This window comes from Bos taurus, chromosome 1 (genome assembly GCF_002263795.3).
Source record: "Bos taurus isolate L1 Dominette 01449 registration number 42190680 breed Hereford chromosome 1, ARS-UCD2.0, whole genome shotgun sequence".
NCBI classification, from domain to species: domain Eukaryota; kingdom Metazoa; phylum Chordata; class Mammalia; order Artiodactyla; family Bovidae; genus Bos; species Bos taurus.
This window is the reverse complement of record NC_037328.1, coordinates 65,595,122-66,149,814: the sequence shown is the minus strand read 5'-3', so window position 1 is coordinate 66,149,814 and position 554,693 is coordinate 65,595,122. Positions and strand designations below refer to the sequence as shown.

General features: G+C 37.0%; 5 protein-coding genes and 1 pseudogene across 17 annotated transcripts; 3 read left to right on the top strand and 3 right to left on the bottom strand.

Annotated features, from left to right (window-relative positions):
* The first annotated feature begins 4,085 nt into the window (after positions 1-4,085).
* Positions 4,086-37,737, top strand: HCLS1 (hematopoietic cell-specific Lyn substrate 1). Its single transcript, NM_001035057.2, is given in 14 exon segments — positions 4,086-4,204; positions 7,095-7,178; positions 7,733-7,806; positions 14,449-14,578; positions 16,754-16,864; positions 18,670-18,724; positions 31,907-32,017; positions 32,870-32,925; positions 33,537-33,606; positions 34,199-34,410; positions 34,840-34,944; positions 35,454-35,697; positions 35,798-35,866; positions 36,065-37,737. Coding segments are annotated over 13 exon segments (1,458 nt in total). The 5' UTR covers positions 4,086-4,204; the 3' UTR covers positions 36,202-37,737.
* A 375-nt stretch (positions 37,738-38,112) lies between these two features.
* Positions 38,113-57,511, bottom strand: FBXO40 (F-box protein 40). 2 transcript variants are annotated; one of them, XM_015471580.3, is made up of 6 exons: positions 57,281-57,511; positions 57,059-57,169; positions 53,665-53,786; positions 47,239-47,276; positions 44,308-46,230; positions 38,113-41,644 (listed from the first exon to the last, which is right to left on the bottom strand). In XM_015471580.3, exons 4-6 carry the CDS (start codon positions 47,239-47,241, stop codon positions 41,426-41,428), a joined length of 2,145 nt encoding a protein of 714 aa, XP_015327066.1. In that variant the 5' UTR covers positions 47,242-47,276; positions 53,665-53,786; positions 57,059-57,169; positions 57,281-57,511; the 3' UTR covers positions 38,113-41,425. The 2 variants fall into 2 exon arrangements, with proteins under 2 accessions (XP_015327066.1, NP_001193322.1); NM_001206393.1 differs by lacking the exons at positions 53,665-53,786; positions 57,059-57,169; positions 57,281-57,511 and having other exon boundaries at positions 41,156-41,644; positions 47,239-47,264.
* A 4,545-nt stretch (positions 57,512-62,056) lies between these two features.
* On the bottom strand, positions 62,057-70,180 carry ARGFX (arginine-fifty homeobox). Its single transcript, XM_024997266.2, is given in 4 exon segments — positions 62,057-62,300; positions 62,303-62,714; positions 63,974-64,226; positions 70,074-70,180. Coding segments are annotated over 4 exon segments (930 nt in total). The 3' UTR covers positions 62,057-62,142.
* A 146-nt stretch (positions 70,181-70,326) lies between these two features.
* LOC132345640 (ras-related protein Rap-1b-like) lies at positions 70,327-71,521 on the top strand (annotated as a pseudogene).
* Positions 71,522-99,832: 28,311 nt separating this feature from the next.
* Positions 99,833-350,451, top strand: POLQ (DNA polymerase theta). 4 transcript variants are annotated; one of them, XM_059887918.1, is made up of 30 exons: positions 99,833-100,114; positions 100,577-100,756; positions 104,834-104,964; positions 106,429-106,585; positions 108,649-108,757; positions 113,965-114,184; positions 117,287-117,434; positions 119,527-119,673; positions 120,990-121,202; positions 130,632-130,774; positions 131,849-132,053; positions 132,341-132,483; positions 141,338-141,531; positions 142,409-142,533; positions 143,788-144,031; positions 155,764-158,861; positions 161,627-161,770; positions 164,377-164,573; positions 168,156-168,396; positions 174,976-175,169; positions 176,939-177,076; positions 178,394-178,568; positions 181,377-181,503; positions 182,141-182,262; positions 184,717-184,901; positions 189,696-189,807; positions 194,813-194,937; positions 201,916-202,069; positions 204,405-204,520; positions 343,946-350,451. In XM_059887918.1, exons 1-30 carry the CDS (start codon positions 99,934-99,936, stop codon positions 343,991-343,993), a joined length of 7,716 nt encoding a protein of 2,571 aa, XP_059743901.1. In that variant the 5' UTR covers positions 99,833-99,933; the 3' UTR covers positions 343,994-350,451. The 4 variants fall into 4 exon arrangements, with proteins under 4 accessions (XP_059743901.1, XP_010799496.1, XP_002684835.1 ...); XM_010801194.4 differs by lacking the exon at positions 343,946-350,451 and adding an exon at positions 278,771-295,280; XM_002684789.6 differs by lacking the exon at positions 343,946-350,451 and adding an exon at positions 205,003-206,015.
* Positions 214,711-542,455, bottom strand: STXBP5L (syntaxin binding protein 5L). Of its 9 annotated transcripts, XM_059885479.1 has the most exons (29): positions 542,062-542,452; positions 540,832-541,028; positions 491,154-491,251; positions 463,373-463,454; positions 459,474-459,574; positions 415,632-415,766; positions 408,799-408,862; positions 391,682-391,765; positions 386,545-386,668; positions 368,761-368,839; positions 358,217-358,371; positions 353,539-353,611; positions 350,397-350,544; positions 349,203-349,270; positions 344,343-344,383; positions 338,496-338,713; positions 336,584-336,753; positions 335,771-335,896; positions 321,518-321,669; positions 319,383-319,454; positions 299,253-299,318; positions 291,123-291,215; positions 246,503-246,673; positions 243,604-243,843; positions 230,968-231,328; positions 226,875-227,040; positions 224,203-224,314; positions 220,386-220,606; positions 214,711-219,852 (listed from the first exon to the last, which is right to left on the bottom strand). In XM_059885479.1, exons 2-29 carry the CDS (start codon positions 541,018-541,020, stop codon positions 219,811-219,813), a joined length of 3,651 nt encoding a protein of 1,216 aa, XP_059741462.1. In that variant the 5' UTR covers positions 541,021-541,028; positions 542,062-542,452; the 3' UTR covers positions 214,711-219,810. The 9 variants fall into 9 exon arrangements, with proteins under 9 accessions (XP_059741462.1, XP_005201467.1, XP_059741474.1 ...); XM_005201410.5 differs by lacking the exon at positions 291,123-291,215 and having other exon boundaries at positions 542,062-542,451; XM_059885476.1 differs by lacking the exon at positions 214,711-219,852 and having other exon boundaries at positions 220,050-220,606; positions 542,062-542,454.
* Positions 542,456-554,693: the final 12,238 nt, after the last annotated feature.

Below are 554,693 nucleotides of genomic sequence, written 5' to 3'. Positions count from 1 at the left end.
AGTTTTGAACCACGTCTATCTGACTTTAAGGCCCATGCTTGCTGTGTTTTACTGCCTCATTAGGAGTGAACTTGGGACATTTGCTAAAGAGAGATGGACTTGCTTTTTTTTTTTTTTTAATTGTATTGACGTCTAGTTCATTTACAGTGTTGTGTAATTTCTGCTATACAGCAAAGTGATTCAGTTATACATATTTTTCATATTTTCCATTATTATCACGGGATATTAAATACAGTTCTCTGTGCTATACATTAGGAACTTATCATTTATTCATTCTTTACATAATAGTTTGCAGTTACTAACCTCAAACTCCCAACCCATCCCTCTCCCATCCACCCCTCCCCCTTGGCAACCGGTCTGTTCTCTGTGACTCTGAGTCTGTCTCTTTTTTGTAGGTAAGTTCATTTGTGCCGTATTGTAGATTCCACATATAAGTGATATCGTATGGTATTTGTCTTTCTCTTTCTGACTTAGTATGATAATCTCTAGATCTGTCTATGTTGCTGCAAATGGCATTACTTCATTTCTATGACCGGGTATTATTCCATTGTATATATGTACCATATCTTCTTTATCCAACATAGGCTTTCTTGTCATCACTGATTAAATACTTTGATTTCTTTAAACAACTGTACCTGGAAGGTGTGTCACAATATCTGGTCTGATTGTTTCTATTTTTGATGCAAATTTAGGATTCAAAATGGTCTAGAAAATTTTCCCCCTTCTACAAATTTACTCTTCCTTATAATAACTTTGGTGCTGCCATAATAAATAGGTTATCAGGTAGGAAAAGTAGTTAATCTCCACATTAGGTATAGAATCCTTAGATTGCCCTCCTCTGTATTTTGGACAAACATCCAGGCCCTGTTTGAATCTACTGAGGAGCTCACGACTGAGCAAGTCAGGTCAGAACTCAGTGTCAATCAAGATTAGGAGAGGCTTGGTCAGATACGGTGACAAATACTCCCAAATTCTCAGTAGCTAAAACAGCAGTTATTCTTTAGGATTCTCTTTTAGTCAGATTCCAAGTCCCTCACACAATGAGTGGGGCTCCACTTGTGTTGTCATTTTCAGTTGGGGACCGTCAGCCAGGGCCCTAGGCTGCCAGAGGAGCGACTCCAGGGAGCTGCAGGTTGTCTTGTGTCAATTGGAGGGAAAAAAGCACAACCTAAAAGTTGAGAATTCTGTTTTATTTGGCAGACAAAACTGAGAACTTAAACCCAGGCCGCAGCCTTCCAGATAGTTCTCTGGAACTGCTACAAAAAGGTAACAGAGAAGCCAGGATATATAGGAGTAAAGACCGTGCAGATGATACCACCCTTATGGCAGAAAGTGAAAAGGAACTAAAAAGCCTCTTGATGAAAGTAAAAGAGGAGAGTGAAAAAGTTGGTTTAAAGCTCAACATTCAGAAAACAGATCATGGCATGTGGTCCCATCACTTCATGGGAACTAGATGGGGAAACAGTGTCAGACTTTATTTTTTTGGACTCCAAAATCATTGCAGATGGTGATTGCAGCCATGAAATTAAAGACGCTTACTCCTTGGAAGGAAAGTTATGACCCACCTAGATAACATATTCAAAAGCAGAGACATTACTTTGCCAACAAAGGTCTGTCTAGTCAAGGCAATGGTTTTTCCAGTGATCATGTATGGATGTGAGAGTTGGACTGTGAAGAAAGCTGAGTGCCGAAGAATTGATGCTTTTGAACTGCAGTGTTGGAGAAGACTCTTGAGAGTCACTTGGATGGCAAGGAGATCCAACCAGTCCATCCTAAAGGAGAGCAGTCCTGGTTGTTCTTTGGAAGGAATGATGCTAAAGCTGAAACTCCAGTACTTTGGCCACCTCATGCGAAGAGTTGACTCCTTGGAAAAGACTCTGATGCTGGGAGGGATTGGGGGCAGGAGGAAAAGGGGATGACGGAGGATGAGATGGCTAGATGGCATCACCGACTCGATGGACGTGAGTTTGAGTGAATTCCAGGAGTTGGTGACGGACAGGGAGGCCTGGTGTGCTGCGATTCATGGGGTCGCAAAGAGTCGGACACAACTGAGCGACTGAACTGAGCTGAAAGACCCTGCAGACAGTTGAAACTACAAAAGATTACTGTTAACTAAAGAAAACCAAATTACTGTTTATTAAAGAAAAGCTATGACAAACCTAGATGGTATTAAAAAGCAGAGAATTACTTGCCAACAAAGGTCCATCTAGTCAAAGCTATGGTTTTTCTAGTAGGCATGTATGGTTGTGAGAGTTGGACCATAAAGAAGGCTGAACACCAAGGAACTGATGCTTTTGAGCTGTGGTGTTGGAGAAGACTCTTGAGAGTCCCTTGGACTGCAAGGAGATCAAACCAGTCAGTCCTAAAGGAAATCAGTCCTGAATATTCATTAGAAAGACTGATGCTGAAGCTGAAGCTCCAATACTTAGGCCACCTGATGCAAAAAACTGACTCACTGGATAAGACCTTGATTCTGGGAAAGATTAAAGGTGGGAGGAGAAGGGGACAACAGAGGACGAGATGGTTGGATGGCATCACGGATTCGATGGACATGAGTTTGGGCAAGTTCTGGGAGATGGTGAAGGATAGGGAAGCCTGGTGTGCTGCAGTCCATGGGGTTGCAAAGAATAGGACATGACTGAGCAACTGAACAACAACAAAGAAAACCAGATATCTCAAGTTAATGAATTTTCTCTGCACGAGAAGATTTAAGAGTCTGGGCTCATTGTTATGCATCTTAGCTATCTAGGGCTAGTGTCCTGTTCTTTCCCTTGCTGAGTCCCCTTAAGTGTGCCTTTGAGGTGGGTGCAGTGGCTAAGGACTTGGCAGGGGGCAGCTCATTTGTCTCCATCCTGAGTTCCCTTAGGGCTCACCTGTGGCTTGATGTCAAGGAGCATAGCAAAGTTCCTGCTGGTCTTGAAGTCTCCACTAGAAAGTGATGTGTTTTACTTCTTATATTTTGCTGGTCAGAACAGTCAGCCAAACCAAGACTGCCTTCAAGAGGGAAGGGAGGGACAGAAAATCTTGTGGATTAGTAATAGAATGCCACAGGGACCTTCCGTCATCTCGTACCACCTAGTTCTTTCAGATTTCTTCCTACTTCTGTGGTTGTTCAGACACTAAGTTGTGTCCAACTCTTTGTGACTCCATGAACTGCAGTATGCCGGGCTTCCCTGTCCTTCACTATATCCCAGAGTTGGCTCAAATTCATGTCCATTGAGTCTGTTACGCCATCTAACCACCTAACCATCCTCTTCCACCTCCTTCTTTTGCCTTCTGTCCTTCCCAGTAACAGGGTCTTTTTCAATAAGTTGGCTGTTTGCATCAGGTGGCCAGAGTATTGGAGCTACAGCTTCAGCATCAGTCCTTCCAATGAATATTCAGGGTTGATTTCCTTTAGGATTGACTGGTTTGATCTACTTGCAGTCCAAAAGTCTTCTCCAGGACCACAATTTGAAAGCATCAGTTCTTTGGTGCTCAGCCTTCTTCATGGTCCAAGTCTCACATCCGTGCATGACTGCTGGAAAAACCATAGCTTTGACTTATTGCTTGGGACTAAATCTTTCTGAATTAGCTCTGACTCCTCACCTCCCCCTAAAGAATATCTGAAAATTCCTCCCTCCATGTCTATGTCTTACCTTTCCCCTATGAGTTAACTCCCACATCTATTATATGTAACCCCCAGTTTTAAGTACTGTGGGTAATGTAGTGAGTTTCTTTTTAAATCCTCCTTTCAAAATCCACATAAAAATCAATTTTTTCCATTAATCCTTTCTTGATCCCTTCAGTCCATACCAAATTCTCCAAATTTCTTTATTATAAACAGATGCAACTGCCCATCTGTTTAGGGTACAAATGCTATTCTACAGCATTCTTCTATGTTTTCTAGTTAAATATTTTGCTTCCCTGGCCAGACTATAAATTCTGAGAGAGCAGCACTTTTTTTTAAGGACCTCCGGAACTCTCAAAGTCTTGCAAAAGAGCAAGCACAGAACATTTAATCCTTTTTTATTTAAATGCCTAAGCAGAAGGAACTGACTCAAACTTCAGGAAGCAGTTGTGAAGACAGAGTGGCAGGAAATGACAGAAAACCTGAATACGGAACTGAAATAGCAGCTTAGAGTTTCTTGCTCTGAAGTGGCAGCAGCTAGAAAGGGGTCGAGTGTCTTCGTGAGGAGCTGAGAGAGCAAACGCACAGTTGAAGGTGGGTACTCTGGGCAGTGGGTATACGGGAGCACAGGACAAGGGTTGAAATGAGACAATGCTACCTGGCTGTTACTCCTTGCTGAGAGGTGAAGTCATTACTAGTAGTCGTTTAACCTTTTATGGCCAGAAGGCCAGCCTGGTGGTGAGTGGTTGTAGATAATGAGCATGTGAGGATGGAAATAGAAACACCGGAGCCCAGGGAATGGGATTCAGCTGCCATCCAGGTCTCTTGGTTTCTGCCGACAACCTGCAATTCTCTCTAAGGCCCCTTGCTTCTAAGCACTGAGTTGGGAGAAGGATTACTGGAGGTGAAGACAGTCTCTGCCCTTGGAGAGCTTATGGGTCTAACAGAGAGACAAAACCCACAGGAGACATTGCAACAGATCAGGAAGTAGTTGCTAATGTACACCAGTGCTGAGAACCAAGCGCCAAATGAAGTCACGGTGCTTCGACTAGGGCTGGTTTCTCTGTTTGTAGGATCACAGAATCCCAGAGGGTCAGAAATACAGGGGACTTGATGGACTAGTGAGGTTAACCTGTTTTCCATTGGGAAAAACAGAGTTTCAGAGATGTTCAATACTTTACCAAAGTATTGATAAATGCCTGGTACCTGGCAAATGTGTACAGACTCTATCTTGACTCCCTAACCCATATTCTCACAGGAGCTTAGGAACAGAGCTGGGTGATCTGACTCCCAGTCCCTGTACTTTACTGAGGCAGCCTCATAAGTAGATCCTCGATCATGCCTGATATTCATGGCACCAGGCCTCAGCCAGTTACTCTCTAGGCTCCCACCTCTAAAAAGCACCTTTGGCTTCCCTATTCCCAGCCAGTAGCTCAAGGATGCTAAATTGGCTCTGTGTCAGGAACCTTTCTGTTTCAAAAATACATGAGGATGAGAGGCTTATGGGAGAGTCAGGCTGGGGCCTAAGAGGAGCAGTAAGAAAGAGGACAGGACCATCGGTCCTCACTGCTTCCTTATTGCTCATGAATATTTCAGAAACTTCTCTTTTCCAGTTTTATGTGTGAATTCCTTTTATGGCAGAGCTGCCCCAGAGCCAGGACCATAGGTCTTATCTACTTGCCCCCCATCCAGTACTGTCACCCCCTCGGGGGAAGCAGAACTGCTCCTGGCAGTGACTGGTCCCGCAGTCCAGCTGACTCGGTTCATACTTCCCCAGTGCCCTCTTTGCATCTCGTTAACCAATCTACCCCAGATTTCCCTTTGGCTGGTTTCCAAGGGGTTTTTCAAGGAGCTGGAGAAGGATGGAGTTTTCAAGTGAAAAGGAAAATTGGAGAGTCTGAGTGCCTGGCTGGAGAGACTGTAGATCTTAGGAGTGATTGTAAGAGGGGCTCCTTTAAGAGACAGTAAAGGGTATGGGAGTCTGAGCATGGAAGGGTGGGCCAGGTAGCAAGTGGTACCAAGGTCAAGAAGTCATAGACAAGAGCAGATGAGCATTGTCTGTTGTTTCCCCTTCACACCAAGACCCAGGACCCCACAGATGCAGAGCACCTGTGCAGCTCCTCATGCAGGACTGGCAGGCCAGCAGAGACACTGGGGATGCCCTAGTGAAATGATAATTCAATTTAGCTGCTGCTGCTGCTAAGTCGCTTCAGTTGTGTCTGACTCTGTGCGACCCCATAGATCGCAGCCCACCAGGCTCCCCCGTCCCTGGGATTCTCCAGGCAAGAACACTGGAGTGGGTTGCCATTTCCTTCTCCAATGCATGAAAGTGAAAAGTGAAAGTGAAGTCGCTCAGTCGTGTCCGACTCTTAGCAACCCCATGGACTGCGGCCCACCAGGCTTCTCCGTCCATGGGATTTTCCAGGCAAGAGTACTGAAGTGGGGTACTGTTGCCTTCTCGGGGGATGCCCTAGTGAAATGATAATTTGGCACCCCCTCAAACTGGTGTTCTCCAAATATTTCTTAAACACATCTATTTAGTTTAATAAAAGTTTAATGATTCTTAATGTTCAGAACAAGGGATTTTATATGCTCTTTTTGAACCAGTTACTGTCCTTAAAAAATAATATATCGTTGTTCTTGTTTAGTTGCTAAGTCATGTCCGACTCTGTGCAACCCCATGGATGGAGCCCACCAGGCTCCTCTGTCCATGAGATTTCCCAGGCAAAAGTGCTAGAGTGGGTTGCCATTCCATTCTCCAGAGGATCTTCCTGACCCAAGGTTCAAACCCACATTTCCTGCTTGGCAGGCAGATTCTTTACCACTGAGCCACCTGGGAAGACCAAAACATGATTAAACAGTTTTTAAAACTTGAACAATGAATGAATTAGTCTCAGCAAATAATGCCTCCCCATACACTGTTCAGTGTAGGAATTTCAGCTGAGAGCCCCTACTGATATGCAGCTGTACAGTGGCCAGTCTTAGAGTGGAGTTTAACAGATTGTAGACAGGAGTGTAGATGTTCACTTTATCAAGAACTGGGCTAATATATACCATGGCACCTTTGAAAGAAGTCATATGTAGATATCTGAGTGGAATGACACTGTCATTCCAGGTATGTTCCATATCCCTCATTGATAAATGCTTTAAGCCACTGCCTGGGCTGGCCTCTTGACACAAGCGGGGGGTTTCAGCAATTTTGACAGCAAGTTATTTAGTGTTACCTACACCCATGACTTCTCTCCAGACTAAAGAACCCAGGCTACATTAGTTCGTCTTAAATATATCTGCATCGCCCTCCTCCTCTGAGCAAAAGTACTTTCCTAAAACTTTCATCTGCTTTGCTTCAGATTCTATTTTCTTCTAAGGAAAAAAAAAAAAAATTGTAAGAAACATTGGGCTACTAATCACTGGTTTCAGCATTCTTCTTTTCCCACCTCTTGATTTTTTTCATCTAATCATTCCCGTTTTCTTTCACCCTCAGATGTGGAAGTCTGTAGTAGGACATGATGTATCTGTTACCGTGGAGACCCAGGGTGATGACTGGGACACAGACCCTGACTTTGTGGTGAGTGTGGAAATAACTTTACTTGGACAATAAGTGGCAAAGGGCAGGCATGTGGGCTACTCTGTACACTTGGAGGGGGCCTAGAAGAAGTCTGGGACTGGGCTAGCCCTAGATGGGACTGCCTGGCAGGACAGTTGTCTGCAATGAGTGGGGCCTGCATGATAGCCTGTGTTGAGACTGAAAGGAGGCAGGTGCAGATAGAGATGTTGTGACTGACAGAATTTGGAAGGCGATGCTGAGGAAGCAGATTAACTGCCAGGATTTGAGCTGGACGTGTATAACTTGCAGGGATTCAGGAGTTGTAGGAGACCTAAAGAAGAAAGTTTGAGGGATGCAGAACAGAAAGGAAGGTTTCCGAGCTCACTGCCTCAATGTTACCGTGGGGGTCTGGGAGGATAGGAGTGGAGAGGGGTCTGAGTAAAGCCGCTGACTGAAGGAAGCAGCTGATACAGGGCACAGGGGGGCGGGGTGGGGGGGCGTGTGTGTCAGCTGTGTGGCCCCTCAGTTTAGCACGTCTCTTGCCATCACTCACTGCTGAGTGCTGTCTTCTGTAGAATGACATCTCCGAGAAGGAACAGCGGTGGGGAGCCAAGACCATCGAGGGCTCTGGACGCACAGAGCATATCAAGTAGGTGCCAAAAGGACTGGAAGGAGGGAAAGAGGTATGGGAAGAGCCCAAGGAAAACTTGGAGACTCAGGAGAAGGAGAAAGAGAAATTCCTGTCTCCGTGTCTTTGCTTTTTCCTCTTTCTGTCCCCATGTGTCCCTCTGTGCATCATTGTGAATTTGTTTCATGTCTCTCCTCTTATCCCCCCAACCCTACTATCTGTTTTTATTTCCAGCTTCTCTGATATTTCCCCAAGTGGGTTTATAATTTTAACTGTTTCTCTTCCTTCAGTAAGACATGAGGAATTCAGAGAGGGAAGTGCTGACTTCACTAATTTATTATCTGTCTACTCATATATATATAATGTGTCTGTATTGTAGGGTGACATCAAATGGGCCAAGAAGGATTCAGTAAAATGTCAAGGGAAAGAACTTAGAATAAATGTTATTAATATAAATAAGAGGATAATATCAGGTCCCATACCTGGCCTAAATGACTTTTAAAATAAAAATTTGCATTTGACTACTTAACAGAAGCAGGAAGTGATGAATGGTAACATGAAGAAATATGACACTTGGAAAGCCTGTTGATTAAAACTATGTTGGCAATCTTAAAGATTATAACCCAATATTTTACCAGAAAAAAAAGCAAACAAACAATAAACTCTGATACCACAAGAGAAAAGGAAGTTACACACAAATCCAGGGATTTCTGTGGGGTATAACATGTATTAGTATTGTGAGATTCTCTCTTTTCCATGGATTATTCAGGGTTTTCTAACTAGGGCTATTTGCCTTGGATAGTGTCAGAATGTCCAATAGACACAATAAACAGTATACTAAGAGCAAAATTAAAAAGTAGATAAGTTGGCAAAATTAATCATTTTAAGCTCCACTTTAATGTCCTTTCCTCATAAACAACAGTGTTTCTACCTCATTTTCTTCTAGATTTTTTGTGGATGGTCACGCTGCACAAAGCATGCTATGAAAATTTGGCACTTGTTTATATAATTTGATAATATTTGGCACTATGAATTGTTTAATTGGACCTAAATGATTTATTTCAGGTAACTGTATGAATATCATATTTAAGGAAACTAGGCAATTCTGGAAGCAGTTGGAAAGTGAAAAAATGGAATTGGGTCATGCAGGAAGCGTCTCTGGTGCTCCTCTGTAGGCTCATCAAATCCTGCCCAAGTTAAGATGCCTTTCATTTTCTGAGAAAAGGCCACTCAGCCCTTGTATCCTGAGAGCTATTAAGATAAGCATACAAACTCTCCTTGTACCCTTCCCCTACCAGTGGCCCTCACATGCAGAGCAGGAGTAGAACATTTTAAAGAGGACCCCTAAACCCTTGCCACAAACTTATGGAAAGAGCTTGAGTTTGGATATCAGATAGATTTAGATTCAATTTACAGCTCTACTATTAATGGCAATGTGAGTTAGGCATATAAGTTCTCTGAAACTCAGCTTATTTGTTTATCCAATGAGGATGCTACTAGCTACCCTGCAGATATATGGTTAGAATTCAATGAATTAGCATGTAGCAATGTCTGTGGCCAGAGAAGTCAATGGCACCCCACTCCAGTACTCTTGCCTGGAAAATCCCATGGACGGAGGAGCCTGGTGGGCTGCAGTCCATGGGGTCGCTAGGAGTCGGGCACGACTGAGTGACTTCACTTTCACTTTTCACTTTCATGCATCAGAGAAGGAAATGGCAACCCACTCCAGTGTTCTTGCCTGGAGAATCCCAGGGACAGGGGAGCCTGGTGGGCTGCCGTCTGTGGGGTTGCACAGAGTCGGACATGACTGAAGCGACTTAGCAGCAGCAGCAGCAGCAGCAATGTCTAGTGCAGTACTTAGCACCCCCTGGCAGCTCAATAATGTTATATCCATTTCCTGTTAGTATAGATTAGTTGAATCAGATTTTCTTCCTAAAAAACCTAAAATAAACATATAAACAGATGACAATCTTCCTTATTTCTAAGTGGCATTTATTTGGACTGCTGTGTTATACAATCCAGTATATTTATTACTCTGACTGGTGACCCCTGGAGTTGTAAAATGTGGTGACCTTGGGTGTTTCCTTATTAGCCTAACTGGATCTATATCTGATAAAATAAATGGTGGGGACATTTACCCAGAAACCCACTCCTCTCCCATTTACCCAGGCTATTGAGGTGTAAAAGCCCAGTCTCTGCTAGTTCCTAGCCAGGTGATCTTGGACAGGCCACTTCCCTCTTTGATTCTCAAACTTAGCACTGGGATCAAAAAGATCTCTAGAGGACCTTCCAGTTTTAAGTCTATAATACTCTGGGATTCTTTTTGTCTCATGTGGACTAGAACAACCTTTAAGGTCAGATGGGAATCACTAAGGTCCTTGGAAAGGAGAGGAAATAGAAGAGGAGAATAGTAGCTGCAGAGCTCAGATGATTCAAAGCAGGAAAAGGAAGTGATTGTGGTTCTCATTAATCTCACTACCATCCCCCATGATCTTTCCTTTTTAGGTCTGTGAAAATAGACCTAAAATAGTTTGAAGAGTGGTTTGGTAATTCGGTAAATAGTTCAAATGACCCTATCCATCCTTCACCTATTGTGTAGAGAAGTCCTGGGCCAGGCAGCTCCAATCAGTCTGGTGTTTCCAGGACCTGCTTGGTTTTCAAGGGTTCTTGTCTTCTCTCCATCTTCTTCTCACCAATTTTCCTCACTTATGTTCATGCACCTCTTTATGAGGCTGGATGTGAACACTGATCTGCTTCTTGTCACTATAGCTTAATTTTGCCTGTCCTAGAATTTCATGTAAATGGAGTAATACATAATGTATTTTTTGTGTCTGTCTTCTTTCACTCAGCATAATACTTTTGAGATCTATTCATGGTCTTGTGTGTATCAGTCTTTTGTTCCTTTCGAAGGTCAGGTAAAAATAAATAAAGCTGTCAAGTGAATGTGTCATGAACATTGAGTCCAGATCTTTTTCTTTACCTATATTTTTACTTCCCTTGGGAAATACCTAAAAGTAGGAGAATTCCTGAGTCATATAAAAAGTCTGTTTTAGTTTTTAAGAAACTGCTTTCTGAAAGAAATGTTTTTTCACTCCTACCAATAATGGATGAGTTTTAATTGTCTTTGTCTACACTTTGTCTACACTTACTTTGTTAGTATTTTTAATCATTTTTGTAAGTGTGTAGTGATTTTAACTTGTATTTTTCTGCTGGTTAATTTTATTGAACATCTTTTCACGTGCCATTCATGTATTTTCATATGTCTTCATTTTGAAGTGTCTATTCAAATCTTTTTCTCATTTTTAAAGTGGGTTATTTGTATTCTTTTGAGTTTTAAGAGTTCTTTAAATATTCTAGATAAAAGTCTTTTGTGACATGTATGTTTTATAAATATTTTCTGCCAGATTATAACTTGCCTTTTCACTCTATTAATGGCTTCTTTTAAAGATCAAAATATGTTAATTCTGATGAAGTCTAATTTTATCAAAATTTTTTATGGTCAGTGCCTATGTGTCTAGGAAATTTTTGCCTACCTCAAATTGTGAAGATTTTTTCCTATGTCTTTTTCTAAAAGACTTATAGTTTTAGCTTTTACATTTAAGTCTATAATTTATTTCAAATTTGTTTCTGTGTATGGTATGAGGCAGAGATTGAGGTTCATTTTATTTCCATTTGCAGATTTCATTATTCCCACATCATTAAAAGACTATTCTTTCTTCATTGACTTACCTAGCATCTTTGACCATATATGTGAAGGTCCATTTCTAAACTATTTTATTGATTTATGTCTGCTCTGGCCCATACCATACTGCACTGAATGTTGTAACATTATTGTACTGTACCTTTTATTGTAGCAAAATGAAATCGGGTAGTCCTTCAACTTTGCGCTCCTTTAAAAAATAACTTTTTATTATCCCAGAACTTTTACCTTTCCACACACATTTTAGAATTAGCTAGTTGATTCCTACAAAAATTCCTGTTGGTATTTTGACTGGGATTACACTGAATCTATAGATCATAGATTTGGAGAGAACTTACATCTTAATGATCTCAAGTTTTCCAAGCCATGAATATGGGGTATGTTTCCATTTACTTAGATCTTCTTTAATCTTTTCAGAAATGTTTTTCAGTGTTCAGGTCTTGCACATATTTATTTAAAGTTATTCTAAAATATTTAGTGTTATTTCATGTGATGGTAAGTAGAATTTATTTTTAACTTTAAATTCTCAAATGTCTGTGGCTAGTATGTAGAAATAAAATTTCTTTTGATTGTAGTCTTGTTTTCTGGGACCTTGCTAAATGTACTGAATAGTTCTAGTAGCAAACTGATGTAGATTCTTTAGAACTTTCTTTGTCTATGGTCATTGTTTGTGTTATCTTTGTATTGTCAGAGTCTAATGGTACTTCACACTAAAAAAATTTAATAAACATTTAATTAATATTTATTTAATAATGGAATAATATAACACATTTATAGTAGCTTCAGCTATAGTCTAAAGAATTTGGTAAAAAGTTGGTCTTTGCTGGCCCCAACATTTTCATTCAAATTTTATTATCTGTTGTCATGATTCTCTGATTAGCCTCACTGCCAACTATTAGGGGGATATTCCTGAATCTCATTTTCTAATCCCTTTAAAAACTTGTTTCAACTATAATGCAGTTATGATTCATGCAACAGTGACTGGATTTATTAAAACTTTGCATATTTTCCCCCACTTGAAAGTAATGTCTAGTCCCATTTTCTTTATTCTTCATCTGAATACTTTGGTTGGGAAACATTGGTCATTTACCTGTTCTTGGCACCAGTAACTTTTTTGGACACAGACAGTTCTAAAATGTTGATGTTGTCAAACTAGCAACACAGGATCTCTGCCTTCCCTGCTGCCAGAGGGTTTAGAGCAGGCACAGGAACAGAGGGTTCTTCCAGCTCTTAGCTTAATTTCATCTGGGTCAAAGCCAATTTTCTAAAATTAACTTTGACTAAAGCTGAGATGACTTTTAAAAAAGACTTCTGGTGGCCTTACACTACAAGGCCACAAGATGGATCTATTCTTCCATGAAAGAGGAGAATTTTGCCTATGAGATGGCCACTCTAACTGTAAGCAATATATCTGGTTTATATGAACTAGTAAATTTCCAGGAAAATTGCTATCTCAGTTCTCCAAACCTCCATTTCTCGCTGCAGGAAATTAAATTTTTTGTTTTTTTAAAAATAAAATTCTCTTGCCCAAGTGTTTCTAAGAATCCCCAGTGGTCGTCATATGTGTCCAAGTATCAGTTCTGATTGTCACTTATTGGTCCTGGAGTTGGTGCTGGTGATGAGCTATCACTTCATATCCTCAGGCCAAACAAATACCCATAGATGTTCTGTGTACTGTGCTGTGCTTAGTTGCTTCAGTCATGTCCAACTCTTTGTGACCCTATGGACTGTGGCCCACCAGGTTCCTCTGTCTATGGGATTCTCTAGGCAAGAATACTTGAGTGGGTTGCCATTTCCTTCTCTCGGGGATCTTCCTGACCCAGGGATCAAACTTGCTTTTCTTATGTCTCCTTCATTGATAGACAAGCTCTTTACCACTAGCATCACCATGGAGAAGCCAATGGCACCCCACTCCAGTACTCTTGCCTGGAAAATCCCATGGACGGAGGAGCCTGGTAGGCTGCAGTCCATGGGGTTGCTAAGGATCGGACACGACTGAGTGACTTCACTTTCACTTTTCACTTTCATGCATTGGAGAAGGAAATGGCAACCCACTCCAGTGTTCTTGCCTGGAGAATCCCAGGGACGAGGGAGCCTGGTGGGCTGCCATCTATGGGGTCACACAGAGTCAGACACGACTCACGTGACTTAGCAGCAGCAGCAGCACCACCACCACCATGGTAAAGATGAAGGTGAAGTAAAGGGGAGAATGCCTCCTTTCAGTGTTATGTTCTCTTAAGGACAGAGGTGTCCCAGACAAAGGTTATTAATTTTTAGTTCTCTCAGGAATAAGCAGATTTAGGGGCAGTGTGAAGGGCATTCATTTTGACAAGAAGAGACATAAAATACTTTATATGTAGATAAATTCCTCAATGATGTATTTTTCCTACTCAATGTCTTTAATGACTTCCTCATGTGCCATTAAAAAGTAATGTGCAATTTACTTAACTATTCCCCAATTTTCTCCACATAAAATGTTTCTTGGTTCTTATTATTAAATACAGTGTTTCAGTGAATATCATTAGACACTACACTTTGCCACAGTTAAAATTATTTCCTTGGGATAGACTTCTAGAATGTGTGGGTAAAGGGTATATGAATCTTTTTGTGCTTCTTGAGGTAGAATACCTAATTGTTAGACAGCAAATCCATTCAGAGAGGAAAATAACTCTTCAGTTACTGGCCTCTAACATTCAGGAACATGAGTCTAAATATCAGAAGGTTATTTAGTGAACAAAATGACAGACTAGAGGATACTATTGGTTTATGAAGAGTTCGTATCAGGGTATATATGCCGGCCACACTAATCCCTTACTCCCAGACCCAGCACAGGTTATTTGGGACTTGTTAGGGACTATTGCTAAAAATGAACAGAACACACTGCAAAATTACTATTTTTCTGGCAAGGAGGGTTCATTGGCTTCTCTGTGCTAGACAAGTCTCTGTGATGTGTTTGCTTCCAGCATCCACCAGCTGAGGAACAAAGTATCAGAGGAGCATGATATTCTCAAGAAGAAAGAGATGGAGTCAGGGCCCAAAGCATCTCATGGCTATGGAGGTCGGTTTGGAGTGGAAAAAGACCGAATGGACAAGGTGAATTGAAAGAGGATATTTGCTTTTTAAAAAAAAAAAAAAAACGATAAATCGAGTCATTTGTTGATTTTATGGTTAAAACTTACTCAAAAGTAAAACATCCATTTGGTTTTAAAATTGAATGTCCAGGGGCTTCCCTGGTGATCCAGTGGTTAAGATGCCGAGTTCCCAATGCAGGGGGCCTGAGTTCGATCCCTAGTCAGGGAACTAGACCCCACATGCCACGGCTACAGATCCTGCATACCATGACTAATACCTGGTACAGGCAAATAAAATAAATATTAAAATAGAATGTCCACATATTATTTGTATCATTTTCCCCTGATTTCAACATGTAATACATAGATGGCAGAAAATGGGAGCCAAGAATTTAGAAGAACTGGCCTAGTGTAGGCTCACCTACACTGTAATTCCTAGACTGAAGAGACACGGAACACACATAGAGAAGGGGAAAACAGGTTTTAAAATCATTTACTGTTTTCAAATGCATGTGTATTATGTCTTTGCTGCAACTTCTTTTACTGTTTACTGTTTATTTAGTGGGTTTTTTTTTTAAACATTTTATATATCACTTATGATTTGCACATAGGTGTGAAAAATATTGATGGGGATTTATCTGTTAGATGCCCTTGAATATAATATTATCTTTCCTTTATCCACTAGATACTATGAAAGTATGATACAAGAAAGCTTGTATGGTGAATCATATTTTTCCATTGATTTTCCTAACCTCAAAAATAGAGATATATTCCTATAAATAAAAAAATGTTTAATCTCCATAGAGAAAAAACAATTCAATGAAAACCTTTAGTCCACCCTCAAGAAGTCATTATGTAAAATGCAGTCCAGACACTGTATTCTCCTACAGAATTCCTAGGAAAAAGAAATGTAGATAAGCAGTCATTCATTCTTGAATTCAGCAAGCAAAGTTGACCTGCTGCTGCTGCTGCTGCTAAGTCGCTTCAGTCGTGTCCGACTCTGTGCAACCCCATAGACGGCAGCCCACCAGGCTTCCCCGTCCCTGGGATTCTCCAGGCAAGAACACTGGAGTGGGTTGCCATTTCCTTCTCCAATGTGTGAAAGTGAAAAGTGAAAGTGAAGTCGCTCAGTCGTGTCCGACTCTTCTCGACCCCATGGACTGGACTGCAGCCTGACCTACTCAGACCCAAAAATACTGCAAAGTGAGCTCCCAGGAGCTCATATAGGGCAGTGCTTCACATCAGTCTCTGTATTTATGTCAGCATGGAATTGGAAATGCAGGAGGAAGAGGAAGCTTTCTAATTTCTTCTTAGTTGAGACTCTTTAAGGTATCACTGTTTGGTTTGAATACTGTTGTGGTTTTCCATTTCATTCTCCAAGGGATCTTCCCAACCCAGGGATTTAACCTGGATCTCCTGCGTTGCAGGCAAATTCTTTACCATCTGAGCCACCAGGGAAGCCCATTTGGTTTGAAGTATTATTCAGTTCTAAGGTTATTAAAGCATCCATGTCGAAACATTGAAAGGGACATACCTTTCAAAACCAAGTAGAAAATGGTAGGGGGAAAAAGTGGAAGAGGGTGTTTAAAAAATAAAATTTTATGTCATGACTACGCATGGTATTGTCTACCAGCCCCATTTGGCATAAAGAGTCAGTCACTTAATATCAGGGCTCATGTGGCACTTTGGAGCCTTGATGGTCTTACAGGAACAAAGATGCAAAACAAAATCACCTGGTTGTGTTAGAAAAATATTCAGTCCTGGCTATGGCATCTTGTCAGTCCCCTTAGGTCTCTCCTTGGTAACTACCCTCATTCCTATTTTGATACACAAAGCCCTTGTTTCAGCCTCTTTTGTTTCTGGTTTAAACACCACTCTGTCTATGCAGTCTCTATCCTCCTGGTTCCCAACCCATCTTATGGGAGTTTCCTAGAGGATGGGCTCCTAGTGGTATTAAAGAAGAAGCAGGATGTGCACGGCTCCAGAAAGAATTACGGTGCTCTCCCATTACATGTTCCTTGGCACTACTGTCAGATTATCAGTATAGTATATATACAGTATATATCAACATAGGTTATCAGTATGACCCAGAATGAAATTTCTTGTATTTGTACATCCTGTCCTATCTCTGCATCATTTTATTTTTTCTTTGGTCATTTTTTATCTACTTACTCATTCCCACCTTGATTTTTCTCAGAGTGCCGTGGGCCATGAGTACGTTGCTGAGGTGGAGAAGCACTCTTCTCAGACTGATGCTGCCAGAGGCTTTGGGGGTAAATATGGAGTTGAGAAGGACCGGGCAGACAAGGTAAGTGACAGCACTCTCTCCCTGCACCATCCAACTCAGATCATGTGGGACTTACCAACAATACCTTGAATGTAGGCCTGTGCTTCTCCTGTGGAAAGATGGGGCAGTGGTCTCAAGGAGGGTCCATCGTGAGAATGGCTCCTCACAACTACCTCAGCGAGTTCTTTGGTGCCACTGTTGGAGGCCACATCCTGAGCTGAAAGGTGTTCATTTAAAAGAGACGAAGACTCTCAAACTCTGAATCAGGAATCCCTAAGCCATTGGTTTTGTCAGTCCTGTGTGCATGAAGAGAAAAGTGGAAATTCCAAAGCTCCTCCTTTGGCCTAATAGCAAAGTCTTATAAATATTTATGCCTTTCAGGAAAACAGAAATATCAGCTGAAATATTATTACGATGGTAGCAAATAATCAAGTAAAACCACTAATTAAGGTTACTTTTAGAATGTAAATGTTACTTTTCACAGCATTTAGCACCAACTGGCTACAGTCCAGGTGTTTTTAAGGACTTCTTTGTACAAAGAGGAGTTGTGAAGAGAGAGAAAAAGAAAGGACAGTATGAGTACAGATGACAGAGTGGTCAGGAGAGTAAGATTGATAACTCATTCATGTTCTCATTGTCACACCTTAGTAGATCAGTTTCTTTGAGCTCATTTTTTATGGTGCAAAGTAGTATCTCTGCCCCACAGCAGCGCATAGAAAGGCTATCTTCACTGCTACCTGAGATTTAATTTTTTTTTTTAACTTACAGTTGTTAATAAGTGGGCCTGAATCCTTAAAGCTAAGTGTTAGAATGTTATTTGAATTGTAGGTTGTTAAAAAAATAAAGCACAGAAAAATTAAAAACATACTGTAAAGTAAAGGAGAACCATAGAGGATAATGTTTAAAAGCAGTAATGGAAATATGGAGCTTGTAATGTTCTTCTCTAATCAGGGTGGAATTTCCCTCCCATCTTGGCCCCCCTTCTGCCTTTGCCTACTTTTTCATTGTTATTTCTTTCATCTTCTGCCTCACCAGCTACAAACTATTCACCTTAACAGCCAGTGTGTCTTGTAAATAAAGAAAAAAATACATACTAATAGCTTTTAAAATGCAAAATATAGACTTGCTTAGAGACTCATAATTACTACGCCATTTGGGGACACAGCTATGTTAGGTATTTGCCAAGATATCCAGGCCCAAAGCAGCTAGGATCCAGATTCTCCTGGCTGCCTCTTATCCAACAAAATCCACATCTCTGGGTTTGAGCTGCTGTGTAAGAAAAGAGAAGTGTAGTGTAATCAGTCAGTATAGGATGATATCACTTAACATGTGCATGGTGCTTTATAGTTTACAAGGCACTTTTCTAGTTATTGTCTCATTTTAGTTTAGTAAGAGTTAGGAAGAAAAACACTGACTTAATGAGTGACCTACACTCTCTGTAGCTTTCCCATTTAGTCCTCACAATATCCCAAATATACTGGAATCATTTTACAGTTGAGTTAGTAAGACAGATATACCTATTTTTATTTCATGTTTGAAGAACCTGAGGTTTAGGAATATTAAAAAAGTTACACAACTATAAAAAGGGAAGTGAGGTTAGGATTTGGATCTAGATCTATCTGTGTGCAGAGCCTGTGGTCATTGCTCTGTATTATGCTGCCTTTACACCAGCCTGTCAGGGTACTATTTGTTTCTACATTGGACTCCTATACTCAGCTTTGAACCCCTATAACTAACTCCTGGGCTGAGTTAGGTGTTAAGGGTATGTGAGGGAAGGGGAAACATTAACTTTGACTCTAACTGATTCTCTCTCCTTTTCTCTGTAGTCAGCAGTTGGTTTTGATTACAAAGGAGAAGTGGAGAAACACACATCTCAGAAAGGCAAGGACCCTGCACTTCAACCTGACTGCTCAGACTTCAGCTCCCAACAGCCATCATCAACTCCCTTTAGTTCCATGACCCAGTTCCCCACCACTTTATTTATTTTTAAAATCCAAGCCTGTGCTTGCTTCTTTTTCCTTTATTGCTCTTTGGCCATGCCATGTGACATGCATGACCTTAATTCCTGGACCCAGGATTGAACCATGCCCCCTGTAGTAGAAACATGGAGTCTTAACCATTGGACTGCCAGTGAAGTCGCTCCTTCATCACTTTCTACATCATTGGTCAATTTTTTTAGTCCCCTTTCCCCTTTAATGGATTAAAAATAAGATATTATACTCCTTCATTTTAAGAAGTTATTCCTAACTATTAATACGTATCTGTGACTTAAAATTAGTCACTATTTCTTCATGAGTAATACAGGAAACATGGAATAATTTAATTATATTTCTTCTACATTCTAAAGTCTTTGTAAAAACTGGATAATTGTAATCCAGTATATTGGTTCCATCTGTTTGTTTTTAAACCCCCCCAAATTAATCATTATTATTACTAGGTGAATGCTTATTTAAACTGACCAATGTGTTTACCAACTTCCTAGCTCATCCTTGTTTAGTTCATTATTTCCTTCTTGCTTCCTCTATTTCCTTCTTGCTAGAGTATATCCTTTGATAATTCTTTCAGTGACAGCTTATGAAAGAACTCTCAGACTTTGTCTGAAAAACAAATTTATTTTGATCCATTCTTCATTGTTATTTTCCCTTCATCATGTTGAAGATACTATTTCATCATCTCTGGCATTTCTCTTGGGTTTGTCTAATCAACATTCTTTTGTAGGTAGCATGTCTTGTCTCTTAAATTTTTAATTTATTTTATTTTTTGTTCTCATGAAAAATTTTTCCTTTGTCTCTGATATTCTGAAATATCATCAGTCTATGTCCAGGTGTTAGATCTATTTTTATTATTCTACATGAGACTTGCTGCTCCTCTTCAACCTGAGAGATAACTTTCAATATGACATTTTCTCTTTGGGTAGTACCTCTCCTCTCTTGTCTTTTATTCTTTCTTCTGGAACTCAGGTGTGTATTAGAACTTTTCACTCTCTTCTCTCTTATACATGATAAAAAAAAAAAAACTTTATATTTTTATATCAGTTTTAGATTTATGACAAAACTGAGAGAAAAGTACGTAGATTTCTAATACACTTCTGCCCCTACACATGCATAGCCTCCCCCGTTATCATCATTATTGATCAGAATTTTTTTTTTTAAGTCAAGGTTGATTCTACGTTGATATATCAAAATCACTCAAATAGTTTACTTTAGGGTTCACTCTTGGTGGTGTACATTCTGTGGGTTTGGACAAAAGTATAGTGACATATATCTATCATTATACTGTCATGCAAAGTATTTTCAGTGCCCTAAAAATCCTCTGTGCTCTTCCTGTTCATTTCCCTCACTCCCCAGCAACCACTGATACTGTCTCCATAGTTTTGCCTTCTACAGGATATTATAGGAGAAGGCAATGGCACCCCACTCCAGTACTCTCGCCTGGAAAATCTCATGGACAGAGGAGCCTGGTGGGCTGCAGTCCATGGGGTCGCCAACAGTCAGACATGACTGAGCGACTTTACTTTCACTTTTCACCTTCATGCATTGGAGAAGGAAATGGCAACCCACTCCAGTGTTCTTGCCTGGAGAATCCCAGGGACGGAGGAGCCTGGTAGGCTGCCGTCTATGGGGTCGCACAGAGTCGGACACGACTGAAGTAATTTAGCAGCAGTAGCAGGATATTATATGGTTGAAATCACACACCATGTAGCATTTCTAGATTGGCTTCTTTCACTTAGTAATATGTATTTAAGTTTCCTCCATGTCTTTTCATAGTTTGATAGCTAATTTCTTTTTAGTCCTGAATATTATTCCTTTGGATGGATGGACCAGTTTTTTTTTACCCATTTACCTACTGAAACACATCTTAATTGCTTCCAAGTTTTGGCAATTATGAATAAACCTGCTAAAAACTTCTGTGCAAACGTTTTTGTATAGATACACATTTTCCACTCTTTAGGATAAATACCAAGAAGTACAAACACTGGATCCTATAACAAGGGTATGTTAAATTTTGTAAGAAACTGCCAAACTGTGGACTTAGTAGATACAAGCCTATTCAGATAATCTGTTTCTGTTTGTGTAAGTTTTGGCAGATGCAGCTTTCAAGGAACTGGTCCATCTTATGTATGTTATCAGATTTGTAGGCATAAAATTGTTCATAGTATTATTTTATTATTGTTTTAATTTCCTTGAAATCTGTTGTGATGTAGCCTCTTTCATTTCTGGTATGAGTAATTTATGTTCTCTCTTTTTTTCTTAGTTAGCCTGACTAGAGGCATATCTATGTTACTGATCTTCTCAAGTAAGCTTTAGGTTTTCTTGATTTTCTCTATTGGCTTCTTGTTTTTAATTTCACTGATTTTTTGCTCTAATTCTTGTTTCTTTTTTCTGCTTACTTTTGGTTTAATTTGTTCTTCTTTTTCTATTTCCTAAGGTGGAAACTTAAATTACTGATTTTCAGATCTTTTTTATTTTCTAACGGATGTATTGTTTGCCCTGAGCACTGCTTTCACTGCATTCAAAATATTTTGATAAGTTGTGTTCTTTTAAAAAAAATTATTTTAATTTATTTATTTTAATTGGATGCTAATAACTTTATAATATTGTGGTGGTTTTTGCCATACATTGACGTGAATCAGCCATGGGTGTACATGTGTTCCCCCATCCTGAACCCCCCTCCCACCTCCCTCCCCATCTCATCCCTCTGGGTTGTCCCAGTGTACCGGCTTTGAGTGCCCTGTTTGGAGGATCGAACTTGCACTGGTGATCTATTTCACATATGGTAATATACATGTTTCAATGCTATTCTCTCAAATCATCCCACCCTCGCCTTCTCCCAGAGTCCCAAAGTCTGTTCTTTATATCTGTGTCTCTTTTGCTGTCTCGCATATAGGGTCACCGTTACCATCTTTCTAAATTCCATATATATGCATTAATATACTGTATTGGTAAGTTTTTCTTTCTGACTTACTCCACTCTGTATAATAGGCTCCAGTTTCATCCACCTCGTTAGAACTGATTCAAATACATTCTTTTTAATAGCTGAGTAATATTCCATTGTTTACATGTACCACAGCTTTCTTATCCATTCATCTGCTGATGGACATCTAGGTTGCTTCCATGTCCTAGCTATTGTAAACAGTGGTGCAATGAACATTGGGGTACACGTGTCTCTTTCAGTTCTGGTTTCTTCAGTGTGTATGCCCAGCAGTGTGATTGCTGGTTTGTATGGCAGTTCTATTTTCAGTTTTTTAAGGAACTCCACATTGTTCTCCATCATGGCTGTACTAGTTCGCATTCCCACCAACAGCATAAGAGGGTTCCCTTTTCTCCACACCCTCTCTAGCATCTACTTTTGTAGACTATTTGATAGCAGCCATTCTGACCAGTGTGAGATAGTACCTCATTGTGGTTTTGATTTGCATTTCTCTAATAATGAGTGATGTTGAGCATCTTTTCATGTGTTTGTTAGCCATCTGTATGTCTTCTTTGGAGAAATGTCTGTTTAGTTCTTTGGCCCATTTTTTGATTGGGTTGTTTATTTTTCTGGTATTGAGCTGCATGAGCTCTTTGTATATCTTTCAGATTAATTCTTTGTCAGTTGCTTCATTGGCTATTATTTTCTCCCACTCTGAAGGCTGTCTTTTCACCTTGCTTATAGTTTCCTTCATTGTGCAAAAACTTTTAAGTTGGATTAGGTCCAATTTGTTTATTTTTGCTTTTATTTCCATTACTCTGGGAGGTGGGTCATAGAGGATCCTGCTGTGATGTATGTCAGAGAGTGTTTTGCCTCTGTTTCCCTCTAGGAGTTTTATAGTTTCTGGTCTTACATTTAGATCTTTAATCCATTTTGAGTTTATTTTTGTGTATGGTGTTAGAAAGTGTTCTAGTTTCATTCTTTTACAAGTGGTTGACCAGTTTTCCCAGCACCACTTGTTAAAGAGATTGTCTTTAATCCATTGTATATTTTTGCCTCCTTTGTCAAAGATAAGGTGCCCATAGGTGCATGGATTTATCTCTGAGCTTTCTATTTAGTTCCACTGATCTATATTTTTGTCTTTGTGCCCATATTAATGACTTGTCTTGATGACTGTAGCTTTTTAGTATGGTCTGAAGTCAGGCAGATTGATTCCTCCAGTTCCATTCTTCTTTCTCAAGACTGCTTTGGCTATTTGAGGATTTTTGTATTTCCATACAAATTGTGAAATTATTTGTCCTAGTCTCGTGAAAAATACCATTGGTAGCTTGATAGGGATTGCATTGAATCTATAGATTGCTTTGGGTAGTAAACTTATTTTCACTATATTGATTCTTTCAATCCATGAACATAGTATATTTCTCCATATATTTGTGTCCTCTTTGATTTTTTTCTTGAGTGTTTTATAGTTTTATATACATAGGTCTTTTGTTTCTTTAGGTAGATTTATTCCAGGGTATTTTATTCTTTTCATCACAGTGATGAATGGGATTGTTTCCTTAATTTTTCTTTCTGTTTTCTCATTGTTCGTGAGTGTATAGGAATGCAAGGGATTTCTGTGTATTAATTTTATATCCTGCAACTTTTATATTCATTGATTAGCTCTAGTAATTTTCTGGTGAAGTCTTTAGGATTTTCTATGTAGAGTATCATGTCATCTGCAAACAGTGAGAGTTTTACTTCTTCTTTTCCAATCTGGATTCCTTTTATTTCTTTTTCTTCTCTGATTGCTGTGGCTAAAATTTCCAGAACTGTGTTGAATAGTAATGGTGAGAGTGGGCACCCCTATCTTGTTCCTGATTTTAGGGGAAATGCTTTCAATTTTTCACCATTTAGGATAGATAATGTTTGCTGTGGGTTTATCATATATGGCTATTATTATGTTGGGGTATGTGCTTTCTGTGCCTGCTTTTTGGAGAGATTTTATCATAAATGGGTGCTGAATTTTGTCAAAGGCTTTCTCTGCATCTATTGAGATAATCATATGATTTTTATCCTTCAATCTGTTAATGTGGTATATCACACTGATTGATTTGTGAATGTTGACAAATCCTTGCATCCCTAGGATAAAGCCCACTTGGTCATAATGTATGATCTTCTTAATATGTTGTTGAATTCTGTTTGCTAGAATTTTGTTAAGTATTTTTGTTTGTTTGTTTGTTTGATTGTACCAAAGAATTTATTTGGAGGGCAACAGTGAAGAAATAGACATAGAGAACAGGCTTATGGACACAGGGAGAGGGGAAGAAAGGGTGAGATGTATGGAGAGAGTAACATGGAAACTTACATTACTGTATGTAAAACAGATAGTCAATGGGAATTGCTCTATGTCTCAGGGAACTCAAACGGGCTCTGTATCAACCTAGAGGGGTGGGATGGGAAAAGAAATGGGAGGGAAGTTCAAGAGGGAGGGGACATATGTATACCTATGGCTGATTTTTTTTCTTGGCAAAACTCTATTATCTTTGCCCTGCTTCATTCCATATTCCAAGGCCAAATTTGCCTGTTACTCCAGGTGTTTCTTGACTTCCTACTTTTGCATTCCAGTCCCCTATAATGAAAAGGCCATCTTTTTTGGGTGTTAATTCTAAAAGGTCTTGTAGGTCTTCATAGAACTGTTCAACTTCAGCTTCTTCAGCATTACTGGTTGGGGCATAGACTTGGATTACTGTGATATTGAATGGTTTGCCTTGGAAACGAACAGAGATCATTCTGTTGTTTTTGAGATTGCATCCAAGTACTGCATTTCAGACTCTTTTGTTGACCATGATGGCTACTCCATTTCTTCTGAGGGATTCCTGCCTGCAGTAGTAGATATAATGGTCATCTGAGTTAAATGAGTCTATTTTCATCAGCAATATTGGCCTGTAGTTTTCTCTTTTTGTGGCATCTTTGTCTGGTTTTGGCATTAGGATGATGATGGCCTTATAGAATGAGTTTGGAAGTTTACCTTCCTCTGCAATTTTTTGGAAGCGTTTAAGTAGGATAGGTGTTAGCTCTTCTCTCATTTTTTGGTAGAATTCACTCTGAAGCCATCTGGTCCTGGGCTTTTGTTTGCTGGAAGATTTTTGATTATGATTTCTTTCTTTTTTTTTTTTTTGATTATGGTTTCTATTTCCATGCTTGTGAAGGGTCTGTTAAGATTTTCTATTTCTTCCTGGTTCAGTTTTGGAAGGTTATACTTTTCTAAGAATTTGTCCATTTCTTCCAAGTTGTCCATTTTATTGGCATATAGTTGCTGATAGTAGTCTCTTATGATCCTTTGTACTTCTGTGTTGTCTGTTGTGATTTCTCCATTTTCATTTCTAATGTTGTTGATTTGATTCTTCTCCCTTTTTTTCTTGGTAAGTCTGGCTAATGGTTTGTCTATCTTATATATCCTCTCAAAGAACCAGCTTTTAGTTTTGTTGATTTTTGCTATAGCCTCCTTTGTTTCTTTTTCATTTATTTCTGCCCTAATTTTTAAGATTTCTTTCCTTCTACTAACCCTGGGGTTCTTCATTTCTTCTTTTTCTAGTAAAGTTAGGGTATTTATTTGATTTTTCTCTTGTTTCTTGAGGTAAGCTTGTAATGCTATGAACCTTCACCTTAGCACAGCTTTTATTGAATCCCATAGGTTTTGGGTTACCATGTTTTCATTTGTTCCTATGCATATTTTTATTTCTTTTTTGATTTCTTCCATGATTTGTTGGTTATTCAGAAGTGTGTTATTTAGCCTCCATATGTTTGTATTTTTAATAGTTTTTTTTTCCTGTAGTTGACATCTAATCTTACTGCATTGTGATCAGAAAAGATGCTTGAAGTTATTTCGATTTTTTAAAATTTACTAAGGCTAGATTTATGACCCAGGATGTGATCTATTCTGAAGAATGTTCTGTATGCACTTGAGAAAAAGGTGAAATTTATTGTTTTGGAGTGAAATATCCTATAGATATAAATTAGGTCTAAATGGTCCATTGTATCATTTAAAGTTTGTGTTTCCTTGCTAATTTTCTGTTTGGTTGATCTATCCATAGGTGTGAGTGGGATATTAAAGTTTCCCACTATTATTGTGTTACCGTTAATTTCCCCTTTCATACTTGCTGGCATTTGTCTTACATATTGAGGTGCTCCTATGTTGGGTGCATATATATTTATAATTATTTTATCTTCTTCTTGGATTGATCCTTTGATCATTATATAGTGTCCTTCTTCGTCTCTTTTCATGGCCTTTATTTCAAAGTCTATTTTATCTGATATGAGTATTACTACTCCTGCTTTCTTTTGGTCTCCATTTGCATGAAATATCTTTTTCCAGCCCTTTACTTTCAGTCTGTTTGTGTCCCTTGGTTTGAGGTGGGTCTCCTGTAGACAGCATATATAGGGGTATTGTTTTTGTATCCATTCAGCCAGTCTTTGTCTTTTGGTTGGTGCATTCAACTCATTTACATTTAAGGTAATTATTGATAAATATGATCCCATTGCCATTTACTTTGTCATTTTGGGTTCGAGTTTATAAACCTTTTCTGTGTTTCCTGTCTAGAGAATATCCTTTAGCATTTGTTGAAGAGCTGGTTGGTGGTGCTGCATTCTCTAGCTTTTGCTTGCCTGTAAAGCTTTTGATTTCTCTTTCATATTTGGGTGAGATCTTTGCTAGGTATACTTTTCTGGGTTGTAGGTTTTTCTCTTTCATCACTTTAAGTATGTCCTGCCATTCCCTTCTGGCCTGAAGAGTTTCTATTGAAAGATCAGTTGTTATCTTTATGGGAATCCCCTTGTGTGTTATTTGTTGCTTTTCCCTTGCTGCTTTTAACATTTGCTCTTTGTGTTTGATCTTTGTTAGTTTGATTAATACGTGTCTTGGGCTGTTTCACCTTCAGTTTATCCTGCTTGGGACTAAGCAGGAGTCAGACACGACTGACTTCACTTTCACTTTTCACCTTCATGCATTGGAGAAGGAAATGGCAACCCCCTCCAGTGTTCTTGCCTGGAGAATCCCAGGGACAGGGGAGCCTGGTGGGCTGCTGTCTATGGGGTTGCACAGAGTCAGACATGACTGAAGCGACTTAGCAGCAGCAGCAGCCTCAAGACTTCTCCATCCATAAAGCACTGATGATAAAACATGTAAGTTAATGGTGAAACAATTCTCCACAGCAAGGGAGACCCAGAGAGGTTCACAGAGTTACATAGAGAAGAGAAGAGGGAGGAGGGAGATAGAGGTGACCAGGAGAAGAATAAGGAGAGTCAAAATGGGAGAGAACAATCTAGCCAGTAATCAATTCTGTATGTGCTCCCCACAGTCTGGAACACCCAGAGAGATTCACAGAGTTACACAGAGAAGAGAAGAGGGAGGAGGGACCAGAAGGAGAAGAGGAAGGAGTCAAAAGGGGAGAGACAATCTAGCCAGTAATCAGTTCCCTAAGTGTTCTTCACAGCCTGGAACACCCAGAGAAATTCACAGGGTTAAGCAGAGAAGAGAAGAGGGAGGGAGGAAATAGAAGTGACCTGGGAAAGAAGAGGGAGAGTCAAAAGGGGAGAGAGCAATCAAGCCAGTAATGACACCCCTAAGTGAAAATGGATACTGAAGATTGGATTCTTAAAGGTACAAAATTGATAACAAATACCAAAGAGCAAAGATTAAAAATCTAGAGTAAAGGTTAGACTCTCAAAAATACAATATTAAAAATACAAAACAAAATCAATCACAAAAATTATAAAAATATATATATATGAAATTTTCTTTAAAATAGGGTCTCTTTTTGCAAAGCAATAGTAGGTTATAAAAATGAAAATTAAAGGAGTAATAAAGAAATTAAATTTTTTAAAAAATTAAAACGTGATAATAGTAAAAATATATCTAAGAATTTCTCTGGAGCTGTTGTGAGCAGTGTGGGGTCAGTTCAGTTTCATATAGTTCCTTGTTCCAGCTTGTACTTGTTCTCAAGGTCTATAGGCCCCCTCCAATGCTTAATCAGTGTTAACAACAGGGTTTTAATCTGTTGCACCTGTCACTTCTGGAGCAGTTCCCTCTTCTTTGTTTATGTTGGTTTCCTGTTTGCAAGTCTCTTTGGTGTCTAATTTCCACCCCAACACAAGGGGGCCAAGGTGGTCACTTATTTAGGCTGACTTGTTCAGTTGTGGTGTGGGGAGGGAAGAACACCGCAAACAAATATTGCTGGTGTGTGTGGGAAGTGCTCGCAGTGTATGGACCACACTGGATTTGCCCTAGCTCACAGCAGCATGTGCTTTCTGGGTCTACACTGCTCAGGCTGCAGGGTGTTTTGCAGGGCACTGTCCAAAGCAGGCCCTGGGTTTTTTGCACTTCCCAGGTCTAAGCTGCTTGGGTCAGGTTCTCGGGTATGCCGCAAGGGCACAGATTCGGTTGAGCGTGTGTTTTGTGCCCTTCCCTGGTCCAAGCAGCTCAGGTGACCAGGTGCTTGGCAAGCGCACTGTCCAAGGGGGACGTACATCTTAATCACGTCCCTGGTCCTGGGCGCTCAGCTTCCTGGGTGTGCTGTGAGACTGTCTCAGGTGTGCTGTGTGTCTCCTCTGGGGAGCTGATCTCAGGCTGCGACCCTCCTGGCAGATGTCAACCATCCAGGAAGACATGGTTAGCAACTGGAAGCCTGCTCACAGTTTGGTGGAGGATGCTGGTCTTTGGGGCCGAGATTGGAGCAGCCCCTTGCCTTCTGGCTCTGGTTGTTGCACATCTGCCTCTCTGCCTCTGGTGGGGGTGGGGAGGGGTCTGTATGCAGCCAGCTAGCTCTCCTTTGGTATTTGCTCAATCCTTAGTTCTGTGAGTGGGCCAGGCTGCTAGTTGGAGCCTTTTGCAGGAAAAGTTCTCTCTCTCTTTTTTTTCCCTCTCTGACAATCCCACAGTTTGAGTTGCTATCTCACTTTAGCTCCTTCAGAGCATTCAGGCCCAGACCTTACCCTAAGGACCGCTGATGGCACCCGTGCCTCCCTGTCCAGCGCCAGCTCGCTGGTGGCAGATGCAAATGTCTGGGCTACTTCTCTGCTGGCAGAGTTAGGCGCCTATTCTATGGGTGTTTTTTTTTTTTCCTCCCAGTCATGTTGCCCTTTGAGATTGCAAAACTCCCCACAGACTCGCCTGTGAGAGGGTTTCCTACTGTTTGGAAATGTCTCCTCCTTCACTACTCCCTCCCAAGGACAGGTCTCCCTCCCTAACTCTTTTGTCTCTCTTTTTGCCTTTTATATTTTGTCTCACCTCCTTTTGAAGAGAATGCCTTTCTCCGTGCCTGGTGACCTCTGCCAGCATTCAGAAGTTGTTTTGTAGAAGTTGCTCAGCATTCAAATGATCTTTTGATGAATTTGTAGGGGAGAAAGTGGTCTCCCTGCCCTATTCCTCTGCCATCTTGGGACTGCCACCCCGAGTTGTGTTCTTGATGTCTCTTAATTTCTGTTCTCTACTTTCATCTCTTTATCTTGCTATGTTGCATTCTGGGTAATCCTCTTGGATCTATGTTAAGTTCTCTAACTCTTCCTTCAGATGTATTTAACGATCGTTTAAGTCATCCACTAATTTTTCAACTTTATTTCATTTGTTTTTCGTTTGTACTAGTTCCCTTTGATTCTATTGCAAATCTGCTGATTCCTTTTCCTTAATCTCGTATTGCTTTCATTATATTTTTCCCTTTCTTTAAGCACTTTAGTTATTTTTAAAATACTCATTTTATAGTTTCTTTCACATTGTTATACTATTTGCAACTCTTGGGGACGCCAATTCTTCTGTTCAACTAATCTATTTTCCATCATGGTTATTTATTTCTTTGATAGTTTATAATTTATTACATTTTGCAAATTTATTTCAGTGGGGAGACAGGGATATTTGTTATGTGCCCTGGATTGAGAATATTTCCCATCAGAGAAATTCTGCCTTTATTTCTGGCTGAGTTCCAGGGTCTTAATAGTAAAGACCATGTTCTCTTTACAATTATTGTTTTCCATTATGAATTCGATTTCGTAAATAGATACAGGTCTAGTCAGTCTTCTGATTTTTTTCTTATTATGGTAATGTATGCTTTTCAAGGACATTTTCCATTTTATCTATATTTTCAAATATAGTGGTATAGATTCATTTATAGTATTCCCTTATTTTTTTTTCAACCTCTGTAAGATCTATAAGTGACATGTTCACTTTTACTACTGATATTATTAATTTGTAGTTTTTTCTTTTTAATTATTTTGCTAGAGGTTCTTTAATATTATTTATTATTAATTTCAAAGAAGTATATTTACTTTGCTCATTTTCTCCATTGTTCACTTGTTTTTAAAATGTTATTGAATTCTGCTTTTCAGTACTTTTTTTTCTTTCATTTTAATGTGGGTTTAATTGGTTCTTTCTTGTTAAGGTAGAAACATAGAAAATTAATTTTAAACCTTTGCTTACTTCATGGGTACTTAAAACTATATGTGTGTGTGCTAAGTCACTTCAGTTGTGTCTGACTCTATGCAATCCTATGGGCCATACCCTGCCAGGCTCCTCTGCCTTCAGGATTCTCCAGGCAAGAACACTGGAGTGGGTTGCCGTGCCCTTCTCCAGGGGATCTTCCCGACCTAGGGATTGAATGTCTCTTACGTCTCCTGCATTGGCAGGCAGGTTCTTGGGGACCTGGGACACCAGCGACACCTGGGAAACACCCTGTTTTTGCTACATTCCACAATGTTATATATATTTTAATTTTTTTATTCAGTTCAAAATATTCATTTCCTTTTCATTTCTTCTTTGCTCCATGAGTCATTTAAAAGTGTAATTGCTCATTTTCCAGAAATTTGGGGAATTTTCTTATTTTATTGTTATGAACTTCTAGTTTAATTCTATTATAATCAGAGGATATGATATCTCATACTCCAATCGTTTGAAATGTACTGAAACTTTTTATATGAACAAGTATATGGTCTATCTTGGTGGCTGGTATATGTGCATAGAAAAAATATATATCATGAAGTTTGGGGATGTAATATTCTATAAATGTCAATTAGGTCTTGTTGATAATGTTGTTTGGGACTTCTCTAATAGATCCCTTTTGTCTAAATTTTTTATTAATAGTTAGAAAAGAGTGTTAAAATTTTTGACTATGGTCATAGATTTGTCTCTTTCTCTTTCATCTTTGTTTCATGAATTTTGATTCTGATAATTTTGATTCATCATATTTAATCCTGATGAAGGACAAATTGCCCTTTTATCATGTGTTAAGTCTCTTATCATGCATTTTGTCTTTAAGTCCACTTTGTCTCATATTCATGTCATCTTTCTGATGCTAACCCTTTCTGTGGTATATATTTTCCTATATCAGTATTCAATTAATCTCTCAGCTTAGAATTTCTGTATAATATAAGTAGTATGAAACTGGATATTTGTATCTCACACATTCAGGTGCAGGCTTGGAGCTTACAAATCTCATAGGTAAAATCTTCTCCAAATGCTAAAAAACTAGAATTCCTCTTACCATTTCCCTGGACAAGTAGTAGACTTTTTCTAGAATTATTTTATAGAAGTGGGCAGAGCCTTACTTTCTTGCTCCAGCTACCTGTTCTTGTATAGAAACTAGAACCTCAGATCCTACATCCTATTCTCTAGGCACTAAATTTGTGACTGAAAACAGCTTGGGTTTTCTGTGTCAGCTCATAATTACCATCATATCTACTATTTTGATTCATCTGTTTGTTCCTGGAACCAGGAATTTTTTTTTCTTGTTTTCTTTTGAGATTTATTGTTGTTTTTTTTTAAAAAAAGATCATTATATCTTTCTCAAATTACCAAGTGTTTGCATAGAATTAGGGAAAGACATGTAGTTCACATGCATCTGTCTTTTTTTCTGGATGTCTCTCCTTACACTCTCTGTATTTTCTCCTTCTTTGAAGAAGGGAAAAAATTGAAATAATCTTCTATCTTGGAATGGAAATGAGGGAAAGAGTGGACATTGTTGAATTAAAACTTACAAAGGCTGGCTTAGAACTCCATTTCCCTTTGATTCGGGCCCCGCTATCTTCCCAGGCCCCATCACCCTGCACCCACCCCTCCTGACTCCTCTTCCAAGCACTTTCCCATGGACTGAGAGTGGGCTCTCACAACTGCTCCTTCCACCGCAGATTACTCTCGTGGCTTTGGTGGCCGTTATGGGATAGAGGCGGATAAACGGGACAAGGCAGCTCTCGGATATGACTACAAGGGAGAGACAGAGAAACATGAATCCCAGAGAGGTGAGTTGGGGCTGGAGAGGAGGGAGGCCATAGCGTACGTGGAGCCCTCCTTCTGCTCTTCCTGAAAGTTGACACAGAGGACCCAGAATACGAGTCATGCAGGAAGTGGTAGGGTGAAGAGTATGCATTACCTGTATGGGGGTAGGTGGGGGGAGACCCACAGGGATGGAGAGGAGAGCAGCAAGCTTAGGAGCAGGACACAGGAAGGTGACCAAAGAGAAGGGGTCATTGAGGAATGGGTGAAGACGGGCGGGCTGGCTGATGGCAAGAGTGTGATTTGGCTGTGAGTCTTAGGGGCCCCTCTGCTTCACAGAGAGAGGCCTTCTTCCCTGGGACACAGAGAGGATGGCTGGGGGGCTCACTTTAATTTTTTTTTATATTTTTTAAAATTTAAATTAAAAATTTTTTTACAATATTGTGTTGGTTTCTGCCATACAACAATGTAAATCAGCCATAATTATCCATACGTCCCCTCCCTCCCCTCCCCTCATCCCATCCCTCCAGGTTATCACAGAGTGCCTGGGCTCCCTATGCTATACAGCAACTTCTCGCTTTAATTTTTCCTGTTTCTTCCTTTTATATTTTGCCCTTTTCTGCCACTTCTCTCTCTTTTGTTTCTCTCTTCCCATGTCTCATATCTCCATTCTCTCCCAGGTATTTTTTTTTCCCATCCTTTTTCATCTTTTCCCACCCATTCCTCTGTCTATTCCTGACTAACATACTTCCTCATCGGTCTCTCTGTTTTCCTCATTCCTGTCTTCTGGTCCTCCTTCCCACTGCTCCTACTCCCTCTTCCCATACATTTCTAGCACTTAACTCCTCTTGTGACTCTCAGATATTTCCATCCTGCAGATTATGCCAAGGGTTTTGGCGGGCAGTATGGCATCCAGAAGGACCGAGTGGATAAGGTAAAGCACCAGAACACCAATGTCTTGGGAAAAGTTCCCTGACATACATGGAGAAGAGTCAGAGGCAAAGTGGGTACAAGGATGAGCAAAGCTAGGTGCCCTGCACTGTCCTCCTGCTCTTCCCATTGACTGCCCTCAGCATCTAATGGGTGTGTCTTCTGAAGCCTGAGCTTTATCAAGGAGAGTGAGGAGGTGGAGAGAGACAGGGAGGCAGACAAACTCCAGCGAAAAGTGTTTAAAACTTCATTGATTGCTTGGTATTGATTAACTCAGTCAGTAACCTAGCCCCACTCCATTCAGTCTTTCCCTACACCTCTTCATGTACTGCATGTACTTCATGTACTCCTGCATTCCAGGCAACTGGACTTAAAAGATGTGAGATTCCAGGAACACTGAGCTTTTTTAAAGGGAGAGCCAGTCCTACAAGCCTAGAACTTCTTCACCCATCTCTCTGAAGCAAAACAACAATATCTGAATACCCTAACTACTACTGAGCATCAAAAGTTTAGGGAGACCTCCTATAGTGGCCCCAATCCCTGCTACTGCCTTCTGGGTCACTATCGCCCCCTTCCCTCTCCCCACCACTGCACATACTATTCCTCTACCTGCAGAGTGCTGTTGGCTTCAATGAAATGGAGGCCCCAACCACAGCTTACAAGAAGACAACACCCATAGAGGCTGGTGAGTTTTAATTCCCTCTCTCTGTTCTCCTCAATCTCCTCTGCCTTCTCATTCTTTTTTTCTTCCTAGACTACCTACTCCAAGCATTTAACTACCTAGGTTAGCTGAGGTAGACTTGACCCCTACCCTCATCTTCCCAGATTCTTTCTCCTAAAAAAAAATTAGGTTAGGTGGATATCTGAGTGACACTGGGGAAAAAACTGTATGTAGAGAACACAGGGATGGGGGGAGCCATCTGGGAAGGACACAAAGGGAAAGGAACTTTGGATGGGGGACAGTGGGTAGATGGTGGTCTGAGGGTATATAGATTTAAGAAATGTGGACAAGGAAGGATGCAGGTTAGGGGACCAAGCTTTAGAAGGAGTAAGAGCCTGAGATCACATGGTCTGGCTATGTGAAAATCTAGGCTCCAGGGCTACCTTATCCTTCTCTAAGCCCCTTGTTCCTTCATTAATACCTCTTTACCTCCATTTCCATGAGTCCTGTCTTGATTTTCTCTTCTTCTGGATGTTTAACTGACTCTTCTTCTTTCCAGTGCTACTCTTCTACTTCTGACCCAAGACAACCCTAATTTTTTTGACTGTGTCTGTAGCTTCTAGTGGTGCCCGTGGGCTGAAGGCAAAATTTGAGTCCATGGCAGAGGAAAAGAGGAAGCGGGAGGAAGAGGAGAAGGCACAACAGATGGCCAGGCAGCAACAAGAGAGAAAGGCCTTGGTAAAGATGAGCCATGAGGCTCAGCAACCAGTGGCCACTAGGGAAGAGCCGGCGGCGCCAGCCCCATTGCCTAAGAAAATCTCCTCAGAGGTAAGTGCTCAGCCCTCCGGGATCCACATCCAGCATTCTTTGCCCAGACAAGAGCCTAAGGGGATCTGTATCCTTAGTAAAAAGTAAGACCCAGAACTCCCCTGTGTTAGCAAAATCTACAATTGTTATCCTTGTCTTCAGAAGATCTCAATCTAATTGTGTAATTAAGCTTCATATATGCATATGAGAATGCTCAGTGGAAAAAACCCCAAGATTTACATGGTTCAACAAAAGATAGGTCACCAGGCAGTGTAGTCAGTTACTGCTGCAAGAACAAGAGGAAGGAGCTGTCATTTCAGGTTGGAGCCCATCTTGAGGAATGATAGATGTGATGATAGATGTGAATTGGCAGAGACAGGAAGGGGTGTTCCAGTACAGGAGAGAAGATAAAGTTTCTTGCTCACTGGAGAGATGCTTCATCCTTCACAGGCCTGGCCTCCAGCAGCGAGTTGTCCGTCATCAGAGCCTGGGCCTGTGAGAACCAAGAGGGAACAACCAGTACCTGCCCTGCCCTCAAGGCAGGATCCCCCAGAGGTAAGCAGACCGCCCCCCAATGATCCACATCTTTCCCATCTCCTCATGTCCTGCAGGCTGATCAACCACCCTGGTTTGCCTGGGGCTATCCTGACCTTAGCACTGGAAGTCTTATATTCTGGGAAACCACCCAGTCCTGGGCAGACTAGGACAGTTAGTCATCCTAGCTGTCATCTTTTCCCCTTTTAGATTTTGCTTCACTGTTTTCCTGGTCTTCCAAGGAATCTGACTTGTGTTCCATTTCCTTCTCCTCATACCTTTTACATTCCCCTTCGATTAACATCGTCTGTTGGTAGGTGTTTTGAGTGGATGGATGTGGGAAGAGGTTGAAGAAGGAAGAGGGGTGAGAGACTGTTCCCTAGGAGAGGCTGTTAGCAGGAGCCAGGAATGGACATGGAAGTGGAGGCATGTGGATGATAGGGCCCAGCAGTCCTCCACTGGGACGTTTTGGAGAGGCAGCTCCTGGTACACAGAAGTCACCTTGCTTCAAGTATACTGTCTTTTCTCAGGACAATGAGGAGGCCCCAGCTCTGCCCCCCAGGACTCCAGAAGTCTTCCAGCTGCAGGAAGAGCCAGTGTATGAAGCAGTGCCTGAGCCTGAGCCTGAGCCCGAACCCGAGCCTGAACCCGAGCCTGAGAATGACTATGAGGATGTTGAGGAGATAGACAGACATGAGCAGGATGAGGAAGCAGAGGCAGACTATGAGGATGTGCTCGAGCCTGAGGATCCCTCCTTTTCTTCCACTCTGGCTGGTGAGTGGTGGGGCAGAAGAATTCCCCCATTACATGGAAGGACCTGTCTGTTTTCCTTCTCCATGTTGGTAAGACCATGTTCATATTTCTCACTGTGCAGGATCATCAGGCCACCCAGCTGGGGCTGGAGCTGGGATCTCAGCTGTAGCCCTGTATGATTACCAAGGAGGTAGGTTGGGAGTGGTCTGAGGGGTCTGGTGCCTGGAGCCCCTTGATACATGAGAGGCGGGTGGATTCTGGGGGTCAGAATAGGGCCCCAGACTTGGCATCAAGGACAGGCCTCTTTCCCTTCCTGAGGTTTAAAGGGGGCATGGGGTGGAGGGATTTTTGCCTGACCATCCTAATAGTCTGTCAATTTTCTCCCCAGAGGGAAGTGATGAGATTTCCTTTGACCCAGATGATGTCATCACTGACATTGAGATGGTGGACGAGGGCTGGTGGCGGGGACGTTGCCACGGCCACTTTGGACTCTTCCCTGCAAATTATGTCAAGCTCCTCCAGTAACTGTTTCTGTCTTCTTGCTGCACTGTGACTTTGCATATCCCCAGTGGCTCTGCCTCCAGCTGCTCTCCATTTCTGCTGCAAGTGTCTGACAGGATGTCATGAGTTGCCTGAAGTTCTAGGCAGACTTCCCTCTCCCTCTCCATCAGGGTTTGGACAGAGACGGCATGAAGAAGGGGGGTCTCCTTCCGCTCGGTGTCTTCTCTATCCTGCGTACCCAGGATGATCTCAGGGATGCTTATCTTGTGGCCCCGCCTCCTTCCCTGTGAGTGCCCCCTCTTACCCACACCCCTAACTCTGCTTCCCTTTGTGAGTGCTGTGCTTCCTGGCTGTTTGCATGGCAAGGTATGTCTTCCTAGTTTTCCTACGTGTGTTGTTTTCTCACTTTCCTTCTTTGCAGAGATATCTCTGACTCTTCTCTCTGATGGGTACTAAATTGGAAATAAAGTGGGACCATGGCTCAACTCTATTCTGAGGTAAATAGTACTTTTACGTGGCCCTCAATGACCCTAACTCTCATTACAGGTAGAAGTAATTTTCCTTCCCTCTTTCGCATATTCAGAAAAGTCCTTCCAACCATTGCCCATCACTCTGAACCCTGGTGTCAAGGGCTGTGCCTTTTCCTTAGACTATACTGATATCCAGTCCAAAAACAGATGGGCCTGGAGAATGGCAGTTAGGTTGGGAAACAGGGGCCAGGAAGGGTCTACATTAAGCAGTTCAACTTCTACTGGCTTCAGCAGTTGTGAGAGGCCAGCCACCTTCCACCTGGGAGTAAAGACATTTCTTTAGTGCATGATGTTGCCTGAGGCAGAAGCACAAATTAGGGGAAAAGAAGAGGAAAAGATTTGGCCAACAACAAAAGATTAAAACTGAAAGGGAACAATTGGACTTCCCTGGTAGCTCAGCTGGTAAATAAACTACCTGCAATGCAGGAGATCCCAGTTTGATTCCTGGGTCGGGAAGATCCCCTGGAGAAGGGATATGCTACCCACTCCAATATTCTTGGACTTCCCTGGTGGGTCAGATGGTAAAGAATCTGCCTGCACTGCAGAGGCCTGGGTTTGATCCTTGGGCTGGGAAGATCCCTTGGAGGAGGGCATGGCAACCCATTCCAGTATTCTTGCCTGGAGAATCCCCATGGACAGAAGAGCCTGGCAGGCTACAGTCCATGGGGTTGCAAAGAGTCAGACATGACTGAGCTACTAAGCACAAAAGTGAACAATGAGATGATAAAGGGATTTGGAGTCAAAGATAGTGGCCTCTACTAAAGAAAGTCTAGGCTTCCCTGTAGCTGGATGAATGAAATCAGTGGCCATGTAAGAAGGTAGATTGAGTTTCTCTGTGGTACATGAAGTTTCTCTGTGGTATAGGGCTGAGGCTGGTAGAAGAGGTGAGGACCTTTGGACAGCCAGTGATAGGCAAAAAACAAGTCATCAAGCAAAGTATGGGGATGAGATCAGGACGCAGTGAGTTTATCTAACCCAAAGCCATTGGGATTGGCAAGGTCCAGAGTAGGAGACCCTAGGCAAAGCAAAATCAAATCAAAATGAAAGTCAGGATTTGGTATAGGGTTGGTAGAAGATGGGGGCTTTCCTGGTGCCTCAGATGGTAAAGAATCTGAAGTCCGTGCTATAACCAGTATCTAAACTTGGGTTCAGCTTTCAAAGATGGAGAAGACAGTGGGATCAAGGAAGAGCTAGGATTGGTGACTGAGACCCATAGTTGTGGCAAGACTTCATGAAAATCCTTAGAGTTCATTGGTGAGCTGCCCATGTGCTTAGGCACTGCAGCCCTCAGGCTTATTCCTTGGCTTTTCTTTAAGACACACACTCCTTTGTTGCCACAGTGACCTCTGCGCCAGTGAGACACATCTGTCTCTATACCTCACTTGCAAGATTCACCCAGTTAGACTTTGAAAGTACAAAACAGCCTTTATTTTTGCCTGTAGAGATATTGGGGTTTCCAGGGTATAGAGATAAGTCACACTAGATATATACAATCTCATTCTTTGCTTCAGTTTGATTAGACATCACACATAGATCATACTTTGGCAGTGATTTTCTTCTTACATCAAAATTCCACCTTGATTTTCACTTTTTCCTTCATTATAAGACAAAAGCTTCTTTTCCAGGTCCTTAAGGCAATAATCCTTTCTGCCTGGGTTCCACAGACCTTACCCTCCACATACAGCTGATCCCTACTTTGGACTGGATTTCTTGGTGTGATACTCTTCAAGGGCTGTGCCCACAGATATCTCCCCCATCCAGGTTCTTATTCTTGGGTCCATAGTCCCCTTTCACTCTCCTTAGCTGATTCTTAAGCTGAAACCATTTCTAGCTACCTTGCTTTTGTCAGATAATGCTTGCTGTTCCTGCTGCTCACTGTAGCTTCATCCCATTAATCAGATCACTGTCTCTCCAAAAGGCTTTCCTTTTTCTCCAATTGTCCTGTCACCATAAAATGTGCTTTTTTGTATAGGCTAGTGGATACCTGTAGTACTCTGATTTCCTGCTACATATATAATTTAATGCCTTATAAAATGTGTTTGATGGTGTTGATCCGCTCAGTGTTGCACTTTAGATAGAAACTGGGAAAGTAGAGTGTACCTGGAATGGTGGGGCCCACAGAGAGGTGCAGTCACTCTCCCGCCTGCCCTCCTGAACCCTGGGCTGCCCAGACTGTCAAGGAAGAGCCCTCTGCTCTCTTTCTTTCTCTATACTTCTCATCTGGCTCACAGTAGCCCCAGATTTTCATCTCCCTTAGTCTACAGCTCCCCTTGCTTTCTTTTTCTAATAAAACAAAACCCCAGAATGGATTTTCAGAGCTTGCTTTCTTTGTATAGGAAGGACTAGATTCCAAAAACTTGGACCTGATCCCTGGAGAACTCTTCCTGTTTTCCTCCACTTTACTGTTTAGTTGTTGCAATTACTCATTTTCACTGAATAAAACCTTAGCTCGCACTCTAGTTATATTTTTTAGAAAATGGCACGCCATATACAAATGTGAAGTATAAGCCAAACAATAAGGATTAGGAAAAGTAGAGTTACATTACTGACTAGTATCAAGCGGCACATTAAAATGAAAGATGAGGGTACTTCTACTCTGGCACTTGTTCTCATGCCTTCATATTGACTAGACTCTTTTACTGTTGTTGGTTAAATTCTTTGTTCTCTGCATCTCCACAGTACCCATCCTCCTTTTCCCTCTGTCTTGCTTGCTGACAATTTGCTAGGAAAATGGCATCAATTAACATGAGAGGGATATAAACATGGGGTAAGCAGTTCAACCATCCTGGCTTCAGCTATGCCTGGAGACCTGATAGGATATATTTTTTGCACATGACCCAAGGACATGAAGCCACATCAAACAAACTTAGCTTCATTTGGTTCCCAACTTAAAATCATCATGTGTCTAAAATCTATTTGGTAAATAAAGAGCTGCATGAAATCATGACTACTGTAGATGGTTATTGGAGAAGGCAATGGCACCCCACTCCAGTACTCTTGCCTGGAAAATCCCATGGATGGAGGAGCCTGGTAGGCTGCAGTCCATGGGGTCGCAAAGAGTTGGACACAACTGAGCGACTTCACTTTCACTTTTCACTTTCATGCATTGGAGAAGGAAACGGCAACCCACTCCAGTGTTCTTACCTGGAGAATCCCAGGGATGGGGGAGCCTGGTGGGCTGCTGTCTATGGGGTCGCACAGAGTCGGACACGACTGAAGCAACTTAGCAGCAGCATAGATGGTTATGTGAGGTAAGAATTTGCTATACTAAAAAGCTTACCTGACTTACTGCCATTGGCGTGTCGTTCGTTAGGGCAGTGGTTCTCAACCAGGAGTGATTTTGCTACTGGAAGATATTTCCAGGGACATTTTCGGTTGTTAAAGCAGTAGGGGAGCTACTGGTATTATTGAATAGAGGCCAAGGATGTCATTAAACATCCTCTAACACACAGGACAGTCCCTTATGACAAAGAATTATCCAGTCTAAAATGTCAGTACTTCCATGAAACCCTGCTTTGGGGGATGCCAGTTTCTCTTGTGTATTTTTATTTTACTTTTGTTCTCATAAGTTTTGACTATTTTTTACCAAAATCAGAAGTGTCACCCATTTTTCACAGAATGAAGTCATGCCCAGCAAGAGGTAAGAGCAATTACAGGGAATCACTATGTTCGGATGTCTTCCTTCTCAAGATTCCCCATGGTATACTCAAGTGGTGTCTAGGACCTAGTGACTGGTAGCACAGGACCTACGGTGGGCCTGACTTTTCCATATGCATGGTCTCCTTGGGCTACCGTGCGCCTTCTGGCATGACACTGAAGTTGGGGTTAGTGTCTTGTGATCATTTCACATAGCCCAGGGTGGTGCTGGCCCATACCTGGGCTCTCCCTAATCCAGACCGAGAATACAATTTTCAGAGGAAAAGAAGCTTGAATCTTAAGTCACTATTAAAATGTTCAAAAGCAGTCTGTGATTTTTGTCCTAATTTTCTTCATACATATAGCATCTCCTTTGGATTCGTCTCATTTTTCAAGACTGTCCTTCCATATGTTGCCAAGATTCTACACAACCATGTCCTCTGTGACCTCATTTCTGCCTCTTACTGTTCGACCTTCAGTGTCCCTGAGGCTGCTGTGCTTAGCCTAGGCCCCTATTCTGTTAGACTGTTTGAACTGTCTGAGCTTAGAGACAGTGGGGTAACTAAAAGAAGCCCTGGACTTGGCTGTCAAGACAAGTCCAGCTCCAGAAACTTCAGACTGTGCTTTTTACTCTGGGTGCCCTGGGAGGCATCTCAGTCCCTCTTCCTGTACTGCCTCTGCCCCATATCATTGAAAGCGCTCATAAACTGAAAAGTTCTCCACAAAAGCACAGGCCTATGCTGGTTATGGAATTTCACTGCTCTCTCAACTCCTAAGGTCGTGGGCTCATCTTCTAAATGGCCTCCAGTTACCTATTTACTCCGCAGATGGATTTATTTTAGAAAAAAAAAGTAGGGGGAGGGAGGCTATTAGTTATCAGTATGGCGATATAGCAATTATACAAGCCATGGCTTAGGAAATTCTTCCACCTTATGCAGCTACTCAGGCTTTGAAGGGCATTGCATGTTCGAAAACACCTAGATGAGAACATTTGCAATTTACAAAAGAAAGTCCTCAAAATCACACTCTGTCCAACTTCAGTAACTCTGAATAGGAATACAAGAACAGTGGCTTCTGAGTCTTTAGTGCAAGATGTGTCTTCCTCGTGGTCTGGCTTTAAAGGTGGTGACTAAGGTCTCTCGGGCCTGTTCATGGGACTGATGCATGCTGGTCAAAAGAATCGGGTCAGTCTTGTGTTCTACAACATTGAAGGGACAGGATTTCAGGTGCTCAGACATGGAGGCAACTTCGTTAAACTCCCAGCTCTTGATTTTGGAGAAGAGGCTGCTGAATTGCCAAATCTGAGGAGAGACAGATGCATGAAAGTAAACCCTGAGTGTGATACCCTCAGGTCGGCTTTATTTAAATAGTTTGAAGAAATGCCTTTCTGTTCTTCCTGGTCTCAGATTCCAGAGAGTGTTTAGTGACTGCAGCATACATGTGTTAGTCCCTTCTCCAGCATCCAATTCCTAGACCCCCTTCCAACTGATAACCTTCCCACCCAGCCACATGTTGTGTGAAAATGACTAATACCAACTAATACCAATCGCTTATTGCTATACACCCTCACCCCACCCCACCCCCCAGTAAAATGGTTAGTTCTAGAATAGACATATGATTCAAATCAAGACAACCAGTGCTAGTGAGAGTCTACTCCAGAACTTTCATCTGAGATACCAGGAAGTACATTCTTTTTTCCCCTATGTGCTTAAATTTGGAAGCTATTGTCACTTAGAGCTGCTAACAGCCCTCATGGACCATGAAGGGAGAACTGTTGTCTTAGAGTGGAGTCACTAGTGAGGAAGTAGAGATAAGAATTGATAGTAAAAAGGTCATTTGGGGGGCATTTTTGAGCAGTCAGATCAAACCATACCTGAAGCTATTTGGGCCAATAAATTCCCTTTATAGTTTATTATAAACTTTATTATAAACTTATGTGTAAAGTTTCTTATGTATAAAGAATACATTTATACATATAAAGAATACCTGTATAAAGAATATTCTTATTTATAAAGAATACATTCAAGTAGTCTTGTCTGGAAAATCCCATGGATGGAGGAACCTGGCAGGCTATGGTCCATGGGGTCGCAAAAAGTTGGACACGACTAAGTGACTTCACTTTCTTTTCTTTCTATATTTATGTATTTTAATTTGGTTTTATATTGCTTAAAAATTAAAGTATGCTAATTAATAAGAGTCTCACTAGAACAGAATCCTTAGGAGAAATCTAAAAGGCTAGTACTCAAACCCCTGCTGGCCTTTGGCACTTAGGATGGTGTCAAAGTAACGAGTTTTAAAATCTGGCTATGAAGATAGGCATAACCTGATATTCTTCAACTTTATCACTTCATCATCAGTTTCTTGTCATTGTTCTTATGTAAAAAAATGTGCCCTAGGATCTTAGAACTATTTCCCTTTTTACTTGAAAAAGCCATTTTAATATGAGTATCCTGTAGCTCCAACTAAACTGTCTTTCTTCCTTTCTACAAGGAAATCAATTTGTCCTGAATGATATTTAAGAGTTGTCAGCAGTGACTGAATTGGGAAAATTGTTAGTCAAAAAATAACAAAATCCCTAGTATGTAAATTAAATTATTTGCATTTGATTTTACAGAGGAAGATATTAGGTAGTTCCAGACTATACAGTTCCCGAAGGCAGGGTCATAGTCTCATTCATGTTTATTCCTAACACATGGTCAGTTGGCAGTCAGTTATTTAACACATTCCCAGATTCATAAGGGAGAGTGTGATAATTATTTTTTGAAGAAGACTGCTCAGGGAATAAATAATAGAAAATATGCAAGATGTTTTACACATAATCAATAAAAATAGATGTAAACATCTCTTAACTCCCCAATGCCAGTTTGCATACATCCACATACTGAGAAGAAAGTCAACAGTGAGATTTTGGAATTAATGACCTAAATGGGCATCATACATTTGTGATTCACATTACTAACACATGTACCATAAGAAAGGGTGCTAAGGGCACCTTGGATATGACAAATTGGGGGTTTCACTTCTATTTGGTACAAGCTAATAGAACTTATAATACAGTTAAGTAAGCCTAGCTTTATCGGGAAAAGGGACTAAAGCTTTTCCAAGGGGAAAGATGCTTTGATTTATACAATATTTTAAAAATTAAATAAGCATTTGAACCAGGGGAAATCAGTGGATTATTTTAGAACTTCAAAATGAATTTAACAACAGCAAAAATTAGTTGACATGCAGCTGAGGAGAATCTGCTGGCATATTGTATCAATTAGAGTCTAGGCAGAAAACAGATGGCACACTCAGACTGGGTAATCTGAAGAGAATTTTTAAAAGGAATGACACATAAATGTGTGAGCAGTGTATAGGAAAACCAGAAGATTTAGGGCAGTACCTAGGCTACTGACAATCTTGAGTGTTACTACTCTAGGCCTGAATGGGAAGGAGGAGTTTATTAGAACCCAGAAAGGGTAACTGTGTGGAGAAAACCATCGGATACAGCTATCTTCAGCAGAGAGACAAGGCCAGTGCAAAGTGTCCAGAAGGGGAAAATGCATGCAGAGAGGAAGCCAGAAGAACACCTGCGGCAGCCTCTCCCACCTGCCCATCTCCCATAGACACACTCCCATTAGACTAGCCCACCTGGAAGCTGGAGAGCAAGGGAGCAAGTTAAGGTAGTCTGCAGAGATCAGCCTCCTGGGGGACAGATCACGATGGAGAATGGATCATGGAAGCAAACAGCAGATATTCTGAACACATACACAGAGATAACATAGACACTTCCATCTGTACTACTATTCTTATGTTTATGGGTCTGTCTCCTGTACTAGGCTGGCTTCCTTGGGCTCACAGACTGTGTCTCATTCCTAGTAACCTAGTACAATTCCAGTGCCTAGTACACTGCTGGTGCATAGAAGGCTCTTAGTAAATAATTGCTGAATGAATGAAGTGAATAACTAAGTGAATTACTTGCCTTTCTGTGAACTCTCCAGGAGGTGCCTCCATGGGAATACCTCTTCTTCTTCCACTGCAGGAGGACCATCCCTCTCTCTTGTAACAAAGTGGCACAGATACTCCTCATCAGCACGGACACCTGGGAGAGCTGGGACAGGCTGATGCTGTCTAGGAACCCAGCAATGTACTGCAGGACCTCCAGGGGCAGGCTGGTTAGAGAATTCTGGTTTTTTCCTTCACGACCTGAGAAATGGTTGTTCTTCCTTCCCTCACTCAGCTCTGAAGCAACCTCCGGCTTGATGGCAAAGGTCTTGAGCTCCTGACTGTAGATCACTTTTGCCTTTTGCCCTGGGGGACGGAAATGGTTTTGAATAAAGGTACATCCCAAGTAGGCCAGGGGGCATCGGTGTTGGAACCAGCCGTTGAGACATGACTGAATGTCTGTGTGAACATTCTTGAAATGTAGGGGAAATTCATCCCTCCTGAAGAATTTGTTGCAGGTGAAAGTAAAGGCAGAGCTGCTCTTGTTGTGTCTCCTGGTCACACACTCACTGTGGAGCTCCACGTGGAGCCCATTCGCATTGCTGTTTGGGTTGGCAGTGGTTAAGAGGTCGGCCAGCACCGTCCCAGAAGAAAACTGTTCTGGCTCAAAACTGTATGTCTGTGTAGCGAAATCCATGAACAGCCCGTCAATGCTCCTGGACTCGGAGATGACGTGACCTTTGAGTTCTCTTTCCAAAGCACACAGGAGGGTGGTCTTGATGAGATCTGACTTGGGCAGGTCCTCCACAGTGATCCCTAAATCTGAAGTATCAACGGCTTTGTGCTCACTTGGCCTACAACTCATGGCATCACCTAGGCGAGCCCGCTTCCCACAGTAGCTCACTGGAACTTTGAAGGTGTAAACAGTCTTCACTTCCTGAGCCTCCAGGTTGCCGTAAACAAAGTCTCTCTCTTTGGGTGTACAAGCAGGCATCTGACCAAAGTGAATAAGCATCCTCCCATTGTGCACCAGGTACATATTATAGTCCTTTGCATCCACAGCTGTTTTCAGTCTTTCCAGAACACCATCCTGCCAAGGGGCAAGTCCTGTCTTTTCTATGGCTGCATGAAAGTCCTGCTGCTTCTGGTCTTCCTGTGGTTCTTTTCCTTTGGCAGCTCCCTCCTCTACCATTCTATTGCTGTTGGAAATCTGTTCTTTCTCTGGGCCGTTCCTGCTTTTGCTGTCACTGCTGGCTGATGAGCTTGTTAAAGCTGAGGCCGCATGCTCTTTGCTGAACATATTTTCCCACTTGTCAAACTTGGCCAGGTCCATCCCTTCTTTGGTTTTGGCTAACGCCTCTCGTTCTTCTTGACTTAGCTCTACCACCTCCCCATTCATGGCTGACAGAGAGCAGCCTGTTACCAAACCAGCATCCTCCCCACCCACCGCTCCATCCATTTCCTCCCAGCTGGCTTCACCATTCATAGGAGGTTCCTCTTCCGTGGGTTCTCTAGTTTCTGGGAAAAGTTCTACCATTTTCAGAGACCTAAAAAGGACCTTCTGGTCCTGAAGGGCCAGGGCTGTGTCCAAGCATTCCTCATCGGGGGTCTCTTTCATGATGTTCTCATGAAGCGTTGTTTCAGAGTCCACGTTTGGCCAACGGTTCCACTCCATGGAGCAGCAGACCACGCTGGCAGGACACACTTGCAGATGCTTGGCCAGCTTGTGGCGGGACATGAAGAGGGGGCAGCCATATTCAGAGTTGAGGCATGGAACCTGCTCTAAAGGGCAGAGTAGCTCGTGCTCAGCCTCTTTGCACATGTGGAAGGTAGCACCGCAGGACAGGTGGCAGTTTATCACCGGGCAAGAGACACTGGGCTCCACAGGCATGTGGCAGTGACGGTTGAAGCATCTCTCACAGTGTCTGTGCTGCCCTGGCGGAGGCCTGCGTGTCCTACCCTAGAGACACCAAAGGCAGGGGAAAGAGAAAACAAGTGACTGCTGGAAGACAAGTGTCTGTGAGTGTTTAAGTTTTAATTGACTTATTTCCTGTTTATACATGCTGATTGTAGGAACCTTGGAAAATACAGAAAGTCATAGAGAAGAAAGCTGGAGAAGAAAACGGCAACCCACTCCAATATTGTTGCCTGGAAAATCCCATGGATAGAGGAGCCTGGTGGGCTACAGTCCAAGGGGTCACTAAGAGTTGGACACGACTGAATGAGCAGGCACAGAGAAGAAAGCAAAAACTTCATAATACCACAACCAGAAATAACAACTATCAATACTCTTTATTTTCCAGTAGTTTATTTTATCTATGTACTAGATGTGTTGAAAATAGGGGGGAAAACACATACACACAGGAAAGTAGGCTACAGAATTGACAATTGCTATTTTTGAGTTGTGGATTATTGAGGATTTATGCACATTTAATTGTCTGAATACAATTTTTCTGCTTTAACTTGCTATTACGTTATGTCTAGGCTGTTTTATAAATTTTCCTTTGGAAACTTTTTTCACAGCGGCCATGTAACATTCCAGAGCAAGTGTTCTGTCATTCACATGATCAACCACCAGGGGGCAGGGCTGGGAGGACCCAAGGTGGGTCTGGTTTTGTTCACATCTGCGTCCTCAGCACCTGTCACAGGGCCTGGATCATTGTAAGCACTCAATAATATTTGCTGAATAAAGGAAGTGTTAGCCATTTAGATTACAACTGGATTTTTTTCTTTTTCATATATAAAGTTTTACTAAAAATCTTTGCTCATCAGTCTTTCTCAGGTCTCTGCTTTCCCCTAACTGTGTCAGTTTATTCTAGGTTCTGCTCTAGTACCTCTGGTTCAGCAAAAAGCCAATATATATCATTAGACCAAAAGGACAAACCTGCCAGCAGCTTGGGCTACAGGCTAAATGAGGCCACATCTGGACCTCTGAAAGGTGAAGTTCCAGTGAGCACGTGGTACTTACCATAGCTTCCAAATTCCTTCTGGCTTTGTATGATAACTCTAGGGGAAAATATAAAAGCACAAACATGAATGATCCATGAAAAAGTTATTTTATCTACTTTATCAGGGGCCAAAATGACTTCAAGTACTCTTCCATCACCCTGGAGGTAAGTATCACGGCCCCCCATTTTACAGCAAATATGCTCTTCTTAGGTTCACTTTTACTTTCTCTTCCTTTCAACACACACACATTTTTTTGCCAAGCCACTTGAAGATAAGTTGCTGATATTATTACACTTTATCTTACTGGCATATATACGCTTACTTATCTCTAAGGACTTCAGCATGTATTTCCTAAGAATAAGACATTTTCTTTTGTGACTACAGTAACATTATCTCACCTAAGAAAACTAAAAACAATTTTCTAATATCATGTAGCATGCTGTCTATATTCATATTTTCCCAATTATCCCAAAAATGTCTTCTGTGCTTTAAAAAACAATTTTCAGTTTTTGAGCCAGAATCCCAGTAAGGTCAACTTATTACATTTGTTTAAGTCTTTTTAGCCTCCTTTAATCTGGAAAATCCTCCTTAACTTTTCTTTTTTAGGAAAGACAGCCATGTAAAGTTAAATAAAATAAAATTAAAAAAAAAAGAAAAGACAGCCTTAAATCTCAAGGAAATTGTATGCTAGTTTATTCATGTATTCATTCTTCCATCCATTTATTCAACAAGCATTTTTTGGTTACCTACTATATATGCCAGTAAGTGAGCTTAAGGGTTACCTAGACTGCTTGTTGGAGAAGGAAATGGCAACCAACTCCAGTATTCTTGCCTAGGGAATCCTGTGGACAGAGGAGCCTGGTGGGCTGCTGTCCATAGAGTCGCATAGAGTTGGACACAACTGAAGCAACTTAGCATGCATGCATGCGTTGGAGAAGGAAATGGCAACCCACTCCAGGATTCCTGCCTGGAGAATCCCAGGGACTGGGGCGTCTGATGGGCTGCTGACTATGGGGTCGCACAGAGTTGGACACGACTGAATCGACTCAGCAGCAGCAGCAGCAGCAGACTGCTCGTTAAAGTGGCTTTAAACACTATTGTTCATTATGATCAGCTGTAATGCTTCTTACATATATAGATTTGCACTGTTTGGCTATTTAAGTTAATCAAAATGAACTAGAATTAATAATTTAGTTCCTCAAGTCATGCTACATTTCAAGTGTTCAGTGGCCCCATATGGTTAGTAGCTAGTCTATTGGACAACATAGAATAGAATATTTTCATCTTCATAGAAAGTTCTATTGGACAACACTGCTATGGATGCTGGCTGTACCCGTGACCTGAGTGAAGTGAGTGTTCTGAAACTTACATTCTTAACACATTCCCTATCTGACTCATGTATTGCAAGTGTGAAAGAGAGATCATGCCAGAATGCTCTGTAATAGCCTGAATCAGGAGGCAGGTAAGAAGCTGCTAGCCAGAACATTAATAGGTTCAGGGCCAAGTAGAAGATAAATCAGCCAGAGAGAGAGAGTGCTGAGCAGAGTGGAAGGACTGTGACAGTTGGACTGAGAGGGAGCAGAATAGGTTCAGACAAAGATCTTTTGGATGCAAGAGTCCAGCCACTTCTTTCAACATACAATTTAACATTCAGGTGGGCTCCCGCCATATTCCAGATCACTCCTGGGAGGAAAAAATTCCCATTGTGGACTTGTGGGAATTTATAAGTATTAGGTTCAAGCATCTGGAATTTTGGTATTCAATAAGGAACCACTTGGGAATTCCCTGGCAGTTCAATGGTTAAGACTTTGTACTTCCAGTGTTGGGGGCATGGGTTTGATCCCTGGTTGGGGAACTAAGTTCCCACAGGCTGCATGGTATGGCAAATAATAATAGTAGTAAATTAATTAAAAACAACCCATCTGGGAATTTTTTTAAAAGGATAATTGGGGGTATTAATCAGTAGTAGTGGAAGGATGGGGTGGAAGGACCTGGAGTTAGAAACTACCATATGGAGAACATGCTGGAGGCTGAGATGGTGAGACAAATGACAGCAGAAGTAGACAAGATGAGACAGACAGGAGACATTACAATGTTACAAATAACGTCTTTGTTTCTGACTTGAGATCGGGGAAGAAGAAAAGCCAAAGATGATGCCAAGAAAGTGAATCAAGAAGAGAGATATTGGGTGTAATTCTGAGAAAAATGGAGGTCTAAGGAGGAAACTGTTTGGGGAGGAAAGATGGGCCCAGCGTGTATAACACAAGTTGCTTTAGGTCATGACAGATCATGTGGGTGGGAAGATGAGGGAGTAGAATAGAGAGATGCAGACTTGAGAATTATCCACTTAAAAGTGAGAGAAAGCCATAACTGGAGAAGTGAGCACACAGAATAGAAATCTGAGCCATGAAGTACAAGGCTAAGTGTGACCACTTTGGGGATAAGAAGAGGTAGAGCCAGAGAAGGAACGCCAGAGAGCTAAGAGAGTGGGGACTATGTTGCCAGATCTAACGGAAGGGGTGAGTGACGGCCTCCGATGCTACCGTGAGGTTAGGAGCAGTGATGACAGTGCCGCTGCTCATGGCAGGGCCCTGAAGAGCTCTTGCCAGAGCACGTGCATTTCAGCTGTGAGGTGGGACTTTTGGCCATTCACAATCTGGTGTTTGTTTGGAGTGGAGGAGAAAGCTATTAAGCACACACTTCAGTGTTGGCAGGGCCTGTGCCCTGCCTGGGAGAATGAGACCATCTGTTTTCTATTCATGACAGACATTCATCAAGAATGGACTCTGGATGACTCATGGTCCCCTGTTGGGTTTTAGGTGGGACAGAAGATTGGAGTAAGGCTATGTGAAAAAAGCTAACAGTACCAGGAATGTCCAACTTCATGTTTGCCAGCCAGATTCTGTGACAAAGTTGAGCCCATTTCCCAGCAAGGGCAACGCAGCCCTGACTAGTTCTGTGCACTCCCTGTGTGTGGTGAGAACTCTGCCTTTATCGGGCACGTGTCTAGCTGGAGGGACAACAGTAATAAACTCTAAGCTCAATCATTTCTTTTAAATTGAGGTATAGTTGATTTATAATGTTGTGTTAGTTTCAGGTGCACAGCAAAGTGATACATACATCTATATCTATTTTTCATTATTTTGCTTTCTTGGTTATTACAAAATATTAAGTATAATTCCCTGTGCTATACAGTAGGTCTTTGTTGCCAATGATTTCTTATCCTTCAGCATTATAAAAGGTTCTTAGGAACAGTGGTTTTGAGGCTAGGAACATCTGTAGTGGAGCCTTATTGCTCTCAATCTCTGCGAAGTTATTTGAAACTATCCCTTTAAGAGAAAAGAAAAGCAATGCATGGAGGCAACAAAGTTGCTTTTGCTGTTGTTGTTGCTTTATGTTGCTATTTAAAGAGCTTCTGCCAGGCTCTGGAGCTACCCCAGATGAGTGACTTTGAGAGAGGACATGTGCTCAGCAAAAAGACACTGAGTGGAGACCACTCATTGGAGATGTTTGGCAGTGGAGGAAAGGAGAAAGATAAATATAGCCCAAGGGCATAAAATATCACATCTAAACCTTTTGTTGTATAGCTGGGGGAAGTTCAGTTAAGTTCAGTTCAGTTCAGTCGCTCAGTCGCGTCCGACTCTTTTCGACCCCATGAATCGCAGCACACCAGGCCTCCCTGTCCATCACCAACTCCTGGAGTTCACTCAAACTCATGTCCATCGAGTCAGTGATGCCATCCAGCCATCTCATCCTCTGTCGTCCCCTTCTCCTCCTGCCCTCAATCCCTCCCAGCATCAGAGTCTTTTCCAATGAGTTAACTCTTCACATGAGGTGGCCAAAGTACTGGAGTTTCAGCTTCAGCATCATTCCTTCCAAAGAACACCCAGGGCTGATCTCTTCTAGAATGGACTGGTTGGATCTCCTTGCAGTCTAAGGGACTCTCAAGAGTCTTCTCCAACACCACAGTTCAAAAGCATCAATTCTTCAGTGCTCAGCTTTCTTTATAGTCCAACGCTCACATCCATACATGACCACTGGAAAAACCATAGCCTTGACTAGACGGACCTTTGTTGACAAAGTAATGTCTCTGCTTTTGAATATGCTATCTAGGTTGGTCATAACTTTTCTTCCAAGGAGTAAGTGTCTTTTAATTTCATGGCTGGGGGAAAACATTCCAAAAATACTCCTACTATGATAAAGGACAATTCAAAATTGTTGATATTCTAATTATTGCTGGAGAAATAGGGTGACCAAACATGCTAGTTTGCCTTAGACACTCTCTGAGTGAGCACTGAAAGTCCCAGGTCCTAGGAAACCTCTTAGTCCCAGGTAAATTTTGACAACTGATTGATCACCTTAGGTTGGAGCCAACTGGTGTTGCCTCAACTTAACCAAGTTAGATTTATCATAGGTTGTCTCATGATATGAGATGCCCTGTTCTCCCAATTTCTATTTCAGTGCAGTGACTGGATCCTTATCCTCCATGGGGTTTGCCTTACTTGCCAGATTGAGTGCTCTCTCTGCATTTTGGATGTCATACAGGAAGAGAAATAAGATATCAATGCTTAACATGTGCATTTATATAACATCTCATTTAGTCCTCACAATAATCTTGTGAGGTGGGTATTACCATCTCGTTTACTGATAAGGACACTGAAGCACAAAGAAGCTTAAGTCTGTCTGTCTTCATACTCTACTCTCCACTACATCACACTGTATCCATTGGAGATCCATATAGACCTCTGTGGTCCATCTCCATGATCAGGGGAGAATGTGAGCCCATGGCTATACTCTGTTAGGCAATAGCCTCTTTTCCTTCAGATGAGGTGCAGAAAGGTGTCTACATGTATTATCTTTCCAAATTGTAGAGGACCTGGATGCTTCACATTAGGAAACACCTTCATCCCAATGATGATTTTTTTCGGGGGTCCTCCTCTAGAGCCATCCCATACTGTGCCCTTTTGAACAGAAACAAGATGACCATCCAGGTCCTATGCCTTCACAGTTCAGGGAATACAAATGTGACAGGGACATTTTTTAGGGTTAAAAATGTTCACTTCCATATGGAGTCTGAGATTTAAAATGAAACATCTACCAAATCAAAGCATATAGAACTTCTTCACTGTGAAAAACCTGATGAAATTCTGTTTATGAAACAGAGTATGGTTACTTGGGTGACATTTTCCCCTTCAGTTTCCATGTCCCTATAGTCACCTTTAAATTCTTGCTTCCTGTCAGAAAAGGTAATTCCCTCCTCTTAAAAATGAACTTCAATCAAGTTTGGCCAAAACACTCTCCCCAAAAATATGTTTTAAAGTTCCCCTGTCTAGAGGACAAAATGCTATATAATTTATACTTAAATAGTTGAGAGATCTACACAGAACTAGATTTTACTAATTGTACTGGATGGAGTTTAAATAGAGTATGGGTAGATAGGGGCTTCCCACGTAGCTTAGTTGGTAAAGAATCTGCCTGTAATGTGGGAGACTTGGGTTCGATTCCTGGGTCAGGAAGATCCCCTGGAGTAGGAAATGGCAACTCACTTCAGTATTCTTGCCTGGAGAATAGTAGATAGAAGGATCAAGTGCAGTACATGAGTTCAAGGGATGAATACTTCTTTAAAGAAATAGAGGAGAATTTAGAACCTGACAAAGGAGCAGGAACTATTTGATGCAAGTTTGGTGCTCTGTGGATCACTCAGAAAGGAGTTAAATTAATAAGCAAAGGCAAGTCAGCTAGAATAATAGTCCTTAAAATATGGTACCTAGACCAACAGAATCAGAATCACCCAGGAACTGGTTAGAAAAGTACTGTATTGAGCCCCACCAGATCAGAACTACTGAATCAGACCTACCAGCTGATTGAACTGTAAGCTCAAGTTTGAGAGCTAGAAGAGCCTGATATTGTGCTCCAATCACAAAGAAACTAGTGCCCAGTTATGTGGGAAGGCCTGGGAGAAAGATCTGAAAAGGCAGTTGGCAAATCTATCCATTTCTTTCCATCTCCACCACAACTGCCCAGGTCCAAGCACCATCAACTCTCATCCAGTCTGGAGCAATAGAATTATAATCACTCTTACTCCTCCCATTTTGTGCCCCATAATCTATATTCATCAGCAAAAAGAGTGATTTTAACAACTTTTAACATTAGATCACTACTTCCCTGCTTAAAATCTTCAGAGGACCCCATCCTATCACAAGGAATAAGGTCCAATGTCCTTATCTTGGCCCACGTGGTCCTCCCTGAGTGTCCCTTGCTTGCCTCTTTTACCTCACCTCTCTCCCCTGAGCACTTGGTTCCAGCACTTTTTGCTCATTCTTCTGTAGGAACTTTGTACCTGTTCTTTCTTCCAAGAGAATTCACCCCCTGCGCCTTAATTGCTTATGGGTTTCTTCTCCCCATTTAGATTTTACCTTACCTACTACTTCCACAGAGGTCTTACCTGATATCCTCAATCTGAAGTAAATTAAAGAGGGGACTCCCTGGTGGTCTGGTGGACTCTGCTTTTTCACTGCCAAGGGCACAGGTTCAATCCCTGGTCAGACTAAGACCACGCAAGCTGTGCTGCACAACCAAAAATTAAAAATAATAAAAATAAATTAATGAACACATGTTCTGCTGGGTAATTTTTTGACAGGTTACTGAATCTCCGTAAAGCTAATTTATTCATCCATAAAATGGGCCTCATCATAACCCATAGGACTGTGTGAGGATCAAACGAGATAGAGTAGTGAATGTATCTAGTATACAGGAGTCACTAAACTGTCCTTTCTCTACCAAGCTCACTCTCATGGTCACCACCCTTGTCCAGACCTTATTTCTGCCCATGGCATCACGCCCACAGCCCTTGGCTGGCCTTTCCATTTTCAGTTCTCTCTCATTCCACTGGATCTTACATACCCCGCCAGTTTAAACATTCTCAAACCCCTATTAAAAAAATAAAATAAAATCTTTCCTCACTCCTTTTTGAATGTGAATCTCCCTGATTTCCCACAATTCTGGCCTCTTCTATTCGCCACAAAGGGCTTCCCAGGTGGCGCTAGTGGTAAAGAATATGCCGGCTAGTGCAGGAGATGGAGGTTGTAAGAGATGGCAGTTCGATCCCTGGGTCAGGAAGATCCCCTGGAGGAGGGCATGGCAGCCTACTCCAGTATTCTTGCCTGGAGAATCCCCATGGACAGAGGAGCCTGGTGGGCTACAGTCCATGGGGTCTCAAAGAGACGGACACGACTGAGCGACTAAGCACAGCACCGCACCGCACATATGCTGATTTGTTTTTTTGTTATTGTTCCGTTTTGTTTTAAAGGGAGAAAAAGAAACATTTTCAACTTTATTACGTAAATGATACGTTTCTGAATGGAAAAGACTCAGTGGACTCCAGTTATGCCAGATACTCTGAATGCTGCCAGGATTGTTTGTATGACTTTACAGCACTTGTTCTTCACCCTTGCAGTCACAGAATCAGAAATCTGGATCAGGCAGATAACCAGAAATCCTCTGCTCTGGAGTTTTGCAAACGTCAGTGTGCATAGGAATCACCTGAGCAGTCCTTTTAAACTGCAGTTTCTGATCTTGTAGAACAAAGGGTTATGAAAAGGGTCTAGTTTAACTTCTTCATTTTATACAAGAGAAACTGAAGCCCAGAGAAGGAGTGTCTCATTGACCATGCCCCACAAAGTCTCTGACTAGAATCACATGCTTTTATTTTTTTCTACTTCACCTTGATGTTTATTAAGAAATTCTGTGGAAACCACAGTACCACACAGAGCTACCTGTGTGATAACGGCCAAGGGCTTGTGAGCAGCTTAGATGATACCAAGGGCAAAGCAGGACAGAGCCTGGAAGAATGAGGAAGAGGTGGTGACCAAGGGTCACTGGCCAGAAGGTCGTGAGAAGGCATATAGCAGGTATATTTAAATCACTGACTCAAACAAAAGAGAATGGGATTAACAGATAATAGTTTTCACATTCTTTACTATAAAGTTAGTAGACAATCAGGGTTGGTGTCAGGGAGATATTTTTAGGCAAGGGGCCCTCCCAGCACCCCTCACATGATGTCAGCGACTAACTATTTTGCCTCCTCATGTGGCTAGCCCTGGCAATAATTATTTATTCCCGAGCTTTAACTTTAGTGGAAGTGACAAGGTCAAGAGTTTAAGAACAGAGATTAACTGTTAACCTATTAACCAGCCAATTAATTTGTTACCTTAATTATACATTGTTAATCTGTTTCCCTACTGTGGAGATATTTAATTGTAGGGAAAGAAAATGTATAAAGTTAAATATTCAAATAATTCCTTTGCCTCTTGAGATTTTAACACAAGCAGTTGGCCGAGGAAAATTCCCACATGTGGTCCCATAATCCTGGGCTTTCAGGCTATGATTTCAGCCCATTCACTATACCCTAAAAACCATCCTCCCCCAAATCACCATCTACAGTTCTCTACCTACCCTAGAAATCTAGGTATTTAATTAGCTAGTTAATTCTCATAACTGGTGCTTGTATTACATAGTGTCAGTATTTTAAATTACTGTTTTGTATTGTTCAAGAAAATGCAAACTGGCCGTATTATTTAGGAGTAGCTCTGAGTCAACTGGTCTGGTTGGTTACTGCTAAGCTAATACACCATCTTGCTAGGACAGTAATCAGTATACACCTTGAAAACTTTGGTGCTCCAGAAACCTTGACAAAATTAAATGAAGTGAGGCAATTATACACCGTGAATTTGATTGTACCTAGCAAACAGGCATAATTATAACCCAGACACTGATAGCAAAGTTATGGGATGCATCTGGAGGTTACAGAGGCTGGCAGGAAGGAACCAGGAATTAGGGTGTCTGGTGGTAGGTCTCCTTTTCTTGGCATTGGTGGCATTAGCCAGTACACTGCAAAGTTCAGAGTGTACAGAATCATTTTTGCTGCACAGGCCACTTCCCAGGATGTCCTTGGCTGAACTTTAACTCTTATCACACTAAAGCGAGGTCCGGAGGAAAACAGGAAAATAAACACTGCACCCTTCTCCCTGCCAATTTGTTTGTACATGCAACACTATGAAGTTATTCCCAAAGCTGGAAATAACCTGTCTACACTTTAAAGTGTTTGATACTTTAAGTATCATTAATCATTTTACTTTTGTCCCTCAGGATGTGCAAGTTTCAAATTTGTGACAATTTTTTGTTTTACCTGCCTGTATATGTTTTTCAACTTGTGAAATACTTTCACTTCTATTCCACAAATATATTTGGATTCAAGAGAGCTGGGAAGGAATGAGTCATGTTTAGGAAATACTGTTAAATGAAAACAGGTTTTAAACTCTGCAGGCAGAATTTTAAAAATATATGCAGGAAATACAATTGTGCTAAATTAACCAGTTGTGTCACAGGTGATCAAAGTACATGAGAATGTCTTGCAATTAACACTGAGAATGTTGGTTGGGGAAAGATCACACATTTGGACTTCAGAAAACAGAAATTCTGGGTTCTGGGCCTTTCATCTGTTCCTTCCTCCCCCTCCCCTATCTTGAACCCCCATCAATACTGTGTAACCTTAGAGACACCACATAACTACTATGGTTGATTGCAGAAGAAAGAACCTAAGCTGTTAGAAAGCAGGTAATCTCCTGCTCTAAGATTTTAGATTCAAAGCAGGAGCTCACATATGAAATGAAAGCAGAGTTTCATTCTCTGAGCCAACCTTTTCTCCCTCATATGTAACTAGTTTGTTTTAACAACCCTCTTGCTCAGAGCAAAAAGGTGATGGGCAGCTCAGCCTCTGCGTCCACGTTCACCACTCTAAATTCCCCCTTGATGACCCTGCCTGCATCTAGAAAGCTTACCTTACTGGCACGGGCTGAGTCAGCATGTGCTGCACCTGCGTCCCTGGGCTGTGAGCAGGCAGACTGCCGGAGGTGGCTGGGCGTGCATCGGCTGCTGCAGAGGACCGAATTCTGTCGTGGAGGTAGGGAAAGGAGAAAAAACTTCAACAGAAATAGTTCAAGTGCTTCAAAGTTAAAAATAAAACTATATCACAAGGGCCAATGTGACCAGGCTCAGCTTACGGTTTTTTTTTTTCTTTCTCCCGTATTTATCAACGCTCTATCTCTGCTGGAGAGGCAGTCACAGGTGAAGCTGGAAGGCAAATAGGGTTTTATATCAGTGGGTTTTCTTGCCCCTGAGGAAGGAGGAAAATCCTTTTAAGAAGGATAATTTTCAAGGCCAGAGCAGCCTCTCCGAGTCCTGTGCATACGGTTGGCAGATCCAGCTGTGCTCCCTGTGGCTGGTGGAGCGCTCAGGACAGGCTGCTGCTCTAATTATAACCGTGCTTTGCACCTAAACCTGTCACTGGCTGAGGCAGCAGCTTGTGAAAGTGACATGTGGTCCTCTGTTTCTCCTATTTCTCGTCATGACAAGGAAGTGGCTGTCCTCTCCCAGCCCTCTTCCTTCCCCGGTGGTTGGGAAAGGAAGAGTTTGTAATTCAGAAATCAGGCATCGTTTAAGTCCAGTGTGAGAAAACTAGAGGTGGTAGGAGGCTTAGCTATTAGTCCAACTCTCTCTTTTTTACAGTTGAGGAGGCAGAGATTTAGAGACAGTAAATTTTGCCTAGATCTTCTAGCACTATGTTGAACAAAAGGGCTGAGTGGTCATCTCGTAACTTGTTTTTTAGATATGTTCGTTTGTGTTGTATTCTACATATAAGTGATATGGTATGGGATTTGCTGTTCTCTTTCTGACTGATTTCACTTAGTATGATAATCTCTAGGTCCATCCTTGTTGCTGCAAATGGCAGTATTTCATTCTTTTGTGGCTGAGTAATATTCCATTGTGTATAAAGATACAGATAGTGCTGCTATGAATATTGGAGTGCGTGTATCTTTTCTAATTAGTACTTTTGTTTTTTCTAAATGTGGGCCCTAGAGTGGAGTTGGTAGTTCTATTTTTAGTTTTTAAGGGACCTCCATTTTGTTTTCCGTAGTGACTGCACCGATTTACATTCCCACAAACAGTGTGCAAGGGTTCTCTTTTCTCCATATTCTCTCCAACAAGTTATTTGTAAATTGTAAAATGATGATGGTCATTCTGACACATGTGCAATCTCATTGTGATTTTGATTTGCACTTTTCTAATAGTTAGCTATATTTAACATCTTTTCATGTGCCTGTTAGCTGTATGTCTTCTTTGGAGAAATGTCTACTCAGGTCTTCTGAACATTTTTTTATTGGGTTGTTATTTTGATACTGAGTTGTTTAAGCTGTTGTGTATTTTAGATATTAACACCTTGTTGGTCACATCATTTGCAAATTTTTTCCCATTCCATAGATTGTCATTTTGTTTTGTGGTTTATTTTTCTGTGCAAAATTTTTAGGTCACAGCTGCTAATTTTTGCTTTTTTCCCACTTTTGCCTTAGGAGATCAAAGATAATATTGCTATGATTTATGTCAAAGGATGTTTTGCCTATGTTTACTTCTAGGAGTTCTTATGGTTTCAAATCTTTCATTTAGATCTTTAAGGCATTTTGAGTCTATTTGTATATATGGTGTGAGGGAATGTTTTAATCTCATTGTTCACATATAGCTGTGTAGTTTTGGTATCAGGCTAATACTGGTCTCACAGAATGAGTTAGGAAGTGTTCTGTTTTCTGGAAGAATTTATAAAGGATTGTTAATTCTTTAAACATTTAGTAGAACTTAGCAATGATACCACCTGGGCCTGGACTTTTCTTTGTGGAAAGTTTTTGATTACTAACTTAATCTATTTGCTAGTTAAAGCTCTATTCCCAGCATTTTTATTTCTTATTGAGTCAAATTTGGTATTTTGGTCTTCCTAGGAATTTGCCCACTTTATCAAGTTATCTAATTTGTTATACAAATTTTAAAAGTTATATAATTGTTCATCAGTTCAGTTCAGTCGCTCAGTCGTGTCTGACTCTTTGCGACCCCATGAATCGCAGCACGCCAGGCCTCCCTGTCCATCACCAACTCCCGGAGTTCACTTAGACTCACGTCCATCGAGTCAGTGATGCCATCCAGCCATCTCATCCTCTGTTGTCCCCTTCTCCTCCTGCCCCGAATCCCTCCCAGCATCAGAGTCTTTTCCAATGAGTCAACTCTTCACATGAGGTGGCCAAAGTACTGGAGTTTCAGCTTTAGCATCATTCCTTCCAAATATTCATTTATAAGGGGCTTCCCAGGTGGTACTAATAGTAAAGAATCTGCCTGCCAGTGAAGGACACATAAAAGACATGGGTTTGATCCCTGAGTCTGAAAGATCCCTAGAGGAGGAAATGGCAACCCACTCCAGTATTCTTGCCTGGAGAATCCCATGGACAGAGGAGCCTGGTGAGCTACAGTTCACAGGGGCACAAAAAGTCAGACAAAACTGAAGTGACTTAGCATGCACACACATTCCTTTATAATGTTTTTTATTTCTGGAAGGTTGGTAGTTACGTCCCACCTTTCATTTCAGATTCTAGTAATTTGATTCTTCTTTCTCCCTGGCCCCTTCCCTCTCCTCCACTCCTCTCCCCCTCCTCCTCCCCTTCTTCTCAATCTAGCTAGCTTTGGTTTCATTGATTTGCTCTATTGCTTTTATATTCTCTATTTCATTTATTTCCACTCTAGCCTTTATTTCCTTCCTTATGCTTGCTTTGGATTGACTCTGCTCTTCTTTTGCTAGTTTCTTAAGGTAAAAAGTTATTGATTTGAAAGCAAAACTATGGAGATAAGGTTTAGTAGTTGCCAGAGGTTAGGGGAGAGGGAGTGACAAATAGGTGAAACACAGAGGATTTTTAGGGCATTGTAGTATCCTATAAGATACTGTAATGGTGGATGCATAACAATTACATATTTGTCAAAATCCATATAATGTACAACATTGAGAGTGAACCCTAATGTAAACTATGGACTTTAGAGGATAAAGATGTATTGGGGTAGATTCATCAGTTATAACAAATGGACCACTCTGGTGTAGGTTGCTGATAGTGGTGGGAGGTTGTGTGTATCTGGGAGCAGGACTATATGGGAAGTCTCTGTACCTTCTCTTCATTTTTGCTGTGAAATTAAAACTGCTCTAAAAAATAAGACCATTAAAAATCAAAAGTAATTAAAAAAATTTTTTTTAAACCTCACAAATTGAGGGCCCATGTCTCTCCCCTAGATCTGCAGTCTTGCTCTGCAAGATCCCTGTGATGGCCCAGAATGTGATGGGTATCAGGACATTCAAACCTTCTACTCTCACTATCTCTATTAGTTTCCCCCAGTATATGCTGATCCAGTTATTGTTATTATATGCTACCAAATTATTCACATTATAATTTCTCCCATGTTTAATTACTTAGAAATTTTCTTTTACTTTCTAAATGGAGGGAGAGGTTAGAATTTCTAAGGAAATTACCTTTTGATCAAAGAATGCTATTTGCATGTTATTAATTCATTTGAGTTTGTTAAGATTTGATTTATGGTCTAATATTAGTCATTATGTGCTTGAAAAGAATGTGTGTTCTCTACCAGTTGAATAAAAAAATCTACATACTTTCATTAAACCGAGCTTATTAACTGTATAGTTAAAATCTCTACACATACAGAATTTTTATCCACTTATCCTATGGATAAAATCATTTATTATGATTATGCATTTCAGTTTTCCCAAGAATTTTTATTAATTTTTAATAAAATTGATATATTTGAGGAATATGACAAATGTACAAATTCATTTGTGTACAAATGACACATTTGAAAAGACCCTGATGCTGGGAAAGATTGAAGATGGGAAAAGGAGACAACAAAGGATGAGATGGTTGGATGGCATCACTGACTCAATGGACATGAGTTTGAGTCAACTCTGGGAGTTGGTGATGGACAGGGAGGCCTGGCGTGCAGCAGTACATGCGGTCTTAAAGAGTCGGACACGACTAAGCGACTGAACTGACTGATACACATTCAGAATTATTATATTTTTCAGATTAATTGTTCCTTTTATTCTTTGTTTAATATACTTTTACTTCCAACAAAATGTTTTGCCTTAAAGTTTAATTTAACATACATAGCTATGCCAGCCTCCCTACTATTAAAAAAGGTTGATTTTGAGATCTTATTCTTTATAGGCTTTTATAGCTGTAGATTTCTTTCTAAGGACCTATTATAAGCATCATCCCATAAGTTTTGGATATTGTGGTTCTGTTTTCATTCATCTTTGCATGTGTCCTAATTTTCCATCTGATTTCTTCTTTATCCATTGGTTATTTGGGAGTGCCTTTTAATATCCATATGTTTGCAAATTTCCTGAATTTCTTCTATTATTGATTTCTAATTTCATCCCATTGTGTTTGGAGAACATGCTTTATATGATTTTAGCCCTGTTAAATTGATTATTTTATGGCTTCAAATGCCTTTTATTCAAAACATCTTCAGTGTCCATTATTCAAGTTATTAAGTTTTCAGTACAAAGTTCTTAATTTTCTTAGTTAATTCCTAGACATTTTATATTTTTCATTGAGAGGTTCTTATTTTGTTATGTGTTTCTTTATTATTGGTTTGAGAATTGCTATAAATTTTTTATGCTAACCATGTAGCTAGAAAACTTGCTTAGCTGTCATTTGAAATGTGAGTATATAAATCTGCTGCCATTAAAAGTGGATGACCCTTAGAGGCTGTTGACCTTTTAAAAACTCAAAGGTAGTTTTGGGAAGAGGGAATTTTGAAGTCTCATTGGCCATCTATGGGTCTGGAAAGGCCTCTCCAGCAAGAGTCACAGGGCTGATTGTATAGTACTGAGCTATATTTGGGGGAAACTCCCTAGTTTTTACAATATTTCTATGGAAATCAGAGTAACACTGGGCCAAATATTTGGGTTAAAAACAGACAAATGAAAGAGCATGCAAGAAGATCCTTTTTCTATACTGTCTGATATTTATTAGTACTTGGATCAGAGAAATCCAAAGTGCACTGTAATGGAGGGGTTCTGGAATTCCAGGCTGTCCTGTGGACTGTAGACTGCAAAGCTCCAGCTTGTCACACTGAAGGAGGTCTGCCCAGGAAATAAGCCTACAGCTGGATCAGCAAAGACTATAAGAGAAGAACTCTATTCTAACTGGGCCTTGTCGGTGAGAGATACTGATATAGAGAATAGAAGGAAGAGTTGGTGATGTCATCCTCATCAGGAACACTGTACAGTTCCATGATTTGGGTGATGTCAAATGCATCAGAGTACAAAGCAGGAACTGAGGCCACTAGCCTCTCCAGTTGAGGATCTTGCGTTTGGACATCACTTGTAGGAATCTCCATGATCATAGAGTCCCCTGCCCAGGGGAAAGTGTCTAAGGGCTGAGGTGAGAGGGAGTTATAGGAATCTGAAATTGCAAGGAGAAAAGAATGAGGGCTGGTTGATACTGTGGGCACATCCTTGGCTGGAAGGACCTGGCTTGGTGGCTTTAGTGATTGCTGCTCTTGCTCCCGCTGCTGCTTCTTCATTTTGAACCGCCGGTTCCTGAACCAAATCTGGAGTGGGGGAAGAGAGGAAATTATGGAAAATATCAATAACCTCAGATATGCGGATGATACCACCCTTATGGCAGAAAGTGAAGAAGAACTAAAGAGACTCTTGATGAAAGTGAAAGAGGACAGTGAAAAATTTGGCTTAAAGCTCAACATTCAGAAAACTAAGATCATGGCATCTGGTCCCAGCACTTCATGGCAAATAGAGGGGGAAACAGTGGGAACAGTGGCTGAATTTATTTTTGGGGGCTCCAAAATCACTGCAGATGGTGATTGCAGCCATGAAATTAAAAGACGCTTGCTCCTTGCAAGAAAAGTTATGAACAACCTAGACAGCATATTAAAAAGCAGAGACATTACATTGCCAACAAAGGTCCGTCTAGTCAAGGCTATGGTTTTTCCAGTAGTCATGTATGGATGTGAAATTTGGACTATAAAGAATGCTGAGGCCTGAAGAATTGATGCTTTTGAACTGTGGTGTTGGAGAAGACTCTTGAGAGTCCCTTGGACTGCAAGGAGATCCAACCAGTCCACCCTAAAGGAGATCAGTCCTGGATGTTCATTGGAAGGACTGATGCTGAAGCTGAAACTCCGATACTTTGGCCACCTGATGTGAAGAGCTGACTCATTGGAAAAGACCCTGATGCTGGGAAGGATTGAAGGCAGGAGTAGAAGGGGACGACAGAAGATGAGATGGTTGGATGGTATCACCAACTCAACGGACATGGGTTTGGGTAGACTCCAAGAGTTGGTGATGGACAGGGAGGCCTGGCGTGCTGCAGACCATGGGGTCACAAAGAGTTGGACACGACTGAGTGATTGAACTGAACTGAACAGTGAGCAATATTGTAAAAAAAATTTGGGGGCTCAGCAGACTCAAAGGTTGGAGTTGTTGTCTGTTGGCAGCGTTGTAAATAAGTGATTGCGGGGTTTTGCTAGAGAAGACCCTAAATGAGAGTCTGTCTGGATGATATCATTTCTCTAATGTGAATTCTATCGTGCCTCTGGAGTTCCAATTCCAGTGATACTATGTATTATCTCTGTAACCCAGTCACTTTGCTCCCAAACCTCAGTTTTCTCATCTTTTAAACTAGATGATAATAAAGCCAACATGTATTAATACAGCTGCCCAGCTCAGTACTAGCACACAGCAGGGACTCAATAAATGAAGTGTTACTGTTTTATGGAGGGAATTTCCAGGCTGAATAGTAGAATGTTATTTGAAAGAGGGTTCAAAGCACATCTCCGATGATCAGACAGACCTTTACTGTTGACTCTGGTAGATTGAGTTTTAAAGCAAGTTCTCTCTGGAGGTTTTTATCTGGAAACATGTTGCAGCTAAACAGAGCCTCCAACTCCTTGTACTGTGTGTGGGTGAATGAGGTGCGTTCATGACTCTTCTTCCATTTTGCTGTGGAGCAAGAGATAGAGAGGAGGTGGTCACATAACGCAATTCCCTTCCCACTCAAATCCCCCAGAACACCACCGCTGTGAACTACCCATGACTTCTCTCCCCTTCAACCAGGCTTGGAATCCAGATTAAGTAAATTCCCAGGTCTTGACTCTAAGAGGCTGAGTCCTGTGAAATTTAGTTTGTTCCTGTTGGGAAATGTTACCTCTTTAATTTTCTCTGTACTCAGTTCTGTCTGTCCTGCCTACCCTCAGGGCAGTGGACAGTGGTCTCCCTCGTCTTCTTTCCCACACTTTGTTTCTTTTAGAAACTGAGAAGGAACCTCATGTTCCCTACACCTGAATATATAACACATTCTTCAAAATGGTTTCCTCTTTTTATTTGTTTATTGGAAACCTAGTCTATCTGATCTGGAAAATGGGATTTTTCTTCTCCAGGCTTTATGAAGCTCTATTCACTCCTCTGGGAAGAGGTTCATAAAAATGAGATATAACTAAAGATGTGGAGACAATTGAAAAACTATGGAATATTTTTTTTAAATGGCAATGGAGAGAAGGAAATTTTCTAAGAACACATGATTAAGAAAATTTGCTGAAAAAGAGCTGTAGACACTGAATAGACTAATAACAACCTCCCCAAAACATAGGTAAGTTATAGAATTCAAGCCAATGCTGTGCTAATTCTCCTGTTATATGCCCATTTCAGTACAAGGAGGAAATCTTCACTTGGGCCTCGTTTATGTATTTGAAGTTCCTAACATCAATACTAAAATCAGACAAGAAAAAACACTATCAGTAAAACTATAAGACTAACACCACTTATGACCATACATGGAAATACCTTTTATAAAATGTATTTAACATAATCACATATTTGTTGTTGTTGAGTCACTAAGTCATGTCTGACTCTTCTGTGACCCCACGGATTGTAGCCCACCAGGCTCCTCTGTCCATGGGATTTCCCAGGCAAGAATACTGGAGGGGGTTGCCATTTCCTTCCCCAAGGGATCTTCAATCTTTCTGACCCAGAGATGGAAGCTGAGTCTCCTGAATTGGCGGGTGGATTTTCTCCATTGAGCCACCAGGGAAGCACAATCACATATAAAAATGTACATATGCCTAAACTTATAGTATCTAATTTAATTTTAAAGTTCATAGACAAGTATTTTAAATCAAATATATAAAATATTGGGCTTCCTAGTTGACACTAGTTGTAAAGAGCCCACCTTCCAATGCAGGAGATGCAGGAGACCTGGGTTTGGCCCCTGGGGTGCAAAGATCATCTGGAGTGGGAAATGGCAACCCTCTCCAGTATTCTTGCCTGGAAAATTCCATAGACAGAGGAGCCTGGCAGTCCACAGTCCATGGAACTGCAAAGAGTCGAACATGGCTGAGCACAGCACAGCATATAAAATATTAATTTATAAATATTTATTTTTCTACTCACAATTTACAAAACTATTCAAACTGTTTGCATTTATCTTAAATATCCATGTCTTCATTGACACTCTGATCCTATTAATTAAATAGTATAGTTTTACCAGGCACATAATCTTTACTTTGAAATAAATCTTTTTGTGATGAAGCACTTTTGTAATGTGTTTGTGAAATGCTATTACTAGAAATTTCGTTTTAAGTTACAAGAAACTTATATAATATTAACAGAACTGTTTTGCCCCAGCATTCATCCTGTTAGGGTATATCTGATCTCTATAACTTACTAGTTACCATATTCTTTAAAACAAGAAAATGTTTTGTTCATGTATTTGGGTAAGTTGTGTATGGAAATAGTACAAGATTGAAGCCATCTTCGTTCCCCAGCCACTTAATTACTCTCTAGAGTTCCTCTGTATACTAGAGTAGCCACTACTCAACACAGCTATCAAACACATAAACATACCTAGCTCCACCAAGGTACTGAATTTTTAATTTTATTGAATTTTAGTTTAACTTTAAATGCTGATATTTAATCCAGTTATTGGGAAGCTTTTTAGTATGCTTAGAACAGCTTGCATATGTGAATATACTCTTTCAACTGTAAATTTTATGAATTCTAAATGCAGAGTAAGTATTTCTGATGAAAATTTAGCATTTAGCTTGTGATATGCAAGTAAGTACAAATTATTCACTGGATTTCAAAGTTTTGATATGAACAAAAGAATGTAACTATCTCATTGGACTACATTTTGTCTGTTTAGCAAAAAGATGTTATGGGTTAAGATGTGAAATCTTATATATATATAATATCAGATTTTTAATTGTTTTAAAAATAAAAGTAAAGGCTTTAAATTTATTATCTCTTTGTATATTAAACACAAATATAAAAGTAAATTAAATAAAAACCTCATAGATGATAAAATGGAAAAGATTAACCTTTGTGTATATGTTTAACTCTTTATATACTCTTAAATTATTATCAGCTTGCTCTGTGTTTTTTGTAATGTTATCCATTTTAATAAGGTTATAAAATTTTTTTTGCCTCCAAGATTTATACTTATATCTTGGTGTAATAATAAAATTCACCAATAATCATAAAATTCTTCTGAAAACTCATTTCTGATATTTATCACATGGATCTTGGAGCTGTTGATTGTGGCTTCCCAATTTTCTGTGCACAAAGATTCAGAAGGAAGATAGCATGTAATTATCAGGGCTCAAGACAAGGAGGAAACCACCACCCCTTCCCCAAACATCAATAAGGATACACTGTAAAGTTCAGAACATTCTGAGAAAAGCCATCTGTGAAGAGATGCTTTTAGACCTACAAAAGTTGAAATAATCCATCACCAGCCGATCTGTTACAGGTCATCCTTCAGACAGAAGGAAAATGTCATCTACCTGAAAGGACTTGTATCTGTAATATAACATCTCAAAATAAGACAACAAATATTCCGATTAAAAATCCTATTATTCTAGTTAATAGATTTGAATAAGCTTTTCAGCAAAGATGTATAAATGGACCTGTGGAAGATTGTAGAGAAACTGGAATGTTCATACAGCAACTGGAAACTGCAGGTTGGACTGTGAAATGATAGAGTCACTTTGAAAAACTGTCTGGCAGTTTCTTCCTAGGAATCTACCCAAGAGAATAAGAACATTTATCTATGCAAGGATGTATACCCAACTATTCATAGTAGTGTTGTTCATAACTGCCGTGTTGGTAACAATCCAAATCTCCTTATTGAATGAATACACTACACAAACTGTGTATTCATCCAATGGAATGCCATTCAGCAATGAAAGTAATGGATCACTGATGCATTTTACAATTTGAATGAACCTCAAAATCACTATGCTAAAGAGATATATATTTGCTGAGACTGAATGATAGACTCATGAAATTATACTATCCTGTTTTTATTTTATTTTTTGGCCACACTGCACAACTTGTAGGTTCTTGGTTCCCCAACCAGGGGTTGAAACCAGGCTGCAGCAGTGAAAGCACCAAAACCTAACCCCTAGACCACCAGGGAACGCCTCTCTGTTTTTGTTTATAGTCAAAATTTTCTATATAGTAAAATGTTAAATAAACAAGTAAAATGTAATATTCAGCGATTATTTTTTCCAAAAGGAAATGGATTCATCCTGAGATGAACTGTTATGAGCAAGAACTATGTTTGTTAAGGTAAGTGCTGCAAGTGAAGTGGAGTTTGTTGTTCATTTACTTGGTTGTGTCCAGCTCTTTGTGACCCCATGCACAGCAGTATGCCAGTCCCTGTCTGTCCTTCACTATCTCCTGGAGTTTGCTCAAACTCATGTCGATTGATTTGGTGATGCCATCCAACCATCTCATCCTCTGTCATCCCCTTCTCCTCCTGCCCTCAATCTTTTCCCAGTGTCAGGGTCTTCTCCAATGAGTCGGCTCTTCGCATCAGGTGGCCAAAGTATTGGGGCTTCAGCTTCATCATCAATCCTTCCATGAATATTCAGGGTTGATTTCCTTTAGGAGTGATTGGCTTGATCTCCTCGCAGCTCAAGGGACTTTCAAAAGTCTTCTCCACACCACAGTTCGAAAGCATGGATTCTTTGGTGCTCAGCCTTTTTTATGGTCCAACTCTCACATCCATACATTACCACTGGAAAAACTATAGCTTTGACTATACAGACCTTTGTCAGCAAAGTAATGTCTCTGCTTTTTAATATGCTGTCTAGGTTTGTCATAGCTTTTCTTCCAAGAAGCAAGCATCTTTTAATTTCATGGCTGCAATCACCATCCAAACTGATTTTGGAGCCCAAGAAAATAAAGTCTGACACTGTTTCCACTGTTTCCCCATCTATTTGCCATGAAGTAATGGGACCAAATGCCATGATCTTAGTTTTCTGAATGTTAAGTTTTAAGCCAGCTTTTACACTCTCCTCTCACTTTCATCAAGAGGCTCTTTAGTTCCTCTTCACTTTCTGCCATAAGGGTGGTGTCATCTACATATCTGAGGTTGTTGATATTTCTGGCAATCTTGATTCCAGCTTGTGCTTCACCCAGCCCTGAATTTCACATGATGTACTCTGTATAGAAGTTAAATAAGCATGGTGACAATATACAACTTTGACGTACTCCTTTCCCAATTTGGAACCAATCCATTGTTCCATGTCTGGTTCTAACTGTTGCTTCTTGACCTTCATACAGGTTTCTCAGGAGGCAGGGAAGGTGGTCTGGTCTTCCCATCTCTTGAAGAATTTTCCAGTTTGTTGTGATCTACATAATCAAAGGCTTTAGCATAGTCAATAAAGCAGAAGTAGATGTTTTTCTGGAACTCTCTTGCTTTTTCTATGATCCAACAGATATTGGAAATTTTATCTCTGGTTCTTCTGCCTTTTCTAAATCCAGCTTTTACATCTGTAAGTTCTTGGTTCAGATACTGTTGAAGCCTAGCTTGAAGGATTTTGAGCATTACCTTGGTGGCATGTGAAAGGCGAGCAACTGTGTGGCAATTTGAATATTCTTTGGCATTGCCCTTCTTTGGGATTGGAATGAAAACGGACCTTTTCCAGTTTGTGGCCACTGCTGTTTTCCAAATTTGCTGTTATATTGAGTGTAATACTTTAATAGTAGAAATTTTATTACAAAATGTAGTTTTCTAGGAATGTGATCACAGATTAGTTCAACTCTTCACCTTAGTTTCATCAAGCAAAGGGAATGCTCTCAATGTCTGTTTACTTTATAATAAGAATTGTAATGTATTACATGAATGTATTAATTTAAGTCATTACTACACATGAAACAATAATACATACCACATAACATGTACTGCATTAATGTTTTATTAATTTTGTTATTGTAGGATATTTGTCAGTAAAACGGAAATCTTTGCTTGAAGTTACAAACTACATTTAACATGGACTATGTAACTTCATCACATTTCTGATAATTAGTTCATTGCCCATGACTCTACTGATCTTTTATAAGAATTAACCTACTCAGCATATCAAGTGTAAATTAGGAAAGTGTTGTCAGTTAATTAGCTAAGTGGTTTTATAGAAAATAATTCTTCTATAAGACTTATTGCATGTGGGATGAGCACACACACACACACACACACACACACACACACACACTGCTATATATAAGACAGATGACTGATGGAGACCTGCTGTGCAGCCCAGGGAACCCTATCCTATATTCTGTGATAACCTATATGAGAAAAGACTCTGAAAAAGAATGAATATATGTATAAATGAATCATTTTGCTGTACACCTGAAACTAATACAGTATTGTAAATCAACTATACTCTAATAAAATTAAAATATTTTAAAAAATCTAATATGTTGAGGGAAAGGGGTTGCATATCAAAAGTTTCTTTCTTCAAACAAATATTTGATGGATTCCCACATATTTACTGAAATAAAAACTAAGTAATACTAAAAACAAAATCAAAAAACCATATTGCTCACTCCTATTTCCCAATATAATATGAACAGGAAGTATACTTTCTTTAAAACTAACAAATTTATACCTTTCACTGTCGAAGGCCCGGGTTTGATCCCTGGTTGGGGAGTTAAGATTCCACACGTCGTAGGTCGTGATGAAAAAAGTCCTATGTACAATAATATCAACATACATATTATAAAATGCCTAAGAATTCATTTTAATGAAATGTATAAGGACTAGATGAAATAAGCTATAAAATTGTTTTAAAGAGCATAAGTGATTGGAATAGAGAAATATATTCTTAAATGACTAAACATTAAAAATGTCAACTTCCCCTTCCAAATAACCACATAATTTCATTTTAATCTTAATCAACATCTAAGTAGAAATCTTTACTGAGCTGGACAAGCTGATCCTGAAATTGAGAAGAGAGGGCAAAACTTGCCCAGAGTCAGGCTTCTAAACAAACCAGCCCTGGCAGCTGCAGCAACAGGACAGACTTGGTGACAGAAGCATCGACACAGAGGGAGCTCAAGGCTCTTGGGTGCAGGGCCCCGGGGATGGTGTGACAGGTACTGGCTCTTACAAGTTTGCACTATGTGTGAGTATAAGCTAGCAGTTCTTGGTTCAGGGGACATTGGAAAATTGACTCTCACTGTACACTTTATTCAAGGAATTTTTGTTGAAAATATAATCCTACCATAGAAGATTATTATAGAAAGCAAGTTAAAGTAGATGCAAAACAGTATACGCTTGAAATCTTGGATAATATAGAAATAGGCCATTTACAGTGATGATAGATTTGTACATGAAACATGGACAAGGCTTTGCTTTATTTTATTCCTACACAGCACAGTTCACATTTAATGATACACAAGATCAGAGAGAACAGATTCTTTAAGTTAAAGACACTGATGGTGTTCCAAAATTCTGGTTGGTAGTAAGTGTGACGTGGAAGATGACAGAGTTGTAAGAAAGGAACAAGTTGAAGTCTAGCAAGAAAATGGAACAACTGCACGTTCTTAGACTCCTCTGCAAAGTAGAAAATAACTGTTAATGAAATATTTTATAACCTAATGTGGCAAATTATCAGGAAAACTCCACTGTCTGGGGAGGCCTGCAAAAAGTCTCCATGTTGTCAGCTTTAATATGCTAAATGCATTGTAACTCTGAGCCAAGTCTGAAGAAACGTTGCCCAATACCACAGTGCTACCAGTTATAGACTACTTTGAGTAGTATTGGCATCTTTAACAATTTTGTCTTCCAATCAAGCACACAGAATGTCTGTCTGTGTATTTCTGTACTCTTTAGTCTCTAACCCGGGAAAATATCAAGATTCAAAACTGAAGTATGGTTTCTACTGAATGCATATTGGTTTTCACCATCATAAAACATAAAAGTTGAAAAATCATCAGTAGAACCATCATAAGTCAGGGACTGTCTGAACATATTTCAGAATTCATCAAGATACAACTTTGACTAGGAAAACTTTAAAATTGTTTACTTTGCCGCCTGAATAAAATGAGAGTTCTGTTATTAACATACAATTTATAAAAATAAATCTGTGTATGTATTAATACACAACTACTCTCTCTATATAAAATGATATTTTTCCTGTTTACCCACAATATTGGACCACAATATTCTTGTGTGATATTTTGATGTATAACACATATATATTTTAGTCTTTGTCCATGGCTCCTGGCTCACAACTCCCCAAATTCTTAGAATTTCCTAAGCCGTTAGAGCAATGGGAGCATCTTTTGTTATAATACTTCTGTCTTTTTTCCTCAGTTTTTGAAATTTCTCCAGAGCCATCAAGGTGAAATGAGTGTCTTGATATTCACATTAGGCTCCTTTCAACCGCAACTGACTTCATGTTAATGAAGTGACCTTAACTGACTTTGTTAATGAGGTGACTTTTAGAAATCTTCTAAAGATGGGGGACTAGTTGCCCAGGGAACCAACCCTGATTACAGGACTGGAACTTTCAACCCTACATCATGATTTTTAGGGAGGGAAGAGGGGCTGGAGTTTGAATCAGTCACCAATGGGCAGTGATTCAATCAATTAAGACTATGTGATGAAGCTTCCATTAAAAAACCAAAAAGGATGGGAGGGTTCAGACAGCCTCTACATTGATGAAGCAGATCACATCCACAGGCTGCCTAGCCAGATCTAAACTCATGAGCACAGAAGCTCCTTTGTTTGAGCCCTATGTATGTCTTCATCCAGCTGTTGATTCTTATTCTTTAATATCTTTTGTAATAAAATGGTACTCAGGTTAAGTAAATAGATTTCCTGAGATCTCTGAGCCACTTGCAAATTAATGAAACCCAAGGAGGGTGTCATGGGAACCTCTGATTTATAGCCAGTTGATTAGAAGCACAGACAACCTGGTCTTGTGACTGAAGTAAGGGCAGTCTTTGGGACTAAGCTCTTAACCTATGGAATCTAATACTTTCTCTGGGTAGATAGTGTCAGAGTTGAGTTGAATTGTAGGATACCTAGCTGGTGTCAGGAGAAACATGAGGGAAAAAAACCTGCATAACACATTATCAGAAGTGTCAGGATTGTATTCTGCCTTGGAAAAGAAGCTTTCTGTATTTTTCTTTCTCTTTGCTTCAGTCTTTCTCTTCTAGAAAAACATTCTCACTTGCTGTATATCTTGTGTTCTCAGTTTATCATAATTTGATTAGACATGGGCCAAAGGCACTTGAAATGAAATTTATAACTTCCCTCTTTATGATGGGAATAGTTTTTGAATATATTTTTGAAAAGATATATAAGAGATATAACAGGGAATTCCCTGGCTTCCTAGTGGTTAGGACTCTGCACTTCCACTGCAGGGTTCCTGGCTAGGGCCAAACAAACAAATGAACAAAACCCCAAAACCAAGAGCACCAAAATCACAACTAGTTGTTGAACATCCATAGACAGAAAGACATTGGAACCCACCAAGAAAAGATACCCCATGTCCAAGGACAACGGAGAAACCCCAACAAGATGGTAAAAGGGGCACAATCACGATAAAATCAAATCCTATACCTGTTGGGTGCCCACTCCAGTATTCTTGCCTGGAGAATCCCAGGGATGGAGGAGGCTGGTGGGGCGGACACAACTGAAGCAACTTAGCAGGAGCAGCAGCAGCATACCTGTCGGGTGACCGACAAACTGGAGAACAATAATACCAAAGAAGTTCTCGCACTGTTGTGAAGGTTCTAAGCCCCACATCAGGCTCCCCAGCTTGGGGATCAGCAAAAGTGCTGAGAATTCCTAGGGAATCTGACATTGAAGGCCAGTGGAATTTGGTTACAGGACCTCCATAGGACTGGGGGAAACAGAGACTCCACTCTTGGAGGGCACAAACAAACCTTATGTGCACCAGGACCCAGGGGAAAGGAACACTAACCCCATAGAACAGTGAGTCAGACCTACATGTGAGTGTCTGAGGATCTCCTGCAGAGCTGTGGATCAGCAATTGCCCACCATGGGGACGGGGCACTGGCAGCAGCAGTCAGGTGTAAATCCTCTTGGAGGTTGCCAATAGCCATACCACAGAGCCTGCACACTCCAGGACTGGGTTACCTCAGGCAAAACAACTAACAGGGAGGGAGTGCAACCCCACCCATCAGCAGACAATTGGATTAAAGTTTTACTGAGCATGCTCACCAGAGCAAGACCCAGTTATCCCCACAACTGGTCCCTCCCATCAGGAAGCTTGCACAAGCCTCTTATCCTCATCCACCAGAGGGCACAAGAACTACAATCCCATAGCTTCCAGACCTAGTACCACAATCACAGAAAGCTAACCAAAATAAGAAATAGGATTGTGTCCCAGATGAAGGAACAAGATAAATCCTAGATAAGTGGAATGGATAAATGACCTGGAAGGCGAAATGGTGGAAATCATTGTTGTAAAACAGAATATAGAAGAATGAAAAGAAATAAAGACAGCCTAAGAGGACTCTGGAACAACATTAAATGCACCAATATTCACATTATAGGTGTCTCAGAAGAAGAGAGAGAGAACAACCCTGAGAAAATATTTGAAGAGATAATAGCTGAAAACTTCCCCAACATGGGAAAGGAAATAGTCAGCCAGGTCCAGGAAGCTCAGAGGGACCCAGGCAGGATAAACCCAAGGAGGAACACACCCCAAGACACATACTAATCAAACTGACAAAAACTAAAGACAAAGATAAGATATTGAAAGCAACAAGGGAAAAAAGACAACATACAAGGGAAATCCCATAATATTATCAACTGATTTCTCAACAGAAACTCTACAAACCAGAAGGGAATGGCACAATATATTCCAAGTGATGAAAGGGAAGACCCTACAACCAAGAGTACTCTACCCAGCAAGACTGTCCTTCAAATCCAATGGCAAAACCAAAAGCTTTCCAGACAAAGTTAAGAGAATTCAGCACCACTAAACCAGTTTTACAACAAATGCTAAAGGAACTTCTCCAGGCAGGAAACACAAGAGGAGGGAAAGATCTACAAAAAATAAACCCCAAACAATGAACAAAATGATAATAGGATCACACATATAGATAATTACCTTAAATGTAAATGGATTAAAGGGCTTCCCTGGTGGCTCAGCTGGTAAAGAATCTGCCTGCAGTGCAGGAAAGCTGGGATTGATCCCTAGGTTGAGAAGATCCCCTGGAGAAGGGAACGGCTACCCACTCCAGTATTCTGCCCTAGAGAATTCCATGGACCATAGAGTCTATGGGGTCGCAAAGGGCTGGACATGACTGAATGACTTTCACTTTCTTTCAAATGGATTAAATGCACTAATTAAAAGACATAGAATGGCTGGGAGGATACAAAAACAAGATCCATATATGTGTTGTCTACAAGAGACCCACCTCAGACCTACAGACACTTACAGACTGAAAGTAAGGGGATGGGGGAAGGTATTTCATGCAAATGGAAATCATAAGAAAGCTGGCATAGCAATACTCATATGAGACAAAATAGACTTTAAAATGAAGACTGTTATAAGAAACAAAGATACTACATAATCATGAAGGGTTAAATCCAAGAAGAAGATATGACAATTATATACATATCCAACACAGGGGCACCTTAATATGTAAGGCAAATATTAACAAACATAAAGGGAGAAATTGACAGTAACACAATAATAGCAGGGGACTTTAATATCCCATTTTCATCAATGGACAGATCAGACAGAAAATCAATAAGGAAACATAGACCTTAAGGAGAAATATCATATGAAATTTTTTATATTTGGAATCTAAAAAAAAAAATGATACAAATGAACTGACAAAACAGAAAGAGACTCACAGACTTAGAAAACAAACTTATGGTTGCCAGGGAGGGGAAGGAATAGTTAGGGCCCTACTTTCATTTCACTTGGGAAGATCACGTGAAAAAAAAGAAGTGAAAATTGCTAAGTTGTGTCCTACTCTCTGCGACCCCATGGACTATACAGTCCATGGAATTTTCCAGGCCAGAATACTGGAGTGGGTAGCTGTTCCCTTCCCCAGGGGATCTTCCCAACCCAGGGATCAAACCCAGATCTCCTGCACTGCAGTTTTTTTTTTTACCAGCTGAGCCACAAGGGAAGCCCAAGAATACTGGAGTGGCTAGCCTATCCCTTTTCCAGCAGATCTTCCTGACCCAGGAATTGACCTGGGATCTCTTGGCATTGTGGGTGGATTCTTTACCAACTGAGCTATCAGAGAAGTCCTATTGGGAAGATCAGGTACACAGTGTTATAGATTCATGTATGTATATGTATGGCTGAGTCCCTTTGCTGTTCACCTGAAACTATCGTAACATTGTTAATTGGCTATACCTCAATGCAAAACAGAGTTGAAATAAAAAACAAAAACAAGAAAAGATATAATAAATAACTATTTTAAAACAAATCCAAAATACAATTAGAGGGTCCCATGTAAAGAGGGCAACAGGGTAGGAGAGTTACACTCACTGGCACCAGCTGGTATCTTTGAATCATCCTGGAAGTTCGTGCTAGAATCATAGGGTCTGGCAGGGGATTCTCTTGGACTCTTTTGTTCATCAGGGGTGCTGATGTCTGGCAAGGGAAATCTTGATGAGAAAGAAGACACTGATGAAATCATTCATTCACTAGAAAGCAACGTTTTCAAGAGGACTAGGTCTACTGTAGCAATCTCTGACAAATAAGGTTAACCCCTGGAGTCTCCACCTCTGATAGAAATGATTCACATTTTATACCATAGAAAAATACTCCAGATGTATTAATCAAAAATGAAACTTTGGAAGTATTAAAAGAAAATGTGTGCCAAACCCTCAGAATGGGAGAAAATAATAGTAAATGAAACAACTGACAAAGGATTAATCTCCAAAATAAACAAGTAGCTCATTCAACTCAATACCAGAAAAATGAACAACCCAATCAAAAAGTGGGCAGAATACCTAAACAGACATTTCTCTAAAGACATACAGATAGCTAATCAACACATGGAAAGACTCTCAACATCACTCATTATTAGAGAAATTCAAATCAAAACTATAATGAGGTACCACCTCACACCAGTCAGAAGGTCCATCATCAAACAATAAATACTGGAGAGGGTGTGCAGAAAAGGAAACTTTCTTGCGCTGTTGGTGGAATGCAAACTGATACAACCACTACAGAAAACAGAATGGAGAGTCCTTAAAAAAAATAGGAATAAAACTACGTACCATATGACCCAACAGTCCCACTACTGGGCATATACCCTGAGGAAACCATAACTGAGAAAGACAGATGCACCCCAACATTCATTGCAGCACTATTTATAGTAGCTAGGACATGGAAGCAACCTAGATGCCCATCGACAGATGAATAGAGAAGTTGTGGTGCATATACACACTGGAATATTACTCAGCCGTAAAAGGGAATTGCATTTGAGTCAGTTCAATGAGGTGGATGAACCAAGAGCCTATTTATATAGAGTGAAGTAAGTCAGAAAAAGACAAATAGCATGTATTAATGCATATATATGAAATCTCAAAAGATGATACTGATGAACCTATCTGCAGGGCAGCAGTGGAGATGCAGACACAGAGAACAGACTTGTGGGCTCATGGTGGGGGAAGGAGAGGGGGTGATGAATGCTGAAACATATAGATTACCATGAGTAAAATTAGACAGCCAGTGGAAATGTATTGTATGAGGCAGGAAGCTCAAATCCAGGGCTCTGTGATATCCTGGAGGGGTAGGATGGAGTGGGAGGTGGGACGGAGATTTAAGAAGGAGGGGGCATACATATACCAATGGCTGAGTCATGTTGATATATGGCAGAAACCAACACAATATTATAAAACAATTATCCTCCAATTAAAAATAAACTTAAAAAAATGTATGTCAACATCTTTGTGACAGAGTAAGGGGATATTTTCTTCAGTAAGATTGTTGAAACAGTCCATACATGAAAAGATGGACAAATTAGACAAGTAGACTAGGTCAAATGACCTTAGATTTCTCATCAGAAACTGAGGAAGACAGTAGAACAAAATCTCTAAAGTACTGAGGTAAAAGAATTGCCAACTAATAATTGTATATCTGGAAAAATATCTTTCAGTGAAGGACTTTCCTGGTAGTTTAGTGGTTAAGACTTAGCCTTCCAATGCACAGGGGTTGGGTTGCTAAGATTCCACATGCCTCATGGCCAAAGAACCAAAGTGTAAAACATAAACAATACTGTAACAAATTCAATAAAGACTTTATAAATAGCCCACATTAAAAAAAAATCTTAAAAAAAAATGAAGGTGCAATGATGACATTATCAGATTAAGAGAAACTATCAGGTCTGTGGCCATTAGTCCTGTTCTTTAGAAATATTAAAGCAAGTTCTTCAGGCTAAAGGGAAACTTGGAACTTTAGGAGTGAAGAGCCACAGGAATAGTAAATATCTGATGAATATAATAATATTTGGAGATGTTTTCCATGTCAGACATCTAAATGCTTCATATACGTGATTCATTTAAACCTCAACAAACACATGGGGAGAAGTACAGTTGTTAGTATCCTCTTATAAATGAAGGAAAATTAAGACCTTAAAGTCTGTACAGCTAGACAAACTGCAAAAGAAGGTTTTATTAACTCCTGTGTGCAGAATATAAATCCCCACACACTTCCCCAGGAAGAGTATCCTGAGAGTCTACACCTTGTACATTCTAAGTTGCCTCAGTCATGTCTGACTCTTCGCAACCCCATGGACTATAGCCTGACAGGCTCCTCTGTCCATGGGATTCTCCAGGAAAAAATACTGGGGTGGGTTGCCATTTCCTTCTCCAAGGGATCGTCCCGATTCAGGGATCGAACCCACATCTCTTGAGTCTCCTGCATTGGCAAGCGGGTTCTTTACTACTAGTGCCACATGGGAAGCCTGGGTCTACAGCTTAAGCTGGCATATTAAACAAAGAAGCGTAGCTTTCATCAGTGCTTCCCCTGGTGGCTCAGTAATAAAGAACCTGCCTGCCAATGAGGGAGATACGGGTTCGATTCTTGGGTCGGGAAGATCCCCTGGAGAAGAAAATGGCAACATACTCCAGTATTCTAGCCTGGAAAATGCCACGGACAGCACTCACTCAGCAAATATTTATTGCCTGCCTTATACAGCCTGTTCTTATCAGCCTGATGATTCTGCAGTGAACAAAACATACAAAAACTGCTTCTATGATGGACCTTCTGATGATGAACAGTCTAACGAGGACTTTTCAAAGTCCAGGCTAGCACAAACTGGGGAAGTACGTGAACCCTGTGAAGCAGACACCAACCTTCATAACAAGGAGTCTCACATTTACTCCCTGAGCTTCAGAAAGCAATCAGATCACCTGATCTTTCTTCTGTCCTCAATTTACAATGCTGTATCAGTCCCCTCCAGTGGGGATGGAGCTGAGTGATTTGCCTCTTTTTTTTAAAATAATTTTGTTTTTGTTTTTGGCTGCACTGGTCTTCATTGCTGCCCACAGGCTTTCTCTAGTTGCGGCGAGTGGGAGCTACTGTCTAGCTCCAATGCTTGGGCTTCTCATTGCTGTGGCTTTAGGCACAGGCTTTAGGCACGTGGGCTTCAGTAGTGATGGTTCCCTGGGCTCTAGAGCGAGGGTTCAGCACTTGTGGTGCTTGGGTTTTGCTGCTCCACTGTATGTGAGGCTGAACCCGCATTCCTTGCATTGGAAGGCCATTCCCATCCACTGTGCCACCAGGGAAGTTCCCGATTTGCATCCTTAATCTTGCTCCTTTGGTCTTTTAAATCCTTTTTGACCACTTAAACCCCACATTTTGGAGCCCTCCCCTCCACCACTTCCCATGCTCACCTGTCATGAATTCCCTTGGAGTGCCCATTTTCAAGCTGATTTATGTGCCTCTTTATGCAGTTCCTTAAGTGTGTCCTTATGGTGAAATACCCTGTATTTAAATATAACTTGATACCATCAGACCCTTGCACCACCCAGACACATCCCTATTGTCCCACCCTTCATTCATTCAATCATTTATTTATTCAATAAAAGTCTGCTTAGAGACTAACTAACTGTTGTTGGAAATAGTCATTATTCTCTTTACACTCAGACTCCCTACCTTTGACCAACCCTTTAAGCTGGCTCCTGTGTTCTTTGATACCACCATTTCCTTGCTTTTACACTTGCATTATTTAAAGTTATAGGTCTGTCTCTTTAAAACAGCAGTTCAACTGAAGACTTTTAACTTGGATTAGGTCCATTAATGTTTGATAGGATAATGATTAGTAATGTATGTGGACAGATTTCTACTTCCTTATCTCCTTATCTTTGTTGTTTTTTGTTTTCTTTTCTTTTTTTTTTTTCACTTGTCCTGCCTTCTATTGGATTGGTTACATGTATTCCCTAAGTTATATACAGGACTTAAAATTCATTCATTTTTTCACATAAATACTTAAAATATGTTAACTTAAAAATTCAAACATTAATCTGTTTCTATATATTTCTTCCAAACAATAAAATGGTCTTTGAATTTTTAACAGACAATTCCCTATCTTCAGTCTTTTGTATTATTTTTGTATACTATTTTACCTCCTTTTAAAAAATTTTGTTGAAATATAGTTGATTTACATTGTTGCATTAATTTCTTCTGTACAGCAAAGTGACCCAGTTACCAAACTTGCTTTTATACCCTTAAAAGTCATCATTATTATTTTCATCATAAATATTTATTTAGATTTAACCACAGATTTATCAGGTTCTTTGGTCATTATTGCCTTTTTCATCCTCCTTTTTCCTCTTGGGCACAGTTTTATTCTTTCTGGAGTAGCATCATTAGTAGCTTTTTTTGTGATGGTCTACTAATTGTAAACATTTTAAAACTTCCTTTGCCTGAAAATATATTGACTACATTGCCAATCTTGCATAATAAGTTAGATAATTTATAGAACTCATTTGAGATGTCTGCTGGAAGGCAAACTTTTATTCTTTTATAGGTAATTTTTCTCTACTCTTTAGTTGCTTTTAAAAGAATTATGCTTTGTCCATAGTTCATATTTTTTACCTCACAGTATCTAGGTCGGATTTACATTTATCCTGTCCATATCTCACTATATGTCTTTAATCTAAACAGTCTTGACTTTCTTCAATTATGGAAATTTCTGAGTGATTAATTCTTTGAATATTGGCCTTTTTCTGTTACCTCTACTAGCTTCTTCTGGGATTGCCATTAGATTTATACTAGACCTTATCTTTCTTTTCTTAACATTTTTTAACTGCTGAGCTCTAGTTTAGCCATAATGCTCTATATTTTATCACTCTGGCTGATGCTTGCTTTAATTTTGATTTCTCTGTGGTGCTTTGCTCACCCACCCCTGCCACCATTTTCCTCAAAATGATTGAAGGTGTACTTATTCTTTCATTAGTTTTTTTCATTCATCCACTCATCACTTATTTTTCTCTCAAATTTATTAATTTTTAATTGACGTAATAACATATTAGTTTCAGGTATAGACATAATGATTCAGTATTTGTAAAAATTTTGAAATGATCACCACTAATCTAGTTAACATCCTTCACCACACATAGTTTAAAAACTTTTTTTCTTGGGATGAGATTTTTTAGATTTACTCCCTTGAAAAGTGAAAGTGAAAGTTAGTCACTGTCATGTCTGACTCTTTGTGACCCCATGGACTGTAGCCCACCAGGCTCTTCTGTCCATGGAATTCTCCAGGAGTGGGTTGCCATTTCCTTCTCCAGGGGATCTTCCCGACCCAGGGGTTGAACCCAGTTCTCCCACGTTGCAGGCAGACTCTTTACCAACTGAGCCACCAATAGCTTAGCAAGGTTCAAATATGCAATACAGTATTACTAACTATAATAATGAATAATGTACATTCTGTACATTATTCATCACTTCTTTATAGAATGCCTACTGGGTGACAAGCACAATTCTGGCATTGGGTGGGGGAAGTTAATTAGGACTTTAATAGACTTGACTTCTACTTCAAATCACAGTAGCAAAACACTGGTTTGTTAGTCTATGCTTCTTTAGACTGCAGGAATTCTGACCATGGCCCTTCCCACTCCTCCCATCAACTAGCCCAGAGGGCTTAGGTTTTAGATTAAGCCACTGATCTAGAAACAAAAGACTAGATTCATATCTTGCATTGTGCCAGAAATAGAAGACAAGAAATGCACCATGTGACAAAAGAAATGTACCCGAAGTAAAGCAAGACAAAATAGGAAAGAGAAGATTTAGACATTAAAGAGATAACCCAGGAAATGGGATAAAAGTTGACAAGTGCTCCAGAAAGTGAACACAGTACAGAGAAGTCTCACAATTTATGCCAGCATCTTCCTCAAAATCTCTTATTCCCACTCAATACCTCATTCTTACTTCAGTATCTCTCAGTTATCTATATTTACCAATTTCTGTTTTTCTTCTCATTCTCGTGTACTCTGTACCTTAAATCCATTCAGTACCTAAGAACTGAGCTCAACTACAATTTGCTTAACATTTATTTCTGTACATTATTTATCATGCTCCGTGTTGTGTGCAGTGTGCTGAGTGACAAGCAAGAATTAAAATGTTTCTGCCCAGAAAGAATTTGTTATCTAGTGATTTGATTGGCTAATAAGAATATAAAAAAATAATTAAAAGGAACGGGAATTAAACTGTTTTTCCTTTTCCTCCCCACCCCCCCCATTCTGTTAAAATATGAATAAAACTCAGGAGTCACAGTGCAAGGCTAAGCACTAGCACTTTCAGTCACTTGGGGAGAATGTAAATTTCCTTAATCTTTTGGAAACTATTATAGGTTACTGTCATTAAAATTATAACTATTTTAAAATATTTATATGACATTCAAAATGTCATATAAGCTTTTAGCCCATTTTTTATATTTAAGAGAGTTTATAAAAATATGTAAAAGATGTTGTGAAAAAGAGAATATACAATAATACTTACTATGTATTATTGTCAAAATTTTAGAGTGAACCAGAATGTCTATTAGTAGAATAGATACATTGTGATACATTTACTATATGTATCACAGCAATAAAAAATGAATTTGGAAAACCTACCTTGAAGTATAAGAAATTAACATACCTAAGTTTCTTTACCTCCTTCAAGTGAATGCAACCTTTTTTTCCTTTCTTTCATGCTTGTGGGACCTTAGGTCTCTGACCAGGAATTGAACTCATACCCCCTGCATTGGAAGTACACCACTGGTCAGCCAGGGAGGGCTCTGCAAGCCTCTTATATGTAGTATTTTGTTTACTGCTATATCCCCAGAGACAAGCCCTTGATTTGGAACAAAGTTAAAAAAAACAGTTGTCTAATGAATGAATACATGGATGGATGATGGATGAGTTAATAGGTACTGATTGGGAAGATTCTATCAGAGCTTTTATTTTTAACGATATATTATACTTAAGAAAATTGTTAATAGGGATTATTTTAAAAGAATGGGATTCTGATGAACTTTTACTTTCTGCATTATATTTTCATTATTTACAATAATGAGAAAAAATGAAAGTTAAAAAAAAATCTCATTTGCTGAACCCTTTCCCATCTCTCTCCCACTTTCCAGCCTTCCAGGTTCTACTCTGGGTTTTACCTCAAGTGGATCCAGAGCAGAGCCTATCCCAGCCATCCCTCAGGCAGCTCCTCCCTCCTTTTCTCCACCCCTCTTCTTGGCTGGATGAGAAATACAGATGCCTCCTTTGCAGACAGAGGCCTGTCTGTGAAGAGGCAGGGCTGCAAAGTTGCCCTGGAGCACTGAAAGGAAAAGAATGTGCTGGGTGATGATGCCATCCAGGACATTAACAAGGATTTCTAGCCTCAGAAGTGAGCAAGGAGAAAATTGTTGGCAGGGATGGAAACACATGGCACGTACTGAAAGGGTGGAAAATTGTCTGAAAGGAGCAGTGTTGCTTGTTCTCCACTCTCATCCTGGAAAGAACCTGTGCAAGTTCAGTGGCATTGTTGTTTTCAGTCACTAAGTTGCCTCCAACTCTTTGCAACCCCATGGACTGCAGTGTGCCAGGATCCCCTATCTTCCACTATCTCCCAGAGTTTACTCAATTTCATGTCCATTGAGTCTGTCATGCTATCTAACCATCTCATCTCCTGCTGCCCCCTTCTCCTTTTGCCTTCAATCTTTCCCAGCTTCAGGGTTTTTTCCAAAGAGTAGGCTCTTTGCATCAGGTGGCCAAAGTATTGGAGCTTCAGCTTCAGCATCAGTCCTTCCAATGAATATTCAGGGTTGATTTTGTTGAGGATTGACTGGTTTGATCTCCTTGCAGTCCAAGGGACTCTCAAGAGTCTTTTCCAGCACCAGAATTCAAAAGCATCAATTCTTAGGCCCTTAGCCTTCTACATGGTCCAAGCCTCACATCCATAAGTGACTTCTGGAAAAACCATAGCTTTAACTACATGGACCTTCGTTGACAATGGTCTCTGCTTTGTGTGGCATGGTTGTTGAGGACATTATGCCTTCATTCCACTTAATCCATTTATTTATTCTAGGTGGCTGGTTCTCTAGGGACACACCCTTATCCTCTGGGCAGGTCCTGTTTTTGAAGGTCTGTTTGGCTCATTCTTCCTCCTTAATCCCAGGGTGGCTCTCTTCCATCTTTCTTCTTAGCTGGACAGGAGTCTAAGACTCCTCCTAAATGTTGCCTGTTGTTGCTGTTGCTGCTGCTACTGCTGCTGCTGCTAAGTCGCTTCAGTCGTATCCGACTCTGTGCAACCCCATAGACGGCAGCCCACCAGGCTCCTCTATCCCTGGGATTCTCCAAGCAAGAATACTGGAGTGGGTTGCCATTTCCTTCTCCAACTCATGAAAGTGAAAAGTGAAAGTGAAGTTGCTCAGTCCTGTCCGACTCTTAGTGACCCCATGCACTGCAGCCTACCAGGCTCCTCCATCCATGGGATTTTCCAGGCAAGAGTACTGGAGTGGGTTGCCATTGCCTTCTCCGGTTGCTGTTGCTAAGTCAAGTCAAATCTTTTGGGAACCCACTGACTGTATGCAGCCCTCCAAGCTCCTCTCTGACAAGGTCCTTTTTCAAATGTGAAAAAAGAGAAGGCAAAGATATAAAACAGGAATTTGGCACTTCTCCCAGGAATCAAACTTGTCCATAAAGTACTGTGGGAGGGTGGGTGGAGAAGAGGGGAGCAGAAAAAGAAGGAAAAAGAGAGTTAGAAAATGTAGAAAAAAGGAGAATGGATTCTGGAACCAGACTGTGAGCATCTAGGCTGCTCTATAAATGTGTGTGTGTGTGTGTGTGTGTGTTAGTTGCTCAGTCCCGTCTGACTTTTTACAACCCCATGGAGCCCGCCAGACTCCTCTGTCCATTGGATTTCCCAGGCAAGAATACTGGACTGGGTTGCCATACCCTTCTCCAGGGAATTTTCCTGACCCAGGGATCAAACCCAGGTCTCCTGCATTGCAGACAGATTCTTTACCATCTGAGCCACCAGGGAAGCCCATAGATGTGTGACTTTGGGCAACTCCTGGTGGTTATAATGTTAAAGCAATTCATATCACTAAAACAACTAAATGATTGTTTTTATTGTTTATTTATTGCTGCATTCTGCCTTGGTGAATGAAATCCTCTTTATCTTTAAAGTTTTTATTGCTATTCCCGCTCTCATCCCAGGAGGAAGAAAAAAGACAAATCAGTCTGAGGAGATCAGGGCCCAAATATGAAACTCTAGGAGATTTAAAGTTCAGGAACCCTTCTCAAATGCTCACAGTTGATGTTCCTGGTGTAAGGAGTTAATATTTGCATCTCAGAGAACACAATACACTCAATAAAGACTTCCTTAGACTAGTTTCCAGATCAAATAGCAAAACTGAAAAATTTCAGAAAAGGAGGACGATTGGGTTGAAATTCAGATACACAGGAGAGGATAGGTGTTTCTTTCCTTCATCATTGTGTTCCAGGCCCCAACAAAATGCCTGATGCATAGTTATTTTACCCATCTCACAAATATTTGAGTGTCTGCTATGTGTCACACATTGTGCCAAGTTCTGAAGATAAAACAAGAAAATATTCCTGCCCTCATGGATTTACATTCTGATGAGGAAGTCAGTCTATAAACATATGAACAAATAATACATTTCAGAGAGTTATAGGTATTATGAAGGAAATAGAGCCAAGGAAGGGAAAAGACAGTGCTAAGCTGGCAGATGATATTTAGAAAGAAATGTTTCTCCAAGAAGGTCACTGTTAAAGCAGATTTGTTCAATAATTGCATGGATTGATACAATCTTTTTATTCCCTCTCATTTAATGAAAGAGATGGGTGGGCCTCCATCAACCAAATTTGGGGGATGACAAAATATTTTAGGAAAACCCTAAATCAGTGTTTAAAGATGATCTTACATATCTGAATGAGTCAAAAAAAATTCCAAATTCAAACAGTTCCCTGAAAACCTGTCTTAAAAGAAACAAGTTAGTTTACAGGAAGAGGAAATTTCAAAATCTTTTGGTGCCATCTCAGCTGCTGGGCATACCCTTTTTCCAGTGAGGGATGGAGGGAAGGACTAAGAGACAGGGATAATAGAATGGGAAAGTCTAACATACTTCTAACCAAAGATCTGGAAGAAAGAGACAGTCAGAATATGATTGAGCAGTATTTTAAATATATATATGAATTTTCCAGAGTGGATTAATCTAATACTTAGATTCTAGAGCCTGTTAAATCTCAAAAGATTAATAAAAATTCCTCATCTAGACACACTATGAACACTAAAATTCTCACATTATTTGAATTCAAGGAAGGAAAAGAAATATAAGCTGTATGGTAGATTAAAAATGGCTTTTTTTTTTTTTTTTTGCTACTTTTTCAATTGAGAGGAGGAGACAATGAGATAAGAGCAGTTTCTCATTTGTAGTTATGGACTCCCGATTTGTCTTGGCAGGTTCCAGTTTGTTCTGATGCTTCCCTTTTTCACATCCAGGCTTTCTTCCCAAGTCTAGCCCTGCTGACTTGTAGGGACTGCTGACCTCCACCTCCAGAAGCAGAAGTAGAGCAGTTTTCACCATATCTCAGTTTTTAAAGGTCTAATCTCTGCAATAAATCTGTTATTCTATATCACTCATGCAATTAAGCCTTCCTGATCAAACCCTCATTGATACTCCATGTTTTGGATGATCATCCACCCAGGTAAAATTTTGGCTTTCTGTTATGCTAGAAGATGTGAACAGCTGCTACTAGGGGTCAACTATTGGTGGGTCTTGCCACCATACAATGCCCAAGGAAGAAAACAAGTTTTTCACAGTCCCCATTCATTTCACTTTACTCATTTATGTTACTTTTTTTTGGCCTTTGTGGGCATGGAAATGTTTAAATGTAAAGAAATTAATGTAAAATGTTAACAGCTATGGAGACATGGTAAGATTGAAATGCTATGGTCAGCTGAATTATGCCAAAGAGGCTTTTTTTGGTAGTCCCTGATCTCTCTTTCCTTTGCACCCTACATTGACTCCATAAACAATCTACTTTCAGTATAAATGCACAATCTGATCATTTTCACCATTTCCACTGTTACTAAAAAGGCACCAATATTTATTTAATGGAGAAGCACAACAGTCTTATAATTCATTTCCTTCATTCTGCTTTTGCTCCTGTACATTTTTCTTCTTTTCTCTTTTTATCTTTTTCATGTAAGACCCATGTCATCTTTTAACATAAATTGTTGTTGTTCAATCTTTAAGTCCTGTCTGACTGTGCAGACTCCATTGACTGTACTACACCAGGCTCCCCTGTCCTCCACAATCTCCCAGAGTTTGCTCACATTCAGGCCTATTGAGTTGGTGATGCCATCTAACCATCTCATTCTCTGCTGCCCGCTTCTCCTTTTGCCTTCAATCTTTCCCAGCATCAAGGTCTTTTTTCTTGTGAGTCCGCTCTTTGCATTAGGTGGCCAAAGTATTGGAGCTTCAGCTTCAGTATCAATCCTTCCAATGAATATTAAGGGTTGATTTCCTTTAGGATTGACTGGTTTGATTTCTTTGCAGTCCAAGGGATTCTCAAGAGTCTTCTTCAGCACCACAATTTGAAAGCAGCAATTATTCAGCGCTTAGCCTTCTTTGTGGTCCAGCTCTCACATATATGATTACTGGAAAAAATCATAGTTTTGACTATACAGACCTTTATTGGCCAAGTGATGTCTCTGCTTTTTAATATGCTGTCTAGGTTTGTCATAACTTTTCCTTCAAGGAGCAAGTGTCTTTTAATTTCATGGCTGCAGCCACCATCCACAGTAACTTTTGAGCCCCTCCCCCCCCCCCCCAAATAAAGTCTGTCACTGTTTCCATTTTCTCTCCATCTATTTGCCATGAAGTGATGGGACTGCATGCCATGATTTTAGTTTTCTGAATGCTGAATTTTAAGCCAGCTTTTTTACTCTCCTCTTTCACACTCATCAAAAGATTCTTTAGTTCCTCTTTGCTTTCTGCCATAAGGGTGGTGTCATCTGCATATCTGAGGTTATTGATATTTCTCCCAACAGTCTTGATTCCAGCTTGGCCTCATCCTGCCTGGCATTTTACAAGATGTACTCTGCATGTAAGTTAAATAAGCAGGGTGACAATATACAGCCTTGACATACTCCTTTCTCAATTTTGAACCGGTCATTGTTCCATGTCCGGTTCTAACTGTTGCTTCTTGACCTGCATACAGGTTTCTCAGGAGTCAGGGAAGGTGGTCTGGCATTCCCAACTCTTGAAGAATTTTCCAGTTTGTCGTGATCTACACAATCAAAGGCTTTAGCATATTCAATGAAGCAGAAGTAGATGCTTTTTTGGAATACTCTTGCTTTTTCTATGGTCCAATAAATTGATGCATGTTTTTTCCTAGTTCTTCAGTTGTATATGTGTGTGTGTGTTTCACAGCTGAGTGGCTTGTGGGATCTTAGTTCCCTAACCAGGGAATGAACCCCTGACTCCTGCAGTGGAAACACTGAGTCCTAACCACTGGACCACCAGGGAATTCCCTTTTAAAATTTTTATTTCTTTGAATTAAATAAAAATGAAAATATATGAATTTTTTGGAAGGGAAATTTTTTTTTTTTAATTTCTCCATTTCTTGCATTGCAGCCAGAGAATGAGATCAGTATATATTTACTTTGGTATTTGTTGACCTTCCTCTTTGGCTTAATTTATAGTTAATTTTTATAAATATTACATTGCTACATGCATGTTTGAAATGAAGAGTGTTTTGTTATTTGGGTACAGAATTATATATAAAAGCTACATACATACAGCTCATTCACTCACTGTATTGCTCAAAATTTTATATCATAATTATTTTGCCTGCTTGCTCTATCAGTTTCTTAGTTGTATTAAACTCTATTATGTTGGTAGATGTTTTTCTTTCTCCTTTTAATCCTATTTTTGTTTTATATATTTTGAGCCTTTGTTTAAAGCTTGTACTTTTCTAGAAATTAATAAAAATAGCTCTCAGCCTCCCTCTCTCTCTCTCCAAGTGTCCCAGGCTGCCTGTGTGTCAAGATATTCCACAAGAGAGACTTTCATTATTTCACTGCATGCGCTGCTCAACCCTCTCTCCAATTTCTAATTCACACCTGGTCTGAGAGTGTGCTCTTGCCTAAGAAGATCTGAGCATTTTTCCATAGGAGACCAGGACAGAGGCAGAGACTCTGATGCAAAGGAGTCGCAAGAAAGGTGGCCAAGAAGGGTGAGGGAGAGACACAAAGATGGTAGTAGAAAGTAGTGAGATGCGCTCTGAACTGAGACAGACCAAGAGTAGGGGAGTGAGACAAGATGAAGGGGCTTGAGGGACCAGTGGAGGGTTGGCAATGCTTGGCTGTGCTAGGAATAGTATTTGGACAGAGAAAGTAATGTATAATTTTAAAAACCTGAAATATAAAATAGAGGTGGAGGATAGGTAACACACAAGATCCTGGGACAACTGAATTATAGATAAAAAAAACCCTGCTCCTATTGATTGCTTCTCATTAGGTTTTAAACCCTGTGCCAGTGTGTATAAGTGCATATTTTTATGAAACCCCTCCACTAATATGTGAGATTACCCCCACTTTGCTGATTATATCACTGAATCTCAGAGAACTGAAGTGAGTTGAGACTAGCTCTCTTTTCTTTGACATTACAGAAACAAATTTAGAGAAATGGAAGGGTAAGATGGAAAGCAGGGAATTGAGTCTTAAGTCCCATTCCAGTGTTCTTGCCTGGAGAATCCCAGGGATGGCAGAGCCTGGTGGGCTGCCGTCTATGGGATCGCACAGAGTCGGACATGACTGAAGAGACTTAGCAGCAGCAGCAGCATAAGTTCCAATTCCTTGGCCATCTGATGAGAAAAGCCAATTCACTGGAAAAGATCCTGATACTGGGAAAGATTGAGGACAGGAGGAGAAGGGGAAGACAGAGGATAAGATAGTTGTGTCACGCGAGTGTATGTTCCTCTGTTCTTTATACCCTTGTGCTCTGTTATTCTTTTCAAAGTTTGTGCTCTGCCCCCTTCCCTCCTGTTTCATGCTCTTTTCCTGAGCCCCATCCAGACCCACAAGGCTGCCTCTACAATCTTCTGGAGAGACAACCAGAAAATAGCTGGCCTTGGGAGGGAAATACTCTATAATATCCAACCTCTTAATTCTACCCAGCACTGGTCACACTGGAGATCTTGGGGACGCCCAAACTCCAGTCCGGGGGGTCCCAGAAGGTCATCACGCCTTGACCTGCCTAGGGATCGGTCTTCAAAAGGTTGTCACACTTCAACCTGTTCGGAGATCCTCTAGTCCCAGGGGTCCCAGGAGGTCGTCACGCCTCGACCTGCCCAGGGACCCAATCCTCGGGAGGTCATCACGCCTGGACCTGCCTGGGGATTCGATCTCTAGGAGGCTGTCACACCTCAGCCTGCCTGCGGATCTGCACCCTGACCCGGGGATGCCTGGCTCTCAGGTTGCAACAGTTCTGGGTAGGATAAGCTTCAGAAAGACTCACCCCTAAGGAAGTCTACCTATGGAAACAGAAAGAAGCCTATTACTTGTGGGACTGTGCCCAGTCTCAGCAATAACTCAGGAGCCCAATGAGAACCCCATTGCCTTTCTGGAGAGGCTAAAAGAGGCACTCCAAAAGTTTACCAACCTGGACTTAGACTCTTACGAGGGACGGGTGATTTTAAAGGACAAATTCCTGTCCCAATGTGCATCAGATATCAGAATTAAGTTACAGCAGCTACAACAGCAGGACCCTGCTGCCTCTTTAGATGAGATGGTCCAGACAGCCACCAATACCTTTTATAACAGAGAACGGGAGAAGGAGGCCAAGGCCCAGGAGAAGGAGAGAAAGAAAGAGACAAGGCATTCCCAGATGCTGGCTGCCCTCCAGAGAAGCCCTATGGCAAACCCCAAGTCCTTGAAGGGCAAGGCACAAGACAAATGCCTAATCTGTAGACAGGCGGGGCATTGGGCCAAAGAGTGTCCAAACCGTGACAAGTCTCCTAGAACGGCTTGCCACAAATGCCATCAACTGGGACATTGGGCGACACTCTGCCCTCGGGACCCAAGAGCCTCAAGGTCAAGCGCCAAGCCTACCCTCACGATGGTTCAAGAGGACTGAAGTGGCCCGCTCCAGCCAGCCCTCCTGTCACAGATAACCATCACGGGGCTGGAGCCGAGGGTGCAACTGGATGTGGCAGGTAGGTCCGAGAATTTCTTGGTTGACACAGGGGCTACCTACTCTGTCTTGATCTCCTACTCCAGAGCCTTCTCCTCCAAAACCTGTACCATTTTGGGTGCTACAGGAAAAGCAACTACTAAAAGATTCACCCGAGCACGTCTTTGTTGCTGGGATGTACAAATATTTTCCCACCAGTTTCTGGTGGTCCCTGAGTGTCCTATCCCCTTATTGGGAAGAGATATACTCACTAAACTGGGGACCACCCTTGTGATGGGAAGTTTTTCAGCCCCTAGAGCTCTACAGCTCCTGGTTACTACAGAAGAACCCATTACACCTTCAATAGAGAGGGATCAAAGACTATGGGAAGACAAAATTAACCCCCAGGTGTGGGACCAGGGGATTCCTGGACGAGCCCACCAAGCTGAACCAGTCATCATTGTCCTCCGAGATCCCACTCGGTTTCCTAACTGGAAACAATATCCTCTCAAAAGAGAGGCTCGGGAGGGACTACAGCCTTTAATAAATAAATTCCTTGCTTGTGGGCTATTGGTCCCCACCAGTTCGCCATGTAACACCCCAATCCTCTCAGTAAAGAAAAAAGATGGAACCTGGTGAATGGTTCAAGATCTCCCGATCATAAATGAAGCTGTAGTCCCCCTCCATCCCACAGTACCCAATCCCTATGTAATCTTGGGAGAAATCCCACCCAGTGCCAAGTGGTTTACAGTCTTGGATCTCAAAGATGCATTTTTTGCATACCACTGGCTAAAGAATCCCAATATCTTTTTGCCTTTGAGTGGGAAGCCCCAGGAGAAAAATACCAACAGATGACTTGGACAGTATTACCTCAGGGGTTCAGAGATAGCCCCAACCTGTTTGGACAGGCCCTTAGCCAGGACCTCCTAGATCTGGACCTGGGACCTAATGGGAGAATATTACAATACGTAGATGACCTACTAATCTGCTCTCCAGATGAGAAAAGTGCCCAACAACATGCAATTCAGGTTCTAAACTTCTTGGCAGAAAGGGGATATAAAGTCTCCCATGCTAAGGCACAGATGGTCGAGACAAAGGTCACTTACCTGGGAGTTCAGATTACACACGGGTCCAGGAGGCTGTCCTCTGATCGGGTACAAGGAATCCTCCAGTTGCCCTCCCCCACTACTCAAAAACAATTGCGAGCTTTCCTGGGGCTAACTGGTTATTGTAGAATCTGGATACCCAATTATGGTCTAATTGCCCAGCCTTTATATGAAAGCTTAAAGGGACAAAATGATTCAATCCCACTGATGTGGGGAACTCCTCAAAAGGAGGCAGAGGCTACACTAAAACAGGCCTTAACTCAGACACCTGCCTTGAGGTTGCCAGACCCAGAAAAAGCATTCCAACTTTATGTCCATGAAAGAGAGGGAATAGCCTTGGGAGTGTTAACTCAAAGGTTGGGATCTGAGCCCCAGCCTGTAGCTTACTTATCCAAGAGGCTCAATCCAACTGCCCGAGGCTGGCCCCCCTGCCTTCGAAATCTTGCAGCTATTGCAATCATGATAGAAGATGCTTTAAAACTCTCCTTTGGGGGCAAACTATTTTTACCAGCCACCAAGTAAAACAACTCCTAAATGGGAGAGGCCATTTATGGATGTCTGATCAAAGAATCCTCAGATATCAAGTAATGCTGATGGAAAATCCAGGCCTCACTATATCCCCTTGTGAGGTTCTTAACCCAGCCACCCTCCTACCTACCCCCGAGGGCTCTCTCGCCTTTCACTCTTGTCTAGAAACCTTGGACCACTGGACAAAACCCCGAGAGGGATTGTCAGAAGATCCTCTGACCAATTCTGAGGAAATCTGGTACACTGATGGAAGCAGCTTTGTCTTGGGTGGAAAAAGAAGAGCAGGTATGCAGTAGTCTCCAATTTTGAGTCCATAGAGGCTAAGCCTCTGCCACCAGGTACTTCAGCCCAATTAGTTGTGCTCATAGCCCTGACTCGAGCTTTAGAGCTGGGAAAAGGAAAAAGAATAGCCATTTACACTGACTCCAAGTTTGCCTTTCTGGTGCTACATGCACATGCGTCTGTTTGGAAAGAAAGGGGCCACTTGACCACCCGAGGGTCCCCAATCAAATATGGTTCTCAGATTCTTCGACTCTTGGAGGCAGTCCATCTGCCCACTGAGGTTTCAGTTTCCTACTGTAAAGGACACCAAAAAGGGAACACGGAAGTGGCACGAGAGAACCAAGCAGCTGATCAGGCAGCTAGGAGATCAGCATTACAGAACCATGACCTAATAGGGATTGCCGCCTTAGTTCCACAGACTAATTTGCCAGAAACTCCTTCATATACTGAAGGTGAGACTCTTAAAGCTAAGAGCGAGGGCTTTCAAGATCATATGGGGTGGTTCCAAAAGGAGGGACTCCTTTTTCTGCCTGGAAACCTCCAATGGAAGTTGGTTAACTCCTTACATGCCACTACTCATTTAGGAGAAAAGGCCCTCCAAAGATTACTAGAAAGGTCCTTCAGAGGAACAGGCTTCCAAACAACTATAAGACAGGTGGTCTCCTCTTGTCCCACTTGCCAATTAAACAACCCCCAAGGAGCTCGAAGACCCCAGCTGGCCCAGCCCATCCAATAATGTGGGGCCTACCCAGGAGAGGACTGGCAGATGGACTTCACCTAGATGCCAGTTTCTCAAGGGTATAAATACCTATTAGTCATGATAGATACATTCACAGGATGGATTGAAGGCTTTCCCATCCGGACTGAGAAGGCTAAGGAGGTGGTAAAAAAAAAAAACTGCTCCATGAAATCATTCCAAGATTTGGTCTTCCCAGGTCATTACAAAGTGACAATGGGACATCATTTACTTCTAAGGTCACCCAAGGGGTCTCGAAAGCATTGGGCATTACTTATTATCTCCATTGTGCCTGGAGGCCTCAATCTTCAGGAAAAGTAGAAAGAGCCAATCAATTATTAAAATCAGCGATAAAAAAGATAACCCAGGAGACCTCCCTGGGATGGAAGGAGGCTTTACCAATAGCTCTCCTCCGCACCCGCATTGCCCCTAAGGAACAAGTTGGTCTTAGTCCTTATGAGATGCTATATGGGAGACCTTTTGTTTATGTCAATGACCTCTTCCTAGATCCAGAGGTTCAGACCCTCCAGTCTTATACCATGGCCATTGGGCAATTCCAACAGGATATACGCTTGTGGGGTATGAACCAGGACCCAAAAGATTCTAAAGAGTCACCATTATATGCTCCAGGGACTCAAATGCTAATTAAAGTCTGGAAAGATGGGTCCCCAAAGGCTCAACTCCAGCCCACATGGAAGGGCCCCTACCTTGTAATACTTTCTATCCCCACAGCAGTCAAGGTACCAGGACATGACTCCTGGATTCACTACTTATGAGTCAAGCCGTGGAAGAAAACAGAAGAGGACACTCGATACACCTGTGGGCCCCTGGGAGATCTCAGATACTTATTCAGAACTACCAATGAGTGCCATTCTAATGAACACCCCCAAAATCTGGTTTCTGGGGATAAGATTTCTCAGGATAACTCTAAGGAGCCAACGCAGCTTGACAGAGACTGTACTCCAAGACAGACAGGAGATAGATCTTCTGAACAAGGAGGGACTTGAGCCATCCTGGAGATGTGAATTTAAAATTGACCAATGACCCTACTAGTCCTTGTTATGCTATATGGATGATGCCTATGATTATTCCATGTACTGTCAATTGTCTATCCTGTTTTGTCTCTGCCCAGGTCAACCAGCTACAATATGCAGCGCCAGTTCAACAAAGGTATAAAACTACAGCTGACCACGGAAAATATCACACGCCCTTGGACTCCACTATAAGGACTCTGAGGCTTGAGACTAGCAAGAGGGGGGAGGCCCAATACCCCTCGCCGTCCCAGTTCAGCAGGAAGTAGCCAGAAAGACCTTGACGCCCCTATTCCCAAAGAATTGGGCCTCCCATCTCTTGAGGGGGGAATGTTAGGTAGGTAGAATAGGGAAAAGGAGTCCAAAATGGCGGTGGCTAGAAGACAAGGAAGGTCAAAGGAAGGTCCAAGGACCAGAGTGAAGACTCCAGGCAGAACAAACAGCACTCCTGGCTAAGCCCAATTTGCATAGGGCAGGCCCAGGTGGAGGAAAAAACATATAAAAGGAGGAGCCAAAGCACTTTTTCAGGACTCTCTCTCCCACATGCATGCGCTCTTTTCTCTCTCTCTCTCTCTCCTGCTATCTTCTAAATAAGATAGAGCTGTAACACTGATTTGCCTAAGAGCTGTAGCACGGTTTGTCCAAGACCCGAGAGCTGTGACGCATTGAGGGCTTTAATGTCCATTGCTCCAAATCTTTCCGTTGCTCCAAATCTTTGTTGTGACAAGACAAAGAACCGAGGAACATACACTCACGTGACAGTTGGACAGCATCACCAACTCAATGAACTTGAGTTTGAACAAATTCCTGGAGATAGTGAAGGACATGGAAGCCTGGTATGCTACAGTCCAAGAGGTCACAAAGAATCAGACACGACTTAGTGACTGAACAACACCACCACCATGAAAAGATTATCACAATAAGTTTAGTAAACATCCATCATCTCATGTAAATTCAAACTTATATAGAAAAAGTTTTATTTTCTTGTAATGAGAACTCTTAGGATTTACTCATTTAACAGCTTTTGGATATAATATACAGCAATATTCATTAGATTTATTGTGTTGTATACTATATCCCTGAGAAGCACAGAATTTATTCAGTCTGGAAGATTCGGTTTTAGTTAATTCACCAGTTTAGCTTGTGTAAATTTCATTATTTTCATATAACCTCAGCAATTTCAATAGATAAATCACTCTTCAATATTTGTGCAAACTTATTAAAATAATCAGATGACATCTTTAAAAATATACCAATTGTTATCTTGGTATATTTCCCTTATAAACTTTCCCTTACGTCTGTGTTCAGCAGTATCAGTCCAAACCACTGTAGAACAGCACAGGTTCCTTAAAATTCTCGATATTTTTATAAAATATAAAAAAAATCTTTTAAAATTCGAGACTAGACTGGTAAAATCAGAGAATTCCTTATCAGACAGAAATGTCAAATAATCATAGAACTAAGTAGAGAAGTAAGTGAAGCATTAGCATCAAAACTTTCCATAGTGATGTCTGCTGATCCCTGGTAATCTGGAGTGTGGATTTCAATAGATTATGTGTTCTGGGGGATAGGAATCTGGGGTTCCTAGCAGGTCCTGGGGTAAGATCTAAAATCCCCCATGTAGAGCCAAACCCCAAAAAGGACAGCCCCCCTCAGAAAGGAGAGCTGAGAAATATCTGTCCTGAAGACTGAGATGGTGAGTGTGGAAGCTGTGCAAATTTGGCTCTGGATGTCAAACATTATGCTAGTGGTAGTGCTTAATTGATCACTTATGTCCTACTCTCTGTGAACTTTTGGACTGTAGCCCACCAGGCTCCTCTGTCCATGGAATCTTCAAGGGATCTTCCCTACCCAGGGGATTAAACTATTGTCTCCTGCCCTGTACAAAACATAATAGAGGTTCAAAGATTAAGGTCTTCCCTTAGGCAAGGTTGAAGACTTTCCTCTCTGGTATTTGGAATTTAGGCTGCAGTTCTTGTTTTTGGATAGATCACTGGATGTGTGACACAGTCCAATTTTTAAACCAGATTTGAACAGGAGAATGGCCACGTGGCTCAGGTAGAAGTAGATCAAGTGTTTGGTTTCATGTGTCACATGACTTCCACTATGTGGTGCCAGCTGGGGCTGTACTTCTTGTCAAACTCCTTGATATGGGCTGCAATAACCTTCTCTATATTTAAAATGGGCAGTAATTGATATGTCTCCTAAGTATCTGGCAGAAATACATGCAAAAAACTTTTCAAGTGCTTTAATGCAGACCTTGAAGATTTACCACAGATAAAATTCAAGGAATCCAAGCTCAGACACAGTTAAAAGACAGGGAATCATTATGGTAACAGCACACAAAATATTTAACATTTTTGAGAAGTAAACTTCTCTCTTCTATTTTCTAAGAGCTTTAAAAATATTTATTTTTAATTGATTGATGATTGCTTTAAAATATTGGTTTGATTTCTGTCATACAACATGAATTCACCATAGGTGTACATATGTCCCCTCTGTCTTGAATTTTCTAAGAGTTTTTTAAATTAGAAATTTATGTTGAATGTTTGAAATAAACTATAAATTTTAAAATATTCTCTAGGCTTTTCAGAAAGATGACACAAATCATGCCTTTCGATTTCTTCCAAGTTATTTTTCTCAGTTGATCATAGTTCACCTAATAAGAATAGAATAACTTTGTGACAGATTTCTTTTGTTTATTCTTTTTACATCAAAGTGCTGGATTTATATTGGGAGCAATATTAGAACTTTTATATAGCATTTTCTCTGAACAGTACTTGTATGCGGTGAGGACTGTTCTAAGCACTTTACACCTATTAAATTAGTGCTCATAATAACCAAATATTAATAGTTGTTATTTTTATTATCTCCATCATAAAGAAAGAAAGTGAAGAAAGAAGTCTCTCAGTCATGTCCAACTCTTTGTGACCCCATGGACTGTAGCCTATCAGGCTCCTCTATCCATGGGATTTTCCAAGCAAGAGTACTGGAATGGGTTGCCATTCCCTTCTCCAGGGGATCTTCCCGACACAGGGATCAAACCTGGGTCTCCCACATTGCAGGCAGATGCTTTACTTTCTGAGCCACCAGGGAAGCCCCATCTTCATCATATAGATGAGGAAAAGGAAGCTCAAGGAGTTAAGCAAGGATCACACAGCTACTAAGTCTTCAAACACAGACTGACTGTCTTCAGAGTTACACTCTGGACCCCTATGCTACACTGCATCTCAGAAAGATCTTCCATGACAACATGTAAATTCGGTTCAGTTCAGTCACTCAGTCGTGTCCGACTCTTTGTGACCCCATGAACTGTAGCATGCCAGGCTTCCCTGTCCATCACCAACTCCCAGAGTGGAATTTATTCAAACTCATGTCCATCAAGTCGGTGATGCCATCCATCTCATCCTCTGTTGTCCCCTTCTCCTCCCACCTTCAATCTTTCGAAGCAGATTTAACATCTAAATTAGGATCCCTTTTATTTGATAGTACTCTTTTTTTTCCTCCTGAGCATTAGTACAATTTAAAATTATCAATTAATTTTTCAATTAGTTTAATACTTGTCTCCTTTAGTCTCTTTCTCTTTGAGAGCAGGAACCATTTCTTGCCATTTCCCTGTATATACCCAGTGCCCCCTAGCACAGTAGACTCAGTAGTAGATGCTCAATAACTAGTTGGGTAAATGAATGAAAGCATAAAAGGTAACTAAGAAAAATGTTTCCTTCATGGAGTAATGACTCCACCGTGTGGAATTTTAGAATATTGTCCAAAAAAATTTTTTTTAACAAGATAGGTTTCATAGAACTGATTCTCCTATTACCCAGGCTTGTATTAGAGGTTTTGCTGTTGTTTGGTCCTTTTGAGATTTTTAGAGCTATAGGAAACCACCAACTCTTCAGGGCAGGCTTTCCCTTACTAGATTTGCTTGGTGAAACGAATTGTGCAATTAGGTGAATAGCAGGTATCAGCTTAAATCCAGAACTCGCTTGATTCTACCTTGCCAAAAGGTAAAGCATAGATCCATCAATAAGCTCTTGGTTCCGAATGATCACTCTGGCACATCCAGAGCCCCTTCCATGCAGCGTCTACTATCTAAGAAGTCTATCGATGGCAGTACCGCACTCGCCATCACATATTCCTTACAGTGTATAATGACTAAAGCATAAATTGTGTACAGAAATAACCTCTGCCCTACAATCATACACCAGGAGAGAGTAAACTGCACTCCATTCTAAATCCTAAATTTTACTGGTATAATGTTTGGCACATATTGTTCAGTGGTCAAGTCGTGTCCCACTCCTTGCCACCCCATGAACTACAGCATACCAGGCTTCCCTGTCCTTCACTATCCCCTGGAGTTTGCTCAAATTAGTCGATGACACCATCTAATCATCTCATCTTTTGTTGACTCCTTATCCTGCATCAGGGTGTTTTCCAATGAGTCAGCTCTTCGCACATACAACCTATAATAACTATTTTTAAAACACCAATATGTTAAATAGAACTACGTCTCTAATCTACTTATTATGGGCAGTTCATTTTATGAAGTTAGTATGAAAGTGAAAGTGAAGTCACTCAGTCGTGTCCGACTCTTTGCGACCCCATGGACTGTAGCCTATCAGGCTCCTCCGTCCATGGGATTTTCCAGGCAAGAGTGCTGGAGTGGATTGCCATTTCCTTCTCCAGGGGATCTTCCCGACCCAGGAATCGAACCCGGGTCTCCCGCATTGCAGGCAGACGCTTTACCGTCTGAGCCACCAGGGAAGCCCTCCTTGCTATTTAAACTAGAAATGGACAAAAAGAAAAGTAAAAATTTTAAGCCAGTATGATTATAGTTAGAGATTATATATACTGAGCCTGTTTTTTCCCCCGTTTAATCTAGGTCCAACTCTGTTTCTATTACACTAACCATCAACAAGAGAGACGCAGGAGGTCTAAACCTAGCGAGAGCCGCTCTTTCCCCAAGAATTTATGGTCCTCGGGCTACTCTCGCCACTGGGAACTCTATGGTCCCGGGGCGGGCTGGGAGGCCTGCGTTTGAAAACCGTGGCGGGAAGATGGCGGCCGCATTTGTCGCCAGGGTCAGTTTTTCCCGAGTGGGAGGACGCTGGGATTCTGTGTTTCCCTGAATGGCGGAGAAGATTTCGCGATGAATATAACGCGCTGGAGTGGGAAACAGCGACGTTCAGCATCAGACTTAAACTCCTCGTCGGGAAGCGGCTTTGACGGCAGTGACAGCCCTTTGCTCCTTTCCGGGCCGGTGCTGAGCCCACCTCCGGGCCTGGGACGCAGCTTGAAGGATCGTGGGCGCCGGCCGGCCGGAGCTACAGGTACTCCCAGACACTCCGTGGGCAGCTCCGCCTGGCTACTAGTCGCGAGGTGTCCTTTCGACGCGGAGCTCGCTCGTTTGCAGGACCCGCTCGGCTCCTACTCCCTTTCTCAGTTTGTGACTCCGGCCCTGAGCGGCATGTCACTTTCTGTTGACAAGGAAGAGCTTTTAGTCCGTGTTCAGAGACCTCCTGGTATTAGTCTTCAAGTGGTTTCTGGGTTTTTATTCTTTTGACATTTATTTACAGAAACAACTTACTAGTTGGCCAAATCTCATCACCTGTAAGGGATTCACGCCTAATAGTGCCAGTACTCCTTACAGATACTTATATGGATGTGTTTTATGGCAGGTTATATATAACACGTAGGAATTTCAAAACTCAGTAGAAGGCTAATTACTGAAGTCTTACGTTAAAACTAACTACTTCCTTACTTTTTCTGTTTTTTGTTTTTTTCCCCAAAAGGGGAATGCAAGCAGACGTTTCCTGATGATCAAATAGACAAGCTGCTGTTGGCAAATTGGGGACTTCCTACAGCGGTTCTGGAGAAATATCACAGTTTTGGTGTAAAAAAGATGTTTGAATGGCAGGCAGAGTGCCTTTTGCTTGGACAAGTCCTGGAAGGAAAGAATTTAGTCTATTCAGGTATTCAAATTTGTGCAAATTAATTTCTGTACCATTTTTAAGGCATTATGAATGTAAAGAATGCTCTACTGAGGTAAGGCACATGAAATTTATAACTAGATAAAGTCTTAAAATATATGAAAAGCAAAGTTTCATAATATGCATACCTAAGTTATGAAAATCCCATTATATGGTGGGGTGGGGAAAGGCAAAACCCCTGCAGTTTAAAGAGAGTTATCTGCTTGCCTTTCCTCTGAACAAACATTCATCCCAGTGTGAGCATGCAGTATGAGATGTAAATGTGTTCTTCCCACAGTTGATCTCAGTTGCCTTTCAGTGTGTGAACATTTTACAATACATATCTGTTTATAAGTTGACCTGCTCATACAGGAGTATATACATAAAACCCTATGTAATAATATACTTTATGAAAGGTTATATGGGCTTTCAAAAGTAATTTTGACTTATAAAACTTTTAACCATCGGTCTTTAGAATACTGACTTTAGAATCTAATCACTTGGTAAGATCAGTTTTCTCTGAAGTTGTGAGTTATCCAGATTTTTCATTATGGCTGCCAAAAATAGCTAGGAAATTTACTATCAATAGATATAAATTCTCAATGGGTATGTTGAGTTTGAATAAACTCCCAGAGATAGTGAAGGACAGGGAAGCCTGGTGTGTTGCAGTTCATAAGGTCCCGAAGAGTGTGACACGACTTGGTGACCGAACAACAAGATACAAGTTCAGGCTGTTTACTGGCTGTGTAACCTTGCAGGTTACTTGAGAGACAGGAGGAGAGAGGGAGTGAGAGCGCACATAGAAAGCATGAGTGCCTGGTTGTGGGCTTAGAAAAGTTTTTGGCACATAGGAAGTACTCTTTACTAACTGCTAGTGGCAGTTAGTGGTAGTTGTAGAGTGCACTGACAATTTCAATTGCTTAAATACTTGGGTGTCATTCATAACTCTGGTCACCAACTTGCATAAATTTATCACTGGGTCCAGTGTCTGTTACTTCATATATCTTGATTATGATCAATACTGTTTGTTCTTGGGTACATTACCTAGTTTACTATCATCTTCTAGATTATGCAATAGCTTTGTAACCAGATGTTCACGCTGGTTTTAGAAAAGGCAGAGGAACCAGAGATCAAATTGCCAACATCAGGTGGATCATCGAAAAAGCAAGAGAGTTCCAGAAAAACATTTATTTCGGCTTTATTGACTATGCCAAAGCCTTTGACTGTGGGATCACAATAAACTGGAAAATTCTGAAAGAGATGGGAATACCAGACCACCTGACCTGCCTCTTGAGAAACCTATATGCAGGTCAGGAAGCAACTGTTAGAACTGGATATGGAGCAACAGAGTGGTTCCAAGTAGGAAAAGGAGTACATCAAGGCTGTATATTGTCACCCTGCTTATTTAACTTATATGCAGAGTACATCATGAGAAACTCTGGGCTGGAAGAAGCACAAGCTGGAATCAAGATTGCCTGGAGAAATATCAGTAACCTCAGATATGCAGATGACACCACCCTTATGGCAGAAAGTGAAGAGGAACTAAAAAGCCTCTTGATGAAAGTGAAAGAGGAGAGTGAAAAAGTTGGCTTAAAGCTCAACATTCAGAAAACGAAGATCATTTCATCCAGTCCTGTCACTTCATGGCAATAAATGGGGAAACAGTGGAAACAGTGTCAGACTTTATTTTCTTGGGCTCCAAAATCACTGCAGTAGGTGATTGCAGCCATGAAATTAAAAGATGCTTACTCCTTGGAAGGAAAGTTATGACCAACCTAGATAGCATATTCAAAAGCAGAGACATTACTTTGCCAACAAAGGTCCGTCTAGTCAAGGCTATGGTTTTTCCTGTGGTCATGTATGGATGTGAGAGTTGGACTGTGAAGAAGGCTGAGCGCCGAAGAATTGATGCTTTTGAAGTGTGGTGTTGGAGAAGACTCTTGAGAGTCTTTTGGACTGCAAGGCGATCCAACCAGTCCATCCTAAAGGAGATCAGTCCTGGGTATTCATTGGAAGGACTGATGAAGCTGAAACTCGAGTACTTTGGCCACCTCATGCAAAGAGTTGACTCATTGGAAAAGACTCTGATGCTCGGAGGGATTGGGAGCAGGAAGAGAAGGGACGACAGAGGATGAGATGGCTGGATGGCATCACCGAGTTGATGGACATGAGTCTGAGTGAACTCCAGGAGTTGGTGATGGACAGGGAGGCCTGATGTGCTGCGATTCATGGGATGGCAAAGAGTCGGACACGACTGACCGACTGAACTGAACTGAACTGAATCTTTTCTTTCTGCTCTTCCTTTGCTTCTGCAGCCAAAGTGAACTCTGTAAAGGACATTTATGAATTTGTCACTCCTTTTCACGTTCACCTAACTCACTAATCACTCTCCATTGCTTTCAATATAAATTTCTTACGTGGTAGGATTATAAAGCTTTTTTTCTTGTGACACTTTCATGTCTCTTTTACTGCCCTACTTGTGGCAACCTACTCCAGTATTCTTGCCTGGGAGATCCCATGGAGAGAGGAGCCTGGCAGGGCTACAGTCCATGGGATCATGAGAGTCTGACATGACTGACTGACTAAACCTACCTACCTACTTGTATTTTTTGTTTCAGGCATTCAATTACCATCTTCTGAATACACCAACTTTCCTTTAGATCTTTACACATGCTGTTTTTTTCTGCTTGGGATTCCTTTCTTTTTCCCTTTTTTGCTCCTTTGAAGTTCTGTTTGCTTTCCATAAACCCTTATAGCTCTTGTCCTTCAGCGTCTATCATAGCTTCTATTACAATGTATTTAAACTTTTTATTTCCTCACAGCAGGGCTTTTAACTATTCAGTACTTAAAGGAAACGATCTTTAGGTGTAAGCTAGGTACTCAGTAATATTCATCATTTATTGCTGATATAAAGATTTCTTTGTCTCTGTTTTTCACTGGGAGAGTATTTAGAAAGCTGGTTTAAAGTTGGGCATTTCAGGGTTATAAAGGTTTCAAATGATAGGTGGTGGTGCTTTAGTTGCTAAAGTTGTGTTCTACTCTTGCGACCCCATGGACTAGTCCTCCAGTTTCCTCTCTCCATGAGATTTCCCGGGTAAAATACTGGAATGGGTTGCCATTCCCTCCTCCAGGGGATCTTCCCAACCCAGGGATCAAACCCACATCTCCTTTATTGGCAGGTGGGTCCTTTACCACTGAGCTACCAGGGAAGCCCTAATGATAGTTTGTTATTGTTGTCCAGTTCAGTTCAGTTCACTTCAGTCACTCAGTCATGTCCGACTCTTTGTGACCCCACGCCAGGCCTCCCTGTCCATCACCAACTCCCGGAGTTCATTCAGACTTACGTCCATCGAGTCAGTGATGCCATCCAGCCATCTCATCCTCTGTCGTCCCCTTCTCCTCCTGCCCCCAATCCCTCCCAGCATCAGAGTCTTTTCCAATGAGTCAACTGTTCGCATGAGGTGGCCAAAGTACTGGAGTTTCAGCTTTAGCATCAGTCCTTCCAAAGAAATCCCAGGGCTGATCTCCTTCAGAATGGACTGGTTAGATCTCCTTGCAGTCCAAGGGACTCTCAAGAGTCTTCTCCAACACCACAGTTCAAAAGCATCAATTCTTTGGCTCTCAGCCTACTTCACAGTCCAACTCTCACATCCGTACATGACCACAGGAAAAACCATAGCCTTGACTAGATGGACTTTTGTTGGCAAAGTAATGTCTCTGCTTTGAATATGCTGTCTAGGTTGGACATAACTTTCCTTCCAAGGAGTAAGCGTCTTTTAGTTTCATGGCTGCAGTCACCATCTGCAGTGATTTTGGAGCCCCCCAAAATAAAGTCTGACACTGTTTCCATTGTTTCCCCATCTATTTCCCATTAAGTGATGGGACCAGATACCATGATCTTCGTTTTCTGAATGTTGAGCTTTAAGCTAACTTTTTCACTCTCCACTTTGACTTTCATCAAGAGGCTTTTTAGTTAGCCTTGAGCTATTTAGTCACTGGATATGATTTAAAGCATTTATTAATGCACTGTATCAAATATTACTCATTTTTGTGATGATCTTGTGGAATAACATCTTTTAGCTCCTACAAGTGCTGGGAAGACTCTGGTTGCTGAGCTACTTATTTTGAAGCGGGTTTTGGAAATGCGGAAGAAAGCTCTTTTTATTCTACCCTTTGTTTCTGTGGCTAAAGAGAAGAAATACTATCTCCAGGTAATTTTTTGTTTTACGAAGTTTGAAATTTTGAAAGGCCTATTATTGGCAGCTTTGGTTTTACTCATTTGAAATAGAATTATAAAAGCAATTGGAAAATAAAATTTCTTTCTTTACATCTCAATCCATGGGATTACAAGAGAGTGGTACATGACTTAGCAAGTAAACACCACCAATGTAGCTTTAAAAGTTGACCATTTATGAGAGGAAACTTTAAAATTACTGCGTAAAAGAGAAAGGACAGTTAAATCAAGAGTAATTGGTGAAAAATATATAAAAACTTAAAATATTCCTTAGAAAATAGAGTGCTTTAATTAGCATATAAATGTGCAGATTAAGAATCAACATCTTAAGTGAATGGTAGGACTAAGCTGAAGCATGGAAAGGAAGTATGTTTGAGGAAGCATATCCCATCCTAATTGAGGGAACATTTGGGAACATAAGAGGATGAAGAACAGGCTCCATTGATGCTTATGTACAGCTCTAGTTGTGTGTTCTGTTCTGCTATTCTGCAAAAATGAATAGTAGCAGTATATATTTGTGTGATACATGGTCTTTTAAGGCATTTTTACAAGTATAATACTTCATTAAATAGAATAAAATTTATTCTTATTTCTGCCGTGAAAAAATATGCTTTTGGAATGGCAAGATTATTGTACTGGTAATCCAAAAAATCTGAGTTCTAGTCCCAGTTTTGCCACTAACTATGTCTTCAGGCCAGACATGTAATCTGCTGGATTCAATTTTTCATTGGTAAAATGAAACTATGGGTTAACTCAATAAATACTCAGAAACATTTTATTGAATGAATAGCTCTAAAATTCAATGGTTCTGTAAATTTTTTTAACGTTATTTCAGAGACCAAATAGCCAACAAAGCTGGTTCTACATGGTAACATCTTTTCAACTTAGACCAAAGTAGGAAAATGATGTAAGGATCCTTTTTATTGAGAAGGTATGTTAGTTAAAAGTTAAACTAAAAAAAAAACCACCCACTGCATTTGAGTTTTGAAACCCTTTCTTTTGTTATATTAAAAAAAAACTAGGTTTTAGAGAGATAATGAAAATATTTTCCTCATGAAGTATAAATTTGTTTCTGAACATATTACATTAGTGTTAAAGAAGGAACTAGTTTCTTGCTTGTTTATTAGATAAAAAATGTTAGTGCTTAAGGTAATTTTTGTTTTCTTCTGTAAGGCTCTTTCTTCTATAAGGAACTTGTAGAACTCATTAAGTATGCCATTTTATTCAGCTCTGTCTTAATAGAAAATCCCTCTACTGAGTTTTGTCAATTCTAAATCTTATTTTTAGCGTTTGATTCTAAAAAGAACCAATGTGCCTTGACCAGGAATAAGCACCAGTTGTCTGATAAATGTCTTTTGATACTTATATCTATGCTTGGGGAAAGAACCAATTCAATATTCATAAATTTTCAACTCTTATTTTTCTGTTTTACTCAAATTAGAGTCTATTTCAGGAAGTAGGAATAAAAGTAGATGGTTACATGGGCAGTACCTCCCCAACAAGGCATTTCTCTTCTTTGGATATTGCTGTCTGCACAATTGAGAGAGCCAATGGTCTGATCAATCGCCTCATAGAGGAAAATAAGATGGATCTTTTAGGTAAGTAAATAAGTGTATACTTTCTCTGTTTTTGATAGAATGGTGTGGAGCCATTATGATTTCTGTATATCTTATGTTTTATTCTAATGTGTGTCATCTTCTGGAGGTAAGAATTGGCATCTGTAATGTTAGGAACTCTGTTAAAAAACGTTTTGCATCCTTCTGATGTTATTGACTCTACTTACATGGCATCTGGTCCCATCACTTCATGGGAAATAGATGGGGAAACAGTGGAAACAGTGTCAGACTTTATTTTTTGGGGCTCCAAAATCACTGCAGGTGGTGACTGCAGCCATGAAACTAAAAGATGCTTACTCTTTGGAAGGAAAGTTATGACCAACCTAGATAGCATATTCAAAAGCAGAGACATTACTTTGCTACCAAAGGTCCGTCTAGTCAAGGCTATGGTTTTTCCTGTGGTCATGTATGGATGTGAGAGTTGGACTGTGAAGAAGGCTGAGTGCTGAAGAATTGATGCTTTTGAACTGTGGTGTTGGAGAAGACTCTTGAGAGTCCCTTGAACTGCAAGGAGATCCAACCAGTCCATTCTGAAGGAGATCAGCCCTGGGATTTGTTTGGAAGGAATGATGCTAAAGCTGAAACTCCAGTACTTTGGCCACCTCATGTGAAGAGTTGACTCATTGGAAAAGACTGGGAGGGATTAGGGGCAGGAGGAGAAGGGGACGACAGAGGATGAGATGGCTGGATGGCATCACTGACTTGATGGACGTGAGTCTGAGTGAACTCCAAGAGTTGTTGATGGACAGGGAGGCCTGGCATGCTGCGATTCATGGGGTTGCAGAGTCGGATATGACTGAGCGACTGAACTGAACTGAACTGAACTTGTATTTTTGCACTTTACAAAACATAAAGATTATCTTTGAGTCCTCAAGACACTTTTCATTGCTTCTTTCTTGATAAAGCTTACCACGAATAGAAGGAAATAATCTTCCATCTCTGCAATTAATGTATATGTATTCATTATCATATTCTGGTACTATGATATCTAGATCAGGCCTGGACCCAGAGACTACCATTTAGCAGACTGATGGTAGGGAGCTATAGAAATTAGCACTGTATTTGAGCTTGGGACTGTTCTGTCTTAATCCTTTTTTTTTTTTTTAACCACTTGGGAAAGCTCACTATGTAGAGGTAGGAATAGGAAGAGAATGATTTTAACAACAATGGAAACTGCAAGAATATCAGTTATTCATGTTATTTTGGTGAACTTAAATGGTAAAATTAGGGTAGGATAGAGGTGGGGAGTGAAATAAAAAATTAATTAGACATGGGCTTTGCTCTGTCAAGCTTAGAGAGAGGAATCACATTCATTAGTTTGTATCAGAATTGTCAGATTGTGTTGTATCAGGTTAAGCGTTATATCCAGTACACTTAGCACAGTGCCTGGCACACTATATAGAATAAATATTTTTTGGATGAATGAATGAATTCTGAAATAACTCATCATACAATATGATTTTGAAAAAGCTTACTGATAAGGAAGAAGAACATCATGTGTCATTAGGAAATAGTCTGAAAGATCTGTATTTTCATAGGGGAATTTGGGCTGGGTCAGAGGACACCAGTGCACACATAAATTAAAATGTTTAAATGAGGCATTGGTTGATAACTAGATTTTTGGTAATTCTTGAGCATTATTCCAAATAGACTAGTTTCTCCAAGTAGAGGAGAAGAGAATTATTATATTTATGTTTTATAGTAGGGTGAGTCCCTAGTCTACCATAATCAAACAAAACCATCCCCTTAAAATCATTTATTGCTTCTTGATCTGATTCTGTTTTCCTATGCACTTGCTAACATCAGGATGGTTGCCCTGGTTGTTTTCCCCATAGAAAAGTCAATCCACTGAATAATTTTCAAGGATGTCTTTAATTTTCTTTGTACATGTATTTTACAAGGTTGCCAGTTAAGCATCTGAATTTTGTATTACCTGCAATGTACTGTAATAACAATTATTTATAGTCTAAGATTAAGATACTCAGTCCTTCAAAATTCTTAATTGTGAGATTCTATAAAACTTAGTATCTGGAAAATCTCTTTAGGAATGGTGGTTGTGGATGAATTACATATGTTGGGAGACTCTCACCGAGGGTATCTACTGGAGCTTTTGCTGACCAAGATTTGCTATATTACTCAGAAATCAGCATCATGGTAAGTACCTGAAATAGTTAAGTTCTTGAGTTTCCAAACAATGTTGAGAAAGTGCAAAAGTGTTTAATAAATAGTTGTTAAATACATTAAAGGAGGGTCATACTTATTTAGAACAAACTCATGTACAGCAGTTTATTTTTTTTCCAAAAGAAGTACTTAAGTCTAGGAGTGATTTTAGATTATTTTGGTAGAATAATTTGATTATTTTCTAGAATGAAAACATTCTTAAATTTTTGCTCACCACATTTATGATAGAATTTTTAAAATCCAGTTTTTGTATTTGTTAACTATACACACATGTAAATAGTCAATGCTAATTATGAAAAATAACATTTCTTTGTCCTCTACTTTCCAAAGGTAACTATTTTCAACTCTTACTGCTTTTTAAAAAATTGACTTACAGTGATATCTCTAAATATAGTTACTTACGTTTTTTAGTTTTACACATTATATCTTGACTTTACTATGGAAAATGAAGATCTAGTTCTTTTTTATATTCTTTACTCACCCCAGCCAATTTCCTCCTTTACCCTCCTTAGTTTTTGTTTATCCTCTGATTATATTCCCATTCTTCAGATATGTTTATGCCCTTCAGTTCAGTTCAGTTCAGTTCAGTCGCTCAGTCACGTCCGACACTTTGCGACCCCATAGCACGCCAGGCCTCCCTGTCCATCACCAACTCTTGGAGTTCACTCAGACTCACGTCCATCGAGTCAGTGATGTCATCCAGCCATCTCATCCTCTGTCATCCCCTTCTCCTCCTGCCCCTAATCCCTCCCAGTGTCAGAGTCTTTTCCAATGAGTCAACTCTTCACATGAGGTGGCCAAAGTACTGGAGTTTCAGCTTTAGCATCATTCCTTCCAAAGAAATCCCAGGGCTGATCTCCTTCAGAATGGACTGGTTGGATCTCCTTGCAGTTCAAGGGACTCTCAAGAGTCTTCTCCAACACCACAGTTCAAAAGCATCAATTCTTTGGCGCTCAGCCTTCTTCACAGTCCAACTCTCACATCCATACATGACCACAGGAAAAACCATAGCCTTGACTAGACGGACCTTTGTTGGCAAAGTAATGTCTCTGCTTTTGAATATGCTATCTAGGTTGGACATAACTTTCCTTCCAAGGAGTAAGCGTCTTTTAATTTCATGGCTGCAGTCACCATCTGCAGTGATTTTGGACCCCCCAAAAATAAAGTCTGACACTGTTTCCACTGTTTCCCCATCTATTTCCCATGAAGTGATGGGACCAGATGCCATAATCTTCGTTTTCTGAATGTTGAGAAAACAAAGTACTGGAGATTAGTGGGGAACTAACTCCAGAAAGAACAAAGAGATGGAGTCAAAGCAAAAACAACACTCAGTTGTGGATGTGACTGGTGATGGAAGTAAGGTCCGATGCTGTAAAGAGCAATATTGCATTGTAACCTGGAATGTTAGGTCCATGAATCAAGACAAAATTGGAAGTGGTCAAACAGGAGATGGCGAGAGTGAACATCGACATTTTAGGAATCAGTGAACTAAAATGGACTGGAATGGGTGAATTCGACTCAGGTGACCATTATATGTTACTAGTATGAGCAGGAGTCCCTTAGAAGAAATGGAGTAGCCATCATAGTCAGCAAGAGTCCGAAATGCAGTACTTGGATGCAATCTCAAAAACGACAGAATGATCTCTGTTCGTTTCCAAGGCAAACCATTCAATATCACAGTAATCCAAGTCTATGCCCCGACCAATAATGTTGAAGAAGCTGAAGTTCAACGGTTCTATGAAGACCTACAAGACCTTCTAGAACTAACACCCAAAAGAGATGTCCTTTTCATTATAGGGGATGGAATGCAAAAGTAGGAAGTCAAGAAATACCCAGAGTAATAGGCAAATTTGGCCTTGGAGTACAGAATGAAGTAGGTCAAAGGCTAACAGAGTTTGGCCAAGAGAACTTACTGGTCATAGCAAACACACTCTTCCAACAACACAAGACAAGAGTACACATGGACATCACCAGATGGTCAATACTGATTATATTCTTTGCAGCCAAAGATGGAGAAGCTCTATACAGTCAGCAAAAACAAGACCGGGAGCTGACTGTGGCTCAGATCATGAACTCCTTATTGCCAAATTCAGACTGAAATTGAAGAAAGTAGGGAAAACCACTAGACCATTCAGTTATGACCTAAATAAAATCACTTACGAATACACAGTTGAAGTGACAAATAGGTTCAAGGAATTAGGTCTGATAGACACAGTGCCTGAAGAACTATGGATGGAGATTCATGACATTGTACAGGAGGCAGTAATCAGGACCATCCCCAAGAAAAGAAATGCAAAAAGGCAAAATGGTTGTCTGAGGAGGCCTTACAAACAGCTATGAAAAGAAGTGAAAGGCAAAGGAAAAAAGGAAAGATATACCCATTTGAACGCAGAGTTCCAAAGAATAGCAAGGAGAGATAAAAAAGCCTTCATCAGTGATCAATGCAAAGAAATAGAGGAAAACAACAGAATGGGAAAGACTAGAGATCTCTTCAAGAAAATTAGAGATACCAAGGGAACATTTCATGCAAAGATGGGCACAATAAAGGAGAGAAATGGTATGGACCTGACAGAAGCAGAAGATTTTAAGAAGAAGTGGCAAGAATACACAGAAGAACTGTACAAAAAAGATCTTCATGACCCAGATAAACACGACGGTGTGATCACTCACCTAGAGCCAGACATCCTGGAATGTGAAGTCAAGTGGGCCTTAGGGAGCATCACAACGAACAAAGCTAGTGGAGGTTAAGAAATTCCAGTAGAGCTATTTCAAATCCTAAAAGATGATGCTGTGAAAGTGCTGCACTCAATATGCCAGCAAATTTGGAAGACTCAGCAGTGGCCACAGGACTGGAAAAGGTCAGTTTTCATTCCAATCCCCAAGAACAGGAATGCCAAAGAATGCTCAGACTACCGCACAGTTGCAGTCATCTCACATGCTAGTAAAGTAATGCTCAAAATTCTCCAAGCCAGGCTTCAATAGTATGTGACTGTAAACTTCCAGATGTTCAAGCTGGATTTAGAAAAGGCAGAGGAACCAGAGATCAAATTGCCAACATCCATTGGATCATCGAAAAAGCAAGAGAGTTCCAGAAAAACATCTGCTGTATATGCCAAAGCCTTTGACTGTGTGGATCACCGAAGTGGGAATACCAGACCACTTGACTTGCCTTCTGAGATATCTGTATGCAGGTCAAGAAGCAACAGTTAGTACTGGACATGGAACAACAGACTGGTTCCAAATCAGGAAAGGAGTACATCAAGGCTGTATATTGTCACCATGCTTACTTAACTTATATGCATTGTACATCATGAGAAATGTTGGGCTGGATGAAGCACAAGCTGAAATCAAGATTGCCAGGATAAATGTCAATAACCTCAGATATGCAGATGATGCCACCCTTATGGCAGAAAGTGAAGAAGACCTAAAGAGCCTCTTGATGAAAGGAGAGTGAAAAAATTGGCTTACAACTCAGCATTCAGGAAACTAAGATCATGGCATCTGGTCCCATCACTTCATGGCAAATAGATGGGGAAACAGTGGAAACAATGGCAGACTTTATTTTTTTGGGCTCCACAATTGCTGCAGATGGTGACTGCAGCCATGAAATTAAAAGACGCTTGCTCCTTGGAAGAAAAGCTGTGACCAACCGAGACAGCTTATTAAAAAACAGAGACATTACTTTGTCAACAAAGACCCATCTAGTCAAAGCTATGGTTTATCAAGTAGTCATGTATGGCTGTGAGAGCTAGACTATGAAGAAAGCTGAGCTCTGAAGAATTGATGCTTTTGAACTGTGGTGTTGGAGAGGACTTTTGAGAGTCCTTTGGACAGCAAAGAGATCCAACCAGTCCATCCTAAAGGAAATCAGTCCTGAATATTGATTGGAAGGACTGATGCTGAAGCTGAATCTCCAGTCCTTTGGCCACCTGATGCGAAGTTCTGACTCATTGGAAAAGACCTTGGTGCTGGGCAAGATTGAAAGTGGGAGGAGACGGGGATGACAGAGGATGAGATGATTGGATGGCATCACTGACTCAATGGACATGAGTTTGAGTCAACTCCGGGAGTTTGTGATGGACAGGGAGGCCTGACGTGCTGTAGTTCATGGGGTGGCAAAGAGTCGGCCATGACTGAGCCAGTGAACTGATGGTCTTAGATGTTGGCTTTTATCAACATAATGTTTTTAGGATATGTCTCCTCAGGCAAGGGAAACAAAAGTAAAGATAAGTGGGATTACATCAAACTAGAATAAAAAGTTTTGCAGTGAAGGAAACTTTCAGCAAAACAAAAAGGCTGTATACTGAATGGGCGATCTTTGCAAATATGTATCCCATAAGGTATTAATAACTAAGATATATGAAGAACTCATATAATCCAACATAAAAACTGTTTAAGAAATGGACAGAGGATATGAGTAGACACTTTTCCAAAGAAGACTTACAAATGGTCAACAGGCAAATGAAAAGTTGCTCACCATCACTAATCCTTAGTGAATTACAAGTGAAAACCCTGAGATACCACCACACATCTGTCAGCATGACTTACCAAAATAGACATCAAATAATAAATGTGTCAAGGATGTGGAGTAAAGGGAAACCTTGTGCACTTTTGATGGGAAAATAAATTGGTACAGCCACCATGTGGAAACAGTATGGCAAACAGTATGGCAATTCTTCAAAAAATTAAAAACAGAATTACTGTATGATCCAGCAATTCTACTGTTGGGTGTTTGTCTGAAGAAAACAAAAACACTAATTTGAAAAAGATATGTGCGCACTAAGGTTTAATGCAGCATTATTTACAATAGCTAAGATATGGAAGCAACCTAAGTGCCCACCAATAGATGAATGGTGTATTTATATACAGTGAAATATTATTCAGCCATAAGAAAGAAGGAAATTCTGCCATTTGCTACAACATGGATGGACCTTGAGGCTAGGACAGAGAAAGACCAATACAGTATGATTTCATTAATATATGTAATCTAAAAAAAAACCAGTAGTTTGACATTAATAAAATTTAATACACTATATGACCCAACACACTTTTATTCCTAGGTGTATATCCTGTAGAAATTTATGCACATTTGTACCAAAAGACATGCCAAGAATATTGTTAGCACTATTTGAAATTAATAGTATATGTCTTTTAACATCATTTTCATTTGTTTTTCGCAGCCAGGCAGATTTAGCCATTCCTTTGTCTAATGCTGTGCAGATTGTTGGCATGAGTGCTACTCTTCCAAATTTGGAGCTTGTGGCTTCCTGGTTGAATGCTGAACTCTACCACACTGACTTTCGCCCTGTACCACTGCTGGAATCCATAAAAATTGGAAATTCAATTTATGACTCTTCAATGAAGCTTGTGAGGGAATTTCAACCCATGCTGCAAGTGAAGGTAAGTCATTTGTTGTTGTTTAGCTGCTAAGTTGTGTCCAGCTCTTTGCGACCCCGTGGACTGCAGCATGCCAGGCTTCCCTGTCCCTCACTGTCTCCCATAGTTTGCTCAAATTCATGTCCATTGAGTTGGTGATGCCATCCAACCATCTCATTCTGTGTTGCCCTTCTCCTGCCCTCTGTGTTTCCCATCATCAGGGTCTTTTCCAATGGATCAGCTCTTTGCCTCAGGTGGCCAATGCATTGGAGCTTCAGCATCAATCCTTCCAATGAATATTCAGAGTCGATATCCTTCAGAATTGACTGGTTTGATCTTGCAGTTCAAGGTTCTCTCCAGAGTCTTCTCCAGCACCACAGTTCAAAAGCATCATTTCTTTGGTGCTCAGCCTTCTTTATGGTCCAGCTCTCACATGACTACTGGAAAAACCATAGCTTTGACTATGGGCCTTTGTTGGCAAAGTGATGTCTCTGCTTTTTGTTTTTGTTTTTTTTAATTTTTTTTATTGAAAGATAATTGCTTTACAGAATTTGGTTGTTTTCTGTCAAACCTCAACATGAATCAGCCATTGGTATACATATATCCCCTCCCTCTTGAACCTCCCTCCCATCTCCCTCCCCGTCCCACCCCTCTAGGTTGATACACTGTCTAGGTTTGTCATAGCTTTTCTCCCAAGGAGCAAGCATCTTTTAATTTCATATCTGTGGTCACTGTCCACAGTAATTTTTTACCACCTGTACTGTTGTGTTTTATTGCATTTTCTAGCATGTTGTTAACAATTTTTGAGTTAAGCTGGGGGTTGCAAAGTAGCTGGATGTGCATTACATATCCATTAGAAGGATTCCTGTTGTTAACCTAGTTGGTTCCATGAAATAATTGGTGGTGTTGGTGAGAGAGGAAATGTAGTTGTCTTCAATTTAAATGTAATCATTTCCTATAAGTGTAAATAATAAAATTTTATAGATATTTCTTTTTAACTGGAAAAGATTTTCTTATGGCTTTGTTTACATTAATGTGGAAAATTGACCTTTTATTAAGTGATATACGTACAATATGTGCCCTTCTTGGTTGCTTCAGTCATGTTTGACTCTTTGTGACCCCATGTATATGATAGTAGAAAAAACATTTTTGGGGGTCAGAAAGACCCATTTCTGATACTTTATATAGGGATACTTGATGTGGCTGTGATAATAGTTGAATTCTATAACTTCTCCATAGTATCTTCATCTATAAAATGGATATAATATTTGTCTTTAGTGTTTTAAGGATGAAATTTGATTTAAAAAATTGCCTAGCATCTAGAAAGTGGTTGATAAATACACTTTAAAACATTTAGTTCAGAGTATTTTTCTAGGGCTGAGTCTTCAGTCCTGAAGTTAAAGGACTGAATCTGGTATGAGGCATCTATTTTAAATGTAGATCTGTGCCTCTGAATACTGAAATAGTTAAGGGTAAGTTTAGAACTGGAAATAGGACTAAATTCATGTGTTTTAGTACACTCATAGGTGTATTTGTAGCTTCTGCATGCCTGGTATGGAATCTTATTTAGTTGCTTTGCTCTGTACTCCCAAATTTCATTCGATTGTGCCTTGGTTACCTCAATAAATGTATCAGTAAGCAAAGTCATTTACTCTCCTGTTAATCTTCTATTACCATGTCTCTGCCTCCACCCTGTTTAAATCCGTTTCAACTCTTACTTGGATCTATGCTTAAATCAAAAGTTAATCATCTATTTAAAATGGACATCAGAGCATGTAACCATTCTTCTCAAAAATTTGTGATGGTTCCTATTTCATGCGGAATGAATGCCAACATCTTTAAAGTAGCCTACAAGCCATATATGATCTGTCCCACTCCTTTACCCTGACTTCAGTTTCTATATTCTTTACTTCCTCCATAGCCTCTTTGCTATTCTGTATAATAGGCCAAGAAATCTCCCACCTCAGATTCTCTTTATGTGGAATGCTTTCCCCTCTAGGCATCAGTAGGGTTTATTCTTTGACCTTTGGACCTTTACTCAAATGTCACTTTCTCATTCTCATTCTCAAATGTTCTCTCATTCCTGGTTTCTATTTTCCTGTTTTATTTCTCTCCTTTGCACTTTGAGCATATTTTATGTTTTACTTATCTTGTTTTTATCTATTTCTTCCTACTAGAGTAGACACGTTCTGAGGGCAGAGCTTTTTTTCTGCTTTATTCTCCATCCCCAGGCCTTGAATAATATATGCACATGCTAAGTTGCTTCAGTATTGTCTGACTCTCGTGACCCCATGGACTGTAGCCCGCCAGGCTACCCTATCATGGGATTCTCCAGGCAAGAATAGTGGAGTGGGTTGTCATTCCCTTCTCCAGGCAATCTTCCTGACCCAGGGATCTAACCTGTGCCTCTTATGTCTCCTGCATTGGCACGCTGGTTCTTTACCACTAGTGCCACCTGGAAAGCCCATGATAATATATGGCACCCAGTAAATAATTACTTAATGAGTGAATGTATTGATCAATTAATCTAGTTACACACACTGACCTTCCACTTTTGGTCACCACTGGAGTGTTTACAAATGCTGTTTGTTCTGCTTGAAATGTGTTCCTTGTTCCTCAGTTACCTTTTATTAAGATAATGTTTTTCCTTCACATCTCTTCAGTTTCTCAGGGAAACTTTTTTTTTTCCTTCCATATCTCTCAGATTTATGGCAAATGTGAGGCTTCAAAACACCACAAAATTCTCTTTGATAGTACATATTATGATTGTATTTTACTTTTGTTTGTTTAGTACTTTATTGTTTCCCTACTGGGACCCAAACCCCTTAAAGATAGTACCTTGGCTATCTTTTACTCACCATTATATCCCTATTACTTTTGGGTTGGAGGTCAGTAAATATTAGTTGAATGAATATAAAAGATTCCCTACTCACCTTGCATCATAAGGAGGTTTCTTTTCTTCTCTCTTTTCTGTTTTTTCTATGTTTTATTACTGAATTTGTAACTGATTTTTATCATGCTTTTGAATATAAAAACCTTGCCATTGAAGCAAAATGAATGACTTTAAACTGATATGAAAATGTTTTGAAAGTATCACTAGAATGGCTACTTCTCTTTCTTTTTTAGGGAGATGAGGATCATGTTGTTAGTTTATGTTATGAGACTGTTCGTGATAACCATTCAGTATTACTTTTCTGTCCATCGAAGAAATGGTGTGAGAAGCTGGCAGATATCATTGCCCGTGAGTTTTACAGTCTGCACCATCAGGCTGAGGGTAAGTAGTGATGGAAAGGAAAGGAAGTGATGAAAGGAAAGCCTCCATTCTTAGGACATTTTCTTGAAAGTAATGTTAATAATTATATTAGCAAAGCATGGTTCTTTTCATCATTGCCACCACCTGGATGGATCCTTTGTAAAAGTATGTTTTTGTGACTAATCATCTCCTTATCCTCCTTATAGATAATATGTATACACATTCAGACTAACTAATCTTCAGAATTTCAGTATATTGGATTTATAGAGGTATATACTAAGGTTCTTCATTTAGGATCCATGGGCTTTGAAAAGTTGACTTCAAAGCCCCCTAAATTGTATAAGAGACTTCACATACACACATTTTTGTCTGGGGAAAGTAGTCATATCTTTTTTATATTTCTAAGCTCTTACTCTAAAGAGAGTCCCACGTACACACACACACACAGTATACACATGTAGTTTAAAATCAACTTTATTGAGGTATAATTTGTCTAGAATAAAATGTACCCACTTGAAGTGGAACTTAATGAATTTTAACAAATGTGTTCACCATTGAACTCCTCACTGTGATCAACATATAGAACATTTCTGTCACTCCAAAATGTTCTTTTTTGCTTTCAATCTCCTCCCTCTATCCCCAGCTTCAGGCAACCAGTCATATATTTTCTGTCACTCTAGATTAGTTGTGCCTTTTCTAAGAATTTCATATAGTAAATGAAGTCATATTATGTGTTTGTGTCTTTTGTGTCTGGCTTCTTTCACTCAGCATGATATTTTTAAGATTCATCCAGATTGTTACTTTTATCAACTCGTTTCTTTTTTATTGCTGAGTATTGATCTGTGCATATTGCTATAACCATTAGTGTATATTTTTACTCACTCTGGGGTGAGTAGTGTTTCCTCACCACACTAGATTGTGGCCCCTTGTGATCAAAGATAAGTGCAGGGAAGACAGGAACAGTTCTGGTTATAGAACTTTAGGATATTTTATGACTTTGTTATGTTGGTGGCATCTTGAGGATAGGTAATGGATATCTCAAGCCTAGCTTCAATTAGTAAACTTTGTATGAAGTTTATATTAGTAGACTTTGGTCCAATATTATAACATGTCTTTTAGTTCTCTCTTAATCAATGCTTTCTTACTATGCCAGCTTATATTTTTTTTGTGGCAACTATGATAACTTACATTCCTTAATGACCAGAAACATTATTTATATTTTCTTTGCATGAGCTTCTTATGATTTATAGCAGTGGTTTACAAATCCTAGGACTTGAACTAGAGTCCGGGCTGTGATGAACTTTTCACCAGAAAAGTAAAGACAAGGTAGCACATTTTTCATACAGATGACCTTTAAAATTTGAAATTATCTGTACTAATTTTTTTATGTTAAAATTACTTTTCTTTTTAAATAAGGGAACAAAGATAATTTTTTAAAAATTTAAATTGTTTTTAGAGAAGTAAAAAATTGGCAACCGTCTGTGGTCCTCAGAATTTTAGAAGTTTACCAAAAAGATTTAAAAATATATAAAATATAAGATATATTCTGTGAGAAAGTTTACTAGTTCAGAAATCCAAAGTCTAAGTTATTTTTAAAGAAAATAATAGTTCTTGCATCTAAGAAAATCTTCTGGGGAAGTTATACATAGAGGCAAAAAACAGAGGGTAATGTATGATTAATTACCACATTGGCTCCAAAAAGGCTAGAATTGTCACACAGAACTAAGCTCTGATGTGATTCTGACACTGCTGGTTTGGTGGGGGCACACGTTGAGCAAGGATTTATTTTAGGCTCTGAGTGATGGTATTTGTAATTTTCTCCTTCTTTCAGCTGGTTCTTTTGATCTCCTCCTGTGGCCTTGATCTCAACCTAACAGTGTTTCCTAAACTTTGGTACACATTAGAATTGCCTAGGGAAATTTAAAAATCATTATGTCCAGGTTGCATCACATCACAGAATCCAGGGGAGAGAGCCAGAAATCAATATTTTTAAAATATATCCAGGTGATTAATAAGTAGTTTCAGAACCATTGCCTTCTGTCATGACTCAGGCAGATAGCAGTAAAAGAGGTCCAAGGGGAGGTGAACAGTGTTGACAGTTTTTTTGTGACAGGATTGGTAAGATCATCTGAACTTCCACCAGTGATGCTGGAACAAAAGGGCCTCCTAGAAGTGATGGATCAGTTAAAACGTTCACCTTCAGGGTTGGACTCTGTATTGCAAAAAACTGTGCCATGGGGAGTAGCATTTCATCATGCAGGTATCCATATATTTACTATGTTATTATGAAGCCCCCTCCAAAAATACTTAAAATTTCTTTATTTTTATGTTTGATTTGCATTTGATTTCTCATTAACTACTTAATACTCTTAAATTTCCTTTTAAGACATTGTGGATTAAGATTAAACAGGAATAAAACACATGCAGGATTATTTACTTATCTGTATGGTATATAAGTACTAGATACAAGCTTCTTTGGTACCACTGGGGATGTGAATTCTAAAGTGATTATGTTTCTATACTTTGTTTCCTTAGAATTTAGGTTGAAGTGGTACTTGCTATCCTAATTTTATGCCACTCTGAATATTTCCTTTTATATCTAGGGGTATTTGTAATATTCTTACAAATACATCAAAATCGAATTAATTTTAGAATTTGTCATATTGTTATTTTGAAATAGTTACAAATGTTTAAAACCTCATACCTAGGTTGTCAAAATTGCAAGGATTATGACAGTCAGTGAATTAAATAACTTCTTTCACGGAGTGATCTGTCCATGTTGATATGTGCTAAGGATATGATTAAGAATATATTGTTTCTATGATTAGGAACTTAACCTTTTTAGTTCACATAAAAATTTTGTCATGCTACATAAAAATAAATTTAAAAAATATATATCTACACACAAACACATAAAAATATTTTCATTGTATATAAACTATAAAGCATGCGAATAAAGTGAATATTGGTGGACCCACCATTTAATTTACAAACTAAGAACCCCAATTCTCTTGATTTTTTAAAAAAATAAAAATAAAAAACAAGCAAGATAAGTGTATATTCTGTTTGCTGTTTTTCTTTTACTCATGTATTTGTCCTTCAGATATTTATTTATGTGCTTGACCACTGTGTTGGATACACTGTTAGATACTGTCTTGAGTAAAGCATGTCTGTACCTTCAGGGTGTTCTTTTCTAGAGCAGGTTTTAGCAAACTACAGTCTGCTAGTCAAATCCAGCTGTTTTTGTAAATAAAGTTTTATTGGAATACAGTCTTGCCCATTTGTTTTACGGCTGTTCCATGTGACAGTGGCAGAGTTGATTAGTTGCAACGGAGATCATCTGTCCTGCAAAATCTAAAATATTTACAGATAAAGTTTGACAGCCCCTGATCTAGAAGGAGATAGAACTGTACTAGGGTTGGCAGACTGTGATTACTTCTTTGTTTACAGTCATAACAGTAGCTTAAAAAATCTTTACAAGGTTGTATTAGATTCCCAGATCAATTTGTAAGTGATCAAGTGTAATGTTTTCCTCATATGTTTATAAATATATGCTATTATAATTTCTTTTTTTAGGTCTTACTTTTGAGGAGAGAGATATCATTGAAGGAGCCTTCCGTCAAGGTCAGATTCGAGTCTTGGCAGCAACTTCTACTCTGTCATCTGGTGTGAATTTACCTGCACGTCGTGTAATCATTCGCACTCCTATTTTCAGTGGTAGACTTCTAGATATTCTTACTTATAAGCAGATGGTTGGTCGTGCTGGCAGGAAAGGTGTAGACACAGTAGGTAAGTGAGTTTGAATTCTATGATAGTGTTGCTGAAGGATAGTGTCAGTCTACTTGAAATTGAATAGCAACCTATTTCTCATCATGTTATATTTCTTTGTTATCCAAAACTAAAGGTCACCTTTTGGATTTACTTACTATTTATATAGAGTATAATTTAAAATCTTCATATCGTCAACTATTGGTTTTTCTAGTAATGTAAAAAAATCTTTGTTAGAAGATTTTCTTTTGTGTTATATACAGTGAAATGATTCAGTATTATGTTTATCAGATAGCATCACATTAGCTGGAAGATGACCTTTAATTTCCAGTACCATCTGCTATTTTGTGCTAATGAAGGGATTGATTTTTTTGGTTATTAATTTTTTTAGTTGTCTGGTATTAGAGTTTAGGGATTCTGAGAGCTGGGAAGTACTCTCTCATACTTTTGAAATAGGAACTTCATGTACCCTCTTTCTCTTTCTAAATTGGTACTGACTCTGAAAACACATTTTCAATTTTTTGTATAGCAAGTAGTGATAATATTGCCAGCAGTGTAAATAAAACTTAATTTCTTAAGTAGTAGGGAAAGACTTGTTTAAATTAAATATCAAGACGGCAGCAAATATTCATGCCTGCTATATTTTTCTGGGTATGACTAAATTGTTGAGTCTTCTAATGTTTAAGAACTTTGAGAGGAATGTTCTCTGTCACACTTTCTTTTAGTTTGTTTTTCCATGTTCAAGCAATAGCATTTCTTTTTTTTTTTTTTCCTCTAATTTTATTTTATTTTTAAACTTTACATAATTGTATTAGTTTTGCCAAATATCAAAATGAATCCACCACAGGTATACATGTGCTCCCCATCCCGAACCCTCCTCCCTCCTCCCTCCCCATACCATCCCTCTGGGCCGTCCCAGTGCACCAGCCCCAAGCATCCAGCATCATGCATCGAACCTGGACTGGCAACTCGTTTCCTACATGATATTTTACATGTTTCATTGCCATTCTCCCAAATCTTCCCACCCTCTCCCTCTCCCACAGAGTCCATAAGACTGTTCTATACATCAGTGTCTCTTTTGCTGTCTCGTACACAGGGTTATTGTTACCATCTTTCTAAATTCCATATATATGCGTTAGTATACTGTATTTATGTTTTTCCTTCTGGCTTACTTCACTCTGTATAATAGGCTCCAGTTTCATCCACCTCAGCCTTCAGAATGGGAGAAAATAATAGCAAATGAAGCAACCGACAAACAACTAATCTCAAAAATATACAAGCAACTCCTACAGCTCAACTCCAGAAAAATAAACGACCCAATCAAAAAATGGGCCAAAGAACTAAATAGACATTTCTCCAAAAAAGACATACAGATGGCTAACAAACACATGAAAAGATGCTCAACATCACTCATTATCAGAGAAATGCAAATCAAAACCACTATGAGGTACCATTTCACACCAGTCAGAATGGCTGTGATCCAAAAGTCTACAAATAATAAATGCTGGAGAGGGTGTGGAGAAAAGGGAACCCTTTTACACTGTTGGTGGGAATGCAAACTAGTACAGCCACTATGGAGAACAGTGTGGAGATTCCTTAAAAAACTGGAAATAGAACTGCCTTATGATCCAGCAACCCCACTGCTGGGCATACACACTGAGGAAACCAGAAGGGAAAGAGACACGTGTACCCCAATGTTCATCGCAGCAATAGCATTTCTATCTTGTGGTATAAGATGGCTACTGCAGTCTCTGTTATCACATCTGCATTTCAAAATGGGCACATCCTGCCCTTTAAGGGCACTTCCCAGAAGTTACACATAGTATTTGTTCTTAGATACAATTGACCAGAACGTAGTCACATGTTTATATTCCCCAGATACAGGGAAGCTGATGAATATAATCTAGCTGAGTGGTCATCAGTTCAGCTAACATTTAGGGGTTTTATTAAAGGAAGAATGAAGAAGTGAAGTGAAGTCACTCAGTTGTGTTCGACTCTTTGTGACCCCATGGGCTGTAGCTTACAAGGCTTCTCTGTGCATGAAATTTTCCAGGCAAGAGTACTGGAGTGGGTTGCCATATCCTTCTCCAGGGGATCTTACCAACCCAGGGATCGAACCTGGGTCTCCTGCATTGCAGGCACACACTTTACCGTCTGAGCCACCAGGGAAGCCCAAAGGAAGAATGAGAGAATGGCTATTAGGGTGGACTATCAGTCTCAGTCCTAGTAGCAAATGATTCATCTATCTATAATCCCTGAGGGCCATTGGTCTTTTAATCAAAGTTTGTTGATTAAAAAAGCCTTGTAACTCATTGATTTCTATTACTATAGTCACCAAAGAAGTTTATCCTGCTTCAGTCTCTTACTTTAGCTACAAGATATGCACATTTGACCTAAATCAAATCCCTTACATTATACAATAGAAGTGACAAATAGATTCAAAGGATTAGATCTGATAGAGTGCCTGAAGAGCTATGGACAGAGGTTCATGACATTGTACAGGAGGCAGTGATCAGGACCATCCCCAAGAAAGAGAAATGCAAAAAGGCAAAATGGTTGTTTGAGGAGGCCTTACAAATAGCTGAGAAAAGAGGAGAAGCGAAAGACAAAGGAGAAAAGGAAAGATATACCCATTTGAATGTAGAGTTCCAAAGAATAGCAAGGAGAGATAAGAAAGCCTTCCTTAGTGATCAATGCAAAAAAATAGAGGAAAGCAATAGAATGGGAAAGACTACAGATATCTTCAAGGAAGTTAGAGATACCAAGGGAACATTTCATGCAAAGATGGGCACAATAAAGGACAGAAATGTATGGACCTAACAGAAGCAGAAGAGTTTAAGAAGAGGTGGCAAGAATACACAGAAGAACTATACAAAAAAGATCTTCTTGACCCAGATAATCACAGTGGTGTGATCACTCACCTAGAGCCAGACATCCTAGAATGCAAAGAAAAGTTGGGCTTTAGGAGCATCACTACGAACAAAGCTAGTGGAGGTGATGGAATTCCAGTTGAGCTGTTTCAAATTCTAAAAGATGATGCTGTGAAAGTGCTGCACTCAGTATGCCAGCAAATTTGGAAAACTCAGCAGTGGCCATAGGACTGGAAACAGTCCGTTTTCATTCTAATCCCAAAGAAAGGCAATGCCAAAGAATGTTCAAACTACAGCACAATTGCCCTCATCTCACACACTAGCAAATTAATGCTTAAAATTCTTCAAGCCAGGCTTCAACAGTATGTGAACCGTGAACTTCCAGATGTTCAAGCTGGTTTTAGAAAAGGCAGAGGAACCAGAGATCAAATTGCCAACATCCGCTGGATCATTGAAAAAGCAAGAGAGTTCCAGAAAAACATCTGCTTTATATGCCAAAGCCTTTGACTGTGTGGATCACAGTAAACTGTGTAAAGTTCTTAAAGAGGTGGGAATACCAGACCACCTAACCTGCCACCTGAGATATCTGTATGCAGGTCAAGAAGCAACAGTTAGAACTGGACATGGAACAACAGACTGGATCCAAATTGGGAAAGGAATACATCAAGGCTGTATATTGTCACCCTGCTTATTTCACTTATTTACAGAGTACATCATGAGAACCACTGGGCTGGATGAAGCACAAGCTGGAATCAAGATTGCCAGGATAAATATCAATAACCTCATATATGCATATGACACCACCCTAATGGCAGAAAGTGAAGAAGAACTAAAGAGCCTCTTGATTAAAGTGAAAGAGGAGAGTGAAAAAGTTTGCTTAAAACTCAGCATTCAGGAAACTAATATCATGGCATCTGGTCCCATCACTTCATGGCAAATAGATGGGAAAACAGTGGAAACAGTGTCAGACTTTATTTTTTTAGGCTCCAAAATCACTGCAGATTGTGATTGCAGCCATGAAATTAAAAGACACTTGCTCCTTGGAAGAAAAGCTATGACCAACCTAGACAGCATATTGAAAAGCAGAGGTCCATCTAGTCAAGGCTATGGTTTTTCCAGTGGTCATGTATGGATGTGAGAGTTGGACTATAACGAAAGCTGAGCCCTGAAGAATTGATACTTTTGAACTGTGGTGTTGGAGAAGACTCTTGAGAGTTCTTTGAACAGCAAGCCAATCCAACCAGTCCATCCTAAAAGAAATTAGTCCTGGAAGCATTGATGATGAAACCGAAACTCCAATACTTTGGCCACCTGATGCAAAGAACTGACTCATTTGAAAAGACCCTGATGCTGGGAAAGATTGAAGGTGGGAAGAGAAGGGGACTGCAGAAGATGAGATGGTTGGATGGCATCACCGACTCTATGGACATGAGTTTGAGTAAGCTCCAATAGTTGGTGATAGACAGGGAAGTTTGGCGTTCTTCAGTCCATGGGGTCGCAAAGAGTCAGACACAACTGAGCAACTGAACTGAACTGAACTGATGCAGATTACATTTATGTGTTTAAAAAGGATGGGAGGAAGAGACTAAAACATTCCAATCTTATTTTTAACTGCCTCTTTCTACCCTTGATTTCTCAGTTAGACTCAACTCTGGAGAGTGTTGTGTCAGTTTTTTTATACAGATACTCTTCTCTCAAGCCCAGAGGGTCTTTAAGATAATGTAGAAGATAAAGAGGTTTTATTTACCTTGCTACATTATTTGCTTGTGCTTATCTTTCTCATGAAGAAGAATAATTGGAATGTTGGCAGCCTGGATTAATATCAAGTAGTAAATCAGATAACATTCAAACAAAGACCATAACAACTTTGTTTTTGAGGTCTTGGAAACTTCTGATATTTTGACTTTGCGTAGTGCTCCACTTCAGGGCTTCCAATGGTAAAGAATCCACCTGCCAATGCAGGAGACTAAGGTTTGATCCCTTGGTTGAGAAGATCCCATGGAGAAGGAAATGGCAAGATCCCTTGGAGAAGGAGATGGAAACCCAATCCAATATTCTTGTCTGGGAAATCCCGTAGATGGAGGAGCCTGGTGGGCTACAGTCCATGGTATCGCAAAAGATCTGGACACAACTTAGCACCTAAACAAGAACAATGACAATGCTTCATTTCAGGATGACATGTGGCTTGCTCAGAATTTCTTAAGTGTGCAAATAAATGGTTTCATGTCAACCATGAAGATTTAAATACCTGTTCATGCTCTTTGGACTATGTAGCATCTTGCTAACTTCTGTGCATTCTATAAATGATAATTTTCCTGGTGTTTTATTTAGATGACTGTTTAATCTTTCTGTGGATTTCTTGGAACCTTCCAATGTAGGATGATGGTGCTTTGTGCCAAAACAGTGATTTACAAGTTAAATGGTTTGTGGATCTATCTATATCAAGTCTATGCATGATTTGATTCAAATTGACTTCTCTATTATGAAGTGGATACAGCTTCCCTGCTGCTGCTAAGTCGCTTCAGTCATGTCTGACTCTGTGCGACCCCAGAGATGACAGCCCACCAGGCTCCGCCATCCCTGGGATTCTCCAGGCAAGAACACTGGAGTGGGTTGCCATTTCCTTCTCCAATGCATGAAAGGGAAAAGTGAAAGTGAAGGCGCTCAGTCGTGTCCGACTCTTAGCGACCCCATGAACTGCAGCCTACCAGGCTCCTCCGTCCATGGGATTTTCCAGGCAAGAGTACTGGAGTGGGGTGCCATTGCCTTCTCCACAGCTTCCCTAGGCAAGTGCAAACAGGACCTAGAAATATATATTGGCATTATTTTTGCATTTTCATAAATCTTGATTATCCTGAAAAGTGGTTATCTATTTTGTTGAATCAAAGCCTAGAAGAGCTGTACACAGGTCAAAGTGGTTTTTAACCTATTGCTAATGCTAGTTGATCCATTTTCTAGATAGTTTTTTTGTTTTAAGTTAGGCTATTTTATAATTATTGTAAGTGTCAGGTGGTATATTCACTTCTCTTTGTTTTGATGGTACCTAATGTTTTTTGTAATTATACTTGGGATAAATAACCAATGGTTATCAAGTTTACAGTTCTTACATTTTTCCTGTCTTGATTCTCAATTTGGCAGTCAGTGTTGGGAAAGCATCATCTATATTTTCTCTCTGCCTAGGTGGTTAGAATAGTCCACCACAATCTACTTTTATTTTTATTGTTCTGTAATGCAAGTGGCCTTCATTTTACCTCTTGAATATCTTATTTACTGCTTCCTTTCCCCTACTATTGAATTCATTTGGGAAAAAAAGGGTTTTCTCTCGTCTTAATTGTTATAGTAAGTGTTTATGTTTTTACAAATTGTATATTTGAATATGTTTTTAATTAATAAGTGCTTTGACATATTTTTGTTCATTTGGCTGTCTCAGTAGCCTAAAGCATTTGAATTAGTGAGTTTTATATTGTGATTTTTAGGTATCCAGTAGTATTTTTAACTTTGTATTATCATCATGTATAACATTAATGGAGCTCAGATTTGGCTACTCACTGCACAATAGGCCAATAAGTCAAGTGACAAGGCGTGAGTCAAGGAAAGTGGCCTTATTTGAAACCAGCTAACTGTGAAGGAGAAGAATGTGAACTAGTGTCCTTAAAAACAATCTTAATATCTTGGTGCAAGCGTTTTAAAGTCAGTGTCAGGAAAGGGGCTTCAGGGTAAATGAGCAGCTTGTGCACAGTTCTCAGATTGGTTAGCATCAAGGTGAAGTTTCAAGCATCACCAATTTTCTGGGTTCAACTGGTTGGGGTCTATGTACTTGTAGTCAGCAGTTTTTATCTGGGAGTCTGCTTCTTATAAAACAGCTTAGGAATATGTGTCAGACCTTTTATCTATACCTTTCAAGGAACTGAGAGTTCAGTGACTCTGCTTTGTAGCTTATTTATACTCTAAATTGTTAGCAGTTTCCTAGGCCAACAGTTATTCTTTGTTTCTATGTCTTCACGTTTACTAATCATTAACTCTTCAGCCAGCCTTTTGAGACGCAAGGGGGGCCTGAGAGACTGAAGACCTATGTACTCAGTTGTGTCCACCTCTTTGTGGCCCCATGGACTCTAGCCTGCCAGGCTCCTCTGTCCATGGAATTTTCCAGGCAGGAATACTGTAGTGGGGTGCCATTCCCTCCTCCAGGGGATCTTCTGACCCAGGGATTGAACCTGTGTCTCTTGTGTCTCCTGCATTGGCAGGCGGATTCTTTACCACTAGCAGCACCTGGGAAGACTAAAGCAAAAGCTTTTTACTTCAGAGGACAGGGACACAGGAGATGGTATGCAGTTTCATAACTAGTAATAATTTGTATATACATTTTCCTTTATAGTTTTCAGAATATCTATTACTATTACATACTTAATTATTCAATGATAATAGTACTGTATGGAAGGAAAAAAAAACTTTTACCCTCTTAGGTTCTATGCCTTGTGCTTGCAAATTAAACTGACGAATTACAGAGTAACAGGAAAAAAAGCCATACATATTTGAGTTGCTGTTTAATTTTTTACATACATGTTGTCATTAATTGAAATAAAAATCCAAAGAAGCAGATAGATGCTGGGGGTTTATGTATCCTTTTAACAGAGAGTGTTAAATTGTAGAGAAGTGACAAGACAAAGGAAAGGGGGTTGGTCATAATTGAAAAAGACATGTGTACCCCAGTGTTCATTGCAGCACTATTTATAATAGCTAGGACATGTAAGCAACCTAGATGTCTATCAAGAGATGAATGGATAAAGAAGTTGTGGTACTTGTATACAATGAAATATTACTCAGCCGTAAAAGGATGCATTTGAGTCAGTTCTAATGAGGTGAATGAACCTAGAGCCTTCAATACAGATTGAACCTTCAATACTGATTGAAGTTAAGTCACAGAAAAAATGTTGTGTATTAATATGTATATATGGAATCTAGAAAAATGGTCTAGATTTTGGTCTAAATTGATGAACCTATTTGCAGGGCAGCAATAGAAATACAGACGTAGAGAACAGACTTGTGGACACAGTAGGGGAAGGAGAGGGTGGAATGAATTGAGAGAGTAGCGATGAGACATATACATCACCATATGTAAAATAGACAGCCTGCGGGAATTTGCTGTATGACACAAGGAGCTCAAACCTGGTGCTCTGTGACAATCTAGAGGGATGAGGTGGTGTTGAAGGTGGAAGAGGAGGAGACATATGTATCTATGGCTGATTCATGTTGATGTATGGCAGAAACCAACACAGCACTGTAAAGCAATTATTCTCCAGTTAAAAATAAATTAAAAAAGAAAAGGGGTTTGGGCTTCTAGGGGGTGGTACATTGTGGAAGGGTAGGTATGTGCTGGAAATTAATGCAAGTTAAGCTTTATATAGGAAGGTCTGTGCACACCTATGTCAGTGCTGAATTTTTGTCTCCAGTGATAAGAATTTTTCTCCTAGTATGAGAGGCAGGAAGGGGAACACATTCACAGAAATGTTTATGTCCTGCTTCTAAGAAATAGGGAGAGGGCAGAGAGCTCTGTGTTTGCTGCTTCTCAGTTGCCTTCAGGTCAAAATAATCCTTATGCTAAAGTGGAATATTTTGGTATAGCATATTGTGATCCCCTTCAATCCAAAATTCAGAAAATAAAACATTTGTGGTAATTCTATAACAGCCACTGTCATCTGTTGTCTCCTTTTAAACAAGAACCTCCAGAAGAAATGGAGCCTGGTTAACTCTTAATTCTAGCTCAGTGAGACCCCATGCTGGGCTTCCGATATCCAGAACTATACTATTAAAAAATCTGTGTTGTTTGAAGCCACCATGTTTGTGACAATTTGTTGCAGCACCAATAGAAAACTAATACTGAGAGGGATTGAGGAGAAAAATTCCCTAAGTGGAACAATCATGAGAAGCTTGTTCAAGGTTGTACTCATGGAACCTATCAGTGTCTGGTGCAAAATAAAAGCTAAACAATGATTTTTGAATCAATAAACATGTATTGATATCTACTAGGTGTTAGTTAATTTATGTATCTACTACGGTAAGAGCATTGCTTTTTGGTAAGAAAACTGAAGCTCATTTAGATAGATGACTAGTTTAGGCCACAAAGCTACGTGAAAGAAACTTAAAATTCAAATCAGAGCCTGTTTGACATGCTGAGGTCTCTGGCCACACAACATTCCTAATTTCTGTAACTATCACTTAGCCCCCTAAATGAATCATTCAAAACCTTTGTTCTAGTTACTTGTGCATCCTCAAAATTCTTGAAAGTGGTAGGTGAACCTCTTTTCTGTCTTAGAAGTAGGAAAGAAAATCAGCAATGGTATAAAAGGGATACCTGGAGTTCTTTAAAGGGTATACTCAATAAAAAGAAGAGGTTGGGTAGAATAATGAGAGCTAACATCTACTCAACACTTCCTATTTGCTAGCTGTGGTTATCACGGCTTCACTGCTTTAACACATTCATTCTTCAAAAAAAAAAAAAACAAGTAAGACAATTTAAAATCTCTTTAGCTGATATGGACATGTGTTGGGATTTTGCAAATTTTTTTTTTTTCCATTACAGGTGAGAGTATCTTAGTTTGTAAAAACTCTGAGAAATCAAAAGGCATAACTCTACTTCAGGGATCTCTGAAACCTGTTCATAGCTGTTTGCAAAGACACGAAGGAGAAGAAGTAACCTCAAGCATGATAAGAGCTATTTTGGAGGTAAGAGGGAGTTCACTAAATTACCATTCACTTTTTTGTTCATATAGTACAATGGTAGAGCTTTAGTGTGTTAAAAATCTTAGGTTCCTGTTTCTTTATGAGATTATTTATAAACTTTCCAAGTCTGAATCTCTTTTATTTTATATAGTTATTTCCTGGAGATTAATACAGCTTGTACCATATAAATCTACTTCAAAATAGCAGTTTGAAACCCAAATGCCAGATGGTTCTGTTTATTTTTTAGGTGTTCTTTATTATTTTCTGAATTTTTTAAAAAAGATGACAACAGTGGACCTTAGTTCCTCCATACAGATAATGTGTGTGCTTAGTTGCTCAGTTGTGTCTGACTCTTTGTGACCCCATGGACTGGAGCCTGCCAGGCTCCTCTCCATGAAATTTTCCAGGCAAGAATACTGGAGTGGGTTGCCATTTCCTTCTCCAGGGGATCTTCCCAACCTAGGGATCAAACCTGTGACTCTTGCGTCTCCTGCATTGACAAGCAGATTCTTCACCACTAGTGCCACCTATTTATTTATTTATATATATATATATATATATATATATATGTATATATGTATATATGTATATGATTTAATTGTATTGTTAGTTCCTGCATTTTAGATAATGTTTCATCTAATTTCGTTTGTGCAAACATGTTGGATCTACTTAAAAAAAATATATATATATACATATATTTGATATATTTGCTTTGGGTCTTAGTAGCAGCACATGGGATCTTCTGTTGAGGCACACTGACTCTCTAGTTGTAGGCTTAGTTGCTTCACAGCATGTGGAATCTAGTTCCCTGACCATGGATCGAACCCATGTTCCTTGCATTACAAGGTGGATTCTTAACCACTGGACCACCAAGGAAGTCCCTGGATCTAATTTTAAGGAAAACTTTCCATGTTGTCAATAGGTGTTATCTATTTTTGTAATAAATTATGATGGAAGAGTTAATAAAGAGTCTCTGCATTAAGATGCTGATAACATTTTATGAGAAAAAATAATTTATTTAATGAGGTCCTGTGTCTTATTAAAAAGTTGTAGAAGATTTCAAACTTCTTTTCTCAGATAATAGTTGGTGGAGTGGCAAGTACGTCACAAGATATACAGACTTATGCTTCTTGCACATTTTTGGCTGCAAGTATGAAAGAAGGGAAGCAGGGGATTCAGAAAAATAAAGATTCTGTTCAACTTGGAGCAATTGAGGCCTGTGTAATGTGGCTACTAGAAAATGAATTCATCCAGATTACTGAAGCTAGTGATGGAACAGAAGGTAAATATGACTTCTGAATTGCAACTTCCTTTTTTATCTTTAGTGATTTAGAGTATCTAAGAGTGTTTTAGTAAAAGAAAATTGACTTATCAACTCATTTTAAGTGAATCAGTGCTGTGTTCAGCAACATCAGACAAGTAGTATAGAGCCTGCTGATATATATCCATGCATTGGATTCTGTTTGTAAAATTGATCAGAGCCTGAAAGATTAGTTACAGAATGCCTAAAGACAATATTTTATTTTTAACATTTGATCCTTTTTTTCCCCACCCCCACTCCCAAACCAGGAAATGTGTATCATCCAACACACCTTGGTTCCGCAACTCTTTCTTCTTCACTGTCTCCAATTGATACTTTAGATATTTTTGCTGACCTACAAAGAGCAATGAAGGGCTTTGTTTTAGAGAATGATCTGCATATTGTTTATTTGGTAAGTTCTGTTTTCTTCATTATTATCTTTGTGAAAATGAGGAGGAAATACCTATAAAGAATCCTGAACAACAAAAATACCCTAAGGGAATATATTGTCTGCTTTCCTTGACTAGGATAGTACTGGTGAGAATAGAGATGAAGTAAGATGAAAAGTAATAAGCTAAATGTTCTAGTGACCTTTTAAATCTGCTTGCCTACTTGTCTGTTTTTTCTAGCTTTCTTTCAAAAGGATTTGAGATGATTTATTAAAAACATGCATTATACAGTTTGTAAGAACACAGCAAGGGGCAATGAGATATCTGGAAATTAAGGATAAGATCATAATGTAAAACTCAAGCAAAGATTGGTACATAAACAAGAACACCAGCAAGTCATGTACAGTTGTGCCCAACATTGATTCTGGGCTGTCTAGCAACTGTAGCAAAGAGTAAAGCTGGTTAGTCTTAATAAGATAAAAAACAAAACAAAACAAAAAAATAGAAGTATTGCATTTTATTGCCTAAGAGAAATGTAGTCCTAAAAATCACACTATGGGACTTACATTTTTGATAAAGTATTTATAATAAATGCGATGAGGAATTTTAAAAGCTTGTTTAAATTAGATAATCTTTTATAAATATTATTTTTTAAAACAAAGATTTTTTATAATAATTGGATAAAATACAGTTTGAGGTCATATTCTCTGGCAAGAACCTGACTGGAAATACTTAATTTTGCAATTAAGAGTAGATGTTGGGAGTGATGTAGGCAAGATGGTTGTAAAAGGGATCTCTGACTCTAGTCCTCATCAAAGATATGAATTAGCAACTATTCACAGTCAAGAACACTTTCTAAAAATCCTAGAACCTGGTTAAAACACTCTTTTAGAGTGAGAGCAGCCACATTAGAATCTAAGAGCAGTGGTTTTCACTTTGACTGTGTTGCCCCTCCAAGCAAGCACAGTGCCTTACTGGAGAATACATGGTTTCTCTAGTGGTTAAAAGAGAGTCAAGGTTGGCATCCAGTTTTCTCAGCATTCTGGAACATTCCTTGGGAAGGTCACTTCTGTCTCGCCTCACAGAGAAACCTAGGGGAATTGGCAAGGTTAGATAGACCACCAACGGTCAGCTAGGAACAAAGAAACAGATGGAGCTCACAGTGACCAGTATTTGGATCATGGCAGTGATACTGCATCTCTTTCTTAATCAGAAAGACCATCAAATGATTCCATTCTCTGTGGCATCAGAATGATGTCCCCATTTGATTGGGAAGCAGGGTGAGCAGTTCTCCCCAGCTGGCAGTCCTAACCTGTGCATAATTCTCAATGTATATACTTATAAATTTTTATTTTTTATAAGAATAAAAAATTTTTTATTCTTTTTTATAAGAATAAAAAAATTTTATTCTTTTTTTATAAGAATAAAAAATATCTGGGGGGAATTCATAGAGGGAAAAATGTAGTAACAGAGTCAGATTAAGAATATGATTTATGAGCTTTTAATAAAAAGTTATAATAAAAACTTTTAATTAAAAAAAGAAAAGAGAGGGAGCCAGGCCAGCAGCCCTGCCAGCTGCAGAGCTTGCCTGCAGCCTTGCCTGACCAGGGAGCCTGACTCTGGAATATAGCTTGGAATCCTGCATGAATACAGAGTTCATCCTTTGGGCCCACCCACCTGTGGAGCACAGTCTCTGCCTGTACCTGAACACGGAATCCAGCTAATGGCACCAACTAACCAGGGAGTACAGTTTGTTCCTGCTTGACCAGAGAACCCAAGGAGCAGCCCTACCCAACCTCAGAGCTCAGCCAACCTGCTTGACTATGTGAGCACAGCCATGGGTCATGCCTATCCATGTAACCAGGCTAGCAGTTTCACCTGACTAGGCAGCTCAGGCAGTAGTCCTGTTTGACTGCAGAGCTGAACCAATGGCCCCTCCAACCAGAGGTCCTGCCTGGTCCTTTATGAATTCTACCAGCTGGCTCTTTCCCCAGACTAGCCTGACTAGTGAAAATCTTTTCTCTGGCAAAGCAAACATGAAGATTGGAAGAAGTGACCACTTCCTCAAATGCACAGACACCAACACCAACATGCAAAAATAATGAAGAATAAGGGAAACATGACACCACCACCATCATCAAATAAATTGATAAATTAATAAAAACTTCAGTAACCAAACCTAAAAGAGATCTATGAACTGACTGACCAAGAATTCAGAATAATCCTTTTAATGAAATTCAGTTAACTTCATTAAAGAAAACACAAATAGGCAACTGAACAAAATTAAGAAGTCAATACATGAACAGAATGAGAAGTTCAACAAAGAAATAGAAACTGTTTTACAAAAGCCCCCACCCTACTAAGCCCCCCAAACCCACAAATCCCAGAGCTGAAGAATACAATGAGTGATCTGTAAAATTCAATAGAGAGCTTCAAAAGCAGACTTGATAAAGCAGAAGAAAGAATCAGTGAATTCAGATAGGTCATTTGAAATTATACATCCAGAGGAAGGGGTGTTGGGGGAGGGTTGGCTAGAAAGTATAGAGTGAAAAAACCCCACAAGACTTATGGGACACCATCATATATATTATTGAAGTCCAAGATGGAGGAGGGAGAGAAAATGACAGAAAGTCTATTTAAAGAAATACTGGCTAAAAATATCCCAAATATGGGGATAGATATGGACATGAAGCTAAGAGGACCTCAAACAGGTACAATCCCAAAAGGACTTCATCTCGATACATCAAACTGTCGAAAATCAAAGATGAGAATTTTGAAAGCAATAGGAAAAAAGACTGTTGTCAAGTACAAGCAAACCTCATAAGGCTGTCAGATTTCTCAGCAGAAACTTTGCACAGAGATTGGTATGATGTATCAAAATATTGAAAGAAGAAAACTACCAACTAAGAATACTATACCTAGCATGCTGTGTTTCTGAAATGAAGGTAAGATAAAGATTTTCTCAGACAAAAGCTGAAGAAATTCATCATCCTGGGCATGCATTTATAAGAAATGCTAAAGGAAGTTCTTCAAGCTGAAATGAAAGGATGCTGTTTAACAACATAAAACATGAATGTATAAAACTCACTGGTAAAGGTAAATTTATAATCAGATTCAGAATTCGGAATGTAATGGTGATATGCAAATCACATATACAAAAGTTAAAAATAAACATTGAAAATAATTATAATTTGCTAATGAATACATAAAATGTAAATTGTAATATTAACTGCATTAAATGAGAGGGGATGGAGAAGTAAAAATACAGTTTTTGTGTAGAATCAAAGTTATCAGCTTAAAATAGAAAGCTAAAGCTGTGTATACAATGGAACATCATTTATCTATTAAAAAAAAAGAAGAAACCTTTCCATTTGTGACAACATGGATTAACCTGGTGGGCATTGTGCTAAATGTAATAAACCAGACAGAGAAACATAAACTTTGTATGGTTTCACCCATGTGGAATATGAAAAAGTTGAACTCAGAAACAAAGTGGAATGGTACTTGCCAGGGGCTGGGGTCTGGGTGATATGGGGAGATGTTTGTCAAAAGGTACAATCTTTCAGTTACAGGCATACTTCCTTATTTTATTGTGTGTTGCTTTGTTTTATTGTGCTTTATAGATACTGCATTTCTTTTTTGGAAATTGAGGGTTTGTGGTAACCTTATATTGAATAAGTCTCTTGGTGCCATTTTTCTAACAGTATTGTTTTTATTTTTTAATTAAAAAATTTTTGTTTATATATTTTTGGCCATACTTTGTTGGCTTGTCTTCAACCAGGGACCAAACGCCAGTCCTTAGCAATGAGAGCATGGCATCCAAGTCACTTCACTGGACTACCAGATAATTCCCTAACAGCACTATTATTTTGAAAAAATATTTACTTGGCCTTGCTGGGTCTTCGTTGTGGCACATGGAATCTAGTTCCCTGACCAGGGATTGAACCTGGGCCCCCTGCATTGATGCAGAGTTTTAACCACTGGAACATCAGGGAAGTCCCAGCATTATTTTTGTTTTTTAGAATTAAAAAAAATTTTTTTTTAATAATATATTTATTCTAGTTGCACCGGGTCTTTGATGCTGTGTGTGGGCTTTCTTTAGTTGTGGAAAGTGGGGACTACTCTCTAGTTGTGTGCACGGGCTTCTCATTGCAGTGGCTTCTCTTCTGGAGCACAGGTTCTAGGCACACGGGCTCCAGGAGTTGCAGCACAGGGGCTCGTTAATCGTGGCTCACAGGCCATGGAGCCTGCAGGCTTCAGTAATTGTAGCACATGGGCTCAGTAGCTGTGATGCATGGGCTTCTCTGCTCTGTGGCATGATGAATCTTCCTGGACTGGGGATTGAACCTTTGTTCCCTGAATTGGCAAGGAGAATTCCCATCCACTATACCATGAGGAAAGTCCCCAGAATTACTTTTAAATTAAAGTGTGTGCTTGGATTTTATTAGTCATAATCCTATTGCATACTTGAGACTACTTTTGTATGCACTGGGAAACCAAAAAACTTACGTGGCTCACTTGATTGTGATAATTGCTTTATTGCGATGTTTTAGAATGAACCTACAGGATCCCCAAGGTATGCCTGTGTAAGATGAATAAGTTCTGGGAATTTAATGTACAGCATAGTGATTATAGCTAGCATAGTGATTATAGCTAGTAATACTGTATTGTATACCTGGATTTGTTTACAGAGAGAATCTCACCATACACACACACAGTGGTAACTGAGGTAATAGATGTGCTAATCACCTGATTGTGGTAGTCATTTCACTGTGAATACATATATCAAATCATATTATTGTACCCTTTAAATAAATATATTTGATTTCATTTGTCAGTTACCTCAATAAAGCTGGGAGGAGGGAAGGAGCAAATATATGTGTTTTGATAGGCAAGTGAGTAGGGGGTAAATCTGAAATTATTGTAAGAATTAAGGCTTATCAAGAGACGTATTTCAATAAAAACACTGTATGGGGTGAGCACTAGGAGAAATGTCTGGACAGGGCCATTTTTCCCCCCTTCTAATGAACATGTGTATTTCTCCTGCACATGTGTACTTCATATGTTCAGAGTTCTGTGCCTGAGAATGTGGCTAAGAAGAATCTCAAAGCTGGTCTTACAGTTATTTGGCATGGCCTTAAAAATAAGTCTCACTTATTGTACAGGGGTTATGATTATGAGCTCTAGGGTCAGACTTCCAGTTTACTTCCATGAAAATTAGATTTAATGCAAGAGGCTTGCCAGGAGGCACAGTGGTAGAGAATCTGCCTGACAGTGTGGGAGATGCAAGAGACTTGGATTTGATCCCTAGGTCGAGAAGATCCCTTGGAGTAGAAAATGACAACCCACTCCAGGGTTCTTGCCTAGAAAATTCCATGGACAGAGAAGCCTGGTGGGTTACAGTCCATGTGGTTGCAAAGAGTTGGACACGACTGAGTGACTGAGCACACACGCATGCTATATACATTACTTTCTACCTGTTTTTCCCCTTTAACAATATATCTTGGAAAGCACTCTTTATCAGTTCATGAAGACTTTTATTCTTTTTATATCTGTATAACTCCATTGTGTATGTGGATATACTGTTGTTTATTCAGTCAGTTCCTGTGATGAATATTTGAATTGTTCCCAATATTCTGGTATGGCAAATGATGCTGCAGTGAATAACTTTGGTGCATAATATTGTAGTTTTTATGGAGGTGTATCTTTAGGAAAGAATCCAAGAAGTATGATTGCTGAATAAAGTGTAAAGACATGTGATTTTGGTTTTGCAAAATTGCTCTCCATAGAGTTTGTATCATTTTCCAATTTTACCAGTGCTATATGAAGTGGTTATTTTTCTACAACCTTATAAAAAAAGGTTTGTTGTCAAGCTTTTATATATTTTTTAAGCTTTTCTATTTTGTGTATACTTTTAATTTGCATTTTTATTATGGATAAATTTGAACATTTTTTTCTGTATATTTAAGGCAGTATGCTTTTAGTTTCTATGAATTGTCCATGTCTTTTGCACATTTTTCTATTGTATTTTTGATCTTTTTCTTAAGTTTTAACAGTTCTTTTATATATACTAAGAGAGTAGTTCTTTGTGGTGTAAATACTTTTCTCCTAGTTTTCCACTCAGCTTTTGATTCTGTTTATTGTGTATTTTGTATAGCATTTTAAAATATATAGTTGAATTCTGAACCTTAGAATCAGTGAGAAATGATTTGCTCTCTCTGGGATTATAAAGAAATACTCTCACATTTTCTTCAAATAATTATATGATTCTAGTCTCTCTCTTTTGAGCTCTGTTCCATTTAAAGTTTATTCTAATATATGGTTCTTCAATTTTGTCGTTTTTTATAATGGCTGTCTGTAGTCACATCTTCATTTATTAAAAAGGTTTGATTTATACACAATGACTGAAAAATTTTCTTCTGCTTTCATTTAACTTTTTCCCCCTGCAGTTTTTATGTTCTAGTATGCATTTGTATTTAGATACATTTCTAATTTCCATTTGTTGTTGGGTATATTTATATTTGTTGACCTGACAATAGACCAATTTTACTAATATGTACACTATTACCTTTGTTTTATTTTTTTTCTTTTCTTTTATTTTTTAACTTTACAATATTGTATTGGTTTTGCCATATATCAACATGAATCCACCACAGGTATACATGTGTTCCCCATCCTGAACCCTCCTCCCTCCTCCCTCCCCGTACCATCCCTCTGGATCGTCCCAGTGCACCAGCCCCAAGCATCCAGTATCATGCATCGAACCTGGACTGGCGACTCGTTTCATATATGATATTATACATGTTTCAATGCCATTCTCCCAAATCATCCCACCCTCTCCCTCTCCCACAGAGTCCAAAAGACTGTTGTATACCTTTGTTTTAATTAAAAGTTTTTATTGTATTATCTAGTAAGGCAATGGCACCCCGCTCCAGTACTTTTGCCTGGAAAATCCCATGGACAGAGGAGCCTGGTAGGCTGCAGTCCATGGGGTCGCTAGAGTCGGACACGACTGAGCGACTTCACTTTGACTTTTCACTTTCATGCATTGGAGAAGGAAAGGGCAACCCACTCCAGTGTTCTTGCCTGGAGAATCCCAGGGACGGGAGAGCCTGGTGGGCTGCCGTCTACGGGGTCGCACAGAGTCGGACACGACTTAGCAGGAGCAGCAGCAGCAGCAGTAGGGTTAGTTTCACTGTTCTTCTTTTCTGATGTTCATACCTATTCTTGCTTGCGTACCTTTTAGTATAATGCTTAGAATTAACTTGGTATTTTCATTGACATTGTTAAATTTATACATTAATGTGGAGGAGAACTGATTGACATCCTTCTTTTTTATTTGATTGGTCTTATTTGTGAAAAGAGATGTTTCTTTGAGTCTATTTTGGGGCTTTCAAGAGTGTTCTGAAAATTTTCTCATAGATAATTTGAGTTTTTTTGAAAATAGCTTTGTTGCAATACAATTCACATGGTATATCATTTAATATGTACAAGTCAATAATTTTTAGTATGCTCACAGAGTTGTGCAATCATTAGCATCTAATTGCATAACATTTTCATCACCCCAGAAAGAAACCCTATACTTATTAGCAGTCACTCTGCATTTTCTTTCAACCCTCTCATTCTCCCCTACCCCTGAGCAACCATTAGTGTGCATTCTGGTTTTCTGTAGGCTTTCTATTCTGTTCTTATTCAGTATATAGAATTATATAATTCATTATCTTTTACAGCTGGTTTCTTTCTCTTAGCATGATGTTTTTAAGATTCTTCCATGTTTTATCATGTATCAGTACTTAAGTTATTTAATGCAGAATGGTATTCATTGTATGGGTGGTGGTGGTGTTCAGTCTCTCAGTCATGTCCAACTCTATGACCCCATGGACTGCAGCGTGTCAGACTTCCCTGACCTTTATCATCCCTTGGAGCTTGCTCAAACTGATGTCCAGAGAGTCGATGATACCATCGTCTAGCCATCTCATCCTCTGTCACCCCCTTCTCCTCTTGCCTTCAATCTTTCTCAGCATTAGGAACTTTTACAATGAGTCGACTCTTGGAATCAGGTAGTTAAAGTATTGGAACTTCTGCTTTAGCATCAGTCCTTCCAATGAACATTCAGGGTTGATTTTCTTTAGGATTGACTGGTTTGATCTCGATTCCCAGAGACTCTGAAGAGTATTCTCTAGCACCAGATTTCAAAAGTGTCAATTCTTTGGCAGTCAGCCTTCTTTATGGTCCAACTCTCACACCCATACAAGACTTTTGACCTATTTGTGTTTTTGAATCTGTAATGTGTCTCTTATAGACAGCATATAGTTAGATTCTGTGTTGTTTTTTTTAATCCAGTCTGTCAGTCTCTATCTTTGATAGATTATTTAGCCCATTCATATTTAATGTTACTGTTGATGTAGTTGGATTTACATTGTGCACATTTTGTCTCTTTATTTTCTATGTGTCTCATGTCTTCTTTTGTTCTCTTGTCTTTTTACTGGTTTCTTTTGAGTTTAGCAAACACTTTTGTGTATAACATTTAAACTTCTTTAATTAATTTTTCTCTATATTTTTTGAAGTTATTTTCCTAGTATTTACTCAAGTGGTTAGCATATACAGTTTAAAAATTTAAAAATTTAAACTAAATTCCACGACAAAGAGAAACATTATTCTTGTATATCTGTATTCTCATTCCTTTTTTGGGTGGCTGCTATTAGTATTTTTCTCATCTGTGAGTTGCTTGTGATTAAATGAAGTTTCCATATTAATAAGACATTATCATATTTAGAAATCCAAATATTGAAGCTTTTGTTTTTAATATGAAGTTCACATCCACAATTTTGTCCCTTTTATAATGCATGATGTAATGAAGATGTTTCTTTCCTTTAGGTTACACCTGTGTTTGAGGATTGGACTACTATTGATTGGTATCGATTTTTCTGTTTATGGGAGAAGTTGCCAGCTTCTATGAAGCGGGTGGCAGAGCTAGTAGGAGTTGAAGAAGGGTTCTTGGCTCGCTGTGTGAAAGGAAATTTAGTAGCCAGAACTGAGAGACAGCACCGACAAATGGCCATCCATAAAAGGTAAATATCAGGGAGCCTGGACTATTCTGTTTTTAACACAGTACTGGATATGCAGCAGATGTCCAGTTTTGACTGAATATAGTAAAATTTTCAACTTCTTGTATTTACTAAATTTATTGATATTTTAGTTTCTTCTTTGTAGCTTATAAGAACCCACTGTATATTGAGACTTTTTAAAGTAGAACATTTAATTACTTCTTCCCTTAAAGAAGATGTGAATCAGAACTGCCAACTTAGTGTGGCTTCATTTGAGGATATGGTTTGTATTACCCTTAGAAGTGATTCATTACCAGTAGAGAAGAGCCATTTGAAAGATTTTGAAATATAATAAAATTGCTTTTCTTAAAGCAATAGTTTCATATTATTTACATCATACTCAAGTATAAATTTTTTAAGGATTATATACAAATACATATAATCCAAATATACTTGGATGATTTGTGGCACAGTTACCTTTCACATCAAAAGCCAATTGATTTGGTTTTTTATAACCAAATTTCGGTTGAAACATGATTTGATGATATAATTGTATATCAAGCATTCTTTTAAAAAATATTTGTGTGATCACCTTTCTTGAACTAAGTCTCATTTCTTAAAATTAGTTAGTAGTATTGAAATATGGAAGAAATCTTTTTGATATACAGATATTAGTTTTTTGCTATAGTGCCAACATATGTTAGAATTTACTTTTACAACCATTGAGCTCTTTGTCCACTAATGCTATATCCTATTAAGAATCTTCTCTCTTTCTCAGAGAGAAACTTTTTTGGTTCTTTCTTACCTTTTTTGGTTCTTTCTTGTTTCTTAGCATCTATATTGTGCTTTCATAGTAAACATAAGTGACCTCTTACTGTACTTTTGGTAATTTACTTTCTAGGTTTTTTACCAGTCTTGTGCTATTAGATTTAATCAGTGAAGTTCCCTTAAAGGAAATTAATCAGAAATATGGATGCAATCGTGGACAGATTCAGTCATTACAACAGTCAGCTGCTGTTTATGCAGGTCAGTTAAATAAGCGTTCCCACATTTATTTAAGACTCTGTGGTTTGAGGTCAAGTTAAGATCACTTTTTTTCAAATTCCATTTTACTGTAGGCTTCTCTAAAAGTGATGTGATCATGTCAAACCATAATTTTGTATAGTCCCTGTCATCATCAGAACACCTAAACAGTGACTGCTCTGGGCTCAGTGACCCTGCTGTAGAAGACTGGCAGCTAGCTGAGTGTCTGTATCTTGGTCCCTTTCTATCTGTTAGCAACCTGCTGACCATCTCTCTTCTTTCTGTTTTTCTTTTTCTGGGGGAGGTGTCTTGAAAGAAGAAGTAGACATAATTTTCACTTGTCTTGCTTTTTTCAAGTTACTGATTAATGCTTGTTATTGTAGAGGATGGCAAATGAAGAGGGATTTCTGAACTTCTAGCTCACTGTTCTAAATATTATCTCATCTTTAAGGAAATACTGGTCTTCCTTAATAAAATTAAGCTCATTTTTTCTAAGGTAGGCAAACAAGGGAAGTTCTAGATCTGATTTTACTAAGAAATCCTTAAGCCATTAGGAAGGCAATCCTGGGCTACTGGAGACTGTGTTTGTAAGTTTCATTGTGAAGGTGTGAACACGTGTGAGAGAGTACTGAGGGAAAGATGCTGAGAGAGGGTAGTAAGAAGGGAGAGACTACCTTTAACCCACTGGCATCAAAGATCTCAGATTACCTCTAGAATTAATGTTCTCATAGGGAAGTGATTTTCTTGATGATTTGACACTTGGCTGCTCTGGCCTCTTTATTTTAAGAGAGTATAGCTATCAACCTGGGCAACTTCTTTATATAAAGAAGATATCAATGGGACCTTTATTCTTTGGAAATAGTCCTCTTAGCACTTGACAATTTAAATTAGTTCTCTTGTTTTCTCTAGGTGGAAACCAGAGTACTTTCTTCCTTAAAGAAAATAAGGAAGAGTGAGAGAGAGAAAGAGAGGAATGAACTAGTGAGGGATTTTTGTTTGTTTTGTTTTTATGTGCTCTGCCTCAGTTTTTTTCGAATGTAAATTTATGATTAAGAATAAATAAGATAATAGTTAATGTGTCTAGCCAACTAGCTAGGCCCTTAATATAGGTCTACTCTACTATTAATTTACATTTTGGGCCTGTTAAACTTTATAGTTCTATAGGGAAAAAAACAAGTGAAACAAAACTACCTCAAGAAATGGAGAATTGGTCTAGAAAGAATTTTTAATTCAATAATTATTCCATGAATATTCTAGGGATGATTACAGTGTTTTCCAACCGCCTGGGCTGGCACAACATGGAACTACTGCTTTCCCAATTCCAGAAGCGTCTTACATTTGGCATCCAAAGGGAGCTGTGTGACCTGGTCCGGGTGTCATTACTTAATGCACAGCGGGCCAGATTCCTCTATGCATCTGGTTTTCTTACTGTGTCTGATCTTGCTAGAGCAGATGTTGCTGAGGTGGAAAGTGTTCTGAAAAATGCTGCACCTTTTAAAAGGTAAGAAAATCCCCTCATCTACATAGGTTATTAAATGAAACAGGCTAATTTGTAAGTAGAAGATAATTTGTTAAAATATTTTTCTCTTAGATAATATCATGCCATATTTGGTATAAGTGGAAGAAAATCTGGCTTCTTTTCCCCCCTCGAGGATTACTTTTTTTGTATATATATTTAAAATATATTTTATGACTTTAAAGACACTTTTAAAAGTATTATAACTTTTCTCCTAGAAAGACTGTGTAAAGCTAAGTTACCAACGCTTTCTGCTTTGATAGATTTTAGTTCTCAGTATATATCCAGGACTCATTTTAGACTTTACTTCAGGCAAGAACACTTTAATATTTACTCTTCTTGAATATTCTTTGGAACCCTAGTCCCTCAAAACCAGTTTATGAGAAGAGGACTCTTTGACATACATGTGTGTGTATGTGTGTGTTTAAAACTATACTCATTGAATGGGCTGGCCTCAGGATGTTATCAAGGAATAGGTTATTTTCTCAACCACTGTTCTTTGAACTCTCTGTTATATGGAATCTCAGCCAGATCCTATAGCTATTTAGGCACTTTCAAGTGTTAACAGTTTTATTTTCAGGTTTTAAAAATTTGTTCTAAATTAGAGCATTAATCTCATTTCCAGTTCAGTGCTTCTTTCCTCCCACTCACTTTAAGTGCAGATGCTCTCATTTAAGAACCTTGACACAGGGTCTGAAACTGATAACGTGTGGGAAGGGATGGGGAGGCATAATCAAAGGAAAGGTCTCACTACCCAGTGCCACCTCACATCATGGGCTTTATTCTGTGTATCTGGCAGCAATGCAAGTTTGGTTCTTGCAAGCTGGCCCTGGTGCAGCATGCACTGCAACCAGCTATAGTGGTATAGCTGCCTCTACCTAGATTTTGAAGGATGAAATTGCCCGGAGTCTTGAGGATGTGCAACCCGAGGAGAGGACTGCTGCAGTGGGAGGCCCACCGTGGAGTCTCCACTAGGACAGTGCATAGTGGGGGCAGGGCCATTCCCTGTGACCCCTAGATTGGAAGATCCACTAGTGTGCCATTTTGTCACTATGGGTGTGCCGCTGGCTAAAACCTACATAGTGTATGCTTTAGAACCTACTTATAAAGGTATTGATCTCCCCTGGAGCCTGTGATTTTCACAGAATCTTTGAATACATTTATACTTGCTTAGAAATATGTAATAAAAGACCTGAGGTGAAAAAATTTGTCTGTGGGCGTATCCCTGTGGTAACAACATACCAAATATCATGCTTAACCCTTTCAGGAAGTCATCTGAAAGCAGTACACAAAAAATTTAATCAGAAAAAAGTTATAAACACATTTTGAAATCTCTTCATTATGTTAAGGCTGTTATTGCCATGACTATGCCTCTTCTGGAAGCCCAGAATCATCATTGATTAAAATTAGTGACACGTAGTAATAGGACAGATCAATATTATCTGCCTCCTCATGGGACACACTGAAAAAGACACAACATTATTCCTGGAATATTCTTATCAGAAATTTCTACCTTGAATTTTACTGTAGGGAAACATCAGGCAAACCTTAATTGGGAGACATTCTATAAAATATTTGGCCTGTACTTTTCAAAAACATCAAGTCATAAAAACAAAGACTTAAAGCAGGCTAAAGAGGCATGACAATCAAATGTACCACCTTACTCTAGATTGAATTAGAAAAAGAACATAATTGGAACAATTGGTAAAATTTAAATAAGGTGTGTAGATTAGATACAGTGTTGTATTGATGTTAATTTTCTGAATAGAAACTAATGTATCTGGAGACTGGCCTCCCTTTCAGTGCTTGGAAAACCCATCCAGCATTCAGATTGTCTCAGATAGTTTGCCATTACCAGCAATCTGCAGTGAATTACCTTGTGCATGTGTATTTTCATATTGTTGATGACGTGTCTTCAGACTAAATTCCTAGACGTGAGATTTCAGAAGGTAAGTACATATATATAGCTCTAGTAGATTCCAGATTGCTCTGCAGAAGGGTCCAGCCAAGTTGCACTCTCACTAGTCTGTTCCCCTCAGCCTCACCGACAGAAGAGGTTGTTAAAAACTAAATTCAGTTTAAAACAAAATTTAAAATGCATGTAAAACCTTTGAGAGGGTCCAATGCATTGGTGTTTATGATAACTATAAATAGGATAACTCCCAGTGTTTGGAGTGTGCGTCAGAGCCATAATCCCCAAGACCCAAACCAAAGACCCTATTGAATGAGTTGCCGCCAAGTGATCTCACATAATTAAGTTTCAACTTCACCAAAAGTATCAATCCAGGTACAGTGTTAGTGTTGGACATAGCACAGACACGTCCCTGTTCAGCTAAAAGTTTATCAAGAGCTGTCTTATTATCAAGAGCCAGAGAGTCTTAAGTATTTTTGTTGCATAGCTAGTGCTTTTGCAATGGAATCTGCAGTGTTCCCTAAGAGTTGAGGAAATGTTCCTGATCATATTCTTCTTTGTTTTAACTTCTAATCAGGGAAGTAGGGCCCTGCCAAAGGAAGAAGTTTGAATTGTGAATGCCTCCTGTTAAGCCTTTTCTAGAACAGTTACGGGTCACAGTTAGATAACCTAAGAGGCATATTCCATATGAGCCATGTAGGCTCATATAGGAGCCATATAGGCATTCATAGACCCAAGAAGAATGATAACCACCACAGACAAAGACAAGACCTGTCAGGGCACAACCATTCCTATTAAGCAAATACTGACAATAGATTCATTCACAGGGATTGTTGCACTTACCTGTTCAAGCCAGGGATCAGTCAGGTTTTTAGTGCATGTGGGAAGAGAATCTTCTATCCTGAAACAGAGTTATCCTGAATACTAAAGGCTATCTCTTCATAGTAATGGCTTGGGAGATACAGATGAGGATGTTATCTTTCCAGGCCAATGTTAGAGTGAAATTAGGAAAGAAAAGGAGAAAGGGTTTCATGTTTTGCTAAAGCAAGAAGACTTGAGTCTGGTGTCTTGGGTGAAAGCAGTAGACATTGATATCAACGATTTTTCTTACTCACTGTTTTGTTTCCTGTGTTGTGTAGGACCAGATGTCAGCTGGTCTTCCTTAGCTGTGAGATGTACTCAAGACTCAATATGTTGTGTAGTTTTCCTGCAGTGTCAATGGTCAGGAGCACTTGGTAACATCCCTTCTCACAGGGCTCAAGGGGTGCCTTTGTTTTTAGTGATAGCTACAAAGGTGCAAGGGCTTCCCTGGTGGCTCAGACAGTAAAGAATCTGCCTGAAATGTGGGAGACCTGGGTTTGATCCCTGGGTTGGGAAGATCCCCTGGAGGAGGGCATGGCAACCCACTCCATTTTCTTGCTTGGAGAGTCCCCACGGACAGAGGAGCCTGGCGGGCTGTAGTCCATAGGGTCACAAAGAGTTGGATACGACTGAGTGGCTAAGTGTAGCACAGCACAGCAGAAAGGTGGGAATGCAATTTTTCTCTCTTTAATTATCCTCATTTTTTTTTTTTTACCAAAGATAATCACAGTATCACAGTAAAACTAATTTGTTTGCTTTAAACTTGATCTGATTATTTAAGTGCAGCAAGAATAGTGATTAACCATGCAGGTCCTTTTTTAATACTGCTTTGCTGGAACCTTGTAAACAAGGTACCAGGTTGAGAAGTAGAGTAAACTTCATCTACACTTGCCATAGTCTTTATAGATTCTGCTGCCTTTGTATGAAAGTCACATAGGTCATTTCTCTGTTACTCAGGTTCAGTATTTTTAGTGTGAGCCTCAATTTTGATGACAGAAGTTTTAGAAAGTAAGTGAATAGCAGTAAGAAAATTGTTTACTTGTTACCCATTTCTTACTGGGGTCCCAGAGGATTGTCATACACAATTTTAAGATAATGAGTAGAATTATTAGTTAGGATTATACCAGGTTAGAGAAGGAAATGGCAACCCACTCCAGTGTTCTTGCCTGGAAAATCCCAGGGACGGCGGAGCCTGGTGGGCTGCCGTCTATGGGGTCACACAGAGTCGGACACAACTGAAGTGACTTAGCAGCAGCAGCATACCAGGTTATACCAAGTTTTTATGAACTTCACACAATTTCTGGAACACTTATATACCTATACAAATGCAACACAAAGAAGGCTTACTCTTACGTCTTATTTGATCATGTTTCCCATGTGATGTACTATCAAATAAGCCTAACGTCTTTGTTCCAGAGGCCCTCTGGAAAATTTCAAAGTTAGTTTGTAGTCAAAAGACTTCATTTAAAATTTGATTTGGGGAAGTTTGTTGAAGACATCAAATTGTTTGGACACTTGCCTAAATAGGATCACAGGTCAGTATGAAACAATAGTTGTCTATTTAGCAGATGAAGAAAAATTAAGTATTAGTTTTATATAAGTACACTATTGATAGTAAAACTTGATTTTTAAAACCCTTATAATAATTCAGTTTTAGCCAGCTTGATTACACATGGTAAAATCTTATCTCTCTTCAGCTTTTTGTATAACTTTAGTTTATCTTTTGTAACCAGAAGCTGTAATTCAGACAAAATTACTCTCATTTCCCTTAACAAAATGCATCTTTATTATCCATGCCTTTTCTTAGCCAAGAACACATCCTGCTTTCCTTGCATAGGGAGATGTTTCCTTTGTTGTTTCTTGTAGCTTTAATTATTGTATTAGAATTTGTAACCTTTGAAAACCTTAAGTTCTGGTGAAAATTTAGAAACTAAACAATTGTGGACTGCCTCTTATGCTAGGATTCTGCAGCTTGGCAAAATCATAAAGACTTTGTAACTTCTAGAAACATATGCTTTCTCATAGAAAAATTTCTCAGCATGGCACTGTTGACTGAAAAAAAAAAAAGCACAATATGAGAGTTTTGAGTTAAGGTCTATTTGGGACAAAATGAGAAGTATAGCCCAGAAGACAGTGTTTCAGATAGCTGAGAAACTGCTCGAATGAGGTAGAAGGGAAGGCCAGTGTCACATATGATTTTAGTGAAGAGGGTACGTGCAGTCAGGCACACATTTTGGCAGAGGCTTGCTGCTAGTCACGAGGAGCAAGGGTAACCGTTAATGGTTTTAGTGCTTTTCTAGATAGGAGGAGTTGTAAGAATTGGGCCCATAAACTCTTCTAACTATCTGAAGATGTGTTCTGTCTGTTTTTCCCAGAGCACTGTGTGCCTGGGAAATTCCTGATTTCTCCACCCTGAACTCCTTACAGGGCGTGTTGAAGGTCACATCTATAGCAACTCAGGATTTAATCTTTGTGGAGGTAGATGGAAAGTGCCTATACTTGGCATCACCAAACATGTTTACTAATAACCCCAAATTTTATCTCTAGTTTTTCAATAATAGGAAGCCAAAAGTAGATAAACCTACATAAGGTAATCTTTCACCTATTGTGTCTTATTTGGAATGATCTAAATGTTCAATAAATTTCCATTACTTAACCTAGTCTTGGCAAAACTTTAGAGTTTTAGACTAAAAATTCAGGAAGCTTGTTTGAAAAGTTCACCTAGAAAACTTTTAATTGTCCTTTTATTTATTTAATTTACTTGTTTTAAACCAGCAGTCCTCAACTGTTTTAGCACCAGGGACTGGTTTTGTGGAAGACAATTTTTTTATAGACCAAGGTGGGTGATGGGGGAGGTTTTAGGATGATTTAGGTGCATTATATTTATTGTACACTTTATTTCTATTATTATTACATCGGCTCCACCTCAGATCATCAAACATCAAACATCAAAACTCTAGGTCTTAGAGTTTGGGAACCCCTACTCTAAACAATTATATTTAGATTATAGTAAACATTTTGCCATGTCAAATTATTTTTCTTACTGACAAATTTGTCAGGTAGAATAAAAGTATTATAATAATACTAATAATTCTTAAGACAGCTCTGTTTTAATTAAATCAATAAGCTTAAACTAGTTTTTATTTATTATAGATTAATTTAGATAACATAATCTTGAAAAGCATCTGAGTTAGTTATATTCTTTAGAACTTTAGAATTGTGAATCCTTAAAACTTGTCTTTAAACCAAAAAAATAGAGCTCTTATTGTAGACAATACTATACTTCCAAAAAATTAAAAAAAAAAGATTACACTTCTGAGGAAGATTTTTAACTCTATTTAGGTTATGTATTTAATCTGGACTTGGTATCATGAGTTTCGCACAAGTGATGCCATTTGGAGCCTCTGGTTTTTCTCTTTGACAAACAGATTTTCACTTTTACTAGCCATATAGATGAAAAATTATGTCTTGGTATGGTTTTAATGTGCATTTTTATAAATATGCAAGATGGTAAATTTTTTTCAAATTTTCAGAATTATTTAAAGAAATATATGTGAATTATCTGGTTATATCTTTTCCTTATGTTTCTACGAAGTTATAGTCTTTCTCCTCCTTTTTTTTAAAGCATCTTAAAATCTTTTCTTTTTAAAACTGATTAGAGTTCCAGCCATTCGTTTGACGTGTACATTTCATAAATTTTCTCAAAACTTACCAGTTGTATTTTTACTTTATTGCATTATTTTTGCCATGCAGAATTTTCTTTCATTTATTTTTTAGCAATCTTTTTTTAATTTTTGCTTTTCAATTGTCATAGTTATAAAGTTTTTCATACAGTGAAATTAAAGAGGTATTCACATATTTTAGTATTCATAAGTTTGCATTTAGATTCCTGATGCATTTAGAATTTAGTTTTGTGTATCATGTTAAGCCTGGATCCAGTTTTACTTCTCAGTGGCTCTGATTTATAAAAGAGTTTATCTTTGTCCCGGTGATTTGAGATGCCACCATCATATATTAAATATCCGTATGTAATTAAGTCTATTTCTGGACTTTCTATTTTATTACTATTCTTTCTGTCAATTAATGAGCCAGCACCATGCTTTTATTTATAGTGGCTTTACTTTATAGTGTGTTTTTTATAAAGGCTGTATAGTGTCTTTTAATGTCTGGTAGGATAACTTCTACCTTATAGTTTTTTCAGTATTTTCCTGGCTATTCTTGCATGTTTGCCCATATGAAACTTAAAGTGCTTTTTGATATTTTATTGGAATTGGGTTGAAATTTAATAGAACTGATTTATCAGGAGTTTTAAAATATTTTCCTCATACAGATTTTTAGGAGTTTTAATTTTCTTCCTACAAATGTTATACATTTCTTGTTAAATTTATTTCTATTATATTTAATCATTATTCTGTTTTTAATTGATGGTTGTCTTCTGTGTTTTCTACATAGTTATTACTTGAGTATGTAAAGGCTATTGAGCTTTATGTATTTTTTATCCATACTTTTCATTGTTTAAATTACTTATCATTTACCATTAAATCAATTATCATTGATTCTCAAAGATTTTCAAAGTATGGTCATATCATTTGCAAATAGAGATATTTTACTTTTTCCCTAACAATTCTTGTGCTTCTGACAGATTTCTTTTGTCTGATTGAATTAGCTATTAATAATAGTGCTATAGGTAATGGTAGTAGATAGTGGTAACAGAGATAGTGGACATTTTTGCTTTGTTTATGCTCCCAGTGGAAATGCCTCTGCTACCGTAATAAGATACTGGCTTCAGGATTATGATGTGTGTTTGTGTGAAAAGTGAAAGTCGCTTGGTCATGTCCAACTCTTTGCAACCCCATGGACTATACACCCATGGAATTCTCCAGGCCAGAATACTGGAGTGGGTAGCCATTCCCTTCTCCAGGGGATCTTCCCAACCCAAGGTTTGAATCTGGGTCTCCCTCATTGCAGGCAGATTCTTTACCATTTGAGCCACCAGGGAAGCCCCATGTGTGTGTATGTACAATCATTTTCGGAAAATGGCCATTAATTGCAATTTTCTCAAATGTTTTGTATCAGGAATGGGTATTAAATTTTGTTAAAGAGTTTTTCAGCATCAATGGAGATAGTCTTAGGTTTTTTTTTCCCCTGTTACATCTGTTAGCACGTTATATTAATAAGATTTCCTACTATTCAGTCAGTTTTATATTCCAGAATAAATTTCAGTTGGTTGTGGTATATTATTTTTTACATGATGCTGGATTCTATCTGCTAATATTTAATATAGTATACTTTTACATTGTTACCCTTAAATAATATTAGTCTGTAGTTTTCATACATGTGTTCATGTGTGTGTTTGCACAATCTTTACTCAAGTTTTGATATCATTGTTTGATATCAGACTTGCTTCATGAAAAACAGGAAGATTTTTCCTTATATTCAGTACTTTTGAACTGTTTAAAGTTTTGATATGATTACCCTATGAAACAATCTTGATTGTGCCTTTTAGTGGGGTTAGTTCTTTGACCAGCTTCTCTGTTTTATTTTTTCAGAAATCAGTCTCTTTAAACTTTCTACATCTAGTGGGGCCAGTTTTGGTAACCTTTCTGAACAAAATTATTTATTTCATCTGGATTTTCAAATATATTTTCATAGAGATCTGTAAAAAAGTCTATTAGGAATTTAAAATATTTCATTTCTCTTTTTTGATTTGTTATTTTGTAAATTTCTACTTCCTTTTTTCCCTCAGATCAACTTGTGGTCTATTTTGTAAATTTAAAAAATCAAAGATTTTGTTTAACTCATGAGGTCTACTAAAAAAAAATCTACCTCATTCATTCCTTAGTTTTTAATTTTATTACTTCCCACTGCTTTCTTTTGTTTTACTTTGTCATACTTTTTGTAGTTTTTTTTTTCTAATTTTATTTTATTTTTAAACTTTACATAATTGTATTAGTTTTGCCAAATATCAAAATGAATCCACCACAGGTATACATGTGTTCCCCATCCCGAACCCTCCTCCCTCCTCCCTCCCCATACCATCCCTCTGGGCCGTCCCAGTGCACCAGCCCCAAGCATCCAGCATCGTGCATCGAACCTGGACTGGCAACTCGTTTCCTACATGATATTTTACATGTTTCATTGCCATTCTCCAAAATCTGTGTTGAACTAGAAATTTGTTGACATTTATGTTTTTATTGATAAATAAAATGCTGTGTTTTTAATTTTGATACTATAAATTTAGTACTGTGAATTTTCCTATGGTCACTTATTTTAAATGTAGCCAGACATCTGATATTTAAGGCTTTCATTATTTTCTTTATAGGAATTATGGAATTTGCATATTTTCCCTTTTTGGCTGGGTGGAAGTTCTTTTTTTGTCGTCGTTAGTTATTTCTAGTTTTATTGCATTGTAATCTAAGTGTGTTTTATAACATTTCTACATTATGAAATTCACTAACAGTTTGTTTCCTAATACAGAATATGATCAATACAAACTGGATAGATATATTCTCTATAATAAAAATGAGATATTTTCACAAAATCTACCTTATTGTGTTAATTATGTCTTATTCATTCCCCAATGCCAGTACTTCATCTGTCTTTGAATTATTTATTAAAGTCTACCAATTGTTAGTGTGCTTCTCTCTTTGTCCCCTTGTGTCTCTTACAGTGTTTGCTGATGGCTTGTTATTCAGAGTGTAAATATTCATAGTAAATATGACTGATAGACAGTTATCTTTATTGTGCTTTTGGTTTTGAGCATTAAATTATACCCTTCTTGGAGTGCCCCTCACTGCTTTCTTCTTGTTTCCCTTTGCCTGGAAATTCCTTTTCCCGTGCCTTTATTTTTAGCTTTCTTGAATCGCTTTGTTTTAGATGTGAATTTTGTGTACCACATTGAGTTGTAGTAGTGTTTTGCTTTCTGATACAAATTGAAAATCTTTTTTTGGGTGTATGTATGCTTTGATGATTTATAATGTAATTCCTCATTTTAATTTTTTAATAATTAAAAATAACAAATGAACATATGAAGATCTTTTTAATAGATAATTTAATTTTGCTCACATTGATATGAATAATATGTCTGGTGTAAATTCTCTCAAATTATTTTATAATTATGTATTATGTAATGTTTGCTATGTTTCTTTATCTAAGGGTGCTCTTTGGGACTTTATTTTTAAATTTAGAAAAGTTATATTTTTGTTTTATTGGATACCTTTTATTATCTGGTTTGTTAAGATTTTAATTGTATTCCATAATTCCTATCTATTGCCTTAACAGCAGTCACTGACATTGAACTTACTTTAGCTTTCTTTTACCCTCTACCTTTTCCTTCTATTTTCAAAGTGCATTATTTCTACCTTATCTCAATATATAAATTTTGTATGTTAATTTTCCACCTTTGTTTCCTTGTAGGGGTAGGAATGGAAGATTAATATAATCTACATTTTTAGTTATTCAGATTTTTACCATTGTTCTTACTGCTGAGGTGTTCCTTCCTGTCTTTGAACAGATGAAACTTATCCTCTAGTAGATTTAGATTTCATGAGGAGGGCTTATATAATATAGAATTCTCCAAGTTCTTGTATGTTTAAAATTGTTTTTCCATAACCTTAATATTTGAAGTACATCTTGGTTGGACGGCCTATACTTTCTTTTATTGTGTTTTTTGAAAATGTTATCTCTTTGCTTTGTGTGCTGTTTTTGAGATTTCTGATGAGAGTGTGATTCTTTTGCCCGTCCAGATATGTAGGCCTTGAGGTTTATTTTTCATATTTTTGATAGTTTTACTAGGTGTTTTAACTATTTCTTTGGAACAAAGTACTTAAGTTAGTGTCTTAAAAGCAACTAGTATTATGTATTATCTCAGCGTTTCTGCAAGTCATGAATTCGGGAGCAACTTTCCTCGTAGCTCCGGTTTGAGTTTCTCATAGGGTTGTAGTCATCTGAAGGATTGACTCAGATCTGCTTTTAAGATAACTCACACACATGCTGGCAATTTGGTGTTCAATTCTACACATGAGCTTCTCCACAGAGCTTCATGACACCCTTATGCCTTGATGGTTGGCTTCCCTCAGAGTGATTGACCCAAGAGAGAGCAAAATGGAAGCTGCAGTGTCTTTTATGGCCTAGCCTCAGTTTTTTAATTGTGGATGAGATGCTAAATTGGTCCCTGTTCTCCTTTCTTCACTAGAAATAGAAGTTTCTTGGCTTCCATAATTTTTATGGAAAATTAAATTTCCCTCATCCTGTTCATCTTCTCTTTGTGATATTTCAGTTACATATATGTTAGACTATTCAGGGTGTAGAATCTATTATTTTACTATGAAGAGCACTGATATTTTATCAGTCAGTTAGCTTGGCTGAACTCAAACTTTTCTAGGCAATAGTTCAAATCTTTGTTCAGTTGTGTAGACTTTTACCTGGCTGCTTGGAGTCTGCACACAGTTGCATAGTTTTGAGGTCAGCTAGATATTTGGGCAGAATTTATATGAAAAATTTTTGGTTCTCCTCTGTATCTCTCAGTTCTGAATTATCTCGCTTCATTTTGTATCTCTTGTAGTTACTCTGAGCTCTGTTTCACATTCTGTCGATAAACTCCAGTTTTCTGTTTAAGGATTCTGTCTTAGTGAGGCCTTCCCTGATGATGCTATTTAAAAATTGCAGAGCCACTCATACCTTTCTGGTGCTTCATTTTTTTTTTTTTTTTTAAACACAACTGTTATTTATCAACAGTTAACACAGTATGTGTTTTAACTTTTTTTATTTTTATTTTAACGTTTTTTGTTTTTAGAATGTAAGTTCTTTGAGAGTCTATATACTTTCTTCTTGATCTGTGCTATTTCTTCAGTTACTAGAAAAGCTCAGATTGATGCTTAATAAATACTTATATTAATGAATGAATCAATGCATTAATTAATTTCATTTCCTGTCTCTTGTATAGTACTCGAAAGGCAGTGGATGAGGAAGAGGAAGCAGTTGAAGAGCGTCGAAATATGCGAACTATTTGGGTGACAGGCAGAAAAGGTTTAAGTGAAAGGGAAGCAGCAACCCTTATAGTAGAAGAAGCCAGAATGATTCTGCAGCAGGACTTAGTTGAAATGGGAGTGCAATGGAATCTACATTCCTTTCTAAATTCTGATACACACTTACTGACCAGCAGTGAGTCAGAAGTAAAAGAACACAAATTTATACCTCAAACTAAGAGTTCTTATAAAAGATTAACATCAAAGAAAAAAAGTGACACAATATTTAGTGATTCTGTTAATCACTTACCAGATACCATGCAAGATTTAGATAAAAGTAGAGAACATACAGATTCCTTTTATTATAAATTTCAGGATGGGAATCAAGAGTGTCATCATTCCATCTCCAGAGGGAAAAAACAGGCTTCTTTGAGTATTAAAAAAGGAAAGCTAGGAACTTCTCTGAATGAGGGGAAAGCAAGCACTTCGAAAGTTGTTCGGACTCTCTCATCACGGAAAACAAAAAGAGAAGCTTTAAATTTTAGTTCAGAAAAAGTGAGTACAATCTCTCAATCTTGGAAACATGGTAAGCATCGAAAACGATCCAGCGACAGTAGCCCTGTGAAAGACACAAAGATGCGTAGAATCAATTTACAAGAACGGACTATGTCTAATTCTATTCATTGTGAAGACTCTTTTACTTTAGATAAGATGAGTATGGAATTTAGAAGTCCAGAGCCATTTGCTAAAAATGTATCTTTCCGTGCTGAGAGAAGATGTAACATAATACCATTTGCATCACAAACAGAACAAAGTTGTTCTAGGAACAATAAAATACCTAATGATATTCTTGGGGAACACTTGATCACAGGATCTCAGAGTAAACATGTGATTCAAGCCACTAGTGTGGTCAGTGAAAATGGAAGAGAATTAGCTATTGAATCAGAAAAAAAAAATAAAGTGGTGATACAAAATGATTCAAAAATCCAGAATGTTTATGTGAAACACCATGACACCCATCCAATTAACCAGTGCCTGGAAAAGCAGTTTAATAAAGAGACAAATACTCACATCAAACTGAATACAACAGTAGCAAAACAAATACCCTATGAGACAGACAGTAGTTATTTGAATAGAGACTCAAATGTTATTATGAAATGTGAAAGTACAAAGTTTAATGTTGAGGAAAATAAATCAAGTAATCTTAAGGCATCAGGAGATATCATAAGCAGCATTGAGATACCCAGTGAAGTACATCTACCAAGTGGAGCATTTGGTAAATTAAGAGGCCAGCCTGAGAATATTCTAAATACTCCTAGAGTACAAGGAAGAACAGATGCTTATGCAGCAGACAGAACTAAAAATAATTGTGTTTCTGACTTAGGTTTAGATCTCTGTGATCTTGAAGATAGTTTCTACCTGGATACTCAGTCAGAGAAAATAATTCAGCAGATAGCAACTGCAAATGCCAACCAAGAAGGACCCAAGGATACCAGCCTGGCAACAGGGATGATTCAGAAGAACCTAGACAAACAGAGCTCAATGAGCTCCTTTCAGAAAGAGCCTCATGTTGCTTTTCCAGGCGAACAGCATTCACTAGAAATGACAAATCATTTGAAACATAAGACTGTAGATGTTGTGAAGCAAAGCACTGATTCACATGAGGTTGATACCCTGACTCCAGAAAGGCCAATTTTTTATTCTCCAGTACTAGTAGGGGAAAATGGCCCATGTTTTAAAGGCAGTGAACTTTCTGTTACTGACTCCCAATTAAATAGTTTTCTTCAAGGTTATCAAACACAAGAAACTATGAAGCCAGTTATACCTGTGATTCCTCAAAAGAGAATTCCTACTGATACAGAAGTAGAGTGTCTGCCAGTTCCTGAAACAAGTTTGAATTTGAGTGGTAGTTTACTGTTTGACAGTTTCAGTGAAGACTACCTTGTAGAAGAACAACGACCTGATGGACAAGAAAAAGAACACCTTCCTTCTGAAATAACATCAGTCCATTTCGATGATTCTCTGTGTCTACAACCAGAGGGCATAATTAAAAAACCAGATATGAATGAGAATCAAGATAATCAGCAGCCATTGTCTTGTTTCAGTGATGAGTCTATTATATTTTCAGAAATCGATTCTGTCCAGATGGTTGCAGCTTTGGACAATGTAGACATAGTTCCTGTGCAGGAGAAACATAATACTGCAGAATCTCTAAAAATACTGAAACGGAGTGATCAAGTGACTGTAGGTAATGATGATTCCCAAAGAGAAGTAATTGGAGAAGAAAAAGATAAAAGGTCTCAAAAATCCAAGTTAACTGGCACAAGGCAAGATAATTCATTTCTATGGTCAGGAGCATCATTTGATTTAAGTCCAGGACTGCAAAGGATTTTAGACCAAGTGTCCAGTCCTCTAGAAAATGAAAAGCCAAAATTAACTGCTACAGACTTGCCTGGTTTGAATGGAGAAAATGCAGAGGTAAATGACAGACAAGTGATTTCAAATACGGAGCCAAATCAAGTACAAGGAATTCCATTTTCACCTAAAATTGTAGTAAGAGGCAATCTTGAGGCACTACAGAACGATGTCATTCATGGTGAAACCTCCCTCTTGCCTTGTAAAGAAAACTGTATAGTTCGTGATAATGGACTCATTCCTCCTACACCTATTCCTTCTGATTCTAAGTTGGCATTTCCAGATATTCTTGGAACATCTGTGAAACTTAAGAAAATTAGTCATGGTTTTAAACTTGGTGAAAGTTCTTCATTTTGCTCACCTTCCAATAATAAAAACCATGATTTACATCCAGAGAGTAGAAATGGTTTTAAAGATAACAGTTCTATTAGAGACACAAATTTTTCACCGCAGTTACTGCAGAATGGATCACAGTTAACTCTAGCTTCATGCAGTCCTGAAAGTTTGGCCATAATTGATGTAGCAAGTAACCAAACTCTCTTTCAAACATTCATGAAGGAATGGCAAAGCAAAACTCGATTCTCCATCTCACTGGCTTGTGAAAAGATCAGTAATTTGACATCTTCTAAAAGTGCTACTATTGGTGGTATGTTTAAGCAAGGTAAGATTAAAAAAAAATCTTTTACATTTGTATGTAAAATAGTGTGACTGAGACTTTGCAGAATTGGATATTAAATGTAATAAATTTGTTCAAAGTTTAATAAGTTTCTCCTGTGTAGGTTTACATGTAGAACAGCTTTGTTGTTCAGTGCAACTCTGTATAAGAGATGGGGGACATCTGGACACATGGGTAGGAGAGCTGAGCAGTGAGGCCAAGAGCGCAAAGCTGGTAGACTGAAAAAGTGTAGACCACTAGGACATTGTTTGTTCCTCTGGCTCTGATCTTTTGTTGTGTCTGGGGTCTATCAATCCTGTGTCTGCCTCCTTCCAAGTAGGCCAGAGAGCCCATCTGAACAGCCTTGCTATAGCAGCTCCCCACAGGAGTTCCATACCAGTGTTGTCGCCCAAGTCACTGACCCAGCAGCCAAGCTTATTGCGACTGGAGACACCACAGCTGGTGTGTCTGGTTCAGAGGCCAGAATTGGAACAGTGTTTGACAGCTTAATGCTTCAGGAACCTGTCTGTTAAATATAGCTCTTCTATGCCATTCTGGGCTTTGCCCTGGCTGAGGCCATAGGGCTTTTCTGTTTGGTTGTCTTGCTCATCTCTTTATTTTGTGAGGCTCTGTGGTAGTTTCTCATATATATCTGCTGCTTTAGCTCTTGGTCATGCCTAGTGTTAGTGTAAAGTGTGCTGAGCTTTACCATTAAACACATTTCTCTTAAGAAATCATATATATATATACACATATATATGGAGAAGGCGATGGCACCCCACTCCAGTACTCTTGCCTGGAAAATCCTGTGGATGGAGGAGCCCGGTAGGCTGAAGTCTATGGGGTCGCTCAGAGTTGGACATGACTGAGCGACTTCACTTTCACTTTTCACCTTCATGCATTGGAGAAGGAAATGGCAACCCACTCCAGTATTCTTGCCTGGAGAATCCCAGGGACAGGGGAGCCTGGTGGGCTGCTGTCTATGGGGTCGCACAGAGTTGGACATGACTGAAGCAACTTAGCAGCAGCACACATATATATGTAATAATCATATATATATATAATATATTAGTTTGAATATGTTTCTAAAATTTAAGATGTATATTTTGAATATGGTTCAGCTTTTTTGTGGCACCATAATGATACGGTTTTAATTAATTAAAATATAAATGATTTACAATATTGAATTAATTTTGGGTATATAGTGATTTGGGTATATAGTGATTCAGTTTTTTATAGATTATACTCCATTTAATGTAATTGTAAAATAATAGTTCTATTTCCCTTTTCTGTACAATGTATTCTTATGGCTGACTTATACATTGTAGTTTGTACTAATTAATCTTCTACTGTTATCTTGCCCCTCACACCTCCTTATCCTCAATCACTGATTTATTCTCTTTGTTTGTGAGTCTGTTTATCTTTAGTTATATTCATTTGTTTAATTCTTTAGGTTCCACATATAAATGATAAAATACAGTATTTGTCTTTCTGTATGACTTATTTTACTCAGGTCCATTCATGTTGTTGCAAATGGCAGACATGATGGTTTGTATTAATTATCATTGCTCATGGGGAGCCTGGTGGGCTGCTGTCTATGGGGTCGCACAGAGTTGGACATGACTGAAGCGACTTAGCAGCAGCAGCAGCATGAATTATTTTCTCTTAAACTGTAATATCCTTATTCACTTATGTCATAACAGAAATACGTAACAAATAGGCACTTTATTTTCAGTGTGTATTAGCTTGTTTGCCAAGACTTATCTCAAGTAGAATTTATAACTCCACTGATAGTCATGAATTCTGTACTGCAGTGTTGACCACAAAGCCTCACAGGACTCTTCCAGGTTTTCAGAGACTTGAAACTTTTAGTCAAATAATACCATGTATTCCTGTCTTATTTCATGACAGTAATGATTCAGTATTATGGGGGATAGCTGTAGTCAGCTTGACAACATGTTGTGGAAATCAAAGATTTGATGAAATTTCTTAAATCTCTGTATTATGAATCAATTTGTTCATAAAGTTCTAAGTATTTGTTTGCTACTCAACTCAGGAAGAATATGTGTTAATGACAAGTTTTATGTACCTTCAGTGTTAACTAGTTCTTTCTATTTTTCATCCAACAAACAAAATTGAGTACATTTCCTGTGCTAGAAGTTAGAAAGATTAAAAACTTTCCACTTAAATTTAACAAATATGTGCCAGTTATTTTCCAGGTATTGGGGATATAATTGTAAATAAGATAGATTAGTTGTTGACCTAATGTTTTTGACCAGCGTCTTTGGAATTGAAAATGTATTATGTTAGGAAAAATGTTGACTGCATATACAAAACCATACCTAATTTTTAACCAGCAGCAGCAAGACTCTTGGTTTTTCTAAGTGTTAAACTGTTAAAAACTGTTGGAGTTTCTAAGTGTTAAAAGTTGCTGAGTTTGCTGTAAATTTTTTGTGGTGTGCAAGGGTCTTTATTTTTGAGTTATAAAAATTCAAAATGCAGCTTTTGAAAAACTTGAAGTTAATTTTAAACTTAGTCATTATTACAGATCTCTTTTTAAGAAGTCTTTGGTAGATTTTTCATAGTGACAATTATCTTAATTGATGGGATGCCTAGAAAGATCTTATAAACATCTAAAAATGATTATCCATTTAATGCATATTGTAGGGGATCTGAAAAATTTGCTTATCAAATGGTTTTTATTATCATATTTAATGTTCAATTTAATGACTTTTAGAGATTTTTAACTATTTCACTTTGGATTTACATAGTTAGTTTCCCTCAAGAAGCCTCTATTAGAGATGATGGATTTCCTGTTAAAGACTGTGATGACATCTTACTGGTTGGGCTTGCAGTATGTTGGGGTGGAAAAGATGCTTACTATTTTTCACTGCAGAAGGAACAAAAGCATTCTGGTAAGTAATCACTATTTGGCTAAGTTATATAATTTTAATGCAACCTCTATGAGGATAGTGACTTTTTTGTTGAGAATAGTCTCCTGATACTTACCTAGACTTTATTTTTAGTAATAAGAAAACTCTTTTCATTTTTTAAAAAATCCTGGCTATTGTATACATTATTTCACATATTATCTGGAATAATGTTTTAAGAAGCACCCCCCAATCTCCCTTTCTCCCTTCTGCTTGTCACATGGAGCTATTAATACTATGTTTTCTTTCTGGGGGTAGTGGAGCCTTAAGGACGTGCTGGCCACCTAGAAAATTTGTTTCTGAAGACTGGGTCAAAGCAGTTTCTTTACAGGCTTGTTTCCTCCTATTTGGTATATCTGGAACTCATTTAGAGGCAATGATGAGCTAGACGTCTACAGTAGTTGAATCACACAGGCTTTGGAAAGGTCATAGAGTTAAAAGGATATGATCTAGAAATAATTTGTGAGCTGATTATGGTGGTTGGATACCTAGTTGATTATTAGGTTTTAGAAGCAGAATTAATAAGGAAACATTTTAAAAGATGCGTGTAATGTCTATTCCTGAGTAAGCACGAAACATTTTCAGTTGTTTTGTAGGAAAACATCGTGCGGTGAGTAGTTACTTGAACTTCTTTTATTTTAGATGTAGTTTTATACATTTATACTAAACTTCCCTGTAAAATGAGTTCCTTTTTTAAAAATTTACTTCCAAATAACTTTTTTGTCTTTAATTTCACATTCTGAGAAATGTAGATTTATTTTTAGAATCTTAATGTTTAGAATTTTCTCCTACCTAATTAGAGCTCATTCCTGTTGAGGTATTTCAAATCCTAAAAGATGATGCTGTGAAAGTGCTGTACTCAATATGTCAGCAAATTTGGAAAACTCAGCAGTGGCCACGGGACTGGAAAAGGTCAGTTTTCATTCCAATTCCAAAGAAAGGAAATGCCAAAGGATGCTCAAACTGCCACACAATTGCACTCATTTCACACACTAGTAAAGTAATGCTCAAAATTCTCCAAGCCAGGCTTCAGCAATATGTGAACCATGAACTTCCAGATGTTTAGGCTGGTTTTAGAAAAGGCAGAGGAACCAGAGATCAAATTGCCAACATCCGTTGGATCATTGAAAAAGCAAGAGAGTTCCAGAAAAACATCTATTTCTGCTTTATTGACTATGCCAAAGTCTTTGACTGTGTGGATCACAATAAACTGTGGAAAATTCTGAAAGAGATGGGAATACCAGACCACCTGACCTGCCTCCTGAGAAACCTGTATGCAGGTCAGGAAGCAACAATTAGAACTAGACATGGAACAACAGACTGGTTCCAAATAGGCAAAGGAGTACATCAAGGCTGTATATGGAGAAGAAAATGGCAACCCACTCCAGTATTCTTGTCTAGAGAATCCTGTGGACAGAGGAGCCTGGTGGGCTGCTGTCCATAGGGTTGCATGGAGTTGAACATGACTGAAGCAACTTAGCATGTATATTGTCACCCTGCTTATTTAACTTATATGCAGAGTACATCATGAGAAATGCTGGGCTGCAAGAAGCACAAGCTGGAATCAAGATTGCCGGGAGAAATATCAATAACCTCAGATATGCAGATGACACTACCCTTATGGCAGAAAGTGAAAAAGAACTAAAGAGCCTCTTGATCAAAGTGAAAGAGGAGAGTGAAAAAGTTGGCTTAAAGCTCAACATTCAGAAAACTAAGATCATTTCATCCGGTCTCATCACTTCATGGCAGTAGATGGGGAAACAGTGGAAACACTGTCAGACTTTATTTTTTTGGGCTCCAAAATCACTGCAGATGGTGATTGCAGCCATGAAATTAAAAGATGCTTACTTCTTGGAAGGAAAGTTATGACCAACCTAGATAGCATATTCAAAAGCAGAGACATTACTTTGCCAACAAAGGTCCATCTAGTCAAAGCTATGGTTTTTCCAGTGGTCATGTATGGATGTGAGAGTTGGACTATAAAGAAAGCTGAGTGCCGAAGAATTGATGCTTTTGAACTGTGGTGTTGGAGAAGACTCTTGAGAGTCCCTTGGACTGCAAGGAGATCCAACCAGGCCTTTCTAAAGGAGATCAGTCTTGGGTGTTCATTGGGAGGACTGATGTTGAAGCTGAAACTCCAATACTTTGGCCACCTGATGCGAAGAGCTGACTCATTTGAAAAGATCCTGATGCTGGGAAAGATTGAGGGCAGGAGGAGAAGGGGACGACAGAGGATGAGATGGTTGGATGGCATCACCGACTCAATCACATGAGTTTGTGTAGGCTCCGGGAGTTGGTGAAGGACAGGGAGGCCTTGGTGTGCTGCAGTTCACGGGGTCGCAAGGAGTCGGACATGACTTAGCAACTGAACTGAACTGAACTGAATTAGATCATTATAAATCACCTAGCCCAAACCTTAATTTTTAGAATTCAAAACACTGCATCCATATAGCCAACATGACCTGGAAAATAAGGTCATGCCGAACTAAACTCTGAGGCTTTTGAGTCTTTTTCAGTGTTAGCACTAAAGATTGCTACTTCAAATGAATGTGTGTACTTTTTGCCTTAAAACTTTTTTTCTTTTTTTTAAGAAATTAGTGCCAGTTTGATCCCACCTTCTCTGGATCCAAGCCTGACTGTGAAGGATAGATTACGGCACCTTCAATCTTGCTTTCACAAAGAATCTGATAAAGAACGTTCTGTTATCATCTATGACTTCATCCAGAGTTATAAAATTCTTCTTCTGTCTTGTGGCATCTCCCTGGAACAAAGTTACGAAGATCCTAAGGTTTCTTGTCTTATCTCAACAATTTTTGTATACTTCAAAAAATATTTTAATGTTTAGGGTTAATTCTTAAATGACTTGGTATTTATTTAGCTTCAATACTGCAGCTTAAGTAGTTTAGGGTAGTCACTCCTGTGTCCAGTAATCCTATTCATCCAGAACAGATTATTATTAACACCAGATGCCTCTATGTAGATAAAAACAGAGATGTTATAAATTCCAAGCACTAAAGTTCATACCTTTTTCAGAGACTTAAATGTTTTCATTTTGGTCATATGTTCTATATTTTCTGTGTCATAGTAAGTTAGAAATGAAAGGAGAACTGTGAGATTTAAATACATGATAGTAGGATATTTCAAATATCCATGAGAATAGAGACAGAAAATAGTAAAAGCATATATAGATATAAGAGATCACAAAGGATAGTAGTTAGAGGCCATTTAGCATAGGGATAAATGGCCTTATTAACCCGTAAGAACTTTCCCATATAATAGCAAACTGATACACTGTTTATAAAGATGACTGAATTATTAAGGAAAGAGTAACTTATGTTATTGTAATATACACTTATATGATTATATATAAACATATAATGCACTTTCAGAAGACATTTATCTATTGGATCATAGCCCTGAAAGGGATATCATTTTTTTCCCCTTTTTGAGACTAGAATACATGAGGTGTGTGGAGTATTAATTGAATTGAGATATGATGTTAATTGGTTGTTAACAACATAATTAATGGTAATAACATAATTTTTTAGCTTCTTTAGCTTTTTTGGCAGAGATTTTTGAGGGCATTGGGGCTTCCCTGGTAGCTCAGCTGATAAAGAATCTGCCTGCAATGCAGGAAACCCCAGTTTGATTCCTGCATCGGGAAGATCCACTGGAGAAGGGATAGGCTACCCGCTCTAGTATTCTTTAGCTTCCCTGGTGGCTCTGCTGGTAAAGAATCTGCCTGCAGTGCAGGAGACCTGGCTTTGATCCCTGGGTTGGGAAGATCCCCTGGAGAAGGGAATGGTTACCCACTCCAGTGTTCTGGCCTGGAGAATTCCATGGACTGTGTAGTCCACAGGGTCACAAAGAGTTGGACACAACTGAGTGAATTTCACTTCACTTTGAAGGCATTATCAGGTAAACTAATGACACTGTCTTTTCCTATATTTCAAACCAGCCTTTGTTTATGTGATACATTTCATATAGTTTCTAAACTGACCTTTTACTCAATATAAAAGGTTATCATTTTTGATGTTTCAGAGTCCAAAATGAGAATATGGGTAATATGAGCTTCTTAAAGCTACAGTGGCTTCCCAGATTTATATAGCAACTTTGGTGTAAACCATTTGAAATATTCCATACTTGGTTTTACTAATCATAGCATTTTTGATGTAAGAGAAACTATTAATTTATAAAATTTCACTTTTATAAGAAACATTTGCCAACTTTTACATGAGACTATCTTATTCGATACCTCTAAAAGGGTTCTGATCACTAGTTTCTAATGGTGGGAGCCTGTTGCTGTATCACTAACAGTTCACCGGGTACCAGCTGGATATCCAAAAGTCAGCTCAATTCTGTCACTTTCTATCTGGAAATAGCATCAAATCCCATAGGCTAAGGGCTCAGTCCCACAAGCCCCCAACTTCAGGCACTAGTTGCAAGCCCAGCTTATTAACTGTGCTTCTGGTCAACCAGCTGTAAATAAATTAGATTCCCATAACCCCCTCCTTCTGCTGCTAAGTCACTTCAGTCGTGTCCGACTCTGTGCGACCCCATAGACGGCAGCCCATCAGGTTCCCCCGTCCCTGGGATTCTCCAGGCAAGAACACTGGAGTGGGTTGCCATTTCCTTCTCCAGTGCATGAAAGTGAAAAGTGAAAGTGAAGTCGCTCCGTCGTGTCTGACTCTTAGCGACCCCACGGACGGCAGCCCACTGGGCTCCTCTGTCCCTGGGATTTTCCAGGCAAGAGTACTGGAGTAGGGTGTCATTGCCTTCTCCGAACCCCCTCATCTCTTCATCTGTGTTGATCTGTGTCCTTTAATATCCTTTATAATAAGCCAGTAATCTAGTGAGTAAACCAGTTTCCTAAGTTCTGTTAGTTCCTCTAACAAATTAACCCCCTCCTTGAGTTTGGTTAATTTGTTAGAGGAGCTAACAGAACTTAGGAAACCGGTTTACTCACTAGATTACTGGCTTATTACAAAGGATATTAAAGGACACAGATCAACACAGATGAAGAGATGTATAGGACGAGGTTTGTAAGAAGAGATGTGGGGCTTCTGTCCTTTCTAGGCTTGCCACTCTCCCCGAGTCTTCATGTAATTACCAACCCAGAAGCTCTTTGAACCCTTCCTTTTGTGTTCCTGTGGAGGCTTCATTATATAGGCACAATTGATCAAATTATTGGCCATTGGTGGTCAGTTGCTCTTTAGCCTCTTCCTCTAATCAGGAGTTCGGGGAGGTGGAACGGAAAGTTCCAGCCCTCCTGTCACAGGATTGATTACCCCTGGCAACTTAGCCTGTGTTCTTAGGTGACTTAGGAGTATTCCAAGACACTACATTAGCATAACTAAAGATAACCTGTATCTCTTTTGCGAGAGCTCAGTGTGTCCAACTCTTTATGATCCTTTGGACTGTAGTCCACCAGATTCCTCTGTCCATGGGATTTTTCAGGCAAGAATTCTGGAGTGGGTTGCTATTTCCTCCTCCAAGGGGTCTTCCTGACCCTGGAATCAAACCCGCATCTGCTGCTTCGCAGGCATATTCTTTACCTGCTGAGCCATCTAGGAAGCCTGCCTTATCTCTGTTGGGAAGACCCAATTTATATTTCTTATTATAATATACAAGATTGTGCCCCCCCCCTCTAAAACTGAATTCTTAGCCTATAAAAGAAGTAACTGAGTCATTTAGTAATGCTTGAAATTATGGACAAGGTTTAGATTCCTTCTTCTAAATCCAATTTCAAACTGCTTGAATCTAGTATTAGAAAATGCAGGACTTCTAGTATCATAGGGAAGCTAAGAATAGCAGTCAAATCAGAGGTTGGATGGTCATGGTGACAGGTCCTCATCTTTAAGAGAAAGTCTTATGCATCTAAAATATTGTATGTGAACTTGTAATGGTTAAATGTTTATGTCTCACTTCTTCCCATGTTGAAAATTAAATAAACCTAAAATTATATTGGCCCAAATTTATTATAACAGTAGGTAAGCCAAAGTCAGCCTCAATGGAAAAGAAACCCAGCTGCATTTTCAGAAATATGATTTTTGTTAGCTCAAAGGCATTTGATTTTCAAGCTGACTTCTGAAGTAAATCAGCAGGCACATTGCAGTAATAGAAAAATATAACTTTTTCTTCTTTGACGGTCATTGCTCTTATTGGTTAAAAAAAAAAAAGGTTATTTCTTATACCAATTATCCTTTCCTTATCTTGGTGTAGTTGTCCTTTCCTTCTCTCCTGGGAAATACTGCATAAGTATTTAGTGTATTAAGTAAAAATGAATGAGATTAAAAATGAGCTTTCTTTTTTCCCCTTCAGAAATGTCTTTGGAAAATCAAGAAAGTATTCTGATTGTTATCCCATTCAGGTGGCATGCTGGTTACTAGATCCAGATTCCAAGGAGCCGACTCTTCACAGCATAGTTTCCCATTTTCTTCCTCATGAGCTTCCACTCCTGGAAGAAATAGAGACTGGCCAAGGAATTCAAAGTCTAGGGCTGAATGTCAGCACTACGCATTCTGGACGATACAGAGCATCTGTAGAGTCCATTCTCATCTTCAACTCTATGAATCAACTTAATTCTTTGTTGAAGAAGGAAAACCTTCAAGGTAAAAAAAACAGTTCCTGGCATTTTTATGATGTTGTAAGACTGGGGATAGTTCTGTATTTAGCTACTCTGTCACAGGTGGATAAATTACACTTTTTTTTTTAAATAGAAGTTATACTTTTTATGCAGACCCTTTCTTTTGATTGTCTAGTGCAGGAGTCAACATAAATAATTTTGCTGTAAAAGGCCAGATAGTGACTAGTTTTGGTTTTGTAGGCTAGATGATCTCAGTCATGAATATTCAACTCTGCCATCATAGCATGAAAGCAGCTATAGATAGTATGAAAATGAGTGTTCCAATAAATCTTTATTTACAAAAACAGACATCTATCCCCAGATTGGCCATAGTTTGCTGAGCATTTTGTTCATTTACTCCTAATTTTATATTTGAATGTTATCGAATGGTTTTAGAAATACACTTAGAATGTATCTTTTATGGATTTAAAACAATGAACTATTTTCTTTGTAGAATTCTTTAACAGTTATTTTTTTCAGCAAAGTGTATTCATGTGAATCTTTTTTTCCCTTGTGAGAAATAGTGTGGATTTATTGTGCAGGCTGCTGGCCCAGATTGTCTACTTTGACTTCAGAGAGCATAATATATACTTATGGTGAAAATGATGAAGTAAAACAAGGTTGGCTTCATTGTGAGGAGATATAAACCATGGATTGGCTGATTAATTAACATTACAAACAGGAGACTGATGAATTCATGAAGAGTAGGGCTTGAATCTGTATTATGTATTTATGAGGGACCTTGGGCAGGCTACTTTAACTCTCTAAGTCTGGTTCTAATTTTGAAAGTGTTAAATTAGAGAACTTAGTACTTGTCACACATTAGGCACTTGTTGCTGTTCTTCCGTCGCTAAGTCGTGTCCGACTCTGCGACCCTGTGGACACCTATGCACCACGCTTCTCTGTCTTTCACCATCTCCTGGAGTTTGCTCGGATTCATTGAGTCAGTGATGCTATCCAACCGTCTTGTCCTCTGTCATTCCTTCTCCTCCTGCCCTCAATCTTTCCCAGCATCAGGATCTTTCCCAATGAGTTGATTCTTCACATCAGCATCAAAGTATTGGAGCCTCAGCTTTAGCATCAGTCCTTCCAGTGAGTGTTCAGGATTGTATTAGTTGATGATTATTATTACTTCTAGCACAAACCCTCTGTGCTGGTTATAAAGTTCCCCTGATACTACTGGAATAAAATAATACAAAAGGACAGACTGGCTTATTTGCTTACAGGAGACTTGATTAAGTGATATTAATTAGCAGCTCTTCAACAGGCATTGATTGGAGTATTTCAAACTCAGCCTTTCTAAGCCAATGTGGGCAGATAAAGAAGTTGGAGTACACAGCACACCTTCCTCAGGACTACTTCTACATTCATGGACAATAATGCTGAATGAACATAGCTAATTCCCTCTTAGTCTGACTAGTCTGCCTCTAGGATAGGCATCCTGGGTAGTCTGTATAATTTCTAGACACTGACATTTGATGATGGTGATATGAATTAGTCTGTAATTTTTTAGACATTTATTGCCCATTACCAGATTTGTAAGTTTTTCAGTCTAATTGGAAGGGGACTGTTCCATTACTTAAAAGATAATTTTTTACCTGTAAAAAAAAAAAAAGACTGATATTCCTTTTCAGAAAAGTGTAAGAGACCTTCTAGATTTATAATTTTTAGCTTTCACAGTATGTTTTCTATGTACCTTCAAAGCTTTTTTTCCCTGCATATTTTCAGAAGTGGGTGACCTGGAGGTGTTAAATGAATTCTTGTACAGTGTTAAATATTTCTTATTCAAAGAATACATAGAATTGAAGTACATTGAAATAAGGGAAGTTTTGGGAGAGAATGTGGACAACCATCACATTTTATTTGGAATTTCAGAATACACTTGTTAGTTTTAGTAGGCCTCCAGAATCTTCATCTTTTTCTCTTCTCATCATCTTGCCTGTTGGGGAGGTGTATTCTAGCTGACTTTCTCCCAATAGAGAGCTGATTTTTGTTTGAGTATGAATAAATATTGATAGCAGAATGTGTCTTTGCTTAATTTGACCCCAAAGTACTGTTCTCTTCACATTGATCAATTAGCTCCTTTTAAAGTAGCTTGAACATAGATGAGATGATTTTTTTAGGTATGGAGTGAGTTGATTTCTCTCTTTTTCAACGGACCTCAGCTGCACAGATTTATATTAGTCATAATCTTATTTTTCATTACCTCTTCATCATTGGTCCATATAGGTCCTCTTTTTAGTCACTATTATTTTATTAATATAATGATTAACTGTTAACTCACATTAACAACTCAGACATTTGTCTACCTGGGTGCTCCTCTTCCCTTATACATCGTAAGTTTTATGTTTATCATTCCCTTATTTTCTTAATATGTAAAAGTCCAAACAATATATTATTTGGTTTTGCTTGTTTTTTAACTTTATAAAACATCTGTCACACTGTCTTGTTTTACTTACTCAGCATCATGTTAGGAAGATTCATGCATATTATTGCAAGTATCTATAGTTTACTTATTTTCACTGCTGTGTAATGTATCACTGTGTGTGTGTGCATGCGTGTGCACACATGCATGCACACTAAAATATATTTATTCATTTTCCTATTGATGAATGCTTAGATTGTCTCTAGTTTTGTTTTCTTTTATTTTTTGTTCTGCTATACCAAATAGTTCTCTATAAATATTCTTGTAAATTTACACGTCTCCTGCTACAATGGGTAAGAATTTCTTTTTGCTGTGGAATTGCTCCATCTTGGAAATGGGAGTATTCAACTTTTCAAGATTATGGTGAGCTGTTTTTCAGAATGGTTGTACAAAATTTGTCCTTTCAACAGCAATGTGAAAGAAATCTTTCTGATCACATTGTCTCTACTTTGCAAATTCATTGGTTGTAAAATGATTGTAATTTTTCTTTTTTGTACTTTATTTTTGATAAGAGAGTTATTCCAGTTTCATGGAATGAGTTGATGAATATAGCTTCTTTTTATTCTGGAGGAGTTTATGTGTCATAGGCATGATGTATTCTTTGAAAGTTTGATAGCGTTTGCCTATAAACTTTGTTTGTGGAAGTATTTTTAACTACTACTTTGACTTCTTTAATAACTGTTCCGTTCAGTTCAGTCGCTCAGTCATGTCTGACTCTTTGCCACCCCATGAATCGCAGCACACCAGGCCTCCCAGAGTTCACTCAAACTCATGTCCATCGAGTCGGTGATGCCATCCAGCCATCTCATCCTCTGTCGTCCCCTTTTCCTCCTGCCCCCAATCCCTCCCAGCATCAGGGTCTTTTCAAATGAGTCAACTCTTCACATGAGGTGGCCAGAGTATTGGAGTTTCAGCTTCAGCATCAGTCCTTCCAAAGAACACCCAGGACTGATCTCCTTTAGAATTGACTGGTTGGATCGGCTTGAAGTCCAAGGGACTCTCAAGAGTCTTTTGCAGCACCACAGTTCAAAAGCATGAATTCTTCGGCGCTCAACTTTCTTCACCGTCCAACTCTCACATCCATACATGACCACAGGAAAAACCATAGCCTTGACTAGACAGACCTTTGTTGGCAAAGTAATGTCTCTGCTTTTGAATATCCTATCTAGGTTAGATTATTCAGTTATATCTTTTTGGTAATGTTTTAGTAGCCTATATATTTTTTAAAGAATTTATCTAAAGGTATTGCTGATTTTTTTCTTTTTTATATCTCTGGTTTGTTATATCTTTTTCTTTCATAATATTATTGTTTAATCACACTAGAAGTTTATCCAATTTTTCAGTGTTTTCAAAAAACCAGTTTTTACCTTTGATCTTTCCTGTTTTTGTTTTCTGTTTCATTGATTTCTGTGAACTTTTATATAATCTCTTTTCTTCTAGTTCCCCTGACTTTATTTGCAGTCCTTTTTCTAAATTCTTAAGTTTGATATTATGCTCATTACTTTTCAAATCATATTTTTCTTTTTCGAATTTAAGTATTTAAGGCTATAATTTCCTCAAAGTTCTACTTTCATTATATCTTACAAGTTTTGACATGTAATGTTTTCGTTGTTTTATCCTAAATATTTAAAATATTCTGGTGTGACATTTTTAGATGGATAAATTATAAGATTATTTCTAATTCTCAAGTAGTTGAAAACTTATTTTATACTTTTATTATTACATTCAATCTCTAATATGTTGTAGAGAATATGTTTGTATGATACCCATTCTTTGAAGTTCTTTGAGAATTGTTTTGTAACCTAAAACCTGAATTATTGTGTAAATGTTCAGTGTGCACATAAGAATATAGATATACTAATTCTGGATGCAGACTTTTATAAATGTCTGTTAATTCAGTGTTGTTTAAATCATTTATATCTAATTTTCCCTATAGTTTAGGCAATGTTAATTTTATGGCACATTTGAGACTACTTCATTAGGTGCAATCCCAAGGATTCTCCAGGCAAGAACACTGGAGTGGGTTGCCATTTCCTCCTCCAGTGCGTGAAAGTGAAAAGTGAAAGTAAAGTCGCTCAGTCATGTCCGACTCTTAGCGACCCCATGGACTGTAGCCTAGCAGGCTCCTCCATCCATGGGATTTTCCAGACCAGAGTACTGGAGTGGGGTGCCATTGCCTTCTCCGAGCAGCAGCGGCATACAAGTTTAATTGGTGTATTTTCCTGGTACATTAAATCTGTCATTATGTTTGACTAGCTCTACCACTAATAGGATTTTTATTCTTAATCATCTGGTTTTTTGGAATGACTATGGCAGCATCAACTTTCTTTTGATTAGTTGCTCGCCTCATACATCTTTTTTCTGTCCCTTTAAATCTTCTAGATCCTTATGCTTTAGATGTGTCTTATAAACAAAGTATAGCTTATTTCTTTTTCAAACTATCAGTTTTTTCCCACAAATTTGGCAATTTATAATTATTGATGTGTTTCTGTTCATTGTGATTATTGACATATCACACTTTCCTGCTGTTTGTTTGTATTCATCTTGTTTGATTTTGTATATAGTTTTTAAATTTTTATTTTATTTTTAATTGAAGGATAATTGCTTTACAGAATTTTGTTGTTTTTTGTCAAATTTTTTGTTTTTTCCTCTAATTTTGTATATACTTTATTCATAGCTGTGCTCTGTTGTGAGTCTAATGATTCTATAGCTGCAAGTCTTAGGGAATCAGTGGAGCGCTCCAGGGTTTGCTAGGTGGGGGATGCCTTCCTCTGGAAAGACTTTGCTCTGGCTTCAGCTTGTTACTAAACTACAATGCATTCAAGGCCTGCATTAGCTTTTCTTGGGAATTTTGGTTCAGAACAGGAGCCTGAGAATCAGCTTCTCCTTCTCTTGCTACTCCAAAGATATGTTATCCCCTCAACCTTTTTGGGGTAAGACTTCATTCACATTGCAGCCCTATTTCTTCCTACTGTCTGTGAATCCAGGCTGGCTTCCTATCACTCTTGACTCTTCTTTTTCTGACCCTAGTTCTTTGTTTCTCTAGTCGCATATCCCGTGAATTTCTGCTCTGACTCCAGGCCTGTGAAGCCAGGCTCTGACTGCCCATATCTTCTCCTGACCATCCGAGGCTAGTAGCTCTCACTTGTTTGTTTGCTTTTGGTGGTCTACTGACTGAGACCAGGAGCGCCTTAAAGAATATGTGTACGTGGAACTGGGGAAAACAGGCCAGGTTACACAGAGTCCTAGTGACCCATTAACACTGGAAGTAGAAATCTTTGCTGTGGATTTTTTTCTTAATAAATTTAGGATAGCATTTCCCATAGAGTGTTCTATGAACACTCACTTTTCATGATGTTACTAAATATTAAACAGATAAAGTGCTTTAGAGTCAAATGATTTCAGTCTTTTGATTAAAACAAACATTAAAATAGTTGTCTTTGTTCAGTTCTACTCAGAGCCTTTGGTATATTAACAGGCATCATGAACATCTAAGAGTAATATATAAATGCTGAAATTCATAGTATACAGTGTCTCTTAATCCCAACCTTTCTTACAGTATTTTTGAGACTAATATGCTAATGAACATACTAGGGAAACTGACTTAGAATGACTATTCTGTTGACAAATATCAGCAGATGGAAAAATACTCTGATTTCTTACTTCAGGAATCTTATCCTTTCTTATTAGAACACTGGAAAATATAAAATCTTTATATTTAGCTTTGTGCAAGTCTGCATACCATGGGACCAGGAGTATTGGAAATTATTTTGAGGAATTAACCTTTTATAGTCAGCTTAGCAAATAAAATTGGCTACCTTGTTTTTTACTAAGAGTAGAAACAGAAACATCATCTTGGGAGAAATGAAGTCACTTAAAATTCAGACTGTCCATAAGGTTGCGTGTTTTACTCTCCGAATAGACATAGCTAGTAGTCCAAAGCTTAAATGGAAAAGTGGAAAGTACTCTAATACCTTTCACTGATGGTTTGAGAATGTGGCTCAGGAGACTGGATCTTGAAGGATAGTTTAGTAGCATCTCTGATTTTCCCAGAAAAATGCTATGTATATAGGTAATGATGCTGAACTAGTCACTTAACTGGTGAATTAATGTTTTTTGCTTTCTTTTTTTTTCTTCCAGATGTTTTCTATAAAGTGGAAATGCCCTCCCAGTACTGCCTAGCCTTGCTGGAACTAAATGGAATCGGCTTTAGTACTGCAGAATGTGAAAGTCAGAAACACATAATGCAAGCCAAACTGGATGCAATTGAGATGCAGGCCTATCAACTAGCTGGCCATAGTTTTTCCTTCACCAGTTCAGATGACATTGCTGAGGTTGTATAATGGGAATAGAGAATTTAGAAAGTCATTTTCAGAGCAAAAAAATGGTTTGTGTGTATATAGTTCGTAAATGTGTTTACCTAAACACCAATAAAATGAAACAATTGGTTAACCAGAATACTTTGGAGATGTATTCCAATATCTCCTTTGCATGTTTTTATTTATGAATAGGTAGGTAGTGAAGAAGTATCCCAGAATGTGTGTTTCATGGGGAGATTTGCCTGGTACAGAAGAAGCACTCAGTAAATATTTGTTGTGCAGATGAGGTCTGTAATATAGTTGTATAATGGTGTAGATGTTTCTCCATGAAGTTAGTCATTTCATGAACTCTTACAGCTTCCTCACTGCAAAATTAGATACTTTTCTTAGATGTTAGTGAAAAAGGGATTTGGGGACTCTTTGCTTTTTTAACCTACAATATTTTTATCGCCTTATGTAAATTTTTACATAGTTTGTCCTTTTCTCCCCCAATAGTTTGTATTGTGTTTGTATTGTGTTCTTTCCCCATACTCCACAAAGGATGGTTGAGTTGTTTTGGAAGAGTTACTGATAGATGGGTGCTTATACTTGATAGCTTTGAAGTTTTGTTGTTTTCTAGATGTGATTCACTTTTATAGCATGTTGGTAAATATTTTAAAGACTCTTCTATTTATTCCTTAACTCCTTGAATTTGGGCCACTTTATCAACCCTTTACATCTCAGTAAAATACTTCATAGTAGAAATACCTCATGGAGTTGTGAGAAATAAAAAATAAGTGTAAACTACTTAGAACAATACCTGTCTGAAAGTAAATATTTATTAAATGTATAAAGGGCATAAAAATGACTCCCCCTTTAAGCCACAGAGTTATGTGTTTTTAAAAAATGAGAAACTAGCTAATCTTCTTCAGTTGCTAAGTCATGTCTGACTCTGTGACTTCATGGACTGCAGCACATAGGGCTTCTCTGTCTTCCACTGTCTCCTAGAGTTTGCTCAAATTTGTGTTCATTGAGTCAGCAACGCTATCTAACATATTTTAATGAAAGTATATAAATGAATGATTTGAGAGAGTCGATAGTGTTCTGAATTGCCTCAGTTGGAACCCCTCTAGTATGAACTAGTGAGTTTTAGGTATCCATGTTTTAGGGAACTTCCTCTGCCCTAGAGCCTAGATCTCTGTTCCTTGTAAGCCTTCTTTCTTTAGTGGGTGCTTACTGGCCACTTTCTAGCTTTTGTTATTGCTGCATTGGACCCTCTCCTGGCTTTTTGTTCAGGGATTCTCAGGATGTAGCTTTGTGGTGGTGGAATTATATGGCTTTTTGGATCCCTTCCTACTTCAGTATTCTCTGATTTTTGTGATCACACAATAGCCACAAAAGCTCCCATGCCTATCCTCTATGGGGCTTAAATGATCAAGTAGCCACATTGCTTACCATGTCAAGAAGTATTTGGGTGAGCTTACAATCCCCGGAGCAACTGAAGTCTCATTGCTGATACTTTATTTGTTAGTTGTTCAGCACAAAATATACGTTCTTGTGTTCTTGACTGTTAAGAGCCTGGGTTAGAATTAACCTGATACTGACTAAATTAGGGTATGGACAGTCTACCTAAGATTTTTATTGCCATTACTTATTAAATGTGTTATTTCCAAATTGTCCAAAAAAATTTCTTTCAACTCGTGTTGAACTATATAGAGTCTTTTCTTGACTACTTTAAAAAACGTTTTCTGAATGATAATACTTGTGATTTGATTCTTGACTAAAGGGGCATAAATTTTTTGCAGGTTTTATTTTTGGAACTAAAGTTGCCACCAAATGGAGAGGGAAAAAACCAAGGCATCAAGAAAACTTTGGGTTCTACCAGAAGAGGAAATGACAATGGACGGAAGCTAAGGCTGGGAAAACAGTTCAGCACTAGTAAGGTGCTCTTTGGGGCAGTCATAGGGCAGAATCTGAAATACTGTTAGCATTTGGTGTCTTGAAAGAATGCTGATGCAATCAAAATCCAACATAGTCTACCATTTGAATTTATCTAGACAGAAACAAATTGATTTCTGGTTTAGCTGCCCACAAACACTGTGGAGACATTCAAGTATGTAAAATCTGGATTATAATATGACTTAACAGTATGTCCTTCCTATCCTTAAAAGAGTATATAAAAGTTTGTAAATTCAGACCTATATAGACATTATTTAATTACTGATATGTACTACTCTTAGACAGACATGCCCTACTCTCCGACTGCAGAATATAGTTTTTATAGTCAAATGAACATGAACAAAGGTATGGAAGAATTTAAAAAATAAAGAAAAAGTTAATAGAAATTTTGTTTCTTTAATTTCAGAGCAAAATAGTAAGTTTTCCATGAATTTATTTTGAGAATCTAATCTGTTAATTTCTAAGTAAAATTGAATCACAACTCATGGAAACTGTATGCATGGGCCAAAAGAGAGAAAAGGCTTAATTTTACAATTTTACTGAATGAATTATCAATGGTTGAAAGTACAGCCACATGGAGAGACCAGTCCAAGTTGCCACCTTATATAGATTCCTCCCCCAACCTTGCATATCTCATGGGATCTTAGTTGCCTAGAAACCAGGGATTGAACCTGTGACCCCTGCATTGGAAGTGTGGACTCTTAACTACTGGACTGCTACAGAAGTCACATTCTGTAGAATTTTGACCGTAATATTATTAACTATGACTTGCCTCCCCTGGGGAAGTTTCCACAGCTTCATTCTGTAGCAAAACTTATTTGATTGCATTACCCTTTTATCTCACAAGTTTTTATCCTTGATGGCTCATTGAAATTCTGTAGCATAGAAAATTCAAAGTTTTAAAAATAGATTTCCTTGATACAAAATCCATGAAAGTATTATGGCAAAAAGGATAAAAAAAAGCAACTGGGAAACTTATAATCTCATGAGCAATGGAGAGGGAAAATGTAAAGAAAAGAGATGAGGTAAACACTTGGGTAGAGGGTGGGAAGCAGCTACTTTGCAAAGATTCAAATTGATATTACTCAACATTAACATATCTACATTTAATAATCTATAGTTATTGTGGATTTATCATTATAGTGATATCTAAAAAAAACAGTAATTTTATAATAGCTGAGTTAGATACAGGAGTTACCAAATTTAATTTTGAAACTGTAATTTTTGCTTAAAAGAGATTCTAGTTTGCTATGGAATTTGGACAAGGGTCTGATCTTACTTTATTATAATTTTTTTGGCAGGGTGTTTTAAATAAATTAAGGGCATTACATCCTTTACCAGGCTTGATCTTAGAGTGGAGAAGAATCACTAATGCTATTACCAAAGTGGTCTTTCCCCTGCAGCGGGAAAAACGTCTGAATCCTTTTCTTGGAATGGAAAGAATCTATCCTGTATCACAATCACACACTGCTACAGGTAATGAGAAATCTTAAATGTGGATAATATCCAGGTTTGCGAAAAATATTCATATGTAATATTTGCTTATGATGACCAAGGAATTCAAGTGTTCGTCATTGGATTCGGTGAAGTTTTATAAACATTTATGAAAGACGTGAGTGCTAAGTTGCTTTAGTCATGTCCGACTCCTTGTGATTCTATGGCCTGCGGCCTGGCAGGCTCCTCTGTCCATTGGATTTTCCAGGCAAGAATGCTGGAGTGGGTTTCCATTTCCTCCTCCAGAGGCTTTTCCCAACCCAGGGTTTGCACTCATGTCTTACATCTCCTGCATTGGCAGGCGGGTCCTTTACACTTGTGCCACCTAGGAAGCCCAGTACTGCATCCAAAGCTTGGATGGATATTACCTAGATAAAGAGATGAGATTTAGTCTAAAGATATATTTCCTTCTTTCAAGTACTCTATAGAATAACTTGGATGTCTGAGATTGGATGAGAGTATACACAGGAATTATATCTTTATTTGAATTAATGATCTTCTGACTTTAGTCCCAGCCCTCTCCTAAATCACCTCAGAGTCTCTCCAGGTTGAATCTAAGTAGGGCTGTGTGGCATCTGTATAATAAGGAGTGTCTTATTTTACTCAAGAGAAGAAAGTGGTAGAGTCCGTTGTGTGTCTCTCTTGGGATAAGTATGCATGTAATCTCATGAAGGAAAAAGCATTCTTTTTCTAGGTGGTGTACAACTCTACATATTTGCCAAAATGCAATGTGCAGTAGAAGAAAGGGCAGCATTATCTTCTTCGTAGAGGAGGCATTTTAGTTTGGTGGTATGGAATGTGGGCTTTGATACCACATTTTCACAAAGTTTGAATTTTGGTGCTTTGAATCTTACTCAAGGTACTTAACCTCTCGGTGCCTAAGTTTCCTCATGTATGAAACAAAATAATGAGAGTCCTACCTCACTGGGTGATCCTGAGGGTTAAATAGGCCAATATATGTAAAGTGTTTAGAATAGTGCAGGGTACATTATCAGTTGTTGCTGTTATTGAGACTGAGGGCACCATCAGGAGCTGCTTTTCTCTCTGCTTGCTTAGTCTCTGTTCTAAACAATTTCTCTTTCTCTTCTTCCCTATTTAGCTAACTTCTTGGTGCTTTTGCCTGTTTCTTGCCCTGTTTTAAATTTCATTTTGAAACATATGCTAATGCTGTAAACTTATGCAAAATAAATCCTTGTTGGTAAAGAAACAAAGTCAACCTAGAGTTTTCAAAGCAAATTTATTTGTTGCTTATAAAGCAGAAAATCATCAATTCATTGTTTTTCTGATTGGTTTTCATTATACTATGCCTGCACTTAAAGAATATTGTAGAAACAGAAGCTTATGTTAGTACAGTAAATTCTGTCATTATAGAATTCATCTCCATGAAACTGTTCATGTTTTGTAATTTATTTTTGCCATTTTATTTGTCCATCAGTGCTACCTCATTAATTCAAAGACTAGACCTGAGTATTAAGTATTATCATAGAAAAGAAGACAGTGTACTTAAAAAGAATATTATGTTATCATAGAAAAGAAGGCAGAAAGAGACTTGGATTCTTTTATGTACTACTTGTTAGCTTTGTAAAATTGAATAGGCCATTTAATGCTGCTGCTGCTGCTGCTGCTGCTAAGTTGCTTCAGTCGTGTCTGACTCTGTGCGACCCCATAGACGGCAGCCCACCAGGCTCCCCCATCCCTGGGATTCTCCAGGCAAGAACACTGGAGTGGGTTGCCATTTCCTTCTCCAATGCATGAAAGTGAAAAGTGAAAGGGAAGTCGCTCAGTCGTGTCCGACTCTGAGCGACCCCATGGACTACAGCCTACCAGGCTCCTCCGTCCATGGGATTTTCCAGGCAAGAGTACTGAAGTGGGGTGCCATTGCCTTCTCCTATTTAATGCTAATAAGTATGTTAATGTCTACCATTAATTGAGCACTAATTTTTGCTAAAATTAAATAACAAGGGCATAATATTAAGAGTTTATTCAGTAAAACTGTATCTGAGATACTTAAAATGTCTGATTCATCAAAAGAAGATGGAATTATATGCAGAAGCTGGTAGACCCAAACTTTTTGAACAACACTTGTGTTTTTGGAAAATTCATCCAATAAGTAGATAAATAAAATTTAAAATATTTAGGGGAAAATAAAGCCATAAGCATTAAATCAAATTGGTTTCTGTTTCCTAGAAAATTTATTGGCCACCTGATTCTGGTTTCTAGCCATGTCAGTGCTGTCTACCATTGATTCTTATGATAAGTGATGAGGAGGAGGAGGAGGAAAACTGGCCAGGTGGTATTTAGAAAGTAATGCTGTGCTCACCATCCTTCACTGCTACTCCATCTCCTGCATTAGTTAACTCCTGTGGCCCCAGTTGTTCCTATTCAGGACTCAGTTGCTCTTCTGCTTCAGATCTTTCTGTGTCTTGTGCATTCCTGGCTTTTAAATTCTTCGACAGTCATTTCTCCTAAGATCCATTTGTTTTGTCTTTTACTCATTAGTTAACTGCTAGTGTTTTATGGTGCTACCTTCTGGTATTTGTTTTAGTGTGGAAATAGTATGATTTATCATATTACTTCTTATCATGGGATTGTTTCTGTAGAAGTTAATATAAAACACTGTATTATAGCTGATTCATATATTCACTTACATCGAGATTGTTCTTTAGTTTAAAAATAATAGAGCATGCATTTTAGGATAATTCAGACACAGTATTTATGTTAAAATAAATGTCAGATTTCCCCTCCTCCCTTACCCCTCTAATTTTATGTCTTCATTCTGCTTAATTTTAGGACGAATAACCTTTATAGAGCCAAATATTCAGAATGTACCAAGAGATTTTGAGATAAAAATGCCAGCAGTAGTAGAGGAAAGCCCACCTTCCCAAGCTCTAGGAAAAGGCCTACTTCCTATGGGCAGGTAGACGCTTATTTGTCTTCATTTGTGTTAATATATTTTTGGGAATATGAATGGCTCAAATGTCTTTATTTGTGTTAATATACTTTTGGGAATATGAATGGCTCAAAAACAGCCTATTGGGTAAAATAATGAAATTAGTTTAATTTTCTGTTCTAGGCATACACATTTCTATTTCAAGCACTACCCATTTCAAATCCTGAGTCTGTCTATGAAGAAACTGGTTGGCAGTAAAAAGCTGAAATCCTGGGTCCCTAATTATATCAACCAGCACTATATGCTTCTTTGTTAGATATTAAAGGGACAAGTTTAGCAATGTCTGAAATATCTCCCTTCCTGACATCTCCATATGTTCACTAAAGGAAGAAAAAGCACAGATCATTTATATTAGATACAGTCAGATTTATTGAGTTGAGTGAAGCAGTTTGTGGGAAAGGTTATTACAGAAAAATACCTTACGTCCTGTTCAATTGAATGTTTGCTGAACAAGGTCTAGTATCTTATTAAGCTTTAAAGTGGGTTTCAAATAAGACTTTTACATTTCTTAGATGGAAATACTGACTTACTGAAAAGCTCAGACCCTTTTCATATGTTTGAGACTACCTCATGTCCAACTGATGGATGTTTTTTGCACCAACAGAGGAGGAAGAAAGAAGGACTGTGCCATGAACGCTGGGCGCCAGACAAAGGTGGAAGAGAGAGCCTCAGACAGAGGAATGCCCTTCTCGGTCAGCATGCGACATGCCTTTGTGCCTTTCACAGGTCAGGTGACTGATGATGGTTTTGAGCTTCTTATTGCTGTAGGAATGGTTTTCAAAGCACTGATAAAGCAAATTATGAATAAGACTCAGAAGAATGCATTGTTTCCTCCTTCTTTCCTCTCTTTGGTGGAGCCTATTTTTCCCTTTTTTATTGCCGGATTTGTAAGTCACTCATAATTGTCTTCATGATCTGCTCTGTGGGAAACTTCTGGGGCGTTTGCTCAGCATCCTGCTGAAATCATGTTATCCTCTGTCTTTGTCAACCTTTTTGTAGAATCCAGTGAATTTTGTTAGTCCTCATTCTCTTTGATTTCTCTACAGCATTTAGCATTCTGTCAACCCTCTGTTTCCTCAGTTTTTCTCCTCCCTTGACTTCTAAAGGCACTTTTTTTTTGGTCTCTCTGTAACTTGTTTTGCTCTTCGTTTCTTCTGCAGTTCTCCCCACTGCTGCTTCCTGTTGCATGGGGTAGCCCTCAAGGCTGTCTGTCTTCTGTCTGACCTCTCCTTAGCACTCATCATCAAAACCTTTTTAAGTCATGATCTAACTCCCAAAGCATCAGCCCTGTTAGTACACATATTTGCCCTTTTATCTTTTGCCATCTGGCAGGTCTGGGTGAGTGCAGTTAATCAGCTCAATTTATTTAGTTCTGTCAGAAGTTTATATTCTAAGGCTAAAATCACGTCTATGATAGTGTCATTGCCATTTGACAGTTTTCAGTTTTGCTTTTTAAGTATGAATTACCAGCATTTTACCATTGTAACTGTGTTAAAGTATTCAGTTACATGGTATTAAGTACATTCATGTTGTGTTGCAACCATTACCACCATTCATCTCCAGAACTTTTCATTTTCCCCAACTGAAAATCTGTACCCATTAAATATAACTGCCCCCTAACTCCCACAGCCATGGCAACCACCATTCTCTCTAGAATTTGACCATTCTCTATACTTCATATAAATGAAATCATATAATATTTGTACTTTTGTGCCAGGCTTATTTCACTTAGCATGTCTTCAAGGTTTATTCATGTTATAGCATTTGTGTCAGATTTTTCTTTTTTAAGGCTGAATAATATTTCATAGTATGTATTTATTCTTTAGTAATAAGATTGTGTTTAACACAACAGTATTTTATACTGCTTTTGTTTAAAATTTAAAAATTATGATAATTTAAATGTATGTGGATTTAACCTGAAAATATCTGCCAGTTGAATACACTGTTTAGTTAACTATCTAGAGTAAGTGTTGATGTATGGTTGGATTTAAGTCTATTGTCTTGTCATTTGTATTTTGTTCTATCTGTTCTTTATTCTTCTTTAAAAACTGTAAATGACTTTTTATTATTGTTTTATTTCTTTTAAATTCTGTATCTTAGATACTTTGGAGTTTACAATATGCATCACATCACAGACTAGCTTCTAATAATTTTATACCACTTTATCCATAATTTACATTACGGATGTTTTTTCCATTTCCCTTTTCTTGCAATAGGTTTAGCTCCTATAACTATTGTAAACTTGCTGTGTAGTTATTTGGGGGGGTGGGGCACAGTTACCATTTACTTCCCAGTAACAATATATGAATGTTTCTTTCTTCACAGCCTTGCCACAGAATGTGCTGTCCAACCTCTGGATTTTTGCAATATAAGTAGAAAAAAATTATTATTGTAGATTTAATTAGCATTTCTTTTATTGTCAATGAAATTAAGCATTCTTTAATATGCTTAAGGTTCTTTTGTTTTTATTTCTGTGAACTGCTCATTTATATTTTGTTCTTGATTGTACCTTTTTTGTAATATAGTAATGAGTCCTTTGTGGTATCATTTGCAAATATTTTTCTAATTTTTCTTTAACCTGGCTTTTCTTTATTTTGTTTTTTGCCATAGATAAATTTCTAGTCCATAAATAAATAATTTGAATCCCCTTAATAACTCTTCTGAACATACAGACCACCTGACTTGTTTTTTGTTGAACGACTTTCCTGCTCCCTTAAGATGCGCACACATTAGGAATCAGTTTCTTTATTTACTCATTCATTCATTCAATTAACATCCATTTGTTCTGACCTGTTAGGTACCAGGAGCTGAGTATTTCTGTAGAATGCAAAGGAAGATTAAGTATCCTGTCCCTAGTAGCTAAGTGTTACGTGGGGGAGGCATGAAAGAACCTCTCTGACATTTATGTCAGTGTTATAGGAACACTGAGGAAAGCACTACCACAGTGGTTGAGGGGCAGAGGTCAAAGGTAGCTTTATATGTATTACATACCTTTGAAAGCCAAGCAGAAAAATTCTTACATGTTACAGAATTGAACTGAGTCAAATTAAGAGCAAGATTTTAGCTTTTGGATGCATGATCTCAAGGTTCTTTGTTGGAACTGAATTTCTGTCATCCTGTTCAGTACTATAAAAGTTGGTTTTGTCTTTGTGCCAACTTTTCCAAAATCATTTGTTTCAGGTGGTTTAATATTAGCGGCTGATTATTCTCAACTTGAGCTGAGGATCTTGGCTCATTTATCCCACGATCGTCGTCTCATTCAAGTGCTAAACACTGGAGCTGATGTTTTCAGGAGTATTGCAGCTGAATGGAAGATGATTGAGCCAGAGTCTGTTGGGGATAATCTGAGGCAACAAGCAAAGCAGGTAATCTTTAGTGAACATACTTAACAGAAATGGAGAGAATTTTTACTGATGCAAAAAATTTTTTAAACTGCCTCAATCATTTGCATTTGAGAAATGATTTCTCCCTGTTTGGATTTTTCATGACATTCATCTGAGCCTGTCTCATGATATTCATATATTCCTTTGTAGAGTCAATATAAAGAATCCAATAGACTTAGTCTTGTCACGTGAGTGTATGTTCCTCAGTTTTTGTCTCGTCACAACAAAGATTTGGAATGATGGACATTAAAGCCCCCTCACCATGTCACAGCTCCTGGGTCTTGGATAGACTATGTTATAGCTCTCAGGTCTCGAAAGGACCATGTGATAGCTCTTAGACAAATCAGTGTTATACAGCTCTATTTTATTAAGAAGATAGCAGGAAAATCCATCTTCGAGGCATGAGGGCACGTCGATCCAGACGCGAAGAGAAGAGCGCTCCAGCATGCGGGAGAGAGAGAGCTAGCTTTGGCTCCTCTTTTTATATGTTTTTCTCTCCCTGGGCCTGTCCTATGTAAATTGGGCCAGCCAGGAGTGTTGTTTATTTTACCTGAGGTCCTCACTCCGGTCCTCCGACCTTCCTTTGTTCTATTTTCCCTTCTTTGTCTTTTAGCCACTGCCATTTTGGACTCCTTTTCCTATTCTACCTACCTAACAGTCTGAAGCTACTTAGTATTGGGAAGGCCATATACATTAGTGATATTGTGGTGGTGGTGATGGTAGATATTGTATGTGTGTGTGTGTGTGTGTGTGTGTTTCAAATCTCTAGCCTGTAAGCACACATATATTTGTCTTTCTGTATTCACACAGAAAGCCATGGTGCTTTTTATAGAAAGGTGCTCTCTGAATGTTTTTTGAAAAATATATATTGCTGAACTGTGGATTATAGTCAATAACTATTAGCTTTTTAGTATTTTGAGACCATTGATGGTTGGCTGATCTGCTTGTGAAATTTCATACTGCCCTTGGACCTTTCATGTAAGCCCATATTAGTTCCTGTTCCTGTTTGACTGTTGGGCACAGGGAAATGAAAGGCCACATTCACACCATTTCCTAGCCTGAATTAACACCATACTTCCTTACCACATGACCTATGGGAATTCTGGTGGTTTTCCCCACTTTCTTCAATTTCAGTCTGAATTTGGCAATAAGGAGTTCATGATCTAAGCTGTAGTCAGCTCCGGGTCTTGTTTTTGCTGACTGTATTGAGCTTTTCCATTTTTGGCTGCAAAGAATATAATCAATTTGATTTTTGTATTGACCATCTGGTGATGTCCATGTGTAGAGTCTTGTCTTGTGTTGTTGGAAGAGGGTGTTTGCTATGACCAGTGAGTTCTCTTCGCAAACCTCTATTAGCCTTTGACCTGCTTCATTCTGTAGTCCAAGGCCAAATTTGCCCATTACTCCAGGTGTTTCTTGACTTCCTACTTTTGCATTCCAGTCCCCTATAATGAAAAGGACATCTTTTTTAGGTGTTAGTTCTAGAAGGTCTTGTAGGTCTTCATAGAACTGTTCAACTTCAGCTTCTTCAGCATAACTGGTTGGGGCATAGACTTGGATTACTGTGATATTGAACGGTTTACCTTGGAAACAAACAGATCATTCTGTTCTTTTTGAGATTGCATCCAAGTACTGCATTTCGGACTCTCTTGTTGACCGTGATGGCTAGTCCATTTCTTCTAAGGGATTCTTGCCCACAGTAGTAGATATAATGGTCATCTGAGTTAATTCACCCATTCAAGTCCATTTTAGTTCACTGATTCCTAAAATGTCGATGTTCACTCTATCTCCTGTTTGATCATTTCCAATTTACCTTGATTCGTGGACCTAACATTCCAGATTCCTATGCAGTATTGCTCTTTATATCATCGGACTTTACTTCCATCACCAGTCACATCCACAACTGGGTGTTGTTTTTGCTTTGGCTCCGTCACTTCATTCTTTCTGGAGTTATGCTATTAATAGTAGTTTGCTTAACATAGCTATCAGTGGTAGAGCCAGGATAAGTTCAGAATACCAGAACTTAGACATTCTGACCCCATTATCTAAACATGCATACACTGATGCTAAATAGCTGCCTCTATTTAGTAAGTTCTTGCATGATTTAATAGTATTTATCCTATATCATATTTTTGTTGTTGTTGTTCTTGAATCACCAGGCACTTAACCATCTAATCTGGATCTCAGCATTGCCAAGGTTATCAGCTAAGCGATATCTGAGTTAGAAAGTGTAAAAAGACTAAAAAGAAAATAGGAGGGAATAAAACCATTCTAAATGTGATGTTTAAAGAAAAAGTATTTTGAAATTTTGATAATCCTTTTTTTGCAATTTTTCTTTTTAAATTTTATTTACCAATATTTATATAGAACTTGCTTTGTGTCAGATGGTGTCCTAAACATATGTGTATAATAACTCATCTAATCTTAACACCCTGGAGGAGGGCATGGCAACCCACTCAAGTATTTTTGCCTGGGAATCCCATGGACAGAGGGACCTGGTGGGCTATAGTCTATAGGATTGCAGAGTTGGACACAACTGAAGCTCCTTAGCACAATCCTAACAATCTCCTGATGTAGGTATTACTATTGTCAACTAAAAACAGATGCACAACTTGGAGAGTTGTGAGTTAAGTTTTATTTGGGGCAAAATGAGGACTGCCACCCAGGAGGCAGTACCTCAGATAGCTCTGAGAGACTGCTCCAAATAGGTAGTGGGAGGAATGTCAATATGTAAGTTTTTGGTGAAGGTGGAGTTCAATACCGTTAAGCACTCATTTTACAAACGGTTTTCTGCTAGTTACTAGGGTATGTCACCATGAAGGGATTTAGTGCTTTTCTAGATATGGGGAGATGCAAGGATTGAGATCATAAAATTCAGTTCAGTTGCTCAGTTGTGTCCAACTCTTTGCGACCCCATGAATCGCAGCACGCCAGGCCTCCCTGTCCATCACCAACTCCCGGAGTTCACTCAAACTCATGTCCATTGAGTCGGTGATGCCATTGAGCCATCTTATCCTCTGTCATCCCCTTCTCCTGCCCCTAATCCCTCCCAGCATCAGCGTCTTTTCCAGTGAGTCAGCTCTTTTCATGAGGTGGCCAAAGTATTAGAGTTTCACCTTTAGCATCAGTCCTTCCAATGAACACCCAGGACTGATCTCCTTTAGGATGGACTGGTTGGACCTCTTTGCAGTCCAAGGGACTCTCAAGAGTCTTCTCCAACACCACAGTTCAAAAGCATCGATTCTTAAAATCTGTTCATAAAAACATCTAACTATCTAAAGACCTGTCCCACCAGATTTGCTGGAGCACAGAATGCCTCTCTCTACCTTGAACTCTCTCAAGGGATGTTGACAGCTGTAGCAACATAGGCTTTAATTTCCATAGGGGCAGGTGGCAAACACCCTTGTTCAGTTGTTGGCAATGCGCTTGGCAAGTACCAATTTGTAGTTGACACTATCCTCATTTTCTACTTGAAGAAATGGAGATACGAGATAGCTTGTGCAAGGCCTCTTTTAAACAGTGGAACTAGGATTTGAACCCATGCAATACTTATTATTAAATTAGTTTGTTTTTTTGACCTATTTAGACCATTTTCCTACACTACTCTCAAAATTTTCTCTGGAGTTTGTATTTAACCCAAATGAATTCTGCAGTTGTGGGATTTCAGGTGGCTGTGAGATGAAGAGGATATTTATTTCCAAAGACATCCTCCTTATTATGAACCCTTATAATCTATTCTTTCTGCTTTTTTAGTCCCATTCAAAGATGAGGAGAGCAATGTTTATAATACTTCTCTTTTCTGACTTCTAGGCATTTCCTTAAGCAACAGGTTTTTGTGTTTTTTTTTTTAGGTAAGGAATATGATTTTATTCAGAAAGCTGGTTGACTTAGAAGATGGCAGACTAAGTCTCAAAATAACCATCTTGGGGGGAGTCTGGATCCCAGGTTCTTTTATAGAACAGAGAAGGGGAGGAGTTGAAGTAAAGACCATTATCTTGCAAATATCCCCAGGAATGGCCACCCTCAAGGAGGGAATGTATTAATATCTTCAAGCAGAGCAACAAGGTTCCCTGAGGCAGGCCTTTATGGAGAGGCTGTATTAATCTCTTCAGGCAGAGGGACAGGTCCCTGGCAGGTTATTATATATGATTATAATAACAAAAGTAATGAAAAACAAAGGGTAAAGTCAAATAAACAGATCCATCATGGAATCAGAATTGGCTCTTTCCTCCAACAGTACATGTCTTTGTCCCCACTGTACTGGTGTCAGAAAAAGCCTTGAGGGAAGCCAGTAGTAGTAGTAGTAGTGTTAGTTGACTCCATGGACTGTAGCCCACTAGGCTCCTCTGTCCATGAAATTCTCCAGGCAAGAATACCGAAGTGGGTTGCCATTCCCTTCTCCATAAGCAGCAGTTAATGAAGTATTATGAGGATTTGGAAGCTGCCTTGAAGACTTCTGGAAAAATGATAGCCAAAAATAAATCTTCCCTTTTAAATCACTAACATTGTTTTTTTAACACACACACACACTCATACTCATTCATATTCTGCCCCTTCTTTTCTTCTTCCCCACCTCAAAATGTATTGCTAAAAGGCAGAAGAGGCGTTCACTGGATACCAGCTTCTATGGATCTAACTCATGAAAGCAAATCTAGCCCTTCCTTTGACTTACTATGAAAAATTTACCAAATTTCTATCCTAATGAACTTCTTAGGTTTGCATTTTATGTGATTTTGAACTGTAATTTACATACTGAGTGTGATGAGTTCCTTTCAGATTTGCTATGGAATCATTTATGGAATGGGAGCTAAGTCTTTGGGAGAGCAGATGGGTATTAAAGAAAACGATGCTGCTTGCTACATTGACTCCTTCAAATCCAGATACACGGGTAAGGAAGTACTGAGTGTTAATTATCTTCTAGATACTATTCTTCTCAACTCTGTTTCCATATTATATTTTTTAAAGTTTGTGTTACAGAATTTTCTATTGACAGAAGTTTTCATCAAGCATTATTAATTAAACATCAGTAACTTTACTTATCATTATTTACAAAGATGTACTTTTTTCATAAAAGTAGGGACAGAAATGGAATAGCAAAATGAAGTTGATATATATACTACTGTGTCACTGCGGAAATCTTAAAAATCTAGGGATTGTCCTATGCTTTAGGATCTTCCCTGTAGCTCAGATGGTAAAGAATCTGCCTGCAGTGCAGTAGACCTGGGTTTGAGCCCTGGGTTGGGAAGATCCTCTGGAGAAAGGAATGGCAATCCACTCCAGTATTTTTTCCTGGAGAATCCCATGGACAGAGGAGCCTGGAGGGCCACAGTCCATGAGGTCGCAAAGAGTCGGACACAACTGAGTGACTAACACTACTATTACTACTACTGAAATAGTAAACCATTGATTAAATATACCATAAACTAAGACAGAACAATTGCTTTTATAGAGCAGTTTGAATATCATCATTTTAAATTCTCTCTTCTTTACCAGTATATTGAGGTAATTTGTATACAGTAAAATTCACCTCTGAATTTTGAGTTCTATGAATTTTGAGAGATGCTCACAGTCGTATAATCTATGCTACAACTAAGATACAGAGTCATTCCCCCGTCATCTCAAAAGGCTCTTTTACGTCCCTTTGTAATCAACTCTGTCCCCAATCCCCAAAAATAAGCCTTATTCACTTGACATTATCTTGTACATAGAAAATCATGTGAATTCTACAAAAGCAACTACTATAACAAATAACTTAAGTTTAGCACAGGAAGTCAGTTATTTTTATATACTATCAATAAACAGTGAATGAAGTAAAAATAAAATCATTTACAGTAACATCAAAAACATGAAATACTTAGGATAAAATAATAGAGTATGGGCAAGACTTTATTGAGAACCCAAAAGCAATCCTTTGAGGTTTAAGAGAAATTGAGGAGTACTTAAGTAAATGTGAGGTTCACCATGTTACTTTACTAGAAGGCACCATATTGTTATGATGACAGTTCTCTGTAAATTTTTGTATAGATTCAGTGCATTCCCAGTCAAAATATCTTGACTTTGTGTCGAATTTGACAAGCTGATTCTAAACTTACATGGAAATTCAGAGGGTCTGGAATAACTAAAATAGTTTTGGCAGGGAAAGGTACAGTGTTGAGTACTTACTCTCCTTGGTTTCAAAATTTATTTAAAACTACAGTAATCAAGAATAGGCCTAAGGGAAGTTTTAGGGAACAATGAAACACAAGAGTATCCAGAAATATGTCTATATGTGCACGGTGAATTGATTTTCAGCAGAGTTGCTGTGGTAATTCAATGGAGGAAAGATGGTCTGTCAACCAAGTGCTAGAACAGCTGGATACCAGTATGGAAAAAAGATGAACTTCTACTTTTATCTTATACTATATTCAAAAAGTAATTTGATATGAAACATTAACATGAAAGTAAAAACTAGAACTATCAATCTTCCAGAAGAAAAGGGAGAGGAGCTTTGTGGACATTGAGGTAGACACCAGTTTCTTAGGTAATGATAATACTGAATTAACGATAAAAAATAAATACTGATAAAAGGTACCATTAAGAAAATACAAGGCAGGTGATGGACTGAGAAGAAATATTTACAGTTCCTATTATCTAACAAAGGACTTGTGTCCAGAATATATAAAGAAATCTGACAACTCAACTAAGAAGGTAAATAATGCATAAAATAAAGTTTGAAAAAAAAATAAAGTTTGAAAGATTTGAACCTATACTTCACAAAAGAAAATATTTGAATAACTACATCAAGTGTTATCATCATTAGTCCTCAGGGAAAAGCAAATTAAAACCACAAAGAGATACCATTACAGAAACATTAGAATGCTAACATTTTTTTAAATTGTGTCTCTTTTACATTGCTGACTGGTTGTAAAATGATGCAACCACTTTGGAAAACAGTAAGGCTCTTTCATTTGAAGTTAAACATACCTTTAACTATATGATTCTGCGGTTCTACTATTGGATGTTTTCCCAAGAAAAATGAAAACATATGTCCTAGGAAAGACTTATATGTGAGTGTTATAGCAGTTTTATTTATAACAGCCAAAGACTGGAAATGTTAAACAACAAAAATCCAAGTGAATAAATTAAAATTTCCTCAGTTTTATTGAACTGTAATTGACACACAGCACTTTATAAAAGGTGTACAGCATAATCATTTGATTTAAATACATCCTGAAATGATTACCACATAGATTTAGTGAGCAACTGTCTTTTCATATTGATATGACATTAAAGAAATAGGAGAAAAGATTTTTTCCTTGTGGTGACAGTCTCAGTATTTGCTCTCTTAACAGTTTTCATATGTAACATTCTGCAGTATTAGTTTTATTGTGTTGTACATTTCATTCCTAGTATTTATTTATAACTGGAAGTTTGCATCTTTTGACCACCTTCACCTGTTCCTTCTCCTGTTTCCCACCTCTTATAGCCACAAATCTAAATCTCTTTTTCTATGAGTTTGTTTTTGAAAAATAATTGACCTGCAAACTATGTTAGTTCCTGGTATACAGCAGTGATCTGATAGTTCTACACATTTTGAATGGTCACCATGATAATTCTAGTTGCCCATCTATCACCATGCAAAGATATTAAATAGTTATTGACTGTATTCAATAACTATTTAATTATTGAATTATTTAATTCAGTAACATTTCATACTTATAACACGTGTCTTGTAACTGAAAGTTTGTGTCTCTTAATCTCCTACACCTGTTTCTCTCCTCCCCATTCTCCCCCCCGCTGGTAACAACCTGTTTGTTCTCTGTATCTATTACTCCATTTCTCTTTATCAACTGAGTAAATTTAAAGATCAAATTGGTTTTATTCCATGATTCACGAATTGAGCAACATCCTACCTAGCAATAGAAAGGAACTGCACTGAGCTGTAAAAAAGTTTTTTAAAGGTAGAAATGGGGTAGGCAGTTGAAGGAAATTATTAGCAAAGAATGTAGTATTGTTTCAGGCAAGGTCCCCCTCCTAAGGGCCTATTGGACAGATAACTTCACTAAAGCTGACCATGTAATTCAGATTGAATGGTTAAAGATTTTACTCCTGGGGGTGTTGAGACTGAAGTCAGGTTAGGTATTATGTCTTGGTCTGCTGACATAGGATTTGGCCTAAGTGACTTCATTTTGGGCCTACTATCTCCATTTTAACAGGAACAAATTATCTGTCAGCAGGATTATGGATAAACAAATTTTGGCATGTCTCTGTAGTGGAATGCTACTTAGCAAGAGAAGGCAGAGATAAGTGAGAGAACATACAGTGAAATTCAATTTTTATGAAATTCAAGAACATGAAAAAGATAAGGTGTATTAAAGTAGGTCCATGAGTGTTTGAGGCTGATAATGGGGAGCTGGCTGTGAAGTTGATTAAAATGTTTTGTATCTTGTAGTGGTTTTTACAAAGGTATATACATTTATTAAAGTGCTTATTGTATATACCTCAGCATTGATTGCTTTTTAAAGTAGTTCTTGCAGTCTGAATATTTGAAGGCCTCCTGCAGGAGTCAGGTAAAAGAATTTGTAGAAGTGCAGTCTTTTAAATCTCATCCTTTTTGCTCTTTCAGCTATATCACAGTAATTCTTCTAGAGAAGAAGATGAGAGTCTGATTGCTTTCTGAAATTTCTGTGGTAGTGGTCAGATATCACCAACAGCCTCACTTGCTGGGTTTTCTCACCTTCCTGTCAGCCACAATCTGTGCCACCCACACAACAGAAGTCTTTAAAAGGGGTTTTAATTGGGAAGTATTAGTGTTTATTACTTAGGATGAGCAGAGCTGAGAGAAAGCAGAAAGAGCACATGAGAATTTAGATAGATTGGCATTCTCTATACCTGAATGTGTTTTAAAGAGTATAGAAATAGAATATTTCAGAAGAGAAGAACTTTTCTAGCTCAGTGAGCAATGAGGAGATTGGCCTACCTGGAGCAAAGAATTTGAAGACCTAAAAGTGGAAAAGGATGAATTCTGGCGTAGGGAATAGTCTTTTAATTTTAAGGAATAGTATATATTTCTAAGGAAATGTTATAACTCATGCATTAGTTTCAGTTAGGTCTTATTTGAATCATAGCATAGATGGTAACAAGGAGCTGTTGGAATGTATTAAGTCTGAAAAGTGAAAGTGTAAGTTGCTGGGTCGTGTTCAACTCTTTGCAACCCCATGGACTGTAGCCTGCCAGGCTCCTTTGTCCATGGAATTGTCCAGGCAAGAATACTGGAGTGGGTAGCCATTCCCTTCTCCAAGGGTTCTTCCCATCCCAGGAATTGAACTTGGGTTTCCTGCATTGCACTCAGATTCTTTACTGTCTGAGCCACCAGGGAAACCCAAGCCTGGAAATTGTAAAATCAGAGTGAAAGAGGATTAATGTGATCAAAGAACAGAACCCTGTGAAAGTAGCATGGAATAGTCTTAAGGTCCTATAATAAAACCGCCTAGGTTTTAGTACCTGCTCTGTCATTCTAGAGCTTAGTTTGTATTTTTTGTTGTTGGTGGTGGTTAAAAAACAAAGAGATTAATGTCATTTCTAAAGTCCTTTTAGTGTCTAAGCTATATGAGATGATGAGTGTTAATTAAACCTATTGTGGTAATCATTTCACAGTCTATGTATACATGCCGTCTAAGCAAGCACTTTTTCAAATACATGTAAAGCAAGCTGTCATGCTGCACAATGGTGTATGTCAGTTAATTCTCAGTAGAACTGGAAGAAAAAGTGAATGAAGGTTTACATGCAAAATTTTGATGCTGTGATGTTAGTGTTAATCATTGTCAAGTTTTGGTTTGTTTCACTGTATTGAAACTAGTGAGTGAGATAAAGGATGGATGTTGATTGTAATTATTTCTTTATTTTCTTTGTAGGGATTAGTCATTTCATGAGAGAGACCGTGAAGAACTGTAAAAGAGATGGATTTGTTCAGACCATTTTGGGAAGGCGTAGATATTTACCAGGAATCAAAGACAACAACCCTTATCATAAAGCTCATGTATGTTGAAATTTCTCTGGATTTTTAACTTAATATTTTAATGACATATACTTTTGCAGCAAAGACTGAACCCTGCTAATGTCTCTTTTAGAGACTAGCATGTGAATTGGATCTTCTGTTTCATTAAGGACTTCTGAAGTGACGGTATATGCCCGTATTTGCTGACCACTGTCTTTAGGAGACTGATGTAAATATGTTCACTTAATAATATTCCAATTTAAGGTGTTCTGTTTTAGTAAGGCAGTTATTTATTAGCTTTGGTAATAAGTTATATATACACTTAATTCTTACACTTGCTAATTGTTCTTTGTTTCAGATATCATATACTAATTTGTCATATCACACCAGATTGCCAGTGTCTTCAGAGATTAGCCAGTCACTGAATTGTGGAATTTTTTTGTTCAATCCTTTTGTTTATTTTATTTAAAAAATACTGGCTCATCAGAGGTTACTAGGATACCCAAAATATTTAAAAATGCTATTTTTAATATCATTTAAAAGATTTATTGATGATATTTACTCTAATTATGACCAAAATCTCTTTGTGAAATCATTGGGATCCATAAAAGTATTCCATGTATTTTAGCATTTAAGTTCCTGTTATAGTCCAAAGCTTCCTGTTTTAACTGGTTGTATTTTGCCCTTACCCCATACTTTGATGTGTCATTGCCCACTACACATTGTATGTAATGAAAATATCCAACCGCCAAATTGCTAAACTTCTGTCTTGAGCTACACCCTCTCAGAGCAGTAATGCTCTTAGGAACTATGGAGGAATAATTGGGTTTTTGTTACTTCTTCACTCTCTCGCTTCCCGAATATCCACATACTAGACCTCAGGTATTTCCCAGACTTTTACCATATTTACAACTATACTCACTGTAGTTGATGCACTAGGGAAAGTAAGTCTTGAAATATATTGGAAGAGATAAAGCAAACACATATATGTATAGTCAATGATCTAGGCTCCTGGAGGAGGTAGGACTTGAACAGATGCCTGAAGACTAAAGGTTAGATTGCTGGGCATGAGAAAAAAAGATAATCACAAATGAATAAAAGTTTGGGTAAGGGTTGGCTAAAAGCCAATCTGATAGAAGTGGAGAATTTGAGTTGTCACTTGGGCATAGATAATTTTCTGCTGGTCACATGAAAGCAGCTATTCGAACGCTTTTAAAGGCAGGCTATTACTTGAAATTGTTGGTCTTTTTGATTTTAGCCATTCTGGTATCTGAATCTTGGTACCTCATTGTGCTTTTAATTTGCTTTTTCCCTGATGACTAGTGATGTTGAACTTCATTTTTTATATGTTTATTGGCCACTTGGATAACTTTTTGTGAAGTATCTGTGCAAGTCTTTTTGTTTTTGAGTTGGCTGTCCTTTAATTGATTTATGAGAGTCCTTCCATTTATAAGGGACTTTCCTGGTGGCTCAGAGGTTAAAGCATCTGCCTGCAATGCGGGAGACCTGGGTTCGATCCCTGGGTCAGGAAGATCCCCTGGAGAAGGAAATGGCAACCCACTCCAGTATTCTTGCCTGGAGAATCCCATGGACAGAGGAGCCTGGTGGACTACAGTCCACGGGGTCGCAGAGTCAGACACGATTGAGTGACTTCACTACTCGCTGGTGGCTCAGAGGGTAATAAAGCGTCTGCCTGCAATGTGGGAGACCCTTGTTTGATCCCTGGGTCGGGAAGATCCCCTGGAGAAGGAAATGACAACCCACTCCAGTATTCTTGCCTGGAAAATCCCATGGACGGATGAGCCTGGTAGGCAACAGTCCATAGGATCGCAAAGACTTGGACATGACTGAGTGACCTCGCTTTCACTTTCACTTTTACATTTATATTCCAGATATGAATCTTTTGCTTACATGGATTTATCGTTCTTTTGTATTATTGTAGTGCTTTCTATGACCTATTAAAGAAAGGTTTCTCTACCCCAATGTCAATTCTGTAGACGTTTTTGGTTCTGACTTTTAAATTTATGTCTACAATCAACTAGGAATTGATTGTTATACATTTAGCGAAATTGAGGGTCAAGTTTTCTCCCTACCCCTACAGTTGTACAAGCTGTTATTGAAAAGACTGTTTCCTTCCCCACCTCACCCACCTCACTCACCTCACCCCTGCTCTGCAAAGTCACCTTTGCCAAAAATTAAATCTACAAATATGGATGTGTCGATTTCTGGACACATCGTTTTGGTATTTTGTATTTACTCATCCTCTAAGCAGTGCCATATTGTCTTCCCAGGTGGCACAGTGGTAAAGAATCTGCCTGCCAATGCAGGAGATGCAAGAAAAGTAGATTCAGTCCCTGGGTTGGGAAGATCTCCTAGAGTAGGAAATGGCAACGCATTCCACTCTTTTTGCGTGGGGAATCCCGTGGACAGAGGAGCCTGACAGGCTTCAGTCCGTGGGGTCACAGAGAGTTGGACACGACTGAGCAATTAAGCCTCCATACTGCCTTAGTTATACAGCTACTTTATAAGATGTTTTGATATATGGTAAAGTAGGTTTTCCAACTTGCTTTTTACCCTCTGCCTGCCCCCCCAAGAATATTTGCCTATTCTTGGATTTTCTGCATTTTCATATAAATTCTACATAGAAGCAGCTTGTGAATTTCCATACAAAAACAAAACCCTGTTGGGATTTTTTAATTGCTGTTGCTTTGAGTTCATAGATGGGATTAAGAGATGTATTTATAAATTTGAGTTTTCCAGTTGATAAACATGTTATACATGCCCATTTACTTAGGTCTTTTAAAATTCTCTCAAAGTGATGTATAGTTTTGGGGAAGAAATCTTACAAGGTTTTTATTAAGTTTATAGCTAGATATTTGCAAAATTTAATACTCTTGTGAATGGTATCTTTAAAAATTCTTTTCCTTCCCTTTTTACATTTTTTAACCCTTTGCTGCTAGTATAGAAAGATAATTGTCTTTATTGTTTTTTTGTCTAGAAACCTTGCAAATATTACTTGTTAATTCCAAAATGTTATCTGTAGATACTTTCAGGTATTCTGTCTGCACAGTTATTACTTGCCCCTCCCCCAAATAGTTTTTTAACCACCTTTCCAAGTCTTATTCTTCTTTTAACTTTTGCTTGACTTACTAGGTAGTACAGTGTTGAATAGAATTAGTGATAGTGAACATCTTTGCCACTTTTCAGATCTCAGAGGGAAATTTTAAACGTTTTACCAGTAAGTAGAACTTCCCTTTAGGTTTTTAATAGTGCTGTGTCAGAAAAAGTTAGTTCTCTTATATATGTACTTGTAGGCCATAGAGTCTCCATCACAACTACTCAACTCTACTTTACTAATGCAGATGCAGTCATAGACACAGGCTTCCAGGAAAACTTCATTTACAGAAACAAGTGATAGGCCAGACTTGACCTGTAGGCTGTAACTGGCCCACCCTGGTCTGTTTCTTCTTTAAATGTAATCTGCCTTTTTTTCTTTAGGTTGCTTTCAATACAGTATTTTTCTTTCCTTGTGGTTTCCAGCAGGTATTCTGTGATGTACTTAAGTTTGCGTTTTTTTTTTTTTTTTCCTCACCTCATGTACCTTTGTGTCTGGATGTGTGTTAATTGATCCTTTTTGGTGTGCTTTAGGACTTCTTGAATCTGTACCTTGAGATCTTTTGTTGATTTTGGAAAATTCTTAGCCATTTCTTCTTCAATCATTGTTTCATTGAAATCTCTTCTCTCTTTCTGGAACTTGTAATACAAAATTTTAAAACTTGTCTTTAATTCCTCCTTTTCATATCCTCTGGTTGGTATTTTCCATGTTTATATTTCATCATGATTAATTATGGATATTTTCTTCTAGCTTATCTTTAAGTTGCCTAATTTGCAACTGTTGAGCTTTTAAGTTCGGAATGATCTAGAACTTTTCCAGCACCCCAGAAAGCCTTTTTATGCTCTTTCCAAGTCAGTACTATCTCCCCACTGCACACATACACCAAACTACAGAGAAAGCACAGTTTAAGTGCTTTAAGTTATATTATTTTAATATTTTTGGTGGTAGAGTTTTTATTTTGCTCTTATGTGTATTTGATTCTGTGCTGAAATATTCAGTTTTGTATTTTCTTGATAGCATGATCATTTTATAGTCTAATAAGTCTGATAATCAGATCAGATCAGTCGCTCAGTCATGTCCGACTCTTTGTGACCCCATGCATCGCAGCATGCCAGGCCTCCCTGTCCATCACCAACTCCCAGAGTTCACTGAGACTCACGTCCATTGAGTCAGTGATGCCATCCAGCCATCTCATCATCTGTCGTCCCCTTCTCCTCTCTCCCCCAATCCCTCCCATCATCAGTCTTTTCCAATGAATCAACTCTTTGCATGAGGTGGCCAAAGTATTGAAGTTTCAGCTTTAGCATCATTCCTTCCAAAAAAATCCCAGGGCTGATCTCCTTCAGAATGGACTGGCTGGATCTCCTTGCAGTCCAAGGGACTCTCAAGAGTCTTCTCCAACACCACAGTTCAAAAGCATCAATTCTTCTGAGCTCAGCCTTCTTCACAGTCCAACTCTCACATCCATACATGACCACAGGAAAAACCATAGCCTTGACTAGACGAACCTTTGTTGGCAAAGTAATGTCTCTGCTTTTGAATATGCTATCTAGGTTGGTCATAACTTTCCTTCCAAGGAGTAAGCGTCTTTTAATTTCATGGCTGCAGTCACCATCTGTAGTGATTTTGGAGCCCAGAAAAATAAAGTCTGACACTGTTTTCACTGTTTCCCCATCTATTTCCCATGAAGTGATGGGACCGGATGCCATGATCTTCGTTTTCTGAATGTTGAGTTTTAAGCCAACTTTTTCACTTTCCACTTTCACTTTCATCAAGAGGCTTTTTAGTTCCTCTTCACTTTCTGCCATAAGGATAGTGTCATCTGCATATCTGCGGTTATTGATATTTCTCCCGGCAATCTTGATTCCAGCTTGTGCTTCTTCCAGTCCAGCGTTTCTCATGATGTACTCTGCATATAAGTTAAATAAAAAGGGCAACAATATACAGCCTTGACGTACTCCTTTATAGCATGTAGTTAATACATCTCATACTTGTGTTCCTGTAGTCTGTTCCTATTGACTTTTATTTTTCTTAGTTTTCTATAAAAACAATTGTATTGTCTCTTTACTGGGCTTCCTCCTACTTGTTCGGCTCTGAGCCCAAATGTTTGTTATCAATCCTCAAGACCATCAAGTTCTGCTTAGCTTTTTATCTCAGCTGCCTCTTCGGCAATCTGTTGATTTCCCTAGGAAAAAGGGTGACCTCCATAGCTAGGGTCACATCTTTGGTTTCATTTCTCTCCTAGTTTTTTAGGTTCTGTAATTCTTTACTTCCTTTTTCCTGTCTGATTGTTTCAAAGAGGCATTTTCTGACCACCTTTTCTGGTTATCATCAGTGGGAGGGTTGGTCCTAATGACATAATCTCCCATTACCAGAAAGCTATGTATTTTTAATGTATGTGAAAATGCACTAGTGATGAGAAGGGACTGAGACTGGGACGCAAAGCTGAGACTGCCAAGTTTTCTTATTTTGGAATAGTCTCAGGGAAATACAGTATCATGAGAATGAGGTATATATTTTGGTTTTATTTGCTTATGTCACAGTACAAACTCAGCCCTGAATTTCAGTGACTTATAATAAGAGGCTTTATTTTTAATTCATGTTACAGTTTGGTTCTGGGTTGACTGTGGCTGTGTTCTGCATTTTCTTCATTCTAAAATTCAAAATGAAGAAGAGTCCCTATCTGGAATAAACCTTCTTTTTCTGATGGTGTTAGATAGCTTCCAAAACTCCTTACATGTGCTATATGTAAGTTTTGCTAACATTTTATTGGCCAAAACCAGTTAAGTCCGTGAGAGTGAAAAACACTTTGAATCACATGGCAATGGATGGAGGCTCCGGACTTCACAGAGAAAGGTAGCAAGTTATCACAATAATAACAATCCACTACACAAAGGCATATGGCTTTAAGAAAGGGAGTAATCAGTAGAACTTTGAAATTCAGTCCCTCTTAAAACAGTGACAGCCGAGTGTGTTTAGGATGGATTCATCAGCATTTGACAAAACAAGTTATTAATTTTTTTTAAGTCTATCTCTTTAACCAGTATTTAATATACTCGGAGATGGGTGTAGCCCAGGTGACAGGGAACTAGAGAACACCTCTCAAGTTACATAGATGCCTTCAGTGAGTAGACCCTTCCCATCTTCTGAGCCTTCTGGGGACAACAGGAGTGGTAATCATAGACCAATGACACCTTGAATATTGACCTAGATCCCAGTTCTTGTAGCCCCACGATGATCACTTGTAGCAGCTGTGGTTGCCTGCCAAGAAGCTCATGGCAGCAGTAGTTTCAGGGAAGTTCTAACTTAATACCTTGGGATTTAAGATCTGCATTTTCACCAGCAGCTAATGACTAGCTCCAGCAGCCCATAAAGAGCTCTGATTCATACCAGAGGGCTGCAGGCTTGCTGTGGCCAAACTCTATGTAGGACTAAGAGGCCACTGATGTGGGGGATTTTTGAAACATTCCAATTCTCATCACAAAGAGTGGTATTCCAATTATGTCTGTTTAGGATTAAGAGGAATTGTATTTTGAAGAATAGATTCTTTAAGGTGAAGTTTAGAACATTGATAAAATACTTTTAAAAATAATTTTGAACTTATAGATAGATTTTAAGTGTAATGTAGTTTTTACTTCCTGAGTGTTGAAACCTAAACTGAAGCAGTCTGACCTTCTTCTTCTGTTTAGTCTGTCCTCATGTGAATGACAGCCCAGAATCTAGGGCCCTGGATCATTCTAGTTATTAATCTTAGGATGAAGCTTATAGTTGATGTCCTGGGTTACATCTGTTCCAGATTTCCAGTCTCGTTGCACATGTGAGCACTAATCTGTGGACACTAAAAGCAGTTATGAAAGTATGTTGGTGTATCTGATGGAGTACCTGTTACTTGTTGTTTTTTATAGGCTGAGCGTCAGGCTATCAACACAAGAGTCCAAGGTTCGGCGGCTGATATTGTCAAAATAGCCACAGTTAATATTCAGAAGCAGTTAGAGACCTTCCACTCAACTTTCAAATCCCATGGTCATCGAGAGGGTTTGCTCCAAAGTGAAAGAACAGGTTTGTTCATAAATGTGGCCCCTGTTATAACATGGTAAGACTAGTTACATCAGAAAAGAAAAGGGAAGATTACTTAATTTCTCAACAGTTCTCAAACATTTTGGTCTCTTGATGTCTTTACACTCTTAGAATTATTAAGAATCTCAAAAAGTTTTTGTTTATGTTCATTATATCTACCAATATATACCATATTAGAAATTAAAACTGATAATTTAAAAATATTTATTAACATTTACAGATAATAATAAACCCACCATGTGTTAACATAAGTAACATAGTTTTTATGAAAATAATGACATTCATTTTTTTCAGAACAAAAAAAATTGGTAATGAGTGGCTCTATTTTACTTTTCTGAAAATCTCTTTAGTGTCTGGCTTAAGAGAAGACAGATTCTGTTATATATTTTTGCATTCAATTTGTAGCAATATTTCCTGTTCTGTAACCTCTGGAATGGAAAACCCTCTGTAGAGTCTAGGATGATAAATGTCCCGGTTTGTGGGAGACTGATGGTTTCCCATGATGTGGGACTTCCAGTGCTGAAACCAGCATAATTGGTCACCTTACCTTACTGTATACTTATGAGAGAAGGAGATCATAAAAGGAAAATACTCCTTGGAGTTCCCTGGAAACACTTTTTTAATTTAAGGTGTGGTCTGTGAACCGAAGACGATCCCTGAGACCCTTTCAAAGCATCTGCAAAGTCAAATTATTCTCTTAATAACACTCAGAGGTTATTTTCCTTTTTTAGACTTCTTCTCTCAGGTGTGCAGTAAGGGTGACCAATTATCCTGGTTTTAGCACTGTAAGTCTCTACATAGAAACCTTAAAAAAATATGTGTATATATGTATGTATATTTATATATATATATATATATATATATATATGTATGTGTATATATAAAACAAAGTAGTGAAACTGTCCAGAAATAAACTATAAATTTATGGTCAATTGATATTCAAAAAAAGGAACATGTTTCCTGTTCATGACCTTCCTTGAACACATGTACACATTCACACTTTTGTATTTGTAGAAAGAGGATATATGGTCAAAACTTATTTGGGGCAATAACATTGTACTGTGTGCTTTGGAGAATTTAGGAGGAAAGTTATCAACCTATGTTTGAATTTTAAATCTGCTAAGGAATGGAAGATAGGATATGTGACTGAAATAGTTACATGACTTTTCACAGCAGAATGATGCAGTGTCCAAATGAAGGTATAGATAGTATCAAGCTTTAGAATGAGTGGAAGACAATGTGGAGATGTCATTAAGAATGACTTCATTGTGTAATGCTGAGTTAAAGGCAGTAGTAGGTCAGGGAGATCAAAGGAAGCTGAGCCTGAGGAAGCTGACCTCACAGGGAACAGGAGGACCATGGCATTCTGTGTCAGAAGCTGAAGAAAGCAAGGGAAATCAAAAAGGACAGAGGTAGAGTGATCAGAATGCAGAAAAACTAACTCATCCAGACAGCCAATGATGCAAGAAAAGTGGAGTCCAATGGGGCAGATCAGATTTAAGCAAAACTGGCAAACATGCACAGCCTTTGCAGCCCTGGTATAGAAGCAACTTGCCATGCATCATCTGCCTTAGCTGTCTTACCCTGTGAGAGCCACCTCTGAGAAAATTTGGGCTGCAGGTAGTGGGAGTTAAAGAGTTCTCTGAGGGAAGTACCAGATACTGACGGAGATGGTTTCTGTGCTCTCCTGAAGAATAAGGAAATTTGGATGGCAGAAAGGAAGGACTGCTCTGAGAAATGGGCAAACGATGAAAGGGTGTTATTCCAAAAGTATTAATGTTGAAGCTTATTTTGGTGATCAGAGGGGCATAATCTAAACCACTTGGCCCACTAATTAGGAAATAGTGACTGAGTCTAGATTTTTAACCATTTTTGTATTCATGAGTTATTTTGAGAACCTGCTGAAAGTGTATAGATCGTCTCTACAGGAATTTGTATGTTCTCTGAAGTCCACAATTGGACACTGGGTTTAGAATTCCTAGTCTAGAGTGTGTGCTCCAATTAGGGACCAGTTTTACCATGATGACACTCTGGCCAGAAAAAGACATCATCAGGGAGTGTCAGTCAACTCCATTTATTGACATCTTTGTTAGAGTTCTCATTTCTGGGAGGAAGTCAGTGGAGATTTGAATTTACCTGATAGGCGGGCTAGGTGGCAACCAGCAAGCAGTTCTTTTCTTGATAGTTCCAAATTTTATGTGTTTTACTCTCTTAATTATAATTTCTCAAGATTTCTTAAATCTCTCTTTTAAAAAAACTTCTCTAAAGCCCAGTGACCTATTTACTGATCAGTTTTGCTGCTTTTTTCATGGATTAGGATTGTTGCCAAAGAAAAAACTGCAAGGGATGTTCTGCCCCATCAGAGGAGGCTTCTTTATCCTTCAGCTTCATGATGAACTCTTATATGAAGTGGCAGAAGAAGACGTTGTTCAGGTATTTTTGCAGTGTTTGTATGCATTCTGTAGAGAGCTAAGATACTAGGTCAGGCTAAGATACATGAGATTTCTGGAACCATTCTCTAGCCCCAGGATGGCTATAGAAAAGTAGAAATCTTAAGGGCAGAGAAAGAGCTCAGAGTGCTCAGCTTTAAACCCATTTTAAAAGAAATTCATGATGCAGGAATATTTTTGTCTGTGAGAAGTTAGATGAGAATTTGGAGTCTTTCCCTGAGGTTTTCAAAGCTCTGAGCATTCTAGTAAACCTGGCAGAGCTCCAATTCCTCAGTGCAGACTAGTGTGGGATGCTGGCTTTTTTCTGGCTTAGAGTGAAGAGCTCCTGTCGGCCTTATCACCTCAGTGGGTGGGCTGGCAAAGATTCTTTGCTCAGAGTTTGTTAACCTCTTTTTCTTCCTTCTTTTTTTTTTTTCTTTTTTTAGTTTTGTTTTCTTTGTTAACCTCTTTTTTATTTTTTTGTAGGTAGCTCAGATTGTCAAGAATGAAATGGAAAGTGCCATAAAACTGTCTGTGAAACTGAGAGTGAAAGTGAGGATAGGTGCCAGCTGGGGGGAGCTGAAGGACTTTGACGTGTGATTGTAGGGAAGCCTGGTATAGGTAAAATCACAAGGAAAGAACAGAGATTGCCCTTTCACCTACTTTATGAAAATAGAAACCCCCTCAAGTCTTGATGAATTTAGGATAGTAATTTTATAGTGAGAGTTGCAAAATGTGCATCAGATTTTAATCCTCTATAATGTAAAAAAACTACTCGAGGCAAAATATCGAGTTTAATGTTTATATTCACTTTCAAAAAGAGTATCTGTGAAATTGCCTTTTATAGTTTACTGTGGCTTTAAACAGTTTCAGAACACATGCTTGAAATTATGTACTTAGCACTTTGGGTCTAATCTGCCTGGTTGAACATGAAGAAACATTTCTGCCTCAGGGGCATTTTCATCCCAACCAGGATTCAGACACTTGAAATACAGCAGGAGCTAGAGGCAGATAAGGATTTGGTTTAACATAAACCACCAGGGTTAGGTGATGTGTGTGATTTTCATCCAATATGAGTGTAAGACTACTGAAGTAGTATTTTAAAACAGCATTGGCAAGTAAATTAAGAATTCTATAATGTGGTAAGACTTGATATGGATGTAGTCTAGGTATGGATTTTCATGAATTGCCATTTCTTCTTCCTTTTCCTCTTGTAATTCATACAATGACTATATTTCTAATACTTAGGTATTATAAAACAAGCTACAAGCTACACCTCTCCAAGAAGTATTCTGATCTGTAAGATCGTATGTTTATATTGCATTATAAGATAACACTGCCAGAGAAGATAACACTTCCTCTAATCAGTCCCTTACTGCCTCTTTCTCTGTGGCATGGTGAGAATACTCATGATAAAAGATTGTACTTTATAATCCCAGTCAGAGCTGAATAACCAACTTTTTTTTTCTGTTAATAAAATTAATTTATTTCAGACTTTATACCAGCAGTTCAGTTTTTAAAATTGTGTTTGGTCTAAGCTTCAGAAGCTTGTGTATCTTATTTTATAATTGCTCACAATGTCTGTGTAACAGGAAGTGTTTATTATATTCTCAATCAGTTATTAAAGGGCTTTTTGATGTTTGTTAATCACAATTGTAAAAGACAGTTGCTTTATAAGCAAAATGTAATACACTATTAGTAGTTGGATATTAGTGCACATGATTGATCCTCAGACATTTTGATGGTTGGGGGAAGTGGGCAGAAGATGACAGAGGTAAGAGGAAAGTTACATCATTATTTCTTGAGTTTTTTCCATGTTTACCTGTACCATGTTTCTTAGAAAAGCTGTAGCGCTGTTGGTAATCTAGTGGCCTTGAAAATCCAGCACAAGAGAAACCTCAGTCTATTTACGTGAGTGTTCTTCAAATATGAGTGGAGGTGTATGGGTCATGTCCACCTCATTTTCTGCAGTCATGGCTCTGCATTTGTGGTTTTCTTCATCCTTTTTGACCTATCAGCTGAACTTAAAAAACAGGCCCTCCTTGCTTTGTGAGATTCGGTTATCGAAAAATTCCAGTTTCCCTGGCTTACCTTTGTAACACTAGTGTCCCTGCAACACAATTCAGATATCAGTTGACGTGGTATATTAACTTAGTAATTGCATAAAGTTCAAACTTCACTAATAGCTCTTCCGTCCACAAATCACTATGTTAATTCTAAATGCCCTTTGTGGTAGGTAGAATAATTCTTGTTCCCTCCCCAGATGTTGATATCCAAATTCCCAAAACCTGTGAACATATATGACATGGCAAAAGGACCATCACTTAATGTAATTAAGTTAGAGATCATGAGATGGGAAGATTATCTGGTTAATTTCAGTATGAACACAAAAGTCTTTTGGAGAGGAGGGCAGATGGTCAGAGTCAAAGGAGAAAATGTGACAGTGGAAACAGAGTGAGATTGATCATTGAAAATACTTCATTGCTGACTTTAAAGATGGAAGAAGGAGCTGTGAGCCAAGGAATGCAGACAGCCTCTAAAAACTGGAAAAGGCAATGGAATGTACAGCCTCCAGAAAGGACAGAGCCCTGCCAGCACCTTGATTTTAGCACAGTAAGATCATACTGGAGTTCTGACCTCCAGAACTGTAAGATAGTAGTTTGTGTTTTTGTTTGTTTTTTAGTTTTATTAAGATATAATTGACATGTAGCACTGTATAAGTTTGTGTACAGTATAATGACTTGGCTTACACATATTGTGAATGATTTCTACAGTAAGTTTAGTTAGCATTCATCATCTCATTTAGGTACAAAAAGCGTTTTTTTCCTTGCAATGAGAACTTTTAGGCTTTACTTTCTTCAGTTCACTTCAGTTCAGTCACTCAGTCATGTCCGACTCTTTGCGACCCCATGAATCGCAGCATGCCAGGCCTCCCTGCCCATCACCAACTCCTGGAGTTTACCCAAACTCATGTTCATCGAGTCGGTGATGCCATCCAGCCCTCTCATCCTCTGTTGTCCCCTTCTCCCCCTGCCCCCAGTCCCTCCCAGCATCAGAGTCTTTTCCAATGAGTCAACTCTTCGCATGAGGTGGCCAAAGTACTGGAGTTTCAGCTTCAGCATCAGTCCTTCCAATGAACACCCAGGACTGATTTCCTTTAGGATGGACTGGTTGGATATTACTTTCTTAGTCACTTTCAAATATACAATCCAGTACTGTCAACTATAGTCATCATTACATCTCTACTTTCTATATATAAAATGCTGTTTTATTTCTTTTTCTTGCCTGATTTCTAGTACTAGGACTTCAGGTACTATTTTTAACAGGAGTGGTTGAGAGTGGACACCCTTGTCTTAGTCTAACTCTTGGAGGGAAGGCTTTTAACCTTTCACTATTGAGTAGATTTTAGCTTTGGGCTTGTTATATATGGCCTTTATTATGTTGAGGTATAATCCTTCCATACCTAAGTTATTAAGAGTTTTTATTATGAACAGATGTTGAATATTGTCAAATTTTTTTCTACATCTATTAAGATAATCATGATTTTTATCCTCATTCTGTTAAAATGGCATGTCATGTTTATTGATTTGCATGTATTGAAATGTCCTTGCATCCCAGGTATAAATCTCAGTTGATTATGGGCTATAATTTCTTTAGTGTGCTGTTGAATTCAGTCTGCTAGTATTTTGTTGAGGATTTTTGCATCTGTATAAATCAGAGATACTAGCTTGTAATTTTCTTGTAATTTTCTTCTCTTGTAGTGTCCTTTTCTGGCTTGGTATCAGGGTAATGCTGACCTCATAAAATGAGTCTGGGAGTGTTCCCATCTCTGATTTTTTTGAAGACTTTGAGAGGAATTAGCATTAATTTTTCCCTAAACGTTTGGTAAAATTAAACAGTGACATCATCTGCTCCTGGGCTTTTGTTTGTTGGAGGGTTTTTTAAATTACTGAATCAGTATTCTTACTAGCAATTACTTTGTCCAAATTTTCTAATTTTCATGATTCAGTCTTGGTAGGTTTTGTGTTTCTCATAATTTTTTCATTTCTTCTAGATTACCCAGTTTGTTGGAATACAGTTGTTCATAGCCTCTTACGATCCTTTGTATTTCTGTTACAAACATCATTTGTAATGTTTCCTCTTTCATTTATATATATATTTTTTTTTCTATTTATTTTTTTTATTTTTTATTTTTTTGCTTTTTTTTTTTTTAATTAATTTTATTTTATTTTTAAACCTTACATAATTGTATTAGTTTTGCCAAATATCAAAATGAATCCACCACAGGTATACATGTGTTCCCCATCCTGGACCCTCCTCCCTCCTCCCTCCCCATGGCTGCGATCCAAAAGTCTACAAATAATAAATGCTGGAGAGGGTGTGGAGAAAAGGGAACCCTCTTACACTGTTGGTGGGAATGCAAACTAGTACAGCCACTATGGAGAACAGTGTGGAGATTCCTTAAAAAACTGGAAATAGAACTGCCTTATGATCCAGCAATCCCACTGCTGGGCATACACACTGAGAAAACCAGAAGGGAAAGAGACACGTGTACCCCAATGTTCATCGCAGCACTGTTTATCATTTATATATTTTTAAATTTATTTTAATTGGAGGCTAATTACTTTACAATATTGTAGTGGTTTTTGCCATACATTGACACGAATCAGCCATGGGTGTTCATGTGTTCCCCAACCTGAACCCCCCTCCCACCTCCCTCCCCATCCCATCCCTCAGGGTCATCCCAGTGCACCAGCCCTGAGCACCCTGTCTCATGCATTGAACCTGGACTGGCAGTCTTTTCACATATGATAATATACATGTTTCAATGCTATTGTCTCAAATCATCCCACCCTCGCCTTCTCCCGCAGAGTCCAAAAGACCGTTCTATACGTCTCTGTCTCTTTTGCTGTCTCGCATATAGGGTCATCATTACCATCTTTCTAAATATATGCATTAGTATACTGTATTGGTGTTTTTCTTTCTGACTTGCTTCACTCTGTATAATAGGCTCCAGTTTCACCCCCCTCATTAGAACTGATTCAAACGTATTCTTTTTAATGTCTGAGTAATATTCCATTCTGTATATGTACCAGAAGTTTCTTATCCGTTTGTCTGCTGATGGACATCTAGGTTACCTCCATGTCCTGGCTATTATAAACAGTGCTGCGATGAACATTGGGGTACACACGTCTCTTTCCATTCTGGTTTCCTTGGTGTATAATTTTGTTGATTTGGGTCCTCTCTCTTTTTCACTTGGTTAGTGTAGGTAAAGGTGTGTCAGTTTTGTTTTATCTTTTTAAAGAAGCAATTCTTAGTTTTTTTTAACCTTTTCTATTATATTCCTGTTTTCTGTTTCATTTATTTCTGCTCTAATCTTTGTTAAATTAGATTAAATCTAATCTGCTAAATTTGAGCTTAGTTTGCTCTTCTTTTTCTAGTTTCTTGAGCTGTGGAGTTAGATTGATTATTTGAGATCTTACTTTTTCTTTTTAATTAAAAAATATTTTATTGCTAAAAAATGCTAACCATCATCTGAGCCTTCAGTGAATTGTAATCTTTTTGCAAATGGTAATGTCAAAGATCATTGATCACAGATTACCATAACAAACAATCATAATGAAAAAAAATTGGAAATATTGAGAGAATTATCAGAGACACAAAATGAGTAAATATTGGAAAAATGTATCAATAGACTTGCTTGATGCAGGGTTGCCACAAACATTCAATTTGTAAAATATACAATATTTGCACGTCTTTTTTGTTTCTTAATGTAGGTATTTATTGCTGTGAATTTTTCCTCTTAGAACTAGTTTTGCAACATCTCATAAATTTTATTTCCATTTTTATTTTTCTCAAGATTCTCTTTTATTTCCCCTTTAATTTCTTCTTTGATCCATCAGTTGTTCAGGAAAGTATTATTTAATTTCCTTGTAGTTGTGAGTTTTCTGGGTTTTTTTTCCTGTTACTGATGTTTAGTTTCATACCATTGTGGTCATAGAAGATATTTAGTGTAATTTCAGTCTTCTTGTGTTTATTAAGACTTGTTCTGTGGAAAATGTACTACTTGTGCTTGAGAAGAATGTATATTTTGCTGTTATTGGATAGAAAGTTCTGTCTACGGCTGTTAGATCCGTTTGTTCAAATTCACGGTTTCCTTAATGATTCTTTTTGGATGATATATCCGTTGTTGAGAAAGTGGGGTATTAATGTCCCCAACTATATTTGTATTAGTGTATATTTCTCTGTTCAGTTCTGTTAGTTTCTGCTAACTGGATGTGTAAATATTTACAGTTGTGATGAACTTCTTTTTGTATCTTTTTGTAATGACTGTTTTTTGTCTCTTTATCGTATTTACATTAAAGTCTATTTTGCCTGCTATGTATAGATCCCCTGCTTTTGGGGGTGGAGTAGTGGAGGCATTTATCATTTGCTTGACATATCTTTTCCCATCCTTTTTAGTCTATGAGTGTCTTTAAGGCTAAAGTGAGGGTCATATGGTGTTCTTGTTTTGTTTTTTTTAATCCATTCATCTTTCGATTGGATAACTTAATTCATTTACATTAAAGTGATTATTGTACCCCAAAGTCTTCTGGTTAGGCAGGACTGGGAGCTACACTGAGCAGTGAATGGAGCTATGATTCTGCTCCCCTACCTGGACGGGGAGGTGGAGGGTGAGGGGAGGAAGACCAGGCTCCAGGACTGGAAGGGATCTTTGTTTGAGGTCCCAATTCAGGCACACGTGCACCTTACTGATTCCCTAGTTAGATTTCATCACTGTCTTGGCTCTGCAGACTAGCAAAGCCACTAGTTGGGACTACTACCTGGGCATTGTAGGTAGGACCTGGGTCTGTAGGATCTGAGTGCTCGTTGTTGCAAGCCCCTCCACTTCTTCATCACAATCTGATTCCCAGAGACAAGCCCTGCAGATTCCCTTGTTATTCTCATGAAGCAAGACCTGAGTGGGACTCCCAAAAAGGGACCCAAAACACTAGAACAGCTGGATGTCTACTGGGATCTCTTTTCTCACTGGGGAAACTGTAAGCTCAGGGGAGACCCATGCTGTGCTGGCGTAGGGTAGAGGCCACGCGGTCAGCATGTACCATCTCTTTTGATCCTTCTAATGTGGTCTATCTCAGTCTGTGTGGTACAGTGGGTGCTTTATTCTCACCCATCATGCTCTAGGATTTTCTCAGCAGTGTCTTATCCATGAGTAGTTTTCCTCATGAGGAGGAGTGCAGTTGGGCATGACTTATGTCACTATCTTGGTGACATCACCCCTAAATTTGTTTTGTTTTAAGCCAGTAAGTTTGTAGTCACTTTTTATAGCAAGAATTGGAAACTTAATACACGCATCCTAGTGAGTTACCAGTTATATCATTTCTTTCAAAGTTCGTCCGTGACCGGTCACTGCACATCTGTCATTCACTTTACATACAGACAGTAAAGCATGTAACAATGTTGACTTGGGTTTCCCTGGTGGTTCATATGGTAAAGAATCTGCCTGTAATGCAGGAGATCTGGGTTTGATCCCTGGGTCAGGAAGATACCCTGGAGAAGAGAATGGCTACCCACTTTTGCCTGGAGAATTCCAGGGACAGAGGAAACTAGTGAGCTACAGTCCATGATGTTGCAAAGAGTCTGACATGACTGAGTGACTAACACTTTCAATGTTGACTCCTGGCCTCCCAGTGTTTAAATTATGTGATATTTTATAAGAATAGTTAACCAGAAGAATAATCTGGCTAATTAAGATACAAGTACACCAGCAAAATGAAAAATGATAACACTGTAAAGTGAAATTCAAATTGGACATAGAGTTAAAGAAGTAGCTGACTGGAAGTATTGACACTGATGGCATTGTAGATACCCTATATATGCAACTTGAAAAACCTAGTGAAGGCAAAATTATCAACATAATTGAGGGAAATGGTTGTCATTAAAAAGATGAAGATATCCTAGAGAAAGTGATTCTAGCAAAAAACTTTATCACTTATTAACCTACAGATTTACTGTAATTTCAATCCGTCTCAACAGGAGGTTTTTTTTGAGATAGATAATATCCTGAAATTCACCTACAGAAAAAAACTCAATACCTATTAAACTAAACTAAAAAAGATCATTAGGACATATTATAAAGATTGTAATAATTTAAGAGTTTGATAAGGACATAGAAATAGAGATTATTTGGGCAGACTGTTCATTTGCTATAAAAGGAAAAGAGTGTTTTTAAATGCAAGTAAATCAATAAAATCAAAAATATTTTTATAAGTTTATTTTGAAATAACTTCAAACCTAAATAAAAATTTCAAGAATAGCACAGAGACACTCACTCAGGTGAGAAACGACACTTAAGTTTTGTGAATTGGGCCAATTATGTCTCACATAGCAAATGGGTCCAATTTCAGATCATGTGTCACGCCTACTTGTCACGTCTCCTTAAATCTGGAACATCCATCTTTCCTGTACTTTCATAACCTTGGAAGTTTGAATACAGGCTAGTCATTTTATAGAATGTCTCTCAGTTGGGTTTTATCCAGTGTTTCCAGATGGTGCATTTTTGGCAGCATTATCACAGAGGTGATGCTGTTTTTTTCATTACATGCTTATCAGATGTACATGCTATTCCCTTACTGGTTATTGTAACATTTTCACCTGATTAAAATAGTGTCTGTCAGGTTTCTCCAGTGTAAAATTATACATATATGTGTATATGTCAATGTATATATAATGATTAACAAGTACTTTTCATGAAGATATTTTGAGACTGTAAATATCCTATTCCTCCATCCCATTTTAACTATTTTTAGCATTCACTGGTGTTTGTTGCCCGTGTTATTACTACAGTGGTTGCCAAAGAGAAATTTTAAAATTCTATCCACATTTATTGGTTGACATTTTACAGTAAAGAAAAGCTCTCTCTTTTCCTAATTAATCACTTAACATCAGTTGGACTCATGAGTTATTAACTTACTATCATTACTTTTGATACACCAATTATCCCTGATTTGGCCTGTATATTCCCTTTCAAGCTGACTTATATGTCCTTTTGACACATCCACATGGTTCATTGAGTATTTTCTGGCACAAAAACATGTTCCAACCTTGAAACCAGCTATTTCTTCAAGAAGCCCCAGTTCCTTTTAGCAGAGAAAAATGTTCAGAAATTAAAGTCTAGGTACTGGGTGTGCTCCTGGTTCCTTGGCTGATGCTCCCAGTCCTCTGTGTTTGGAATTAGGATATGCATGTGTACAACACACACACTTTTTTAATATCGTGTGTGTGTGTAAAACTCACACAGGTGGTTCAAATTCTAATACTACAGGGATCATTTTTGCTTTCCCTTTTATTTGTACTTCTCCAACAGGGAGAAACTGCTTCCTGCATCCTCAGTAATTTACTTAATTGCTCCGTCTCTAATCTCCTGATCCGCGGGGCTGGCTTCTGCCCTGTTCAGCCTGCCTCACACAGGCACCTGTTAGCCTGAGCGCTGACCCTGCTCCTCACTCCAGCTCTGTGCGTCGGGCTGTCCCTTTCACCCTGTTCCAGTGCGGTCCCTTTACGGGGCTGTGAGAAACAACTTGCTCAGGTTGGTTGACTTTCGGACTGAAAGAACAGGGAAAGAGAAGAGGAAGGAAGGGAAGAATGAGGGAGAAAAGGAAGGGGAAAAGTGAAATCAGTATTTTAGACATTGAATTACAAATCTACAAATCCTGAGTGATTGTAATTCAAAGAGGGTGAAGAAGTAAATGGATCCTTTTGAGAAGGTTCTGAAGGGGAGACTGGGTATTTGGATTTTTGAAGAGTTTGTCTTCATAGTTTTACTTTTAATCAAAAAATGTTCTTTAGGCTAGGGTTGGTTTGTTTTTCTGCCATCTTTGTACAGAACCAAAATTAGGAGGGAAATGGTGGTGGTGGGAAATAGTTTCTGAATAATTAGACAGCATTTGAAAAAATAAGATTAGTTTGCTAAGGCCACAGTGGAGTAAATATAAAGAAAATGCAGAAGAGGAATTAACCATGCGGATTAAAGCCAGAGGAGCAGGAGAATGCAGTTTCCTGGGGGACTTTTGGAGGTGCAGGTTAGTGTATGTTCGTGATGTAGGTGGTAGTATAAGCCTATAATAGATTATTTTTTTCTTGCATGGGATTAAGGTTTGAACTTAAAAAAAAGTGAGGAAGTGGCCATGAATGTTGAATTTGTAAATACATCTTATTTATTTCTCCCATTTTAGATTAATAAACTCTAGCAAAATCTTTCAGTTTGGGGAACTTTGCTGTAGTCGTTCAGTTGCTGAGTTGTGTCTGACTCTTTGCAGCTCCATGGACTGCAGCACACCAGGCTCCTCTGTCCTCCACTATCTCCCGGAGTTTGCTCAAATTCATATCCATTGAGTTGGTGATGTTTAGGTTTTATTTCCCCTTCTCTATTTTAGTTCAAATACATATACTGTACATAGCTCCCCCACCCACCTCCCCTTTTTAAAACAGTTATAGCTTGCAAAACCATGGTTCACAGTGTTGCAAATGAGGGTCTTACCTTTGTCCATATTTAATCTTTGCAACAATCATTAGTGGTATATGACATCATAACATAAGAGAGCATCTATGTACAAACATATACAATTTTATTGATATCTCTACAGACTACAAGAATTTTAAGTATAGTCACAATTGCTGAGTGCAACAGAAAAATAGTAATTTGTCGTTTTCTGAAAAGATGCAAAAATTCTGAAGATGAAAGAAAGATACATCAATGATATCATCTGTTTCTTATTTCCTAGAATAAAACACCACATAATTAAGTACTAAAAATTATAGGTTATTAGAGATTTTGATCCTGTGTACACTTGTCAAGAACCACCACCTAGTTCATTTTCTGGCTTTGTAGTTGAGAAGGGTGGGCCCATACCATAGGGGAGCAGTGTGAGATGAGAGAACGGAACTCCCATTTTTTCATTGACTAGTATTTCCTTGGATAGGAAGACTCTCCCTTTTTGAAGGTGAAAGCACTTTTTCAGGGCACTGGAAGCCACATAGTGAGTTGTAAGCCTTCTTCCTTTAAATAAATGTCTAGTAACTTAGGAAATAAATCCAAAATCCTTTGCCCTGGGAGCAAAGACAACAATCAAAAAAGGAGAGATGTCCTCTCTTCTTGCTAAGATCAAGTTCAATAAAATATCACTATGGCAGAACAGGTAACTGGTACCCATGTCTCCTTCAAATGAAGAATGCATAATAAATTTGGACCTGATTTAGTATATGATTGTTTTGAGAATTTCTGCTATCCAACTAGTAAGAATTAGTTTTCCACTTAGTGTTAATGCTGTTGAACTTTTATGATATCTCTGGTGTCTTTTGATGTCACAATGTGTAAGGCAATCAAAATCTAGATGTTTGAACTGGAATAATTAGTGGCAAAGTCACTAGGAGACAATCATGAAGACAGAGTTAATAGCTAATGGAGCACTGCCTGGTCAGAAATGTGTACAGATTTGTTTTGGGTTGCAACACAGATATCAATCTGGCCAACACTGTATCGCCAATATCTTACTTTCCTTGATGCCTCAGAAGTGGGGCTTGAACACCCGCCAGTATAGATAAATGCGTCTCCCTTAGTAGAGGTGATCGACCTTGGCTGGATATTGGAACTATCTTGGAGGCTTTCAAAAGTACTGATGTTTGGTTTCCACTCTGAAAGATTTTGGTGTAACTGGGAATTTTAGAAGCTCCTTAGGTGATTCTTATGCACAGCCAAAGTTGAGAATCACTTCCTACATAAATGTTTGAATAGACCAGCTGTGCTTCAGTTCTCCATCAAAGCTTCTTCTACTTCACTCTGGCTCCCATGTCCCTCTCTGCCCAAGCCTACCTGTACTGAGTTGGCACTTCCTCTTCTTCCCCAAGCCAGACCTTTCCTGTTTTGCATTTTGTCCTTTCAGGGCTACGTTGTCTGCAAATATATACAATAAACTTCTACAACCATGCTCCCTACAATGGTGCAGTCCAAATACTTGACTTACTGGCATGTATTTCTGACATCTGGAGCAGTGTGTCTGTGAAACAGTAACTGCTCAGAAGTGGGGTTGGGGCTACAGAGGACAGAGGTGAAGAAGCCGCGAAGCTACCGTGTTTCTCCTGATGCAAAGAGCAAGACCTGGCAGGAACATTTTGGCATTGCCCTCTGTGAACAAAGGTGATCAAGTTACAGTGTCTTCCCACAAGGACAGACTATAATCATACAGATAAACTCCTGGGTTGTCCCAATGATCCTAAACCAACGAGAGGATTTTTAGTCTACTCTTCTTAATCTCCTTCAGCCAACCTTGGACATAATCTTTATTTTCCTTTTCCTTTCTCAAAGCCATGGTAACCCCTTAATGTAGATAACAGACATATGGTTCACATTTTTATAAAAGGACTCCAACAGTAAACTTTTTCCTTTATAATCCCTTAGTATCTTTGAGTAGTAGAGACACTGGATTCTGATTTATTAATTTGAGAATCATTCAAAAGCTATATGAAAGGTTTGAAAAATCATCTTTTTGACTAAATTATCAGAAAACATCTCACTCAGTTCTGTCACCATCCTTCCAAAGTCAGACAGAGACCCTGATGATGACCAGGGCACTAAGTCTGGGTCTCAGTGAAGTGTAGGAAGCAGAGCTGATAGTACTGCTTTTGCAGGGGATTAAAATAAATGATGAATCAGTCATCCATCCCTCCAAACTCCAGGGTTAATGGATAATTTATTGGTAGGGATTATTGCTGGCATTATTAGAACCAGGGAAACATATACTTCCAATTTCTCATGATGAATTATAATGCTAAAGGCCCATTTTTCTCCTGGGACACTAAGAAAGGCTTCTCTCTTTAGGGAGTCATAAGGAGATAAGGTCAACTTGTAGAGACTGCAAGCCTTATCTTCTGATATCACCTTAAGCAGACAAAACGTAATTTAATGACAGCTAAGGCTCAGAGTCATTTTCTCTATCATTGTTCAAGTTACTAGGAGTATTTTTCTTATGTTCCAAGGTAGAGGCAAGACAGTTAAATAGTAGAGAAGAGAGATGTAAAGTATTCCATGCATCAACAGTAGTTGTTTTCCAAAGATGACGATGATGATTAGGTGGTGGTAGTAGTATGTATGTGTGTGTCTGTGTGCGCGTGTGCTAAGGTCAGTGCAACGGAACAGAAATGTTCAGAGAAAAATCACGTCCATATCACATTCTTGTTATTGCTATCTCTTTGAATTATAAAAATAATTTTGATACAGTAAAACCTCATTAATTTGTATTCCACTAATCACAAGTTTGTGGGATGAAGTTACCCTTACATTAAGAAAGGGTTTATAAAAACTATATTGAAAGACAAAAAGAACCTCTTTGCAAGCATTTCAGAAGAACCTCACTTCTAATTGACGTGCCAATTACAAACTTTTGGTCTATTCATTAAAGTCAGAGTTTTAAGCACTTCTGTGAAATGCTATTTTGTCCTTTCTGGTATTTTTTTTTTTTTTTTGGTATGCTTTAAAATATTTTGTATTTGTTTTCTTTCTCAAAATTAATTTGCTTTTGTCAAAATTACTGAGAACATTAAAGAAAGTGCCTCTTTAAACAAATTCACCAGAAGTTTAAAAACTAAAAAAAAAAAAAAAAAAAAAAAAAACGCAAATACTATTTTTGGCTACTAAAAGATCCTGGACTTAAGGAAAATGATGAATTCTGAAGAAACACAATGTAAGTCTATTAAGACCTTGATTAACCAAAATTTAATGAGCCGAACCCATTAATTTTCTTTAAAAAGATTATTTTTGAAAGAACAACATACATATTATTGGATGGGTCCCAGAATCTGCATATACTCACTTTCTATGGCCTGACTTCCAGAATCATGTTAAATAACGGTAGCAGGTGTCTTGTCTTGTTGGCCTCTACTACTTCTCTGTTCTGATGATATCTTTTATCATATTAAGGATATTCTTTATTCCACTTTTAACAGAGTTTTTAATAAGGAATCGGTGTTTGGTATCTGTTGACATAATCTTGTAGCTTATGTTATTTAGCCAATTGAGTGACAAAGTATTGATTTTGTATCATTACACTCTCTATGACTAAATCCAAGCTAGCAAAAACACCACCGCATTTTATAACCTGGTAATAAATATTGAACCAAAAAGCAATTTCTAATGAAAGCCCTTGTTAATCAGAAATGTCAGAATCCCTTTCTTAAAACATTAACTGAGGTTTTACTGAATCAGACTAGAGAATGACCAGTTTGGTCTGTGAGTATCAGGCTGCAAGAGCACCTTTGAATTGAAGACCCCACAGGGATTGAACAGTAATATACTGTGTAATTGGCAGACAAGGATACAAATGGAGCATTAAAAATATGTCACTTTAGAAACTGAAACCAGTGTGTGAAATCAGTTCTGAAAGCTAACTGCATTGTTCTTGTAAGTCTAGTTTCCCCGAACCTATTGTCAACTCCCCTGCAGAGTATAAGCCAAGCTGAAAAAATGCTTCAAGGTGACCCAACCCTGCATTGGTTGTGACTAAAAATAGCAACTTGTTCTGAAGGTGATGGAAATAATTGTGTTAGGAATAATTTACTGTACTGGCTATATTTGATTATGACTGAGAACTGTGAATAATGTAAAATATTATGGAGAGAGAACAATGTTAATCAGACTCTTGACATAAGAATTCAATAATGTCCTAGTATATAATGAAAGTTATAGATGACAGAAAGACTCTGGTTTGTTTGCTTTGTCAGTTGGGTATCGCAAATGTACTTGAAATGCACTGATATCTTCTAACACAGATTTTTTTTAAATTGTCAGGTGTGGCCCAATTTATAAAAATAGTTTACCATAAATCTTTTTTTTTCTTCTGTCACAACATGCTTTTTTCTTTTCCTCTTAAGATGTTAATTTATCATGCATTTTTTTTTCATTAAGTGCATTAATGCTTTTTGTTTGTACAGGATTTTTTCAAATCAGAAGGACTCCCCGTAGTTCCTAAATGTAAATCCTTAGCAAACGACATGCCAAGATGATAGCTCCATTCCATGTGGGAAAAGGCAAATTCAGCCATATCTTGGGATTTTAACCAGGATTCCAGCATTGGGTTGTACAATGTCTCTGATAAGTCTCCCTTATGATAAATTCAGATGGACTGTAATGGAACATTTTGTAGAAGAAACTGGCTTCTAGCAGTTGAATATTGATGCTGGGAATAAATTTGGTTTCCCTGAATAATGGTTTCTCAAAGCAGTCATAGCTTCTTTAGAAGTTTAGAATTGGTACCATTTCTTATCCTTATATTTCAGCATTAACTGGAAAGAAAAAAATAGTCACATAAGATGTTAAAAAATATTTAAAAGTTCTAATCCAAGCTCATGTTGAGCACATCATACATACCAAAACCTCAAAACTTCTAAAACGACCTTTATATTATGAAATAAACTACAGATAGATATTTTTACAAACCAGTCAAGCTCTAAACATTTGCCTGACAGGAAATGATTTTTAATGACTGAGACAAAAAGGAATGTGTGAATTCAGCCTCTGCTGCCCCTCACACCTTCTTGAGGGGGGATCGTAGTGTATCAGAACCAATAGATAATTTTCTTTAAAGCCATCCTCTAAGGTGAAGAAGTATTAATATAATACTTAAAAAAAAAAAACAAACCCTGTTTTTTCTCCCCAATCCAAGGAGAATTATAATACATAGAGCAAGGTCCCAGTTACCTTGGCTCTTACACATGATTACTTAGAGTGGCATCTCTGTTTAGGCTCTCTTGTGCAGAACCTAAATGTCTAAAGTTATTACTGGATGAAGATGCCTATATTTACATAGGCAGCTTACCTCATGTGCATGTTTGGAGAATGCCTCTGCACTGGTCATCATGCCTGCAGTTTTCTCTTCCAGCTCTCCCAGCCTCTGTCCTCTCTCATCAAGGGCGATCCGTGCTCGAGTCAGCTCTCCCATAACCCCTCCGGCAGCGCCTTTCATCCCTTCTATACCACCTGGTCCAGGAATGTGCTGCGCGAGGCTGCGTGATGCTTTTCCTGCGGTAGCTTCCCCAACTGGGAGTTCAAGCAATAGCAATTTAAAACACTTTTTCAGTAATTCAAGTAAGTATAGTCAGGCTTATGACCAAACAAAGTACTTATATTGAATTTTATTGTCATAATTCTCACAGAGAGACATATTTGCTCCTATCATAGATATATATGTATTTGGAGATGTTAGCATTTACCCAAGAAAAATGCCTATGAAAGAGACTGAGATGTGGTTACCATATGTTTTATTGTGTATATGGGGGAGGGGTTCATACAGTAATGACATAATTGCATTTCTTTATATTACTGCATTGGTATGCTCACAATTTTATTGTGACCTCATATTTAACCCATATTAGTGTCTGTTCCAAACTCAGGCCTGATGATTTATTTAAATTTCTGCCCAGCTGGGCATTCCAAATCATCTGTGTTCATCTTCCTATCAGCCTTTGTAGCCCTCAGTAGTTTTTTGTTGTTTTTTTTTTAAATCTGAGTGTGTGCGTGTGTTTGTGTGCCTGTGTAAATACTACAGAATGGGGTATATATGCATTATGGGCATTAATACACATACGTTGAAACTTTATTACTTTATAAAAGATTAAAAATTTCCCCATCATTTATAAAACTCAGTTTTACTTAATTTTAATGAAGTAACTTTGGGAAAGATATATCCATTTGAATGCAGAGTTCCAAAGAACTGCAAGGAGAGATAAGAAAGCCTTCCTCAGTGATCAATGCAAAGAAATAGAGGAAAAAAATAGAATGGGAAAGACTAGAGATCTCTTCAAGAAAATTAAAGATACCAAGAGAACATTTCATGCAAAGATGGGCACAGTGAAGGACAGAAATGGTATGGACCTAACAGAAGCAGAAGATAATTAAGAAGAGGTGGCAAGAATACACAGAAGAACTATACAAAAAAGATCTTCACGACCCAGATAATCACGATGGTGTGATGACTCACCTAGAGCCAGACATCCTAGAATGCAAAGAAAAGTTGGCCTTAGGAGCATCACTACGAACAAAGCTAATGGAGGTGATGGAATTCCAGTTGAGCTATTTCAAATCCTAAAAGATGATGCTTTTAAAGTGCTGCACTCAATAGGTCAGCAAATTTGGAAAACTCAGCAGTGGCCACAGGACTGGAAGAGGTCAGTTTTCATTCCCATCCCCAAAAAAGGCAATGCCAAAGAATGCTCAAACTACCACACAATTGCACTCATCTCACATGCTAGTAAAATAATGCTCAAAATTCTCCAAGCCAGGCATCAGCAATACGTGAACTGTGAACTGCCAGATGTTCAAGCTGGTTTTAGAAAAGGCAGAGGAACCAGAGATCAAATTGCCACCATCCGCTGGATCATTGAAAAAGCAAGAGAGTTCCAGAAAATCATCTATTTCTGCTTTATTGACTGTGCCACAGCCTTTGACTGTGTGTATCACAATAAACTGTGGAAAATTCTGAAAGAGATCGGAATCCCAGACCACCTGACCTGCCTCTTGAGAAACCTGTATGCAGGTCAGGAAGCAACAGTTAGAACTGGACATGGAACAACAGACTCCTTTTCCTAGTATGTCAAGGCTGTATATTGTCACCCTGCTTATTTAATTTATATGCAGAGTACATCATGAGAAATGCTGGGCTGGATGAAGCACAGGCTGGAATCAAGATTGCCAGAAGAAATATCAATAACCTCAGATGACACCACCCTTATGGCAGAAAGCGAAGAAGAACTAAAGAGCCTGTTGATGAAAGTGAAAGAGGAGAGTGAAAAAGTTGGCTTAAAGCTCAACATTCAGAAAACTAAGATCATGGTATCTAGTCCCATCACTTCATGGCAAATAGATGAGGAAACAGTGGAAACAGTGGCTAACTTTATTTTTTGGACTCCAAAATCACTGCAGATGGTGACTGCAGCCATGAAATTAAAAGATGCTTACTTTATGGAAGGAAAGTTATGACCAACCTAGACAGCATATTAAAAAGCAGAGACATTACTTTGCCAACAGAGGTCCATCTAGTCAAGGCTATGGTTTTTCTTGTGGTCGTGTATGGATGTGAGAGTTGGACTGTGAAGAAAGCTGAGTGCTGAAGAATTGATGTTTTTGAACTATGGTGTTGGAGAAGACTCTTGAGAGTCCCCTGGACTGCAAGGAAATCCACCAGTCCATCCTAAAGGAGATCAGTCCTGGGTGTTCACTGGGAGGACTGATGTTGGAGCTTAAACTCCATTACTTTGGCCACCTGATGCGAAGAGCTGACTCATTTGAAAAGACTGAGGGCAGGAGGAGAAGGAGATGACAGAGAATGAGATGGTTGGATGGCATCACCAACTCAACATGAGTTTGGGTAGGCTCTGGGAGTTGGTGATGGACAGGGAGGCCTGGCGTGCTGCAGTTCATGGGGCCGCAAAGTGTAACATGGCTGAGCAGCTGAACTGAACTGAACTTTTAAAAATTGAAAAATAGCTATCTTGATAAAAATTTAGTGAGTGGTCCCAAGGATATAACATTAGGAGTGGAATCTAGATTAAGTTTTCTAAAAATAAGAGCTTTATTGAGATATAATTCACATATCATAAAATTCATAGCCACTGCCACCCCCCACCCCCATCACCACCACCACCACCTCTCACCTTTTTAAAAAAATTTTCTGGCTACGGTGCATAGCTTGTGGGATATTAGGTTCGGACCAGGGATCAAACCCTGGTAACAGCAGTGAAAGCACCTAGTCCTAACCATTGTACCTCCAGGGAATTCCTCAGTTCACCCTTTGTAAGTGTACAGTTAAGTAGTTTTTAACTGATTCTCAGACTTGTGCAACTATCACCACTATCTATTTTAGAACATTTTTATCACCACCCAAAGAAATTCTGTACCCATTAGTCCCTCCTTGCCCTGGTCCCTGGTAGCTGCTGACTTTCTGTCTCTATGGATTTGTCTATTCTGAACATTTTGTACAAAAGGAATAATACAATATGTGGCCTTTTTGTCTTCCTTCTTTAATTTAGCATGATGCTTTCAAGGGTAATCCATGTTTAGCAGGTATCAAATGTCATTACCTTTTATAGCTGAATAATAGTCCATTTTATGGAAGCACCTAGATATTTTGCATAGTTAAAAATTCAAGGAAAAAGGAGTTTTGACCTGTAGAGACCACACAGTAGGTAAGAGAATCTGGAAAAATCTTAATTTCTCTTTGAGAATGTTCCTTTTTACTGCATTTTGATGATTATTCTTCAGAGTCTCTGCTAGATATTTTTTAAGTGATTTATTCTGTACCATTGGTAAACCTTGAATTCTGAATAAAGAACTTGTTTCCTAGAAGTAGTTAGAGGCAGGCAGATTCAAAAACATTTTTTCAGATTTAAGTAACCAAGTGCCTTCACCTTGCCTTGCAGGTCTGATCTACCTGCAAATGACACATTTATTAGCTTACTCATTATCTGTATGAATTACATGTACTATTTTTGTTAAACTGTTTCTAAAACCAAGTGACCAGTTCTATTCATGTTTGGTAAACAAATAATTTTCATGGTAGAGAAGCAAAGCCCTCTAGAAAGAGTCTAGAAAGAGGTTGTCTGTTTTTTGGTACAGTTTGTAATCAGGAGTTTACTCACAAAGCTCTTCTCTGTCAAATGTTTGTCCACTTCCACCAAACAGGCCCTTGAGAAAGCCTCTGTTTTGAGCTTCTGGTGTCTCTATAGGAGTAAACAAATCTCCCAGCATGTCCTATATCAAATTTAAAGAAAAAAGCATTAGACTAAGGATAAATTAATAGATCAAAAGATAACTGGTGGCATGTTAGAGCACGTCATGCAAATGCTGAAAAATCTGTTCTCCATATATTTTCGTGGTAGTTTTTGCTTAGTTTCTAATTCCCTCTCTCTCTGGCACTTTTTCCTCCACCGTCTTTCTTTCCTTTCCTTTCTCCAAGAACTGGCATCTTAAAATATTCACTTTTATGACCTCTTGTCTTCTTCCTTCTACAGTTAGAAAGCATAGGAAGCTAATATTCACCCTAGGATTATTTACAGATTAATCCTGATTACAGAATTCACAGGCTTTATTAACATACTAATCATAATTTACATTTTTATTTACATACTTTATTTACATACTAATCCGGTTATCTATGTATAACTTGTTCTAACTTTTTTCTAACTTCACTTGCTATAAAATGTTTTAACTTATTTTGGTCTTTCTGTATGTGTTAGTCGCTCAGTTGAGTCCAACTCTTTGCGACCCCATGGAGCCTGCCAGGCTCCTCCGTCCATGGGATTCTCCAGGCAAGAATCCTGGAGTGGGCTGCCATTTCCTTCTCCAGGGGATCTTCCCAACCCAGGGATCAAACCCAGGTCTCTTGCAATGTGGGCAGACCACCACCATCTGAGCTCCAGGGAAGCCCTTGGTCTTTCTAAAGCAGATGAAAATTTGAGAACCGTCGATTTGGAGGAACTTCAATCCAGAGTCAGATCTGTGAGCTAGTATCAGCTTGTGTGTGAACTTGCAGGATGACTGTCATCATCTTCCGCCCTCACCTCTACTCCTAGACCTATGCTTTTCCTCCCAAATCCCTTCTCTTTGGAAATGGCTACACCATCTACTTAGTTCCCCAACCCAGAAATACAGGAATAATTATTAATTCCTTCCTTTTCTTCACTCCTCTATCTAATAAGCCTCCAATCCAACCGATCACAGTTTATAGTCACTGAATATGCTAATTTTTTCTATCACTGTTGGCTGTCTTATTTCAAGCCACTATTATTTCTGGCCTTAATTATTTAAAAAATAATGCCTCCGTATTGTTCTCCCTACTTTTAGCCTTAAGTCTTCCAAACAAATTGTCATACTGCAACCAGAATATTAGTTTTAATAAACAAATTTGCTAAACCTTTTCAATGACTTCCTATTGCCCTGGGGATAAATGCCAGATTTCTTAAGGAGCTTACAAGGTGTTCCAAGCTCTATTCTTGACTAAGTCTCCATCAGCACTCCTTCACTCTCTCCACTTCCCAACTCTACTTTCTTAGCAGTTTCCTGAACCTTGGGGCTTTCACATGCCTCTGCTCTGTCAAGAATATTATTACCTTTCCCACCTCCAGCCATCTATTCCCTATGGACAGCTCCTATTCATCCTTCACAACCTTTTTCTAACCACCCCTTCCCTTTCGCTCCATTAACCCAGTCCGCTCTTAATGTGTCTCTCTAGCACTGGCAGAGCCATGTACAGACAACCATTTTCCAGAATATTGTGGTTATCTATTTCTCTCTCCTTCCACACTAGCAGGTAGGGACTTGTATCTTGTTTATGATTGTACTCCTACAGCCCAGCCAAGTACTAGGCATATAAAAAACTTAAATATATGTTGAATAACATTTATTATTATTTATTTTTAAAACTTAGTATGTTCCAGGCATTCTTCTCAGTGCTTTACATGAATTCTTTCTTAATTCTCACAGTAATGCTTCAAGGTAGAACATAGGACTTCTCTGGTGGCTCAGACAGTAAAGTGTCTGTCTACAATGTGGGAGACCCGGGTTCAATCCCTGGTTTGGGAAGATCCCCTGAAGAAGGAAATGGCAATCCACTCCAGTACTATTGCCTGGAAAATCCCATGGACAGAGGAGCCTGATAGGCTACAGTCCACAGGGTCGCAAAGAGTCGGACACGAGGTAGAACATACAAGTAGATTAAGTAAAATAGCCAAAGTTATACCAGTAGGCAAAATGCAGCTTAAACAGTTCAGAGCTTATACTGTGAACCTCTATATTGTAATAATTTTAGTTTTCTTTTCTCTAAAATAAGGGAGAGAAACCAATTAAATCCTTAGGATGTCTTTTAAAATTTTATGACATTTACTTATCCAAGATTAAATAAATTCTTTTACATTTATTTTGTTTCTAAGCTCTGCTTACTGCTATGACCATAGGCAAATGCCCATTTCTAACCTATAGGATATATATTTATTTTGTATGGCCCACAATTAAGGTTTCTTTTAAGTCTATTAACTGTGAATTGTAGGCAAAACAAACAATGAAATAAACAGAACAACCATTGATATATATGATCGCCACATTCTTCCCACGTCCCCTTTTTTCTTATTTTTTTTTTCTGTGTATATCTGGAACCACAGTAGAACTTGGTAGCATCACCAGGATGAACATATATTCAAAACATGTTCTAGGGCAGGCATGTTTATTGTCTAGCCTAATAATATTTGAGCTTTTAGACCTCTCTCTCATTCTCTTTTTTACAACTACGTTCAATGTTTATTCATAAATGACCTACCTGTAGATTATCACACATCTCTTGGCTGTATGTTAACCTTTGAATTTCAGTAGGAGAGACGAGGTATAATGCCTGTCCTTCATTGGTAAAACAAAATGTCCGTGCTATCCGCATGTCTGTCAGTGGCAGATAATTAACATCTAACATTGGGCGAAGACTAGGTAGGCTGAATGGAAAAAAACAAATCCACATTTCAATATCAAGTTGTTAGAAGCTTTTAATTTCTATATATAAAATATAATGATCTTTACATAAAACAGTAATTTTTATACTACTATTTTATGGTTGTTTCTTTTTATCTTCTTGAAGTCTCAATGGTAGTAAACTAGAACTTCATGTAAAATCATTTTCACAAAAAATTATGGTACAGCTCTATTTTAATCCACACAGATACTTAGCAGATGTCCTTGAAGGCTGGATTAAATGCACTGGCCAGCAATTTCAAAATGCTTTGTGCAGCATTTCACAGGTTCCTACTGTTGTAATCTTTTACTATGGCAGAAACACTATAACTAGAAAGTGGCTGCCTGCATACTTGCTCCATTGTCTCTTTTTAAGGCAAAATTCCTGGGTCTGAGGTTATACACTGATGTGTGTCTAGTTCACTATGCCTGGGAATGGAGTGGCTTTCCTCCCCATTCCTTTACTTCCTCTATACACAGAAAATGAAAATCACCTATGACTTATGGCACCTATACTGAAGGTGTGATTAATGACTGGGACTGTTACAGAATTAGTTATACACAATAGATCAGAATTTGCACATCCAAATGAATACTACATCTCAGGTGTCTTACTGATTGGGTATTTTGTTGTTGTTCAGTCACTCAGTTGTTTCTGAATCTTTGGAACCTATTGGACTGCAGCACGCCAGGCTCCCCTGACCTTCACTATCTCCTGGAGTCTGCTCAGACTCATCTCTATCGAGTTGGTGATGCCATCCAACCATCTCATCCTGTCACCTCCTCCTCCTCCTGCCCTCAATCTTTCCCAGCATCAGCATCTTTTCCAATGAGTCAGCTCTTCCCATTGGGTGGTCAAAATATTGGAGCTTCAGCTTTAGCATCAGTCCTTCCAATGAATATTCAGCATTGATTTCCTTTAGGATTGCCTGTGTTGATATCCTCCTGTCCAAGGGACTCTCAAGAGTCTTTTCCAGCACCACAGTTCGAAACTGTTAATTCTAAGGCACTCAGCCTTCTTTATGGTCCAACTTTCACATCCATACATGACTACTGGAAAAACCGTAGCTTTGACTATACAGACCTTTGTTAGCAAAGTGATGTCTCTGCTTTTTAATATACTGTCTAGATTTGTCATAGCTTTTCTTCCAATGAGCAAGCATCTTTTAATTTCATAGCTGCAGTCACTGTCCACAGTGATTTTGGAGCCCAAGAAAATAAAATCTGCCAGTGTTCCCATTTTTTCCCCATCTATTTTCCATGAAGTGATGGCACTGGGTGCTATGATCTTAGTTTTTTGAATGTTGAGTTTTAAGCTAGTTTTTTTACTTTCCTCTTTCACCTTCATCAAAAGCCTCTTTAGTTCCTCTTCACTCTCTGCCATTATCATCTGCATATCTGAGATTGTTGATCTTTTTCCTCACAGTCTTGATTCCAGCTTGTGCTTCATCCAGCGTGCCATTTCTCATGATGTACTCTGCATGTAAGCAGGGTGACAATACACCGCCTTGACGTACTCCTTTCCCAATTTTGAAGCAATCTGCTAGTTCATGTCTGGTTCTAACTGTTGCTTCTTGACCAGCATACAGGTTTCTCAGGAGGCAGGTAAGGTGGTTTGGTAGTCCTATCTTTTGAAGAATTTTCCACTGTTTGTTGTGATCCACACAGTCAAAGGCTTTAGCATGGTTAGTGAAGCAGAAATAGATCTTTTTCTGGAATTCTCACTATCACTGTCAAGCTAAAATCACTATCAAGCTAAAATTTCAATTGTGACAATATTGTAATGTCTTTGAATTTAAAAGAAAAATTTTGAGTGACTAAATGTGAGCTTAGGGGAGTGTACACACATTTTTTTTTCCCTTCTAAACTAAGGCATGTCTAGGAGTTAAGTCATTATTTTCAAACAAGACTGGAATGGCCCTCATCAGAAATCTCTAAAAAGAATTTGAGAAAAGAAATCAGATAAAGAATAAGAAACATATAAGAGAATAAGCAGACTATAAATGATTGTTTTTATTTTTTCAAAACTGTCTCCTCCACTAACTACCTCTACTCATGTCTCCCCTATTAAAGAAAATATAACAATAAAAACACTCTTAAAACCCCAGTTTCACTCTTGAATTACTTTCCTATCTCTCATCTCTCTTTTTACCAAAATTTCCCCAAAGAACTCTGTCTCAGGAATTGGCAACCTTTTTTTAAAGAGTCAGATAGTAAATATTTTAGGGTTTGTAGGCCATGTGGTCTCGGGTACAACTACTCAACTCTTGCCTGTTGTGTACACGCTCTTTCTTATGGGCAATCTATAAGCAAGTGGTGTGGTTGTGTTCCCCAAACCTTTATGAACACTGAGATGTGACTTTCATATACTTTCCACATATCATGAAATATTCTTCTCTGCTTTTTTCAACAATTTGAAAATGTAAAAACCATTTTTGGCTTGCAGGCTATACAGTATTATATTGGGTGGAGGGTAGAGTGGATATTGCGTGGGGTTATAGTTTTGTCAATTCCTGATCTGTGTCACTGCCTTTATTCTTGCCTCCCTTGAAATTTAGTCTTATCTTCACTGTGCTCCAAAGATTTGTTTTCTCAAATATCACTTATATCTACATCTAGTATCTTTTCTTGTACTCAAATTCTTTGATCTTTCTGTTTTAACTCTTGATCATCATTTTGGTAGTCATCTGTCCTTTTTTTCTTTTTTTTTTTATACTCTTCTATCCTTTTCATGAAGTTATGTTACTGTGATACTTTTTCTAGCTCTCTCATGACTGCTTCTCAATCTCCTTTGCTGGATTTTCTTTCTTTCTGGCACTATATAGATGTATTCATATGCATCCCCCTCCCTCAATTTTTGTCCCCAGATAAGTCTCTTTCTCCTCTTTTTTAATACTATCTTTGATGATTTCATTCACTGCCAAAACTTTCACTAATGCATTTACATAGATGATTTCCAGAGCTGAATCTTCCACCTCTATTTTTTAAGAGTCTAGACTGTAAATTGCCTGCTAAACTTATTCAAGCTGACATATATGCACCTCATATTCCAAGTATTCATTCTCAGACTTATTTTCTCCAAATTCTCCTGACTTTCTTATCTATTAATGACATCACTGTTATCCAAGTTCATGACAAAAAATTTTCACCTTTAAGTTCTCTTCTTATCCTGAGATTTAATGACCTCCATTATCTTTCACAACCAATCAGTTTTACATTCAGAAAAATTCCCTCACATCTGTTTCTACCTAGCCTTCAATATAGCTATGACTTCAGTTCAAAAGTCCACCCCAAACTCTTCCTCCATGTGTATTTCTTAATGTATAGCCTGCAGCAGGTTCAAATAAAGGGATGATTTTTAGTATACTCTTCAGTGTTGATCTCAATTTTTCCTAAACTTGCAACCTCAGGCAAATTTATTAACATGTAAAATAGAGGAAGCAGATAATACTTCATTTCCTATGTCCTAGAGAAGTTATAAGGATAAAGTTAAATTCTGTATAGAAAATTCTTGTGTGTACTATGAAACATAGTAAAGGTAACAGTTCATTTCTTTTCCCTGTGGTTTATTCATCTTCATATATCCTGTGCCCAGCATAGCATCTGGGAGATAGGTGCTCAATAAATGTTGAATGAATGTGTGAATGACTGGAGAATCACTCTTTCCTTGGATTCCTTGATGGCAGTTAACATATATTTCATTCACAATGCAAAGCATTTTTAGCAAACAAAACCTAAAATAAACTCCAACTCTCCTCAAATTTTTGAGCAATAAAACATTCACAAACATAATGAAACAATGATCTCAGGTTGCTTCTTAATTTATCTTGCATGTTACACATATACTTTTTATAATTTTACCATGTTTGCACTGTTATGATTACCAGATAATTTATAAAGACAGCACATACCTCATTATCATGATATGCCCATTGGCACAAAAGCATGCCAAGCAGGCACTGTTACACATGACCACCACATCTGCTTGCAGTATAAAAGATGTTTCTGTGATGTTATGAACATAGAGGCAGGTCTGAGAAGGCAGTGAGAAGACTTTAGCTTGTTTCTCTGAACAGATTATTGTGTACTGATGATCTCCTATTTCTTGGGATGGAGAGGGGCAGTTCATGACCAGTTTCCTTCTCCAGGATTTCTCATTTTCGTCTATGTTGTTTGGATCCCTCCAAACTTCATATGGTGGTTGCATTAACCCACCAGTTCGGTCCATACAGGAGAATGTTAGGACAGCTCCTTTCAATGAGAGGAATGTACCTATAAAAACAATTCCACGTCACTGGCACATGAAATTCTTTCTAAAACAGGTGCTATTCATCTGTGGGTGATAAATTTTTTCTTTTATATTATAATTTATATTTATAGTGTCATAATATTGCCGTATTACACATAAATCAGTAGATTTGTGAATTTATCAGCTGCAATAACTTTGAATCATAATGAGTAAATGCTAAAAGGAGTCCTAAGAAATCAACTCATCAAATCCTTTCATTATATTAATAGGAAAACAGATCCAGGAAGATGATGAGTTTTGGGCCAAGACACATAACAAATTAGTGACTGAGCCTGGACTGGAACTCAAGTTTCCTAATTCCTAATCCAGTATCCTTTCAGCAGAAGGCAATGGCACCCCACTCTAGTACTCTTACCTGGAAAATCCCAAGGACGGAGGAGCCTGGAAGGCTGCAGTCCGTGGGGTCGCGAAGAGCTGGACATGACTGAGCGACTTCACTTTCACTTTTCACTTTCATGCATTGGAGAAGGAAATGGCAACCCATTCCAGTGTTCTTGCCTGGAGAATCCCAGGGATGGGGGTGCCTGGTGGGCTGCCGTCTATGGGGTCGCACAGAGTCGGACACGACTGAAGCAACTTAGCAGTAGCAGCAGTATCCTTTCACTATACTATACTGCTGCTGCTAAGTCACTTTAGTCGTGTCCGACTCTGTGCGACCCCATAGACAGCAGCCCACCAGACTCCCCAGTCCTTGGGATTCTCCAGGCAAGAACACTGGAGTGGGTTGCCATTTCCTTCTCCAATGCATGAAAGTGAAAATGAAGTGGCTCAGTCGTGTATGACTCCTAGCAACCCCATGGACTGCAGCCTACCAGGCTCCTCCATCCATGGGATTTTCCAGGCAAGAGTACTGGAGTGGGTTGCCATTGCCTTCTTCATTAAAATACTTTTTTTTTTTTTTAAACAAATTTCAGAAAATTTATAATTTTAATTTACTGAATAACTTCAACTGAAAAGATAATCATGCCATCTGATTCCATTTCTTTATAGACTCATTCACTAGAAAATACTATTTTTCTTCTTCTGAAAATGAATACTCAGAATACTTCATGAAATTTAAATATCTAGTTCATGCTAGCAATTTTGATTGTATTTTTTAAAAAACAAACTGAATTTGGTGTTTACTCAGGCTTATGCATCTTTGATACAGAAAAATGGTTTACTCACCTGGATTCTCCAAGGTTGAACATCCATGCCAGATTATTACCTATGGGTGATTTTTTACCAGTCCCAGAGATTGGATACTGCAAAGACTTAGGTAACTTGGGATAGATTGACCTTTGGACACTTCCAGACTCTTCCCTAAGCAGTGCCTGAGCAGCCTTTTCTTTCCTTTGTCCTTTGACATTGTGTAGAGAGTAATGGAGGAGGGCACGGAAACTCACTCCAGTATTGTTGCCTGGAAAATTGCACAGATGAGCCTGGAGGGCTACAGTCCATGGGATTGCAAAGAGTTGGACACGATTGAGTGACTGAGCACGCATGTAGAAAGAATAAGGAAGCTATCCCAGGCTGCCATACCTCAAGAGTGTACATGTACCAGAGACTTGGAAAGGGTATTATACAAATACATTCCATTTAGAAAATACTTTATTAAGTATTAAAAATTTATAAAATTCAAAGTAACATGTTTAGATGCTTTAACATCTCAGTTGTGTTTTTTAAACCCACTTTTAAAACCAAGAAGCCTGTAAATGTCTGACAGGGATAAGGGAGCAAGGGCTCAGGTGCTGTAATCTGAGGGTCAAGGTATGAAAGACCAGCTCTCAACCTACCAAGGAGGAAAATGTCTGCCAAGGGCTATGATGAATGATTTAATTAATTCATCTAGGAGTGATCCTTCTATTCCAAAAAAAAAAAAAAAGCTTCCATATTTCCATTGCTGCATAGCATGGAAAAACTTTCTGAAGTATATATTAACAACACCCTCAATTTAGAGATATCCCAAAATAGGTTAAAAAAAAAAAACAAAAAAAAAAAAACAAGAAATCTACATTTTGGAAGCCATTTTCTTTACTCCTGATGCTTACAAAGCTGTCAGTATCAAAATGACTGTTTCTTAATAAGTTGCCTTGCCCAAATATCTGCTTTGTTTCCTAATTTGTGGTAAGAATGCTCTGATTATATCCTTTTCATTAGTTTTATACAAGGTTTAAGTTTTCCCTGTGCATGTTTGTGTGTGTGCTTAGTCGTGTCTGACTCTTTGCAACCCCATGGACTGTAGTCCACGAGGCTCCTTGTTCATGGGATTTCCCAGGCAAGAATACTGGAGTAGGTTGCCATTTCCTCCTCCAGAGGACCTTCCTGACCCAGGGATTGAACCCAAGTCTCCTGTGGCTCCTGCTTTGGTACCACTGAGCCACCTGAGAATCCCACCACTGTATTATTAATCTTATGATTCTGTCTTTAGTCTTTTCTAACTTAAAAAAAAAAAAAAAGCTTAATCAAGTCAGAATTACAAACTATTTTAGAAATGCACATTACAGGAAGCTTAAATTTACGAACTTCTGTAATAAAATGTTAACAGTTCAGTTCAGTCGCTCAGTCGTGTCCGACTCTTTGCGACCCCATGAATTGCAGCACGCGATTCATGGGCCTCCCTGTCCCATCACCAACTCCCGGAGTTTACTCAAACTCACGTCCATAGAGTCAGTGATGCCATCCAGCCATCTCATCCTCTGTCATCCCCTTCTCCTCCTGCCCCCAATCCCTCCCAGCATCAGAGTCTTTTCCAGTGAGACAACTCTTCACATGAGGTGGCCAAAGTACTGGAGTTTCAGCTTCAGCATCATTCCTTCCGAAGAACACCCAGAGCTGATCTCCTTCAGAGTGGACTGGCTGGATCTCCTTGCAGTCCAAGGGACTCTCAAGAGTCTTCCCCAACACCACAGTTCAAAAGCATCAATTCTTCTGCACTCAGCCTTCTTCACAGTCCAACTCTCACATCCATACATGACCACAGGAAAAACCATAGCCTTGACTAGACGGACCTTTGTTGGCAAAGTAATGTCTCTGCTTTTGAATATGCTATCTAGGTTGGTCATAACTTTCCTGCCAAGGAGTAAGCGTCTTTTAATTTCATGGCTGTAATCACCATCTGCAGTGATTTTGGAGCCCAGAAAAATAAAGTCTGACACTATTTCCACTGTTTCCCCATCTATTTGCCATGAAGTGATGGGACCAGATGCCATGATCTTCGTTTCGTAATGTTTAGCTTTAAGCCAACTTTTTCACTCTCCTCTCACTTTCATGAAGAAGCTTTTTAGTACCTCTTCACTTTCTGCCATAATGGTGGTATCATCTGCATATCTGAGGTTATTGATATTTCTCCTGGCAACAGTTCAGTCTATAGTAAATAATTCACAGATAACTAATGAGGATTTTCCACTTAAAAGAGGTCTTACTGGCTAGAAGTGTGCCTTACTCTAGCTTTCCAAATTATCAGTCTTTCCCACTAAAATCTTTATCATTCAATCAACAAGTATTTATTTTGACCTGAGAAACTGGAAGGATGGAATTGTCATTAATAGATATGGAAAGACTCTGGAAGACAGCAAAGGAATATTAGGAACTCAGTTTGGGACATAAGTTTGAAATACTTATTAGATCCAAAAGTGAAAAGTGAAAATGTAAGTTGCTCAGTCCAACTCTTTGCAAGTCCATGGACTGTAGCCCGCCAGGCTTCTTTCCATGGCATTCTCCAGGCAAGAATACTGGAGTGGGTTGCCATTCCCTTCTCCAGGGGATCTTCTTGATCCAGGGATCGAACGTGGGTCTCCTGCATTGCGGGCAGATTCTTTACCATCTGAGCCACCAGGGAAGCCCTATTAGATCCAAGTGGCTGTCAAATAATTGGACACCTGTATCAGGAATTTGTGGATGGACCCAGACTATAAATATAAATATATGACCCACGAGATTACAAGTGGCATTTATAGTAGTAAGGCTGGCTGATTTCATGTAGGGCTTGGATATAAACAGAAAACAGGAAGGATTCAAGGACTCTGTCTTTGAGCGTGCTGATTTTAAGTCCAGTGAAATGTAGAGGAACTAGTAAAGGGGGACTGAGAAGGAATAGCTATAGAGGTAGGGAGAAAACTGGGTAAATAACGTATCCTGGAATCTAAGCGAAAAGTGAAATGTTACAAGGTAGGGATAATGGTAAGCTGTGCAGTAAGCTGCTGCTATTTCAGGTGAGATGTGACTTGAGAATTGAATTTAGCAATGAGGTCAGTGATGACCTCTGTAGAGGCTTTTGTTGATTGGTGTGAGAGAAAGTTTGATCAGAATGCACTCAAGAGAATGGGAGAATAAAACTGAAAATAATGAATATAACAATAGTATTCCTTGAATATTTCAAGGAATCTTGCACTAAAGACAAAAACAGTGAAATGGGGCATTTGTAGGAGCAAAGATTCAAGGACGATTTTTCTCTTTTAGTGGGAGAAATAACAGCATGTTTGTATGCTGATCTAATAGATAAATATATAAAGGAAACAGGAAAATTGCTGGATTGACTTTCTTGTGTAGGTGAAAGGGAATAGAATCTAGTGTATAAGTGGAGATGTTCACCAAGTCAGGAGTTTACACAGCTTAGTCACAATAATAGGAAAGAAGGTAGCAATCTTGGTGATGGTGGCAGCTGCTGCAGTTCTCATCTGATTGTTTTCTCAATGAAAGAAGACATGGTCATTGCTGAGATTGAAAACAGTGGAGAAGGTATTAAAGCTCTGAGGAGAGTGGAGAAAGTATGTAATTGTTAAGGGTGGAGAGAAGACTAGAGTATTATAGTATGACTCCCCAGCAGCACAGGAACCCACCAGAGGTTGTTGATGATTTATTTCAAAATGAGACTGTTTAGTCTGATTATTTTTCTCCAGCCGTATTCAGCTACACAGGTATAGAAATAAAGTGTATGTTTGTGTGTGTGCACTCAGTCACTCAGACATGTCGTACTCTCTGTGACTCCATGGACTGCAGCCTGCCAGGCTCCTCTGTCCATAGTATTTTCCAAGCAAGAATACTGAAGTGGGTTGCCATTTCCTTCTCCAGGGGATCATCCCGACTGAGGGATCAAACCTATGTCTCCTGTATCTCCTTCACTGGCAGGCTGATTCTTTACCATTGAGCCACCTGGCAAACAGAATTAAATTTAGGAACCAGGATTGTGATTAACCATATTATATATGCATGATGTTATGATTTATGGTGAGTATGTATTTGGTCTTTGTCCCTGTTTCTGGTATAGTGCTCCTAAAATCCTTGGAATTGCCTGACAAGAACAATACAGGTGTCTTTCATTATGTTAATAAGGTGATTTTGGAGTCTCACCTAAGGTTGGGTACTGGTTGCCAGGGGAACCAACCAGGTGATTAGAAGGTTAACACTTTCAGCCCTACCGCCACCTCTGGGGCACAGAGACAAGCTGGAGATTGAATTCAATCACCATTGGTTTAATTAATCACATCTGTGTAAGGAAACCATATTAAAAACCCAAAGGTGGGGTGGTGGTGGTTTGAAGAGCTTCCGGGTTAAGGAGCAGGTAGCAGTGTGGGGAGAGTGACACTCCTGGAGAAGGCATGGAAGAGGTAGCTTCATGTACCTCCCTACATTCCTTGCCCTATGCATCTCCCATCAGATGTTCAGCTATATCCTGTTATAAGAAACTGCTAAACAGTAAGTAAAAGTTTTTCTGAGGTTCTGTGAGTGGCTCTAGAAAACTGATTGAACTGGAGAAGGGGGCTGTGGAAGCCTCAGGTCTTGGTCAGAAGAATAGGTGACAACCTTGACTTGTCTTGGTATTGGCATCTGAAGGCGGGGGTTACAGAGCCATTACCCTGTGGGGCCATCTCCATGTGGACAGTGTCCAAATTCAGTCAAACTGTGGAATACTCAGCTGGTATCTCAGACTTGTTTGTGGAGAAGGCCTCCACTTATCTGGTGTCAGAAGTGTTGTGAGTGTGTTAGTTGTGTGAAAGTAAAGGAGGAGGAGACACAAAGGAAAAACCCAGGAGGAGGAAGGGCTGTTGTTTTTTCATCCCAGCATGCAAAACTGCATTTGTATTAGTATCACTTGTGGCTTGTTAAACAATTCTCAGACACCAACCCAGACCAGCTGAATTAGAAACTCTGGGAATGGAGCCAGAGTGTTACAATCTGTGCTGTAACCCTTCAAGTGGTTCTGACAGAGATTAACGTGATGGCTTCTAGAATAAATCTCTAGGTGCTCTGTCACTCTAAAATGCAGTGATTTAGTGCTTTAGTTCACATTTCCATATTGTTGATGAGAATTTGTTGTCCAGACAACCAAGATAAGTTAATGTGAAAAAAGTCCTTTAAAAAAGAGAAGTGGGCTTTTCTTTGTTGAGAGTTTTTTTTATTATTATTACTGATCAAATATCCTTATTAGTTACAGGTCTATTCAGAGTTTCTATTTCTTCATGATTCAGTCTTGATATTTGTATGTCGTTAGGAGTTTATCCATTTCTTCTAGGTTATCCTACTGTATTATAAAGAACTATATATCTAGATCATTCGATTTTCACAAAGAGAGATGTTCTTTTAATCTCTCCATAAAAGAAATTCCAGAAAAAGTTTGAATTCATGACAACAGCATGTGACACAATGGTATGTGAGATTTCATTTGTTTTTGGAGAGCATTTTATTTTGCTTTTTTAATATCTAAAAATCTTAGTAGTTCCATGTGTCTAGCTGTTAAAGACTCAGATTTCATACTTTATACTCAGCAGTTTCAAGTGACAGTACATTTACTTTGGGAAAAATAGAATTGCTATAAACACATTCAGTATAACTAGTAACAGGAACTGTAAACAACAAACAGCTGCTGCAAGTGGAGAGTATGTTTATTTTTCTGTATTAGTCTGTGATTTTACTTGTTCAGTCAAATACAATCATTACATTTGAACTATATTTTTATGGTATCTATTTTTAATGAAGTTTGTAAGATACAATGTATGAATTTCACAAATATGTTTAAAATATATATGTCTTATATGGAAAGGCCCTAACTGAATATGGTGCACAGAAATCAGGTGATGAAATTTCTTATCAAGGTTTAGACTTGAGATTAAAAACCATATATCCTTCTCATTTTAACTAATTTCCAAAGCCTATTAACTAGCTTCATACTATATCTCGAGAGCACATTTGTTCATTTGTATGTTTGCATAAATTAATTTAATTGTTCTTCATCAGATAGCTGGATTTTAAAGGAATTAAATGCTGGCAAGTAAGTCTGACATAGGGAGTAGACTAGGAAGTCTAGAGTAGAGGGTAAGTCTATGAGATATTTCTGTCGGCAGGCAAAGGACAAAACAAGAATATGGTAAGAAAAATAACAGTTAAAAAGGTAAGAAGATAATCTCTGGCATACTTTTACAGTGTTGAGAATATACATATGAAAACATATCTAAGCTTATATAATACATAATCAAAAACTGAATTAGTAAGTTAGTCATATCCTCAGTATACGAAAAGAGCAAAAAAGATGGAGATACATTTAGTTTGAGTTTAGTAGATTTATGTATTAATAGATGATTCACTGTCACTACCGTGTCTAGGTATAGCGATGGCTCGCAGGAAAGCTCCTACTACCGTGATACAACTCAGCATTAATCTGACATGAAAGTGCGGGGCTGAAGAGCATATTACAAATTATATATTATGTCAACAATAGAAACAAATAACGTAGAACAAACAAGATTTGAAATTTAAAATGGATGGAGCTAAAAGCTAGTCTGTAGAAAATTATTCTAATTCCTTCAAATCTTATAGCTCCCAAGAAACTTGATACAAGTTTTCCAAAATTTTGACAACAAATATAAAAGTTCATATGACATCTAACAATGATAGATGATTGACAGGTGGCAAAGAGAAATGAGAAGAAATAAGACTGGCTGGACCAGGGAACTGGTGCTGGAAAGTAGCAGGAAATCAGATTAAAGAGGTAGAACAAGGCTGGGATTTCCAAGAAATTGCTTCTATGGATAAGTGAAGGTATCAGAATATGGTGCATAAAAATCAGGAGATGAAGACAATACTGGAATTAAGACCAGTACAGAGGCAGAGTAAGTAAAAGGAATCAGAGTAAGTAAAAGAAATGGAAGTGATGGAAGTCATTAAGTATTGTGGAACTAGTAACAGAAATGGGGAGAATAGAAACAAAAAAAAAAAAACAGTTCAGGGGTAAAGAGAATGAATTTATTATGGAGACTCTTCAGTTTAATCATGAGTTTGAGTTTGATATTGAAGCATGAAAATAATTTTTTTTTTTTAAACAAATCAGTGATAGGCACGTCATGTGGCAGAATTGATAATTACAGAATAATTTGTTAGGTAGCACAAAGCATTACATAGAAATGAGATAAATTTAAAATGAGTCTCAAAATTACAGGGGTAGGAAGCTGTTGGAAGTGATGAATATGTTTATGGCATAGATTGTGGTCATAGTTTCATGGATGTTTACTTATCTCCAGACTCATCAAGTTGCATACAATAAATATGTATATTTTTTGTATGTCAATTATACTTCAATAAAGGAGCTTTGAAGTTAGAATCTCTGCAAATCCTCACAGAATTACTGTTGGAGAGGAAAATTCCTAGGGGCAAAAGTATGGGGGGTGGAGATGGGACAGACGGGGGAAGAGTTTGCTCGTGGAAGAATTTTCATTTACCTTCTTCCTCTGTATTTGGTGTTTTTACAGTTATAATTTTTTTTTTTTTTACAATTACAAAATTTAAACACCAGTATTTTAGATAAAAAAAGCACACCATATCATAATCTTTGTACACAACAACAAATCCCCAGAGATCTAGGAAGTCTCTTCAGCTCCTTATCGTGGTCTTAAGATCCTCTATTCCCCTGCCTGTTTTTCCAGCCTCAGCACCATTATAGCTCTAAGTTGTAGCTATGTCATGCTCTTTTTACCCGCTAGGTTGTTGTTGTTCTTTTTTTGGTCTCCTTTTAAAAATCTGTTTATTTTTAATTAGGGGATAATTGCTTTACAATATTGTGTTGGTTTCTGCCATACATCAACATGAATCAGCCATAGGTATAAATATTTTCCCTTCCTCCCTCTAGAGCCTCCCTCCATGCCCCACTCCATCCCACCTCTCTGGGTTGTCACAGAGCAATGGTTTGAGCTCCCTAAGTCATATGGCAAATTCCCACTGGCTATCTACTTTACATATGGTGATGTATATGCCTCCATGCTACTCTCTCAGTTTGTCCCATTCTCTCTTGCCCCTGCTGGGTCCACAAGTCTGTTCTCTGCGTCTCCACTGCTGCCCTGCAAATAGGTTCATCAGTACCATCTTCAGCTAGATTCCATACATACACGTTGATATATGATACTTGTTTTTCTCTGACTTACTTCATTCTGTATTATAGGCTCTAGTTCTTCCACTTCATTAGAACTGACTCAGCTGTGCTACCTCTAGGTTTTTTATGCTTTTCTGAATTTCTCTTAAATATCAGCACTGGGCAGAGCTCCCTTCTAAACCTGTTCCCACTTCAGACAGAGGCTTTGTGAGAGAGGTCTTCCCCAAATCCCCCTCCCATGCTACCACAGTATTGTTTACTTCCCTAATTGTAATTTTTTGGTTACTTTTGTTCTTCCCTGCAAATAATCTGAGAATAAAAATCATTGTGTCCTGATCACTATTGCATGCCCAATGCCTAATTAATTAGTATGAGCTTGGGAAACATATGTTGAAAAAAATGGATGAATAAATTTCAAAATGGATTGTATTTTCAGGAAATTGCTAGACTCAGAAATTTTTCTAGGCCATCTGATAAAAGGTAATTTAACAGTGTTTTGACAGGAAAACCCATTCAGGGCCTAAAAGCATGTCACCCACTTTAGCACTGACTATGAAAGAGGGAAATGCCTCTAATTCCACACCTTTTAAAATGGTTCCCATAATCTAGAGCACTACAATAGGACAGAGATGAGTGGAACAGGGATGTGATGCAGAGTAGATACTAGGAAGAAGGTGAAGACGGAGTCAGGAAGTGGGATGTGAGGGAGGAGAGGATGGGTTTTCTACTTTAAATCTGAATTGGCTTTCTGTCTTCTCTGGAACTCCATCCTTTTTCTTTTTATTGTCATAAATTATGTCTTCCAATTAGGCTTTTTCTCTTTCAGTGGTTAACTATAAAACAAATCTGAACCTGGACTCAGTTTTCTGCCTTACAGGTACTGCTTTTTTAAGTTCGTAGACTTAATTTTTCTTAGAGCAGTCTTAGGTTTTACAGAAAATCGAGCATGTGGTAGAGAGCGTTCCCACACGCCCTCTGTCCTCTGCTCTGTTACCAGCACCTTGTGTGTTCATGGTGCATTTGTTAACGTGATAAAATGACGCTGATATAATAACCAAAGTCTTGAAAGAAGGCTGGCGTAGAAACTTGGAGAAGATAGCTTCCCATTATCTCTCTTTAAGGAGGTTTGCAAATATTTATGAACCAGATGCCCAAATATTAAGTTAAATCTCTACTCACTTTGTATTTTCCCATCATTTTAAGTCTATTTGCTAAGAATGTTGAAGAACTTTCCTATGGTACTGATTCATTAAATTAGTTCCAGAGACTTGTTTATTTCCATGCTTGTGGCATAGAAAACTATATTTTTTAGAATATCTCTTACTAGAAAATTGTCTTTCACTCACAGTTGTACGCTTGTGTATACAGGGGTTTGATTTTTACCTTTAAATATTTGAGGAATACATGCCATGTATTAGATATCTAATCTGTATAAAAATGTATTGAGTTAAAAAATGGATTGAACTAAAACTTAAAAAATCATTATGACCTTACTGATCTGGCTCTCTCTCAATCATAAGAGAATTATTCCTATTTCCTTAAAATAAGGAATACAGTAAAAGACGTTTTCTTACTGTGAAATATGTTTATAATTAAAATATAGTGGTGCTAATGAGTAACTTTTAAAATACAGTGCATTTTATGGGCTGGATCTTTTCCCCTCCTCCCTTTATCAAATTCATGCATTGAAGGCCTACACCCCAGTTCCTCAGAATGTGATCATATTTGAGACAAAGCCTTTAAAGAGGTGATTAAGCTAAAATGAGCCTGATAGGGTGAGCCCTCATCCAAATGTCTTTCTAAGAGATTAGGAAACACCAGAGGTACAAGCACACAAAGAGACAGTCATGTGAGAGTGTGGCCAGCTGCAAGCCAAGGACAGAGGCCTCAGAAGAAACCAGGCCTGCCAGCACCTTAATCTTGGTCCTCTAGCCTCCAGAAGTGTGAGAAAATAAACTCGTGTTGTTTAGGCCACACACACACACAATACATTTATCTGAATTTGCCTCACTAGTAGAGAGCTGAATATTCTTCCCACAGTAACAATCCATCTATATGAATTTAGCATTCCAGTTAACAAAGAAAACACAACTCTATCTAACCTATCATGCCATATATATTCTTTTAAAATGAAATCCCTTATTCTATATATTAATAAAATTATTTTTACTTTAGAAATGTTTTTCAGATAGTTTTTTCATATATGGAAAAGAGTAAAAGTTATTGATAAGAATAAATTTTAAAATACTCAAAGGAGTAACAGAAGGAATCATGTCTCTTCAAGAGGGAAAAAGTAGGAAGACATATACTTTAGCAGACATATACTTTAGACATATACTTTAGCAGCAATACTCATAACTGGGGTCAAATTCTCTAGGTACTACAATAAAAATGGAAGAAATTTTAAGGCATGGTTTCAAAACAAGATGAAGAGATTATCAAAGAATTTAGAAAGCCAGCTCAAGTCAGAATGCTTCTAGTTTAATCATCTGAGTTCTTTAGGGATGATGTAAAACACTCATAGGCTCTGATCTGGCATGGAACATTAGATAAATGCTTCAATTCATATTGTAAAGTTAAAAAATAAAATTAAAAATTAAAAAAAAATTTAAACTTTTGCCTTAAGGCTTTCATAAATGCTTTTCAGAAACTTATTTCCCAAGGCACCATTTAGGTTGGGAATTCCAGATTACTACCATAGAAATGGTTGACAATTTTTGCCATGCAGGAAAGTAAACTGCAATAGTTGAGACAGTATATGGTTTATAAAGTTCTCAATAGTTTCTAATATCCAGAATATGTAAATCTTTGCTCCAGAGCAAAACAAGTTAAATGTTTTACAAAACATTTATATAAATTTGAAAAAGTAGCAGTGAAGGAATAAATGAAAACTCTTACCACTTGGCAGGACCATGACCGGCTCTGTAAATCTTTGTTCATCTGCTGAAGGTAGGTTTAGGGAGATGATTAACACCATTCCCAGACTAGTTCCAACAAACAAACAAGGGGAGATGGTAGAGTCATTTTTCCGAGCAAAGGACTCCATGAAGTACAGCGCTGTAATCGCTTCTTTAGAATCTTTGTCAATGCTGGAGATGCTAGAGCTCCTAGAACGATTATAGGAATTTTCTCGACTTTCTATGGAAATTTAAAAACAAAAAATTAAGTTTTAGTGTGTTTCCAGAACAAGTGAAGTCAGACTTACTGCATGAAAACCAAAATGATGAGGGAGAAGTAGAATTTGATTCTGTGTTAACTGATCTGGAAGGCAGCTTATGCAGTTCACCAGCTTATTTTGAAGATGAAGAAAAGCCCAGAAGTATAAATCATAAACTCAGGCAGAGCTGGGACTAGCCTTGAATCTGCAGAGCTGCAGTCCACTGTTTTGTTTTTTTCTCTACCTTACCTCACAAGTTGGTTGAAATTCTCTAATTTAGAAAAAATGTTTAAATAGTTAAGATTACAAGAATTTCTAGTACAGTTTTAATTATGCTTCTCTCCGTTCTCTCAATTACTGAAAGTATTCCTAATGACTTCTTGACAATTCCCATATACTGACAACATTGTGGCTACTTACCTGAAGGGTCATGTATGTTCTGTGGTAAATACATTCCTTTAATTTTGCTATGTTTGAAGTAATTTCAGTTGTAAATATTAAACTATTTATATAACATTGAACAAATGATATCTCCCTGAACTAGTTATAAGCTGCCTACCTTGAATCTAAATCCAGTTTTGGCTTTGCCAATGACTAAATACAGAGCTGTACACAGAACCACCCCACTGAGAGTGTGGTCATCTTTCTGAGAGGGCTTCAGTCCAGTGAAAAGGAAACAGGTGGCTTCAAGTTCTCCTTCTCATCAACTTTTACACATGGTGTATACTCCAACAAGCAGAAACTCACCACCTCAGGTAAATGACATAGGAAAGTTGTATTGTTCTTATAATCACTCCAGAGTACAAGTTCCTCATATTCTTTCTACTGCCTTCCCTCTCCTTTCCATTTTGATAGGAAATGATGACTCATTTTTATAAAGAGATAATAATATATAATAAAATAATATACAATAAAGTTAAATATTAAAGCTCCTCAGACTATTCTTTTTCTACAAACCATAATAGAGTATTCCTAATTTTCCCTTCTCTATCCTTCAGCAAGTTTATAAAAATAACTTTTTAATAGAATTTAGATCTGAGAGGGAGCACAGATATAAACTATGTATTTTACAGATTTGGAGATAGAGATGTAATTTTCCCCAAATCAACACGTTAGTTAGAAATGTCTAAAACTCAAAATCCCCAGCTCAGTCCAGTGATTGAAACTACTAATTCGTTTACAACCTTTACACTTTCCTTACATTGTTACATTCCTAGCTAATGTTTCAAAAATTTTCCATTCATGGTTCATCAACATTCAAAGTTGCTACTCATAGATACCTGTGAAAGAGAAGATCATATGCATGCCCATGGACCAGACTTAATATGGTGGAATGTTAAAAAGCTAAAAATTCCATTTTAAAAAAAACTTTTGACCACGCCACTTCTATATGTGGAATCTTAGTTCCCTGACCAGGAATCAGATTCTATGCCCTCTGCAGTGCAAGTGCAAGGTCTCAACCATTCGACTGCCAGGAAAGTGCCTAAAAATTTTATTTTTAAAATTTGAATAATATAGATCATTACTGTCAAATTTTTTGAGGAGTGGTAAATGGTGAATTGGGCTTCCCAGGTGACACAGTGGTGAAGAATCCGCTTGCCAATGCAGGAGATGCAAGAGACAGGGTCAGGAAGATCCCCTGGAGGAGGAAATGGCAACCCACTCTAGTATTCTTACGTGGAAAATTCCATGGACAGAGGAGCTTGGAGGGCTACAGTCTGTGGGGTTGTGAAGTCAGACATGACTCAGCGACTGAGCACACACACAAATGGTGAATTACTTTATAGCACAGAATTACCATAGCATATTCCTAAGATTACATTTTTTCTATTTCTAGTCCCAAAGCTTTTTATCAGAAAGGCAGTAGCAGAAGTTGTATGCGTACTCAGTCGTGTCTGACTGTGTGTGACCGCATGGACTCTAGCCCACCAGGCTTCTCTGTCCATGGGATTTTCCTGGCAAGAATACTGGAGTGGATTGCCATATTCTCCTCTAGGGGATCTTCCTGGTCCAGGAATCGAACCTGTGTCTCCTGCATTGACAGGCGGATTCTTTACCACTGAGCCACCTGCAGCAGTTACAGGATTCCTCCTTTTTTTTTTTTTTTTTTTTAATCTTTCTTAATCTAGGCCTTCTGACTCATGTACTTTATATTCCCTGTCCCCAACGCTAATTCCATAAATAAGCAAATAATCCTCTCTTTTTAAAACATAAGATTGCAAACTAGAATTTAATGTCTTGCCTTTTTCTTGGTCACATTCTCTTAATAGTTGAGGAAACAAAGGTTATAAGACAGTAAATAATTGTCTACAGATAGAAATACCAAGAGGCTTACCGTTGAGATGGAAAGAAAGTAGGAGTATACAGAACAGATTAATACATAGGTCTCACTTTGTACAGAGGAGATGGAAACCTACCCATAAACAGAAGCATTCTGGTTTTAGAGATGAAAGAGGTGTAGTGAGGAATGGATCTGGATTCATGGCTACAGCCCAACCAGGTTCTCAGTTGCTCATTGTCTAGAGTTAACCAGCTTTTCATATTTTTACATGTGACCACAATCCCTTGTCCCTCAGCTCCTAATTCCCATGGTATGTCAAATTTCAATTGTATCCACAAAAATCCATATGTTTAACCTACCTTCTGTTGTAACTGGCAAAGAAATCTCCATGCAAGCAGCTGACTGTGCTTTTCGAAATGGTGGTCTTCCAGGACCCCAGCGATTTATTTTTGAAACATCAGCACTGGAAAGTCGTTTTCCAGAACTGCAGCTCTGAGAAGTGGGACTTGTGCAGTGTCCATTTACGTGGTCTGTACCAAAAGGAAGAAGGCAACATAAATATCATAATTAATTCTTAATATAAGGGAATAAGTTTGTAGACTAATGAGGGAGAATTCCTTGTTTTTAAACCATTTAAAGATGGCTAAGTCCTTGTTTTAGTCATACTTTCAATAGCTAGCCAGATTTTTCATAATTATTAAATATATTCATCTTTAAAATCTGACTAACATAGTTAAAATTTATATTTTCATTATGTATTCTGCCATTTAATGGCAGTACAAAATAGGTTATAGTACTAGACTTTCTTCTGCATAATGTAAATATACACCTATTTATATAAGTTTTGGAAGAACTTCAAGTGCTTAGGGTTTAAAATATAGAACGGAAGCATTTTACTGCAAAGTTGAGAATGGTACATAAGGATATTGACTCTACAGCCAGACTGCCTGGGCTCAAATCCCAGTTCTACCACCTACTGGTTGTATACATTTTTGCAGACTTCATAGTTTAGTTTCCTCTTGATTGGGACTATTACTGTCTAACTCATGGAGCTTTTGTGATAACATGTTATATGCCAGAAACTTCCTGGTATATAGTAAACTGAACAAATATAAATTATTACTGTCATTTTTGTTTTGAGATTATTACTGCCATTTTGAACTCCAACTATTCCACTAAAGTTGCTCAAGTCTAAGACCAAATAGTACTGTTTATTTTAGAGCCTGTGAATTTATCTGTTCTGATAGAATTTAAAAATTTGGAATAATTGCACTAAAATAGTCAATGCTAACACATATTATTTGAAACATCATCTCATATATCAACAATATTCAGAATACATTTTAAAATGTGCTTATGATCCAGCAATCCCATTTCTGGGCATACACACTGAGGAAACCAGAATTGAAAGAGACACGTGTACCCCAATGTTCATCGCAGCACTGTTTATAATAGGCAGGACATGGAAGCAACCTAGATGTCTATCAGCAGATGAATGGATAAGAAAGCTATGGTACATATACACAATGGAGTATTACTCAGCCATTAAAAAGAATACGTTTGAATCAGTTCTGATGAGGTGGATAAAACGAGCCTATTATACAGAGTAAGCAGAAAGAAAAACACCAATACAGTATACTAACACATATATATGGAATTTAGAAAGATGGTAACAATAACGCTGGATACGGGACAGCAAAAGAGACACTGATGCATAGAATAGTCTTTTGGACTCTGTGGAAAAGGGAGAGGGTGGGATGATTTGGGAGAATGGCATTGAAATATATATAATATCATATATGAAATGAGTCGCCAGTCCAGGTTCGATGCACGATACTGGATGCTTGGGGCTGGTGCACTGGGACGACCCAGAGGGATGGTATGGGGAGGGAGGTGGAAGGAGGGTCCAGGATGGGGAACACATGTATACCTGTGGTGGATTCATTTTGATATATGGCAAAACCAATACAATATTGTAAAGTTATAAAATAAAATTTTAAAAAATAAAAAATAAAATGTGCTTCTTTGGCTATTCAAAGGACAGAGTTAAATAGAACCATGTTTAATGTTCATATTGGACATGGGAACTGGCACTCAGTATCCACTCCATTACAGCTTTTCTATATTGAGGAATTTGAAAACTTAAAATATACATTCTCTGGATCCCCTTGTAGTTAGTGCAAAGATGAGAATTAGGTTTCACCATTTAAATGCACTAGTGTGTTTTACTATTTTTTTTTAATGAGTTAACATTTATTGAATACTTCAATGCCAGGCATTTTACACACATTACTGATTTAATCTTCACAACAACTATGCAGGGTAGGTGCTCTATCCTGATTTTGCAGATGAGGAAAATGAAGGTCAAAAAATGTTCAGAAAATTATCTAATGTTACATAAGCAGTACTCATGGAGTCAGGATTCTAATCCAGATTTTTATCACTTAGTGTCTGTATGCTTAAAAACTAGGCCACTGGGTCAGCTAATATATTTGGTAAGGATTAGCAATTTTGATGATGTATTTAGGAGGGTTTAGGAGTAGCTTATGTAATATTCATTGAGCTCCTAGTCTCTTGGGACCAGTTGTCTTCCATATTAACACAGATTTATCAGACAGAAAGGCATAAATATCACATGATAAGTTAGCTATGGGGAAGCAGAAGTCAAGAGTTCTGCCTCTCCTTCACTATTGAATCTAGTCTTATAAATAGGAAAAACACTGAGGGCAACAGCCGGTACCAACAAAGACATAGAGTAGGTTCAGTTCAGTCGCTCAGTCATGTCCAACTCTGCGACCCCATGGACTGCAGCATGCCAGGCCTCCCTGTCCATCACCAACTCCCAAAGTTCACTCAGACTCACATCCATCGAGTTGGTGATGCCATCCAGCCATCTCATCCTCTGGTGTCCCTGTCTCCTCCTGCTCCCAACGGCAATTACTTTAGGGATACAAACTGCAAATATAAGCCACGCTGCACCGGGCATATCAGTTAGGATCTACCCAGGTGTGAAAGCTTGTTTTAGCACTTATTCGGAGTAATTTGGGATGAGTTACAGCCCTCTTCACACTCATCTAGGTTCAAGAATACATGGCAGAGCTCTGAAAATAGTAAAATTTGTTCACCTAGCCAGGACTCTTTGGACTTGGTAAGTGAAAGTGCCTGCCTATCTATTACCATCTTTTGGTGGCTGTTTTTTGTGAACATTGTTTCATTTGAGCTTATAATAGGGTAGTATCAATTATTAGATTACTCAACATGCTGGTCTGGTTTTTTCCCTACCCCCTGTATGGCCCAATTTTCCCCATCTTATGGTTGACTCATGAGGTCTGGCTGACATTACCATATCAGGGCAACTCAGAGTCTTTGGCCATATTCTTCTGTCTTCGATAGGGCTGATTAACTTAAAGGATTTCTTTTTGTAGCTTAAATTTTTTTTTAATAAAGTTAATTTGCTTAATATTTTTTTCTTAGTACAGTAAATATTCAAGACAGATATGAATACTATAAAACACTTACGAAGAAATATGGTTATAGCCCAGACATAGTCATTCTGAAAATTTATATTAATGATACTAAATACAAAAACTTCTATTGATATAATTATTCACTGTAGTTTTAGTAAGAGATAAAAATTGGAAGCCAGCTATCCTTTACAATTCAGCATAAACTTATAGGTACATTGTGCTATGTATCACATGCTGCTGCTGTTAAGTCATGTCAGTCGTGTCTGACTCTGTGTGACCCCATAGATGGCAGCCCACCAGGCTCCCCCGTCCCTGGATTCTCCAGGCAAGAACACTGGAGTGGGTTGCCATTTCCTTCTTCAATGCATGAAAGTGAAAAGTGAAGGTGAAGTCGCTCAGTTGTGTCCAACTCTTTGCGACCCCATGGACTGCAGCCTACCAGGCTCCTCCGCCCATGGGATTTTCCAGGCAAGAGTACTGGAGTGGGTCGCCAGTGCCTTCTCCGATGTATCACATAATAGAGTATTATAGTCTTTAAAAATGTTTTTGAAATGCTTGTTGAATCTTATATCTACATCATGTGTTTCAGTTAGCTCTTTGCATACAGACCATTCCAAATGTTAATAAATGTAAACTAAAAATCATTTTGGGCTTCCCTGATGGCTCAGCAGTAAAAAGTCCCCTTGCAATGCAGGAGCTGCAGATTAAATCCCTGGTTTGAGAAGATCCCTGAGAAGGGCATGGCAAACCACTCCAACCCATCTGCCAATGTAGGAGACATAAGAGACGTGGGTTTCATCCCTGGGTCAGGAAGATCCCCTGGAGGAGGGCATGGCAAACCACTCCAGTATTCTTGCTTGGAGAATCCCATGGACAGAGGAGCCTAGTAGGCTACAGTCCATATGGTTGCAAAGAGTATACGACTGAAGCAACTTAGTATGCACCACAATCCTTTTATTATGCTTACAGATTGTGAGAGAAAGGAGTTAAACTAAGGCAAGGTAGGGATATTATTTCCATGATGTCTGGGGCATTAGTTAAGAATACTTGAATGACTGAGGGCTTGGAATCTGTAGGAGGCTTCTTTACTCACATGCCTGGGTTAGAATGACTCAAAAGTTGAACTCAGTTGGGACTGTCAGTGGTGACTTTGTTAGGAGGCTTGGGCTTCCTCATGGCATGGTGGCCTTTTTACATGGTGCATGGTGGGTTAGGGCTCAAAAAGTTTGACAAGTGGTTTTGAAATGGAAGCAATCTTTCTGCTGCTTTGGTGTTACTACAATGGAGATTTTGCTTTATTTTTGAAAGCAACATTCCAGCATCCAGTCACAAGCTTTTTGTATGTCAAGAGGCAGTTGTAGTAGAATCCTGATCTTATAAAAGTGTGGTCTTCAGTTCAACAATTGATTGGTAGTAGTCTTCTAAAAGTAGCAAAGTTGTCTGCTTCCTTGATATATCTGTTGATGGCCTTATTCAGAAAGTCATACCTGTAGGCCAAGCTTAGGGTTGTCTCCAATCTTTCAGTGACTTGATAAACACCTAGTTTCTTGTATTAAATCACTTTCTGCATAATATTACTACAATGGTTTTTGTTTCCCAGTTGCTTTCTGATTACAATAATGTTTTAGCTCTGCTATAGTGCTCTATGCCATTTAGATAAAATTCAATATTCTAAAAAATTCAACCTTAGAACAATAAGCAGATTAAAACCAATGGGAAACTTTACAAAAAGCTTTTCAAGTCTAAAAAAAAGAAATTACAATTTTCTTTTAAATTAGCTGATTCTCTTGTATCTCTAAATCAAGATTTGATTTGGTGTACACACTGTATAAAGTACAACAATGACTTACTGAAAAATCACTTACTGTTTCCAGTTTAAATTATTTTTAACTTAGTCATTGCCAAAGCTTTATAGGAGTACGTAAATGAAGATTTAATTTTATACTTGGTACACTAGTATAGTTAAACTTTTTACTATACCATACAATTCCTAGAAAATGAAAATTACTATTATGCTTATGCCACAGGGGTGATTCTTTGGTGAAATAAATGTTGAACATAAGACTAAATCAAAATAAGCATTGGATTTTAAAACTCATGAAAATAAATGTAAAAAGACTTTAGCTCGGGATCTTTAGGAGTCTTTTTAAATGTAAAAAGACTCTGGCTTTTTACATATATATTGACTATATAAAATATAGCTAATATCAAACAATTGGTTAAAATACCTGAAAACTCACCTAACTTTACCTTTGCTTACTTTTATATTAATAGTTAAGAGGAAACTCTTCTTTCACTCCCTCCCTTCTTACTCATTAGTAAGTAATGAGTTGGTTGGAGGACAAGCTGGTTAATTGACTTAATGTTTGCTTGATTAATTTTAAGTAGGAAAATAATTTATTAAAGTATATTAGGCAGTTCACAATCTCAGGGAGAACCTGTGAGTTATACTCAGGTTTGCAGCCAAAAACAATACCCAGCCATACTGGAACTGAGTTCCTTTGTAGATGGTGCTGATGATGCAGGGGCCTGTATGCCATGAGCTGCGCTACTGCTGACCTGATACAGTAGACCATCTCTGCTATTATACTCACTAAAACTGAGTATAGTTTTTACCTGTATTTCAGTTTTTGACTGTCAGATAAGGAAATATCATCTTTCTCTTTGTGCTGACACTTTGAGGTTTTTAAGCACTTGAGGGCATTTTTCTGAAGAACTTTAAGCTGAAGACCCAAAGTGACTAAATCACACACCTCCCTTGAAGTTAGTTTGATTTTTATTCCCAGTTTAATCTGGCTCTTCTATAGCAAAGTTTTCATGACTATGATTTTTTACATGTTTATATACTCATTCATGTTTACTCTCTGCAATCCAAAGTTTCAAAGAGGTTCTTCTTTATTAATAATTCCCCTTTTGTTTTTTCAAGTTTAGTTTCTATTGCATTCATTTAAGTGAAAGTTTAAAAACTATTTGGGACCAAATTTCCAGTCTTTGAGAAAATTATCTCTTAATGACAGTACTGCCTTAGGCTTTGTCACTTTTTAACCTGGAATAGCAATATATTTTTAAAATTTTTAGCTTTAGTATAATTTCCATACAAAATTGTAAGATATTTAAAGTGTACATTGTGTAGATCTGGTATACATATACATTAGGGAAAATTCTCATAATCTATTTAGTTAACACATCCATCTCCTCACATATTTATTTTTGGTGAGAATACAAGTTCTATCCTATTAGAAGAGTTCTATTAGCAAATTTCAATTATATATTACAGTGTTATAAAAAATACTCATCCTGTTTACATTAGGTCCTCTGACCTTATCTTACAGCTGAGAGTCTATACGCTTTTATATACCTCTCCTATTATTCCCACTCACCAATCCCTGGCAACCACTATTCAACTGTCTGTTCTGAAGTTTACTTTTCTTTTTTTGTAGTCAACATAAAAGTGATGCCATGCAGTATTTGCTTCTTCTCTGTAGCTTATTTCACATCACATCACATCTACCACACGGTCCACCATTTTTCTGGCGAATACCACACTTTCAACCTTTCTCGTGGCTGAATAACATTCCTCTGAGTGAGTGTATCACCTCTGCTTTATCAATTCACGTATTGATGTACACTTAGCTTGTTTCCTTATCTTGGCTATTGTGAATAATGCTGAAGTAAACATTGGAATGTTAATAGACTGTTTTCATTTACATTGGATATATACCTAGAAGTGGAATTGCTGGATCATATGGTAGTTCTATTTTTAATTTTTTGAGGAACCACCAAATTGTTTTCCATAGTGGCTGTACTAATTTGTGTACCAAGAGTGCACAAGGTTTTTTTTTTTTTTTTCTCCACATCTTCAGAAAAAAGATACTTATCTCATATTCTTGATAATCGGTTCAGTTCAGTCACTCAGTCACGTTCAACTCTTTGTGACCCCATGGACTGCAGAACACCAGGCATCCCTGTCCATCACCAACTCCCAGAGCTTGCTCAAACTCATGTCCATCAAGTCAATGATGCCATCCAACCATCTCATCATCTGTTGTCCCCTTCTCCTCCCACCTTCAGTCTTTCCCAACATCAGAGTCTTTCCCAACGAGTCAGTTCTTTGCATCAGGTGGCCAAAGTATTGGAGCTTCAGCTTCAGTATCAGTCCTTCCAATGAATATTCAGGACTGATTTCATTTGGGATTGACTGGTTTGATCTCGCTGTGCAAGGGACTCTCAAGACTCCTCCAGCACCATAGTTCAAAAGCATTAATTCTTCAGTGCTCAGCTTTCATTATGGTCCAACTCTCACATCCATACATGACTATTGGAAAAACCATAGCTTTGACTAGACGGACCTTTGTCAGTAAAGTAGTATCTCTGCTTTTTAATACACTGTCCAGGTTGTCATAGCTTTTCTTCCAAGGAGCAAGCAACTTTTAATTTCATAGCTGCAGTCACCATCTGCAGTGATTTTGGAGCCCAGAAAAATAAAGTCTCTCACTGTTTCAATTGTTTCTCTGTCTATTTGCTATGAAGTGATGGGACCGGATGCCATGATCTTAAAAACCATATTGGGTTTTAAGCCAGCTCTTTTACTCTCCTCTTTCACTTTCATCAAGAGGCTCTTTAGTTCTTCACTTTCTGCCATAAGGGTAGTGTCATCTGCATATCTGAGGTTATTGATATTTCTCCCAGCAATCTTGATTCCAGCTTGTGCTTCATCCAGACGGGCATTTCGCATGATGTACTCTGTATAGAAGTTAAATAAGCAGGGTGACAATATACAGCCTTGACGTACTCCTTTCCCGATTTGGAACCAGTGTTGTTCCATGTCCACTTCTAACTGCTACTTCTTGACCTGCATACAGATTTCTCAGGAGGCAGGTCAGGTGGTCTGGTATTCCCATCTCTTGAAGAATTTTCCATAGTTTGTTGTGATCCACACAGTCAAGGGCTTTAGTGTAGTCAATGAAGCAGATGTTTTTCTGGAATTCTCCTGCTTTTTCTATGATCCAATGGATGTTGGCAATTTGATCTCCAGTTCCTCTGCCTTTTCTAAATCCAACTTGAACGTCCGGAAGTTCTCAGTACACATACTGTTGACACCTAAGCTTGGAGAATTTTGAGCATTACTTTGCTAGCATGTGGGTTGAGTGCAATTGTGAGGTAATTTGAGCATTCTTTGGCATTGCCTTTCTTTGGGATTGGAATGAAAACTGACCTTTTCCAGTCCTGTGGCCACTGCTGAGTTTTCCAAATTTGTTGGCATATTGAGTGCAGCACTTTAACAGCATCATCTTTTAGGATTGGAAATAGCTCAACTGGAATTCCATCACCTCCACTAGCTTTGTTTGTAGTGTTATTTCCTAAGGCCCACCCACTTGACTTTGCACTCCAGGATGTCCAGCTCTAGATGAGTGATCACACCATCGTGGTTATGTTGGTCATTAAGACCATTTTTGTATAGTTCTTCTGTGTATTCTTGCCACCTCTTCTTAATCTCTTATGCTCTGTTAGGTCCATACCACTTCTGTCCTTTATTGTGCCCATCTTTGCATGAAATGTTCCTTTGGTATTTCAAATTTTCTTGAAGATATCGCTAGTCTTTCCCATTCTGTTGTTTTCCTCTATTTCTTTGCATTGATCACTGAGGAAGGCTTTCTTATCTCTCCTTGCTATTCTTTGGGACTCTGCATTCAAAAGGGAAAAAAATCTTTCCATTTCTCCTTTGCCTTTTTTTTCTCATCTTTTCTCAGGTATTTGTCAATTGACAATAGCTGTTCTTATTACAATGTGGTGTGTTAGTTTCAAGTGTGCAGCAGAGTGGTACATGTATGTATATATATACATATATTTTTCAGATTCTTCTCCCTTATGTTGTTGTTGTTCACTCACTACGTTGTGTCAGACTCGTTGCAACCCCATGGACCCCAGCACATCAAGCCTCCCTGTCCCTCACGATCTCCCAATGTTTGCCCAAGTTCATGTCCATTTAATCAGTGATGCTATCCACCCATCTCTTCCTCTGCCACCGTCTTCTCCTTTTGCCTTCAATCTTTTCCAGCATTAGGGTTTCCAGCATTAGGGTCTTTTCCAGTGAGTCAACTCTTCGCATCAGGTGGCCAAAGTATTGGAGCTTCAGCTTCAGTCCCTCCAATGAGTATTCAGGGTTGATGTCCTTTCGGATTGACTGGTTTGATCTCCTTGCTGTCCAAGGGACTCTCAAGCATCCACTCCAGCACCAAAATTCAGAAGCATCAATTTTTCAGTGCTCAGCCTTCCTTATTGTTATAGGTTATTACAAATATTGAGTGCAGTTCCCTGTGGTATACAGTAGGTCCTTTGTGGTTATCTATTTTATATATAGTGGTGTGTATCTGTTAATTTCCAATTTATTCCTCCCTCTTTTCCCCCTTTGGTAACCGTAAGTTTGTTTGTATTCTATGGGTCTGTTTCTGTTTTGCAAATAAGTTCATTTCTATCTTTTTTTTTTTTTTTTTTTTTTACATTCTACATAGAAGTGGTATCATATGATGTTTCTCTTTGTCTGGCTTTGCTTAGCATTATAATCTCTAGGTCCACATATTGCTGCAAATGGCATGACAGCTATCTAACATGTTCAGGATGATATCTCATGGTTTTGATTTGCATTTCTCTAATGATTAGTGATGTTAGGCCCCTTTTCATGAACTTGTTAGCCATTTCCATGTCGTCTTTGGAAAAGTGTCTATTTGGTTCCTCTGCCCATTTTTAAAATCAGATTGTTTGATTTTTGTTATTGAGTTGTATGACCTCTATATATTTTGTAATCCCTTAGAGGATGCATGATTTACAGATCCTGAAGGTTTCCATTTCATTTGTTGATGGTTTCACTTGTACAGAAGCTTTTTTCAGTTTGTAGTTTATTTTTGGTTTTGTTTCCTTTGCTTTAGGTATAAAATCCAAAAAAAAAAAATATTGCTAGGACTGATGTCAATAAGCATATTGCTTATGTTTTCTTCTAGAAGTTTTAAGGTTTCAGGTCTTAAGTTCAAGTCTTTAATCCATTTTGAGTTGCTTTTCTGTATGGTGTAAGATAGAAGTTGTTACATTCTTTAACTGTCCAGTTTTCCTAGCACCATTCATGGAAAAGAATACTTTCCCTATTGTATATTTTAGGCTTCTTTGTCATAAATCAGTTGGCCTAAATGCACATAAATCATATGTGCATGAGTTTATTTCTGGGTTCTCTTCTCTGTGCCATTGATATGTTTGTTTTTGTGCCAATACCATATTGTTTTGACTGCTGTAGCTTTATTATAAAACCTTGAAACCAGGAAGTGTGATGCCTCTAGCTTTGTCCTTCTTTCTCAAGATTGCTTTGACTATTAGGGAGTCTTCTGGAGTTCCCTACAAACTTCAGAAGTTTGTGTTCTAGTTCTGTGAAAAATACCATTGGAATTTCCATAGGTGGTTACATTAAATCTGTATTGGACATTTCAAAATATTAATTCTTCCAATCCATTGGCATGGAATATATTTCCTTTTTTTGTGTCTTATTCAATTTCTTTCATTAATATTTTATTTTCAGTGTACAGACCTTTTACCTCCTTGGTAAAAATCTATTCCTGAATACTTTATTCTTTTAAGTGCAATTACAGATGGGACTGTGTTCTTAATTTCTCTAATCTTTGTTGTATAGAAATGCAATTGACTTTTACATATTGATTTTATACTTGAAATTTTGCTAAATTTGTTGATTAGTTTTAATGGTTTTTGGTAGAGTCTTTGTGATTTTCTATAAAGATGTCATCTGCAAATAGAGAACGTTTTCCTTCTTCCTTGTTTGGATGCCCTCTATGTGTTTTTCTTGGAACTGCTCTTGCTAGAACTTCCAGTACTGTATTCAGTGAAAGTGGTGAGAATGGGCATCTTTCTCTTGTTCCTGATCTTGGAGGAAAATCTTTTCACTTCTAAGCATTATGTTAGTTGCGGCCTTGTCGGTATATTGTCTTCATTATGTTTAGGCACATTCCCTCTAGGCTCTGTTGTTAATTTTTATTAAAAAGAGATATTGAGTTTTGTCAGATACTTTTCCTGCATCTATTAAGATTATATGGTTTTTATTCATCATTTTGTTAATATGCTATATCACATTAATTTGCAGATGTCAAACCATCCTTTTATCCCTGGAATAAATTATACTTGATAAGATCCTCTTAAAGTACTGTTGAATTTAGTTTGATAGTATTTTGTTGCAGATTTTGAATCTATATTAGCCAGCGACATTGGCCTATTGTTTTCTTCTCTTGCATCGTTTCTGGTTTTGGTAATGGTAGTATTGCTCTTGTAAAATGGGTTTGAAAGTGTTCACTTCTCTTCTGTGCCGCCTGCCAACGCATGAGACATAAGAGATGTATGTTTGATCCCCGGGTCAGAAGATCCCCTGGAGAAGGAAATGGCAACCCACTCGTGTACTCCTGCCTGGAGAATTCCATGGACAGAGAAGCCTGGTGGGTTAGAGTCCATAGCGTTGCAAAGGGTCGGACATGACTGAAGCATGAGCATGAGCATGAAACTACTGTCCTGTCCTAAGAGTTCATTAATCCTTTTTCTGCTCCATCTAGCCTAGCATTGAATGCCTCTATTAAATTTTCTGTGAAGTTATTCTATTCTTCAGGTCTGTGATTTCTGTTTGAAAGTGAAAGTGTTAGTTGCTCAGTCGTGTCCTACTCCTTGGGGCTCCATGGACTGAAGCCTGCCAGGCTCCTCTGTCCATGGAATTCTTGAGGCAAGAATACTGGAGTGGATAGCCATTCTCTTCTCCAGGGGAAGTTTTCCACTCAGGGATTGAACTCAGATCTCCTGCATTGCAGGTGGATTCTTTACCATCTGAGCTACGTTCATGTATTTTCTATCTCTTTGCTTAGATTCTCACTTTGTTCAGCGTGTTGTTCTCTTATTTTGAACACTTTATCAGGTTAAGTCACTTATCTCTGTTTCACTATGGTCTGTTTCTGGAGTTTTATCTTCTTGTTGCAGTTATGTTCCTGTTTCTTTATTTTCCTACGCTCTCTGTGTTGGTTTCTACACAATAGACAAAATAGTCATCTCCCCCAAGCTTGATGGAGTGGCCTTTTATAGGAGATGAACCTTATTATTCAGCCTAGCTTGAGCTCTTGGCGGTCTTTCAATTCTTTGTGATTGTCTGAGCTCCTTTTTGCTCTTAGTGGCTCCCGGCTTTTGAGAGTATGCCAAGGCCTGTTTGGGCTTCCCCTGTGACTCAGCTGGTAAAGAATCTGCCTGCTACGTGGGAGACGTGGGTTCAGTCCCTTGGTTGGGAAGACCCCCTCGAGAAGGGAAAGGCTACCCACTCCAGTATTCTGGCCTGGAGAATTCCATGGACTGGATAGTCCGTGGGCTTGCATAGAGTCGGACAAGCCTGAGCGACTTTCACTTTCACAAGACCTGGTTCCATGTGGGTGTTATCTCATTCATCCAATATTTAGGCATTAATAAGCTAGTTCTAGACTTCTTCCAAAGGAAATTGCTCCATTTAGAGCTACAGATTTGGTGTATCAGGGAGGAGTTGAGTTCAGAAGTCTTCTATGTTGTCATCTTGGACCATTACTGTAAATAACAAAAAAATTATGACATTAAAATGCCAATATATCCTGATCGATGCTGAAGGAGCAAAGTGACACCTTACCCTGCACCGTGTAAGTAAGTGTTCACTTCAAGCTGTGTATTAAGAGTGGGAAGAGAGGGGGGGATAAACAACAACATGTGTACGCTGAGGTAAACAAGAAAGTTAGTCTAAACAGTCTCCAAAGAGATGAAATCTTGAGTTGCTAAATTATTCATTGCTTAACAAAATGTTTTTATTCCTGAAATTTGCAAAACTGATGTCAAAGATATAATAATCATGTGGGTAAAATTATCCCCCACTCCTATTATGAACAAATTACCTAAACTTTGAAAAAGCTTATGGGGTTTTTGTTTCTTTGAAATATCTGTTGCAAACATTCAGTGAGTCAGTTCTTCATATTCTGAACTCCTTGTAAAACACAAATCAATACATGTGGTCACAATGAGTTGGACACGACTGAGTGACTAACAGGGGCTTCCCTGGTGGTTTAGCAGTGAGGAACCCACCTGCCAATGCAGGAGACTTAAGCAACCTGGGTTTAATCCCTGAGCTGGGGAGGATCCCCTGGAGTAGGAAAGGACAACCCACTCCAGTATTCTTGCCTAGAGAATCCCATGGACAGAGGAGCCTGGCGGGCTTTTGTGTCTGAATATTCCTTTTACAATGCACTGTTCATACAATAAATGTTTTCTAAGTCATGTGAAAACTTATAATGAATAGTTTGAATCTATTCCTTTTGAGGGGGGAAATCTCCTAATATACTAAGTTAAAATTATTTGGTTTAAAAATTGAGTTTTATTATTGTATTAGTTCAGTTCAGTTCAGTCGCTTAGTCATGTCTGACTCTTTGCAACCCCATGAACTGCAGCACGCCAGGATTCCCTGTCCATCACCAGCTCCCGGAGCATATTCAAACTCATGTCCATCAAGTTGGTGATGCCACCCAACTATCTCATCCTCTGTTGTCCCCTTCTCCTCCTGCCTTCAATCCTTCCGAGCATGAGGGTCTTTTCCAATGAGTCAGTTCTTCGCATCAGGTGGCCAAACATTGGAGCTTCAGGTTCAGCATCAGTCCTTCCAATGAATATTCATGACTGATCTCCTTTAGGATGAACTGGTTGAATCTCCTTGCAGTCCAAGGGACTCCCAAGAGTCTTCTCCATTACTACAGTTCAAAAGCATCAGTTCTTTGGTGCTCAGCTTTCTTTATGGTCCAATTCTCACATCTATACATGACCACTGGAAAAACCATAGCTTTGACTAGACAGACCTTTGTTGGCAAAGTAATGTCTCTGTTTTTGAATATGCGGTCTAGGTCAAGGCTATATATTGTCACCATACTTATTTAATTTATATGCAGAGTACATCATGTGAAATTCTGGCTGGATGAAGCACAAGCTAGAATCAAGATTGCTGGGAGAAATATCAATAACCTTAGATACGCAGATGACGCCACCCTTATGGCAGAAAGTGAAGAACTAAAGAGCTTCTTGATGAAAGTGAAAGAGAAGAGTGAAACATTTGGCTTAAAACTCAACATTCAAAAAACTAAGATCATGGCATCCGTTCCCATCATTTCGTGGCAAATAGATGGGAAAACAATGGAAACAGTGAGAGTCTTTATTTTGGGGGCTCCAAAATACTGCAGATGGTGACTGCAGCCATGAAATTAAAAGATACTCGCTCCTTGGAAGAAAAGCTATGACCAACCTAGACAGCATATTATTATTGTATATACTATGGATATTATGCTCTAAAAGTGTTCTGTAGATACTATAGCTTCTACCTCCAATTTACTGTTTGAAAATAACTTTTAATTTTAAAATTTTAGCTTAATTCTCTCAGTTTAACCTCCCATTTATTTTTAAAAAATTTTAATTGGAGGATGATTGCTCTACAATATTGTGTTGGTTTCTGCTGTACAACAACATGAGTCAACTATATGTATATCCTCTTCTTGAGCCTCCTTTCCTCCACACTCCCCATCTCCACCCTCTAGGTCATCATAGAGCACGGAGCTCAGTTCCTTGTGCTATATAGTTGCTTCCCTCTAGCTTTCTACTTTATACATGGTACTGTATGTATGTCAATGCTACTCTTTCAATTCATCCCACCCTCTCCTTCCCCGACTGTGCCCACAAGTGTTCTCTACATCTGCATCTCTGCTGCTGCTGCTAAGTCGCTTCAGTCATGTCCGACTCTGTGCGACCCCATCGACGGCAGCCCACTAGGCTCCTCTGTCCCTGGGATTCTCCAGGCAAGAATGCTGGAGTGGGTTGCCATTTCCTTCTCCAATGCATGAAAGTGAAAAGTGAAAGTGAAGTTGCTCAGTCATGCCTGACTCTTAGCGACCCCATGGACTGCAGCCCACCAGGCTCCTCCATCCATGGGATTTTCCAGGCAAGAGTACTGGAGTGGGGTGCCATTGCCTTCTCCGTCTGCATCTCTACTACCTCTTATTTAGACAGAGCGTTAACATTTTCTTTGAATATCCTTCCATAATTTTTTTTTTCAAAAGAAGGGGAAGCACATTTCACAGTATTTCATGCCTTGATTTTTTTTTCATTTCACACTTGCCTTGGAGACCATAGTATATAGATATACTTAATTGTTTATATAGAGACAAAGTTTCCATTTTGGGGGCTATATAACAATTTGACTATTTTCTTATTAATGAATCTTAGGGTTTCAGTCTTTACTATTTCAAAGCAAACTTTAATGACCACAGTAATACTTCTTTGCACATGTGTGATTATATCTGTGGAATGAATTCGCAGAATTGAAATTGCTTGGCAAAAGAATAAATATTTTAGATTTTGACTGCAAAAGGTTTCCAAAAATAATTAACCAATTTACATCCCCAACAACAGTATATAAGAACTTCAGTTTCCCAACATCTTCACCCAATTTTTCTTCATACAATTCTTTGATATTTATTGCTGTAATATGAAAAATACTGTTTTAATATTCACTTCTTTAATAAGGAGTTTCGGTACCTTTTTATTTTCAGTTCTGTTCAGTCACTCAGTCGTGTCTGCCTCTGCGACCCTATGGACTGCAGTACACCAGGCCTTCCTGTCCATCACCAACTCCCAGAGTTTACTCAAAGTCATGTCCATTGAGTTGGTGATGCCATCCAACCATCTCATCCTCTGTTGAATGGCACTGTTTATTTTAAACACACTTATTTCTTCCTCTGTGAAGTACCAGTACTTAACCTTTATAAATTTGTCTAGTGTTTTCTTCCTTTTTTTGTTTTCATGTATGAGAACTTTCCACATTATAGAAACTAATCTTATTTGTCAAATTATTACAGACTGTCATTTGTCTTTTTTTCTCTATATAATCAAATTTATCAATCTTTTTTTGTTTTTACATGGGTATTGACTTTTATGCCACCTGTAGCAAAGCCTTTTTAAAATTAATTTTTATTGGAGTATAGTTGCTTTACAGTGTTGTTTGTTTCTGCTGTACAGCAAAGTAAATAGTTACATATACAATATGATATAATAACCTCTCATTTTAGATTTTTCCCCCCCATTTAGGTCACAACAGAGAATGGAGTAGCTCTGTGTCATACTGTAGGTTCTCATTATACATCTCTCTGTTTTACACACAGTAGTGTGTATATGTCAGTCCCAATCTCCCAGTTCACCCAATTACCATCCCTAGCTCAGCTGGTAGGAATCCACCTACAATGCAGGAGACCCCAGTTCGATTCTTGGGTTGGGAAGATCCCCTGGAGAAGGGAAAGCTACCCGCTCCAGTATTGTCTGGAGAATCCCGTGGACAGAGGAGCCTGGCAGGCTACAGTCCACGGGGTGGTAAAAAGTCTGACTGGACTAAGCGACTTTCACTTTCACCATCCCTTACCTTCTTGGTATTCCACAACTTTGTTCTTTACATCTGTGTTTCTATTTCTGAGCAAAGCCTTATTCCAAGAATATATATATTTCTTAATCTCAGTTTTATTCATTTATTTTTTTATGTATTTCTCGTGTTTTCTTCTAGCCTTTTTATGGTTTCTCTCTATATATTTTTATCATCTAGAATTAATTTTGGCTTATGGAGATTATTTTTCAGAGGCCTAGTTACTCATTCTAACATTTATTGAATGACCTACCCTTATTTACTTTTTGAATGACCTACCTTATTTTCAAGGCTACTTTTTTTTTTCTGCATCTGGTTCAGAAATAATTTACTCAAACTCAAATGAATGAAATAAAACAATGTGCAAGTTTTGGATGTATCTAGATCTTTTTCAGAACTTGACTCTAAAACTACTTATTTACAGTGACAAAATTTATATATGAATTTGGGTCTTTTTCTGGATTTTGTGTTCTACTGATTGAACTTTTTATACATCAGTACCAAAAATGGTATGATTATTAGTAGATATGTTTTAAACTGGAATTTTATATTGTATTTAACTATCTGGTAGGGCTAGACCTCATTTATGACTCTTGTTTTTCAGAATTGTCCTGGCTGTCTTATATGTATACCTTTTCAGATGAATTTTAAAATTATAATTTTTACTCCTCTGAAAAATCAGTTATTTTCAGCGGAATTATTTATTTCTAAAGTATAAAATGTACACCAATTTCAAATCTTCTTGTCCAAAAGGAAGAAAGCAGTGTATGTTTTACAATTAATACAAGTCCTTTAAATGTTCTTTAATGGAGGTTAAATCATTTTCACATAGATCCTATGGATTCAAGTTCATTACTCCATATTTAATCTTTTTAATAGCATTATAAATGAGTTTTTCCCAATTTTAAAACTGACTTTTGTTTAGTTTTGGGGTATGAATTTGTAAACAGCCACATCACTGCATACTCACTCTATTTTTATTCGTTTCCCATTGATTCTCTTAAGATTTCAGGTATAAAAATTTATTCCCTATAAGTGTACTTTTTATTGCATTTTTTGAACACATATATGTAATATATCTTTCCCCTATTTAACTGCATTGGCTAGAACTTTAAATGTACGCTAAGAATCTACAGATTGTAAACTAGTTTTTAGATGTCTGAAAAAGACATTGTTCCCCCTCATTCTTGGATCCTTATTTGACAATTACATTCCTTAGCACAGGTTGTGATATAATTGACATATTACACATATTTAACATTGGCAACCACTAATCTGTTCTTAGTCTCACAATAAAAATAATACATATATCCATCACTTCTGCTTAGTGTCCTCGTTTCTGTCTCTAATCCCTCTGTGCTGCCTCTCCCTGTTGGCCCTCTACCCTTAACTAATGTACTTTGTGTTGCTGCTGCTGCTAAGTCGCTTCAGTCGTGGCCGACTCTGTGCAACCCATAGATGGCAGCCCATCAGGCTCCACTATCCCTGGGATTCTCCAGGTAAGAACACTGGAGTGGGTTGCCATTTTCTTCTCCAATGCCTGAAAGTTAAAAGTCAAAGTGAAGTCGCTCAGTAGTGTCCGACTCTAGCGACCCCATGACTGCAGCCCACCAGGCTCCTCCGTCCATGGATTTTCCAGGCAAGAGTACTCTGTGTCACTATACATTAATTTACACTTCACAGAATTTTATATTAGAGCAGTCATACAATTACACTTGATTTTATCTGGCTTCTTTCACTATGATTAGTTTGAGATTCCACCATGTTGTCTTGTTTCCACAGACCTAATTTCTTTTTATTGTTGAGGAGATTCCACTATATGAGTATGCCACAGTTTGCTTGTCTACCCGCTGATGAATATTTGGATTGTTTCCAGTCATCAATTATCTTTTAAAGATATTTATAAACTGAGTCAGTAACTGTTTTTCCTTACCCATATATTTACCATTTCCAGTGCTCTTCATTTCTGCGTAGCTCTAGATTTCCTTCTGGTATTGTTTTCCTTTTTCTGGAAGGACTTCCTATAAAATCTCTTGTAGTTTTGGATTCTTTTAGCTTTTGTGTCTGTAAAATTTTTTTTTTTGCCTTCACTTTTCAATGATATTTTGTCAAGTACAGAATTGTAGCTTGACAATTTCTTTCAGTCCTTTACAGATGTTCTTCCACTATCTTCTTGCTTGTATAATTTGAAGAGAAGCTTGTTGTTATTTGTTCCCCTGTATGTTAATATTTCTATTTTTTGCTGATTGTTTTTTGATGACTTTTGATTATGACAAATTTGGGTGTACTTTTCTTCATGTTATGCTTGAAGTTTCTTGAGCTTCTCTCATCTGTGGATTTACATGTTCATCAAATTAGAAAGACTTTTGGCATTACTTTTTCAAACATTCTTTTCTGTCTCATCATTTCTTTCCTCTCGGAATTCTATTGCATGTTTACTAGATAACTTGAACTTGGACAACAGATCACTCATTCTCTGTTCACTGAGTTTGGTCTTTTTCTTACTTTGCTTAATTTTGGATGGTTAATTGAATTCAGCACTGTCTTCTTTTTCACTGTCAATTCTGACGTTAGTCTCATCTACTGTATATTTCATCTCATATATTGTTCACTTCTAGACGTTTGTTAGGTCTTTTTTAATATTTTCCATCTCTCTTCTTAAGATGCTGGTGCTTTCCTCCATCTCCTTGAATATAGGAGGTACAGATCTTCCTCGAATTGTGACAGGGTTATGTTCCAATAAAACCATCATATATTGAAAATATCCAAAGTCAAAAATATATTTAATACATCTGACCTACCAAAAACCATAGCATAGCTTAGCTTATCCTACCTTAAACATGCTCAGAACATTTACAGTAGCCTATAATTGGGCAAAATCATTGAACACAAAGCCTGTTAAATAATAGTGTTGAATATCTCATGTAATTTATTGAATACTGACAGTGAAAAACAGAATGTTTGTACTGGCACAGAATGATTGGAAGTGTATCGGTTGTTAATCCTCATGATCACATGGTTGACTAGAGGCTGGGGCTCACTGTTGCTGCCCAGCATCGTGAGAGAGTATTGTGCTGCGTATTACTAGCTTGGAAAGCATCAGAATTCAAATTCTGATGTATGGTTTCTACTGAATGTGTATTGCTTTTGTTCTTGTTGCTTAGTATTGCTTTTGCATCATCATAAAGTTGAAAAATTGTTGAAGTTGAAAAAAAGTTGAAGATAATCTGCATATTTACAATAGCTGATTTAATGTCCTTGTCCACTGATTTTGTTCTCTGTGTCATTTCTGGGTCAGTTCTATTGATGGATACTTTTTCATTATCATAGATTGTATTTTTCTGTTGACACAGTATCATTGCCCAGATATCAGACATTGTAAATTTTATGCTATTAAGTGCTATTTGTTTTCTATTCTCTCTACATTAATTTTTGTTCCAGGGTATAATAATGTTTAGAAATGGTACAGTGTTTAATTTGTATTTTGAAATAGGTATCTAACCACACCAAATTGCCAGAAATTATATAGGATAGCAGCATAGCCTGTGGGTCAGTGAAATGAATGGCAGTAGTAATACAAGGAAGAAGAGGGAGAAATTAGAAATATTTTGTTATTATAAAGTACTTTCACTATCCATAAAGCAGTACAGTATTATTTTAAAATGAACTTGTGTCTATTGTAAATATATACTGCAAACTTTAGGGCAATTGCTAAAATAAAAAGTAAAGTATAATTGATAAGCTAAGAGTAAAAGGAATCATATAAAATGTCCAATTCAAAACACACAAAAAAAGAAATCAGTGGAAGAAGAAGATAGGAACAAAAAAGGGAAATGAATAGAAAATAGTAACAACTATGGTAGACATTAGTCTATATACTCACTTTAAACGTCACTTGTCTAAATACATCAATTAAAGACTCAGTGATTCAAAAAAGAGACCCAACTACATTCTCTACAAGAAATTTAAGAATACGTATATAGGTTAAAAGTAAAGGGATAGTGAAAGATGTAATAGCTAACATTAATCAAAAGATTAACAGACTTATATATGTGTATATATATATGGGCTTCCCAGGTGGCACTCGTGGTAAAGAACCTGTCTGCCAATGTAGGAGACATAAGAGACATGAGTTCGATCCCTGGGTTGGGAAGATCCCCTGGAGGAGGACATAGTAACCCACTCCAATATTTTTGCCTGGAGAATCCCATGGACAGAGGAGAGTCCCATGAACTGGTGGGCTACAGTCCTCAGGGTTGCAAAGAGTCAGACACAACTGAAGCAACTTGACACAGCACAGAACATGTATATACATGGGCTCCCCTGGTGGCTCAGACAGTAGAGAATCTGCCTGCAATGCAGGAGACCTGGGTTTGATCCCTGGGTCAGGAATATCCCTTGGAGAAGGGAATGACTACCCACTCCAGTATTCTTGCCTTGAGAATTCCATGGACAGAGGAGCTGAGTGACTGAAGCTATCATAGCTCACCAGGGGTGGGCTTTCACTTTCACTTTAATAGCCCACCAGGTTCCTCTGTCCTTGGGATTTTTCAGGCAAGAATAATGAGTGGGTTGCTATTTTCTTCTCCAGTGGATTTTCCTACTCAGGGATCGAACTCACATCTCCAGCAGCTCCAGAATTTCAGGCAGATTCTTTACCCACTGAACCATCAGGGAACACTGCCCCCTCCCCCCATATACACATACATACATAATTATAGACAGTTGCTTAGTATGGTGAAGAACATTTTTAGACCAGTGAACCCCATAAGCACTGGCTCATTGCCATACTTCATTTGTTATGAAATGAGTTCCTTGATGAAAAGCAATGCTGTATGAAATACCATAATGATAGATAAGGCATAGCTCAGTGGTAAAGAATCCACCTGCCAATGCAGGAGATGTGGGTTCAATCTCTGGGTTGGGAAGATCCCCTGGAGAGGACATGGAAACCCACTCTAGTATCCTTGCTTGGGAAATGCCATGGACAGAGAAGCCTGGTGTGCTACAGTTCATGGGGTCGTGAAAGAGTTGGACACAGCTTAGTGACTAAAAAACAACAACAAGCCCATGGATAATAGTTTTGGCAAAAGCATTCAATTCAGGAAAAGCAGATCCATAATCCAGAGTAAGTGTATATTTTAGCAAGAACATACAGTTCTTCCATGTTGAAAGTAGTTCAGTGTAATCAACCTGCCACCAGGTAACTGATCACCTGAGAAATGGTAACACTGCAGACAGTGTTGATTATTTCAGTTATCATATTGAGCATTCAACGGTTGTAGCCATGTTGACCGTGGTGAGTGGAAGTCCATGTTGCTGAGTGCATGCATAGCTTGTGTCCCTGCCACCATAGCTACTCTGTTTATTAGCTCATTTGGTAATGACAGGGTGACTGGGAAAAAAGCTGACTGGTATCTACAGAATGGGTCATTCCATCAACTTGATTATTAAGATTCTCCTCAGCTGAGGTCACCCTTTGGTGATATGGGACAAAAATTTTCCTATATGCTAGCAACAGAATTTGAAATTAAAAGGAATTAACATTTACCTTAGTACCCTCAAAATTAAAATACTTGTGTATAAATCTAACAAAGCATGCACATAAATTTAACAAAACATGTGCCAGATCTATATGAGGAAAACTGCAAAACTGTTTAAGTTCCTTACTGATGAAAGAAACTGAAGACAAATAAATGAAAACAGATTCCATGTTCATGGATACGAGGGCTCAATATTGTCGAGACATGAGTTCTCCCCAACTTGATCTGTAGCTTCAACACAATCCCAATCAAAATTCCAGAAAGTTATTTTGTGGATGTTGACAAACTGATTCTAAAGTTTATTTGGAGAGGAATAAGACCCAGAATACTAAAGGAAAGGAATACAGTTACAGGAATGACATTACTTGACTTCAAGACTTACTATAAAACTAAAGTACTGAAGATAGATGACATTGGTGAAAAAATAAACAGATATATCATTGCAAAGAACAGAAAGCCTAGAAATCAATCCAACAAATATAGTCAACTGATCCTTGACAAAGGAGCAAAAGCAATGTGATGGAGAAAAGACCGTCTTCTCAACAAATAGTAGTGGAACAGCTGGATATACACATACACAAAAAAATGTAAACAGATTTTACAACCTTCAAAAACACTCAAAGTTTATCATAGTCCTAAATGTTAAACACAAAATTGTAAAACTACTAGAAGAAAACAGAAAATGTAGATGACTTTGAGTTTGATATCTTTTTAGATATAATACCAAAGGCACAATCCATGAAAGAAAATTGGTAAATTTGACTTCATTAAAATTAAAAACTTTGTAAAAGACAGTATTAAGAGGATGAGAAGACAAGCTTCAGAATGGAAGAAAATAGGTATAAAATATATACCTGAAAAACATTAAAATACACAAGAACTCTTAAAACTCTTAAAAAGAAAACAAACCACCTGACTTAAAAAATGGGCAAAAGATCTGAATAGATACCATACCAAAGGAGACAGATGGCAAAATGAGCACATAAAAATATTTAAAATTTCAAATTAAAACAAGGATGAGAAACCACTATAGATCTATTAGAATGAGAAAAATGTAAAACACTGTCAACACCAAATGCTAGAAAAGATTTGGAATAACGGGATATAACTGATAGTGGGGATGCAGAATTGATTATGCAAAGACTGCTTAAAAAGCTAAACATACTTTTATCATATGATCCAGCAATCAGGCTCCTTAGTATTTACACAAAGAGGCTGAAAACTTATAGAAACCTGAATGGATAAATTGTGGTACATCTGAGACAAAGGAATATTATTCAGTGCTAAAAAAGAAATGAACTATAAAACCATGTGTGATTTTGTGATTCCAACTGTGTAACATTCTTGACATTCTCCATAGACAGTAGAAAGATCTGTGGTTGCTAGGAGTTGAGGTGGAGGAAGTGATGACTAGACTGACAGAAGATTGTCAGAGCAGTAAAACTATTCTGTATTACACTGTAATGTATTATCTAATGATGGATACCTGTCATTATGCATATGTTAAAACATCAAGTATGAGCCCTAATGCAAACTCTGGACTTGGGGTGATGATGATGTATACGTATGGTTCATAAGTTATAAAAATGTACCATTCTGGTGGAGGATGTTAATAGTAGGGGAGGCTCTCTGGGGAGAGGGAGAATATGCAATATGTAAAACTGTTTTAAAACCTTACTTACATTAAAATTAAAAAACGGGAATCCTCGTACATTGTTGTGCTAAGTCACTTCAGTCATGTTCAACTCTTTGCAACCCTATAGACTGTAGCCTGCCAGACTCCTCTGTCTGCAAGAATATGGGACTGGGTTGCCATGCCCTCCTCCAGGGGATCTTCCTGACCCAGGGATTGAACCCATGCCTCCTGTGTCACTTTATCACTAGTGCCACATAGCATAGCACCACCTTGGAAGCCATAGCTATACACTGTTAGTGGGAATGTTCACTGGTGCAGCCACCGTGGAAAACATGCAAGTTCTCAAAAAACTAAAAATAGAACTACCATATGACTCAGCAATTCCACTTCTAGATTTTTGTCTCCCAAAACCCCAAACACTAATTTGAAAAGATACATGCACCCCAATGTTCAGAGCATTGTTTACAATTGCTAAGATATAGAAACAACTTCTGTCCATCAACAGATGAATGGATAAGACGTTATATATATGTATTATACATACACACAAAATGGAATACTACTCAGTCATAAAAGGTTTTCTTGCCTTTTGCTGCAACATGGTTGGTCTTATCAGGTGTTATGCTAAATGAAATAAGTCAGAGAAAGATAAATACTATACAATATCACTTATATGTGTAATCTAAAAAATACAGCAAACTAGTGAATGTAACAAAAAGAAAACTCAAATACAGAGAACTAGTGGTTATCGGTGTGGAGGAGGGAGTGGGCAACACAGGGGTGGGGGAATGGATGTTACAAACTATTGGGTAAGGAATATAACCAATGTTTTGTAGTAACTCTAAATAGATTAGAACTTTTTAAAATAATATATTTAAAAGTGTACAGGGAAGTCCATGTACTCTTCACCCATTCCCCCATCACTAATATCTTGTATAACTACAGTTTAAAATCAAAACCAAGATGACATTGGTGCCAGTCACAGAGCTTACTCAGATTTTGTCAGTTTTAGATGTACTGTGTTTGTGTGTATGTATGTGTAGTTTTATGTAATTTTGTCACATGTAGATTTGAGGAACTACCACTGTAATCAAGATTCAGAACTGTTTCCTCACCAACAGGGTCTCCTGTGTTACTCCTTTATAGCCACTAGTCCTTCCCTCACCCATTCCTAACTTTTGGCAAATATTAATGAGTTCTCCACTCTGTAATTTTGTTATTTCAAGATTACTATATAAGTGGATTCATCTAGTATTTAACCTTTCAAGATCAAATTCCCCCCACCCCCAACTCAGCCCAGTTCTCTTGAGATCCATACAAGTTGTGAATATCAATAGCTTGTTTTCTTTCATTGCTGAATAGCATTTCATGGTATAACGTGTCACATTTTGCTTAACCATTCACCACTGAAGTACATTTGGGTTGTTTCTAGTTTTTGGCTATTACAATTTAAGCTGCTATGAATTCTAAATATAAATTTTTGAGTGAAGATCACTTTTCATTCTCTTAGAATAAGTACCTGCATGCTAAGTCACTTCAGTCGTGTCCTACTCATTGCGACCCGATGGACTATAGCCCACTAGGCTCCCCTGTCCATGGAATTCTCCAGGCAAGAATACTGGAGTGGGTTGCCATTTCCTTCTCCAAGAATAAGTACCTAGGAGTGAAATTGTTAGGCAATATTGTAATTGTGTTTTTCTTTATAAGAAAATGCCAATCTGATTTCTAAATGGTTGCACCATTTTGCATTTCCACCAGTAGAATATGAGTTTCAGTCGATCTGTGTTTTGTCAGTATTCATAATTTTAGCTATTCTAATGGGTATTTAGTGGCATTCCATTGTTGTTTAAATTTGAATTTCTTGAGTGGCTAATGACGTTGTGTCTTTTTATGTACTTATTTGCCATCTATCTTCTTTGGCAGTCATTTCAAGTAGTTTGCCCATTTAAAAAAAATATTTTATTTTGAAATAATGTTGCATTTAGAAGAAAGCAGCCAATACATAAATTTCTTATTCTCCTTTCCCAATGTCACCTTGGTGCATTACTACTAACTGAACTCTAGTTGTCATATTTCACCAGTTTTAAAAAATATTTTTCCTGCAGTTTTTGAGGTGATTCATCTGAAGCAATTTTAAAATGTACAATTCAGTGGTAGTTAGTACACTCACAATATTGTGCAACAGCCACAACTATATAGCTCCAGAACATTTTCATCACCACTAAAAACAGCACTAACACATTAAGCAGTCACTGCCCATTCTACTCTTCCCTAGCCACTGGTGACCATCAGTCTACTTTCTGTTTCTAGGGATTTAGTTATTCCGGATATAAACCAATTTCAAGTGTATAGTTCAGTGGTATTACACACATTTGTACTGTGTAGCAGTCATCTCCAGAATTCTTTTCAGCTGGTAAAAATGAAACACATTACTCATTAAATAACAACTCCTCATTTCCTCCTCCCCTGGCTCCTGGCATCCACCATTCTACTTTCTTTCCCTACATATGTAAACATTCTGGGTACCTCATATAATTGTAATCATACAATTTTTGTCTTCTTACGACTGGCTTATTTTACTTAGCATAATATTCTCAACGTTCACTCATGTTGTAGTGTGTATGTGTGCTCAGTTGCTCAGTCGTGTCTAATTCTTTGTGAACCCATGGACTACAGCCTGCCAGGCTCCTCTGTCCATGAAATTCTCCAGGGGGTCCTCCCAACCGAGGAATTGAACCCGAGTCTTTTGCATTTCGTGCACTGGCAGGCAGATACTTTACCACTGAGCCACCTGGGAAGCCCCATGTTGTAGCATATGTTAAAATTTCCTTCTAAGGCTGAGCAAATTCCATTGTTCTGTACACACGTTTTGTTTATCCATCCATCCACTGATGGGACTGTGGATTGCGTTGCTTCCACATTCTAGCTATTGTCATTGTCACTTAAGTCATTAATCCATTTTTTTGTATGTAGTATGAGGTAGCGGTCCATCTCCATGATCATGCACGTGGACTTCCAGTTGTCTCAGTACCATTTGTTGAAGAGACTATTCCCTGCCCCTCCTGCCCACCCCATTGAATTGTCCTGGTAACTTGTTGAAAATCAATTGGTCACAGATGTATAGTTTTATTTCTAGATTCAGTTCTATCATTGACCTATGCGTATATCTTCATGCCAATACCCCTGGTAGCTCAGCTGGTAAAAGAATGCACCTGCAACACAGGAGACCCTGGTTTGATTCCTGGGTCGGGAAGATCTGCTGGAGAAGGGATGGGCTACCCACTCCGGTATTCTTGGGCTTTCCTGGTGGCTCACCTGGTAAAGAATCTCCCTGCAATGTGGGAAACCTGGGTTCGATCCCTTGGTTGGGAAGACCCCTGGAGAAGGGATGGCTACCCACTCCAGTATTCTAGCCTGGAGAATTTATTTATTTATTTATTTTTTTAGCCTGGAGAATTTAATGGACTGTATAGGCCATGGGCTCGCAAAGAATCAGACAGGACCAAGTGACTTTCACTTTCACTTTGACATGTGTAGCGATGCAGAAAGTTTTGAAACTGGGAAGTGTGAGTATTTGAACTGTCAACCATGTGTATTGTTTTGTCTATTTTTGCTTTGGCACTTCCATATGAATTTTAGGAAAAGCATTTCCATTATTTAAAATGCCATTTTAAATGCCATTTTAAAATGGCATACCATTATTTAATATTGGTATTTTAGCTGTGACTGCATTAAATCTGTTAGAATGTTTGGGGTATTACTTAAATAATATTAAACATTCCAATTCATGAACAAGGGATGTATTTTCACTTTTATAGGTCTTTTAAAGTTTCTTTTAGCAATATTTTGTAGTTATTAGTGTAAAGTGTTCAATCTCCTTGGTTAAGTTTATCTTTAGATATTTTACTCTTAGGAGACTTACAAATGGGATTCTTTTTTTTTTTTAATTTCGTTTTCAAAATTTTCATTACTGGTATATAGAAATACAGCTGATTTCTTTGTGCTCATTTTATACCTTGCAACTCTACTGCTGCTGCTGCTAAGTCACATCAGTCGTGTCCGACTCTGTGCGACCCCATAGACAACAGCCCATCAGGCTCCCGTCCCTGGGATTCTCCAGGCAATAATACTGGAGTGGGTTGCCACTTTCTTCTCCAGTGCATGAAAGTGAAAAGTGAAAGTGAAGTCGCTCAGTCAAGTACGACTCCTCGCAACCCCATGAACTGTAGCCCACCAGGCTCCTCTGTGTATGGGATTTCCCAGGCAAGAGTACTGGAGTGGGTTGCCATTGCCCTCTCCTTGCAACTCTACCAAATTCATTTATTAGTTCTCGTTATTCTTTTGTGGATTTTGGAGGATTTTCTGTATACAGGAATCATGCCATCTGCCAACAGGGCTAGTTTTACTTCTTTATCAATTTGGATGTGCTTCCCCGCCCCTCCCGCTTAAATCACTGGCTAGACCTTCCAATACAAAATAGAGGTAGTAAACAAAGCCCCTTTGTCTTGTTCTGGATCTCTTCTTTTCTGGCTGCAGTGGGGATTTGTTGCTGCAGGGGCTTTCTGTAGTTGTGAAGATACTCTTCGTTGTGATGTGGGGGCTTCTCATTGTGGAAGCTTCTCTTGCTGTGAAGCACAGGCTCTCGGGTGTGATCTCAGTCATTGTAGCACGCAGGATTCACAAGCTGTGGTGCACGTGGGGCCTTCCCACATCAGGGATTGAACCTGTGTCCCCTGTGTTGGCAGGTGGATTCTTAACCATTGGACCACCAGGGACGTCCCTATTCTAGATTTTAAGGAGGAAAGTTTTCAGTCTTTCATCCTTGAGTAGGATGGCTGTGGGCTTCTCATGAATGCCTTTTATCAGTTTCAGAAAGGTCCCTCAATTTCTAGTTTCCTGAGTTTGTTTTTTTTTTTTTTTAATCATGAAAGGGTATTCAATTTTGTCAAGTCCTTTTTCTGCACCAGTTGAGATTATCATGTGTGGGATTTTTCCTTCATTCTGTTAGTGTGATTTTTACATTTTTAATTTTCTTCTGTTGAACCACTTATGTATTTGAGAAAAATTCCACTTGATTATGGTATATAATCCTTTTAATATGCTGCTGGATTTTGTTTGCCAATATCTTGAGATTCTTTGCATGTATATTCATATGGGGTGTTGGTCTCTAATTTTATTTTCTCACAGTGTTCTTTGTCTAGCTTTGAAATAAGGGTAATGTTGTGTCACAGAATGTGTTAGGAAATGTTCCTTGTATTTTTTGGAAGAGTTTGATGAAGACTGGTGTTAATTTCTCTTTAAATATTTGGTAGCATTCACCAGGGAAGCTGTCTCATCCTGGACTTCTCTTGAAATTTTTGAGCACTGATTCAGTATCTTTACTCAGATTTTCTCTTTCTTCTTGAGTCGGTTTTGGTAACTCATGTATTTGTAGGAATTTGTCTATTGTATCTAGATTAGTTAATGCTGGCATAAAATTGTTCACAGTATTCTCTTATAATCCTCTTCAGTAAGGCTGATTGTAATGCACCCACTTTTATTCCTGATTTTAATTGCTTGTGTATTATTTTTCCCTTAGTCTAGGTAAGGGTTTGTCAATTTGTTGATCTTTCCAAAGAATCAACTTACGGGTTAATTATTATTTTTCATTATCTATTTTCTCTCTAATCTTTGTTTTCCTTACTTTGCTACTTTTCATTTGACATTTGTTACAGTATATGCTACAAAAAATAATAGGTAATTATAAGATTATAAGCTTTTCAATGATACATACTTGATTTAAGTTCAGTTTTGCTATTAGTTATATGACCTTCAGTTCAGTTCAGGTGCTCAGTCGTGTCCAACTCTTTGCGACCCCATGAATCGCAGCACACCAGGCCTCCCTGTCCATCACCAACTCCCGGAGTTCACTCAGACTCACGTCCATCGAGTCAGTGATGCCATCCAGCCCTCTCATCCTCTGTCGTCCCCTTCTCCTCCTGCCCCCAATCCCTCCCAGCATCAGAGTCTTTTCCAATGAGTCAACTCTTCCCATGAGGTGGCCAAAGTACTGGAGTTTCAGCTTTAGCATCATTCCTTCCAAAGAAATCCCAGGGCTGATCTCCTTCAGAATGGACTGGTTGGATCTCCTTGCAGTCCAAGGGACTCTCAAGTCTTCTCCAACACCACAGTTCAAAAGCATCAATTCTTCTGCGCTCAGCCTTCTTCACAGTCCAACTCTCACATCCATACATGACCACAGGAAAAACCATAGCCTTGACTAGATGGACCTTTGTTGGCAAAGTGATGTCTCTGCTTTTGAATATGCTATCTAGGTTGGTCATAACTTTCTTCCAAGGAGTAAGCGTCTTTTAATTTCATGGCTGCAGTCACCATCTGCAGTGATTTTGGAGCCCAAGACAATAAAGTCTGACACCGTTTCCACTGTTTCCCCATCTATTTCCCATGAAGTGATGGAGCCAGATGCCATGATCTTAGTTTTCTGAATGCTGAGCTTTAAGCCAACTTTTTCACTCTCCTCTTTCACTTTCATCAACAGGCTTTTTAGTTCCTCTTCACTTTCTGCCATAAGGGTGGTGTCATCTGAATATCTGAGGTTATTTATATTTCTCCCAGCAATCTTGATTCCAGCTTGTTTCTTCCAGTCCAGCGTTTCTCATGATGTACTCTGCTTTTAAGTTAAATAAGCAGGGTGACAGTATACAGCCCTGATGTACTCCTTTTCCTATTTGGAACCAGTCTGTTGTTCCATGTCCAGTTCTAACCGTTGCTTCCTGACCTGCATATAGGTTTCTCAAGAGGCAGGTCAGGTGGTCTGGTATTCCCATCACTTTCAGAATTTTCCACAGTTTATTGTGATCCACACAGTCAAAGGCTTTGGCATAGTCAATAAAGCAGAAATAGATGTTTTTCTGGAACTCTCTTGCTTTTTCGATGATCCAGCGGATGGTGGCAATTTGATCTCTGGTTCCTCTGCCTTTTCTAAATCCAGCTTGAACATCTGGAAGTTCATGGTTCATGTATTGCTGAAGCCTGAATTGGAGAATTTTGAGCATTACTTTACTAGCGTGTGAGATGAGTGCAATTGTGTGGTAGTTTGAGCGTTCTTTGGCATTGCCTTTTTTTGGGATTGGAATGAAAACTGACCTTTTCCAGTCCTATGGCCACTGCTGAGTTTTCCAAATTTGCTGGCATATTGAGTGCAGCACTTTCACAGCAGCATCTTTCAGGATTTGAAATAGCTCAACTGAAATTCCATCACCTCCACTAGCTTTGTTCGTAGTGATGCTTTCTAAGGCCCACTTGCCTTCTCATTCCAGGATGTCTGGCTCTAGGTGAGTGATCACACCATCATGATTATCTGGGTCGTGAAGATCTTTTTTGTACAGTTCTTCTGTGTATTCTTGCCACCTCTTCTTAATATCTTCTGCTTCTGTTAGGTCCATACCATTTCTGTCCTTTATCGAGCCCATCTTTGACCTTAGACAAATTTTAATTTTTCATACCCTTAATTTATTTGTAAAGTGGGTAGAATATTACTAATCTATTATCTATGTATCATATACCAAATAATATGTACAAATTATATAGCATACTGTCTGACATGTAGTAGGAGGTCAATACATGGAACTAGAAATGTTGAATATCAATTACACTGGCAAAATACTAATTAACTTCATAACAATTTAGTTAGTATTGAACTAATACTGAATAATGTTGCATCTGCATTTAAAATGTGCTTTGCAATTAATATCACTGACATAATTATCTAATCAAATTCATCTAAGATGGTATGTAATTAGATTTTAAATGTTACAAATTATTGCTGAAAGGTATTTAATTTAGGTAAAATGAGATGAGGTGTGTGACTATGCTTAATAAACTTTGAGTATTATGTTCTGTGATCTAAGTTCAAATCTTAATTCTACAATTTATTAACAATATAATGTCAGTTTCTGCTCTAGAAAAAAAGGAATACTGATAACTACCTTAAAGAGTTGCTGAAAAAGTGAAACTGTTAGTCGTTCAGTCATGTCCAACACTACAACCCCATGGACTGTAGCCCACTAGGTTCCTCTGTCTGTGGAATTGTCCAGGCAAGAATACTGCCGTGGGTAGCCATTCCCTTCTCCAGGAGATCGTCCCAATCCAGGGATTGAACCCAGGTCTCCAGCAATGCAGCAGATTCTTTATTGTCTGAGCTACCAGAGGACTTTTTAAAGAGTTGCTAAGAAAGTTAAATAAAATCATGTACGTGAAACAGCTTTGAAGACTCTAAAAAACAAAGACTAATTATTGAATTTTTGTTATTTTAGACATGACATTGACATTCATAGGTTTTATGCGATGACTTTAAGTCAGAAGAAAGGAGATGAAGGTAAAGGTGATTCCTTTAAATTTCACAAAAGAAACTATCCTGGGACAAGTAGATTAAAGTTCTGAGAGAAAAATTGATGAAAACCTATTTAATAAGACCTTATTTATTTCAGAACTGGAATTATGAATAAGCTTGCTGCTGCTACTGCTGCTAAGTCGCTTCAGTCGTGTCCGACTCTGTGCGACCCCATAGACGGCAGCCCACCAGGCTCCCCCGTCCCTGGGATTCTCCAGGCAAGAACACTGGAGTGGGTTGCCATTTCCTTCTCCAATGCATGAAAGTGAAAAGTGAAAGTGAAGTTGCTCAGTCATGTCCGACTCTTCATGACCCCATGGACTGCAGCCCACCAGGCTCCTCCATCCATGGGATTTTCCAGGCAAGAGTACTGGAGCTTGGAGCACCACAAAAAATAAAATGAATAACACCTTCTATAACTTTCCTTAATGGCAAGAACTCCATTCTTTTATGTATCAGACTTTGTAGTTGCTGTTGTTAAATAGCATTAGTTGTAAATGATATTAATATCCAAATAGTTCCAGAGAAAATGATGCTCATTTACATGATTACTGTCACAAAGGGTCCATATGCATGACTCTAGTTAATGTTTAAAAACATTTTCATGATTAAAAACCCGCAAACATTATATAGTTTGTATGTAATGATTTATGAAACAGTTTTGTAAAATGATTGTTAACAAACAAAATGTTGAATGCTGCCAACAGAACTGTATGGTGATTTTTAAGAAAGCCTTTTTGAAAAGCCATTAAACACTGCCATCTAGGAAACTTGTTATTCATGGACCGGTTGGTTAATGTTCAGCCAAATGAATGTAAGAAAACTTAAAATTGTTGGCTTTTGCCTACCGTACCAAGATCAGCCTTAAGATCTGTTGGCAGACTTAACTTTCTTGATCCTTTAACTGAAACAACAGAAAAAGGAAAAAGGCAGTTAATTATATAAAACTGAAGAGGAGTGTGAGGGAACAGTATGTTTTACAGTATAATTATTGAAATCCTGATGAACATTAATATTAGTGAGCATGTATAGAAGTGGAAATATTGTTCAATGTTAGTTTGTCATTCAGGATTAAATATTTACTATGCAAACAGAAACATGAGAAAAGCAATTGTTATTACAGTAAATAATCAAATGTATCTTTGTGTAGTTTTTTCACACATAGCATGAGAGGTGATTTCTTATTTTGGAAAGAACCAAAGGTCAATTTCAGATAAATCTAACAGGTAAGTACTGCAACAAATGTACAAACTCATAACATAAGTAGCAATGGTAAGGGTAAAAACTGATTAACTTTATAAACATTTTCTGAAGTAGAAAATTCTATTAGAGATGTATATAATGTAGTCAAGGAAACTTTACCATACCATGAAATGACTTCAACATTGAATACTACAATGTTAAATTCAGTAGTTCAAAAAACTCGAATAAAAAATATTTGAAAATGTTTAATTATATTATTATAAATCAAGCTGTCATAAAATGTTTGGATAAATCAAGAAAACTACAATTTATTGAAAATTTTCCTCATCTGTTAATAAATATTTTACATAGGGTATCTCATAAAATATTAAACTAGAATGCATTATGATAGAAATGCATTAGGGGAAATCAAGTTAGAAACCTTTTCTGTCAATACTTTAAGACCCAAATTGATACTATCAATTAATGTATGCCTTCTAATGAGTGTTTTTCTTTACAACTAGGAAAATTATTTTAAAATAAAGATGCAGTATGATATAGAAGAAAGAATACTCAATTTAAAATCAGAAAACATAAGTCACAAATTTCTGAATTGTTACCACCTAGTTATAAAACTTAAAGTTTAATAAAATTCCCTTGATCAATTTGCAGCTTAACCTTCTTAGTATCAAAAATGTTATTTGATGGATACCTCTAATATTTCAGCAGGAATGAAATATTTTTTGTAGAAACCTAAATGTAAAAGAAACCTAAGTATACTTTTTGTGTGTCATGAAATATTACTCATCTTTTGATTTTTTTTCAACCATTTAAAATTTAAAAACCCATTCTTAATTCTCAAGTCATACCAAAATAGGTGGCAAGCTGGCTTTGGCCTGTGGGCTGTAGCTTGATGACTACAATATGTCATGCTAAACTGCTTACTAAAGGAAATCTAAGTATTATCATTCTAATAAAAATAATAGCAACAGGCAGTTGTCTTTAAAAAATTAAAAATAATTCTTCTAAAGAGAAATCAAGTTTGAGCAATTTGGGTTTGGAATCAGCACAATAAAAAGATTGTTATTTATATAAAAATATGGCAAACTAAATAAATAAATGTAATAATTATACCAGAAGAGGTTGCAAATAAAGTATATTTTGTAAATTGATTCACAATTCAGATAGACTGAGGGAGTAGGAATTTTTACTACTTGAAATCTTTCACTTAATTTTTAAAATGGAAACTAATTCTTTGTAAGGATTTGTTTCAGAATTTATATTTTTAATTCTATTTTGTTTTTAAATAGGGTATTTCAACATATCTATATAGTCTGAATTACTTCAGAAATGGATTTACAAAGATGCTTTCAGGAAGAGGTCAAAAAAGTTTCTGTTAGTTCCTTTCTATTAGTCTAATATGTAATTGACTCTGGCTCTCAAATCTGCTCCTCTTTTTCGGATACCTTCTCCACTTTACCACATACCTTCTTGGTTTCCTGTAGACTGCTTCCTACCTAAAAATTGGGGGCCCTCTCACAAACCCCATCCTCAGTTGTATAACTAGGGGAGGAAAAGGGAGAAATTAGATGGTAAGATTAATTGCTGAACTTCTTTATAAAAATGTTAATTACAGGTGCCAGATACTATTTCACAGAAAAACCTTCTCTTCATTTGTCCAGCTGCAAGTAAACTCCTACTTATCCTTTAAGACAGCTGAAAAAGCATCCTCTATGAAGGCAGCCTGACCTAAGGCTTCATTTGGTGCCATTACCTTAACCTTCATAGCACCTTGTGCACATCTCTTTATAACACTTGCATTTTATTATACTGGATTTATTTTTATTCTCTTACTGTTGATTAACATCCTATAAATTCTGAGTTTTCTAAACATGGGGATTATATTCCCAATATCTAATTAATTGGCATAAAGTAGGTATTAATACATGTGTGCTGAGTGAATGTTTTTAAAAAACAGTGAACTCAGAAGGTAGGATGATGGGTTATTCTGAAGAGGGCTAAAACAGAAAGAAAGCATGTTTCAAGTGTTAGAAGAACATGTTACACATTAACATTTGAGGAATTTGAGATGGAAGATGAGTAAGGCAAAAGGGAATAAGAGGTAAGTGGTTCTAGAAATATACTGAGTGAAAATACATTATCAGTCTTTGCAATGTGCCCTTGGGAATGCAGATCTATGAATTTCATTTTTATTTTCTAGCAAAAGTGTAATACCACTATCATTTTGTTTCATTAGCCAAAGGGGCGAAAAACGGAAACAAAAACTTCACATTACTCATTGGTTAAGCACACTGCACTAAGAGAGCTCTCTTCCCAACCCAGGGATTGAACCTGGTCCACCCACATTGCAGGCAGATTCTTTACTGGCTGAGCCACCAGGGAAGCCCTGGAAGGAGGCAGAGTAAGGTCAGATTTCTCCGACTCCAAATCTATGCCCTTTGCACTAAGCAACACAAATGTTCCTGACATAAGATACCACCTGTGTACCCTACACATTTATAAAATCTATATCTATAAAATAAATAAAACACCAAATTAAATGTTTAGATTAATATGTTAGGAAAGTTTACCTATCAATTAACTGGCTCATTGGAATACAGTAATGAATTTCATTTGTCTCTATCTTCCCTATGCTAGAAATGAAGATAGGACAAAAATACCTGATGTATGTGCATATACATACACACATATATACATACACGGGTGTAGTTAACAAAAACACTAAAAAACATTTTGGGGTTACAGTGCCATGATGGAGTCCTGAAAAGCCTACATACCTCTAATTTTGTCAAAATTTAATTTTGTTGGGTCATATGTAGTTCTATTTTTAGTTTGTTAAGGAACCTCCATATACTTTCCTCCATAGTGGCTATACCACTTTACATTTCCACCAACAGTGTAGGAGGGTTCCCTTTTCTTCACACCCTTTCCAGCTGATGGTGGCCATTCTGATTGGAGGGGGGAAACTTCCCTGGTGGCTCAGATGGTAAAGAATCTGCCTGAAATGTGGGAGACTCAGGTTCTATCCCTAGGTCAGAAAGATCCCCTGGAGTAGGAAATGGCAACCCACTCCAGTATTCTTGCCTGGAGAATTCCATGGACAGAGGAGCCTGGCGGGTTACAGTTATGGCGGGGTCACAAAGAGTTGAATATGACTGAGTGACTAACACTACTATGACTCTAATTGGGGTGAGATGATATCTCATTGTAGTTTTGATTTCCATTTCTCTAATAATTATCAATGTAGAGCATCTTTTCATGTGCCTCTTGGCTATCTTAGTGTCTTCTCTAGAGAAATGTGTATTTAGATCTTATGCCATTTTTGATTGGGCTGTGTGTGTGTGTGTGTGTGTGTATTTTATATTGAGTTGCATGAGCTGTTTGTAGATTTTGGAGATTAACCCCTTGTCAGTGGCTTCATTTGCAAATATTTTCTCCAAATCTGTGGGTTGTCTTTTAGTTTTGTGCATAGTTTCCTCTGCTGTGCCAGAGCTTTTGAGATTAATTAGGTTCCATTTGTTTATTTTTGTTTTTATTTCTGTTACTTCAGTAGATGGATCAAAAGATATTGCTGTGATTGATTTACGTTGAAGAGTGTTCTTCCTATGTTTTCCTCTACGAGTTTTATAGTATCAGGTCTTACATTTAGATCTTTAATCTATTTTGAGTTCATTTTTGTGTATGGGATAAAAAGGTTGTAATTTCATTCTTTTACATGTAGTTGTCCAGTTTTCCCAGTCATTTATTGAAGACACTGTCTGTTCTCCATTGTATAGTCTTGTCTACTTCATCATAGATTAATTGACCACAGGTGTGTGGGTTTATTTCTGGAACTTCTAGTTTGGTCCCGTGATCTGTATTTCTATTTTTGTGCCACTACCCTACTGTTTTGGTGACTGTAGCCTAGTAGTTTTAGTCTGAAGTCAGGAAGCCTGACTCCTCCAGCTCTGTTTCTCTTTCTCAAGATTGCTTTAGCTATTCAAGTTCTATTATGTCTCCATACAAACTTAACATTTTTGTTCTAATTCTGTGAAAAATGTCATTGGTGATTTGATAGAGATTGCACTGAACTATAGATTGCTTTGGGAAGCACGGTCATCTTGACAATATTTATTTTTCCAATCCAAGAACATGTAGTATCTTTCCATCTTTATCATTTTCAATTTCTTTCATTGGTGTCATATAGTTTTCAGAGTACAGGTCTTTTGCCTCCATATGTAGGTTTATTCCTAGATATTTTATTCTTTTTGATGAGATAGTAAATGGGATTTGTTCCTTAATTTCTCTTTCTCATCTTTCCTTGTTAGTGTATGAAAATGCTACATATTTGTGTGCATTAATTTTGTACCCTGCAACTTCACTGAATTCATTGAGATCTAGCAATTTTCTGGCAGCATCTAGGATTTTCTATGCATAAGATCATGTCATCTGCAAACAGTGACAGTTTTATTTCTATTTTGGTTTGGATTTCTTTTCTTTTTCTGCTCTGACAGTCATGGCTAGAATTTCCAAAACTATGGTGAATAATAGTGACAAGAGTGAGTGCTCTTGTCTTGTTCCTGATCTTAAAGGAAATGCTTTGTTTTTCACCATTGAGAATGATGTCTGCTGTGGGTTTGTAGTATATGGCCTTTATTATGTTGGCACAGATTCCCTCTAAGCCCACTTTCTGAATTTTTTAAAAATCATAAATGGGTGCTGAATTTTGTCAAAGGCTTTTTCTGCATCTATTGAGATGGTCATATAGTTTTGTTAATGTGGTATATCACACTGATTGATTTGCAGATATTGAAAAATCCTTGTGTCTCTGGGATAAATCCCACTTGATCATGGTATATGATCCTTTTAATAGGTTTTTGGATTTGGTTTGTATTTGGTGGAGGATTTCTGGGCTTTGGTTGGGAGTTTTTAATCATAGCTTCAATATCAGTGCTTGTAATAGTCTATTCATATTTTCAGTTTCTTCCTGGTTCAGCCCTGGAAGTTTGCATCTTTCTAAGCATTTGTCCATTTCTTCTACATTGTCCATTTTATTGGCATATAATTGTTTGTAGTAGTCTCTTACGATCCTTTGTATTTCTGTGGTATCTTTTGTAACTTCCCCCTTTTCATTGTTAATTTTATTGATTTGTGATTTCTCCCTTTTTTTGTGATGAGTCTGGCTAAAGGTTTATCAGTTTATAAAAAATCTTTTTAAAGAACCAGCTTTTAGTTCTATAGATCTTTTCTGTCATTTTCTTCAACTCTTACTTCATTGATTTCTGCTCTGATCTTTATGATTTCTTTTCTTCTACTCACTCTGGGTTTTGTTTGTTCTTTTTTCTCTAGTTGCTTTAGGTGTAAGTTTGTTTGAGATTTTTTTGAATTTCCTGAGGTAAGATCGTATTGCTATAAACTTTCCTCTTAAAACTGCTTTACGGCATCCCATAACTTTCAGATCATTATGCTTTCATTTTTATTTGTTTCGAAGTATTATTTCCTGTTGGATTTCTTCAGTGATTCATTGGTGTTTAGTAGCATAGTTTGGCCTCCATATGTTTGTGCTCTTTTTACTTTTTTTTTTTCATTGTAGTTGATTTACAATCTCATAGTGTTATGGTCAGCAAATATGCTGGATATAATTTCCATTTTCCTAAATGTACTGAGGCCACTTTGTGGCCAGCATGTGATCCATCCTGCAAAATGTTCCATGTGCAGTTAGGAAGAACGTGTATTCTGCTCCTTTTGGATTTATATTTATATACTTTTGAATAGTCTGTAAATACCAACTAAATGTGTCATTTAAGGCCCTGTGTTTCCTTACTGAGTTTCTTGTGAATGATCAGTTCATTGACAGTGGGGTGTTAATGTCCCCCAATATTACTGTGTTACTGTTGTTTTCTCTTTTTAAGGCTGTTAGTATATTTGCCTTATATATTGAGATGCTGCTATGTTAGGTGCATATATATTTAGAATTGTTATCTTCTGCTTGGATTGATTCCTTTATCAATGATTGATTCCTTTATCAATTCCTTTACCAATTCCTCTAGATAATGTTCTTCTTTGTCTCTTGTAACAGTCTTTAATGTTTGTCTGATATGAGTATTGCTACTCCAACTTTCTTTTAATTTCCATTTGCATGAAATTCCTTTTTCTATCACCTCACTTTCAGTCTGTATGTGTCTCTAGATCTGAAGTTGGTCTCTTGTATATATATGCATATATATGGGTCTTATTTTTGTATCCATTCAGCTACTCAGTCTTTTGGTTGGGGCACTTAATCCATTTATGGTTAAGGTAATTATCAATATGCATATTCTTATTGCCATTCTGTTAATTGTTTTGGATCTGTTTTTGAAGGTCTTTTTTCTTACCTTCCTCTTTTGCTCTCTTCTGTGATTTGATGACTAACTTTACCGTTGTGTTTGGATTACTTTTTCTTTTCTGTGTGTGTGTATCTTTGTAGATTTTCCATGTGCAGTTACCATGAAGTTTTGATACAACAGTCTGTATATAAAAAAGATTGTTCTAAGTCATTGATCTTTTAATTTCCAGTGTATTTCCAATAGCCTGTATTTGTACTCTCCTCTTATCACAGTTGCTGGTTTTGAGATTGTATTTGTGTGTGGAGTACTTCCCACCTTTACCATGTATTAGCCTTTATCAGAGAGCTTTTCCACTCATAATTTTCTTGTTTCTAGTTATGACGTTTTCTTTTCACATAGAGAAGTTCCTTTGGCATTTGTTGCAAAGCCTGTCTGACAGTACTGAATTCTTAGCTTTTGCTTCTCTGTAAGGCTATTGATTTCTCCATCAAATCTGAATGAGATCCTTGCTGGGTAGAGTATTCTTGGCTGTAGGTTCTTCCCTTTCATCACTTTGAAAATATTATACCACTCCCTGCTGCTGCTGCTGCTGCTAAGTCTCTTCAGTCGTGTCCGACTCTGTGCGACCCCAGAGACGACAGCCCACCAGGCTCCCCCGTCCCTGGGATTCTCCAGGCAAGAAGACTGGAGTGGGTTGCCATTTCCTTCTCCTACCACTCCCTTCTGGCCTGCAGATAACCTTATGGGAGTTCCTGGTACGTTATTTGTTGATTTTCTCTTGTTACTTTTAGTATTTTTTCTTTGTCTTTAATTTCTGTCAGTTTGATTACTACATGTCTTGGTGTGTTTCTTCTTGGGTTTATTCTGCCTGGACTCCATGATTCCAGGGCTTTGGTGAATGTTTCCTTTCCTATGTTAGGGAAGTTCTCAGCTATTATCTCTTCAAATATTTTCTCAGGTCTTTTTTTCTCTCTTCTCCTTCTGGGATCCCTATAATGTGAATGTTGGTGCTTTTCATGTTGTCCCAGAGGTCTCTTACACTATTCTTTCAATCTTTTTTCTTTATTCTGTTCCACAGCCATGATTTCTACCATTCTGTCTTGCAGCTCACTTATCTGTTCTTTTGCCTTACTTTTTCTGCTATTGATCCCTTTCAATGTATTTTGTATTTCAGTTATTGTACTTTTCATCTGTTTGTTTGCTCTTTAGGTCTTCTAGCTTTTTGTTAAACATTTCCTGTCTCTTCTTGATCTATGCCTCCATTCTTCTGAGATCTTGGGTTTTTACTAATATTACTCTGAATTCTTCTTCAGATAGATTGCTTGTCTTCACTTCACTCAGTTGTTCATCTGGGATTTAATCTTATTCCTGCATCTGGCACATAGTCCTCTGTCTCACACTGTCTAGCTTTCTGTGGTTGTGGTTTCCATTCCTCAGGTTGCATGGTTATAGTTCTTCTCGCTTCTACTGTCTACCCCCAGGTGAATGAGGCTGTTTAAGAGGCTTATACTGGCTTCATGGTGGCAGGAACTGGTTCCCAGCTACTGGTGGGTGGAGTTGGGTCTTGTCCCTCTGGTGGACAGGGCTGTGTTTTATGGGCAGCTATGTGCTCAGGAAGATTTTAAGTAGCCTATCTGCTGATGGGTGGGGTTAATTTCCTGACCTGTTGATCGTTTGGTCTGAGATATCCCAGCACTAGAGTCTATTGGATGAAGTCAAATCTTGGAGAGGAAATGGTGACCTCCAGGAGGGTTCACACTAATTAATAAGTATTCCGCTAGTGTTTTTGTCCCTGTAGTGAGCCATAGCTGCCCCCTGCCTCCACAGGAGATCCCCCCACCCAATACTAGCAGGTAAGTCTACTTTGGCTCTTATGAGGCCACTGCTTTTTTTCTCCTGGGTCCTGGTATGCATGAGACCTTATATGTGCCCTCCAAGAGTGGAGTTTGTGTTTCCCCGAGTCCTACAGAATTCCCACGAACAAACTCCAGAGGCCTTCCAAGCCAGATTCTCTGGGGGCTCCTCATTTTGCCACTAGACCCTCAGGTTAGGGAGCCTGAAGTGGGCTCAGACTTTCACTCCTGAGGGAGAAATTCTGTGTTATAATCATTTTCCAGTTTGTGGCTTGCTCACCTGGCAGGTATGGATTTATCATGATTGTACCCTTCCCACTGTCTCATTGTGGCTGCTTCTTTGCCTTTGGATGTACAGGATCTTTTTTTGGTAGGCTCCAGTGTTTATTGTTGGTGGATTTCAGCAGTTAGTTATGATTTTGGTACTTTTCTAAGAAGAGGTGAGTGCACATCCTTCTACTCTGCCATCTTGTCTCTGCCAATGGGATGTCATACAATTTCAATAGTATTTTTTGTAATTCTCATGTTTCTTTTTCTCAATTTATTCAGCTTCAGCATCAGTCTTTCCAATGAATATTCAGAAATGATTTCCTTTAGGATTGACTGGTTGGATTTTCTTGCAGTCCAAGGGACTCTCAAGAGTCTTCTCCAGCACCACAGTTCAAAAGCATCAATTCTTCAGTGCTCAGCCTTCTTCACAGTCCAACTCTCACATCCATACATGACTACTGGAAAGACCATAGCTTTGACTAGACAGACCTTTTTTGGCAAAGTAATGTCTTTGCTTTTTAATATGCTGTCTAGGTTGGTCATAGCTTTTCCTCCAAGGAGCAAGCATCTTTTAATTTCATGGCTGCAGTCACCATCTGCAGTGATTTTGGAGCGCCCCCCACCCCTGCAAAAATCTCTCATTGTTTCCCCATCTATTTGCCATGAAGTGAGGGACCAGATGCCATGATTGTAGTTTTTTGAATGCTGAGTTTTAAGCCAAATTTTTCACTCTCCTTTTTCACTTTCATCAAGAGGCCCTTTAGTTCTTCACTTTCTCCATAAGGGTGGTGTCATCTGCTTATCTGAGATTATTGATATGTCTCCTGGCAATCTTGATTCCAGCTTGTGCTTCATCCAGCTTGGCATTTTGCATGATGTACTCTGCATATAAGTTAAGTAAGCAGGGTGACAATATACAGCCTTGATATACTCCTTTCCCTATATGGAACCAGTCTGTTGTTCCATGTCCAGTTCTGTTTTTTCTTGACCTGCCTACAGATTTCTCAGGAGGCAGGTAAGGTGGTCTGGTATTCCCACCTCTTGAAGAGTTTTCCACAGTTTGTTGTGATCTACACAGTCAAAGGCTGTGGCACAGTCAAGAAAGCACAACTAGAACTGCTTTTTTGGAACTCTCTTGCTTTTTCGATGTTCCAAGTTTTGAGCATTACTTTGCCAGCATGTGAGATGACTGCAGTTGTGCAATAGTTTGAACATTCTTTGGCACTGCCTTTCTTTGGGATTGGAATGAAAACTGACCTTTTCCAATCCTGTGGTCATTGCTGAATTTTCCAAATTTGCTGGCTCTAGGTGAGTGATCACACCATTGTGGTTATTCGGGTCATGAAGATTTTTTTTATATAGTTCCTCTGTGTATTCTTGCCACCTTCTTAATCTCTTCTGCTTCTGTTAGGTCCAAACCATTTCTATCCTTTATTGAGCCCATCTTTGCGTGAAATGTTCCCTTGGTATTTCTAATTTTCTTGAAGAGATCTTTCCCATTCTATTGTTTTCCTCTGTTTCTTTGCACTGATCACTGAGGAAGGCTTTCTTCTCTCTCCTTGCTATTCTTTGGAACTCTGCATTCAAATGGGTATATCTTTCCTTTTCTCCTTTGCCTTTAACTTCTCTTCTTTTCACAGCTATATGTAAGGCCTCCTCAGGCAACCATTTTGCCTTTCTGCATTTTTCTTGGGGATGGTCTTGATCACTGTCTCCTGTACAATGTCACGAACTTCCATCCATATTTCTTTAGGCACTCTATCAGATCTAATTGAATCTATTTGTCACTTCCACTGTATAATTGTAGGGGATTTGATTTAGGTCATACCCGAATGGTCGAGTGGTTTTTCCTACTTTCTTCAGTTTAAGTCTGAACTTTACAATAAGGAATTCATGATTTGAGCACAGTCAGCTCCTGGTCTTGTTTTTGCTGACTGTATAGAGCTTCTCCATCTTTGGTTGCAAAGAATATAATCCATCTGATTTCGGTGTTGGCCATCTGGTGATGTCCATGTGTAGAGTCTTCTCTTGTGTTGTTGGAAAAAGGTGTTTGCTACGACCAGTGCATTCTCTTGGCAGAACTCTGTTAGCTTTTCCTCTGCTTCATTTTGTACTCCAAGGCCAAATTTGCCTGTAAATCTAGTCATAAGTCATTTTATAATGAATGCCTATTTTAAGAAAGCTATGTATTGTTTAAAATTTTATTCATTTTCTAATTGAAGGATAATTGCTTTACAGAATTTTGTTGTTTTCTGTCAAACATCAAAATGAATCAGCCATAGGTGTACATCTGTCCCCTCCCTCTTCTTATTTGGTTCCTATGAATAGCACCAAATATGCAATGAGCCTGCATAAAATATATAGGACTTTTCTTTTTGCTTACTATTTCTGAGAGAGCATTGCCCCTTTGAGGCAATGCTTTGGAGTTTCCATGAGCATCACAGTTGTTTCTGATCACAGAAAATATTTAATTGTATCATGAAGAATATAGGAGAATTTTTACAAAACTACTCTAGATTTTGGCTCTTGGGTTTTCCCTGAATTCTCTGTTGGCCACTTCATATTTTCTTATAGGCCTGATGAAATTATCCAGATTTAAAGTAGAAAACCCCACTATCAAAATTCTGTGGCACATTTCAAAAGCTTTAGGAATTCCTGCTGTATAGTTCATATTTATAATTTTAACCATTGCTTTAGGGAAATTGGTCTTTATTCACCGTGAGTGAGATGTATTTTTAGCACAACAAATAAGAAAGGTTTTGGAATAAATTGTGGAGATAATAGCTTTTTTGTTCATAAAAGAAATTTTCACTTTCACCTGGCAAATGATGTACTTGATTCCTCTGTCTCATAGCTGGTATTTCATTCCTATAAAAGCCTGGTGCTGCCTCGGGAGTTCTGGTAGCAAGTCCTAAAGGAAGGGAATAAAAAACTATTGGCATGTAATTTTTTAGCCCAAATGAACCAAGAGTTTTTACCTTAGAGGTGACTTTCATAATAACTATTTGGAAGGCACAAAATTTAACTGCCTTTACCTGAGTATTTTGACACTGTTCCAACAGAGGACACTTTGAAAGGAAGAAGCTTTCTTTCTTGAAGGATGTAATGGGGTTCTAGACATGTAGAATTACACAGAAATGGCATTAAAACTAGGCTCTAAGACCTAGTTTTAACCCAGGTTTGAGAACAGAACTGATTTTTTTTTTTAGCATTTTGTGGCATTAGTTTCCATGCTAATTTTTAATAAAGATATCTTAAAGGATAAATATTATGCTATTCTATATTGTAGACAGTGAGAATCGTGAGGATGGATGGCTGCATAGGTAGCAGCAGTATTATAACCTAATGATGCTGCTGCTGCTACTGCTAAGTTGCTTCAGTCGTGTCCGACTCCGTGCGACCCCATAGACAGCAGCCCACCAGGCCTTACCGCCCCTGGGATTCTCCAGGCAAGAACACTGGAGTGGGTTGCTGTTTCCTTCTCCAATGCATGAAAGTGAAAAGTGAAAGTGAAGTCGCTCAGTCATGTCCAACTCTTAGCGACCCCATGGACTGCAGCCTACCAGGCTCCTCCGTCCGTGGGATTTTCTAGGCAAAAGTACTGGAGTGGGGTGCCATTGCCTTCTCCGATAACCTAATGATAACCCTCCCAAAAAAATGTTAAACTGAGAAAATGATTTTTAAAGGCAAACCTTCAAGGAGAACAAATTAGAAAAATGCACACCTTGTGTGCAGACATAACCCTACAGTTGAGGGCTTGATTAATTTTCAACTCTTGGCCCAAAGGAAAAGGGACTGTTTTCTTAGGGGATTGCAGTCCTGTTCCAGGTTTGGTGGAGCTAGTACTGATGTTAGCTTCTACTCACCTCTTCGGGAAGTATGTTTTTGCAGTACCCAAACTGCACAACCTTACCTGGTGAGTGAAATACGGTTATACAGCTTTAAGGAAAGATAATAATTTGTATAACTATTGCTTTAATGTTTATTTCTGCAGATAGACTGTCAGGTCCATTTGTCACGGGTATTTTTATTTTGTTCATTAGTTTATTCTCAGTGGATATCATAATATCACTCTAACTATAGACACTTGACTTACTTTTTGAATGTAACAGTTGGGTAATGAATAATATGAAATGATTGTTATCTTGAAAGCTGAGAATATCAATATTCTGATTGGTTCATTGGGATCCTTTAATCTCCCAATCCATATGCTGTTCTCTCACATTATCCTAAAGGAAATATTTAATAGTCTGAAACTTCACCCTGTATTACTTGCGGTTTATTGGCATAAAAGGGAGTTTAACATCCATGTAAGAAAGCAGAGTTATAACATGATTACTGGTCTCTGGCTTTCTTTATTTCTGATCTCTCTTACTCAGAGATATTTGTGTCGAGGTTTTAATGTTTTTTAGTGGACTTAAATAGGTGAGGGTTTGGGATCCCAAAACAGAAACCGAGAAGGGAAGCAACTACTGAACAAATAATGTAAAAAAAAAAAAAAAAAAAATTTCAGAGTCAGGTTCTCCAGTGGTCCAGAGACCAGAAGCATTAGTACCATCCGGGAACTTGCTAGAAATACAAACTATCAAGCCCCACTCTAGATTTATTGAATTCGAATCTCTTATACTCAGCAATCTATGTTTTAATAAAAATTCTTCATATGATTCTGATACAGGTTTTAAACTTAAAATCCACTGCATTATGTGGAAAAAAAGAATATTGGCTCTTAAATGCTATATATACATAAAAAGGAAGATATACTGAGATATAAACATAATAATTATCATTACTAATCAGACCTATGAAATTTCCGTAAGTGTATAAATCAAGGAGACTTGCTAGAGGGCATGAATGTTTTTATTCGTTTTTCAAAAGTTAGAATGTATTACAAATATTCTTAACCAGGTATATTGATTCTATCACTTGTAAGTTATCTGAACATTTTAACTGTTTATATTTTCATTCTTTTCTACCTCTAAAGATAATATACATCATGAATTTTATAAGGCTACTGTTAAAATTAAAAATTTTTTTTTTTTCATGGTTACATTTTAAGATCTGATTGGGCTAAGAATCTTCATTTCTTAACTCTACCTTTCCTGATAATCTAGATTGAATGCAGCAATTTTTACAACAGCAAGAGATTGCAGAATGTTTTAATGTACATTTGTTGGCATAGTGTGCTGGAAATAGTGTTGAACACATTCTCCTTTGTGGGATTAAAAAGATTCATTAATATAACACAATTATTTTTCCTTTTTCATGACAAATGGAATAAGCAAATATTCATTATTTCCAGCAATTTTAACTAAGATAAAAAAAAATCTGTTAGTATTTTCCCCAGAAAGATAAACTTCACATATTTTAAGAAATATATACAGTGATTAGAAAGCTAATGTAAGAAAAAATATCATTCCTCAATCATGATTATTTATAGTTTAAAATGGCTACTAAAGAAGAATGAAAGTGAAAGTGAAGTCGCTCAGTCGTGCCCAACTCTTTGGGGCCCCATGGATAGTTGCCTGCACCAAGCTCTTCTGTCCATGGGATTTTCAAGGCAAGAGTACTAGAGTGGGTTGCCATTTCCTTCTCCAGGGAACCTTCCCAACCCAGGGATCGAACCCAGGTCTCTCACATTGTAGACAGACGCTTTACCATCTGAGCCACCAGGGAAATCCAAAGAAGAATGGGACCTGCCAGTAAACCATTCTCAAATAAGGCACTGAAGTGGTAATGAATCTTAGTCAAGCATTTCTGTTCCAAATAACATAATACAAAAGTAGTCAAAATCTTCCTGTTTTGAAGCAATCTATTTGATTGCATGCAAAGCCCTTTGAGTGCTTTGCCAAAAAAAAAAAAAAATGTGACGGTGTTTCCAGATCTGCTTTAACATTAATGAAAGAAGAAACATCCAAGGCAGAGAACTAAAAGCAGAATGTCTATTAAAAACCCGTAGCAATCCTGATAATTAACTATGAAATCTTGAAAGACATATACCTGAGACTGGAAAAAAAGAAAAGATATCTGCTAACATCACATCTATTCAACATTGTTTTGGAGGTTCTAGCTGATTTCTTCCTTTAGAAAGAAGAAATAGAATTGTCCTTTTAACAGATCAGTTCAGTTCAGTTCAGTTGCTCAGTTGTGTCTGACTCTTTGACCCCGTGGAGGATAATTAGATACATAGGTAATCTAAAAGAACTGACAAATTACTGAAGTTAAATAAGTTTATCAAATGTTCTGGATATAATATCAATACACAAAAATTAATTACTTTTATATTAAAGCCACAAAGCATAAAAAAAGATATTAAAAAATTAACAACAAAAAATCAAATACTGAGTAATAAAGGTAATGAAAGATGTGTAAGACCTCTACAAAGAAAAAGAAAAATATTACTGAAAGAAGAAATAAATGAAGAGATACCAAATGGAAAATTCATTGTTGAACATCAGCTCTGACGAACTGATCTACAGATACAATGAAACTGTAGTCACTATCCAAGCATGTCGATTTGTGTGCAAACTGATAATTTTTTTCTAAAAGTTATATGAAAACACAAAAGACCTAAAATAACTATAGCATTATTGAAAAAGAACCGCAAAAACAAAATTGAAGGACCTATGCTATCAGCAATACTACAAAGCTACAGCAGTTAAAACAATAAGGAATAGGATAAATGATAGATAAACATGCAAATGAAATAGAACATAAAGTCTAGAAACATAGATACACAGTAGAGTACACTAATTTGGGACAAAAGTACCATTTTAGTGCCTAGAGGAAATGATAGTTTTTTCATAAATGGTCCTTATCAACTGGATACCTAAATGAAAGTAATAAACCTTGACTCTTTCCTCACATTAGACACAGAAATACATTTCAAGTGGAACTTGAACTTAAAATTGAAGGTAAAACAATGAGGCTCCTAGAAAACAGGGCAATAGTTTTATGACCTTAGGGTAGACAAAGATGTTTGTAAAAACAAAACACATAAAGCATTAACAATAGAAAAATATTGATACATTGAGCAATATTAGCATTAAAATATTTTGTTCATCAAAAGACCACCTTTAAGAGAGTAAAAGGTGAGGCACAGAATGGGAGAAGATAGTTTGCTCTATATACACCCAACAAAAGTACTTCATTGTACCTATCTATACACATACACAGAATTTCTTACCAAAAGAAAAACTTGGCAACATAACAATGAGAGAAGACTTGAATATCTCATAAAAGATGATATTAAAAGTAGTCAATTAACATAAAAGAAGTTCATCAAAATCATTAGACATCAGGGCCATGCATTGCAATTAGATTCCACAGTGAGAGTCCTATATATACCTCAGAATGACTAAAGTTGGAAAAATAAAAACACTGGTGAGTATGTGGAACAAATAGAACTTTTATATGCTATTAATGGAAGTCAAATTGGTGTAACCACTTTAGAAAATTCAGTAGTATCTACTGAAGTTTAACATATGCATACCCTGTAACCCCAAAACTCCACTCCCAGATACATGTAACACAGAGATAAGTTATATTTGTACTAAAAATTGTACACAATTGGTCATAACAGCTTTACTTATAATAGCTCCCAACTGAAAACCACCTAAATATTCAGCAGTAATAAACTGCATAGAGATGTATTTGTATAATGGAGTATTACACATCAATAAATATCAGCAACATAGATGAATATTATATATATTGAAAAAAATAAGCAAAAAATAAAATGTAAATATTGAATGATTTCATTCATCTGATAGTCCAAAATCCACAAAACTAATCTATGATATTAAAAGTCAGAATAGTAGGTACCTTTGTGGGTGTTAGTGGCTGAGAGGGGCAAAATTGTGGTATCTAGTAACATTCCATATCTTTTGATATGGGTATGTTTACATGGAGTATTCATTTGTAAAAACTAGTCTACCTGAACTCTTAAGAATTATGCACTTTGAGGTTTATTTATTATACCTCAGTTAAAAAAAAAGTTTATCCCAAAAGAGGTAAGGCCAAGAAATACAAAAAGAAATTACAAATAAAAGCAAGAGTTGTGGTATTAATAGCAAAAAGGTGATATCAGGTGGACACAATATAATATGAACAATGGTGATTAACATAAAGGATGCATATATCTTTGAATATTTCCACATGAATATAAAGAATAAAAAATAGAAGATACAAGAACAAATAGAAATACATTATTAATACAATATTTTAATTTGCCTTTTTCCCATCTTTGACAAATCAAGTAATCAAAATGTTAAGTAAGGACATGAATGACATGAGGTAATACTTTCAGCTGCCTAATGTAACACACTTACATTAAATAACTGTTGGGTCAAAGAAATATAAACAAATTGTTTACTATATATAAAATACTCTTAATGCAATCTTAATATATCAAAAGGTATTTAATGCAGAGTTCAAAGAGAAATTTAGCCCTGTTATATCAATATGTAAGAAATAATAAATATAAATGAATTAAGCATCTACCACAAAAAGGTGACCGAAAAAATGAAGGAAAACAGAGGAGGGTACTAATAATGATAAAAGCAGAAATCAGTAAGGTAAAAAAACAAAAAATAGTAAACCATTGTTTCTCTTTAAATAAACAGAAAATAGATCAGCTACTTGGTAGCCTAATTAAAGAAAGGCTGTCAATCTTTGCATATGTTCATTGTACATTTCAGAGAAAGTATGAAGATGCAAATAAGTAACAATGGGTAAATGATTGACAGGGGAATTCTACTAAAATGTTAAAAAAAAAAAAAGTAGATAATGTATAGTATTTAAATTGCTGGGCATAAAGAAAGAAGTCCTTAAAGGAAAAGATCAATGTCTGATTATTAAAAAAAAAAAAAAAAAACTACAGTAAAATACACCATAAGCAAAGTTAAAAGTTAAATTGAAAAAAAAAATTGGGGTCTCATGTCACAGAGAAAATTTTAACTTATGAAGAAGACTAATTATTATGAAAAGAATAAACAACCCTATAGAAAATGAGCAAAGTATATGAATAGATAATTTACAAAATATTTAAAGAGCTCTTAAATATATGAAAAGGTATTCAATATCACTTACAATATGTGAGAGGTAAATTGAAACTGCATTGACGTATCTCTTTTACTAATCAGACTTGCAAAAATTTAAAAATTTGATAACAAGTATTTTCATGTTATTGCTGGGAGGAATGAAAAGTTACAAACCCCGAGGAGAGCAACTGGAGATTAAACGAGTATATGCTCTTTGACCCAGCAACTTCAATTTTAGGAATTCATCCACTTGGTATACCTGCACAACATTTAGTTACTGCAGCAGTTTGACACAGCAACAGACTGGTACTGAACTAAGGATACTTTAACTGGTGAAGTGATTAAATAAATTATAGTACACACATGTCATTCAATATCATATAATGTAAATAAGAATAAGAAAATAATGAAATGGAAAGCAAGATACACCGTAAAGTGAAACAAGCAAAGTACGGTGAAATGCATATGACACACTGCTTTTGTATAAAACAGAAAGCAAAAGCCTACTTCTTTTTGTTTACAAACACAAACTGTCTAGAAGGATAAACAAACTAATAATAATGTTTATTTTTTCAAGAGGATGGAAACAATGCATGGGGAAAGATGAAAGGGACAGTTTTTTATTCCATTTTTGATGTTGAAACCTAATACATGTATTACTTTCAAATTCAGATTATGGATGAGAATTTAAAGTGAGGTTAAATTATCTAAATTTGATACAGGATGTTGAATTATATTTTAATTGAAGATTTGTGATTCAGGAGTATATCAAACTAATATTTTAAGAAGATTAATTTTGCACCATGATATGCAAAATGAATTCTAAGAGGGAGACATGGAAAACAGACACCTGTTAGAATATCTTTGTGATATCATAGGTATAATAAATACCTAGATTAGGATGGTGCCAATGGGAATACAAAAGAAAGGGTAAATGTATGAGGCTATGCTTAAAATGAAAGCAGTACAATAAGGATTAAATGGATATGATTAAAACAGAAATTTACACAGGACACAACTAGATTCTATTCAATCTACCTTCCTAAAGAATAAACAACAAGCAACTCTTAAGGGAGTAAATTGAAGAAATGTCACAATTCCAGCTGAATTTCTAAAGGTCAAAATTCACTGCTTTATAAAAAGATTATTGTTTACAAATTTGCATGAAGTTTAAAATAATTTTTTAAATAAAAATGAATTATAATATTTGGGTACCCTATGAAAACAGACCTACAGTTCAATGTCAAAGATATACCTAACTTTTTGGTGCTTAAGGATTTATATAATACTAAAATCAGGTAAATATAAATTTTTTAAGAACGCAAATCATTCATAATGATTACCACCACCAATTTCTACCGGTTTAAATTTTTTTCACATACTTTAAAAACTTAATTTTGCAAATGTTGCAAAAACTTACTCCTAATAACCTTTATACTCATGTTTTTAATATAATGGGCTCACACTTTGTTTTACTCCCAACATATAATTTTTCTTTGCCAACAAATACATATGTTTCAAAACTATGATCCAGAGGGCTAGTTTCTTATGCTCCTCTGCCTGTAGTGTGTATTTCCCACTAATTAAGCTCTAGCTATAAGACAATTTCTACATAATATAACCAATTTTTACTTAGCATTACTAATATATCTGTAGAATAACCTTCCTTTAAAATGTCTTTAAAAGTATTGCACTTTTGCAAGATACCTTTGATCTTAATTTTTGGGGAAGCCATAAATATTTTAAGACATTTATATTTTATTTTGGAATCAAATTTGCTTATGGTTGAATTTCAGAAGTGAAATTATACCTAATTACCAAAATTATGAATTTCCCAAGAATTATGACGGTAAGGCAGTGGATTAATACCATGAGTTACCAGAAGCCTGAAAATTACCACTCATGTTTACCTGAAGTAGGAGACTTGCAGCGCTCAAGTTCCTGGGGAACTGGACTGTCATTCAACTCAGTTAAGCCTGAAAATGAAATGAAAAAACATGAGGAATTTTCTAATGTTTCACAGATAATTATTAATTCCTATAAGTTTTAAAATAAGGCTTTGTTTTTCCCCTGTGAGAACTTTTCTATGCTCATGTTATGAGAATTTTTTTGAAAAATTTTAACAATGATACAAGAGAAGCAATAACTGACATATTTAGGGTAATTGAATATAATGGTAGAAAAATACAAAATCCCTTTTCTTATTTTTTATATCAAATAATATTTTAGTAAATGACCTAGTTTCATCTGAAAGTAGACCAAGAATAACATGAATTAGAACTTCTTTTAAAAAAAGATCTAATCAAATCTCCAATTCCAAGGGAAATGGTTACTGGCTTTTTAAAAGACCTTTAAGGAGATGTTACAAATTTTAAATATTATATTTATTTATAAAAGTTAAGTAAATACTAAGTGATGTGTTCAATGGTATCAAATTCCTTCTTATAATAAGCACTCTATTTTCCTCATTTCTAATATTCCTTTATTCTAATGTCACTTTCCTGAAAAACACAAGGACAGGCACAATGGATTAACAAACATTTTGTAATTCCCACTATCTGCCAGTCTACATTCCTATGGCATTTATAAAATATCCTTATCATTTTCCTATCCTAGTTGGAGAGTTTCACTTTTTTTTCTTTGTAAATAGTTTCTACTTTATTTTTTTTTTCAAGAAGCACATTTTATTTATTTTTCTATTTTATTTTATTTTTTTTTAATTTTATTTTTAAACTTTACATAATTGTATTAGTTTCTACTTTAATGTAAATCCCCATACCCAGGGGTACTTAAAAGCTATTGTCAATACCAAAATAATCTTTATTCATATTCCTTTCCTACCATCCTCTTATGTAATTTATACCAATAAACTTGCTGTAGATTAAAAAAATCATAGCACTTTAGAATAATGTCCACTGTGACACTTAAGCCCAGCCATTATGTTTATAAAAAAGAAATTGTAAGTTTGGCAAGTTTATTTACTTAAGGTTACAGAAATGAGTAGTGCCAAAGCTTCAACAGAATTCTTTATATATTTTGCTTAAGAGTCTTTCATCAGAAGTAATTGTGAGTATTTTCTTCCATTTGTGAATTATCGTTCCATTTTCTTTAAGGCAATAAAATGTCTTTTGATAAGCAAAAGATTAATTTACCTTAAGGACAATTTGGTTTTTTTATTTTGAATTGTTTTGATTCCTGTATAAGTAATCATTGCCTATCCCATGGTAATGAAGATATCATTCTTTGTTTTCTCAAGAAACTTCCATTTTCAGGACTACAATTCTTCTCAAGTTAATTCTGACTATGGTGTGAGATACGGATTAAGGTCCATTTTTCCCCCTATTTGCCCAGTTGTTCCATCATTATTTGTTAAAAAGATTTTCCTTTCCTAATTGATTTGTATTAGCGCCTTAGTCAAAAATAAATTGACCACGTATGCATGGGTCAGTTTCTTGATTCTCTCTTTTACAATCATTGGTCTATTTGTCTTTTTTTTTTTGACTACCACAATATCTAATTAATGTAGGTTTACCGTACATCTTGTAATCAGGAAGTGAAATCTTCCAACTCTGTTCTTTTCAAAATATGTTTTAGTTATTCTAGATTCTTTGAATTTCTAATATACATTTTTAGAATTTGTCAGTTTCTATAAAAAGATATGTTGTGGTGTTGTGCTTAGTCACTCAGTCGAGTCTAACTCTTGTGACCTCACAGACTGTAGCCTGCCAGGCTCCTCTGAACATGGGATTCTCTAGGCAAGAATAGTGGAGTGAGTTGCCATTTCCTTCTCCAGGGGATCTTCCCAACACAGGAATTGAACCTGGGTTTCCTGCATTGCAGGCAGACTCTTTACCAGCTGAAATATTCTAGATTATTAGTAAATTTTGATAAATTTATAGATAAAATTAGATAGAATAAGCATCTTAAAAATATTGAGTTTTCCAGCCCATAAACATGGTACCTCCATTTGAATAATGTTTAAACATTTCCTTTCTGTAGATTTGAGTACAGAGGTCTTACACATGGCATTTTTCAAGTCTTCTATTTAGTTTTTGACCTTCTGCCTAGTTCTTGTATTATATTTAAAAGTAGAGTATTAAAATATCCAATAATTGTTGAATTGTCTGTTTCTCCCTTTGAGTCTGTCAGATATTGCTTCAAATACTTTGTAACTCTGTTGTTAGGTATCTGAAGTGAAGTGAAGTGAAAGTCGCTCAGTTGTGTCCGACTCTTTGTGACCCCATGGACTGTATAGTCCATGGAATTCTCCAGGCCAGAATACTGGAATGGGTAGCCTTTCCCTTCTTCAGAGGACCTTCCCAACCCAGGGACTGAACCCAGGTCTCCTGCATTGCAGGCAGATTCTTTACCAGCTGAGCCACAAGGGTAGCCCATGAATACTCGAGTGGGTAGCCCAACCCAGGAATAGAACTGGCATCTCCTGCATTGCAGGTGGATTGTTTACCAACCGAGCTGTTAGGGAAGCTAGTTGTTAGGTTTGTTACATCTTCTTGTTATACTGACCATTTTTATCACTTTAAATGTCCCTTTTTAATAAACATTTTTTTATTCAAAATCTTTTTGTCTGATATTAGTAGAGCTATTCCAGTTTTTTTTTTTTTTTTTTTTTAATGTTTGCTGTTTGTGTGATATTTTTCTATCCTTTTACTTTTCCCATTTGTATCTTTTGGTGTCACCTTCAGACAGCATGGAATTGGATCTTGATTTATTTAAAAATTCAGCTCAACAATCTGTCTTTTGATTTTTTTTTTATTATCTATCCACATTAAATGTTATTACTGATACAGGGTTACATGTGTCATTTTAGGTTTCCTGCATAACTCATGTATTTCTATTCTTCTAATTCTTCCTTATTGCTTTGCTTGTATTTAAGTAAATATTTAAATATTTAAGTGATATTTAGATAGTAAAGTGATAAATTTTACCCTATATTTTTGGAGCTCTTAGTGGGTATTCTGAGATTTAACATATACATCTTGTAAGAATCTACTTCTGATGTATACTAAATTCCAGTAGATATAGAAACGTTATTCTTGTAGCACCATTTCTTCTTCCTCTTTTATATGCTATTACTGGTATACATATTGTATCCATATGTATTACAAACCCCAACAACATATTGCTATAATTATTGCTTTATATAATTTTATTTTTTATAAAAGTCAAGAGAAGAGAACACACATATATTTATAAGTTTGTATATTAACCTTCTGATTTACCATTGTGGCTTTCTTCATTTGTTCTGGTAGAGCCATCATCTACTTACTCAGATATCAATACAACTTTGCTCCCACCACCTTCTTTGTGTTACTGGAAAACATATTACATTTCTATATATTATTGGCCTACCAATACAATTTTATACATATTGTTTCAGAAATTGCTTTTTAAATCAGTTAAGAGAAGACATACACACTTACTCTATTAGTTTATAACTACCATAACAGTGTTGTTTCTTTGTCTAGATTCAAATTACCATTTGGGTCACTTTCTTTCAGCCTGAAGATCTCCCTCAGTAATTCTCTGAGGATGGCTTTTGCTAGAAGAAAAGTGGCTCAGAGGTTAAAGCATCTGCCTGGAATACGGGAGATCTGGGTTTGATCCCTGGGTCAGGATGATCCCCTGGAGAAGGAAATGGCAACCCACTCCAGTACTCTTGCCTGGAGAATCCCATGGAGGGAGGAGCCTGGTAGGCTACAGTCCATGGGGTCGCTAAGAGTCAGACATGACTGAGCGATTTCACTTTCTCTGCTAGAAGAAAATTCTGTTTTTGTTTATCTGGGAATACTTTTTTTTTTTTAAATAATAAAATAAGCAATAATCTTGTAAAGCAGTCAAAATACAAATAATATAGCTAATAGCATTAGTGGAATTATAAGTAAATATTTTGGCCATAAGCCTTTCTGGGAATACATTTAACCTACATTTTTGAATGTGGTTTTGCTGGTGATAAGAATCTTTATATATATTTTTTTCCTTTTAGCACTTTGAAAATCTCATCCTAAAGTCTTCTGGCTTCCCCTATGTCTGTCCTATTTTTTGAGTCATACGTGATAAGTCATTTTTCTGTTATTTTTAACATTTTCTAGTTTTCCAGCATTTTTACTATGATATGCATCAGTGTGGTATCTTTGCTTTTATCCTACCTGGACTTCTTCAAATTCTGGAAGTTTTCATGTTCTTTTTCTCTCTTCCCTTATTCTACTAATTTATTATGGACATATTGGTGCATTTAAGTGTCCCATACTTCTCTAAAGTTAATTTTCTGCATTTTTCTCTGTTCTTAAGAATGCATAATTTCTATCAACCTACCTTCCAATTGGCTGATTCTTATTTCTGCTAGTTCAATCTACTATTGAGTTCCTCTACTGAATTTTTCTCTCATTTATTATACTTTGCAACACTAGAATTTCCATTTGGTTCTTTTTCCAGAACCCTATCACCTCATCTCCTCTTGCTCACTCCTCTGACAACCACCAATATGTTCTCTGTATATATCAGCTTATTTTTTTGCAGTTTTTGTTTTTAGGTTCCACATATATGTAATATACAGCATTTGTTTTTCTCTGTTTGACATAATTCACTTAGCATATTGGCCTCAAGAGCCACTCATGTTTTCACAAAGGTAAGATTTCCTTTTTTTATGGCTGAATTAATATTCCATTGCATATTGTCTTTATCCATTCATCATCAATGATCACTTAAGTTGTTTCTGTATCTTAGCTATTTTAAATAATGCTGCAATAAGCATGAGGGTGCATGTATCTTTTTCAGTGTTTTCATTTTCTTTGGATACATACTCAGAAGTGGAATTGCTAGATCATATAGTAGTTCCATTTCTAATTTTTTGATAAACTTCCATACTGTTTATCACAGTGCTCGAACCAATTTCTTTCCCACCAACAGTGCAAAAGTTCCCTTTTATCCATGTCCTTGTCAATATTTGTTATTTCCTGTATTTTTTATAATAGCCACTCTAAGAGCTCCAAGGTAATTTCTCATTGTAGTTTTAATTTGCATTTCCCTGATGATGCACCTTTTCTTTTTAAAAATTTATTGAAGTATAGTTGATTTTAAATTTTGTGTGTTAGTTTCACAGCAAAGTGATTAGTTACATAGCAAAATGATTTGTTTGTACATCCACATATTAATTCTTTTTTCAGATTCTTTTCTCATATAGGTTATCACAGAATATTTAGTAGAGTTGCCTGTGCTATACAGTAGATCCTTCTATGTTATCTATTTTGTATACTGTATGTGTATGCTAATTTCAAGGTCCTGATTTATCTCACCCACTCCCATACACACTCATTTCCCCTTTGGTAACCATAAATTTGTTTTTAATATCTATAAGTCTGTTTCTGCTTTGTAAATAAGTTCATTTATATAACATTTACTGTTGATTCCACATATGAGTAATATATGTTATTTATCTTTGTCTGACTTCACTTCGTATGATAATCTCTAGGTCCGTCCATGTTGCTGCAATGGCATTATTTCGTTCTTCTTTATGGTTGAGTTAAGGGCTTGCCTTATGGCACAGCTGGTAAAGAATCCACCTGCAATGCGGGAGACCTGAGTTCGATCCCTGGGTTGGGAAGATCTCCTGGAGAAGGGAAAGGCTACCCACTCCAGTATTCTGGCCTGGAGAATTCCATGTATAGTCCATGGGGTTGCAAACAGTCAGACACGACTGAGGGACTTTCACTTCACTTTATGACTGAGTAACATTCCCTTGTATGTATGTACCACATCTTCTTTATGTATTTATCTGTCGATGGACACTTACATTGCCTTCATGTCTTGGCTATTGTAAACAGTGCTGCTGTGAACACTGGGGTGCATGTATCTTCATCTTTTCTAATAATGGTTTTCCAGGATATATGCCCAGAAGTGGGATTACTAGATCATATAATAGTTCTATTTTCGTTTTTGAAGGAGCTTTCATACTGTTCTCTGTAGTAGCTGTATCAGTATGCACTCCTATCAACAGTGTAGGAGGATTCTTTTTCTCCACACCCTCTTCAGCATTTATTGTTTGTAGATATTTGATGATGGCCATTCTGACTAATGTTAAGGTAACTTCATTGTGGTTTTGATGTGCATTTCTCTGATTATTAGTGATGTTGAGCATCATTTCATGTGCTTTTTAGCCATCTGTGTGTCTTCTCTGGAGAAATGTCTATTTAGATCTTTTGCCAGTTTTTGTATTTTTTAAAAAAAATTATTTATTTACTTGCTTTTTGCCTGTATTCAGCCTTTGTTACTGCATGAGGGCCTTCTCTAACTGTGGCGAGTGGGGTCTACTCTTCATACAGAATGCAGGCTTCTGATCACGGTGGCTTCTCTTGCTGAGGAGCATGGGCTCTCAGGCACACAGCCTTCGGTAGTTTTGGCCCACAGACTTAATTGCCTCATGGCATGTGGGACATTCCCTGACCAGGGACTGAACCCATGTCTGCTGCATTGGCAGGTGGATTCTTAACCACTGGACCACCAGGGAAGCCCTCTGCCCATTTTTTGATTGTTTTGTTTTTAATATTGAGATTCATGTGCTGTTTGTATACTTTGAAGATAAATCCCTTGTTGGTTGCTTTGTTTGCAGATATATTCTCCCATTCTGAGGGTTATCTTTTTGTTTCACTTATAGTTTGCTGTGCAAAAGCTTTTAAGATTAATTAAAGTCCCATTTGTTTTTTGTTTTTTCATTATTCTAAGAGGTGAATTGAAAAAGATCTTGCTGTGATTTATGTCAAGGAGTGTTCGTCCTGTTTTCCTGAAAGACTTTTATAGTATCGGCCTTACATTTAGGTCTTTAATCCATTTTGAGTTTTTGTGTATGGTATTGTAGTTTAGTCACTAAATCACGTCCAACTCTTTTGCAACCCCATGGATTGTAGCCTGCCAGGCTCCTCCATCCATGGGATTTCCCAGGCAAGAATATTGAAGTGGGTTGCCATTTCCTCCTTCAGGGGATCTTCCTGACCCACGTCTCCTTCATTGGCAGGTGAATTCTTTACCACTGAACCCACCAGGAAAGCCCATATGGTGTTAGGGAGTGTTCTAATTTTATTCATTTATATGTAGCTATCCAGTTTTCCCAGCAGCACTTACTGAAGAAACGACCTTTTCTCCATTGTATATTCTTGCTTCCTTTGTCATAGATTAGTGACCAGGGGTATATGGTTTATTGCTTGTCTTTCTGTCCTGTTCCATTAATCTATATTTCTGGTTTTGTGCCAGTACCATACTGCTTTGATTACTGAATATTTGTAGTATTATCTGAAATCAGGGAGCCTGATTCTTCCAACTCCATTTTTCTTACCTAGAATTCCTTTGGCTATCCATGGTCTTTTGTATTTCCACACAAACTGTAAACTTTTTTGTTCTAGTTATTCAAAAAAAGTCATTAGTAATTTGATAGGGATTGCACTGAATCTGTAGTATAGTCATTTTGACAGTATTTATTCTTCCAATCAAACAACATTTGTGTTGTCTTTACTTTCATTAGCATCTTACAGTTTTCAGAGTACAAGTCTTTTGCTTCCTTAGGTAAATTTATTCCTAGTTATTTTATTCTTTTTTGATGAGATGGTAAATGGGATTGTTTCCTTAATTTTTCTTTCTGATGTCTCATTGTAACTGTATGCAAGTGATTTCTGTGTATTAATTTTGATCTTGCAACCAAATTTATTTACCACATTCATTTATGAGATCTAGTAGTTTTCTGGTAACATCTTTAGGATTTTTATATGTATAGTATCAAATCATCTGCAAACAGTGACAGTTTTACTTCTTTTTTCCAATTTGGATTCCTTTTATTTTTTCTCTGATTGCTGTTGCTAGGACTTCTAAAACTATGCTGAATAAAAATGACAGTGGACATCCTTGCCTGATACCTGATGTTAGAGGGAATGCTTTCAGCTTTTCACCACTGAGTATGATGTTATCTGCAGGTCAGTGATGGCCTTTATTGTGTTGAGGTATGTTCCTTCTATCCCCATTTTCTGCAGAGTTTTTATCTTAAACGGGTATTGAATTTTATCAAAAGCTTTTTCTGCATCTATTGAGATGATCATATGGTTTTTATTCTTCAATTTGTTAATATGGTATAACACTGATTTATTTTTGGATACTGAAACAGCCTTGCATCCCTGTGATAAACCCCACTGGATCATGGTATATGATTCTTTTAACATATTGTTGGATTCAGTTTGCTAGTATTTAGTGGAGGATTTTTGCATCTGTGTTCATCAGTGTTATTGGCATCTAATATTCTTTTTTGGTGGTATCTTAGTCTGGTTTTGGTATCAGGGTGATAGTGGCCTCATAAAAAGAGGTTGGGAGTGTTCCTTCCTCTAATTTTTTGGGAAGAATTTCAAAAGAATAGGCATTTCGTTGTTTTTTTTTTTTTATGTAATCCCACTTGTTTAGTTTTTATTACATTTTCTTTGGTTTTGGGGTCAAAAAAAAAATCACTGCCAATACCCATGTCACAGAGTTTACCACTTATGTTTTCTTGTAGTTTTATGGTTTCAGATCTTACATTTAAGTCTTTTATCCATTTTGAGTTAATTATTATGTATGGTCTAAGATCCATTTGCTATGTTATGTAACTTCCATGTCTTGTTGGTATTATCTATTTGATGAGGCATTATCATCATAGTTTCCCTTCCTTCTATAGTTCTTTAAACATTTTTTAAAGTTGCTGTGAGATCTTTGTTAAATTCAACATCTGGGCCCTCTCAGAGGCAGTGTCTGTTTCCTTGCTTTTTCCTGTGAATAGGTAACACTTTCCTATTTCTTTGCAAGTCTCATATAATATTTTGTTAGCTGGACATGGCAACCCACTCCAGTACTCTTGCCTGGAAAATCCCATGGATGGAGGAGCCTGGTAGGCTGCAGTCCATGGGGTCTCTAAGAGTCGGACACAACTGAGCAATTTCACTTTCACTTTTCACTTTTATGCATTGGAGGAGGAAATGGCAACCCACTCCAGTATTCTTGCCTGGAGAATCCCAGGGACGGCAAGGCCTGGTGGGCTGCCGTCTATGGGGTCACACAGAGTCGGACAAGACTGAAGTGACTTAGCAGCAGCAGCAGTGGCAGCTGAACATTTTAGGCAATATAGCAATTCTGGATGCTGATTACTGATTTCACTCCCCATTTCTGGTTTTTATTGTTATTTGCTTATTTGTTTAGAAATCTGGCTAGACTACTTTAGTGAAATTTACTTTCCTTACCTTGTGAAGGCTTTGATATTGTCCTCAGAAGGTGCAGCCTTCAGTGTACACAGTCACTCTGAGACAGCAGTGGTTTTTTCCAGCAGGGCTCTCTTTGATGCTTTCCCTGGTCTCTCTGGAAGGCTGTCTGCCTTTGTTGATATCACTTCTAGCTATTAGGTATCACAATTAGAGCCAAGTGATTACTCTGCTATTTTAGAGAACACCCTGGCCCAAATATTATTCCAACATTAAATTTGGACAGGGGTCATATTTGAAGCCATTCTTGGAGGTTTATTCAAACCTCAGGAGAAGTTGTCTTAGCTATCTCTTTTCTAGGTTCTCTCCAGTGAACCAGCTGACTATGTTCTAGCTGGTTACTCTTAGGAAGAACTACCTTCCTCTTATTTTATTTCTATCAAATACTTCATCAGTTTTGAGGGCATTTTTATGCTTGAATTTCTCAAATTGTTTTAAATTGAGCTAGTTCGCTTGGAGAGAGCATCAGAATTCGCAGTTCTTATAGACTATCTCATCCCCTGAGCAAAACCTCTAAGTCTCTAGGCTGGGGTAGAGGTGGTAACCTCTGATTTTGTTTGACTTTTTTTTTGGCATGAAACTTCTGCCTTATGAGCATGCTGGTGTGAGAACAGTCAGAACCTCAGCATTTTTGACTTGTCATACCTGGCGTAGAACTTCTGTCCTATTAGTTTGGGACTGGCAGGGGAAGGGAGCCTCTGACCTCTTGACCACACTCAGCAGGAATTTGGACTTTTCAACTTTGAGTTAGAGCAGGAAATGCTGGCAACTTGAAGGCAGGAGAGGTACAGTGCAAGTTGTGCCTCAGGTCTACAAACTCTCACTTTTTAAACCAAGTTTCAATATAGTTTCTTGAATCAATGCTTTTTCATTTTCTGCATCCTCTTAGGACAATTACCAGAGACTAAGTGATTGGTTTTTTAAAAACAGGTTTTACCAGTTATGCTTTCTCTCTGTAGAATGTATCCCTGGTGCTTCTCAGGTTGGTATCTGAAAAATCTATCCTGTATAGGATAGTTTTAAGAATATTTCTCAAAGAAAAAAAGCATTTCTCAATTGTTTACTGCTATTATATAGGGATATAGTTGATTTTTGTATACTGACTTGTATTCTTTGATGTTGCAAAATTCATAATTGTTTTTATAGCTTTTTTGTTTATTCTTTTGGGTTTCCTACATATACCACAATACTACTGGCAAATAAAGAGTTTTAGTGTTTTCCTTCTGATCTTTATACAAATTACTTTTTAGCTTGCTTTTTGCCCCTACTTAAATCAAGCACAATGTTGAACAAAGATAATGAGAGTGGACATCAGTCCCTTGTAACCAGTTCTAGTAGAAAAACATTCAATATTTTAATATTATTTCATAATTATGTTAGTAAATTTTTCAGAGATGGGTTTTATTCAATTTAGGATATATTTTTCTATTCCTAATTTTCTGAGGATTTTTATCATAAATAAGTATTAAATTATGAGTTTTTTGCATGTATTGAGGTAATTACATATTTTTCCTTTGTTATGTTAATTGGATGTTTTGCATTGATTTTCAAATATTAAACATATTCTTGGTAGAAATCCACCTGTTACATTTCATCTTTGTTACAGACATCTGTCTTCCATTTGCTAATATATTATTTATCACTTTTGCATCTATGTTCATAAGTGAGACTGGTCTGTACTTTCCCTTAAGTTACTATTTCTGTCAGATTTTCAACATTGTGCTGGCCTCATAACCTACTGGGAAGAATTCTCTTTTTTTCTAGTTCTCAAATTGTTTGCATAAAGTATGGGTTATTTCTTTCTTAAATGTTTGAATTAGTCAGTGAGGCCTGCAGTTTTCTTTGCTGTGAATATTTAACTGAATAGAAGAAAATGTTAAAAAACATGAGTCTATTTATATTTTCCAATGTGTTTGTCACTTTTAAAAATTTGTCACTTTTTATAATTTTTTTCCTTTCAAGAAATCTCTTAATTTCATCTACATTTGGTTATTATGCTTTTATTCTTTCTTGATCCGTCTTACTAGGGTTTTATAGATCATAGTAATTTTTTTTTTTAAGAATTATCTTGTGGGATTGTTGATCTACTCTATCTTTTGCCCTCTATTTCACTGATTTCATTTCACTCTTTCACTGATTTAATTTCTTTCCTTTGTTTACTTTGGGTTACACTATTCTTTTTCAGTGTTTTAACTAAGAAGATTTTTTTAGATTATTGATTTGAGACCCTTTTTTCTAATTTAAGTTTCTAGTGTTCTAAACTTTCCATTAGGTACTACTTTAGCAACATCGCAGTATCACAAATTTTGGTATTTTGTGTTTATACTTTCACTAAGTTAAAAAATAATTTAAAAAAATCCCTAATGATTTCTTCAAGACATGAGCTATTCTTAATTTTCAAATATTTGGAGATTTTAAGACATATTTCTGCTATTGGTTTCTAATTTAATTTCTTTTATGATTAGAGAACACACTGTGCTTGATGTTAATTCGTTATTGTTTCATGACAGTCCATATTTGTGAATGTTCCACGTTGCAAAAAAAAAAAGTGTATTTTCATTAATATGCAGGTGTCTATTTATGTCAGGTCAATTTTGTTAGGAGAGTTGCTTAAGTTTTTTACAGGCTTACAAATTTTTATCCTTTGTCAGACTGCTCAAGTGAAGTGCTAATCATTTGGATTCTAGAAAGTATTGAGCTAAGCTGTGGCTGGCCTGCAGCTTTAATTAGATTCAGTTTCCCTTCAAAATCTTTGCTCCTCAATCCAACCTTCAAACTTTCCTATTCACTTTTTTAACGGGCTGATTCCTAATATTCCCAGTATTTGTGGAGAAAGAGAGTTGAGATGCAGTTTCAGATAGTTTAATTCAGCTTGGGTCAGATTCTATAATAACCCCTGAATGCAAGCACTTTGAGACTGCATGAATTTTCTACTTTTACCCACTAGATGCCAGTAGAGCACTCCTTCCCCAAGTCGTAACAACCAAAAATGTTTCCAGACATTGCCATATGTCCCCTGGGGGACAAAATCATACTGAGTTGAGAACCACTGCTCTAAATTATATTAGCTGTTTTATTTGTTTGACTTACACAAGATGACTGTTAAACTCTAGAAAACTCACATCTATTATTAAGTAACATATCTCATATCTTTTTTATTCTTTGTTCATAGAATTCAAAGATGGAACCTTATATTTTACCTACTAATTACAGACCAGTGTGCTTTTCAATACAAAGTCTGGAGTAAGAAAACACTCTGTAAAACTGATTTCAAAAAGAAAGGAAACCCATCAAAATACAGAACTGAAAAACAGAGATGCAAAAATCACTTGTTTAATTTCTCAACCAAATCATACATTTTGTAATTTGTGTGATTACAAATTATACCCTCTGATTCTATAGCTTTTTCCTTTTATGTACCTCTCTATTACAATAGAGAAAGCTTACTCTTGGATACTAATTTTTGTACATATGCTCTAATATCCTCCCCTCTCACTTTTCTGAGGGATTTTGCTGCTGCTTTGTGGATCATTCAATAGTCACATCAACTTAAAAATATGCTCTTTATCTAAAATGAAAAATATCCTCCTCTTAACACTTTCTTCCTATGCAAGTACTGACCTGTTTTTGGCACCCCTTCATAACCAAACATCTTGAAAGAGTTATTTACTTGTGCTCATTGCCACTCCTTAGTCTAAAATAATTGTGGTTTCTATCCCAATACTTTTCCAAAACTACTTTGTAAAGGGTCACTAATAACCTTCACAGCACAACACTCACTAATCACTTTTCTGAACTTAACCCTACTATATCATTTGATGTGGCTGACCACTTCTTGAAACATCCCCCTTTATTATGGTTTCTTCAATAGTCTCCTCATTTCTTCTCTTCTCTCTGGTAAGTCTTCTCTGCCAGCTACTCTTCTTCCTTTGGAAATTAAATGTAATTCCTGATGTCTTTGTTCACAAACCCTCACTTCCCTTCTTCTACTTCCTCCATAACTACCATTACATACTAAATTTGTATATGTATGTAAATTTGATTTGTTTACCTGTCCACTTGTCATCTTCACTTCATAACAGGTATATCAAAGTTTAGCAAGTCTAAAACTTAACTCTTTAGTCCCTACCACCATGCCATGCACTAACCCTAGCTTCTTCATCTTTGTAAATAATATCATGATACAGTCATTGGCTCAAGCCCAGATTTGGGAAATAATCTTTTATTGTACTTTCCGATATCCCAAATTAAACTGCAGTTAGTAGCTCTGTAAGTGTTAATGATTCTTGCACCTGTTTTCCTCCAACAACACTGCTATCACCCTAGTCAAAGTTACCTTCATTTCTTGCCTGGAGTATAATATTGGCCCTCCAACTGGTATATTTGCTTTCATTCTTTTTTGGCCTCACAGGTTTTTTTTCATTCAGCAGTGTGGGTAATATTTTTAAGATATAAATCAAAGCCTATCATTTCCTTGCTCAAAATAAAACTGTTTTCTCATAACTGCTTCAGAAATTTATATGATCTTGTCCCTGTTCATCTAGACATCAAAATATTAACCCACTTTTCCTGTCAATCACTACATCCCCAGACTCCTTGACCTTCTTTCTATTTCTAGAAGATAAAGTCCTTAACCACTTTAGAACCTTCTTACAAGCTCTCCACTCTGCCTGGAACATACCGCTCTCTGCCTTTCATGTGACCAGCTCTTTTTTTTTTTTTAAATAACTCTTTGAGGTTTAATCGGCCTATTTACAAAGTATTTAATTTGATAAATCTTAACAATCAAGATAATAAATGTATCCATCATGTCCAAGAATTTCTTTGTGTCCTTTTATAACCCTCCCTTCCAGACCCTTCTCTATCCCCAGGCAACTGTGGATCTGCTTTCTGTCACTCTGCATTAGTTTTCATTTCCTAGGATTTTTTATATAAATGGAATCATACAATATGTGCCCTTTTTATCTGTTTTCTCTTACTCCATGTAATTATTTTGAGGTTCATCCATGGTATAGCACATATCAGTACTGCATGACTTTTTACTGCTGCATAGTAAACTACTGAACATATACATGAGGTTTGCTTATTCACTGAACTTGCAATGGAGACTTTAGATATTTCAGTTTTTGACTACTAAAGATGTTTGAATCTTCTGGTTGCTGTGAATGTCTTTGTATGGATACATGCTTTCATTTATTGAGGGTAACTATGATAACTACATGTATATAAACTGGCTAGGTCATATTAAGTATATGTTTAAATCTTTAAGAACCTGCCAAATGGTTTTATACCATTGTACATTCGCACCAGTAGTTTTATATTTCCTTTGCATTCTTGCCAGTTCTTGGTATGACCACTCTTTTTAATTTTAGCCACTATAATGTATTATTATCTTATTGTAGTTTTGATTTTCTTAACAATGAATGTTCAGAATCTTTTATATGCTTATTTTTTAATCACTATTTTCATTTGTGAATTATTTATTCAAATCTTTGACTCACATTTTTATTGGGTTGCTTGCTTTCTTATTATTGAGTTTTTAGAAAATAAAAAATAAATTCTAGATACAAGTCCTTAATCAGATATACACTTTGCAAATATTTTCTCCTAGTATATGATTTAACTTTTCATTCTCAGAAGTGTCTTTTAAAGGGCAAAAATGTTTACTTTTGAAGAAATCTAATTTATATGTATGTTTGTTCCTTTATGAAACATGACATTGGTATATTCTCTAAAACATTTTTGCCTAAGGTCACAAAATTTTCTCCTTTTCCCCTAGATTTATGGTTTTAAGTTTTATATCAAAGCTTATTAACCACTGTAAATCATTAAAATTTAGTACAAAGTATGAATCAAAATAATTTTTTTTTTTTTTACGAAAGGATATTCAGTTGTTTAAATACAGTTAATAGAAAAGACTATTCTTTCTCTACGTAACTGCCTTTGCACCTTTGTAGAAAGATCAGCGTTCTGTATATGTGTAGGTGTATCTCTGGAGTCTCTGTTGAGTTCCACTGACATATTTGTCTTTGGATCAATACCAACCTGACTCAGTAACACTAATTTTATTTATGTTGAAATTTATTTTTTATTTATGTTGACATTTATTTTTTATTGGAGGATAATTGCCTTACATTGTTGTGTTGGTTTCTGCCATACAACAACATGAATTCAGCCCTATGTATACATATATCCCCTCTCTCTTGAACCTCCCTCCCACCCCACACCCCATTCCACCCCTCTAGGTCATCAAAAGCATTGGGCTGAGCTCCCTGTGTTACATAGCAACTTCCCACAAACTATTTATTTTACACATGGTAGTGTATACATATATATCATGTAGCGTATATCAATGCTACTTTCGCAATCCGTCCCCCTCTCTCCTTCCCCTACTGTAACACTAATTTTTAAAAAAGTCTTGATTAGGTGGTGTTGGTTCTTCAAGATCATTCTTTTTAAAGAATAATATTCTTTGGCTACTCTAAATCCTTTGCATTTCTATATGGGCTTTAGAATCAGTTTGTCAATTTCTATTAAAAAGTCTACAGGATATTTATTGGGACTATACTGAACTACAGATCAATTGGGAGAGAACTGATATCTTAATAATATTGATACATGTAATTCTTCATTTTTTTAGGTCTTTAACTTCTTTCAGAAATGTTTTCTGGTTTTCAATGCATGAGTCTTTCACATTTGTTGTTTAATTTATGACTAAATGTTACAGGTTGACAGAAATAAAATTGATTTTTTGTATATCAACCTTATATCCTGTACTTTGTTAAATTCACTTATTAGTTCTAGTAGCTTTTTTGTAGACTTTATTAGATTTTCTTCATAGATGATCATGTTGTCTATGAAAAAGGATGATTTAACTTCTTTTCCATTCCGGATAACTTTTATTTTTCTTGCCTGACTATACTGGCTAGAATCCCCAGTACAATGTTAATTAGAAGTGGATATGAATTACATTGATATTTTTCTAGTCTGCCTGGTGGTAAAAAATAGATACTATTTCCATTGTTTGAGTGTTGGGTACCATTTCCTTTAGTCCTTTCAGATGGTTCTTGTCCCAGGATAGCTACAGAATATGTATGGTACTTTGTTCAAGGAGGGAACTGTAGATCTCTGGGATCCTCTCCTTATGTGCTGGAGCTGCTTTGGTTTCCCTGGTTTCTCATCCCCATCTTCTCGACATAGGGAGCTGGTTTCCTCTTGGGTTTCCCCTTTGTCCCTTTGCTGCAATCTAGAAACTCTCTCAGGGCAGTAAACAGGTACGGTTATAGAGTTCACTTCTTTTATTTCTCATCTGCCAGAAATTACTGGTTTTCATTGCCTGATGTTCCATGTCTTGAAAACCACAGTTTCATTCATTATGGCTGTTTATGTTTGTGTGTTTGGGGAAGGATGTTAAACCTTGTCCCTGTTATTCTATCTTGTTCAGAACTGTAAGTTCAAAGCTTTGTCTTATTCCTTCTTGTAAGGATTCACTTAAATGCTTCTTCCTCAGATAGGCCTTCACTGACAACACATTCAAAAATCAGCCCCTTTTCCATTTTTTTTCTTTGACAGCATTATCTTTTTTCAACTATAATTGTATGTCTAGAAATTTCTTTGTATGTTTTATCTTATAAATTGAGGGAAGAGACCATAATTATTTTATTCATTAAATATCTAGTACCAAAAAATATTTGACACAGATGATGCTTAATAAATATTCTTTAAATGAATGGACTTTTCCCATTTATTTGTTCTTTGAGGCATTCCTCTTATTCTTTGTTTTACTCTTCCTTCTTTCCTGACTTTCTCCAATCATTTTTTAAAAATATTTGACTCTCTTTTCTAATTCTCCTCTATTATCTTCCCCCCTTTTCTCCAGTTTTTCTTTATGCTTCTGATTTGTGTATCCAGGATCTGTTATGACTCCCCATACTCTGAAAAAACTATGCAGTGAAAGAAAGAAAATATCTACATAGGATTGAAACTTTCCAATGGATTCCCTCATTGCATAACTAGAAACTGATGCATAAGCACAGTTTCTGACAATGTTCTATCCTAAGCATACTTTTTACTCCTTTGGTTCAAATGGTATTATTAGCAATTTTCAACTAGCAAAATTTGTCATTATCACAAGTAAAAAGTAAAAAGCACTAGGCAATGAAGCAGCTGACTGGATGTTAGCCCTAAATCTTCCATAAATTTGTTGTATTCTGCAAAAGTTATGTAACCTGTGGTGTGGCTTTCATCTTCTATGACGATAATTATAGAAAAATAATGTCTAATATTTATAGCAGTGCTATTATAAACACTAATCTTGAAAAGTTCCAAAAATCTCTAAAGGGTAAGTAGGGATTATGATTTTACTTTATGAGAAAAAAGAAACTCAGAGCAGTTAAATTATTTGCTTAAGATATAAATGTAATGTCTAGTCAGTAAGAAGAAAAGAAAGAACTTGATATAAACCTTCTGACCCTACGTCTCCTGCTTTTTCCAAAGCATTTCATTTCATTTACAAATCATAGTTTCACGGAAGACATGTAGCATCTCTTTATGGCCTTCTAAGGATTGATTTTTCTTATGTCTTGACACTTTAATTCTTTGTTTAGAAGAAACTATGATTTCTTTTCTAAGTTCCAGTGAATCCAGTAACTACAGAAGCCATGTCTACTCTCATTTATCAAATTTGAAAATTCTCCCGTTGTTCATGTGAGTGAAAAGCATCACCGGTCAGACTCTATCCCACTACCATCATCACTGACTTACTGAGCTCATAGTTGTGCTGGTGTAAGAGGATAACAAGAAATTTACATATGGTCTTCAGGTTCTCTTTGTGCACTTATAAAGGTAGAGCGTATGCATAAAAACACAAACAAACCTAAGTACCAGTTAAGTGGTTCAGAATCTATTGTGTCCAAGTCTGTACACTGTGGGCATTGTAGACATTTTAAATTAAGGAAATGGTGCAAAGCACTCTGATGGTAGCAGGAAAGGTTTACTAAAGAGAGTGAAATCTAAGGAAAGTTTCCAGAGAGTTCCACTTATAAGTGTAGTAAAAGCCACACACTGACTTAAAAGGAGTGTTTTTATAGGTGGAGTAGAAAATTCATTTGAAGATGTAGATAGGAATTATATTTTAGAGTACCCTGAAGGAAGGTTTAAAATCTTTTTTTTTTTATTCTGAAGACAACATAAGATTATTGAAGTAATCAAGGTAAATGACATTTAAGCTTTATATCATGGTTGATATTATAGACTTCATATAGTTTAACTAAGTGCCTGCTTCTTATTCTCAGTATCCAATTTCTTTTACTATAAAAGCATTACATGTTTATTATAGAAATACAATAAAATATATTAAAAGGAATTTATAAAATTTACAATCTCATGTTCCAGAAACTTCTTCCGTCTGTACAGATGGATACATTCACATATACACACACACAATAGGCGGATTCCACCATGGGAAGGCTAGACTAGGATTCTGAAGTTTGAATATGTATGTTAAACCACCTAGAGACTATTTTTAGGAAAAGTTTTGGCTGGACCCTTTTAGGTGGCAGGGGATGGGTAATGGACAGTATAGCAGAGAGGTCAGCAAATTTTTCATGTGAAGAGCAAGACAGTAAATATTTAAGTCTCATGGGCCAAATGGTTTCTGTTGCAACTACTCAACTCTGCCATTGTAACTTGGAAGCAGCCATAGACAATACGTAAATGAATGAGTTTGGCTGTGTTCCAGTAATACCTAGGGAATAGTTATGAGCAAAAATAAGTCACCTCTGGGCCCCAGAAATTTTAAAGGATTTCAATAGTACTAACATCCTTTAGTTAATGGAACACAAAGTTTTAGATTTTTATAAGTGATGTAATTTTGTTAAATATCTACAAGCTGGTGAAGTGAGGTCTGAAGAAATGCAGAATAAGAGCAACAAACGTGTGTGTATCCATATGTGTATATTTTATACAAACATGATATCATCTTATATGTATTGTTAAGCAAATGTTCTCAAACATAGCATAGATTAACATATATACACATCTTTTCATACCAATAAATATTCACCCATAACATCACTAATATCTGCATCTCTAATCATACTCTCACTCTTCATTCTTTCTGCATCATTTTTAAGAATATCTGACTCCACCATTTTCAGATTTGCATTTGCTACCACAGTAAGAGTTACCATTACTGACTTTTATTTACAACCTTAATTTCCCAATGTCAGTGTTTGGCTCCTAAAATAAATAAATAAATGTTTATTTGCATATTCTATTTGAATGAAAAGCATCAGAAATTGGAAATATTTGGCTCCAAGAAATCTAATTATCCTGGAAAAAGCAAATATTGTGGCCCTGGTTACAATAATTTTCTAAAATAGCCAAAGGCACAAAGTTTCCAAAATAACCATTCCATTATTATTGATACTAGATTATCAGGTTTATATTTACAAGGACACCATGGCTCTTCCTCCTCAAAACAAAAGACAATGGCTCGTGGACTAACAACACATGGTATGCATGATTTGAAAGAAACACTGAAACAATGAATATGGGTAAATAGGTATTTGACAATAACTATTTGAAGTGTTTATGTAATTTTTATTAAAATTATCAGGTTGCATTTCCATAACAAAACAAAAATTTGCATGCATGCTGAATGTGTTTTAACAAACACATTACTGAGCACAGGTGTATGGATTTAACTCAAGCATTATGACTTAAAAAAGCTATTTGCCTAAGCTTTATAGAACTTACTCTGATAGGAAGTACGGATCCGTTTCGTTAAATCAGGATAAAAGTTAGACAGGCCACGCATGCAAAAGTTGTCTTTGGAACATGCCAGAACACCAGCATCAGCAGCAGGCAGAAGGAAGAGAGAAAAATAGTCTAAAGTGAAAGGAAGTGATATCATACCAGAATCTAGAACAGCCAAGATGAAGAAATTGCAGCAAGTTTAGGTAATCAAATTAGAAAGGAGATATTAAAAAAATAAATTAATTAGAAAGTAAGAGGTGATAGATGAATGATGAGTATGCTGTAGTAATTTTATTCAATCAAGTCTCTTATAAAAATAAATGGCATTTCTCTTACATGCATTTTACATAGTAAACTTATTTAGCTTATAAATAATTTATATGTTATGTCATAAATATAAAAATGGTTGTCTTTAATTTTCAGTATTAACAAGAAAGCCTAAGGAGTTTAGATTTTTTTTTTTTAATAACAAAGTGAGTACTCATTATATAACTAAATACAAGCATAGTTTACTTCATCCCAGTTTTTCCCAATTTTTGAATCATTAAAATTCTGAGTTCCAATCATAATTTTTGAGGCTCAGTAAGTTTAAATTAAATGATAATTGAATTATCTCTTGTCAAAATACGCACTTTGTCATTCCACAGTGTATTTCCAGCAAGTAACTTAGAAACTGTCTTAAGATCCACAGCTTTTCTGATTGAATTAGTGTTTCAGCAGACAAACAGTGCTTACTTTCCCCTAATATCTATAGAGAGTACACAAACTTTCAAAAATCAACCTTCTCTTTCTCAATCATGAGGGAATCTCATGGTACATGCATGCACAATTTCTCTATTCTGCTTTTCTTTCAAAAGCCAGTAGTCAAAGGAGCAGAACCTATCTAGTTTTATATTTCTAGCACTCCAAAATATTGCTGAAAGGAGTGCTAGAAATATAAAACTAGACAGATTCTGCTCCTACGACTACTGGCTTTTGAAAGAAAGGCAGAATAGAGAAATTGTGCATGCATGATCCCTAAGAACAAAACCCAGATTCTGAAGGAGAACTTTTGTGCTCCTGAAAAGAGTCTAGACTATAAATTTGGAAAGGGTTGAGGCTTACAAAAGAAAGATTAACAAAGAAAGAATTTCAGTATATCAAGTAATTTTTTATTAGTCCCAAGGGAAACTTCACTTATTATCACTTTCATATGTTAAATTTGGCACACTTACAATTTAAAAAATAAAACCTACAATCATGTACTTTTTTTTTTTTTTAACTTTGTAATAGTCTTCGCTTGGTATGTTTAGTAAAAGTGTCAATATTCAACTGATTGTTTTAAAAATACAGAAAATTTTAGAAACTGTATAATATAATATGTAATACTGTAGATGCATGTCTAGCTGCAAACCATTTAGCTCAACCAGTTTTTTTTACCAACTAAACTATGTCAGTGGACAGAAAATATACAAAATATTGGCAATGTTTACAAAGCCAACTATTTGTATATTTACTGAAATTTCAGTAAAACATTGCATAACTTGGCATATCAAAGTTTGATATTACATGTAGAAAGTATTTTGGCTTGTTTAATAACTTTATATATTTTCCTTTATAATTGTCCTGTCAAGAAAAGTATCATCTTTCATAGCACTGTAAAATGTTAATTAGCATTTACTGCATTTGTGAAAATACCTCCAAGAAAGTCACCATCCAACAAGAAAAAATGACAGCTAAAAAATGGAGCTAATTTAAAAAATTATAATGGGTGAATAACTGTTACATTTTTAAAGCTATAGTATATTAGAAGAAAATTATCCCACACAACCATTGTAAGTAGTTTTTTTCAACAAAAGAGACTAGTTTTCTTAGCATTTTTATATTCAATAGTGTCTTATTTTGTTATTTCTTAGGAATTCAATTTAAGAACATTGAGATGCTTCCTAACATTAATAACAAATTGAAGTTTAAACAACTTCTTTACCCTTTCAGAGTCTTGCTATATTTCTGCCCAATTTTACTTACATGGCATTATAAATTATGCTGATTTTATACTGCTGTGCATTTGAATAGCATCACAGAAGACAAGAAATCTAAAGGAAAAAAAACAGGTGAACTAAATAAGTTCATAATCATCTTGTTTTATCTCCTACCTGCAATGAACTGCTTGTTTTTTCGAGGAGACCGTGGTTGTCGTTGGTATATGTCACTTGATCTATACAGGTCAATGGTCCCCATGCTTAACAGTACAGTCTTCTGTATAAAATCCACCACAGCCAACCCATTGCAGTTCCCAAATGCAACTCTGAGAGAAAAAAAAAATACAACTACAATGTATCACACCAACCATTATTATTTTGTCTCTGAATTAAAAAAGTAAATATGATTATTGGAAAGTAATGCTTTAGGATTGGGTAAGTCAGGCAGTGATTGGTAGTCATGAAGGAAATGGTGCCTTTTATATAGGATAGGTTGCTGCTGCTGCTAAGTCACTTCAGTCGTGTCCGACTCTGTGTGACCCCATAGACGGCAGCCACCAGGCTCCCCCATCCCTGGGATTCTCCAGGCAAGAACACTGGAGTGGGTTGCCATTTCCTTCTCCAATGCAGGAAAGTGAAAAGTGAAAGTGAAGTCGCTCAGTCGTGTCCGACTCTTTGCGACCCCATGGACTGCAGCCTACTAGGCTCCTCCATCCATGGGATTTTCCAGGCAAGAGTACTGGAGTGGGGTACCATTGCCTTCTCCGATAGGATAGGTTAACCTTGTATAATAGCCAGGACCACTGCAAAAAAACAGGAATGACCTGCAATAATGTTTTCTCAGATATTTTCTCATGTAAGTAGTGATTACTCAGCCTGTTCTTTAATAACTTGATTTTATGTGATTCTTCTGTAAAAGCAGAAAATCTTTCTGCTATGAAGGGGAAACTCGGTCAAGAAATGTCAGACTTTAATAGCTACAGATACTTAAGTATGCAATTAGATGCCTTTTTCAAATAAAATCATAATTTTGGGGTTCCAAATTAGTTCTCTTATTAAATAGAGTATATATTTAACATAAAATTTTATATAAAGATTAACTTCATATATCAAAGGTTTTGATACTATGGTAGATATGAAGAGAGAATTTTCATTCATAAAAATTAAATAATATCCTCAATCTTTTGTTCTTTATTTTGTCCCATTTATTAAACTACAGAGACTATTTGAATTAATTTCTTAACTAAATCTCCCTTAAAATTAAAACAGATCTCCTAAGCAGATATTTTGATCACCTTAACCACTGTGCTGTGCTGAGTCGTGTCTGACTCTTTGCCACCCCATGGACTGTAGCCTGCCAGGCTCCTCTGTTGGCATATACTAAACTCTTTTTTTCTCCATTCACAACACGACTTCTAGCTGAAAAATTGTAAATCTGTGCTTTTTGCTTCCTAAATTAAATATAAAATAGTTCTATGCATGTTGTTTCCTCACTTTAAATAATTCCATGTTATTTTCTTAGATTGAATCTTGTGGACGAGTCACCAGCTACTGTAAATCTAGTTATTTCTACTGCTCCTCACTGCCTTTCTCACAATAAGTGAAAAGAAAAATTCTATCGTACTAGATGTTTTGCTGTTTTATATAAAGTTCTACATCTTCCAGGAAGACTGACTCTGGAAACTGGAAAAAGCATTATAAGAGTCAGAAGATCCCATCTCATCATTTATAGATTATGTGACTGAGAAAAATTAATAAATATTGCCAGGCCTTAGTTTCTTTACTTTGTAATGAGAATTACAATGTTAGATTTATCTAGTTCAGAGCTTTTATGAGCATCAAATCAGAAATGTTATTAAAGTACTTTGAAATTTTCCACACAAAGTAGAGTTGATCTTAATATTTCTTTATGTACAGTATTACATATTGTAGTGAATTAATATCTCTTAAATTTTTAATGTTAAAATGTAGTTCCTCTGCCTACAGGTATAAAAGAATTCCCAAATGCAATTTTGAGAAAAAAAGCAACTAGAATGTATGACACCAACAAAAATAATTATTTTTATTTTGAGTTAAAAATAAGAATACTACCTCCAATTGATTTTTAAATAAATAAATTAATTTAAAAATAACAATACTAGAAAGTTATACCTTAGGTTTGGGGAGGTGAGGCAATGGTTATTTGAAAGGATGTTGAATTTAATCTTATACCTTAACTAGAAAACTGGACAAAATATATTGAACAACAGTTTTCACATACTGGTCAACAGGAAACATAGAGTAAGATGAAAGAAGGATAACAAAATAAACTTTAGGCATTCTAGTTTAAGTGTTCTAGCTTAGCAGATGGAGAAATTTCCCAGGCTAGAGCACAGGAAACCAAAGCTCAAAGGACAGATCAGAAGTCTTGTTGAACTGAGGCGACAGAAATCAGAGTCTGATGCAGCAAAAGCAGTGAGCATTTATAAGGCAAAATACCAGAGAGAAGAGAGCAGCACAGATAGAATACACCAGAGGTTTATAGAATGGCTCTCTTCAGATTTTGTCTGGGTACTGATCTGTGCACCCATGTAAATAAAACTACCCCAGGCTTGGGAGCAAACTACCAAAAAAGGTAAAACGAGTAATTTGCAAAGCTCATCCAAGGCTGAGATGTCCAAATACATGGGAAAACAGATACAGGGGTGTCACTTCAGTAGTGGGAACAAATTAGCCATAAACTAGAGACTTTTCTGGATCCATCCTAAACAAGCTCAAAAACAATTATTCTAAGTAACGTAACTTTCTTCCAGAAAACTACTGAAAAGAATCCAATAAAATATCATCATAAATATAAAATTCACAATGTTAACTACATGAAAAGTATTAATAGTAGGCATATAAAGAATTAAGAAAAAGACTGATAACCAGGGGGAAAAATAAATCAACAGAAACATATCTAGAAGTAAAATAGATGGTAAAATTGGCAGAAAAGGATGTTAAAAGTGCTTTGGAAAATATTCCAGATACTCAAGAAGGTTGAGGAAAACATGATTGTGGAAAATACATTTCTTATTCAGAATATTCACAGAACTCCCAGTAATAATAAGATAATTTGATTTAAAAAGTAGGCAAAAGATATAAACAGATGTTTCACATGTTAAACAACATGCACAAATGTGAAAATAGCACTTGAAAGATGCCAACCATAATTAGATACCAGGAATACGTAAATTAAAACCACAATTAGATACCAACGAACCCATCAGAGTAGATAAAACTGAAAAGATCAACACTATGCACTGTTGACAGGTAGGCGGTAAAACCAAAACCCTCATACATTCTCAGAGAAATGCAAAATGATATAACCTCTTTATAAAACAGTTTATTCTGTCTCATAAATATATACTTATCACATGACTGAGAAATTCTGCTCTTATTTACCCATGAAAATACAAATAAATGTTACATAAGGACTTTTACTTGAATGCTAATAGTAGATTTATTCTTTATAGTCCAAAACTGGAAAAAACTCACATTTCCATCAATGGTTAATAGATACAACACATTTTTTTATATCCACATAATGGAATATTATGCAGAAATGAAAATGAACAAGTCACAAATATTATTAATAACACAGATAAATCACAAAAACATTATGCTAAGTGGAAGAAAACAAAATAATTTATGCTTCTATTTATATAAAATTATAATATATTTAAAAATATGGTGACAGAAAGCAAATCAGTGGTTTTACAGGGCCAAGTAGTGACAGGTAATAAAAGGGCACAAGGGAACTTTTGAGGTGATGAATAGTGTTTATAAAATTAGTCTGTTGGTGTTTACATTACTTACACTGTCATGTATATTTGTCAAAACTCATATTGCATACTTGGTAAAATTTTTTTTCATAAATGTTAATACCTCCATACAGTTTTTAATATTAATAAATATTTAATTAAATTACTACCAAAATAGACCTGTGTGCTTCCTGACCCAGCGGCCAGTCAATCCACATTTCGAGGGCATCATCTCCAACCTAGTGTCACAGTCCTAGCCCTGAACTGGTGAGGCCAGAAAATGCAGCCAAACCAGAGTGAGAACTCTTAACTCACCAGCCTGAACTCGAGGAAGCCATAGGCCATTGCTATGAACGATGCAACAATGACTATCCTTTATGATTTAGTTTCACTCAAATAGAGTATATTTAGGCGATAAATTTCTAGAAATAAAATTACTCACTTATGTGAAAAACACTGTATATTTTACTCTTTAATTCAAGCATAACACACATAAATTGAACACTTAATTATCACAAAGTGAACCTCATGTAATTATCACTACATCAAGAAATAGAATATTACCAGCAGTTGACTTGTGCTTCTCCTGATTATTACTTCTGTCTCCCCAAATCTGACTTCTTATACCAAAAGTCAGTTTTACTTGTTGATAAGTGTTTCACTTTTTTCTAATATTATAGTTACATGTAAATGAAGTTCATTTTCATTGCTAGAGAAATTAATATAATACAATTTATTCAGTCTACTCCAGTCATTTGTAGTTTGGGGATATTATAATACTGCCATCACATATAATGCTACTGTTTTGATTTATTTATTTTTAATTGAAAGAAAATTGCTTTACAGTATTGCATTTGTTTCTACCAAAAGTCAACATGAATCAGCCATAGGTTCACCCATGTCCCCTCACACTTGAACATCCCTCTCACCCCTCTCCCCATCTCACCCCTCTAGGTTGTTATTGAGCCCCAGTTTGAGTTCCCTGAGTCATACAGCAAATTTCCACCGGCTATCTATTTTATTTACAGTAATGTATGTTTCCATGTTGCTCTCTCTATACCTCTCCTTCCCACCACCAGCTGTGACCATACGTCTGTTCTCAGTCTGTCTCCACTGCTGCCCTGCAAATAGGTTCATCAGTACCATCTTCCTAGATCCATATATATGTTTTAGTATACAATTGTTTTTCTCTTTCTGACTTTCTTCACTCTGTATAATAGGCTCTAGGTTCACCCACCTCACTAGGACTGACCCAAATGTGTTCCTTTTTATGGCTGAGTAATATTCCATTGCCTTGGAACTGAATAGAGATCATTTTGTCATTTTTGAGACTTTACCCAAGAACTGAATTTCGATACTTTTGTTGACTATGAGGGCTACTCCATTTCTTCTAAGGGATTCTTGCCCACAGTAGTAGATATAATGGTCATCTGAGTTAAATTTGCCCATTCCAGTCCATTTTAAATCACTGATTCCTAAAATGTTGATGTTCACTCTTGCATCTCCTATTTTACCACTTCCCCGGTTCCTATGCAATATTATTCTTTACAGCATTGGACTTTATTTCCATCACCAGTCACATCAACAACTGGGCACTGTTTTTCCTTTGGCTCTATCTCTTCATTCTTTCTGGAGTTACTTCTCCACTCATCTCCAGCAGCATATGGGACACCTACCAACCTGGGGAGTTCATCTTTCAGTGTCTTATCTTTTTGCCTTTTCATACTGTTTATGGGGTTTTTAAGGCAGGAATACTGAAGTTGTTTGCCATTCCCTTCTCCAGGGTACCACATTTTGTCAGACCTCTCCACCAGAATGATCTCTGTTCCTTTCCAAGCCAAATCATTCATTAACACAGTAATCCAAGTCTATGCCTCAACCAGTAATGCTGAAGAAGCTGAAATTGAGTGGTTCTATGAACCTTTCTAGGTCTAGTTCTAGACCTTCTGGATCTAACACCCCAAAAAGATGTCCTTTTCATTACAGGGGACTGGAATGCAAAAGTAGGAAGTCAAGAAATACCTGGAGTAACACACAAGTTTGACCCTGGAGTCCAAAATGAAGTAGGGCAAAGGCTAACAGAGTTTTGTCAAGAGAATCCACTGGTCACAGCAAACACCCTCTTCCAACAACACAAAAGAAGACTCTACACATGGACATCACCAGATGGTCAACACCAAAATCAGATGGATTATATTCTTTGCAACCAAATATGGAGAAGCTCTATATAGTCAGCAAAAACAAGATCAGGAGCTGACTGTGCTCAGATCATGAATTCCTTATTGCAAAATTCAGACTTAAACCGAAGAAAGTAGGAAAAACCACTAGACCATTTTGACCTAATCAAATCCCTTACAATTATTCAGTGGAAGTGACAAATAAATTTAAGGGATTAGATCTGATAGAGTCCCTGAACTGTGGACAGAGGTTCATGACATTGTAGAGAAGGCAGTGATCAAGACCATCCCCAAGAAAAAGAAATACAAAAAGGCAAAATGGTTGTCTGAGGAGCCTTGACAAATAGCTGAGAAAAGAAGAGAAGATAAAGGCAAAGGACAAAAGGAAAGATATACCCATTTGAATTCATAGTTCCAAAGAACAGCAAGGAGAGATAAGAAAGCCTTCCTCAGTGATCAATGAAAAGAAATAGAGGAAAAGAATAGAATGGGAAAGACTATAGATCTCTTGATGGGCACAATATATGACAGAAATGGTATAGACCTAACACAGGCAGAAGATATTAAAAGAGGTGGTAAGAATACAAAGAAGACTGTATAAAAGAGATCTTCACGACCCAGATAATCACGAATGTGTGATCATTCCCACACACCTAGAGCCAGACATCCTGGAATGTGAAGTAAGGTGGGCCTTAGGAAGCATCACTACGAAAAAAGCTAGTGGAGGTGATGGAATTCCAGTTGAGCTATTTCAAATTCTAAAAGATAATGCTGTGAAACTGCTGCACTCAATATGTCAGCAAATTTGGAAAACTCAGCAGTGGCCACAGGACTGGAAAAGGTCAGTTTTCATTCCAATCCCAAAAAAAGGAAATGCAAAAGAATGCTCAGACTACCACACAATTGCACTCATCTCACACGCTAGCAAAGTAATGTTCAAAATTCTCCAAGCCAGGCTTCAACAGTATATGAACTGTGAACTTCCAGATGTTCAAGCTGGTTTTAGAAAAGGTAGAGGAACCAGAGATCAAATTGCCAACATCTACTGGATCATTGAAAAAGCAAGAGAGTTCTAGAAAAACATCTGTTTCTGCTTTGCTGACTATGCCAAAGCCTTTGACTGTGTGGATCACAATAAACTGTGGAAAATTCTGAAAGTGATGGGAATACCAGACCACCTGACCTGCCTCTTGAGAAACCTATATGCAGGGCAGGAAGCAACAGTTAGAATTGGACATGGAACAACAGACTGGTTCCAAATAGGAAAAGGAGTATATCAAGGCTGTATATTGTCACCCTGCTTATTTAACTTATACGCAGAGTACATCATGAGAAACGCTGTGCTGAAGGAAGCACAAGCTGGAATCAAGATTGCCGGGAGAAACATCAATAACTTCAGATATGCAGATGACACCACCCTTATGGCAGAAAGTGAGGAAGAACTAAAGAGCCTCTTGATGAAAGTAAAAGAGGAGAGTGAAAAAGTTGGCTTAAAGCTCAGCATTCAGAAAACTAAGATCATGGCATCTGGTCCCATCACTTCATGGTAAATAGATGGGGAAACAGTGTCAGACTTTATTGTTTTGGGCTCCAAAATCACTGCAGATGGTGATTGCAGCCATGAAATTAAAAGACACTTGCTCCTTGGAAGGAAAGTTATGACCAACCTAGACAGCATATTAAAAAGCAGAGACATTACTTTGCCCACAAAGGTCTGTCTCATCAAGGCTATGGTTTTTCCAGTGGTCATGTATGGATGTGAGAGTTGGACTACAAAGGAAGCTGAGTGCTGAAGAATTGATGCTTTTGAACTGTGGTGTTGGAGAAGACTCTTGAGAGTCCCTTGGACTGCAAGGAGATCCAACCAATCAATCCTAAAGGAGATCAGTCCTGAGTTCATTGGAGGGACTAATCTTGAAGCTGAAACTCCAATACTTTGGCCACCTGATGCGGAGAGCTGACTCATTTGAAAAGACCCTGATGCTGGGAAAGATTGAGGGCAGGAGGAGAAAGGGAACGACAGAGGATGAGATGGTTGGACGGCATCACCGACACAATGGACATGGGTTTAGGTGGACTCCGGGAGTTGGTGATGGACAGGGATGTCTGGCATACTGCGGTTCATGCCGTCGCAAAGAGTCAGACACGATTGAGCGACTGAACTGAACTGATGAGACTGCATGCCATGCCATATCATGCATGATATGGACTTATAATTTTTACTTAATGCACTTTTCAAGTTTTTATTTTGTAAGTTTTAACATTTTTAAGTTCAAGTATAGTCACTTTACAATATTGTATTAGTTTCAGCATGGTGATTTGGGTTTTTGTAGATTATATTCCATCATAGGTTATTATAAGATACTGTATATAATTCCAAGTGGTATACAGCAAGAACCTTGATGCTTATCTATTTTATGTATAGTAGTTGGGTTTGTTAATCCCATTCTCCTAATTTGATCCTCCCTCTTCCTGGTACCCTTTGGCAACCATACACTTGCTTTCTATTGTTATGAGTCTTTTTTGTATATAGATTCATTTGTATTTTTTTTTTAGATTCCAGAACATTAAGGGTATCATATATATTTGTCTTTCTCTAACTTATTTCACTAAGCATAATATTCTCTAGGCTCATCCATACTGCTGCAAATGGCAATATTTCATTCTTTTTTATGGCTGAGTAATATCCCATGGTATATCTGTACCACATCTTCTCAAGTCAGTCCTCTACTGACAGGCATTTGAGTGGCTTCCATGTGTTGGCTATTGTAAACAGTGCTGCTATCAACACTGGTGTGCAAGTATCTTTACAAAGTAGAGTTTTCACTGTTTCTGCATACATCCTCAGGAGTGGAGTTACTGGGTCATGTGGTAGTTCTACTTTTAGTTTTCTAAGAAACCTCCATACAACACTCAATAGCAACAGCACCAATTTACATTCTCACCAATAGTGTAAAAGGATTCTCTTTTCTCCACATCTCCTCCAACATCAGTGTGGATTTTTTTTTTTTATGAAAGGCATTCTGACTAGGATGAGGTGCTACCTCATTGTGGTTTTGATTTGCATTTCTCTAAAGATCAACGGCACCCCACTCCAGTACTCTTGCCTGGAAAATCCCATGGATGGAGGAGCCTGGTAGGTAGGCTGCAGTCCATGGGGTCGCTAAGAATCAGACACGACTAAGCGACTTCACTTTCACGCATTGGAGAAGGAAATGGCAACCCACTCCAGTGTTCTTGCCTGGAGAATCCCAGGGACGGGGGAGCCTGTTGGGCTGCCGTCTATGGGGTCGCACAGAGTCAGACACGACTGAAGTGACTTAGCAGCAGCAGCAGCAAAGATCAACAGTGTTGAGCATCTTTTCATATGCCTGTTAGCTATCTGTATGTCTTCTTTGGAAAAATATCTTTTTAGATCTTCCCATCTTTATAAATTGGATTCTTTGTTTGTTTGTTTGTTTTTTAGTTTATGAGTTGTTTGTACATTTTGGATATTAACCCTTTGTCAGAGGCATAGTATGCAAATATTTTCTCCCATTATATAGGGTGTCTTTCATTATTTTGATGGTTCTCTTTCCTATGCAAAAGCTTTTACATTTGCTTTGATTGCTTTTGCCCTGGGAAACTAAACAAAGAAAACATTGCTACAATTTATGTCAAAGAAAGTTTTGCCTGTGTTCACTTCTAGGAATTTAATGGTGTCATAAACTAACATTTAGGTATTTTAAACTTGTTAAGTTTATTTTTGTATGTGGTGTGAAGGAATGTTCTATTTCATTGTTTTACATGTAGCTGTTCAGCTTTCCCAACACCACTTGCTGAAGAAACTGTCTTTTCTCTTATATATTCTTGCCTCCTTTGTCATAGACTGAGTGTGAAGTCACTCAGTCGTGTCCGACTCTTTGTGACCCCATGGACTTAGCCCACCGGGCTCTTCTGTCCATGGAATTTTTTAGGCAAGAGTACTGGAGTGGGTTGCCATTTCCTTCTCCAGGGGATCTTCCCGACCCAGGGATTGAACGTGGGTCTCCCGCATTGTAGGCAGATGCTATACCATCTGAGCCACCATGGAAGCCCTGTCATAGATTAATTGACCACAAATGCTAAGGTTTATTTCTGAGCTCTCTATTGTGTTCCATTGTTCTATATGTCTGTTTTTGAGTTAATACACTGTGTTGATCACAGTAGCTTTATAGTATAGTATAGAAACCAGAAGCATTATGCTTTGATTTTTTCCCCCCTCAGGAGTGCTTCGGCAATTATGGGTCTCTTCTGGTTCCATATAAATCTTAGGATTATTTATCTTAGTTCTTTGAAGAATATCATAGATATTTTAGTAGGGATTGCATTAAATCTGTAGACTGTTCTGGGCAGTATGACCATTTTAAAAATAATTCTTCCAATCCAAGAATATAGAGTATCTTTCTGTTTTTCTGAATCATCTTCAGTTTTCTCTCTCAATGTTTTATACTTTCAGCATTTAGGTATTTCACCTCTTTGGTTATGTTTAGTCCTTAGGTATTTCATTTTTTAATGCAATTTTAAATGGGGATTTTTTCTTTTACTTTCTCTGATATTTCATTATTAGTGTATACAAATGCAACAAATTTCTGTATATTAATCTTGTATCCTATGACCCTGCTGAATACATTTGTTCTAATAGTTTGGGGCTGTATACTTAGAGTATCATATCAGTGCAGATAGTGGCAGTTTTAACTCTCCCTTTCAACCTGGATACCTTTTCTTTCTCATCTGATTGCCGTGGCTAGGACTTCCAATCCTATGTTGAATAGAAGTGGTGAGAGTGGGTAGCCTTGTCTTCTCCCTGAATTTAATGGGAAGGCTTTTAGCTTTTCACCATTAAGTATTATGCTGGCTATGGGTTTGTCATAAATGGGCTTTATGTCGTTGACATATATTCCCTCTATACCACTTTGAGAGTTTTTATCATAGATGAATATTGAATTTTGTCAAATGCTTTTTCTGTATAGAGATGATCATGTGGGTTTTGTCTTTCCTTTTGTTAATGTGGTATATGGTACAGATTGAGTTGTGTATATTGAACCATCCTATGACTCTGGAATGAATTCAACTTGATCATGGTGCTTGATCCTTTTTATGTATTGCTGGATTTGGTATGCTGACAGTTTGTCGAGGATTTTTGCACCTATAGTCATCAAAAAGATTGGCCTATGACTTTCTGGTTTCATAGTGTTTTTGGCTGGTTTTGGTATTGGGGTGATGGTGGCTTCATAGAATGAATTTGGGAGCATTCCTTCCTCTTCAGTTTTTTTAGAACAGTTTGAGAAGGACAGAAACAAGTTCTTCTTTGTAATTTTGCTAGAATTCCCTATTAAAGCCATCCTGTCCTGAACTTCTTCTGCAGGGAGTTGTTTTTATTATTATTACTACAGATTCTACTTCACTTCTGGTGATCAGTCTGTTCAAATTATGTATCTTCTTGATTTAGTTTTGGCAGCCAGTCTCCTTGCAGCCAAGAGGGCTTGTTTCCTTTATGTAGGGCTGGGATTTCCAGTCTGTGGCTTGACCTGCTAACTCCCCAAGGGATGTGTCTATGCATGCAGACCTTTTCATCCTTTCAGATCCCAAGGTGGAGGTCCCAACCCTTTGACTTTTTTCCACCCTACATAGTTATATGGAAATCTTTCTTGCACCTTTGTTGTATAGGACTACTTTGGTCAGTCTCCAGTTCCATGAGACTTGTTCCACACATAGGTAAATTTTTGAGTTGTTTGCGGGGGTGAGGTGAGCTCTAACCCTTCTACTCTGCCATCTTGATCCAGTCCCTTTTCAAGTTTTGACGTCATTATGTTGGCCGCATAAGATGAGATGCATGTCACTTTTTCTTTCACAAGTTCTCAGAAAGAAAATAAATACTGTTGTTACTTATTTCTTAAAACTTTGGTGGAATTTACATGGATGCCTGAAGTGTTTTGGCAGTTGAGTGTGTTCATGAGGCAGGTGTCCAAGCTTTCTCAAAGCCTACAAGTATAGGCTCTTTAGAGGCTTTGGAGTGACTGTCACCTCCACCCCCAGTTACTGAACAAGGGAAACATGCTCTCTGATTTATTTATTCTAACAGCTTTCAGCAATTTGCCTGAACCTAGCAATATACCTTAATTTTGGCATCCCCTTGCTTTGCAGGTCAATCTCTCAAATAGGGAACCCTGAAAATGGTTTGAGCTCAGCCATCTTCCATAGTAACCATGTGGGTTAGAGGATGAGCATATATTCTGGCCATATCAAACAATTAGCATTATAGCTGTCCCACACTACCTTCCTTTCCTCCCCTCATCCCTGGGCTGTTCCTGCCAGCTTTCCTATCAAAGGATTTTTCAGTCAAGAGCAAACTCCCAATATCTATATTCACATACATCTTTTACACACACCCCTAAACCTCTAAGAACACAAGATTGTTTTCAGGTCATTGCCCTTTCAGCCGGCTTCAAGTTCTCTTGGAGCTCATGAGACTTAATTTAGGGGCAGACCGGGTATATAGAAACAGCGCTATATATATGCATGTGTGCTAAGTCATTTCAATTGTGTCTGACTCTTTGCAACCCTATGGACTGTAGCCTGTCAGGCTCCTCTGTCCATGGGATTCTTCAGGCAAGAATACTGGAGTGGGTTGCCATGCCCTTCTCCAGGGGATCTTCCCAACCCAGAAATTGAACCTTTATCTTTTGTCTTCTTCATTGTCAGGAGGGTTCTTTACCACTAGCACCACTTGGGAATCCCAATGCATGTGTGTGTATATAGGTATATAAATGTATTAATTTTAAAAAAGATGATTCCAAATTAGAAGGGAAAGATGAAATATTCAGTAAGTGGTATTGGCAAACTCCTAGTCATCAGGTAAGAAATAAAGTGTAATTCCTATTTTATGTCTCATACCAAAATAAACTCTGGATAAAGACTTAAATATATTAAAGCAATAAATACATAAGACAGTATACTTCATGATCTTGAAGTGAGAAAGGCTTTTTTAAGTATGATACAAAACCCAGAGCCAGAAAAGAAAAAAAAAAAAAAACCACAGAATTACTTAAATATTTTTAAAATTTTTCCTTGAAATAAAAATCCTAATCAAAATCATAAACAAAACCAAGGAAAATATCTGTAGGTTTCATCACAGAGAAAGCTAACTTCCTTACTACGTAAACATTTTTCACAAATCTACAAAAAAATGATAAATCTGCAAAAAAAAAGGACAAAGAATATACACAGAAATGTCACTAGAGAAAAAAAGATGTTTGGTTTCATTTAAGACATAAGGAAAGTGCTTATATTATAATAATAAACTTCCTTTTACTTAACAAAATGACATTTGGTTATACACTGCTGTTAGAAAGGTTGTAGGGAATCAGGTATTCTCAAACTCTGCTGATGGGAGCAGAATTTGGTACAATGTTTATGCAGGGTACAAACTAGGAATAAGAATTAATTAGAACTAAATTAGTGCTTAAATGGAATGCAATCCAACTGTCAAAGGTAGGATGTCTGATTGGATTATCCTGTCTGAGCTTTCTATACTGTCTATTAGCTTAGTCAGTCAGAGAAATAAATAATACTTTCTGGAGGATGAAAACATCATTTAGAACCTCAAATTATCTCTATAATAGTTGTGTATGTTACACACACAAACACACACATATATAGTGGTATAGAATGTTCAATAAAACAAAACCAAAAGGCAAACCTAAGTTATATGATGACAGTATAATGTGACCCAAACCCAAGACAAATGATAAGCTAGTTATCAAGCACATTTTTTTTAAATTGGAGGATAATTGCTTCACCATGTTGTATTGGCTTCTGCCATACAACAACTTGAATCAGCCATAAGTATACATATGTCTCCTCCCCCTTGAACCTCCTCCCACTCTCTAACCCCATCCCACCCCTCTACATTATTACAGAGCACCCGCTGTCACACATATTTAAAGTAACTATATTCAACATGTTCAAGGAAATAGAAGAGTGATAAGTTAAGAAGATAACAGAAAACTTTAAAAAGAACCAAGTGGAAGATCTAGAGCTAAAAAAGAACTGAAATTCAACTCCATGGGTGAATCTACCATTAGATTAGATACCACTGAAGAACTGGTGAACTTTTAAAGAGAAGTCAGAAGAAAGTATCCAAAATGAAACACAAAGAGTGAAAGGATAGAAAACACAAAACAAATAAAAATGTATGAATGTGATAATATCTTAACAGCCTCCCAACACTAAAAGTGGAGAGAGATACTAGTGCAAGTTTGACATCAAGAAAGAACATTTAACCACAATTTATGTTTAAATTACTATTTTCTTATACAATTTTCAACCTAATAAAAATCCAAGCAAAGGTTTCTTTCCACTTTTAGGACTTAAGTATTTTAAAAGAAACATTTAATGTATCAAACATATTAGATAAATTATATAAATTAGAATGTTTAACTACTTACATTCCATATGCCGAGCTCACAGCAAGGCTAGTAATCTGCTGTGGAGGTTCACCATCCACCCACACCAACTGAATAACAAGTTCTGCTTGATATCCTGGAGGCATCCGCACCGGTCGTGTCTTAACACTAGAAAAACAGAAAAAATAATTGCATCATATATAGTTCAAATACATATGCTCATGCTTATTTTCAGAATTCATAACAATAATCTTCCTACAGAAATATACCATACCAGGCACTGAGGACATTATGCAGGTAAACAATATCTTCTAGCTTTCTCAAAATACGCCAAGCCACTTGTGATTTCTTAACCTTTCCTTGAAGTAGCTTTTCAGTCAGTCAGATCTAGAACTTCACTGGACTTCATGAGTTCCTTTTCTCTTTTGATAGTAGTATTTTAAATTATTTTTATTATTTAATTATTTTTCTTACACAATATTTGTTACATATGGGTAAGTTATAATGCATGACAATAAGAACTATGACCATTAATCTACAACCCAACTTGAGTTGAACATATTCAAAACCTGAATTCCTGTTCTTGCTCTCTAAATTTGCTCCACCTGTAGCCTTCTCTATCAAAGCTGTGTTTTCTTTAGGGTCCTTCAGGGAAGGAAATGTATTAATTATTAATGAAGAATAAAAATACTGGGCTCTTTTCATAGATAGTCCTTAAAAAGACCAAGGTACCTCTTGGTGGACTGTAGACCACTTGACAACCACTTAATAAAAGAGGATATTTCATTTGGCAAGTTTCAAAGAATTACACAATTAACATGTAAAGTTAGTTTAAAATTTGGCAGCAACTCTTACTTGAGGCATGGGATACTGTCCTTTGTTACTCCTTCACTAGCCACAGTGTTAGTGCTCCCAGAAAGACTCCTTGAAGGAAGCTGGGATGAAAGATCTGGAAATGGAGGACTTGTTTCTGGTTCTGGGGTAATAATATCTTCAATATCATACTGCAGTCGTACCTCTAATGACTTAAAAAAAGAAAAATCAAGTTTTGATTTAGTCTAGGTTGTCATAATAATAATAATGATGATCATATTAAAATATCTGGCATTTTTTGGTAATTATTATTTGTTCAGATTAACTAGTTCAATTTCAATAGTAGAGATACCCTAAACTGAATTAAATAGTAAATTACATAAAATATTCAATGGCATTCACAAAAAATGTAAAATGTGTTTAATTCTTTAGAATTATAAGAAAAATACCGGTGGAGATAAATTTTCTATATAATAAATATTCCTTAAAGTATAAATTACAATTCCACATATGATAAAATAAAAGGAGAAATTGGTCTGGTTAGTCCAATGAAAGAAACTAAATTGGATGTGAATGTGTATTTACATACACACAACACCCTTAAAAATTGTTATTTGTACAAAATTTTTTAGCTTTAAAAAATTCATTCAATCTTGACTTTGAATGAATTCAGTATAATTTTCCAAAATAAACTGCATATTTTATTAGTTTAGTTCTTATATAATTTCATTAGCTTGGTCAGAATTGCTTAATGAGAAAAATATAATTTAAATTGGAATAAAAAGGTAATCCAAAACCCTTTCTTTAAAGCTAAGAATGTTTAAAAATTTTGACTACATTCAATGCTTCAAAAAAATCAATTTTATAACACAAACATTGTCTTTCATTGTAAAAATAAGCATTTTGGACATTGAAAACAATTGCTTACAAAAAATAAAATTATGGAGTACTGAATACAGCAATATTATCCAAATTATTTTCATAATTATCTTAACACTTAAGTCCTCTGGTGGCAATAACAATTATCAAGTGCATACTACACTTAGATACTCTGTTAATGACTACATAATATCACAAAACCCTATGAAAATGGCATTACAATTTCTAGTTTATCACTACTTTCTATTTTTCTATTTTATTTATATAGGAAATTATATGAGTGATGAAGCTGAGTCTTTACCCAGACTATACTACTGACTAATGGGGTCTTGTGACTGTTTAGTCACACAGGTATTCACTGGTAAAGCCAGAATTAAAAGCTAGGCTTATCTGACTCCAATGTCTGGGATTTAACTACTATACTCTAAGAGCCATGTTTAATTTTATTCCCTAAGGTAAAAGCAGTTATATTTAGGCCTTTAATAGAAAATCTTTATTTTCTGATAAAATGGAGTGGGTAGAAAAGACCCATTATACACAGGTGCCTTTATTTAGATTTAACCTATCCCTTAAGAGCATCATTATTTTGAATAATTAAACTATTTCATTATGTTTAAAAATTAATATGAGGTAAGGCAGCCCCATAATTATTTCCACCCTATAAAAAATGTTGCTATTTAAAAGATCAAAGTAATCTTACTGCTGTTGATAGTCATTTATGGCAGTTAATTGACAAAAAGGACAACCTAAAAAATTTAACAAATATATAGAATAAAACTTGCATTAATTTGACATTTATACATAAAATAAATCAATGACTGTCTATATAAAACCTATAGGCATAGTCTATCCTATTTAATAATACTAAATTTTGATAGCCAATTTTGTCATTTTAAACCAAATTATTTTTTAACATAGTAAGTAACAAAAACAATTACAAATTCTATGAATTGGATAACTGACCAAATACTGTACTCTTGATGGCTTAAAACCATACCAAGCACTAGTCAGAATCTATGATAATTGTTTTCTTTTAATAACTTCAAGTGTAAAAGTTAATTTTTAAATGACTTACCACTATTTCTGTTGTAATTTCATGTCTGCTGAATTTATAAATTATGACATATGCAGAGACTCCTGATACACAGAATATTCTGCTCTCTGGACACCAGTAGATCATCTGAATGGCATATGGGTCTTCCTCTACAATCTCACATGTTTGTTTTCCTTCTCCTACCTTCTGTTTTTCAAACACTTTTGAAGTTTTTAGCTTGTATAGCATCTGCAGAGTTACTATAAGATATTGAATCATAGTTATCTTCTAATTTGCACTTAATTCTTTCATTTGTTGAAGCCTTTTCAATATATCTGTTACATCACAAAAATTAAAATCCAAGTAAACAAAATTAACTACATTTTAACGAGGAATTATTCAGTTATGCTCTCATATCAGTACTGTTTAGCTGGAGAAAGACTATAGGGAAAAAAATAAACATTTACTGAACATATATTGTATACCAAAGAGCATGTAGGACTTTATGTGCATTGTCTCATGTGTTCCTCAGAAAAGTCCCGTGAAGTATTTCTATCCTGTTTGTTGATAAAATACTTGAGCTCAGGAAGTTTATAATGAAACTACTGAATCTACTTCTTTCCCAAGATTGAGAAGTCCTTTCTTAAAAAAATTTTAATTGAAGTATAATTGCTTTGCAGAATTTTGTTCTTTTCTATCAAACCTTAACATGAATCAGCCATTGGTATACATATATCCCCTCCCTTTTGAACTTCCCTCCCGTCTCCCTCCCCATCCCACCCCTCTAGGTTGATACAGAGCCCCTGGTTGAGTTTCCTGAGCCATACAGCAAACTCCCCTTGGCTATCTATTTTACATATGGTAATGTAAGTTTCCTTGTTACTCTTTCCATACTTCTTTTTATCACTGTTTTCCCTTTTGATTGTTGGATGATGCTACTCAAGAGTTTATTCCTCTCAACAAATTTTTAGACATTCCTTCAGATGTGAAATACTTGTAATTTACCAGTTAGCAATATTGAGAATGATCTAGATTATTTTAGAAAGCTCATTTCTGAGTGGCTCTGTGTTAGGAAACAGTCAGTTATAATTTCTAAAAAGTCTGGTCTGTGAATTGTTTTCAGGAATATTTATTTGGAGGAATATATCTCCATTTTAGAACTGGATGATAGATCCACAATATTAAGATCTCTGATCTTAAAAAGGATTCTTGAGAAAATTTCTAAAAATCTGGGAGTTCCTGCCAAAAGTGCACAATCTGAAACAATCATGAGAAACATTAGTCAGATTCAAAATGAAAGAGATTATACAAAAGAACTGGCCTGAACTAAAAATGCCAATCATGAAATACTTAGTAACCATGCCAGACTAAAGAAAACTCTAGACTACTAAAATCCAACAAATAATCTGAGATTTTCTTTTTTTTTTTTAGTCTTTTAGATTCCTTTTATTTATTTTTTTAATTATTTTTTTAAATTTTATTTTATTTTTAAACTTTATATAATTAGTTTTGCAATTTTCTTTTACTAAATGAGATATTATTGGAACAATTGGCTAAACTGAGTAAGATCTGGAAGTTAGATAATAGTATTATATTAATATTAAACTCCTGATTTTGATAACTATAATTTCATTTCATAAAACAGTGCCCTTGTTTGTAAGAAATACACACTGAAGTATTTAGGGGAGCATGTACTGTTAAGAAGAACATCATATTTGTAGCTTGCTCTCAAATGGTTACAAAAAGCTATGTACATGTATATGTTTGTGTGTGTATGTGTGTAAGAAAATGGAGGCAAAAGAGAAAGGGTGCGAGCAAGTGCTAGATTGAGAGCATGCATATGGTAGAAGGGTGGGTGAAGGGAACACATGTATACACTGAAATTTGGGTAATCTTGCTGAAGGCTATATAACACTTCATAGTACATTTTTGTGATTTTTCTGTTAGCTTGATATGACATGGAAATAATAAAGAATACTACAGACATAATTATTTGACTTTGAGTTAACCAACAGAGATTATCCTTAGTAGCCCCAACAGAATCTGGTGAGCCCTTTAAAAGAGGGACTGAAGTTAGAGACACATTCCTTTGAAGAAACAAATCACATGAGTTTTAAAGCTGCAAGAAAATGAATTCTGCCAACAATTACATGAGCTTAGAAGAGAACTCTGAGCTGCAGACTAGCCAACACCTCAACTGTAGTCTCTTAGACGTGAGCAAAGAACCCAAATAACCTGACCCAGATTCATGACACAGAAACCGTGAAGCAATTTATGGGTATTGTTTTAAACTGCTAACTTGTGGTAATTTGCTGTGTTCAGTCAGTCAGTCATGTCCAACTCTTTGCGACCCCACAGCAGGCCTCCCTGTCCCTTACCATCTCCTGGAGCTGGCTCAAACTCATGTCCATTGAGTCGGCATGCCATCCAACCATCTCGTCTCTCTGTTGTCTCCTTCTTCTCCTGCCTTCAATCTTTCCCAGCAACAGGGTCTTTTCTAATGAGTCAGCTCTTAGAATCAGGTGGCCAAAGTATTGGAGCTTCAGTATCAGTCCTTCCAGTGAATATTAAGGATTGATTTCCTTTAGGATTGATTGATCTCCTTGCTGTCCAAGGGACTCTCAAGAGTCTTCTCCAACACCACAGTTCAAAAGCATCAATTCTTTGGCATTCATACTTTTTATAGTTCCACTCTCACATCCACATATAACTACTAGAAAAACCATAGCTTTGACTAGACGGACCTTTGTCAGCAATGTCTCTGCTGTTTAATATACTATCTAGTTTTGTCATAGCTTTTCTTCCAAGGAGCAAGTGTCTTTTAATTTCATGGCTGTAGTCACCATCTGCAGTGACTTGGAGCCCAAGAAAATAAAGTCTGTCACTGTTTCCATTGTTTCCCCATCTATTTGCCATGAAGCGATGGGACCGGTTTTTTGAATGTTGAGTTTTAAGCTAGTTTTTTCACTTTTCTCTTTCACTTTCATCATCACTTTCCTCTTTCACTTAGTTTCGCTTCATTTTCTCTCATAAGGGTGGTATCATCTGTATATCTGAGGTTATTGATATTTCGCTCACAATCTTTATTCCAGCTTATGCTTCATCCAACCCGGCATTTTGTGTGATGCACTCTGTATATAAGTTAAATAAGCATGGTGACAATATACAGCCTTTGTACTGCTTTCCCAATTTGGAACCAGTCTGTTGTTGCATATCCAGTTCTAACTGATGCTTCTTGACCTGCATACAGATTTCTCAGGAGGCAGGTAAGATGATCTGGTATCCCCATCTCTTGAAGAGTTTCCCACAGTTTGTTGTGATCCACACAGTCAAAGGCTTCAGCGTAGTCAATAAGACAGAAGTAGATGTTTCTCTGCAGTTCTCGTGCTTTTTCTATGCTCCAACAGATGTTGGCAATTTGATCTCTGGTTCCTCTGCCTTTTTTAAATCCAGCTTGAACATCTGGGAGTTCACGGTTCACTTAGTGTTGAAGCCTGACTTGGAGAATTTTGAGTATTACTTTGCTAGTGTGTAAAATGAGTGCAATTGTGCCATAGTTTGAACATTCTTTGGCATTGCCTTTCTTTAGGATTGGAATGAAAACTGACCTTTTCCAGTCCTGTGGCCACTGCTGAGTTTTCTAAATTTGCTGGCATATTGAGTGCAGCATTTTCACAGCATCATCTTTAGGGTTTGAAATAGCTCAATTGGAATTCCATTATCTCCATCTGCTTTATTCGTAGTGATGCTTCATAAAGCCGACTTGACTTCTCACTCCAGAATGTCTGGTTCTAGGTGAGTGAACTAGATCACATCATCATGGTTGTCTGGGTCATGAAGATCTTTTTTGTATAGTTCTTCTGTGTATTCTTGCCACCTCTTCTTAATACCTTCTGCTTTTGTTAGGTCCATATCATTTTTGTCATTAATTGTGCCCATCTTTGCATGGAATGTTCCCTTGGTATCTCTAATTTTCTTGAAGAGATCTCTAGTCTTTCCCATTCTATCATTTTCCTCTATTTCTTTGCACTGATCACTGAGGAAGGCTTTCTTATCTCTGCTTGCTTACTCAGCAACTGAAGATGAATACAGCTGATCTTTGAACAATACAGGTTTGAAATGCATGGGTCCAGTTATTCTCATATTATTTTCAGTAGTAAATAGTACAGTACTACACAATCTGAGGATGACTGAATCACAGATACAGAGGAACACTGTATGTGAGAGCCAACTATAAATTATGCCCCAGCTGTAAGTTATGGGTAGAGGGTTGACTGTGTAGAGGGTTGGTATAACCAATCTGACTGACTCCCATGTTGTTCAAGGGTCAACAGTATACATATCTATTCAAATTAAATATAACTTCATTTCCTGTACTGGACCCTATCCCACAAAATTGGCAAACTAACTGATATTTCTCCAATAACATCCACTGGTTTGAAGATATGCTGTTATAATGGATTACAGTAAAAATATTAAACATGTTGCAAACTTTTGCAACATATGTTCTGAGTGTAATAAAAATACTTTATTTAGAAATTAACTTCCTAAAATATTATCATGTATGCGTTCAGGGTGGCATGCACTTAAGTCATTAGAGTGTTAAATTGTCTTCTCACATTTTAAAAGATAAGGAGTAACTTTGAGGTGGTATGAAATGAGCAAAGATATCACTGTGCAATTAATTGTGTTCATGGAACAAACTCAGATTTACATGAAAAGGTTCATCAAAATAAAAAATCGGTCATCCTTTGGAATTTCTCCTTGAAACTGTTCTTTATTGTGAGGTCAGAAAGAGGCCTCAGAATTCATGGTTTTAAATCTTTCAATAATTTTCCTTTGCTGATTGTTTTGTTCCACTGCTAAAGGACTCTAGCTTGCAGACTAAGACTGTCATTAATATTCAACTTTCTTCCCTCTGCTTTTCTGTTTATCACAGTCTTTCTCAGTTTACTTCTATAGCTTAAGGTATCACTTTAATGCTGCTTCTTCATTACATACCATTTTTGACTGTTCTTCCTAACTGATGGACATTTTTACTTGAATTTCCTGGTGTTCCAACAAAACCCAAACCTCCAAAACTCTCCTGTATTCTTATTTCCAAAGAGTTACCTCCATCTTGATGATTACTCATCTCACAAAGTTAAGAGACATTACTCACTTATTCTCTCCTCCTAGTCCTATCAAAATCTTATCTTCCAAAATTCACACTAAATGTTACCCCATTAAAATACCTTCCTGAATCTACCTGGTTCAAATAAATCTCCCATTTCCAATATCAAACAGAACTTGGGTTGTACTACATTTAGAGTTCTTACCATATTGTTTGCCCTATAAATGTTCTGAAGGGTATGTTATGGGTATAGTCAAGTCTTAAATATTTTTGCACGTCCTTCAACGTTGAGCAGATTACTTTCTATCCTTAAATTATGTAATTCTCAAGATTTCAAAAGAAAATTTACATTTATCAAATTATTTCCTTTGATTCTCAGGCACTTGGTAGACAAGCAGCAAAGGAAAAAAAAAGACTAGTAGGATGAAAGCACTTTTCCAAGACCACAGCGTGAAGAAGTGAAGGAAATTCCTTGGGCAGAGTTACTCGGACATATGAATAATTAGGTACATTTTTTCAGTGTACCTTACCTCTTATAAATATAATAGGTTGCTAATAAAGAGTGATTTCAGTTCTTTCCTATATCATAGAAAAAAAGTAAAGTGGAAATAATACTTTAAACTGATTTAGTATTACAGGAAATGCATTTTGGTAACACAACCATATGTGTATGCTAAATATGTATCTAAAAAGTTAACTGTCCAAACTAAAAAGTGGTAAATGGCTATGAGTAAATACTAACCAAGTTTTTTTCTATAATAGAAGGAAAAACTTACTTGCAGATGCATCCCAAAACTTGATTGATCCATCTGCATGCCTAGATAAGAAATAAATTAGCATTAAGTATGGTCAATTAAAAATCATAATTGTTCAAACTGTATAAAAACTTGAATTACTATTAGTGACCCCATGGACTGTAGCCTGCCTCTGTCCATGGGATTCTCCAAGCAAGAATACTGGTGTGGATAGCCTATCCCTTCTCCAGGGAATCTTCTAGACCCACGGATCACATTCAGGTCTCCTGCATTGCATGTGGATTCTTTACCACTGAGCCACAGAGTACAGAATACTTCCCAATGCATTTCATGAGGTCAGGTGTATCCTGACACCAAAGCCAGGGAGAAGTATGGCAAGAAATTAAAATGACAGACCAATACCCCTTGAGCATAGATGTAAGAAAAAAAAAAAAAACCTGTCAACAAAATATTAGCAAATCTAATTTAAAAAGCATAAGGATAATATATCATAAAACTAAGTGTGGTTTATCCCAGAAATGCGATGCCAGTTAAACATTCTTAAAAATCAATCACCATATATATTTCTTTATACTGTCAGATTGAAAAAGGAAAACCATTATCATCTCAATAAACAAAGAAAAAGCACCTGAATTTAAAGTGATTCACCACCACTACAGTGTTACAGGATTCTGTTTTTGTCTATGTATTTACTTTTACCAGAGAGCTTTATATTTTCATATGCTTTCATTTTGTTGTCTAACGTTCATTCAACTCAAAGGACTCCCTTTAGCAATCCTTGTGAAGCAAGTGTACTGCTAATAAATGGTTTCAGTTCTTGTTTATCTTAGTGAAAGTGAAAGTTGCTCAGTCGTGTCTGACTCTTTGTGACCCCATAGACTATACAGTCCATGGAATTCTCCAGGCCAGAATACTGGAGTGGGTAGCCTTTCCCTTCTCCAAGGTAGCTTCCTGACCCAGGAATTGAACCAGGGTCTCCTGCATTGCAGGTAGATTCTTTACCAACTAAGCTATCAGGGAAGCCCTCTGTTTATCTTGGAAGGCCTTTATTTCTCCTTCATTTTTGAAGTACAGTTTCCCAGATACAGTGTTCATGGCTGTTTTTTCTTTTATTCTTAATGCACTTTAAATATATCATCCTACTCCCTTCTAGCCTATATATGTCTGCTGAGAAATCCAATGATAATCTCATGTAAGTTTTTGTACACATAATGAGTAGCTTTTCTGTTGCTGCTTTTAAGACTGTCTTTGTCAATTTGTTTATAATGTCTCAGTGTTGTCCACCTTGCGTTCATCCTCACTAGAGTATTCTGATACATATCCAATGAATATGGAAGTCCATTTACTTCCTCAGATTTGAGAAGTTTTTAGCCAACGGTTTTTCAAATAATTCCTCTGTCCCATTCTTTTAACTTTATCCCTCTCACTCAGTATTTCTTATTGTTTGTCTTCAAGTTTGCTGGTTCTTTCTTCTGATTAAATCTGCTATTGATCCCCTTCAGTAAAATCTTCAATTCAGTCATTATATTCTTTCACTTAAAACTTTATTTCTGGTTCTTTTAATAGTTTCTCTCTCTCTGTTAATATTTTAATTTCACTCATGCATCATTTTCATTATTTTGTTTAGATGTCTGCCTGTGTTCTCTGGTCATGCATTGAGTTTCTTTGAGACAGTTATTTTGAATTGTCATGTAATCACAGATATCAAATTCTTTAGGGTCAGTTTCTAGACATGTTTTTTGTTCCTTTGATTGGGCTGTGTTTGCCTATTTTTTTATGTGCCTTGTTATTTTATGTTGTGAATTTAGCATTTGAAAATACAGCCACTTGTTATCAACTGGCTTTATACAGGGGAAGACCTTCACCAAGCTCTTTGGGGTCTCTCAAAACTTCAGTAGGGATGCATCTTCTCTGGGATTGTGTGTATAATTTCTATACAAAACTATAGAGGTTTGCTGGTTTCTTTTTCAGGAGCTTGCACTCTCTTGCTCCATCTATTATGTCTGTAGTACTGCAAGTTTCTTGGCATTTCAACAAGCCACTGAGCTCTCTCTTGTTTTCTGTGGATACCCAGGCATCCAGATTCCATCAGTATTCTGACTGAGGGGAGATAAAAAATAGTCTCTTTGGAAGTCCCTTGAAAAGCAGGAACACTGGATACACAGGCTATTCCACAACCCTTCTTATTCATTAAGATTCCTCCTTGAACATGAGCTGTGCCAATTTGTGGGGGGAGCTGACACAGCTAAAATACAATGATTATTCTCACCCATTTCAGAGTGGCTGTTCCTGGCTTTGAGCTCCCCTGGGGTACTATGATTTTCTAACTGCTTTCTAGAGTTTTCATAAAGGGTTTTAGACCATATATTGTTGTTAAATCTGTATGTCTGTGGGAGAACAAGGTCTGGGGTTACTTATTTTGACTTCTTGCTGATGTCACTCTCCACTGACTCTTTTATGAAGTATTTTTCTGTCCTTTTTCTCTTAACCTGGTGATATTATTATATTTGAAGTGAGTGTATTGTTAATGGCATACAGTTTGGCTATATTTTTTAATCCACTCTGCCAATCAATGCATTTGAACTAATGTATTTAGACCATTTACATTTAAGCCTTAAAAGTTCAATATTTTTTTCTTTTGTTTTTTCCTCTTTTATTGTCACTGTTTTTTCACCTTCTTTCCTATGGGCTATTTGAATTATTTTAGTACATCAATTTTTATGAGTCAGTAATGTTTTGAGTATATCTATTAGCCCAGTTTAAAAAAAAAAAAAACAGGGTTGCATTAGGTACTGCACTGTATATTCATTTAACTTATCATAGTCTACTGATGTTATCATACTACCATTTTAAGGTAGGTAGGGGTGCTACTGGTAAAGAACCTGCCTGTGAAGGCAGGAGATGTAAGAGATGTAGGTTCGATCCCTGGGTTGGGAAGATCCCCTGGAGGAAGGCATGGCAACCTACTCCAGTATTCATGCCTGGAGAATCCCATGAACAGAGGAGCCTGGCAGGCTACAGTCCATAGGGTCACACACAGGTGGACATGACGGAAGCAACTTAGCACATAAAAACTTTTATCTTTCTTTATACCAATTTACCCTTGCCCATTTATAATTGCCTTAAATATATCCTCTGTACATATGCAGAACCACATCAAACAATGTAACCATAATATTTTCTTCAATCATCAAATATAATTTTAAAAACTCAAAAGCAAGAAAGCCTATTGTATTTGCCCAGATTTTTACTTACTGTGGGCTTCCTTCCTCATAATCCAAGGTTCCTTCATTTATCATTTGCTTTCTGTTTAGAGAACTTCCTTTTGGGATTCTTTTTGATAGGTCTGATACAGACAAATTCTTAGTTTCCTTCATCTTAGAATGTATCAATTTCTAATTTCTAGAAGATATTTTTGCTGGGTATAAGACTCTAAGTTTCCAGTTCTTTTCTTTCTGCACTTGAAAGATGCAGGTTTCCTCTGGTCTCCATGTTTTCTAGTGGGAAATCTGCCTTCATTCAAATTAATTTTGCCCTGTTGGTAAAAGTGTCATTTCTCTTTTGCTGTTTTAATGATTTTTTCCCCTTGTAATTTAGTTTTCAGTATTTTGACTATCATGTATCTTGTAGACTTCTTGTGACTCACCCACCTACTGCAATCTCTCGGTTCATGTCTCTTCCCAAATTTGAGAAGTTTTCATCATTATTTTCTTATGAACTGTTTCAGCCCTGTTCTTTTCTCCTTTCCCAGTGGACTTCCACTGACACAAAAAGAGGAGGGTATATGGCTCCTCATTACTGCTGGGCAGTGCTGGGGCTTCTGTCTCCCCATATGATCTCTGTCACCACAGGTGATGAGTTTCATTACCACTCAGCAGAGTTAAAAGTCCCAGCTCCCTACTCAGACTTATGCTCAGTCTCAGAGACTGAACTGGGGTAAGTTGAGGTACACTGTTGTGGCCTGATGAAGGTGGAAGTCCAGGCTCCCTATTCAATCTTAGATAAAATGGGTTGGGGTGGGGCCACAGTTTTTTCCTGTGGTGGTTAGCTGCAGTAAAAAGATTATTTTCTAAAAATCTTCTGTCTTGATAGGCCGCCCCTTTCCTCATCTTTTAGCTAGAGAGAACTAGCTTTTGTTGGGCCTTTCAGGTTTGTGCCCACTGGAAGTTCCAGGTTGCAAGCATTTTCAGTTCCAATTCTTGGATATATGAGACAAAAACAAAAGCCAGGAAACTCACCTCCATGTCATTCCTTGGGTCTTTGGGGCCTAGCCAGTGTGACTTCTCTTCATCTTTTTCAATCATATTATGTTTTTAAACACATAATATCCAAGGGGTTTAGTTGTACTTAGTGGGAAGAATAGGGAAAATTAAATCTATTCTCTATCCACAGAGTCCCTTATTATCTTTTAAATCTTATCTTGTGTGTTGCTATGTTTCTATTTTTATTCCTAATATTAGAGCATGAAGTAGACTGCTATCGGAAGTAATAAGATTTCTGGTGCTATAAGTTTTGAATAACCACCTAATGGGGATACAGAGCAGTGATTCCTAGATTTGGAAGGAGTCAAGAGATACTGATAAGGACCTTTCCAAGGCTAATAAGTCTATGAATTCTATAGAAATTCTTCACTAATTTTTCATGATTTTTCTATCTTTGACCTTCCTCTAGTCTTATAATCTATACTTATTTATTGTTGTATATCTATGTTTTTCAATGGTTTGACTCTTCTATAAAGGTTATAATCTTTGGACAGAAGCTGTGTCTTATATTTTTATTTAAACTGTCAGCATTACTAGAGCACAATTATGGAAAAGTGTGAATATTCAATGAAATATTTTTGATGATAAATTGATAAACTCATAAATCACAACCACTTACCCAGTAATAATGATTTCTGGATATGTTTGTGTGCCAAGGTTCCAAGCTCCTCCACTGATTGGCCACTCCTAAATAGATTACACAGGAAGAAATCATAAGCTTTAATTTTTTTAATTTAAATGACTTGGAAATTCAAAATAAAAATATTTTAAAAGAAGAGTAAAAGTTTCACTTAAAATAGCTGTTAAGTAATGAAGAATGAAATTTGTAGCTATCTTTTAATTCTTTCATTGAATAATTCCAAGTGCATAACTTAATATCCTTTAAAAACATAGATTTTAATAAATATTACCATTCATCTAAAAATGCAAAGAAGCATTTTTAACCATACAAATACAGTGTTGCTACATTTTCCATATAGTCTATGTACTCCCAAACTGTTGTGGTGCCATTTAATACAAAGCAGTATGTAAACTGTGTCCCCTGGAGTTGTCCATCTGAACAGTCCTCTGCAAATAACAAAATTATAATGGGGAGTCTATTAAAATTGTAGGCATTGCAAACCTGTAGTTAAATATAACAAAATGGAATTCTAGGAAGTTATTTAACAAATGACTTTTGATAATTATGTCTTAGTAACCACTGATTAATAATAACTAGAGAGATTTGACTTGAATTTCTTAAAACTATAGTCTTTCACCTAAAATAATCTAAAGTAACATCCTATTACTCAAACATATGTTAGTTTAAACATTCACTTAGTATAGGCTTCCCTGGTAGCTCAGTGGTAAAGAATTCGCCTGCAAGCCAGGAGCTGCATGAGACACGGGTTTGATCCCTGGGTCAGGAAGATCCCCTGGAGAAGGGAATGGCAACCCACTCCAGTATTCTTGCCTGGGGAATCCCCATAGACAGAGGCGCCTGGCAGGCTACAGTCCATAGGTTACAAAGAGTTGGACAAGACTGAAGTGACTCAGTACACACATACTAAATATACATGATAGGTAATTATATCTTAGTATATAATTATATACTTAATATATAAAAAATTTATATTATTGTAGACTTAAAGCTATGTAGCATTTAGATAATTTGGCTTTCAGAAATTGTCTTTTTTAGTGTACAAGCTTATGACTTGAAAAAAATTGAGTTCAAGTCATTTTCTGACGTTCCATAGGAAAAAAAAAATAAAAAGTATGATCATATGATATGGATATGAATACAGGAAAATATTTTTCTAATTGTTGCTTTTACCTTATTACTGTATCCTTGTTTTTTATGCTTGACTCCTGTAGAGTAGAGCACTAGAATCAAATCTGGTGGGCAGTCAGCAAAGTACGCTGTGCACGTAACTGGTGATTCATGAATGTCCATGGGATATGGATTTTCAAAGATTGGAAAGCTAATAGACAAAGATAATATATTAGTATCATTTTGTAATATAAAATTTGATATAAAAATGAAATAACTTTTATAAACAAATCCTAAAACCTTCTAAATATTGATTATACATTTCACATAATTTTTTAAGCAGTATAAACAATTATCACCTGAACAAGAATTCTCTTTAAAAAAATATATCTATAAAATGTACTATTAATACTGGTAGAATTTTACTTGAATAAACTCATTTTCTTTCTTGTAATTCCAAAATTCCACAGCAATATTACTTTCTAATATACATAAGCTAAATTATATTAAATTGAAAAGATGCAGAAAGTTGACTTAGTTTATTAAAATGTATCAACTAGGTACTTTATTTATGTATAGTTTTATCTATATGTTTATAACAGTATTAAAATATCAGTAAATTTTACATGCTTTCCAAGGCACATAATACATAGGTAGGTATTTTCATTTTGTACTTTTATAGGGAGTAATTGAAAGATGTGTGTACTATGTAGGTACATGTGTGATTATACATGTTTAAGGTCATTTCCTATGTAAATCAGAAAGCAAAGTGGGCATGCAGACATATGGGTGTAGTAAGTTTTATATCCTCAAGCCAATTACCATTTTAAAAAGGGATATCAGTATGGAACCAAATTAAGAACTCTTAGAGCCACAATATATTGTGTATTTCTTTTGTACTGAATATACCAGGCACTGTGGTAGATGGAATTGAGTTTATATATGCTGCATCTGTTCTCAGCCTGTGTGACTGTTACTTCTGATACAATGTGCTTTGGGATGGGGGGAGGACTATTAAAAATAATTTTCCCTATATTAAAGAAACTTAATCAGAAACTTGGTTCAAACTTCAGAGGAGTATGGTATGTGTGTCTATGTGTATGTTGACAGGGGTTCTCTCTTCCCTTCAATTTTAATGGTTTCCCAGTTAATAGTAGTAGTATATGGAAAATCATGTACAAAAGAGGTTAAGTTTAATAAATGGCAAGTAGGTTAAACTGATCTGAGATTCCCTGTTTTAGAGTAGAAATTATCAATATTTTTGATGTTGAAGAATTAGAAGTAAAATAAGTAGATCATCTTAAAGATCAGATCTACAACCTGGGATTTGATAACAGCAAGAGGTTACAATGATAGACTCCTGAGAAAGTGAACAATATCATGAAAATGCTTGGGGAAAATAACTTTGTCATATGGCCATAGCTTTCTTTAGCTATTTAAGAAAGAATAGCTGAAATATGTGATAAAATTTACATGTGAAGTGTAAATTGTTGTAGAAATGTAAATCCAAGAAACCAAGAAGAGGAAAAAAATGTTAAGTTCTAGTGCTTGCTTTCATGTAGAGGATTAAATGGAAAAGAAGGAAGGAATAAATTTATTTGGAAAGGAGGACAAAGCTACAACTTAACATTAAACATGGCTAAAGGATAACTATTTGGAGGGAAAGAGAACATGTTCAATTTTTGACACATTAAACTTCTTGTATTAGACAACAAAATGGGAAAGTCGCATAGATTTTAAAACCGAGTGCTGAAGAAGGCAAAATATTAGATAAGAACATGCAAACAAAATGTCAGTTCACATACTTACATAAAGTAAGTATGCTGAAAGCATAAGAATCAATGTATAAAAATAGTAATTTTATGTTATATTTTACCACAATAAAAAGTCTTAAAAACAGTAAATATATACTAAAGAATGTGAGTATTAAAGTATAGACAAGTGAGGTTAGAAAAGTGTATTTTAATAAAACCTATATTAGAACTTAAGAGAAAGAGGCATAAAGCCATACTTGGACACAAAATTTACTCAGTTTTATGTTGACAAATAAAGTAGCTAGGCAGAATGCAATTACGGTGATATTATGGACCGATTCTATTCCCTTTCAAAATATTGAAATATTATATGATGCAAATGATCACAAAAAAGAACTTTGGCTCTTACACTTACAAACTACATTGAAAGTAAAACTCAGATTGTACATCATTCAACAACAATTTATTAAGGACCTACTTCATGTGGAGACAAAGCTTGTTTTTCACGAGGCCTATAGTCTAGTAGGGAAACAATCTTTAAAATAATAACAAGTGAAAATTTTCATTGTGTCAAAGCTATGAAGGACAGGAACATGGGTCTAAGACAGCCCTTTAATAGGATATTTGACCAAATTATATAGATAACAAAAGATTTTCTTTACATGAGGAAATGATATCTGAGTTGAGATTCTTACAGATGTTAATAAGGAGAAAAAGGAATAGAAAATTATTCCATGCAGAAGAGGGAGAATGTACAAAAGCTCTGTAAATGTAAGGAACTAAAAAATGATCAGAGTATCTAGAACATAGGATGAGAGAAAATGAGCTTCATGCCTATCATCATTGATAATGACAATATGTACCAGGAAGACAGGGTTTATCAAAGTCAGGTCTACTTTTACTGTCCATGTAAAGTAGTGGGGAGTGCCACTCTAACAGCGATACTTTATATTTGTTTCCATTGCCCACAACATAATGAAAGAAAGAAAGTATAAAAAGGTATCTATCTTCTCTTCCTTCCAGATCCTGATCATCTATATTGTCTGCCACAGTAGTCCAATAATACTTTTATCACATGAATTTTCCTTTGAAAGGGTCAGCAGATGGCCAGACAGTACTTCTGCAAGATTTTATAACAATTGTTTTTGCTTAGGGAAATGGCAGAAATGAGATCCATTTTATGTGTCCTGAGTCCCCAAATGCCTCTTTCTAAACATTAGAGACTGCCTTTAAAATATCTTGCAAAATTTTCAGTGTCCCCTAAACTCTCCTGGTTTAGTTTTCATTATTGAACCAAATTATATTTATGTAATTCTAAAAAAACAATATTCCACATAAAGAATATTTACCACCTAAAGAATTCTAATGCCAAATTACCTATAATGTCCTCCTACATTTCAATTTCAATAAATAGAGTTTAGTTAGTGTTAATCTGTTCATGGACAACTTACTTGCTTTGAGTCAGATCAACTACAATGAGATCTTTCTCCAGGAGTACTGCAACAGCATAAGGTTCTTGAAATTCTACAAGTAGAAAAAAATGGAAAAGTTTTCATGTTTAACATTTTATAAAATGTTTATAAAATCACCACACTTGTGTTTCCTTTATCTCCTGTACAAATGTTATTTTAAATGATTTGAGAAGACCAAAATATAAGCCAAAGTAAGAAATAATAAAGAGCATATTAAAAAAAATATATGTTGTGTTTCTCAAACAATATTTAAGACCATTATAGAGAGCAAGGAAAAAATGAGAAGCTGCAGAACATAAAGTTAAATATATCTCAATAATCATGATAGTAGTAGATTATTTGAAGAGAGTGAGTCTGTCACCTCCATTTCACATTTATCTTAGCCTTCCACAACCTTCCATTCCAGATCTGATTTCATGCCTACAGAGAGATATGCTAAAGAAATAGTTTTGCTTCTCTAACATATGATACATACTCACCTCCCTATGAGAGCAACACTCCTTATACTAAAAAGATTACTTTCAATTCAATGTGATTTAACAGTGCTTAAAGACCACATACTATGTGGCCAAGTATATTTCAAAATAACAGAATCTGAGGATAGCCTAGGATTTTCAAGTTCTTAAAATTCAACCCTCCCTTTCTCCCTTTGGCTAGTTTAAGAGTTATTCCTAAACTCAACAAGCACTTGGCAGGAATTCTGGATTCAAGAGGACTCAAGTCTTGAACAGTAAAGTAAAATATATGATCTTCATAGCCCTTCTAGTCCTGAGAAGCTATAGAACCTGTTTGTATTTATTTTTTAAGCCACAGGCTATGAGAGAAAAACTAGGAAAAAAAAATCACACAAAAAAACCCAAACTTAGGAGTCTGCCTTTGTTTGGGTGAAAATTTATACAAAAGTATACAGTTCTTATATTATTTACTACTCAAACTTTTTTCAAACTGAGGCATTTCCCCCTTCACCTTTAGAGTTTTTTTAAGTTTGCAACATTATTTCAATACTCTTGGGGCTTGGGGTTTTGTTTATCAGCTTAAAGAATACCACTAGTTTCCTCTTTGTCTTCTCAACCCTCTCTAGGAAATTCACTGGTTGGGAAGCAATGGCTACAAAAATAAAATAGGTGAGACACTGGTATGAATGAGTAAAAGTCATAAATAAATTATTATTTTTATAGTAGTACACCTGTTGTAGATTATGGTTTATTTTCAAATAATAAAAACTGGTAGCAAAAATTTCACCTTTGTAGAAGTACTTGGTGTACTATGTGTGGTAACCACTGAATAAAAAGATTTCCCTTGAGTCAGTGTTAGCTTCAATTTGTGTCTATTTAACAGTTTGACCAGAGACAAATTAGTCAACTTTTTTGATTTTCAATTTCTTTATACATTGAAATGGCAAAATAATAACTACCTTAGACTTATAAAGATTAGATGTATATAAAGATATTTAATATGCATCTTTATATATTTAATGAGCTTCCGTGGTGGCTCAGATGGTAAAGAATCTACCTGCAATGCAGGAGACCAGTTTCGGTTCCTGGTCGGGAAGATCCCCTGGAGAAGGAAATGGCAACCCACTCTAGTACTCGTGCCTGGAGAATTCCACGGACAGAGGGGCATAGTGGGCTACAGCCATGGGGTTGCAGAGAGTCAGACACAACTGAGAGACTAACACTTTCACTTTCAAAGATGTTTAATGCAAAGCCTGGCTTATAGTAGGTACTCACTAGATGCCAACTGTATTACTTTCTTCATTAGATTGGTTGCTTTTGAACAGGCTCAGCCTTTTAACCCTAGCTCCCAACAAGAAAGTTGAAAAGTTTTATCATAATTACTACTTCTCTGAAGAGAAATGCATTATTTATGACATTTGCAGAAGACCAGATACAATTAAATATAGATGTGAAATAGAAAAATTCTGAGTATTATTGGTTAATTACTCTGGGCAAAGCCCTGTGAGGTAAGAGGATTAGGCATTTCTGTACTTTGAGAAATAGGTTGAATTGTCAGATGTCACAAATGATTCAGCAATATTAAAAACTGTTAATATATTTTGTTTAATATATCCTTAACATGTATCACTATGTGGCTATACAGAAGATTATAGTTCCATATTTGCTAATATGGAATCATAATTAAAATACTATATACTGTTAAGTGAAGAGTGTGAGAACAGAGTATGCTGTCATCTTACAAAAGAGATAATGTATATATACATAAATAAGCATATGCATACATTATTTGTGGGAGAACACATAAGAAACTTAGTAACAGTGGTTGCCTCTGAAAGGGCAATGAGAAAGTTTTCATTATATACTGTGGCATACTGTAGGGTTCTTTTCTGGCATTTTCATGTACTATTGCTTTAATCAGAAATAGTTAATAAAATACACTTATATTTTACTGAGTCCAGTGAAATTTCTCCTAGCTCCTAATACATAAAAAGTTCCATCCTCATTACCATTTCTCTGAAAAGCAAAGTAATATACATGGTTTGGCAGTAATTAGACTTGGTTACAGTACATTTATAATTTAACATTACTAGAAAGTGTCCTAACATCTCTACTGATGTGCAGAAATATATATATATATACATATAGTGTTTGTTCTTTGAAAACCATATATTTTCAGTTTCTATTGCTGGCATGCACACCTTCTTTATTGAAGAAGGCATTTTCCTAACCTAAGTTTTTGGTCCTCTGTTCTTTCTTTCTTTGTTCATTTATCATTCATTCTCATAACTTCAAAGAGCATCTATACTATTTATTTTTGAATCATCATAATAAAGACCTCCTCCCTCTCTTTTTTATGCTCTAAACAACTGTACTGACTCAAATTTATCTTTTTCTACTCCCAAGAACTGTTATTACTGCTTATAAAACCACTATTCCTAAAATGTTATCTTTGACTCATATCACTCCCTAATCCAACTGTTGACCAAATTCAATGGGTTTTCATTTTCCACTTATAAGCAGCAGATCAAGATGTCATAGCTTGATCATTTTAATGCATACTATCACAAAGCCTCCCCAGTTGGAATCCAAAGTTTTAGATTTCAAATCCAAAGTTTGAAGTCTCTCTCTTCAAACCCACACACTAAAACATTGCTTTCTTTCACTTGATATTTCCTCCAAATTCCTCTAGTTCCTTATTTCCAAATATCTACAAAAGGCTTTCAATCTTTTCTCTGAATTGATCCCACTCTAGCAAATTCACAATTTCTAAAACCTTTATTCAATATCATTTTCAAGGCCCAAGTCATTCTTCAAGCCCTACCTAGATCCTACATTTTCTATAAGCTTTGCATGAATATTTCATGCAATATTTCAGTCATCAAGTACCTGACTAAACTATAAATTAGCACATTATTTAAACTCTGACTCATAACTCTGCACTTAATTAAGGTGTAATATGTTTTAAGCTTAAGTCATAATTATCTTCCTTTTGTGGCCAGATGATCTGCAATTTGATATCAGAGATCGGTTTCATACTTCATCCATTTCCTCACCAAGTTCTTGTTATACTGAGGCCATAGAAGCATCCAATAAATATTTGTGGTTAATTAACAACACAGGTAATTTGTCTGCCACTGGCAACTCGGAATAAAGTGCCACATTGGTTTTTATTTCATATCACTTTATTCTAGGTTTTAAACATGAAACTCAGTAATTTAAAACAAATTAATACATTTATAATAAAACTCTTTATACAAGACGAGTCCCTCTGGCCTTCTAATAATCATGTGGAGTCAATATTATATTTTTTTCTACAAATGATAAATATGAAGTGATTTGTCCAAGGTCACATGGCTAGTAAGTGACAGAGATAATTCATAAACTCAAATATTCTGTCTCCAAGTACAATGTTCTTCCTCTACATCTATATTTTCCCTCCTGAAAATATAGTAATATATATGTGTGTGTGTATATATATATACATTTTTTTTAATCATAAACTCATTTCCCTTTTGCATTTCATCCATCTCAATTTTTAGATTTCATTAAGATATATTTTCATCATTAGATTCCATTATACAGTTTGCATGTAAGTTTAGACTAGATTTTATGTTTATAAAAAGTCTTTATATTTGGGATGATAAAAATACCTAAGCACCTCTCCTCTCAAAGACTAATTTTTCTCAAAATTGGAATAAATCACTAACCACACATCAGCAATCCCAGAGTAATCACAGGTGCTGCAGTTCCATCTGAAGCAAAGTCAGATGTGAAACAGATGCAGCACCGCCAGAGTTACAGATCACTGATATCAGGTAAGTGCTTTAACTTTGATTGGCACAGGAATGGGATGGGTGGAGCTGGTCCAGGAGAGGCTATTAGGAGACCTCAGTTTCTCCAAGTGATTTCACCCCGGACCCCGATCGGACCCTCCCAGCTCAGCTTCCACCATCCTTATCAAAGTTTAAAGCACTTACCTGATATTAGAACCTGAAACTCCAGCACTGTTGCACTACATTTGTCTTACTTCCAGTCTGTCAAGTAGGTACAGTTGCAGAGCCTGCTCCAGCACCTGTAGCTCACAGTGTTGTATCACAGTAGATGTCAGCTGCCAAAACTAAAAATATTTAAGCTTAATTTTGTTAGGAACTTATCATTTCAAAAATTATTTTCAACATCACTTCATTTTAGTTACTTACCATTTGGATAGGGTGTTTCACATAAAGTTAGAAATTCAACAATAGGATGATCCATTTCAAGCACTGTAATTGCTTTTCCATGCATGATAGTTAAACTTGGTCTTCTGCAAGCTTTGTCATAGGACAGTCCACCAGAAAATATTATGAATGGTTCACTACAAAGGAAAACAAATGAGACAGAGTTCTTTAGGATGACACAATGTCACAGGATAGGACTTGGTAGGGATTACAGACAATAACTGTCAGAGCAAAAGCCTTTTCTGCCCCAAAATATTTCACCCAACAAATTTACTATTCTATTTCCCTTTTACTTGATGTAGATTCTCACTGTTAAAATTATGAATGAATCAGTCTGAAGATGTTGAGGTGAGATGGGGAAAAGGCAGTGAGGATGGTCAGGGGAAAGGTGCTCACGGACTCAAAAGAACATCATTTATGGTTGGCTCCCGAACTCTAAATTACTACTATTAGAATGTTAGACAATATTAGTTTATCATATTAACCAGTAGGCATGTGGGGTCCCAAATCACTAAGAAATAGAAGCAAATTTCAATATAAAATGAAATGTGACAGTGGCAAGCCCAGAAGAGTGGAAGGCAACACGAAAAGTCTATATTAATGGTGTTTCTGTATAAAAGGGTTATAACAAGAAGACGGAGAAAACTACATGCAAGGGGAAAACAATTCACCAGAAAGAAATGTGATCTTCTCACTTTAACCTAGGGTAAGCCAATTTTATTTAGCTTGTAAAACTACCTTGGAACAAACTTTTTAATTTCTGTTAACTGCAAGTTACAGTTAGATAATGCTATACTAAGTCACTTCAGTTGTGTCCGACTCTGTGCGGCCCCATAGACGGCAGCCCAACAGGCTCTTCCGTCCCCGGGATTCTCCAGGCAAGAACACCGGAGTGGGTTGCCATTTCCTTCTCCAATGCATGAAAGTGAAAAGCGAAAGTGAAGTCGCTCAGTCGTGTCCGACTCTTAGCAACCCCATGGACTGCAACCTAACAGGCTCCTCCATCCATGGGATTCTCCAAGCAAGAGTACTGGAGTGGGGTGCCATTGCCTTCTCCGACAGTTAGATAATAGAGGGGAGCGAGCTCCGCCCATGGCAAAGGTCATGAGGAAGGATGCTTGGCATACGCAAAGGCGGGATCAAGCCTCAGGAGTCTCCCTGGAAATTCTCAAGCATCTACCCCCAAAACCAGAGTCTGCCTACTTTCTGCTTTGTGCTTTCACCTACACCTCAGACTTTAAGGAGGGCTGTCCCCCACTACCTCTCTCTGAAAAAAGTTAGCTTACAGCTCCAGTTAATAATTCCTAGGTGTGACAGTGTTTCAACCTACAAACTCCTTTGGAAATCCTCTAGCCTGCCTGAATAGGTTTTTCCGGCCACATGTGATTGCTCAGAGCCTCCCAACTATGAGAGGCACGTTCTAAACTGTCTAAATACAGATTCCTTTGAGCAGTTAAAAGATTGATTAGAAATTGTATTGGTGAAGGGTGTTTCACTTGTTGGGCCAATGTTTGCTGCTAAGTCTCCATATCCCTTACCTGCTGTGTCCCTGGCAGTGTATTGATTACTATAATTGGTGTAAATAGTAGCTTTAACGTTTGTAACCTGGGACCCTTGAATTATTTCTTTTTCTTGTTGTAGCCCACCACACCTTTGCTGTATAGGAATGCAACTTTATCTAATGCTTTTGGAGGGTGGCGCTTGACTTATCACCTTTAGAGACAATAAGTTTTCTGAAGAAAGGGTCTTAAAATGTTAACAGGCCTCCGGGCCATAAGATGATGCAAATCATCTAAACTTTTGCATATGATAAGTTTGCAGGAAGAAAGCCTGGCTTACTGCATGACTCTACCCCCTTCCCCATTATCCTCTATGCATAACTTAAGGTATAAAAACTACTTTGGAAAATAAAGTGCGGGCCTTGTTCACCGAAAGTTGGTCTCCCCATGTCATTCTTTCTCTCACCTCCTGGCTGAATTATTCAGCCTCTTTTCTCCACTGAATTTCCTCACTGAGCTATCCTTATTCTATTACTCTTTATATCCTTAATTAAAGTTTAATTAAGCAGATGTTTCCTGATCCTCGCCGACGCCGTCCCCGCTTCGAATTCCCTGGATCCACCGGGGCTGGACCCCGGCAGGAGCTAAGATGATCATAAAATATTATAGCTGTCATAAAGTTATTAAATATTTTCATAACTTTTCATTTTTCTATTCTTAAATATCTGTATCTCCAGCATATGTATATAAAAGAAAATGTGTGTTGCTATGAAGCATTTTTCAATAAGACCAGACTGAAAATATTCTCCAAAAAATTTTTCAAGGAACTAGACACTTTTATTGTACCAAATTCCTTGAGAATATATGCTTCACTAAATAATTCACTTCTATCCATCTGCTAAACTGAAGAATCTACTTGTTTCTAGAACTCACTGTATAAGAATCCCTGTTCTTTTCCATATTGTATTATATATAGTACCACACATTATCAAAGGGACATTTGCTAATCTTATGCTGACTATATAATAACCAAAAAGTTGTTTAAATAGTTTTCATCACAAAAACAAGACCCCTGCATATGTTGTCTACAAGAGACCCACCTCAAAACAGGGGACACATACAGACTGAAAGTGAAGGGCTGGAAAAAGATTTTCCATGCAAATAGGGACCAAAAGAAAGCAGGAGTAGCAATACTCATATCAGATAAAATAGACTTTAAAACAAAGGCTGTGAAAAGAGACAAAGACGGTCACTACATAATTATCAAAGGATCAATCCAAGAAGAAGATACAACAATTATAAATATATATGACCCAACATAGGAGCACCGCAATATGTAAGACATATGCTAACAAATATGAAAGGAGAAATTAACAATAACACAATAATAGTGGGAGACTTTAATACCCCACTCACACCTATGGCTAGATCAACTAAACAGAAAATTAACAAGGAAACACAAACTTTAAACAATACAATAGACCAGTTAGACCTAATTGATATCTATAAGACATTTCATCCCAAAACAATGAATTTCACCTTTTTCTCAAGCGCACACGGAATCTTTTCCAGGATACATCACATCCTGGGCCATAAATCTAGCCTTGGTAAATTCAAAAAAATTGAAATCATTCCAAGCATCTTTTCTGACCACAATGCAGTAAGATTAGATGTCAATTACAGGAGAAAAACTATTAAAAATTCCAACATATGGAGGCTGAACAACACACTGCTGAATAACCAACAAATCACAGAAGAAATCAAAAAAGAAAAAATTGCATAGAAATGAATGAAAATGAAAACACAACAACGCAAAACCTGTGGGACACTGTAAAAGCCGTCCTAAGGGGAAAGTTCATAGCAATACAGGCATACCTCAAGAAACAAGAAAAAAGTCAAATAAATAACCTAACTCTACACCTAAAGCAACTAGAAAAGGAAGAAATAAAGAACCCCAGGGATAGCTGAAGGAAAGAAATCTTAAAAATTAGGGCAGAAATAAATGCAAAAGAAACAAAAGAGACCATAGCAAAAATCAACAAAGCCAAAAGCTGGTTCTTTGAAAGGATAAATAAAATTGACAAACCATTAGCCAGACTCATCAAGAAATAAAGGGAGAAAAATCAAATCAATAAAATTAGAAATGAAAATGGAGAGATCACAACAGACAACACAGAAATACAAAGGATCATAAGAGACTACTATCAGCAATTATATGCCAATAAAATGGACAACATGGAAGAAATAAATGGACAAATTCTTAGAAAAGTACAACTTTCCAAAACTGGACCAGGAAGAAATAGGAAATCTTAACAGACCTATCACAAGCTTGGAAATTGAAACTGTAATCAGAAATATTCCAGCAAACAAAAGCCCAGGCTTTTTGATGGCTTCACAGCTGAATTCTACCAAAAATTTAGAGAAGAGCTGACACCTGTCCTACTCAAACTCTTCCAGAAAATTGCAGAGGAAGGTAAACTTCCAAACTCATTCTATGAGGCCACCATCACCCTAATACCAAAACCTGACAAAGATGCCACAAAAAAAGAAAACTACAGGCCAATACCACTGATGAACACAGATGCAAAAATCCTTAACAAAATTCTAGCAATCAGAATCCAACAACACATTAAAAAGATCATACACCATGACCAAGTGGACTTTATCCCAGGGATGCAAAGATTCTTCAATATCCGCAAATCAATCAATGTAACACACCACATTAACAAGTTGAAAAATAAAAACCATATGATTATCTCAATAGATGCAGAGAAAGCCTTTGACAAAATTCAACATCCATTTATGATAAAAACTCTCCAGAAAGCAGGAATAGAAGGAACATATCTCAACATAATAAAAACCATATATGACAAACCCACAGCAAACATTATCCTCAATGGTGAAAAATTGAAAGCCTTTCCTCTAAAGTCAGGAACAAGACAAGGGTGCCCAGTTTCACCATTACTATTCAAAATAGTTTTGGAAGTTTTGGCCACAGCAATCAGAGCAGAAAAAGAAATAAAAGGAATCTAAATTGGAAAAGAAGAAGTAAAACTCTCACTGTTTGCAAATGACATGATCCTCTACATAGAAAACCCTAAAGACTCCACCATAAAATTATTAGAACTAATCAATGAATATAGTAAAGTTGCAGCATATAAAATCAACACACAGAAATCCCTTGCATTCCTATACACTAATAATGAGAAAATAGAGAAATTAAGGAAACAATTCCATTCACCATTGCAACAAAAAGAATAAAATACTTAGGAATATATCTACCTAAAGAAACTAAAGACCTATATATAGAAAACTATAAAACACTGGTGAAAGAAATCAAAGAGGACACTAATGGAGAAATATACCATGTTCATGGATTGGAAGAATCAATATAGTGAAAATGAGTATACTACCCAAAGCAATTTACAGATTCAATGCAATCCCTATCAAGCTACCAACAGTATTCTTCACAGAGCTAGAACAAATAATTTCACAATTTGTATGGAAATACAAAAAGCCTCGAATAGCCAAAGCTATCTTGAGAAAGAAGAATGGAACTGGAGGAATCAACCTGCCTGACTTCAGGCTCTACTACAAAGCCACAGTCATCAAGACAGTATGGTACTGGCACAAAGACAGAAATATAGATCAATGGAACAAAATAGAAAGCCCAGAGATGGACACCTTATCTTTGACAAAGGAGGCAAGAATATACGATGGATTAAAGACAATCTCTTTAACAAGTGGTGCTGGGAAAATTGGTCAACCACTTGTAAAAGAATGAAACTAGAACACTTTCTAACACCATACACAAAACTAAACTCCAAATGGATTAAAGATCTAAACGTAAGACCAGAAACTATAAAACTCTTAGAGGAGAACATAGGCAAAACACTCTCCAACATACATCACAGCAGGATCCTCTATGACCCACCTCCCAGAATATTGGAAATAAAAGCAAAAATAAACAAATGGGACCTAATTAAATTTAAAAGCTTCTGCACAACAAAGGAAACTATAAGCAAGGTGAAAAGACAGCCTTCAGAATGGGAGAAAATAATAGCAAATGAAGCAACTGACAACTAATCTGAAAAATATACAAGCAACTCCTACAGCTCAATTCCAGAAAAATAAACCACCCAATCAAAAAATGGGCCAAAGAACTAAATAGACATTTCTCCAAAGAAGACATACAGATGGCTAACAAACACATGAAAAGATGCTCAACATCACTCATTATCAGAGAAATGCAAATCAAAACCACAATCAGGTACCATTTCACGCCAGTCAGAATGGCTGCGATCCAAAAGTCTACAAGCAATAAATGCTGGAGAGGGTGTGGAGAAAAGGGAACCCTCTTACACTGTTGGTGGGAATGCAAACTAGTACAGCCACTATGGAGAACAGTGTGGAGATTCCTTAAAAAACTGGAAATAGAACTGCCTTATGATCCAGCAATCCCACTGCTAGGCATACACACTGAGGAAACCAGAATTGAAAGAGACACGTGTACCCCAATGTTCATCACAGCACTGTTTATAATAGCCAGGACATGGAAGCAACCTAGATGTCCATCAGCAGATGAATGGATAAGAAAGCTGTGGTACATATACACAATGGAGTATTACTCAGCCATTAAAGAATACATTTGAATCAGTTCTAATGAGGTGGATGAAACTGGAGCCTATTATACAGAGTGAAGTAAGCCAGAAAGAAAAACACCAATACAGTATACTAACGCATATATATGGAATTTAGAAAGATGGTAACAATAACCCTGTATACAAGACAGCAAAAGAGACACTGATGTATAGAACAGTCTTTTGGACTCTGTGGGAGAGGGAGAGGGTGGGATGATTTGGGAGAATGGCATTGAAACATGTATAATATCATGTATGAAACGAGTCGCCAGTCCAGGTTTGATGCACAATACTGGATGCTTGGGGCTCGTGCACTGGGACAACCCAGAGGGATGGTATGGGGAGGGAGGAGGGTTCAGGATGGGGAACCATGTATACCTGTGGTGGATTCATTTTGATATATGGCAAAACCAATACAATATTGTAAAGTTAAAAAATAAAAAAAATAAAAAGTTTTCATCAAAACTTACATATAAAATGCCTTCAGTAATTTTTATTTAGAGTTTTGTCAGTATTTTCACACAAATAATTGAGTTGTAAACTAAATATGGGAAAATGCTCTAATTTACTTTCCTTGAGTCTTTGTATCATTATGTTGAGGAAAAGAAGCTAGGATCAAAAGTTATATATTATGTAACTACACTTACATGACAGCTCAAAAAGGCAAAACTATAGTGACAAAGTACAGATCACTGGTTTCCAGAGGTTAAGAGTGGGGAAAGGTGTAATTGTTAAGGGACTGCAAAGATAATTTGGTGCATGTGGAAATTTTCTGTATTCTTAATGTGGTGGCAATTTCAAGAACCTATACATTTGTGAAGAAAGCCAAGGGCTGAAGAATTGATGCTTTTGAACTGTGGTGTTGGGGAAGACTCTTGAGAGTCCCTTGGACTGCAAGGAGGTCCAACTAGTCCAATCTAAAGGAGATCAGTCCTGGGTGTTCTTTGGAAGGAATGATGCTAAAGCTGAAACTCCAGTACTTTGGCCACCTCATGCGAAGAGTTGACTCATTGGAAAAGACTCTGATGTTGGGAGGGATTGGGGGCAAGAGGAGAAGGGGACGACAGAGGATGAGATGGCTGGATGGCATCACTGACTCGATGGACATGAGTCTGAGTGAACTCCAGGTGTTGGTGATGGACAGGGAGGCCTGGCGTGCTGCGATTCATGGGGTCGCAGAGTCGAACACAACTGAGCGACTGAACTGTCTGAACTGATACATTTGCTTAAAAAAATCCACAGAACTGTACACCAAGAATATAATTTATAAAATAGATAATACAATAAAAAGCATTGAGATTTTGTCTCAATGAAGGCAAAAGGATTAAATGATAAATTGTGTAATATAACAAATGTGTAACATCTGTTGAGTATTTATGATATTCCAGGTATTTTGTGAAGAACTCCACATGCATTATTGTATTTAATCCTTGAGATATACCAATCAGAGAACTACTACTATTATCCTCATTTAATAGATGGGTATACTAAAGCTTGGAGAATTTAACCACACATGAAGTCTATCTGTAGGTGGCCACAAAAGGAAGGGATTAAAAAACTAGCAGAGAGTAATTTTTATTAATGACAGATAACCTGATAATGCTAGTGACAGGAGGTAAAGAGATCATTATTTGCTTTTTTTAAAAGGATAAAATTATTAAGCTGAGGCCACTGTGACTGGAGTTGTAGCAAGCAAATTTGTGACTAGGGACCAATGATTCCTAAGCAAGTTTGTGAATGGCTAGTCCAAGATGATATTAAACAGAAAACATATGCTTTACATCTGTTATCTGTGCAGACCTTTAAGAGGCCCAGCTGCTATAGCACACATGGTAAAGGAAAGTGAAGTCACTCAGTCACGTCTGACTCTTTGTGACCCCATGGAGCCTACCAGGCTCCTCCACCCATGGGATTTTCCAGGCAAGAGTACTGGAGTGGGTTGCCATTTCCTTCCCCAGGGGATATTCCTGACCCAGGGATCAAACCCAGATCTCCCACATTGCAGGCAGACACTTTACCATCTGAGCTACCAGGGAAGCCCTGCACACAAAGGTAAGGCTCTTACAAAGTTCCTGCTCCTGCTAAAGCCATCCCATTTTCTTTACTTCACAAAGTATCTGCTATGTACAAGAAGGAGCAGAAATAGATTTATTTCCACTTCCAGACTATAGCCCACTTTGCTGTGGACTCAACTTCAGTGCTCCTCTATTTTTGTAGTCTCTGTGTTCTGAGCTGTGGATCTACTTCTTCTAATATAGTTGTAAATCACAACAAACTGTATAACAACAGTGTTCTACAGTGCACAGTAAGTGGCCTGACAGTAATTATATATTACGAATCATAATTATTTCACATTAGAAATCTGAATTATTTCTACACAAACTTCAACTACCAATAACTAGAACAAATCAATTTGGAATCATAGGAAAATATTAACAGTGTGAAAAAACATGGCTTTGATGATGATAACAACTGCTTTTTAAGAAATCCACTGTGGGCCTCTCATCAAATTTATGATGTTACAAACATCATGATGAGATAGGTACTGTTGATGCGAAAATTAAATTTTTAAAAAGTTAATTTTCAAGTTCACACAGCTGTTTTACTCCAACGATCTTAATCATTATGTTAAACTGTCTTGCCTTGAATTCCTGATTTCTGAATTACCTTTTCTTTATGTTTATCCTTTTCTCCCTTCATCTGGAACCATCCTATCCTCCATCCCTTAAAATCCCATCTCAGGCATCACCTTTCCTAAAAAGAATTTCAGTAATTTCTTCCTTCACTGTTCTCCTCCGTACTCCCTTTAGGCAGGGTTAGGTGCCCTTGAAGTGCAACACTGTGTAACAACGGATGTAAATAATATTGAGCCTGAAGACTCAAGCAAAGTTAAAGTCATAAACACTGTTTTAAGAAGGAAAGAATATATGTAAAATATTTTCATCCACAATGATTAAATTTTAAATGTTTTAATAGTTTAGTTACAATAGTAATAAAACTGTGGTTATTTTTACTAGTTATGCTTAGTAACATTAGGCTAGGCTAAAGAGGTTTTGATCCATCTATCACACTTTGAGAATAGCTGCTATAAGCAAATATTATATGTACCTGTGATGACAGGAAAATATTCTAGTGTGAGCATTTAAGTAATATAAAGTAGAGTTGTCCAATTTAGACTTAAAACTAAGGTCTACACAAGATTTGTAATTACGGTAATTCTGGATGGGAATATTGCCATTAATAATTACTTTAAGTATAAAGAACATTGCCAATGTATTGGATGGACAGGGAGGCATGGCGTGCTGCGATTCATGGGGTCGCAAAGAGTCGGACACGACTGAGCGACTGATCTGATCTATAGATAAAAGATAAATTTTATTAAATATTATTTTTAATTTTCTATACTTTAAAATTTAGTATCTTAAAATTTATATTATACCAATGTACATAAATGTTTATATTCCCAACTAACTTTAATCTTTCCAAATTCAAAATGTAAGATCTTATGACCAACCTAGATAGCATATTGAAAAGCAGAGACATTACTTTGCCAACAAAGGTCCGTCTAGTCAAGGCTATGGTTTTTCCTGTGGTCATGTATGGATGTGAGGGTTGGACTGTGAAGAAGGCTGAGCGCTGAAGAATTGATGCTTTTGACCTGTGGTGTTGGAGAAGACTCTTGAGAGTCCCTTGGACTGCAAGGAGATCCAACCAGTCCATTCTGAAGGAGGTCAGCCCTGGGATTTCTTTGGAAGGAATGATGCTAAAGCTGAAACTCCAGTACTTTGGCCACCTCATGCAAAGAGTTGACTCATTGGAAAAGACTCTGATGCTGGGAGGGATTGGGGGCAGGAGGAGAAGAGGACGACAGAGGATGAGATGGCTGGATGGCATCGCTGACTCGATGGACGTGAGTCTCAGTGAACACCGGGAGTTGGTGAGGGACAGGGAGGCCTGGCGTGCTGTGATTCATGGGGTCGCAAAGAGTCGGACACGACTGAGCGACTGATCTGATCTGATCTTAAAGTACTGAGACATATATTTAATTCATATATAATACTAATAGATAAATAGCTTTTGCTGTTTAATGATGCTAAATGATTGCTACTTGCAACTGCATGGCCCAAAAGCCCTACATTGTTAAAATTAATGTATATAATACTTATGTGAATATTCATATAAATCTTTAAATAATTAAGAGTTACTATTTATAATAATATTGACATCATATACATACCCATTGAATAATAAATTATCAAGGAAAATTGCTGTTAATGTTAATATAATTATGTAAAACTCAACAATATATAAACATTAAAGGATATCTGTATTTCTTGTCACTCTTTCTTACACATTTTTCCATAACCCCCCAAGTAAAAATGCATACCTGTTTCTACAAGTCTTGTATTCTACTTTAAGAATTGGTTTGCAAGATTCAGGTTTTCTTCCTTCTCTTTGACTTTTTCCTAAAGAAAGAAAAGGATTTTATTAAATATGAATTAAATTCTACTTATCCATGAGAATTTTTTAAAGGAATTTTTTAAGTAATTATGTATTTTTCATAATCAGATAGACATGTTTCTATGCATTATAACATTCTTGTTAAATTTATAAATGGTTTATTGAGCCCTAACAATTGACTGTTATATAATCAAGTTATTTGTAAACATATTTTTATTGCTTCACATTCTTCATGTATAAATCTAGTATAAGGTTATTTTAATTACATAAGTTTCATGATAACAGCAGAATTGAAGACACACACATATATACTTATCTGCATAATGAAATGTATTATGAAATAATACTAGGCTTTAAAAATTTCACCTATGAAACAAGAAAACCCTTTCATATGCAGAAAGACTTGTCACTTAAAACTTATGATACACTATGAAAATCATTGCATTTTAATCAAATTCATTTAAAGGAAAGTCCATTAGACAATGAACACAGGCGATATATTTCAAGATTTTTAAAAATTTTAATGATGAACTCTATTTACATAAAACAAAAATAATAGTTTCTTATCAGGGAAAGATTATGTTCAGATTCCATAAGAGTTTGAATAAAACATCAAGAAGAGTTGAAAATGGAAATAAGTATGTCATAGGTAGAAGTAAGCTTTATCTTTATAGTTATAATTTTACTCATTAATCTGTTTTTTAAGATGACACCTTTTATTTTAATAAATATTCTTACACTGCCAGAGCTATTTGTAGACAAAGAAACCTATCATGTAGAGAGATGTTTACAAGCATGTAAGTTAAAATTTCATCACAGTTTCAGAATGGCAAAGACAAATCCAACTTGGAAGTCAGGACAGTTTTATCCAATTTGTTTAATGGCTATCTGCGTACAGTATACCTTATCTGCTCCATGGCATGTTTTTTGAAATTCCCTTCTTTTTCTTTTACCTTATGTCAACTGAAGAAGCAACCCAATAATAAATATTGACCAATATCATTTATACTGTAAAAAAAGAATTAGAAGTATGTATATTATATATGAAAAAGAATTGTTGACACTAAATATAGATCATTACAAAGGGACAACTTTGGCTCAGGGGCTCATTCTGTACAGTGGTCTTAGAGCTAGTCAGGGATTACTATGTTTTGATAATGAATGGAATTAGAGAATTAAAGGAAGTAACAGACTTAGCAAAGAAGCCCATTATTCTCAGTTGATATTTTTTCTACCCAGTGCTTCTTTGCTGCTGCTCCTGCTGCTAAGTCACTTCAGTCGTGTCCGACTCTGTGCGACCCCATAGATGGCAGCCCGCCAGGCTCCCCCGTCCCTGGGATTCTCCAGGCAAGAACACTGGAGTGGGTTGCCATTTCCTTCTCCAATGCATGAAAGTGAAAAGTCAAAGTAAAGTCGCTCAGTCGTGTTCGACTCTTAGCGACGTCATGGACTACAGCCTACCAGGCTCCTCCGTCCATGGGATTTTCCAGGCAAGAGTACTGGAGTGCTTCTCTAGTCATTGCCAAACCATTAGTTGACCAAAACAGCATTTTTGCAATTGTGTGTGTGTGTGTATATATATATATATACACATATACATATATTGGTGTTATATATATATAACACCAATTACTCTTTTTCAATCAGTGAACATCAGTACCATGCACTGATTTTAGTAGAAAAGAATCATTGTTTAATTAACTAATGTTTTATTTCAATTTCCAACTCTGATTTATTTGAAGGTGAAAGCTTTCTGCTTTGATTATGTTTACTGCCTGTTAGTAACTGAAATATGCTTAAATGTCATATTGTATAAAACAACATTGTCAATAACTGTGTTTATTGCTATTGCTTATTTTCACAGTATTGTAGTAAGTGGGAGGGTACAGAGAAATAACTACCAAGAAGCTTAAAATTTACTAAACAAAAAAATTTTGAAAATGATAATGAAAATAAATATGAGGTACCATAAATGATTGATAGACATGAAGTACTTTAGGAGTGGAGAATAAAACTGTGGTTTCCTTTTGTAACAGAAGATTTTGTAGAACTTTACAGAAGACTTCCTAGATACTAAACTAAGAACTAAAAGACAGAAGTTGGCTAGAAGAGTATAAGAAAAGACATGAAGGCAGAATGTTGAGGGAATATGCCCAGTATGATGAGAGAATAATGCATAAGCCAAACTGGGCAGATTAAAATATTAATGTAGAAGAAGAGAGGAAGGAATGCTGATGAGGTACAAAAGAGCCATATAATGGCAATCTATAAGACATATTTGCCGTGTAGACAAGGGAGAGCCACTGGAAACTTCCAAGTTGAGAAATAAGATGTGCAAAGCAATGGCTCAGAAGTATTAATATGGGTTTATTTAATAAAGACATTTTGAGGATGTAAGATACTGATGATGGAAAACAAGAAAATAATTACAAATGTTCAGGAAAAACAGGGAGGAAAAAAACTGAAGAAAAGTAAAAAGTCTCAAAGAAAGGTACAATACTATTAATCACACCAACACATGCACTATGGGAATATTGGAGAGAAGGGAGAAAACATTCACAGAAATATTGGCTGAAATTTTTCTAAATTATTTGAAAAACATTATTTATACATCTAAGAACCTCAAAAAAACTCCATGTAGGATAAAAAAGTCAATCTACTCCCAGACACATCAAGGTAAAAATGCTAAAAGAAAAAAGAATCTTGAAATGAGCAAGAGAAAAATGATTCATTGTTTATAAGGGAGCCCCAATAAGGTTAATAGCTGAGACTCTTATCAGAAACAATAAGTCAAAAGGCAGCAAAATGACATACTTAATTTACTGGGAAAAGAAACCCTGTTAACCAAGAATCTTATATTCATCAAAATTAATTCAATAATCATTATCAAAATAATTTGAAATATTCAAAATGAAATAATTTTGATTATTTCACCTTTCAAAAATGAAGGTGAAATAAAGATGTTTCCAGATAACAAAAACTGAGAGAATGTGTTGCAAGCAGAGCTCCCTTACAAAAAATACAAAGAAGTTCTTGAGGCTGAAAGAGTAATATGAACCTATATACAAAGATTATAAGTAATTAATGTAGGTAATTATAAAAGTATAATTACACATTTCCTCTCCAATCTTAACTGATTTAATAAGCAATGTAAAAATTAATATGTATATAATTGTAATATGGGATACTTATTTGAAAATAATAACACAGAGAAGGTTGATGGGAGCAAGGCTACACTGGAGGGAGAAAAGGACACCAAAAGGTAACTTGAATCCACAAGAACAAAGGAAGAGAACCACAAATAAGCAGCAAAAAGGCTAATGTAACAACTTCTATACATACGTGTGTGTGTGTGTGTGTGTGTGTGTGTGTGTGTGTGTATGTAGTAGTCGCTCAGTCAATAGTGTCCAACTCTTTGTGACCCCATGGACTGTAGCTCGCCAGGCTCCCCTGTTCATGGAATTCTCCAGGCAAGAATAGTAGAGTGGGTTGCCATTCCCTTCTCCAAGGGATCTTCCCAACCCAGGAATTGAACCTGGGTCTCCCACCTTGCAGGCAGATTCTTTACCATCTGAACCACTAGGGAAGCCCCTATACATACATACCCTTGACTAAATGTTCAAAGAAAAAAATATTTTTAGAATAATATATGCTACAACACACTAAACCATCTGAGATGAAGCCTAAGCAGTGCAGAGAGGGAAATTTATACCTATGAGCAGCTATATTAAAAAAGAATATATGTGAGGAGGGAAGAGGGAGAGGGTTATGGATGGGAAACACGTGGACACCCATGGCGGATTCATGTTGATGTATGGCAAAACCAATACAATATTGTAAAGTAATTAGCCTCCAATTAAAATAAATAAATATATATTAAAAATAAATTAAAATATTGAAAATAAATAAACAAGAATATATGAAATCACTAACCTAACCATTCACCTAAGTCACAGAATAAAAGAACAACATAAACCTGAAGCAAACAGAAAGAAGGAAATAATAAAGATTTGAGCAGAAATTAATGAAATATTGGGCTTCTGTTGTGGCTCTGCTGGTAAAGAATCCTCCTGCAATGTGGGAGACCTGGGTTCGATGCCTGGGTTGGGAGGATCCCCTGGAGAAGGGAAAGGCTAACCACTCCAGTATTTTGGTCTGGAGAGTTCCATGGACTGTATAGTCCATGGGGTCAAAAAGAGTCGGACATGACTGAGTAACTTTCACTTCACTTTAATGAAGTATTAATAGAATAGAAAAAATATATATCAATAAACTGAAATCTGGTTCTCTGAAAAGATCAGTAAAATAGCTGAACTGACCAGAAAAGACAGAGACAGAGATAAAAGACTTAAATTCTGCCACCAATTCTCCTACCATTCTCCTAAAAACAAAAGAGGAAATATTTGCCAACTAATTCTATAAAACTATTAGTACGATCCATTGTATGAGATCAAACATCCTGATATGAGGCTAACACAGAAATATAACAATGAAGAAGTGAGGTTTTTCTAAATAATGGGAATATGGTTACCATCAGAAAAACCAGTTACTATAATATACCATATCAATAGAATAAAGAACAAAAATTACACAGTTATCTCAACAGACTAAAAAGGCATCTGATGAAGTCCGACACTCTTGATTAAACAAAAGCTTCAACAAAGGGAAAAAAAAAGATTTCCTCAACCTGATAAAAGACTATGAATAGAAACCCAGAGCTTACCATCATATTTACTGGTGAAAGAAGAAAAACTTTCCCTCTATGATCAAAAACAACTGAAGAGAGATCAAGATGGTGGAATAGAACCATGTGGAGCTCATATCCTCCCACAGATACATTAAAAATGCATCTACATGTGGAACAATTCTCATAGATTCCTACTGAATACTGGTAGAAGATCTCATGTTATCAAAACTGCAGGAAAGATCATCACGTAAGCAGGTAGGACAAAAGGAAAAAAAAAAAAAAAAAGGCAATCAGTACAGAACCTGCACCCCTGGGAGGGATCTATAAAAGAAGAAAGGTTCCTTCACCCTGGGAACCCCCTTAAACGGCTGGGAGATCAACAGTGAAAAACAGGGAGCTTCAGAGGCTCAGAGGAGAGTGTAGCAGCTGGCTTGTGGTAGGCAGAACAAACAGAGATTAGCACAGATGGTCCTGGCTACCTCACTTGCAGTCTCCAGACCAAGATGCCTGTCTGTGGTGCTCACTGGGGGCTGGGTGCTAAAATCTGGGCTTCAGTGGATAGACCCAGGGAGAGACCTGAGGTTAGCTGTGCAGAGGCAGCCTGAAGGGGCTAGTATGCCCTAGGCTGTATCTAGGGGTACACAGGATGGAGCCTGATTCTGCCACTGAAGCCCCACTGTTAATGCGCAAGAATGGAGGGGCAGGGCCCCACCAAAACATGCTCACAGTGGTTACGGCTCTGCCCCTGTGAGCTCTGGACGTGCACAAGCACCGTGGACTGTCCACACACAGAGGCAAGGCTGAAATCTATGTTGATCCCCAGGAGCTGGAGCCGCATGACTTTAGAAGCAGGGCTGAAATTTGAGCAGTGTCCTGTCAGCTTTGGAGGACTTATGCCATAGGCTCCTTTGTAAGCTCAGAGCCTGTGAGACATTCAAGCAGACTACTGATAGTCCCAGGGTTGGGTGGGTCTGGCATTAGTAGCTGCCAGAACAAGCAAAGGCAGGGCCAACGTCTGGATTGACCCCTCGGGTCTCACAGTGGTGCCTGGTGCCTGACCAGTGGATCTGTGCCTGCATACTATGCTGGTGCACTGGTGAGCACAGTGCCTGAGGAACATCTTAGCTGACTGCTTGCACTCTCATGCTGAGGAAGGGCCGAGGGCAGTGCCAACAAGAGCATACTCATGAGTGAGACCACACTTCCCAGTAGACAGTTCCTGGGGAGGAACACTTAGTGCCTCGTCCCCCAGTGAAGTGTTTCACTCTCACCTACCTCACACCACAGCTCAGAAATGGATCTAGGAGCTACTACTCCAACAACTGGGAGCAGACCCTACCCCCAACAGGGCTGTGACAACCACACAGCAAAACGGAGGCCCCATTCAACATTCAAGGCAGGCTGTGATCACCACAATACCAGTCTCACCCATTATCAAGAGGATAATGGGCAGCACATAATGAGGAAAGCTGAGGCAGGCATCCATACTAAAAACAGCCCTCTCACCAAAAATATTACACAGACACAGGCTACACAGGGATACCCACATAAAAACAGCCCTTTAAAACCATAGTGGACAACTGTTTCTTCTAAATTCACAGAGTCAAAGAAATCTAAGTAAAATGAAGAAGCAGCAGTACCACTTCCAATTAAAAGAAGAGAAATCCCCTGAAAGAACAAACAAATCTCTCCAGTCTTGGAGTTCAAAAAAGAAGACTAATAAAAATACTGACGGAATTAAGAAAGGCTATCAATAGGAATTAAGAAAGGCAGATCACTGAACAAGGAACTAGAAACTATAAAGAAGAGCCAATTAAAATTAGAAAACTAATTTTCTGAGACAAAAACTAAGCTGAAAGCAATAAATATCGAACTTAACAATTCAGAACAAGTAAGTGATCTGGAAGAAAAGAATGGAAATCATGCATCAGAACAACAGACAGATGAAAAAAAAAAATGAAAGCAATATAAAAGACCTATTACACACATAATAGGGATCCCAAAGAAGAAGAAAGAGAAAAGAGGATTGAAAATATATTGGAAGAAATTATGGAAAATTTTTCCCAAAGCTAAGGAAACAAACTAGGCACAGGAAGCACAGTGGGTCCAAAACAGGAAGAACCCAGACAGACTTACACCAAGATATATCATAATTAAACAGAGGATCCTAAAGGCAGCAAAAGGAAAAAAAAAAAAAACTAGGTTACAGGGAACCGCCATAAGGCTATCATCTGGTTTCTCTACAGAAACCTTGCAGACAAGAGGGGACTGTCATGTTATATACAAAGCTCTGGAAGGGAAAATCCTGTAACCTAAGATACTCTATCCAGCAAGATTATAATTTAGAAATTCCACAGATAAGCAAAAGCTAAAGGAATACAGCAATAGAACTATTGAAAGGACTACTGAAAGGACTTATCTAAGTAGAAAAGAAGCAAGAATCTATAGGAAAGAGAAAATCACAATTGGAAAGCAAATCACTTAAATAGGTCAGTACCTGAATTAAAAAAGTTTTTTTGAAAGTGATGATAATTACAATGAATAGCAAAAGAATAAACATGATGATGTAAAACAGTACATCAAAATCATGAAATGTTGGGGAAGGCTGTAAGAAAATGAAGATTTTTTAAAAAATGTCTTTGAGCCTATATGACTACCAGCCTAAGCAAGTAGATATGGTATTGGGTTAACACACTTGAAAAATTTTTACCACAAATCAAAAACAAAATAAATAGATGCACAAAAAAAAAAAAAGGGAATTAGTTTCTGCTATACAACAAAGTGAATCAGCTAGATGTACACATATAACCCCTCACTCTAAAGCCTCCCTATCACCCCCTCATCCCATCGCTCAGTGTCTCACAGAGCACTGAGCTGAGCTCCCTGTGCTAGACAGCAGTAGACAGCAGCTTCTCACTAGCTATCCCTTTTACAGATGGTAGTATATACATACATCAGTGCTACTCTCCCAGTTTGTCCCACCCACTCCTTCCCATCTGTGTCCACAGGTCCAATTATGCTCTAATAAAAATAAATACTTTTTAAAGTTTTTGGTAAATAAGGTGCCAAGTACATGAAAAAAAAAAAAAAACACAAGCATAATACAAAAGAAACTTATCAAACCATAAAAAGACAGAAAGAAGAGAACAAAGAAGAAATACAAAATCAACTAGAAAATAAGATTTTAAATGGCATTAAATTTATATCTATCACTAATTACCTTAAGTGTCAATGCACTAAATGCTCCAATCAAAGGCACAGAGCGGCAGACTCTATAATGAGACAAGAGACTACAATATGCTGCCTATGAGACATTAATTAACATGTAAAGACACATACTGAAAGTGAGGCAATGGAAAAAGATATTCCATGCAAGTAGAAGCAAAAGAAAGAGATGGTGGTAAAAAGAATGCTATACCATGACTAAGTGCAATTTATCCCAGATGTGTAAGGCTGGTTCAACATTCAAAAACTAATTAATGCAGTCCATCACATCAATAAAACAAAAAGGAAAAAATACATCACCATATAAAGATGCATAAGAAGCATGTGACAAAATCCAATACTCATTCATGATAAAAACTCCCAGTAAACTAGAAATGAAACGTGCAGGAACTTAAAGGGCCTTCTCAGGAACAGACACTTGAATGTGTCCTCAACCTCTTGCTTTTAAAAGAAGCTTTAGCCTCCTAAATCAGATTGATTATATTCTTTGCAACCAAAGATGGAGAAGCTCTATACAGTCAGCAAAAACAAGACCAGGAGCTGACTGTGGCTCAGATCATGAACTCCTTATTGCCAAATTCAGACTTAAATTGAAGAAAGTAGGGAAAACCTCAAGACCATTCAGATATGACCTAAATCAAATCACTTATGATTATACACTGAAAGTGAGAAATAGATTTAATGGACTAGATCTGATAGTGCCTGAAGAACTATGGATGGAGGTTCGTGATATTGTACAGGAAACAGGGATCAAGACCATCCCCAAGGAAAAGAAATGCAAAAAAGCAAAATGGCTGTCTGAGGAGGCCTTACAAATAGCTGTGAAAAGAAGAGAAGCAAAAAGCAAAGGAGAAAAGGAAAGATATAAGCATCTGAATGCAGAGTTCCAAAGAATAGCAAGGAGAGAAAAGAAAGCCTTCCTCAGTGATCAGTGCAAAGAAATAGAGGAAAACAACAGAATGGGAAAGACTAGAGATCTCTTCAAGAAGATTAGAAATACCAAGGCAACATTTCATGCAAAGATGGGCTCGATAAAGGAGAGAAATGGTATGGACCTAAAAGAAGCAGAAGATATTAAGAAGAGGTGGCAAGAATGCACAGAAGAACTGTACAAAAAAGAGCTTCACGACCCAGATAATCACGATGGTGTGATCACTGACCTAGAGGCAGACATCCTGGAATGTGAAGTCAAGTGGGCCTTAGAAAGCATCACTATGAACAAAGCTAGTGGAGGTGATAGAATTCCAGTTGAGCTATTTCAAATCCTGAAAGATGATGCTGTGAAAGTGCTGCACTCAGTATGCTGGCAAATTTTGGAAAACTCAGCAGTGGCCACAGGACTGGAAAAGGTCAGTTTTCATTCCAATCCCAAAGAAAGGCAATGCCAAAGAACGCTCAAACTACCACACAATTGCACTCATCTCACACACTAGTAAAGTAATGCTCAAAATTCTCCAAGCCAGGCTTCAGCAAGACATGAACTGTGAACTTCTAGATGTTCAAGCTGGTTTTAGAAAAGGAAGAGGAACCAGAGATCAAATTGCCAACGTTCGCTGGATCGTCAAAAAAGCAAGAGAGTTCCAGAAAAACATCTATTTCTGCTTTATTGACTATGCCAAAGCCTTTGACTGTATGGATCACAATAAACTGTGGAAAATTCTGAAAGAGATGGAAATACCAGACCACCTGACCTGCCTCTTAAGAAACCTATATGCAGGTCAGGAAGCAACAGTTAGAACTGGACATGGAACAACAGACTGGTTCCAAATAGGAAAAGGAGTACATCAAGGCTATATATTGTCACCCTGCTTATTTAACTTATTTAATCAAGACTGCCAGGAGAAATATCAATAACCTCAGATATGCAGATGACACCACCCTTATGGCAGAAAGTAAAGAGGAACTAAAGAGCCTCTTGATGAAAGTGAAAGAGGAGAGTGAAAAAGTTGGCTTAAAGCTCAACATTCAGAAAACGAAGATCATGGCATCTGGTCCCACCACTTCATGGGAAATAGATGGGGAAACAGTGTAAACAGTGTCAGACTTTATTTTTCTGGGCTCCAAAATCACTACAGATGCTGACTGCAACCATGAAATTAAAAGACACTTACTCCTTGGAAGCAAAGTTATGACCAGCCTAGACAGCATATTAAAAAGCTTTTTAATAACATTACTTTGCCAAAAAAGGTCCATCTAGTCAAGGCTATGGTTTTTCCAGTGGTCATGTATGGATGTGAGAGTTGGACTGTGAAGAAAGCTGAGCACTGAAGAATTGATGCTTTTGAACTATGGTGTTGGAGAAGACTCTTGAGAGTCCCTTGGACTGCAAGGAGATCCAACCAGTCTATCTTAAAGGAGATCAGTCCTGGGTGTTCATTGGAAGGACTGATGCTGAAGCTGAAACTCCAGTACTTTCGCCACCTCATGCAAAGAGCTAACTCATTGGAAAAGACTCTGATCCTGGGAGGGACTGGGGGCAGGAGGAGAAGGGGACAACAGAGGATGAGATGGCTGGGTGGCATCACTGACTCAATGGACATGAGTTTGAGTAAACTCTGGGAGTTGGTGATGGACAGGGAGGCCTGGCGTGCTGTGATTCATGGGGTCACAAAGAGTCAGACATGACTGAGCAACTGAACTGAACTGAAACTAGCTTTACAAAAATATTAAAGGAACTTATCTAGGTAAAAAAGAAAAGGCCACAATTAGAAACAAGAAAATCATAAAATGAAAAAGCTCACTAGTAAAGCAAAGATACAGTAAAGGTTCAAAACCATCCATACACAAAACCAGTAGGGAGGTTAAAAGATGAGTCATTAAATCATCTACATCCACAATAAACAGTTAAGGGATACACAAAACAATTAGGTGCAAAATATGTTATCAAAAACAGTAATCGTGAGGGGGAGCAGAGTATACATGCAAGGTTTTTGAAATGCATTTGAAAGTAAGAGATAAGCAACTTAAAACAATCATGTATATATAGATTGCTATACAAAAACCTCTTGATAGTGACAAATCCAAAAGCAATAACAGATGCCTAGATAAACAGAAAAGGAAAAAAAATCCACGCATAACACTAAAGATAGTCATCAAATCACAAGAAAATAGAACAAGAGGAGAAGAAAGCGGGGGGGGGTGGGGGTGGGGGGAGCTACAAATCAAATCCAAAACAATTTACAAAATAATGGCAAGAACATAAAAATTGATAACTGCCTTAAATATAGCTGGACCAAAAGCTTCCACCAAAAGATACAGGATGGCTGAATGATACAAAAACAAGACCCACAAATATGCTGCTTATAAGAGACCCATTTCAGATCTAGAGACACATACAGACTGAAAGTGAGGGGATGGAAAAAAGGTATTCCATGCAAATAGAAATCAAAAGAAAGCTGAGGCAGCAATACTTACATACAACAAAGTGACTTTTAAATAAAGATTGTTATGAGAGAAAGAAGGACACTACATAATGATCAAGGAATCAATCCAAGAAGAAGATTCAATTGTAAATATATATGCACCCAGCATAGGAGCACCTCAATATATAAGGCAAATGCTAACAGCCATAAAAGGAGAAATTGACGATAACACAATAAGAGTGGGAAACTTTAACGCCCCACTTTCATCAATGGACAGAACATCCAGAAAAGAAATCAGTAATAAAACACAGGCCATAAATAACACATTAGAGCAAATAACACATTAGAGCAAATTGATATTTATAGAGCATTCCATCAAAAAGCAGAATACACATTCTTTTCAAGTGCACATGGAACATTCTTCAGGATAAATTATACTAGGCCACAAAAAAAAGAAAAAAGCCCTCAATAAATGTAAGAAAACTGAAATCATATTAAGTATCTTTTCCAAGAAAAACACTAGGAGAACTAGAAGTCAATCAACTACAAGAAAAAAAAATGTAAAAAATGCAAATACATGAAGGCTAAACAATATGCTACTTAACAATCAGTAGATCATTGAAAATATCAAAGAGGAAATTAAAAAATACCTAGACATAAATGAAAATGAAAAATGATCCAAACATGAGATGCAGCAGAAGCAGTTCTAAGAGAAAAATTTATAGTATATACAGGTTTACCTCAGGAAACAAGAAAAATCTCAAATAAGCAACATCTAACCTTAGACCTAAAGCAACTGGAAAAAGAACAAACAAAACTGAAAGTTAGTACAACAAAAGAAGTCATAAAGATGACAGCAGAAACAAAATTGAGTCTAAGAAAAAATAAAAATGATCAGTGAAAGTAAAAGCTGGTTCTTTGAAAATATAAACAAAATTGATAAATCCTTTGCCAGACTCATTGAGAAAAAAAGGAGAGGGCTCACTCAAATCAATAAAACCAGAAAAGAAAGAAAAATTATAACCCACACCACAGACATACAAAGGATCATAAGAGACTACTATGAACAACTATATGCCAATAAAATGGGCAACCTAAGAGAAATGGACAAATTCTCGGAAAGGCACACCTTCCCAAGACTAAACCAGGAAGAAATAGGAAATATGAGCAATCCAGTAATGAAACTGAGTGATTAATTAAAAACTCTCAACAAATACAATATTGTAAAGTTTAAAAATAAAATTAAAAAAAATAATAATAAAGTCCTTTGTTTCGGGGGGAAAAAAAAAAAACTCTCAACAAGCAAAAGTCCAGAACAAATTGACTTCACGGGTGAATCCTAACAAACATTTATAGAAGAGTTAGAACCTATCCTTCTCAAACTATTTCAAAAACTGCAGAGGAAGGAATGCTTCTGAACTCATTCTATGAGTCAAGCATCACCTGATACCAAAACCAGACCAAGATATCACACACACAAATAAGAAAATTATAGGGAAATTTCACTGATGAACATAAATGCAAAAATCCTCAACAGAATACTAACAAACCAAATCAAACAATACATAAAAGAATGATATACCATGAAAAATGGAATTCATCCCAAGGATAATAATTTTTCAATATCCACAAATCAGTGTGATACACCATATCAACATATTGAAGAATAAAAACCATATGATCATCTTAATAGGTGCAGAATGCTTTTGATAAAAATCAACATTTATTTATGATAACTCTCTAGAAAGAGGACACAGAGAAAACATACCTCAACATAATAAAGGCCAAATTTGACAAACCCACAGCTAATATCATGAAGTGAAAGTGTTCCTCTCTCAGTCATGTCCAACTCTTTGCAATCCCCATGGACTGTAGCTCACCAGACTCCTCTGTCCACGGGAATTCTTCAAGCAAGAATACTGAAGTGGGCAGAAGTATCACCCTTCTCCAGGGGATCTTCCCAACCTAGGGATCAAACTCTGGTCTCTCACATTACAGGCAGATTTTTTACCATCTGAGCCACCAGGGAAGGCCCAACTAACACCATAATCAATGGTAAAAAGCTGAAAGCATTTCTTCTAAGATCAAGAACAAAAAAAGGACATTCACTCTGTCAACATAGTTGTGAAGTTCTAGCCATGACAATCATACAACAAAAAGAAACAAAGAAATCCAAACTGGAAAGGAAGACATAAAAGTGTCATTGTTTGCAGATGGCACAATACTATACATAGAAAATTCAAAATATACTACCAAAAAATTATCAGAGCTCATCAATGAATTCAGTAAAGTTGTAGGATAAAAATCAATATACAGAAATCTGTTGCATTTCTGTACATTAACAATGGACTGTAAGAAAGAAAATGTACCATTTACTATGATTTCAAAAAGAAAAAACCTAGGAATAAACCTGCCTAGGGAGGCAAAAGACTGGTATGCCAAAAACTATAAGCCATTGATGAAAGAAATTAAAGAAGACACAGATGGAAAGAAAATACTATGGTCTTGGATTGGAAGAATCAATATTGTTAAAAAAAAAACATAATATCAAGGCAATCTATAGATTCAGTGTAATCCTTGTCAAATTACCACCATGTTTTCACAGAACTGAAACAAATAATTTAAAAATTTGTATGGAAACACAAAAGACTTTGAATAGCCAAAGAAATACTGAGAAAGAAAGATGGAGCTGGATGGATCAGGTGCCATGACTTCAGACTATATTCCAAAGCAATAGAAACCAAGACAGTATGGTACTTGCAGAAAAAGAGAAATATAGATCAATAGTACATAATAGAAAGCCCAGAGATAAACCCATGCACTCATGGTCACCTTATATATGACAAAGGAGGCAAAAATATACAACGTAGAAAAGACGGCCTCTTCAATAAGTGGTGCTGGGAAAACGGGACAGCTACATGTAAAAGAACAAAATTAGAACAGTACCTAACAACCATACACAAAAATAAACTCAAAATGGATTAAAGACCTAAATGTAAGACTGAGTACAATAAAACTCTTAGAGGAAAACATAGGCAGAACACTGGCATAACTGCATCAAGATCTTTTTTGACCCATCTCCTAGAGTAAAGAAAATAAAAACAGTAATAAGCAAATGGGACCCAATTAAACTTAAAAGCTTTTGCACAACAAAGAAAATCATAAACAAGACAAAAAGACAACCCTCAGAATAGGATAAAATATTTACATTATGTGACTGTCGAGGGTTTAATACCTAATATATACACAGAGCTCATACAACTCAATATTTTTTTTAAAAAAACCAACAACCCAATCAAAACGTGGGCAGAAGACCTAAACGGACATTATTTCCAAAGAAGACATAGATGACTGACATATGAAAAGATTGCTAATTATTAGAGAAATGCTAGTCAAATGCAAGTCAAAAACAGAATAAGTTAAGTCTCAGAGTGGTCAAAATGGTTATCGAAATGTCTGCAAATAATAAAGGCTAGAGAAGATGTGGAAAAAGAGAACTTGGCAGGAAGGAACATAAACTGCTATAGCCATTATGGATAGTAGTATGGAGGTTCCTTTAAAACTAAAAATGGAGCTACCTATGTGATCCAGCAATCCCATTACTGGGTATATATCCAAAAAGAAAGAAAAAAGAAAATTCTAACTCAAAAAGATATATGCACACCAATGTTGATAGCAGCACTATTTACAATAGCCAAGATGTGGAAACAACTCAAGTGTCCATCAACAAATGACTGTCGTAGGATGTGGTGTGTGACACATATACATAACCGTGGAATATTACTCAGCAATTAAAAGAATGAAATATTGTCATTTGCAGCAACATGGATGGACCTAGAGAACGTTATACTTAGTGAAGTAAGTCAGAGAAAGACAAACATTATGATATCACTTATATGTGCAATCTAAAAAATAATACAAATGAATCTATATACAAAATATAAGCAGACTCATAGATATTGAAAACAAATGTAAAGGGGGAGGAAGGAGAGGAAAATTACAAGTACTGGATGAATAGATATAAACTACTATACATAATATAGATAAGCAACAAGGATTCACTGTATAGAACAGGGAATTATATTCAGTAATAACCTATGTTGGAATATAATCTGAAACAACAACTGAATCACTAAGTTGTACACCTGAAACTAACATTGTAAGTTTATACAACAATAAAAAATACTTAAGTGTATTCAAAGTAAAAATTAAAACATTGTATTTAGATGTAATAAATATGATAAATATTGCATAAAGGACAATGGGTGAAGGTAAATAAATATATGTGGTTGTGAAATTTCTACATTTTATGTAAAGTGTTACAATTAACTCTAATATGGAAAGTTAAGGAAGTATACTGTAATCCCCAGAGCAACTGATTAAAAAGAATATGTGAAGATGAAGGTAAGTTGCCTATATGTAAATTCAAATGAATTATAGTAAAAACTTTCAAATAATCCAAAAGAAGGCAAAAGGGGGAGATAAAAGGAACAAAAATGCAATACCATAAGTAAGTATATTTAATATTAGTGAACATTCCAACTAAATGATGTAAGAGTGAATAAAAATGCAAGACCCAACTATATGTTCTCTACAGGAGACATGATGAATGTCTAACAATAAAATCTTAAAATACATGGAACAAAAAAAGTATGGAATTACAGAGAGCAGATAATTCTATAACCATTAAATTTTAATACCAGTTTCTCAGAAATTGGTTACTAGTCAATATATCAGTTAAATCATAGAAGATCTGATAAACATTATGAGCCACATTTAGCTATTTGATTTTTAAAGTATAAACACAAAATGAATAGAATTACAAGCAAAAATTCACAATAATAGAGGTTTTAATAATAAGTTCTTCTCTAAGAACTCAAAACTCAATAATAAAAACAGTGAAGATTTAAATAGTACAAAGTAAAAATAAGAATTTGAAATTTGACCTTCGTGTAAAAGGAAATTATATTCTTCTCAAGTATACTTGGAACTTCATGGTAATTAATTGTGTATGTCTAAGGCTGAAACTCCAGTACTTTGGCCACCTCATGCGAAGAGTTGACTCATTGGAAAAGACTCTGATGCTGGGAGGGATTGGGGGCAGGAGGAGAAGAGGATGACAGAGGATGAGATGGCTGGATGGCATCACTGACTCGATGGACGTGAGTCTGAGTGAGCTCCGGGAGTTGGTGATGGACAGGGAGGTCTGGCGTGCTGCAATTCATGGGGTCACAAAGAGTAGGACACAACTGAGTGACTGAACTGAACTTAATTATAAAGTAAATGAAAGGCAGAATAGAAGAGTATCAATAACCTCAGATATTCAGATGACACCACCCTTACGGCAGAAAGTGAAGAGGAACTCAAAAGCCTCTTGATGAAAGTGAAAGTGGAGACTGAAAAAGTTGGCTTAAAGCTCAACATTCAGAAAACGAAGATCATGGCATCCGGCAATCTATAAAAATATTTAATCACTATATTGTATACCCAAAACTACTATAAATAATATATCAATTGTACTTCTATATAAATAAATAAAGCATCTCTAAGTTAAGTGCCTAATTGTAAGGTAATCTCTTATGTAAACTGCTAAGATAAATGCTGCAATAATTTAGTCTTTTGCAGATAGAACATGATGGCACAAAAAGATGGCAGAATAACCCAAGTTGGAATAATTCCATCTTTTGATTTATGGGTCACCCACTATACAAACATACCACAATTTTCTAAATGTAAAACTATAATAAACACCCAGAAACTGTAACACAATGTATTTGATTAACCTCTAGGTTTTGACTTTTCTATTCTTACAACCAAGAGTATGAAGTAAACATGAAAACTCAGATCACCTATATTATGGAAAATAATACAGCCTCTGAATAAAAGTTATTCATACATTTGACATTTTTATTCTGTCCAGTTAGGTAGAACCAACATAAATCCTAAATATCTCCTTTCAATGAGGAATATAATAAGAAATACAACCTACAATAAAAACCACAGTACTCAAATGGCATAAGTGAAAATAAATGGGAGAATTTAGAAGACAAAAGACCCTAAAGCAGTATAGAAATTAGATCTAAGAGTTAGATCCATAAAGTGCCATTCTCTCACTAGCTTCCTTACCCCTTAAAATTGGTCAAATTCCTGCATCATTTCCTCTGTTTCAGGAACAGCAATCATCAATTATTCGATTTTTGCCTGGGAGGTCTCTATATACGTTCAGTTACAATGTAAAAAAGTTGACAAACAGGAGGAAGGTAAGGTTAGAAACTTTGGGTCATAAGGTGGGGATCTGAAGGAGGTATAAAGGGGTATTTAGAATCAGAAGCTATGTTCTATTACCTCTTTTTAGTGATACTGATACCAACTTTCCTAGTTCAAGTAGTGGCACTGCATCTCCAGAGTTTCTTTCTTTTGAAAGCATATATCTTACCATGTGGAACTGTGGTCTGGAAAGGACGACTTGGGCTTTTCAGGTTCCATAAAGTCAAGCTACCATCTGAATGGCTGCACATGAATTGTTTGCCCTCATGATGCCAATCAATTGAATGAATAGCCTAATGAAATAACAATTAAAAACAAGTAGAGGAGGAAGAAAGTTGATATATCATTCTATATTCCAAAGGAAAAATATTTTAACACAGAATTATTATAGCGATAACACTTAAGAAACATGTAATTTTTCTGACCTAGATCATACTACCTTTGGCTTCAACTCTCTATAGGCATATAAGAGGCTGTAAAATTTTATCTCCTTAGAAAAAGAAAAGTTAAGTAAATTTCATTTTGTTGGATCCCAGAACTTTTTGTTGTAAATCCTATGTCTTCCCCATATCCTTTAATGCTTCTTTGAAAACTATTACATGAAAGTAAAAGCAAGGTTAACAGAAGATAATCTCGGATGAGGCAGAATTTACTTTAATTTCACTTAAAGTAACCAACTTAAAAAGTAATTTATGTTAGAGTTGCAATTTAAGGGCTTACTATGTGTCAGACCCCAAGGTAAGCAGTTTATGTACATTATCTCATTTAATCCTACCAAACAGATATTATGTTTTTCCAAATTACACATGGTAAAATAGGCTAGAAAGACTGAGACATCCTTGCTCGGGTTACACTACTCAAATCCAACATCTAACTACAAAACCCATATTTGGAATCAATGAACTATGTTAACTCTAACATATGCTATTTAAATTGACTTAAAGCAGGAAGAGCTTAAAATTGTTTGTATTTACAGATTCATTCTGTAGTTATAAATAAATTAAAAAGCAATTGTTACATTTTCCTAAATTGTTTTATTCCCCATGAATATACAATACCTTACATAAAGTAGGTACCCAAATATTTGTGAAATGAATAAGTATTTATGTTATCAAATGTTGCCACACCCTTGGTATTCTTTCAAAATTAGTAAAGTATAAAGGGAACTTGGGTAATGTGCTATTTATTGCACAATGAAAGAAACTCTAGTAGACACAAAAGTTGAACAGATGTATACAGCATGATCTTTCCTTAAAGGAACTTAAACAACTATGAGAAAGGAAACTATAACAATACTTATTGTTTGGAACTTTTAATATTTAGTTTTTTAATCTATATTTATAAAATTAAGTCATGGATATATTTGTTATTATTTATATTTATACAACTAAGTTATGAATATATTTATTTATACCAAACTTATACATATATTTACACACACATGTATTTCCAAACAATAAGTATTATTATAGACAAATGATGGCTAGAGCAATCATTAGACATATTAGAAATGAAACAGCATATCAGTGGACCTCAAGATAAGATTTGATTAATTGAAAATGATACCATGACACAACAGACTTATTTTTTCTCTCACCCTGGTCTCCATTACTGGGCAGAGAAGATTTCTTTACTATCAGAGTTCAGTAGAGGCAGTGAGAGTGAAAAAAACACTTCTTTGTCTTCTCTGCTTATTTCTTCTCATTTTTGTATGTGTCTAAAGGGAAAGGCCATGTCTTGCCTCCTCTACATGTTAACCTGGATGAACCTTAGTCAATTTAATAAAGTTCTCTCAGACTACTTTGCTAAAAATGGTAGGTGCAGAGAGAGCATCCCCAGCCCTAATCTTTATTTCCCACTGAATTTGTCTACTGGAGAAGACAGATATAAAAATAATAGATATAACATAAAATCAAAATAAGTTGTATAAAAGAAGTACACTTATTGTATAGAAGAGTAGGCATGTAAAACCAACCTGTTATTAAAGAATAGGAAGTCAAATAATCATTTATTGAAGAGACTGAAGAGCTGACATTTGAACTTGACTTAATGGGTAAATATTTAATTTCTGTTTATTTGATTACACCCTACTCCATTCTTTAAGAAGGACTTTAAGGGTTTTCTGAAAAACCAAATATAATACAACTAATTAAAGAAGAATTTTTAAAATGGAAAACAATATGGAAAATAAAACACTAGTAACTTTGGTTAATTCAGTGACTGTAACTGAATTTCTTGTAAACAAAAAAGACAAAGGAAACCCAAAAAGCTAAGTAACAATCTGAAAAAAGGAAAAACAGCAGTTACTAAAGGAATTAAAAGATTATCCTCATGTAAAACTCTGAGAGATTTCTCTGTTAGAGATTATTTTAAAAATATAGATGAAACAAAAACTTTACAGCTAATGTGAAAATAAAATTTGTATACTTATTTCTGAAAATGATCTTGTATTTACAAAACTCTGAATTCATCAGTAGTTATTTATCAAGTAGCTATACTGTACAAATAGCTTTACAATTGCTAAGGAATTAACAGAACTTTGATATGCATAAGAGGAAAGAAGGGAGTTCAAGATAAAGTATAAGCAGAAGCAAAGGCTTTGAAGTGAGCAGTAAATGGTATGTTTAGGAGACAGTAATATGTCTGAAGTATGAGGAGTGTATAGAAGAATGCCATAAATTAAGTTCAAAGCAAAGACTGTCAAGGAATAAGACTTTGTATTGTTGACAATTGGGACCCATTTAAAGGTTCTGAGGTAGGAAATTACGATCAGCTATGTCTTAAAATGATAATCTTGTGAGTGAAAGATATATTGTAAAGCTAAGATATCCAAGGAAATGTGATTAGTTAAAAGTCTACTATAGTCTTCAAGGCAAAAGATAACATCCTCAACTAGGACACTGAATGTGGAAATGAAAAAAGAGAGGAGATAAATGAGAGATAATATAAAAATGGGATCATGAAGACTGCAAGAGTGACTGCTTCTACCACATGAGGAAGAAAAAAGAGTCAACCAAGACTCTGTGGGTTTTAAATTGAAATAACCAAATCAAAATTGAAAAACTGAAATAAAAACACAGAGAGAGAATTAGGTCTTTAAGTACTAATTCAGTGCCAATGGAATATTCATCTGAAGTTACCTAATATATTACTAGATATTTGCACCAAAGATATATGAATTTTAATTTATCAGCATAATATAGGTAATATTTGAAATGATGGGAGGCTGAGTATGAACATAAATGCAAACTGAAGCAATGAAGAAATGAAAAGAGGGTGAAGACGTAGAATCCTGAAGAGTATAATTTAAAGGAGAGTTAGGGAAAGAACCAATGATGGAGAAAGGAGGGGTGGAAAAGATGAGATGGGAACAATACAAACAAATGAATAAACCATTTAAGAATGAAGGACTGATGTAAAGTCACAGGCTTCAGTTCAGTTCAGTCGCTCAGTCGTGTCCGACTTTTTGCGACCCCATGAACCGCAGCACGCCAGGCCTCCCTGTCCATCACCAACTGCTGGAGTCTACCCAAACCCATGTCCATTGAGTCGGACTGATGTAAAGTCACAGGCTTAGTGAGGAACTTAAAAGACTAAGAAGGGATCCTTGGTGACTTATTAGATACTTTTTCAGGTAAGTATTACAGATGATTTCAAACTATGAGGGGAAAAGTGCTGAGAAAATTTTTATAAGTTTAGTAATAACATGAAGTATATAACTATCTTTATTAAAATGACAGGACATAATTATGCATTATATAGATTTTATATAATTTATATAATTCTAGATATAAAATAGGTAAAGTATTCTACTGATTAACATTGTTAATATTTATATAGACATTTCATTGCAAAATTGCGTTCACTTTTTTTTTTAATTTACTTTTTAAGGTTAGAAACTTTCCTTCCACACTTTTTAAAGCTACAAGAAAACTAGTTAACTGAGCATTCTCATCTGGATTTCCATTTCAGCTGCTCTACTCTAGTTCCAAGTGGCTAAACACACAGATGGTATTTGCACTCTTATCTAAAGGGTAGTTTTGCAGAATAAATGATCTCCATCCTCATTCTTTATTTTTATATATTTAACAAAAGGAAAACCCTAGCTTAGCTCTCCAGGACCTTCTTATGATTAAAGGTGCCCTGTAAGTTGCTCATAAAGCACATAATTGTATGATATTGCTTGCCAGAATATTGCTCACCAATCATGATCAAATTACCCAGCTGTTATATCATTTATTTCTGAATTCTTTGTTACCATGATAATAATCTTGTATATAACATAAAATTGAATTTTGCCAGGACCACTAAGAAATGAATAGGGGTAGCAGTTATGGAATAACTAAAGGCTTGCATCTTTAAGCATCAAAATTTAAATTTTACTATAGGGGATGGAAGGGAGCACAAAAAGGAACTGTTCTTTTAAAAATGTGTTTTCTTTTCAAAATTCTTTTTGTATTTATCTTAGTGTTGTCTTGAATTCTCTGGCACTCTTTCTATTTAAGCCTGGGTAATGCTAGACAATGATTTATGACCTGTATTTTCTTCCTATCTCTCACCACTGTACCAGTTTTTAAAATTTAATAGAGAGCCTAGATGATCACCTTTATTTCCACAGCTACAATACATAAATCCCCTTTCTCATCTTTTGCCCTTAGCCTCACTCTTTTCTCATTAGCCTCTTAAGAAGAAAATACTTAATGGCCTAGAATCAATCTGTGAACACCTGAAGATCAATTAAGAGACTATTCCTCAGTATGAGTTCATTGATTTCTCTACATGAAAATCTAAAATCTCAATTCTGTATGATAAAATGTACTTTAAGATCTGATTCTTAGTAACAATAAGTATTACTATTTTAAAAATCTCTCTCTATTTTAAGAAGGCAAATATTAGACAATAAAGCCTTTCCAACTGACTACATAAACTTTCTGCCACAGAAAAGCAATTTTCTAAAGACATGAACAGTATCTTTAGAGACCTTAAGGACAAAGAGGTAAGAAATAATCATGAAGCCTAAAGAAAAGAAAAATATAAGTAATAGAAACCAATATACATAAGATGTCAAAAAAGCTTAAAAATAGTTCATCAAGGCAAAATTTCCACTCAAGAGAACAACTCCGAGTGGAACAACTCCGAGTTTTTGCATGAAACTCATGCAAAAACCAAAAGGCAATGTGAGACACTGGATCAAAATGAGGCAGCTTTCCAAAAATAAAAATACTGGTAATGTACAAGGAGTAAAAGTAGACAACAGGCATAAAATCACGATACTCTTTTCAAATATTTCAGTAGAAATCACTTACCTCATCATAGTAAACTCTCAGTTCTGCTCTCTTGGATTTCAAGTCCCAGAAAACTACAGTACCATTTTCATAACCTATTAGCAACTGGAAAACATTAGAACAATCATTTTTGTAATTCTAACATTAATTTTAGCTTGTTCCAAATAAAGATTAACGTTAATAAAGTAAAATCATACTACATAATCCAACTTTATTTAAAATACCAATCTTTCCAAACCTGATTATTTTCTTTTTTTAATTTTATTTTATTTTTAAACTTTACAATATTGTATTAATTTTGCCAAATATCGAAATGAATCCTCCACAGGTATACCTGTGTTCCTCATCCTGAACCCTCCTCCCTCCTCCCTCCCCATACCCTCCCTATGGGTCGTCCCAGTGCACCAGCCCCAAGCATCCAGTATCGTGCATCGAACCTGGACTGGCGACTCGTTTCATACATGATATTATACATGTTTCAATGCCATTCTCCCAAATCGCCCCACCCTCTCCCTCTCCCACAGAGTCCATAAGACTGATCTATACATCAGTGTCTCTTTTACTGTCTCGTACACAGGGTTATTGTTACCATCTTTCTAAATTCCATATATATGCGTTAGTATACTGTATTGGTGTTTCTCTTTCTGGCTTACTTCACTCTGTATAATAGGTTCCAGTTTCATCCATCTCATTAGAACTGATTCAAATGTATTCTTTTTAATGGCTGAGTAATACTCCATTGTGTATATGTACCACAGCTTTCTTATCCATTCATCTGCTGATGGGCATCTAGGTTGCTTCCATGTCCTGGCTATTATAAACAGTGCTGCAATGAACATTGGGGTGCACGTGTCTCTTTCAATTCTGGTTTCCTCAGTGTGTATGCCCAGCAGTGGGATTGCTGGATCATAAGGCAGTTCTATTTCCAGTTTTTTAAGGAATCTCCACACTGTTCTCCATAGTGGCTGTAGTAGTTTGCATTCCTACCAACAGTGTAAGAGAGTTCCCTTTTCTCCACACCCTCTCCAGCATTTATTGCTTGTAGACAAACCTGATTATTTTCAACATTGAAAAATACTGGCAAAAGAACTCTATTCAATATAAATATATACCAATGAAATGAGACAACGTGTAAGTATATATGTGCTGTGCTTAGCCACTCAGTCGTGTCCAACTCTGTGACCCCATGGACTGTAGCCTGCCAGGCTCTTCTGTCCGTGGCAATTTTCCAGGCACGAATACTGGAGTGGGTTGCCAGACATTCCTCCAGGGGATCTTCCCAACCAAGGGATTGAACCCATGTTTCCTGCATTGCAGGCAGATTCTTTACAATCTGAGCCACCAGAGAAACATAAGTATGTATGACACAACATAAAAATAAATGGGAAAACCAGAATAACAGAAAAATAGAAGAGAAAATGAACATGAAATAAAGGTGATAACTGAATAAACAGTGTATATGCCATTCAGGCCTATGCACTTGTAAAATGTGGCCACAAATTTGGCTTCAAGTTATTTTCTATCAAATCCAATTTTATCTCTGACTTAAGTCAGTGTTTCAAATTGGTGACTGATGAACTCTCAGTAGTTCACAAAGATATTCTAGAGATTCATGTTATTAAACATAGTTGATATTGACTTGTAAATCAATAAATAAGACAATTAACAAAATATACATACTTCATTTCAAAAGAAAAGCATTTGAGAACAGAAAATGATTGGATGATCATACTCAAGACTCAGTCACTCAGCTAAATATTACTTGCTGTGCTGATGATTTTTCCTATAATATGACACTGAATGTTCAAACAACCACACAATTGCACTCATTTCAAATTCTAGCAAAGTAATGCTCAAAATTCTTCAAGTAGACTTCAACAGTACACCAACCGAGAACTTCCAGATGTACAAGCTGGATTTAGAAAAAGCAGAGGAAGCAGAGATCGAATTGCCAACATTCACTGGATCACAGAAAAAGGAATAGAATTCCAGAAAAACATCTACTTCTGCTTCATTAACTATGCTAAAGCCTTTGACTGTGTGGATCACAACAAACTGTGGATTTCTTTAAGAAATGGGAATACCAGACCACCTTACCTGCCAAGAAACCTGTATGCAGGCCAAGAAGTAACAGTTAGAACCGAACAAGGAACAAAAGACTGGTTCAAAATTAGGAAAGGAGTATGTCAAGGCTGTATATTGTCACTCTGCTTATTTAAATTATATGCACAGTACATCACACAAAATTCTGGCCTGAATGAAACGTAAGCTAGAATCAAGGTAGCCAGGAGAAATATCACCAATCTCAGATATGCAGGTGATACCACTCTAATGGCAGAAAACAAAGAGGAACTAAGGCACCTCTTGATGAGGGTAAAAGAGGAGAGTGAAAAGGCTGGCTTAAAACTCAACATTCAAAAAACTAAGATCATGGCATCTGCTCCCACCACTTCACAGCAAGCAAAAGGGGAAAAAGCAATAGATTTTATTTTCTGGGGCTCCAAAATCACTGTGAATAGCAACTGCAGCCATGAAATTAAAAGATATCTGCTCTTTGGAAGGAAAGTGATGACAAGCCTGCTGCTGCTGCTAAGTCGCTTCAGTCATGTCCGGGTCTGTGTGACCCCATAAACAGTAGCCCACTAGGCTCCCCTGTCCCTGGGATTCTCCAGGCAAGAACACTGGAGTGGGTTGCCGTTTCCTTCTCCAATGCATGAAAGTGAAACGTGAAAAGTGAAAGTAAAGCTGCTCAGTTGTGTCCGACTCTTAGCGACCCCATGGACTGCAGCCTACCAGGCTCCTCCGTCTATGGGATTTTCCAGGCAAGAGTACTGGAGTAGACAGCATATTAAAAAGCAGAGACATAACTTAGCTAACAAAGTTCCGCATAGTCAAAGCTATGGTTTTTCCAGTAGTCATGTATGGATGCGAGAGTTGAACCATAAATAAGACTGATCACATTTGAGACTTGTGAAATGTGGTGCTGGAGAAGACTCTTAAGTGTCCCTTGGACTGCAAGGAGATCCAACCAGTCAATCCAAAAGGAAGTCAACCCTGAACATTCACTGGAAGGACTGAGGCTGAAGCTGAAGCTCGAATATTGTGGCCACCTGATGCAAAGAGTCAACTCAATGGAAAAGACCCTGATGCTGGGAAAGATGGAAAGCAAAAGAAGACGGGGACAGAGGAGGATGAGATGGTTAGATATCATCACCAACTCAATGGACGTGAATCTGAGCAAACTCTTGGAGATAGTGAAGGATAGAGGAGCCTGGCATGCTACAATTCATGGGGTCACAAAGAGTTGGACATGACTTATGGACTGAACAACAACAAAAACAACCAGAAAACATATAACAAAATGGCAAAAAGCACATGCCTATCAATAATCACTTTAAGTGTAAGTAAACTCAATGCCCCAACAAAAAGACACAGGGTAGCTAAACAGATAAAAATAAATAAATAAATACTCATATATATGCTGTCTATAAGAGACTCAGTTCAGAGCTAAAGACACACACAGACTGAAAGTGAAAGGATGGAAAAAGATGTTCCATTCAAACAGAATGAAAAGAAAGTAGGGTAATACAACTCATATCAGCAAAATAGACTTTAAAACAAAGACTATAACAAAAGGAAAAGAAGGGCATCACATAATGTTAAGGGGCTCAACCCAAAAAGAGGAAATAATATTAATAAATATATACATGTACCTAACAGGAGCAACTAAATATATAAGCCAAACAATAACAGACATAATAAAAGACATAATATTTTTATTAGACATAATAAAAGCAGAAATTACCATAACAAGTATTAGTAGGGGATTTTAATACCCAACTTACAACAATGAATAAATCACCCAGACAGAAAATCAAAAAGAAAACACTGGCCTTCAATGATACTTTGACAGTTGAACTCAATAGACATTTACTAAGCATTCCATCCAGAAACTACAGAATATGCACTTTTCAAGAGCACATGGAATATTCACCAGGACATATCACACAGTAGGCCACAAAACTAATCTCAATAAATTTAAGGAGAGTAGAATCACATCAAGTATCTTTTCTGACCATAAGGGTATGAAACTAGATACCAATTATAGGAGGAAAGGTGGAAAAGACGCAAACACTTGAAGACCAAACAATAGGTTGCTAGAAAATCAATGGGTCAATAAACAAATCAAAGAGGAAATTTAAAGATGAGATGAATGAAAATAGAAACACAACTTCTCAAAATCTATGGGATGCCACAAATACAGTTGAGAAGTTTATAGATTACAAGCCTACCTCAAGAAACAAACCAAAGTATATAAAAAAAAAAAAAAAAAACTAGAAATCTAAGAGACTTACAAAAATAAAACAAAGCCCAACAATTAGAAGGAAGGAAATAACAAAGAAAAGGAGAGAGCCCAAGGACAGAAATATATGAAACAGAGACACAAAAATGGTGGGGGGTGGGGGGGGGAGGAAATCAATGAAACTAAGAGGTTAACTTTTTAAAGATAAAGAAAATTGATAAACTTTTAGCCAGATTTATCAAGAGAAAAAGAGGGCCCAAATAAATACAATAAAAAATGAACAAGAAGTTTTGAAAGATATCACAGAAAGGCAATAACTGAAGAATACTACAAACATTTATACGACAACTTGGACAATCTAGAAGAAATGCACAAACTGCAAGAAATGTAAAATATCCCAAGAAAATGTAGAAAATATGAAAAGACCAATTACCAGTAATGAAACTGAATCTGCAATTAAATTAAAAAAAAAAAACAAAAACAAAAAACTCCTAACAAAGTCCAGGATCACATAGCTTCACACTGGAATTCTACCAAACATTTAAGGATGAATTGACACTTATCCCTTTCAAACTCTTCCAAAAAATTAAAGAGAAAGGAACACTTCCAAACTCATTATTTGAATCCAGGATTACACTGATATCAAACCCAAAGACATTACAAAAAAGGAAATTCAGTTCAGTTCAGTCGCTCAGTTGTGTCCAACTCTTTGCGACCCCATGAATCGCAGCATGCCAGGCCTCCCTGTCCAATCACAGGCCAATAAATCTGAAAAATACAGATGCAAAGATCCTCGACAAAATATTAGAAAACAAAATTCAACGGCATATAAAAAGAATCTTATGCCATGATCAAATGGGATTTCTCCCAAGAGTGCAAATTTGGTTCAGTATCTGAAAATCAATCACTGTGATACACCACATTAACTAAGAGAAGAATAAAATCACATGATCATTACAAAAGGTGCAGAAAAGGCATTTGACAAAATTCAACAATCACTCATGATAAATAGTTTCATCAGTGGGTATAGAGGGAATATATCTCAACATAATAAAGGCCATATGTGACAAAACCACAGGTAAACATTATAGTAAATGGTGAAAAGTACATGGCAAATACTTTTTCTCTAAGATCAAGAACAGGAAAAGAATGTCATTCTTATTTAATATAAAATTGGAAGTCCTAACCACTTCAGATTAGGAATCAGATAAGAAAAATAAATAAAGGCATCCAAATTAGAAGGAAGAAGTAAAACTGTCACTATTTGCAGATGACATGATGCTTCATATAAAAAACTCTAATGACTCCACTCAAAACTATTAGAGCTAATAAGAATTCAGTAAAGATGCAGAAAAATGAATATATATATATATATATATATATATATCAGCATGTCTATACATTAAAAATGACTATCAGAAAGAGAAAGCAAGAATACAATCCCATTTAAAGCTTCATCAAAAAGTATAAAATACTTAGGAATATACTTAACCAAGGAGGTGAAAGACCTACACTCTGAAAACTATATGGCACTGATGAAATACATTGAAGATAACATAAATAAACATTAAGATATTCTATGCTCATGGACTGGAAGAATTTATAGTGTTAAAAAGTCTATACTACCCAAACCAATCTACAGATTCAATGCAGTTTCTATCAAAATACCCACAGCATTTTTCACAGAACTAGAACAAATAACCCTAAAATTTGAATAGAACCACAAAAGACCCTGAATAATCAAAGCCATCTTGAGAAAGAACAAAGCTGGAGGTATTACATGCCCTGATTTAAAAAAATACTATAAAGCTAAAGTAATCAAAACAGTATGATGCTGCACAGAAACAGACAAGTAGATCTATCAAACAGAACAGAAACCCTAGATATAAACCCATGCACATATGGTCAATTAATCAACGACAAAGGAGGCAAGAATATAAAATGGGAAGAAGACAGTTTCTTTATATAAGTTATGTAAAAGAATGAAACTAGACCATTTTCTCATAACTTATAAAAAAATAAACTCTATGGACAAAACACTTAAACCTGAAATAGAAAAACTCATAGAAGAAAACAGGCAATATGCTCTTTGAAATCAGTATCAGTAATACTTTTTGGATCTGTCTCCTCAGACAAGGACAAAAAAGCAAAAATAAGCAAATGACACTACATCAAACTAAAAAATCTTTTGCTCAGAGAAGGAAAGCATCAATAAAAAGAAAAAACTATGAAATGGGAGAAAATATTTGCAAACGATGAAACAAACATCCAAAATATATAAGAACTCATACAATTCAGTACCAAAAAACAAACTATCTGATTTTAAAAACGGTATTTTTCCAAAGAAGACATACAGACATAAAAGAGGCACATGGAAAGAAGCTCAACATTAGTAATTACCAACCACAATGATATCACCTCACATCTGTCAGAATGGCTGTGATCAAAAAGACCACAAATAATTAACAAGCATTTGTAAGGATGTGCAGAAAAGGGAACTCTTGTGCACTGTCGGGAGAACATATATTGATGCAGCCACTATGGAAAGCAGTACGGAGGTTCCTCAAAAAATTAAAAATTGAGTTATTGTATGATCCAGCAACTCCAATCCCGGGTATTTACCTAAAGAAAATTAAAACACTGATTTAAAAAGATATACACATCCCCAATGTTCACTGCGGCATCACTTACAATAGTTAAGATATGAAGCAACCTAAGTGTCCATCAGCACATGAATGGATAAAGATGTGGTACACACACACACAGAGGAATATTTCTCAACCACAAAAAAGAATGAAATCATGCCAATTGTGATAGCATGAACGAACGTGGAGAGCAGTATACTAAGTGAAACAAGTCAGATTAAGAAAGATAAATAGTATATGTTTTCTTATATATGTGGAATCTAAAAATAGTAAAACAAATATATAACAAAACAGAAAAAGATTCACAGTACAGAGAACAAAACTAGTGGTTGCCACTGGGGGAAGGTAGCAAAATAAGTGAAGAGTATTAAGAGGTATAGCACAAGCAATGTAAGCAATAATATCATAATAACTTTATATGGTGCATAATCTATAAAAGTATCAAATCATTATGTTGTACAGCTGAAACTAATTATTATTCTAAGTCAACCATACTTTAATTACACTTATTATATACTTCAACTCTACTTCTTATATATTTTGAACAGTATGAAAAGGCAATAAGGTAGGACACTGAAAGATGAACTCCCCAGGTCAGTAGGTGCATGCTACTAGAGATCAGTGGAGAAATAAGTCCAGAAAGAATGAAGAGATGGAGCCAAAGCAAAAACAACACCCAGTTGTGGATGTGACTGGTAATGGAAGTAAAGTCTGATGCTGTAAAGAGCAATATTGCATAGGAACCTGGAATGTTAGGTCCATGAATCAAGGTAAATTGGAAGTGGTCAAATAGGAGATGGCAAGAGAACATCAACACTTTAGGAATCAGCAAATTAAAATGGACCGGAATGGGCAAATTTAACTCAGATTACCATTATATCTTCTACTGTGGGCAAGAATCCCTTAGAAGAAATGGAGTAGCCATCATAGTCAACAAGAGAGTCCGAAATTCAGTTCTTTGGTGTGATCTCAAAACCAACAGAATGATCTCTGTTTGTTTCCAAGGCAAACCTTTCAATATCAAGACAATCCAAGTCTATGCCCCGACCACTAATGCAGAAGAAGCTGAATGGTTCTATGAAGACCTACCACACCTTCTAGAACTAACATCCCAAAAAGATGTCCTGTTCATTATAGGGGACTGGAATGCAAAAGTAGGAAGTCAAGAAACACCTGGAGTAACAGGCAAATTTGGCCTTGGAGTACAGAATGAAGCAGGGCAAAGGCTAATAGAGTTCTGCCAAGAGACCGCACTGGTCACAGCAAACATCCTCTTCCAACAACACAAGAGAAAACTCTACACGTGGACATCACCAGATGGTCGACACTGAAATAAGATTGATTATATTCTTTGCAGCCAAAGATGAAGAAGCTGTATACAGTCAGCAAAAACAGGACCAGGAGCTGACTGTGGCTCGGATCATGAACTCCTTATTGCTTTAGGTGCAGAGTTAGGTTATTTATTTGACTTTTTTCTTGTTTCTTGAGGTAAGCCTGTATTGCTATGAACCTTCCCCTTAGCGCTTCTTTTACAGTGTCCCATAGGTTTTGGGTTGTTTTCATTTTCATTCATTTCTATGCAAATTTTGATTTCTTTTTTGATTTCTTCTGTGATTTGTTGGTTATTCAGCAGTGTGTTGTTCAGCCTCCATATGTTGGAATTTTTAAGTTTTTCTCCTGTAATTGACATCTAATCTTACTGCATTATGGTCAGAAAAGATGCTTGGAATGATTTCAATTTTTTTTTAATTTACTAAGGCTAGATTTATCGCCCAGGATGTGATCTATCCTGAAGAAGGTTCCATGTGCACTTGAGAAAAAGGTGAAATTCATTGTTTTGGGGTGAAATGTCTTATAGATATCAATTAGGTCTAACTGGTCTATTGTATCATTTAAAGTTTGTGTTTCCTTGTTAATTTCCTGTTTAGTTGATTTATCCATAGGTGTGAGTGTGGTATAAAGTCTCCCACTATTATTGTGTTATTGTTAATTTCCCCTTTCATACTTGTTAGCATTTGTCTTACATATTGCGGTGCTCCTATGTTGGGTGCATATATATTTATAATTGTTATATCTTCTTCTTGGATTGATCCTTTGATCATTATGTAATGTTCTTCTTTGTCTCTCTTCACAGCCTTTATTTTAAAGTCTTTATTTTATCTGATATGAGTATTGCTACTCCTGCTTTCTTTTGGTCTCTATTTGCATGGAATATCTTTTTCCAGCCCTTCACTTTCAGTCTGTATGTGTCCCCTGTTTTGAGGTGGGTCTCTTGTAGACAACATATATAGGGATCTTGTTTTTGTATCCATTCAGCCAGTCTTTGTCTTTTAGTTGGGGCATTCAGCCCATTTACATTTTAGGTAATTATTGATAAGTATGGTCCCATTGCCATTTACTTTGTTGTTTTGGGTTCGAGTTTATACACCCTTGTTGTGTTTCCTGTCTAGAGAAGATCCTTTAGCATTTGTTGGAGAGCTGGTTTGGTGGTGCTGAATTCTCTCAGCTTTTGCTTGTCTGTAAAGCTTTTGATTTCTCCTTCATATTTGAGTGAGATCCTTGCTGGGAACAGTAATCTGGGCTGTAGGTTTTTCACTTTTTTCACTTTAAGTATGTCCTGCCATTCCCTCCTGGCCTGAAGAGTTTCTATTGAAAGATCAGCTGTTATCCTTATGGAAATTCCCTTGTGTGTTATTTGTTGTTTTTCCCTTGCTGCTTTTAATATTTGTTCTCTGTGTTTGATGTTTGTTAATTTGATTAATATGTGTCTTTGGGTGTTTTCAGAGAAGGCAATGGCACCCCACTCCAGTACTCTTGCCTGGAGAATCCCATGGATGGAGAACCCTGGTAGGCTGCAGTCCATGGGGTCGCTAAGAGTCGGGCACGACTGAGCGACTTCCCTTTCACTTTTCACTTTCATGCATTGGAGAAGGAAATGGCAACCCACTCCAGTGTTCTTGCCTGGAGAATCTCAGGGACAGGGGAGCGTGGCGGGCTGCCGTCTATGGGGTCGCACAGAGTCGGACACGACTGAAGTGACTTAGCAGTTGGGTGTTTTGCCTTGGGTTTATCCTGTCTGGGACTCTCTGGGTTTCTTGGACTTGGGTGACTATTTCCTTCCCCATTTTAGGGAAGTTTTCAACTATTACCTCCTCAAGTATTTTCTCATGGTCTTTCTTTTTGTCTTCTTCTGGGACTCCTATGATTCGAAAGTTGGGGTGTTTAACATTGTCCCAGAGGTCTCTGAGATTGTCCTCATTTCTTTAAATTCTTTTTTCCTCTCTGCTTCATTTATTTCTACCATTCTATCTTCTGCCTCACGTATCCTATCTTCTGCCTCCATTATTCTACTGTTGGTTCCCTCCAGAGTGTTTTTTATCTCCTTTACTGCATTATTCATTATATATTGACTGTTTTTTATTTCTTCTAGGTCCTTGTTAAACCTTTCTTGCATCTTCTCAATCCTTGTCTCCAGGCTATTTATCCGTTTTGTTTTCAAGATTTTGGATCATTTTCACTACCATTATACGGAATTCTTTATCAGGTAGATTCTCTATCTCTTCCTCTTTGGTTTGGTTTGGTGGGCATTTATCCTGTTCCTTTACCTGCTGAGTATTTCTCTGCCTTTTCATCTTATTTGTATTGCTGTGTTTGGGGTGCCCTTTCCATATTCTGGCAGTTTGTGGTTCCTCTTTATTGTGGAGGTTCCTCACTGTGGGTGGGCTTGGATGGGTGGCTTGTCAAGGTTTCCTGGTTAGGGAAGCTTGTGTCAGTGTTCTGGTGGGTGGAGCTGGATTTCTTCTCTCTGGAGTGCAATGAAGCGTCCAGTAGTGAGTTCTGAGATGTCAGTGGGTTTGGTGTGACTTTGGGCAGCCTGTATATTGAAGCTCAGGGCTATGTTCCTGTGTTGCTGGAGAATTTGCGTGGTATGTCTTGCTCTGGAACTTGTCGGCCCTTGGGTGGTGCTTGGTTTCAGTGTAGGTATGGAGGCTTTTGATGAGCTCCTATCGATTAATGTTCCCTGGAGTCAGGAGTTTTCTGGTGTTCTCAGGATTTGTACTTAAGTCTCCTGCCTCTGGTTTTCAGTCTTATTCTTACAGTAGACTCAAGACTTCTCCATCTCCTTTTGAAGACAATGGGCTGCCTTTCTGGGTGCCTGATGTCCTCTGCCAGCATTCAGAAGTTGTTTTGTGGAATTTGGTCAGCGTTCAAATGTTCATTCAATGAATTTGTGGGGGAGAAAGTGGTCTCCCCATCCTATTTCTCCACCATCTTAGGACCACCCCCCCAGGTTATATTCTTCAACTTGGCTTGAATAAAATTTTTCATTTCTTTCAAAAATTGACTATTGATTAATTTTTCACCAAAATACAAATTTACACCAAAATAATTTACACCAAAATATGAAAGACATAAAATTTGTCTATAATTGCTATCCTTTTATGCACAGAATATTTCAAATAATTTAAAGACAGTTACTAAAAGCAAACATTCGGTGATGTAGTTGGACACAAAATAACAAAAATGAATAGTATTTTATATGGGCTTCCCTGGTGGCTCAGAGAGCAAAGAATCTGCCTGCAATGCAGGAGACCTGGGTTTGATCTCTGGGCTGGGAAGATCCCCTGGAGAAGGGAATGGCTACCCACTCCAATATTCTTGCCTGGAGAATTCCATGGACAAAGGAGCTTGGTGGGCTATAGTCTATGGGGTTGCAAAGAGTCGGATACAACTGAGTGATTAACACATATACACTAACAATTAATTATGAAACAGATTTTAAGAAAATTAATTCATAGGAGCAATAAAGTCTATAAGGGACTTAAAATTAAGCTAACAAAAGATATGTGTGACTTTTTTGTGAAAAAGTTGTAAAGCTATACAGAAAGACATAAAAGAAAGCCAAAGTAAATATATCTTGTTTATAAGATGAAAAGATAAAACACTCATGTCTTAATGATGTACATATTCTCTAAATTCATCAATATGTCCATGTTTCAGAGTCCCAACAAGGATTTACATAGAGTTTGATATGCTAATCCTAAAACTCATACAGTAGAATAAATGGTCATAAAAGAAAACAAGATGAGAAAATGAGAATGAAGAGGGGCTACCAAATATCAAGATATTTAGTAAAGATATTATAACTAATAAAGTGTGCCATCAGTAGAATAATAGATAAATGTATCAATGCAACAGAGAAAAAAGCCCAAAGACCCACTCAAAAGAAAGAACTTGATATATAAGTGAGATGTCCTTATAAATCAGTGTAAACCGAATTGACTATTCAATAAATAAATAATCTGTATATAAAAATGAAAGCATACCCTTATAACAAACCACCATAAAATAAGTTACATATAGATTAAAATCAAATTATGAAACAGAAAGCCTTAAAACTGATAGAAAAAATAAAACTGCATTTTCCCTTAGGAAGGGAAATATCTAGCAGGTAACAAACAAAATGCAGGAGTCAAATGGAAAACTGATAAGACTGAATACATTCAAATCAAGAATTTGTATGTGACAAAGGCTATTGATGGAAAAACTAAACTACAGGAAATCAAGAGATTTATTCAAGGTTATATGATAATAAGCAGTGGATCACAATACAAACACAGTCTTCTGCCTCTAGCATTAATTTATTTTGCATTCCTTTTAATTTCTAATTACCCAACTAACACACATTATAGTTTTTAATAAAAATTTGAACAACACAAGTAAAATGTGAGTATTTTTGACCATTTTCCTCAATGCCAATCACTAGTATCCTTCCCAGATTTGTACATCTTCTTTGGGGCTTTTTCCCTTGAATATTTAAATATGTAAGTAAAAACATAAATTCATTATTCAAGTGATTTTATGCTAACCTTACTGTTCTACATCTTTTGTTTAAAAAATATGGCTTGAAGAATCTTCCTTATCAGAATAGCATTCCTCAGTATGTATATAGTATCATTCATTTATTCAATTTTTTATTAATAGACCTTTAGGCTATTTTCAATATTTTGCCTGTTGGTCCTATAAATAGGATAAATATCTGAAATGGATTTTCTATCAACATATTTTAAATGTTGACAACAAGTTGCCCATACTGGTATGTATGGGCATAATCATGATTGCTATGTCTAGATGCTCATTTTTCAATTCCTGTTCCATCACTTGATAAGGTCTTAAGATTTTTTTCAAACTGAATACCAACTGACCAAAGCCAGTTATTTAATAGTTTATCATACCCTGAAATATCTTCTCTAAAATACACAAAATTCTCCCAAATACCTGAATCGTTTCTGGAATATCTCTTTAGATCCATTGGCTTTCTTGTATTGCCCTGTACCAATATCACAATGTTATTCATTAAAAAAAAACAAAAAAACATTTTGGCTATTCTTAAACATTTCATTTTTATTATGAATTTAAAAATCAGCTTGTAAATTTTTTAAAAATAAGTAAATTCTCCATACCTACTTTAGTAAGGGCTTGTATCATCAAAGGATGTTGAATTTTGTCAAATTCTTTTTCTGTGTCTATTGAATTGAGTGTGATTTTTTATTCTTCCTTTTGTTACTGTTGTGTATCACACTGATTGATTTGCAATGTCAAACCATCCTTGCACTCCTGGGAAAAATCTTACTTGATCATAGTGTATGATCTTTTTAACATATTTTTGGATTCTGTTTCCTAAAGCTTTGCTGAGAATTTTTACATCTATATTCATCAAAGATACTGACCTGTAATTTTCTTTTTTTGTAATGTATTTGTCTGGTTTTGGTATCAGGGTAGCACCAGACTAGTAGAATGATATTTGGAGTGTGCTGTCATCTTCAAATTATTTTTTTTGGAAGAGTTTGGGAATGATAAGTATAAGTCCTTCTTTATATGTCTGTCAGAATTCTTCTATGAAACCGTCCAATTAAAATGTCTATACATTCAAAGCAATCTACAGATTTAATGCAGTTTCTATCAAAATATTCATGAGATTTTTTTTTTACATAACTAGAACAAATATCCTAAAATTCATATGGAATCACAAAAGATGCTAAATTGCCAAAACAATCTTGAAAGGATAAAACAAAGCTGGAGGTAACATGCTCCCAGACTTCAGACTATACTACAAGGCTATAATAATGATAAAAGCATGGCACAGGCACAAAACAAGACATATACAACAATAAAACAGAATAGAGATTCCAGAAATAAACCCTTGCATCTACGGTCAATTGATATACAACAAAGGAGGCAAAAATATAAAATGGTGAAAAGGCAGTCTCTTCAATAAGTGGTTCTGGGAAAACTGGAGAGCTACATGTAAAACAGTGAGAATAGAAGATTTCCTCATACCATATACAAAAATAAACTCAAAATGGATGAAAGATATAATGTAAGTCCTGAAACTATAAAACTCCTAGAAAAAAATAGGAAGAACACTTGACATAAATTGTAGCAATATTTATTTTTTAAAAAACTGTATCCTAAGGCAAAAGAAACAAAGCAAAAATAAACAAATGGGGCCAAATTAAACTTAAAAGCTTTCACACAGCAAAGGAAACCATTGACAAACAGACAACCAACAAAATGGGAAAAAATATTTGCAAATGATATGACTAAGAAATTGATACTCAAAATACATAAACAACTCATACAACTCAATATTTTAAAAAAACAAACAACCCAATTTAAAAATGGGTAAAAGACCTAAATAGACCTTTTTCCAAAGAAGACATACAGACAGCAAACAGGGACATGAAAAGATGCTTAACACTGCTAATTACTGCTGCTGCTAAGTTGCTTCAGTTGTGTCCGACTCTGTGCGACCCCATAGATGGCAGCCCACCAGGCTCCCCCGTCCCTGGGATTCTCTAGGCAAGAACACTGGAGTGGGTTGCCATTTCCTTCTCCAATGCATGAAAGTGGAAAGTGAAAATGAAGTCGCTCAGTCATGTCTGACTCTTAGCGACCCCATGGACTGCAGCCTAGCAGGCTCCTCCATCCATGGGATTTTCCAGCAAGAGTACTGGAGTAGGGTGCCATCGCCTTCTCCATGCTGATTACTAGAGAAATGCAAATCAAAACCACTGTCATCAAAAAGTCCACAGATAACAAATATTGGAGGGGATGTGGAGAAAAGGGAACCCTTGTACATGTTGGTCAGAATGTATATTAGTCCTGCCACTATGGAAAGAAGCATGAAAGTTTCTCAAGAAACTAAAATCAGAAATACCATATAATCCAGCAGTTCCACTCCTGGGTATATATATTAAGAAAATGAACACATAATTCAAAGAATACATGCACCCCAATCTTTAGAACAGTGCTATTTATGATAGCCAAAATATGGAAGCAATCCAAGCAGTACAGGAGACCTGGGTTCGATTCCTGGGTCAGGAGGATCCCCTGGAGAAGGATATAGCAACCCACTCCAGTATTCTTGCCTGGAGAGTCTCTGGCAGACTACACTCCATGGGGTCGAAAGAGTTGGACACAACTTAGTTACTAAACCGCCACCATTTATGATAGCCAAGATATGGAAGCAACCCAAATGTCCACGAATAGATGAACACATAAAAAGAACTTGGCAGTTATATATACACACATATATATACAATGAAATATAATTCAGCATAGAAAGAAACAAAACTCTACCAACTGCAGCAACACAGATGGACTTAGAGAACATTATGCTTAGTAAAATTATTCAAACACAAATACTACATGTCACTTAAATTTGCAATCTAAAAATAATACAAATAAGTATATACAGCAAAACAGAAATAGATTCACAGAAACAAAAAATAAACTAGTGATTACCAGAATGGAGATGGAAGGGGGAGGGGTAAATTAGGAGTACAGGATTAAGAGATAAAAACTAATATCTATAAAATAGATAAGCAACAAGGGATATATTGTATAACATAGGGAATTAGAGCCATTATCTTTTAATAACTTTTAGTGGAATATAATCTGTAAACATATTTAATCATTATATTTTATACATGAAACTAATAATGTAAATCAACCGAATTTAAATTTAAAAAGTAAATCTGAATGACACTTGATTGGAATTACACTATTTATAAATCAATTTGAAGAAATTCAATGTACTTTCTCTTACTATCAGGGGACTTGTCTTTCAGGCTCAGTATTTATTAGGCTAATCCAGTTTCTATTATTTAAAAATAAAGAACCAAATCTATATAATTTATTTGTGTGTTTTATTTAGTACTTAGCAAAAATATATACATTTGAAGAGACAATATTGATAATGAAAGTGACACTTTAGAGCTTTTATCAACTTTGTTTCTCATCATTAAAGTATGCATGCTCAGTTGCTCAGTTGTGTTTGAGTCTTTACAACCCTATGGACTGTAGCCTGCCAGGCTTCTCTGTCCATGGGATTCTCCAGGCAAGAATACTGTTGTGTTGCCATGTCTTCCCTCCATGGGATCTTCCTGACCCAAGGGTCAAATCATTAAAAGAAAATTATGAATAATGGAAATTATTAAATATTATTTCTGCAATCTGAGAACATTTTCTACATTATTATCTATTTATAAAATTAAGATTGGCTAATTTATGATTACTTAATATTGCTGTTTATCTTTACCATTACTGAATATCATGGGCCAATGATTAATGATATTGATAATATTTTTAACTTTAAGCATAAAATACTTGATAATTAAAATTGTTCAATATGTTATATGCCTTCCTCAAAATTCTGCCACTAGTAGTAAAGAACCCACCTGCCAGTACAGGAGACATAAGAGACCCGGGTTCAATCCTGAGGTCAGGAAGATCCTCTGGGGGAGGAATGGCAACCCACTCCAGTATTCTTGCCTGGAGAATCCCAGAGACACAGAAGCCTGCTAGGCTACGGTCCACGGGGTTGCAAAGAGTTGGACATGACTGAAGTGACTTAGCACAACACAGCACATGTGTTATATGCCTTTCTCAAAATTTTATAATTAAATATCAACTTAACTCTAGGGGAAACTAATAATTCAATTTGGAACCATTATTAGTGTAAATAATACATTCATTCATTTGCTCATTCATTCATTCAACATGTTTTAATTTTAGATTACACTGAATGCATTGTACTAGATGTTACATATAAAATAACAGTAAGAAACACCTTTATTCAAGAATAAGAAAAATAAATTCAAGAATAATGGTATTGTAATACTCACTTTCCCTTCATCTCTTGGACTATCACTTAAATGCACAACTGGACCTGGATGAGTCTTTGTGGATCTGTTAAATCAATTCAAGAGAGTCACTTTAAAAAGACATTAAAACACTTTACCATTAGAGACTGAAATAAAGGAATTAAGATTACAGTGAAATATACTCCCAATATTCTGGAGCTTAGCATAAACTAATTTGAGCTCTTGGTTGTTTTTCTTTAAGACTATTTTTCTTTTCCCTACTAACTCTATTAAAGTAGGACTATTTTTAAAAATCTGGTTTAAGAACATTGATCCACAAAACAATGGCATTCTTCATTATCTTATATGCTTATCTGTGTGTTGCTAGATCTGCTTCTCTTAAAATTTAAGAATGAAGTTGTACTTATACAGACAAAAGGACTTATATAACCACAAGGGTAATGCTGTAAACCTGTTTCAACTAAACTGCAAAGTACATATCAAATTTAAAATTTCCTTTGACAAGAAATTTCTGATTTTGCTTCTACAGGGTAGTACAGGGGCTCCTTTGATCTACAAATAGACTCTTGCAAATGATAGCTATCTTACAAAAATCTGAGAAATTGGGGAAACCTACTTCACTGGTTATGTCTCATTTATCTGGTTAACTAGGATAATCAATAACAGCCTAAGAGCATACTGTTAAAAGGATCTTTGCTCTGCTAATCTGACTTTAAATTTATCCTATTCCAATATTTGGCATGTTTTGAATGTTTCCTACCTTAACAGATACCACCACTGAGTATGATTATTGTGAATTAAATATGACATGAACTGATATGACATAGATGATTGCTCATTTTTCCACATCCTGTCTTCAATGAACTAATTGTGCTAGATTAACCCTATTATAAGTATACTTGACATAGTTATAATTTATTTCTTAGGCACAGGTGAAAACCATCAAACATTCTGCACAAAACAAGAAAATTTAAATTTTAGAAATCCTTTGGAGTCAGACAGAAGTGACAAATTATGTAACTCCAGGTTCCCCAGATACAACTCCCTAGAGTAACTCAAAGAATTATTAATAAATACATATTTATTATATATCTTATCAGTGGTTTTGTTCTAAATTTTTTCACTTAAAAATGGAGATGATAGCAGTGGACCTACTGAATAACAGTGAGGATTAGAATACACATACAACACTTAACGTAATACCAAAACATAGTACTTAATAAATAGTATGTATTAAGTTTGTTATAAATCATTGGAATAATTCGATACTAGAGTTACTACTTGCATTCTAGGATATGTTCAGGAAGAAACGGCTTCATGAAAAGTTTATATAGTTTTTTGCAGTTCTCCTATATTTATATGTAATATATCATTTACATATAAGTGCACTGCTTTATTACAGTATAAAGGCCTCTGATAAAAGACAATGTCCTTCAATTATCTTTTGGTAACTAATAATATCCAATAAACCAAAATTCCTATGTCTCTTGTGTTTGATTGGAACAACAAGTACCAAAGTGTACTCCATGATAAACTAGTGAATATATAAGGTGTTTCACATAAAGAGTGTTCTATATCAAAAAAAGTTTGGGAAAGTCTGATTTAAAGTTCAATATTTTGTTTTTCTTTTACAGAACTTCTTAGAGACATGATATGCAAATCAACACTGCAAATCTGACCATATGCAAGTTAGACCATATGCAAGACTAACTTATCAGACTCTACAAAACACTTAAGTTTAGAAAAAAATCTAGAGTTAAAGTTATTTGTAATAACTTTTTCAGGCTATAGAAGAGATTTTTTTTTTAATTGTAAAAAATAAAAGAACCCTGAAAGTTAGAAGATAACAGAAGTTAAAAGGAAAACTCTCATTTCTCTACATGACTATTAACATTTTGATGTATTTTTTTCTGACTTTTCTCACCAACATTGAATTTTCAAAAACTACCAAGCATTCTTTGCAAAAATTATGGCCATTAGAAACTACTTTAAAAAGCAGTTGTGTAGTATGGATTCTGTAAATCTCATAAAAATTGTTTTAGATAGAATTATCAATGAACTTAAATTCATGGGACAGTCATCTAAACAATGCCCAGTAATTCTAAAATCCCTATTTATTTCTCTTCCTCCCATTCATCACAATGGCTTCATGATAGTTTCTTTTGTGGACTTTCTCTTCCCATATCTTAAATACTGGTATTCCTTTGTATTCTATTCTAGACTGAAATGTATTCCCATATTATATATGATCATGAATTCAAGAGACCACAGGAGCCAGGTAGGTATTGTAAATGAGTTCAATAGGCTGAATAAGAACTGTGCCAAACTGGATAGCACATTGAATGTGAATGTGTTAGTCGTTCAGTCACATCCAACTCTTTGAGATCCCACAGGCTGCAGCCCACCAGGATCCTCCGTCCATGGGATCCTCCATATAAGAATACTGGAATGGGTTGCCATGCCCTTCTCCAGGGGATCTTCCCGACCCAGGGATCGAACCTGAGTCTCCTGCATTGCAGGCAGATTCTTAACCTCCTGAGCCACCAGGGAAGCCCATATGGGAATGATAACACACTACCCACCTACAAAAGGGAAGTTGTTAGTTTCAGTTGATTACTGACTGTCATGCACGAATACTAGACTGGGATTGTTTCATTAGGAATTGTTTTCATGAAAAGCTGGAAATTCAATTTTTCATCTCTATTCTACTAGTTCTTAAATACTGGAAACTAATAATTCAGAATATACTTAAATATTTTGATGGGCAAACAAAACATACCCATGAGTCAAAACTGGTTCATTGTCTACAAGTTTGCTACTTCATTTATATACAATCTCCATGTACAATCTCATATATTCTCATAGTTCCAATGTCTATGTAAATTCTGATGTTATTAGGTTCAGAATATACATATAAAATATTCTGATATATTCCATATACCCCACATCCTTCCATTCTCCCATACCAATTCCATTTGAATAACTTAAAAATACACACAACTCAACCTACCTAAAATTGAGCTCATTATTTTACTCCCAACCTACTTAATCTCCTGCTTTCTTTCACTAAATGACACCTTTGTCTACATAGTTAAGCCAAATACTCACTCAATTCTCTATTATTCTTACATCTTCCCACAAGACCCAAGTATTGCCTCTTCTGTCTTCTAACTATTTCTTTAATGTGTCAGCTTATCTTCACTCCTAAATGCTCCATAATTTTTGCCAAGAACACAGTCTTTTCTCTTTTCAGTGATTTCTCCATGCCTGCATTCAGAGTAGACTTTTTAAGTGCAAGTTTGGTCAAGTGAATTTTTCTCTTAAAACCCTTCAAAACCTAGCTCCTGACCTTAGATGAAGTCTAAATGCTCAAATTGGCTTATAAGACTTTCATACTATGTATCTTTACTATCTTCTCAGCTTTATCTCTTGCCATCCTTTCTCCTAGCCATTCCCAACTAACAAAAATCCTTAAAATTTCTCTTCATGGAACAAAACCTCTCTCACACCCTATCCTTTAACATTTCTGTTTCCTCCCTTGGAAACCCTCTCCCCCAGCTGATTCTCCACTCATCTGAGACTCATCCTTCAGATCTCATGGATGGTAACTTCCTTCACAGATACTTCTCTGAGACCTCACATCTATATTAGGCATCCTTCTTACAAAATTGCAACATTATATTTCCAATATAGTGTAATTGCCTTTTTACTTAATCTCACCTTTATTACACTGGAATCTCCAAGAAGAGAGAAATTATGTCTTCCTAGTTTATACTGGTTTCTAGTTGTGCGACTTCACTTTCACTTTTCACTTGCATGCATTGGAGAAGGAAATGGCAACCCACTCCAGTGTTCTTGCCTGGAGAATCCCAGGGACGGGGCAACCTAGTGGGCTGCCGCCATCTATGGGGTCGCACAGAGTCGGACATGACTGAAGCGACTTAGCAGCAGCAACAGCAGCAGGAGCTAGCGTATCATAGTGCTCAGAAAATATATTTGAAGACTGTAAGCCTTATATTTATTATTTAGTTCTAAACTTCATGTTCAAATTTTTAATCACATGTAGAAAAAATAGGTCCCCCCCTCCTCTTTTTTTTTAAGCTGGGACTGCTCTGCAGAAACACCTATCTCTTTGCTATAACCTGGAATATATTTTCCAATTAAATTTTTTAATGTCACTTTGTTATACTACTATTTTATAAAGACATTATAAAGACTATTTTCCATAGACATTATTGTTTCTACAGACATCACAAAAATGGCCTCCAGTTTCCAAATAACTAACATATACACTATGGGAACACGAACAATTTATAATTATGAGAACTGCCTACAATTGGGAGACTTCACTGAAAACACAAACAAGCTAAAAAGACAAAACACTGAATGAAAAGTATTTCAAGAACTTAAAATAGAAAATCTCACATCTTAAAGATAATTCTGCATTTCTCACACTTAAAATGTCCTGTTAAAATTTGTGTAAAGTTCTAATTATAAAATGACTCTTCTTAATTAAATACATATTTTATTACTGTCCCAAACTCTCAACACATATTACTAAGTGGTTTGCATTTCCTAATGTATCTCAAGAGGTAGACAGCAATTAAAAGACTGACTGTTCGGGAAGTTGGAAGTTGGGATTTAAAATTATATCTATCTCAGTGGGACTATATTACCATGGAACACACTTTTGGAAACCTGATCTAAATAAAGCAATAAAAAGGAGATAAGGTGGCTACTAATAATTTCTTGAGGATATTTCAAGGTTATTTTCAGAGGTACATACAACTTCATAAAACACTATATTTATATAAATGGGAGATTCTATTCAGAATCACACGTATAAGATATTATGAAAAATAAAAATGCCTTATTTTATTTCTTTAATTTCTCCTAGTTTTATCCTCCTTTATAACATACATTTTAAAATTTTCATTAGTTCAGAAAATATAAAGTATATAGACTATGTAAATACATATGGGTATAAGTCATAGTTCAGGTAGTATTAATCTGAATGATGAAAAGGATTTGTTAAGTAAATGAATATAGAAATAACACTGTAAGAATGGTGAAATATTTGATCTGTTTACAAAAAAATACTTCTTAATTACTTTAACAGCATTGGACTGAACACAAATCTATTACTATTTGTAACTAATAGTAAATTTGTATAAAACCTCTATCTCTCGGGTTTACTTGTGTCTATCAGTATTCCAAAACATTATGAAAACAAGTATTAAGCTGAGCATTGTGTAATGCTTTTATAGACTTAAGATTATAGGGGGGAAAGCCTTTCCCAAATAGCTGAAAAAATAAATACTTTTTGAGAAACATGTAACTGTCTATAGGACAAATGTTTTTAAAAATATATACATAAAATATTAAAATATATATGAACAAAAATCTCATACCAATCATAATTATAAATGAAAGCTTTAAGTCAACAGCACTGTGTATCTATTTATCATACTAATTTTCACTAATGTCATTAGTTATTTAGTAGCCGCTCTGTGGAAATCACCAAAATAAGACAAACATGAAAAAAAAAATGAGCAACAAACAAAGAATTCTGCCCTGAAGCTATTCTTATTCTAATGAGGAAGAGTTACCATTAATTTAAAAAAAGACTCATTAGGACACAATACAAATGGATAATTGTAATAAGAATATAACTCCTAATATCCCCTTCTTATCAAGCAATATACATGTACATTGAAATATTGGGAATACGGAATAGTAGATTTATTATGAAAACCAAAGTCAAATTTCATGAAAACAGGCTGTTTTAATCAGAGTTTTAGAGAAAAACAATTATATAACTTAGAATATGTATATGTAAGAGAGCGAATGAGTCAACCTCAAGTCAAACGTACCTTATTAAGGACCTGGATGTACAGAGCATAAATATTTATTAAAGAAAAATAGTTTTCCCAACTAACACACTGACAAGGAGAATTGTTTGTATATATACTACAAAAGATGGCTTGAAATTCCATAAAGTTTCACATCGGAGGGATTTCACATTTTACATGTGCAGAAACGTAAATATCAGTGCCAAAGTGAAAATGGTAATAGCCATCAGCCACGTATCCAAAAAGCTGTATATATCACAATTAGAACCCAGAAAAATATGTTACTGGGGCAAGCAAAGAATAAGCTGCTGGTGCTGCTGCTAAGTCGTATCAGTCGTGTTGGACTCTGTGTGACCCCATAGACAGCAGCCCACCAGGCTCCCCCGTCCCTGGGATTCTCCAGGCAAGAACACTGGAGTGGGTTGCCATTTCCTTCTCCAATGCATGAAAGGAAAAAGTGAAAGTGAAGTCGCTCAGTCGTGTCCTTCGCGACCCCATGGGCTGCAGCCTACCAGGCTCCTCCAACCATGAGATTTTCCAGGCAAGAGTACTGGAGTGGGTTGCCATTCTTTTGGAGAATAAGCTAGCAGTATTTAAAAACACGTGAACTGACCATGATTATTTTAAATTAAACTATATGTGGTAACAATCCTCTTGCCATTCCCACTGGAAGTGGCTATACTGACTATAAAGAAATGACATGATTTTCATGTATACCTTTTAGAATAAGCCTTACTATTTTACCACAGAGCTTGCATACATAGTAGCCCTTGATTATTTATAATATTTGTAAAGGCTAAAATCAGCATCTGTTAATACTTCAATATCTATTTTTAAAAGACTTTATAGTTTTCAATTATTTTAGATGAACATTTCACTCAAATTCATCATAAATTAGCTACTGATGTTTCAAATAACTCTGGAATTTGATATATATATATGTACTATATAACTCTAAAAAATATTTAATCCAAATATAGTGGTATTCAAGTTCAAACTTACAGTTCAATTGCCTTGTTCCACATGATAACATATCCAGAAAGAATGAAAGATTCAATATTTACAATATGTGTATTTCCTCTTTCTGTTCCAACATAGAGCCATTTACTCTGGAAAGGTAGATGACAGTAAGTAATTCTGAAAGAAAGAAAATTACAATTAAAATATCTAAGTTTTATATCTGGTCAGCATTAAATTTTCTTTACACTTTTTACAGTGATAGCTATATAAACAATAAAATTTACTATATACTCAGTAGCACTTAATTATTAGCAGAGTTTATAGGGTAAATGACAAGATTATGTCATTAAAAATAATAATGATAAGGCAATCACTATTAAATAAGTGTCTGATATGGACACTGATATATATTATTTCTAATTCTGAAAATAGCACTTCAAGACATATATACAACTTTTCTTTACAAAGAGGAAACTGAGGTCAAGAATTTGTACTTCTACTTGCCTAGGACTGACAGCTAATAAGTGGCAAAACTGGGATTCAAATCCATTACTGTCTGGTTGAAAAATTACTGCATTTCTACAAAGCTATGTTTGGATTTTTATAATAATGTCACTTGAAATAAAAATTAGGTATATATGAAACATAATTTTCAGAGTTCTCAGAGAGACTATAGCTTTGTCTACATTAAGCAATAAATTATTTACTTTTTTCCTGATGCTTGGCATTTAAATAGTATAAAGAAAACTTGTAAGGTTAGAGATCCATTATACTATTTCTTTATTTTTTTGTCCTGCCTTTATCTTCACAATGGGCTTTCTGACCAATTCTGGGAACTTGTTCCACAGCCAGAGCAACCATGACTCCTATATATGAAATCTGGGGATTTATTAGTCTTCTATTCACAGTATCATCACTTTTTCTAGTTTGGCCTACTTATGCTCCTTAATGACTTTTAAAAAGACATGAGGGATAAGTTCACAGTTATCTTCTTGCCAGAACTTGTTATTAAACCATAATATTTCCTAGAATTTATTTAGAAAAGGAGCTGGCAAACTGTTAGAAGAGAAAAACAGAATTCTGATGTTAAGCAGACAGACCACTATGGAAAAAAAAATGAAAGTGAATGATAAATTCCAAGAAGGATTTCATCTTGTACCTCTTTAGTAATTGAACATGCAGCATGTCAAATTTATATTTTCAGTCTGGTTCACTGACTTTCTGTACACCCTTGTGTGTGTGCATGCTCAGTCATGTCCAACTCTTTGCAAGCCCATGGGCTAAATATAGCCTGCCAGGCTCCTCAGTCCATGGGATTTTCCAGGCAAGAACACTGGAGTGGGTTGCCATTTCCTCCTCTAGTGGATCTTCCTGACCTAGGGATCAAACCCATGTGTCTTGCATCTCCCTGCATTGGCCAGGCAGGTTCTTTACAACTGCGTCACCTGCGAAGCCCAAACTTTATGTATTCAAAAATATCCTGCCGAAGGCACCCAGCACACTAAATTCAAAAACTAGAACTCTTGTTATTACATACACATTTACAGAGTTAGTTGATAATCTAATTAAAATATAACATATATGATATTAAACAATTTTGTTTAAACCTAAAGTCCAGAAGTGCTGTTGCCAAATAAAGTTCTACAGGAAATAACTTAATAGTCATGTTTCTAGTCAATAGACAATCAATTTTCAATTCAATCTATGTAGAAAGAGGAAGCTCATTTTAAAAAGGATTTATGATCACCCTTTCTAAATAATCAATAATCAAATCCCTTACAATTAAACAGTGGAAGTGACAGATTCAAGGGATCAGATCTGATAGAGTGCCTGAAGAACTATGGACAGAGGTTCAGGACACTGTACAGGAGGCAGTGATCAAGACCATCCCCAAGAAAAAGAAATGCAAAAAGGCAAAATGGTTGTCTGAGGAGGCCTTACATATAGCTGAGAAAAGAAGAGAAGCGAAAGGCAAAGGAGAAAAGGAAAGATATACCCATTTGAATGCAGAGTTCAAAGAACTGCAAGGAGAGATAAGAAAGCCTTCCTCAGTAATCAATGCAAAGAAATAGAGGAAAACAACAGAATGAGAAAGACTAGAGATCTCTTCAAGAAAATTAGAGATAATAAGGGAACATTTCATGCAGAGATGGGTGCAATAAAGGACAGAAATGATATGAACCTAACAGAAGCAGAAGATATTATGAAGAGGTGGCAAGAATACACAGAAGAACTGTAAAAAAAAAAAAATCCTCGTGATCCAGATAACTATGATAGTGTGATCACTCACACAGAGCCAGACATTCTGGAATGCAAAGTCAAGTGGGCCTTAGGAAGCATTATTACCAACAAAGCTAGTGGAGGTGAAGGAATTCCAGTTGAGCTATTTCAAATTCTAAAGGTTGCTACTGTGAAAGTGCTGCACTCAATATGCCAGCAAATTTGGAAAACTCAGCAATGGCCAAAGGACTGGAAAAGGTCAGTCCTTCATTCCAATCCCCAAGAAAGGCAATGCCAAAGAATGTTCAAACTACTACACAATTGTACTCATCTCACATGCTAGCAAAGCAATGCTCAGGCTTCAATATTACATGAACCATGAAATTCCATATGTTCAAGCTAGATTTAGAAAAGGCAGAGGAACCAGAGATCAAATTGCCAACATCTGTTGTCATCAAAAAAGCAAGAGAATACCAGAAAAACATCTACTTCAGTTTTATTGATTATGCCAAAGCCTTTGACTGTGTAGGTCACAACAAACTGTGGAAAATTCTTCAAGAAATGGGATTACCAGACCACCTTACCTGCCTCCTGAGAAATCTGTATGCAGGTCAAGAAGCAACAATTAGAAACAGACATGGAATAACAGACTGGTTCTAAATTGGGAAAGGAGTACGTCAAGGCTGTATATTGTCACGCTGCTTATTTAACTTATATGTAGAGTACATCATGAGAAACGCTGGGCTGGAAGAAGCACAAGCTGGAATCAAGATTGCCGGGAGAAATATCAATAACCTCAGATATGCAGATGATGCCACCCTCATGGCAGAAAGCGAAGACGAACTAAAGAGCCTCTTGATGAAAGTGAAAGAGGAGAGTGAAAAAGCCAGCTTATAACTCAACATTCAAAAAACTAAGATCACGGCATCCAGTCCCATCACTTCATAGCAAACAGATGGGGAAACAGTGGAAACAGTGGCTGACTTTATTTTTTTCAGCTCCAAAATCACTGCAGATGATGATGCTTGCTCCTTGGAAGAAATGCTATGATCAACCTAGACAGCATATTAAAAAGCAAAGACATTACTTTGCTGACAAAGTTCCATCTGGTCAAAGCTATAGTTTTTCTATTAGTTGTGTATGGATATGAGAGTTGGACTATAAAAAAAGCTAAGTGCTGAAGAATTGATGCTTTTGAACTCTTGGGAGTCCCTTGGACTGCAAAGAGACCTAACCAGTCCATCCTAAAGGAAATCAGTCCTGAATATTCATTGGAAGGACTGATGCTGAAGCTGAAACTCGAATACTTTGGCCACCTGATGCAAAGAACTGACTCATTTGAAAAGACCCTGATGCTGGGAAAGATAGAAGGTAGGAGGAGAAGGGGACAACAGAGGATGAGATGGCTGGATGGCATCACTGACTCGATAGACATGAATTTGAGCAAGCTCTGAGAGTTGGTGATGGACATGGAAGCCTGACGTGTTGCAGTCCGTGAGGTTGCAAAGAGTTGGACATGACTGATCAACTGAACTGAACTTTCTGAACCAAAAGAAAGAAAGAAAAAAAAAACAAAACGCTAATCCCATTAAAATAGACATAAATACAGGAGTTTTGGGCAGAAAAGGAGCTAGCTTAAAGGTTGTATAGTCATTTACATGGTTAAGGAGAAAAGTCTAAGTAATGAGACCTGAACCAAGTGGCAAAATTCCAATACAGACTTTACATTATGTACAAGATCAATAGAATACATGAAGAAGTTCCAAAGAGAATTATAAATATTCCTTGAACCACAGTACTGTATTCCTCATTCTGATTGATAAGAAACTAGACCCTTTATGACAAAAGTGTTTCATCTTATGTCTAATGTCCAACTGATGAGTAGTGGTTAAACAAGAAAGAATTCCAGAATTAATCTGAACCCAATAAAATCACTAATTTGAAAAGACATATGCATCCCTATGTTCACTGACGCATTACTGACAATAGCAAAGATATAGGAGCAACATAAGTGCCCACCAATACATGAATGGATAAAGGAAATGTGATATATACATATACAATGGAAAACTACTCAGTTACCAAATGAATAAAATCTTGCTATTTGTGACAATATGGATGGATCTTTTGTTACGTGAAACAAGTCAGGCAGAAATACACCTATTATATGATTTCACTTAAGTGTGGTATCTCAAAAACAAATCAAATGAACATAACAAAACAAATAGTTATATACAGAGAACAAACAGGTTGTTGCTGGAAGAGGGAAGTGGGAAGATGAGAGAAATAGGTGAAGGAAGTGAAGAGGTACAAACTTCTAGCTACAAAATAAATGAGTCATAGGGATGAAATGTAGTCAGTAATGTAATATCTTTGTACAGTGACAGTTAATAACTAAAAGTATTGTGGTGATCATTATATATAGAAATACTGAATCACTGTTCACTCTTTATTGTAATTATCATTTCATGATGCATGTAAATAGTCATTACAGTGTATACTTTAAGACAGCGCCGTATATCCATTTTATCACAGTAAAACTGCAAGGGAAAAAAAAAAGAAATTGAAATTTAAGGACAATCACTTACAAAGAGCCAACTACACTTTCCTAAATAAAGCAGCTACTTAAGCTATAGCCAATTCAATAATTCCTTGATTTACTTTCAGGTCTTATCTATAAAAGCCTTGCCCCTAGCTATCTGTGAGCACTCCTAATCACTTCTATTGGCACTGCCCAATTCAAATTGATTTTTGCTCAAATAAACTCTTAAAATTAAAAAAAAGAAAAAGTAATGTGATTTACTTAAGATGATGGACATAAGTGAAGGAGAATACATGATTATACTTGTGCTGTGTATTTGATACCCTGGAGAAGGGAATGGCTATCCACCCTATAAGTGACTAATCAATAGTACTACAGGACTTAACTTATTGTACTTAATAATAGCATTTTCATTGATAATTTATTTACTACCACCACCACCTGCAAGATGATTTTCTATTATATATGGACCTTGAAAAAATAATATTGTTCCTATATCCATATTTACTATCATTCTTTCACAGTAAATCACTTAAGATATCCACAGTATTTCTTTCATTTATCCATGTATGCGGCCTTCACTGTACAATTCTTTATAAAAAGTCCTCTCTTGATTACAACATACTTATTCTTTTTCCTTTAAAAATATATTAATAACATCTAACAACAGAGATAAGACAAGTTGACAAGTAAGAAAAACAAAAGTAAAATGTGTTAATTGCTATAAAGAATTCAAAGGAAGGAGGATTTCACTCAATTATGAAATTAATTCAAGTATGAAATTAATTCCAGAGGAATTTCCAGAAATCAAGGAAAGCTATAGTAGAAAAGTGTACAGTATGTGGATTGGGTCATTAAAGGTCAAAGAACTCTTTAATTTCACATATTTGTTACATGCTGCTGCTGCTAAGTCGCTTCAGTCGTGTCTGACTCTTAGCGACCCCATAGACACAACCCCATAGACGGCAGCCCACCAGGCTCTCCCGTCCCTGGGATTCTCCAGGCAAGAACACTGGAGTGGGTTGCCATTTCCTTCTCCAACGCATGAAAATGAAAAGTGAAAGTGAAGTCGCTCAGTCATGTCCAACTCTTAGCGACCCCATGGACTGCAGCTTACCAGGCTCCCCTGTCCATGGGAGTCTCCAGGCAAGAGTACTGGAGTGGGGTGCCATTGCCTTCTCCGATTTGTTACATACGCATATTAAATAAACAAAATACACACTTCCCAAGATTGAATAATATACAGATCTTTAAAAAATTTTTTGCTGCTCCTCACTTCTGATTTACTGTTATAACTTCTTAAACCATATATAAAAATAAGATATAAATTCCTCATACTTATGGCTCTTATATACACAAAAATAAAAATATGAATAAAACTAAAGTTAGAATTCAAATGACATTAATTTACATGAGTGAGAAATTTTTTTAAAACTTAAAAAACCTCACAATATGGATGATTCTGTCTACACAGGTTGTTTTCAATTTGGTGAGTCTACACTTACTCTGTGCTTCTCTTTTACCACTTAGTACCTTTGAATTCTGTTCCACAGTACACCATCACATAATTTTATAATTATTTGGCATGAATACATGACACATAACCCATAACAATTAAAACGATACTACTTGATGCCAACACAACCATAAAATGCAAATATAACTTCAAATATTAAATTGTATGACAGCATTTTTGCATAAAATGGTTTATTCAAATCATTCAGAATATTTCCATTAGTCTAATTATAAAACAAAAATATTACAATCAGAAATTACTATGGATAATTCGCAACCCCAAACTATGCCCACAGATCCTAGTTTGAGAAACACTATCAATACACAAACCAAAAATATACATTTAAAAAGAAAATGGCTTAAAATTATAAAAATTATGTTGTATAAAACAGTGGAAGATTTCAACCTTGTAATGTTTTCCCCCTAAATTCTAATGTAGCTCAATTTTAGTCTAATTTTTTTAATCTACAGTGAAGCTGCTCAGTTGTGTCTGACTCTTTGCAACCCCATGGACTGTAGCCTACGAGGCTCCTCCGTCCACGGGATTTTCCAGGCAAAAGTACTGGAGTGGGTTGCCACTTCCTTTTCCAGGGGGTCTTCCCAACCCAGGGATCGAACCCAGGTCTCCCACATTGCAGGCAGACACTTTACCATCTGAGCTACCAAGGAAGCTTTTAATCTATATTCCAGGTGAAACTTCTAGTATCAAGCATGATGACTCTGGCTCCTGTTCCTTCTAAAATATTTATAATCATTCTTTACAACTTGGTTATACTCAGAGTCAGATGTATGATTCTGCATATTAAAAATACAAATAACAGGGAATGACAATTCAGTAGTTCTGGAGTAATATCTAGGATTACTACTTTAAAACTCTTTCTGGGTGGCTTTGATGCACAATTACAGTTAAGAACCATGAAATTATAACAACTTTATATTTTTAGTACAGATAAATGTCTCACTAAAATGCATATCCCAGATTCCAGTCACACAAACTGAATCCATGGACCTGGGGAGGAACATATGACTGATGTTTTAATAAATATTTTGCTACTCAACATGAAGTCTATAGACCAGCAGCATGAATGTCACCCGGAACTTAGCAGAAATTCAGAGTGTCAGGCACAACCCCAGAATTGGAAATGGCATTTTGTGAAGACCCCCCCCAGGTGAGTCACACACACATGAAAGTTTAGGTAGCACTCCTCTAGATGATTCTGATAAAATTCATGAACTGCATTTTAAGAAATGTAGTTCTGTGGCTGAATGACTGCTGCTTACTTACTCTTCAAATTTTAGGATAAGAACATAACCTACCTAGTTAGTAGTAGGAATGCCACCTTGTAGAAGGGATAACGTGATGTAGTACCCCTGAAACAGCTCATGACGGTTATAATAATGATGATAATAAAAACCCCAATAACACATGTATACCTGTGGCGGATTCATTTCGATATTTGGCAAAACTAATACAATATTGTAAAGTTTAAAAATAAAATTAAAAAAAAAAAAACCCAATAACAGAGGAAAGAGACAGACAGTATTCTCTCAGCATCTGAAGCCAAAGGTTGATATTTAGGAGTTTTAGTTGAAAACCTAAAATCATATAAAAGCAAAAATAAGGAATCAAAATTTGTTTAAGAAAAAAATAACTTTGGACAGCCTGTATCTAGCTAGAATTATAATACAAGAGATAAAACTAATTAGTGAAAATTTGAATTTCATTGTCTTAAAGGTCTTTAATTAACCAGATAGTAAAAAAATTCACTGAATTTTATTGTTCATAATTAGTTGGAAAACAAGTAAGTCAAATTTTAAAAATAAGTCAAATCTTTGCATTCCCATAGGGAATAATAAATGGTTTTTTAATGGTTTTTTAATAATAAATGGTTTTTTCACAAATGCAATTCTGGGAAGCTTATTCTCATTCTTCTACAGTGACAGAATTAACATTTTGTATCTAGAATATTTCAATTTCCAAATGAGAGAAGCAAGTTATTGGAAGCCATGTTGGGAGAGTTAGAATGAGTCACAGGTCTGGTCAGGGTGATTAAAGTAGAAGTATAATGGAAGCCATACTCCACCCCAGTAAGATGCCTCTCCCTATCTCACTAAGGTGTTAGTGAAGGCCAACTAGGGAACCTAAACTTCTATTCTCACCAGATAGCAATTAGAGAATACCTGTGCTTCTGCTGCTAAACAATGTCAAAACAACCCACCCAAAATCAAAGGTTTAAACAAGGCTTAGGGTATCAGAATATTATACTGGAAATGTTCAGTTTGAAATAAAAAATTATGCATATCAAAAAAAAGAAAGAAAAATTTCAACGGGAATGTATGAAAAATAGTTACCAATGTGAAGATGATACAGATGTTAGAATTTACTGATAAATATTTAAAAGGAGGTATCGTAAAAATGGAACAATTATGAATAAAATAAAATGAAAAAAGTAGAAAGTATCAGCAAAGAAATGGGAGTATAAAGAAGAACCAAATACAAATTTCACTACTGAAAAGTACAATAAAGAAAATACTTTTAAAAAAGAATATATTTAAACCTACAGATAAACTGAACAGCAGAATGGAGGAAACAGAAGAAAGAGTCAGTGAACTCAAATATAAAACATTTATCCAATCTGTAAAGCAGAAAGTAGATGTACAAAAAAAATCAGAGACTCAAAGACCTGTGGGACAAAAACAAAAGATCTAAAAATCATGTTATCAGTTTCCCAGAAGGAAAGGATGGGACTGAAAAAGTAGTCCAAAAATGTTTAAAACCTTTCCAAAATTGGTAAAAGTCAAAACAAAGGATTCATAAAACTGAAAAAAAACCCAAAACCCAAAAGGATAAACCCAAAGAAATAAAACCAAGACAGATCATAACCAAACATCTGAAAACTAAAAAAGAAAAGAAAAAAATCTTGAAGGTGGCAAGAGAAAACAACACTTACAGGGGGAACATTCCAATGATAGTAGATTTCTCATCAGAAAACAGGGAGCCAAAAGGAAGTAGAGCATTGCTCAAGGGTATAAAGAAAAGAACTGTCAACCCAGAATTCTATCCACACCAGATATATTTCTAGTTTTATTAAAAATGAAGGAAAACCAAGAAATTGTCACTAAAATATCAACTCAAAGAGAATAGTTAAAGGGAATTTACTTAAGAAAAATGAATGATAAAAAAGGAATATCTGAATATCAAGTGTGAATAAAAATAACAAAAAGTAAAAATATGAGTAAGTATAATGTATTTTCATTCTCTTGAATTCCCTAAATTATGTTTGACAATTGGAAAAAAATTATAACACAGTCCGATTTGGTTCTAAATATAGAGAAGGAAAATTTATTATAAATGAGGGAAATACAGGGAAATAAAAAAAATTGGTCTTTATACTTCATTCAAACTGTGAAAATGCAAAAGCAAAAGACTGTGATAATTTGTTTACATATAATGAAGCACCTACAGCAACCTCTAAAGAAAGGAAGTGATACAAAGAAACACTAAAAAATAAAGATAAATAAATGAAATTCTGAAAAAAAATTAAAAACAGAACAGCAAGAGAAAAAATACCAAGTGAAAAATAGAGAGATTTTCTCCAACAAGCAGACTACAAAAAATAAAATGAGATCTTAAGTCCTGAGGTATCAATTACAGAAAATATAAACACCAAATAAAATACACAGATTGACAGACTGAGTTCAAAAAAAAAAAAACCCAACTATACACTGTCTACAAGAAACTTTACTTATATTGAGCTAACAAGAAGGACAAGCTATACCGCACAAACATTAATCAAAAGAAAGAAGAATAAGTTATATAATATCAAATTATAAAGAGTTCTGAGGCAAGAAAATAACTAGAGAGACATAATGTAAAGATAAAATATCAGTCCACCAGGAAGAAATAACAATCCCAAATGTGTGTGCATACATCAAATAACAGGTTGCAAAATACATGAAGCAAAAACTGATAAAACTGAAAAGAAAAAAAGAATTTATGATTCTAGTAGGAGACTTCAATACCTGTCTCTAGAAAATCAGTAAGGATACAAAAGAACTCAATATAGCCATGAGCCAACAGGAAGTAATCAACATTTATAGATTAATCTACCAAACAACAGCAAAATAGACATTCTATCCTAGAAGTCACAAAAAAACATATACTAAGACAGATGAGATCCTGGGTTAAAAAACAAACCTCAGTAAATAACATAATTCAGGTCATATAGAATGTGTTATCTAAACACAATGGAATCAAACAAGAAATCAACAGAAGAACGATAACAGGAAAAATCTCCAAACATTTAGAACTAAGCAACATATGTGTAATCCATGGGCCTAAGAAGTCATCACAAGTGAATTCAAAAAATACACTGAACTGAATGACACTGGAAATGCAATATATCAAAACAGGTGAGAGCTTAGATATTGACTTGAAACTTTTCCTAAAGCAACACCAAAAGGGAATTTATAGCACTGAATATTTATGTTACAAAAAAGGAAAAAGTTTCAAATCAGTGTCTAATCTCCCATTCTAAAGAACCTAGAAAAATAAGAGCAAAAGAAATCCAAACCAAGTAGACAAAAAATAATAATAAAAGAGCAGAAATTATGAAATTGAAAACAGTAAAACAATGGAGATATAAAGCTAAGGTATAAATTTAAAAACAATTCTGAACTTGAGTGCTAAAATCTACAAAACACAGATGAAAGATATAAGTAAACAAAGTGTGTTCATGAATTTTAATACTCAACATTGTAAAAATGTCAATTTATATTTTTATAAAACTCTGGCATAGTATTTTTATAGATTCTGTTGACATGCTTATTTAAAATTTATATGAAAGGCAAAGGAACAAGAATAACTAAAGCCAACTGTGTAATTCATAATCAATGAAACAAAAAGCAATTCCTTGAAAAGTTCAATAAAACAGAAAAATCTCTGGCAAAACTGACAAGAAAAAAAGATAGGAAAGACAATTTACCAATATTAGGAATTAAAAAGGAATATTACTGTAGATTATACAAAGTTAAATATGATAGTAACAATTTTACAAAGTATATCTGACAACTTATTAAGTGAACTAATTCCTCAAAAAAGCAAAAATCAGAGCAATTCCTCAAATCTGAAGTAGACAGATTAGTCCCTATAACTACTAACAAATTTTAATTTATAATTTTTAAACTTCCAGAAAAGAAATCTTTAGCCCCACGTGGTTTCAGAAGAGAATTCTATCGAATACTTAAAGAAAAACTATCACCAATTGTAACAATCTCTTTCAGAAAATACAAGAGGGAAAACTTTCCAAGTCATTCTATAAAGACAGGATTACCTGAAAGTGAAATCGAGTGAGGACAATATAATAAAGGAAACCGTAAGTAAGTTTTACTTGTCATTTTAATTTATTGAAGCTGGGAAGAGGGAGAAAACTATGCACCAATAATCCTCATGGATACTGGTGTAAAAGTCCTTAACAAAAGATTATCCAATAGAATACAGCAATATATAAAAAGACCAACAGAGGCTTATTCCAGGAATGCAAGGCTAACTCAATATTGGGAAATCAGCCAATGTAATTCATCATATAACAGTTTAAAAGAGATAGATAACATGATCGTATCAATTGATGCAGAAATAGATTTGACAAAATTCAACACTCATTCACATTAACAGCAAAAATAGTATTAGAGAGTACTGTCTCAACTTCATAAAGATCAGCTTCCCAAAGCCTACAAGAACATGTTTAGTAGTGAAATAATGAATGCTTTCCTCCCTAAAGATCAAGAACAAGACAGCATGGCTTTTCTCATCCTTCTCATCCTTCTTCTTAAACATAGTTTGAGGAAGTTCCAGCCAATGCAAGAAAGCAAGAAAAAGAAATAAAGGCATGTAATGCATAAAACTTCCCTGTTTGCAGATAATATGCTGGTCAACATAGAAAATCCTAAGAAATCTGCAAAGAAACTCATAGAGTTAATAAGTTCAGTAATGTTGCAGCATACAAGATAAACATACAAAACTCAGTTGTATTTCTATCTACAAGCAATGAACATGTAGAAGCTGAAAACTGAAATGCAACACCACTTAAAATCACTCAAAATATGATATACTGAGATATAAATCTAAAAACAATTACAGAACTCGAGTGCTAAAATCTACAAAACCCAGATGAAAGAAAAGATATAAGTAAACAAATTGTGTTCATGAATTTTAATACTCAACATTGTAAAAAAACATCAGTTTACATTTTTATAAAACTCTGGCAAAGTATTTTTGTAGATTTTGTTGACATGCTTATTTTAAAATTTATATCAAAAGGCAAAGGAACAAGAATAACTAAAGCAATTGTGCAAAAGAAGAATGAAGTGGGAGGAAACCGCCTACCCAATTTTAAGACCATATTTATCTACAGTAAATAAGACTGTGTTGTATTTGCAGAGGGATAAAAAGATAGACCTGGAGAAGGCAATGGCACCCTACTCCAGTACTCTTCCCTGGAAAATTCCATGGATGGAGGAGCCTGGTGGGCTGCAGTCCATGGGGTCGCTAAGAGTGGGACACGACTGAGCGACTTCGCTTTCACTTTTCACTTTCACACATTGGAGAAGGAAATGGCAACCCACTCCAGTGTTCTTGCCTGGAGAATCCCAGGGACAGGGGAGCCTGGTGGGCTGCCATCTATGGGGTCACATAGAGCTGGACACGACTGAAGCGACTTAGCAGCAGCAGCAGCAAAAAGATATACCAATGCAACAGAATAAAAAACACAGAAAAATAAACCCATTTAATAGGTCCAAATGACTTTTGACAAATTTGGAAGGCAATTCAATGAAAGAAGGTCAACAAATAGTACTAAAGAACTGGATATCTTCTGAGACAAAATTGAATCTCTACCTAAACTTCAAACATTATACAAAAACTAACTTGAAGAAGACCATACATTTATATCTACATGTAAAATATAAAACTCTACCAAAACAGGAGAAAATCCTTGGGATCTTGGATGAAGTAGTAAGTTCACAGATTTGATCTAAAAGTGAGTGATCCATAATGACAGAACTAATAAATTGTGCTTCATCAAAGTATAAAACATCTTCTATACAAAAGAATCTTTTATGAGCATCAAAATAGAAGCTACAGACTGGAGAAAATATTTACAAATCACACATCCAACAAAAGACTAGTATTTAGAATGAATTTTTAAATGCTCAGAACTTAATGGTTAAAAATAAAAATACATGAGAAAGTGCTGACAAATGGAAAATCAATTTTATTGGACCCAGAAGAGAAGTGAAATCTTGGAACAAACTACAACTTCAAAATTTCTATATAAGAAGGAGTTCTTAGGGAAACCAGAAAACAAGGGAGACAAAATCAAGGACACTAGAAAAATCTGAAGCTTCTGGTACCCACAGCCACAGCAAACATCGATACAGCCTAACTTCTTATTGTGTCAACATAAAACCTTACATTAAAGGCCTATCTAGGGAATTCCTTGGTGGTCCAGTGGCTAAGACTCTGCACTCTCAAAACAGGGGGCCTGGGTTTGATCCCTGGTCAGGGAACTAGATCCCATGTGCCATGACTAAGACCCTATGCAGCCAAATAAGTAATTTTTTTAAAGGCCTATATACCTCAAGTCAGAGAAGGCAATGGCACCCCACTCCAGTTCTTTTGCCTAGAAAATCCCATGGACGGTGGAGCCTGGTAGGCTGCAGTCCATGGGGTAGCTAGAGTCGGACACGACTGCGCGACTTCACTTTGACTTTTCACTTTCATGCATTGGAGAAGGAAATGGCAACCCACTCCAGTGCCTGGAGAATCCCAGGGACGGGGAAGCCTGGTGGGCTCCCGTCTATGGGGTCGCACAGCGGACACGACTGAAACAGCAGCAGCAGCATACCTCAAGTACTGAAACTCCAATACTTTGGCCACCTGATGCGAAGGGCTGACTCATTTCAAAAGACCCTGATGCTGGGAAAGATTGAGGGCAGGAGGAGAAGGGGATGACAGATGATGAGATGGTTGGATGGCATCACCAACTCAATGGACATGATTTTGGGTAAACTCTGGGAGTTGGTGATGGACAGGGAGGCCTGGCGTGCTGTGGTTCATGGGGTCACGAAGAGTTGGACACAACTGAGTGAATGAACTGAACCGAACCTCAAGTACTATTACCCAATATACATGTCAAACTTTCAACAAAAAATTACAAGGCATGCTAAAAAGCAAGAGAAAACATATGAAGAGACAAAGGAACATCAGAACCAGGCTCAGATGTGACAAAAATAATATATTTAGCTAAGAACTTTTAAATAAACCATGATTAATATTTTAAGTGCTCTAGAAGAGACAGTAAAGGATATGAAAGATAGGTAATGTAAGCAAAGAGATAAAAAACAACAACATTTCAAATGGAAATGTTAGATACGAAACCCATTGTAAAGAAAATAAAGAATGCATTTTGATGACTTAGTCAACATGGTCAAGTTAACAATCAATGAACTTGAACACAGGTTATTAGAATCTTTCAAAACTTATATACAAGAAGAAAAAAAAAAAAAGAGGCAAGAGGAGAATACCCAAGAACTGTGGGATAGTTTCAGAAGGTGCAACATACATATAAATGGAAGACCAGAAGAGAGAATTGAATAGAAGTATTTGAAGCAAAAATGGCTAAGAACTTCCCCAAATTAAAGACAAACATCAAATAACAGATCCAGGAAGCTTAGAGACACCTGGGAGGCAAAAATATACAAAATCTACACTTAAGTATACCATACACTAACTGCAAAAAACCAACAACAAAGAGAAAATCTTGAATAAATCCAGGGGTGGAGGGAAAGCTCCTTACCTAAACACTTATAGAGAAAAAAGGATAATAATTAGAGTAGACGTCTCATCATAAACCATGCAAGAAAGAACTAAAGTAGAGTGAAACAAAGTGCTGATAGGAAAAAAAAAAAAACCTCATCAACCTAGATTTGTATGTCTGAAGAAAAGATGCTCCAAGTGTGAAGAAATAAAGACACTCTCAGAGTGCAGCCACTATGGAAAACAGTATGGAAATTTCTCAAAAAATTAAGAATACAACTACCATATGATCCAGAAATTCCACTCCTGGGTATATATCCAAAAAAAAAAAAAAATGCAAACCACTAATTTGAAAAGATATACACACCTCAGTCTTCATAGTAGCACTATTTACAATAGCCAAGAAATGAAAGCAACCCAAGTGTCCATCAACAGATGAACTAATAAAGATGTGATACACACACACAGACACAATGGAATATTACTCAGATATAAAGAGTGAAATTTTGCCACTTGTAGCAATGTGTCTGGATCTAGAGAACATTATGCTTAGTGAAATAGAGAAAGATAAATATTGTATGTTATCACTTTTATGTGGAATCTTAAAAAAATAATACAAACAAATGTATACAGTAAAGTAGAAACAGACTCATAGGAAACAAACTAGTGATTACAATGGGCGGATAGGGAAGGTAGGAGGGGCAAATTAGAGACACGGGATTAAGAGATACAAATTACTATGTATAAAATAGATAAGCAACAAGGAAATATTATATAGAAGAGGGAATTAGTGTTATTACCTTGCAATATTTTTTAATGGAGCATCATCTATAAAAAATACCGAATCACTATACTGTAGACTTAAAATTAATATAATACTGTAAATCAACTATAATTTTAAAGTCTCCGAAAAATTTTTTAAATTAAAAATTCTGGGAGATGGAAGATGGTGGAGGAGTAAGATGTGGAGATCACCAGCCTTCCCACAAATACATCAAAAACTCATCAAGATATGGAACAACTCCTACAAAGCAACCTCTAGGCAACAGCAAAAGACCCAGGCTTCCAGGCGGACAGGTTAAGCTCCCTAAAATGAGGTAGGAGAGAGCAAGGAGACATAAAAATGGAAAAGACAGAGAACTTCTGGGCAGCTTGTGCCCCAAGGGAGGGAGGGAGCCCTGAAATAGGAGTTCCCATGCACAGGGACACATCTTCACAGGTGGGCCCAAACCAGGCAAATCAGGGACTTGGAGGGCAATAAACATAATTCAGAATAATGACAGTAAAGATGCTCTGAAGACTTGAAAATAGAATAGAGAAAATGTAAGAAGCATTTAACAGTTAATACAATCACCAAGGACACAGAAGAAATAAAGAAAAAACAAACAGAGATGAATAACACAATTACTGAAATTAAAAATACTCTACAAGGAACCAATAGCAGAATAACTGAGGCAGAGGAATGGATAAGTGAGCTGGAGGATAGAATATTGGAAATAACTGTAGAAGAGCAGAATAAAAGGGAAGGAATGAAAAGAATTGAGGAAGGTCTCAGACAATATTTGGGACAATATTCAATGCACCAACATTCGAGTTATAGGGGTCCCAGAGAAAGAAAAGAAAAAGAAAGGCACTAAGAAAATTTTTGAAGAAACTATAGTTGAAAACTTCTCCCAAATGGGAAAGGAAATAGTCAATCAAGTCCAAGTAGTGCAGAGAATCCCCTACAGGTTAAACCCAAGGAGAAACACATTAAGACTCATATTAATCAAGCTAACAAAGATTAAGCACAAAGGAAGAATATTAAAAGCAGCAAGAGAAAAGCAACAAATAACATACAAGGGGAAAACCATATGATTAACAGCAGATCTTTCAGCAGAAACTCTACAGGCTAGAAGGAAATGGCAGGATATATTTAAAGTACTGAAACAGAAAAACCCACAACTACAATGACTATACCCAGAAAAGATCTCATTCAAAATTGATGCAGAAATCAAAAGCTTTACAGACAAGCAGAAGTTAAGAGAATTCAGCACCACCAAACCAGCCTGCAACAATACGAAAGGCACTTACATAGCCAGTAAACACAAAAGAAAGACCTACAAAAACAAAACAATCAAGAAAATGCCAATAGAAACATATATATCAATAATTACCTCAAATATTAATGGAATAAATGCACCAGCCAAAAGATACAGACTGACTGAATGGATACAAAAATAAGACTCATATATACACTGCCTACAGGAGACCCACTTTAGACCTAGAGACACAGACTGAAAGTAAAAGGATGGAAAAAGATATTCCATGCGAATGGAAACCAAAAGAAAGCTGGAGTGCCAACCCTTATTTCAGAAAAAATAGACTTTAAAATAAAGAATATCATAAGAAACAAAGAAGGACGCTACATAATGATCAAGGGATCAATCCATGAAGACATAACAATTGTAAATGTCTACGCACCCAACAGAGGAGCACCTCAATACATAAGGCAAACACTAACAGGCATAAGAGGAGAAACTGACAGCAACACAATAATCGTAGGGGATTTTAACACCCCACTTTCACCAATGGACAGATCATCAAAACAGAGAATCAATAAGGAAACACAAACCTTAAATGAAACATTAGACCAAATGGACCTAACTGATATCTTCAGGACTTTCTGTAGAAGAATACACTTTCTTTTCAAGTGCACATGGAACATTCTCCAGGATAGACCACATCTTGGGCCACAAATCAAGCCTCAGTAAATTTAAGAAAACTGAAATTGTACCAAGTATCTTCTCTGACCACAGGCTGTGAGACTAGATATCAACTACAGGAAAAAAAGAGCAAAAACACCAAATTCATGGAAATTAAACAATACATTACTAAATAACAAAAATATTACTGAAGAAATAAGAAAAGAAATCAAAAGATTCCTAGAAACAAATGACAATGAAAACACGATGACCCAAAATCTATGGGACTCAGCAAAAGCAGTTCTAAGAGGGAGGTTTATGGTGACACAATCATACCTCAGGAAGCAAGAAAAGCATTGACTAGACAGCCTAACTCTACACCTAAAGCAGCTGGAAAAAGAAAAACAAAAACAAAAAAACGAAGTCAGTAGAAGGAAGGAGATAAATCAGAACAGATATAAATGAAAAAGAAATGAAGAAAACAATAGCAAAGATTAATAAAACTAAAAGCTGGTTCTTTGAGAAGATAAACAAAATTGACAAACCACTAGCCAGAAACATCAAGAAAAAAAGGCAGAAAAATCAATAAAATTAGAAGTGAAAAAGGAGAGGTTACAACTGACAACACAGAAATACAAAGGATCATAAGAGAATATTATGAGCAATTATATGCTAATAAAACGGACAACCTAGAGGAAATGGACAGATACTTAGAAAAGATGAGCCTCCCAAGACAGAACCAGGAAGAAATATAAATTATGAACAACCCAATTACAAATACTGAAATTGAAACAGTAATCAAAAATCTCCCCAAAAACAAAAGCTGAGGGCCAGATGGCTTCACAAGGGAAATCCATCAAACATTTAGAGAAGAGCTAATGCCTGTTTTTCTGAATGTCTTCCAAAAAACTGAAGAGGAAGGAACACTTCCAAACTCATTCCACAAGGCCACAATCACCCTGACACCAAAACCAGGAAAAGACAACACAAAAAAAGAAAATTACAGGCCAATATCACTGATGAACACAGATGCATAAATCCTCAACAAAAGTCTAGCAAACAGAATTTAACACATTAAAAAGCTCATATACCATGATCCAGTTGGATTTATTCCAGGGATGCAAGGATTCTTCAATATATGCAAATCAATCAATGTGATATACCATACCAACAAACTGAAAGATAAAAATGATATGATCAACTCAATAGATGCAGAGAAAGCCTTTGACAAAATCCAGCATCCAATTATGATAAAAACACTTCCAAAAATGGGCATAGAAAGGAACCTACCTCAACATAGTCAAGGTCATATGTGAAAAGCCTACAGCAAACATTATTCTCAATGGTGAAAAACTAAAACCTTTTCCTCTAAGATCAGGAACAAGACAAGGGTGTCCACTCTCACCACTATTATTCAACATAGTTTTGGAACTCCTAGATATGGCAATTAGAGAAGAAAAACAAATAAAAGCAATCCAGATTGGAAAAGAAGAAGTAAAACTCTGTTTGCAGATGACATGGTACTATATATAGAAAACCCAAAAGAAACTATCAGAAAACTACTAGAGCTAATCAGCAAATTCAGAAAGTTGTGGGATACAAGGTCAATACACAGAAATCACTTACACTCTTACATACTAACAATGAAAAATCAGAAAGAGAAATTAAGGAATCAATACCATTCACCATTGCAACAAAAAGAATTAAATATCTAGGAATAAACCTACTTAAGGAAACAAAAGACCTGTATATGGAAAGCTGTAAGACACTAATGAAAGAAATCAAAGATGACATAAACAGATGGAGAGACATTCCATTTTCCTGGGTAGGAAGATTCAATATTGTGAAAATGACTATACTACCAAATGCAATCTACAGATTCAATGTGATCCCTATCAAATTACCAATGACTTTTTTCATAGAACTAGAACAAAAAGTTTCACAATTCATATGGAAACACAAAAGACCCTGAATAGCCAAAACAGTCTTGAAAAAGAAGAATGGAGCTGGAGGAATCAACTGTCCTGACTTCAGACTATACTACTACAGTCATCAAGACAGTATGGTACTGGCACAAAAACAGAAATATAGACCGATGGAACAAGATAGAGAACCCACAGATAAACCCATACACCTATTTTTGACAAAGGAGGAAAGAATATACAATGGGGCAAAGACAGCCTCTTAGATAAGTGGTGCTGGGAAAACTGAACAGCTACATGCAAAAGAATGAAATCAGATCACTACCTAATGTCATACAAAAAGATAAACTCAAAATGGATTAAAGACCTAAATATAATACCAGAAACTATTAAAATCTTTTAGGAGAACATAGGCAGAACACTCGATGACATAAATCAAAGCAAGATCTTCTATGATTCACCTCCTAGAGTAATGGGAAAAAAAAAAAGAACAAATGGGACCTAATTAAACTTAAAAGCTTTTGCAAAGCAAAGCTAATCAACTTTACTTCAATTTAAAAACAAAAATTTTAAGTACTAAAAAAAAAAATTCTTTGCTAGTAATGCTGTATGGTGGCAAGAATACATAGAAGAACTGTACAAAAAAATATCTTAATGGCCCAGATAACCACAATGGTATGATCACTCACCTAGAGTCAGACATCCTAGAGTGTGAAGTCAAGTGGGCCTTAGGAAGCATCACTACAGACAAAGCTAGCAGAGGTGATGGAATTCCAGTTGAGCTATTTCAAATCCTAAAAGATGATGCTGTGAAAGTGCTGCACTCAATATGCCAGAAATTTTGGAAAACTCAGCAGTGGCCACAGGACTGGAAAAGGTCAGTTTTTGTTCCAATCCCAAAGAAAGGCAATGCCAAAGAATGTTCAAACTACTGCACAGTTGCACTCATCTTACACACTAGTAAAGTAATGCTCAAAATTCTCCAAGCCAGGCTTCAACAGTACATGAACTATGAACTTCCAGATGTTCAAGCTGGATTTAGAAAAGGCAGAGAAACCAGAGAGCAAATTGTCAACATCCGTTGGATCATCAGAAAAGCAAGAGAGTTCCAGAAAAACATCTACTTCTGCTTTATTGACTATGCCAAAGCCTTTAACTGCACAATTGCACTCATTAGGCAATGGCACCCTACTCCAGTACTCTTGCCTGGAAAATCCCATGGATGGAGGAGCCTGGTAGGCTGCAGCCCATGGGGTCTCGAAGAGTCAGACACGACTGAGCGACTTCCCTTTCACTTTTCACTTTCATGCATTGGAGAAGAAAATGGCAACCCACTCCAGTGTTCTTGCCTGGAGAACCCCAGGGACGGGGGAATCTGGTGGGCTTCCGTCTATGGGGTCGCACAGAGTCGGACACGACTGAAGCGACTAAGCAGCAGTAGCAGCACATGCTGAAGTGAAGTGAACTCGCTCAGTCATGTCCGACTCTTTGCAACCCCGTGGACTGTAGCCGGCCAGGCTCCTCTGTCCGTGGGATTCTCCAGGCAAGAATACTGGAGTGGGTTGCCATTTCCTTTTCCACATGCTAGTAAGGTTATGTTCAAAATCCTTCAAGTTAGGCTTCAGCGGTATGTGGATTGAGAACTTCCAGATGTACAAACTAGGTTTACAAAATCCAGAAGAACCAGAGATCAAATTGCCAACATCCACTGGATCACAGAGAAAGCAACAGTGTATAAATGTTCCCTTTTCTCCACACCCCAAACATTTGTTATATCTTGTGCTTAGTCACTCAGTCATGTCCAACTTTCTGCAACTTCATGTACTGTAGACTGCCAGGCTCCTCTGTCCGTGGGATTCTCTAGGCAAGAATGCTGCAGTGTGTTGCCATTCCCTCTCCAGAGCATCTTCCCAACTCAGGTATTGACCATGGGCCTCCTGCACTGGAGGCAGATTCTTTACCATGTGAACCACCAGGATCGAACCCACACCCCCTGCACTGGAAGGTGAAGTCCTAACCACTGAACAAGGGAAGTCCCTGTTCTCTCTTATTCCTTTTTATATAAACAGGTTTAATGTAATATCTCAGGGTTTCCCTGGTGGCTCAGTGGTAAAGAATCTGCTTGCAATGCAGGAGGCCCAGGTTCAACCCCTGGACTACGAAAATCCCATGGAGATGGGAATGGCAACCAATTCCAGTACTTTTGCTTGGAATTCCATGGACAAAGGATTCCATGGACAGAGAAGCCTGGCAGGCTACAGTCCATGGGGTCACAGAGTCAAACATAACTGAGCAACCAACACACACACACAAGGTAATAAAGGTAATATCTCATTGTGATTTTGATTTGCATTTCTTTGATAGATGGGGAAACAGTGGAAACAGTGTCAGACTTTATTTTTTGGGGCTCCAAAATCACTGCAGATGGTGACTGCAGCCATGAAATTAAAAGACACTTACTCCTTGGAAGGAAAGTTATGACCAACCTAGATAGCATATTGAAAAGCAGAGACATTACTTTGCCAACAAAGGTCTGTCTAGTCAAGGCTATGGTTTTTCCTGTGGTCATGTATGGATGTGAGAGTTGGACTGTGAAAAAAGCTGAGCGCCAAAGAATTGATGCTTTTGAACTGTGGTGTTGGAGAAGACTCTTGAGAGTCCCTTGGACTGCAAGGAGATCCAATCAGTCCATTCTGAAGGAGATCAGCCCTGGGATTTCTTTGGAAGGAATGATGCTGAAGCTGAAACTCCAGTACTTTGGCCACCTCATGTGAAGAGCTGACTCATTGGAAAAGACTCTGATGGTGGGAGGGATTAGGGGCAGGAGGAGAAGGGGACGACAGAGGATGAGATGGCTGGATGGCATCACTGACTCGATGGACGTGAGTCTGAGTGAACTCCGGGAGTTGATGATGGACAGGGAGGCCTGGCATGCTGCGATTCATGGGGTCGCAAAGAGTTGGACATGACTGAGCGACTGAACTGAACTGAAGTGAACCATTTCTTCTAGACCATCCATTTTGTTGGCACATACTTGTTGACAGCAGTCTCATAATCATTTGCATTTCTGTGGTATCAGTAATAATGTTTTCTCTTTCAAAACTGATTTTAGAAATGTCTTCTCTCTTAATCTACCTAAATATTTGTCTATTTTGTTTAATTTATTAAAAGAACCAGCTCTTAGTTTCACTGATCTTTTCTATTGTTTTCCTGGCCTCTACTTCATTTCTTTCTTCTCTTATCTTTGTTATTTCCTTCTTTCTGCTAACTTTTGGCTTAGTTTGTTCTTCTATTTCCAGTTCCTTAAAGTGTAAAGGGAAATTTTTAAGATTGGCCTCATTTTGTTATGTAGGCATTATCACTACAACCTGCCCTCTTACAACTGCTTTTGAAAATTTCCTTAGGTTTTGATATGTTGTGTTTCCAATTTCATATGTTTCAAAATATTGCTTGATTTCTCTATTGACTTCTTTGACCCATTAGCTGTTAAAGATCATGTTGTTTAATCTCCACATATCTGTGAATTTCATCGTTGTCCTCTTGTTATTGATTTTTAGTTTCATTCTATTGTGGTCACAAGAGATACTTGGTATGATTTCCAACGTCTTACATTTGCTAGATGTGTTTTGTAATCTATCCTAAAGTATGTATGTTCCATGTGCACTTAAGAAGATTGTGTATTCTGTTCCTGTTGGATGGAACGTTCTATGTCTGTTAGATACATATGGTCCAAAGGGTCATTCAGGTTCATTATTTGTGCACTGATCTTCTCTTTGGATGATTTATTCCTTGCTAAAAGTAAAGTCCCCTACTACAATTGCATTGCCATCTAATTCTCCACATGTATTAACAACTGCTTAATATTCTTATCTGCTCCAATCAGTATATATATGTTTATAAATGTTATATCCTCCTAATGAATTGACCCCTTTATCATTATAGAATTATTTATCTTTTGTTACAGTGTTTGACTTAAAGTATATTTTCCAATACAAGTACAGCTAACCTTGTTCTTTTCTGGTTTCCATTTTCTTGAAATACCTTTTTCCATCCCTTTAGTGCATGTTATTTGAAAGTAGATTTACATTAATTGTAAATGTATATTGAAAAACCACTACAAAGTTTTCTAAAGAAGTATAATTGATATGCTAGGAGCAGAGAAAAACTGAGACATAAAAAGTCCACTTAAAACTAAATAAGGTACAAAAGGGGGAGAAAAGAAAAGAAAGAATAAGTGCAATGTATAGAAAACAGTTACAAATATGACAGATATTAATTCACCTATTTGATAATCAAATGTAAATGTCTATTGACAAATTAAAAGATAGAGATTTTTTAAATAGATGAGAAAAAAAAATCAACAATGTGTTAGTGAAACAAAAACTCTTAAAAATTCTGATACAGTGATCCACTTCTGGGTATTTATCCAAAGAAAATGAAAACACTAATTCAAAAAGATATACGTACCTCAAGATTCACATTACATACAATAGCCAAGATATGGAAGTAAGCTAAGTGTCCAACAACAGATGAGTGAATAAAGGTGTGGGAGATATGCAAAATGGAGTATTAGTCAGCCATATAAAGAATGAAATTCTGTCTTTTATAACAACATGGATGTACCCGGAGAGTATCATACATAGTGAAATAAGTCAGACAGAGAAAGACAAATACTGTACGTTTTCACTTATATGTGAAAAGAGAAAAGTATAACATGCTACCACTAATCAAAAGAAAGTTAAAGAGCTAAAATAGGTATATTAACTTTAGACAAAACAGACATTGGAATAATAAATATTATCAGGGATAAAGATGGGCATAAAATAATGATAAAAGGGTCAATTCTCCAAGAAGATGTAACAAATCTTAGTGTATATACACCTAACAACATACATTAAAATACATGAGCAAAAAACTGATAGAAATGCAGGAACAAAGAGAAGAATTTATTCATATAGTTGGAGACTCCAACATGAGGCATAAAGTCAGTTAGAAAATTAGTTGGAGGCTCCACCACCCAGGCAGAAAGTCAGAATATAGGTGACCAGAACAGCAGTAGCAACCAACTTGATCTAACTGACATTTCTATATTATTCCAACTAAAAATAACAAAATATATTCTGTTTAGGCTCAGATGAAATATTTACTATGGCAAACACATTGTGAAATAAAACACACATTAGCAAATTATAAACACAGGAATTACATAAAGTGAATTTTCAAAACATGATGGAACTGAACTAGAAATCAAATACAGAAAGATATATGGGAAATCCCTACCCACTTAGAGATAAATATCTAAATAAAGCATGGCTCATAGAAGAAATCTCAAGAAAATACTTATATATTTTAACTAAGTTGAAAGCAGAACTAATCAAAATCTACAGGATACAGTAAAAGCAGTGTTAACAGGAAAATTTATAGCACTAAGTGAATGTTTTAGAAAATAAAACAAGTATATGCTTACCAAAGGGGAAAGGTGGAAGGGAGGGATAAACTGTAACTTCGGGATTAACATATATACACTATTATATATAAAACAGATAATCAACAAGAATCTATTGTATACCACAAGGAACTATATTTAATATGTGTAATAACCTATATGCAAAAAGAATGTAAAAAATGGATATATGTATGTGTATATATAATTGACCACTTTGCTGTACACCTTAAACATATTGTAAATCAACTATAAAATAAAAACCATAAAATGAAATAAATATATAATTATATAAAATATTAAAAAAAAGTTAAATTTAAAGAAAGAGTTCTAAAACCAATAATCTAACATTATACCTTAGGAAACTAGAGAAAGGAGAGCAATTTAAAACTAAATCAAGAATAATAAAATTAATAGTAAAAATTAGAGCAAAAGTAAAAAAAAAAAAAGAGAGAGAGAGAAAATTAACAAAACCAAAGCTTGCTCTTTGAAAAGATTAATAAAATTGATAAGCCTCTAGCCAGGCTGCTGCTGCTGCGTTGCTTCAGTCCTGTCCAACTCTGTGAGACCACATAGACGGCAGCCCACCAGGCTCCCCCGTCCCCAAGAGCAAAAGAGAGAAAACACAATTGCTAATGTCAGAAACAAAGAGGATCATCATGTTAATCCCATGGATATTACAAGGATCATTACAGAATACTATGAAAAATTTTCTGTCTACAAATTTGATAACATATATGAAATGGTCTAACTACTTTAAAGATAACAAATTACTAAAACCCATGCAAATAAAAGTAGATAATCTGAATAAGTATTGGGAGGTTGAGATACTGAATAATATCCTCAAACTGAAAAGGAACTTTAAGACTGAAAAATGAAGGCGGCATTTCTATAAAGTGCAATTATGAAGTTTATTTGGGGTGTCTTACACAAAGGCAGGATTGGGCAGACAACTGCAGCTGCACTACAAGGAGGTGAAAGGAGTATGAAGTGAAGTGAAGTAGCTTAGTCGTGTCTGACTCTTTGCGACCCCGTGGACTATAGCCTACCAGGCTCTTCCCTCCATGGGAAGAGTACTGGAGTGGGTTGCCATTTCCTTGTCCAGGGTATCTTCCCAACCCAGGGACTGAACCCGGGTCTCCCGCATTGCAGGCAGACGCTTTAACCTCTGAGCCACCAGGGAAGCCCAGGAAAAGAGTATGCTGCTGCGTCGCTTCAGTCATGTCCGACTCCGTGCGACCCCACAGACAGCAGCCAACCAGGCTTCCCGTCCCTGGGATTCTCCAGGCAAGAACACTGGAGTGGGTTGCCATTTCCTTCTCCAATGCATGAAAGTGAAAAGTCAAAGTGAAGTCGCTCAGTCGTGTCCGACTCTAGCGACCCCATGGACTGCAGCCTACCAGGCTCCTCTGTCCATGGGATTTTCTAGGCAAAAGTACTGGAGTGGGCTGCCATTGCCTTCTCCAGGGAAGGAGTATAGAGAGATGTAAAAGGCCCAAAGCCCTTTTTGTAAACACAGATTCTGTGTTTACAGAATCTGATTACTAAGTGAGAAGCATGTCCACACAAATAGGAACCAGGGTTTCCTCCCAACCTAGGGTTTCATGACCATTAAGCATCTGTATCAGCAAAAGGCATTCTTTCAGCTTTTGTAACAGATGCAGCTAATGATGCTGCTGCTGCTAAGGTAAAAGTTGATAGGGGACTTACCTGGTTTGGGTATATTTCTTGTGAGTAAACTGAAGGTCAGTCCCACAGAAAGAGATGGGATTAGTACCTCAGGCCTAAGATAGTGCTGACAAAATGGAGTCAGTGTTGTTCAGTCACACAGTAGGGTTACATCTATTAAAGAAACTGAATAAATTAATAATCTTTCAAAAAAAAAAAAAAGAAAGAAAGAATGCACCAGGCCCAGATGGGTTCATTAGTGAATCCCACCAAACATTTATTAGTGATTTCCACTAAACACTTAAGGAAAAAAAAAAACAAACCAGTTATCTGTAGTCTCTTCCAGAAAATAGAAGCATAGGCAACTCTGAGGCTAAGGTTCAGTTGAGCTCAGCTCAGTCATACAGTTGTGTCAGAGTCTTTGCCACCCCATGAATAGCAGCACGCCAGGCCTCCCTGTCCATCACCAACTCTCGGAGTTCACCCAAACTCATGTGAATCGAGTCGGTGATGCCATCCAGCCATCTCATCCTCTGTTGTCCCCTTCTCTTCCTGCCCCTAATCCCTCCCAGCATCAGGGTCTTTTCCAATGAGTCAACTCTTCACATGAGGTGGCCAAAGAATTGGAGTTTCAGCCTCAGCATCAGTCCTTCCAATGAACACCCAGGACTGATCTCCTTTAGGATGGACTGGTTGGATCTCCTTGCAGTCCAAGGGATTCTCAACAGTCTTCTCCAATACCACAGTTCAAAAGCATCAATTCTTCGGCGCTCAGCTTTCTTCACAGTCCAACTCTCACATCCATACATGACCACAGGAAAAACCATAGCCTTGACTAGACGGACCTTTGTTAGCAAAGTAATGTCTCTGCTTTTCAATATGCTATCTAGGTTGGTCATAACTTTCCTTCCAAGGAGTAAGCGTCTTTTAATTTCATGGCTGCAGTCACCATCTGCAGTGATTTTGGAGCCCGAAACAATAAAGTCTGACACTGTTTCCACTGTTTCCCCATCTATTTCCCATGAAGTGATGGGACCAGATGCCATGATCTTCGTTTTCTGAATGTTGAGCTTTAAGCCAACTTTTTCACTCTCCTCTTTCACTTTCATCAAGAGGCTTTTTAGTTCCTCTTCACTTTCTGCCATAAGGGTGGTGTCATCTGCATATCTGTTATTGATATTTCTCCTGGCAATCTTGATTCCAGCTTGTGCTTCTTCCAGCCCAGCATTTCTCATGATGTACTCTGCATAGAAGTTAAATAAGCAGGGTGATAATATACAGCTTTAACATACTCCTTTTCCTATTTGGAACCAGTCTGTTGTTCCATGTCCAGTTCTAACTGTTGCTTCCTGACCTGCATATAGGTTTCTCAAGAGGCAGGTCAGGTGGTCTGGTATTCCCATCTCTTTCAGAATTTTCCACAGTTTATTGTGATCTACACAGTCAAAGGCTTTGGCATAGTCAATAAAGCAGAAATAGATGTTTTTTCTGGAACTCTCTTGCTTTTTCCATGATCCAGCAGATGGTGGCAATTTGATCTCTGGTTCCTTTGCCTTTTCTAAAACCAGCTTGAACATCAGGAAGTTCACGGTTCACGTATTGCTGAAGCCTGGCTTGGAGAATTTTGAGTATTACTTTACTAGCGTGTGAGATGTGTGCAATTGTGTGGTAGTTTAAGGTTAGCTAATACCAAAACCAAAGACATTACAAGAAAGGAAAACTACAGACCAATGACTCTCATGAACATACATGGAAAAATCTTCAACAAGATATTAACAAATAAAAATTTTCAAATGTATAAAGATAATTCTACACTATAATCCATGTTGGCTTAAAATTCAACATTCAGAAAACAAAGATCATGTCATTGGTCCCATCACTTCATGGCAAATTGATGAGGAAACAGTGACATACTTTATTTTGGGGGGTTTCAAAATCACTGCAGATGGTGACTGCAGCCATGAAATTAAAAGACACTTACTCCTTGGAAAAAAAGTTATGACCAACCTAGATAGCATATTAAAAAGCAGAGACAGTACTTTGCCAACAAAGGTCCATCTAGTCAAGGCTATTGCTTTTCCAGTAGTCATGTGTGGATGTGAGAGTTGGACTATAAAGAAAGCCGAGTGCCAAAAAATTGATGCTTTTGAACTGTGGTGCTGGACTTTTGAGAGTCCCTTGGACTGCAAGGAGATCCAACCAGTCCATCCTAAAGGAAATCAGTCCTGAATATTCACTGGAAGGACTGATGCTGAAGCTGGAAACTCCAATACTTTGACCACCTTATACGAAGAACTGACTCATTGGAAAAGACCCTGATGCTACTCATTGGAAAAGACCCTGATGCTAGGAAAGATTGAAGGTGGGAGGAGAAGGGGTTGATAGAGGATGAGATGGTTGGATGAATCACTGACTCAGTGGTCATGAGTTTCAGTAAACTCCAGGAACTGGTGATGGACAGGGAGGCCTGGCGTGCTGCAGTCCAAAGCATCGCAAGGAGCCGGACACAACTGAGCGACTGAACTCACTGACTGACTGATAACTCCATGTGATTTATTCTAGGTATGTAGGACTATTTCAATATTTGAAAATCAATTAATTAATTATATCACCCATCTAAAGAAGAAAAATCATTATCAATCGATGTAGGAAAACACTTGAAAAATTGCAGCCCTCATTCATAAAAAAAATGAAACCAAAACTTTATTCCCTTTCTTGTGCTCTCTGACTTCAATTATGTGCTGTTGCTGCTGCTGCTACTGCTGCTAAGTCACTTCAGTCACGTCCAACTCTGTGCGACCCCATAGATGGCAGCCCACCAGGCTCCCCCGTCCCTGGGATTCTCCAGGCAAGAACACTGGAGTGGGTTGCCATTTCCTTCTCCAATGCATGAAAGTGAAAAGTGAAAGTGAGGTCGCTCAGTCGTGTCCGACTCTTCGCGACCCCATGGACTGTACCCTTCCAGGCTCCTCTATCCATGGGATTTTCCAGGCAAGAGTACTGGAGTGGGGTGCCATCGCCTTCTCCGTCAATTCTGTGCTGCTGCTGCTGCTGCTAAGTCACTTCAGTCGTGTCCAACCCTGTGCCACCCATAGACGGCAGCCCACCAGGCTCCCCCGTCCCTGGGATTCTCCAGGCAAGAACACTGGAGTGGGTTGCCATTTCCTTCTCCGATGCATGAAAGTGAAAAGTGAAAGTGAAGTTTCTCAGTCGTGTCCAAATCTTAGCGACCCCATGGACTGCAGCCTACCAGGCTCCTCCCGTCCATGGGATTTTCCAGGCAAGAGTACTGAATACTATTCAACCACAGTCAAATGACTAAAATTTCTGTTGTCGATAACATCATTAATATACTAAAACAGCTACCACAGATATCATCATTAATGTACAAATTCATTTTGTTTCTCCAGGGCAAGAAGAACTAACAGAACCCTGAGCCATAGACTACCTGCCTCAGAATCAAACCAGAGGCATCCTGACTCCCAAAACTAGAGGAAAACATAGGAAGAACATTTTTTGACATAAATCACAGCAATAACTTTTCAATCCATCTCCTAGAGTAATGGAAATAAAAACAAAAATAAACAAATGGGACCTATATAACTCAAAAGGTTTTGCACAGCAAGGGAAACCATAAACAAAAAGAGGAGTCATAGGATGGGAGAAAATATTTGCAAATCAAATGACTGACAAGGAGTTAATCTCCAAAATCTACAAACAGCTCCTGCAGCTCAGTATCAAAAAAACAAACAACCCAATCAAAAAATAGGCAGAAGACCTTAACAGATATTTCTCCAAAGAAGACATACAGATGGCCAAGAAACACATGAAAAGATGATCAACACTGCTAATTATCAGAGAAACACACATCAAAACCATAATGAGATATCATACCAGTCAGAATGGCCATCATCAAAAGTCTACAAACAATTTTTCACAGAACTATAACAAATAATTTCACAATTTGTATGGAAATACAAAAAACCTCGAATAGCCAAAACAATTTTGAGAAAGAATGGAACTGGAGGAATCAACCTGCCTGGCTTCAGGTTATACTACAAAGCTAGTCATCAAGACAGTATGATACTGGCACAAAGACAGAAATATAGATCAATGGAACAAAATAGAAAGCCCAGAGATAAATCCACGGACCTATGGACACCTTATCTTTGACAAAGGAGGCAAGAATATACAATGGAGAAAAGACAATCTTTTTAACAAGTGGTGCTGGGAAAACTGGTCAACCACTTGTAAAAGAATGAAACTAGAACATTTTCTAACACCATACACAAAAATAAACTCAAAATGGATTAAAGATCTAAACATAAGACCAGAAACTATAAAACTCCTAGAGGAGAACATAGGCAAAACACTCCAACATAAATCACAGCAGGATCCTCTATGACCCACCTTCCAGAGTAATGGAAATAAAAGCAAAAATAAACAATGGGACCTAATTAAACTTAAAGGCTTTTGCACAATGAAGGAAACTATAAGCAAGGTGAAAAGATAGCCTTCAGTGTGGGAGAAAATAATAGCAAACAAAGCAACTGACAAAGAATTAATCTCAAAAATATACAAGTAACTCCTGCAGCTCAATTCCAGACAAAAAAACAACCCAATCAAAAAATGGGCCAAAGAACTAAACAGACATCTCTCCAAAGAAGACATACAGATGGCTAAAAGACATAAAAAGATGCTCAGCATCACTCATTATCAGAGAAATACAAATCAAAACCACAATGAGGTACCATTTCACGCCAGTCAGAATAGCTGCTATCCAAAAGTTTACAAACAACAAATGCTGGAGAGGGTGTGGAGAGAAGGGAACCCTCTTACACTGTTGGTGGGAATGCAAACTAGTACATCCACTATGGAGAACAGTGTGGAGATTCTTTAAAAAACTGGAAATAGAACTGCCATATGACCCAGCAATCCCACTGCTGGGCATACACACCAAGGAAATCAGAATTGAAAGATACACGTGTACCCCAATGTTCATCGCAGCACTGTTTATAATAGCCAGGACATGGAAGCAACCTAGATGTCTATCAGCAGACGAATGGATAAGAAAGCTGTGGTACATATACACAATGGAATATCACTCAGCCATTAAAAGAATACATTTGAATCAGTTCTAATGAGGTGGATGAAACTGGAGCCTATTATACAGAATGAAGTAAGCCAGAAAAAAAAAAAAAAACACCAATACAGTATCAGTTCAGTTCAGGTGCTCAGTCGTGTCCAACTCTTTGCGACCCCATGAATCGCAGCACGCCAGGCCTCCCTGTCCATCACCAACTCCCGGAGCTCACTCAGACTCACGTCCATTGAGTCAGTGATGCCATCCAGCCATCTCATCCTCTATCATCCCCTTCTCCTCCTGCCCCCAACCCCTCCCAGCATCAGGGTCTTTTCCAATGAGTCAACTCTTCGCATGAGGTGGCCAAAGTACTGGAGTTTCAGCTTTAACGTAAGTCCTTCCAAAGAAATCCCAGGGCTGATCTCCTTCAGAATGGACTGATTGGATCTCCTTGCAGTCCAAGGGATTCTCAAGAGTCTTCTCCAATACCACAGTTCAAAAGCATCAATTCTTCGGTGCTCAGCCTTCTTCACAGTCCAACTCTCACATCCATACATGACCACAGGAAAAACCATAGCCTTGACTAGACGGACCTTTGTTAGCAAAGTAATGTCTCTGCTTTTCAATATGCTATCTAGGTTGGTCATAACTTTCCTTCCAAGGAGTAAGCGTCTTTTAATTTCATGGCTGCAGTCACCATCTGCAGTGATTTTGGAGCCAAAGACAATAAAGTCTGACACTGTTTTCACTGTTTCCCCATCTATTTCCCATGAAGTGATGGGACCAGATGCCATGATCTTCGTTTTCTGAATGTTGAGCTTTAAGCCAACTTTTTCACTCTCCTCTTTCACTTTCATCAAGAGGCTTTTTAGTTCCTCTTCACTTTCTGCCATAAGGGTGGTGTCATCTGCATATCTGAGGTTATTGATATTTCTCCCGGCAATCTTGATTCCAGCTTGTGCTTCTTCCAGTCCAACGTTTCTCATGATGTACTCTGCATAGAAGTTAAATAAGCAGGGTGACAATATACAGCCTTGACGAACTCCTTTTCCTATTTGGAACCAGTCTGTTGTTCCATGTCCAGTTCTAACTGTTGCTTCCTGACGTGCATATAGGTTTCTCAAGAGGCAGGTCAGGTGGTCTGGTATTCCCATCTCTTTCAGAATTTTCCAGTTTATTGTGATCCACACAGTCAAAGGCTTTGGCATAGTCAATAAAGCAGAAATAGATGTTTTTCTGGAACTCTCTTGCTTTTTCAATGATCCAATGGATGTTGGCAATTGATCTCTGGTTCTTCTGCCTTTTCTAAAACCAGCTTGAACATCAGGAAGTTCATGTTTCACGTATTGCTGAAGCCTGGTTTGGAGAATTTTGAGCATTACTTTACTAGCGTGTGAGATGAGTGAGTGTGCGGTAGTTTGAGCACTCTTTGGCATTGCGTTTCTTTGGGATTGGAATGAAAACTGACCTTTTCCAGTCCTGTGGCCACTGTTGAGTTTTCCAAATTTGCTGGCATATTGAGTGCAGCAATTTCACAGCATCATCTTTCAGGATTTGAAATAGCTCAACTGGAACCAATTAACGTATATATATGGAATTTAGCAAGATGGTAACGATAACCATACTATATGCGAGACAGCAAAAGAGACACAGATATATAGAACAGTCTTTTGGACTCTGTGGGAGAAGGCGAGGGTGGGATGATTTGAGAGAATAGCATTGAAACATGTATATTACTATACGTGAAACAGACTGCTAGTCCAGGTTCGATGCATGAGACAGGGTACTCAGGGCTGGTGCGCTGGGATGACCCAGAGGGATGGGATGGGGAGGGAGGAGGGAGGGTGGCTTAGGATGGGGAACACATGTACACCCATGGCTGTTTCATGTCAATGTATGGCAAAATTACTACAATATTGTAAAGTATGTAGCCTCCAAGTAAATACATTTTAAAAATAAATAAATTTTAAAAGTCTACAAACAATAACTAAATGCTGGAGAGGGTGTGAAAAAAAGTGAAAACTATGGTTTGAAAGGATAGATGAACCCCTATGTTCATTGCAGCACTGTTTATAATAGCCAAGACATGGAAGCAACCTAAATGTCTATCTACAGAGGAATGGAAAAAGAAATGTGTTGTGGTACATAAATACGATGGAATTAAAATGATCAAAATAATATCATTTGCAGCAACATGGATGGACCTGGAGAGTATAATAATATGTGAAGTCAGTCAGAGAAAGATAAATATCATATGATATCACTTGTATATGAAGTCTAAAAAAATGATATAAATGAACTTATTTACACAAAAGAAACAGACTCACAGACTTAGAAAACAAACTTATGACTACAAAGGGGAAAGGTGGTGGGGGAAGGACAAATCAGAAGTTTTTGACTGATATATACACTCTATTTTGTTTAAAATAGATAACCAACAAGGATCTATTGTATAGTATAGGGAACTCTTCAGAGTATTCTCTAACAGCCTAAATGGGAATAGAGTTTGAAAAATACACACACACACATATGTATAACTGAATCACTTTGATGTACACCTGAAAATAACACGTGTTAATCAGCTATCAGTTCAGTTCAGTTGCTCAGTCATATCCATACCCTAATATAAAACAAAAATTTTAAACAAGAACATGTGGATACACACACACACAAAATGGAATATTACTCAGTCACAAAAGAATGAAATATTGTCATTTACAGCAACATGGATAGCCCTAGAGAATATCATACTAAGTGAAGTCAGACAAAGAAAAATACTATATATTACTTATATGTGAAATATAAAAAAATAATCCAAATGAATCTATTTACAAAGCAGAAACAGGCTCACAGACATAGAAAACCAAAGGGGACATGGAGGGATAGATTAGGAGCATGGGGTTAATGAATACACACTACTACATACAAAACAGATTAGTAACAAGGATTTACTGTATAACTGAGGAAACAATATTCAGTAGCTTATCTCATTCCCCTATAATGAAAAATGATCTGAAAATATATATATATATATAAAACTGAATAACTTTTTTGTACACCTGAAGCAAACACAATATTGTAAATCAGCTTTACCTTGACTTAAAAGGAAGAAAAAAAGAATAAAAGACAAGAAATCACTACAGATACTACTGTGAAGGCCAATAAATTAAAAAATTTTGATAAACAGGATATATTTCTTCAAAAGCACAACTTACGAAAACTGACTGAAGGTAAAAAAGAATATCTGAATATTCCTAAACCTACTAAAGAAATGAATATACCATTTAAAATCTTACCTCAGAGAAAACCCAGGTTCAGATGCTTTACTGGTGAATTTTTTTTTTTTCAAATTTTAAGGAAGAAATAACACCAATCTTTCACAAGTATTGATAGAATATAGAAAAGAGGAAACATTTCCCCATTCTTTCTATAAGATGAAAATAACTATGACATGAGAACCTAGCAGAGAACTCAAAAGAAAGGAAATTTCTATGCTAAGCTCTTGTTAACATAGATATTAAACTCGTAAACAACTTATTAGCAAAACATTAGCAAATGGAACACATATAATAATGCTAATATATCACAAAAGTTATATTTATTCTGGGAATACAAGAGTCATTTAACATGCAAAAAATCAAGTGATGTCATTTACCGCATTAACAGATTTTAAAAAAGAAAAAAATAACATGATCACAATAGATGCATAAAAACTACATGATAAAATTCAGCATTCATTCATGATTTTAATATATATATATCCTTATAAAAATTAGGAGCAAAAGAAACTTCTTGATAACAAAGAGTATCTATTTAAAAACCTACAGCAAATATATACTAAATAATGAAATAATAAAAAATAATCTCCCTAAAAAAAACATTGTCCTTGAACTTCTTATTCAATATTGTACTGGAAGCCTATGATGAACAGATTCCAATGCTGTCCCCATGATCACCACTTCCTGATATCCTTGCCTTTGCATAAATCTACTTCCCCTTCAGTGTGTACAGGACCTGTGATTTGCTTTTAATCAGTTGAATATGGCAAGAGTCATGAGATATCACTTTCATGACTAAATTACATGTGACTGTAACATTCATCTTATCAGAAGACTCTCTTTGTTACTGGCTCTGAAGAAGGAAGCTGCTATGTTGTCGGATGGCTTTTGGAGAAAGACATGGCAAGCAACTGACAGTGGTTTCTGGTCAACAGCCAGCAAAAACTAAGGCCTTCAATCCACCAACTTCCTAGGGAACAGAATGTTGCCAATAACCAAATAAGTTTGAAAATAGATCCTTTCCCAATCAAGCCTCAGATGAGGCCACAGCCCTGAAAGTCATATTAATTGTAGTTTGTGAGATACTGATACAGAAACTCATCTAGGCCACTCCTAGTTTCCAGACACAGAAACTCTGAGATAAGAAATGCATGCTGTTAAAAAAAAAAAAAGAAATGCACGCTATTTTAAGCCACTGAGTTTGTGATATTGTCACATAGCAATAAATAACTAATACAAGGTCTTAACCCCAGTACAATAATAAAAATAAATACATATGAAACTATAAAGAAGAAAAGAAAACTGTTATTTGAAGATGACTGTGTACCTAGGAAAGTCTACAGGAAGCTATTAGAATTAGTCATTGAATTTAAGCAAAGTCATTAGATACAAGGTCAACACATAAAAATAAATTATATTTCCAGGGACTTCCAGTTCAAGATGGCAGAGTAGAAGGACATGCACTCATATCCCCCTCAAGAACACCAAAATCACAACCAGCTCTTGAACAACCATTGACAGGAGAATGTTGGAACCCACCAAAAAAAGATATCCCATGTCCAAAAACAAAGAAGCCACAGAAAGATGGTAGGAGGTGCACAATCAGGATAAAATCAAATCTCATACCTGCCCGGTGGGTAACCCACAAATTGGAGAACAGTAATAGCAAAGAATCTTTCCCACTGTTGTGAAGGTTCTGAACCCCACATCAGGCTTTCCAGCCTGGGCATCCAACAAAGGGACTGTGAATCCCCAGGCAATCTGACCTTGAAGGCCAGCAGGATTTGCTTATAGGACTTCCAAAGGTCTGAGGGAAACAGAGACTCCAATCTTAGAAGGCACAAAACAAAATCTTGCATGCACCAAGACCCAGAGGAAAGGAGCAGTGACCCCACAGGAGACTGAACCAAATATAAAAAACTATCTGCTAATGTTGGACAGTCTCCTGTGGAGGTGTGGGTCCACAGGGGCTCACCACAGGGACAGGGGCACCTGTCTGGGAAGGTCCCCCTTAGAGTAAATCCTCTTGGAGGTCACCTTACCTGACCATAGACAGTGTTGCCCCAGGCCAAACAACTAACAGGCAGGGAGTACAACAATTATCAGCAGATAACTGGATTAAAGCTTCACTGAGCAAGGCCCTGCCCACCAGAGCAAGACTCAGTTTTTCCCACCACCAGTCCTTCCCATCAGGAAGCTTACAAAAGCCTCTTAGCCTCCTCCATCAGAGGGCAGACAGAAGAAGCAAGAAATACCACAGTTCCACAGTGGCTAGAACAAAAAGAACATTGCTTGCTTGCTAAGTCACTTCAGTCGTGTCCGACTCTGTGCGACCCCAGAGACAGCAGCCCACCAGGCTCCCCTGTCCCTGGGATTCTCCAGGCAAGAACACTGGAGTGGGCTGCCATTTCCTTCTCCAATGCATGAAAGTGAAAAGTGAAAGTGAAGTCGCTCAGTCGTGTCCGACTCTTCGCGACCCCATGGACTGCAGCCTACCAGGCTCCTGCATCCATGGGATTTTCCAGGCAAGAGTACTGGAGTGGGATGCCATTGCCTTCTCCAAAAAGCACATTACAGAAAGTAAATCAGGATGAAAAAGCAAAAAGTATGTCCCAGATGAAGGAACAAGATAAAACTCCTGAAAAATAACTAAATGAAGTGGAGATAGGCAACCTTCAAGGAAAAGAATTCAGAATAACAACAGTGAAGATGATACATGATCTAGGAAAAATAATGGAGATCCAAGAAATGTTTACCAAAGACCGAAAAGAACTAAGGAACAAACAGAGATGAGTAATACACTAGAAGGAATCAATTTTGCAGCAGAAGATCAGATAAATTACCTGGAGGACAGAATGGTGGAAATCACTGCCACAGAACAGAATATAGAAAAAAGAATAAATTATATTTATATATTCTAACAAAAATAATACAGAAAATGACATATAATTTAATTATCATCATGTACAACTTACATTATATTATCATTTTATCATCATATATAATTTTCAATAGCATTTAAAATTATCAAGTATTTATGACTAAGCACAATAAAAATGTAGAAGACCCCTATAGAGAAAACTATAAATGTTATTCAGAGAAATCAAAGAATACCTAAGTGGTGGGATATAATATATACCATGTTCAATTCCCTGTCTGTGATTCATCCAATGAATCAGAGTCATCATTGTCAACAACAATCAAACAATACTGCCATTCTCCATCATCAAGGCAATTTCAGTTCTCCCCAGACTGACCTACAGCTTCAAGATGTTTCTAATCAAAATCTCAGCAAGTGTGTTTGTGGAATCTGACAAGCAATTTCTAAAAGTTAAATGGAAATACAAAAATATAACCAGGATATATTGAAGTAGAATGGTTAATCAAATCAAATACCCATTAAATCGAATACTACATAACAATGAAAATAATAAGCTACATGCAACGTGAGTGAAACTTCAAAATATAATGTTGAGCAAAAGGTGCCAAATACAAACAAGTATATACATATAATTTCATTTCTATAAATGTCAAAAACAACAGTTTTTGAAATAAAAATAGTGTTTGTGACATTTGAGGGTTAGGTAATAATTATTTAACACAGAGGGATTTCTGTGGTTTTAGTAATTTTCTCTTTCTTGAACTGTGCATTTGTTACATGAATGTAAAATTATTTTGAGGCATACAATTAATATTTACACAGTCTTGATGGTTTGGTAATATTTGCATACACACACAAGAAAAGAATAAGGAAACATTTTATGTGTTGATAAGGAATGATCTTGAGAATATATACAGACAAAACAAGGTACAAAACTGTTTGCATGTTACAACCTGTGTAACAGAAATGTATGATACTTTCATATTTGTCTATAAATACATAAAATAGAAAATTATGTTACATATACATTTGCTTATATGTAAGGAAGAAAGATCCTTCACTGTACATATGTTTTTTATCTTTGAATGTCTAACCAGGCAAATATGTTAATAACTTCAGAAAAATTTTAAAGAGAAATAATTCATATTATCTTTATAAAGCAATATAGTTTTTAAAATTGGGGTTATAAATAGTTCCCAAAGCCAACACTGATGGGTCAAGTTTGCTAGAGATCTCATAAATAAAGTTCTTAACAAAATATTTCTTCTTCCTGGCAATTTAACTAATATTACTTAGAAATGTTTTGATGATATTAATTATCAGAATACCACAGATAGAAAAAGAATAAACTGATATAATAAGTACAAATACTTTATGATCTGTATGTCATAGTCTCCTTGTTGAATTTTACTTGAAAACCATATAAAATAATTCTAGGCTTTCCCCAATGTTACACAATTTATGATCAGTGATAGCAATGACTGTTAATATGCCTTAAAAGGTGAATGCTTGATTTTATTCATTTTTCAGATCATACAGAAATAAAAAGTTTTTTTCCATATTTAGGTTTATAAGGTCATATATGAGAGGACCCAAGGATCATCAACAATTTAAGCCTGGTTGCCACCTTCAAAGATTATAAAACCAAAGATTGAAGGTGCTCTATTTAAAAAAAACAAAAAAACAAAAACACTAAAATTTACAAACTATGTAAACTAAATATGTATATATGTATATTATATAAGCATAAGGATATGAAAGAATGTTGCCCAACATTCCAGTATTACAAGGATTAAGCTGCAACAACTCACTGCAAGTATACCCAGAGGGGAATTCAGGAGAGAGAAAAACAGGATGCAGCATTCTGTTTTGGATATATGGCCCAAAGACAGTTAAGATTCGTATCTAAAAAAGAATTTCAATGGTCCCAGATTCTTACATCTTCCCATACATAGAGAAGCACTTACATCATTAACTTAAGATGTCTTCTCTTTTTGATTAGCAATAATCTTTTATGCCTGACTCTATGTTTCTTCCAGTGAAAAAAATTAATATAGATACTGGTTCCTCAGTACATTTTTTGCAACAGTTCCTCAAAGCTATCTGAGAGGCTATCTTCCAGGCCATATAGTTCCCAGTAAGACCCTCAATAAAACTTCACTCACACTCTCACACTTGTATATCTGTCTTTCAGTTGACAGGTATATAGAAATTTATATAGTTAAATGGGCTATTTAGGAGGGCTTAGAGTTCCCAAAGATGCTTGTTTAAATTCTTTGTTGACTTAAGCCTTGCCTTCACCATACATTTAAGGATTTTTATTCTCTCCACAATAAATAGTGATATTAATGATTATTCTCAATGTTAAGATAATTTATCTCTCTCAAAATGATATCATGTTTTTGTAAGCATTAAAATAGGCAACCCCAGATAGTTACATGTAAAAGAATGAAATTACACTTCTTAACACTATACACAAAAACAAACTCAAAATGGATTAAAGACCTAAATTCAAGGCCAGACACTATAGAAGTCTTTGAGGAAAATACAGGCAGAACACATTTAACATAAATTGCAGCAAGATCTTTTTTGAACCACCGTCTAGAGTAATGAAAAAAAAAAAAAAAACGGGACCTAATTTTACTTAAAAGCTTTTACAGGGCAAAAGAAGCCATAAACAAAACAAAAAGACAGCCTTCAAAATGGGAGAAAATATTTGCAAATGAAGCAACCAACAAAGGATTAATCTCCAAAATATATAAACAGCTCATGTAGCTCAATATAAAAAAAATAATAACCCAATGAAAAACTGCACAGATCTAAATTTGAGTGAACTCCAGGAGTTGGTGATAGACAGGGAGGCCTGGCGTGCTGCGATTCATGGGGTCGCAAAAAGTCGGACACAACTGAGCTACTGAACTGAAATAGACATTTCTCCAAAGAAGACATAGAGATGGCCAACACATACATAAAAAGATGCTCAAAATTACTAATTATTAAGATTTAAGAAATTCAAATCAAAACTACAATGAGCTATCATCTCACACTGATCAAAATCACCATAATCAAAAAGTCACAAATAATAAATGCTGGAGAGAATGTGGAGAAAAGGGAACTGTTGGTGGGAATGTAAATCAGTACAGCCACTACAGAGAACAGTATAGATGGTCCTCAAAAATCTACAAACAAAACTGCCATATGACCCAGCTATCCCACTTCTGAGCATATAACCCAGGGAAAATCACAATTCAAAAAGATACCTGCACTCCAATGTTCATTGCAGCACTATTTACAATAGCCAGGAAACAGAAGCAACCTAAAAGTTCATCAACAGAAGACTGGATAAAGAAGATGTGGTACATATAGACACTGGACTGTTACTTAGCCATAAAGTGGAACTAAATAGTGCCATCTGCAGAGACGTGGATAGATCTGGAGATTGTCATACAGAGTGAAGTAAATCAGAAGAAGAAAAACAAATATCACATAAAATCACTTACATGTGGAATCTAGAAAAATGGTATAGATAAACTCATTTGCAAAGCAGAAATAGAGAGACATATGTAGGGAACAAACTTAGGGATACCAAGGGGAAGGGGTTGCGATGAATTGGGCCTTTGGGATTGACATATACACACTGCTGCTGCTGCTAAGTCGCTTCAGTCATGTCCGACTCCATGTGACCCCATAGACAGCCTCGTACCAGGCTCCTCTGTCCCTGGGATTCTCCAGGCAAGAACACTGGAGTGGGTTGCCATTTCCTTCTCCAATGCATGAAAGTGAAAAGTGAAAGTGAAGTCGCTCAGTCATGTCTGACTCAGAGACCTCATGGACTGCAGCCTACCAGGCTCCTCCATCCATGGGATTTTCCAGGCAAGAGTACTGGAGTGGGGTGCCATTGCCTTCTCCGATATACACACTACAATGTATAAAATAGATAACTAACAAGAACCTACTGTTTAGCAAAGGGAGCTCTACTCAATGCTTTGTGGTGACCTAAATGGGAAGGAAATCTTAAAAAGACGGGATATATGTATACATATAACAGATTCACTTTGATGTACAGCAGAAACTAACACAACGTTGGTAAAGCAACTATATCCCAATAAAAGTTAATTAAAAATATAGGTAATGCCTACAAAGTTCCCAATGTTTACATTTGTACAAAACCTGTCAGCTTGCTTTTATATTGCTACTAGTTAAATACACCTCAATTGAGTTAATAAAATTATAATCAGAAATCATCATCATTAATCATTTCTTCTCCCCAAATGGCTGTAAAAGGCACCAGAACATTTCCTTCAACAATCCAGTTGTAAGGGGGAAAAAACTCATTCTGCTTATCTACACAAAATTGTAGGGCCAGATCTACTCAAAATGTTGACAAACAAAAAATGTTACAAGCAGAGAAAGAGATAAAATCAATATGGCAATACCTGAGTAGGTACTATTTTTAGTAGTAAAGATACAAGGAAACATATAACAACTCTTGACTGATCTTTCAGTTTTTCATATCATGAAATTTCTGCTACATTATTTATTTTAAAATTTAAGATAAAATAAACCAAAATTAGATCGAATATGAAGAAGTTCTACCTAGTTTTAGCAAATAGCTAAAATATAAATTTTCTCCACTCAAAAAAATACTGGATATAATAAAAACTTTCATTGATGCTGAATTCCAAAATACTGTAGATATAATATTCATGAATATTACTCAGAACATTGAAGGTTAAGTAATATGCAAATGAGAAGAAAAAGTTCCAGGTAGAAAAAAGAATGTCTATATAGATGCCATTCTTTCTTCTCATCAAACCAAAAAAACACAATTATGTCATTAAGCTCTGCCTATATGGTGATGATTCCATATGAACTATAACCATTCAACAAAATAAAATAAGTACTTTCTTGAGTTCTCAGCAGTGACTGTCTCTATTATCTACCTACCTCAGTTGTGACTAGTACTTGCTAATTTGTGTAAATTTACCTCTCAGAGATTTCTTTCTCTTTCATTAATATCAAATTTTCCTGTGCTAGCCCTTCATAATCACTGCAAAAAGCCTGACTGCTTCCCAAATAATAAAAAAAAATCAAATCATTTGATAGTTAAATAACAGAGACGGTTAATAAAATACAAATTTTACTTCATCTTGAGATGGATTATCAGCTAAGTAGATGTCTGTGATATTCTAGCTCTGGTTGAAACAGACACTAGAAACATTAAAATTTTGTACACTTACAAATAAAATCTAATAATTCTTCCATATCTGTTCTAATAAGTGTTCCATATCTGTTAATTTTTTTCAAATTATTATTTCACTCTAAAATGGAAGAATTTGAATTCTGATCAATTAATCATCTCTGAAAATGTTAATCTTGAATGTATAATGTTGCTCAACACTTAGTACCAACAATTTTGGATGTCTAAAATCTCTGTCTCATATTTTTTAAGGTAAAAAAAAATTTAAGCAAAAAAGTGAAAGTGTAGGAGGTAACTTCCAAAATCAAAAAGTGTAGAAATACATTCAGTATTTACTTGACTTTTAAGTTTTAGGTCTGAGTTTTCGGCACCCTGGCCTAAGAAAGAGAACATATCACCCATTGCTGAAGTCCTGGTTTACAAAGAGAAGAATGCTAGGAGTTCTCCACTAGAAGATGATTGAACCTATATCAGTGAATTTTCTATGTAAATAAACTATTATAAAAGCAAGCATAAATATTATTTAGAGCTATTAAAATTATTTAAAATTTTTTTTTCAAAAATTAACCTGAAACCTGTTCAGCAAATCATTTTCTTATACATTAAGAAATTGTGTAACTCTTACATTCTTACCGTTCTCTGTTAAATTTGAGAGAATGAAGAATAGCTGGCCTTTTTTGTCTAAGGTTCCACAAATGAAGTGTATCGTCTGAACTTGCACTGACCAAAGCACCCTGGAACAAAATGAAGACAAAATGAGTGATTTACTTAATTTATGTTTTTTTGTGAAATAAAACCTAAACTAATGTACTGAATTTTTCAGTGCCCTTTAAGTTATTTGTATTTATATAATGTAGAAATACAAGGAAAGACAATGAACATATTTCAGTCAGGAAGCCTAAAAATGCTAAGAGTAGAAGAAGCAGGTAAACTACCATATACGGATTGGTGAGAATGATTAGCTCAAGGAATATGCATTTATCAATAGAGGGATTATTATTATTATAAGCATCATTGTAACTATTAAAGATTATATTTTCTTTGTGAAAAACTATTCCTTTTTGTTTCTACTATTTACATATATATCATGTAGCTCTACAGAGAAGCAAATATCCAATTCAGTTTTAAAACTGCAATCTAATCACATAAAAATTCACCATTTCTAAAAATTTTCTATACAGTTGAGATGTACATATTCTTCCTAAAAAGTATACTTGATATAACTTAATTTGTATTCATAGTTCAAGAAGATTCATCTGTGACAAAAGAAAACATCTGTAGTAAAAATAAACATTTTTCCAACTAGAATTCAGTATAACTGCAAAAATAATAAGAGCCTTTTTATACAAAGCCTTCAAATACAAATGAATCCTACTTCAAATATTTAAAATAGGATGGGTTCTACCTATTAGTATGGCAGACACAACATGGGCAGAACTAGCTGCCATGTATGACTTCTTATACATATATTTAAACTACTTACTTCAGAGTTAACTAAGATCATCTTAAAACTATGTCAGAACTTTTGCCATCATGAATTTCCCAGCAAAAAATGTCAATGCTTGCCCTATGTCAGAGCCTGAAGCTACTCTAGAGTACTGAGTGTGTTCTATAAAACTGATCTTGCACCATTATGGTAGTCCTGAGATATCTAAAATTCTTATATTTTTCAAAGTACTGTGTTACAAGTAACCTTTCATAGTTAATTAACCACAGATATCAAAATGATTAGCCCATGTAAATGCTAGAAAGAGCTATACTGAAATTCCTAGAATTTATTTCTTCTTTAGGAATTAATGAATATAGGAATCTAAATGACACTTCCATAACAATTCCTAAGACAAACAGATGCTCGTGTGTCTTGTAATGGTTCTCTTGACACTATTCGATACATAACTATGATTTTAGTCTCAGAGAAAAATAGCTTCTAAAACAATAACCATAACAGAGTATAACCATTAAAATGTTTTAAAATGTATGTAATTTGCATATTTGCATATAAATATGTAAATTACATATATTCAAACAGGTATACATTGATACATATATTTTGACATGATCTCACAGGTAATTACACTCCATGCAATAAAATGAATCCTACACACACCTTGAGGATTTTTGTTTTTGTATGCTTGCTTTATTTGTAAGCTGTTCTCAAATACTTTACATATTCAAACTAGAAAATTATTAGGATTTCTTAGAAGTACTTGATGAGCTACAATTTTTCTGAGTTATAGAACAGTGACTTCATTTCTCAGGAAGGTAGAAACTCATTTGGGACAGGGTGACGATAGACCATGATATACAAAATGAATAAAACATAACATCATTTCACAATATATGAAATTAATAAAATGTAGTTCATGCTATACAAAACATATATACTATGCCAAAGGCAATGAAAGTAAAATAATCCAGATGTTTAATAATATCTTAGGGTAATAGCTGATATAGGAAGGAAGTCAGTATTAATAATACTATGATAAAACTAGGAGATAACAGCATTTAAGGGAAGTAAACAGAACCTCTGAATGTAATAGTGCCAGCAGAGACATAACACCCATCAGCAGGGTGTCTAGGACTCATTTACAAAAACAAATCTATAAGAAACACTGCTAATGAAGACCTGTGAAGATTAAAAATTGAATAAAAACATGTGTCATGAGGTCAGAGGCTGGGAAGTTTGGGAAAAGGTCCCGAAATTGAATTTAAAGGCAGATCAAGGTGAGTAGTTCAGGACAGACAACATAAACACTGGCAGGCTTGTCAGTTTTGAAGGCTTGTCTTTATTTATTCTTAGTTATGTAACAGCTGCTGGTGCTGCTAAGCCACTTCAGTCGTGTCCGACTCTGTGCGACCCCATAGACGGCAGCCCACCAGGCTTCCCCGTCCCTGGGATTCTCCAGGCAAGAACACTGGAGTGGGTTGCCATTTCCTTCTCCAGTGCATGAAAGTGAAAAATGAAAGTGAAGTCGCTCAGTCATGTCTGATTCCTAGCAACCCCATAGACTGCAGCCTACCAGGCTCCTCCGTCCATGGGATTTTCCAGGCAAAAGTACTGGAGTGGGGGTGCCATTGCCTTCTCCGTATGTAACAGCACAGAGACAAATTTAAGGCCTTGAAGACAATTCTCAGAGGACAGGACACAGAGAAAATCACCTGGAAACAATTTATGCTTACCAGTAAACATCTATACAGAAGGCAAAGGACTGAGATCTTTCAACTAGGAGCTATAAAGTTGTTGCTGTTCAGTCACTCAGTCATGTCTGACTCTTTGCAAGCCCATGGACTGCTGTACACCAGGCTTCCCTGTCCTTCACCATCTCCCACATTTTGCTCTGGGAGCTACAGTGTAACACTGAGATTTCAAAAAGGCTGCCATTCTAGATACTAATGACTAGCTATTACAATAAAATATTAAAAAAAATATTTTCCCTGCTCTTTATTTCCCTCTCTCATTTTGGTACCCCATAGCAAATATGCCTACCATATGAAATATGCTAGATCTGTCAATAAGGAGAATCTCACAGCCTTCTGAGAAAGATTTTTGAGTCAAGAAAAGTAAAACGTGGACATGTCTCAGTATCATAAATTTTTCATATCTCAGGTATCACTGATACAAAGCTATATGAAATATTTTACCCATGTTTATGAGTAAAAATTCTTAGAAAGATATATATATGCAAATACACAGAGTTGTCAAATAAAAGATCATCATTCATGCCATAAGAAAACCACCAATGATATCTCATATTTTTCTCTCAACATACTGAGCCCAATCTGCTAAGTGCTCAAATTTGGTAAGGCATAAACTCTTAGAACATTTTTGTATTGACTGACTCACTTAACATAAAAGAGTTCTAGAATATTAAAGGATCCATTGTAAAAATATGAGTCAAGAAGGCCTTAAGCAGCCTTCAACTACACTTTCTGAGCTTTATAAACTTTGTCTTTAGGGAGTTCCTCATCACCATAGGTCTATAAAAATAGGAATAGGGTAGGCAGCTTGGTGGGCTGCCATCTATGGGGTCACACAGAGTCGGAAACGACTAAAGTGACTTAGCAGCAGCAGGCAGCCAATGTCAAAATAGCTATGCCCTCATACACCAACAAATGATTATAAAAATACAGACAAACGCATTCAAATTATAAAACTGAAAAGATTATTTAATGGAAGATAAAGATAAAACATGAAAATTAACACTAGATGATTAAACAACCTGGTGAAAGGAGAGTGTAGAGGGAAAGTTTAATGGTCAGTATGGCAATCAAAGGATTTTAGTAATTTTTTTTAAAATTGCTTAAACAATTAATCTATAAATTATGCTACACAATCACAATAACAGGATCTTCTGGTAATACAAATTTTTTCCTTTAAAATTTAATAAATTAACAAATACAGGAGTGCAGTCTTTAACGAAAAATGTCACCATGAATAATATTTCATATGTATATATCTTTAAGCATGTAGAAAAATACTATGAAAACAATTACACAATGTGTGTGACATAAATATTCAAGAAGATCCTTACCTCATTGATCAAGAATTGGAGTTGCAGGACAGCCGCACCACTTTCATGTTGACAATAACAATCAACACCAGGTCTTCCAAGTCTAAAATAATAGAAGTCAAGGATTCTAACATTTTAATTAGTATCAATATTCAGGTATAAAGAAAAAAACTAACCTACTTAGCAACCAACATTTGGCTTATTATTTACCTTTATTTTTGTAAATAAAGGGTTGAAAAATCATGGTCTTAGTTAATGGAAATTATATTATACAGCATTGTTTGTCAGCAAAATGACTGAATAAAATGTCCCTCACACATCAACCCCCTCAACAACAATAATTTTGCCTCTGCATGCACAGACCAAAGTGCATTCTCAGGAGCTCCAGGATCCAGGTTGGAGGTTATGAAGGTGCAGTCCATTTTCTCCACTGAGGAGACAGAACTGCCTCTAGGCAGCTGACTCACTGACTGTGGTCTCAGCTATAGAAACAGAAATAGCTCTGTTCCCCTGAGAATTTAGCTACAATCCCATTTGGCTCTGGGTCTGTCACCAGCATATCCCATATGTCAAGAGATCCAGAGGAGTCACATTCATCCATGTATCAGGTTAACAGGCATAATCAAGAACTTGTTCCTGGCTGTAGACCAGGAAGTGGCCTTTGAACCAGCTCCAGCTCACTCCACCTTTGGAGGAGAGCCCCTGGAAGTAACGTATAGTTCATCAGACTGTTGATTCTGAAACGGCCCCCTAACAGACCTCCAGCAGGTCTCAGCCACAGTTTAGGAACAATCTTACTGGCATAGGAACCCCTTAGGAAACATGCTTGTCTGGGCCCTCTAAGATCCTAAAAAGGATTTATACTCAGCTCAAGCCCCCTCACTGCCACAGTATGCTAGAATTTCTGCTGACACAAAGACTAGACAGGAGATACTCCTGTCTCTGCCCCTTGGAGTTTCTGAAAAAGCCCTATATATGACTCCAGCTTCCTCATAATCCATAGTCTGACAGTCTACAACAATCCTGAATGACCAGTGTCCCAGTAGGAAACACTCCTACTTGGAGATCTGAAAGGGCCCTACACCGAATCCCAATCCCTCCCAACAGCAGTCTGTGAACAGTCCTGCTACCAAATATACCCAACAGAACGTTGGGTATATACTCCTGTCTATACTCTCAGAAATTCTGAGAGGGCCCAAAACACCATAAACACTCCTAGCACAAGGACCTGTTGGCTGAGGACCCACGCATGGACCCTAAAGCGGACTCTTGTCCCAGTCCTACCCTACTGAACAAGGTACTACAGGCAGTCACATCCACCCAGGGACCAGAAGGGATCCATCCATACCATCCCAAGACCCAGTAACAAGCCCACAAGTCATAGATGCCACTGTAGACCCAGCAAAAACTGCCTCCCATGCATGCTTCACAACAGCAATTATGGATATAATCCTATCAGCTCAGGAAACAGACAGGAGGTTTTTATCTCATGAAACCAGTTTGTAAAAACTGGAAGAGGTGTTTGCTTCCACAAATGCACAGACACCGATGTAAGGCTACAAAGACAACAGAGAGTTATGCAAATGTGACACCACCAAAGGAAAGTAATAGAACTCTAGTAACTGGTTCCAAAGAAATGGAGATTTATGACCTGCCTGACAAAGAATGTAAAATAATCATCTTAAACTGTATGAAATGCAAGAAAACACATAGAGACAACTGAACAAAATCAGGAAAACAAAATATGTTAAATAAAAGAAATGGAGAGAGATCAAAATGGTGGAGTAGAAGACATTGAGCTCACCTCCTCCTGTTGAATACATCAAAAATAGATCTACATGTGAGGCTTGCTAAAAATAAACTAGAGACTGGCAGAAAGGTTCTTTTACAACCAAGGGTGTAAAGAAAGATCCACATAGAGTCAGGTAGTGAGGAAGGCAAAGTGATCAGGACCAGTGCCTAGCAGGAAGCACAGAAAAAGAAGGGGATATCACAGATTGGGAAGTTCTCCCTAAGGAATGAGGGGTTTGGACACCCCAGCCATTGTGCTGGAATCAGGAAGATGAGTCTCCTGAATGGCTTTAAAAACCTGCAGAGTTCCAAACAATAGCAAGGAGAGATAAGAAAGTCATCCTAAGTGATCAGTGCAAGGAAACAGAGGAAAACAATAGAATGGGAAAGACTAGAGAACTTCCAGATGTTGAAGCTGGATGTTCAAGGCAGAGGAACCAGAGATTAAATTGCAAATTCTGTTGGATCATAGAAAAAACAAGAGAATTCCAGAAAAACATCTGCTTTAATTGACTGCGCCAAAGCCTTTGACTGTGTGCTAAGTCACTTCAGTCGTGTCCGACTCTGTGCGACCCCATAGATGGCAGCCCACCAGGCTCCCCCGTCCCTGGGATTCCCCAGGCAAGAACACTGGAGTGGGTTGCCATTTCCTTCTTCAATGCATGGAAGTGAAAAGTGAAAGTGAAGTCGCTCAGTCGTGTCCGACTCTTAACGACCCCATAGATGGCAGCCCACCAGGCTCCCCCATCCCTGGGATTCTCCAGGCAAGAACACTGGAGTAGGGTGCCATTGCCTTCTCCAAAGGCAGGTAGATCACAACAAACTGTGGAAATTTTTTCAAGAGATGGGAATACCGGACGGCTTTACCTGCCTCCTGAGAAATCTGTATGCAAGTCAAGAAACAACAGTTAGAACCGGACATGGAACAAACTGGTTCCACATTGGGAAAGGAGTACTTCAAGGCTGTCACCCTGCCTATTTAACCTATATGCAGAGTACATCATGCGAAATGCTGGGCTGCATGAAGCACAAGGCGGAATTAAGATTGCTGGGAGAAATATCAATAACCTCAGATATGCATGCAGATGACACCACCCTTATGGCAGAAAGCAAAGAGGAACTAAAGAGCCTCTTGATGAAAGTAAAAGAGGAGATTGAAAAAGCTGGCTTAAAACTCAACAATCAAAAACCCAAGATCATGGCATCTGGTCCCACCACTTCATGGCAAATAGATGGGGTAACAATGGAAACAGTGAGAGACTTTATTTTCTTGGGCTCCAAAATCACTGCAGATGTTGAGTGCAGCCATGAAATTTAAAGATGCTTGCTCCTTGGAAGAAAAGCTATGACCAACCTAGACAGTATATTAAAAAGCAGAGACATTATTTTGGCAACAAAGGTCCATCTATTCAAAGCTATGTTTTTTTCAGTAGTCATGTATGGATGTGAGAGTTGGACTATAAAGAAAAATGAGCGCCAAAGAATTGGTGCTTTTGAACCGTGGTGTTAGAGAAGATTCTTGAGAGTCCCTTGGACTGTAAGGAGATCAAACCAGTCAATCCTAAAGGAAATCAGTCCTGAATATCCATCGGAAGGACTAATGCTGAAGCTGAAGCTCTAATACTTTGGCTACCCAATGTGAAGAACTGACTCATTGGAAAAGGCCCTGATGCTGGGAAAGATTGAAGGCAGGAAGAGAAAGGGATGGCAGAGCATGAGATAGTTGGATGGCATCACCGACTGGATGGATATGAGTTTGGGCAAGCTCTGGGAGATGGTGGTGGACAGGGAAACCTGGGGTGTGGCAGTCCATGGGGTCACAGAGTCCGATACAACTGAGTGACTGAACTGAACTGACCTGAACTTGAGAAAAGAATAGATGAATACAGTGAGAATTTAAACAAGGAACTAGAAAATATAAAAAAGAACCAGAGAAAAAGAAACCAATACAATATTGTAAAGTAATTAGCCTCCAATTAAAATAAATAAATTTATATTTAAAAAAAAAAGAGAGTATAACAACTGGAATGAAAAACAGACTGAGGGAATTAACAGACTAGGTGACAAAGAAAAATGCACGTGCAATCTGTGAGACAGAATAATGGAAATCACCCAGTCATAACATGAAAAAGAAAAATTTTTAGAGGTAAGGATAGTTTAAGGGATCACTGAGCCAACATCAAGCATTCATATTAACATTCACATTATAGGGGTCCAAGAAGTAAAGATAGAGAAAGGAGTTTAAAATGTGTTTGATGAAATTGTGGCTAAAAATTTCTAGAGCCTGAAGAAGGAAACAGACATCCAGACACAGGAGGCACAGAGGACCCCAAACAAAATGAACCAAAGAGACCTGCACCAAGACATATCATAACTAAAATGGAAAAACTTACAAATAAAGAGATAATTGCAAAGGCAGCAAATAAAAAACAAAAAGTCACATACAAGGGAACACCATAAGGCTATCAGCTGATTTTTCTACAGATTTTGCAGACCAGATGGGAGTGGCATGACATATTTAAAGAGTTGAAAGGGGAAAGCCTACAACCTGGGATACTCTATTCCACAAGATTATCATTTAGAAATGGAAGAGAGATAAAAACACTTTCTCTGACAAGCAAAGACTAAGAGTTCAATACTAAATTGACCCTAAAAGAAATGCTAAAGAGTCTTCCCTACGTGGAAAAGAAATGGCTACGATAAGAAGTAAGAATTCATAGGAAAGGAAAAATCGTACTAATAAAGGCAAATATATAGTGAAGACTATGGATCAACCACTTAAAAAAGATAATGTGAAGATTAAAAGACAAAAATTGTAAAATCAATTACAAGAAACAATTAAGGGATAAATATGAAGGTGTAAAATATGTCATCAAAAACAACATGCGGGAAGGAAGTAAAATATGTAGATCATTTAGAATGTGTTTAAGCTCAAATGACTACCACTTTGTAACAAAGTGACATATAGATCAACATATATAAATCCCATGTTAACTACAAATCAAAAACATACCATAGATTCACAGAAACAAGAGAGAAAGGAACACAAGTATGACACTAAAAAAAAAATCACTGAACCACAAGGCAAGAACAGAGCAGAATCATAAAACAAAAAACAAGAAACAAAATGTCAATAAATACATGCCAATCAATAATCACTTTATATGTTAATGGATTAAATACTCAAGTCAAAAGATAAGGTAGCTGACTGTATTCTTAAAAAAAAAAAAAAAAGGACGCATCTATATCCTGCCTATAAGAGACTCATTTCAGAGCTAAACGCACACACAGACTGAAAGTGAGGGAATAGGTAAAAAACGTTTCATACAAATGAAAACAACAAGAAATTTGGGGTAGCAATACTCATATCAGACAAGGTCTACCACAAAGGAAAAAGAAAGGCATTATATAATTCTAAGAAAATTAAGTAGTTGCAAGAGGATTCCTACTTGTTGTCTCATGCAGCAGAAGATTCTTCACTCTTGATCTACAAAACCTCTGATGGAAAAGTTACTAGAACAGCATACAATTTGCATAAAACACACTGCAGCCTTACTGGTGTGCCTTCCAGCTTATCAGTTCCCTGGGTCCTGTTAGATCCAGCGAACTGTTAGATCCAGGATCCTGTTAGATCCCAGTTTCTTATTACCATATCACATCCACCATGGAAGAATACCTTGTACTTCTCCACCTAAGTCACTGGGTCCAACAGCACAACAAAAGACTGGTGGAATAAGAACGCCTACCCGCAGCCGTAGGAATTCTTTTCCGTGGAAACGAAAAGCCTGCCTGCTCAGCAAGTTGAAAATGAAGGAGTGGCTCAAAATAAAAGAAAAATAACTTAAAGACTGTATCATGGAAAACAGAAACCAGTTATCACAACGTTTAATTTAAAATTTGAGGGGAAAAATACCTGAAAGATCTGTAGGCAACAGTAATGTTTTTCTTTTACTGTCCTTGAGAGTTCTTAGAGTGCCTTAAAAAAACATGTTGACTATATGAAGCAGTGTTCCAACTCAAACAGAATAATATGCTCTTAACACCTGAGGTTTGAGGAGACTATAGATATGTCTTAGCATTACTGTAGCAGGAAAATATAGAGAGAATAAATTATTTTTATAGTAGATCTTTACCAAAAAATTGTAAGTAGGAAAATAATTTGCTCTTTAAAGAACAATATTTATCATGATACATTAGGTTAACCCTGGAGGAGGAAACAGCAACCCAGTCCAGTATTCTTGCCTAGAGAATCCCATGGACAGAGGAGCCTGGCAGGCTACAATTCACAGGGTTGCAAAGCGTTCAACACAACTCAGCAAATACACGATGATAGAAGGATCAATACAAGAGGATATAACATTCATTAACATACAGCTAACATAATGGCACATAAGAATATGAAGCAAATATTGACAGATGCAAAGGAAGAAACATAATAATACAGTAATAGTAGAGGATTTGAACAGCCCCTTATACCGATAAACAGAGTATCCAGAAAAAAAAAAAAATACTAAAGAAATAGTAGTCTTAAGTGACACATTAGACCAACTGAACTCAATAGGCATCCAGAGGACTTACATCCCCTAACAGCAGACTATACATCCTTTAAGTGCATATAAAACATTCTCCAGGACATACTACATGCTATGTCACAAAACATGTCTAAACAAATTTAAAAGGATAAAAATACACCAAGAATTTTTTCTTAAAAAAAAAAACAAAACTAGAAATTAACTACAGAAAGAAAAACAGATAAAAAACATATACATATGACACTAAACAAGAGAGAGGAGATATATGTATACAAATAGCTGATTCACTTTGCTATACAGCAGAAACTAACACAACATTGTAAAACACCTATATTTCAATATTTTTTAAAATTAAAACACAACATAATAAACCTTAGGGGATACAGATAAAGCAGTTCTCAAATACAAACCAAGAGCTAAAGCATCTACACACACACAAAAAAATCTCAGTTCAGTAACCTAAAATTCAGTAACCTAAAATTAATGAGAAACAATAAAAGCAGAGAAAACTAAACCCAAGCAATCAGAAAAAGGAAATTAAAAAGATGAGCTGATACAAATAAAATGGAAAATAAAACAATAAACAAAATCAATGAAAGCAAAGTTGGTTCTTTAAAAAAAAAATCAGCAAAATTCATTTAGCTACATCAACCTTAAATAAAGAGAATACACAAGTAATTAGGAACTAAAAATGTGACAACACATCTTATAAAAATAAAGATTATAAGAGGATATTATAAACAATTTATACGTCAACAAATTAGATAATATAGAAGAAATGAACAAACTCCTAGAAATACATAAATTACCTAAACTGATTAGAAAATAAATTTTAAAATCTGAATAGTCCTTTAAAGCCACTGATTTAGTAATTAACTATCCAGGATGAAAAGCTCAGATGGCATCATTGCTGAAATATACCAAAAAGTTAAGATTACTACCTATTCTTCATTAACTCTCTTAAAAATCAAAAGAGAAAACACTTCCCATAAGATGCTATTAGGCCAGTAGTGGCTCAGACGGTATAGCGTCTGCCTGCAATGCAGGAGACCCGGGTTCAATCCCTGGGTTGGAAAGATCCCAGGGGAAAAAAATGGCACCCCACTCCAGTACTCTTGCCTGGAAAATCCCATGGGTGGAGGAGCCTGGTAGGCTACAGTCCATGTGGTCACAAAGAGTCAGACATGACCGAGCAACTTCACTTTCACCCTGATACCTGATTCAAAGATGTTACAAAGAGAGAAAATTAAAGACTAATAATTTACTAATACAGACATTAAAATACTCAGCAAAAAATAATCAAAATGAATCCAGCAACATCTAAAAAGGGTCATTTATTATGATCTGGTAAGATTTACTCCAGGAATGCAACACTGGCTTAACAACAAAAAATCAATTAATAATAATATAATAACAACAATAATGTAATACATTTATTATCAACAGACTAAAAGACAAAAATTACTTGGTCATCTCAAGAGGTGAATAAAAGTTATTTGAAAGAAGTTTGTACACCTTCGTGGTAAAAACTCTCAATAAATTAACAATAGAAAGAAATTTCTTCAATCTGATAAAGGGCATGTACAAAAAACCTACTGCTAATATCATACTACTGAAACAATGAATAATTTCCTTCTAAGACAAGGAATGAGACAAATATGTACCAGAGGTTTTATCCAGGGCAACTGAACAAGAGAAATAAAGGATACCCAGATTAGAAAAGAAGAACTAAAACTATCTGTAGATAACATGATCTTGTACATACAGGTATACCTTATTTTACTGTGCTTTACTTTTTTAGCACTTCTCAGACACTGAGCTTTTTTACAAATGTAAGGTTTATGGCAACCCTGCATTATGAGATGATGCTTAGCATTTTAAGCAATAAAGTATTTTTCAATTAAAGCACGTACATTATTTTTTCAGACATAATACTATTGCATACTTAATAGGCAACAGCAGAGTGTAAACATAACTTTATATCCACTAGGAAACCAAAAACTTCATGTGATGCTTTATTGTGGTATTTGCTTTATTGCAATGGTCTGGAACCACAATATCTCCAAGGTATGTCTGCACACAATCCTAAGAAATACACTGAAAAATCATTACAACTAATAAAAGAGGAAACATTAAGGCTGCAGGTAACAAAATCAATGTACAAAAATCAACTTTCTCTATATACTGCTGCTGCTGCTGCTAAGTCGCTTCAGTCATGTCCGACTCTTAGCGACCCCATGGACTGCAGCCCACGACTCCCCCGTCCCTGGGATTCTCCAGGCAAGAACACTGGAGTGGGTTGCTGCCGGGAGCCGGCATAGTGCATATTGAGTGCATATTGCATATTGAGTGCAGCACTTTCCACAGCATCATCTTTCAGGATCTGGAATAGCTCAACTGGAATTCTATCACTGCAGGGAGCCAGCGTGAGAAGCTCCACCCATGACAAAGGTCATGAGGAAGGAGGCTCGGCATATGCAAAGGCAGGATCGAGCCTCAGGAGTCCCCCTGGAAATTCTCAAGCATCTACCCCCAAAACCAGAGTCTGCCTACTTTCTGCTTTGTGCTTTCACCTACACCTTTGACTTTACGGGGGTCTGTCCCCCACTACCTCTCTCTGAAAAAAGAGTTAGCTTACAGCTCCAGTTAATAATTCCTGGGTGTGACAGTGTTTCAACCTACAAACTCCTTTGGAAATCCTCTAGCCTGCCTGAATAGGTTTTTCCGGCCCCATGTGATTGTTCAGAGCCTCCCAACTGTGAGAGGCAGGAGATGTTCTAAACTGTCTAAACACAGATTCCTTTGAGTAGTTAAAAGATTGATTAGAAATTGTATTGGTGAAAGGTTTTTTCACTTATTGGGCCAATGTTTGCTGCTAAGTCTCCATACTCCTTACCTACTGTGTCCTTGGCAGTGTATTGATTGATATAATGGGTGTACAGAAATGTAAGTAGTAGCCTCAATGTTTGTAACCTTGGACCCTTGAGTTAATTCTTTTCTTGACTGAGCCCACCTCACCTTTGCCCTATAGGAATGCAGCTTTGTCCAGTGCTTTTTTGGAGGCTGGTGCCTGACTTTGGAATAATCACCTTTAGAGAAAGATAAGTTTCTTAAAATGTTAACAGGCCTCCTGGCCAGAAGATGATGTAATTCACCTGAACTTTTGCATATGATAAGTTTGAAAGCCTGGCTTCGATTAGAACCAGGAACTGCTGTCCTTGCATGACCTACCCCTTCCCCCATTATCCTCTATGCACAACTTAAGGTATAAAAACTACTTTGGAAAATAAAGTGTGGGCTTTGTTCACCAAAACTTGGTCTCCCCATGTCGCTCTCTCTCCCAAATTCTGGCTGAGTCTCCATCTGGAGCGCGGAACCCGCCATGCTTGCTAATTATGCCTGGGCTTCTAAGATCCGACCGGGGAGGCCTCAGTGTCTCCTCTCCTTCTGGAGAACGGAAGGACGCCTGCGGCCTACGTAAGTGGTGCAAACTTCTTGTCTTGAAGTTTTATTGGTCTCCCGCGTAAACCAAGCTACTCAGCCTCTTTTCTCCACTGAATTTTCCTACTGAGCTATCCTTATTCTATTACTCTTTATATCTTTGATAAACATTTAAATAAATAGGTCGCCTATGCCGTCTCTCCTTCGAATACCCTGGATCAGCCAGGGCTGGACCCCGGCAGGTTGCCACTTCCTTCTCCACTCTATACACTAACAAAGCACTATCCAAAAATTAAGAAAAAAATTATATTTACAGTAGTAAAGTAATGAAAGAATCTGCAATAAATTGAACAAAAGAAGTACAAAATATGTATTCCAAAAACTATAAACATTAATGAAAAAAATTAAAGACCTAACAAGTGAAAGACATCTAATGCCCATAGATCAAAAGACTTAATATTGTTAAGGTGGTAATACTCAGCAAATACAGAATCAAAGAAATCCCTATCCAAATCCCAGCTGCATTTTTTTTTTTTTTTTTTGCAGAAATAGATAAGACAATGATTTTTGCAGAAATAGACAATAGACAAAAATCCATATGGATATTTAAGAGACCCAGTATATTAAAAAAAAAAAACTTAAAAAATAAGAATAATGTTGGAAGACTCAAACTTCAAAATATATAGAAAGCTACAGAAATCAAAACCAATGAGGTGCTGAAATAGAGTAGACATATAGCTAACTGGAACAGAATTGAGAATCTAGAAATAAATCCTCACATATTTAGTCAACTGATTTTCAACAAGGATATCAAGACAATTTAATGGAGATAGACTTCTTTTTAGGAAATATTACTACAACAACTGAACATCCACATATAAAATGATGTAGATTCCATCCTTATACCATATACAAAACTTAACTCAAAATGAATCACAGCTTAAATTAAAAAGCTAAAACTATAAAACTAATAGGGGAAAACAGTAAAGCAAGTCACACAAATTTTCTGATTTCCCAGTGCATATAAAAATTATTTTTATACTATATTGCAGCCTATTATGTGTAACAGCATTATGTCTTTAAAAAACCAATGTACATATCTTAATTAAAAATACTTAATTTCTGCAAAGAGCTAAACATCATCCGAGCCTGCAGTGAGTCACACCCTTTTTGCTGGTGGATGACTTGAAACATTGCAAGAATTAACAAAAAGTGACACAGAGACACTAAGTGAGTAAATGCTGTTAGAAAAATGGTGCTGATAGACTTGAAGACAGGAGTTAGCACAAACCTTCAATTTACAAAAATGAATATCTCAAAGCAAAATAAAATGAGGTATACTTGTATTTAATTCATAGAACTGTATATTAAAAGAAAAAAGTCAAATTTACTATATGAAAATATTGAAAGGTGAAATTTAAAATGATTAATGCATTCTCTAAAAAGAAAAGTAACATCTCTTAAAAACATATGTTAAAATATAAACCTATTTTTAATATAAAAGTAAATAAAAATTATAAAGCATGGAGATGGTCAACTTAGGAAAACAAGCGATAAAATAAAAATTATTTTACCTAATTAATATTTACAGATAAATACAACCAACAATAGCAAAATATTCATTCATTTCGAAATACTCATTCATTTAACATTTATTACGATAGGTCACAGACAGGGCCATAAAACAAGCTTCAGTTAATTTAAAAGGATTCAGTTAATATACTGTCTGCTGCTGCTACTGCTGCTGCTAAGTCGCTTCAGTCATGTCCGACTCTATGCGACCCCATAGACGGCAGCCCACCAGGCTCCTCCATCCCTGGGATTCTCCAGGCAAGAACACTGGAGTGGCTTGCCATTTCCTTCTCCAATGGGTGGAAGTGAAAAGTGAAAGTGAAGTCACTCAGTCGTGTCCGACTCTTAGCAACCCCATGGACTGCAGCCCACCAGGCTCCTCTGTCTCTGGGATTTTCCAGGCAAGAGTACTGCAGTGGGGTGCCATTGCCTTCTCCGTATACTGTCTGACCACAATGGAATTAAATTAGAAATCAATAATGAAGGAATTCTAGAAAAATCTCTAATATTTAGAAACTAAATAAAACATTTATAAATAACCCACAGTTAAAGAAAACAAGTAGAAATTAGAAAATAATTCAAGCTGAATGGAAGGAAAACACATGTTAAAATTTGGGGATGGGGAATTACAATTCTGCCAAGAGGGAACAGCCCTATTTTCCCAGTTTCTGTCTTTCATAACTGAAAACAAGAGCAAAAACCCTGGAGATAACATTATAAACAAGCAAAAGTAAACTCTGAGGTAGAAAGAAAGAAAGAAATTTCCAGGCATCTCAGGACTTGTGGAATGACACAGTAGTGAGTTCCTTGAGTTTCCTTTGTGTCCCATATATGCTAGACAGAGCACTGCAGAAGTTTTCAACCCAGTACCACCAACTAGCACAGGTAAAAAATAAAGACAAAAACAAAAAATCCAAGAAAAGCTATTCTCCAAAAGGACTGAGAAGAGGGTGGGCTAAAAGCGAACTGTGGCATTATCCATCCTATTCTATCCAAACATCAATGAAAAAACCATACTCTCTTCCTTCCCACTCCATGGCGTTCAAGAGGGCTGACTAGGGAGCTGCTCATCTACCTCATCTCACTCCCGCCATGCAGAGAGTACACTTTAAATCCTATAGCAACTGGTATTTAAGGACACAAGCAGGTTGCTAATCACCCATCCCCTGCCTGGAAGAAGCAGGTAGCACTTTGTTCCACTGCCAGGTTATATCAGTGCACTAAGCAGGATGCTGAATTCCCATCTCCACAGCAGTGGAGGCAGGGGGCAGCAATACAACCCTGATGGGGTAGTACTATTGAGTCTAAATCAGCAGTTGATTGTCTATCCTCTTACCAGTATAAGGATGTTATTTTAATTTCTCCAACAAGATATGGCAGCCCTGGAGTACAGTGGCAACAAGTTTGAATGAGGTAGTATAAGGTGGGGCTAGTTATCATTAGGTTTCACTCACACCCTCCTAGCACCCCAAGTCAGCAAGGTGATAATTTGGAAGCAGAATCCTTCCACTTGACAGCAACAAGACTGAACAAGGTGGGTGAAGCAGGGCTAGTCAGCAACCAAATCATACCAGAGAATCCAAATAGGAGCTGAACCACTGTTCACATCAATGAGGCAAAACAAGGTGATGCAGGGAGAAGTGATTGATACTATGATTCCTTTATCTCCTGATGTCACTGGAGCACAGTGGGAAGGTGAACTTCCAACCCATCCACTTGAAAGGAAGCAGTATCGATCACTACCCTCCTTTTTCAGGGATGAGTATGTTGACAGGGCTCACCAAGAAACTGTACATACCCATCTGGGACTCAAACAGCAAAGGAAGAAGTTAAATGGTCACTCATTGCAGATGACATTATACTCTACATAGAAAATTCTACAGTCTTCACCAGAAAACTACTAGGATATATAAATTCAGTAATGTTGTAGGATACAAAATTAATACACAGAAATCTGTTACATTTCTATACACTACCAGAAAGAGAAATTAAGAACACAATACCATTTGCAATTGTATCACACAAAAATAAGCAAACTGATCACATGGATCACAACCTTGTCTAATTCAATGAAACTATGAGCTATGCTGTGTAGGGCCACCCAAGACATATGGATCATGGTGGAGAGTTCTGACAAAATGTGGTCTACTAGAGAAGGGAATAGAAAAACACCTCAGTATTCTTGCCTCGAGAACCCCATGAACAGAATGAAAAGGCAAAAAGATCTGACACTAAAAGATGAACTCCCCAGGTCAGTAGGTACCCAATATGCTATTGCAGAAGAGCAGAGAAAAAATTTCAGAAGGAACGAACAGACTGAGCCAAAACAAAAACAACATCCAGTTGTGGATGTGGCTGGTGGTGGAAGTAAAGTCTGATGCAGGATGGGGAACACATGTATACCTGTGGTGGATTCATTTCAATATTTGGCAAAACCAATACAATATTGTAAAGTTTAAAAATTAAAAAAAAAAAAAAGCAATACTGCATAGGAACCTGGAATGGTAGGTCCATGAATCAAGGCAAATTGGAAGTGATCAAACAGGAGATGACAAGAGTGAACATCAACATTTTAGGAATCGGTGAACTAAAATGGACTGGAATGGGCAAATTTAATTCAGATGACAATTATACCTACTACTGTGTGCAAGAGTCACTTAGAAGAACTGGAGTAGCCCTCATAGTCTACAAGAGTCCAAAATGCAGTACTTGGTGCAATCTCAAAAACAACAAAATCATCTCTGTTTGTTTCCAAGGCAAACTATTTAGTATCACAGTAATCTAATGCCAAAGAAGCTCAAGTGGAACAGTTCTCTAAAGACCTACAAGATCTTTAGAACTAACACCAAAATACATGTTCTTTTCATCACAGGAGTCTGGAATGCAAAAGTCAAGAGATACCTGGAGTAATAGGCAAGTTTGGCCTTGGAGTACAAACTGAAGCAGGGCAGAGGCTAAAATAACTTTGTGAAGAGAACACACTGGTCATAGCAAACACCCTCTTCCAACAACACAAGACAACCCTATACAAGGACATCACCAGATGGTCAATACCAAAGTCAGACTGATTATATTCTTTGCAGCTGAAGATGAAGAAGCTCTATAGAGTCAGCAAAAAGAAGCAAAACAGCAAAACAAAGCAAAATAAGCAAAAACAGCAAAAACTTAAATTGAAGAAAGTTAGAAAAATCACTAGGCCATTCAGGTATGACTTAAATCAAATTCCTATGATGATACAGAGAAACTGACAAACAGATTCAAGGGATCAGATCTGATAGACAGAGTGCCTGCAGAATTATGGATGAAGGTTCGAAACATTGTACAGGAGGAGGTGAACAAAACCGTCCTGAAGAAAAGAAATGCAAAATGGCAAAATGGTTGCCTGAGGAGGCCTTACAAACAGCTGAGAAAAGAAGAAAAGCTAAAGGCAAAGGAGAAAAGGAAAGATATATCCATTTGAATGCAGAGTTCCAAAGAATAGCAAGGAGAGATAAGAAAGCCTTCCTAAGTGGACAATGCAAAGAAGTAGAGGAAAATAATACAATGGGAAAGATTAGAGATCTCTTCAGGAAAATCAGAGATACCAAGGAACATATCATGCAAAGATGGGCACAATAAAGGACAGAAATGATATGGACCTAATAGAAGCAGAAGATATTAAGAAGAGGTGGCAAGAATATACAGAAGAACTGTACAAGAAAGATCTTAATAATCCAGATAACCACAATGGTGTAATCACTCACCTAGAGCCAGACTCTCGGAATGCAGAGTCGAGTGGGCCTTAGCAAACAACACTATGATCAAAGCTAGTCGCAGTGATAGAATTCCAGCAGAGCTACTTAAAATCCTAAAAGATACTACTGTGAAAGTGCTACACTCAATATGCCAGCATATTAGGAAAACTCAGCATTGCCACATGACTGAAAAAGGTCAGTTTTCATTCCAATCCCAAAGAAAGACAGTTGCAAAGAATTTTCAAACTACCGCACAATAGCATTCATTTCACATGCTAGCAAAGTAATGCTCAAAGTTCTCCAACAAGGTCTCAACAGTACATGAACCAAGAACCTCCAGATGTTCAAGGCGGATTTAGAAAAGGCAGAGGAACCAGAGATCAAACTGCCAACATCTACTGGATCACAGAAAAAGCAAGTGAGTTCCAGAAAAACATCTACTTCTGCTTCATTGACTACGCTAAAGCATTTGACTGTGTGGATCACAACAAACTGTGGAAAATTCTTAAAGAGATAGGAATACCAGACCACCTGATCAGACTCCTGAGAAACCTGTACGCAGGTCAAGAGGCAACAATTAGAACTGGACATGGAACAATGGACTAGTTCCGAATTGGGAAAGGAGTACGTCAAGGCTGTATACCGTCACCCTGCTTATTTAATTTATATGTAGAGTACATCATGCAAAATGCCCCACTAGATGATGCACAAGCTGGATTCAAGATTGCCGGGAGAAATATCAATAACCTCAGATATGCAGATAGCACCACCCTTATGGCAGAAAGCAAAGAGGAACTAAAGATCATCTTGATGAAAGTAAAAAAGCAGAGTGAAAAAGCTGGCTTAAAACTCAACATTCAATAAATACAGTATACTAACGCATATATATGGAATTTAGAAAGATGGTAACAATAACCCGGTGTACGAAACAGCAAAAGAGACACTGATGTATAGAACAGTCTTATGGACTCTGTGGGAGAGGGAGAGGGTGGGAAGATTTGGGAGAATGGCATTGAAACATGTAAAATATCATGTAAGAAACAAGTTGCCAGTCCAGGTTCGATGCATGATACTGGATGCTTGGGGCTAGTGCACTGGGACGACCCAGAGGGATGGTATGGGGAGGGAGGAGGGAGGAGTGTTTAGGATGGGGAACACATGTATACCTGTGGCGGATTCATTTTGATATTTGGCAAAACTAATACAATTATGTAAAGTTTAAAAATAAAATTAGAAAAAAAAAAAAGAAAAAAAAAAACTCAACATTCAAAAAACCAAGATCATGGCATTGGGTTCCATTGCCTCAAGGCAAATAGATGGGGAAACAATAGAAACAGTGAGAGACTTTATTTTCTTGGGCTCCAAAATCACTGCAGATGGTGAGTGCAGCCATGAAATTAAAAGATGCTTGCTCTTTGGAGGAAATGATATGACCAACCTAGACAGCATATTAAAAAGCAGAGACATTACTTTTCCAACAAAGGTCCATCTAGTCAAAGCTATGGTTTTTCCAGTAGCCATGTATAGATGTGAGAGTTGGAGCACACATAAGGCTGAGCACCAAAGAATTGATGCTTTTCAACTATGGTGTTGGAGAAGACTCTTGAGAGTTCCTTGAACTGCAAGGAGATTAACCAGTCAATCCCACAGGAAATCAATCCTTACTATTCATTGGAAAGATTGATGCTAAAGCACCAATACTTTGGTACCTGATGCAAAGAGCTGACTCATTAGAAAAGACCCTGATGCTGGGAAAGATTGAAGGCAGGAGAAGGGGACGACAGACTACGAGATGGTTGGATGGCATCACTGCCTCAATGGACATGAGTTTGAGCAAGCTCTGGGAGATAGTGAAGGACAGGGAAGCCTAGCAAGCTGCAGTCCCTGTGGTTGCAAAGAGCTGGATATGACTGTTGGGTGACAGAACAACAACAACAACAAAAAGAATAAAAGACCTAGGAATAAATTTACCCAAGGAAGTGAAAGACGTGTATACTGGAAACTATAAGACACTGATGAAAGAAACTGAAAACATAAATAATAGGGTAGATATACTATGCTCATGCATGGAATGATTAACACTGTTAAAAATGTCCATACCATCCAAAGCAATCTAAAGATTCAGTGGAATTCCTAGAAAAATACCCATGCACTTTTCACAGAAACAGAACAAATAATCCTAAAATTTGTACACAACTACAAAAGACCTCGAATAGCAAAACAATCTTCAGAAATAAGAACAAAGCTAGACTTATCATACTCCTTCATTTTAAACTATATTACAAAACTATAAGTAATCAACATAATATGATACTGGCATAAAAGCTGACACATAAACCAATGTAATAGAATCAAGATCCCAAAAATAAACCAGTGCCTATTTGGTCAACAAATATTTTACAAGGAAGCCAATAATATTCAACAGAAGAAGGACGTCTCTTCAATAAATGATGCAGGAAAAACTGCATCACTGGAGTTTTCTGGACAGCCATATGTAAAAGAATTAAGCTGAACCACTATCTTACACTGTATACAAAAATTAACTCAAAATGGATTAAGAACTTGGACAAAAGACATGAAACCATAAAACTCCTAAAAGAAAATATAAGCAATACACTCCTGGAAACCATTCTTGGCAATGATTCTTCAGACTTGACACAAAAAGGAAAACATAACAACAAAATATAAAATAAAGTGTGGCTACATCAAACTAAAAAGCTCCTGTACAGCAAAGGAAACTGTTAACAAAATAAAAAAGCAACCTATCCTATGGAAGAAAATATTTGCAAATCATGTCTGATAAGGGATTAATATTCAAAATATATAAAGAACTCATATAACTCAACAGCAAAACAAACAGTTCAATTAAAAACTGGCAAAGGATCTGAACGGATACTTTTGCGAAAAAGACTGACATACAGACAGCTAAGAGGTATTGAAAGGCATTCAACATCACTAATTATCAGGGAAATGCTCAACAGCAATGGGATATTATCTCTTTCTTAAAATGGCTATTATTTGAAAGACAAGGAATAACAGCTGTTGGCAAGGATATAGAGAAAAGGGCACCCTTGTGCACTGTTAGTGAGATTGTAAATTGTGCAAGCACTATGAAAAACATAATGAGGTTTGGGATTGGCATGTATACACTACTATATTTAAAACAGCTAGCCTCTCCAGAAAGCAGGAATAGAAGGAACATACCTCAACATAATAAAAGCTATATATGACAAACCCACAGCAAACATTATCCTCAATGGTGAAAAATTGAAAGCATTTCCCCTAAAGTCAGGAACAACACAAGGGTGCCCACTTTCACCACTAGTATTCAACATAGTTTTGGAAGTTGTGGCTGCAGCAATCAGAGCAGAAAAAGAAATAAAAGGAATCCAAATTGGAAAAGAAGAAGTAAAACTCTCACTGTTTGCAGATGACATGGTCCTCTACATAGAAAACCCTAAAGACTCCACCAGAAAATTGCTAGAACTAATCAGTGATTATAGTAAAGTTGTAGGATATAAAATCAACACACAGAAATCCCTTGCATTCCTATACACTAATAATGAGAAAATAGAAAGAGAAATTAAGGAAACAATTCCATTCACCATTGCAACGAAAAGAATAAAATACTTAGGAATATATCTATCTAAAGAAACTAAAGACCTATATATAGAAAACTATAAAACACTGGTGAAAGAAATCAGAGGACACTAATAGATGGAGAAATATACCATGTTCATGGATTGGAAGAATCAATATAGTAAAAATGAGTATACTACCCAAAGCAATTTATAGATTCAATGCAATCCCTATCAAGCTACCAACGGTATTTTTCACAGAGCTAGAACAAATAATTTCACAATTTGTATGGAAATACAAAAAACCTCGAATAGCCAAAGCGATCTTGAGAAAGAAGAATGGAACTGGAGGAATCAACCTGCCTGACTTCAGGCTCTACTACAAAGCCACAGTCATCAAGACAGTATGGTACTGGCACAAAGACAGAAATATAGATCAATGGAACAAAATAGAAAGCCCAGAGATAAATCCACGCACATATGGATACCTTATCTTTGACAAAGGAGGCAAGAATATACAATGGAGAAAAGACAATCTCTTTAACAAGTGGTGCTGGGAAAACTGGTCAACCACTTGTAAAAGAATGAAACTAGAACACTTTCTAACACCTTACACAAAAATAAACTCAAAATGGATTAAAGGTCTAAACATAAGAGGGAAGGCGCCAAGATGGCGGAGGAGTAGGACGGGGAAAACACTTTCTCCCCCACAAATTCATCAAAAGAGCATTTAAACGTCGAGTAAATTCCACAAAACAACTTCTGAATGCCGGCAGAGGACATCAGGCACCCAGAAAAGCAACCCAACTCCTTGAAAGGAGGTAGGAAAAAATATTAAAGACAATAAAAGAGACAAAAGAGGGAGGGACGGAGTTCCGTCCCGTGAAGGGAGTCTTAAAAAGAGAGAAGTTTCCAAACACCAGGAAACCTTCTCACTGCCAAATCCGTGCCGAGCTTTGGAAGCACAGAGGGCAACATAACAGGGAGAAAAAATAAATAAACAATTAAAACTCGCAGATTGCGAGCCCTACGGTAACTCCCCCAGCGGAGAAGCAGCGCAGACGCCTGCATCCGCCATTAGCAAGCGGGGGCTGGGCAGGGAGGCGCGGCGCGGGCTGCATCGCTGAGAGTAAGAATCTGGCCTGAATACCCTGAGCACTATCTGAGCGAAATAATTTGGGCTAGCAAACCAGACTGTGGGATATCTACCATGCGAAAAGCCAGCCCTAACCTAAGACACCGCCAGCCCGCGCACGGAACAAAGGACTAAACAGAGATAGTCAGCTGCAGACCTTCCCCCTCCGGTGACAGGCAGCCAGAGCCGGAAGGGGGCAATCGCAGCCCCAGAGAGACATTATCTATAAAACTGGCTTCTTTGCTAACTAAAACTTATTGGGGGTCTGGACGGTCAACATCTGCCTGAGAAGGTGTACCGGTTTTACACCCAGATAACCGAGTGGCGGGGAGGCGATAAGTCACAGCATTGGCGCTCGCCAAACACCTCATCACCTGAGCTGCTCGGACCTGGGAAGAGCACAAAACGCAGGCCCAACTGAGTCTCCGCCTCTGAGGACTACCTGAGTGCTTGAACTTGAGCGGCATGGACCTGGGAGGCGCATGCAACCCAGGGCCAGCCTCGGATTGTTCCCGGCGGAACAACCTAGAGCCTGAGCAGTGTGGGCAGGGAGGCTACACGCGCCGTGAGCGGGGGCAGACCCAGTGTGGCTGAGGCACTGCGAGCGCACGCCAGTGTCATTTGTTTGCAGCATCCCTCCCTCCCTCCCCACAGCGCGACTGAACAAAGAGAAGAAATACAGCTCCACCCACCAGAACACCGACACAAGCTTCCCTAACCAGGAAACCTTGACAAGCCACCTCTACATACCCACACACAGCGAGGAAACGCCACAATAAAGAGAACTCCACAAACTGCCAGAATACAGAAAGGACTCCCAAACTCAGCAATTTAAACAAGATGAAGAGACAGAGGAATACCCAGCAGATAAAGGAACAGGATAAATGCCCACCAAACCAAACAAAAGAGGAAGAGATAGGGAATCTACCTGATAAAGAATTCCAAATAATGATAGTGAAATTGATCCAAAATCTTGAAATTAAAATGGAATCACAGATAAATAGCCTGGAGACAAGGATTGAGAAGATGCAAGAAAGGTTTAACAAGGACCTAGAAGAAATAAAAAAGAGTCAATATATAATGAATAATGCAATAAATGAAATTAAAAACACTCTGGAGGCAACAAATAGTAGAATAACAGAGGCAGAAGATAGGATTAGTGAATTAGAAGATAGAATGGTAGAAATAAATGAATCAGAGAGGATAAAAGAAAAACGAATTAAAAGAAATGAGGACAATCTCAGAGACCTCCAGGACAATATTAAACGCTACAACATTCGAATCATAGGGGTTCCAGAAGAAGAAGACAAAAAGAAAGACCATGAGAAAATACTTGAGGAGATAATAGTTGAAAACTTCCCTAAAATGGGGAAGGAAATAATCACCCAAGTCCAAGAAACCCAGAGAGTCCCAAACAGGATAAACCCAAGGAGAAACACCCCAAGACACATATTAATCAAATTAACAAAGATCAAACACAAAGAACAAATATTAAAAGCAGCAAGGGAAAAACAACAAATAACACACAAGGGAATTCCCATAAGGAAAACAGCTGATCTTTCAATAGAAACTCTTCAAGCCAGGAGGGAATGGCAAGACATACTTAAAATGATGAAAGAAAATAACCTACAGCCCAGATTATTGTACCCAGCAAGGATCTCATTCAAGTATGAAGGAGAAATCAAAAGCTTTTCAGACAAGTAAAAGCTGAGAGAATTCTGCACCACCAAACCAGCTCTCCAACAAATACTAAAGGATATTCTCTAGACAGGAAACACAAAAATGGTGTATAAACTCGAACCCAAAACAATAAAGTAAATGGCAACGGGATCATACTTATCAGTAATTACCTTAAACGTAAATGGGTTGAATGCCCCAACCAAAAGACAAAGACTGGCTGAATGGATACAAAAACAAGACCCCTACATATGTTGTCTACAAGAGACCCACCTCAAAACAGGGGACACATACAGACTGAAAGTGAAGGGCTGGAAAAAGATTTTCCATGCAAATAGGGACCAAAAGAAAGCAGGAGTCACAATACTCGTATCAGATAAATTAGACTTTAAAACAAAGGCTGTGAAAAGAGACAAAGAAGGTCACTACATAATGATCAAAGGATCAATCCAAGAAGAAGATATAACAATTATAAATATATATCCACCCAACATGGGAGCACCGCAGTATGTAAGACAAATGCTAACAAGTATGAAAGGAGAAATTAACAATAACACAATAATAGTGGGAGACTTTAATACCCCACTCACACCTATGGATAGATCAACTAAACAGAAAATTAACAAGGGAAAAAAAATATATCTATAAAGTTCACTAAAGCAAAGCACAGTAAAATTTAAAAAAATAAATAAATAAATAAACATAAGACCAGAAACTATAAAACTAGAGGAGAACATAGGCAAAACACTCTCCGACATACATCACAGCAGGATCCTCTATGACCCACCTCCCAGAATATTGGAAATAAAAGCAAAAATAAACAAATGGGACCTAATTAAACTTAAAAGCTTCTGCACAACAAAGGAAACTATAAGCAAGGTGAAAAGACAGCCTTCAGAATGGGAGAAAATAATAGCAAATGAAGCAAGTGACAAACAACTAATCTCAAAAATATACAAGCAACTCCTAGAGCTCAATTCCAGAAAAATAAATGATCCAATCATTTGGCCCAATGACTGGGCCAAAGAACTAAATAGACATTTCTCCAAAGAAGACATACAGATGGCTAACAAACACATGAAAAGATGCTCAACATCACTCATTATCAGAGAAATGCAAATCAAAACCACTATGAGGTACCATTTCATGCCAGTCAGAATGGCTGCGATCCAAAAGTCTACAAGCAATAAATGCTGGAGAGGATGTGGAGAAAAGGGAACCCTCTTACACTGTTGGTGGGAATGCAGACTAGTACAGCCACTATGGAGAACAGTGTGGAGATTCCTTAAAAAACTGGAAATAGAACTGCCTTATGATCCAGCAATCCCACTGCTGGGCATACACACTGAGGAAACCAGAATTGAAAGAGACACGTGTACCCCAATGTTCATTGCAGCACTGTTTATAACAGCCAGGACACGGAAGCAACCTAGATGTCCATCAGCAGATGAATGGATAAGAAAGCAGTGGTACATATACACAATGGAGTATTACTCAGCCATTAAAAAGAATACATTTGAATCAGTTCTAATGAGATGGATGAAACTGGAGCCTATTACACAGAGTGAAGTAAGCCAGAAAGAGAAACACCAATACAGTATACTAACGCATATATATGGAATTTAGAAAGATGGTAACAATAACCCTGTATATGAGATAGTAAAAGAGACACTGATGTATAGAACAGTCCTTTGGACTCTGTGGGAGAGGGAGAGGGTGAGATGATTTGGGAGAATGGCATTGAAATATGTATAATATCATATATGAAACGAGTCGCCAGTCCAGGTTCGATGCACGATGCTGGATGCTTGGGGCTGGTGCACTGGGATGACCCGGAGGGATGGTATGGGGAGGGAGGAGGGAGGGGGGTTCGGGATGGGGAACACATGTATGCCTGTGGCAGATTCATTTCGATATATGGCAGAACCAATACAATACTGTAAAGTTTAAAAATAAAATTAAAAAAAAAAATAAAATAAACAAAATAAAACAGCTAGCCAACAAGGACCTACTGTATAGCACAGAGAATTTGGCTCAGTATGCTTCAATAACCTAAATAGGAAAAGAATTTGATAAAGAACAGATACGTATATGTGTAGAACTGAATCACTTTGCTGTACACTTGAAACTAACACATCATTGTTAATCAACTATACTGCAATACAAAATTTTAAATATTTTTAAAAGATAATAAAATAAAATAGAACTACCACCCAATCCAACAATTCTACTTCTGGGTATTTATCAGAAGGAAATGAAAATCTAACTCAAAAAGATATCTGTACCTTCATATTTACTCCAGAATTATTTTACAATAGCCTAGACATAGAAACAACCTAACTGTCCACTGATGGATGAGTGGATAAAGAAAATATGATATACATAGACATAAAACAGAATGGTACTCAACCATATTAAAAGAATGAAATCTAGCCATTTGTGACAGCATGTATGGACATCAAAGGCATTATGCTGATTGAAACAAGTCAGAGAAAGACAAATACTACACACTCGCACTAAAAAACAGAAATCTAAAACAAACAAACAAAAATACTGAACACATAGAAACAGGGAACAGATTGGTGGTTGCCAAGTTCAGAGGTGTGGGGTGGGCAGAATCGATGAAGGCGCTCCAAAGGTCAAACTTTCATTATAAAATAAGATCTGAGGATGTAATGCACAGCATGGTGATTATAGTTAATATTACTCTACTGTGTATTTGAAAGCTGCTAAGAGGGTAGATCTCTAAAATTCTCATCAGAAGAAAAAAAGTTTTTGTAACTATGTGTGGTGACACATTAACTAGACTTATTGTGGTGATCATTTCACAATATATAGAGATACTGAATAATTATGTTGTATACATGAACCTAAGATAACATTTTATGTCCATTATATCTCAATAAAAAGGAAAGAAAATAATCAAACAATATTCTATATACAATAAACTCACTTCAAATACAATGACATAAGTTTACAGTAAAAGGATAGAAATAGCTATAACATGTAAACATTAATTTGTTTTTAAAAAGTATGAGTAGCTATGCTAACATCACATAAGGTCAATTTCAGAGCAAAGAAAATTACTGGAGATAAGTAAAAACATTACATAATGATAAAGGGGTCAATCCATGGAAGGTATAACAATTCTAAATGTGTGCATACCAAACCACAGACCCTAAAAATACAGAAAGCCAAAACTAATGACGCTAGAAAGAGATTTCTAATTATATCCATAATTAGAGTTGGAGTTCCTAACTCACTCTACTCTAGGGATTTGACAAGAATTACCAGACAAAAATTAGCAAGAATATAGAACTCAACAACACAATCAACCAGTATTTAGTTGACAAATATAAAGCATTCCACTCAGAAGGAAAAGAATGCACATGTTCTTCCATAGTCTATAGAGTATCTACCAAGAAAGATCATATCCTAGGCCACAGAACAAATCTCAACAAATTTAAAAGAATTAAAATCATAAAGTGTGTGTTTTCTGATCATAATGGAGTCAAAGCTGGAAATTTTCTCGTTTTTGATTTCTAAACACTTGCCACTTAACTAAAATACTTCTAAGTAATTGATGATTCAAAGAAGTCTCAAAGACAATTTTTAAAACTACATATGACTGACTGAAAATTCAAACACACATATCAAAACGTGTGGAAATAGTTAAGACTGTGCTGGGAGGATAATTAATAACACTAAATGTACACCTTAGAAAAGAGAATGAAAATTCTCAAATCAATAACATGCTCCCACTTCAAAAAACTAGGAAAAAATAGCAAAATAAGCTCAAAGAAATACTAAAGATAATTCAGGATAAAATGGAAAGAATAAAACAAAAGCAATTAAACAAAAGCTAGTTCCTCAAAAAAAAAAACAATAAAAATTTATAAACCACTAGTAAGACAGACTACAAACTATCCAAATAAAATAGAATGCTAAAGTAGTCCTATAACTAATTTTAAAAAGTGAATCTGTGATATAAAATCTCATAGTCTCCATTAGAAAATACTTACAAACATTGAAAGAATTAACACTAATTTTATACAAAATATTCCAGAAAACAGATGTAGAGAGAACCTTTCTCAGTTCATTTTATGAATCCAGTACTACCCTACTATGAAAAGCAAACAAGACAATACAAATAGAAAGTTCACTCAAAAAGGAATCTGTATTTAAATATAAAATGTATAACTATAATTTAGGGAAAAAAAAGAAAATAAGATACAAAGTGAGACAAAGAGTTCTAAAAGGTGATATCAAAGCAGCACAATCTATAAAGGAGAAACTGATAAACTGGACTCTAAAAGTCCGATTAAGTGGGTGAAAAGATAAGCTGAAGACTGGAAGAAGATAAATATAATATTACACCATTTATATGTGGAATCTAAAATATGATACAAACGAACTTACTTACAAAACAGAAACAGGCTGACAGTCATAGAAACGAAACATGGTTACTAAAAGGGATAGACAGGGGAACAATAAATTAGGAGTTTATGATTAGCAGATACAAACTAGTATATATAAAACAGATAAACAACAGGGTCCTACCATACAGCATAGGAAACTATATACAATATCTTGTAATAAACTATAATGGATAAGAATAGAAAAGATATATATATATATATGAATCATTTTACTGTATGTCAGAAACTAATACATTACAAATTAACTACTTAAATTTTTTTAAATGTTTAAAAATAAAATAACAAACAAAAGAAAAAGACTGAAGAAAATAATTGCAAATCATATATCTGACAAAAGATTAGTATCTAAAATATACAAGAATACCATAATGAGACATCACCAGAAAATGATCAGAATGGCTACAGTAACACTAAATGCTGGTAATGATATAGAGATACAGAATCACTCATATACTACTGGTGGGAATAAAAATGTTATGACCACTCTGGACAACAGTTTGGGATTTTCTCATAAAACTAAACATGCAACTATTGCACAACCCCTGCAGCTGCTCTCCCGGACATTTATACAAGAGAAATGAAAATTTATGTTCACACAAAAATATGTACACAAATGTTCATAGCTGCTTTAATCATAATCAGAAACTGAAAATCCAGATATCCTTCAGCAAGTGAAAGGTTAAACAAGCTGTGGTACATCCCTACCATGGAACATTACTCAACAATAAAAAAAATTCAACTATTAATACATACAACAACTTCAATGAGTCTTCAGAGAATTATGCTGAGTGAAAAAAGCAAACCTCAAAAGGTTACATACAGTATGATTTCATTTATATAACATTTTTAAAGTGACAAAATTATTGAAACAAAGAACAAACAAGTGATTGTCAGGAGTCAAAGATGAGGCTGAGGGAACTGGAGGGTAAGGATGCGGCTCTAAAAGGGCAACATGAGAAATCTCTGCAGTGATAGAAATGCTCTTTACCTTGAGTATATCAATTTCCTGGTTGTAGTAGTATACTCTTGCCTGGAAAATCCCATGGACGGAGGAGCCTGATAGGCTGCAGTCCATGAGGTCGCTAAGAGTCGGACATGACTAAGTGACTTCATTTTCCCTTTTCACTCTCATGCACTGGAGAAGGAAATGGCAACCCACTCCAGTGTTCTTGTGTGGAGAATCCCAGGGACGGGGGAGTCTGGTGGGCTGCCGTCTATGGGGTCGCACAGAGTCGGACACGACTGAAGCGACTTAGCAGCAACAGCAGTAGTATACTAATAGTTTAAGATATTTCTATTGGGGGAAATCGGATAAAAAGTACATGGGATTCTTCTATATTACTTCTTAAAAACTGCACAAGTCTATAATTATCTTAAAAGTTTATTTACAAAACTGGGATGACACTAAAACAAAATCTGGGAGGATATTTATAACTCTACAGGCATATATTAGAAAAGAAGAAATTTCTCAAATCCATGACCTCAGTTTTCACCTTAGAACACCAGAAGAAGAAGATAAAATGAAACCCAAGATTAATCAATAGAAAGGAAATAAAAAAGACCAAATCAGGAATCAATGAAATAAAATATAGGAAAATAATACAGAAAAACAATAAAACCAAAAATTGCTTCTTATGAAAATCAGTACAGTTAATAAGCTTCTAGCTAGACTAACCAGGGAAAAAACACAAAACACAAATCACCAATATCAAGGATTTTAAAAGGGACATGAATACTTATCTCACAAACATTAAAAATATACCAATTAATTTGATGACATGGGTTACTCATGTCTAAAGAAACAATAAAATTTATTTGGTCATAAATATTTCACTTACCTGAATATTTAAGGAAATTTAATTGGCATTAATATAGTAAATAATGAACCAAAAATTAAGGATACATTCGTATAGCACCAGTTCTCGTCCCAATAGCCAAGATTTTCTGAACTGGATCAAAGGCTAATGTGGTGGGCTGATAAGGAAAACCATGCCGAACTGTCTGAAAGAGAAAATACTGAAAATAGTCATCAGGGAAATAAAAATTAAAGTCACAACAAGATACCACTATCCAACCAGCAGAATGACTAAAATAATTATTTAGTTTTATAAAAAAGACCACCAAGTGTTGTTGGCAGGAGTGTTAAATCACAAACACTTTGGAAAAACATGTTGCAGTTCTTTAAAAACTAAACATATACCTGTCCTATGACCTAGAAAGTTCACTCCTATGTATGTAACCAAGAAAATAACAAGAATATGTCCACATATTAATTGGTGTAAGTACACCCCTAACAGCTTTAACAACCTAGAAAAAACTCAAATGACAAACAAGAGAAGCAAACATCAAAACTGTGGTATATGCATACAATAGAATAACTCAACAATTAAATAATAAAAACTAATGACAGAAACGAAAACATGGATGATTCTCAAGAACATTATGCTAAGTAAAGGAAGCAATACACAAAAGAGTAGGTATAGTATGATTACAAATATAATATAAACAAGCAAAACTAACCTATGGTGAAAAAAATCAGAACTGGTTTTGACTTTGATCACTTGGTTTGACAAGTGGTTGACTTGAGGAGAACTGACTAGAAAGAGCATAAAGGAACTTTACTAAGTGAAGGTAATATTCTATATTCTGATAAGGTTTGAATTTTACATGTGTATACTTTAGTCAAAACTCATAAAATGGTATAGCATATAAATAATATGAGTATTCCAGTATAATTCTTTCAACTCCACTGTATGTTTGAAAGGTTTCATAATATCACAATGGGAAAGAAAGAAAAGAAAAATATAAAGAGCTCATAATATGACAAAAGAGATAAGACTAACATGTAAAAAAGGAATATGCAATATTAGATTAATTAATTTCAAAACGAAATATGCTAGAACCTTTAAAAAAAATAGACAACCCACATAAGTCAGGAAAAAAGAGATTCTATATCTTGTTCAGTCAAATATTTAGTGGTCCAAAAACTACTTTTAATGGAAATATTTTTATAATATATTGCTTTTGTAAATATTCAAAGATGAAAAGATTAAAGATAGCATGTAGTTTATCTAAAATTCATTCCCCAGATAAAACAAAGTAGAGTTCATTGCATAATTCCTCATTTTCCTTTAACGCATGTAAGAACATATATGCAAAAGCATATTAATATATAACCAAATCTGTATTTTTCTTACTTAATAGCATATTATGGAAATATTTCCACAAAACAATACGTTTAGATGTTCTTCAACCTATTTAAAGATTGTAGAGCTCATTATAGTATGAATATACCACAATGTCTTTAACCAACGAACTATTGTTCTATAATCTCCAAAGAATTCTCAACTAAATTGGCAAAAAATATACTTAGCAACAAAACCCACTTTCTATTCATGATCCTTAACTGAGGTGTTTCCCTCTTCGTTCTCAATTGTCTTTGTTTTGACTTATAAACAAAATTGTCAAGAGGAAGATACTCTAAATTCTCATGCAGATCAATGTGGATAACAATAATCAGAATATAGTTTCTCTCAAAAAAAAAAAAAAACAAGAGGTAGGTATACTTCCCAATTCATTTTATGGCCAATATTACCCTGATCCTGGAAACTAAGTCATCACAAGAAAAGAAAACTAAAGACCACTAATTATTAATTAATATGGATATAAAATTCCCTCCCCAAAATATTAGCAAGCCACTCATCAGCAGAAAAGTGGAAGATTTACTGAGCATGGCCCTGCCCACCAGACCAAGACCCACTTTTCCTGATAGCCAGTCTCTCCCATCAGAAAGCTTACACAAGCTTCTTATCCTCATCCATCAGAGGGCAGACAGAATGAAAACCACAATCACAGAAAACTAAGAAAAATCATGACAAGGATCAGTGTAACTCAATGAGGCTATGAGCAATGCCATGCAGGGTCATCCAAGATAGATGGGTCATGGTGGAGAGTTCTGACAAAACGTGGTCCACTAGAGAAGGAAAAATACTTCCGCATTCTTGCCATAAGAATCCCATGAACAGTATGAAAAGGCAAAAAGATCTGACACTGAAAGATGAAACCCCCAGGTCAGTAGGTGTCCAATATGCTACTGAAAAACAGCAGAGAAATAGCTCCAGAAGGAATGAAGAGGCTGAGCCAAAACAAAAACACCATCCAGTTGTGGACATGTCTGGTGGTGAAAGTAAACTCCAATGCTGTAAAAAACAACACTGTATAGGAATCTGGAATGTTAGAGCCATGAATCAAGGTAAACTGGAAGTGGTCAAACAGGAGATTGCAAGAGTAAACATCAACATTTTAGGAATTACTGAACTAAAATGGATGGGTATGGGTGAATTCAATTCAGATGACCATTGTATCTACTACTGTGGGCAAGAATCCCTTAGAAGAAATGGAGTAGCCCCCATAGTCAACAAGAGTCCAAAATTCAGTACTTGAGTGCAATCTCAAAAATGACAAAATGACCTGGGTTCATTTTCAAGGCAAACCATTCATCATCACAGTAATCCAAGCCTATGCCCCCGAGCACTAATGCCTGAAAACAAGAAGTAGAATGGTTCTATGAAGACCTACAAGACCTTCTAGAACAAATACCAAAAAAAGACGTCCTTTTCATTATAGGGGACTGGATGCAAAAGCATAAGTCAAGAGATACCTGGAGTAACAGGCAAGTTTGGCCTTGGATTACAAAACGAAGCAGGGCAAAGCTTAACAGAATTTTGCCAAGAGAACACACTGGTCATAGCAAACACCTTCTTTCAACAGCACAAGAGACAATACTACACATAGATTTCACCAGATGGTCAATGCCAAAATCACACTGATTATATTTTTTCAGGCAAAGATGGAGAAGCTCTATACAGTAAGCAAAAACAAGACCAGGAGCTGACTGTGGCTCAGATCATGAGCTCCTTATTGCCAAATTCATACTTAAATTGAAGAAAGTAGGGAAAACCACTAGATCATTCAGGTACAACTTAAATCAAATCCCTTATGATTATACATTGGAAGTAACAAATAGATTCAAGAGATTAGATCTAATAGACAGAGTGCCTTAAAAACTACGGACAGAGGTTCATAACATTGTACAGAATGTGGTGACCAAAACCAAATTCAAGAAAAAGAAATTCAACAAGGCGAAATGGCTGTCTGAGGAAGCCTTACAAACAGCTGAGAAAACAAGATAAATGAAAGGCAAAGGAGAAAAGGATATATATACACATCTGAATACCGAGTTCCAAAGAATAGCAAGAGAGATCAGAAAGCCTTCTTAAGTGAATAATGGAAAAAGGTAGAGGAAAACATTAGCATGGGAAAGACTAGAGATCTCTTCAAGAAAATTAGAGATACCAAGTGAACATTCCATGTAAAGATGGGCACAATAAAGGACAGAAATGATACGAACCTAACAGAAGCAGAAGATATTAAGAAGAGGTGGCAAGAAAACACAGAAGAACTGTACAAAAAATGTCTTAATGACCCAGATAACAACAATGGTGTGATCACTCACCTAGAGCCAGACATCCTGGAGTGTGAAGTCAAGTGGGCCTTATGAAGCCCAACAAACAAAGCTAGTGAAAGTGATGGAATTCCAGCTGAGCTCTTTCAAATCCCCAAAAAGGATGTTGTTAAAGTGCTGCACTCAATACGCCAGCAAATTTGGAAAACTCAGCAGTGGCCACAGGACTGGAACAGGTCAGTTTTCATTCCAATCCCAAAGAAGGGCAATGCCAAAGAATGTTCAAACTACCACACAGTTGCACTCAACTTACATGCTATCAAGGTAATGCTCAAAATCCTTCAAACTAGGCTTCAAAAGTATGTGAACTGAGAACTTCCAGATGTACAAGGTGGATTTAGAAAAAGCCAAGGAAACAGAGATCAAATTGTCAACATCTGTTGGATCACTGAAAAAGCAAGGAAATTTCAGAAAATCACCTACTTCTGCTTCACTGACTACACTAAAGCATTTGACTGTGTAGATCACAACAAACTGTGGAAAATTCTTCAAGAGATGGGAACACCAGACCACCTTATCCTGCCTCCTAAAAAACCTGTATGCATGTATAGAAGCAACAGTTAGAACTAGACATGGAAAAACAGACTGGTTCCAAATTGGGAAAGGAGTATGTCAAGGCTGTACACTGTCACCCTGCTTATTTAACTTATATGCAGAGTACATCATGCAAAACACCCAGCTAGATGATGCACATCAATTAGATTGATGGGAGAAATACCAATAACTTCAGATATGCAGATGACACACCCTAATGGCAGAAAGGGAAGAGGAATTAAAGAGCCTCTTGATAAAGCTGAAAGAGCACAGTGAAAAAGCTGGCTTAAAACCCAATCTTCAGAAAATGATCATTTTCTATTTCATGGCAAATAGATGGGGAAAAGGTGGAAACAGTGACAGACTTTATTTTCCTGGGGTCCAATATCACTGTGGACAGTGACTGTAGCCACAAAATTAAACTATACTTGCTCCTTGGAAGAAAAGCCATGACAAACCTAGAGAGCATATTGAAAAAACAGAAACATCACTTTGCCAACAAAGGTCTGTATATTCAAAGCTATGGTTTTTCCAGTAGTCATGTATGGATGTGAGAGTTGGCCCATAAAGAAGGCTGAATGCCAAAGAATTTATGATTTCAAACTGTGGTGCTGGAGAAGACTCTTGAGAGTCCCTTGGACTGCAAGGAGATCAAATCAGTCAATCCTGAAGGAAATCAACCCTGAATATTCATTGGAAGGACTGATGCTAAAGCTCCAATATTTTGGCCACCTGATGTGAAGAGCCAACTCACTGGAAAAGACATGAATGCTGGGAAAGATTGAAGGCAGGAAGAGAAGAGGCTGACTGAGCATGAGATGGTTGGATGGCATCACTGACTCAATGGACATGAGTTTGAGAAAACTCTGGAAGATGGTGAAGGACAGGGAAGCCTGGCATGCTGCAGTCCATGAGGTCGCAGAGTCAGACACAACTGAGTAAGTGAACTATCTCAATAGAACATGTACAAAAATCACATGGTCACCTCAATAGATGGAGAAAAATTATTTCAAAAAATCCACACCCACTCATATTAAAAAACATTCAACAAATGAACCGTAGAGAACTTTTTCAATCTGATAAATGGCATGTACAATAAACCCTCAGCTAATGTCATACTAATCAGTTAAAGAATGAATGGTTTCTCCCTAAGGTCAGGAATGAAACAAGTGTGTCCACTCTTGCCACTTCTACATCCTTTCCAGGACAATTAGGTGAGGGGGGAAAAAAAAGACATCCAGACTTTTTAAGAAATAACTAAAACTATGTGCTAATGACATGACCTTGTGCATATAAACCTAAGAAATAACAAAAAAATTATTAGAACTAAAAAGAAATTAGGCAAGATTGTAAAATTAATGTACAAATTATATTTCTATATATACTAGTGATACCCTATCCCAAAGCAAACTTAAGAGAACAATTTCATTTACAATAGCAACCAAAGGAATAAAGTACTCAGTAATGAACAAAAGAAGCATAAAGCTTACATGCTAAAAACTATAAAACATTGTTGAAAAAAGTTAAAGAAGACCTAAATAAAGGGAAAGCTTCTCATATACATGTATTAAAATACTTAAGATTGTTTAGGTGATAATACTCCCCAGACTGATCTTCAGATTCAATGCAACCCCTAAAAAAAATCTGGTTTGTTTCTTCTTTGCAAAAATTTGACAAGTTGATCCTAAGATTCATATGAGTACTCAAGAGACCCAGAATATCAAAGTGATCTAGTGCACTGGGACGACCCAGAGGGATGGTATGGGGAGGGAGGAGGGAGGAGGGCTCAGGATGGGGAACGCATGTATACCTGTGGTGGATTCATTTTGATATTTGGCAAAACTAATACAATTATGTAAAGTTTAAAAATAAAATAAAATTAATTAAAAAAAAAAAGATGAACAAAGTTGGAACACTCATATATTCCATTTTTAAAACTTATGTGAATCTACAATAATCAAGACAATAAGTTACTGGCATAAGGATAAACACTTAGATCAGTGGAACAGCATTTAGATCCCAGAAATAAATGTTCACATTTTCAGTTAATTGATTACTGACAAGGGTGCTAAGACAATTCAATGAGAAATGAACAGTCTTTCAACAAATGACACTGCAATAACTGATATCTACATGCGAAATAATCAAGTTGGACTCATATATACAAATAACTCAAAATGGATCATAGACCTAAATGTAAGAGGCAAAACTATACAAATTTTAGAAGAAAGTACATGTTTTTAAATCTTAGTGACTTAGGATTAGGCAATGGTTTCTTAAATATGACACCAAAAGCAATAAAATTAAAAACATAAATTGACCCTTGTGAGAATTAAAAACTTTTATACTATAGAGGAAACTATCAAGTAAAAAAAAAAAAAACCATAAAGGGAGAAAATATTTGTAAATCATATCTAATAAGGAATTTATATAGAAAAAAATAAGGAACTCTTACAACTCAGTAATAAAAGACAAATAACTCATTTTTCCTCAAAATGTGAAACAGAGTTACCCTATAACCCAGGGATTTCCCTCCTGGGTATATAACCAAGAAAAATAAAGATAAATCCCAAATATACCCCCATTTTATAAGATATTTGGAAGTGCATAGAATAGAAATATGATTTTTAACATTAAAATCTTACATCTGTATATTCTTTCTTCATCATTTTAGCTTTATTTTTATCAAACTCAATCATGCACATAATTTTAAAATGTCAGATAATTCTATAGGACATATCATGAAAATTAGAAATAATCTGTCCCCTTCCTTTGCCCATTTCCTGCTTTCTAGAGGCAACCACTTTTTAATCTTTTTTGCTATTTATTTTGGCATTTACCTAATGTGTCTGAAAATGACATTTTTATATTGCTATTAACTGACTTCCCCAAAAAATTCTTCTCTCCCACCTCTTCATTACACATACAAACACCCTTGCCACATCTCCATCTTCTCAACAAATCATAGCAGTCAGTGTTAACACTCTATTAATACTGCTCTCTTATTTTGCCTCACAAATGTTTTATCCCCTGATGTTACATTTTTTAATTTGCATTTTCTAAGTTTTTATGTGCCTGTCATTAATTCAATCCTAAACTTTGCCCCAGCTGCCCAAATCATCTTTCAATGTGTTAAACACATTGGGTATATGGATTCAGAGAGAGAAAGGAGAGAGAGACAGACAGCCAAAGAAAGAAAGGGAGGAATTATTTCTATAATGTTCAAACAATCCCTAATGACTTAAAAGCAAATCAGTTGCTGCCTATCTCCAGGAACAGAAAGAGAGATGGACTACTACAAAGGTCACAAGTGAGGAAAAAAAATCTGTCATAGTGATTTCACAGGAAACACATTACATACTACAGTATACATGATTTTAGATTGTTTTAAGCATTATAAAGTAAGTACTTAAGAATACAGGCACAAAGACTAATAGTTCAGTTCAGTCGCTCAGTTGTCTTTGACTCTTTGCGACCCCATGAATGACAGCACGCCAGGCCTCCCGGTCCATCACCAACTCCCAGAGTTCACTCGGACTCATGTCCATCGAGTCAGTGATGCCATCCAGTCATCTCATCCTCTGTCATCCCCTTTTCCTCCTGCCCTCAATCCCTCCCAGCATCAGAGTCTTTTCCAATGAGTCAACTCTTCGCATGAGGTGGCCAAAGTACTGGAGTTTCAGCTTCAGCATCATTTCTTCCAAAGAAATCCCAGGGCTGATCTCCTTCAGAATGGACTGGTTGGATCTCCTTGCAGTCCAAGGGACTCTCAAGAGTCTTCTCCAACACCACAGGTCAAAAGCATCAATTCTTCGGCGCTCAGCCTTCTTCACAGTCCAACTCTCACATCCATACATGACCACAGGAAAAACCATAGCCTTCACTAGACAGACCTTTGGTTGGCAAAGTAATGTCTCTGCTTTTCAATATGCTGTCTAGGTTGGTCATAAGTTTCCTTCCAAGGAGTAAGCATCTTTTAATTTCATGGCTGCAATCACCATCTGCAGTGATTTTGGAGCCCCCAAAAATAAAGTCTGACACTGTTTCCACTGTTTCCCCATCTATTTCCCATGAAGTGATGGGACCAGATGCCATGATCTTCGTTTTCTGAATGTTGAGCTTTAAGCCAACTTTTTCACTCTCCACTTTCACTTTCATCAAGAGGCTTTTTAGTTCCTCTTCACTTTCTGCCGTAAGGGTGGTGTCATCTGCATATCTGAGGTTATTGATATTTCTCCCTGCAATCTTGATTCCAGCTTGTTTCTTCCAGTCCAGTGTTTCTCATGATGTACTCTGCATATAAGTTAAATAAGCAGGGTGACTATATACAGCCTTGACGTACTCCTTTTCCTCTTTGGAACCAGTCTGTTGTTCCATGTTCAGTTCTAACTGTTGCTTCCTGACCTGCATACAGATTTCTCAAGAGGTAGGTCAGGTGGTCTGGTATTCCTATCTCTGTCAGAATTTTCCACAGTTTATTGTGATCCACACAGTCAAAGGCTTTGGCATAGTCAATAAAGCAGAAACAGATGTTTTTCTGGAACTCTCTTGCTTTTTCCATGATCCAGCGGATGTTGGCAATTTGATCTCTGGTTCCTCTGCCTTATCTCAAAAACGACAGAATGACCTCTGTTTGTTTCCAAGGCAAACCATTCAATATCACAGTAATCCAAGTCTATGCCCCAACCAGTAACGCTGAAGAAGCTGAAATTGAACAGTTCTATGAAGACCTACAAGACCTTTTAGAACTAACACCCAAAAGATGTCCTTTTCATTATAGGGGACTGGAATGCAAAAGTAGGAAGTCAAGAAACACCTGGTGTAACAGGCAAATTTGTCCTTGGAATACGGAATGAAGCAGGGCAAAGACTAATAGAGTTTTGCCAAGAAAATGCACTGGTCATAACAAACACCCTCTTCCAACAACACAAGAGAAGACTCTACACATGGACATCACCAGATGGTCAACACCGAAATCAGATTGATTATATTCTTTGTAGCCAAAGATGGAGAAACTGTATATAGTCAACAAATACTAATAAGATACTAGTAAATCCAGTCCAGGAATGTTTACTAAATAATGATAAACCATGATTAAATAATGTGTATTACAGAACTTTAAGTATGTACATGTACCTCATATTTCATTTGTTACTAACATATTTCACTCTTTTCTCTCCCTGAACTTAAAGTTCTCCAGGCCTCAGCCTTGACACTGAGGGCACTTCTGCTTACAAAATAAGACTTGACAAGATACAGACACAGAAAAGCAAATAATATTCTTCATGATATAAATGTATTTGCAACTACCATTTCTAAAAAGAAGTCTGTACCTTACAGATTGATGCTACTTCCTGTGAATGCAATCTTTAGTTTCTAAACGTCTATAATTCTTATTAGTTTTTTCATTTAATAATGTGTTCCCATGATAGTAATATTTAAATTGAAACAGCATTTTCAGAAAAATATAAATACTTGTGAGTTTGCTTTATAAACCCAAAAGGAGATCATTAGTATTTTTTCTTTCATAAGCATGGAAGAGAAAAAATAATTAAGTATATCTTTGTTGGATTTAGATGGAGTTTGGCTGCCTAAACTCACTTAAACTAACAAACCTCAATACCAGGATATGTATTGATGTTCATTAAATCAAATTTTATCAAAAGATAAAACTTAACTGTTATATCAATAGGTTCTGGAAAGACATCTGATAAAATTCATCAGTCAATCCAAGTAAACATCTTATGTAAAATAGGATTAGATGAAAACTAATTATAGATAATAAATATTAACAATAACAAAAATCACAACAAATATAACACTGAATAGTAGAAAGGTAAAGCCATTCCCATTAAAGTCAGGAAGAAGAAACACATGTTCATTTTTTCTATTATTATTCTGATTTGTTTTATAGATTCAAGCTAATTTAGTAAAACAAGAAATGAAATAATAAACATATAAATATAGAAAAGTAAAAAAAAAACTACTAAAACTGTCTTAGAAGAAAAAGAATCTGGTAAGTTGTTTAGATGTAGACAAAAATCAGTAACTTCTCCCTCCACTAAAAAATAACCAATTACCAATATAATGTTTTATTCAGTAGCATTGAATATTTTCTAATACATAAATTGGTTAGGGAGACAAAACACTTTTCACTAGACTGGAAATTAGTGACTAATAATAGAATTATATTCATATCTACCGATATTTATTTAATACTATAGAGGTTACAACATAACTGCTAGAATACTATGAGAAATGCAGAACTGATATAATTAGTTTCTTCTGTAGCTATGGCAACAAAATCCCACCAGGATTTAGTATTCAAGAAGAAATTATTTGATTATATACTTCAAAAACTTTCTCATTATTGTCCTGTGATTTAAGGTGCTAAAAGTATCTCTTTTCAAAGTATCTACAAAAACGTTGTTTTTTGTGGGAAAACATACTTATACATAGGAAAATCTAGAAAATTTATTTATATATAGTAATAAATGTGGTGTTAATAATTAGTATTTTTCAGAAATAAAATATTTACCTACTTATTTCTCAAATTCCAAGTCAAAGTCTCACTTCTACAAAAATTTTTGCTTAAATTCTAAGCCAACACCACAGTTTAGCACTTATTCAAAATTACTGAAGAATGATTATTGCCCTTTGGTCTTCCCAAGTAAGTTCTAAACTCCTTTGTGAGCAGGAACAATGCCTTTAATGTTTCCCCTTCATGAAGCTTGGTGGTTTAGTCTCTGTCGTGTCCGACTCTACGACCCCATGGACTGTAGCCTGCCAGGCTCCTCTGTCCATGGGATTTTCCAGGCAAGAATACTGGAATGGGTTGCCATTTCCTTCTCCAGGGGATCTTTCCCACCCAGGGATCGAATCTGGGTCTCCTGCATGGATTCTTTACCAACTGAGAATCTTTACCAGGGAAGCCCCTCATGAAGATTAGTGCTATGATTAAATAGTTAGGCTTTTTGAAGTTTATCAATATGATTCGTATGTATAAGCAATATGATTTATCCACATATTCAGATAAGCATACAGATAAGCAGTAGTTCCTTCAAAAACTATTCTCTTATAGTTTTAAGATGAATAATTGAAACCAAATATTTTATAAGTATTGAAATAAAGTCTTTAGAATAATTTTATATCAATATATAATTATCTCTGTATCTGGAGTGGTTGTCATAACTTTCCACAGCAATGAAAGCACATTTGAGATGTTACTTTAAAAGTTCAATAGTTGTCATTCTCACCCTTTACCCTCTGGGCACTTTCGTGAATTTTTGTAACCATATGCAATCACATCATGCTGAAGTGTTCAAAGAAAACAAGCACTAACACTTGGGTAATGTATTTAATATATACAGTTATTTAATTAGGAATATGTTACAAATACTAATGTACCATTAAATCTAAAGTAAAAGTAGGTTATTTTTTACTACCCAATTGTGTTTCTTCCTACCATATTACAAATCACTTGAGGTTAGAGATTCTGTTGTTTCAACCCTGAGAGTTTTATAGGCATTCAAAAACTACTAATTTTTAGTACAATAGTTTAACACATACTGAGTAACTTTGACTCTGTATTTTATACTGTTAATTTTATAAAAAATCTAAGATTCATAATTGAGACAATGCATGTAAATGTGATTTATAAATTGAGCATACTATGTAAATATGTTTCTAGTATTTAAACTTTGTTTTTCTTTCTAGTATTTAAACTTTGTTTTTCTTTTCATGTTTTTCTTTCAAAACATGAGTGAATCAAGTTCAAATTAAATGAATTTACCTTCTCTGATATCTCATCTCTCATGTTATCATGTTCTCTCATAATTTCATGGAGGCATGCTAAAACATACTTTTAAAAAACACACCAAATAATATATGAACAGGCCTAATTCTCACTACAGGAAAGTATATATAGATATATACACATAAAAATATGTATTGACATAAGCAAGATGAATACGAACATGCTGATGGCATTAAGTAACCATGGGTAAACCCAAAGGTATCAAATTCTATCATCCTTACTATTCAATACAGGACACAACTGACAGATAGAACAGTCTTTAATATAGCCAGATTGTTCTCGCCAAAGCACTTCCACTGTTCGTGGTTTTTTCCTTTTTTTCATAGCACCTCTTAGGTAATTTTACCATCTGGCTTATTTATATTTTCTCTCTACCCTGAGACCTATTAACACTCTTATGTCTTTAACATCATTGCTTCAACATACCTTGACTACAGCATTCTTTCCTCCTTTTTAATTCAACTCAGCATCACAATTTGTATCATCAGCCTCAAATGAACACAGTTCCATCAACATACACTTTCAGAACTCTTTCAAGAACCCAAATCTGGCATTCTCTATATTCACTCAATATAGAATCTATATTCATTCAGTATCTTTCCTGTTGTAACTTCCATTCCATCTTTCTTACTATCTGAGTATTTCCACTTTAACTCTCCTATTTATTTGAAACCTTTACCTTTCTGGCTACACTAGTCTCTGTCCTCATATTATTTAATATTTAAACTTAATTCTGAATCATGCTTAAAAGAAATATAAACATCTTTTATTAAATCTATTTTTTATGTCTATATAACTATCAAATAAACTTCTGTGAACTTAAAGATCTAGTCTCACTGATAAATAACAAAAATGGAAATCAGCAGTCATAGAAAATAATTTGGCTTGCTGCTGCTGCTGCTGCTAAGTCGCTTCAGTCGTGTCCGACTCTGTGCGACCCCACAGACAGCAGCCCACCAGGCTCCCCCGTCCCTGGGATTCTCCAGGCAAGTACACTGGAGTGGGTTGCCATTTCCTTCTCCAATGCATGAAAGTGAAAAGTGAAAGTGAAGTTGCTCAGTCATGCCTGACTCTTAGGGACCCCATGGACTGCAGCCTACCAGGCTCCTCCGTCCATGGGATTTTCCAGGCAAGAGTACTGTAGTGGGGTGCCATTGCCTTCTCCATAATTTGGCTTAGGAGTAAAATAAAAACCACTTTTAAGAGAAAGTAACAATCTTGTGAGCCAAAATCACAGATAAGATGATGTGTAAGAATACTACACTAGGAGTTAGGAGGTCCTAGCCCTGTCACTGACTATCTAACCTGGACACATTACTTAAGCTCTCAGTTTCTTTATATATAAAACAAAAAGAATAAACTAAATTATTTTGAATTGCTTTCCAATTCCATATTATATTCATAATACAGATACTTGCACTAGAAACATAGCAGACTCAGAGACACAGGATAGACCAATAGATAATTCTAAGAATATATTCTTTAAAAGAAGAAATGAACAATGGACTTATATCTAGTGGTATATTCCTTGATTCAAAAGGACTAATTATCTACTTAGTTCCGTGTTAGACTATTAAAAATGATTTTGTTTATTTAGCTAGATTCCCTTGTGAGCTATGCACTTGGATTTCAAACAGTCCACTGAGACAGCTGGTACTATGGTTATTTCTATTAATATAACTAGTCTTTAAGTATTTGAGGGCTACCTCTCTCCTCAGATGGTACCTTCTTAAATTTCCAGTAATAGGAAGGGTAGACATTTTGAGCCTCCATTACAAAAAAAAAAAAAAAAAAGACCTAAGTTTACAATCTACTTGCAGAAACAGTATTTTACTCCCTACCAAAGAAGTAATGCAGAGCTGATGTCTTTCTCTCTTTAATCTATTTAATGTCAGTTGCAAAGAATTTGAAAATGACAGTTTTCCTCTTGCTAAACTAGAAACTGACAATGAAGACTATATGCACATAGTCATTGCCCCCAAGGTGGCTGTCACCACCATTTATTTACTGTAGGCTGGGTACAGCGAAAAACACTTTACATGGATTAAATTTGCTATTTATTTCTGTAGCCCCATAAAGTAGGTGGTATCATTACAGAGGAAGAAATTGAGGATTAGTAAAGTGAACCAACTTATCAAAGGTCACCAAGCTAATGGATACACTTCCACTGATAGCTTTGGAAATGAGAGCCATGTAGCTTTTAAATACTCCAATCTTGTCTTGGGATGAAAGAATGTAACCTTTTGATTTGCATGAAAAGAATTTAAAGTCAGAACAAGAAATGGATTTCAAAAGGATCATAAGAAATATTAGAGCTTCAACTTGGAATAGAATCAGTATCAGCCATTGAGTTAAAGAAACCACAAAGACAAAAGCCAAACACTTTTGCTCCTAACTTCACTAAATTGTGTAAATAAGATCAAGTGAAGGATGCTTCACATTTTAATCAAGAAACTAGTAAGGGAGTAGGAGGGATGCTCAAGAGCGAGAGGATATACATATATATTAGTATATGTATATAGTTATGACTGATTTGTGGTGTTACACAGCAGAAACCAACACAATATTGTAGAGCAATTATCCTTCAATTAAAAATTAATTAATTAAAAAAAAAAGAAAATAGTAGGACTGTATCAAAAAAGGAGGAGCCATGGTTATCCCTGATCTCTGAGTCATAGGGTATGGAAAAAAGGGCATTATAAATCAGCAAAATGCTTTTTTTTTTTTTTTATCTCCTACTTCTCAGGGCCATTCTGGAATAAGCTCTTTCACACTGGGTTAAGAAGAAACTGATCCATGCCAACTTTTACAGTTCTTACAGTGTTACACCTCAAGGTACTTGTAAAAACTAAAGTTTTAGCTTATTAATTTTCCTAGAATGTGTAAAAACAGTTCACTTTGCAAAAAAAAAAAGGGGGGGGACAGAAAAAAACAAAAGCATGAGTGATAGCAAAATATGGAGGTTCAGGGTACAGAAAAATGAATATATGATATCAGAAATTTATGATTAATAATGGGAGAAAAAAAAGGGATAGTAGGGACAGAAGGAGAGAGAAAATCAGCAGTTTGGGATTAATAATATGTACTATACATGAAATAGATAAACAACAAGGACCTACTATACAGCACAGAGAGCTATATTCAATATCTTATGATAAACAACAATGGAAAAGGATGTGAAAAAAGATATATATGTATAATTGAATCACTTTGCTGTACACCCAGACACTAACAAAACATTGTAAATTAAACGTCATTTTTTATGGCAAAAAAAAGAAAAAACAAGAATAGGAGAACAAGGTCTATGCTCAAAGGGAAAAGAAAAGGGCTGGCTGAGATTACCAAAGGAAAAAACATATAGGCTAGCCATCTTGCACTTTGTCAGGCCTCCACCTCAAGTTGCTGCTAGTGATAGGCCTCAACTGTAGCCAGCACAGTTAGTCCATTAAAAATTGAGGAACAGGTGGATGCTTGAGGGGGCAAAATGCAAGCTATTTATTCTGACTCCAAGAGTTCTACCCACCAAAGCAGAATTTCAGAAGCTGTTTAAATATTTTTTGGCTCCATATACCCCAATAATTTCCACTAATTTAGTCTTCTGCCCAAAATACAACTCTCAGAAGGTGAACACATTTTTTAATACCACAGCAACAAAAACTCAAAAAACAAATACATAGGAAAAACGACACCTGGGAAGCACATTTTTATAAAGCAACACATTGACTAAATACCTTTTCACAATGAAACTATCATGATGGCAGTGCTTTTTACTCATAAAGTAGGGAGGAATGTCAAGATAATAGTATGGGAAAAGTTAAGAAAGAAAAGACTGGAAGCTGAAGACCAACCTCATCTACTGAAACAGAAGCTATGAATGAAGGTATTTTTCATGTGAAAAACAATAATCCCAAAGGTAATACTTAGAGGTTTATAATCCCTGATCCCTTGGGTAGCAGCAGCAAAAAGATGAAGAAAAAGAAACCTCAGAATACCTCTGGTGTACATATCTTTCACTTCCTTGGTCAAATTCATTCCTAAGTATTTTATTCTTTTTCTTGTTATTATAAACAGGACTGTGTTCTTAATGTCTTTTTAAGATAGTTCATTGTTAGTATATAGAAATGCAACTGATTTTTATACTTTTTTATGCTTCAACTTCTCTGAATTTTTAGTTTTAACACAATTTTTAGTACAGTCTTCAGGGTTTTCTATATATAAGGTCATGCTACCTGCAAATGACAGAGGGACCTGGCTTGCTACAGTGCTTGGGATCACAAAGAGTCAGCCATGACTTAGCGACTGAACAAAAGCAACACCAGTAAACAGAGACAATTTTACCTCCTCTTTTCCAACTTGAATGCTTTTTTCCTTTCCTAAGTATTCTGGCTAAGACTTCCAGTATCGTGTTGAATAGAAGTAGTGAAGGTGGGTACTCTTGTCTTGTTCTTAGAGGAAAAGCTTTCAGCTTTTCACTGTTGAGTACAATGTTAGCTGTGGGCTTCTCATATGTGGTTTTATTACACTGTGGGCTTGTCACATACAGCTTTTATTATACAGAGGCAAATTCCTTCTATATCTAATTTGTTGAGAGTTTTTATCATCAGAATATATTGAATGTTATCAAATGCTTTTCTGCATCTATTATAATGATTATATGATTTATATCCTTCATTTTGTTAATGTGGTGTATCATATTTATTGCTTTGATGTTGAGCATCCTAGGGATAACTCTGACTTGACCATGCTATATAATCCTTTTAATGTATTGTTGAATTCAGTTTGCTTCTATCTTGCTGAGAATTTTTGCATCTATATTTATCAAAGATCAGTTCAGTTCAGTTGCTCAGTCATGTCTGACTCTTTGCGACCCCATGGACTGCAGCATGCCAGGCTTCCCTGTCCATCACCAACTCCCAGAGCTTACTCAAACTCATGTCCATTGAGTAGGTGATGTCATCCAACTATATCATCCTCTGTCATCCCCTTCTCCTCCCGCTTTCAATCTTTCCCAGCATCAGGGTCTTTTCAAATGAGTCAGTTCTTTGCGTCAGGTGGCCAAAGTACTGGAGTTTCAGCTTTAGCATCAGTCCTTCCAATGAACATTCAGGACTGATTTCCTTTAGGATGGACTGGCTTGATCTCCTTGCAGTCCAAGGGACACTCAAGAGTCTTCTCCAACACCACAGGTCAAAAGCATCAATTTTTCGGCACTCAGCTTTCTTTATAGTCCAACTCTCATGTCCATACTTGACTACAGGAAAAACCATAGCTTTAACCAGATGGACCTTTGTTGGCAAAGTAATATCTCTGTTTTTTAATATGCTGCCTAGGTTGGTCATAACTTTTCTTCCAAGGTATCAAAGATATTGGCTTAGAATTATTTTAAAACACTGGTGAAAGAAATCAAAGAAGACACAAATGGAAATATCCTGTGTTTGTGGATTGGAGTAATTAATGTTGTTAAAATGTCCATTCTTCACAAAATGATCTACAGATTCAGATCAATTCCCCATCAAAGATTCAACTGCATTTTCCACAGAAAAGAAAAAAATTCTAACATTTACATGAAATTACAGAAGACACCAAATAGCCAAAGCAATCGAGAAAGAAGAACAAAGTGACAGGTATTACAATGCCTAGTTTCAAACTATATTACAAAGCTGTAGTAATCAAAAGAGTATGCAGGCAAGACACAAGCTCAGAAGAGAGAGTCCAAAAATAAACCCATGCATATACAATCAATTTTCAACACAGGTGCCAAGAATATTCAATAAGGAAAGAATAGTCTCTTCAAAAAATGATATTGGAAAAACTGGTAACATGCAAAGAATGAAATTAGACCTTTATCTCATACTACATAAAAAAAATCAACTCAAAAAGATTAAAGACTTAAACATGAGACCTGAAACCATAAAATGCCTAAAAGAAAAGATATGGGGAAAGCTCCTTGACAGTCTTGGAGCAATTGTTTGGAATAGACACCAAAAGCACAGACAACAAAAGCAAAAATAAAAAGTAAACAAGTAGGCCAACATCAACTATTGATAAAAAGCCTCTGAACTGTAATGAAAACCATCAACAGGCAACTTATGAAATGGGAGAAAATATTTGCAAACTACCTATCTGATAAGAGGTTAACATCCAAAATACATAAGGAATTCATATAACTGAAAATCAAAAAAACAACAAAACAAATAACCCAGCTAAAAATCAGGGACCTGAAGAGACATTTTTTCCCAAAGAATATCTACAAATGGTGGAATTGTAAATTGGTACACCCGCTATGGGAAACAGTATGGAACTTCCCCAAGAAGTTAAAAACAGAACCACACTATGATTCATCAATCCTACTTCTGGATATATACCCAAAGAAAATAAAAACATCATCTCAAAGAATTATATGCACTCCCATACTCACTGCAGCATTATTTATGAGATATGGAAACAATCTAAGTGTCCATTGATGGATAAATGGATAAAGGAGACATTGTATACACATACACATGTGCACACACACAACGGAATGTTATTTAGCCTTCAAGAAGGAAATTCTGTTATATGCAACAACAAGGGTGAACCTGGAGGACACGATGCTAACTGAAATAAGCCAAACACCAAAGACAAATATTACATGGTCTTACTTATAATGTGGAATCTAAAAAATATCAAACTCACAGAAACAGACCGGTGGTTTACAACAGGTTGGTGGGGTGGGGGAAAAGGGGAGATATTGATTAAAGAGTATAAATTTTCAATTATAAGATAAGGTCTGGAGACCTAATGTACAGCAAAGCAACTATAACTAATGATAATACATGTATCTTTGAAATTTGTAAAGGAAGTAAATATCAAGGGTTCTCACCACATGCACACACAAAATGATAACTATGGGATGTAATGAATTAGTTTGATTTTAGTAATCATTTCATAATATACTCTTCAATTTCATTAAAGGATCAAAATGAAGGATAAATAAATATGCTTATTCACAGTAGCAAAAGCTAACAATGAAAACCGTGATATGGGAATCAGGATTCATCATAGCAAGAAACACATAGGATAAAAAGATTAATATAAAAGATTTAAACAAATGGAGAAAGAGATCACATATCTGCATGGATAGGAAAACCATTAAGGTACTTGTTTCTCAAATTAACTTACAGGTTTAATATATTTTGAAACTCAAAATCTGAATGTATTTTATGTGTACTGGAGGAGGAAGATCAAGATTCCTAAGTTTAACAAAATTATATACACTTTTAAAAAGTGTAGTAAGAAAAAATGAGGTCTACCATTTAATAAAACATGTTCTAAATGTGTAATGATTAAATAAGTACGTTTCTAGGGTAGGACCAGATACCAATAAGTGAAATAGAACAGATATCTCAAAAGCAGATCATGATTTTGGTTGAATCTAATATATGATAAAGATAACATCAAGGGCTTCCCTGGTGGCTCAGTGGTAAAGAATCTACATGCCCATGCAGGAGACACAGGTTCGATCCCTGATCTGGGAAGACCCCAAATGCCAAGGTGCCAAGCCCCTGCACACAGCTATTGAGCCTGTGCTCCAGAGCCAGAGAGCTGCAACTACTGAAGCCTACATGCCCTAGAGCCTGTGCTCTGCAACGAGAGAGGCCACCACAATGAGAAACCAGCACACTGCAACTAGAGAGTAGCCCTCACTCACCAAAACTAGAGAAAAACTTGCACAGCAACAAAGACCCAGCACAACCAAAACTAAAGTAAATAAACAAAATGTTTAAAAAAAATAATATCAAGAATTACTAGGAAAGGAATTAAATTATTCAATAATTAGAATTTAGGAAATTAAATAACTATTCAGAAAAATAATTTTAGGCTCTCCATTATATCACACCAAGTCTTGATGTTTGATTGAACTCTAAGTCTTAGCTAAAATGTTTCAATAGTCTCACTGTTAATTCCCACCCTGAAGTTCTTTGACAGATGGAAAAATGACCAAAAATTCTTTCCCTCCAATCAACAAGGAGCCTATATCCTCCCTTCCTCTCTATCTCAGTCATATGATTTGCTTTGACCAGTTAGACAACAGTACACCTGACCCAACAGAGACTTAAAAAGTGTTGTGTACTGGGGATTGGTCTCTTGCTGCTCTTAGAATGTCAAGACCATCATGTGATCCAGCCTAAGCCAGCCTAATGGAGAAGGAGTAACCACAGGAAGGAAAACCAATCACAGCTGACAGCCAGCACTAATCCCTAGACATGTGAGTGAGACCATGCTAGATCATTAAGCCACCAGCCAACCCAACAACTGATCCCAAACATGGGAGAGAGCTGAGCCTGTGTCTCTGGTCAGCTGGTGGGTCCAGAGCAGAAAACCTACTCAACTAACTCACAGAATCATAAGCAAAATAAAAGATTATCTGTAAAGCCAGAAAACAAAAAGAAAAAAGGAAACAACGCCTTTAGTTTGGCAGTAACAAGATTTTGTTGATAGACCTGCATATTTTACAGGCAAGCCTTGCCTTTGCTACTAAGCAGGTCTGTCTGAAAAGACCCAGGATAGTTTAAAAGATTCAAGTATTTAAGTGGTTGGAGGTTATTTTCAGATAAGTGAGCATAAATTAAGAGTCAGAACTACTAGTAATAAATGGCTTGGCAATAGTGAAATAAGTCATAAAAACTGACAAATTTGACCTAGTTTAGAGTTTAACCCTCACAGCCCTATACTGATTAGTCATGTGACTTTAGACAATTTATATAACCTCTCAAAGCTTCAATTTTCCTATGTGATTCATGAGAATAAGAACAGTTCTTACTTCATAGGATTGTCAAGATGACAATCAAAAGAGGTAATTCCTCCAAAGTGCTTCACACTTCTTGCACACTTCATATATTTCTGGTGCATGACCAGAAGTAGGCACTCAATGAATTTTAACTATTACCACTGCCTTCTCCTATAATTTAAATTTAATGTATAAAATGATACCAGATACTCATTTTGACTATCCTTGGAATCATCTGGTCCTTAAAATCCACTCAATCTACGTTTAGAACCTCTCAATTTACCACTACCTTCTCCTCCTGACAGGCTGATGATTTAGTCTAATTAGTGGGAAATGTGGGTATGTCTATGTTTGTGTGTGTGATGACATGTGGGGGAAAAAAAAAAACGATGAAAAATATTGAAATGCCAAGTTACCTACGTCTATAGAATGGCAGAAAGGTATTAGCTTGAACTGGTCAGTACTGCTAAAAATAGCTTCTGTTCTCCTTTATTCAAGGGTCTTTCCTTAGGCAAGATAAAGATGAGTCGATAATAATTAGGCCCCTGCTTCTAAATAAATTAGTCTCAGAAGTAGAACAAGCTAATTAAAAACAAGCTTTCACTTTTGTTGTAACAACTGTAGGACTAGGGAAAAAGCAGGTCATGTTAATATCAGGTGGAGTGGGACAGAATTATGAGACAAAATAAGCCCTGATCATATACTAAAATTGTTACAGTGACCATCATGCCAGTTCATTGAAACTTTTAGATTGGACTTGTTCCCTATGCCTAACTCTAAAATGAGCACTTTAGATATACACTGAAGAGTAAAGCCAAATCATGATTCAAGAGTCATCACCAACCTTATAATAACTGTAAAGAATGCCTCCATGATAAAAACAACATGCTCTGGAACCAAGAGAGTAGACCAAGGGGAAGTTGTTTGCACCAATATTTTCTTCTTAAACCACTGCTTTCCCGCTTTTAAAAAGCCTGAGATTAAGAGCATTCAGTTGAGCAATCAGCCAAATACAGAACGTGGGAAATTCTGTAAGACAAACGACCTAGTTTCTTCAACTATCAAGAGCATGGAAGAAAATGAAGAGGAACTATTATAAAACAATCTTAACAGACATATGCAAAGAAACAGAATACATGACCTTTGTATCATTATACTAACAAATCTATTATAAAAAGATATTTTTGAGACAATCAGGGAAAACTGAACAAGTATTAGATATTAAATAATATTAAGGAATTATAATTAATTTTGCTAAGATAGTATCATTATGGTTGTTTCTTTTAAAGCCTTCAGTTCAGTTCAGTTCAGTCGCTCAGTCGTGTCTGACTCTTTGCGACCCCGTGAATTGCTGGAGTCCAGGCCTTCCTGTCCATCACCAACTCCTGGAGTTCACTCAAACTCACGTCCATCAAGTCGGTGATGCCATCCAGCCATCTCATTCTCCTTCGTCTCCTTTTCCTCCTGCCCCCAGGAAAATGTAAAGCCTTACATTTTAGCAATATTAAGTATTATTACTGTTATTAGGGCTTCCCTGGTGGCTCAAGCAGTATAAACCTGCGTGCAATACAGGAGCTGCAGGAGATGCAGGTTCAATCCCTGGGTTGAGAAGATCCCCTGGAGGAGGAAATAACAACCCACTCCAGTATTCTTGCCTGGAGAATCCCATGGACAGAGGAGCTTGTCAGGCTACAGTACATGGGGTCACAAAGAGTAGGACATGACTGAAGAGAATTAGCCCATTATTAGGTGAAATAATAAATATCTAGGACTTGGTTTAAAACATTTTTGAATAAAGAAATACATTATTTATTTAAAATTATTTCCCTTTATCCACAATTTTCAAAACAAGCATAAAAACTAAAAAATAAAATCACTACTTGGGAATACAAGGTTTTTTTTTTCATTCCAGTCATTCCATTCCCTTTCACTCTGTGAAGGAGACTACTGAGGCACACTGAAGGGGGCACAAGGCTAGGAAGAATGCCTGAGAAACAGCTTCCAGTGAGAAATATAACATGCCAGAATGGTGGGCTTCTCTGGTGGACTTGGGGTGTTATCCATAGTGGACACTGCCTGGCTTCCCGAGAGGGTATGGCTGCCTGCCACCATCCCCCACCTCTTCACTACCAAACAGTGCACATCCAACACAGGTCACACATCTCATGAGCTGTGTGGGGTATGATGGTGATGGGGAGAGGGGTGTCACTGAACACCTCTCTCTGGGAAGAGCCCCAAACCCCAGGGACACACAGGAAACCCTTTCCTTGGCCCTGACGGTCAATCACAGCTTCTGTCTTGGATACGATGCTGACTTAAAGTCAAAACAGAAGCACTCCCCAGATTCCAGGGGAAAGGCAGGGGCCAAAAATATGCAGAAGGGCTTCTGCCTCTGTAGTCCTCTCTGGGAGGCTGCTGAGGGTGAAGGCTGGGGAGTTCTAAATGCTGAAGACAGAGAAGGAGCAGGGAAGATGCTCCACAGTCTCTAAGTGTTTTAAATTACTCTATAAAATAACTGACCTGAACTCTTCAAAAATATCAGGATGATAGAAGTCAAAAAAGACTAATTGCCATTCAGTCTTTAGTCTCATTGTAAAGGAGACTAAAAACACATAACAGGACTTCCCTGGTGGTACAGTGGATAAGAATCCACCTGCCAGTGCAGGAGATGCGGGCTCAATCCCTGGTTTGGGAAGATTTCACATGCCACAGAGCATGTAAGCCCATGGGCTGTGATTACTGAGCCCGTGCACCACGGCTAGTGGAGCCCTCACACCTAGAACCCATGCTCCAGAACAAGAGGAGCCACCACAATGAGAAGCCCATGCATACAATAGAGTAGTGCCCACTCACCAAGGCTGAGCGCAGCAACGAAGACTCAGCACAGCCAAATAAATAATTTTATAAAGTCATGACAGCTAAATATAACATATGATCTGGGATTAGATCCTGGCTCAGAAATAATTTTTATCTTGCCAATAAAAGACATTAGTGTGACAACTGGCAAAATTTAAACAAAGTCTATAGATTAGATAGCAATATTTTCATACCAATGTATTAACAGATGTCCTAAATTTAATTATTATACTATTTTTCAAGCTCTGTCAAGAAATAAAGCTTATATACTTAGGGACAAAGTGGCATCACATATATACCATACTTTCAAACAGTTCAGAAAATGAGAGAGAATAGTAACTCAAATGTGATAAAATGAAATTTATAGGATCTGGGTGAAAATACGTAGAATTCTCAGCAAAAAAAATTTGCTGCTTTTGCAATCTTTCTGTAAATCTGAAATTATACTTAAATTTAATAAAATAAAATATTCTAACAAAAATGCTGTGTTTGAGGAAAGCAAAATGTGGTAATTATTGAAAGTAAGTGATGAGTGGCGTGGTGTGTGCATATTCAGTAGTGTCTGACTCTGCAACTCCATGGACTGTAGCCCACCAGGATCCTCTGTCCTCTTTAATACTTTTCTATTTTTGTATATATTAAAATTCTTCCCTATTTTTGTTAAAGAACACTCAGTTGACCAAATAGGTAGATTAGAGGGGAAATATGCTTTCCTTGTCTTTCAATTTCTCTATCCATGTCAAGGATCTTCTGTAATATACACTATTCTACCAGTCAAATTAGTACTGTCCTTTAGAGAAATCTGAAAAAAAAACTGAAATACCTTTTAAGAGTCCAAAGAAATTTCAAAAATCTCACTGAAAGTAGTGGTCCAATGCTATACTATGTAGAAGAGATTCACATGCTTCTTATTAGTATTAGTTTTCATAAGGAAAATATCAAATAAACCTCATATCCTCAAATTACTAGGTAAGGAGATTATTGTATTAATAGATGTTCCTCTGCTGCTGCTGCTGCTAAGTTGCTTCAGTCGTGTCCGACTCTGTGCAACTCCATAGACGGCAGCCCACCAGGCTCCCCCATCCCTGGGATTCTCAAGGCAAGAACACTGGAGTGGGTGATGTTCCTCTATCAGGGGTTTATTTCCCCTTAAAGTGAAGTCGCTAAGTCATGTCCGACTCTTTGCGACAGCATGGATTTTACAATCCATGGACTTCTCTAGGCCAGAATACTGGAGTGGGTTGCCATTTCCTCCTCCAGGGGATCTCCCTGACCCAGAGATCGAACGCAGGTCTCCCGCACTGCAAGGCAGACTCTTTACCATCTAAGTCACCAGGAAAGACTTATTTCCAATCCCTTACTGTGTACTTTTCACAACACTACTTAATCAATATTTGGTTTTAACATAGGGTATTTTGCTTTTAGAAATTTTTTTTAACTCAATGTCTACAAAAGCTAAAACTGAAGGTGGCATTGGTCAACTTTAGGGTAGAAACTGTGGGTTTAGAAAGATTAAATAAAAAAAAAAAAACTAATACCCAAGTTACTTTGCAAATTACCACGTTACGTATTCATGTGTATGTGTGTTCATTCGCTCAGTCATATCCGGTTCTTTGCAACCCCATGGACTGTAGCCCACTGGGCTCTTCTGTTCATGGAATTTTTCAGGCAATCTTTCATGCCATTTCCTACTCCAGGGGACCTTCCTGACCCAGGGATTGGACCCACATCTCTTGCATCTCCTGCACTGGCAGGCAGGTTCTTTACCACTGTGCCACCTGGGAAGTATTCATCCTGTTAGCAAACAGTTTTATAGTAATCAAGGTCCCCTTCATCTAAAACAGAGACCTTCTCATATTCTTGAGCACCTGTTTTATCACAGAGACAATAAGGAACCATTTCAACAAAACAAAAATCAAATTTACATCAAGTTAAAAAATATTCATATTTCTCCAAAATACAATTTTAGGTTTCCCAATTTCTCATCTATAGTCATTGTAGGTTGACTGAGTTGCCTCTAAAGTTCTCTTACTATTTCCAGTTCATAAAAAAATCGGTGGAGTTCATTCACCAAATATTCACAGAATCTTAATTTCTAAGCCTTAAATTTTTTTATTTCTTTTGTTAAGGAAACTAAGATTGCTATCTAGTTTTCCTTTCAGAACCAATTTCAAATATGAAAATGAAGCAATCATTGAGTTGTTTGCAAAGTAATTATCCATTGCTAATTTACTATGAAAGTTAAAGATATGCAGCAGAGAAAGGAAAATAGAACTGATTTACCTTTTTAAAGTAGATCAGTACCTTTAAACTTATTTTTCCTCTTTTCACTTAACTTCAAACATCTCAAAATGCATTTAAGTGCCATTTATTTGAACCATCTATCAAAAGCAAACAGTGTATCTGACACAAACTGTCAAAAACTAAGTGTCTAGTTAACTTTCCAAATAAAAAAATCTGTGAAATCTGCTGTTTTCTGCTCTAAATAATGACGTTTATATATAGAGCAGACATTTTATCAAAGTGATGAGATGGTAAGTACTGCATCACACCATCCTATAATTTTAAATGAAAAAATAATTTATATTTTCAACAGAATTTTGAAAAACATGTCACAATCTTTTTATTCTAAAAGCTAAATTATAACTAAAATAAAATGTATTCCAAAATAAGGTTGCTGAGTACAAAAATGCCACGATAAAAATACAGTGTTATTGAATGACTTGTTAAACGCAAAGAGACACATGAAAGCATTATTTGAATAAGAACTAGCAGTCAAAAGATTAACATTAATAAAAGGTCATTAATAGAATATGGAAATATATTTTTTATACTGAATAAAATATAGGAGGTGCTTATTAAAATAGAGTTCAAGCTACATCTCTAGTTCAGTAACACAGAATGGGTTATTTTCCTTTGTAAAAACCTGGCAAAAATATAACAACAGTCAACAATGTGTAACCTTAATATTATTTTAATATAATCTTACTGTCTTTGAACTTGATTTCTGCACTTGTAAAAGGCATACATTTGATTTGATTATCTCTAAATTCTCTTCCATGTCTAAAATCTTGTGATGATTTTAAATTACTTCCAAGGGATTCAATGGTTTCCCTAAGATTTGGAAGGCTTCCATCTGTATCCCAGAGCTTCCCAGGTGGTTCAGTGGTAAAGAGCCACCTGCCAGTGCAGCAGATGCAGGTTTAATCCCTGGGTCAGGCATATCCCTTGGAGAAGAAAATAGCAACCCACTTCAGTATTCTTGACTGGAAAACCCGGTGGACAGAGGAGCCTAGCAGTCGCAAAAGAGTTGGACACAACTTAGCAACTAAACAAAATAACATTCTGTATGCTAGCTGCACAAGTCAAGTAAAATAGTCCTGAACTTCATTTGTGTATTCATATTCCATAATGTGCTGTGTAAGGAGGTTACCTAATCATGGGAAAAATAAACCATATATCATCTCTGGCCCTTAACAAAACATTGTAAAACATTATTGAAAGGCCAAAATAAAAAAACCAGTTTGAGGAGACAAGCATTGGAACCAGCTTTAGCTATGACAGAAATTTTGGAACTATCAGCCCAGGAATTAAATACAACTATGATAATATGCTATAGGCTCTAAAGGAAGAAGTGGATGATACACAAGAATAGGTGGGTAATGTAAGCATAATGACAGAAACTCTAAGAATAAAAAATATGCTAGGAATAAAACATTATAAAATGAAGAATGCTTTTGGTGGGTTCACCAATAAGCTGGACATAGCTGAGAAATGAATAAGTCAGCTGAGAAATGAGTAAGTGAGCTTGAAGAAATGTCAATAGAAATTTCCAAAGCTTGGAAATGCAAATACAAAAAAAAAAAATAAATCAGAAAAGAATATCCAAGAACTAAGGAACAATTACAGAAGGTGTAGCACATGCAATGGGTATAAGAGAAAGAGAAGAAAGAAAGAAATATGTGAAACAATAATGTCTGAGAATTTCCAAAAATTAATGAAAAACATCAAATCACAGTTCCAGGAAACTCAAGAGAATTCCAACCAGGATAAATACCAAAAAATCTGTATCTAGGAATTTCATATTAAAACTTTAGAAAATCAAAGATCAGGAGAAAAATCTTGAAAGAAGCCAGAGAAACAAAACTTTACCCATAGAGAATCAAGGATAAGAACTGTATCAGGGGGAAAAAAAAAAGACCTACATCAGACTTCTCTAAAGAGACTTTTCTGAAATCACATAAGCAATAAGACAGTTCAGTTCAGTTGCTCAGTCGTGTTCGACTCTTTACAACCCCATGGACTGCAGCATGCAAGGCCTCCCTGTCCAACACCAACTCCCGGAGTTTACTCAAACTCATGCCCATTGAGTCCATGATGCCATCCAGCCACTTCATCCTGTCGTCCCCTTCTCCTCCTGCCTTCAATCCTTCCCAGCATCAGGGTCTTTTCCAATGAGTCAGTTCTTCACATCAGGTGGCCAAAGTACTGGAGTTTCAGCTTCAGCATCAGTCCCTCCAATAAACACCCAGGACTGATAACCTTTAGGATGGACTGGTTGGATCTCCTTGCACGCCAAGGGATTCTCAAGAGTCTTCTTCAAGACAGTTCAAAAGCATCAATTCTTTGGTGCTCAGCTTTCTTTATAGTCCAAATCTCACATCCATACATGACTACTGGAAAAACCATAGCTTTGACTAGACGGACCTTTGTTGGTAAAGTAATGTCTCTGCTTTTTAATATGCTGTCTAGATTGGTCATAGCTTTTCTTCCAAGGAGCAAGAGTCTTTTAATTTCATGGCTGCAGTCACCATCTGCAGTGATTTTGGAGCCCAAAAATCAGACAGTGGAGTAAAATATTTAATGTGTTTAAAGAAAAAAAATAAAAACACCAACCTGGATTTCTGTGTGCTGTGAAATTATTCCTCAAAAGTGAAGGAGAAATAAAAATTTTCTCAGACACACACAAAAAAATTGAATGAATCTGTCACCAGTAGATCTGCCTTACAAGAAACGTTAAAAGAAATTCTTCAGATAGAAGGAAAATGATAAAGTTTGGAAACTGACACTACATAAAGAAAAGTAGTGTGTAAGAGAAGGAATAAACAGAGGTTAGAAACAGTTTTATATTTCTTATTCTTAATTGATAGAATAGATGATATTCTGTTCCAAATAATAACAGCAATAATGCATGTATATAATGCAATAATAGCAACAATGCATTTGGTGATTATAATAAATGATAGTAAGGTTAAAAGGGACAGGTGGGAGAAATTTGGAATACACTAAAGAGGAGGAATCAAGATTGCCAGGAGAAATATCAATAACCTCAGATATGCAGATGATACCACCCTTATGGCAGAAAGTGAAGAGGAACTCAAAAGCCTCTTGATGAAAGTGAAAGTGGAGAGTGAAAAAGTTGGCTTAAAACTCAACATTCAGAAAACAAAGATCTGGTCCCATCACTTCATGGCAAATAGATGGGGCAACAGTGGAAACAGTGTCAGACTTTATTTTGGGGGGCTCCAAAATCACTGCAGATGGTGACTGCAGCCATGAAATTAAAAGATGCTTCCTCCTTGGAAGGAAAGTTATGACCAACCTAGATAGCATATTCAAAAGCAGAGACATTACTTTGCCAACAAAGGTCCGTCTAGTCAAGGCTATGGTTTTTCCAGTGGTCATGTATGGATGTGAGAGTTGGACTGCGAAGAAGGCTGAGCACCGAAGAATTGATGCTTTTGAACTGTAGTGTTGGAGAAGACTCTTGAGAGTCCCTTGGACTGCAAGGAGATCCAACCAGTCCATCCTAAAGGAGATCAGTCCTGGGTGATCATTGGAGGGACTGATGCTGCAACTGAAACTCCAATACTTTGGCCACCTCATGCAAAGAGTTGACTCATTGGAAAAGACCCTGATGCTGGGAGGGATTGGGGGCAGGAAGAGAAGGGGACGACAAAGGATGAGATGGCTGGATGGCATCACCGACTCGATGGACATGAGTTTGAGTGAACTCCGGGAGTTGGTGATGGACAGGGAGGCCTGGCGTGCTGTGATTCATGGGGTCACAAAGAGTCAAACACGACAGAGCAACTGAACTGAAATGAACTGAAAGAGGACTTGGATTAGTTGTAAATGTACACTGCAAACTCAAGGACAATCACTAAAAAGCATAAAAAAGAAGTATAATTGATAAGAAAGAGAAATCTGAATCATATAAATGTTCGGCTAAAACCAGAAAAGATAGAAAAAGAGTCTAAGACAAGGAAACAAAACAAAAAACAAAAGCAACAAACAGAAAATGCTAATAAGTATAATATATGTTAATCCAACTACATTAATAACAGTTTTAAACATCAAGATTAGATACACCAATTAAGACAGAGATTGTTAAAGTGAGTAAAAAAAAAAATAAGACCTCAACTATATTTTATTCCACAAGATAGCTATTTTATTTGGAAAAACACAGCTCAATTAAAAGTAAATGAATGAAGAAAGATATCAACTGGTATCACAGTTCTACATCACTCTTTCCTTCCAAGCTTTCATCATGAATCTTAACCTCTACCTATATATGATCACACTAAAGCAAATGAATACAATCTTTAGACAAATTAATCGCCTTCTGTGACTATGCCCTATGAACCTCCTTGCCTAAATCTCCAAAACACTCAGTAAGTTAAGTTTTTGAATATGTTTCATTCAACAGCTTGGCCATCCTGTTTCCAAATACAACTCTATCCCCCAAATACATATGCTAAGGATATTATTTTACCTCACATAATTTTCTTTTATCAAATAATCTATATTTGCCAGTACATAACTAAAAATAAAGGGTCTGAAAAACAGAAGTGAGACTATTTCAGCATTGTAAAATGTTTGCAGTGATGTGGGCCACATGATCATTTCTCTCTGGAACTTAGTTAAAATACCTGGCTTACCTGATATCATGGAGTTCAGAAGAAAAATCAGAGTATTAAAGATAGCTTACTTCACTCGTACACAACAGAGCTTCCCATAGGGGTTTCAAAAATTTAGTTTTACTTCTATAAATAGTTTTTTAAATAAGTTTTATTTTCATAGTGAGTGGAATTTTGTATAATTATAGCTATACAAAAATACTAATTTGCTGGCTGAACTCTCCGAAAAGGCAGAGTTACTTCAAATCTTCATTTATGTGCTTCAATTTTAAAATGGCTACATCTCAACAGATGCAGAAAAAGATTTCCATAAAATCCAACATCCATTTATGATATTAAAAAGCTCTCCAGAAATTGGGCATAGAGGGAACATACCTACATAACAAAAGTCACATATGACAAACCCACAGCTAACATCATCAGATCAGATCAGTCACTCAGTCATGTCCGACTCTTTGCAACCCCATGAATCGCAGCACACCAGGCCTCCCTGTCCATCACCAACTCCCAGAGTTCACTCAGACTCACGTCCATCGAGTCAGTGATGCCATCCAGCCATCTCATCCTCTGTCGTCCCCTTCTCCTCCTGCCGCCAATCCCTCCCAGCATCAGAGTCTTTTCCAATGAGTCAACTCTTCGCATGAGGTGGCCAAAGTACTGGAGTTTCAGCTTCAGCATCATTCCTTCCAAAGAAATCCCAGGGCAGATCTCCTTCAGAATGGACTGCTTGGATCTCCTTGCAGTCCAAGGGACTCTCAAGAGTCTTCTCCAACACCACAGTTCAAAAGCATCAATTCTTCGGCGCACAGCATTCTTCACAGTCCAACTCTCGCATCCATACATGACCACAGGAAAAACCATAGCCTTGACTAGATGAACCTTTGTTGGCAAAGTAATGTCTCTGCTTTTGAATATGCTAACATCATACTCAACGGTAAAAGCTGAAAGTATTTCCTCTAAGATCAGAAACAAGACAAGGATATCCACTCTTACCACTTTTATTCAACATAGTTTTGGAAGTGCCAGCCACAGTAATCTTAGAAGAAAAAGAAATAAAAGGAATCCAAGTTGGAAAAGAAGAAGTAAAACTGTCACCATTCCAGATTACATGATAATATACATAGAAAACCCTAAAGATGTTACCAGAAGATTACTAGAGCTCATCAATGAATTGGGTAAAGTTGCAGGATACAAAATTAATGCACAGAAATGTGTTGCATTTATATACAAATAACAATGAAAGATCAGAAAGAGAAATTAAGAAAACAATTTCATTAACTATCACAGCAAAAAGAATAAAATGCCTAGGAATAAACCTACCTAAGGGGGCAAAAGACTTATGCTCTGAGAAATATAAGGCACTGATGAACAAAACTGAAGATGACACAAAGAGATGGAAAGGAATACTGGTGTTTTTGGATTGGAAGAATCAATACTATTTAAGTAAATATACTACCCAAGGCAATCTACAGACTCAATGCAATTCCTACCAAATTACCAATGACACTTTTCACAGAACTAGAGCAAACTTTTAATTTGTATGGAAATACAAAAGATCCTAAATAGAAAAAACAAATCTTGAGAATGAAAAATGGAGCTGGAGGAATTAGCTCCCGGACTTCAGACTACACTACAAAGCTACAGGAATCAAAACAGTATGGTACTGGCACAAAACCAGAAATATAGATCAATGGAACAATATGCAGAGCCCCAAAATAAACCTATGTACCTATGGCAAATTCATCTACTACAAAGGAGGAAAGAATATACAATGGAGAAAAGAAAGTCTTCAATAACTGGTGTTGGGAAAACTGGACAACTACATGTAGAGGAGTGAAATTAGAAAATTCTCTAACACCATACACAAAAATAAGCTCAAAATGGATTAAAGACTTAAATATAAGACAAAATACTGTAAAAATAGAAGAAAACAAAGGCAGAACACTTTGACATAAATCACAGCAATATCTTTTTCAATCCATCTCCAAAAGTAATAAAAATAAAAACAAAAGTAATTAGCCTCCAATTAAAATAAATTTATATTAAAAATTATCTTAAAAAAACAATTGAACCTAATTAAACTCAAAAGTGTTTACATAGCAAAGGAAATCATAAATAAAATGAAAAGAAAACACACAGAATGGGAAAAAATATTTGCAAATGAGGTGACAGACAAGGGATTAACCTCCAAAATATACAAACAGCCCATACAACTCAATAACAACAAAAAAAATCAAACAATTAAATCAAAAAATGGGGAGAAGACCTAAACAGACATTTCTCCAAAGAAGACATACAGATGGCAAAAAGGTACTTGAAAAAATGCTCAACAATGCTAATTACTAGAGAAATGCAAATCAAAACTATAATGCAGTACCACCTCATTTCAGTCAGAATGGTCATCACTAAAAAGTCTACAAATAATAAATGATGGAAATGGTATAGAAAAAAAGGAGCCCTTTTACACTGTTGGTGGGAATGTAAATCGGTACAGGCACTATGGAGAAGAGTATAGAAGTTCCTTAAAAACTAAAAAGAGAGTTACCTGGCTGCCTGTCAGGGAGTATTTTATGGAGAAAATAGAATCTGCATTATTTTCTCAAAATGGAGAGGAAAAGAAAATGTGAATAAATGGAGAAATAGTGCAAATGAAAACAAAAAATTATTATACTTATTCAGAATAATTGTACTAAACAATAGTTGTTGTCCAAAAATCACATAACAAACAAATCAATCAATATGGATTGTTGGCTTTTAATAAGAAAAGTTTCTCTTGTCTAAATATTGAACCAGGCCTGCTTACCAAAAGCTACTTTAAAAGTAATAAATTGCCAAAAGATAAAAAAAATAGCAGCCTCTAACAGCTGTCTACTGGAGCTTGCCCTGTACTAACAGTTAGGCAGGCCATGGTGCTCTCCTGTTGAACATGAACAATTTCACAGAAAAACAACATCAAACAAGGCTACTCTATGAAGCAAGATAAAAACAAAACCACTGCAGAACCATGTCTGGGGATCAGATAAATATAAGAACATTGCACAAACCACACTAATGATTAAATGTTCCCCTCATTTAGCTGGCATAAGCAACAGCTGCTTCTTTAGCAATTATAGCTTTGTACCATTCCTCCTGCTTCCTGGATAAAAATTCTTAGGATACCAAATGACAGAAATGTCTCCAACTTTCTAACAACACTCAATTCATGCTTCTTTGAACTTTGCTAAAATCATCTAACACAAACACAAATTCTACAAAAAGACCTTCCTAACATCCTCTTACTGGAATATCTCATATTTCCCTGTAGTATGTAATCTCTTTGTTGTAATAAACCCAGATTTGTTTGACTATATGTATACAGTCTTTCGTTGATGGGCACAGGTACTGCATTTTCTTTTAAATATTCTAAAACCCAGCCTACAAATTATTTTGACCAGTCTTTAGGCTGAAAATTATCAGTATGGTATGGATATTATTGCTTAGTTGCTAAGTTGTGTCCAACTCTTTTGCAATCCCATGGACTGTAGCCTGCCAGGTTCCTCTGTCCATGGGATTTCCCAGGCAAGAATACTGGAGTGGACTGCCATTCTCCACGGGATCTTCCCGACTTAGGGATCGTTTGAACCTGCATCTCCTACATTGGCAGGTGGATTCCTTACCAGCAAGCCACTAGGGAAGCCATGGTATTGGTTTAAGAAAAGGCAGAAAGATATAAAACATTGTAATTCCAGATGCAAATCCTGCTGCTGCTGCTGCTAAGTCACTTCAGTCGTGTCTGACTCTGTGCGACCCCATAGATGGCAGCCCGCCAGGCTCCCCTGTCCCTGGGATTCTCCAGGCAAGAATACTGGAGTGGGTTGCCATTTCCTTCTCCAATGCATGAAAGTGAAAGTGAAGTCGCTCAGTCGTGTCCGACTCTTAGCGACCCCATGGACTGCAGCCTACCAGGCTGCTCTGTCCATGGGACTGTCCAGGCAAGAGTACTGGCATGGGGTGCCATTGCCTTCTCCAATGCAAATCCTAGTACATATCAAAAGTTAGTATATGACAAAGGAGTATCACAAACAGTAGAAAAAGGAAGAATCAGTTAATAAATAGTATGCTAAAACTAATTGTTTGGAGGGGAAAAAAAATCATACTATACACCTGGGAAATTCTATGAACAGAGGAGCCTGGCGGGCTACTGTTTATGGTTCGCAAATAGTTGGACATGACTTAGCAACTAAACACCAACATATGACCAAATTCTGTTTGGATAAAAAAGTTAAAATATAGAAGTTCAAAGCACCAGAAAAAAAAAAGAAATAAATATTTAACTACAACTCTGAATTTTAGAGGCACTTCCTTCCTTAGGAGATAAAAGGGTTCAATAGATTTAACCATACAAAAAAGTGACAATAAATATGTATATATATATACACACACACATACACATATGTATATATGAAAATCATGAACTAGGGAATATTTTCACAAAACTATAACAGACAAGGGCCAATATGTTTAATATACAAATATGCTATGCAAACTAATAGAAAACCACTAAGAAAAAATATATAAGAGGGTAAAGGATAGGGCTTCCCAGTGGCTCAGACAGTAAACTATCTGCCTGCAGTGTGGGAGACCTGAGTTCAATCCCTGAGTCAGGAAGATCCTCTGGAGAAGGGAACGGCAAGCCATTCCAGTATTCTTGCCTGGAGAATCTCATGGACAGAGGAGCCTGGCAGGCTATGGTCCATGGGATAGCAAAGAGTCAGATACAACTAAGCAACTAACACTTTCACTTTCAAAGGACAGAAAAAAATAATTCATGAAAGAAGAAACTCAGCTGGATAATAAATATATGGAAAAATAATCAAGGTCACTACTAATCAAAAAATACAAATTAAAATAATTATAAATTCTATTTTTCAACTACTGAATTGGAAAAATATTTTTAAATATCTAAAGCTGGTGACTGTATTATTTAAATGGTAGTTATATGTTACTAAAATGGGTTTAAATTGCCAAGTCCTCTTGGAAAGTAATCCAAGCAAGAAATATAACCTATATATATATAACCTAATTTATATATAAGTCTATATAACCCAACTATTTTACCTCTAGGAATCTAGTCTAAGGAAATAAAATTAAATATGTTGAAAGTTTAATGCTCACAGACATTTGTAACATCATTATTAACAGAATGGAAAAACTGAAACAAGAATTTCCAGTAATAAAGGAAGAGTGCATCCACTAGATGGAGTTTTATAAACCCACTAAATTTATGTTAAGAAAAAATTCATAACAACATGAAGAAAATATTTATGCTTAATACTAAGCAAAAAAAATCCTAGTAAGTAGAATTCTACATAAGATCTGTAACACAAACCAAAATACCACTAAGAGACTGAACATACAATATGTGATGCTGGACCAAGTATGACATCAGAACTCTGGCCCATACACTCTGCCACAGTAAGCTCGGGAAACCTAAGCACAATCCCTGCAGCACCATTCCAGGAAGCCAAACCACCACCTCTGCAACTATCAGCCCAGAACATTAAGATCCAGTCAATGACTGCTGGGCTCCCTAATTCTTGCAGACCTCTCCTCCTAAGACTTCAAATTCAGTACTAATATGTCAAATATGATTTCTAAACCAATCACACAAGACACCCTGCTTACAACTAGCCTGCCTCCATCTTCCCGTGTCAACAGCCTCCAATAACAGCCTACCTTAATGAGCCATAAAAGAAAGATTGAAACAATGCCATCTGCAGCAACCTGGATGGACCCATAGATTACCATATTAAGTGAAGTAAGTTACACAGAGAAAGATGAGCATCATATAGTATCACTTAAATGTGATATGTAAAAAAATGATACAAATGAACATATTTACAAATCAGAAATAGACTCACAGACATAGTAAATTTATACTTACCAAAGGGAAGAGTGGAAGAGGGATAAATTAGGAGCCTGGGATTAACAGATACATACGACTATGTATAAAATAAACAACAAAGATCTGTATACCTGAAACTAATACAACATGGTAAATCAACTGTACTTCAATTGTTTAAAAAGCATACCTGAAGCCTACTCCTTTTTTCACTATAAAGCTTTCCCCACTTTCTTGCTGGCCTTTGAGTCTTTCCAAAAGCAAGTAATGGTCGCTGACTCCCTTGTGATACAAGCTTTGAAAAAGCAGCCGCTCTTCTCGTTTGGGTGATAATTTAATTCCACATAACAAAAGACTAAGCAAAAAATACTAATATAAGAAAGAAAAGAAAGTTGCTCAGTCGTGTCCGACTCTTTGCGACCCCATGGACTGTAGCCTACCAGGCTCTTCTGTCCATGGGATTTTCCAGGCAAGAATACTGGAGTGGGTTGCCATTTCCTTCTCCAGGAGACCTTCCTGACCCAGGGATTGAACCTGGGTCTCTCGCATTGTAGGCAGATGCTTTAACTTCTGAGCCACCAAAGAAGCCCAACTAATATAAAATGAACCTCAAAAAAATCACTATTCATCTGTATCTGAGTATTCAAAGTACAAATCTGAATGATTTAGAATTGTCTTTCTGTCTACCTTGTTGTATCTTCCCTTATGAGCATGTTTATATGTATAATGGAAACATAATTTTTCAATAAAAATATCTGATGGATTATTGCATGCGTGCATGCTAAGGCACTTCAGTTGTGTCCGACTCTTTGCAACCCTTAGACTGTAGCCCTCCAGGCTCCTCTGTCCGTGGGATTCTCCAGGCAAAAATACTGGAGTGGGTTGCTGTGCCCTCCTCCAAGGAATCTTCCTAATCCAGGGATCGAATCCACAGTTCTTATGTCTGCTGCATTGGCAGGCGGGTTTTTTACCACTAGTGCCACCTGGGAAGCTGATGGACTGTTAGCAATAAAAAAGAGGCAAATTGCTGGTAGATTCAACAGACATATAACAAAAACATTATACTGCATGAAAGAAGATACACACACACACAAATATACACACACAATATATGCTGTATGATTCTATTTACATGAAAGTCAAAAACAGGCAAAACTAAGCTACGGTGACAAAAGTTTAGAATTTGTTGCTTTTGGAAAGCAGTGGGAGTGGGCAACTGACTGGACAGGGGCAAGAAGAAATTTTAAGAATATTTAATAAGACATCCAATATATATTTTGACTGATGGTTACACAAGTAGATATATCCGAAAACTCACTGAAGTGAGCACTTAAAATCTGTGAATTTTATGATGTGTAAATTATATGTCAAATTATTCTTTCCCTGCTCTTTCCTATGTTGCTTTCAACTATCAAGTGTTCTGCTTGTAGCACCCTATCCTCTCTATATTTACCTTTTTCAAAGCTTCTTAAACCTACAATTCTTCTCAGGATAAAATACATGGAAATTTTCATTAAAAAAGAATAAAAGAAGAAGTTTCATAAAAGTTACAGAAAATGAAATACACATGATGCAAATCCTTAATCACATAAAAAATATAAATGGTTCATGTAGTGTGTAGTAGTCTTGCAAACTCATTCCAAAAAGATGATGGCCCAGTTTAAAAGTGCCTAATACAGTTATACATAATACAGGCTTTCAATAAGTAAGTATATAATAAGTAAATGAATTCACCTGATGCCGAGTCTAGTACCCAATACTGTGTCAAAACAAAAGAGTACTAAATATTGATCAGTTTAAAATGTAGAGACATATTGAATCACTATGTTGCATAACAGGAACTAATATAGTGTTGTAGTTCAATTATACTTCAAAAACAAATGAACAAAAAACTCACAGAAAAAGAGATCAGATTTGTGGTTACTACACGTGGCTGGGGGTAGGGGGTTAGGTACTGGATAAAATCAAAAGGTACAAACTCCTAGTTACAAAATAAACAAGTACCAGGTATGTAATGTACACATGATAAATATAATTAACACTGCTGATTACATGTGAAAGTTATTAAGAGTAAATCCTACAAGTTATCACAAGAAAAATTTTTTTCTTTAATTTTAAACCTATATGAGATGATAGATGTACATAAACTTGTGATAATCACTTAATGATGAATGTATATCAAATCACTATGTTGTATACCTTAAACTTTACACTGCTGCATGTCATTATATCTCAATAAAATCAGAATTTAAAAAAGGGTACTGAATATTACCTCAAGTAGTAAAGGAACTTTGGTTAAGCCAGAACTGGAAAAAAGCAAAAAAAGATCCAATAATAAACTACTAAGAGACTTTCAAATTATATAAGTAACCAGTAACAATGTACAAATTATTTATAAATGGATTTATCAATATCAAAGTATGTTCCTCATCAGTATTCTGATTCTCTTCTTACTGCCCTCTGATATCCTATAATGTAGTAAAAATCTACATTAATACCCCTGATCAATCTACTTTCAGCTTCTTGCTATAATATTCTAAGTATACAAAGTGAGTCCTTGTAAATACTTTCTTTTTTTCACCTGTCTTTTAAATATTCACTTAAACAGATACGTGTAACTGGATCCCATCCGTCTAGTAACTAATTTCATAGATAAAAGTTAAAACCATTGAGTGCAACCTAAAGAATCTACTCTACTCTTATTACTTTGATATATCCTATATCTTTTATACTTTCCTCTTTTCTAATATTCTCAGGGAAATACACCCAACAGGAGCAACACAAAGTATGAATAGTTCAGGCTAATTTAAAATACTGGGCTTCCCTGGTGGTTCAGCTGATAATGAATCCGCCTGCAATGCATGAGACCTGGGCTCGATTCCTGGGTTAGGAAGATCTCCTGGAGAAGGGAATGGTTACCAACTCCAGTATTCTGGCCTGGATAAGAATTCCATGGACTGTATAGTCCATGGGGTCACAAAGAGTTGGACATGACGGATTTAAAATATTATTTTTCCAACTCCTTAAAAGATGTGACCATCTCTAGAAAATAACTTTTGAAGTCTACTTTTCATCTTGTGGTACACTGCACAGCCCACTCACTTCCTCACATATAGTCATCCAGTTCAGAAATGAATCAAAGAGCCTATATTCAACAACACACACGAAAGCACAGGATTGCAGATCTCAAAACAAACTGTAACATGACACAAACTAAACTAAAGATGAGTTCAGGTCAGATGAAAATGGAACATGAATCTTGTTTGGATTCCAAGACATGTACATATTGCTATATTTTAAATGGATAACCAACAGGGACCTACTCTTTAGCACAAGGGACTCTGCTTAATGTTATGTGGCAGCCTGGATGGGAGGAGAGTTTGGGAGAGAATGGATACCTGTATGTGTATGACTGAGTCACTGTGCTGTCCACCTGAAACTATCAAACACTGTTAATCAGCTATACTCCAAAGCAAAGTAAAAAATTTTTTTTAAAAATGATACTATGGGACAATCTAGGGCTTCCCTGATAGCTCAGTTGTTTAATGAATGCAATACAGGAGACCCTGGTTTGATTCTTGGATTGGGACGATCCTCTAGAGAAGGGATAGGCTACTCACTCCAGTATTCTTGGTCTTCCCTTGTGGCTCAGCTGGTAAGGAAACCACCTGCAGTGCAGGAGATCTGGGTTCGATCCCTGGGTTGGGAAGAAGGGAACAGCTACCCACTCTGGCCTGGAGAATTCCATGGACTGTATAGCCCATGCGGTAGCAACGAGTCAGACACAACTGGTACTATGATACTATGGAACACCCTAGGAAATTTAAACATTAACTGCATATTAGATTATAAAAAGAAATTTTGTTCATGTTTTTAGATGCGACAATGGTTGGGGTTTATATTTTTTTAAAGGGGGGAGTCTTTATCTGATCTCTGAAGTTTTTTAGATATTCAATAAAAAGGTATAATACGTGGGGTTTGCATTAAAATAATGAAATGGTAAGTGAAGATTTACAAAAATTGTTGAAGCTGAAAGTTTATTATAATACTGTCTGTTCTTGTTATTTCGTTTTCCATAAAACAACAAAAACAAAAGATAGGTGAAAGTAAAGAGCATCTTTGTGATAGGCAGAGTAATGGTTCTGGAAAGAACCTGTGAATATGTTAGGTTATATGGCAAAGAGGAGTAAAGGGTTGCAGATGATATGAAGGCTGCTAGTCAGTGGACCTCAAGATTGGGAAATTAACCTGGATTATCCTGTGGGACCAATGTAATCACAAGTGTCTTAAAACACAGAAGAGGAAAGCAGAAAAGTTAAGAGTCAAAGGATGCAATGTGAGAAAGATTCAACTGGCCTCTGCTGGCTTTGAAGTTGGAAGGGGGCCACCAGTCAAGGAATTGTGAATAGCCTATAAAAGCTGGAAAAGAAAACACTTTCTCCTAGACGCTCCAGAAAGAAATGCAGTCCTACCAATGACTGGATGTTAGGCCAGTTATGCCTATTTCTAACTTCTAACCTCCTGAATTATAAGATAATAAATTTGTGCTGTTCTAAGCCATTAGTTGCTGGTAATTTGTTGAAGCCAAAATAAGAAACTAACACAATCTTCTAGCAGACCCACAGATTTTTACATGGAGATAAAGCATAGAGTTTACTGAGAATTCAAATGAAATATGTATTTGCCTCAAGTAAAGAAAAAATTTCCAACTCAGACCCCTTACTATCTTTTTCTGGTTTAAATAATTTTTTATTGCTCAGTATATTTCTTTCTCTTATGTCTTATTTTGTTTTTATTTTTTAGGAACTATAAATTCGAGCTTAGGGAAGCTTACCTTTGTCTTGAAAAACAAAACAACAAAGCTTTTATATCATTTGCTAACCTAGTTTTAAGAGCGAGATGGGAATTATCTTGCAAGAGTAATATCTCTACCATGAATGATGGAGGTCTAAGTCTGGTGCTAAAAGGAGACAACAGCATTGTTGACAAAATTATAATCAGCTGGTGACATCTGTGGAAAAGAAGCCCTTGCAAATTTCTAAACTCTGTTAGAAAGATACCCTTATTATCTTAAAGGGCAGGTACTTTAAGGCAGGTACTATTACCTACGCTACTTTCCCCTTTCTGGTAGCCTCAATTTCTTCCGTGGGTCAACTGCATTACCCGTCCCCTGCAATATACCAAAATGCTACCAGAATCGATCATCTCTACTACTTTCCCAACACTTTTCTCTTATTTAAAACCAATTTACACACTTAATCTTAAAATTACTGATTCTATCAATTCTATTGTCTATTATCGTGTGATCTTAATTCTATCCATCATCTTACTATAAATATCTTTGCCCTAATCAACTTTCTCTTGGTCTAATTCAGCTGTCTCTTGGTACTTCTGACTTGTTTGTTGTTTTTCATTTCTTCTGTTTCCACCATCCTTGATCTCTCTGCAATGCTAAGACACCCTTGAAGTTCTCTTTCTTAATATTCTTTCTAAAGAAAGTTTTCAGATTATCTGTCTCTACTTTTGAGTTTTCCTCATATCATTGTGCTAAGTTCTCTCACCTCTCTTTTGCTAGCTTTACATTTCCATTTACTTAAATGTTTACAAACAGTAACTATTTCCCCCAGACACAATCTAACTTCTCAATTTACTGTACTACTTATTTTCAACCTTTTTTAGTTTGAAGACTTAAAGACAGGTCTTTAGTCAATTTACAATGAACAAATCAGACTGAACATTAAGCCATCCAATCAATTTTCTTGATAGTCTAATTTATTGTCTTCATTTAAGTTAAAGTACTAGATTTCTAATGTGACTGAAATGTACAGGTGATTAACAGAGCAGAAAAACTGAAAAAACATAACAATTTTCTCTGGCTACTCTTTAAATCTACATTTAAAACCCCATTATTTGTTGCTTTTATGCTATTTCCAATTCAAGATATATACTTACTGTACATACATAATCCAGTTATCAGAAGCTACTAAAATTAATACATTAAAAACTATATATTTTAATTAAAATTCATTATATTGATTATGTATCATCATTACATAATATATTCAAAGTCATTCTCTATACCATTTATAACAATTGGTATATCTGGGCCTTCAATAGAACTAAAATCATACTCTTCTTCCTAATATTTTATGTAAGTCTAGAAAGTATCATGAGTGATTTCTCTGATACATCAACCAAAACACATTATTTCACTCATTATAGTCAGTTGGTTGAGAATGATTTATGTCCTAACCATTTTTAACTCTGTATAATAAATATCTTTGGAATAATTAAAATTGTCAAAATACCTTCTTGTTATATGCCTTCAGTGACTATGAATGCTCCATTTAATCAAGCCTCTGTACAGGAAGGCTTATTATGCACTTTTTAGAGCTTTTATATTCTGTTCTTTACAACTACCTTCTATAAATCCTTTAAATACAATTTTCTTTATTTCTAAAACTTAATCACTTATTTAAAAATACACTTAATACATATTTTTAAATAAAAACATTCATGTTTAACACACATTAAAAGATTAGCCCTTTAAATATTAAAAATAATCAAGAAAAGTTACCTTTTTAAAATTAAAAAAGGACCCTTGCTATAAATAAGATCTTTTATAAAAGATACTTATTTTGACAATTAAGTAGGAAAAACCTCAATTTAAAAAGCATTTAAAACAGGGCTTCTACTTGAAACTTCTAATGGATATAGTCAAAGTTATTGCTATTAAACTACTATGTATATGGTTCATAGAACTATATTGTAGGAAACCAATATAATCATTCTATCATTACAAGTCAACTATGAAACTATGATTTTTCACAGGCACATATTCAAGTGAAGGCAGAAGGGATCTATAGAAATCACTAACCTTCAAGAAATAGGAATTTGGTTTAATCACTACTGATAATCCTAAGTCAGAAAGTATATAAGATTTTAAATTAGTTCTATATTGAGATACACACAAAGCATCACACCACTGTTTTTAAGAACATGAGACCTGCCATACTAAATGAGACCCACAGCCCATTTGCTGACAATATACTAGCACCAAAGGACCTTTTGTGAGAAAACATAATTGTTCTCTATGGTAACCTAAAAATTTGTAATCGTATTTCCTACAAATCTATAATCCCTTACTTGAGCTTGCCCCTGCACTCTTATGCTCTCAGGATAGGCAAAGTAGAGTTTAGACCACTGAAATAGCTTGGCTTTGGTTTTCCACTTCTTAAAAATTAATTTATTTTAATTATATTTGGCTCTTAAATTTGTTAACATCTCAATCCCAACAAGAGTGCTTAATTCATCTGGTTTGCTCCATCTGTCCATGAAGTCTTTGTCAGATGCTTTACCCATAATAAGTGATCCTGCAGTGTCAACTGTACTATCTTTTATTCTACCCATTTAAAAGTGTAGAATGAGACAAGTCCACATCTCAGACAATCTTGTATAGTTCCTTGAATGAATGAAAACTGCAGAAATATGGAATTATGGGCTGTGCCAACTTCAGTTACAGACCCTCCCAAGTAAAATGATATTAAATTAGAAGAATATGGAGACAATGAAAAACCTGGAGAAAAGATATCTAGGCAATTAATCTCCTTTCAGCTTTTCAAGGTCCTGGAAAGCCCAACTCTCCACAGTCCACGACTATGTTTCTGACCTTACACTTGTTTCTCTGGGAAGATCTGGTATTACGTCTAGTATGAAGATCATGATTACAATCCATTCCCATGTAAGAAGTTACACTAGTTATCTGTGTGTTGGCTCTGACACCATGACCATTTATAAAATCAACTTATAAATGTTGATGAAGAGTGAGTTGGCTAATGTAAGAGTTTATTCAAACTTTAGGGATTATGCCATCTGGTTCTAGTGATATATTTATTTTTGTCTATTTTGTTAATTAGGTCTAGAACACCCATGTGTTTGTCACTGTCAATCTAATACTTCTAAATTGTTCCCCTAAAAAAGATCGTTTGGAAACAAAAATAAAAACTTAAGTAAATGTAACTGAATCTTTCTACAATCTTCTTTTCCATATCTTTCTAAAAAATATGTACCATGTTCCTAAAGTGGTGTCACTCTTCTGCTCAATGGCTTCCTTGTGTTTATGTAATATAAGATGTATTTAATAAAAGTATTTTCCAAAAAAAAATTGTTCAAAACATCTAGTTTTCTCTTAATACATCATTCTATGAGATTCCTAGCTTTCATTCATTCCTTCAACAATTATTTGACTGCCTTCTATGTGGCAGGCTCTGTTCTATGAATTAGTGAGACAGTTGCAAACAAAATAAAGCCCTGTCCTCATGGAGTTATATTATAATAGGTGAAGCAAAAATCAAGCAAGTAAACATAATTTAATAACAGTTAGTTGTAAGTGTTATCAAGAAAACATAATCGGGATAAGGGTAGAGAGCAAAGGTGATGAGCAGTGGTCAATGAAGATCTCTCTGAGAAGTTAACAACTGAACCAAGAACTGAATGATATAAAGACAACAAGTAATGTAATTATTTGGGGGTGGGGGGAAGTGTTCATGTAAAGGAAACAGCAAATGCAAAAAGCCCTGAGACAGGAACATTTTTGAGAAGTAGTAAGAAAGCAAATGTAGCTGGTGCAGAGTAAGTAACAGAAAACAGCTGAAAATGATGTCTATCTGGGGTCAGATCATTTAGAGCTTTATAAGACATAACAGGACTTCTGATTTTATTTTTAAGAGAAATGAAAAACCATTGAAAAATTCTGAGCAGGAATGACATAATATAATTTAAATTTTTAAAGGACTCTTCTACCTATTATGAGACTGTGGTGAGGCCCCCGTGAAAGCAGGGGAAACTCTTTTAAGAAACTCTTAAAAGAAACTCTTTTAAGGTAATATAATAGTAGTCCAAGCAAGAGAAGAGACATGGTCAGATTTGGGAAGTACTTTTAAGGGAGAGACAACAGAATAATCTCTACCTTCTCAAAGTCTCTATGTTTCCTGAGGAATTAATTATGTTGCCTATTCTAATAAGTGAGAAAAATGAAGCAGAAAAAGTACGGGATTTAAGGATGAAAAATCAGAGCATTAAACTTAGCTATGTCTCTTACCAACTTTGGAGAGCTAAATTCTCTGGTCTCAGATATCTTCTCAGTAAAAGAAAAATATAATACTACCCTTGACGTCTTTATAGGACTGTTATGAAGGTCAAATGGGTTATCTTACAGATGAAGCTTTACTAATTGTAATTTAACCAACTTGCTAAATTAACAAAAACTCTCCATTCTCTTTGTAAAACACAGGTTGATACTAATGGTTCATTAAATGTTCAAAACTACTAAATTCTGTAGCTAGAATACTCACACTCTCCTGCTCCCAGACTAATTAGGTATGGGCCATATAACTGTAGGGATGAACATAAAATGAATCTAGAAAAAATACATACACATACATACGTTTGTTCATCTATAATTTGTATATACTTCCATATATATACACATATGTATATGTTCATCTAGATTATACACACAAGTATAAACTGCTTACTGAAATACGTATATGTCTGTGTGTGTGTGTATATATATCATCTGACACTTAAATTTCCTCTGAAAGCATAAATATCCTTATTCTATTTTAAACAAACAAAAACTAAAAATTGCACATAATGAATTTGGGATGGTTTATGGATAAGAAGTCTACACAGAACTTCAATCAGAGAATCAATATGCAACAGAAAAATCTTGATTGGTTATCAGGTGCTTTGTAAATTGATGCATATTTAAATGTTTTCAGTTTAAATGTTTAAGATATATATCATTATCAATGACTTTATGCTTCAGTCTCCTTTCAATTAATCAACGAACCATGGATATGCTACTTCATTCATAAAGTACATCAAATGCCTACTATACTGATTCTCAATATTGACTGTGCATCAGAATCTCCTGTGGGTACTTTTTAAAAGATATAAGTGCCAAGGCCCCATCCCTAGAAACTGATTTTCTAGGACTAGAGTAGACCTAGAAATCTTTCTTTTAGACAGAGTTAAGAACCACTGGCCTAAAAGGTAGTGAGCACCCTAACAATGAGAAGAAAATAAACTATAATTGTTTCCCAAAGAGTTCATAGTATAATAGTGTCAAAAGTCTTTTTAAAACACAATAAGCTGCTAAATTCACATCATGGCAGATGCTACAGGAAAAGAGAGACATGAAGAGAAACCTTAACTGTCTGGGATAGGTAAATGAGGAAGGCAGTGGTCACAGTTGGTGTTTGAACTATGAAGTAATGAAAGGTAACTGGAATTCTCCAATTATATTAAAGCTGGAAGAGATATTCTAGTCAGAAGCAGTAAGCTAAGAAAAGGCATTGAGATATGAGAAAATAATGGTGCTTTCTGAGAATGCAGTATATCTAGGGCATCAATGAAACAAGGATGGAAAGGTAAACACAAGCCCCTTCCAAAAGGAACTATATCAAGTTAAATAGTCTGAAGTTTAGTGTACAGAGACGTAGTTTCAAACTGTTTTCATGGAATTCAGAAAAGGCAGTTCAATATTTCAAAAAGGCCATACAAATATCTGAACAACACCGGGTATTCAAATGTATACACACTGAACTTAAAACAGATTGCAGTAAACCAATGCATTAACCTGTTTTTTGCTGACCTTGAACCAAAATTTCTTCTGCCATTTGTTTCTGAACTTCTTAGAGATGTGTCACTGATTATAAAGCCTGTATTTTTATAAGGCTAGCAAATGTCCTACTACCTGCCTATGCATAATATCATATAACAAAACCAAATATAAAAAACGACTTCTGTTTGTAGACCACCACTGCTCCAGGGAAACAACATAGAATTTTTAGCAGGAAAATGACATAAATAACATTATAATTCAGAAATAACCATTATAACAAAATGAATTGGAATAGGGTAAAACATGAGGTGAGAAGATCAGTTAGGAACTGACTTCAAGAGACCAAGCAAGAAAATATAATAGAATAAACAAGTATTGAAGATGATGAAAAGGGAATAATGGAAATACTAAGAAAATAGAATATGATGTGAAGGCCAATCAAATAATGGAAAAAAAGATGGTTTTCAAAAGAGCAGATTCATACTTTAATTTTAGCCATACTGAAAAGACAGAAGTACTTAGAAGGTACCAACTGTTTAGTACTCAGAAATGAATATCTTTTGCACATTTAATCAGTGAGTTCAAATTAATTCCCCATTTTAGCAACAGTCTTAATTTTGGGATATCTTTAATCCATCTTTACATATTTTGTTACAGTCCAGAAAACCTAAAATCATGCAACCACTTTTTAAAATTAACTATATTCCTATCTAAGTATGTCACAGTACTTTACCCACTTGGTGAAATTTCAATACTATTAGTGTTCAGCACACATAGCTATCTATCCTTATAATTTCTTTGAATATTATTACTTATAGCCCACTGGTTATAGTCATTCTATCAAGAACAAGGTGATTTTAAAACTTTAACAATAATATAAATGTGTGTTTCATTGCCTCTTCCAACTTATACATTGCCTTCACCTAACCATCTTGTTTGATCTTCCCAAAAATCCTCTTGGGTAAGAAGAACAGAAATACTTACAGAAGCCCTATTACCATACTACAGATGAGAAATTCAAGTCACAAGGAGATAAATGTCTTACCAAAGATTATATGGCTGACAAGTGACAGAGCTTTAAATAAAATACAAATTCTCTGATTCCTAGGTCGGTGTTCTTCCTACCATGCCATATGTTTTTTTTAAATAATACATATTTAACTTTTGCCACTTTGAATGACTATCTCTTGCCTACATAAATAAGTAAGTGATTATCTATCCCATTTTCCTCTCTTGCTTTCCCCTAAAACCTTATCTACCAGCTTTATAACCTCAAGAGTCCAATGCCATTCTGTTTCAGAAGTTTATCTTTTCTATATCAATTTTAACTCTACTAAAACTCTCCTGCATTACTATCACATTCATGAACTGAGACACTTAGGCAATTGTTTTCAGAATCTTGGAATGGTAATAGTAATACATCAAAGATTAGAGAATCTGGGCATAATTCCCCTGCCTAGCAGTTTAAATCTGGCCTTTAGGGCCCTTTCACATATTTGTCTCATTAAGCTCCTCCCTTATTTGACAAAATATCTATTATTTCAAAGTAAGGATAAAATTCTACACAACTTTGTATACAAAACTGTACTGTATACAAATTTCACAGAGCAGGTTAGGACTAAATCTGTTTAACCCAATTCTAAATAAATTCACTTTTATGTAAACTAGTTTATAATATTTTAATAATTAAAGACTTGTTTTTATAATGACCCTACTGGCAACACAGACTAAGACAAAAATTGAAACTTACCCATTACACATGATTTGTTTACTACACATAATTTGTTTACTACAAAAACAATTTTAATAATTTCAAAAAAATTTGTGTTGAATTACTCAAAAAAGTAATACTTAATTTCTATGATTTCAAAAATTTACTATTTATTCTCATGCATACAATTGACTTGGTAACTTTTTTATTGAACATAAAAAGTCAAAAGCACATTTCTAAGCTACCTCCTAAAAAAACAATAAAAATTATAAATCCCTTTATGTCAGAAAATAAAACAATTACTTCTATATATGAACACCATGCTTGTTTTGTAAATTCTCCACTCTCCCCATCAGAAACTCTTTTGCTTATTAGCTCAATATTAAAGTATAATTACTTAAAACGTTTCCTCACTAAACAATAACACAGTCTATTTTTGAGTTCCTATAAGTATTAAGCCCACAGTATTTGTTTATTAAGAATTTAAGAATCTAGGTATGTTTTTATTCAGAATTTTAAACACTGCCTTCAGATCTTTTAGTGGATGTATTCATCTAGCTCTTATCTTTTCAATTCTAGCAATATCTTAATAGCTTTAATCCTTTTATACTGAACAGTAAAATTAGTTTTTCTGAGTGACAACATTGAATTAACTATTTATACATAAATATTAAATTTAAAAGTATTCCAAAACTGAATCTTAATATTATCTTGCATATTCTACTGGTAATGTTTGCTTATTAATACTTCCCTTAAACTATAACTGCTTTATAAGTTGATGCCTGGAATATCTTAATACAAACTGACTTACCCACAAAATTCTCTGCACCAGACTCTCTGATACCAGCATCTGAAGAATTTCCAGCCCTTAGAGGGTGTGTTTTAATTCGTTCCTCACAGCAGTAAAATAAAGAATAAGCTTTAAGCCAATTCAAAACTTACCTTACAAATCTGGAAATAGTCTGAAGTCAAGGTTTCCTGAATCTCCTCTCTGAGAATCCCTGCAGTCCCTGCCGGATGTGTGGAGCCACTTCCAGCCCCGCCACCACTGTTACTGCCACTGCTGCTGCCACTGCCAGGGGATGAGGCCGTTAAGCCATCCAAAACTTTTCGGAAATTAAACTTCTTCATTTTAAAAACTGTGGAGAAATTCAAAGGAAAGGGGGACTTACTACATGGAATTATACATGGGGAAAAGTGTTTAGCTTTTCATCAGTCACGGCACTAGCCAATCCCCATTTTTACATGAGTTTTTTTAAAAAGGAGGGGGGGATTCAATCTATCAAATTTTAATTATAAAAAGCATATCCTTCAAAAATATAAAACACAAACTCCAAGAACACCAGTTATTTCCTCCTCGCATATCAAATTTTCAAGGGCTTTATTCCCAGCTGTAGCTACGCTTTATCAGCACCGAGGTAAAAATAAAAGGCAGTGTCATCATCGTCATTAGCATTATATCATCATTATTATACAATCAAACCAGAGTCCCACAAACCAAGACTCTCTTTCTTAAAGGCGGGCTTTCCTCCTGAAGGTTGAGCTCAGAGTATTTTTATTTTCAAAAAAATGGTGGTGGAAGGGAGCTAGTATATATTCTGCAACCACCTTCGGGGGTCTCCCCCAACATCTTCAACGCTCCCTTTTTCTCAACAGGAAAAGAGGCGTGGGGGTGCTTTTTCTATTTCCCACTCAGAACAGCCCGTACCCCCAAACACCTGCAGGTGATCCACAGCAACAGCCGACGGGAGGAGAGAGCTGCTGCGCCGACTACCTCCGCTTCTGTCTCCGCTTCCCCCTCCCCTCTTCCCCCTCCACCCCTCCTCGCCCCGCTCTGCCTGCAGCGGGAGCCGCGCCAACCCGCGCGTCCGCTCTCCAGCAGCACGGCAGCGGCTCTTGGGGGTCGTAAGGCAGAGGCGACGACGGTTGCGCCCGAGTCCTGTCTTAGCCGGCGGGGCAAGAAAAGCCGCCGCTCCCGCTGTCCCTCCCCAGGCCGAGCGCCTAGGCGCCGGGCTCTAGCCCGCGGGCGCGCGAACACACAAACACCCTCACGCAGACCTACGCGCCCGGGCGCTCACGCGCACAGACACACACACAGGTGCGAGGGAGCCGCGGCTGGACGGCGGCGTCGGCGTCCCAAGGGGATGACTATCTGACTCCCGACTTAGGCACCTTCCTCAGCCGCCGCTAGCCGACTGACAGCCTGGAAAGCTGAGGATTCGGAGGGAGGATGGCTCTCAGGCGTCCGACCGGCCGGCTGCGGCCGCTTCTCCAGTCCCTCTGGTAGCGGCTTCTGGCGCTCTCCGAGGTCCTAACGGGGCAGGCAGGCAGGCAGACTCCACTGCAAGCTCCGCCCTCCCGCCGTGGGAGGCAAGCCCCGCCCCCGAGCCACCCCCTTCTCTCTTGCCCGGCTCCTCCTTCCCGGGCCGCAAGGGGCCCGAGAAAAGGGAGGAGAGCTCCGCTACGTCAACGGGCGGAAGCAGCTTCGGCTCCAATCCTGGGCTCCAAAGGTCCAAGTTCCGCGGTCGAGAGGCGCGGAAGAAATTTGTGGATAGGTCGAAGGAAGAGCCAATGAAAGGGGGAGGGGAAATTTTAGAGAGGCCGGTGAAGTATTTGATTGACAGCGGTATTGGCCAGTATGCAAGGGGGCCGTGCTTTGGGGGCTGTAATTGGCGCTACCTGTTGAAGGACGCAGGTATGAATCAATAGAATACCAGGAAGCGTGCGAACTTGAGCACCTTCAGGGCTACAGGAGAGCTTATCCTACATCTGACTCTGGACAATTCTGCGAACTGGGCAACTGTTTTGCAGTTTATCACTTCTGAGCCTCTTCCTGCTCTCCGGGTGCATCTGCTTGTCTCCCCTCACTGCTATGCAACTTGTATAATTGCTTAACAGGTCACATCTGCCAAATGGAATTTAATTGCTATAGTTACAGAATTTATATTAATAGCATACCAGATCCCAAGGAAAGAATCGTTCACGTTGTTCCAATATATACACTTGCTTTTCCCCCCATTTTCATATATACGAAAAAAAATTTGAAACATTTTTCTCACTTAGTAAACCATGTCAAGAATACATTTTAAGCTTTTTCTATGAGTCACAGTAATCATTTTGAAAGATGCACTATTCGGTGCAGGGTTTTGGTTTTGTTTTTGTTTTTTAAACCAGCATCAGAAAGGGAAGATGTGGTTCTGAGCCCTAACTTGCTACTGAATTGGGGGAATTTGGGACCTCGATTTCTTCATCTCTGAAAATGAGGGCCTCGCAGGGGACCGTAGCCAGCTGTCGTCTATAATCTGGGCAATGCAACAGAAAGTCAAAGTCTCTACAGTCCATGGAATTCTCCAGGTCAGAATACTAGAGTGGGTAGCCTTTCCCTTCTCCAGGGGATCTTAAACAACCCACGTATCAAAGCCAGGTCTCCCACATTGTAGGGGGATTCTTTACCAGCTGAGCCACAAGGGAAGCCCAGTGCAACAGAGTTCCTTAGTAATCATCTCATATATTCTTACATTTTAGAGATCTTCTAGGATAACCTCTTCTTTTCTTTTCCCTTTTATTATTTTCTTTTCTTTTCCCCTTCAGAGGAAGGGGATGGAAGGAGTGAGGGATGAAAAGGTAGACCTGAAAGAGAAATAAGTTGTCTGATGTCACATAGCAAGGAAATGGCAGAGATGGAATACAGCCCAGTTTTTGGAATCCTCAGGTCAATGCTCATGTTCTTTTTTATTTTCTTCAGTACTATTTTACTCCTTTGGAGACCTCCCAAAGAACCCCCAATACTGCCTGGTAGTCTGTTATTGCCACAGCTAGAAAGTAACACTATTGTAGTCAAACATGGTACTGTATATTTCTACCTTATTCAGCACCTGACATAATGTTTTACATATAAAAGGTGCTTAAAGGACTTTGAATAATAGGGTTATTAATAGTTACTAGTAAAAGTTCTATGAGATGGTACCCAACTATATCCAGTACCATTTGGAGGGGTAAAAACAAGGGTAGAACAAATGCCATGTCTGATGTAAACTAGTTTTTAGTAGGGTTCCAAATACTATAGTGCTTCCTAACAATATATATCAGTCCTTACTCTCTTTCTTCTCTTCTTCTTGGCCCACTTCACTTCTAAGTATGGGTGCCTATTGAGACTGAAGAGTTTTCTTTCCTCTTTTTTATGTCTTGCTTTCTTTTAGAAAGGGGAGAAGTGAATTGCTTTAACTTTTTGAGAAGTAGGCACTGTTGTCTAAAATAATGGATTTAGATGCCCTCCTTTCCTTCTTCAGAGGGTCTATTGGTAACTCCTTTAATTTTTAAATAAAGGAACCAAACCTATAGCAAGTGATCATTTGGTCTTTTGATGAGAATGAAGAAAGAAGATATTATCCTGAATCAGCAAAATGAGAGTTATTATTTGCAACCCCCTAAACCCCACCCCCAGAAGGCAATGGCACCCCACTCCAGTACTCTTGCCTGGACAATCCCATGGATGGAGGAGCCTGGTAGACTGCAGTCCATGGGGTCGCTAAGAGTCGGGCATGACTGATCGACTTCACTTTGACTTTTCACTTTCACGCATTGGAGAAGGAAATGGCAACCCACTCCAGTGTTCTTGCCTGGAGAATCCCAGGGACAGAGAAGCCTAGTGGGCTGCCGTCAATGGGGTCGCACAGAGTCAGACACGACTGAAGCGACTTAGCAGCAGCAGAAGCAGCAAACCCCCCCCCAAACCCCTAAAACTACTAATCACTGACACTATACTATCTTAGCAAACTAAGCAGTAGCTTTATTCTAAAAATTATGGGAGAACTGAGAATGAAAAAGCACACAAAACGGATTGGCAAAGACTTTGCTTGAAGACCTAGAAGGAATTCACTGGCCTTCTTAAGTTAAAAAGAAGTGACAGAGTAGATATCTCTTCAGATAGGACAAGAAATAGGAATTGTAAGTGGAAGAAAAATCATCAAAATATATAAATGTTTTCAAACAATTAGAAGCCTAAAAAGATATGATTAGAATGTTGACATTGTGGACTCTTTGAGGCTATTTTAATATTCTTTTTCCTCCATGGAAGATAGATAGCATAGTGTCATACATAGTAAGTGTCGTGGTACAGCCGTGGGTTAGAAAAGAATTTCCAGACATGAGACAGAATGAGAGGGAAATAAAGTTTATTAGAGTGGGAGACGCTGTTAGAACAGCGGGCCAGCTCAAGGAAGAACTGATGTTGAATAGGGGCCCTTAGTCCACTTTTATAACCAGGATACAAGGAGTGAGATAGGGGTCTTGCGGGTCATTTGCTGGTTGGATGAAGCATGTATACTCGGTGGGGGGAAGAGTAAGGCAAATACCTTCTCCCTGTGGGGTAGGAGGGAAGACAGGTTATATTGGTCAGGAGGACCTGAAATTCATTAATAGTTACAACGTTGGGTATGGGAAAGACTTCTGGTTTTTCCATTCCTTCATTCCAAGACCCTCTTGGGTTTTATCTGTTCTTTCATCCTTGGGTTACCACAGTAAGTACCCAGTAAATATTACTTTGAATAAATGACAGCAAGTAAAATCTTCACATAATTGCAGTCTCAGAATGAGAGAGAGAGACTGGGGACAAAGAATATTATGATGCCAGTTTACAAACTGTGAGCAAAGATAGAAATGAGCAAGAGATAGAGTGCATTATGTATGTGAGGAAAGAGCATAAGATTTATAGCCTAAAAATCTTATTAGGTAAGAGAAACATAGTGAAATATCTATGAATGCAAATTCCATTCTTAATTAATTAAAGAGATATAAGATGTTATTCTGTAAACCATTTGGTAAAAGGAATGAAACCAGACTATGAAATACACCTTATAAGTAATATAGAGAACTTTAGAATTGAATTTGGTACTAAAATTGTAGAACTTTGTTCTTCCTACTGCAAATTAGAATTCCTCATGGAGAGAAGTTTCTGATAAGCCATGATGTCTTCCTAGAATGAAAAAGATAAAGAAAGAAAAACAGCCTAAGCTTGGTCCTTGGAACAAAGTTATCAAATCATTTAAACAAATCTAATACATTAGAAGGATTTTTAGCATTTATGTTTAAACTATACTACAACTCACTTTATCGGTTTGTGTTCTTGACTTCAAGCGAACAATAAAGGTAACAGATGCTACCCCCAAAACAATCAAATAACTGTATTAATACAAAGTATGTATGTGTGTGGCACTTCACACACAGAAGATTTACTAAACTGACTAGACTTGGAGAAACTAAGCCAAATTGACAGAACACATGTAAATGGCCCATCATACATAAAGATAATAAATTCTACCACTTACTTAGTGCCTGTATGCCAGATAATATACTATGAAATTTTTAAACATCTCTTTAAACTTCATCCTTAATTTAACTCTATGAGATAGGTATTATCCCCATTTTACAGGTGAAGAAAATTTGAGACTTAAAACAATTTGAGAAATTCACCTAAATTCACTAATGTAGATAATTTTTTTTGTAGATAACCCAGTCTTCAATTTCAAGGCTAACTTCTTAGCTTATACTCTTAATCATTGCCCTATTACTAATTAGAGGATTAAATAGGAACAGGTGGGAATCAATTCTCTGAAATAGTGAATATATTTATATTAGTTTAATAGGGCTGCCACAACAAAATAACAGACTGGGCAGCTTAAACAACAGACACTAAGTATCTCACAGTTCTAGAAGCTAGAAGTCCAAGATCGAAGTATCAGCAGAGTTGCTTTCTTCTGGTTAGTTTCTCCAAGGTCTCTGTCCTCGGCTTGTATCTTACTTACTTCTTACTGTATCCTCACATTGCCTTTCCTCTGTGATGTGCACCCCTGGTGTCTGTGTGTCTAAATTGTCTTCTATAAGGACAGCAGTCAGATTGGATTAAGGACCACCCTAATGATCTCATGATAACTTAACCTCCTAAAGGCCCTATCTCCAAATACAGTCACATTCTGAGATATTGGGTGTAAGAGCTTCAACATAAGACTTTGCGGGTAGGAGGGTCACAGTTCAGCCCATAATAATATGACAGTCAAATTCAAGGTTCTTTGAAGAAAGCATCTGCTACAACCTGGGACTGTGTAAACAATTTTACCTTTAGTTTTTTTATTTAATTCTCACAACAGTCATGTATAGTAGCTGTTGATAACTCTATCAACAATGAGAAAATGGAAGCAAAGAAGGGTTAAGTAGTATGTCCAATATCCATATATTTAGTAGGTTGTGAAACAGAAATTTGGACTCCAATAAATCATATCTCAAAGCTCTTTCCTCATGCTGTTAGCTTTCTTTAGAAAAAGAAATCCCACAATATAGATATTTAATATCAGAAAATTATTATAGAATATAAATATTAGGATAAAACAGAATAGAAGGAAGGAAAAACATATGCTAAGGGATTTGAATACTAGACCTAAAAAGACATTGGAGAGTTGAGGGGAATTAAAACTAGTAGCAGAGAGTATTTGGGACCACAAGCTAATAGGAGATCTTATCACAAGAAATCTCAGTATAATTTGAAATGTACTGAGTCCCAGGGGAGTATTTCCACCAAAAGAAATAGAAGTATTTCCACCAATAGAAGAAAATCAGCTATTGGCTAACTATTTAGACATTATTCAGAGAGGTTGAAGTCTTAGAAATATCATAACAGCTGGAAGAGGAATTTGGATAGAGGGTGGGTGTTGATGAAGACGTGCCATAAGGCCAGGTGGCAATTATTTACATTAGCAAGTGGGACCGTTTCCAATCTGCTTACTTTAGATACTGGCTTTTGAACTGAGCAAACTAACTTATCACTCTTTTTTGACTCCTCAATCAAGTCAAAACACCGTCCTTTAGTATTTGCCAGTCTAGAAGTTTGAATTTCATTAAGAGAACACAGTTGAAAAACAGCTTCCACCTACAGCCTTTCTGGCAGGACTTTCAAAAGGATTAGGAATTATCTTTCCTTCCTAAATCTTTGTCTGACTTTTTTTCTGACATTATTATACGTCCTTCAGGAGGGGTACTGATTTGATAATTGTCAGCTTTCTGTCATATGGCAGGAAACAGCCGTAAGTATTAAAATCCTTTATTTGGCCTACTGCAAGCCCACAAAAGGAGAAACCACAGGGTTAATTAAATAATGTCATAGCTCTTGTGGGTTTTAGATAAACAGACAGGGGTCATTAGGATAGACCAAAACAAAGTATGGCTCAGCACACAATCGATGACAATGAATTACAAACAGAACTTGTGCCTTCTATGGCAAAATGCAAATATTTGCCATTAAATGTAATTAAAATCAACTCTCTGCGCATCTTTAAAAATAAATTTTCACATATCCATCCATAGCTTTGGGATGTGGTAAGAGAAAGGGATTTGGTCTTGAGACAGGACTAAGTTTTCTTTTTTTTTTCCTTCCCTTTTCTCTTTTCTTTGCTGCATGATGTAGCTTGTGAAATATTTGAACCCCTGCCCCTTGAAGTGGAAGAGGAGTCCTAACCACTGGATCACCAGGGAATTCCCAGACAGGATAGTTTTCTAACCAAGGCACTAACAAATCCTTTCAGCCTCCAACCTGCAGTTTTTCCTTTATTTACATATAGGTTATTATAAGGAATAAATGGGATTATATATGTAAAAGTGATGGTAAAATGCAAACCACTATAAAAATATATTGTTATTTTCCTTATTCTTTTGCTTTAGTGAAATAGTTTATAGAAACTTACTTTAAAGTTGAATTTATTTTCCCATTATTATTAATATAAAAGTCACCTGCATCTGTGGATTTACTGTTGCTAAAATTGAAGGAGAGGAAGAGGATTTGGACTAGATGATCTTTAAGGTTCTTTCCAATCCAGAATTCTGTCTTTATATGATTTATTTAGTCAAGGTTCACTGCATTCTCTTCCTAAATACTAAAAGTCCTCAGTGAAAAGGCGATTAAAAGGATATCCCTGTAGGTACTGGCCAACAGAGTTGAGCTGCAACCTACAGATGCAACACAGGAATCCTAAAAAGTGTCTACACATTAAAGTACCTGGAGAGCACATTTTTTATTAATATTTGTATTTATATACATGTGTATGTATATCTGGAGAAGGCAATGGCAACCCACTCCAGTACTCTTGCCTGGAAAATCCCATGGACAGAGGAGCCTGGTGGGCTGCAGTCTATGGGGTTGCTAGGAATCAGACGTGACTGAGCTACTTCACTTTCATTTTTCACTTTCATGCATTGGAGAAGGAAATGGCAACCCACTCCAGTGTTCTTGCCTGGAGAATCCCAGGAACAGCGGAGCCTGGTGGGCTGCTGTCTATGGGGTCGCACAGAGTCGGACACGACTGAAGCGACTTAGCAGCAGTATATATATCTGATTATAAAAGTAAGGTGTGCTTATTATAGAAACTTTAGAAAATCTAGACAGTTATTTCTAGTCCTTTTCAGGACGTTTTTAAACAAATTGGAAATGTCCAGTATGTACCATTTTGATTTTTAGTTTTTTTTAATTAAACATCTTGTTGTGAAACAGACATTTTGCATTCTGCATTTCATTAAATAACTATATTGAATGGCAATATGTATTTAGTCATATGAATATTTATACTGTAATTAATCATTTCTACATTCTTATGTATTTTATTTATAATTTTATACTACTATAAATAATAATGGCAAAGTTCGAGGTTTTTTTCATAAGTATGCTTTGTATATTAAAATTTTGCTTGATATTAATTCCTCCAACAGGAATGTCAAAATAATATACTAAGTTCTACATTTTATTTTTATAAGGTTGTACCAGTTTATTCCCTCATTACAAGCTTAGGTCCCTGTGGAGAACTTGTATTACAATATGCCTTTTTGTAAAGTGATATATTAACTTTTTAATATATTTATATATATATATATATATAAAATATATATTTTATATATATTAACTATATTAACTTTTATCTGTTTAGATGTTGAAAAAATTCAGAGAGAGTTTTTAAAATGATAAGAATTGATAAGCATAATCAACTAAACAGAGCAGAAAAAACCTGACAAAGTGAAACATATAATTTTAGTAATGCTTATAATTTCAGTTTGGAGGAAGAAAATATAAAAGTTTTCATAGAACTGTAAGATTGGAAAAGACTGTACTTCACATGTTTGATTTTGAAATTTAAGAAATAATAACACAAATCTCCATTCAATTATATCAGCAAATTAAAATTATAACTTTGTACTATGCTATTGTTATTTGAGGGGGAAATAAGAAAATAAGCACAGGGAGAGCTTAAAGGAAAAAAACAATAGACGGACCTACAGAATTATAATTTAATAGGAAAACTACCAAATTTTTAAAGAATATTTAAGACTCAAAAATAGGTTGGATTTTTGCCACTGTAGATTAACTAGAGATGTGTACCCTTGGAATTTGTTATACAAATTGAATAGGAGAAAAAGATTCAGACCATAGACCATAGATGCTCTGACCCTAATGTAGATGATAAAAACTATAATTTGTTGAGTCTTTACTGAGTTTGGACTATGGAGATAAGTGGAAACAGTTCTTTTATAACTGGCCTCTCTTGTTTCCTGAAACTTTTTTTTTCTTAGCTTTTTATTTTGAATCGGGGTATATCCAATTAACAAACAATGTTGTGATAGTTTCAGATGAACAGCAAAGGGACTCAGTTATACATATATGTGTATCCATTCTCCCCCAAACTCCCCTCCCACCTGGGCTGCCACATTGAGCAGAGTTCCTTGTGCTAAACATGTCTTTGTGGTTCACCTTGACTTATAATACTTGGACCTTGCTTATTGGATAATAAGCCAGAAAATCCAAGAAATTTGGTCTCTGTAATTAAAACACATTAAACCAACATAGACACACTTGAAAAACTATGCAAAACAAAGTAATATTTGCATTAAATAAAGGATTATGGCTGAAGACAATAGAGAGTAGGAATAACGGGAAGGAAGGAAATAAAATTTGTTTTTCTAACTGAGTAGAGCAAAAGAAGCCATAAATCACTTTGGATGTTGCTCAGAAAATACTTGTAAAGTTCCTCTGCTTGGCAAAGGTTAAGAGAACAGAAATGTTTTGTCAGCCCAAGCTAGCCAAGGAACTGATTGAAAGGGAAAGCTTATTCTGCAGGGCCAGAAAGGACCCACTTAAACAGTTTTCTCTTGTCTTAGAGTCTGCAGTTGGGCAGACAAGAAGTCTCTCGTCCTTCTCCTACTCTCATAACTCCCTTTGGGAACTTTTGTTTAGGGTAAAGCAAAGTCATGCTGGCACAGTTTCTATTTAAAACAGTTTATGCTTTACTTCTCACAAACCATTAAAGCCACTTCAAAAACCTTCCAGTTACTCAACAAATACCACTGTTTTTCATGATGCCATTTTTTAATTTGAATGGCAAAACCTGGGGAAGAGGAAGATACACAATAATATATTTTTAAGAGCAGGAACTCTGATTGCAGACAGATCTAAGTCTGCTACTTATTCAGCAGATGACTTAGGACAAGTTATTTAACTATGTTTCAGTTTTCTTATCTAGAAAAGGAAGATAAAAGTACCAACCTCACAGGATGGTTGTAAAGACTGAGTGACAGAATACACGGTACTCAGCACACTGCCTGGTACAATAGGAAACATTCTATACATGTTAGTTTGTTTTTTTTTTTTTTCAGCACCAGAAGTTTCGTGTGAATATTGGTAATCATAAAAGAACTGTAGGCAAAAATTTAATTTTACTGCTAAAGGAAAAGATCTTAACATGAAAACTAGTAAAATGCTGTTCGTTGTGATTTGGATCTTGGGAAGCAGGCAGATGGGTATTTATAGGTTAATAATTAACTAATCCTTTGGAAAGGAAATCTTTGTAGAAACTATAAGCTTGACTGAATTTGGCTGGGGGGGCCCAGATGGTAAATATTGAAAACAGACATTTAACTTAGTCATTTTATGTTGTTAATGAACACTGTGTCCTATAGTCACACCTTAATTAGAACTTGCTAGTGAAATACAGCAAAGGAAAATGGATCTATAGATCAAAGATGGTTGAATATCTTTAAAGGTTTTCAACAAGGAAGCATTCCTCCAAACAGAAAGAAAAAAAAAATGTATAAACTCATTCTCTCTTTGTCCAAGCTCTGGATGGAGAAAAGTTGTTGCTGTTACTGTTAACTTGCTTACTCTTTGCTGTTGTTTAGTGTTTTATCCGGAGAAGGCAATGGCACTCCACTCCAGTACTCTTGCCTGGGAAATCCCATGGACGGAGGAGCATGGTAGGCTGCAGTCCATGGGGTCGCTAAGAGTCAGACACGACTGAATGACTTCACTTTCACTTTTCACTTTCATACACTGGAGAAGGAAATGGCAACCCACTCCAGTATTCTTGCCTGGAGAATCCCAGGGACGGGGGAGCCTGGTGGGCTGCCGTCTATGGGGTTGCACAGAGTCGGACACGAATAAAGTGATTTAGCAGCAGCAGTGTTTTATCATTAACAACTTCTGGAAATTGGAATAACCATTAGCAATCATTGGCTATTATAAAATCTTTCCCCATAATCCACATGAAGTACTCAGAGACTTGCCAAGAAATGCTGGAAAAAAACTGGAAAGAATAAGCAATTATTAAGCAAACCGAATTCTTTAAACAAGAATGTGGGGAATAATGTGTCATCATTTCGACAGCAGATGATGAAAATGACAATGCAAATATTGAATTAACTAATATATGTCTTGGCTGAATTTTTAAATGTCTCTTCATGTAATTATATACTTTTTAAATGAAAGTTATACATTATATGTATAATCAAGTGTGATTTAAAGTTTTACTCCGCTGAAAATCCAATACTTTGGCCACCTTATGCAAAGAGTTGACTCATTGGAAAATACCCTGATGCTGGGAGGGATTGGAAGCAGGAACAGAAGGGGTCGACAGAGGATGAGATGGCTGGATGGCATCACCGACTTGATGGACATGAGTTTGAGTGAACTCCGGGAGTTGGTGATGGACAGGGAGGCCTGGCATGCTGTGATTTATGGGGTCACAAAGAGGCGGACATGACTGAGCAACTGAACTGAACTGAACTGAACACTTTTGATGTAAAGTTGTTTACAAATAAGAAAAAATAAATCTTTTGTAAGAATATGTGCCCTGATTTATAAATCTTAAAATGTGGTTACCATATTTATAATTCATCAACTATTACAGAGATTTGCACAGTCCAAGAAAGGAAGAAGGCTAAAGGGATCAAGGGTAGTAGCTACAAAAGCATATGTTCTGAAGGATGTGAGAAGCAAAGCAGAGAATGAGAAAGGAGCCTAAATTCCCTTATGCATAGCAGGCCTCTATATAGAAGGCCTTAGCCTTTGATAGTATAGGATGAGAAAAGAGGAAAAATAACAAGAATAGACATCAGTCAGATTTATAATCTATAAAATGGCTTACAAGCATCAATTGCCTATTTTGTTCATGGTTATATCCTTGGCATTATCAGGGTGTCTGGTACATGGGAGGTGTTCAGATGTGCTTATTTAACAAGTATGTATTGCATGCCTATTTTACACTATGCAGAATGCTAGATATTATGGAGGACAAAAGAATAATAAAAGAGAGTAATATTGCCTTAAATGACTTAAAATAATTGAGTATGGAAGGTGACAGACATGCAAACAATTACTTATAAACAAAATTTTGAGAATAATGTGAATGGTATAAGCAGAGCCCTGTTCAGTTCAGTTCATTTCAGTCACTCAGTCGTGTCCAACTCTTTGCGACCCCATGGACAGCAGCACGCCAGGCCTCCCTGTCCATAACCAACTCTTGGAGCTTACTCAAACTCATGCCCATCGAGTCGGTGATGCCATCCAACCGTCTCATCCTCTGTTGTCTCCTTCTCCTCCTGCCTTCAATCTTTTCCCAGCATCACGATCTTTTCAAACAAGTCAGTTCTTTGCAACAAATGGCCAAAGTATTGGGGTTTCAACTTCAGCATCAGTCCTTCCAATGAATATTCAGGACTGATTTCCTTTAGGTTGACTGGTTGGATCTCCCTGCAGTCCAAGGGACTCTCAAGAGTCTTCTCCAACACCACAGTTCAAAAGCATCAATTCTTTGGCATTCAGCATTCATTTATAGTCCAACTCTCACATCCATACATGACTACTGGAAAAACCATAGCTTTAACTAGATGGACCTTTTTTGGCAAAGTAATGTCTCTGCTTTTTAATATGCTGTCTAGGTTGGTTATAACTTTTCTTCCAAGGAGCAAGCATCTTTTAATTTCATGGCTGCAGTCACCATCTGCAGTGATTTTGGAGCCCAAAATAATAGAGTCTCTCACTCTTTCCATTATTTCCCCATATATTTCCCATGAAGTGATGGGACTGGATGCAATGATCTTAATTTTCTGAATGTTGAGTTTTAAGCCAACTTTTTCACTCTCCTCTTTCACCTTCATCAAGAGGCTCTTTAGTTTCTTCTTCACTTTCTGCCATAAGGGTGGTGTCATCTGCATATCTGAGGTTATTGATATTTCTCCTGGCCATCTTGATTCCAGCTTGTGCTTCATCCAGCCCAGCATTGCTCATGATGTGCTCTGCATAGAAGTTAAATAAGCAGGGTGACAATATACAGCCTTGACATACTCCTTTCCCGATTTGGAACCAGTTTGTTGTTCCATGTCCAGTTCTAACTGTTGCTTCCTGACCTGCATACAGATTTCTCAGGAGGCAGGTCAGGTGGTCTGGTATTCCCATCTCTTGAAGAATTTTCCACAGTTTGCTGTGTTCCACATAGTCA

Coding starts and splice junctions, on each gene's coding strand:
- FBXO40 (XM_015471580.3), bottom strand. Junction 41,645..44,307: donor CCTGGAGAGTTCACAGAAAG/GCAAGTAATTCA, acceptor GTCTCTCCTCAG/ATTTGGCAATTCAGCAGCCT.
- POLQ (XM_002684789.6), top strand. CDS start 99,934: ATGAATATAACGCGCTGGAGTGGGAAACAGCGACGTTCAGCATCAGAC. Junction 100,757..104,833: donor AAAGAATTTAGTCTATTCAG/GTATTCAAATTT, acceptor AACATCTTTTAG/CTCCTACAAGTGCTGGGAAG. Junction 202,070..204,404: donor GCTCCAAAGTGAAAGAACAG/GTTTGTTCATAA, acceptor TTCATGGATTAG/GATTGTTGCCAAAGAAAAAA.
- STXBP5L (XM_059885478.1), bottom strand. CDS start 541,020: ATGAAGAAGTTTAATTTCCGAAAAGTTTTGGATGGCTTAACGGCCTCA. Junction 415,767..459,473: donor CTCAAATTTAACAGAGAACG/GTAAGAATGTAA, acceptor TCTTTCTTTCAG/AATTACTTACTGTCATCTAC. Junction 227,041..230,967: donor GGGCATATCATGATAATGAG/GTATGTGCTGTC, acceptor TTTTCCATTCAG/CCTACCTAGTCTTCGCCCAA.